The sequence below is a fragment of the Lissotriton vulgaris genome, unplaced genomic scaffold (assembly GCF_964263255.1).
Source record: "Lissotriton vulgaris unplaced genomic scaffold, aLisVul1.2 SCAFFOLD_2239, whole genome shotgun sequence".
NCBI classification, from domain to species: domain Eukaryota; kingdom Metazoa; phylum Chordata; class Amphibia; order Caudata; family Salamandridae; genus Lissotriton; species Lissotriton vulgaris.
In genome coordinates, this window is record NW_028241998.1 from 1 (window position 1) to 414,702 (window position 414,702).

The 414,702-nt window shown below is 45.7% G+C and overlaps 2 protein-coding genes and 1 long non-coding RNA gene across 3 annotated transcripts; 1 reads left to right on the forward strand and 2 right to left on the reverse strand.

Annotated features, from left to right (window-relative positions):
- The first annotated feature begins 16,840 nt into the window (after positions 1 to 16,840).
- Positions 16,841 to 256,530, forward strand: LOC147669102 (uncharacterized). Its single transcript, XR_015303742.1, has 3 exons — positions 16,841 to 17,222; positions 228,552 to 228,618; positions 256,382 to 256,530. It is a non-coding gene; the product is annotated as an uncharacterized LOC147669102 (long non-coding RNA).
- LOC147669103 (small EDRK-rich factor 1-like) lies at positions 214,121 to 214,309 on the reverse strand. Its single transcript, XM_086948226.1, has one exon. The coding sequence runs from the start codon at positions 214,307 to 214,309 to the stop codon at positions 214,121 to 214,123; it is 189 nt and encodes a 62-aa protein (XP_086804352.1).
- Positions 216,286 to 217,242, reverse strand: LOC147669104 (beta-1,3-galactosyltransferase 5-like). The gene has a single exon (XM_086948227.1). The coding sequence runs from the start codon at positions 217,240 to 217,242 to the stop codon at positions 216,286 to 216,288; it is 957 nt and encodes a 318-aa protein (XP_086804353.1).
- Positions 256,531 to 414,702: the final 158,172 nt, after the last annotated feature.

Here is a 414,702-nt window from a genome sequence, read left to right on the forward strand (position 1 = left end):
CCTTCAGGTGTGGGCGTTGCTCCTGCTGCATGCAGATGCTGCACTGAGCACAGCATTCACATGCTGAGGGCGTGTCATCTTCCAATCTCAACAGTGGGGTGGTAACTGGTTGCAGCACTGAGCAGTGAGGGCAACTGTAATATGTGCTTATAAATAAAGCTTTACTATTGTTCACGGTGAGTGTGCTAAGACACAACTTGCTGAGCTCGGAAATCTGGAAAGTTGCCTCCACTTTACCGAAGGAAAGCTCAAGACCTGCAGATCACATTAAATGAAAGCGGTGAGCGTTGAATCATAGAATCATAGGGCCGGTTCTTTCACCAATAAGGTTAATGGCCAATTGGAACTCTCCTCTCTCTATGTGCACTGCACTGTCTCCATATCGGGTTATGAATGGCTCTTGAACTTGCATGAAGGGGAGAGACACAGACGAGTTTTTACACCACTAGGTGGCGTGCTGTTGACCTAGCCCTCGGGGAACACCACGGGGAGATTACGTACCGCTGCAGGCATACAGGGGAGGAGGGCGCAGTAAACACACCAGCACTAACCGAAGAATCAAAAATTAGCTAGCATTCGCGCCAAGAATTTTCAATTCTATTAAGGACACGGAGGCGAGGATTATGCTTCTCTTTCTTATATTTGCCACTCACAGCAGCCAATGAAAAACGTTTTGTATGCAAATAAAAACTACATTTCCCATGATGCTTGTACATACATCACATCCTGTATAGCCCCATAAGAGCTGCTGCATCCTGTGTCTCCTCCTCTTTCTTTGCTCGAACATATACAGTCCACACATAAATAAATCCAGTCCATTGTACGGCATATGAGTCTCAATAAACCTCCTTCAACATGGAGAACAAACATTACTAAATCCAGTCCTTTCCACGGGATATGAGTCTCAATTAACATCTTTCACATGGCGAACCATCGTCAACTGGAAGGATCACGTCTTTAAGCCAGAAGAACACCTGCTCCTTCTTCTTTACTGGAAGCTGAAAGGAATGAGACAGGAAAAACCCGTAACTTCTGCTGATACAGAATATCAAGTACATGCGGGTGGGTAATTATTACCACTGTAATAAACCGGGTGGGATAATCCTCGCCTCCGTGTCCTTAATAGAATTGAAAATTCTTGGCGCGAATGCTAGCTAATTTTTGATTCTATTACAGGACCGGAGGCTTCGGATTATGCTAGTTCAACGCTTAGCAACACAACTACAGTCTTAAATTTCCCACCGGTACATAATATACTTTTTAAATAGAGTCTGAGAAACTTCATCAGAAAAGGTAAAACTTGCACAACAATGGGAATTATCCAAACAAGAATGATAAATATTGTACTTGAGCAAACTACGTATCACCATTGGTTCAAACACCCATTCCGGCCAAAGGCCCTCAACCATCGGCTGTAATAGCCTCGTACTCACATAGAAAATGATAATAATCATCAACAATCATATGAACATATAGTCGAAAAAATCAGATGATAATTCCGAGAATCATCGTTGTAAGCCATGAGGCATGTGAAGAAACACCCATAAAGTGCAAAGTCGTGTGACAAGGCCCTGACCCCATGCAGTCCAGACCTTGCTGACAGGGCAATTTCTTATAGTACATACTATACCTGTAAAACGCGGGCTTGCCTCGCCATATGAACCCCCGAAGGTGGGATGCTTTGTAACACAGCCTGACAATATTTAATGTCCCGTTTGGAAACTTATGCCACCAAAAGAAATCGAAAGAAAAACCCGACGCAAGTTCAGCAACCTGCCCTGAACCGAGAAGAGCCGCAGGAAAACGGCCAAATGGACGTTATAAGGACTAAAGTCCCCGTACATTATTTGTTAACTAATTCACCAGAAGAAATCAGTCCTCGCGAAGCCGCCAAATGGCGTACATATCCACAAGCGACCCTCTATCGCCGAAACCTCTGTAGGGAATGAAAGGTCCCAGAAATACGAAAAGAACGCGTTCGAGAACCAAGAAAGTATTGTAGATACCAGAAACTTGGTCGCAATAAAGCAAAGTCGGCATACATACACCCAGGAAAAAAGTTCCTACCACATTGCCATGTGTCAACCCGGACCCGCGCCTAATAAACGGCAACGATGAATCTGCGGGCCGTAGCTCTCTGGTGAACCATAAGGCATCTGCCTAGATTTACCTGAGTGTCACTACATTAGACAATGTAAAAATTGCAAGAAAAAGCAGGAGAACGAGCCGTCCTCCGCCGACCCAGGGGGCATTGGGAATCCAAAATGGAGTCCGCCCTGCACGAAAGATGTGACCAGTCGTCCGAAATACCAGGAAACCAGATGGAACAAACCTTTACCGCCATGTAGGCTAAGGAGGTATACCACAACAATCTAAATGTGAAATCGTCGGCAGAATGCCTGAGTTCTGGAATTATTCCACTATGAAGATGACCTATATGCCCATATCCGCTGATCGTACTCGCAGTCGAGATATTGTGCATGCTGAACAGTAAGCCTCCAGAGGCGTGCACGACAAAGAGCCCGAATAACTGGAGGGGTCGGAAAAACTGTTTGAATGACGGTGCCCAACACACCACCACCGAGGCATCCACCCAAGGGAAACTCTCGTACTAATACCATCGGAAAGTCATCCTCGCATCGTAAAGTGGGGATAAAACCACTGAGTCGCATAGGATTGAGATAAAACAACCATGCCTCTATGTATCCAATTAACCTGAGAGATAAAACAACACGGTACTCGGACGTTAATGGGGAACTGAGGAGGGAAGCCTATCCCTCACATCAACCATTGGTACTACCATCGGAACAACTGCCCTTGTAGGGAAGGAGAGAACCAGACCCTCTCCTGAACGCTACCCTTTATACACTCAACGATAATAAATCTGTCCCATAGGGGGCTCTGGTGTCCTGGTGTCCAACCTTACGAAGGCTTTGCGCCTCTCGGGCGATCCGGCGCAAAGGCGTCATACCGACGCCTATCACCGAGCGTGGCTGGCTACGACATTGATTTGCAGCCTGTGAAATTTGGGAATCCCTTTCTGAGACGACTAGGAAAAAGGAGGAAACGAAATAAAGAGAATAACTAACAACGTAAAAAATAATAAGTAAATAGACAAAAACGAACGCATGCTGAAGGATTTGTGGTAGCAGAACAAAATGGGCGTCAATCAAGCCCTGTCACCCCGAGTTGGGTAACGTCATACATGAGGCCCTGTTGACCACACAAGAACGGGAAGAACCTGGGTGTCAACATAATCAGTTCAGGAGGCTCTTGCGCTCCTATCAGTAGTTGTCATCCTCCAATATAGCAATATAGATATATACATACATATTTTCCAACCTCATCCTCAAGGGACATCTGTATTCTATACATATGAAAGTGCAAGGCACAGTGCAATGGAGGAGTCGAGGGGGAGCCAACCCTGTGCACACTAAAACAGAGAAATGAATAATGCATCGGCTCCTCAGCAAAGCTGTAGTCATATACCAGCCCAGAGGGCGTCGGGAGTCTTTGTAAAATACCAGGAGCGTGTGCGCACTCCGAGGGCCAGCCTATTGTTAAAGCCTGGCGGCTACCAGGAATCTGCCCAGGTAAGCAGGAGGCACTGAGACCTCAAACAAAACAAACAAGGGACGCCTGCGACGTGCGTAGGCCAATGTGCCCAAAGTAAGCCCAAATTGTGCCCAAATGGGTTACGCACACCGGAGCGTTATGACTCCATAACCGCACTCGGCTACTAGGGAAGCCTTTGGCGGAGAAAGCGCGTGACCGCGCAATAATTCAAACAACCCTATGGAAGTGACCGGAAACTTACGCAAAACAGCATCGTTGGAATGTAATCAAGGAGCAACAAATCAAGACACAAACACATACACCCAATTCATCATGGCGCACTCTGTAAAACAGCATTGTTGGAATGTAATCAAGGAGCAACAAATCAAGACACAAACACATTCACCCAATTCATCATGGCGCACTCTGTAAAACAGCATTGTTGGAATGTAATCAAGGAGCAACAAATCAAGACACAAACACATTCACCCAATTCATCATGGCGCACTCTAGCGCCGAATTCCAGCTCCAGAAGGAGCGTCTGATTCAGTTTGTGGCTGTCTAGGCCTCTCATGAGGATTAATCTCGCCGGCATAAGCAGAGCGACCTCACCACTCCCGCAGGAGCCATCTGAAAGTTGCATCAGCGCTACCAAAAAGCTGCCAAGCGCATACTGCCATCCAGTATAAACAGTAAAACATATCCCAGGAGAATAGTAAACTTAAATCGTGAGAAAACACAAATTACAACATTAATGGTAAATGGACATGACTCGGGGCACCTGGGATCGAACCCTGCACCATGGAGATCAAAGGCGGCAGCCTTGCCCCGAGGCCACGTGTAGACCGATCCACACGAAGCTGATGAAATCTGAAGACCCCGGCCGGGAAGGAGCGGCATGTGCTCATCAGCGGGAGTACAGAGCGCCTGAAAAAGGGGCCACCCGCGTAGAGGATATATCACCGTACCCACAGTCCCAGGACGTGGCAAGGAGGCGACGCGCGCCTGCTTTATCGAAGCGAGCCATGAAGCTCTGCGGAGATTGAGCGGTAAGGTGGACCGACAGATAAGGCGACAGACTCCGCTGCAGGGGGAGGCGCCACACCCGGGCGCCGCACACAGCCCCCGCAAGAACGCAGCAATGCCCGCAGGCCATTGGGGAACAAACGCCTGGCCAGGGAGACCGAACCGGTCACAAACAAAAGCGTCCACGGAGTACGCTGCTCCCAGCGGGAGCCGCTCCGCCCCCCTAGGCGGTAAAAAACAACCCATGGCGCCCGCGAGCGCTAACACAAGAAAGCATGGAAATGCAGCGTAAATCACCAACACATACTCCTAGGACCCTTTGTAAATTGAGGACAACCTAGATACTGTGTTATATCCAGCGCGCTGCAAACAGTCTTGAACTTAGGGAGCGCCGTTCGTTAAGATACACGGCTGCACGTAACACGTGCGCTACCAGCTCCCATAAAACACAATCACGCCACAAGCATGAAACATAGCGCGATATAAGCGCAAAGCATTTCAACATCAAGCGATCTAAACGCAAGGCATTTAATCTAGCATGCAATGAGCGCAAAACTACTGGCAGTAACCTCAAAGAAAATCCGTCAGTCAACCAAGACATTAATCATATCATAATGCTGTGAGCACTTAACTGTCTGCGTGAGCAGCAAAGAAAGAGGAGGAGACACAGGATGCAGCAGCTCTTATGGGGCTATACAGGATGTGATGTATGTACAAGCATCATGGGAAATGTAGTTTTTATTTGCATACAAAACGTTTTTCATTGGCTGCTGTGAGTGGCAAATATAAGAAAGAGAAGCATAATCCGAAGCCTCCGGTCCTGTAATAGAATCATCCCAGATCACCACAGCCCTGATTTAAAGGTGCAGGCAAAGACAAGTGCTTTTTAAGAACATGGGAATAACAGGGTCAGGAAGAGGAAGAGATCGACATTGAGGGAAGAAGGGGATACTAAGAAAGAGGGTGCGTTCGAACACATGTGGTGCATAACCCGCAGCAGCATGTGTGCTGAGAATTCAAGGACTCTGGAGGCTGCAGCCAGGGAAAGGCTATGGTGCCCATAAACTTAACAAGCATTTACAATGCAATGGTCTCGGCATTATTAAAGGTAGAGCTATTGGCATTGCTCATTATTATTATTTTTTTATTATAAATAAATGGCATTGTCATTTACATTGCCAATAGCACAATCAGGGGGGCAGAGGCAAGAAAAATGGCACAATTAGGGGAGCAGAGGCAAGAAAAATGGCACAATCAGGGGAGCAGAGGCAAGAAAAACTAGTGCAATCAGGGGAGCAGAGGCAAGAAAAACGAGTGCAATCAGGGGGCAGAAGGCAAGAAAAACGTCACAATGCGCATTCATACTTTTACCACGAATTTACATGGTTAAGGCATGCTTGGTTAAGACGCATTTGTTGTTTAGATTGCGTGGTAGAGGCACGAGTGGTTTAGTCACTCGTGGTTCCATCATACAACTGAGGACAACATAATGTAACTATAAGTCCCAAAATCCTTTATATCTAACATGAGTATTTTATTTGTGTGCTCAATAAGAGAAACACAGTTGTGAATAATAAAGGCTCGCAACAATGGGTGCTTCCCTAAGGGTCCATTCCACCCGGTGTACTGAGGGAGAGCAAGCCGACAGCTGCTTAGAACTGCCTGGGCGCTATAAACCGAGGATTCAGCAAGATCTATCTTTAGGGCCCACATGCAAAGTTCTATCACTTTATTTCACATCTTACCCAGTAATTCTTAAAATTGCAAAGGACAATGACACTCTTATTCTAATCCACTTCAGGTTTTCTGAATGCAACAGCACGGAAGAAGAACCAGACAGTAACACTTTCCTGCGGCTTCTAATAGAAGCCCCCTTATAAAGAGAGCAAATGTGTTGACAGTGCACAGAATAGTAAGAATAGTAGAACAATATCAAGTACAGTAGGACACCTGTAGTAGGGTTAACCTACGGTAAAAATTACAACAGCCCTAGCAGGATGGGACTAAAAATACCCCAGAGCAACCGGAGATTACCATTGCTCTCCGAGTGCTAATGGGCCCAGAAAGTACCAGCTCTTTGGGGCCTATGGAGACCTGGAACACATTCAGTGCCATCATGAGCAGATTTTAGGACCCTCGGCCGGACCTCGGAGGGGACACTGCGGGCAGCTTACCTCTGAGTCGAACCCACCCTGCTAAGCTACGAAGGAACTGCTCACTCCAGGGGGCGGGAGAATGGCAGGGACAAAAAACAGCAGCGGCCGACCTAATCAATGGGAGGGGGGCGGGAACAAAGACACGGACAGCGGGAGGGGGGCGGGAAAAAGACACAGCGGGGAAAGAGATTACAGCAGTGGCCGACCTAATCAATGGGAGGGTGGCGGGAACAAAGACACAGACAGCGGGAGGGGGGTGGAAAGAAGACACGGCGGGGAAAGAGGACAGCAGCGGCCTACCTCATCTTAAGGAGCAGGAAAATGGCGGCCGCAAAGCTCCGAGCATTTTGGGATTTGAGGGCGTGTTTAGGCGTTCTGAGTGACGGATGACGTCACAGGTGGAAAGAACGCCAAAAACATGCCCCCGAATCCGAAAGAGACGGGGCTTGATTGTAGTGATGCCCCTCTCCTCCAATGGCTGGCCTCCGTTTAGGAAGCCAGCCAATGGAGGAGAGGTTGAGGAGAGAGGCGGGTTCAAGCCCCGTCTCAAAAACATTAAATCTCCGACCAAAGACTGAGCAAGCGCAGCCTTTAGGTCCTCGACCTAAAAAAGGGAGCTCGAGGGGGTGATGTTTCAATTACTTAGTGGTAATTGCATTACTCCACAGACTTCCTTTCCTTTCATTAATTAGATGTTTTGCCTCCGACCCTAATCATAGGAGGCAGGAATAGAGCTCGAGTCAACAAAAATAGGTTGATGGGAGGGAGGGATTTACATACACGGTTTTGATTGGAGGACGAGTCAGTGACGCTTAACCCCTCTCCTGAAAGTAATAGATCTGGACAAAGAGAATCACTTGGACTAATGCAATCACCAAGGAACTGCGGCATTTCTGAGAGCGGGTCAGAGCTCCATCAGCAGTTCCAGCTGCTGCCTGAAGGTGGCAGTGTTACACTTCTTTTTCAGACCAACAGATGTGCCAAACACCCATGGAGCCCAGTACAGATGTGTTCCTACACAACTCCCTGTGGTTGTAGAACAAGTGAGAGAAAAGACACTGCAAACCCCCCTTCCGGTGCCAGGAGGGGGCTCTTGTTTCACCGAGAGGTGTGTGCAGGGCCTTCCCGGGCTTCTCATCTCCGGAGCCTGTGGGAACGCCCCTGTCACTGCGGGTTGTTTGTTTTCCAGGCTCAGCCTGTGAAGTCCATAGCCCAATACACCTGCCGTGACTACGGCGAGACAGATGCATTAATATCTCCCATTCGTTTGATTTATTTGTGTGGTTTTATGTAGCGCCGTCATGGCCCATAGGCCTCACAGCGCTTTACAATAAAGCGGAACGTAACAATAACAAATAGAAAATATACCTGTAACCTCAAAGATGGAGAGAACCCCTGGTCAGCCACATTCGCTGTAAGAAACAGCAGTGACCGGCAGGTGGGACATGAAACCACTGATCACTAGCTCTGGTGCAAGGAGCAGGCTGGACCAGTGCAACCGCACCTCGTGGGCCTCAGGAAACTCCTTTTCTCCCTTGACAGAATGATCAAATGTGAGACAGCTTGGTCTGTAACCACACTGGTGAGCTCTGAAACCTTATAGGTGCGCTCTTGGACCTTACAGGTGCACTGTGTAAAAAAGATGCGATCTGGAACCTTATTCGAGAGCTCTGCAACATTACAGGTGGTGAACTTTACAGGGCCGCTTTGGGACCTTGCAAGTGTGCACTGGAACCTTACAAGTGCGCTCTGTAATCTTACAGGTGCGCTCTGTAATCTTACAGGCGGGGGGGCGTCGGGCCTGCTGTGTATTCGAGGCTGTGCCCTTGTCTCGGAGCCGGTAAATACAACAAAAGTTTCAAAAGGGTCCAAGGGATATGAAGTTTAAAGACCCACTCCTGGTTTTATCCCCAGCTCCAACTCAATGTACAACACAAGAAACACAGGGGGTCTACCAGCTAACTATTAAAGCTACACTGCCAAAACTGAGTCGACTAGATCTCAGGGTGTATACATCACAGAGGACAGTAACAAATATCTGCCTATAAGTGGGTCCACTTATAGGCAGATATTTGTTACTGTCCTCTTGCACTGTTCTGGTTTTTAATTAGGAGGCATGTCATGTCCATAGAATAAAGTTGTTAGAAGGAGGGCATTCCATCCTATTTTAAGTCACTATTAGTTTTGTTGCACCTGTCTATTCTACCATCAAAGATCAGTCATTATGGAGGTTTCATTTATGTTGGTGGACCAAATCCCAAAACATCAACAAGGTGCGGTTCGGTCCCTATGATCAGGGGACCAGCCCTCCACACACCAGGGTTTGGCCAGATGATATGACTGATCATTAAGTCTCTTTTGATGGAAACCCTATTCATTGGTTTTGGACTGGTTAGCCATTCATGAATACTCTGTGATGTATCGGTCTCTTCTATGCATGTTGAGTTTATTCCTCTTAATTTCTTTCTTCACAAATACACTGTCTTTGTGATGTATACACCCTGAGATCTAGTCGACTCAGTTTTGACAGTGTAGCTTTAATAGTTAGCTGGTAGACCCCCTGTGTTTCTTGTCTCGGAGCCAGCATAGCCCGAGGCCGGTGTTGCACCCCCCCCTCCTGCCGGTGGAGGTACGGAGGTGAGGTGAGCGCTCTCCCCAGTGCTGCGGACTTCAGCACGTGGTCTAGTGAGGACAACGAGAGTTAGTTGTCGAGATTGTATGCATCTGATTCTGATGTGGTCTTGTTGGGGGTGCTCCTGTCCTGCCGAGTGATGCGGTCTAGTGCTTAACTTCCTGGATTTATTCGAGGCTGTGCCCTTGTCTCGGAGCCGGTAAATACAACAAAAGTTTCAAAAGGGTCCAAGGGATATGAAGTTTAAAGACCCACACCTGGTTTTATCCCCAGCTCCAACTCAATGTACAACACAAGAAACACAGGGGGTCTACCAGCTAACTATTAAAGCTACACTGCCAAAACTGAGTCGACTAGATCTCAGGGTGTATACATCACAGAGGACAGTAACAAATATCTGCCTATAAGTGGGTCCACTTATAGGCAGATATTTGTTACTGTCCTCTTGCACTGTTCTGGTTTTTAATTAGGAGGCATGTCATGTCCATAGAATAAAGTTGTTAGAAGGAGGGCATTCCATCCTATTTTAAGTCACTATTAGTTTTGTTGCACCTGTCTATTCTACCATCAAAGATCAGTCATTATGGAGGTTTCATTTATGTTGGTGGACCAAATACCAAAACATCAACAAGGTGCGGTTCGGTCCCTATGATCAGGGGACCAGCCCTCCACACACCAGGGTTTGGCCAGATGATATGACTGATCATTAAGTCTCTTTTGATGGAAACCCTATTCATTGGTTTTGGACTGGTTAGCCATTCATGAATACTCTGTGATGTATCGGTCTCTTCTATGCATGTTGAGTTTATTCCTCTTAATTTCTTTCTTCAAAAATACACTGTCTTTGTGATGTATACACCCTGAGATCTAGTCGACTCAGTTTTGACAGTGTAGCTTTAATAGTTAGCTGGTAGACCCCCTGTGTTTCTTGTCTCGGAGCCAGCATAGCCCGAGGCCGGTGTTGCACCCCCCCCTCCTGCCGGTGGAGGTACGGAGGTGAGGTGAGCGCTCTCCCCAGTGCTGCGGACTTCAGCACGTGGTCTAGTGAGGACAACGAGAGTTAGTTGTCGAGATTGTATGCATCTGATTCTGATGTGGTCTTGTTGGGGGTGCTCCTGTCCTGCCGAGTGATGCGGTCTAGTGCTTAACTTCCTGGATTTAGAATCACATGTCCAGGCTTTTCCGTGTGATCACATTATACCACTGTAGCGCTTTGATGAATGGCCCTGTTGCTCTGCTCCATCCTCCACGAAGGCTGTGAGTGCTTAGAAACAGAGTGAAAGCCAAGTATAGCGCCTTATACATATCTGGATAAGAGGGAGTGCTTGAGAACACTCAGGCGGAAGAGCAGGGGGCCCCTAATTGACTGGAAAAGTGACAGTTTTTTATGTGTTTGGTATAGTGCCTGGAGGCTTCAAGGTGCTGTGAAGGATGGGTTTCAACGTTCCCAAAAGACGTGGTGCAGTTTACACGGACTCTGGAAGGAGGAAACGCAGAGACAGTCCCGCCACCAGCCTTCCCTTCATTCATTCATCGTGATTCGAACCTCTTCTGTTTGCAAACATTTTGAAGCAGATTAATTAACCAATGGAGCCATCCTTATATTTCCGGGGTCTATCATGACAACCTATTGACTCTGATATACCAGCAGAGCTTGGTGAAGGAGGGGGTGTGACTGACCCCGCCCCAGCTACATATGCCATATGAGACTTCTTCCCCACCCGGCCTTTAACGAGCAAACGCGCTATGCTTTCTGGGATTTGTAGTTTCTCTTTTGCTCCTAACCCATGGCTCTACAAGTCCCAGAATGCACAGGTAACAGCGGGAGGGGGCGGGAAAAAGACACGGCGGGGAAAGAGATTACAGCAGCGGCTGACCTAATCAACGGGAGGGGGGCGGGAACAAAGACACGGACAGCGGGAGGGGGGCGGGAAAAAGACACAGCGGGGAAAGAGAACAGCAGCGGCCGACCTAATCAACGGAAGGGGGGTGGGAACGAAGACACGGACAGCTGGAGGGGGGCAGGAAAAAGACACAGCGGGGAAAGAGAACAGCAGCGGCCGACCTAATCAGCAAGAGGAGGGCGGAAACAAACACACGGACAGCGGGAGGAGGGCGGAAAAAGGACACAGCAGGGAACGAGGACAGCAGCGGCCTACCTCATCTTAAGGAGCAGGAAAATGTCGACCACAAAGCTCTGAGCATTTTCGGATTCGGGGGGCGTGTTTTGGCGTTCTGAGGGACGGATGAAGTCACAGGTGGAAAGAACGCCAAAAACACGCCCCCGAATGGCTGGCCTCTGTTTAGGAAGCCAGCCAATGGAGGAGAGGTGGAGGAGAGAGGCGGGTTCAAGCCCCGTCTCAAAAACATTAAACATTAAACATAACATTAAATCTCCGACCAAAGACTGCGCAAACGCAGCCTTTAGGTCCTCAACCTAAAAACGGGTGCTGTGGTGAAAAAAAGCAAAGCGCCCGCTTACATAAAATGTGTGCATGTGGCACCTCATGAGGCAAGCTTCATGGTAATAAAAAAAAACATAAAAGCGGGCACCGTGCTAAATATAAAACGCATCGCCCAAATGCATATCAGTTATGTGTGCGGCGGCCCGTAAAGCGGGCACCATGTTGAAAAAATAAACTGGGAAACGTAGTAGGAACAGGCACACAGTAATACTACCAGTCAATAAAGTAAACAAGTAGTCCCCAAAGAACACCTAGAAGTGTAAGGAAACTGTAGTTGAACAGTGCTACTCACCTAAAACCTGAAGTGATGTACTGGAGCACCAACCAATAAAGAGCCAGGAAATATAATCGACGGAGGAGTGAACCAATTGCAAGCAGGTGGAGGGATTACACTCCATATATCGATTACAGCAGGTCGTGCAGACAGAGCATGCATGCTGCCGCTCAACCTAAAAAGGATTTCCTGGCAGATGTGATCATTGTTTCTGCTTAGATAAATAGAATGTACTGCAGGATGGGGGTGGGGGGGTATCTTGTACCTTTCCTCAAGTGGAGGTGCTGGAATATATGTGTATTTAATCAGGGTCTGAGGTGGGTCACTATTCTTCTTGAGTTTTGGGCAAATCAACAGTAACACTAATAAAGACAATAATGAAGATTACTGGAATTTAATCGTAGCAATATGTCACATTGTGTTCAATATGGTTTTAGGCCTTTGAAAATTCTGAGTCAGTCTGTATTTACCTTTAATGATAGGGTCAAGCTATCTTGCAGCACATACTACACCAATAGCACTTAAGGAGACCTTTGAGATTGGCTAACCCCCAGCCTCTTAGTGATTTCAAAGTTGAAAAGGTATGTGTCTCAAAATGTCAGCAGAAGCAAAAGAGACTGCTTTTACTCTTTGACCAGCTAGCTCAAACCACAGGATTGAACCCTTGTCCCACACTTCACTGCTTAATAGCTCCCCTAATTGTTGTTGGACCGGGCAACGGTAAAGGCAAGGTATGCAAACTAGGGGGCACATTATGATGGCGGACGGACCTGAGTTCGTCCGCCACCATAGAGTAAGAGGGAACCTCCGCATGGGCCGCGGAGTTCCCTCCTGTGCAATTAGGATGTGACCGCCACCCTGGCGGTCACATCCTCTATTTTTAACATTGCGGCGGGTGCGGCTTCAAGCTGCACCCGCAGCAATGTTAAAAATGCACGCATTGCATTTGTATGTAGAAAGTGGCAGGCACCGCGCGGTGCCTGCCGCTTTCTGCATACAAATGCAGGAGGGTACCATAGGTACCCCCATGTGCACCCCCCACCCCCCCTTTCACCTAGGGGGCCCGCAACGGGCCCCCGCAGTGAAGTTACACATGCTTTTCCACGGCGGAAAAGCCGCCGTGGAAAAGCATGTTTCAGAGCCCATCCTAATCTGGCTGACGGTGTCTGAGAGACACCGTCACCATATTAGTGCTTTTCCGCCGCGGTTGTAAGCCAACCGCGGTGGAAAGGCTGCGGATGGAAACCAGGACCCACCAGCCATCCTAATGTGGCGGTGGGTCTTTGGTGGGTCCGCAGAGGATTTTCCGCATCCTCAGGGCCGGCGGTGGCTTCCGCCGGCCCGGAGGATGCGGAAAATCCTCCATCCTAATGAGGCCCTATATAAGGTAAACGTGGCTTCTTCAACCATACTTATTTCCTGTAGCATGGTCAGTTTGTGGGGTTCCAGAGGGAAATCCTGGGGTACCAGTCACTAACGATAGAAACGTCCATGATTCTTTTCAAGTTCCTAGCGCCAGTGGCGTAACGCAAAATGATGCCCCCACCACGCCGCAGAATGCATGAGGGACACCTGAGTCTATCAGGGGAGCTCCCTGAAGGGTTGAGGATCACTGCGGCACTGCAGGGCACCTGCTCTACACCACTGTTCAATGCACAAGCACAGACCATTCTCTTAATGGACTTACAGCAAACTTCAGACCACCTTGTCCTCAGAATACCTCGATAACCTGCTCCTTTTTAGGTCTCGCCTAGCAGCGCGCATGCGCTACGTAGGAGGACCTTAAGCCGTCTCTCTGCTCATTTTCAAGCACACACTCGTGCTTGTGGCGCATCCACCTTGCAGGGGCGAGCCACAAGCACGAGTGCAGTGCTTGAAAATGAGCAGACTGCGCACGCACGCACCACTCCAGGCTCACTTGCCTCTCCCCCTCTCTCTCACACGCATTCCTTGTTCTAGTTTTAGCAGCAGTCCGTGACGCTCCGAGGGACCTGCCTTGTTCTGGATGTGTTGAGAAGGAATGAATAATCTGTGATGCTGGTTGGTTGTGAAACACACTTTACAAACTCTCCAAAATCTGAAGCTGCATTACATTGCATTCCAGCAGAATCAGGATAACCTCGGTAGCGGAGGCACAGACAGATGGGGAACCTCGAGGGATAGAAAACCAACCTTGGTGCTACATTCTAGCTATTTCAACAGCTGCCGCTGGTGTCACCACCAGAGGGGTCCAGAGTAAAACATACTGCCGCATTTTTTTAAAGAATAGCAGCAAAAGTGAATTCCGCAGGTGCTGGGGGGCCTGTACTGGGCAGGGTGCTGGCAGTTTCATCTTGGGGTCGCTGCGTCTCCTGGGTTCAGTCTCTGATTGCAGATACCGGGTGCTGTGCGCCTCCTTGCTCTCGGCTTTTCTAAACACCTTATAGAGCAAAGATGGGGTGCGTCTGGGGTGCTGACGAGTAGGGGCCTCTCCCAAGCCAATGTCCATCTCTTCTGGCAACAGTCTGCACAGATCAGCCCTTTGTACCTCACCCTTCAAACTCCTTCTACTAACTGGGGCAGAAATATCCGTAGCGCAAAGAAGCCTTACTGAGAGCGCAGTTCAGTGCAAAGGTCTCTTTGGGGAATGGGGTCTAGTGCGACAGCCCTGTGAAGGGAGGCGAGGACAGCCGAATAATTTAACTAATGGACTGTTCCAATATGCCCCTGGCTGACAGTTTGTCATAAAAGTGATGTCACACAGGACAGCGGTGCCTCTTGGTACACACCTGAGGTAGATTCTTGTTCAGGCGTACTCCGTGGCTTCTGTCATGCATGCCTTTAACGTTTCGCAAGAGGCAGTAGAGCACCCCCACCCTTGGTAAGCCGCTTTGATTCAGCCGAGGCCTGTCTCGTGTTTAGCCCCTTAAAGCGCCTCGAACTCGTTCATCACAATCTCTGGTGACACACGACAGCAGCCCATTATCTACCGGTCTGGGAAGCCTGGCTCTGTCATATTGTAAACAGACCTGTATTGTTTAACTGTTGTGTGCGTGCCAGCCATTCTTTAACTACACGTCTCTAGTGACAAATAGGACAGCGGCACCCTCGTTGTTGGGTTAGGGAAGCATAATAACTCCTTCATGCTGTCCTGAGTGATGCTCTTAAAGTGGATGTGGGTGTGCAGGAGCAGCAGTGCCCTACCTTATGGCTCCATAGAGTATAACCTTATGATGCTATACTGAGAGATGCTCATGAGGTGTAGGAGCAGCGGCGCCCTAGCTTATGGCTCTATAAAGTATACCCTTATGATGCTCAGACATGCTGCAATGCTGACCTCATTATTTTCCCCACCCCGTCCTTGCATAAATGTGGTAGCTGTCTGCTTCTGTTTAGTTCGGCATACCAGCGCCGCCCCCCTCCCCCCACTGGGTAACCAGGTTACTTGTTGCTCAGTTATTACTGTGCTGGTTAGTGCCGGGTGCCTCTTAAAAGCACCTCTTTGCGCTATTAAGTGCAAGCGCTTTATCTCGCAGCAGTCCGCGCCGCTCCGAGGGCTCAGACATGCTGCAATGCAGTGGCAATGCAATGCACTCATTCACTTAATCTGACCCGCTCCCCCTACCCGCTTGAGGGCGTCCCTCACGCTTCTCCTATAATCTGTTCCTGCTCTTTCTGTGACTGTGTGGCCTACCTCTGTCTGTCCTTCCCTCCCCTGCCTGCCAGGCTTTCTCTCATTCGCTGTATGCATGACTACCTCCCTGCCTGCCTATCTGCCTGTGCATCTTCCTTCATGTCACCCCTTTCTGTATATTTAATTAGTGACTCCCTCCACGTGCACCTTCCACCTTTGCTGCCTGTTTTACTTTTCTAAATAACTTAATGTCATCTGTCTCTCTTCTTATTTGCTTTGGTCTTGCGTGAAACTGCCAATCTCTGTCCCCACTATCTCTCCCTCACTGTGCCGGTCTTCTATATCATACCTTCCTATAACAAGCATTAGAGTAGGAAGGAAAGGGTTGCCAGCATTACAAAGTCAAAAATATTAGAAGACATGTTTTTGTTAATTGTTTTTTAATAGGGTTGTTCAGTGGTACATAATGTCTTCTTGGGTATACATAAAGTAACAAAAATGCTAATTATACTTTTTTATTATAGCTTTTCAACATGCTGCACAGCAGCCACAATTCTCTACAACATAGCTTACAAACATCGGCAAAGCCGCTCTAGCTAAACACTTATAAAGTCCCAAAGGTGAGACCTATTGGCTATGCCAATGCTTGTTTTAGTTTCTCAGTTGTGTGTTCTGGCTCTCTGCTGTTTTGCCCTGCTTGCCATAGCACCAACGCAGCACACACTTTTCAAAACTCATATTTTTATAATAACATGAATAAAATGATATCTATATACTAACCTCCATGTGTTTTGCACATGTAGGCTCGGGCTGCCCTTATGACGCAGGAATAAAAACATCACCTGGGTGATGGATTAGGCAGGCATGCACCTATGCGCCCCGCCCCTCGCTGCTGCTGCACTTCCTGGTTTTGAATCACATCTTCAGTGATCTCACGCCGGGGCGGGGCCTGGAGTTCGTAACCACATCTGGTGAAAAGGGCCAGAGGTGTCTGTTCATCACAGCAGCCTTCTCCGTTATACGGGATTAACGAGAAACATGGCGCCTTCTGTACAAAGGAGTTTGAGGGGATTAGGAACAAGCGGCTGAATAAAAACCCTTCAACACTCACCAGCTTCAGGTGGTGTTTGTTTTCATACCTGCGGCTTCAATAGTTTTGTTGGCAGTTTCTTTCTTACTCGGTAGTTAATGATTTGTGTGGTGCTGTAGCAGGTTATCCAGTGCAGTAGGCGTGCCCACCAGGCTAATCTTATCGAAAGCGCCAGAGTTGGCAGAGACTGGAGTTTCGATACGTTATTTCACTTCCTGTGGTTACGGAACTGAAGTACATTTAGGTTTTACCGAGGGATCGCGTCCTAATGGGTTTTGTGAAGTTTGACCGGTCACGCTACAGCTCTTTGGGAAACTGAGCCCCACCTGTTTAAGGCAAAGCCCGGACCTAAGCAACCCCTGTGCAGCAGCTCACGGCCCTCGACCCCCGGGATGGTGCTGAGGTAACAAGGTAAGCGGTGAGCAGCAGGTCATGAGGGGATGCCGTCGGGGTATACAGACTAACAGACACTTGTTTACCTTGTACGTAATAATAGCGCCAGGCCTTGGAGGGAAGTGACAGGCTGCTTGCACACGACAGAAAGGGGAGAAACATTAAATTAGAGTGTGTGGAGAGAGGGATACTATATATTGTGCATTATAAAAGGTAGAGGGGGTGGCCCTTCTGTGAGAGAATAGAGAGCGCGAGAGGGAGGTCAGAGAGGGAGCGTGACCCAAGGAGAAAGACAGGCATGGACGTCGATGCACGAATATGCCAGGTGTACCTGAAGTGACAACACATGCCCTTTGACCTCTGTGATATCACAGGATGTGACATCTTATGGCCTTTCATGTCTTCTTGGCATTGATGCCATGTGACCTTTGACTCTGGTGATGTCACATGAAGTATATCACTACAGGTATGCATTCTACAATTAGAACTACATTAATAAAAAGCATGTAACATTCATAACTTTATCAACTAGATCATCCCATGCCTCTTACATTACCCATTTCTAATTCTCACAGCACTGCCTCAGGATCCTTCACCTCCATAACTGCTATCTTAGTTGTCGCTAACGGGTCATAAGTAAGGCATTGAATGTCACACATATACACAATCAAGCCAACAGATCACTTGGCATGCTGTAGGAAGAACATAATCACACATCGGTTTACAAATATTAAACAAATTAAACAGAAAGTAAAATTAAACTACTTACTCGGACTGTAATACTGTGATTCCTTGCAGGTTGCAAAAATGCTTCGTTCTGCAAAAGTGCAGGCACATAAGCTGGGGTCCAGCAACTCTGTGAAGCAGGACATGTCAGTCCAGAAGCACACCAAGTTTCACTGCCTGCAGGCCAAGCAGACTCGTGCTTGGTGGCTGATGGAAGCCAGGGCCATAGCCAAGAGTATTTGTTTTTGCGGGGCATGGCCCCCGTGATGATAATATAAAGGAAAGATTCTACAGCAAAGGTTTCTCTGCCATATATATGTTAAAAAGTGTGCAATATCAGTGGGATTTATCCATTTGATTTTGACATTGTTATTTTAATTGTACTCTTCTCTGAAGATTATAGGGAGATTGTGTGACAAACTATGTATTATAACTATAAAGTATGCAGAGCCAAAACTGGATATTATTTAAAGACAAAATTACAGAGGGCAGAAATAAAACAAGATTGCTGTAACCTCCAGTGATTGCAAGGAAAATGCCTTCCACCACTGACTGATTGATCAGTAAAAGGCAGCAATAATTTTGGCTGCAAAAGACTTCTTGACGCCTGTGCCAATGCATTTGTTACACCAATGGTAGTTCTGAGCCTGGTGGGGAGATAAAGGTCAATTCATGTGACCCTCTAGGCTAAAATACTTCTCTGGGATGATATAGATGTGATTGACAATATGCCTAGCCAGTGGCTGAACGAAGCCGACCCAAGCAACATAGTAGTAGTTGCCTGTTGATGTGAATAATCAGTTTGCATTATTATTGGGCTATGAAAATGCCAAACAGTATGAGTGTAACCACCACAGAAAATACACACTATTACCCAGTCGCGACTCGCAAAACTCGCAGATGGGGGGACGGGGTTGGGTAGCTTGGGGGTTCACACGCGCGGGGGGTGGGGGGGGGGGGGGTTGTAATATTAAAAAAAATCTTACCTGACTGGGTCCTGCACGACTTCTGCTCCTGGGCCAGGTCCTGCGTTTGTTGTTTTCCTGCTCCTGCACAGGAACAGGCATGCCCCCTCCCCTCCCATAAGCCAATCACAAAGCTGCAATGGCAGCGTTTTGATTGGTGTCGACAGCGCCCAGCCGGGCGCCTGCAGGGATACCGTTTTCTCTATGTAGGCTGCATGTAGCCTACATAGACAAAATGTAAAGTGCGTATGACTGGTTTGGTCAGCCCCATTCCTCCCCGATCAGCTTGACCCCAGCAGGGCATACCCTCCTGCCGCCCCCAACCAGGCATACCCTGCCTTCTGCTTTCTTGCAAGGCGAAATGCAGAAACATAAAATGATATTTAAAATACCATTTTATGTTTTTGGTTCTTGCACTGCGAGAAAGCAGTGGGGCGATTCTCCTCCGCCAGAGTTGAGGAGCAGCCCCTGCTATTACCTATTTAATTACAGAAAATTATGAAGGTCCAAGTGAGGTTTATGGGCTTTATTAGGCCACATAGTGAAGCAACATAGCACAAAGCTATACGTAAACACAGGTGTGCAGTTATATAATTTAAACATAACCTCATTCTTTAATGACCACAGACAACTTCGTTCACAGACCAGGATCATGAACTCATTCTTCCTCCATTATTCTAGCATGAATAATCTGATAGGACTTACCTTATGGGTTGAGTTCTGTTGGCATGTACTAGTTAGGTTTGCTCATCAACCACAGCCAGTCACTGTATGCATAGCTAACTGGCTCTGGTATCCACTCTTTAACAAATTGTGTGATCCTTAATAAATGACTTGCTCTCCCTTTGTATTAGCTCCTTTGGCTACCAAAATTGTTGATATACCATTCTCAGGCTCACTGATTTACCCCACTAGGATGTTAGTCTAGGTCATACATACAGAATACCCGCTATCACTTCTCAGAATAGCAGTGAGTACACTGTTAGTGTTACAGCCTCCTCCCACTGCCTCCTGTTATTATAGCAAACCTTAACGATGAGTGTCTGATAAGTTTCCTGAAAAATATTTTCAGAGATTTTAAGATCTACCCTGAACACAACCTGGACAGCATGAAAGAGTGAGCAAATGGCCTGATCAACCCTGATGACCTCGTTGTACTGTGCCTGTAAACGTAAACAGCAGTCATTCTACTGCCCTCCGTCCTCCCTTGGTGCTGTGGCTGCGTCCCCCCCCACCCTGACCCTACTTAATGGAACTCTGCTCTCCAGGTTTTTTGGGGCATGACTTGGTGCATCTTGCCTTTTTGTGATAATTTCCTTTGATGCCCAGTACCTGGATCCGCCATTTTGTTGATTCTTTCCTGTCCTTCAGTCCATTGGACTCCATCCTGCTGAACTTCAGACATTTCTCTTTTGCTGGACTGCCTTATCTCTTACTCCCCCTCAGGCCCCCCCTCTCCTCTTGCCAATCTCAGCCTCCGACTCTTCTCCCACCCACCTCTCTCTACCCCTTTTAATGTTTTATTACTCCATTCACTCTGTAAATATGTAATATTTAATTGTCCAAGCCTAATCGCTGGTAAAATGTAATCATGAGTAAATTTACTATTTGTATGTATATATATATATATATGTAGTAGACCTTTGTACTTACTACCATTCCTATGAGTTTCGAGGTTATCCGTTTGTATCTCTTGCTTGAGTGACTTTACAACTTGTACATTCGCAATTTTTTTCTGTGTGTATCTCTTAGTTGTGTGACTTTACAACTTGTACATTTGCAATTTTTCCTGTTTGTATCTCTTATGTAACTCATGTAATCCAAAGTCCTTATGTAACGCAACTGGTTCTTTTGTAAAGCGCTCTGACACCTTCGGGTAGTGTTCACACTATATAAAATCCATGAAATAAATAAATAAATAAATAAATGTCTTTAGCAACGTAGTGCTCCAGTCTGATGTGAACTACCTCTAGGTGCTAGATGACTTCTCAGTACTGCTAAAACGTGATTCAAATGTTATGCATGGACTATCGAAGTAAGTGCATTGGCATTCTTCTCCCTACTCGTTAACGAAGATTAGAGTTTATTATCTTCAAGTTTCAAACAGATTTCTATGGAAGGGGCATTGTCTCCAGCCCTAAAAGCCTTTTACAAGCACCTACATGTCACAGTTAGGTCAGTTGTCTCCTTGAACAGAAATATGATTGCAGTCGCAGGACCCATGCAAAAACATTGAAATTTCAACAGAGTGGTGCTTTATCATTAGTAGGAGAAAGTAAATAAAAATGTGTATTTTAAGAAAAAGACTAGACAGAAGAAAGTAGCTTAGTTCATCACATATTCTTAAACTGCCAAGGGAGGGCATCTTTTGGAGATAAAGCAGCTGTTTCCACCGTTGTCTCCCTCGTTTTTGCAGCATACTCTCTCTAGTGCATTTGCAACAGTGGAGTGACATTCAATATTGGGCTTTTCTTAGTGATATGTTGAGGGATTTTGGTTAAAGCTCTCAATTAGCATGTATCACCCACCTCTTAACATTAGAAAACCCCCTAAAAACCATCAGATATTATTCAGGGGAGATAGGGAGAGATGATTTTAGAACGCAGTTTTAAGCATTTTAAGATACACTAGGGTCCAGATGTAGGTAAATCTCATTTACCGATACATAAATACCGAATTTTACCGATTCGGTATTTATCAATCTGTAAATGAGATGTAGGTAAAAATTCTGTATTTTTTACCGAATCGGTAAGATTCGGTATTTACCGATTCGGTAAATACCGAATCGGTATTTGCGATTGAATCCTATGGGCCTTGAAGCCCATAGGATTCAATAGCAAATATCGATTCGGTATTTACCGAATCGGTAAAAATACCGATTTGCTAAGGGGGACAGTGTGTCACTTTGACACCCTGTTGCACCCCTGTAACTGGCTTTTGCGCCATGTGGCACACAGACATGCCCTTAGGGCATGTCTGTGTGCCACATGGCACAGGCGTACATGCACAGATGTGCATGTACACAAGAATTCGTAATTTACCCTGCAATTGTATTGCATGGTAAATACCGAATTCTTAAGTCCCTGTAGCACTGTTACAAGTGCTACCTACATTTTGAAGTACATATTCGGTAATTTTACCGAATGGTAATTTTAATGAATCGGTAAACTTTACAGAATCGGTAAATTTACCGATTCTGTAATTTTAACGATTCAGTAAAATTACCGATTCGGTAAAATGACCAAATATGTCCGTTTTTTGTGCCCCTACATCTCCATAGCCCATTACCGGTCGGAAACGGCCGAAAATCAGTATTTTCGGCCGATTCCGACCGGTAAAGGGCTACCTACATCTGGCCCCAGGTCACTGCACTATAATATTATAAAACAACTTTCTAATGATGAGAAGTAGGTTACCACATTGCTTTGTAAATCTTTCCACTAACTGCATGCCATGTAAACAGCATTGCCAGTTCCCATATGATCTCTTATACTCTCACAAGCTGTACCGCCAGTGGCGGCTCAATCAATCAATCAATCAATCCCGAAATTTATATAGCGCGCTACTCACCCGGAGAGTCTCAAAGTGCTTGGGGGAGGGGGGGGGGGTCTGCTACCGCTCGAACAGTCAGGTCTTGAGTTGCTTCCTGAAGGAGAGGTGGTCCTGGGTCTGACGGAGGTGGATGGGGAGCTTGGTAGCAAGCAGGACTGCTACAAGTGTTTTCTTCTTGTATTCCTGCTAGCCATTATTTTAGCCTGATTAGGAAAGCGTTTTTTAGAGTGTACTGCTTTTAAAACTGTACTAGTGTAATTTACTTACTTGCCTGCTTGTATTCCTGCTAGCCATTATTTTAGCCTGATTAGGAAAGCGTTTTTAGAGTGTACTGCTTTTAAAACTGTACTAGTGTAATTTACTTACTTGCTGTGCTCGCTCACTCCCCGGTCCACCGCAGCTACCTGTGCTGTTTGTTTGTGGAGGGAGGCAAGCGGCACAACTTCCTGGTTGCTCCATCGGAGGCGGCCATATTTGGTGGGTTGACGCGCTAGTCTCCCACTCCGCCCTGATCACAAAAGGGCCGGTTACAAGCGCGCTCGAGTATTGACTGTGATTCTAGTAGCGCTGGCGCTTGGTAGCAAGCAGGACTGCTACAAGTGTTTTCTTCTTGTATTCCTGCTAGCCATTATTTTAGCCTGATTAGGAAAGCGTTTTTTAGAGTGTACTGCTTTTAAAACTGTACTAGTGTAATTTACTTACTTGCCTGCTTGTATTCCTGCTAGCCATTATTTTAGCCTGATTAGGAAAGCGTTTTTAGAGTGTACTGCTTTTAAAACTGTACTAGTGTAATTTACTTACTTACTGTGCTCGCTCACTCCCCGGTCCACCGCAGCTACCTGTGCTGTTTGTTTGTGGAGGGAGGCAAGCGGCACAACTTCCTGGTTGCTCCATCGGAGGCGGCCATATTTGGTGGGTTGACGCGCTAGTCTCCCACTCCGCCCTGATCACAAAAGGGCCGGTTACAAGCGCGCTCGAGTATTGACTGTGATTCTAGTAGCGCTGGCGCTTGGTAGCAAGCAGGACTGCTACAAGTGTTTTCTTCTTGTATTCCTGCTAGCCATTATTTTAGCCTGATTAGGAAAGCGTTTTTTAGAGTGTACTGCTTTTAAAACTGTACTAGTGTAATTTACTTACTTGCCTGCTTGTATTCCTGCTAGCCATTATTTTAGCCTGATTAGGAAAGCGTTTTTAGAGTGTACTGCTTTTAAAACTGTACTAGTGTAATTTACTTACTTGCTGTGCTCGCTCACTCCCCGGTCCACCGCAGCTACCTGTGCTGTTTGTTTGTGGAGGGAGGCAAGCGGCACAACTTCCTGGTTGCTCCATCGGAGGCGGCCATATTTGGTGGGTTGATGCGCTAGTCTCCCACTCCGCCTAACCTACTTAGCTCTCAATTACTCGCGCAGCGGTGACGCGCAGCGGTAGCGCCGTAGACGCGCCGGAGAGGCGCCAGAGAGAAGCCAGTCTGCGCCAGTCCGCGTCCTGCCGCTCCGGCGGTCCGGCAGGTAGACTGGTTTGCCATGACTCTCCCCTCCTACACTTATGATGTCCCCTCATTGCTTGCCTTACGCCCTCCCTTACGCTCTCACTGTGCCCATTTGTTTCATCCGTCTGATATCAATTATCTCTGTAGGAACTGTAATTGGAATCCCTGTATCCTAAATATAGGTATCCCACACCCTTCTCCAGCTCTGGAATGGAGATTGTATCTCCTAAATTGCAGGTCCGTATGTAAACACCACACGGAATTACATACAATGATTGAAGAGCTCAACCCCCACGCACTTTTCCTAACGGAAACTTGGCTTCACTTAGACAACGATCCAGCGATTGGGTGGGCCATTCCCCAGGGCTTTACGCTCAAGAGGCTGGACCGTCAGACTGGGAGGGGCGGGGGACTGGCTATTGTCTATCGAGACAATTATAAATGCCGTATTACCCCTACCACCTCACCTACCTGCGAAAGTGTTCATTTTTCGTTAGAATTCTCCCCTACTACCACCTTTTCAGGAATATTAGCCTATCGCCCTCCAGGTGCTTTAAAAAACTCCATCGCTCAAATAACCGATCTTGCTGCTAGCATTGTGCTGTCTTCACCCAACTTCACTCTACTGGGGGACCTTAATCTGCATCTTGATGACCCTCACAATACAGCAGCCAATACGCTCCGCTCTAACCTTTCAGCACTGGATCTTCATCAAAAAGGATTTCATATAACCCACAATAGAGGCCATCTTCTGGATCACATTTATAGCAACAGCGACGATCTTACAGTGCTAACCCCGATTCCGTTACCATGGACCGACCACTTTTTGGTTCCTTTTATCTGGCATACATATTCTCCCATCCCCACTTGTCATCTTGCTAAACAGCGAGGTAGGAAGTGGTCTTCACTCCCCCTCTCTGAATGGGAAACTGCACTGGCCAGAGACCCCCCGAGAAAAGCCCCGAATGCCAATATCGCTGCCAATAATTTCGATAGCTGGATCTCTTCCTCTCTGGACATGGTCCTCCCTGTGCGAGTTACCAATGTCACTAAAAGACTGAGACCTGCTCCTTGGTTCACTCCTAACCTTAAATCGAGGAAACAACTCTATCGGAAATATGAAAGAGCCTGGAGACAAGATTACTCCCAAGACAAGAAAACTAGTTATAGAGCGGCCATCAGGCTCTATAAACGGGAGCAAAAAACAGCACAAGCCTCTTATTACGGCAGCAAAATCGAGGCTGCCGCTAATACCCCAAGGGAAATCTTCAAAATCGTTAAAACCCTTACCTCTCCCCCTACTGAATGTCCCTCCGTGGAGGGTGCCCAGGATCGCTGTATCAACCTGGCGAACTTTTTCTCCCAAAAGATTCAGACTATATACTGTTCTTTTGGAGAAGTCGATAGCACCCCGGACCCCTCTTCCCCTACTTTCCTGTCCACTGCTACTCCTTGCCAGCTAAATACCATTCCTCTTTTAGATATGCCTACTCTGGACAGACTTATTTCTCAAATTACCTCTGGTTCACCCAGTGACTCAGCATCCCCCCAGACCCTTCTGAAGGTAGTGGACATAATCCGCCCGGTCATACTGGACGTCCTCAACACCTCCATCACCACAAAATCCGTACCCCCGTCATGGAAGTGCGCAATGGTGAGGGCTCTGTTGAAGAAGCCCAACCTGGACCAGGACAACCTGGCGAACTATCGCCCTATCTCTTTGCTCCCTTGGCTGAGTAAACTATTGGAGAGGCACGTGAACAACATCTTGATGAGCCATTTGGAATCAAATGGGCTCCTGCGTGCCTCCCAAACAGGGTTCCGCCCTCGACATGGAACCGAAACCGCTCTCCTAGCGGTAACGGAGGAAGCTAGAACTGTGTTGGACCAGGGTGGAAAGGTCGCCATTATCTTATTAGATCTAAGTGCTGCGTTCGACACAGTCAACCATGTCACGCTTTTACAACGCCTGGCGGACATGGGTGTGTCGGGCGCAGCCTTAGAATGGCTGACATCCTTCCTGGCTGACCGCTTCTTTCAGGTCTTCGAGGGCGAGGTGACATCCCCTAAACACCCTCTCAGATGTGGGGTTCCTCAGGGCTCCTCCCTGAGCCCCACTCTGTTTAATGTCTACATGGAGCCCCTAGACAGGATAGTCCATCCCTTTGGTGTGCGTATTGTCACCTACGCAGACGATACCCAACTGGTGGTCTCCTTAGACCACCAGGAGGGATCGTCCAGCACCTTAGGCTCCTGTCTGGAGGCGGTCTCCAGATGGATGCAATCCTCATGTTTAAAACTCAACGGGGAGAAGACAGACGTCATCTTGCTGGGCAATTCCTCTCCCTCGGGTTTTGCATCCTCCTGGCCTCCATGTTTAGGCCCACCCCCCACGCCCAAACCTCAAATAAAAAGCCTAGGGATTTGGCTTGATACCGATCTGAACTTTTCGGTACAAGCTACGAAGACTGCGGCTACCTGTTTTGGGTTGATGAGGATGCTACGGAGGGTGCTCCCTCTGCTCCCATTTCAGGCAAGGAGGATCCTGATCCAGGCCCTTATACTATCTCGCCTGGATTACGGGAATGTCCTCTATATGGGAGCTCCTGCCTATACCATCCACAGGCTCCAAGTCGCCCAAAACAGTGCAGCCCGTCTACTCTACAACCTTCCCCGTTGGCAGTCAGCGAGGAATGCTTTGAGGGAACTTCACTGGCTTCCTATAGCTGGAAGAATACAATTTAAGGCCATGTGTATTTTACACAAGGCCTTCCATCGCACCGGCCCTGCAATTCTTCAGTCCCTGGTCACTCCCTATGCTCCATCTCGTTCTCTTCGGTCCAGCTCCTCTCAGTTGGCCACTCCCATCAGAGTCAAGAAGGCTCGATGGGGTGGCCGCTCCTTCTCACACACTGCGGCAAGGCTATGGAACACCCTCCCTCTGCCTCTGCGGGAAACTTTAAACCATCTCTCCTTTAGGAAAACTTTAAAAACACACTTGTATACTACATTCTGTTGACCTGCCCTGAGCCCTTGCTAACTGAATTTCTGTCACTAGCGCTACGAGGCCTCCGGGTAGATAGCGCTATACAAGTACTGCTTCATTCATTCATTCATTCAGTTCCATGTCTTGGCTGCCAGGTAGGAGAAGGATCTTCCTCCCATGGTGGCTCTTTGGATGCGTGGAACGGCGGCGAGGGCGTGGCTGGTCGAACGAAGCTGGCGGGTTGGGGTGTAGAAGGTCAGTCGGTTGTTGAGGTACCTGGGGCCCAGGTCGTGGAGGGCCTTGTGTGTGTGGGTGAGGAGACGGAACGTGATTCTCTTGTTGACGGGGAGCCAGTGCAGGTCTCTCAGGTGTCCGGAGATGTGGCTGAGACGGGGGATGTCCAGGATGAGTCGTGCGGAGGCGTTCTGGATGCGCTGGAGTCTCTTCTGAAGTTTGTCGGTGGTTCCGGCGTAAAGGGAGTTTCCGCAGTCCAGTCGGCAGGTGACGAGTGCCTGTGTGACCGTCTTCCTGGTTTCGGTGGGGATCCAACGGAAGATCTTTCGGAGCATGCGTAGGATGTTGAAACAAGATGATGAGACGGCGTTGACTTGTCTGGTCATCGAGAGGGAGGCATCCAGGTTGAAGCCCAGGTTGCGTGCGTGGTCCGTCAGTCTGGGTGCGATGCCCAAGGCAGGGGGCCACCAGGAGTCGTCCCAGGCGGAGGAAGATGGTCCCAGGATGAGAACTTCCGTCTTGTCTGAGTTGAGTTTCAAGCGGCTGTTCTCCATCCACTCAGCTACGTCCTTCATCCCTTCGTGTAGGTTGGTTCTGGCGGTGGCTGGGTCGTTGGTGAGGGAAAGGATCACCTGGGTGTCATCGGCGTAGGAGATGATATTGAGGCTGTGTTGGCGTGCGATGGCTGCGAGCGGGCTCATGTAGACGTTGAAGAGGGTGGGGCTGAGCGATGATCCTTGTGGTACGCCGCAGATGACTTCGGTGGCCTCGGATCTGAACGGGGGGAGGCGGACTCTCTGGGTTCTTCCGGCGAGGAACGAGATGATCCACTCTAGAGCCTTCTCTTGGATTCTGACGTTGCTGAGGCGTACTAGGGTGCTGTGGCAGACAGTGTCGAACGCTGCAGAGAGGTCCAGGAGGATGAGGGCAGCTGTTTCCCCGTTGTCGAGCAGGGCTCGGATGTCATCAGTGGCTGCGATGAGGGCGGTCTCGGTGCTGTGGTTGGCTCGGAATCCGGTCTGTGAGGGGTCGAGGGATCCGTTCGTCTCGAGGAAGACGGCAAGCTGTCTGTTGACGGTCTTCTCAATAACTTTAGCAGGAAACGGGAGGAGCGAGATGGGGCGGTAGTTCTTGAGGTCGGTGGGGTCTGCTGATGGCTTCTTCAGGAGGGCGCTGAGTTCGGCATGCTTCCAGCTCTCCGGGAAGGTGGCGGTGTTGAAGGAGCAGTTGATGATGTCTCGGAGTTGGGGTGCGATGACAGAGGCGGCCTTGTTGAAGACGTGGTGGGGGCATGGGTCGGTTGGTGATCCGGAGTGGATGGTGCTCATCGTGTGGATGATGTCTTCGGTGCTGACTGGGGTCCAGGTGCGGAGGGTGGTGGTGGTGGGCGTCGGTTCGGTGGTTGGGTGCGTGGGCTGTGTGCCGAAGCTGTTGTGTATGTTGGCGATATTGTTGTGGTAGAACGAGGCGAGCGAGTCGCAGAGTTCTTGCGAGGGGGTGATGTTGTTGGTTCCGGCGCTGGAGTTGGAGAGCTCTTTGACGATGCTGAAGAGTTCCTTGCTGTTGTGTGCGTTGTTGTCTAGCTAGCAACTTTGCTGATTGAAAGGGCGGGTAAATGGGTGGTGGGTGCTTTCACAAAATCAAAACAATTAAGTCAATAAAAGGAAAATTTACTTATCATGGTTCCTGCTGCGTCGTCCTCGCTCAAGTCTTCTTCCCTCACAATTCCAGGGCCCCAACTAACTCTTAACCAATCCTGACGCTGCTCTCACAGCATCAGAGCAGAACCAGGATTGGTGGGAGAAGCCTCTATCAGCGCTCACAAGAGCACTGGAGGCTTTTGCTTTCTCTAACCCAGCTGTTTTAAGAAAGTAGATTGATTCGCTTCTTTCATGCTGTTGAAACTACTTTTTCCCTTGCTCAATCAATCAATCAATCATTGCATTTATATATAGCGCGCTACTCACCCAGAGGGTCTCAAGGCGCTGGGGGAGGGGGGTCCGCTACTGCTCGAACAGCCAGGTCTTGAGTTGCTTCCTGAAGGTGAGGTGGTCCTGGGTCAGGCGGAGTTGGGTGGGGAGGGAGTTCCATGTCTTGGCGGCGAGGTAGGAGAAGGACCGTCCCCCTGTGGTGGCTCTTCGGATGCGGGGGACGGTGGCAAGGGCGTGGCTGGTCGATCGAAGCTGGCGTTTGGGAGCGTAGAAGTTGAGGCGGCTGTTGAGGTATCCTGGGCCTTGGTTGTGTAGGGCTTTGTGTGCGTGGGTGAGGAGACGGAAGGTGATTCTCTTGCTGACCGGGAGCCAGTGCAGGTCTCTCAGGTGTCCGGAGATGTGGCTGCGACGGGGGATGTCCAGGATGAGTCGCGCTGAGGCGTTCTGGATCCGCTGGAGTCTCTTTTGGAGTTTGGCGGTGGTTCCGGCGTAGTGGGAGTTGCCGTAGTCCAGACGGCTGGTGACGAGGGCCTGGGTGACCGTCTTCCTGGTCTCGGTGGGGATCCACCGGAAGATCTTACGTAGTATGCGCAGTATGTTGAAGCACGACGAGGAGACGGCGTTGACTTGTCTGGCCATGGAGAGGGAGGAGTCCAGGATGAAGCCCAGGTTGCGTGCGTGGTCTGTTGGTTTGGGTGCGCTGCCTAGGGCGGGGGGCCACCAGGAGTCGTCCCATGCGGCGGGTGAGGATCCCAGGATGAGGACTTCCGTCTTGTCCGAGTTCAGTTTCAGGCGGCTGTTCTTCATCCATTCGGCTACCTCTTTCATCCCTTCATGAAGGTTGGCTCTGGCGGTGGCGGGGTCGTTGGTGAGGGAGAGGATCAGCTGGGTGTCGTCGGGGTAGGAGATGATGTTGAGGTTGTGCTGGCGTGCGATGTCTGCGAGGGGGCTCATGTAGACGTTGAAGAGGGTTGGACTGAGCGAGGAGCCTTGAGGGACGCCGCAGATGACTTCGGTGGCTTCAGATCTAAACGGAGGGAGACGGACTCTCTGTGTCCTTCCGGCAAGGAAGGAGATGATCCACTCCAGTGCCTTCTCCTGGACTCCGACGTTGCTGAGGCGTTGTACTAGGGTACGGTGGCAGACAGTGTCGAAGGCCGCAGAGAGGTCGAGGAGGATGAGGGCCGTTGTTTCTCCGTTGTCGAGTAGCGCTCGGATGTCATCGGTGGCAGCGATCAGGGCGGTCTCGGTGCTGTGGTTGGCCCGGAAGCCAGACTGCGAGGGGTCGAGGGATCCGTTCGTTTCGAGGAAGGCGGCCAACTGCTTATTGACGGTCTTCTCGATGACTTTTGCAGGAAACGGGAGCAGCGAGATGGGGCGGTAGTTCTTGAGGTCGGTCGGGTCGGCCGTTGGCTTCTTGAGTAGGGCGCTGAGTTCGGCGTGCTTCCAGCTCTCCGGGAAGGTGGCGGTGTCGAAGGAGGTGTTGATGATGTCCCGCAGGTGGGGTGCGATGACAGCGTCGGCCTTGTTGAAGACGTGGTGAGGGCAGGGGTCGGTCGGAGATCCGGAGTGGATGGAGTTCATCGTGCGGACGGTGTCTTCGGTGCTGATCGGAGTCCAGGCGCGGAGGGTGGTGGTGGGGGGCGGTGGTTCGGTCGTGGCGTTCGTCGGTTGAGGGCTGAAGCTGTTGTGTATGTCCGCGATCTTGTTGTGGAAGTAGGAGGCGAGGGAGTTGCAGAGGTCTTGCGAAGGGGTGATGTCGTTGTTTCCGGCATTGGGGTTGGAGAGCTCTTTGACGATGTTGAAGAGTTCCTTGCTGTTGTGTGCGTTGTTGTCCAGTCGTTCCTTGAATGCAGTTTTCTTGGTGGCGTGGATGAGTTGGTGGTGTTTTCGGGTGGCGAGCTTGAGGGCAGTCATGTTGTCCGGTGTTGGGTCTCTGTGCCAGGTTCTCTCGAGGGCTCGGCAGTTCTTCTTGGAGCTCTTGAGTTCGTCGGTGAACCATGGGGCTTTCTTGCTACCGGGTCTGCTGGGCGGGGTCCTCAGGGGGGCGAGCTCGTCTGCGCAGTCGCTGATCCACTTCGTGAGGTTGGTGGCCGCCTGGCTAGGGTTGCTGCCTGTTTTGGCAGACAAACAGTTGCCCTGATCCTGGAAATCTATAAAAGGAAATACCTTCCAACTGTGACATATGGTATGGTAATTTGGTGCTGCAGAGATGTTAGGGCGATTCAAGTGGAGGAGAATAGATTTTGTGGACGCCTGATGGGGGTTCCCCCCTCAACCCCACATTTCTCTATTCACAAGGAATTAGGTTTGGAGTGTGTTCAAGATCACATTATTGTAGCTTCTCTGGCTCTTTGGTGCTCAAAATAGGCGAATAAGGAAGCTGAGCTCAATCATGCTGTTGTTAGAGACTGCCTCTCTTGCAACCATGGAATGAATATTCCATGGTTAAAGTATATTAGAGACACTACTTTGGTCTTCAATTGTATATCTCTGTTTGGGAAATGTTAGATCTGGGGGTCTCTAGTTGGCAGAGGTAAGTACCTTTGTCCAAATAGGGACCCTTGCTTCTAGTCAGGGTAAAGGGATACACACTGTAGATAACCCCTGCTCACCCACTAGGTAGCTTGGCACGAGCAGACAGGCTTATCCCCAACGCAATGCGTATAATATTTGCACTTAACACACACAGTAACTCTAAAACACACCACAAACTGAGACCACACAGGTAGGTGTATTAAAAATATAACTTTATCTAGTTTCAGCAAATTAGAACCTCTTGCAGGATAATTATATGATTTCTTCACTCTCTTGAATGTTTGCACGCTATTCTAGGAAGTCACAGCTCAATCTTAGTCCACAAATCTCACAGGAGTAAATGTGCAGGCTGTACGATTTCAGAAGCAGCCCTCTGTCGCCGTATCTATCGCTGTGTTCACGAAGCGCTCTCAGTGCGCTTGCCCCCGGAGCCTCTAAGCAAATAACCTCCCCTTCAGCTCCCCCGGCCGGTTCCTCCAGCTCTCCGCCCACTCTCGATCTCCTACGAGCGGCGGGGAGTGTAATACCTGACAGGCGTTGAGACGGTGGGCCGGGGATTGCTCACTCCGCTCTCTCTGGGTGAACCACAGGGCAGACGTGAAGAGGTAGGCTGGGGAAGGTTTGTGCGGCTCCCTCGGCGAGGACTGGTCTCTCTTTCTTTGCGGCTCCGGCGTCTTCCGGCGAGGCTTTCCCTGGTGTGGACCAATCAGGTCGCGGCTCCACAGACGAGCCCTCGCAGACACTCGGGAGTCAGCTAATGGCAGGGCGGCTCCCGGGACGAGCCCCTGGTGACACAGAGACCTCAGCCACTCACAGCGTGGCTCCGATGATGACGCGGCGGCGCTGGGCCAATCCCAGCACGGCGTTACTGAGGAGGCTCGTTTCTTCCTGCCAATGGGGACGCAGCGGCTTCGATCTCCGTCTCCGCGGCCCCAACAAGGGACAGCGAGGTCGTCGGGCGCTTTCAGGCCCCGGGCAAGAGCGATACTCGGCGGCACAGTGATTTCAGGGGCGCAGGTCGCAATAGACCGCTCTCACGACCACAAGATCTTCTTTGGGGCAAAACTCACGAGGGGGAGGCACCACGATCCTCTGGTCCTCGTAGAATGTGTGCCGATGAGCACACCGATCTCCGCCCCCAGCCAGCAGTTGAAAGCCAGCAGTTGAAAACTCACGCCCCAGCGAACTACAGCACGATCTTCACAGCGTCTCTTAGTTTCTATGGAACATTTTGACCCTGGGTTCCAGGACAGGAGGCCAGCTCTTCTCAGGCCCTTGGAGATTCTGTTAAAGACACAGCACACAGCAAAGTCTTGTAGGTCAGGCAGGCAGGGGTCACAGCACACAGCAAAGTCCCCTTCTTCTCTCCTTCAGATGAACAGCAAAACAGGTCAGCCCCAGAGCACACAGCAAGGGCAGTCTTACTCAGTTTCTTCAGCAGTCCTTCTTCTGGCAGAGGTTCCTCTTGATTGGCAGTCCTTCTTCTAGCAGAGGTTCCTTTTGATTGTAGAATCTGAAAATCTGTTGTCAGGGGTCCTTCTCTTATACCCCTAAAAGTCTTTGAAGTCTTTGTGCAAGTGGGCCCTGAGCCCGGTCTAAACCAGTTCTGGGTGTTGCTGGAGCACTTGGGCTTCCTGGCTTCTTCCTTCCTTTCAGTGTGAGGGGCAGAGGCGACAGCCGCCCAGCAGGAGGTGGAGCCAGCATTGTTCACTCCCAGGTGCTATCTCCTCCCACCACTCTAGTTGCAGATGCAGTCATTCAACCATGACCTCCTGGGGGCCCCCAAGCCCCTGTCACCCTCAAACCAGACAGTCAATCCACAAGCAGGCCCAGGCACACAGAAAGGTTAGACAAGAGAACAGCCACTTTCTAAAAGTACTGTTCTCAAACACAGCATTTAAAAACAACCTTTCCTAATAGATGTGTTATTACATTCTGAGTTCAGGGATATCAATCACTTATGTCCCATCTTGTTCCTGTGGGAAGATAGGTTGGTATCCATTGGGACCAGCCTCCCCCATGTTAGTCTATGGAGCAAGATTACCTTGCAGCAGTGAGCACACAAAATGGCTGCTGTTCACTACCAGAGCATGTTACCTGCACTAGTACATGCTTTACCTTTCCTAAACACTGCACCCTGCCCAGGGGGGTACCTTGAGCCTTCTATAGGAGTGACCAATGTGTACATAAAGGGAAGGGTAGGGCCAGCCAGTGGGGACACTGGCCAGGAGGACATGGCAGTTCACTGACTGCACACAGGCACTGCGGTGGCAGGACTGAGACACCATTTTAGGGCTACTCATGTGGGTGGCACAATCAGTGCTGCAGGCTGATGTAATCAGAAAGAATTAACATCTTAACTTAATAACGTAACTTGAATAATCTATCTTGAAGTATCCATCTTATTTCTGATTACATCACAGGCCCACTAGTAGCATCTGTCATCACCAGCCCTGGCACAACCAGTGCACTTTACTAGGGACTTTGTGGTGATACAAATATGCCAATCAGGTACATCCAATCAATATGATAATTTCCATAGGGAGCACTTACACTCTGGCACTGATCAGCAGTGGTAGAGTGTCCAAAGCATCTAAACCAGCAAAAACGAAATCCAGCACAGCATCAAAAATACAGGAGGCAAAAAGATAGGGGAAAACCAAGCCAAGGGTGTCAGGTCTAACAGGAATCCAGATACTATCACAAAAAAAGACAAAATCTGGCTCCAGGACTGCTTCACGAAACACAGGTAGGCCACTAGGGAGACTGTGGAAGTTGTGAAACTGGCAGTGAGAGACAATTGTGTAATCCAGATGGCAGCTGGGATTACACTCCATCTACTTTTTGTGCATTATGTGTATGAGTGAACAATATTGTCTTGATTTAGATCCGGTACGATCCGCTGTTTGCTATGTTTCCCACAAGGACAAACTATTCAGCAGATATATTTATTTGCCCATGGGATGAGCAATCAACTCTTTATTGCACGTAGTGTTTTTTCTGTAACTACTATCTACCCTATACTAGGAGCATTTTCCTGCCTTTGCTGTGTAGGTACAAGTTTACAAAATTGAAAGTTACTTTGCTCTGTCTCCAGCAACTCAATGACTATTATACTTGCCACCCAGTTGGTTGTTTTTTAAATGTATCCTAGCCAGAGGATGAGAATGTTATTTTAACTGATCGTATTCTGTTCATGACTACAATTTATCTCTTGGTTTTTATTGTACCTCACGTCGATTGATTTATATAATATTGCATTTTCTGTTGGTGAAGCAGTTTAAGAAAAACATCATATTGTGGTACGTTATTAACATGTTTTAATATGTTTTTAATTCTTTTGTATATTGTTTTTTCTTTTTAATACTGCATATTTTTAATGTGTTCATCTTTTATGATCTACTTGGTAAGATCGAATAAAGATTATTGAATTGAGTCAACATGTATGAGATGATGTATGTATGACAATGAAGGTGGTGTCCCCCACGTGACACTCTTTATTCTTGCACACCAAACACTCCTGTGTTTGTACCTTTACCACACAATTCCAAATAACTGAACCAATCTATATGCAATAATGTAACATTGTGTTTCTATAGTAGTATTACAAATATTAAAAACAAGTGTATTCTAAAATCCCAATCTGGCAAATTCTGGTACTTAATCACAAAGATGATTTCTTGATATATCCAGAAGCACAATTTCACATCAATGTACATATATTACATACAAGAGAAGAAGCAAGATGGCGTCCGCACGAATGGACGCTTAAGCTCACCGCTCCTGCCGGACCTCACAAGCAAGACGACGGAGTAAAGAGACGGAGACGGGGATATTTTCATTCACTGCGGTCGGAATATTTACCTGATAAAGATTCGGGAATCACCTCGCTCTCTTTGGGAAAAACCTTTTCTTGGGCGCATCGCGGAAGGCTGTTCTCTCCGCTTGTGCCTAAAGGGTACGGTTGCGAGGACGGCTGATGCTGGAGGCGTTGTCCGCGCTCATGGCAGGAATCTCCAGGTGCGGACGCACTTGGTGGACGGTCACTGCTGCTACCTGGCTGAGGGAGAAATCGATTGATTCCACCTGGGGCCATTCTACTTAACGGAATGCCAGAGCGGCTCGTCTAACAGGTATGTCGCCGAAGGGAACTCGCGGCAGACCTCGAGGTCAAGAGGGCGATATTCTCACTGGGGAGACAGTGAGCAAGAAAAATGATAAAAACTCCAATAGCGCGCTTAAAAACAACGATGCTGAACTAGATAAAGGTAAAGTGAGTATGGTGGATAATAGAACTATTCCGGCCATTTTCTCAGCCTCCAAAGAGAAACGGAGGAGGAAAAAAACACTTATTGCTCCTGAGGGGAAACAAGTATTATTGAGTGCCTGTTAAGCAGAGACTGTGGAGTTAACTGCAGAGGGAGGGGATAGCATTGAGAATGCCGGATTACTGGGAAGTAAGTGTCGCAGCCACTGACACAACCTCACTAATAACCTCTGCTGGTCTAGATGGTAGCGTTGTTATACATAACCAGGTTGACTCTCAGAGTATGTCTGGCACCGGTGGTGGAGATGCCACATCGGATGGCCTAAAACAAAATGCTAATCCCCAGACTAACATACATACTTCGCATGGGGAAGAGCAGATACAGGCACAGGACGGCAAATCTGGGGATTTTTATTCCCTTTCAGAACAACCAACTTCATCTTGTGAAGATTTGGCGCAACAGTATTCCAGACAGATGAATATGGCCGGTGGCAGCGCCCATAGTAGAATCTATTTGGATGATTCTGCTGACTTCATGGACGGCAGTCCCCATACAGTGCGGAAAAAAGCTGATAAGATTATAGATAAGGGGGATGAGGAAATAAACTCACTGCAATCTACCAATCCAGCGCAAAAAGAATATACAGATGATGACATCACTTTATCATTGATATACCAGTCAATTATGTCTCACCGAGACGAGACACGAGAGGAGAGCCAAAGGGTGCAAAACTCATGTCGTAAGCTGCAGAATTCGGTGTGATGGTTGGCTAAATCTCATGCAGATTTTGCTTCAAGGTTTAGTGAGGCAGAGACAAGAATTTCAAATTTGGAAGATGAACTGGCACAACAGAAGGCAATGACTGAATTGCTACGCAACATTAAGGAAGACGCCCAGTGGAAAATGGCTGATTTTGAAAATAGGGCTTGGCGAAATAACTTGAGAGTGATGCAGATTCCAGAAGGGAAAGAGGGGCAGGACCCTCGCAAGTTTATTGTTGAGCTTTTTAAAAATGCCTTTCCTGAACTCTCCAAACGGGACTGGGATAGGGAAATTGAAAGAGTGCACAGATTTCCTTTTAATATCAGTCTCCGTGCAGGACAGGTCGAGGCTAAGCCCAGATCTTTTTTGATCTCCTTTAACAGTTTTTTAGCCAGAGAGGAGGTCTTTCTGCTGGCACGACCTGACAAGAAAAGGGCCGGGTGAGGTTTGAATTTTTGTTATGCCTGATTTTTGTCGATACACAATGGAGAATCGTTGCCAGCTTCGCCAGCTTATTGCCCAGTTTCAGGCCAAAGGGGCTCCAGCTTATCTAATGAACCCCGCCAAGCTAAAAGGTATTTATCAGGAATTCACTCTTTTTTTTTTACAAATGACAGGCCTGCAACGAGTTCTTGAACTCCATTTAGGATTATCAGGTTATGGATGGTCAGCCAGATGTATTATGATACTTTTAATCTATTCTGCTTCTCCTAATAGTAAATTGTAATGTTGTGAATTTGCATGAATAGACTTGTGAGTTAAGGCAGGAGATGCACGGGAAGCTTTACATCTGCAGGACCAGAAGTCCTAAAGCCTCGGTAAAGGGAGGGGCGGGGGAAGGGTGGAGCAGGGGGAGGGGGGTTTGGGGGTGGGAGACACTGCGGTGGGGTAAAAAGGGGGAAAAATCCACAGTTGCAGCAAGGGAGTTGAGCAATAAAATAGATAAATTGCTTCCAAACAGTTACTTATTCTATGATAAAATGTTAATAGGATATCAGTTAAGGATGTTTTTTTGTATAATGGTGCTTAGAGGGATTAAAATATGTTCTTTAAATATTTCTGGTCTCAATAATGTCAATAAAAGGAAGAGGATAGCTGCTGAACTGTGAAATATACAGCCTGATCTGGTATGTTTTCAAGAAACGCGTTTACTCTGGAGTAACCGTCATCTAGTAGTTAATTTGTGGTATGCTTTAATTGCTGCCTCACAACAGTCATCAATGATTCGAGAAGTTGCGATATTAGCTAAACCTAATGTTTGCTTAGTAGGACGATGCCTGGCAGACAAGCTGGGCCGTTGGGTCATAGTAGAATTAGAGCTGCGGGTCGTCAATTTACACTATGCACCATTTATGGGTCCAATTTATATGAGGCATTCATTTTGGAGGATCTAAATCTAGAGCTGGCGTCATGGGTAACTCCCTTGATTGTGTGTGGAGATATAAATATCAACTTAACTGTTCAGGAACTTCTAAGAGGACCTCAAAATTATATAGAAACCACGTTTTTTTAAGGCCCTCTATAATTTGTTAAAAGATCACGGTCTGGTTGATGTATGGGGTAGTTTATCCCCAACAGATTTAGGCTAAATGTTTTATTCTTTTCCCCATAAAAATTGGTACGACTGGATTTTTTTTTGTCTTCAACTCTGCTCGCTAGGGCGATTATGCAAATATTTCCTAGGATCTCTTCTGATCATGCTCCTGTTTTAGAGATTCCAGCTTTAGGGATCGATCGTAAAATTAGAAATTTCACCTTTGATCGAAATTATGTGTAAATGATCAATTTAAGGCACACATGTTGAAATGGATAACGGAATTTTTTGATAATAATGAACAATCTGCCTGTATAGACATTATATGGGATTCGTTTAAGGCTTGTTTTAGGGGTGAAGTATTGAGCTAAGGTATTTTTCACCAAAAGAATCTTAAATTAGAAACGCAGGAACTTTATTCCGCTTTAAGAGCGGCAGAGGAGAAGTTGACTCAAGGGATAATACAGCAGGGGAATATCTCAGATTTGGAGGATGTAGTCGGTAGGTGTCAAGCTAAAATTATTGGGGTGTGGAATATTGAGACTGCGAGGAAATATCTGGCATATAAAAAGCAATGTCATGAGTACGGGGAAGCAACAGGGAGATGCCTTGCGTTAAGGCTGCATATGCAAGAAACCTCTTGACGTATTGCAGGTTTAGTGGATACATCAGGAGAATTATGTAGCGATCCACAGAGGATTTTAGCTACCCTTCATCAGTATTACACAGAGCTTTATACACAGCAGAGGCGGGAGGATGGAGCTGACCATGTAACACTTGGGGGAATCTTTAATCAACTAGACCCCAGTGAGACTGAGTTTTTGGATAGTCCATTCAGAATGGAGGAGCTAGAAATCGTGGTTAAAAGCTTAGCAACGGGGAAGGCGGCGGATCTTGAATATCTCCCAGGTGAGATTTATAAGCTTTTTTTTGATCAGTTGAAGGATATGATGCTTGCAACTTTTAAGGCAGCACAATCAGGGCAAGCACCTAAGTCATGGGATTAAGCCACTATAGTGGTTTTTAATAAGAAGGGTAAAGCTCCGGAGCTGCCCGGTTCATACCGCCCGATTTCTTTACCTAATTGTGATAGTAAAATTTATCCGAAAATCTTGGCTAATCGTATTTCAAAAGTTATAACCTCATTAGTTTCATTAACCCAACACTGATTTATTCCGGATAGGGGGACTGTCACACATGTTAATAAAGTGGTGACTCTTTTCGACATTGCTCAAGCTGAGAAACGGAAACTTGGGTTCATTTTATTGGATGCCGTGAAAGCGTTTGATCGTGTGGAATGGCATTATCTCTGGAAAGTGATGAACCGGGCGGGCTTTGGGAAAGGCTTCATGACTGTGATACCGGGGCTTTACGCTTCCCCAGTTGCTATAATTGCTGCTATGGGCATGACATCTGAGGTGGTTAAAATTACAAGTGGAACTAGGCAAGGATGTCCCTGTTCCCCTTTACTTTTTGCTTTATATATAAATCCTTTTGTTGAAATGTTATCTAAAAGTCAATTGATAAGACCCTTATTTGTACAGGATATTTCTCACTCAGTTTTCGCGTATGCAGATGATATAGCTGTGACGTCTGATGACCCGGTTACGGCCCTATCAGAGATTGAGCGGTTGGCATCTGAGTTTGGCCAGGTTTCTGGTTATAAACTCAATGTCTCTAAAACACACATTTTATGTACTGATAATATTGTAATACAACAAGATCCTAGATCAGTAACCGAAGTTACATTCTTGGGTATTAAAATCAGAACGTCAATGAAAGAATTAATAGATGTAAATTGGATGGCACTACTATGGAATATAAGAGATTCGTTTGACAGATGGGGACATCTTCATTTTACTATAATAGGCAGAGGCAATATCATAAAGATGAATATTTTATCAAAGGTATTATACTTATTTAGATCCATTCCTTTGGAAATATCCCCAATCCGATTGCAACAATTGCAGTCACTCTGCTCTAAATTTCTTTGGGCTCCCGGCGGGCTATGAGATTCATGACACTTCCAATTAAAAGAGGTGGTCGGGCCATACCAGATTTTACTCTTTATTATTGGGTTTTGTAAGCTGCATTTAAAGTCTGGAGGAAATTACGTAAATTACGTAAAATATTGGTTTTGGATGGATTAACTTATTATACACCAATGAATGCTTTAAAATTGCTCCATTCTGTATTTTGGGACAGGACGGCATTGGATTGGTGGAGTAAGGGCATTGCGCGAATTGGATATTTTTATAAGGCTGGGGGCTGATTCCGCTGTATGAAGATCTTGCTAGGAAATATGATTTACCTAACTCTCAATTTTTTAAATATCCCCAAATTCGTGATTTTCTCAGTCGGATGCATATGGCCTGATACCCAATTGTTTGGTAGAGGCTGTACGGCGGCAAGAGAAAGTTGGGGGGCTATATAAAATACTATTATCAATCAGACCGGATGATACAGAGAAACTAAATGTATATTGGCAGGCAGTCTTGGGGGAACAAGATTTATCAATAGAAAGTGCTATTATCATCTCTGGGGAAGTTCTCCTTTTAGCTAATTTGAAGGCACAATTTTTCAAAATAGCATTTAGTTTGTCCTGTACGCCGGATCTTAAATGGGGCAGTCGTCATGATGGTAAACGATTTCGATGTGGGAGTGATAAGGCAGATAGTCTTGACATATTTTATGGTTGTGTTAAGCTGTCTAATTATTTGCATGAAATTGAAAAATTATTGTCAGACATGCTTAGTACTACGCTTAAGATCTCGCCGGCTCTAATGTTATTAGGGATAGGCCAAGCTGTTAAAAAGGGGAATCCCTTGTATAAACATCAGTATTTTTTGTTTGTTACAATGACTGCTGCACGATTATGTATAGCATCAGATTGGCTTCAACCTGAGCCTCCAGCATTTGAGTTTTGGTGGGCCAAAATGTATAATTTATTTAACTTAGAATGGAGCCTGTATTCTATAAAGGGGGCAAGAAAGCGTAAAATTGGTATATATATATGGGGAGTCCTCTATGATCACATGAATACATGATGTATGATGTATTAATATTATTTCTGAAGGGTTCATGTTTACTGATTTTGTTTTTTCTCCTATATTGCAACTGTGGTATAAAAAAATCAATGTACATATTTTAAAACACATTATCTTGTCAATATCACAATTAAAATAATCACAGATATTTCAAAACATATGAAATGGCCATGTATACAAATAGAAATACTGTGACAAAAACCATAGGTTTGTCGATGAAGCGTTTTGGTGGATGAAATTCGATAAGGCCACCTTCTTCAGGACTTCATTTATATGACAACAGTGATCTATTAGTAAAGATATGAAAATATATAAAGAAAATTAGCACTATATTGAAAATTTCACAATCACATATATATCGCTCAATTATTATTTGTGCATCTGTTCATATTAAAAACTACCTGTTGATCAAGGGTGTGGAATTTAATAAAACATCTACTTGCCCATGGGGCAAGTTGCTTCATAAATCTGCCAATCAGGTGTTAACAAGTCAGGTATAAACCAATTTTAACATGATTAAGGCAGTGGACACAAACACTTTAGCGCTGGTTAGCAGTGGTAAAGAGTCCCAGGGCCAACAAAAACGAATTGAGATAGACACATGAGGGGAGAAAGCAAAATGTTTGGGGGAAGGCAACTGTGAGAAGTTGGCCTGGCATATGCTATCCACTAGTTATAGTGGGCACCTTGCACCAGTCCAAACAACCCTTATTGATGATAGGTTTAAAGACAACCTTTATTGAAAGCTCTCCTAGTGGTAGCTATGGAGAGTGTCCTTCAGGCTATGTCTTGAAGGAGTGTAAAGCAGCTTGGTTTACCAAATTATAACCTCTTGAATGTCTAAATGAAAGAAGAACCACACCAGGTATATATAAAATATATGTATTTATTACTAAACACTCTCATAATGCCTTGAATTCAATGCGCGGCTCGACCGGAAGCCAATCAAGCTCCCTGATGCTGCTAGAAATATGGTGGTATTTGCAGTAGTCAATTCGGGAGAGAATTAGGGGCACGTTATGATGGAGGATTTTCCGTATCCCCCGGGCCGGGGGAAGCCACCGCCGGCCACGCGGATGCGGAAAATCCTCTGCGGACCCACCAAAGACCCACCGCCACATTAGGATGGCCGGTGGGTCCTGGTTTAGGTCCGCTGCTTTTCCGCCGCGGTTGGCTTAAAACCGCGGCGGAAAAGGCCTAATATGATGGCGGTGTCTCTCAGACACCGCTAGCCATATTAGGATGTCTGAATTTCAATGCCTTTACACGGCGGCATGTCCGCCGTGCAAAGGCATACAGATTCTTGTTTGGGGGCCCGTTGCAGGCCCCCAGGGGTGCAAGGTGGGTGGGGGGTGCACATGGGGGTTACCTATGGAAACCCCCTGCATTTGCATGCATAGAGCGGCAGGCACCGCGCGGTGCCTGCCGCTTTGTGCATGCAAAAGCACAGCTTTTGTTTTTAACATTGCGGCGGGTGCTGCTTGAAGCAGCACCCGCCGCAATGTTAAAAATAGAGGATGTGACCGCCAGGGTGGCGGTCACATCCTAATTGCACAGGAGGGAACTCCGCAGGCCATGCGGAGGTTCCCTCCTCCTCTATGGTCGCGGACGGGCGGACGGACTCAAGTCCGTCCGAAATCATAATGACCCCCTTAGTGTGGTTACTACAGATTTTCTGAGATCCAGGGGAATAATAGTTAACATTTTGCACAAGGTCTTTATTAGAAAAAAAGCAAGATGTAAAAAGGTTGATCTGTCCTGCAAAGTTTAGTTGGTAATCAAACAAGGCTCCTAAGGTCCTAGCTTTTACCAGAGGGTTTGGACAGTGACCTGTTTCTGTCCGCCACCAAAATTGGTTCCAGAATGGTGACTCTTTCACAAACTCCATGACCTCCGTTTTGTCTGTATTTAATTTGAGGCAGTTCTGATGCATTCACCCCATTGTGTGCATCAGCCAGTTGTGAAATCTCCCAGTCACAGTTTCCTCACTCGAAGAAATAGAGATAACAATCTGAGTGTCGTCCACATGCGATACCAGCGAGAAAAAGTAAGACCTAGTCAGCTTGGCCAGAGGTGTGACATAGATGTTAAACAAGGTTGGCGACAATGCTGAACCTTGGGGAACTCCACAAGGGAGGGAGAACCTCTCTTATTTAAAATTGTCCCAGCACACAATCTGTTCTCTTGCAGTGAGGAACGAGATAAGTAGGGATAAGGCCACCTCTTTAATTCCAATTGCCTTTATCCACTGCATTAATACCTGATGATGGACAGTATCAAACGCTGCTGATAGGTCAAGTAGGATTGGGACGGGTCTTCCTCCCCCGTACAGCTGTCTGCATATTTCCTCAGTGTCCCTAATTAGAGCTGACTCTGTGGAGTGCCGTTGTCTGAAGCCATGTTGGGTGGGATCTAGAAGGTCATTGGTGTCGAGATATCCAGTAAGGTCTTGGTTGATTGACTTTTCTAAGATTTTGGCCGCAAGCGGTAAGCAGGATATGGGGCAGTAGTTTTTCACCTTGGAAGGGTCTAGAGAAGGTTTATTTAGAATCTATCTAATGCAGGCTTTCTTCCAGGAATCGGGGAAGGTCCCTGACCTGATGACATTAATCAGAAGTTGGGCTAGTTGAGTTCTAATCTTAACCTAGGCTAGATGTATTATAGCGGGGACAGGGGTGTGTCGAAGACCCTGATTTTGTGGATAATAGCAGATTGTTTTCTTTGTCCACTGTTAAGAGTGAAAAACTGGTCAATTGACAGGAAATGGAAACCGGGATAGAGTCCTCTGTAGATGGTATAAGGGCCATGATAGGGGCAGGGACCCTCCCTGAAATTTCGCCATAGTCCGCTTGAACATTAGTCTGAAAGAAGTTGACCACTCTATCAGAGAGAGCTTAATCCAGTGCAAATTGATTCTCCTGTTGAAATTTGGACAAAGGGGTGACTGCCTTAAAAAGCTCTCTCTAAGAGTTTTTAGCTGGCTTGATTTTACTTGTAAATCAATTATTTTAGAGCTTTTAATGGCTTCCTTGTATTCAGCTAGTGCTAGTTTGTAAGTGAGTTTACCCTGCTCACTATAGTCTGCCCTCCATACACGCTCTAAGCACCTACACTTACATTTTATATGTTTAAGATCTGAGTTATACCACAGAGCTGGAGCTTTATTTCTATGCTGTTTATTTTTTTTTCTTGGACCAACTGATCCATACCTATTCAAATGCAGCCATCAAAGTTGTTGGCTGCCTTGTTATTATTTGGCACTAGTGAGGGTGGACATTTATCAAATGTCTCTACTAAATCCTCTTTATTGATTTTATGCCATGGTCTAAATTTGGCAGGGGCAGCTTCTTTGACTGAGACATGTGACTCTCCAAGTAGCAAAGTTTGAAGAAAATGGCTTTATGCCATGCGAGGGCTCTAAGATTATCTTGGTCAGTCCACCAACATATCTACTAGAGTGGAGGCCTCTATATTATTATCACTTTCAAGGTGAAAAATGAAATCTCCCAGTATTGTAAAGGTAGGGAAGTCCAGATAGGATTCCATAAGTGTATGCAGACTTTGTATGAATTGGGTCCACACATATTCTCAACTTCTTCAATGCTCAGACCACAGCAAAAGCCTCTCTCTCAATAGAGAGGCCAACCCAACCTGGGGAAGCAGTACCCTACTGAGAAAGACTGCAGTTCAGTCTAGGGCCTCCTCATTTAACTGTCACAGTACAGCCCCGGTGTCTTGCTCTGACGCATCGGTCTGTACTATGAATTCTTTGGAGAAGTCAGGGGCCTTGAGTGCAGGTTATGTACACATGATCTCATTGAGGGTGTCAAAGGCTGTATGGTAGGCCTCTGTCCAAATCATCTTATTTGGCTGCTTCTTAGTAGTCAGCTCAATTAAGGGACCCACAAGGATTCCATAGCCTTAACAAACCTACTTGAGTATCCAGTGAGTCCCAGGAAGGCGCTCACTTCAGTATGGGTTTTAGGTGGTTCCCATGCTAGGATAGTTTCTATTTTGGCATGGAGGGGCTGCACCATGCCTATGCCCACGAGGTGTCTCAGGTAAAACACAGAACCTTGTCCTATCTAGCACTTGCTGGCCTTCGTAGTTAGGTCTTCCTGTTGCAGAATCCGAAATACCTCTTTGAGGTGAAACAGGTAGTCCTCGCAGCTGCAACTGTAGACAGCTACGTCATCCAAGTAAGCACCACTGGAGGCCTCCAGCCCAGCCAGGACTTTGTTCACCATTCTCTGGAAAGTGGCAGGGCCATTCTTTAAAGGACCTCACCTGGAACTGGGAGTGGCCCTCTGGGGTCGAGAATGCAGATCTCCCTTTGGTCCCTTCAGTGAGGGCAATCTACGAGTATTCTGAAGTAAGTTAATAGTGCTAAGGAATGTGGTAACCCCTAGACCAGAGGTTCCCAAGCTCTGCGCTGCAACACCCTGGTGCGCCGCCAAAATCAGCCAAGGGCGCCGCAGTCACAGATGCTGATCATAATAATCTATTCTGAATTACACCAACCTCTGTAATGCAGGCTGGGTGCTCAGTGCCTGTCGACCACTAGGTGGTGGAACATCATAGTGTAATAATATACAAGTGTAATAATGTATTAAGTAAAGAAACACAGGGTGGCAGACGTTGCCTTCATTGAAAGTATTTTCACTTTGTTTAAGCCTCTGCTGAACAATCCCCACGTGAGGACAGCAGGACAGCAAACAGTTCGGTATTTGGGTATTTTTATGAGCACAAGCCACTGGAATTGACATCTCGTCTCACAATTTATGTAAACTTTTATGTTTGTGCGAATGCATGAGTATGAATTTGTCTGAGAGTATGAGTGGGTTTGAGTATGAGTGTTGTGCCTGGGATTTTCTTCATTGTATTGCATATTATTAAATATTTATCATATATGTATGCATTATGTTTTTTGAAATCTTGAGAATTGCTACAATACATTTTATATAATTGTTTAAAAAAAATATGTCTTAAGTTTGTTAGTGCCCTGCAATATGCTTGGCCCCCTTGACCTTTAGCACACTGTATTGCCTATCCTGGGGGGATGTGACATTGCTGTTTTTGTATTGTACAGGCAGTGATTTCTTTTCTTGTTGATTACGTGTTTTTCTGATGCTGGAGCCACATTCAGGGCTTTGTCCACACTATCCGTCCTGACTTTTTGCTCTGCCTTTCAGTTGAGGCATTTTGAGTACTTTAATTGGCATTCGAATGCCTTCACTGCAGCCTACTTCCATTGCAAATGTGTTCGTTTTTAGTACATTATTTGATGTATGTGTCAGTACAGTGAAAGACTTGCAGAAGTGAAGCATACAAATGACAGACCTGCAGCAACGAAATCCTGTGGTTCAGAAGCATTGTGAAAGGTTTTTTCCATCTCCATACTGTGGCTATTGCTGTTGTTTTGTTGCTAATTACAGTGGCTTGTATATAGACAGACAGTATTTAACAGCACTAACTTTCTTAATTGGCGGGATAGCACCAGCTGTTCTCTGAATGCCTTGGTATTTTTTTATTAGTTTTATTACATGTATCCATGGCTACAAAAATAGGCTTTGTCCTTCTTCACATAAATAGCTTTACTGGAATTGAAGTGGACACATGGAAGCCATCTGAATGAAACTCAGTGGTAGGCTACTAACCTGTCATAATGTGAAAGGAAAATCACAATTTGAACAACCCATTGCCATTCCTCATTGTATTCTATGTGGATCACTAACATATGTAAGGAACTATTAGCCCAGTGGTTCCCAAACTGTGTGCCGCTGCACCCCAGCACCCCTGGATTTGGCTGGATGTGTCCAGCTTCAGTTTGGGCGCACATGAACAGCAAACAGATGGATTACCTGAACGGCCTGAGGGTGCACAAATATTGTCGCGAGAGAGAGAGCAGCCATATCTTTGCACTATTCTTCCTACCTTCATCCCAATTATTTGCAGGGATTACGATGGATGTGCTACCGAGGCCGGGATTTCTTATATTTACACACCCACACAAAAAAAAGTATTGTAATGGGGAGCCGTGGTCAATGGCCAATTGGTCAAGGGAGCCATAGGTCAAAAAAGTTTGGGAACCACTGCCCTAGACAATCAATGAGCTCATCAACTCAGGGATGGGATGTGCATCAGTCTTGGTGATTGAGTTGAGGCCCCTGTATTCCACACAGCACTGTGTTCTGGGGGCAGTGCTCGGTGGGGCGACTTTGTGTACTAGCATCACTGCACTGGACCGGGGACTACTGGATTGAATGCATCAGTCACTCCCAACTCAAGCATTTTGGAGACTTCCTCCTTTATGCTAGCCCTCACCTCATCTGACAAACTGTCAAATGTATTCTTTACAGGCATACTGGCTCCAATATCAATGTCATGGGTACACCAGTGTGTAAGCCCTAGGGTGAGGGAGAAAAGGGAGGCACACTGACCCAACAACTGACAACAGTCCCTTTGATTCTCTGGGGTTAGGGTAGGGGAGAGGTTTACACCTGCCAATAACACGCCTTGCTCTTTGGAAGTTCGGATGTCAGGGAGAGGTTCACACTTCTCTTCCACACCATCATGTGTCACCAGAAACATGGCGGCCTCTGACAGCTCATAGTGTGGTTTGATGGGATTTACATGGATACCCTTAAGGGGTTCTTTGGGGTCTTGAGGTCTATCAAGTAGATGACCTTCCACTTTTTTCTCCTTCACCACATAAGGTCTCTTGGAGGGCCCTTGGCATCACTGGCTCCATCACCCTTACTTATTGTCCAGGCTGAAAATCTACCATGGTGGCTTTCTGGTCGTACCAGAGTTTCATTACTACCTGGGAGACTTCTAAGTTCTCAGAAGCCTTCTTCCAGAACTTTTGCATCTGGTTTCTAAAGGCCAGCATGTAACTAACTAGATCCTGGGGGCCCTTCTGGGAGCTTGCTCCAAACCCAGCTCTCTTCTGTGGTACCTTCCTGTAGGCAAAAAGCAGGCATGGTAAGAGGAAGTCCCACTTCTTTCTCATGGTCTCAGTTGGATCCATAATCATGCCTTTCGGGGTCTTGTTGAATCTTTGAACATTCCCATTTGTCTGCAGGTGATAGCATGTACAGAACTCATCCTACTTGTACTTCATATATGCCAACATGAAGTTGGTGCCCCTATCAGACACTACTTTCCTGGAAACCCCACTCGGGTAAAAATCCCCATCAGGGCCCTAGTCACTACAGCTGTAGTTCCAGATCCCAGAGGTCCACTAAAACCTAGGATACATCGGATGCCAAAGGCAGTTTTGAGGTCCAACAATGTCGATGTCTACCGTTCCAAACCGGGTGCCAATGATGGCTAAGGGATCTAGGCGATCCTTGAGATTTTTCCATGTTTCCCCACTGGCCTGGCAGGTGGGACATGACCTGCAGATTGTATCAGAGGCTGTCTTCGTCCGGGGCCAATAGAAGTGGGTCACAAGCCTAGCAAAGGTCTAGTCTAGCCCCAGATGTCCTGCCAGGGGTATGTAATGAGCAAGTCCCAGGAGGAAGTCCCCATGCTCGCGAACCTTAGGTTCACTACATAGGAGGCCGTTCTCCAAACAGATCAGGTGATCTCCAGAGGTGTCTATAATACCCTACACAGGAAGGGAATGAATGTCTGCACCTGCCTACGATGCACAAAGAGCACGAAGCGTCTCTGAATGAAGGTAAAAAATACATTTCCAAAGGGGTGAAAATTTGCCACAAAAACAAAAGTAATGCAAAATTAACAAAATATCAAAAGTAGTTTATCGCTTATTTTTTTATTATAGGTTAAAAATATATATTTTCAATTGTTTTAAATATATCGCGGAACAAATCAATTTGAGATGACTTGCATAATATTTTTAGAATGAAAACAAATAGACAAATATAACAACAAAAAAACATCTATCACAAATACCCGCTATCGCAAGTAAATCAGAACAAGGACATTAAAAAACATCAAAAACATATAATCCACACTACAAGTCACACATTAGATCAGTCATGCTTCAGTCATACCCAAACATCTAACATACTGCCAGGAAAAACAATTAAAAATAGTGGTTCTAGATGGGAACCACTGAACAAGCTGCTAGTGGTGTAAAGCAGCAGAAAATATTATTTAGAGGTACAGTATTGAGCTGTTATACACTGACTGCTTTTAACACTAAATTCTAAAAGTGAAGGTCGTGGATAGATGAAGCTTGCCTGCCAGGCAGAGTCACCACTAAGCTCAACTCCAACTCTAGCCGTAGTTTTCTTGGACATTCCTCCTAAAGTCTCTGACAAAGGGTACAATGTGATTCAAGGTACAGTGTTTTTATATTATACTCCTTGGTCTGGTTGCAAGCTTCCACAAAATTAAAGTACGCAGCAGCGACTGGACATATCAACAAAACGTCAGCCTCTAGCAGAATTAAAGCAGCAACACTGATAGGCCTATTCTGGAAGCATCATTATCAGAAGGGTTCATAGAAGTCCAAGTCCAAGTCCAAGAGAGGTGTTCCATAAGCTGGAAGGAAACGGCATCTTATATGTCCAAAATCTTTCATTGTTCATCTGCACAGGAAGAGAAATCACTGGATTTCCCATCATCCATCTGCACATAAAGTGGCAACACTCCTCTCTCCTTCCAGGTTCTACTTAATAGTTGCCACAGCGCGGAGAAACAGCAGACACGGTTAGCGGAGCACAGCTGGCACTCTAAAGGCAAGCATCTCAGAGCCCGTTTATGACTGGAGCCGCCCAGCAATAGGAACCCTGTTCCTTCCGCTGCTACCATATTGAGATCCTCCATGCCCTTAACCCAGGCCGCAGCTCCACACACTGCTGCCTCAGTGCACCATACCACACTGAAGAAGCATTCTATTGTGCTTTCTGCAAGTTGTCGTGCACTTACCCACATCCAACACTCACACAGTCCTGCAACCACCAACACAACAATCCACACTTGCATGAATGCTCCTTAACACCCACCCCCTCACCAAACACACCACAGAGATATGGGACCTGCTGCATGACAAGGCCCTGACCTACTTTTTCTCATGAAAACCTAGCTTAATCCTGCATTGTCAAATGACATCGCCACAGCCATCCTTCGGCTACAAGATTGCCAGGCAAGACAAACTTCATAAGCACAGAAACAGAATTGCTATCATTCACAAGAACACCATCAGCTGCACCACCTTCATGGACACAAAATCCTCCAACATGGAGCACCTGTCATTCGAGCTCCAAATCACAACCAACTTCACCCTAAGCAGCACTCTAGTCTACAGACCAGTGGGACCACACACCGACTTCACTGAAACCATCACGGATTTTGTCACACCACTCTCCCTCAATACTAGCATTGCAGTCTACTCTGAGACCTTAACTTCCACCGGAAAACCATGCAAACCCCAACTCAAGAGCACTCATTGAAGACCTTGGAAGCCCGGGCCTTACCCAACAATTAGCAGCACCTACCAGGGTCACTAGAGACCTGTCTGATCCTATTTTCACCAACTTCTGTAACATCCGAGATGACAAATCCACACCAGTTCCCCGGACAGATTACACCCTGGTTAAGTTCAGCATACCCATCCCGGTCCAACGCACATGTATCATTGCGAGACCAGCCAGCTGAAAATAGAACAGCATCACTGACAAGGGGGACCCCACTGTCAACACCCACCAACCCAAACACAGAAATAGCTTCCCCAAAGCAATCAAGAATTTCAACGATAGGATCACCTCCTATGCCAATTCTCTGGCCACCTCAAACTCAACAATCCAACAAGGCACAGCCCACAAGCCAATTGGTACACTGTGGAACTCGGACTGCAAAAAATTGGAGAGCAAATGATGAGGCAGGACAATATATACAAGAGCATGTTCAAGTCTACCCTAAGGCGCTACCACCAAATGATCCGGACAGCCGGAAGTGCAGCACTGGTATACCCCACTGATTCCAGTTATAACAGATGCAAAGACATTTTCGCCATTGTGAAAGATTTTACTGCACCACCGGCCGACTCCTACTCGATCGTTCCCTCTCAGGACCTCTGTAATAATCTCTCTCAATTCTTCAGTAATAAAATCATCATCCTGTACAGCAGCTTCAGCTCCCAAACAGACCCAAAATACCTCACCAAGGGCCCGATGTTGGTTACCGACCGGTATTTGGTGATTGAGATGTAGGGGCCATTATTTTACAGAATCGGTAAATTTACCGAATCGGTAAATTTACCGATTCTGTAAAATACCGATTCGGTAATTTTACCGATTCGGTAAATCCCAGATGTAGGTAGCACTGTTTACAGTGCTACAGGCCTTCAGAATTCGGTATTTTATCACCCAATACAATTGGGTGATAAAATACCGAATTCAGGTGTACATGCACATCTGTGCATGTACACCTGTGCCATGTGACACACAGACATGCCCTTAGGGCATGTATGTGTACCACATGGCACACAAGCCTGGAATTGAGGTGCTACAGGATGTCAAAGTGACACCCCGTTCCCCCTTGCAGGATTCGGTATTTACCGATTCGGTACATACCGAATCGGTATTTCCCATTGATTCCTATGGGCTTCAAGGCCCATAGGAATCAATAGGAAATACCGATTTGGTATTTACCGAATCGGTAAATACCGAATCTTACAGATTCGGTAATTCTAAAATAAGAATTACCTACGTCTGCCCCCTTCCTATTTACCTACTCTTAAATACCGAATCAATATGATTCAGTATTTAAGAGTAGGTAAATAAGAATTACCTACATCGGGCCCCAAGGGCCTGGTGTAGGTCACCAAATGCCGGTCGGTAACAGCCGAATTCGGCCGTTACCGACCGGTATTTGGTGATTGAGATGTAGGGGCCATTATTTTACAGATTCTGTAAAATACTGATTCGGTAATTTTACCGATTCAGTAAATCTCAGATGTAGGTAGCACTGTTTACAGTGTTACAGGCCTTCAGAATTTGGTATTTTATCACCCAATACAATTGGGTGATAAAATACCGAATTCAGGTGTACATGCACATCTGTGCATGTACACCTGTGCCATGTGACACACAGAAATGCCCTTAGGGCATGTATGTGTGCCACATGGCACACAAGCCTGGAATTGGGGTGCTACAGGGTGTCAAAGTGACACCTCGTTCCCCCTTGCAGGATTCGGTATTTACCGATTCAGTAAATACTGAATCGGTATTTCCCATTGATTCCTATGGGCTTCAAGACCCATAGGAATCAATAGGAAATACAGATTCGGTAATTCTAAAATAAGAATTACCTACATCTGCCCCCTTCCTATTTACCTACTCTTAAATACCGAATCGGTATGATTCGGTATTTAAGAGTAGGTAAATAGGAATTACCTACATCGGGCCCTAAATGTCTGCTGATCTTATTCCAAGAATCAATGCTAACCACACAGCTCACCATCACCCCAGAAGAAACAGCCGCCACCTAGAAGTCAAACCACTCAGGGCCCCTCTCTGATACCTGCCCCCCATGCCTACACCAGAGGCCTGCAACCCATTAGCACCATGTTGTCACCCATTCTGAAAGCCTCAACCTCTTCCAAGACTTTCCCAAGTGCTTTGAAAAACGCATCTTTACTCCCATTGCTGTAGAAACCTTGTGTGGAGTCTTCAGCGCTCGCCAACTACAGACCATTCTCCCTGCTACCAATCCCTGCGAACGTCTTGAAGAAAATCATCAACCAACACCTCACTGAATACATCAACATCTACCATCTCCTTACACCACTCAGTCTGGTTCAGACCCAACAATAGCATAGAAACTGCCCTCATCACTGCCACGGATGACATCTGTATGACTCTAGACAGAGGAGAAGACAGGCCCTCATCCTCCTGGACTTCTCTGCAACATTTGACACAGTCCCCCACCCCATATTCATCCAACGCTTACATAACATCAGAATCCAATGACACGCACTCCAATGGATCTGCTCTTTCCTCACTGGAAAGACCCAGTCAGTCAGCAATGCACCATACACCTCGATGACCGTGATCTCATCTTCTGAGTTCTGCAAGGATCCTCTCTGAGCCTTATCCTCTTACTAGTATTCATAACCCCTTTAGCCAGCCTTATCCACTATCACAATATCAACACCCTCTCTTACTTCAACAACACAAAACTCATTCTCTCCCTCATAGACAAGAGAAGAAAACCAGTACCCGGATTAAGTTCAATGCCTGCATGACTGAAATCGCCTACTGGATGAAGACCAAGGGCCACTTGTACAAAGATTCCTGTTTGTGTTTTTGTGATTTGCTTTTAGGAAATCACGAGCACTTATGTACTAATGTGTCTTTGACATATTTAGCGATTCCTAATGGGGTCTCAATTGACCTACCTCATTAATATTGATGTAGTACGTCACAGTTTGCGACCAATTGGGGATCGCTAAAAACACAGGAATGGTGGCATGCTGGCATCAGCAGACCTTCATGCCTGTGTTTGCTTTTAAATAAAGCAGCGTGCCTTTTTAAAAATGTAGCCCGATTTCCTTGAAGAAAAACGGGATGTGTTATAAAAGAAAAATGAAACGTTTCAGTTTCACTATTTACAAGTAGGCAGTGGTCCGTGGTATTACTGCCTGCCCTTAAAAAAAGTTTTTGCATACATTCACAAAGGGGAAGGGATCTCCTAGGGACCCCTTTCTGTTTGCAAATGGGTTTCCACCAAATTGAATTTTGTGGTAAAAAGCAAATATTTTGCGAGCGCATTTCAGTCGCAAAAAAATCTTCCAGACAATAAGAGTCACTATTAGGAAGGGACGCCCTTAATACGCCCCTTCCTAATACCAAATTGCAACCCCATTTTGGGATTCGGTAAAAGGTTAGTACCTAGGAAAATGCATTTTTCCGGTTGCAAATGGCTTTAAACTGCCATTTTGACTTTGCAACATAAAACTTTTGGCAGGCCCAAAACCTCCTTTTTAATACATAGAAGTCACCACTAGGGTAGGCACTAAACAGCCCATAGGGAAGGGTGCAATGTAATTAAAAAGTTGGACTTTTAACTTTTACTTGCCCTGGTAGTGAAAAACTCTTACATTTGTTTTTTATCACTGCAAGACCTACCCCTCCTATAGGGACTACCTGTCCCATTGGGTTACCGTATCACATTTAATAAGTGATACATTTTAATTGGGAGCAGGCAGAAATGTTGAGCATGGTGGCTAAAGAATTGTAATGTAAAACCCTGTTTAGTTGTGAAGTTGGATTTTAAGTCACAATGCTGAAAATGCCACTTTTAGAAAGTTGCCATTTTACTTGTCCCAGCCATTTGGTGTCTGCAGCCTGTATCCTGGGTCACATGACCAGGTGTCGCTGGCAGTTTGTTTTTATGTTTTGCTACCAGATAGTGAGACAAAGGGAGAATAAGTGTTGGCAGGATGGGCCATCTCTGGAGGATGAGGGGGAGAAGCGATTACCTATTACACTTGAACATCACAAAGACTCTGCCTCAGCTAACTCACAACAGTTTTACAATAGTCTTTTTTTGCCCCCAGACAACCTAGGGACAGGATAGAGAGGAAGGAAATTCCAGACACCTCTGTAAGGGAAGGACCCCAGAAGTTTCTCCCTCTTCAAAGTGGGCATTCTCAGACCAAACTCTTCAGGTCACTTCTGGACCTCTGGGTTGCTAAGCTGTGAAGTCTGCCCTGTTGACCTGCTTGCAACCTAGGCCTGCTGTTGCTGTACTAGAACTCTTCTGTTGCTGTGAGCTGCCCTACTGATTCCAGTCTGCCTTCTGTGGGCACAGAACTTTAAGAAATCTCCGAGGGTCATATGTGTCTCCCCTCTTCAATTCTACAGGGGTAAAACAGGCTTCTTCGATGACGAACCAAGTCTTCGGATCTCAGCGCAGTGTGACACAGCCCACTATTGACTCAGGCCCAGTACAACGCAGCTCTTTCTTGATGCATCTCATCGCAAGTCCTCGCAAGCACTGACAGCTTCTTCAACGCAGCAAGATGCATATCACCCCCTGCACTGACACATCGCAGCACCAGTCTTTGCAAGCCTTGCCTCCCTCCTCAATGACTATGCAGGACCTCGTTTCGCAAGCCTCGTCGACAGTCATCGACTTTGCAGCTGTTCAATGCATCTTGATGCCGGACCTATCATCTCAGCTCCTCGTTGACAGTTCCTCTACACCTGCCTCCGAATCTCAATGCCTAGGCTACAAGGTACGATGAGCAGACTGAACTCAATCCTGTATTCAGCCTGTGCTCCATCGCTGTCGGCCTGAATTTGTGACTTGGTCCCGGACTGCTGCAATCAGATAACCATGTTTGACACTTTTTGCTTTTTAGCACTTGATTTCTACAAAACATTAAGAATTGCATATCTCCGGTTCTACTACCTGGATTTTTCTTATTTTGGTGTACACTAATTTATTTCATTTTACTCTGTATTTTGGTTTGGGATTTTCTTGTGTTGTCTTTTCACTTTATTACTTTTTGAAGTAGCACATAAAAACTTTACACGTTGCCTCTCAATTAAGTCTTACTGCTTTGTGCCAAACTGCCAGAGGGTTAAGCACAGGTAATTTTGGGGTTTGCTTTGTCTCACCCTGTCAAGAATTGTGGTTGCTGCTTGAGTAGGGTTTCACTCTCTCCGACCAGTAGCCCAATTTCTAGCAATATACATAATCAAAGAGAGAAAGGTTATGCCCATGAAGCAAATGTTCTGATGATTGATGCAATCTTTTGTTGATTTATTTTCATAAGGTCCACAAGAGCCCCCCATCTGCCCAGGCCTTTTGACTTATTTCACATAGAATGCATATTAGCACTGCCACTGGATTTAGATACTGCACAGCAAAAACTAGAATATGTTACTACCAGCCAGGGCATGTTACAGACAGGTGAAGGGGTCTACAGTTTAAAAAGTACATGATTGGGGTCTAACGGAGGGTACCCATCTTATGGCACATCAAATGTTTTTCTTTGAGCACAACAATTTGCTATCTGAGAGGCCCCTCAGCATCAGAGGCCCCACAAACTGGTGCCTGAAATTAAAACAAGCACCGGCAAAGCCAATCCGTCTTGCTTTTCACATTGCCACAGTACCTCAAGTAATTACTAGGGGGTGTTTTTACAAATTTTTCATGCAATGCAGGGCAGCAAACAAAGTTGCTGCAGTGTGTGAAATAGAGAAGGCAGAAATGTGACATATGCACTTCTGCTTCCTCCTTGCGCAGGTGCACTTGAGGCTGCCTAGTGCCCGCACAGGCACCCTTGCACCTTGCTACAAAGTGCCTGCTTTACAAGCAGGATTGTTTTTGTGCAGGAAGTGGTACCTTCCTAAACAAAATCAGTCCTCAAAGACATTTTCCTTTTTCTGACCTTAGTAAATCTGGGATTGTCAAAATCCATGGGTGGAAGCATGGTAACTCCCAGTCTCCACCCATGGAATGCCTCCCTGTTGTAAAGTAATGTTAGGCAGCCCTATACGCTACGTTGCATTACTTTGTTTTACTAAACCACGTAAAGTCACACAAAATGGCTTAGTAAATCCTAGATAAGGACCGGCATTGCCTTGCAATGACTTGCTTAATGCAAGGACAATGCATGCCCTTAGTAAATATGGGCGTAGATGTGCTTTACGAGTGAGAAGAAACAGCGTTAAGTGTTTAACAAGACTGAGGACCTTCAGAACTTTACTAGATGTCTCTCCCATGTCAGAAGCAACTATTTAACATGTATATCACAAATGCAACTGCATGAAATGTCCATCACAACGTTGAGGAGGTGTGGCTACAACATAAAAATATAATATCCACTTTTGCAACTCTATTAAATTGTGCTTGATTTCAATAGGATAAGCAAAGACGCCAGTGGTGGTATATGGTGTTAAATCAATTTAGCAACTTTCAATATATTTCTCGATTACTATGGAACACTTGTAAAGACAACCTAGTATAAATAGATATTAGCAATCACTGGTTAGCTGCAGAGCCTTTTACCAAATTGTTGTGAGATTTTTTTTTGGGGTGGCACTATATTTTTGTCCCCCTAAAAATATATAGGTACGTATAGTTAGGAACTAAAGTTTCTATAGAAAAAGTGTTTTTTTGTTTTGCAATAACTTTGCCGTCACTTGATGAATCTTTATGACATTTTAAAAAAGTCCCCTCTATGGTACCGCTGCTGTGTTAAAAGTTTCAGGGTGATCCGGGAAAAAGGGTGCCCCAAAATATATTTTTCCCATGGTATGTCCATGGGGATGTTTCATTTTTCGAACACGAGTACAGACAGAAGCTGAACAGGATTACACTAAATTTGGCAGAAAGCTAGATGTTGGTCAAGAAAGTGTGTTGTTTGTGATTTGGTGTAAATCCATTCAGTAGTTTCATAGATTTTTAAGTTTAAAAAATATTGATATCTGGGAGCCCAAAATCCTACCGAAACCCTACTGAAATTTGATTGACTTCCAACACTTCAATAAAGAAGTGTTGGCAGCCATCTTGGGACTCGGTTGAACCGAGTCCCACGAAAAATATTTTTTTAAATCTAAGAAAAGGGGTAGGGTAGAAATGCCCTGACCCCCTAGGCCTCTTGGGGGGATCCACCGCAGATCCGACGGAAAATGTAGAAATCAATCAAAGGGCCCCCTGCATTTTTCAATATTAAAGTCCCTAGGAGTTGGTGGCCCCCAGGGCTGCGGCAGGGGGTCAATGCGGCTCCCCTGGATCAATTTACAATAAGGCCCCATGGAGGTGGCGGTCCCTGGGGCATCAGAGAAGGCCATATGGGCCTCCCCCACATTATTATTTCAAGAAGCTCTAGAGAGGTGGTGGTCCCTGGGTCATAATAAGCCCCAGGAGGTGGGGCCTGTGTGCCCCCTTCCTTTTTTCCATAATGCCCCTTGGGGCCTGGCCCACCCAGGGGCCTATAATGAAGAAAGCGTAGTGTAGGGAACCCGCACTTTGATTGATTTCTACATTTTCCATCGGATCTGTCCCTATATCCATCCATACTTTTATACTTGAGTGAACATAGACATGACACATCTGTGTGATTTAGAATGTTTTATTCCCATTCTGTGGAGTGTCGGAGCTAACGCAGTACATAGCCATGCTATGCCCACATTATATATGGTATGCCAACCAAAGTCCTTGGGGGAATGAAAAGTTAATCTGAAGAGAAAGGGTTCAGTCTGCAGCCGGATTGTTGTGTAATTGGTAACCAGAGCAGGTATGGCAGTCCATGTCCGGGTCTTGGTGAATGTCGCAGAGTGTTTCGGGGTACAGTGGGAGGTGTTGGTCCAGGTCATGATGCATAGTGCTGAACCAGGCAGGGACAGGCCATATGGCGGGGATGGATGCTACTACCTCCTTCTTCACACAGTCATTACCCTCCACATCTTACTCCTCTGAGATGTCTTCTGTGTCCGGTGTGTCAGGTGCGTGTGGTGGTGTTATGGCTGCATCACTGAGTGCCACTGACACATCAGTGTGCGAAGGTGATAGGGCTGCATCACTGTGTGCCAATGACACATCATGGGGCGGAGATGTGTGTGTCGAAGTTCCTGCAGCAGGTATCTGGTACAGCCTCTGAGGCAGCAATGGCAAGAAGAGGGTCTGCAAGGCATGGAAGATCCCAGCTACATCTCGCTGGTATTCAGCCGTGGCAGCCATACTTCCAGCCAGCATTGGCTCCATGGTCTCCATTGTTCTATGCATCTGTGCCAACTCTGTGCTGTCATCGCTGGTGCCTGTCTGATGCGACAGTTCTTGTATCCGAGTAAAGGCCCCAGAGTTGTCAGCCAAGGATTGTTGGAGAGCATGGTGTGGGCAGTGGGTGTCCGTTAGGGACTGTAAGTGATCCCTGATGGGACTCAGACACCCACGTATGGCATTGAGTTTGGCTGCCACCCGCAGCTGATCAGTCATCTTCTCCTGGCACCCTAACACATGGCATTGGAATTCCATGTGTTGGTCGTGGGGGGTCCTGGGGGCCAGCTGTGGTGGTGGGTGCTTCCAGCTGTATGGTCTGTGCAGGGGGTGGGGTCACCTCGATGCAGCTGGGCTGCCCTGCTCCTGGGGGTGGGGTGCGGAGCTGTCCATTAGCCGTTGGAGGGTGTCTGAGCAAATGTGCAGGGTGTCCTCTTCATCATCACTGAAGAGATGTGTGTTCTGCTCTGCAGGAGGTGCTGATTGTCCCTATGTAATGTAAAGGGGAGATGCAGGTTAACAGTGTGTCCCATGTATGTTGACGTATTGTAGATGTTTACATACAGACTGCATGAAAATGTAAATTGTGACTGTTTTGGTGAAGCTGGCTATTTGATGGGAGACAGTGGACATTTTGACTACATGACGGATATGAGGTTGTACTGGTACATTATCATCTCACAGTGTCATGCAATGCCAGATGTGATTGGCCAGTTTCTCCGCACAAGTGACACCAGTTGTGTCCTTTGTCCTGTGGTGTAAGTGTTGCACTTTGTACCACATTGTCGTCAATGTTGATGTGCTGTGATTGCTATGTGTGTGTGCTGCATTGTTGGTGAGTTGCACCTGCAGCTTTGATTTAGCGGCCCCTTATCACTTTGAGGCAGTGTGCCTTTGACTTGTGTGCTTTTCGGGTGCTGGGATGTTTGTGACTTGGGTCATTTGTGCTCTTGGACAGATTTTGTACTCTTGTGCTTTGTTTGTCTGCAGATGTGTTGCTGACGTCATGGGTTTTAGAGTGTGACCTGCTCCTTTACAGATGTGGTCCACACTCAGCCACCTCAATGTCGTGTTGTGAACCATGTCATGTATTTTAGCTGCAACCATGCTATCAGTCATGCAGTGTCACTTGCATTGTCAGTGTGGCTCACGGAGCTGCTACTTTTCTGGATTCAGCACATGTGCGTGGTTAGGTTGTGGGATCAGTGATAGTAAGGGTGGGCTCTATGTGCACACTGTGGACAGGGGCCTACTTTGTGTTTCTATGTGTGCTGCAGTGTGCCAAGGGTATCAGGGACATGTTCCACAATCATTGTGCATGTGCAGTGTGCTACACATGATTGTGCATGTGTGCCATTGTGCCCATCTCCCTCCATCCCCCAGTCCCTGGTCGTTACTCACCCTGTTGCTGTTGGTTCAGGTCATGTCGAGTTGTGTCTGGGCTCCCAACTCCTTGCACCGCCTCAACACTGATGACTGTGGGAACCATTTCCTCCAGCTCATCCAGCTCCTCCTGTGGGCAGGACTCCCACCTCCAGTTGCCTTTGCTGCCTTCCTGTTGGCAGCGAGTTTCTGTTTGGTTTGGCTTTGCACATCATGCCAGCGCCTCTTGACCTCCTCCATTGACCTCCTCGACACTCCGACTGCCTTCATGTTGTTGACGATGGACTGCCATATTTCCGTTTGTGTTGCCAATGATGCAGTGGAGGTGATGAACAGTTGTTGGTAGTGTTCTATTACTGCCCAGTCACTAATCTTCCTTATCCACCTAATTTGGTGAAATGAACTGTAATGGTTCACGCACATCCTTCTGTGAAGAATAGCATTACCCCTTCATCCCTCCTCTTTGTCGCATCCTTACCAGTGAGGGCGACCCACTCCCTAGACAGGCATCACAAGTTCAAAAGAAACACACATTTCTTGCAGCACTTCCCCCTTTGGAGAGGAGATATCAAAGTCCTACCTCCTAACACATATCCTGTTTTTATTCCTGTCTCTATGAAGGCGACAGCCTGGTGCTGTGGTACATGCCTGCAGAGGTAAGTGATGCATTAATTCTGTCTCTCTTTCTGTCCATTTCTTTAAGGGGACCTACTATGTATGGTTGTTTTGCCATCCCTGGTGGGTTTGGTAACCCTGCAGCACAGTCCTCTCCCTTGGATTCTTGTGCTAAGTTAGCATGCAACCACTTGTCAGGCCTTACTTTCCCTTTTACATACACATTGGGCACCCCTGTGGTAGGTCCCTGGTAATCCCTGGGTAGGGTGCAGTGTAGGTAAAAGGCAGGACATATACTACGGTGTGTGTTATGTCCTGACAGTGAAAAACACTCAATTTTGTTTTTTACTGCTGAAAGTCCATCCTGCCCATAGGACAGAATAGGGGAGGCTGGGTGTTGTGTTTGTTAGCCTAGTTTCCTGTAAGTTTATAATGGAGAGATAAAGCTTTATAAATACGAATGGATTCATGAGATTGATAAACTTCACGATGTTAATTTCAACATTGGGAATTGATTAATTAAATCACATTAAAATTCGAAACTGATGAACTTTATTGTTTGAAGACTTCGACAATTGTTTTGTTTAATATGGTTTGCAACATTAGATAGATCGCAGTGTCGATCCAACACAGCAGCGCCCAGAGGGTCGCTCCCAAGATAAAGGGAACGCTTTTTTTCTTTACATTTGCTGTCACACCTAAAGTTCGACTAGATGATACCTCCGTGGCAGGCTACATTTTTTTTTTTTTTTTTTTTTTTAACATCATTTTTATTGCATCACCAATATAAATGTACAGACAAGATATTCAGCAAAAAATAGAATAGCATAACATGAACCGATTCAATGGAAGACATTCGATCTTCATCCGGAGGGATCACCCCGCTCTTGACGCGGGTGGCTTCATTTCCGTTCTGGTCCCGTACTTCTTACATTGTCTGACCGCTTTATTTTGCACATAACCCCGGAATGCTTTTGTGATTTACGCCCCTCCCCCTCCCCCAATTTCGGTACCCCAACATCCCTCCAAACCAGCTTCCCACCCGCCCTCCCCCGTGGTCGCGCTGCGCTTGAGTAACCATGTATTAGTGCCCGGTGTGTTGTAGGAGGAAGCAAACAATCGCTAAGGTGTGTTCTCCTGTGTAGTGTTGGGGCCTGCTCCAGCTAGTTCGCTCTCGCCTTCCTGCCCCTCATCGTCCACTTCCCTGAGCGCCTGCACCATCACCTCCCATGCAGTCGCCCTTTCCAGTGCTTTCTCGTCATTCGACCTCCAAGCCATCTGGTACCGCAGGGTACTATCACACGCTGCCCATCTCAGACACTCCCCATACCATCTTTTATACGTGGGCCCCACTCTGGACTTCCAATTTCGTGTGATCTCCCGCTTGGCCAAGATAAGCCCTAAATCTATAAATTTACTTGACATCGTATTTCTGGGTGTATGTGGGAACCAGTGAAGGATGCCAACTGCTTTAGTATACTGGATATCCCTGTCCGTCGCGCCGTTAAGGGCCCGCCCAACTTCCTGCCAATAGTCGCCTAAAGAGGGGCAATCCCACAGCATATGACATAGATCCGCCCCCGCTGTATTACATCTGGGACAAGCAGCTTCGGTCGCCCCAAAGTACTGTTGGATTTTCCCGGGCGTGAGGTATGCCCTGTGGATAACATAAAAGTGGATCAATTGGAACCTGGCATTCCTCGAGCTCTTCCGCGCCCTCCTCAGCAGTTGGCCCCAGGTCGTGTCTGGTATCTCCACCTGGAGGTCCAGCTCCCACTTGGCCTTCAGGGCTGCCAAAGGTTGCAAGGCCTCCCGCTGCATCCTCGAGTACAGGCACGTGACGGCCTTAAAGGTTCCCGCCGCCATCATGGCGTACTGACAAGCCATCGAGGTGCCTGGTTCCTGCAGCCCTTCCCCCCAGTGGGCTCGCATGGCGCCCGTGACTGCCGCGTGCAGCAGGTAGTCACCCCTCGGTAGGTCAAATCTCTCCTGCAGGTCCCGAAACGGCAGCAACACCCCATCTTCGTAGAGGTCACCCAGCACGTGCACTCCCGCCTCCTCCCACCCTAGCAAGCGTGACCAATCACCTCCATGTGGGAGGGCAGTGATCATTCCCAGCGGTATTTCGGGGGCATACATAAGGCGGACACCCGCCCGCTTACGGGCCCGGTCCCAACATAGCCGGAAAGTCTGTTCCTCGGCCGTCAGGTCTCCCACTCGGAGTTTCTGGTGCAGCGTAATATAAGCCAGAACGTGTCGCGGGGTGCCTTCGGCTCTCGCGTCCTCGGGACCTCTATAAACTCTCGCCACCTCCTGAGTAAAAGTCTGCAGCTGCGCGGCGAGGTAATATCCTTCGAAGTCCGGCACTGCCATACCTCCCTCATCTTTGGGGCGTAACAGCGTGTCGAGCGCTATACGTCTCCTACCCGTGCCCCACAGGAACGCTATAATCAGTGACCTCAGGCGTTTGAAAACCGAACTCGGGATCCATACCGGCAGTGTCCTAAAATAATACAAAAGCCTGGGCAGGGCTATCATTTTAAGCAGGGAAATTCTACCAGCCAGGGAGAGCGGTAGAGTCGCCCAGAAGTCCATAGATCCACGCAGGGCGTTAATACAGCGAATTATGTTGCCATCCAGCAGGTCGGACGGGGCGTGGTAAACATAAACCCCTAGATAATGTAGGCAGCGCGGCTCCCACCGGAGTTCCAGAGCAGTGAGTGGGCACGGCTCTCCCGGCCTCAGGGGAAACAGACAGGATTTAGGCCAGTTGACCCTCAGGCCCGATAACCTACCGAACTGCTCCAGTAGCCTCCGCGCCCCCTGAAGTTCGGCGCCGGCATCGGCCAAAAACATCAACAAGTCATCCGCATATAGGGAGATGAGGTGTGGCCTCCCCCTAAAAGGCAAACCTGCGTAGTGGCGGCCCAGTCTGGCTACCGCAGCGAAGGGTTCCATTGCCAACGCAAACAGTAGCGGAGATAGGGAACAACCCTGTCTAGTGCCACGCCTAATCGGGTATTGTCTTGAGATCAGTGCGCCCACCCGGACCCTTGCTACCGCCTCAGTATAGAGGACCTTGGTCCATTGTATATATCCGTCTCCCAACCCGAAGCGACGCATCACCTCATACAGGTATCCCCATTCGAGGCTGTCAAATGCCTTCTCAATGTCGATGGACAGGACAAATGGGGAGACGGTGTCTGGCCAGTCCGCACCCATCAGCCTCGTAAGTCTACGGATGTTATGAGTGGTATTGCGCGTCGGTATGAAACCGCACTGGTCACCATGAACCAGGCCCGTCATGTGCACTAGTAATCTGTTGGCCAGAATTTTACTGAGGATCTTGTAGTCCGTCGTCAACATAGACAACGGGCGATACGAGGACAGCGCCGCACCCTCCCTGCCCGGCTTCAAAAGTGGGATCATAAGGGCCTCGCACATAGAGCCCGGGAGTCGGCCCTTCTCCTGCGCCTCATTGTATACCTCGCGCAGCCGCGGAGCAAGATGGTCTAGGTATTTGCCATAAAATTCGATCGGTAGACCGTCAAGGCCCGGGGTCTTGTTTCTAGCCATCTGTTTTATAGCACAACCTATTTCTCCTAGGGAGATGGGCCGCCCTAACTCTTCTGCCTCCGAGTCCTCCACTCGCGGCAACTCTAGCCCGTCCAAGAACTCCTCAAGCTCCTCCGTCCCGCCCGTGTCACCACTCAGATAGAGCCCTTCATAATAAGCTCGGAACTTGTTCAGGATCCCGGGTTGGGAGTGGCATGGCTCCTCCCCTGGCTCCTGGATCCTCATGATCGGCCCACCCCCCCAGATAGGATTAGCAAGCCAAGCCAACATCGCCCCCGCCTTATCACCTTCCGCATGCGCCCTCGTCACGTACGCCTTGTGGTCGAAGCTACGCAGCCGCTCCAGCTCCACCGCCAGCCCCTCCCGCGCCCCGCTAAGCCCCTCCTGCAGTTCAGGGTGATTCGGGCGCCTCTTCTCAAGATCCCTCAGCCGTGTCTCAGCCTTGTCCAAGTCATCCAACAGTGTCTCCCGCGCCCCTGCCGTGTGCCCAATACAGTGTCCCCGCACCACCACCTTGAAAGCATCCCATTCAACCGCCCTCGTGGAAGCCGAGCCACTGTTTTCCTCAATACGTTCATTCAGGGCCTCCCTGAACAACAAGTCGTCCAGGGTGTCAGGTTGCAGGCGCCATGTTGGCACGCAATTAACAGTCACCATCCATTCCAGAGACATCAACAAGGGGTTGTGGTCCGATATCGTCCTGGCCAAGTACTCCGCCCCTCCCACCGCGGGGAGCACACATTCCGAACAAAGAAACGCATCCAGCCTCACATGTAAATCATGCAGGTGCGAGTGAAAGGAGTAGTCCCTAGTGGTGGGGTGCAATGCCCTCCATGCATCCGTGAGGGCCCAGCTCTCCTGCCATTCTGATCTACGCTTGGCGATCCTATGTGCTGGGGACGCGCGCAACGGGGGATGGGACCTATCTAGTAGCACATCCTCAACTGAGTTGAAGTCCCCTCCCAAGAGGACCGGCCCTGCCAAATAACCCGCCAATTTGCCCGAGATGTTAGACAAGAAAGCGGGCAGATCTACATTAGGAGCATACACATTACAGAGAGAAATCATCCTGCCTCTCAGCCTTCCTTCCACCGCCACATATCTGCCCTCTGGGTCTATCGACGACTTCGAGACCTGGAAGGGGACCCCCGCCCGTATCCAAATCAATGTCCCCCTCGCAAATGCTGAAAATGTCGTATAGAATAATTGCCCCCTCCAGCGCCTTTGTAGAGCCGCCCCTTCCTGCTTATTGAGGTGCGTCTCCTGCAAAAACGCTATGTGAACCCCCCTGCGCTTGAGGTACGCCTGAACCTTATGTCTGCGCGTCATGGATTGCATACCCCGCACGTTCCAGGTCACACATTTCAACGCTCCAGCACTAGCCATTCCCCCCTACACAACCGGACCCCACAGCAAAGAACAGTGTTCGTATAAGTCCCGCGACCACGGGCCCCCCCCCCACCCTCTCCAAACAGGAAGCCAAACCCCTCCAACAACTACAACCCCCTGAGCAACCCCAACTGCTCGCAACTCCCACCCCCCCAGGACAGGCCCCCCCGCAACTGGAAGTACCCCCATCCAAACCAACACTCCCGACCACCCCTCAAGGAAAGGTGGTAATATTCGCAGTCCCCACTGCGATGACCTTAGGGGCCAGTAAGGCGCGGCTCAATGCTATAAGACCTCCAACAAATCAGCCCCGCGCGCTCCACCCCACAATCCCCACATTACAGCTCCCCAAAACCTCAATCAATATCTGTCCACTGCTGCGGGTCCATCGCCCCGGTGTCCAACCAGCGAGTCCATTCCGCCATACCAGTTCATCACGCCTCCAGTATCTCTCCCGAGGTCTGCGGCGTCACAATAGGGCCCCGGGCTCCACCAAATTCCGATTGCCCTGTCTCTGAGCCCGTGCCCGGGGCCTCCGAATCCGTACCCTTCCCAGACTGAGTCCTGGCGGCTCTAGATAAGTCCACCACCGCCTGTAGGGCCGCCTGCCTCTCCGCCTCCGTCTGCGACATCGAAGGTTTCCCGGTCCTCTTGCGGTTCCTTCTGATCCGTTGGGACTGCCTGATCGGTTTTTCCACCTTAGCCTCTTCCTCCCTGGCCTTAGCACCGTCCGTTCCTGCCTTATAAGTGTCCCACCAGTCCCATGCGTCCGCGGAAGTCGTGAAGAATAAAGACTTCTCATCCACCACCACTCTTAGCTTGGCAGGAAACAACAGGGAGTACTTGATGCCTTCCTGGCGGAGCTCCCGTTTGAGGGACAGGAAGTTTGCCCGGAGTCGCTGAGTCTCAAACGTGTAGTCCGGGAACATGGTGACTCTGTTGTTTTCCACTTGAAAGGGCCCTGCCTCTCTCGCCCTCTGCAAAAGCCAGTCTCTGTCCCGGTAATGGAGCAACTTGAACACCACCGGGCGAGGAGGAAGGCCCAAGGCTGGCGGACGCGCCGGAACTCTATGTGCCCGCTCCAGAGAGAAGAAGGGGGACAGACCTTCTGGTGCTACCTCCGTCCGCAGCCAGTTATCCAAATAGCCCACCATGTCGTCGCCTTCAATTTTCTCCGGCAGGCCCACTAGGCGTACGTTGTTGCGCCTGTTCCTGTTTTCTGCATCCTCGGCCCTCCTTTCCAGCACCTTCAGACGGTCCATCACGTCGGCCATCTGGGCCTTCACCGTTGCCTGGGCCGGGACTAAGTCCTTAACCGTGGACTCCACGGATTTCACCCTGTCCTTGAGTTTGTCGTGGTCAGCCTTCAGGAGGCCCAAGCCCGTTGCCACCTGAGCTATGTCTTGCTGCAGGGCATCCTTTGTGGTGGCGATGGCTTCCAGGATACGATCCTGCATCCGCTGTAACGCCGCATGGTCTTTCTCCGCTCCTTCCGCCGCCTCAGTGTCGGTCGCGCCATCTCCCTTCCCCTTCGGCTTCCCCATCTGGGCCGGGGTGGGCAGTGGTCCTCAAGTGTGTACTTGGTCGCCCTCCGAGCGTCGCCGGGCACCGTCCTCCGGCCGGGTTCTCAGGCCCAGAAATGACACCAAGAAGCAGGAAGCACCGAGCGGTCGTGGCCCGGCCAGTGCCAGTTGCGCCAGAGGTCTGGGGTCCTCGTCTCCGGGTCACTGTCGCACCGTTGTTGCCCCAATCAGGAGACGGTCCTCAACCACCGCCCAAGGGCGCGCCAAAAGTCCATCCGGCACCTGGGGAGAGGCGCGACTCGGCCGCCAACACCTCTAGCGTGTCCGGGAGTGGTCTTCAGTGGGTCTCCGGGCAGATGTCTCCGTCACAAGCTATCCCATGCCCTCGCCGCCATTTTGGGGTCCGCGACTTCTCGGCCGAGTTCAGCTTTCAAAGTTGAGATACTGCTGTGGGAAGGCTCGGTGTCGACCTCCGTGGGTCCCGGACCCTCCGCAGTACCGTCCAGTACCGGATAGTGTCCTTTATCTCGGGGTTCAAATGAATTTTCAGGATATTTTCCGGGATCGGGCACGGAGCTCCGAGCTCACGCTGCCTACCTCCTCGGCATCCAAGCCACGCCCCCCTCCTCCGTGGCAGGCTACATCCTCAATAACCTTTTGACTCTCACACGAAGCTTGTGTCAGAGGAGACCAAGCATTCTTACCTGGGGTGAACACCAACCTTACCTGTAAGGTGCTTGATCGGTTTTGCAGAGACGCTATGGACCAATCTCCCAGAACCCTACCTTACAACCTGTGGTTCTTTTACATACACTAGGGTGACGGATAGCAGTCAGGGAGAGAGGCCGGATCTGACGCTACTTGTGTTCTTGTAGTCGACCTGCAAACAACAAGAAACTCCTTAAAACAGGTTTCCTACACCTTGTCTCTTGCTCTCTCCCTCTACTTCCTTTCACTATCTACTTATCTAGAAATAATCTCCTACCTGCGAACTACTAGTCAGGGCTTCGCGTCCAGGAAGTCATCGTCGTCTAGGCGTGGTCGAATTATTGCTGCTTTTAAGTGATGAAGGTGATTGGTTTGTTCGCCTCCAATGTTGGTCTTTGTTTTGCTCTAAAATAAACAACAATATTATTTGCACTTTCCTATAACTTGTTTTTTCCCTGTGAAATAAACTATCTATTATTTTACTCACTTATCATTAGGACTTGTATTGTTCGACGACTTCTCTTGTGGCAGTTTCTAAAAGTTAAATTCACTTCCAAAAGCTTTTTCTTTCAACATGAGACTTAGCATCTTTTTACATAAATAACACTCAAAAAGCTTTTTCTTTCAACATGAGACTTAGCATCTTTTTACATAAATAACACTTGTTACAATTCTTAAACATTAAAACAGATCCCTTAAATTATTTTGAAGTCCAAGTTCTCTTTCCAAAAATAGTCCAAAATTCGTTCTTTAAGCTAGCGTTGGGCGCCTTTATATTTAAAGGTACTTAGCTTCTCTTATCTCTGTCCAGCAGGAGATGTTTAGAAGATTCCTTGAACTCTGAACCTTCAGTGACGTCTTGAAAGAAGTCTTCCGATGCTTTCCACCAGGCGCGATGTCTTTAAATCTTGGGTCTGGAAGACTAAGCAATTTCCAGAAACCCAGGTGCGGCTTTTATAGAGCTGCCACACCCCGGGAAGTTTCTGGAGAACAACGTGCCCCAACGTGCCCCGCCCTGAGCCACTCCAAGCTTTGCCTGAGAAGTGCTTGCACCTTCACTGAATCAATCTTTCATCAGCGCGTGAGCAAATGCGTGTCAAATTTAAACATGCATCTTTTTTCCTTTTTGCACAACAGTTTCAAAATGCGCTTATAAAACCTTTTGCAGAGGATTAATTCTTCAAACAGTGTTCATGTTTCTTACAGAGTGATATTATAGTTAAGATTAGTGGAAATTCTTGTAATAACATGTACTTTTTAGTTTTAGGTCACAGGAGTGCTGGCTGCACGGGACAGGGGTGGGTTTCCTTAAAGGATAATAAACTCTGAACGAAAAAAGAGAAACCACACGATGAGTAGAGGGAACTAGATTTAGGTGGTTTCATGACAGTACCCTCCCCTTAGAATCCCCCCTAAAACTATCGGAACTGGTCTTGGTTTTCCTGGAAATTTATTGTGAAAGACTTTCAGGATTTTGGGAGAGTTACGTAAATTTTCAAGAGGTTCCCATGAACGGTCTTCTGGACCGTAACCCTTCCAATCTACTAAATAGAATAACTTGCCTTTCACTCTCTTAGAATCTAAAACTGCTTTTACCTCAAATTCTGGTTTACCATCAATTTCGATTTCTGGAGGATGGGTCAGTTTTCGGATTTCAGGATTACATGGCTTAAGCAGCGAAACATGAAACACTGGGTGGATTCAATATGAACTTGGTAATGTCAATTTCATACTGGCTGGGTTGATAATCTTTTCTATGGTAAAGGGTCTGATGAATCGAGGACGAAAAGCTTTGTGACTTTTCAATTTTAGATTTTTTGTGGATAACCAAACATCGTCACCTACTGAATAGATTGGTTGTTCAGAACGATGTTTGTCAGCAAATCTTTTTTGTGTTTCTTTTGCGAGAACCAAGTGTTGCTGAGCCTTTAATTGAATGGAAACCAAATGATTTACATACTCAGTTACTGCTGGCGTGTCTGAAACCTTCTTATCAATACCTATCATATCTTTTGGATGGAAACCATGAACACAGAAAAAAGGAGACATACCAATAGAGGAGTGATCTGAATTGTTGTAAGCAAATTCAGCTGCCCACAAGATGTCTGACCATTCCTGATCATGTGTGGTAACAAACATCGTAAAAATTGTTCAATAGTTTGATTCGTTCGTTCTGTTAACCCATCAGTTTGTGGATGATAGCTTGAAGACATGCGCACTTCCATATTTAAGGATTTACCTAGATTCTGCCAGAAATGTGACACAAATTGTGAACCCCTATCAGAGAGTACCACAGAAGGTATTCCATGCAGTTTGACTATTTGTGAAACAAAAATGTGTGCTAACTCAGAAGCTGAGGGGAGTTTCTTTAGGGGAACAAAATGAGCATATCTAGAAAAGTGATCCACAACCGTAAAAATGGTGGTAAATCCTGAAGTGGTACGAGGTAACTCCACTATAAAGTCTAGGGATACAGTATGCCAGGGCTGAGGTGGAACTGGTAGAGGCATAAGTAAACCATGTGGAGATCTATGAACAATCTTGTTTCGACTACAGACAGTGCATGTTTGTACATATTTCTGAATGTCATTTAACATATTAGGCCACCAAAACCTTCTTTTGATAAGTTGGTACATCTTTGTAACTCCAGGATGGATTGATAAAACTGAATCATGGTAAAGTTGTAAAACTCTTTTCTGTAAAGATTCATTAGGTACAAATATCTGATCATTCATAAGCAACATATTTTCTTTCCACTGCAATAAAGGGTAGAGCTTACTCCATTCTTCTCTAGTTTGATTCTCTAAAACTTTCTCAATGTCAGACAAAACATCAGAATCTATAAGTCCTATCTGAAAACATTCCTCAGAAATAATAGGATGTAGTGTTTCCTTTTTTACACTTAAATCATCACTCAAACCTATCCTAGACAATGCATCAGCTTTGTTATTTTCTTTTCCTGGTCGATAAGTAATAATGAAATCATAATCATTGAAAAACAGAGTCCAACGCAACTGGCGAGGAGTCAAAGCTTTAGCGGATCTGAGTGTCTGTAAATTCCTATGGTCTGTGTATATAGTTACAGGATGACGAGCCCCAAGCAAGTAATGTCGCCATTCTTTGAATACAGCTTTTATGGCCAATAATTCTCGGTCAGCTATAGCATAATTTTGTTCTGGAGGGGATAATTTTCTAGAATAGTACGCAATCGGATGCAATTGACCCGTGTTAGTACTTCTTTGAGATAAAATTCCCCCTATAGCAAATTGAGAGGCATCAGCTTCTACTATAAAAGGCTGAGAGGGGTCAGGATGTTTTAAAATAGGAGCTGTCACGAATTGGTTTTTTAGATCCTGAAAAGCTGATTCAGTTTCTGAGGTCCATTCAAATTTTGTATTTTTTCGCAATAATTTTGTGATGGGAGTTATCCATTGTGAAAAATCTTTAATGAATCGTCTATAGAAGTTCGCAAATCCCAAAAAACTCTGGATTTGTTTCACAGAGGAGGGACTGGGCCATTCGACGATTGCCTGCACCTTTTTTGGGTCCATTTCTATTCCAGCTGGACTGAGGATGTATCCCAAAAAATCTACTGTGGTTACATGGAATAAACTTTTTTCTAGTTTCACAAACAAGGAATTTTGTAAAAGCTGCTGAAGAATGGATCGCACTTGCTGTACATGCTCAGATTTGTTTTTTGAGTAAATAAGGATATCATCGATATAGACAATACAACAAATATCCGAAAAATCCCGTAGCACTTCATTTATAAAAAACTGGAATGCAGCTGGGGCATTGCAGAGTCCGAAAGGCATAACCTGATATTCATACAATCCGAATTTAGTCCTGAATGCAGTTTTCCATTCATCTCCCTCTCGGACTCGCACCAGATGATATGCCCCACGCAGATCCAATTTTGTATAAATGGTGGCATCTTTGATTTGATCAAGCAAGGTTGGAATTAGAGGTAAGGGATACCGATTCTTTACAGTCACATTGTTGATGGCACGATAGTCTATGCACGAGCGCAATTCTCCCCCTTTCTTCGGAATGAAGAAAAGAGGAGAAGAGACCGGAGACTTGGAGTGCCTAATAAACCCATTGGCTAAGTATTCGTCTAAGTAGTTGCGAAGATGTTCATTTTCTTTCTCAGTAAGAGCGTAGATTCGGCTACAAGGTAACGATGCCCCAGGAACTAAATCTATTTGACAATCAAAATTTCTGTGAGGAGGTAAGGTATTAGCCTTTTTCTTGTCAAACACATCAATCAAATCCTGATACTCTTCCGGTACTCCTGCAATAACCAACACACTCTTAGAATTTTTTGGGAAGTCATATCCTTGAATTAATAACTCAGAACCAGGGAATTGCTGAAAGCATTTTGCATGACAATAATCAGATTTAAATAGGATACTCCTATTAGTCCAATCGATATAAGGATTATGTTGCACTAACCAGGGGATTCCGAGGATTAAACCAAATTGAGGAGCATCAATTATGTCAAACGTTATGTCTTCTACATGTTTCTCAGCACAAGTCATTCTCAAGTTTTCTGTATGATGTTGTATTAAACCTGAGGTGAGTTCCTTTCCGTCCACTGCTCTGACTACTTCTGGTGAGTTTTTAACAATCCGTTGTAGACCCAATTTCTGGAATAACTGGGTATCGATGAAATTACCAGTAGCCCCAGAATCGATTAAAGCATCGACCAAGACCGATCCTTATTTGCTTGGGACTGAAGAAGAATGCGCATGCTAAGATGACAATGAGAGGCAGTTGGAGTCACGGAGGCCAAGGTAATATGAGAACTCGATAGATCGACCTCTTTTTCTACCGAGTTAACTAGTTTTCCGACTGCTGCATCATTGCTACCTCTGCGGTCTTAATTTTAGGTCTTACTGGTCGTGTGGGGCAGTCTTTTATAAAATGTCCAGTTTTACCACAATACATGCATTGATTCAATATCCTGCGTTTTTCTCTCTCATCTTTAGTGAGAGGACCTCTAACTGTGCCTATCTGCATAGGTTCTACTGGATACAATTTAGCAGGGGAAGTCTCTGTTCTTAAATTCCCTCTTTCTTTGAACACCATCATTTTAAAATCTGTCTTTCCTCTTTCGCCTTTTCTTTCTGAGATTCTATGATTAAGTTTAACGACTAGGTCTATAAACTCTTCACAATCTGTAGGTGGGTCTAAAATCTGGATCACCATGTCTTTTAATTCTTCGCGTAAACCGCGATAAAATAATGAAACACGTTTTTCCTCTGGCCACTCTGCTTCAATGACCAACCTATTGAAAGTAGAAATGTAATGCAAAAGATCGGAAGATCCTTATTTTAAATTTAATAGCTCATGGTCAGCTGATTGAACAAAAACATGTTTAGCAAACAATTTCTTCATAGCCCTTTTAAAACGTCTGAAATCGTTTAAAATTGGATCATTTCTCTCTACATATGGGACTGACCACAAAGCAGCGTCTCCTCCTAGGTAGGACAGGATAAAGGCGACCTTGGAAGGGTCATCAGGAAATACTGTAGGTTTTGCCACGAAATGTAACTGACATTGATTCAAAAATATTGTAAACTTATTACAATCCCCATAGAATCTCTCTGGGGGTGCTAGCCTTGTTTTAAATTTAATAGCTCATGGTCAGCTGATTGAACAAAAACATGTTTAGCAAAAAATTTCTTCATAGCCCTTTTAAAACGTCTGAAATCGTTTAAAATTGGATCATTTCTCTCTACATATGGGACTGACCACAAAGCAGCGTCTCCTCCTAGGTAGGACAGGATAAAGGCGACCTTGGAAGGGTCATCAGGAAATACTGTAGGTTTTGCCACGAAATGTAACTGACATTGATTCAAAAATATTGTAAACTTATTACAATCCCCATAGAATCTCTCTGGGGGTGCTAGAGGTACAACAACTGGAGTAACTACCTGAATTTGGGTGTTGGCCTTAGCGTTGGGGGCTGCATTCCCACTATACAAAGTTTGCATAGCAGGCTGAAAGATTGGCGGTTTTAAATAAGATTTTTTATCTGAATGAAAGGTCCAAGTTTGAGGACTAGGTGCTTGTAGTCTATTCTGAATTGCTGTTAAATCTCTTCTTAAATCTGCGTTTTCTGCCCTGATTTCTAATAACACTGTAGCTAAATCCTGTAAAGTGATCGGCTGAGATTCCTCCATAGCGTCTGGGCAAATCCTTTTACGTGGGCTTAGTCTTCTGTCAGAGGAGACCAAGCACTCTTACCTGGGGTGAACACCAACCTTACCTATAAGGTGCTTGATCGGTTTTGCAGAGACGCTGAGGACCAATCTCCCAGAACCCTACCTTACAACCTGTGGTTCTATTACATACACTAGGGTGACGGATAGCAGTCAGGGAGAGAGGCCGGATCTGACACTACTTGTGTTCTTGTAGTCGACCTGCAAACAACAAGAAACTCCTTAAAACAGGTTTCCTACACCTTGTCTCTTGCTCTCTCCCTCTACTTCCTTTCACTATCTACTTATCTAGAAATAATCTCCTACCTGCGAACTACTAGTCAGGGCTTCGCGTCCAGGAAGTCGTCGTCGTCTAGGCTTGGTCGAATTATTGCTGCTTTTAAGTGATGAAGGTGATTGGTTTGTTCGCCTCCAATGTTGGTCTTTGTTTTGCTCTAAAATAAACAACAATATTATTTGCACTTTCCTATAACTTGTTTTTTCCCTGTGAAATAAACTATCTATTATTTTACTCACTTCTCATTAGGACTTGTATTGTTCGACGACTTCTCTTGTGGCAGTTTCTAAAAGTTAAATTCACTTCCAAAAGCTTTTTCTTTCAACATGAGACTTAGCATCTTTTTACATAAATAACACTTGTTACAATTCTTAAACATTAAAACAGATCCCTTAAATTATTTTGAAGTCCAAGTTCTCTTTCCAAAAATAGTCCAAAATTCGTTCTTTAAGCTAGCGTTGGGCGCCTTTATATTTAAAGGTACTTAGCTTCTCTTATCTCTGTCCAGCAGGAGATGTTTAGAAGAAGATTCCTTGAACATTGAACCTTCAGTGACGTCTTGAAAGAAGTCTTCCGATGCTTTCCTCCAGGCGCGATGTCTTTAAATCTTGGGTCTGGAAGACTAAGCAATTTCCAGAAACCCAGGTGTGGCTTTTATAGAGCTGCCACACCCCGGGAAGTTTCTGGAGAACAACGTGCCCCAACGTGCCCCGCCCTGAGCCACTCCAAGCTTTGCCTGAGAAGTGCTTGCACCTTCACTGAATCAATCTTTCATCAGCGCGCGAGCAAATGCGTGTCAAATTTAAACATGCATCTTTTTTCCTTTTTGCACAACAGTTTCAAAATGCGCTTATAAAACCTTTTGCAGAGGATTAATTCTTCAAACAGTGTTCATGTTTCTTACAGAGTGATATTATAGTTAAGATTAGTGGAAATTCTTGTAATAACATGTACTTTTTAGTTTTAGGTCACAGGAGTGCTGGCTGCACGGGACAGGGGTGGGTTTCCTTAAAGGATAATAAACTCTGAACGAAAAAAGAGAAACCACACGATGAGTAGAGGGAACTAGATTTAGGTGGTTTCATGACAGTACCCTCCCCTTAGAATCCCCCCTAAAACTATCGGAACTGGTCTTGGTTTTCCTGGAAATTTATTGTGAAAGACTTTCAGGATTTTGGGAGAGTTACGTAAAGTTTCAAGAGGTTCCCATGAACGGTCTTCTGGACCGTAACCCTTCCAATCTACTAAATAGAATAACTTGCCTTTCACTCTCTTAGAATCTAAAACTGCTTTTACCTCAAATTCTGGTTTACCATCAATTTCGATTTCTGGAGGATGGGTCAGTTTTCGGGTTTCAGGATTACATGGCTTAAGCAGCAAAACATGAAACACTGGGTGGATTCGATATGAACTTGGTAATGTCAATTTCATACTGGCTGGGTTGATAATCTTTTCTATGGTAAAGGGTCTGATGAATCGAGGACGAAAAGCTTTGTGACTTTTCAATTTTAGATTTTTTGTGGATAACCAAACATCGTCACCTACTGAATAGATTGGTTGTTCAGAACGATGTTTGTCAGCAAATCTTTTTTGTGTTTCTTTTGCAAGAACCAAGTGTTGCTGAGCCTTTAATTGAATGGAAACCAAATGATTTACATACTCAGTTACTGCTGGTGTGTCTGAAACCTTCTTATCAATACCTATCATATCTTTTGGATGGAAACCATGAACACAGAAAAAAGGAGACATACCAATAGAGGAGTGATCTGAATTGTTGTAAGCAAATTCAGCTGCCCACAAGATGTCTGACCATTCCTGATCATGTGTGTTTAACAAACTTCGTAAAAATTGTTCAATAGTTTGATTCGTTCGTTCTGTTAACCCATCAGTTTGTGGATGATAGCTTGAAGACATGCGCACTTCCATATTTAAGGATTTACCTAGATTCTACCAGAAATGTGACACAAATTGTGAACCCCTATCAGAGAGTACCACAGAAGGTATTCCATGCAGTTTGACTATTTGTGAAACAAAAATGTGTGCTAACTCAGAAGCTGAGGGGAGTTTCTTTAGAGGAACAAAATGAGCATATCTAGAAAAGTGATCCACAACCGTAAGAATGGTGGTAAATCCTGAAGTGGTACGAGGTAACTCCACTATAAAGTCTAGGGATACAGTATGCCAGGGCTGAGGTGGAACTGGTAGAGGCATAAGTAAACCATGTGGAGATCTATGAACAATCTTGTTTCGACTACAGACAGTGTATGTTTGTACATATTTCTGAATGTCATTTAACATATTAGGCCACCAAAACCTTCTTTTGATAAGTTGGTACATCTTTGTAACTCCAGGATGGATTGATAAAACTGAATCATGGTAAAGTTGTAAAACTCTTTTCTGTAAAGATTCATTAGGTACAAATATCTGATCATTCATAAGCAACATATTTTCTTTCCACTGCAATAAAGGGTAGAGCTTACTCCATTCTTCTCTAGTTTGATTCTCTAAAACTTTCTTAATGTCAGACAAAACATCAGAATCTATAAGTCCTATCTGAAAACATTCCTCAGAAATAATAGGATGTAGTGTTTCCTTTTTTACACTTAAATCATCACTCAAACCTATCCTAGACAATGCATCAGCTTTGTTATTTTCTTTTCCTGGTCGATAAGTAATAATGAAATCATAATCATTGAAAAACAGAGTCCAACGCAACTGGCGAGGAGTCAAAGCTTTAGCGGATCTGAGTGTCTGTAAATTCCTATGGTCTGTGTATATAGTTACAGGATGACGAGCCCCAAGCAAGTAATGTCGCCATTCTTTGAATACAGCTTTTATGGCCAATAATTCTCGGTCAGCTATAGCATAATTTTGTTCTGGAGGGGATAATTTTCTAGAATAGTACGCAATCGGATGCAATTGACCCGTGTTAGTACTTCTTTGAGATAAAATTCCCCCTATAGCAAATTGAGAGGCATCAGCTTCTACTATAAAAGGCTGAGAGGGGTCAGGATGTTTTAAAATAGGAGCTGTCACGAATTGGTTTTTTAGATCCTGAAAAGCTGATTCAGTTTCTGAGGTCCATTCAAATTTTGTATTTTTTCGCAATAATTTTGTGATGGGAGTTATCCATTGCGAAAAATCTTTAATGAATCGTCTATAGAAGTTCGCAAATCCCAAAAAACTCTGGATTTGTTTCACAGAGGAGGGACTGGGCCATTCGACGATTGCCTGCACCTTTTTTGGGTCCATTTCTATTCCAGCTGGACTGAGGATGTATCCCAAAAAATCTACTGTGGTTACATGGAATAAACTTTTTTCTAGTTTCACAAACAAGGAATTTTGTAAAAGCTGCTGAAGAATGGATCGCACTTGCTGTACATGCTCAGATTTGTTTTTGAGTAAATAAGGATATCATCGATATAGACAATACAACAAATATCCGAAAAATCCCTTAGCACTTCATTTATAAAAAACTGGAATGCAGCTGGGGCATTGCAGAGTCCGAAAGGCATAACCTGATATTCATACAATCCGAATTTAGTCCTGAATGCAGTTTTCCATTCATCTCCCTCTCGGACTCGCACCAGATGATATGCCCCACGCAGATCCAATTTTGTATAAATGGTGGCATCTTTGATTTGATCAAGCAAGGTTGGAATTAGAGGTAAGGGATACCGATTCTTTACAGTCACATTGTTGATGGCACGATAGTCTATGCATGAGCGCAATTCTCCCCCTTTCTTCGGAATGAAGAAAAGAGGAGAAGAGACCGGAGACTTGGAGTGCCTAATAAACCCATTGGCTAAGTATTCGTCTAAGTAGTTGCGAAGATGTTCATTTTCTTTCTCAGTAAGAGCGTAGATTCGGCTACAAGGTAACGATGCCCCAGGAACTAAATCTATTTGACAATCAAAATTTCTGTGAGGAGGTAAGGTATTAGCCTTTTTCTTGTCAAACACATCAATCAAATCCTGATACTCTTCCGGTACTCCTGCAATAACCAACACACTCTTAGAATTTTTTGGGAAGTCATATCCTTGAATTAATAACTCAGAACCAGGGAATTGCTGAAAGCATTTTGCATGACAATAATCAGATTTAAATAGGATACTCCTATTAGTCCAATCGATATAAGGATTATGTTGCACTAACCAGGGGATTCCGAGGATTAAACCAAATTGAGGAGCATCAATTATGTCAAACGTTATGTCTTCTACATGTTTCTCAGCACAAGTCATTCTCAAGTTTTCTGTATGATGTTGTATTAAACCTGAGGTGAGTTCCTTTCCGTCCACTGCTCTGACTACTTCTGGTGAGTTTTTAACAATCCGTTGTAGACCCAATTTCTGGAATAACTGGGTATCGATGAAATTACCAGTAGCCCCAGAATCGATTAAAGCATCAATGGACCAAGACCGATCCTTATTTGCTTGGGACTGAAGAAGAATGCGCATGCTAAGATGACAATGAGAGGCAGTTGGAGTCACGGAGGCCAAGGTAATATGAGAACTCGATAGATCGACCTCTTTTTCTACCGAGTTAACTAGTTTTCCGACTGCTGCATCATTGCTACCTCTGCGGTCTTAATTTTAGGTCTTACTGGTCGTGTGGGGCAGTCTTTTATAAAATGTCCAGTTTTACCACAATACATGCATTGATTCAATTTCCTGCGTTTTTCTCTCTCATCTTTAGTGAGAGGACCTCTAACTGTGCCTATCTGCATAGGTTCTACTGGATCCAATTTAGCAGGGGAAGTCTCTGTTCTTAAATTCCCTCTTTCTTTGAACACCATCATTTTAAAATCTGTCTTTCCTCTTTCGCCTTTTCTTTCTGAGATTCTATGATTAAGTTTAACGACTAGGTCTATAAACTCTTCACAATCTGTAGGTGGGTCTAAAATCTGGGTCACCATGTCTTTTAATTCTTCGCGTAAACCGCGATAAAATAATGAAACACGTTTTTCCTCTGGCCACTCTGCTTCAATGACCAACCTATTGAAAGTAGAAATGTAATGCAAAAGATCGGAAGATCCTTGTTTTAAATTTAATAGCTCATGGTCAGCTGATTGAACAAAAACATGTTTAGCAAACAATTTCTTCATAGCCCTTTTAAAACGTCTGAAATCGTTTAAAATTGGATCATTTCTCTCTACATATGGGACTGACCACAAAGCAGCGTCTCCTCCTAGGTAGGACAGGATAAAGGCGACCTTGGAAGGGTCATCAGGAAATACTGTAGGTTTTGCCACGAAATGTAACTGACATTGATTCAAAAATATTGTAAACTTATTACAATCCCCATAGAATCTCTTTGGGGGTGCTAGAGGTACAGCAACTGGAGTAACTACCTGAATGTGGGTGTTGGCCTTAGCGTTGGGGGCTGCATTCCCACTATACAAAGTTTGCATTGCAGGCTGAAAGATTGGCGGTTTTAAATAAGATTTTTTATCTGAATGAAAGGTCCAAGTTTGAGGACTAGGTGCTTGTAGTCTATTCTGAATTGCAGTTAAATCTCTTCTTAAATCTGCGTTTTCTGCCCTGATTTCTAATAACACTGTAGCTAAATCCTGTAAAGTGATCGGCTGAGATTCCTCCATAGCGTCTGGGCAAATCCTTTTACGTGGGCTTAGTCTTCTGTCAGAGGAGACCAAGCACTCTTACCTGGGGTGAACACCAACCTTACCTGTAAGGTGCTTGATCGGTTTTGCAGAGACGCTATGGACCAATCTCCCAGAACCCTACCTTACAACCTGTGGTTCTTTTACATACACTAGGGTGACGGATAGCAGTCAGGGAGAGAGGCCGGATCTGACGCTACTTGTGTTCTTGTAGTCGACCTGCAAACAACAAGAAACTCCTTAAAACAGGTTTCCTACACCTTGTCTCTTGCTCTCTCCCTCTACTTCCTTTCACTATCTACTTATCTAGAAATAATCTCCTACCTGCGAACTACTAGTCAGGGCTTCGCGTCCAGGAAGTCGTCGTCGTCTAGGCGTGGTCGAATTATTGCTGCTTTTAAGTGATGAAGGTGATTGGTTTGTTCGCCTCCAATGTTGGTCTTTGTTTTGCTCTAAAATAAACAACAATATTATTTGCACTTTCCTATAACTTGTTTTTTCCCTGTGAAATAAACTATCTATTATTTTACTCACTTCTCATTAGGACTTGTATTGTTCGACGACTTCTCTTGTGGCAGTTTCTAAAAGTTAAATTCACTTCCAAAAGCTTTTTCTTTCAACATGAGACTTAGCATCTTTTTACATAAATAACACTCCAAAAGCTTTTTCTTTCAACATGAGACTTAGCATCTTTTTACATAAATAACACTTGTTACAATTCTTAAACATTAAAACAGATCCCTTAAATTATTTTGAAGTCCAAGTTCTCTTTCCAAAAATAGTCCAAAATTCGTTCTTTAAGCTAGCGTTGGGCGCCTTTATATTTAAAGGTACTTAGCTTCTCTTATCTCTGTCCAGCAGGAGATGTTTAGAAGATTCCTTGAACTCTGAACCTTCAGTGACGTCTTGAAAGAAGTCTTCCGATGCTTTCCTCCAGGCGCGATGTCTTTAAATCTTGGGTCTGGAAGACTAAGTAATTTCCAGAAACCCAGGTTTGGCTTTTATAGAGCTGCCACACCCCGGGAAGTTTCTGGAGAACAACGTGCCCCAACGTGCCCCGCCCTGAGCCACTCCAAGCTTTGCCTGAGAAGTGCTTGCACCTTCACTGAATCAATCTTTCATCAGCGCGCGAGCAAATGCGTGTCAAATTTAAACATGCATCTTTTTTCCTTTTTGCACAACAGTTTCAAAATGAGCTTATAAAACCTTTTGCAGAGGATTAATTCTTCAAACAGTGTTCATGTTTCTTACAGAGTGATATTATAGTTAAGATTAGTGGAAATTCTTGTAATAACATGTACTTTTTAGTTTTAGGTCACAGAAGTGCTGGCTGCACGGGACAGGGGTGGGTTTCCTTAAAGGATAATAAACTCTGAACGAAAAAAGAGAAACCACACGATGAGTAGAGGGAACTAGATTTAGGTGGTTTCATGACAGTACCCTCCCCTTAGAATCCCCCCTAAAACTATCGGAACTGGTCTTGGTTTTCCTGGAAATTTATTGTGAAAGACTTTCAGGATTTTGGGAGAGTTACGTAAATTTTCAAGAGGTTCCCATGAACGGTCTTCTGGACCGTAACCCTTCCAATCTACTAAATAGAATAACTTGCCTTTCACTCTCTTAGAATCTAAAACTGTTTTTACCTCAAATTCTGGTTTACCATCAATTTCGATTTCTGGAGGATGGGTCAGTTTTCGGGTTTCAGGATTACATGGCTTAAGCAGCGAAACATGAAACACTGGGTGGATTCGATATGAACTTGGTAATGTCAATTTCATACTGGCTGGGTTGAAAATCTTTTCTATGGTAAAGGGTCTGATGAATCGAGGACGAAAAGCTTTGTAACTTTTCAATTTTAGATTTTTTGTGGATAACCAAACATCGTCACCTACTGAATAGATTGGTTGTTCAGAACGATGTTTGTCAGCAAATCTTTTTTGTGTTTCTTTTGCGAGAACCAAGTGTTGCTGAGCCTTTAATTGAATGGAAACCAAATGATTTACATACTCAGTTACTGCTGGCGTGTCTGAAACCTTCTTATCAATACCTATCATATCTTTTGGATGGAAACCATGAACACAGAAAAAAGGAGACATACCAATAGAGGAGTGATCTGAATTGTTGTAAGCAAATTCAGCTGCCCACAAGATGTCTGACCATTCCTGATCATGTGTGGTTAACAAACATCGTAAAAATTGTTCAATAGTTTGATTCGTTCGTTCTGTTAACCCATCAGTTTGTGGATGATAGCTTGAAGATATGCGCACTTCCATATTTAAGGATTTACCTAGATTCTGCCAGAAATGTGACACAAATTGTGAACCCCTATCAGAGAGTACCACAGAAGGTATTCCATGCAGTTTGACTATTTGTGAAACAAAAATGTGTGCTAACTCAGAAGCTGAGGGGAGTTTCTTTAGGGGAACAAAATGAGCATATCTAGAAAAGTGATCCACAACCGTAAGAATGGTGGTAAATCCTGAAGTGGTACGAGGTAACTCCACTATAAAGTCTAGGGATACAGTATGCCAGGGCTGAGGTGGAACTGGTAGAGGCATAAGTAAACCATGTGGAGATCTATGAACAATCTTGTTTCGACTACAGACAGTGCATGTTTGTACATATTTCTGAATGTCATTTAACATATTAGGCCACCAAAACCTTCTTTTGATAAGTTGGTACATCTTTGTAACTCCAGGATGGATTGATAAAACTGAATCATGGTAAAGTTGTAAAACTCTTTTCTGTAAAGATTCATTAGGTACAAATATCTGATCATTCATAAGCAACATATTTTCTTTCCACTGCAATAAAGTGTAGAGCTTACTCCATTCTTCTCTAGTTTGATTCTCTAAAACTTTCTCAATGTCAGACAAAACATCAGAATCTATAAGTCCTATCTGAAAACATTCCTCAGAAATAATAGGATGTAGTGTTTCCTTTTTTACACTTAAATCATCACTCAAACCTATCCTAGACAATGCATCAGCTTTGTTATTTTCTTTTCCTGGTCGATAAGTAATAATGAAATCATAATCATTGAAAAACAGAGTCCAACGCAACTGGCGAGGAGTCAAAGCTTTAGCGGATCTGATGGTCTGTGTATATAGTTACAGGATGACGAGCCCCAAGCAAGTAATGTCGCCATTCTTTGAATACACCTTTTATGGCCAATAATTCTCGGTCAGCTATAGCATAATTTTGTTCTGGAGGGGATAATTTTCTAGAATAGTACGCAATCGGATGCAATTGACCCGTGTTAGTACTTCTTTGAGATAAAATTCCCCCTATAGCAAATTGAGAGGCATCAGCTTCTACTATAAAAGGCTGAGAGGGGTCAGGATGTTTTAAAATAGGAGCTGTCACGAATTGGTTTTTTAGATCCTGAAAAGCTGATTCAGTTTCTGAGGTCCATTCAAATTTTGTATTTTTTCGCAATAATTTTGTGATGGGAGTTATCCATTGCGAAAAATCTTTAATGAATCGTCTATAGAAGTTCGCAAATCCCAAAAAACTCTGGATTTGTTTCACAGAGGAGGGACTGGGCCATTCGACGATTGCCTGCACCTTTTTTGGGTCCATTTCTATTCCAGCTGGACTGAGGATGTATCCCAAAAAATCTACTGTGGTTACATGGAATAAACTTTTTTCTAGTTTCACAAACAAGGAATTTTGTAAAAGCTGCTGAAGAATGGATCGCACTTGCTGTACATGCTCAGATTTGTTTTTTGAGTAAATAAGGATATCATCGATATAGACAATACAACAAATATCCGAAAAATCCCTTAGCACTTCATTTATAAAAAACTGGAATGCAGCTGGGGCATTGCAGAGTCCGAAAGGCATAACCTGATATTCATACAATCCGAATTTAGTCCTGAATGCAGTTTTCCATTCATCTCCCTCTCGGACTCGCACCAGATGATATGCCCCACGCAGATCCAATTTTGTATAAATGGTGGCATCTTTGATTTGATCAAGCAAGGTTGGAATTAGAGGTAAGGGATACCGATTCTTTACAGTCACATTGTTGATGGCACGATAGTCTATGCACGTGCGCAATTCTCCCCCTTTCTTCGGAATGAAGAAAAGAGGAGAAGAGACCGGAGACTTGGAGTGCCTAATAAACCCATTGGCTAAGTATTCGTCTAAGTAGTTGCGAAGATGTTCATTTTCTTTCTCAGTAAGAGCGTAGATTCGGCTACAAGGTAACGATGCCCCAGGAACTAAATCTATTTGACAATCAAAATCTCTGTGAGGAGGTAAGGTATTAGCCTTTTTCTTGTCAAACACATCAATCAAATCCTGATACTCTTCCGGTACTCCTGCAATAACCAACACACTCTTAGAATTTTTTGGGAAGTCATATCCTTGAATTAATAACTCAGAACCAGGGAATTGCTGAAAGCATTTTGCATGACAATAATCAGATTTAAATAGGATACTCCTATTAGTCCAATCGATATAAGGATTATGTTGCACTAACCAGGGGATTCCGAGGATTAAACCAAATTGAGGAGCATCAATTATGTCAAACGTTATGTCTTCTACATGTTTCTCAGCACAAGTCATTCTCAAGTTTTCTGTATGATGTTGTATTAAACCTGAGGTGAGTTCCTTTCCGTCCACTGCTCTGACTACTTCTGGTGAGTTTTTAACAATCCGTTGTCGACCCAATTTCTGGAATAACTGGGTATCGATGAAATTACCAGTAGCCCCAGAATCGATTAAAGCATCAATGGACCAAGACCGATCCTTATTTGCTTGGGACTGAAGAAGAATGCGCATGCTAAGATGACAATGAGAGGCAGTTGGAGTCACGGAGGCCAAGGTAATATGAGAACTCGATAGATCGACCTCTTTTTCTACCGAGTTAACTAGGTTTCCGACTGCTGCATCATTGCTACCTCTGCGGTCTTAATTTAGGTCTTACTGGTCGTGTGGGGCAGTCTTTTATAAAATGTCCAGTTTTACCACAATACATGCATTGATTCAATTTCCTGCGTTTTTCTCTCTCATCTTTAGTGAGAGGACCTCTAACTGTGCCTATCTGCATAGGTTCTACTGGATCCAATTTAGCAGGGGAAGTCTCTGTTCTTAAATTCCCTCTTTCTTTGAACACCATCATTTTAAAATCTGTCTTTCCTCTTTCGCCTTTTCTTTCTGAGATTCTATGATTAAGTTTAATGACTAGGTCTATAAACTCTTCACAATCTGTAGGTGGGTCTAAAATCTGGGTCACCATGTCTTTTAATTCTTCGCGTAAACCGCGATAAAATAATGAAACACGTTTTTCCTCTGGCCACTCTGCTTCAATGACCAACCTATTGAAAGTAGAAATGTAATGCAAAAGATCGGAAGATCCTTGTTTTAAATGTAATAGCTCATGGTCAGCTGATTGAACAAAAACATGTTTAGCAAACAATTTCTTCATAGCCCTTTTAAAACGTCTGAAATCGTTTAAAATTGGATCATTTCTCTCTACATATGGGACTGACCACAAAGCAGCGTCTCCTCCTAGGTAGGACAGGATAAAGGCGACCTTGGAAGGGTCATCAGGAAATACTGTAGGTTTTGCCACGAAATGTAACTGACATTGATTCAAAAATATTGTAAACTTATTACAATCCCCATAGAATCTCTCTGGGGGTGCTAGCCTTGTTTTAAATTTAATAGCTCATGGTCAGCTGATTGAACAAAAACATGTTTAGCAAACAATTTCTTCATAGCCCTTTTAAAACGTCTGAAATCATTTAAAATTGGATCATTTTTTTCTACATATGGGACTGACCACAAAGCAGCGTCTCCTCCTAGGTAGGACAGGATAAAGGCGACCTTGGAAGGGTCATCAGGAAATACTGTAGGTTTTGCCACGAAATGTAACTGACATTGATTAAAAAATATTGTAAACTTATTACAATCCCCATAGAATCTCTCTGGGGGTGCTAGAGGTACAGCAACTGGAGTAACTACCTGAATTTGGGTGTTGGCCTTAGCGTTGGGGGCTGCATTCCCACTATACAAAGTTTGCATAGCAGGCTGAAAGATTGGCGGTTTTAAATAAGATTTTTTATCTGAATGAAAGGTCCAAGTTTGAGGACTAGGTGCTTGTAGTCTATTCTGAATTGCAGTTAAATCTCTTCTTAAATCTGCGTTTTCTGCCCTGATTTCTAATAACACTGTAGCTAAATCCTGTAAAGTGATCGGCTGAGATTCCTCCATAGCGTCTGGGCAAATCCTTTTACGTGGGCTTAGTCTTCTGTCAGAGGAGACCAAGCACTCTTACCTGGGGTGAACACCAACCTTACCTGTAAGGTGCTTGATCGGTTTTGCAGAGACGCTATGGACCAATCTCCCAGAACCCTACCTTACAACCTGTGGTTCTTTTACATACACTAGGGTGACGGATAGCAGTCAGGGAGAGAGGCCGAATCTGACACTACTTGTGTTCTTGTAGTCGACCTGCAAACAACAAGAAACTCCTTAAAACAGGTTTCCTACACCTTGTCTCTTGCTCTCTCCCTCTACTTCCTTTCACTATCTACTGATCTAGAAATAATCTCCTACCTGCGAACTACTAGTCAGGGCTTCGCGTCCAGGAAGTCGTCGTCGTCTAGGCGTGGTTGAATTATTGCTGCTTTTAAGTGATGAAGGTGATTGGTTTGTTCGCCTCCAATGTTGGTCTTTGTTTTGCTCTAAAATAAACAACAATATTATTTGCACTTTCCTATAACTTGCTTTTTCCCTGTGAAATAAACTATCTATTATTTTACTCACTTCTCATTAGGACTTGTATTGTTCGACGACTTCTCTTGTGGCAGTTTCTAAAAGTTAAATTCACTTCCAAAAGCTTTTTCTTTCAACATGAGACTTAGCATCTTTTTACATAAATAACACTCCAAAAGCTTTTTCTTTCAACATGAGACTTAGCATCTTTGTACATAAATAACACTTGTTACAATTCTTAAACATTAAAACAGATCCCTTAAATTATTTTGAAGTCCAAGTTCTCTTTCCAAAAATAGTCCAAAATTTGTTCTTTAAGCTAGCGTTGGGCGCCTTTATATTTAAAGGTACTTAGCTTCTCTTATCTCTGTCCAGCAGGAGATGTTTAGAAGATTCCTTGAACTCTGAACCTTCAGTGACGTCTTGAAAGAAGTCTTCCGATGCTTTCCTCCAGGCGCGATGTCTTTAAATCTTGGGTCTGGAAGACTAAGCAATTTCCAGAAACCCAGGTGTGGCTTTTATAGAGCTGCCACACCCCGGGAAGTTTCTGGAGAACAACGTGCCCCAACGTGCCCCGCCCTGAGCCACTCCAAGCTTTGCCTGAGAAGTGCTTGCACCTTCACTGAATCAATCTTTCATCAGCGCGCGAGCAAATGCGTGTCAAATTTAAACATGCATCTTTTTTCCTTTTTGCACAACAGTTTCAAAATGCGCTTATAAAACCTTTTGCAGAGGATTAATTCTTCAAACAGTGTTCATGTTTCTTACAGAGTGATATTACAGTTAAGATTAGTGGAAATTCTTGTAATAACATGTACTTTTTAGTTTTAGGTCACAGGAGTGCTGGCTGCACGGGACAGGGGTGGGTTTCCTTAAAGCATAATAAACTCTGAACGAAAAAAGAGAAACCACACGATGAGTAGAGGGAACTAGATTTAGGTGGTTTCATGACAGTACCCTCCCCTTAGAATCCCCCCTAAAACTATCGGAACTGGTCTTGGTTTTCCTGGAAATTTATTGTGAAAGACTTTCAGGATTTTGGGAGAGTTACGTAAATTTTCAAGAGGTTCCCATGAACGGTCTTCTGGACCGTAACCCTTCCAATCTACTAAATAGAATAACTTGCCTTTCACTCTCTTAGAATCTAAAACTGCTTTTACCTCAAATTCTGGTTTACCATCAATTTCGATTTCTGGAGGATGGGTCAGTTTTCGGGTTTCAGGATTACATGGCTTAAGCAGCGAAACATGAAACACTGGGTGGATTCGATATGAACTTGGTAATGTCAATTTCATACTGGCTGGGTTGATAATCTTTTCTATGGTAAAGGGTCTGATGAATCGAGGACGAAAAGCTTTGTGACTTTTCAATTTTAGATTTTTTGTGGATAACCAAGCATCGTCACCTACTGAATAGATTGGTTGTTCAGAACGATGTTTGTCAGCAAATCTTTTTTGTGTTTGTTTTGCGAGAACCAAGTGTTGCTGAGCCTTTAATTGAATGGAAACCAAATGATTTACATACTCAGTTACTGCTGGCGTGTCTGAAACCTTCTTATCAATACCTATCATATCTTTTGGATGGAAACCATGAACACAGAAAAAAGGAGACATACCAATAGAGGAGTGATCTGAATTTTTGTAAGCAAATTCAGCTGCCCACAAGATGTCTGACAATTCCTGATCATGTGTGGTTAACAAACATCGTAAAAATTGTTCAATAGTTTGATTCGTTCGTTCTGTTAACCCATCAGTTTGTGGATGATAGCTTGAAGACATGCGCACTTCCATATTTAAGGATTTACCTAGATTCTGCAAGAAATGTGACACAAATTGTGAACCCCTATCAGAGAGTACCACAGAAGGTATTCCATGCAGTTTGACTATTTGTGAAACAAAAATGTGTGCTAACTCAGAAGCTGAGGGGAGTTTCTTATGGGGAACAAAATGAGCATATCTAGAAAAGTGATCCACAACCGTAAGAATGGTGGTAAATCCTGAAGTGGTACGAGGTAACTCCACTATAAAGTCTAGGGATACAGTATGCCAGGGCTGAGGTGGAACTGGTAGAGGCATAAGTAAACCATGTGGAGATCTATGAACAATCTTGTTTCGACTACAGACAGTGCATGTTTGTACATATTTCTGAATGTCATTTAACATATTAGGCCACCAAAACCTTCTTTTGATAAGTTGGTACATCTTTGTAACTCCAGGATGGATTGATAAAACTGAATCATGGTAAAGTTGTAAAACTCTTTTCTGTAAAGATTCATTAGGTACAAATATCTGATCATTCATAAGCAACATATTTTCTTTCCACTGCAATAAAGGGTAGAGCTTACTCCATTCTTCTCTAGTTTGATTCTCTAAAACTTTCTCAATGTCAGACAAAACATCAGAATCTATAAGTCCTATCTGAAAACATTCCTCAGAAATAATAGGATGTAGTGTTTCCTTTTTTACACTTGAATCATCACTCAAACCTATCCTAGACAATGCATCAGCTTTGTTATTTTCTTTTCCTGGTCGATAAGTAATAATGAAATCATAATCATTGAAAAACAGAGTCCAACGCAACTGGCGAGGAGTCAAAGCTTTAGCGGATCTGAGTGTCTGTAAATTCCTATGGTCTGTGTATATAGTTACAGGATGACGAGCCCCAAGCAAGTAATGTCGCCATTCTTTGAATACAGCTTTTATGGCCAATAATTCTCGGTCAGCTATAGCATCATTTTGTTCTGGAGGGGATAATTTTCTAGAATAGTACGCAATCGGATGCAATTGACCCGTGTTAGTACTTCTTTGAGATAAAATTCCCCCTATAGCAAATTGAGAGGCATCAGCTTCTACTATAAAAGGCTGAGAGGGGTCAGGATGTTTTAAAATAGGAGCTGTCACGAATTGGTTTTTTAGATCCTGAAAAGCTGATTCAGTTTCTGAGGTCCATTCAAATTTTGTATTTTTTCGCAATAATTTTGTGATTGGAGTTATCCATTGCGAAAAATCTTTAATGAATCGTCTATAGAAGTTCGCAAATCCCAAAAAACTCTGGATTTGTTTCACAGAGGAGGGACTGGGCCATTCGACGATTGCCTGTACCTTTTTTGGGTCCATTTCTATTCCAGCTGGACTGAGGATGTATCCCAAAAAATCTACTGTGGTTACATGGAATAAACTTTTTTCTAGTTTCACAAACAAGGAATTTTGTAAAAGCTGCTGAAGAATGGATCGCACTTGCTGTACATGCTCAGATTTGTTTTTTGAGTGAATAAGGATATCATCGATATAGACAATACAACAAATATCCGAAAAATCCCTTAGCACTTCATTTATAAAAAACTGGAATGCAGCTGGGGCATTGCAGAGTCCGAAAGGCATAACCTGATATTCATACAATCCGAATTTAGTCCTGAATGCAGTTTTCCATTCATCTCCCTCTCGGACTCGCACCAGATGATATGCCCCACGCAGATCCAATTTTGTATAAATGGTGGCATCTTTGATTTGATCAAGCAAGGTTGGAATTAGAGGTAAGGGATACCGATTCTTTACAGTCACATTGTTGATGGCACGATAGTCTATGCACGAGCGCAATTCTCCCCCTTTCTTCGGAATGAAGAAAAGAGGAGAAGAGACCGGAGACTTGGAGTGCCTAATAAACCCATTGGCTAAGTATTCGTCTAAGTAGTTGCGAAGATGTTCATTTTCTTTCTCAGTAAGAGCGTAGATTCGGCTACAAGGTAACGATGCCCCAGGAACTAAATCTATTTGACAATCAAAATCTCTGTGAGGAGGTAAGGTATTAGCCTTTTTCTTGTCAAACACATCAATCAAATCCTGATACTCTTCCGGTACTCCTGCAATAACCAACACACTCTTAGAATTTTTTGGGAAGTCATATCCTTGAATTAATAACTCAGAACCAGGGAATTGCTGAAAACATTTTGCATGACAATAATCAGATTTAAATAGGATACTCCTATTAGTCCAATCGATATAAGGATTATGTTGCACTAACCAGGGGATTCCGAGGATTAAACCAAATTGTGGAGCATCAATTATGTCAAACGTTATGTCTTCTACATGTTTCTCAGCACAAGTCATTCTCAAGTTTTCTGTATGATGTTGTATTAAACCTGAGGTGAGTTCTTTTCCGTCCACTGCTCTGACTACTTCTGGTGAGTTTTTAACAATCCGTTGTAGACCCAATTTCTGGAATAACTGGGTATCGATGAAATTACCAGTAGCCCCAGAATCGATTAAAGCACCAATGGACCAAGACCGATCCTTATTTGCTTGGGACTGAAGAAGAATGCGCATGCTAAGATGACAATGAGAGGCAGTTGGAGTCACGGAGGCCAAGGTAATATGAGAACTCGATAGATCGACCTCTTTTTCTACCGAGTTAACTAGTTTTCCGACTGCTGCATCATTGCTACCTCTGCGGTCTTAATTTTAGGTCTTACTGGTCGTGTGGGGCAGTCTTTTATAAAATGTCCAGTTTTACCACAATACATGCATTGATTCAATTTCCTGCGTTTTTCTCTCTCATCTTTAGTGAGAGGACCTCTAACTGTGCCTATCTGCATAGGTTCTACTGGATCCAATTTAGCAGGGGAAGTCTCTGTTCTTAAATTCCCTCTTTAACACCATCATTTTAAAATCTGTCTTTCCTCTTTCGCCTTTTCTTTCTGAGATTCTATGATTAAGTTTAACGACTAGGTCTATAAACTCTTCACAATCTGTAGGTGGGTCTAAAATCTGGGTCACCATGTCTTTTAATTCTTCGCGTAAACCGCGATAAAATAATGAAACACGTTTTTCCTCTGGCCACTCTGCTTCAATGACCAACCTATTGAAAGTAGAAATGTAATGCAAAATATCGGAAGATCCTTGTTTTAAATTTAATAGCTCATGGTCAGCTGATTGAACAAAAACATGTTTAGCAAACAATTTCTTCATAGCCCTTTTAAAACGTCTGAAATCGTTTAAAATTGGATCATTTCTCTCTACATATGGGACTGACCACAAAGCAGCGTCTCCTCCTAGGTAGGACAGGATAAAGGCGACCTTGGAAGGGTCATCAGGAAATACTGTAGGTTTTGCCACGAAATGTAACTGACATTGATTCAAAAATATTGTAAACTTATTACAATCCCCCATAGAATCTCTCTGGGGGTGCTAGCCTTGTTTTAAATTTAATAGCTCATGGTCAGCTGATTGAACAAAAACATGTTTAGCAAACAATTTCTTCATAGCCCTTTTAAAACGTCTGAAATCGTTTAAAATTGGATAATTTCTCTCTACATATGGGACTGACCACAAAGCAGCGTCTCCTCCTAGGTAGGACAGGATAAAGGCGACCTTGGAAGGGTCATCAGGAAATACTGTAGGTTTTGCCACGAAATGTAACTGACATTGATTCAAAAATATTGTAAACTTATTACAATCCCCATAGAATCTCTCTGGGGGTGCTAGAGGTACAGCAACTGGAGTAACTACCTGAATTTGGGTGTTGGCCTTAGCGTTGGGGGCTGCATTCCCACTATACAAAGTTTGCATAGCAGGCTGAAAGATTGGTGGTTTAAATACGATTTTTTATCTGAATGAAAGGTCCAAGTTTGAGGACTAGGTGCTTGTAGTCTATTCTGAATTGCAGTTAAATTTCTTCTTAAATCTGCGTTTTCTGCCCTGATTTCTAATAACACTGTAGCTAAATCCTGTAAAGTGATCGGCTGAGATTCCTCCATAGCGTCTGGGCAAATCCTTTTACGTGGGCTTAGTCTTCTGTCAGAGGAGACCAAGCACTCTTACCTGGGGTGAACACCAACCTTACCTGTAAGGTGCTTGATCGGTTTTGCAGAGACGCTATGGACCAATCTCCCAGAACCCTACCTTACAACCTGTGGTTCTTTTACATACACTAGGGTGACGGATAGCAGTCAGGGAGAGAGGCCGGATCTGACACTACTTGTGTTCTTGTAGTCGACCTGCAAACAACAAGAAACTCCTTAAAACAGGTTTCCTACACCTTGTCTCTTGCTCTCTCCCTCTACTTCCTTTCACTATCTACTTATCTAGAAATAATCTCCTACCTGCGAACTACTAGTCAGGGCTTCGCGTCCAGGAAGTCGTCGTCGTCTAGGCGTGGTCTAATTATTGCTGCTTTTAAGTGATGAAGGTGATTGGTTTGTTCGCCTCCAATGTTGGTCTTTGTTTTGCTCTAAAATAAACAACAATATTATTTGCACTTTCCTATAACTTGTTTTTTCCCTGTGAAATAAACTATCTATTATTTTACTCACTTCTCATTAGGACTTGTATTGTTCGACGACTTCTCTTGTGGCAGTTTCTAAAAGTTAAATTCACTTCCAAAAGCTTTTTCTTTCAACATGAGACTTAGCATCTTTTTACATAAATAACACTTGTTACAATTCTTAAACATTAAAACAGATCCCTTAAATTATTTTGAAGTCCAAGTTCTCTTTCCAAAAATAGTCCAAAATTCGTTCTTTAAGCTAGCGTTGGGCGCCTTTATATTTAAAGGTACTTAGCTTCTCTTATCTCTGTCCAGCAGGAGATGTTTAGAAGATTCCTTGAACTCTGAACCTTCAGTGACGTCTTGAAAGAAGTCTTCCGATGCTTTCCTCCAGGCGCGATGTCTTTAAATCTTGGGTCTGGAAGACTAAGCAATTTCCAGAAACCCAGGTGTGGCTTTTATAGAGCTGCCACACCCCGGGAAGTTTCTGGAGAACAACGTGCCCCAACGTGCCCCGCCCTGAGCCACTCCAAGCTTTGCCTGAGAAGTGCTTGCACCTTCACTGAATCAATCTTTCATCAGCGCGCGAGCAAATGCGTGTCAAATTTAAACATGCATCTTTTTTCCTTTTTGCACAACAGTTTCAAAATGCGCTTATAAAACCTTTTGCAGAGGATTAATTCTTCAAACAGTGTTCATGTTTCTTACAGAGTGATATTATAGTTAAGATTAGTGGAAATTCTTGTAATAACATGTACTTTTTAGTTTTAGGTCACAGGAGTGCTGGCTGCACGGGACAGGGGTGGGTTTCCTTAAAGGATAATAAACTCTGAACGAAAAAAGAGAAACCACACGATGAGTAGAGGGAACTAGATTTAGGTGGTTTCATGACAGCTTGTGCCCAACCGCCCTCTTTCAAATAAAGTATTTGTGTAACACACACACAGTAACACAATTATTACATCACAAAAATACTCCACATACGTTTAGAAAAATAGATTATGACAGTTCTGCACAAAACAAGACCAAAATGACGAAAATCCAGTGTATAGGATTTGAGTTATTGAATTTTAAAAGAATAAATGCAGTAAAGCACTTAGACTCAAGTAGCACTAAAAAGGTTACTTTAGATCAAGCTGGAACTTGGCAAAGTCAAAGTTCGGGCCGATCTTGTGGAAGAGCGGACCTGCTACAGGACCTGGTTAACAAAGTACCTTTCCTAGTTGCAACAGCGAGATGAGTTGATGTCGAAGTCCGCAGGTGAAGGATGTGTCCATCTTCTCCACATGCTGAAGGCGATGCGTCCATTCCAAAGACGTGTGCCAGAGTTGAGAGGCATCGAGCGATTCACCGGATTCTGCCATGCAGTCAAGGGACTGCTTCAATTTCACCAAGCTGCTGCTGCGGCAATCTGCTATATGATGGGTTGATTTGGGGAGGCAAAGCATTGGTTCCGATGCGATGCGGGGATTCCTCTCCCGCAACCGGATCAATGCTCTAGTTCTGCTACAAATATACTGGAGATGCCTCGAAATCCGTGTTGCAGGTATCTGAGGGCAACTCTCCTTCAGCAAAGAGCAGCAGGCAACAGGGCAATGCAACAAAAACAGGCCTTGCAAGTCTACTGTCCAAAGATGAGCCCTTTAAGCAGCACAGCAGTTCTTCTGTCAGTGGCAGTTGTAGTTCCAGCAGTGTCTGTCTTTAGGTGGTCAGAGACCCAGTCCTCATATCCAAAGGTGCTTTTGAAGTGAGGGTGACTTCAAAGGAAAAGCTTTGAAGTGCACCAGTGTACTTTAATTCCAGCCTATCTGTGGGAGTAAATCAGTGCTTTGTGTGAGGACAGGACATTATCTATTGAAGTGTGTCAAACCCTCCCTTCCCTCCTGCCCTGGAAGATCCATCAGTATGCAGATGAATGCAGATACCTTTAAGTTTCCTGTGTTTGTCGCTGTCTGGAGGGAATGCACAAAGTGTACCTGCCACCCACACCAGATGTGTATTGGAGACAGGCTGCAAGGTACAAAAGAGCAAAGAGGAGAGAAATGTTCACTTTCTAAAAGTGGTATTTCTAATCTAGTAATGTTAAATCCAACTTTACCAGTAAAGAGGATTTGTCAGTAGCAATCCAAAGATATAAAACATAAATCAGCTACCCCTTTCTGTTAAAGTATTAAAGCTTCAAAGTATATTCAAGAATTCCCAATGTTAAGCTATGAGAGAAGTGGGCCTCACAGTAGTGAAAACGAATTTGGGAGTTTATCACTACCAGGACATGTAAAACATATAGGTACATCTCCTATATTTTTACTTACATAGCACCCTGTCCTTAGGGATACCTGGGACCTACATTAGTGGTGACGTATATGTAATAAAAGGGGAGTCTAAGGCTTGGCAAGTAGTTTTAAATGCCAAGTCGAAATGGCAGTAAACTGCACCCACGGGTCCTGCAATGGCAGGCCTGAGAAAGGTTTGAAAGGCTACTTAGGTGGATGGCACAATCAGTGCTGCAGGCCCACTAGTATCCGTTGACTTGCAGGCCCTGGGTATATGGTACACCACTTTACAAGGGACTTATTAGTAAATCAAATATGCCAATCAGGTATACATCAATGTTAACATGTTCATAGGAGAAGCAGATGAACGTTAGCACTTGTTAGCAGTGATAAAGTGATCAGAGTTCCAAGGCCAAGAAAACAAATCAGCAAAAACAGGTGGAAAATGCTAAAAGTCTGGGGAAAGACCACCCAAAGGATGCCTGGTTTAATATTGTGAATCGATGTGCAACAATTGTGCTCAGTCGTATAAGTTTGTAACTGGTTGACGGAAATTTCCATCTGTGTAACCAGGGACCTGATTTAGAGTTCAGAGTATGGGTTACTTGTCACAATCATTATATCCAACGGCAATCTTACAATTGCCGTTGGATATAATGCTCTTGTAATACAGTCGTCCGAATATCCGCCACGCTTGTGGTGGAGTAACATGTCCATCAAACTCTGAATCTGACCCCTAGTCTCTAAGAGCCTGATTTACGGTTTGTCAGATGGGTCACTTTGTCACAAATATCACGGATGTCTCATTCACCATATTACAAGTGCCATTGTATATAATACACTTGTAATGTGGCGGACGGGACAGCCGCCACGTTTGTGATGGAGTAACCCGTCTGCAGCTCTGTAAATCAGGCCCTAAGTGTGCAGAGATGTAGACTTTGTAAACTAGATTTATTTGGCATGGTTTATAGCAGTTCTGGGATTTAGTTTATTTTGTTCCTTGCCTGGTAGGTCGCTCCCCCCCCCGCTGCAGCGCCACCAGCACCTGTGCCCTGCACCCTTGGTTGGTTTTCCTGCCTATCCCTGGGCACTGTTTTCCTCGCCCCCCGTGCCCACTGCTCTCCTTTCCCGCAGCTGCTGCCCCTGCGGCCCTGCCCCGTGCCCATTCGCTAGCCCCTGCCTCCCGCCTCCCGCCTCCCGCCTCCCAGCTGCTCCTCCCTCCCAGCTCCCCTTAAGATGGCAGCAGCTGCGCCGCTGGCGCGCCGAAGGCAAGCCCTTCTGTGCCCGTTTGCACCTGGACAGCGTGCAGCGCCAGAACCCCTTGATCCCGCGAACGCCACAACACCAGACTCCACTACGATGCCAGCAGCCTCCACGCACTCAACGCTGGACGAAACCACACCTGCTTCCAGGCCACCCCGAAACAGACCCACGGACCCTTCTCCGGCCGCACCTGCATGTTCACCTGTGACAGAACCACCAAACCTCCAAGGGCCGGACCCAACCACCTCCGCTGCATACTCCTCAACACCCGCTCCGCACGCAAACACGCCATCGAGCTCTGGGATCTGCTCGACACTTCTGCCCCAGACGTGGCCTTCCTGACCGAGACCTGGTGGAATGACTCCTTGGCGCCCGACATCACCATAGCCATCCCGGACAGCTACAGGATCACCCGCAGGGATCGCGCCAACGGAACCGGAGGAGGAATAGCCATCGTCGACCAGTCCACCCTCAAGGTCACTACCCACGCAGATGACACCCTCAACACTGCCGAACACCTGCACTTCCGGATCCACACCGACCCCAACACCACCCTCAGAGGAACACTCATCTACAGACCCCCCAGACCACGGGCTCAGTTCAGCGACTCCATCGCCGACCTCGCCAGCACCCACGCACTCGCCTCCACGGACGACATCCTCCTCGGGGACCTCAAATTCCACCTCCAGAACAACAACGACGCCAACTCCGCCACCCTGATAGACAACCTCGCCAACCTCGGCCTCAAAAAACTCGTCACCGCACCCATCCATGCCGCCGGCCACACGCTGGACCCCGTCTTCTCCACAGGCACCCACGTCACCTTCAACCACACCACCGAACTCCACTGGACCGACCACCGCTGCATTCATTTCACCTTCGAGAAACCAACCACGCACCACCGCACCCAACAGCTGCCTCGCCGCTGCTGGAGCAGAATCACCAAAGACCGACTGATCACCACCCTCACCCAGAACCCACCCACCGACCCCACCAACCCAGACACCGCAGCCCGCAACTTCAGACAATCGATCGACGACTGCGCCAACACCCTCGCCTCACTCAAGAAATCCTCCAACAGCCACACAAGCAAGAGAGCCACCTGGTTCACCGACGAGCTCCAGACCTCCAAACGCGCATGCCGGAAACTGGAGAAATTATGGCTCCATGAACGCACACCGGACAACCACACAGCCCACAAGGACGCCACCTGCAGACATCACCACCTCATCAGATTAGCCAAGAGATCCCCCTTTATAGACCACTTGGACAAGAACGCACACAACAGCAGGGAGCTCTTCAGCATCGTAAAGGAACTCTCCAACCCCAGCCCCAACGACATCCCGCCCTCACAAGAACTGTGCGACTCACTAGCCAACTTCTTTCACCGCAAGATCGCTGACACCCACAACAGCTTCAACACCACAACCGCCCCGACTACACCAGACTCCACCTCCCCTGTGAACACCACCAGCGCCATCAGCCTGACCTCCTGGTCAAACGTCAACGACGATGAGGCACGCAAGGTCATGAACTCCATCCACTCAGGATCTCCGTCATACCCGTGCCCTCACCACGTATTCAACAAAGCAGACGCAGCCATCGCACCCCAACTACGGAAGATCATCAACATCTCCTTCGAAACAGCGACATTCCCGGAAAGCTGGAAACACGCCGTAATTAACGCCCTCCTCAAAAAGCCCAAGGCGGACCCCAAGGACCTCAAGAACTTCTGGCCCATCTCTCTGCTCCCGTTCCCGGCAAAGGTCATCAAGAAAATCGTCAACAGGCAATTGGCCCGCCACCTGGAAAACAACAACATCTTGGACCCGTCCCAGTCCGGATTCAGACAAACCCACAGCACCGAGACAGCCCTCATCGCCGCCACAGACGACATCAGGCGCCAACTAGACAACAGAAAAACATAGCCCTCATCCTCCTGGACCTGTCGGCCGCCTTCGACACGGTCTGCCATCGCACTCTAAAGACATGCCTCCTAGAAGCCGGAATCCAAGAGAAGGCCCTTGACTGGACCACGTCCTTCCTCTCCGGCAGAACCCAGAGCGTCCGCCTCCCACCCTTCCGATCCGAAGCCACCAACATCATCTGCAACGTCTTCCAGGGCTCATCCCTCAGCCCGGCACTGTTCAAAATCTACATGGCCCCCTCACACAAGTGGCTCGCCATCACGACCTCAACATCATCTCCTACATTGACGACACCCAACTCATCCTCTCCCTCACCAAGGACTCACACACCTCCAAAACCAACCTCCACGAGGGAATGAAGGCCGTCGCCGACTGGATGAGGAGCAACCGTCTGAAGCTGAACTCGGACAAGACGGAGGTACTCATCCTCGGACCCACCCCCTCAGCCTGGGACGACTCCTGGTGGCCGACCACACTGGGAACAGAACCAACACCCACCGACCATGCACGCAACCTAGGATTCATCTTCGACTCCTCCCTCTCCATGGCTAAGCAGGTCAATGCCGTCTCCTCCTACAACACCCTCCGCATGCTCCGCAGGATCTACAAGTGGATCCTGACCGAAACAAGAAGAACGATGACACAGGCCCTCGTCAGCAGCAGACTGGACTACAGCAACGCACTCTACACAGGAATCCCAGCCAAACAACAACGCATCCAAAAAGCCTCCGCCTGACTGATCGTCAACTTCCCCTGCCGCAGCCACATCATCCCCCACCTGAGAGACCTACACTGGCTCCCCGTCGACAAGAGGATCACCTTCAAGCTCCTAACCCACGCACACAAAGCACTCCACAACGCCGGACCAGCCTACCTTAACAGCAGACTCAGCTTCTACACACCCACCCGCCAGCTCCGCTCCGCCAGCCTCGCCCTCGCCGCTGTCCCCCGCATCCAACGAACGACCTCCGGCGGCAGATCCTTCTCCTACCTCGCCACCAAGACCTGGAACACCCTCCCTACCCACAAACGGCAGACCCAAGACCTACTCGCCTTCAAAAGACTCCTCAAGACCTGGCTCTTCGAGCAGGGGTAAGTAGCGTGCTCTACAAGTACTCTGATTGATTGATTGATTGATTGATTGATTGATTGATTGTAGAAGAATGTACATTTTTCATCAGGTTTAGAGTGGTAGATTATAAAGGAAAAAGGTAGCATATGCTTTATCAATATATATCACTGCTTCTATTGCAATCCTCTGAAAAGGAGCTTTGAAAATAAAGCAGGGGTCATTTCCATACATTGCTTCCGGCCCAGACAAGAGTCACACATCATGTGTGACACATACACTTTTTATTGTTCTTTGTTGTATACCAGCAAGCAGAGGCAAATGTTACGCAAATATATTAGAGTGAATATTGCTGAAGCCGCACACTTGCAGTTTTCATCCTTTGCATTTGTAACATTGTTTCCCACATTGTTCCTCCACAGCACTTGATCCTGTTCTCTAGTCTCCTGTTTACTGCATATTTCTCTCTTCTCTACCCATCAGGCTGGTTCTACCCATTTTCCTTCACTGGCATGACAACCTTCATCTGTTGAAAGCTGCTCCCAATCCAGCCTCCTTGGCCCCCACAGATACGCTCAGCACAAAAAGCGTGGAGAGAGATAGAGAGAGAGACCAGAAGGTAATGGAGAGTGATGCGACAAGCAGAGGCCAAAAACTGGGAAGAAAAGAGAAATAAGATAGAGACAATAGAATAAAGAGAAAGAGTGCCAGTGAACAGTGGTGATGATGGATAAAAGATATTTCAGAGGGTAGGGAAGGGAAAATATAGGTACTTAAAAATAAATAAGTGAAAATAGACATGTTGAAGAGATGGGAGAGGTAAGTGAAAGATACACATTTGAGAGGTGAGGTGAGGAGATGATGAAAGAGACAGGGTTAACAAGAAAAAAATAAAGAAATGTGTGTTTATGTAAGAATGTGAGAGAAAAGGATATGTTAAAACAGAGCAAGTGACAGTAGGGAGTGGGTGACAGAAAGTAAATGCAGGGAAATGGAGGCCTACTCACTCAATTGACGGAGTAGTTGTTCCTGTGGTCATTTGTGATGTAAAACATGTTGCTATCTAGCTTCTAGACTGGCAGAACACCAACTGGAGGCACTATGCTTCTAGTTGCACTAAGAAAAGGCCAGCATCACACTCATCCAAGCTGTGGTTGGGTAGACCCCCTCCTGCTATGCTAATCCCGGTTCTTTGAAGAAGGGGTGTTTCTGCTACTGATGCTCTGCTGTTTTATGGAGAAGGGGTATTTTCACAGTTTTTGGTCCACTTATAGCTGTTCTGTAAGGCAGAGAAGTTTGCTTGATGATATACAATTTATTTTATGATGAAGGGTAGCTTACACAGTTGATTCTTGTGTTGGACCAGTTCTACATGTGTGATAGAACCTTGCACTGCTCCTGCCATTTTGTCTGTACCCATTACTTAACCTGTGCTGGTGGTTTGCACCAACCTTACTTTTGGGTCTAAGCATCAAACTTTAACCTACAACATAAGAAGGAAAGGCAGAATAGGGAGAAAGGAAGAGGAAAAAAACATAGGTTAAAAGTGACAACGAAGAATGAAAAACAACCCTCATCAGTGATAATAAACAAATAGAAGTGCAAGGTGATTCAGGAAATAACTATGAGGTGGAATCAAGATTATAATGCCTCTGTATTTGGCAACCATGGTATTTAGCAATGTTCAGAGCAGACTCCACATAACACCTTTGCACCACTGCCCACTGCCCTTCTGCCCTTCTGCGAACTTGGCACAAAGGAGGCAATGTGTAAAGTCTTTGTGCAACACTTCAAACAGTAAAACGGAAAATTTCACACAAAAAGATTTCGCATCAGGTAAGAGAAGCTTAATTTAATAAATAAAACAAGACCAAAAGAACAAACATCCAATAAGTAGAACTGGAGTGATTCATTTTTAAAGATTTAACTGTGAAATAGTGCTTAGAAGCAATAAGTGCTTATTTGAGACATCTGATCACATCAGACTGGACAAAGTCACAATTTCAGGCTGACGCAAAGACGCACGGCCCGGAGACCCAGTGAAGCCCGCTGAATAAAAGTACCTTAATCCTGGTTGCGTCGACGTCGAAGATGCATGGTGCAGACGAAGTGATGCTTCAATGTCGATGCCCTCAACAGAGGTGATACATTTATTTTCTTCACGCAGTAGAGGTGATGTGTCAATGTTCTCCACATAGCAACGACAATACGTCAGTTCCTAGATGCTGTGGTTCTGAGGTTATACACCAGTTCCATTCCCGCATTCACGGCGGTGCGCTGATTCTGTTACCACAACCACATCGATGCACCAATTCTGTTCCTGCAACAGGATTGTTGCGTTGATTCTGCTCCCCAGCATAGGATAAATCGATTCCACTGGAGCAAACACCTTCGGCCCATTTCCAGATGGCCAGGACTGGGGTGGTACCACTTGGCAGGGCAGAGTCACAGATGAGAGACTCCAGGTGCAGGAGCAGGGTGGTTGGAAGTTGTTTATGTCCCTGAGAATTCAGATCAGGAGGTCAGCCAGCTAGCCCTTGAAGTCACTCTGGGTTCAAGTGTTACAGGTCCAGTCCATCTCACTCAGGCAAGAGAGATCATCATGCAGCAGAACAACACAGCAAGGCAGGAGTCCCACAAACAGCAGAGTAGCAGTCCTTCAGCAGCATAGAAGTTCTTCTTCCTGGTAGAGTAGTCACAAGTCCTGAAGTGTACTGAAGTGGTGGTGACAGAGGTCCAGTACTTATACCCAGTTGTGCCTTTGAAGTGGGGGAGACTTGAAAGGCATGCCACTGAAGTGCACAGAGTTCCTGCCCTTCATGCCCTGGCTCCAGACTCACTACTAAGGGATTATGCAGCCCTTTGTGTGTGGACCGGACACAGCCTAGTCATGTATAAGTTAGGCTGTGCGTAGCTGCTCCCTCTCATCCTGCCAGAGTGCCCATCAGGTCAAAAATAAGCTCCCATTTTGTGTGGCTGTCTTGTAGAAATACACAAAGCCTAAATGTCACCCACCCTAGGCAGGTGCCAAATAAGCATGGGCGGAAAATCCGTTACGCTCGCGGATTTTGCGGATTTTTGGGAAATTCGCAATCCGCGAGATATGCGAATTTCCCGCAAAATCCGCAAATTTGCACGCAGTGGATTTTTTTTGCGGCTCGCGTCGTTGGTGATACAATTTTTGCGGCGCGCGGCGTTTATCATCGTTTGCCGAGTTGTTTTTCTCGATATTTTGCGAGTGCTGCGCCATTTTGGATCTTGCTGTGTGATCCCGCGGGAATTTGGCGAGCGCGATTACGTCATCGCGGCTTGCCAACTTGCACAGCGAGAGTTTGTCAACGCGAGTACGGCGAGATCACGTCTCGCGGTACTTCGCAATTGCGAGATTTGAGATGCGGCGAGCAGCAACAATCTCGCACAAGCGAAAATATAAAATTTGCAATTCTGCACAAGAAATCCACCAGCAAGCAGCATAAACCTTCTTGAAATGATGATTTTTATCTGAATAACTCCTTAGGTTGACATTTGCCTGCACTTTTTTAGCGAGGAGTCCATTTTGGGGAGGGGGGGAGGGGGGTGGGAGGAAGGAAGTGCCCCACAGTCTTCAACTTCCTGTTCCTGTCCAGCAGGCTCCTCCCAGTGCTTTGTCCATCTCTTGGTCACTTTTCATTTGGATCTGGAGCTGGAAGGATTACTTTTTGTGGATGCTGCTGGATATTTGGATTTGAGGCCTTTTTGACTTTCTTTGGATCACTGTTGGATTAGAAATTTTACAAGTAAGTTTGTTTGGGGCATTACAGTTGCTGCAACTAAAATTTTGGAATTTTCGATTTTTGGGCTGTTTTGGGGCCTTTTGCCCAGGGGTACTCAGTGGTGGGTGGACTGAGTCTTTCTGTGGGTTGTCTTGAACTTAAACATCATGGAGGGCATGGATGGATTGGGATTGTGCTGATTTTTCAGTGATTTTCGTTTTTTGGGGCTGTACTTGTGGCCTTTTCACCAGGGGTATTTGAGTCTAGCATGGGCCTAGTCTTTCTGTGGGCTGTCTTGAACTTAAACATCATGGAGGGCATGGATGGATTGAGATTGTGCTGATTTTTCAGTGATTTTCGTTTCTTGGGGCTGTACTTGTGGCCTTTTCACCAGGGGTATTTGAGTCTAGCATGGGCCTAGTCTTTCTGTGGGCTGTCTTGAACTTAAACCTCATGGAGGGCATGGATGGAATGGGATTGTGCTGATTTTGCAGTGTTTTTCGATTTTTGGGGGTGTTCATGGGGAGGGACAGGCCATGTGGCTGGTGGCCATTTTTAGTGCTGCTACAGGCACTGGCCATGTGCTGGGAGGCAAGTGGCCATTTTGAATGCAGGCTTTGTTGTTAGGCCTGCAACCATTTTGCCTACTTTTCGACCTTTATGCCCAGGGGTAGTGAGTCTTGCATGGGCCTAGTCTTTCTGTGGGTTGTCTTGAATTTAAACATCATGGAGGGCATGGATGGATTGGGATTGTGCTGATTTTTCAGTGATTTTCGTTTTTTGGGGCTGTACTTGTGGCCTTTTCACCAGGGGTATTTGAGTCTAGCATGGGCCTATTCTTTCTGTGGGCTGTCTTGAACTTAATCATCATGGAGGGCATGGATGGAATGGGATTGTGCTGATTTTTCAGTGATTTTCTTTTTTTGGGGCTGTACTTGTGGCCTTTTCACCAGGGGTATTTGAGTCTAGCATGGGCCTAGTCTTTCTGTGGGCTGTCTTGAACTTAAACATCATGAAGGGCATGGGTGGAATGGGATTGTGCTGATTTTTCAGTGATTTTAGTTTTTTGGGGCTGTACTTGTGGCCTTTTCACCAGGGGTATTTGAGTCTAGCATGGGCCTAGTCTTTCTGTGGGCTGTCTTGAACTTAAACATCATGGAGGGCATGGATGGAATGGGATTGTGCTGATTTTGCAGTGTTTTTCGATTTTTTTGGGGTGTATAACTTTACTGAACTGATGTTCCTCTGTCTTCCATTGTTTTTAGGTGCACAAGACTCAAGAGAACCACCAGTGCCAGGAAGAAGTCCTGCAGCGGTGTGTGTGTGCAGCATAACGTCACGCGACGTCACGTCTGGCCTCAGACAACTCTACAATTCGTGCAACTGCGGCCTGCTGTCTGACCTGCTCTGAAGAAGATGGCCCCAAAAAAAGGTGTCCGTAGCTCCTCTAGCAAGAAAGTTGCTAGTAAGGAGCAGAAGAAGCAAGTTACCAAGGAGGCTGGTGTGCCAACCGCCACGTTTTTTGGGAGCAAAAAAAAAAGTACACCTGCAGCAGCAGGATCTGCTGGGGACCAAGCTGGGAGCAGCACCCCCGCTCCATTGGGTTCAGTGCCTCCACCACCACGCCAACTTAAGTCAAAGCCCTTGAGTGCTTCAGAGGCAGTCAGTGTACTTCTCCAATCACCATCGACCAGTGATGTTGGCTCATCGCAAGAAAGTAGCAGCAATGTCCCTGAATCAACAGAGGTTGTTGTAACTCATCTGACAAGTGTTGAACAACCACAGCCGCAACAACAACACCATGTGCAAGTACAAGCCCAAGTACATGTGGAAGGAGAGGCAGCGCAAGGAGATGCGCAAGCAGAGGTGCATGGAGGGTCACAAGTGCCCACAATAGTTGTTCCTCCCGAAGTAGGGGCACATCAGGAAATCGACAATCAAGCCGAGGTATCATTGGAAGCCACTCCTCCTGATGATCATTCATTGTCTTCCACATCCCTAGCAAGGAAAAGATCAAGGTTGGTGTCTACATCTTCTTCAAGCCCACCTCCTTCTGATGAAATGGATCCCAATTGGGAACCAGCACCACTGCCGTTTGAGAGTGAGGCACACCATGATCTGACAAAGGTACCTGAGCGTAAAAGGAAGGTCGTCGACAAACTCATACCTATGGAGTGTGATGAGGCTCAACAAGAAGTGACGCATACTGCGCTGATGAAGCCCTTCACGACGACGATCCAGTCATCATAAAGGTCACTGCAGGCCCAGCGGGCATGCAGCAAAGAGACATTTTGACCCTATCCCGAGAAGCTGCTGAGCGTGATGATGATGTCGACGAGGAGGCAATGGAAATGGAAACACAACAATCATTACATTTGGAGTTAACTAGTACACCAACACCTACCGCTTCCATATTTCTTCCTCGCAAGAAGGGACCCACCTCGACCTCAATTCGTGGTGGTGAAAGTGCAAAACGTACTGAAGTTCGGCAATCCACATCTTCCACTTCATCTGGCATTAGCAGCAGGACCACCACCACCAGTATCGCCGCCTCCTCCGGCCCCCAAAGACATTTCAAGTCTCCAGTTTGGGACTTCTTTAGTGTTTGCCCAAGAATGGAAAACGTAGCCATTTGTAGCATTTGTAAGCTTCGAGTTAGTCGTGGTAAGTTTGGTAGCAACTATGGTACCGGAGGCCAGAGAGGTCATCTTAAGAGAGCGCACCCTGTCCAATGGTTTCCGCACCTAGAGGCGTTCAAGCAAGCCGGAATTGCACGTAATCAAAACGTTGATTTTTCATCTGATGATGACGAGGAGGGAGAAGACGATTCAAACACTTCACTTACACCCAGTACCCCTGTCAGCAGCACACCCCATGTGAGGCACACTAAGAGTGTGGGAGAGAGTGAGACATCAATGCGGAAAAGTTCATCAGCGAGCGTAACTGGGTCGAAGATATCATCATCATCCCGTAAATCCTTGGTCCAGGGCAACATTAAAAAGATGTTGTTTACAGAAGCGCAATATGAACGCAACCGCCCACTGACGCGTCTGTATAACACTAAGCTGGCTAAAATGCTAGCTCTGGACCTTCTCCCTTTTTCTTTTGTAGAAGGGGTTGGTTTTCTAGAATTAGTGGCAGAGCTCTGCCCAAAATGGAAGGTTCCTAGCCGGTTCTATTTTGCCCGAGTTGCGGTTCCAGCACTACATGAAGATGTTCTGAAGGTGATTGGGGCAGCTTTGCAGAAGAGTGCTGTTCACACTATACATCTGACAACAGACATGTTGACCAGTGGCGCAGGCGCTGATTACATGTGCATCACTGCACACTGGGTCTCTTTTTCAGGGGCTAAAGCAAAGCTAAACGCAGGTGTTGACGCGAACATTGTTTTTAAAGCTGCTCGGAAACATGCAACACTAGCCATGTTTGGTTTGGAGAAACGTCACACAGCAGAAAACATTTTGGATGTCTTTAACACAAAGGTCCTTAACTGGCTGTCCCCACTAAAACGCCAGGTTGGTTATGTTTCCACGGACAATGGCGCCAATATAGTTAAGGCCATGAGGAAGGGTGACTTTTTCAGAGTGCTGTGTTTGGCGCACTGTATAAACCTGGTTGTCCAAAAATTCTTGGGTGACAAAGGCAGTGCAGCGTACAGAGTATTTGCAAACAAAACAGTTGATGGACAGAATGTGGATCAATGTCACACATTCACCCCAGTCCAAAGATCTGGGCCCATATCCATCGTTTTTTTGCACTCCACACCACCCTGGGTTAGACAATGGCGATATGCAAATCAGCTCTGACCCTGTGCCCCATGGGAACAGTCCAGTCCGAACTACAAAAGCCATGTCCTTCCCAGAACGGAATCAAGCATCCGAGGACCGGACCGGTTTCGAGGTAACACCTCTCATCAGCCCGGCTAGCTTGACTCCAGTGGTGTGGAGTGCCTGGGACCCACGTCTGGGCATCCCCAGCGCACTTAGGGCGGAATTTGCAAACAAAACAGTTGATGGACAGAATGTGGATCAATGTCACACATTCACCCCAGTCCAAAGATCTGGGCCCATATCCATCGTTTTTTTGCACTCCACACCACCCTGGGTTAGACAATGGCGATATGCAAATCAGCTCTGACCCTGTGCCCCATGGGAACAGTCCAGTCCGAACTACAAAAGCCATGTCCTTCCCAGAACGGAATCAAGCATCCGAGGACCGGACCGGTTTCGAGGTAACACCTCTCATCAGCCCGGCTAGCTTGACTCCAGTGGTGTGGAGTGCCTGGGACCCACGTCTGGGCATCCCCAGCGCACTTAGGGCGGAATTTGCAAACAAAACAGTTGATGGACAGAATGTGGATCAATGTCACACATTCACCCCAGTCCAAAGATCTGGGCCCATATCCATCGTTTTTTTGCACTCCACACCACCCTGGGTTAGACAATGGCGATATGCAAATCAGCTCTGACCCTGTGCCCCATGGGAACAGTCCAGTCCGAACTACAAAAGCCATGTCCTTCCCAGAACGGAATCAAGCATCCGAGGACCGGACCGGTTTCGAGGTAACACCTCTCATCAGCCCGGCTAGCTTGACTCCAGTGGTGTGGAGTGCCTGGGACCCACGTCTGGGCATCCCCAGCGCACTTAGGGCGGAATTTGCAAACAAAACAGTTGATGGACAGAATGTGGATCAATGTCACACATTCACCCCAGTCCAAAGATCTGGGCCCATATCCATCGTTTTTTTGCACTCCACACCACCCTGGGTTAGACAATGGCGATATGCAAATCAGCTCTGACCCTGTGCCCCATGGGAACAGTCCAGTCCGAACTACAAAAGCCATGTCCTTCCCAGAACGGAATCAAGCATCCGAGGACCGGACCGGTTTCGAGGTAACACCTCTCATCAGCCCGGCTAGCTTGACTCCAGTGGTGTGGAGTGCCTGGGACCCACGTCTGGGCATCCCCAGCGCACTTAGGGCGGAATTTGCAAACAAAACAGTTGATGGACAGAATGTGGATCAATGTCACACATTCACCCCAGTCCAAAGATCTGGGCCCATATCCATCGTTTTTTTGCACTCCACACCACCCTGGGTTAGACAATGGCGATATGCAAATCAGCTCTGACCCTGTGCCCCATGGGAACAGTCCAGTCCGAACTACAAAAGCCATGTCCTTCCCAGAACGGAATCAAGCATCCGAGGACCGGACCGGTTTCGAGGTAACACCTCTCATCAGCCCGGCTAGCTTGACTACAGAGTATTGGACACCTGCCGAAAAATGTGCAAGCATTTCAGCCATTCTTTTAAGGGCCGGAAGCAGCTGAGGAGCCTGCTATATCAACGTCAAATGCCAGTGAAAGCACTCATCCAGGAGGTGGTAACACGTTGGAACTCAACCTTCTACATGCTTGAGCGTCTGTATGAGCAGTATACGGTACTCGATCAATATTTCTTGACAGAGGGTACAGAGGACCTGAGGATGGGTGCGGCGCAATGGAACATAGTTCAAAGCCTGACACGCATGCTTCGTCCTTTTGAGTTCTTCACCCGTGCAGTCAGCAAGGAGGACTGTAATTTGTGAAAAGCTATCCCATTGTTGTACATGCTGGAGGACCAACTGAAGGAGTTGTGTTCTGTGTTTGAAAAAGATGTAAAAAACCAAGACTCTTTTCTTCTGGCTGAGAAATTATTAGAGCTCCTACAAGGTGATGAACGTCTTAAAACGATCCACTCAGAAGAGCATTACATTTGTGCTACTATTCTGGATCCACGCTACAAAAAGGCGCTGGCAGGCCAAGCATTCTTTCCTTTTGATGATGAACATGTTCCAAAGTACAAACATTGGCTAGCCTTGTCAGCCAAGAGGTTTGAAAGAGAACGGCTGAAAATTGAAGGAAATGGCAGTACATCAGCAGGCCATCCCCAGTCAAAACAATCCACTTCTGCACCTGTGGCTGTGGCACAAGTGACCTCTCAGCCGTTAAAGACACCGGCAACCGGATCATCTGCACCAGACACAACAGAAACATTGGAGGCTGAAGAGGATTGGCTAGCTCTGCGTGGGTTTGGTTCTCAAAAGGTCAGAGGCACAGCAAGAGCTAAGCAAAGTGGAGGAACCTTGGATGAGGACCTTGAGTCGATGGTGAAGGACTATCTGAATTACTCAACAGAGGTCTATGTTAATTCTGACCCATTGGCGTATTGGCATGGGAAAAAAGAATTGTGGCCACAGCTCACCAACCTGGCTTTAAACTACTTGTCTTGCCCACTCGCAAGCGTGTCTTCTGAACGTGTTTTCAGTGCTGCTGGTGGCATTGTAACTCCCAAACGGAGCCGCCTCTCGCCCAAAAATGTGGAGAGGTTAACAATGATCAAGATGAATCAGCACCTCATACCATCAGATTTCAGAGTACGAGAAATCGCGCCGGGTGAAGACGAGGTGGCCAGCAACATAGATGAGGGAATTTCTACTCTGTCAGGTGACACTGAGCTCACCCTGCCTGAATTCGCAGAGTATGATGACGAAGCCTTATTCTCATTCCTGGACCGTGATACTGAGCCCTGAAAATGAGACAACGAATCAATAACTTTCTTTTTCGTCCTTATTCACTTTAATTCCTGTGTGTCTGTCTTTCTTTGTTGTGCACAGTTAATATATTTCAAACTTTAATCAGATAATCACAAAAACAAGCTCATCAGCAGAACTGTCTTCACTGGTTTGCTAATTGATTTGAAGTTGCCGCAGTCTGCATTCCTCAGGTTCACAAGTTCAGAAGAACATGCTCCTCTATCCTCCTCCTTCAGACTCCTATTTCCATCAAACCAGAGGGCTGGTTTACGCCCAATGAAGAAAGACTCAGCACTTGTGGAGGTGTTGTTCTACCTCTTTGCAGGTGAGTTGACGGCTCTGGGACCATTGTTGGGAAGCTCTAATACCGGATAAAAGTGTTTTGGACCAAATCCGAGGCGCACATTTTTTAGTGTTTTTGCTGACTTGCTTGCCTTTGAGGTGCTCTTAGGGGGGCTTCCTGGTGTTTGTGGGTGAGTTTCGGGGTCTGGGAGCACTGCTGGGACACTCTAATCTTGATTGCATTTGCTTTTCAGGAAATCCGTGGTGGCAACCCCGACTTATGGCCTAGCTACGCAGCGCGTTTGGACCGAAGGCCGAGAAATATTGCAAGTATGAGATTTTGCTTTTGGCCTGTTTGGGGGTGTTATGCTTCTTGGCGGGTGGGTTGGCGGGTCTTGAGGCATTCCTGGGAAGGTCTAATACCGGCTAGAAGTGGTTGGGACAAAATCCAGGCCGAATTTTTTTTGGCTATTTCTGACATTTTGCTCAATGTAGCGTTTTCGTGGGCCTGTTTGGGGGGCTTCCTGGTGTTTGTGGGTGAGTTTCGTGGTCTGGGAGCACTGCTGGGACACTCTAATGTTGATTGCATTTGCTTTTCAGGAAATCCGTGGTGGCAACCCCGACTTATGGCCTAGCTACGCAGCGCGTTTGAACCGAAGGCCGAGAAATATTGCAAGTATGAGATTTTGCTTTTGGCCTGTTTGGGGGTGTTATGCTTCTTGGTGGGTGGGTTGGCGGGTCTTGGGGCATTCCTGGGAAGGTCTAATACCGGCTAGAAGTGGTTGGGACAAAATCCAGGCCGAATTTTTTTTGGCTATTTCTGACATTTTGCTCAATGTAGCATTTTCGGGGGCCTGTTTGGGGGGCTTCCTGGTGTTTGTGGGTGAGTTTCGTGGTCTGGGAGCACTGCTGGGACACTCTAATCTTGATTGCATTTGATTTTCAGGAAATCCGTGGTGGCAACCCCGACTTATGGCCTAGCTACGCAGCGCGTTTGGACCGAAGGCCGAGAAATATTGCAAGTATGAGATTTTGCTTTTGGCCTGTTTGGGGGTGTTATGCTTCTTGGCGGGTGGGTTGGCGGGTCTTGGGGCATTCCTGGGAAGGTCTAATACCGGCTAGAAGTGGTTGGGACAAAATCCAGGCCGATTTTGTTTTGGCTATTTCTGACATTTTGCTCAATGTAGCGTTTTCGGGGGCCTGTTTGGGGGGCTTCCTGGTGTTTGTGGGTGGGTTTCGGGGTCTGGGCGCACTGCTGGCTATATATACTTTACTTTGCAAGAGGTTTGAAGCAAATCCATGGTGGCAGAGGGGAGTTAGGGCCTAGCTTCAGAGCGCGCGCGGAGTGATTTGGGAAATTTGGGAAAAACTGACAAAGTCCCCATTTTTGTACTTTTGCTCTATGGCTGTTTGGGGGTCTTCTACTCGTTTTCTCCTGGGTTGACGGCTCTGGGGCCATTGCTGGGAAGCTCTAATACCGGATAAAAGTGGTTTGGACCAAATCCCAGGCGGATTTTTTTTGTGTTTTTGATGACTTGCTTGCCTTTGAGGTGCTTTTAGGGGGGTTCCGTCTGTTTGTGGGTGAGTTCCGTGGTCTGGGAGCACTGCTGGGACACTCTAATCTTGATTGCATTTGCTTTTCAGGAAATCCGTGGTGGCAACCCCGACTTATGGCCTAGCTACGCAGCGCGTTTGGACCGAAGGCCGAGAAATATTGCAAGTATGAGATTTTGCTTTTGGCCTGTTTGGGGGTGTTATGCTTCTTGGCGGGTGGGTTGGCGGGTCTTGGGGCATTCCTGGGAAGGTCTGATACCGGCTAGAAGTGGTTGGGACAAAATCCAGGCCGATTTTGTTTTGGCTATTTCTGACATTTTGCTCAATGTAGCGTTTTCGGGGGCCTGTTTGGGGGGCTTCCTGGTGTTTGTGGGTGGGTTTCGGGGTCTGGGCGCACTGCTGGCTATATATACTTTACTTTGCAAGAGGTTTGAAGCAAATCCATGGTGGCAGAGGGGAGTTAGGGCCTAGCTTCAGAGCGCGCGCGGAGTGATTTGGGAAATTTGGGAAAAACTGACAAAGTCCCCATTTTTGTACTTTTGCTCTATGGCTGTTTGGGGGTCTTCTACTCGTTTTCTCCTGGGTTGACGGCTCTGGGGCCATTGCTGGGAAGCTCTAATACCGGATAAAAGTGGTTTGGACCAAATCCCAGGCGGAATTTTTTTTGTGTTTTTGATGACTTGCTTGCCTTTGAGGTGCTTTTAGGGGGGGTTCTGTCTGTTTGTGGGTGAGTTCCGTGGTCTGGGAGCACTGCTGGGACACTCTAATCTTGATTGCATTTGCTTTTCAGAAAATCCGTGGTGGCAACCCCGACTTATGGCCTAGCTACGCAGCGTGTTTGGACCGAAGGCCGAGAAATATTGCAAGTATGAGATTTTGCTTTTGGCCTGTTTGGGGGTGTTATGCTTCTTGGCGGGTGGGTTGGCGGGTCTTGGGGCATTCCTGGGAAGGTCTGATACCGGCTAGAAGTGGTTGGGACAAAATCCAGGCCAATTTTTTTTGGGCTATTTCTGACATTTTGCTCAATGTAGCGTTTTCGGGGGCCTGTTTGGGGGGCTTCCTGGTGTTTGTGGGTGGGTTTCGGGGTCTGGGCGCACTGCTGGCTATATATACTTTACTTTGCAAGAGGTTTGAAGCAAATCCATGGTGGCAGAGGGGAGTTAGGGCCTAGCTGCAGAGCGCGCGCGGAGTGATTTGGGAAATTTGGGAAAAACTGACAAAGTCCCCATTTTTGTACTTTTGCTCTTTGGCTGTTTGGGGGTCTTCTACTCGTTTTCTCCTGGGTTGACAGCTCTGGGGCCATTGCTGGGAAGCTCTAATACCGGATAAAAGTGGTTTGGACCAAATCCCAGGCGGAAAATCTTTTGTGTTTTTGATGACTTGCTTGCCTTTGAGGTGCTTTTAGGGGGGGTTCCGTCTGTTTGTGGGTGAGTTTCGTGGTCTGGGAGCACTGCTGGGACACTCTAATCTTGATTGCATTTGCTTTTCAGGAAATCCGTGGTGGCAACCCCGACTTATGGCCTAGCTACGCAGCACGGTTTGACCGAAGGCCGAGAAATATTGCAAGTATAAGATTTAGCTTTTGGCCTGTTTGGGGGTGTTATGCTTCTTGGCGGGTGGGTTGGCGGGTCTTGGGGCATTCCTGGGAAGGTCTAATACCGGCTAGAAGTGGTTGGGACAAAATCCAGGCCGATTTTGTTTTGGCTATTTCTGACATTTTGCTCAATGTAGCGTTTTCGGGGGCCTGTTTGGGGGGCTTCCTGGTGTTTGTGGGTGGGTTTCGGGGTCTGGGCGCACTGCTGGCTATATATACTTTACTTTGCAAGAGGTTTGAAGCAAATCCATGGTGGCAGAGGGGAGTTAGGGCCTAGCTGCAGAGCGCGCGCGGAGTGATTTGGGAAATTTGGGAAAAACTGACAAAGTCCCCATTTTTGTACTTTTGCTCTTTGGCTGTTTGGGGGTCTTCTACTCGTTTTCTCCTGGGTTGACAGCTCTGGGGCCATTGCTGGGAAGCTCTAATACCGGATAAAAGTGGTTTGGACCAAATCCCAGGCGGAAAATCTTTTGTGTTTTTGATGACTTGCTTGCCTTTGAGGTGCTTTTAGGGGGGGTTCCGTCATTTTGTGGGTGAGTTTCGTGGTCTGGGAGCACTGCTGGGACACTCTAATCTTGATTGCATTTGCTTTTCAGGAAATCCGTGGTGGCAACCCCGACTTATGGCCTAGCTACGCAGCACGGTTTGACCGAAGGCCGAGAAATATTGCAAGTATAAGATTTAGCTTTTGGCCTGTTTGGGGGTGTTATGCTTCTTGGCGGGTGGGTTGGCGGGTCTTGGGGCATTCCTGGGAAGGTCTAATACCGGCTAGAAGTGGTTGGGACAAAATCCAGGCCGATTTTGTTTTGGCTATTTCTGACATTTTGCTCAATGTAGCGTTTTCGGGGGCCTGTTTGGGGGGCTTCCTGGTGTTTGTGGGTGGGTTTCGGGGTCTGGGCGCACTGCTGGCTATATATACTTTACTTTGCAAGAGGTTTGAAGCAAATCCATGGTGGCAGAGGGGAGTTAGGGCCTAGCTGCAGAGCGCGCGCGGAGTGATTTGGGAAATTTGGGAAAAACTGACAAAGTCCCCATTTTTGTACTTTTGCTCTTTGGCTGTTTGGGGGTCTTCTACTCGTTTTCTCCTGGGTTGACAGCTCTGGGGCCATTGCTGGGAAGCTCTAATACCGGATAAAAGTGGTTTGGACCAAATCCCAGGCGGAAAATCTTTTGTGTTTTTGATGACTTGCTTGCCTTTGAGGTGCTTTTAGGGGGGGTTCCGTCATTTTGTGGGTGAGTTTCGTGGTCTGGGAGCACTGCTGGGACACTCTAATCTTGATTGCATTTGCTTTTCAGGAAATCCGTGGTGGCAACCCCGACTTATGGCCTAGCTACGCAGCACGGTTTGACCGAAGGCCGAGAAATATTGCAAGTATAAGATTTAGCTTTTGGCCTGTTTGGGGGTGTTATGCTTCTTGGCGGGTGGGTTGGCGGGTCTTGGGGCATTCCTGGGAAGGTCTAATACCGGCTAGAAGTGGTTGGGACAAAATCCAGGCCGATTTTGTTTTGGCTATTTCTGACATTTTGCTCAATGTAGCGTTTTCGGGGGCCTGTTTGGGGGGCTTCCTGGTGTTTGTGGGTGGGTTTCGGGGTCTGGGCGCACTGCTGGCTATATATACTTTACTTTGCAAGAGGTTTGAAGCAAATCCATGGTGGCAGAGGGGAGTTAGGGCCTAGCTGCAGAGCGCGCGCGGAGTGATTTGGGAAATTTGGGAAAAACTGACAAAGTCCCCATTTTTGTACTTTTGCTCTTTGGCTGTTTGGGGGTCTTCTACTCGTTTTCTCCTGGGTAGACGGCTCTGGGGCCATTTCTGGGAAGCTCTAATACCGGATAAAAGTGGTTTGGACCAAATCCCAGGCGGAACATTTTTTGTGTTTTTGATGACTTGCTTGCCTTTGAGGTGCTTTTAGGGGGGGTTCCGTCTGTTTGTGGGTGAGTTTCGTGGTCTGGGAGCACTGCTGGGACACTCTAATCTTGATTGCATTTGCTTTTCAGGAAATCCGTGGTGGCAACCCCGACTTATGGCCTAGCTACGCAGCGCGTTTGGACCGAAGGCCGAGAAATATTGCAAGTATGAGATTTTGCTTTTGGCCTGTTTGGGGGTGTTATGCTTCTTGGCGTTTGGGTTGGCGGGTCTTGGGGCATTCCTGGGAAGGTCTAATACCGGCAAGAAGTGGTTGGGACAAAATCCAGGCCGATTTTGTTTTGGCTATTTCTGACATTTTGCTCAATGTAGCGTTTTCGGGGGCCTGTTTGGGGGGCTTCCTGGTGTTTGTGGGTGGGTTTCGGGGTCTGGGCGCACTGCTGGCTATATATACTTTACTTTGCAAGAGGTTTGAAGCAAATCCATGGTGGCAGAGGGGAGTTAGGGCCTAGCTGCAGAGCGCGCGCGGAGTGATTTGGGAAATTTGGGAAAAACTGACAAAGTCCCCATTTTTGTACTTTTGCTCTTTGGCTGTTTGGGGGACTTCTACTCGTTTTCTCCTGGGTTGACGGCTCTGGGGCCATTGCTGGGAAGCTCTAATACCGGATAAAAGTGGTTTGGACCAAATCCCAGGCGGAAATATTTTTGTGTTTTTGATGACTTGCTTGCCTTTGAGGTGCTTTTAGGGGGGGGTTCCGTCTGTTTGTGGGTGAGTTTCGTGGTCTGGGAGCACTGCTGAGCCTGGGACACTCTAATCTTGATTGCATTTGCTTTTCAGGGAATCCGTGGTGGCAACCCCGACTTATGGCCAAGCTGCGCAGCGTGTTTGGACCGAAGGCCGAGAAATATTGCAAGTATGAGATTTTGCTTTTGGCCTGTTTGGGGGTGTTATGCTTTTTGGCGGGTGGGTTGGCGGGTCTTGGGGCATTCCTGGGAAGGTCTAATACCGGGTAGAAGTGGTTGGGACAAAATCTTCGCGGAAAAGCCTTTTGGCACTTTTTGTCACTTAGGGTTCGTTAGGGTTAGCCCTAGCAGCAGGATTGCATGTGTTTCGGGGTGTTCTAGATTTTTGCAACTGAGTTCTGGGGTCTTAGAGCACTCGTGAGAATGTGTAATTTTGGTTGCAAGTCATTTGAAGAAAATCCATGGTGGGAAAGGGGGGATTTGGCATAGTTAAAGAAAGCCTTTGCCACTATTCTTAACTTAGGGTTCGTTAGGGTTAGCAGTATTTCTATTGCATGTGTTTGGGTGGGGGGGTTTTCGAGTCTTGGAGCGATGCTGGCTATGGATACTTTTGCTTGGTTGCTTGCAAGTGGTTTGAATGCAATCCACGGTGGGTAAGGGGTAATTAGTAAGGGGGTACTTCGGCCTACTTTTACTTTCAAAGTAAGTTTTGTCACCAGTTTTCTGCTAGGCCTCGTTTTTTGAGGTTTGATTGGGGGTCTTCTACATTTTTGCGACTGGCTTTAGTAAGGGTCTGGGTGGGAGCACTGCTGGGAAGATCTAATTTTGTTCTAAAACACAGTTTACAGTACACCTAGCTTGAGGGGAAAGATCCGCTACATTAATTTGCCCCTACTTATTTATCCTTCAAAAGGTGACTCAGACAGAGTACGCACTTTCAAAAATATTGTACTGTCTACTAGGAAAATCAAAGTGTGACTTTTTGCACTCCACAGCCTACATACCTTATATTTATTTATCAGTGGTGTTGTAATATTATATCACTTCCTGTTTTTCGTTGAATAATTACAGGCCGGGTTTCAGTCTCTGCAATGGGGAAAAAAGGATGGAGTCAGGCTTCACATTAGCGAGCCACAATTCAGCATCAGGCAGGCAGTGGACAGGGTGTCTTCTGGTGACCAACATCGATGGACGAAGCGTCGGCTGCAATGGAGGAGTGCCGCTAATAAGAGGATTTTTTTCTGCAGGCAACTTACTTACCACTTCCAACAGGACAACTACAACAACATAGATACAGTATCCCTTGCCTTTTTCTCTGACTGTGACTGCATTTCTTGGATCTCTCTCTGCTTCTAAATTGATTCCTTAACACATCACTTAGTCCACTCCACTATCACATCTGCACCACACATAGTCATTTGTAAGTGCTCCTACGTAATTCGCAAGTCGCAGCACGCCCCAGCCCGTAGAGGACTGGGATGGCCCCAATTATGAAGCATGTCACCAAGGGGCAACCCTGGTGAGTGAGGGGACACCTAGAAAAAAAGCATTTTCTCCTTTTCTATCTACTATACCTTCCAGACCAACCCCATTGAGTGTTGTTGTGAATGGATTTATAGTGACCAGCAAGGCTCTCAGGTATCTGGCTACAGAGACCTTATGTTGAATATAGTTATCAATAATTCCACACACGCCCTGTACTGTCGCATTCTTTCTTCCACAGTTGTCGAAAGTACTACTTACTTTTCACTGACATGCATGCAGTAGTGCATGCACTTTCAAAGATTGATGGATAGGTTTGTACCCAAAGAATTGTTTATGTTCAATTGTTTGTCTATGCTGTGCTTTTTTTACAGGGTGTCTTCTGGTGACCAACATCGATGGACGAAGCGTCGGCTGCAATGGAGGAGTGCCGCTAATAAGAGGATTTTTTTTCTGCAGGCAACTTACTTACCACTTCCAACAGGAAAACTACAACAACATAGATACAGTATCCCTTGCCTTTTTCTCTGACTGTGACTGCATTTCTTGGATCTCTCTCTGCTTCTAAATTGATCTCTTAACACATCACTTAGTCCACTCCACTATCACATCTGCACCACACATAGTCATTTGTAAGTGCTCCTACGCAATTCGCAAGTCGCAGCACGCCCCAGCCCGTAGAGGACTGGGATGGCCCCAATGATGAAGCATGTCACCAAGGGGCAACCCTGGTGAGTGAGGGGACACCTAGAAAAAAAGCAATTTCTCCTTTTCTATCTACTATACCTTCCAGACCAACCCCACTGAGTGTTGTTGTGAATGGATTTATAGTGACTAGCAAGGCTCTCAGGTATCTGGCTACAGAGACCTTATGTTGAATATAGTTATCAATAATTCCACACACGCCCTGTACTGTCGCATTCTTTCTTCCACAGTTGTCGAAAGTACTACTTACTTTTCACTGACATGCATGCAGTAGTGCATGCACTTTCAAAGATTGATGGATAGGTTTGTACCCAAAGAATTGTTTATGTTCAATTGTTTGTCTATGCTGTGCTTTTTTTACAGGGTGTCTTCTGGTGACCAACATCGATGGACGAAGCGTCGGCTGCAATGGAGGAGTGCCGCTAATAAGAGGATTTTTTTTCTACAGGCAGCTTACTTACCACTTTCAACAGGACAACTACAACAACATACAGATACAGTATCCCTTGCCTTTTTCTCTGACTGTGACTGCATTTCTTGGATCTCTCTCTGCTTCTAAATTGATCCCTTAACACATCACTTAGTCCACTCCACTATCACATCTGCACCACACATAGTCATTTGTAAGTGCTCCTACGTAATTCGCAAGTCGCAGCACGCCCCAGCCCGTAGAGGAATGGGATGGCCCCAATGATGAAGCATGTCACCAAGGGGCAACCCTGGTGAGTGAGGGGATACCTAGAAAAAAAGCAATTTCTCCTTTTCTATCTACTATACCTTCCAGACCAACCCCATTGAGTGTTGTTGTGAATGGATTTATAGTGACCAGCAAGGCTCTCAGGTATCTGGCTACAGAGACCTTATGTTGAATATAGTTATCAATATTTCCACCCACGCCCTGTACTGTCGCATTCTTTCTTCCACAGTTGTCGAAAGTACTACTTACTTTTCACTGACATGCATGCAGTAGTGCATGCACTTTCAAAGATTGATGGATAGGTTTGTACCCAAAGATTTGTTTATGTTCACATTTGTATGTCCATGCTGTGCTATTTTTTCTTGTCTCCCAAAACCTTTCCCAAAAACCCCCGTACCCATCCATTTTTCAAACCCTAACCCTCTTCCCCCGGGCTGTGTGGTTTTGATTGATGTGTGACTAAATTACAGCAATAAATCCACACACTTGCTGGGGAGGATAAGGTGATAGCAACAGGCTGGTGAAGAAATCCGAGGATATATTCTTACTCTGCTTGACAAAGACCCATGGCTAATGTCAAAGAACTTCAACCGAATTAGTAGTTATACTTTACCATTTGTTAGGCTACAATGTGGCACTGTTCTAGTGTACTTCTGTCACCTGCTATATTCTCTATTGTACCGTTGAATTGCTCAGGAGGACAAACCAGATTTAATTTTCTTTTTTTTCATAGGCATGCAACTGCCACTGTGTCACACCATTAGTACCACCGCTATGAGGAAATTTTATCCGACCAAGATTGCCAACCTTATTTGCTGTTTCCCGTGGAGCCGGCCCTGGCTCTAGCCCTACTTTCAAACACAAATTACAGGTAAGATAAGCGTTTGGTGGTTTGGGGGTATAATGGAGTATTAGTAGGAGAGACGAGAGACTGACGGTAGTACTACTAAAGTCCTAGGACTCTTGGATTCACTTCACTTACTCTGTGAGAGGCACTTAGTGTTGAAAACATTTGGGCATTTACACTTAAAGGAAGAAAATGGAACTAAACTTTCAGGAAAACAAAGTCACTGTTAAACCCCCACCCACCAGGCAAGCAGTAAGAAACGGGTATGCTCAGATAAAGTTTGAAAAAGTATATTTATATCCCTAACAAGATAATCTCCCGCAAGACCCTCCCTAACCCCAACGATTGTCCTTCAAAAGTCCCCAAAAACCCAACTCCCAATTCCCACCCCCCAAAAGTATCTAAAAAAGGGGCAAGGGACACTATGGGTGGATGCTGTCTACTTTTTGGGCCAGGGCATCATGCTCCTGGCGGAGCAAGGCGTGCTCTACGCGGAGCCCCTCCAACACGTTTGAAAAGTGGTGGAGCTCCTGCTGGAGGCGGGACACCATCAGGGTACTGCGGCCCAGGCGTGCCTTCACTGCCTTGCTGGTGCAACGGCAGTGAGAGGAAGCTGTTGTCCTTGCTACTCAGCGGTGGCGTTTGGCTTTGGCAGTCTGGGTGGACCACTGTGCTGGGTGGCAGCCCGTGGGGGCACGGAGGCCGATGCAGACGACGTTGTTGTTGTGGTCGACTGCACACTTTCTTCGTCCTCCAGGGCCACCAGCCGCCAATATTCGGCCACAGTGGCATCGATCCTCCGTTGCCGGGCCGCTCTAGCCAGCTCCTTCCTCCTTGTTCATTTGGAAGGAGAATCTATATGAAGAAAGAAAGACATAGTCTGTAACCAATGCTCTTTAAGATTAACTCAATCATTCAGCAGAAATTTGTGTTGCAGTACAACTAGCAACTTGCAAGCGCATTACATAACTATTGAGGACAGTATCTATCTAACCTCACACTTCTTCATCCTTGCTCTAACATTAGTGGGAGTTTAAGGAGCAAATTCTACGAGCACTATGGACTTCCATTGGAGTCGACTATGAAAGTACACCAGTCTTATTCTTCTTCTTGTCTCTTGTTTAGGAAAATTGGTACGTTATCTTCTGCAAGCCGGCATAATGCCAGCGCAGTAAACTTGCACCCGAGAAAAAGAGACGCACGCCATGATGAGTGACCTACACTTGCGTTGCGTTACTGTACCCGTCCAGTACATGCAGGTGGTAAAGCTCTTACTTTTCTATTAACCGGTGGCACTGAGAATACTCTGTTACAACTCAAGGGCTACTGCTTAATTAATTTAACTTTCACCCTACAGTGGAAATGAGTACTAGAAATGGAAAATTGAAGAAGATAAATAATCTGATTATCTATCACTTCACATGGGATGTTTTTGCTTATATATGGGATGACTTTAGGTGCTTTGCTTTTTATTGAGTGACCAGTGATACATCCACACATGAATGACTGAGTACTACTAAACTTATTAAGAGAGGTAGGGAGTGGCCACCGTAATAACCGGATTTATGCTGTGCTTGCAATACAAACTACTGCTACTATTGCTGGTAGTATTTGGACAAAATTAAAACTTCTTTTCCTTGCCTTTACTACACTGGAACGGACGTGCGGGTGCAGTGTTACATGCTCTTCAAAGTTACACTTAGTTCATCCACTGACCGTCTACTCTCTCTAGATCATGGGTACTCACAAACTTTCTCTCAGGGGCTAAATTTACAGTGTAGTTTGTGGCCGAGGGCTGCACTGGTGGGGGCGGAGTCAGAGGGGGCGGGGCTAAAGCAAAACAAAAACTTGTGACCATGAGGTTGCACACAGGTCCCTGCAGCAGATGCCTTCATCCACTGAGCCACCAGACCCAGCATTTACATACATCTCTCTCACTCATGCTCTCCCTCCTGCCCTCCCTCTCCATCTCTCTCTCCCTCCTGCCCTCCCTCTCCCTCCCCCTCTGTCATCTCACTGTGTGTGTGTCTGTCTGTGTCAGCCTTCAGCCCGGGCTGAGACAGCTTCCTCAACGCGCACACACAGACAGCCACACCAAAGTACTTAACAGGTCTTTAAAAGACCATTAACATATTATTGAGGCTTTGTTTGTTGTAGCGCCCCTGCATCTCCACCCTGACAATCACTGCTTGCCCGGTCCCACAGAGCAGAGGCTTTGTTCTATTTCACCTCTTTGTGGCCCTGCATCTCCACTCTGCTCTGTGGGGGCCGGGGGAGCAGTGATTGTCTGCAAGGTCTGCACACCACCAAGGAAGGCTTGCCGGGCCGCCACCGGCCCGCGGGCCGTACTATGAGTACCCCTGCTCTAGATACACATATGCTATCTAAGAGTCAGATAGTAGCATGATCCAGGTATATGGACACATACAGTTTCTGTGTCACCCACCCAGGCTGTTGTCCTTCCACCAATCATTGCTTCATCATTCACCCAGCCATGCATCTCATATTCTTTCCTTCCCAGCCACGTCTTCAATCTCAATAAGTAAGGAATATATAAGAGCTTACCTCTGCCCGCCACCACCACCGTCTGAACTCTCACAGCCGGCACTGGAACCGCCGCATCCTCCCCTGAGGAATTGCCCTCCGCCTCCGTGTCGAGCACCACCACCTCCGCGTTGGCCCCGCCACCAGATGTTCCACCTACAAAGTACATTTAAGAATGTTAGAATAAACCACTCACTAGTATTTGGTCTAGGAATGAAGACATGTGAAAACAATGTAATGCAGCACTTTTTGGCACAACTGATGAAGGCTGGCTTTTTAACACGCACCATTTTTTTCCACACAGACAGAAGATGGACTTCTAACAACAAGATCAAGTTGAAACAAGGTGAGAGCTCGGCTCGACCACAAGAAATGTCTTCAATTAATCGTTTCCCGTGGAGCCAGCCCTGGGTCTAGCCCTACTTTCAAACACTGGGGCCAGCAAAGGAGCCCTCGCCTGCCCGATCCTGGCCCTGTTCAACAGCATCCGCCGCCTGCTGCTCCTGTGTCCTCCCCTCGCCCCTGGGGGGAGCTGACGTACAACATGAAAGAAACCTTGGGGTAAATTCGTGTGTTGCGCTGCAAGCGGCTCGGGAATACTGCAAAAAAACTCGCGAAACAACAAGCCGCAAAAAAATATAAAGCTCATTCGCACGAATTGGCGGCTTCCGCGGTCGGTTTCGCAAGACGCCGCGCCCCGCGAATAGCGCGAAAAAACCAAAAATCGATTTTTGCAAAAGCAAAAGCAATGAGCAGGTGCAAAGGGTCAACCTCATGATTTGTAACGATTCCCTGTAGTGCTTCCTGAGGGGGCCCTCCAGAATTCGGTTGCCTGCTTGCAACTATTGTGTGACCCTGCTCTGACCTTAACTGTATGCCACAAAGGTCCTGATTTACAGCTAAGGGAGCAGACAAGCAGGTGCCAGGCTGGAACTTCAAATTCAGTGACACATTAATTAGCCCCTAATTCATTATTGTCAGTTGGGGCAGGGCAGGTGTTGTTAATAAACTAACCCCGAATTAATTCATGTCAGTTCAAGCAGGGCAGGTGGGCTTGCTTTCCCCCCCCCATCTTCTACAGTGATGATGAACCAGAGGGTGGCATTGATGTAACAGAGGGTGGCATGGGTCAAAGAGAGGGTGCCAGTGGTGAAACAGAGGGTGCTGGGAGGCTGTGATGATGAACCAGACGTAGAAACAACATAGTCGCGACCGTTGCGAGTCGACAAGTAAGTTCGCAATTGCGAACTAGTACCAAATCCTCGCGAACTGGCAGAAACACTTGCGAACACAAAAAAAATAAATCCGCAAATTCGCGAGAATTTGCGGATTTTGCGGATTGCGAGTTCGCAAATCCGCTAAATTCGCGAACGCGAGATTCGCAAAATTCGCCCATGCTTAGTGCCAAATAGCAAAAGTAAAGAAATGGCAACTTTCTAAAAGGGCCATATTTAGAATTGCAATTTACAATCCAACTTCACCCTAAGTTGTGAGTTTAAATTGTTATTGCAGAGACACCAGACTTGGGGGTTTCATTTCTTCCCAATTGGAAATTACACTTATAAAATGTAATAATGTAATCCCGATGTTATCCTATTGAAGAGATAGGCCTTGCAGTGGTGATACATGACTTTGAGAGTGTTTCACTACCAAGGCATGTAAAACCTAAAAGTACATGTCCTGCCTTTTAAATACATTGCACCCTGCATTCTGGGTTATCCAGGGCCTACCTTAGGGGTGACTTTCTGTATAACAAGGGAAGGTTTGGGCCTGGCACTGCACAAACAGGATCTGCAACGGCAGGACTAGAGGGCTACCTAAGTGGGTGACACTAGCAGTGCTGAAGACCCATTAATAGCATTTAATTTACAGACACTGGGCACATGCAGTGCCACTTTACTAGAGATGTTCAAGTAAATTAAATATGCCAGTTGGTTATGAGCCAATGTTACCATGTTTAGAGGAGAGAGCACTGGTTAGCAGTGGTAAAGTGCTCAGAGACTTGAAGTCAACAAAAACAAGGTCATTAAAAGTGGAGGAGGAAGGCACAAAGTTTGGGGGTGACCCTGCAGAAAGGACCATTTTCCAAAAAGCATCACATATCCTTTGACCCAGATGACGTCACAGGATGTTGCATCAGATGACTGTTGACTCTGGTGACATCACGGGAAGTATTGTCCGGAGACCCTGCGGCCCAATCACATCATAGGAAGTGCTCTCTCACCTAAACTGTAAGGTTTGTCAAAATAAATAGATATTATCAAAGCAAGTAAAAATAACCATTATTAACTTAAGGATGGCTATATAATGCCAATGGTGCATCCATGAAATGCTGTGGGCACATTTCTAAATAAAATGTAACATAAAAATACTCTATTGTGCACCTGTTTGGGAGATCTGTGCCTCTTTATACCAGCAGTTTCGCATACAGTTGCACTGAGCAAAAATTCATACAATTTTTGCAAGTCTGATATTTTTTATACATCATAAAACTTTATTTCGGTCGTAGACCATAAAAGTACAATACAAATTGTACACAACAATTTTAAAAGCAGTTTTAAAGAGAAATCATAATACAATTATTAACCCAATAGGCAGTGACTATTGATCAATAGGCTAAGATTCGTTACTTAAGTTGATAAAACAAGGGTAAACTTGAGGATCTGAATTAGCTAGAGCATCTGCCTATTCCAAAACAGACGACATGGCCCACTTTACAGCTAAATTCTAAAGTTTAGTAAACATTCTAGGCCAACTGATTATTGGCAAATAAGCATAAACCATAAGCAGCTGGAATAGTTAAGATGCTGTAAAAAACAGCGTGTGCTTTCAGCAGGGTTTTTATTGATCCACGTATGCCCCAGAAACTTTGCAACAGAACAGGCTATCGCCAAACTAGTATCTGATCTTAAAATACGGAGAGCCTCGTCGTGGCAGCGTGCGCCCAATTAATTGCAAATTGGCCTCAAACATGTTCCTCTCGGGCAGGAATATTTGGGACAGACAAAAAATACATGCGTGATAGACTCTATTGCAGTAGTACAACTGGGACAGGACTGGGAGTTAGCAGTTAGCTGCCTCCAGGAACTAGTAAACGAGTTCAAAGGAAGGGAACCAAACCTGAACTGCATATTGAGTTTCCTGTCCTGGGGTATAGTAATAATTTCTAGGTATGGATGAAATGAGCCAATCATTTTAAAATTCATAAGCTCAGTGGTTAGACGTCCCCACGAAGAGCTAGTGAGTGCTCCCTGCGTTACCCAGTCCCAATGGTGTTTTTAATTACATCTTTATCAGGAAGCAGTGATGGATCCTTGACATCCCAATAGCCCTCTAATCCTATTGTACTTAACAGAGATTTCACACTACGGATCCAGCCTATCTTCCTGAGGTGATTGAGTGTGCTAACTTCCTTAAGGCTATGGCATACTGGAATAACTCAGGAGTAGTCTTCATGCGCAGCCAAAACAGTTGGGGGGTTAGTTTAAAATTCTCAGAAATAGAAGCACTACCCAAATCCAACGCTAACGAGTGAGTGAAGAAGCGTGCTCTGTCGCAGCATAACCAGGGACCTGAGGAACTTGTTGTCAGAGTACCAGAAGGCATCCAACTTTTCGAAGCCCCACAATTCTGCTCCATATAGGGCAGAGCCTATAGCTTTAGCATCATAGATTAAGAGTAGGGCTACCAGCGGTTTGCTAAAGGAACAACTATGTTCTTTGATCAAGGCCCCCACTGTTTGCCTATGTCTAAGGGTCTGCTTGACTACATCTCAGATAGTGATGCCCAGGTAGTCGAAAGTGCTCACCCTCTCCAGGGAAAACCCTCCCAGTGTTAGTTTACCTCTATAAGACTTGTGGCCATAAAGGAATACAAGCTTCATCTTGGTAGTGTTGTCCTCTAAACCGCGAGAGTCCAAGAAAGTTTCAAAACGATTTAACAGCAATTGGAGCCCACCTGGGGCCTCATTTATGACTTTTTGCCGTAGGGAAGCGCAGCAGGCCTTCCTGCTGCGCTTCCCTACGGCAAAAGAAAAGGGCAGAAATGCGCCGTATTTATAAGATACGGCGCATTCCTGTCCTTTTCCCCTGCGCCGGCGCACAATGGGCTGCCTGCGCCAGCGCAGGCACCTTTGCACAATGGTGCAAGGGTGCCTGCGTTGCGGGGAAGATTATTTTTGTACAGGATGGGAAACCTTTCTGTACAAAAATAATCACAAGAGGCTTTTCCTCTTTCTATGTGTGCTGTAGAATACAGCACACATAGAAAAAGGAAATACGAGGAGAGATAAAGACATTTCTCCCTGTTGCGCCTCCCTTACGCCTCCCCTGGGGAGGCGTAAGCTTTTGGCACTGCTTCAGAGTTACGATTTCTCGTAAATCTGGAGCAGTGTCAAAAGGCCATGGATGTTGCTGGGAACGCCCCCAGCAACACCCATTGCACGCCCCGTTAACGCAGAACACTGCGTTAAAGGGACTGATATTTATCAGGCAGCAGTACACCACAAAAACTGGCGTACTGCTGCCTGATAAATACCACGCAGGCTTCTGCGCCACGGAACTTCATGAAAAGTGAAGTTCCGATGGCGCAAGGTGGTGTTTTTGATAATAACAAAGTGTCATCCGCAAACAATAAGGTGTCAATTTATCCCCCCCTTTATTGAGCACCTTTTTTGGGAGATCTGTGCCGGTTTATACCTGCAGTTTCGCATACAGATGCACTGAGCAAAAATTCATACAATGTTTGCTAGTCTGATATTCTTTATTCTTTAGGGGTGCATTCAGATTTAGTTATTTACTGTTAGAAATGGGGATTTTGTTTGGCTAGAGTATGCACCTAAGCCAGGCAGAACCCACCACTCTAGTCAGGGCAAGGGAATTACACACCCAAGATAACTCCTGCTCAACCCTTGGTAGCTTGGCAGAGCAGTCAGAGAGGCAATATGTAAAGAGTTTACAACACACACACACCAGTGACACAGTAAATACACCACAAAAGTGTCTCTACACAGGATTATATAAAATATCTCACATATTGTATATAACTCATAGACTACAATCACATAAACCATAAATCACTTTGCCACCTAGGCAATTGTCATAACATCACAGTTAGTGCATTAAAGTAAATACTTACATTTTGCACACGTCATAAACACACCATCCCTGAGCACACAAGACAAATCCTGAACTAATGCTTGTTATCCTGACCATGCAAGGCAAAAACGACATACATTAGAACACATCAGGGCCTGTAATACAGGTTTGGTCATACATAAATCATGGCTGCTGGTAATACAATGCCAGTCCTGGAAATGTGAGGAAAAGCAATATACATCACAACATCAGGCATAAATACGAAGTAGTTAGGTAAGGAAAACCATAAATCATCCCTTATCACCTGTAGTACTTACATCACCATACAATCATAGGCTTCAACCACTAACTAAGGACATCACCACCTAGGATGCAGCAGCCTGCGCCCGTATTACTGAACATGTGGTAATGGACACCCCAGAGTGGGCCCAGAAGCCCCTGAACCACTACTATGGGTTATATGATAATGTGAGTAGTTTCCACTATGTGGCAATACTCAAATCAGGGACCTTTGTTGAGGTCTCACATCGTCCTTTGGAGCTAAACACAGGGCCCCTAAGTAAATGCAGGCACAGGGGGAGCACATACACCTCCCACATTGGCGGGGAGATCTTGCTGGTTCCCCCATGGTCAAGATAAGTGGAGAACGGCCAATACTCTGTGACAACTGGGGGCATCTTCGATACTTATCCCGCAATGCAGAGAGAGACCAATGCCCAGAACAATGCCACCAACGTAAATGCAGCAATGTGGGGAGGCACAAAAACACACATTGTAAATGTTCAATATGGTCAAATGCAGTTGCCTGCGGGTATGCAGCGCTGCTCATGACTCCCAGAGTTGGTGAGCTGAATGCACGCGGAGGGGACTTCCTGTGGTTTCTCCTGACGGCCCGCACTCCAAATACCTAAAGTATTTAACACAGGTGACCTTTCCCAACGCAAAGCCGCCTGAGAGTGCAGCAAGTCTCGGGGCTTCTCAGACCCCTGTCAATCATGTACACACAAAGCTGGTCATCCGCGGGGGAAGCGTAGGACGAACATGAAGCTCCCCCCGAGCATGTTAGGATGCCGGCGACCTCAGAACAGGGGGAATTAAATGGCTGTCGTGTCTCGAATGACAATGGAGCGCTTTAACCCAGCAAGTGATCGGGCCAAGCAGACCTCCCAGCACTCATGGGCTTTGTTGGTCATGGCACATGACACGCTGGCTGACTTCCCACAGTGCCGCTGTGTTAGGCTCCCAGCCCCAGTCATCCTCAGAGAGCTGCAGCACCCCTCTCACTGGGGAAATCCACTAGGCACACTCCTACAACACGAAGTACTGGTATGGCTCGTAAAACAAAAGTGCCTGCACCTCGTGCTGGCTGTAAACCATGTGGCAGGCAGGGAACACTCCAACACAGCTCCTACTTTAGTCCACACTGCTGCCGGACTCACAGACAACCAAAGTCCCATGGCAGCGGTGTGCAGGTGCAATTTGTTTTGATGCCCCTGGAATTGCCAACAGTCAGGGGGCAAGCCAACATGTCCTTGGAGAGCACTGAGGGACACAGACAGGAGGCAGGCAGCAGGCCAGCACAATCAGGGCAAATGCAATGAAATTGCAGTACAATAAACAATTGGTCACAGTAGCAACAATTTAACAATACAAAATAAATTGCGGCTTTCACAACACCAATGTTGTTTAATCTGCACTGAATGAAAAAAATGAATCAATTTAGTTAGGCAACACAGTTGCTCTTTCATCTAGAATCTTAATTACTACTACTAATGAATGTGCTCAAGTGTTTGGGAGAGGAAGTATAAGGGTGTTCAAGATCAAAGTGAGTGAGTGAGGATGATTGACAGGGGAGAGGTAGTGTGACATATATACATCAAATTCACATAGGGGCATATGTAGGTAATTTCCATTTTGCGATTCCCAAATAGCGATTTTTAAGGAATCGCTATTTGAGAATAGAAAAATGGAATGTAGGTAATAATTCTCAATTTTTTTGCGAATCTCTAACATTCCTTATTTGTGATTAGCAAATTGCGAATCCCAATTAAGGAATGAGTGTCCCATTCATTCCTATGGGCCAAAAGGCCCGTAGAAATGAATGGGGATACATTCTCAGATTGCGATTTTCTGTGTGAAAATCGCAATTTGAGAATCGCAATTCCAAGGGTGCCAGGGTGTCCAAAGGACACCTGTTGCACCCATGGAATGTGCTTGTAAGTACATGTGGCGCACACACATGCCCTAAGGTTATGTCTGTGCGCCACATGGCACTTTGAATTTAAAAAAAAAATACATTTTTGAATGAAATCGCAAAATACCATCTACTTGAAGTAGGTGGTATTTTGTGATTCCTTATGCAAAAATCGCAATTTTTAAAGCACCCCTACATAGCATTTAAAGAATTGCAAAATTGCGATTCCTTAATTGCTATAAGCAAAATAAGAAATCGCAATTTTTGCGATTCCTAATTTTGCTAAGTGGCACCTACATATCAAAATGCCGTTTGCGAATTGCAAACGCTGAAATTCGCCGAATTTCGGCGTTTGCGAATCGCAAACGGCTACCTACATATGCCCTATAGTGAGATCTTTCCGGCTTATCACAGGTCGATTGTTTTAGTAAATACACATAGCATATGAAGACACTGATAGTAAATCTCAGTCATCAGGGTTTGTATAGTGGTGATAGTAGTTAACGTTTCGACCCCTAAGAAGTACAAGGCAATTTGATCCTTAGAGTGGAGTCTTCATCAGGACTGTGTGAAAGGAGCACCTGAAAATAAAGAGATACTCCATATTAGGGGGGTAGTTTTCAATGGGTTGTGAATGATCATACTCATCCACACCATGCAGCCCCCCTGGACGGACCACCACTGCGTACATTTCACCTTCAACACAACCACCACACCCAAGCCCTCCCCGCGCCCCCACGAAGGAACTGGAGCAAGATCACAGAAGATCACCTTAACACCACCCTCCTCCAAGACCCCACTGAGCCACGACCGTCGCCAACTCCACAGCAAAAGAACTTCACAGCTGGATCTCTAGCTGCACCGACAAGCTCGCACCCCTCCGCCACCCCGCCAAACAGCACCCCCCGAAGGCTGCCTGGTTCACCACCGAACTCCAAGAAGCCAGGCGCTCCTGCAGACGCCTCGAGTAAACCTGGCGAAACTGGAAAATCGCGTAAGACATGAACAACAACAGGAGCTCCCGGAAGAAATACCACCAGCGCCTAAGAGACACCAAGCGGACCTTCATCAAGAACAAAATCCACATCAAAGCAACCAATGCCAAAGAATTTTTCAACGTCATACAGCAATTCACCAAACCCCCCAGTAAAGCCATGGATGTCACACCATCCCAAGAACTCTGCAACAAGCTCAGCTCCTACTTCCATCTGTAAACCAAGGCCCTCTACAACAATTTCAGCAAGCAGATGCCGGACAACCCCCCCCCCCCGACAACGAGCCGACCGTTACTACCTGGAACCCCGCTACCGTTGAACGCATCACCATGACCATGAAGAACACCCACTCAGGGGCCCCCAAGGACCCCTGCTCACCACACATCTACCAAAGAGCCGCCGCCGCCATTGCACCCGAACTAGCACGGACCGCCAACGCATCCTTCAAATCCGGCATCTTCCCAGATGGCTGAAGTGGGCAGAGGTCAAACCCCTCCTCAAGAAACCCACGGCGACTTGACGGACCTGAAAAACTACTGGCCCATCTCTCTCCTCCCCTTTGCTGCCAAAGTCACAGAGACACTCATAAACGCCCAGCTGACCGCCTTCATCGAAGAGAACTCCATCCTAGACTCCTCCCAGTCTGAGTTCCCCAGCAACCACAGCACCGAGACCGCCCTCCTCGCCATCACTGATGACATCTGCATGCTACTCGATCAGGGACACACTGAGGCCCACATTCTACTAGACCTCTCTGTAGCTTTCAGCACTGTCTCACATTGCACTCTTGCAGCCAGACTTCACAACGCTGGGATACGAGGAATTGCCCTCAACTGGATCCAATCCTTTCTCTACGGCAGAGCCCAGAGGATCAGACTCCCTCCCTTCCTCTCCGAACCCACAGAGATCAACTGCGGAGTACCCCAAGGATCATTGTTCAGCCCCACGCTCTTCAACATCTACATGGCCCCCCTCGCCGCCATCATCAGACAGCATCTTACGCCGACGACACCCAGCTCATCCTCTTCCTCACGAAGAACCCTGATGACACCAGACTCTGTTTCCAGGAAGGAATGAAGGACATCGCAGCCTGGGTGGAAGAGAGCTGCCTGAAGCTCAACTCTGAGAAGACTGAGGTCCTCATCCTCGGACCCTCCGCCTCCACCTGGGACAACGCATGGTGGCTCTCTACCCTCGGCAGTCCACCCACCCCTACAGACCACGCACAGAACCTCGGCATAATATTTGACACCTCCCTCACCATGACCCACCAGATCAACTCCGTTGCCTCAACCAGTTTCAACTGCCTCTGGATCCTCCACAAGACCTTCAAATGGATACCCCCCGATTGCAGAAGGACTGTCACCCACGCACTCATAACCAGCAGACTGCACTATGGCAACGCCCTCTATGCTGGAATCAACAAAACTCTTCTACACAAGCTCCAAACCATCCCGAACACCGCAGCCAGACTCGTCCGCGGGACCCCACGGCACGGGCACATGACCCTACACCTACGAGACCTCCACTGGCTCCCCGTCGAGAAGAGAGTAACCTTCAAACTTCACACCCATGCCTACAAATCCCTCCACAACATCGTACCCAAATACCTCAACAAGAGAGACTCCTTCCACATACCCAAAAGTAACATCATATCCGCTGCCCTCGCCCTGGCTGAGACCCTCCCGCATCCGCAGAAACAGAACTGGTGGACGAGCCTTCTCCTACATTGTAGCCAAGACCTGGAACAAGCTCCCAGTTAACATCAGATGTTTTCCGTCCCTGTACACATCCAGGAAGAACCTCAAGACCTAGCTCTTTGACTGAACAGGAGAGGCACCCCCTCACCCCCCAGCGCCTTGAGACCCTCACGGGTGAGTAGTGTGCTTTATATACCCCAGATTGATTAATGGATTGATACTGAAAGATAATGGTTGCCTAATATGGCCAGCAGAACATGAAATCAGGCTGTGCAGTCAAGGAGAGTGGGCTCAACAGAGCTCCTAAGTTCAGAGAAGACACAAGATCAATTTACAAACTATTCATACTGAGACATCAAATGTCTGGACCGGCAACAACAGGTATTGGATCACACACTCCGTTATGCTCAAAGGTTAACGTGAATAGTCTATAATGTAAATCAAATGTGAGGGCGTGCACTAAGGGATCATCCCCTAGACCTGAGCGTATTGAAAATAACCACCGTTGCACCTCTCCAGCGGAAATTGTCCCTCAATATGCACTGCCTAAGACCAAAATGGCAAATTTAATCAAAATCCAAATGTTTCAAACAACGATATTTCAACACATCCTTTATTATGAGTTGTATTGATGTACTCTCATTGAATTCAAATTATTCAAATGATTCTTTTAAATCCATTATCCATGATCCATTAATCAAACGTGCGTTAGCCCCAATGCATTTCAGGCAGATAGACCGCCCTGCTTCAGGGTATAATTTCCTATAAGAACCAGAAACCAAGACGGAACGAATGAGACGACACACATTCCAAAAAAGGAAAAAATAAAAGTGGTAGTTTGCTCATGTGTTAAGCAAATCATGCAAGATAACTTTTAGTGTCTTGTGGCTGTCCACGAAATTAAGAAACAACATAGTGACCGAAGCGGTGATATTAGGTGAAGAACGAGTTTTTGTTAACAAATCCTAAAAGCCAAAATGTGCTATAACGAATTTGAAGAACCTCATTGTGACTGTGCAAACGGCGGTGATGTGGAGTACAAAGAAATTAAATACCGGGTTGCTGTGACAAGTGACACACGCTGTGGTGTATCAAAATGAGGTGATTGTACAGGTTGCAAGGCAATGACACATGAATGTATCAATCCCGACACGCTGTGTGAACGCATACTTGTGAGATATATACTATAGTTTACAAAATCATACAAATGTTCACCGTGCCTAAATTTGAGTTACCTTATTGCACTTGGATGTTTACCATGCAGACTCAGGAAGCCAGACTATGGTTCTCGCAACAATGGTAAGAAAAGATGCAACAAACACGCTGACTAATGGTTGCCATAGTTGGCCGAGATGTGAAAAGTGAAAAGGGTGCTTTCGTGTTCACCCGGGGAAAATGGTGGCCATCTTAAAGTGGTGTGAATGTGGATGAGTGGTCAAAGTATATACAGATTCACTCACCTTGAATAGATATACAGAGGACTGAAAAATAAGAAAGGATTAATTTGATGGAACATATACAGAAATGAGTAAATAAAATTACACAAAGAGATTGCGTGGTAATTCAGAATCTAAAGACGCTGGAACAGTAGTGCATATAAAATGTTGCAAGTGTCATAACGATGTTACAGACGCACAAGAAGTGCGTTATGTATATAGATAAGGCAGACCACACAGTTCACAGGTAACAGCTATACTCAATACTGTCATTGAGTACGTGTGGCATCAAAGTATTCATCTTCTTAATTCAGAATCTTTTACACTGTATTAAGAATTTGCGGTTGTCTCTGCCTTCTATGATGTCCACAACTTCACACACTAGAAACCGCAATTGACTGATGTGATTGTGAGTTGCAAAATGTGTAATCACCACTGATTTAGGGTTTATGTTTCTGATATTACTTTTGTGTTCATTCAGTCTTATCTTGATTTTCCTTTCAGTTTTGCCAATGTATGCCAACCCACATGGGCATTTCAATAAGTGCACCAGATTTCTGAGTCACATGTAGATGTAGTGACAAGTCTGATCTTGTAACCTGGATGATTGCCTGTGTTACCATTGATGATATTATTGCAGTTACCACAGTTGTGGCATGGTATTGTGCATTTGTATGTCGTGATAAGATTGTCTGCTTTTTTCGTTCTAAGTAACTCAGCCAAGTGTTTGCTTCTTTCATAAGCAAACAGAGATTGGCCAGAAATGCGTGTTTGAAATCAGGCTCCACCTGGAGCATTGGTCAGTATTTTAATATGATCTTTTTGAAACCACTGCTCACCATGGAGAATTTGGACGCAGCGGCTGCTCTATGTGGTTGTGCAGGTCTCTTTTGGGTAGTCAGGAGTTGAGTTCGAGAAATCTTAGCTGACCAGTTGGTAGCCATGGTCAGAATTTCTTTAGGATAACCTTGATTGTGAAAATGGTCCACCATGTTTAGGATATGTTCAGAAAGTTGTTCTTCATCTGAAACAATTCTTTTGATCCTTAGTAGTTGTGAATTAGGCAAGTGGGTTTTAAGGGCAGGCTGATGGAAGTTACGGAAGTACAAAGGTTATGGCGGTCTGTGTCTTTTCTGTATAAAGTAGTTTCCTGTTGTTGATCACTACCATGCCATCACTTACTAATTTACTCGGAACAGTACGGCCAATAGTGCACATATGAGAATCCGTAGTTGAACTGTGGGTCGCAAGGTCCCTCACAGTAATCTGACAAATCTATTAATCAACAAAAAGAACAAGTCTAACAATCTTGGTGATTTCAGAGCAGAGAAAGACATGGACTAGTCTGGTATATTGATAACCGAATCAATGGGCAGGTTCTAATGGCGTTACATTGGTTGAGAAAATGTAGTCTATATACTCAGGATAAAGCTCCATATCAAACATCAGCAGGGATGTGACATTCTAAAACTCTATGTATTTAAAATAGCCGTTGTGAGTCTCATTCGAATGGATCGCCCTTAATGTGTGCAATCGACCATCAAGTCATGTGACTCGAGGTTTCTGGTTCACAACATTGCCCCTAAAGGAGCTCATACGGTGTGAAAATACAATAAAAGACAATAAGAGAGAGCACTGCGCCGGGGCAACTGTGCTGTATTACTCATTCCAGCCCCACAGTGTGATTAATCGTCGAAACCTTGGGTGGGTAGGGAGTGTCCCAAATGTTATCGTAATATAGCAAAACTCAGTTATTAGAGATGCCCTCCATGAGGTATCAAACACTAGCCATAGCGGTGCCTGTTGGGTGGGGCAACCAGTGCGATTGTGCTGCAATACTAATTTCGGTCCCCCAGTGTGATTAACCATCCAGACCGTGGCATACACATTATTATAACTGTAATCAATAAAATAACACATACTGCTCATAGTGATGGTGGTCACAGTGAAATCCATAAATCGCGTTATTCAACATTTACTACCTCGAGGCAGACATTATCCCTAAATCGTGGTGCCCCGGCTTTAAGAATAAGAGTTAAGCAAGTGGGACAGCGTCCCCGTCCTTCAGCATAACCAAGATTACACATACTCAAGCTTTGACCTTCCGGCTCCATCCCTCCAGTAGAAATGGGACCGGGCTAACACGCATAAAAAGGCGCGAGCGGTTACCTGTCGTGCACGTACTGGGACGTGCTCCCTGTAGGCCTGTCACGGGTCTCCCAAAAGCAGCCGATGAAACGGAATGGGTCTCTATAAAGAGACAAACTTCGCCGCTAGAGTCTAATCTTAAAAACGATTGACATGAATTGTAGAAAAAAACCAAATGGTGAATGGGCTCATCTTGAAACAAGTAATATGGGTGGCATTTTCATGTTAGTTCACAAACAAGTAATATGGGTGGCATATTCATGTAAGTTCAGAAAAGTGTGGAGAACGAGCAGAAGGCAAACTTGTATAATCTCATGCCTATAACTGGTAATACTTTCTGGAACTGTTATAGTTAAAGGGTACAATCTAATAGTGCGACAAGTGCACCAATTGTATGATGTATTTTAGTATGGTCAACCAATACAGTAGTGCTGAATACCCAGAAGCCCTAACAGGAGTGGAATATCATTGGATCAGCCCCACATTTCAACTGAACTTTGTATACAGAATATAGTAATGCATTTGGAAACAATTGTACTGTTTACTGTGATACATAAACACCACAGTGTTAAGCAGACAAAAAGGCAGCTACATGATAGTTAGTGCATATTCCTTCAGTGTTTAGAATGGAGAGTTGTGCATTCGTGCCATCAGTTTCGTTAAGGCCATTATTCACTATATCCATAGTATACATCCATTTACATTCTCGAACATTCAGAATGGAATTATTGTCACCACACCTTACGCCCAGGGACACCTTTTCTAGAACCAACCATCTACTTGACTCTGGTGTATGCCCTTTGGCAACAAAGTGTTCAACCAGGGCTGCCCCTACTGTGCTACATCGTATCCTGCTACAGTGTTGTAAGATCCTGGTCTTCACTTTCTGCCTCGTCTGGCCTATGTACAACTCTTTGCGGGGACATAAAATGGCATAAATTACATATGTTGAGTTGCAGTTAGTGTGTACCTTGAGGTCTATGTTGTGTTGTTTGTAACAGAATTTCTTAGTTTCAATGGTCAGCTTACATGCTTTGCATTGAATTTGAATTTGAATTTGAATTTAAAATACTTGTAAAGCGCTACGTTCACCCTGCGGTTTCTTGGCGCTATGGAGACAAGGTTTAGCAGAAAGGGGCCGTGAATAGCTGGCACAGTGAGATAAATAGGACAGATTTACAAAGAAAAGGCCTGTTTAAACAAAAAAGCTTTGAGGTCTTTACGGAAGGAGGAGTAATGCGAGGCAAATCGTAAATGGTCGGGGAGGGAGTTCCAAAAAGTAGGAGCCAAAGTTGAAAAATTGGCTCCTCCACACTTTTTGCGTTTGTACCGCGGGATTTGCAGAAGAGATTTGGACGATGAGCGAAGCTCTCTGGCAGGGACGTATTTCCTAATCAAGGAAGAAATGAAAGCGGGGGCGGAACCCTGGCGGGCCTGAAAAACCATACAACCGGTTTTAAAAAGGGAACGTTCCCTGACAGGAAGCCAGTGGAGCGCCTTTAGAAGGGGTGTTGAATGGTGAGAACGCGGGAGATCATGCACCAATCGAGCCGCTTGGTTCTGAACCATCTGGAGCTTCCGCAGGCTGTACGCCGGGATGCCGTTGTACAGGGCATTGGCGTAATCCAGCCGGGAAATCACCAGAGCGGACATGATCAGTTTGAGTGCCAGGGGAGAAAAAAAACGAGAAACAGTGCGAATAGTACGAAGAGTGAGAAAACAGGAGGAAACAACAGAACTAATTTGTGAATGTAGGGTGAGGTGATTGTTCATTTTGATACCCAGGGTCTTAACTGTGGAGGAAGGAGAGGGGGGGAGACCAAGGGAAGAGGGCCAAAATAAAGAGTTCCAGGGACTGGAAGAACCACCTGTGAGAACCAACTCAGTTTTGTCCGGGTTCAACTTCAGATGGTTGTGGTTCATCCAGTCCCTGATGAAAATCATAATAGACTGAAAATTAGAAACAGAGTGAGAAGAGGGAGAGAGTTTGAAGATGAGCTGGAGGCCATCCGCATAGTTATATACGGTGACCTTCAGCTGCTGAAGTGCAAAAATTAAGGGAAAAATGTAAAGATTAAACAATAAAGGAGAGAGTGAGGAGCCCTGGGGAACACCACAGGTGACCTGAAGTGGAGTGGTCGTGAAATCCCCCAGCCGAACCGCCTGGGTGCGGTCCCTCAGGAAGGACGATAGCCAGACCAGGGCTGAGCCCTCGATTCCCGCCGCTCTGACACGTGAAAGCAAGATGGTATGGTCCACCGTGTCAAAAGCGGCGGAGAGATCGAGGAGCACCAGAGCCTGGTGTTTGTTTTGGTCCATGCCCTCCCTGAGGTTGTCCAGGACCGACACCACGACAGATTTGGTGGAGTGCCTGCGGCGGAAGCCGGCCTGACGGGACGCCAAGCCACCATTTGCTTCTACATGGGCGCTGAGAACCGATGTAACATGGCGCTCAAGCACCTTGCCCAAGTAGGGCAGTAGAGAAATGGGGCGGTAGTTGGCTAAGGCGGAAGGATCGGAGCCGGGCTTCTTCAAAATAGGCACTATTGTGGCTGATTTGAGTGCGGGGATCACAACTCCCTGGGCAAGGGAACTATTAAGAAAAGTAATCGGGGGCTGGGGGCAAGCAGAATAAATCTGTTGGAGAATTCGTGCCGGGCAAATGTCTGCCGTAGAGCCTGATTTAACCTTTGGGAGTATCTCTAAGAATACTTCTTCAGTAAGGGGAGGAATCAAGGTGAGACAACACTGGACAATAGGGGGAGAAGGATCAACAAAAGTAGAAGAAGGGGGAGGAATATTGGCCTTAATAATTGCAATTTTTTCCCAAAAATATGAATTTAGCGAATCACACAAGGGCTGGGTGGAAGGGGGTTGAGGTGAAGCCCTGTCAGAACAAGCTAGATCGTTGACTATTGTAAAAATCTCCCTAGATTTGTTCTCTGCTGCCAAAATTTTTGTTGAAAAGTAAGCAGTTTTGGCGACTAATATAGCCTTTTTGTAATCACTTAACAGTGAGGAATAGTGATTTTTAGATGAAGGACAATAATCCCTTCTCCACTGCCTCTCGGCCTGTCGCACGGCCAGCTTTTGTTCCTTCAGGTCTTCGCTGAACCACCTATTTGATTCCTTAGGTCGTCGAGTTGAAATACGACATAGAGGGGCTACCAAGTCGCAGCCTCCAGCGAGCCAGGCGTTGATAGCGGTGGCTTGTGAGGAAGAAGATAAGCCTGTCAGGTTAGGAGAGGAGTTCAGGAGCAGGGAAGTCAGTGAAGGGAGATCCACTCGATTCCAGTTCCGCGCCCAGGTGTTTTTGGCGCGCCGGACCTTAGTGACAGAGTTGAGAAGAAGGGAGAAGGAGATAAGGGCATGGTCTGACCAGGGACAAGGAGACACAGACATAGGGGAGACAGAAATGTTAAGAGACCAGACCTGGTCTAATATATGACCATGTGTGTGTGTAGGAACAAATATGTGAGGGACAAAATTCAAGGATTGGAGAGATTCAGTGAACTGTTTTGGGGGAAGTGCACTCAAAGGGGTCCAAAGGCCAGTAATTAAAGTCGCCTAGCACTAGAACAGAGGCGTAGTTAACCGCCAAAGTGGCCAGTAAGTCCTGAAATGCTGGCAGGAACAAAGGGAAGGGTTGGGGCGGACGATACATTAAAAGACAGGTAATCGGAGGAGAAAAGGTAGAAGAGCGAACTACAAGATGTTCAGTGGGAGTGATGAGGGGGGAAGGAAGGAGTTGGAAATTATATTCAGACCGGGCAATTAAAGCCACGCCACCTCCTGTCCTGCCCGCTGGACGATCAGCGTGTAGAGCCACATAGGGAGGGGGAAGAGCAGCCAGAAGTGAGGGTAGGGAGGAATCACAAAACCAGGTTTCGGTCAGGAACAGTATGTCGGGCTTGTAAGAATCAAGCAAGACAAACAGCTCGTGATAGTGTTTGACCGCTGACCTGGTATTGAGCAGAATAATGGATAAAGAAAGAGTGGGGGAAGAGGAGCCAGACAGAGAAGGGGACAGCGGCAATGGGGCCGACAGGGGAGCAGATAGCGACGGGGATAAGGGAGCAAGACCAAGCGAGGAAATGTGGCCAGTGACTGAATCGGATAACGGCCAGTGGCCCTGTATGGTAGTAAGCTCCTCAGCAGAGTATGACAAAAATTTGGCAGGGAGACGCGCCCCACGCCCGGCCGGCCGTGGACGGGCGCAGACGGGCTTGACTTAGGCTCGACTTCGGCGCGCCTTCGTCGCGCCCGCTGCGCTCGTCCGCTGCGCTTCCTCATTGGGGATCGTCTAAATAGGGGCGGAGCGCGGGGGTGTGGCGCCGAGCTAGGTCACCTACGCAGCCCGATCTGAAATGGCGCCCACACCGAGTCCTGGAAAGATAAAGTAGGTTAATAACCTATTGATTTTCAGGGTAGTTAAAAACAGAATAATACAGCTAAAAGTGCAGTTCCCCTGCTCTCAATCAGCAGGGCGCTGCTAACACGCTCAGGAATTCAATAAAGCTCCTGCCTGCAGACGCGAACCCTCTGCCACAGGGATCGCCTGCCTCCAACAGCGAGCGCTGCGCGAGCACACCTAAATAGGGGCGGAGCGCGGGGTGTGGCGCCGAGCTAGGTCGCCTACGCAGCCCGATCTGAAATGGCGCCCACACCGAGTCCTGGAAAGATAAAGTAGGTTAATAACCTGTTGATTTTCAGGGTAGTTAAAAACAGAATAATACAGCTAAAAGTGCAGTTCCCCTGCTCTCAATCAGCAGGGCGTTGCTAACACGCTCAGGAATTCAATAAAGCTCCTGCCTGCAGACGCGAACCCTCTGCCACAGGGATCGCCTGCCTCCAACAGCGAGCACTGCGCGAGCACACCTAAATAGGGGCGGAGCGCGTGGGTGTGGCGCCGAGCTAGGTCGCCTACGCAGCCTGATCTGAAATGGCGCCCACACCGAGTCCTGGAAAGATAAAGTAGGTTAATAACCTGTTGATTTTCAGGGTAGTTAAAAACAGAATAATACAGCTAAAAGTGCAGTTCCCCTGCTCTCAATCAGCAGGGCGCTGCTAACACGCTCCGGAATTCAATAAAGCTCCTGCCTGCAGACGCGAACCCTCTGCCACAGGGATCGCCTGCCTGCATTGTGCGCACTTGAAATTACTAACTATCTCTTGGGGTTTCCACAGTGTCTGAATCGTGGGCTGAGGAGGTGTGTCAAGTAGGGATTTAACTACTTGGTCTCTGATGTTTCTTGCATTTTTGAAAGAGTGCATGGGTGGATCTGGAATCTCAAGATCGTCTCAGATAAGTTGCCAGTGTCCATCGATAATCCTCTTGATCTCTTTACTGCGAGTGCAGTATGTGGTCACACATATCATCCTTTTAGTATCTATTGAGTGTTGTTTATGTGAGAGTAGAACCTCTCTGTCGTAGTACCAAGCCCTCTTTCTTGCTCACTTAACCATCATTTTTGGATAGCCGCTTTCCACTATTGCAGGGATTCTGCACATATACAGAACTATGCTCAGGAAACCAGGCCCACGGTGTATAGTGGTGTATATGTGCAGAATCCCTGCAACATGGCGCCCAATGTGGCTCTACTCCGCAGTTCCCCGCCTCTCCCCACCTAGTAGAGGGAGAGGAAAGGCCCTAGTGATCGCCGGATGCAGCGAGAAGGACCGAAGCCTCTGGAGCTCCCTACCAACGTCCGCCTATTTCCAAGCACCTCTGTTGCTTCTTTCTGCACTTCTCTTGCCTCTTACTGCAGCCACCCGTCTTCCCTGCTTCTGCACCTCTGTTGCTTCTTTCCGTACTTCTCTTACTTCTCTCTGCACCTTTCTTGCTTCTTTCTGCATCTCTCTTGCATATTTCTGCACCTCTTTTGCCTCTTGCTACACCTCTCTTACCTCTTTATGCACCTCTCTTGCCTCCTTCTGCACACATACTTTTAAACTGACCTCAGGCTCAGCAGTGCACACATGCAAGTGCAGAAAAGGGCTGCTGGCCTCCAAACTGCCATGCCCTATTATGGTACTTAGAGATAGTTTTAATTCCCATGCCCATTTATGTACTAGGGCCTTACAGGGGAGGTCATGCCAATAACAGGGGTACTCCAACCGATAGTGTACCCTAGTGTAGTAGATGTTGTCACTGTATTCTAAGTGTCCTTCAGCATAGCACTAGCTCCGGGCCTGGTTAGGCAGAGCCCAGGGTCAGTCAGAGTCAGTTACCACCAGTACCAGTCAGCAAAACGTTGGAGGGTGCCCAGGGCACAGACTAACTTTGCAACAAGGCCTCTTTCAGCACCTCTATTGGTTCTTTCTGCATATCTCTTGCTTCATTCCGCACCTTTCTTCCTCTTTCTGCACATGTTCTACCTCTGTAGGCATAGTTAGAAATTAATATTTAAAAAATATTAGAAATTCACTAAAAACAACACCATAGGTTTCAGGGATGTTATATTTAGAAATTATCATTTAAATTACCATAGAAATTCACTGAAAAAAACATAGGTTTCAGGGACATTATAGTTAGAAATTAGCATGTAAAAAAACCATAGAAATTAACTGTAAAAACACAGGTTTCAGGGACGTTATAGTTAGTTGGACATTTCACTCGTACAAAACCAGAGAAATTTGGCTGAGCTAAGTATAACTTGCACCCCGCAATAAACTGCTAATGACATCACTCATGACATGGTCAGTGGCATCACTGATGACATCACTCATGACAGCTCAAATGACATCACTGACGACTTCGCTGATGACATCATCCACATAATAATCTGATGCACCTCCTCACACCCTAATATAACCTTTGATACAGCCACTCTAAAATACAGACTACCATTCTCAAAACCATAGACACACTAATACCAATTACTACATACCCACTCACTGGTTCCTAGGTCTATACACAGGTCCACTCACTCACCCATACAGTCACTCATACATGCAGTCACTCATCAATACAGCCACTATCATATGCACTCATACACCTATACAGACAACCAAACACCGCCACTCACCCATAGAGTTACTTACACAGCTAGTCAGCCATGCAAAGAATCAGTCACACTCCCATTTACTCACCTATACAGTTATACACACACCACCTCACTTATTCATACAGATAGTAACACATACTTACTCTCTTATACAATCACTGACACAAGCACACACTTATCCACACAACCACTCTCACGATCACTCACTCTCACATATAGCAATTTACATACTCCAGCACTCATATACACTACCTTTCACATATGTAGCTACTCACATATGTACCACTGAGACATCCATTCACTCACCAACACAGCAATACACACACTTACCCACCCATAAAACCCCTCAAAGATGCACTCTTGAACCCATACACCCAGTGAATCACCCACTCACACATCGATGTAGGGAGTCACACACATACCCCACACAACCACACAGGTACTCAGGCACCCATACAGATACTCAGACAACCAATCAATAACCCATATAGACACTCATGTAGCTACTCACCAACCCATGCAGTCGCTTACACACCAACAGACAGACTGATACAGACATTCACACAGTTTAGTCACTAACCAATGCATTCAGTAAGACACATTTAATCACTCACTTATACAGTCAGTCACACACCTACTAAATCAGACAGTCAAACACCCACTCATTCTTCAATACACCTTGGCCTATATATATATATAGAGAAAGAGTTTTCCCCTTGTTCATTTCAGTAGGGAACTTTAGACAAAGTTACAGCCCGAACTGCTGATCGGAATTACAACAAATTTGGCAAAAAGGTAGCCCTTGGTTTAGAAAGAGTCCTTTTTGTTGTTAAATGGTGTAAATCGGTTCAGTAGTTCCTGAGAAATTAAAAAAAGAAAACTTTCGATATCAGGGCGTAGCCTAACCCCGTGCACAAGCTTGGCTCTAATTGGCTGCCAACACTTCAAACCAGGAAGTGTTGGCAGCCATCTTGTGCCTCGCATTGAGTGAAAATCAATGTAACTGCCACCAACAGCAGCAGTTCGGGTTAGTTTGCAAAGTAATGAAGATATAATTTATGGAGTGCTTCAACTTGAAGATGCTGAACTCCAACCATTCGGGTAGTCCGATGGCACCACAGGCCAGCCACGACCACCATGGCTCAGGGGAGGAGGACGACTGGCAGAACCTGGGGTAAAAACACACCCCCTGTCTAAAATGGCTGCCAGGTGAGGAGCTCTGGCTGGGAGCTCCCGGCTAGAGATAGCCATTTTGGCTGAAATCCATGGACCTCTTTGCTCACCGGGGCTTTCCTTGGACTGCGGTCCTCCCGATCCTTCAAGTTCCCACGATCGGGTCTCGTGACCTTGCCCCCTCAACCTTCCGAGGCAATGGCGAGTGTTCAGATGGCCGCACCTTGATTGGGCCCGCCCGCTCTTGCCTGAGCTGAGGCTGCTGCTGTGCCGCTGCCGCGGCGAAACCAGAGCAAGACACATCGGCCTATGCTCTTTGGAGTATGACTGTGGAAGTCGTGAGCCGGAGGCTGGGCCGGTCAAAAAGCATAATGAAACTGCCACTGCGGTGGCAGCCGGCATATGGCGCAGCTCCGAGAGAGGTGGACCTGCTGTGACGTGGGCATCCGAGACACCAGACAACTGCGATGAAGCCCCCAGGTAAGCGGGTCGGAGATGCCGCTGGGAGGAGGGGGCGGTGGCTATTGGGTACGTGTGGAGACTGGGCTTAAGACCACCGGCCCCTCTCCCCGTCTCGGACGGAGTGGCCTGGTGCCTCTAACCGAGTACTGAAAACATACTTAAGTAAATAGGTCAAAAAAGACTCACCAGCTTCAGTTTTTTAGATATAAGATGGCACTAGGCATGTTACTTATCTACTTATCAGATTCTCTACTTCTCGTCAACATCAGCCCTTCAAATCAAATATATAGTTTCGAGTAGATGATAGGGGCATGTGTTATAAAATAACTAAGATTGATAATCAAAAATAACTAATGGGGTCCATATGGGTATTAGTTTTCCAACATATCAAAACCGGTATTTTATCATACTTAATTAGAGGGATAAGTGTATTTCAACATTGATATGAAACAATCGTAAGCTGTGCATTTACCAGGTTTTTCTATACTTGAGCATTTTAAACACAGTTTTTGCACTGTGGCCCAGCCCCGTCTAGCTCCCGGACCGAGCAGCCACTCTCTTGACTCTGTGCTCACCCTCTCCCCCCTCAGCGGGCTGACCTGCGGTAGCTGGGTAGGGGCCCGGGGTTGCTCCACTGGCCTCAGACCAGGCACCAGCAACACCAGGGCGGTGATCCAGGCCGAAGGTAAGGCCTTCTCGGCGACGACCCGGCCTTTCCCTGTGGGGGTCAGGACGACCTCTCGACGGGCCCGCAGCGCTCGATACAACCTCATTGGAGCCTACCAAATGTCTAGAGGCTCAAGACCTTCTCTGCTTGAGCCCCCCTCCTTCAAAAGGGAAAGATCAATGGCTCAGTCATTCTCAGGTAATGCTGTGAGAATCTGGAACTCGCTTCCGCCATTGCTCCGTGGCACCACCTCTATCCGGATCTTCAAAGCTGACCGCAAATCTCTTCTCTTCCAAAGACACTTTCAGAGCTAATATCTTCATGATCAGACCCCTATAGGAAGTCCGTTCATCATTGTAAATTTGTAATATTTTCTTGTACATTCCTCACCCTTGCTTGCTGTGTTTGATATTGTTTTAATGCCTTATATGGTTTTACCCTACCTCTCCTGTTTCTTTTTGTAACCACTCTATTTTGTAACATAACTGGTTCTATTGTACAGCGCTCTGACACCTTCAGGTAAAGTCTGCGCTATATAAAAATGCATTAAATAAATAAATAATTAAATACCAGCCAGCTTGCGGTAAGAGAGCGGGGATACCCTCGTTCCCTCCCCCACCGCAAAGGCACGCAGTTTCTTACCCTCTAGCCCCCGTGGGGCCAGCGATAGTGTCCTCCCTCACTCGCATCAGAGAGAGCAACAGATGGCCCAGCAGTGATAGGACGGTGTGCTACCCCAGGGACGACTCTCCCCCCGGCAATTGCCTGTACGGATTACCAGCCCCCCAGAGGGCACTAGGCTGGCAGCAAGACAATGTCCCCAGTGTAGTACTTTAAGTGGACTTGATAAGTCTCTAAAAGGGGTGGTGCCTAAGAAGCATGGATTGCGTTGTCTTGTAAGCACGTGCAAATTATTTCAAGAAGGTTGGCATTGGTAATTGTGGACGTAGCCTATAATGTAAATTAAAAGCGACTGTTTGACACAGCGTGTCCCCTGATTCTGTGCCGTTTTTGTTTTCTGTTAGTTCAACCATATGCATCACAGCAATTTGTGTATGAACCTAAAACAAGAAAGACCCATTGGCTTTACCAATGCTTGTTAGTACTGATTTTTATCATGTATAAGATAAATGAGTAATGTAGCCCATTCTTCCCTTCACATCACTTTCCTCTCCGTTGCTGCCTTTTTTTAGTTTTATTTTTTTATATTTTTATTTATGGTTTTTATACATATACATACAGTGCACGGGGATATCGTCTTATGGGTAACCTTCCTGTGCGGTACAAGGTACATGATACATGGTAGATATTATTCAGATGGTGCCCCTTTGCTGGTTATACAGTAAAGGTAGGCTAGAAATAGTATGGGAAAAGAGGGGAGTGTGAATAAGTAAAGAGAGAGAGAGAGTATATCCTGTAATACCGGCAGATTCAGCGTGTGTAGTGGTTGAGGCAACTATTTCTCTTTTTGGTTGATAGTTCGTTCAATTGTTAGGGTGTTTAAGGTGGGTCGAAGGGGGTTAAGTTCTTGTCCAGTGACTCCCAAAGGCCCCTGGAGGAGGCTTTCCAGGGTGAGTATCATATCGCTAGGGAGTCGGCTTCTCTTAGGTAAGTGACACAGCTGAGCCAACCGCTGTATGATGTATTAGAGGTGTCCTTCCAGTTCGTGAGTACCACCTTGACTGCAGCGGTTCGGAGAAGGTCCAAAAGCTCTCTTTCTCCCTCTGTGGGGAGTTCCATTCGAATGAAAGCCGTTGTGATTGAAGCAAAGTCTCTTTTTATTTTACAGTGGAGCGCCTTGTCTATAAAGTCAAATATCCTCCCCCAAAACCCGTTGAGTGTAGGGCACAGAAAAATGAGATGTTCCAGGTCACCTTTGGCTACGTTGCAATTCCAGCATATGGGGCTGTCTCAGAGTCCTAGTTTATGTAGCCGGTCTGCATAAGTTGGCACTGAGCTCTGGGAAAGAGGTCCGTGCACTTGGGATCCCTTAATCGGAATATCCCCCGTAGTGCTAGCCACGAACGATATGGAACGGAACTACAACCAAGCGTAACAGGATGACTATCAAAGGAAGTGCAACAGGATCATTATGAAAGGAATATGAAGACTTGAAAGCAGAAAACGACACTCACCTTGATCTCCAGGAGAGTACAAATCCCCTCAGACAGAGCTGACCTCCACGTCCGGCAATCGAGGTGTGAAAGTGAAGGTAGGCGATGTTCTGAAGACATACGCACAGTCATCTGATTGTGGGAGTGCGACCCGCGATCCCAACTCGAGAGGGAGTGTGTATCGGTGAAGGCTGCAAGCTCGCCCCATCGGCTCACGGATGGTCCTTGGAGGGAGCGGGTGTTGCAGGTCCCGCGGACCCGTTTTTGCCTGGCAGCCGCACACGCCTAGCCACAGACGCACGCCGAAAATCACATGAAACCGGCAGCGGCTAAGACGCTGGAAGCTGCCTATGGTTTGAGGAGACCGCATTGCTCGCGTCTGCCCCCTCTCTCGCCAGTCCTCCTCGCAAGTGCCGACCACAACCATAGAGGCAGCAGGGAGCAAAATAGCAACTGGAAACAGGATCGGGCGAATTTTGGAGAAGGCGGCCGTCTAGCCTCGCCCCCCTCCTATCCCCTGGTCCGCTGGTGATCAGTGCTGAGAGTGCTAACATTAGATAATAGTGCAGCCTTTCATTCAGGTCCTGAAACTGCTTCATTATTTTTTTATACTTTCTTCCAATGGCTCATTGAAAGGGCTCAACAAAATGGCGGCAATTGTATGGGTGAAGCAAAAGAGCACAAAAACAACGAGGGTGAGAGGCGCATCCCCCCTCCTGGGATAAACACAGACCATATCTCTCCATGGCCAAACACCAACTGCTGAAATTAAAATAGGACTAGTACTAAGAGCTAAAAAGAAGACTACAACTTGCAGTCCTCGGTCAATGGAAATAGAAACAGGACCACACTGGTGAATAGGAGGCTTGGTACAAATAAGATGGCTATATTGGAGAAGCACCAACACAAGGATATTTTCCACTCCCTTCACCAGCCGATCAAAATATCCAGTGAAAACAGGTCAGAGTGTTCATGCTATGCCCCTAACTTCACACCAATAGCCCTTATCATCTATTATTGTATCTCAATAGTCATTGCAATAGATACATAATAGTCACATCACAATAGTTGTCGGTCCCCTATTTCTCTTTGCCCACACTATTCTTCGCCCTGCAGTTCTCCATCTCCCTAAGCCCCGCTCCACACAAGATAACACGGACTGCTTACAGAAACTCAGCCGCGCAACACCTCACTAAATCCCCCACACTTATGATGGAGCTCGCAGGCACACACACTTATACCATCACCTACCCTCCAAACTCTCTAAAAGCGCAGCCAAACGCTTCAAACACAATCTTATAAAAAAACATCCGGAAACACCCATAGCGGATCCCTATTTCTCAATACACAACGGACACACAACTAATGATATCCTCTTCCATACGAAGTGTAGGGCACAATGGAGAAATGCATTTCTTACTCTATTTACACTCTCCGCCACCAGGAACATACCACATGGTCTAGTTATCTATATCGCCCCCTCCCAACTTTTCCAAGCGACGGCAACCATTACTATTTATAATAATGGAACCATACTCATGCAATCCACAGATCGTAATCTAAGCCTACTAGACAACATCTTCCCAATCATCAAGGAGCAAGTGTCTAAACCCCATAAGGCCACTCAAGCCACCCCTTCCGTTAATACTCAACATACCACACGTCCTATCCGTACCGACAACAACGCCATTGCTTTCCGTCCTCTACCCGCCAACACATGTCAAGCCACATCATCGAACCCCCAATTCAACATAGCCGAAGCTACCTACGCACCCCCAGCAAACACCATTCACCCACCGTCACCCATAACTCTACCCATACCATCAGACCAGCCATCCTCCCCCACAGACCACCTAACAAACACACTCACTCCTACAACACCTCTATCTTACCCGCAAACACCCTTACCTTCCCCTCACAACTTAGCCCCACACCACACAGCAAGCCAGTACCCAGTGCCTACATCTATACCCTCAACACAGACGCACTCACCACTCATAGCCACCCCCACAGCCCACCCATCACACACACTCTTACCAGCAGCATCCCTCCCATCTACACTCACACGCACAACTATTCACACACCAGACCAGACCCCACTTGTAGCTACCCATACAGTCACCCTTACAACCCACCTAACACACACACTCCCACCCTCAGCACTCCTCTCACCCATACTCACACACTCAACAATCTCTACACCAGGCCAGACCCCAATGCAGGCATCCAAACTCGTAGCCAAACCCACACCCATAACACAACCGCATACCACATGCCCACCTCCACATAACCCCAGACTTTTCATTGAACCAAATCAAAGAAGAACTCCAAGCTCTTAATGATCGTTTGGCGAAACAACCATGGGGTGATAGAACATAGACATAATATCAAAACACCTCAACTCTATCTCTACTTCTTCCCTTGTCCTCCCGGAAGTAGATAACCTAATCTTCAGCCTAAAAACGGATGTAGGAGCCCTAACCCTCCTTCTCCTATATCGGCCCCCTCACTCTATGCCATCCTTCACTGTCACCTTGATCGAACAGCTGTCTGACCTACTTACATGAAAAGCAGGGAAGTCCCTCTGGTAACCCTTATAGGTTAGTGTTATATAGTAGGTGCCCAAAGTCTTGTTTTTTACTAATACCAATCACACAGTAATATTACCAAACCTTATCTGCAGCTTCATTAGGTTATATATTAGCCAACATTGTAATGAAAAAATATCAGATGTATTTAATAGCTTCCAGGCTCACACTCTACTTGTATTTTGTCAAAATTTAAAAAGGACAGGAAATTTAGTTTTAGAAAAATATAACATTTGTATGTTTGTTTCAGAGTCGCAAGTAAATCACAATGATCACAGTTGATAAAAACAATTTTTACAGTAACATATTAAAAACATTCAAAATCATTGGTATACACAATAAACAAACAATTTATACATTATCAAGTTAAAAATGAACATTTTCCTGTCCTTTCAAAGACCTTACTCCACTGCTTCTACCTCTCTGGTCTAAGATCATAAACAGTTCCCTTCAACAAGGATGCATCCCAGACACCCTCAAAGAAGGCCAGGTTTCACCCATTCTAAAGAAGCCCACAGCAGACCCCACAGACTTAAACAACTACAACCTACCATTGTGGATTCAGCGAAGTCACTTGGAATAACTTTAGACAGTAACCTCAACATGCAAAAACATATCAGCAATGCTACAAAGGGAGCCAACCTTCAGATAAACACATTGAGGAAACTAAAACCCTTCCTACCACACAATGACTTTAAGCAGGCAGTACAAGCTCTGGTTATACCCAGAGTGGAATACGGTTGCGTCACCCTTTGTGGCCTGCCCAAAGCATCAACTGCACCCCTTAGAGCTTCAATCAACGCTGCAGCAAGACTCATAACTGGATCTAAACGTAGCTCCCACATCTCTCCGGACCTTCAATCCCTGAATTGGCTACCCCTAGATGCGAGAATTCAGCTGAAAATTCCGTGCATGATGCACAGAGCCTTACATCAAAAGACCCCCAGTTACCTGGCACAGAAACTGACGATCTCTGGGACCAGATCCTCAAGAAATGCTGAAAAATTACTACTAAAAACCACAAAAATTCCATAAGAAAAAAACCTATAACAGATCCTTCTCTGGGGTGGCACCCAGAATTTGGAATGCCTTACCCCCAGAAATCAGACTTAACCCGTCCACTACTGCTTTTAAAAAGGAAGTTAAATCCATCCTCATGGCTAAATACACATGAGTATGGTCTGCTGAATCAATGTGGTGAAAGGCAGCTAAGCTCTCAACCACAAGACACTTATTGATGCCAAATACAACTATATTGTTTTTCTTTATTATATTCTTTGTACTTCTGTGTGGATCTACTCTTATTACTTGTATATGTAACATTTACTGTTTGAATAGTGCTCTGATATCCGCTAGGATCTTGTTCACGCTTTATAAAACTTTTCAAATAAATAAAGGTCATGCAGCCAGCAGTGAGTCCCCCAAGCCACCATCAAACAGCAACCGCAGCTTGCGCACGCCAACGTTTAATACCGGCTTAGGCGAAACGTGAACTTGAACGTGCGGCATCCCAACTCGGGCGCAGAATTGCCACACGGCGCATCAAGTTGTGTAGCCCGCCACAACACAAGCCACATTGCGGGCAGGACTGTGCTGAAATCGCCCAAGAGCAAAGCTGGAGTACACAAGTGTGGGAGTGAGAGTAACACCCCCCCCTTGAACACACCAACAAGCAAGCCATCCAAAAGAGTGGGTTGTAAACATCTGGGAATGCCTGCAGAGACAAAGTTGAGGTGAGCTGACCATCCGGGGAGGGGGCAGGCAAGAGACCGAAGTCTAGCCCCACAGCACCCCAAGAAGCTCCTGGGCACCCCGTGCCACCACCAAGCGTATCTTGAGCACAGCAACACTGGGTGCTAACAAGTCTAAACGAGAAGCAGATGCTTGCGGCAGACCAGCGGTGAACAAAACTCAGCACCCAAGCAACAACTTCTACGGAATATTCAGCTACTTCCGTCGCTGTCTTTTAAGCCTCTCATTTTCATCCACACTTCATCATCCTCTATAATGCAAACACCTCACTTTTTAGGTCACGCCTACGCATTGGAAAAAGACCTTTAGTATTCGCTACACTTTTGCAGGCAAAAACGTGCACGCGTTGCATTGCTTCCAATGGCAACGCATGCGCGTTTGGCAATTCCCTTGCGGGAGTGAGCAGCGGGGCCGTATGTTAGCAATTAGCGCGCCTTGCTGCTCGCTGCAGCAAGGGAAACCTGTGCGTTTGTTTAAGTCTTTGACGCCGCACACTGCTTCTAGTTGCAAAGGCTGGCTCTTTCTCCTCGTTAATTACCTTCTGTGGATGGGAAACCTGCCCTCCCCGTAGCCTGTGTGCACCTCGTCGAAAGGCACTGTTGTATCTGTAAACTGAAAAAATATCTAAACCTAGAGAAGACACCAGAGGTCGCCGCACAAGCCTGCTGTGCAGCTGGAAACGCACACGTAAGACAAATAGCCTTTACGTCGGGGAGGCTTTAAGGGAATCGTGGATATGTTCTGAATGCTAAATTTCAAGATACGCATCTTAAAGAAAGGTGGCCATAACAATGCCTATTTATTTGCGTGCGTGCGTGTGTGTATAAGCAGCACCATGTCTGTTTTTTAATGTTTCTCCCTGTTAATCATAACTCAGGCACTGCAGTGGGAAGCTGGAAGTGGAACCAAGAAGCACGTGCAAAGGACTGATGGGGAGGAAAAAAACTGATCACCTATTTGATACCACGCACTCTGAGGAACCCTGAGACGCCCCTCCCGGCAGGGCCAGTGGTGTGCTTGAAGACAAAAGCCTTAACGGGATCCTAGTGACTGATACCCGTTAATTGAACATTTTCACCTGCCTGCTGGCATATGCCGCCCTTGGGAACTCGCTCGGCCGCGGCTCCCGAGCTGTGTGGTCGTGTGCTCGGTTGAGGCCTGCGGTGCTGCCAAAGGCCGACACGCCAGGTTAACTGAACAGCAAGTCCCCTGTTGCCCGGGTGCATTATAGCCAGATAAATGCTCCCAGTGGCACATGCTGTACACTAACCTTCAATAGATCTGTCAGCGGCAGCATTTTCCTATTTCGCACCCCCTCAGGAGTCTTTCCTGCGCACAACCATGCGACCTTACTCGTCATTGGTTACTGTCAGATACATTACGGCTGATACAGGCAGAAGAAAGCAAGTCATGGTTCTCTGTTTTTCGTTGATTCCTTTGTTTTGGCGCTGCTGTGCTTTTTTTTTTTTAACTTTTTCTCAGCTAAAAGTTCTCCTCTCATTTACCTGCGCTGCATTCTGCATTTGAATTGTTGCGCCGTTGCAGGAGCATCCGAGCAAAATGGAAAACATAATGGAATTTTTGACATCCAAAAGCAGTTGCCTCATACCTGTTAAGGCAGGCGCCCGTGAAGGTATATGCTATTCATCAAAGTCGCTTATTAGCTATTTGTTATTGCATTTTGATTCAGTGTTTAATGATCTTGCTGTCCAGCTGTAGAGCAGCATGTTCACTGCAGGGACGTAGCTTCAATTGGTGCAGCAGTCCTGGCAGCAGATGTAGTGGCACCAGGGTCTAGATGTCTGATGTTAGTATGATAGTGCCAGAACCTTAGAAAGAACAACTCAGCAATTTTAGAATAGATTTAATAGGCTCAAGGAAGAGGCAGATAGTTTAAAAGATAACTCTACTTTTATCTAATAAATCATGTGAGGTACAGTTAAAAACTGAAGGAAATTTCTGAAGTTCAAGAGTTCTTTTTACTCACCTAATTTTACATGGATAGCTTGATAATTTGTCATGGATCTGGCGCTACTGGATCTAAATTGGACTCCCCAGCTTTAATGTTGTTTTTTCACTTAGTGGTATTATGTGGAGTGTATGTTGCATTTAGTAGTGTTTAATTATGTGGTGTGATGATTATGTGGTTTTGAGTGGTGTTATGTGGACAACATAGCCAAAACTTCAAAATAAACACATAAGGTCCCAAAAGCGAGACCTATTGGCTATGCCAATGCTTGTTTCCTTTGGCGCTGTCCATATTTCAGCAGCTTTGCATGTCGTGAACAAATGAATGATAATTACAATTGACACGTGATCTCTGCAGGGAGGCAAGGATTGGATGAGAATGTTGGTAAGAAACCTTTAAGACACACCCACGGAAACTGAAAAATGTGCGCTGCCTCAGACTCGTCCCAAGGTGACTGATCTGGCAGTCTGCTTGCTACACGAGGGTCATGAAGAACGAAACTACACTAAAAAAACACAAGTGACGACAATAGGGCCATATATACACTTCCATTGAACATGGAGTAATATGCAACGAACTGCAGGCCATATTATCGAGAAAGGGCGATACATTATCGCCGCTTTTATCGGCAGGAAACTGCCGCTAAAGCGGTGATAATGGGCTTGATAATATGCCCTTGTGAATTCCCATAGAAGCCCAGGTTAACACCAGAACCTGGGCTTCTATGGGAATTCACAAGGGCATATTATCAATCCCATTATCGCCGCTTTAGCGGCAGTTTCCTGCCGATAACAGCGGCGATAATGTATCGCCCTTTCTTGATAATATGGCCCTGCATTGCTAACTTGGATTAGCTCAAGGGCTTCTGCATACACTGCTGATAAAGAGAACTATAAAAGTCTTATAAGAACTCATTTCAATGTCTGTTTTTAGTTACTGCTGTCGCAGAACACTGGCAGAACATGCCCCACTTAAAGCCCAGTCTGAGGACTCTTTTTTTTTTGGTTTTCCTTAAGTATGGGCAAAATTGCGAATTCGCGATCCGCGAATTCGTGCGAAAGCGAAATCGCAATTCGCAAAATTTGCAAATTCGAGCGAATTTGCTGTTTTTGCCAGTTCGCAAGGGTTTTGTACAAGTTCGGGAACGCGAACTTACTTGTGTGGTCGCAACGGTCGCGACCAGGCCCGGACTGGTAAGTCCGGGCACCGGGCAATCCCCCGGTCGGCTGGATGGGGTGGGGGCCGGTTTTGTGCCAGGGGGCCGGTTGGGAATTGGACCCTGGCCCTGGTAACGGTCTGCGACCCGAGTCAGTCCAGTAGCAGCTAAATCTGCTGCATAATTAATGCTATGTACGAATGCTGGCAGTATTCCATGTTAAAATTATTAAATAAATGCACCTGCTGCTCCATTGCGCGCGCAGCGCGCAGATGTCTCCTTCGCCCGGCCCCCGCGTCTGCGTGCGGCCTGCAAGCCGAGGTGTGTTCACCCCTTAGGGTGGGGTCTGGATTGTGCGATCATGCGCCTTGGGGCCGGGCTCACACATAGTGCGTGCGAGGTCAAGGAGGCAGGCATCGATCTCGTGATCTCAGAGGCAGAGAGAGACGAGTGAGTCAACAACAGAGAAAAAGAGTAAGAGAATGTAATAATTTCTAGCCCCCCCCTCCGCCTCCTGTCTGCAGGTTAGTCTCTAGTCAGGACCTTCTGGTCCCAGTCGTTTAAGTTGCTGACTGCATTCTGTGTGTAATTGTAATCCGATCTCTGATTCATCATGGGGCAGCTAGTCTTGGGCGCGTGGGCCGGATTCGAAATAGGAATTAAAAGCAAAAAGCGTTGTGGTTAGGCCGTGATCGGGACGGGCAGGGGCAGGGCTGCTTATTATTTATTAACATTAACAACATGCGGCAGATACTGCTGGCCAGGCCGTAGCACCACAGGAGGGCGCCTGACGTCATGTCCTGCTTCCAGAGAGCGCAGGGAGTAATTAAATGTTGGTGCGAGCAGGACTTACTCTGGTACAGATTCGACTGGCATGGCTGCTCAGTGCTCACTGGTTTGCAGGCGGTTGGGAAATAATGGTGCTCGCCCCGCAGCACACTGCTATTCGCACCACACTAAGACCTGCCCAGCCCACTTGGGTACATCGGGATGTGGGCCAAGGCCAGGAGCTAAATGGTCACGCCGCCTGCCAGCGAATTATTTCCTGCAGCCCAGGAGGGCCGACGGTGAGAGGCTGAGGGCAGATTGTCACCGGTGCAGAGTTACAGAGTCACGCTTCCTCAGCTTGGGGGCAGAAGAAGGCCAGAACCAGGCCAGAGCTAACAGAAGTTAACCAGCCACTAGTCAAATTAACACAATTAATCACATAATGTAATGTTAGGAGAGCGCGTGATTTATTACTCTGATACAACTGCTGCAGCGAGCGCTGTACATTTAAAGTGTGCGTGTAAGATGAGATCTCATTCTAATTAATTGTCTCTGTCATTAATAGCAGACTGCCTCTCATGAACACTGGGGTGACATTGTATTGTATTGTTGTATTGTAGCAGTTTTTATTGAGCGCAATTGCTGCCCGCAGGCGTCCAAGCGCTGGGTAGAGGGAAAGTGACTGAAGGAGCTTAAGGTATATAGGATTGAGCAAACAACAGTGTTTTTAAGTTTTTCCGGAATGCAAGTAGGTCAGGGTTGGAGCGGAGTGTGATGGGAAGAGCATTCCATAGCCTAGCGGTGTTCAAGGAAAACATCCTGCCTGTGACCGGTGCATTTGAAGTGAGTGTGTGTAAGATTTCTCACTCTACGACGCAGTGAACATTGCCGAGGGTCTGGTCCTTTCGGAGAGATGGCAATTGGATGTCCAGAGTTACATTCACGCAGATGTTTATTGCTCGATCCACCTGTAAGAAACACTTCCCATGGTTCCATTTTTAGCCATTACGTTAGAAAAGCTGCATTAGCTTTGCAGTATATCGGCACCCGTCTGTGGTGTTTTTATTTTCGAAAAATACTCTACCGTTTAGGAAATAAAAAGCTTGCAATTTGCTACTTACAAAACGGATTTACAAATGAATGCATGTTAGCCAGAAGTGTACTTTGCACAATTGAAAGGCAATGTTTGACTCTGGGCTTTATTTAAAAACAATGGCATTTTAACTTATTCCAAGAATAATGCATTCTTAATTGTGTACCGTGATCTCATGTAGTAGCGCTGTATCATGGGCAACCTTATGTAGAGCCTCCCAAAATGTCACTGGCTGGCTCAGACTTGTAACTTTCACAATCACTGACTGGAGTGTAACGGACTTTTTAACACTCATCTTGTGTTTCACCAAAATAACAGACACGCTCTCGCTTCTGTGTAGCTCTCATGGTTTTCTTGAGGTGATATTGTTACTCCCCTGCATACCAGCCATTTAACAGTTCCTAGACTGAGTGAAAAAACCCATTCCATCTACCCTTTTTTGTACGAGCTGGCTGCTGCACTCTCGGTCCAAAGTTGGACAATTGTTTATTTAAATGACTCTTTTGAGTGCATACACTGAGACATAAACAACAATGTGTTGCTTTTCGACGCTTTACCCTGGATAGTGCTTCACGTTTTTTTAATTCCAACCAATGGTATCCGAATGTGCCCCAGGTGAGTCAAATGGTAGATAGGAGTGTCCTTAAAGCCCCAGTAAACTGGACATTTTCGTTCATTCTCTCATTTTGATAGGAAGAGTTTCAGGCCATAGTAGTTAAGGGGGAACCTTTTTACCACTGAAACTCTGCACGAATTTGTAAGCATTTCTTGAAGACGGGGCATTCTCTTGTGATTGCACCATGCACATTTCTGCCCCAGTTGTGGAGTGTGATATAAGCTGGCAATAAAATGGTTTTAGAAGTAATACTTCCTGCAAGTTGCTGCCACTGGAGAAATGTAGTTTGTGTGTAAGCCATACGGTTAATTACATTGCCCATGCATGCCCCTTTCATAAACTCACACTTTTTTCATCCCACTTAAAACCCTGTTGTCAAGCTCTTCCATTTCTGCTGCTTTGCAGAACTTTTAAGATGATCTTAGAGATTCTCATTGCTTTAATGGCTGTAATTTCTATGTTTCCCTCATCTTCATTGCTTGATTTTTGCTCACGAGAAAGTGTCACACATTGTCATTGAAATGTCACTCGTAATTGCACTGAAATTCAGAACATGTCACACATAAGCAATCCGAAACCGTGGCAGTTATGGCCGCATGTTGTTAATGGCTGTCTGGGGTCGGGATATCAAGGCAATGCAGGTACATACACACTGCCAGTGTCAGTAGACCAAGCAGCTCCACCTCCACAAGCACCCTCTCTGCTCACTGAGAAGTACGAGTGAAGCCTGTGGGCAAAGCTCGCCTCCGAAGCTATGGGTTTCCAGTCCTGGGTGTGGGGTTCGACAGCCAATAGGTCAGTGAAAGGGGAGAAAATTGAGACACGAGAGCCATTGAAACTGACTTGGAGTTAGCCACGCCTGCATGGGCGGACTCTTCCAAATGAACAGCACTGGCACCTGGATTTATCATTATCCTAGCCCGTCGTTAAGTGGCACAAAAGACAGCCTTGAGTTGACCAACGTCTGCGAGCAAAGCATTTTTTGCAACAAAAGAGGACACCAAGTACAGCACCAAATGCGTATTGCAAGCAGGGAACACCTTTAAATTGTGCAAAGTGGGCACATCTTGGTGGAAAAAGTGCCGGCACTCCTAGGATTTCATGCAAAGCTATAACAAGTAAAGTCAGATAAAGTGGTACCTGCTTACTTTCCATGCAATGATAGCGCCAAAGAAACCCAGACACAAGCCATGGCAAAAACACATCCTGTGATATACTATGTATTGAGTGTACATTTCACAAAAATTACTATGATGCGATCTACCCACGGGCGGTCATTTGCATGAAGAGAACTGTACTCCAGGGGCTGCCTCCAGTGCACAAGGCTCTGCTCGCTTTGCCTTTGAGGTATGGATCAATCCTAAATTGTGCTCAGCGTCACACATGTGCTGCAGTTATTGCACTGGTATGTCCAATAACACCAGAGCATGATGTTGTGGGTATAATGCAATGTAGATTTTGGTTGTTTACACACACAACAGATTTGTGTGCAGTGTTGTGTAGAGTGAATCTTGGTAAATCCAGCTCTAAGATTGTGCTTCGAGTCTACGATTGCATCCAAGCCAATGAGGCAAATAGTTTGCGGGCAGCAAGGTCTGGATGAGAACTGACTGCTTGGCATCCTACCCCCTGCAGTAGCTGTAGGGTAACCTGTTATGGTCTGGGCCCCAGGAGTGGCCCTGCGAGAACAAGTAGGCTTAGATGTGTGTGGGACGAGCTCTTGTTTAATTAATTTCTGAATGAGCATTAGCAATCAAGCCCATTCATCAAACCTGTGTTCGCTGCACTATAACTTAAAATTAACTATTCATATTATAGTTAAGCAATTAACTATATTGTGTATGTCTGTGTTATGAATGTATGAGGACAGGTTGGCTATACTAGCAGCACACATTGTTAAATTAGATTAATTAATCTCTGCTTATGAAGTATTTGGTATTTATGTCGTCTTTTTGGTCCAACGACTGTCATTCCTAGTGAGGTGCCTTTTTCCTTACTTTTAGGAGTTTTGCCTTTTTCTTTAAGAATTTTATTTTTAAGTGGATATTTAAAAACATGATTTAACTGCTTTTCCATGTTCATTTCTGCAATAAATGATAAGGTTCAACCTTAGGCTGAGGCCTGAGGGCCATCAATATGGGCAAGTGATATTTGTACTTCTGTTCTTTAAGCCTACTAGTATTATTACAATTTTGTCTGACCCAGTTTGCATCCTCAGTATTTCATGAATGTGAGGTGGAATGCCTCTATCTTGATTGGCAGCTAGGTCATATAATAGCTTCATGTTTACACGTTATCAGTAATAGGAATTTCACATCAGTTCTACGACAATGTTCTTCCAAATACAAGCCTCTTAATAACGGTTGTTACTAATTCACTTATTTACAAACACATGCAGTCTCTCTGAAATATTTCTGATATGCATTCCAAGGGTTTGAGTATAGAACACGTGAAGGGAAGCATGCCTTTCCTTAATAAACTCAAATTATATTAGTTCCCATGCGTTAAATTATCAAGCAAAAGTATTTCACTTTTTAAATAACTGTTCTTCCTCTGTTCTTTAAGATCAGCATGTCAGGGAAACATAGTTGGTGATAAGCTAACATCTCTCATTTTGTTTGCTAGGTGCCTGGGCACCATCTCTGTGAGGTTAAACATGTGTCTTGCTGCGCCTGTAGAATAAGATGTTGTTTAATGGAGTTAATGACTGTAAAAGAAGAATTTTGACCACTCTGGATGTTGTTGGGCAGGAAGTCAAATGGCTTTTGTAAGAGTTGGGTGATGATTTGTGAGAGTGGTGACGGTTTCTTTGGTGACTTGCAAGAGGTTTGCATTGTTTGAAGCAGTGTATTTTTTATGTCTGTTCTAATTGTCGTTTTGTGAAAAACATTAAGCTAGCCTACCTTGGAGTCAGATAAACCTTCTATGCACAAGGCAGTATTTAACGTGTGGGGTAGATTCACAAACAGAATATAAAAGATCTAGCCACAGATCACAAGAGTCTATGTATTAGGAACTGGCAAAAGCTCCCTTTTTCTCTACCTCTTCACCTGAGCAATACTCTAAAAGGAGAAATGTGTCACATTTTAAGCCTTTTTGTGTAATGTGAGCATTGGAACTCAATTGGTTGTATTTCTCCAAATTAAAAAAAAAAACAGAAGTGAAACTAACAGAGTGACAGCCAGGCATCTCATCTGGTGACCTCTCCCTCATTTTACTGGTGTGCACATTGCTGAATTAAAGCTTAGACCGGCTAACTGCCACTTGCAATCTTCAATATAAACATCTTGCTTATGAAAAGGGACACACCACTAAGATCTGTCACATTTCAGTGGTCTTCCCTCACTCCCACAAACTCCAAACTCTTTAGGACCTTTCTACATTTTACAGATTTTGGGCACCCGACCGAAAACCCTCTTTCCTTCAACAGTACCTCCATTAATGATGATTTTAGGCAGACTTGTTGGCCACTGAAAGGTGTTTCCTTATAGTTTTTCTTTTCATTTATTGTGAAGATGCTATTTATCAACAAAGTTCCAGAAAACGTCCATCGTTATTTATTAACAGCTCCTCAGAAAGGGTGCTTTAAGTTTTCTTGAAACTGGTTTCCATTACCAGCATATGCTGAAACGCATCTTACTGCGACCATGGCCAGTTACCTTGGCCGCAATATGCATGTGTGTGAAGGAGCCATTCTTTCCGGTCATCTCCTGGCTGGGGATCCTTTCCCCTCCTGAGATACCCTGTCCAATGCCCATTGCAACTGCTGTCAAGGGACTCTTGTTTCCCCCACCTACTGCCTCTTGTAAACTCTTGGGGACACGTCAGATTTCTTAGTTAAATGGTAGAAAATGATGTATATGCTGATAGCAGGTGACCATATAGACGTAGAGGAAGTGTCTACCCTTCTAAGGGCAAATGATCATTTCAAATACCATGGCAATGTGACAATCATCATCATAATTTTTTTTGATTTGGTGCACACAGGTTTTCTGTCCACCCTAACAAGAAGTGGAGATGGCTACTACGCTTTTATTTGGCTTTGTAGGGGTGGGAGATGGAACAGATCTGTCGGATACAATATGAATATGTAATGAAAATTGTGCAGTAAAATTCACCGTTTTGGTCTGTCGTTTTCTAAAAATTTCTTGGGGGGAGAACCCCCCCAAATCCTCCTAGTAGTGGTCGGGCTCGCTCGCTGCGCTCGCTCGCTACGTGCCGGACAGGGGCTGGTCTGTCTAAATTTGCCAGGGCTGCTTTCAGTTCCCAGTCCGGCCCTGGTCGCGACCATGTTGTTTCTACGTGTCCAGCCTGTTTGCGACCCTGTGGTTCATCGCGCCCACCCTGTGGTTCATCACTGCCACCCTCTGGTTCACCAATGCCACCCTCTGGTATGCCACTGCCACCCTCTGGATCATCACTGCCACCCTCTGGTTCACCACTGCCACCCTCTGGTTCTTCACTGCTATCCTCTGGTTCATCACCTTGTGGTTCACCACTGCCACCCTCTGGATCATCACTGCCACCCTCTGGTTCATTACTGCCACCCTCTGATTCGCCACTGCCACCCTCTGGATCATCACTGCCACCCTCTGGTTCATCACTGCCACCCTCTGGTTTGCCACTGCCATCCTCTGGATCATCACTGCCACCCTCTCGTTCACCAGTGCCACCCTCCGTTCATCACTGCCACCCTCTGGATCATCACTGCCACCCTCTGGTTCACCACTGCCACCCTCTGGTTCATCACTGCTATCCTCTGGTTCATCACCTTGTGGTTCACCACTGCCACCCTCTGGTTCATCACTGCCACCTTCTGGTTCATTACTGCCACCCTCTGGTTCACCACTGCCACCCTCTGGATCATCACTGCCACCCTCTGGTTCATCACTGCCACCCTCTGGTTTGCCACTGCCACCCTCTGGATCATCACTGCCACCCTCTGGATCATCACTGCCACCCTCTGGTTCATGCCTGCCACCCTCTGGTTCATCACTGCCACCCTCTGGTTCATCACAGCCACCCTCTGGTTCACCACTGCCACCCTCTGGTTCATCACTGCCATCCTCTGGTTCATCCCTGCCACTCTCTGGTTCATCACTGCCACCCTCTGGTTTGTCACTGCCACCCTCTGGATCATCACTGTCCCCCTATGGTTTATCACAGCACCCTCTGGTTGATCACTGCCACCCTCTGGTTGATCACTGCCATCCTCTGGTTCATCACTGCCACCCTCTGGTTTGCCACTGCCACCCTCTGGATCATCACTGTCCCCCTATGGTTTATCACAGCACCCTCTGGTTCATCACTGCCACCCTCTGGTTGATCACTGCCATCCTCTGGTTCATCCCTGCCACCCTCTGGTTCATCACTGCTACCCTCTGGTTTGCCACTGCCACCCTCTGGATCATCACTGTCCCCCTATGGTTTATCACAGCACCCTCTGGTTCATCCCTGCCACCCTCTGGTTGATCACTGCCATCCTCAGGTTCATCACAGCGTAGGAAGGTGGATACCTGACTATGGTTACCCCAGATTTTTTTGCCTAGTGTTTAGCTGGTTTTCGACTTAGTTGGCCTGGGATCCTGCTAATCAGGGCCCCAGGCCATCTGCTCTCTCTGTAAAATTCATATCCATGTACATTACCAATTGGGATTGGATCACCGTATCAGCCCCTGTACAGAGTACTATGGGTACCCAGGGCATAGGTGCATCCAAGGCCTACCAGGGGCTGCAGCATATCTTTTGCCAGCCCTGGCTGGCTATCCAAACTGACACAACTGGCTGATCACTCAGCTGGGGCAAGATGGTGTAATCACCCCTTGCTTAGATATAGTATACCTATATCTAAAGCTATATCTGGACACATATGCACCTATAAGTCACTCCTATGGCAGGCCTTAACAATCCTGGAGGCAGAGTGCTTAGTTTTATGTGAGATGGTGCTCTAGCATGAGCTGAGCCTGTCTGCAGCTTTCAGAACCATGTCCTTTAGCTGTTCTCGGATATTGCCATACCATATACTCTTAAGTGCATTACGATCCTCGCGGTTACTTGCTAACTTTGGTTTGGCTTTATCGAAACATGTTGTGTAAGGTGTCATATGCTTTGGAATACTACCCCCTCACCAGTTCTGGCGGCAGGGGTAGCATTCCACCCTTCTAGAGGGAGAAGACATGTTAGTTTGCTTAAACGCGGTTAAATCTAACCAGAGTCTCAGCATCACAAAATGGATGTTGTTGCCACAGACACATGTCTGGCCTCCTGCTGCTGACCGAAACTCCGGCAGGGGAGGCCTGGACAATAGGTTTCCTGTCGCAGGAAGGTGTTACACCTCCCCAGACATGAGATAGTGGATTGGGGCAGGGAGGGCTGAAGGAAACTAGGCACTGCCTGGGGCACACAAGGTGTCCCATGCAAAGTCCAGTTCAAACCGGTGCTGGGGCTCTCCAGCCCCAGCTCTGGTGCGAAACTGGACAAAGGGAAAGGGGTGTAACCACCCCCTTCCTGGGTCCCACCCATAGGAGGAACCTAGCAGGAGATCCAACCCCTAGATTTGGAATAAAGGTAGGAGCTGTGCCAATACAAACCAGATCATCCTGACTGAAACTTTGAAATGAAACTCTGGACCCTTCGACATCCCACTCGACGTGGAAGACTGAAGAATCTCCTTTGTGGTCAAGGTGTGGCCACCCTGTGCAAGCAGGCACCATCAGCGCATCGGGACTTTCTTTGCTGTTGCTCCCACCGGAGCTCGAACGACAGAGTTCGACAAGACCCAGACTCCCAGACATCCAACAGCCCGATCCACAGTCCTGGCAAAGCTGAGACCTGTGGAGGCGACGAGAGATGTGGGACCGGCCATCTTGAAAAGTCAACGAAGTGGTTCCTGTGCAGCCCCCGAGGCACCCACCCTCGATGCTGTGCTTTGGGGTTTGAGAAGCCCCAGCCCCGAGCAGCCTGTGCTCCAAAGATCACCCCTTCACACTCACGGAGTGCTGCGTGGGGCCCTTTTGCACCTTTCCTGCTTGACGCGTTGTCCGGTCGCTTGCCCGTTGGCTAGTGGCCTCTGTGACGACAATCCATCCAAACTACACTGCTGTTCTGGTTGCTCCAGACTGGCCCCAGCTCCCCTGAAAAGAAGCCATCGATCTGACCTTCCCGGTCCGATCCAGAAGACATCTTCGAGTCCTGCTTGGGTTGCATTTGCCAAGGTTTGGTGATCCTTCCTGGTCCACATGGCAACGGAGACAAACTACTCGACAGCACCTGATCGCAACCCGACACTGCCTGGTTCCGTCCTGGTTCCATCCTGGTCACTGGCTAGGGATCTAGACTCTGTCCCCTCTGCTTTCAGGTACTCTACATCTTCGATCCACCCTTGGATCCAACCGGACTCTTCTCTCCTGGCCGCCTTCAGCATCTTTACCTCCAGGCTCCATAGAACTTCACGAAGAAACCAGACTCACTTTGGCACCTATGCACCCGCTTCCTGTGGGTGAGGTAACGAGATTACACCGGTGCTCCTATAGTGGTTTACACCTCTAGTGTCCTAGTTTTTAGTTTCTAAGTTCTAGTCCAGTCGGAAGACTCCCAAACCTATAACTTTCTGATTTTTACGCACCATTGACTTGTATGGTAAACGTGGTTGCCTACAGTCACTGCACCCGCATCCTGCGGGCCTCCTTTGTCCTAACCTTCGTTAGTCCAGTGTAGGCCTAGCGATTCCCTAGGCCTGTTCATTGTGCTTGACATGGTACTTATACCACTTTCTTAATATATGGTTTGAGTGGCCACCCGGCCTATCCATAATTGTGCATCTTATTGTATGTTATACAGTGTTCTTTGTTTAACGCTTGTGCTCCTGTGCTCATAAAGAGTCAAGGGGATTATTTTAGAAATAAATACATATATTTTATAATATATAACTTGTGTGGTGTCCTTTCATTTGGTATTTAAAGGATTGCATATGGTAAAACAGCTGGCTTCACATGCCCTCTTGAGTTTAGCCTAAGACTGCTTTTGTCCATGCTACCACTAGGATAGCTGGTCTATAAGGTTGACTTACAACCAATCACCATAAGGGTCGTTTGGACTGGTGCAAGGTGTTCACTAGAATAGTGATCATCATATACCAGGCCAACTTCTCACACACAGCACCCTCTGGTTCACCACTGCCACCCTCTGGATCATCACTGCCACCTTCTGGATCATCACTGCCACCCTCTGGTTCATCACTGCCACCCTCTGGTTTGCCACTGCCACCCTCTGGATCATCACTGTCCCCCTCTGGTTTATCACAGCACCCTATGGTTCATCTTTGCCACCCTCTGGTTGATCACTGCCATCCTCTGGTTCATCCCTGCCACCCACTGGTTCATCACTGCCACCCTCTGGTTTGCCACTGCCACCCTCTGGATCATCACTGCCACCCTCTGCTTCACCAGTGCTACCCTCTGGTTCATAACTGCCACCCTCTGGTTGATCACTGCCACCCTCTGGTTCAAGGCTGCCACCCTCTGGTTGATCACTGCCATCCTCTGGTTCATCCCTGCCACCCTCTGGTTCATCACTGCCACCCTCTGGTTGATCACTGCCATCCTCTGGTTCATCCCTGCCACCCTCTGGTTCATCACTGCCACCCTCTGGTTTGCCACTGCCACCCTCTGGATCCTCACTGTCCCCCTCTGGTTTATCACAGCACCCTCTGGTTCACCACTACCACCCTCTTGTTCACCACTGTAGATTATGGGGGGAAAGCAAAGCACACCTTCCCAGCCTCAACTGAGATGAATTCATTTGGGGCTGGTTAATGTGTCACTGAATTTGAGCTTCAAGTCTGGCACCTGCTTCCTTAGCTGTAAGTGCTTCCTGTTGCAGTTTAATGTTTTTTTACAGGAGCATTGTGCCATACTTATAACTATTCTCTGACCCTGCTTTGAGGGTCAGAGAATAGTTGCAAGTAGGCAACTGAACTTTGGAGGGGCCCCTCAGGAAGCACTACAGGGAATAGTTACAAATTAGCTTGAACTTTTGCACCTGCTAAGTGCTTTCAGTTTTGCAAAATTCGTTTTTCTGCAATTTCGCAAGATTCGCGGGGCGCAAATTCGCGCTAAATCGAGCTCGCAATCCGCAAATTCGTGCAAAATAGCGGATTTTTTTTGCGTGTTCACTGGGTTTTTTGCGTCTTCGCAAGCCGCTTCCAGCGCACCGACCGCGAAGTTACCCATGCGGTCGTACATGGGCGTGGTCATCTTGTGTGCGTTGCGTATTTCCGGTTCCGGGCGCTATTGGCAATCTCGCGTTGTGTGCGGCGCGCTATTACGAGTTCGCCTGTGTTTTTGCGTGCTCGCAGGGAAAATATCGCACAAACTTACCCACGCCGTCATCTATGGGCGCGGCCATCTTGTTTTTCATTCATTGCTATGGTTTTTGGGCATGCTACCTTTCTATCCATCTTACATCTTTGTAATCCTCTGTTTTTCTGAACTTTTTTTATTTTTTTGCTTATTATCTATCTTTACAATTTCCTACATCTATATTTTGTGTTTTTTTAACTTTTTGTTACTTTATTACCTACTTTATTTCTTTCGCTCTCTCTCTTATTTTTTTTCACACCTATTCTTCTTTCCTTTTTCTTGTGCCCAGGACCATGGCAAAGGGAGCCGACAAGGGCAAGGGGAAGGGCCCAGCACCCCGTACCCGGCTCCCTTGCGGGCGTTTGAGGGGGGAACTAGTCCAGGCCAGGGAGATCTCTGCGGTGGAGTTGGCCGCCTTGCTGGTTTTTCTCCAAGCCCACCTCACTAAGACCGTGGCAGCAGGTGGGCGGATTGCTTCCGGTTACGGCCTCCGGGAGCGTCGCCAGCTGTGGGAGAAGGTGTGCCGGCGCATGCGGAAGGAGTCTGGGGTCCGGCGCACCTACCAGCAAGCGACGCACCGGTGGAGTGACATCCTGGACCGGGAGCATAACATGCTCGACCTGCTAGGATTGGAGATCCCTGGCCTTGGTAAGTAGCTATTTAATAACTTCTTTTTTTTCTTTTGCTCTGTTATATTGCTAATCTATTTCTTTCCTGAAGAGTATGAATGCTGCTGTTTCGATTACATTGCAGGTAAATTAATCTTTAAACAGTTTCTGTCATTGCAGGTGCTCGCCTGGTTATTGGCGTTGCTACTATGCTTACTTGTTTGCAACTTTTTACTCATTTGAGAGCATTACTGCGTAATGGTAGAGACAGTAGACTCAAGTCTAGTCCTTCTTTGTACTCCTGCTGCTGCCACTTTGAAGAGATTGTGGTGGATTGATACGTTGAGTATATTATTTATTACTTGTTATAGGACATTTGTTAGTGGTCTGCAATCATGATGACGGACTGTGTCTGTCACGCGAAGTCCCATGCTGCTGAGTGATGGCAGTCGTACTAGAACCTTTTTGTTGTTGGTGTAGTTAGTGAATTACATAACTTTCCTATTAGACGGTCTGCGAATCCTGCAATACTGTATTACTATCCTCCTAGTTGACCAGATCAGATGCAATTGTTGTTAATTTGTTTCCCCGACATAATTTTAGATTGTGTTCAAAGAAATAAAATATTTCCCAAAAACAATCATCCATGTTGTGTTTCTTTATTTCATGTTCACCAGAAGCTCCCAGGGCAAGGCAGCGACGGCGACTGAGACTCCGGTGGAAGAAGGTGGACAGGATCAGTCCCTTGCAGGCTCTTCTGCTGGCCCCAGTAAGTTGTTCTATTGTTATATTAATACTTATACTTCCCTAACTTTTACAGCTCCTATTCATTACAAACTGTTTCCTAATAATTCTATGTTTTAAAAAATAGTCTTTGATCTTCTTCTAATGTAGACTACTTTCTACATTCTTATCCTGCCTCTACCATCACTCTCTGTGCTACTACTATTTACGATTATGAGTCGGTCTGTGTAGGTAGCTAAGCTTGGCCAGTCGGAAAACGGTGTGAAACAAAACTCTGATCCAGCAATAGCTATAGGCACTGAGTGCAGTCCTCTGTGTTGCCCTTGCTGTCTATTCCAGTCTTCTTAATGTAAGTGCTTTGACATTTTCCAACAACAAAATGTCTTTGTTTACACCAAGTAAAAGGTAGCAGTTGCCTTTTTGATTTGAGAGGAGCACATCCCATACCGCTAGTGTTTCAATGACTATTCTGCACACAAAGAAGTATGGACAAGAGAAATAGGACATTGTTGATGATAGGTGCAGTTCGACTTTCAACATAGCTCAGTCTGAATAGAAGTTGAACCCCCAATCCCCTGACCGATTATCTAGTGTGTCTGACCAATGATTTTACGACCCAGAAGAACATAAGAAGACTACCGCCGAGTCCCGGCCTATCTGATTCACTGAAACATGACTGCCAAGTGCAGTAGTTCAAACCCTTCCGCTCATTCACTCGTGAACAAAAACCACACAGTGTTTGTTAGTTTTAAAGTTTTATTTTCAAATAAGAAATGAAAACATTATTTCTTTATATTTAATAGCGTAGTATTCGGAGCGAGCAATGGTGATGGATGAAGACAACGTTAAAGTTTAAACAACATTACCATGAATTAAATTACTATGACTCAAACTTAATAATAGTTAACAGACACATGAAATCATTAGAATAACTGTGCGGGAGCCCCCACCTTCTTTAAAATACTTAAAGTACTGCTGGTGATGACTTACTAGTAGTTGGTGAATCGTCTGGCAGAAGGGCAATGGAATCTTCTTTCTGTAATGAGAAAAATGGTGCACGTTAAGCAAGCATTCATCAGTTGTCATAAGACGAAGTGTAGCATTTAATGGAATAAGCATATAAAAGGTTAACACTTCCTCCCCAAAACTGTTACTTCATCCCAGTAATAAAAAATGTGTTATGTAACATTTTCTTCCATTACGAGATAAAATAGGGGTTGTGTATGGCATCTGAAAATATGACATGTTTTTCCTAGACGTCACAACATCTGATGCGGCACAGATGACCACGAGTGCCGGGGCCAGCAGTGTGGAGGGGTCTACTCTGGTTGCGGCGGCGCCAACAGGAGGAGCTTGGGGGGAAGACTCAGCGGCGGCGGACAGTGGTAAGTTATTATACTCCTTACTCATTGAAATGTTTTTGAGTAGGCTCGCAAAGGAGTGTATGATGTACTGTACAGTAGTACACAGTACACTAGTATAAGTAGACTGTACTGTTAAGAACAGTTACTAATTTAGAACTACTTTTTGGGCTACTATCACGAAGAAGACAGTCAACCTTGACTTGTAATAGCATTAGCTGCGGTACTTCTCGGGTAACCAATGGCCCCCTCTATTTCACGTCAACTCAGCTGGCAAATTTTTATTGTGAAGCCAAGTCATATCAGATGTAGTTTAGGGATGTGAAGAACGAAAAATTAAAGAAGGGTGAAACGGAGGACGAGCGAGTCTTAATATTTATGACTATAAAGAATGCTTTTGTTGAATGCAATTCAAGATAAGAAGACGGCGGTTTCCAAAAAATAATGAAACAGGTGTTAGTTGGTTGTTGACAAAAAGAAATTTTGGTACATTTAAGACCTTAAGAAGAATCATGGACGTACTTTGGAAGCCTCGATGTTTTCTTCTTTATCCTCATCGATAGCAGAGGTATATGATGTAGTAGAGCAGACGCTGAGTGGATGAAGTATGGCCAGTGGCAGTGCCACCCCTATAGAAAAGTAAGACATTCATATCCCCACCTGCATGTACTGCTTAAAGTACTGCGAGTCTGCATCATCATGGCCTGTGTCTGTATTTCTTGGGTGAAAGCTGAGTAAGCTGCCATTATGGCGGCTACCACAAGTTCATGTACCAGTAATTTATTTTGCAACACAAGAGAAAACAAGTAAAAAAGGCCTTTTTTTAGTACTCTCTGACTATGTATGTAGTAGTGAGTCCACCCATAGTGCTGCTAGTGGAATTTCTGAAACTCCCAGTAATGTCACAGGCTTACAAAGACGGCGGAAAGATACATGCCAAAATGTTATACTGTTACAACAGGTATCTGTGCACACGTCCCCTTTTACAGAGTAAATGCTGTAGGTAATCAAACAACACAACCAATAGACAAACAATGTGGAAGTAGTCTTGATAGAAATTTTTCTTCAATTCAGATTTTATTCACCACGCCCATCCAACACGTGTTTCGTCAGGGCTAGTAGCCCGCGACTTCATCAGGGCTCCCGCGGGCACTATTTTGAGGCACACTCAAAATAGTGGTTAGAAATTATAAATAATGTCACACACGGGAGGCGCCAGTTGTGGATCGACAATCAAAAAAAACCTGGTCCGTTCTCTTCAAAATGTTATACTGTGTTTGCTACTTGCTGGTGTTACTGATGCTGGTGTTACTGAGTGTCAACTTTCCGTTGAATTATTTTGACTTTATGTTAAAGACTATTGGCTACAGTATTTTTCTTTCTTTCTTCATAGATGCTACTCCAAAAAAGCTCAGCCGTAAGGAGATGGCTGTCCGGGCCAGGGCCTGTAAGCTGGAGGCTATTTGTGCCCAGTATCGCCGGTTGTGGGCTCGGGAGCATGAGGACACTACAACAACCAATACATCCTCCTCCAGTGCCCCCGGGTCCACCAGCCACAGCCTCCAGCAAACGGAGCCGTGGCCCGACAGCCTCCCGCCGCCGCCGCACAGCAGCAAAAACAACAGCTGCCCCCCCCAGAGCCTGGATGGTACATCAGCGCCGCCTCCGAAAGCGAGTGGACTACCTGGAGCGGTTGGGCGAAAAACATCAGCGCCAGCTCCGGGACCTCCGCAAAGAGTTGCGGGACGTGCAGCACCAGCTGTCCACACTACGCCACCGGAGGAAGTGACTGTCCCTTGCCCCTTTTTTAAAGACTGTTGGGGGGGGGGGTGGTAATTGGGTTTTTGGGAAAGGGGACTTTTTGATTTTTGGATATTGGTTTGGTTAGGGAGGGGGGGGGTGAGTTGGGGTAATTAATTTTATTTTTGTGACAACAACATCCATCATTTATATTTCTTAATAATTATATTTTTCATTCCAAAACACAGTATACGCGCTCATATTATTTTGTGTGGGGGTTGGCGGTGGTAACTGGGCGTTTGGTTTTTCAAACTTACCAGCATGAATGAAACATCTTGTCCTGAAATGTACCAAAATGCAAGTAACTGAGTTAGTCAATTCAGTAGCCCTACTACTGTACTTTACTAGTAGTACAGTCAGTCTCTGCTCTCCTCCCAACTTAGTCCTAGCCCATTATTCTACTACCTCTCCAATATGCTTATCTTACCTGTGATTTGTGAATCACGGTTGGTGAATAATGTTGGTTGTTGACTTGAATCCTCGACGGATGCAATATCATTGTTGTGCTGGTAGCAGTAGTGGTACACACTGGCCATATGAAAAAAAAGGAAATGAAACATTGAGTGGGCTGAGCGTAGCATTAGAAACAGTACATTAGATAGTACGGTAGAGAACAGTGCCCTAAATTGTAGCCTAAGCAGTGTTAAATTAATGTAAATATAAGAAGTAGTTGCGTGGAGTTGGACTGCTATAAGAAATTAAGGCAAAGGACACGTCATCAACGTAACGTAAGCATTAAGCATTTGATTGTTCACGTCGAGTAGGAGGAGGATGTTCTTATCAATCCATGATGGCGCACATGAACTTCTGATTGTAATGATTTTGGCTGCTTTGACCTTATCCTCCCCAGCAAGTGTGTGGAATTTATTGTTGTTGTCAGTCACATCACAATGAAATACCACACAGCCCGGGGGAAGAGGGTTAGGGTTTGAAAATTGGATGGGAATGGGGTTTTTTGAGAGAGTTTGGTAGAGAGGAAAAAAAACACAGCATGGACAGTCAAACAACAAATGAAGAGAAACACATTTTTGGATTTGAACTACGAAGAAACAAGTTGAGAGTACAGGGCTGCAGTCATTACACAATTTCACTTGCCTCTCTGCCCTCAGAGAGAATAAACACTTAGAACATTAAATTACTGCTAAACATAGCAAAAACATAGCAAATTTAGAAACAGAGAGAAAATAAATGCAGATTCACACTCATAGAAGTTCACAGCAATAACATTACTTAAAAGATAAGTAGAACTGAACGGATACTGTTACTGTATGTTGTTGTAATTGTCCTGTTGAATTTGGGAAGTTGCATGCATCAAGCTATTCCAAGTTATTTGCGGCACTCCTCCGTTCCATCTGACTCTCCGTCGATCAATGTTGGTGACCAGAAGACACCCTGTCCACTGCCTGCCTGGCGGATGCTGAATTGCGTGTCGCTAATGTGAAGCCTGACTTCATCCTTTTTTCCATTGCACAGGGTGAAAGCCACCCTGTAAATGTTGATGCAAAAACAGGAAGTGATATTAAAACACCACTGAGAAAAAAATATAAGGTACGTACGCTGTGTTGTGCAAAATGTCACACTTTCAGTTTCAGAATCGACAGTACAATAGTTTCGAAAGGGCGCACTCTGAGTCTCCTTTTGAAGGATAAATAAGTATGGGCGAATTTGCGGATCTTTCCTCTCAAGCTAGGTGTAGTGTAAACTACGATTTTAGAACAAAATTAGACCTTCCCAGCAGTGCTCCCAGACCCTTAAACACTGACGCTAAAATGTATATTACCCCCAATCATACCACAAAAAACGTGCAATACTGCTACCTGTCTGAGGCCTAGTGGAAAATGGTGACAAAACGTACTTTGAAAGTAAAGTAGGCCCAAATCCCCCCTTTCCCACCATGGATTTTCTTCAAACCACTTGCAACCAAGTGCTCAAAGAGTAGACCCCAGAACCCAGTTGCCGAAATCTCGAACTCCCCCAAACACAATGAATACTGCTAACCCTAACAAACCCTAAGTTAAAAATAGTGTCAAAGGCTTTCTTCTACTAGGCCCTAACTCCACTTTGCCGCCATGGATTTTCTTCAAACCTCTTGCAATCAAAAGTATCCATACCCAGCGTTGGTCCAAGACCCCAAAACCCACCCACAAACACCAGGAACCCCCCGAACAGCCCCCCGAAAACGCTAAAGTGAGCAAAATGCCTGAAAATGGAAACACTTTTTCACCTCCGATTTTCTCCAAACCAATTTTATCCGGTATTAGACCTTCACAGCAATGCCCCAGACCCGTCAACCCAGGCGAAAACAAGTTTAACCCCCCCAAACAGCCAAAAAGCAAAAATGGAAAAATGGGCACTTAGAAATATTTAGCCCTAGTTCCAAAATCACTCCGTGCGCGCTCTGCAGCCAGGCCCTAACTCCCCTTTGCCACCATGTATTTCCGTACACCTCTCTTGCCTTTTCCTGCAGGAAACATCCTTAACAACGATGATTTTATAACGACTTACCTGAACAACGAAGCCGGAACCCCGACTTTCAAAAACCACGACTTTCCTTAAGCACGACTTCCCTAAACCACGAGTCTCTCCACTACCCTCCACTACCCTCCGCTAAGGGAACATTAGGGGGGGTGTGGGGGTTTCCCCCCCAAAAAAAGGATAAATAAAAAAAAAGAGCTAATGGTATGCGTTGTCAAAGCATACTAACATAGTACATTTAGATCCTTTTTTTTACGAGTGGTTCCCGCAAGAAGTATTGTATATACAATAGTGCCATCTAATGGCCAAACACAAGATGTTTCATTTCGTGGTTTAGGAAGTCGTGCTAAAAAAGGTAGTGGTTAAGAATATCTCGTGGTTAGGCTTTCGTTGTTAAGGAAGTCGTGGTTTAGCCAGTAGTTGTTTAGACATACAACCTTTTCCTGCACCTCACTTGGCTCTTTATGCACTTCTCTTTCTTATTTCCACACCTCTGTTGCATCTTTTAGCAATTCACTTGCCTCTGTCTGCACTTCTCTTGCATGTTTCTGCAGTTCTCTTGCGTCTTTCTACACCTCTGTTGCCTCTTTCTGCACCTCACCTGCTTCATTCTGCACCCCTTTTTCTCTTTCTGCACCTCTCTTGCTTCTTTCTGCAACCCTGTTGGCTCTTTTTTCACCCCTGTTGTCTCTTTCTGCACTCATATTCCCTCTTTCTGCACCCCTCTTACTTCTTTCTACACTTCTCTTGCTTCTTTCTGCACCTCACCGGCTTCTTTCTGTTCCCCTCTTGCCTATTTTTGCTCCCCTGTTTTCTATTTCTGCACATCTCTTGCATCTTTCGGCAACCCTGTTGTCTCTTTCTTCACCCCTGTTGTCTCTTTCTGCACTTGTCTTCCCTGTTCCTGCACCTCTCTTACTTCTTTCTGCACTTCTCTACCTTCTTTCTGCACCTCTCTTGCTTCTTTGTGCAACCTTCGTCCCTTTTTTACATCCCTCTTGCCTCTTTCTGCTGTTTTCTTGCCACTTTATGTACCTCTCTTGCCTCTTTCTGCACATCACTTGCCTCTTTCTGCACTTCTCTTGCTTCTTTCCACACCTCTGTTGCTTTTTCAGCAATTCTCTTGCCTTTTTCTGCACTTGTTTCTGTACCTCTCTTGCGTCTTTCTGCACCCCTGTTGACTCTTTCTGCACTTACCTTGCTTCTTTCTACACCCCTCTTGCCTCTTTTTGAACCTCTTTTTTCTCTTTCTGCACCTCTATTGTTCTTTCTGTACCCCTGCTCCCTCTTTCTGCACCTTTCCTGCCTGTGTCTGTACCTTTATTAGCTCTTTCTGTACCTCTGATGCTTCTTTCTACACTTCTCTTGCTCTTTCTGCACCATTCGCGCCTCTTTCAGCACCTCTTTTACTTCTTTTTTCACTTTTCTTCCTTCTTGCTGCACACATCCTGCCTCTTTTGTACTTGTCTTGCCTCTTTGTGTACCTCTCATACTTTTTTTCTGCACCCTTCTTGCCTCTTTTTGCACCCCTGTTGGTTCTTCCCGCACTGCTCTTGCTTCTTTCTCCACCTCTTTTGTAAATTTCTGCATCCCTCTTGCCTCTTTCTGTACCCCTATTCTGTCTTTCTGTACCTCTCTTGCCTCTGTCTGCATACCTGTGCCCTCTTTCTGTACCCCTTTTGCATGTTTCTGTAATTCTGTTGCCTCTTTCTGCAGTTCTGTTGCCTCTTTCTGCAGTATTCTTGCCTCTTTCTGCCGCTCGCTTGCTTCTTTCTGTACCCCTTTTGCCTTTTTCTGCACCCCTCTTCCCTCTTTCTGTACCTCTCTTGCCTCTTTCTGTACCTCTGTTGGTTCTTTCTGCATATCTTTAGCTTCTTTCTGCACCTTTCTTCGTCTTTCTGGACTTCTGTTGCATCTTTCTGCATTTCTCTTGCTTCTTTCGCCTATTTTCTTCCTCTTTCTGCACATGTCCTACCTCTGCAGGAATAATTAGAAATTAGCATTTAAAAAACCTTTGCAAAATTCACTGAAAAGAATATACTTTTCAGGGGCGTTATAGTTAGGAATTAGCATTTAAAAAACCTTTGAAATTCACTGAACAATCATAGGTTTCAAGTGCAATATAGTTAGTTGGACATTTCACTCGTACAAAACCAGAAACATTCGGCTGTTATAGTTAGTTGAGCTAACTATAACTCGCGCCCCCGCAATGTACTGCTGACGTCACATATTACATCACTCATGACATGGTCAATGACATCACTGATGACATCTCAAATGACATCACTGATGACATCACTGATGACCTCATCCAGTGAGTGTTTCTAAAGAGTTTAAATATGTTTTTTCATATATATGCCAAGGTGTATTAAAGAATGAGTGGGTATATGAGTGTCTGAATGGATGATTTAATAGGTGCATATCTGACTGTATAAGAGAGTGATTAAATGTGTATTACTAATATATGGGTGACTGACTAATCTGTATGAATGTCTGTATCAGTCTGTCAGTTGGTGTGTACGTGGCTGCTTGGGTTGGTGAGTAGCTACATGAGTATCTATATATCGCTTTTTAATTGGTTGTCTGAGTACCTGAATGGATGTGTCAGAGTCTGTGTGGGTGGGCAGGTTGTGTGGGTGACTTCCTGCATGAATGTGTGAGTGCGTGATTCACTTGGTGTACGGGTTCAAGAGTGCATCTGTGAGGGGCTATATGGGTGGGTGAGTGTGTGTATAGCTGTGTTGGTGAGTGAATGGATATCTCAGTGGTACATGTGTGAGTAACTACATATGACAGCAACTCCTCCAACAAGCAAAGAAGCAGAGGCCACAGCGGGGAATCTGGTGGAAACTTTTAATTTGATGTAAGGGCATAATGCATTTCGGCCGCACTTCGGCCTTCCTTAGATGATATATATATATATATATATATATATATATATATATGTATATATATATATATATATATATATATATATATATATATATATATATATATATATATATATATATATATATATTCAGTCAGTTGCAGGCACTCAAAGTGAAGAAGACCAACACGGAGCTAATTGTTTCAGGATTTATTGACAGCCTGCCAGCACAGGCAAAACAGCAGAAACCCCTTCAATCTTCTTAAAAACGCCGGACGCGTTTCGGGAATGGCTTCCCTTCATCTGCGGCGAGTGTTCAATGGAAGCTGCTTGCACTGAATCGCGCACCGATGTTATAGAAGCCTGCCTCCCGGGCGTGGCTTCATGCAAGGTCTCCTGGCTCTTGTAGTGCGCGTGTAGTTTTACCCCAGTGGGCGTGCAAGAAGTCCAAGAGTAAAATGAGTTCTTTCCCCAGTGGGTAGAGGGGAAAACTTGCTGCCAACCCGTGCCCCGCTCTGTGGTCACCATCCTGGTCAACGGGCCTCATCCTGCATGAGCACCCGCTCACACTCCGTTCCTGTTCGTCCAAACACCGCCAGCGTAAGGACAGGACCTGCTCTGATGCGGTGGGTCTCCCTCGCGACCGAAGCTGGCCGCAAAAATTCAGTCAGTTGCAGGCACTTAAAGTGAAGAAGACCAACACGGAGCTAATTGTTTCAGGATTTATTGGCAGCCTGCCAGCACAGGCAAAACAGCAGAAACCCCTTCAATCTTCTTAAAAACGCCGGACGCGTTTCGGGAATGTTATGTTATGTTATGTTATGTTATGTTATTAAATTTTGTATAGCGCGCAGATGCCGCAGCCAAGAGGCGTCCCGGCGCTTTGGAGATAGAAGACACAACACAACAATGATGACCAAAACACATAGCTATACAGCGGAGAATAAATGGGTTTTTAATTGTTTCCTGAACTGAAACAAATCGTGGATGGAATGAAGTGAAGCAGGCAAAGAGTTCCATAGAGTAGCCGCCATCACCGAGAAAGAGCGTCCACCCATTCTGGACTTTTTAAAACGAGGAACAATGGCCAGATTAGACCCAGCAGACCGAAGAGCTCTTGCGGGGACATAGTGGAGGATGGTCTGGGTGAGAATGGGAGGGGAGGCCAAAGTAAGAATTTTAAAAGTAAGGCACAAAGCCTTGAACTTAATTCTTTGGCCTACTGGGAGCCAGTGAAGGTCACGAATAGTGCTGCGAGCTGAAACTAATTTGGGGAGGCCGACCAGCATCCTAGCCGCCGAATTTTGTACCCGCTGAAGACGGGCAAGCTCAGCTTGATTAACACCCAGAAACAGGGAACTGGCGTAGTCCAATCTGGTCAGCACCAGAGCTTGGACTATGGCTTCCCTTCATCTGCGGCGAGTGTTCAATGGAAGCTGCTTGCACTGAATCGCGCACCGATGTTATAGAAGCCTGCCTCCCGGGCGTGGCTTCATGCAAGGCCTCCTGGCTCTTGTAGTGCGCGTGTAGTTTTACCCCAGTGGGCGTGCAAGAAGTCCAAGAGTAAAATGAGTTCTTTCCCCAGTGGGTAGAGGGGAAAACTTGCTGCCAACTCGTGCCCCGCTCTGTGGTCACCATCCTGGTCAACGGGCCTCATCCTGCATGAGCACCCGCTCACACTCCGTTCCTGTTCGTCCAAACACCGCCAGCGTAAGGACAGGACCTGCTCTGATGCGGTGGGTCTCCCTCGCGACCGAAGCTGGCCGCAAAAATTCAGTCAGTTGCAGGCACTCAAAGTGAAGAAGACCAACACGGAGCTAATTGTTTCAGGATTTATTGGCAGCCTGCCAGCACAGGCAATACAGCAGAAACCCCTTCAATCTTCTTAAAAACGCCGGACGCGTTTCGGGAATGGCTTCCCTTCATCTGCGGCGAGTGTTCAATGGAAGCTGCTTGCACTGAATCGCGCACCGATGTTATAGAAGCCTGCCTCCCGGGCGTGGCTTCATGCAAGGCCTCCTGGCTCTTGTAGTGCGCGTGTGGTTTTACCCCAGTGGGCGTGCAAGAAGTCCAAGAGTAAAATGAGTTCTTTCCCCAGTGGGTAGAGGGGAAAACTTGCTGCCAACCCGTGCCCCGCTCTGTGGTCACCATCCTGGTCAACGGGCCTCATCCTGCATGAGCACCCGCTCACACTCCGTTCCTGTTCGTCCAAACACCGCCAGCGTAAGGACAGGACCTGCTCTGATGCGGTGGGTCTCCCTCGCGACCGAAGCTGGCCGCAAAAATTCAGTCAGTTGCAGGCACTCAAAGTGAAGAAGACCAACACGGAGCTAATTGTTTCAGGATTTATTGGCAGCCTGCCAGCACAGGCAAAACAGCATAAACCCCTTCAATCTTCTTAAAAACGCCGGACGCGTTTCGGGAATGGCTTCCCTTCATCTGCGGCGAGTGTTCAATGGAAGCTGCTTGCACTGAATCGCGCACCGATGTTATAGAAGCCTGCCTCCCGGGCGTGGCTTCATGCAAGGCCTCCTGGCTCTTGTAGTGCACGTGTAGTTTTACCCCAGTGGGCGTGCAAGAAGTCCAAGAGTAAAATGAGTTCTTTCCCCAGTGGGTAGAGGGGAAAACTTGCTGCCAACCCGTGCCCCGCTCTGTGGTCACCATCCTGGTCAACGGGCCTCATCCTGCATGAGCACCCGCTCACACTCCGTTCCTGTTCGTCCAAACACCGCCAGCGTAAGGACAGGACCTGCTCTGATGCGGTGGGTCTCCCTCGCGACCGAAGCTGGCCGCAAAAATTCAGTCAGTTGCAGGCACTCAAAGTGAAGAAGACCAACACGGAGCTAATTGTTTCAGGATTTATTGGCAGCCTGCCAGCACAGGCAAAACAGCAGAAACCCCTTCAATCTTCTTAAAAACGCCGGACGCGTTTCGGGAATGGCTTCCCTTCATCTGCGGCGAGTGTTCAATGGAAGCTGCTTGCACTGAATCGCGCACCGATGTTATAGAAGCCTGCCTCCCGGGCGTGGCTTCATGCAAGGCCTCCTGGCTCTTGTAGTGCGCGTGTAGTTTTACCCCAGTGGGCGTGCAAGAAGTCCAAGAGTAAAATGAGTTCTTTCCCCAGTGGGTAGAGGGGAAAACTTGCTGCCAACTCGTGCCCCGCTCTGTGGTCACCATCCTGGTCAACGGGCCTCATCCTGCATGAGCACCCGCTCACACTCCGTTCCTGTTCGTCCAAACACCGCCAGCGTAAGGACAGGACCTGCTCTGATGCGGTGGGTCTCCCTCGCGACCGAAGCTGGCCGCAAAAATTCAGTCAGTTGCAGGCACTCAAAGTGAAGAAGACCAACACGGAGCTAATTGTTTCAGGATTTATTGGCAGCCTGCCAGCACAGGCAAAACAGCAGAAACCCCTTCAATCTTCTTAAAAACGCCGGACGCGTTTCGGGAATGGCTTCCCTTCATCTGCGGCGAGTGTTCAATGGAAGCTGCTTGCACTGAATCGCGCACCGATGTTATAGAAGCCTGCCTCCCGGGCGTGGCTTCATGCAAGGCCTCCTGGCTCTTGTAGTGCGCGTGTGGTTTTACCCCAGTGGGCGTGCAAGAAGTCCAAGAGTAAAATGAGTTCTTTCCCCAGTGGGTAGAGGGGAAAACTTGCTGCCAACCCGTGCCCCGCTCTGTGGTCACCATCCTGGTCAACGGGCCTCATCCTGCATGAGCACCCGCTCACACTCCGTTCCTGTTCGTCCAAACACCGCCAGCGTAAGGACAGGACCTGCTCTGATGCGGTGGGTCTCCCTCGCGACCGAAGCTGGCCGCAAAAATTCAGTCAGTTGCAGGCACTCAAAGTGAAGAAGACCAACACGGAGCTAATTGTTTCAGGATTTATTGGCAGCCTGCCAGCACAGGCAAAACAGCATAAACCCCTTCAATCTTCTTAAAAACGCCGGACGCGTTTCGGGAATGGCTTCCCTTCATCTGCGGCGAGTGTTCAATGGAAGCTGCTTGCACTGAATCGCGCACCGATGTTATAGAAGCCTGCCTCCCGGGCGTGGCTTCATGCAAGGCCTCCTGGCTCTTGTAGTGCACGTGTAGTTTTACCCCAGTGGGCGTGCAAGAAGTCCAAGAGTAAAATGAGTTCTTTCCCCAGTGGGTAGAGGGGAAAACTTGCTGCCAACCCGTGCCCCGCTCTGTGGTCACCATCCTGGTCAACGGGCCTCATCCTGCATGAGCACCCGCTCACACTCCGTTCCTGTTCGTCCAAACACCGCCAGCGTAAGGACAGGACCTGCTCTGATGCGGTGGGTCTCCCTCGCGACCGAAGCTGGCCGCAAAAATTCAGTCAGTTGCAGGCACTCAAAGTGAAGAAGACCAACACGGAGCTAATTGTTTCAGGATTTATTGGCAGCCTGCCAGCACAGGCAAAACAGCAGAAACCCCTTCAATCTTCTTAAAAACGCCGGACGCGTTTCGGGAATGGCTTCCCTTCATCTGCGGCGAGTGTTCAATGGAAGCTGCTTGCACTGAATCGCGCACCGATGTTATAGAAGCCTGCCTCCCGGGCGTGGCTTCATGCAAGGCCTCCTGGCTCTTGTAGTGCGCGTGTAGTTTTACCCCAGTGGGCGTGCAAGAAGTCCAAGAGTAAAATGAGTTCTTTCCCCAGTGGGTAGAGGGGAAAACTTGCTGCCAACTCGTGCCCCACTCTGTGGTCACCATCCTGGTCAACGGGCCTCATCCTGCATGAGCACCCGCTCACACTCCGTTCCTGTTCGTCCAAACACCGCCAGCGTAAGGACAGGACCTGCTCTGATGCGGTGGGTCTCCCTCGCGACCGAAGCTGGCCGCAAAAATTCAGTCAGTTGCAGGCACTCAAAGTGAAGAAGACCAACACGGAGCTAATTGTTTCAGGATTTATTGGCAGCCTGCCAGCACAGGCAAAACAGCAGAAACCCCTTCAATCTTCTTAAAAACGCCGGACGCGTTTCGGGAATGGCTTCCCTTCATCTGCGGCGAGTGTTCAATGGAAGCTGCTTGCACTGAATCGCGCACCGATGTAGAGTGGGAAGAGGGGAAAACTTGCTGCCAACCCGTGCCCCGCTCTGTGGTCATATATATATATATTCGGAAGCAAGAAACCATGCGGCACACTTCTTGGCAGTCACATCAGAATGTGTTTGTACAACAATGTATTTCTTTTTAACCAAAAGATGTACCAGCAAAAGTGTGGAACCGCCATGGGAGTTTTCTTCTCTCCAAGCTATGCCAATCTCATGATGGGGTGGTGGGAGAGGAGTATAGCTTGGAGAGAAGAAAACGACCAATATATGGCTAAAGTAGCGCTATAGGTGCGCTTCATAGATGATTTATTTCTTCTGTGGAAAGGAACATCAACAGAATTTGAAACCTTTTTCAACATCCTGAACAACAATGAAGAAGGATTAAAATTCACATACAAGATCAGTCCTAAAGAAATTGAGTTCTTGGACATTAAGGTCTTTGTACAAAACAACATAATAGAAACAACCACACATAGAAAACAAACTGCAACAAACAGCATCCTCCATGGATCAAGTTTTCACCCCCAGAAACTGAAAAAGAGCATACGGTATGGAGAATTTCTCCGTATGAGAAGGAACTGCTCGACAAATCAAGAAATGGAAAAGAAATTCAAGGACACGAAAGATCGCTTCCTAGAGCGTGGATATAAACACGTTGACATCATTCAAGGAGAACAAAAAGCAAGATTGAAATCAAGAATAGAAACATTGAACAAGGAAATTAAAGATGACGGAACACCTGAATCACAAAGTAAAGAATTGCACATGAAGACTGAACATGGAAAAGAAGAACAACCACGAATGATTGCAACCTATACAAAAGAAAGTTATAAAGTTCAGAAAATATTGTCAAAATATTGGCATGTGCTAATGAAAGACCCGGACATAGGTACTAAAATTGGAACAGGTCCGCTAATTTCATATCGAAGAGCGCCAAATCTATCGGACCATTTGGTGCGAAGTCATTTCTCATCAAAAAAATCTGCAGATTGGCTTCAAAAAAGAAGCAATGGGTTCACAAAATGCATGACAGGCAAAGCATGTAAAATTGGACAGAACACCACATCTCTAAAAGATCCTTCAGGTAAAGACTTTGTTATCAAGACCAAAATAACTTGTGAAACAGCATTCGTAGTTGAAATGTTACTGTGGAAAAGAGTACATAGGAAGTACAAAGTGTCCACTAAAAAAGAGGATATTAGAACATATCCGTGCAATCCAAAACACTGACAATGCATATGCCATGGCAAAGCACATTAAGACTCATGCTGGAAAAACGTGGCAAGATATAAGGTATCTAGGCCTGGCAACGATCCCGAAACAAGAACGAGGGGGAGACAGACTACTCAAATTGAGAAGACTGGAGTCTAAATTGATAATCAAGTTTAAAACAAAGCATCCTTTGGGACTGAATGCAGATGAACAGATGCATGTCCATCTGTAGAAATGGCAAAATGAAATTTTGAGAACAATTTAATATGTACTGTTTGGGCTGGGCAGAAACTCTTGCATAGATTGCGGCAAAATGTATAAAAAATAAAACACAATGGCCAAGAACATTTGACAGCAGAAGGGTAACAAGTGGGGTAAAGGGCACTCAGCCCGAGGAATGAATGCGGTATCATTCAGTGAAAAGCACTTGAACGTAACAGTATTACTCACGGAAATTCTTTGTGTCTTTCCGTGAAACACGTAATATATCTTACTAAAGGACAAAATGTGAAAAAGTGCATCACTTCATGATAAGCTACCCCACTGCAACCCTTAGAAAATCAAACAAAATGACAATGTAATGTAAATATAAAGTTTATATAACTACATGGCCCAAAATGCACCGCTCTATAAACGGAAAGATTAAGAGTATACATTGTGGAAATTGAAAAGGGACTAATGTAGAACACTGCCGTGATCAAGAACTTTTGTTCGAAACGCATAGGAGTTTTGCGCTAGACCTGAAATAAACGAAAATATCTACTGCCAAAAAGTGTGCGCATGGTTTCTTGCTTCTGAATTCACAGGAGACACGCTCCCGGTCTCGAACACGGGCACCAACAGGAAGTGTTCCCTCTGCGATGGGAACAGTTGTGAGGAATATATATATATATATATATATATCTATATATATATATATATATTCCCGCTCCAATTACACCTGCCTGCCGCACTCAGAGGCTGGTGCCTGCTTGTCGGGGGTGCACCCGACATCAATATCTGCTCCAAAGGTCCCTCTCCGCAATCCTGCAGAAATAAGGTAGCAGCACTCGCAGGGTTGTATTCACAATATTTATTTTTCAAGAACGCGCTTTCGGCACTCGGCCTTCTTCAGTAATAGAACGAAAGTCGCGGCAATCAACCGCCATTTAAAACCATCACATGTCCTATCAACATGGAGGTAGGACTCATTGACGAGAGTATGGTCGCCATCTTGGAGTGGGTCATACATACATTACAATATTGTAAGCTCAGAAGAACACAGCGTAATGCAAATCGCCTAAGACAAATAGTATATATCAAAGGGCATAATAATTCACATTATCACTCGGTAGTGCAAACAACAGGAATATCGCCCTGAATGGGCACGCCCGTATCTTGATGAAATAATGTCCGTTATATGCATATCTGTCTGCACCCAGACCCGCACCTTCGGTGCTGTTATACTGCCCTGAATGGGCAATTGTCCCCTCCATACGGATATACGTGAACAGTACATTACATCAACCAATAAAAATCACGTCACAAATCATATGCATCATAAAAAAGAGGCAAAGTTCATAATTATCAGTAGAAATCATCCATCATATTCACTATTACAATCATATTACCTTATTTCTGCAGGATTGCGGAGAGGGACCTTTGGAGCAGATACTGCTATCTTATTTCCGCAGGATTGCGGAGAGGGACCTTTGGAGCAGATACTTCTACCTTATTTCCGCAGGATTGCGGAGAGGGACCTTTGGAGCAGATATTGATGTCGGGTGCACCCCCGACAAGCAGGCACCAGCCTCTGAGTGCGGCAGGCAGGTGTAATTGGAGCGGGAATACAAATTCCAGCCGCACCGCAACTTTGGCAACTTTGAATTTAACAGCAGAGCCCCACACGGTGCCTATCGCCCTCCGGATGGACTGAAATAGACTGGCGATTGAAGGCAACACGGGTAAGGGATCCTCCGACTGTCACCATTTGCAAACAAACTGTCATATTGTTGTTGGCGTCAGGGTTCACAACATCGATACCGTGGTTGCGGCGGTAACTACGAGCAGTAGTCATGTTCTGCAAAACCGAGCGGCGCAAAGCAGAGCAGGGCATGTTAAAAAATAAAAGTAAAACTGCTGATACACAGGGAGGAGCGCCGGGAGCTACGAGTAATAACACAATGGATTTGAATGCCAAATTAATGACTTTGGAACGTCTGTATGAGAGAGAGATTAGAAAATGGTGGGAGGCCACCTCTCTCCAGAATTATATTGACGTCGATCGTGTACCCAGAGGACTCAGGATCTATACGATACCGGCATACGAAAACCCAGACCCTCTGTTACTTGATGCATGGGCTGAACACACTGCCCAATCCTGCAAGGGGAGTCTGATGATTTTGGTGTGTTTTGCCTGGAGCGACCGGGAGAAGGCTCTTGCACTAATTAAGGACATTGAACATGACCTATCTAAAGAAGAAGATCAACCAAAACTAGAGGAAAAACGGGAGGCAATGAAGAAGCGCCTAAAGAAATATGAGGACAAGATTAAACACAGAAAAGAAGAAAAATTTGAAAGAGACGAGAGGGATTATAGCATGGGAAGGGTGCTTACCTTCTCCAAAAAATATGACAATCCCAGGAAGGAATTGAGAAAGAAGAAACCTGAAGTAACTGTCACAGTTCCAGAAACCTCAGAATCTTCCGTTACGGGAGATGAAGTGTCTAGCGAAGACGGCCAAGATGGTCCACCTGAGTCGTCGGCTTTTCACGAGGAGTTTCATGTTATGCGGAAACAACAACTCCAGGGGGGGAGGGGCAAACCCCCAGAAAAAAGAGGAGCAAGAGGAAGACGAGGAGGGGGGGCTGGAGCCGGCAACATCGTAGGCTCGCCGCCCTTAACCAGGAGCAGGAAGAACTTCTACAAGAAGAAGGTGTAGAAGCAACGGAAAATTTAACCATAGTCAATCTGACATCTAAAATTCTGACTGATGAAGAGAAAAGCATCCTCAAGCTTGGACTCACGTTTTGCCCACAAAAAACTTAGAGTTCACTCAGACACGGATAGACCTCTTTAAATTTACCCGCAAACTGAAACTATATAAATACTTCAAATTGAAACCACCACCGGGGAAACCAACGGCTGTTGGTAGTACAGGGGATGGTATATTGACTTGTAGAGATCTGGCAGGCATTAGATCTTTGGAAGAACTGAGGATTGAGGTCAATGAGGACGAAGAATCCAATTTGAGGAACACACAATTAGTGACAGAAATGGAAGTGCATCAAAAATGTGGTGCTACATCTTTTAAACCGACTTCAATTTTCATGCCTGTTATGGGAACAGTTGCTATAGATACTTTCTCGGAGGCTGTGATCCAAGACTTGCGTAATTTAAGGATTACTATGAAATTTAAACATGAGAATCAAAATTTCACTAATAAACAGCATTTGGCACTTAAAAAGCTATGTGAGGACTATTCTTTGGTGTGCAAACCCTCGGACAAGGGAGGGAACATTGTTTTGCTCACTAAAGCACAATATGAAAAAGAAGCGTTACGACAACTTAACGACTCTACTGAATCTACTTACAACACCAGTATTAAGGAATACCGTGATATGATCTTTAAATGGTACAATAGAGACATGTTGAACTGTGATGAACATCTATTTTTAAGATGCCTTAACCCAGCAACTCCGACATTTTATTACCTACCTAAGGTGCATAAGGACCTGGTGAACCCCCCGGGTAGACCTATTGTAGCCTCGCAAGGCAGCCTCACTGAACACCTGTCTACATATATAGATTCTTTTCTTTCTCCACATGTGGTAAATCTGAAATCATATTTGAAAGACACGAAACATTTTTTGAACTGTATTGAAAATATTGAATGGCGAGAAGGGTACATTATGTTGGTCATTGATATTACCAGCCTGTACACGCTTATAGCGCACGACGATGGGCTGCTAGCCATTTCATGGTTCCTAGAGAGTAGACCAGTAAAATATTTCGAGCACAACAAGATGCTGCTTGAATTTTTGCAATTCTGTCTGAACAACAACATTTATCTCTTTGGCAAGGAATTATTTAAACAGCTGACGGGAGTGGCGATGGGTACCTGCTCCGCCCCCAGCTTCGCAAATCTTTTCGTGGGGTGGTGGGAGGAGCAGGTGGCATGGTCACCCGCTAACAAGAAATGGAACGACCTCGTGAGGGGTTGGTACCGTTATATCGACGACCTTTTTATAATCATGGAGGGGTCAGTCGAATTGGCCAGAGAATACATTGAAGTACTAAACACTAATTATAACAACCTTAAGTTCTCAGGTTAAGTGAGTCAAACAGAAGTTAATTACTTAGACTTAACAGTGTTCATTGAGAATGACATTTTGCAAACTAGACTCTTCCGCAAGGCGACTGCTGGGAATTCCACTCTATATGCGACCAGCAGTCACCCGAGAAGTCTAGTTAACAGTATACCTTACGGGGAACTGCTCCGAATTAAGAGGAACAACACTAACGAACAGGAATTCCGCAAAGCTGCGGGCAGCAGCATACAAAGGTTCAAAGCAAGAGGGTACAAAGATGGGGTACTCAGACAGGCTTGGAGCAAGGTGAGCAATCTAGAGAGAAAAACGCTGCTAAAAACCAAAAAAGTAAAAACAGGTGGTGGGGCGTTTAGACTCATAACGACCTACTCTAGCAATGCTTCAGATCACAAACGCATTATGCGTAAGCATTGGAATATCCTTATGACAGACAGTGTTATAAAGAAAGACTTACCCTCTTACCCGTTGGTGACTTTCAGGAAAGCTAGGGCCCTGAAAGATTACCTAGTTCAAACCTAAACCTAAGTCTGAACCCATGAAAGGCTTCTTTCCTTGCGGTCGCTGTAAGGCGTGTAAAATGAGCAAGTGCAGTGTATATTACAATGTGCCAGGGGTTAAGAAACCCAGAAGAATACAAAAATTTCTCACTTGTACCACGCCGTATGTTGTGTATTGCCTGACATGTCCTTGTGGCAGAAGGTATGTCGGCAGCACAACAAATCCATTGAAATTAAGAATTCTAGAGCATCAGAGAGCGATCCAGAATGCAGATGTAAGTTACCCTGTGGCTAGACATTTTGACAAGGAACATGCACGTAACGGGGATCTGTTATCATATTTCTGTCTAGATTCTGTCCCCTTAAGTGTGAGAGGGGGAGACAGGTTACAAAAACTTAGGCGACTTGAGTCGCGATACATAATTGATCTGCAAAGCAAAATGCCTATGGGTCTTAATATGCATGAGGACTTGGGAGTTCATTTAATATGATTGTAATAGTGAATATGATGGATGATTTCTACTGATAATTATGAACTTTGCCTCTTTTTATGATGCATATGATTTGTGACATGATTTTTATTGGTTGATGTAATGTACTGTTCACGTATATCCGTATGGAGGGGACAATTGCCCATTCAGGGCAGTATAACAGCACCGAAGGTGCGGGTCTGGGTGCAGACAGATATGCATATAACGGACATTATTTCATCAAGATACGGGCGTGCCCATTCAGGGCGATATTCCTGTTGTTTGCACTACCGAGTGATAATGTGAAGTATTATGCCCTTTGATATATACTATTTGTCTTAGGCGATTTGCATTACGCTGTGTTCTACTGAGCTTACAATATTGTAATGTATGTATGACCCACTCCAAGATGGCGACCATACTCTCGTCAATGAGTCCTACCTCCATGTTGATAGGACACGTGATGGTTTTAAATGGCGGTTGTTTGCCGCGACTTTGTTCTATTACTGAAGAAGGCCGAGTGCCGAAAGCGCGTTCTTGAAAAATAAATATTGTGAATACAACCCTGCGAGTGCTGCTACCTTATTTCCGCAGGATTGCGGAGAGGGACCTTTGGAGCAGATATATATATATATATATATATATATATATATATATATATATATATATATATATATATATATATATATACAGCAACAGCAGTATTTCAGGGCTCCGCATTCCATCGACCCAGAAAGACCACACGAATCCAAAACGTAAATGAAGGCGCAGGGTTTATTAAAGTCTAGTCCAACAAAATCTGACGCGTTTCGGGCATCCGCCCTTGCTCACAGACAGTCAGTTAGTGCGGCATTCACATTTAAGTACCCAGAGCTTCACAGTTTTTTTCAGTGTGTCAATTAACATTTTTTTCATTAGCATTTTTTTCTTTTTTTCAAACACTACACCATGTGATCATGGAAAGGAAGGACATACTCCATTGTGAGCACTACAAAGTCTGTTTTCCAAACATAAATGTTAACAGTTGATCTCTACTACACATTAGATGGTTAAAATCCATATAAAAATGAGTTTGTTAAAATCCATTATTTATAACAATATATTCAATGGCCAATAAATGCGACAAAGTAAATATAATTAGACGCAAATAAAATGATTGCTTATAATGCAAGCAGACTCAAGCGAAGAAAGCCTTGTTGACATACATTCAAAGAGAAACTGAATAATTCATTTAAATAAAACCCATACATTGTGCAAACTACGCAATCATGTGCAAATTTGCAAGTAAACATCCTGATAAAGTGCAAGTGCAATGTGCAATTTATATTATCAGCATTATAAAGTGTCAAAGTGCCATTCTGTGCAAAAATTGCATAAATGTAAACAATTGGATAAAATCCAATATGAATGTATATTTTTCGGCTCGTTTCCTCTCAGCTTACGCCCACCATCCGGAACCACAGCAAGGGAAGAAACAGAAGACCTCGAGTACAGGTGAGTTTTTTAATTTTCAGGCACACCTCGTCAGCATAACGTTTCGGCCTACACAGAGGCCTTGGTCACATGTATATATATATATATATATATTACCTACTGGCGGTCGCCAGTAGGTAGTTATAGTTAAGACCAAGTTTCCATAGGAAATCCACAACAATCTACTTGGAATAACTTTGGCGTCGGTGGACGAATCTTCGCGAATTTCTCCAAGACAATGACCTGCTCAGTTCCGCTCCTTCCCTGAAAGTTTGGGGGTGATTCGTCAAGCGGGGGACGAGAAAAAAGGGGGGTCCCAAAACGTGGTTTCCCCATGCAATTTTCCATAGGGACCTTTAGCCAGGGCTACAGCCCGAACGGCTGAACGGAAGTACACGAAGTTTGGCAGAGAGGTAGAGTTCTGTTCGCAGATAGTGCTTTATGTTAAATGGTGTAAATCCGTTCAGTAGTTTCTGAGAAAATTGCAAATAAAATCATAGGGATATCTAGAGTCGATGTTCAGTACGCGTACTGAAATCTGTTCAATTACGAGCGCGAGCTGCATGCTAATTGGCTGTGAACTGTCTGTCAACACTCAAAACCAGGAAGTGTTGGCGGCCATCTTGTGCCTCGCTAGAACCGAGTCAGAAGAAACCAGTAAAACAAAGTTGTGAAATAAGGGAAGGGGGTAGGGTAGAGATATTCTGACCCTCTAGGCTTGGTTAGGGGGTCGTATATGGATGTTTAGGCTCTATTGTTTATTTTATTTTTTTTAAAGAAAAATCGCGGCGTACGCGTATGTAAATACCTACAATTACGAGCAGGAGCTGCATGCTGATTGGCTGTCAATACTCCAAACCAGGAAGTATTGGCAGCCATGTTGTTTGTCGGAAGAGCACAAGAAAACAGTAAAACAAAGTTGAGAAAAGGAAAGGGGGCAGGGTAGAAACATTCTGAGCCTATAGTCTTGGTCAGGGGGTGGTACATGGATCTTTAGGGTCAATTTTTATTTAAAAAAAAATAAAAAATGGCGGGGTACTCGTGCAGTACTTGTACGCAGTGGAAAAGGGGAAAAAAAGTAGAAGTCCATTTTATTCATTAGGTCCCGGGTGGGTAAATTACGGGGGCAATTTTTCTGCATAATGGGTGCTTGTAAGGTGCCCCGAGCACTGGGGAACGGCACTCCTCTGGTTTCATTTTGAAGTATGCTGGGGGGGGGTTTACGGTCCTACTCCCCGCAGTCTCGGGGAGCTGCACCCCTCGGGTCTTTTAAAAAAATATATGTTTTGAGCTCTCTCTCTCTGTCCCCGTACACGTTGCGGGGAACGCCAAATTTCTGGGGCACTGATATGTAAAATGACCTTCCAGCTCCGGGTATCTGCATTGTCTGGAGTTTTTTATTAATGTTGGGAGGGTGGGCTTGATAATACGTCCTTGTTAAGTCCCATAGAAGCCTATGTTCTGGTGCTATCATGGGGTTCTATGGGAAATAACAAGGCCGTATTGTGAACCTCATTATCGCCGTTTTATCAGCAGTTTCTCGCCAATAAAACAGAGGTAATTTTACCACTGGTCCTTGATAATATGCACCAAAGTTTACTGGTAAGAAAAAAAGCAATGGTCCATATTATCAACAAAAGGCGATACATTATCGTCCCATTTATTGGCATGAAACTGCAGATAAAGCGGAGATAATGGGCTTGATAATATGTACTTGTGAATAACCATAGCAGCCTAGGTTAGGATCAGAAACTGGGCTGCTATGGGAAGTTACAAGGGCCTATTATCAAGCACATTATCGCTGCTTTATCTGCAGTTTCCCGTTGATAAAAGCTGTGATAATGTATCACTTTTTGTATGTAAAGCGTTCCTTTTTTTTGGTGTAGCAGTTGTACTCTCTTCGCATGATCAGCGTCGTTACGAAGTTTACGTTTTTTTCTAAAAGTTCAACGAGCAAACCTTTCTTTATATCAGTTAGTAAATCTGTCACTTTCTTTTTCCGGTTCGTGTGATTCATCCGGTGCTGTACTTTTGTACAGTATTAATAGTCATATTTTTTATATATTTATTTGAAAGGTAGTGCCAAGGCGCCAAACGTTGATTACGTACTCCATCCACCGCCATTTTAGTAGTTTCTCACCGTTGTATTTATTATATCAGTTAGTTGGAACTCAGTAGTAGTTTTCAATCCTAGTCTTGAATATCTTACTATAGTATTTCAACATTATTTTTTTTGTGGACCGTCATACCCCTCCCCCACAAAATAAAAGAAGTATGTAGGTTTTTTTTATTAACTTTTATTAAACAATAAATATAAACAAAACTCAATTATAACTATATTAGAACTGGCAAAATAAGTTAAACAATGCTATAAAGAAATTGTTAAATGGATTCCAAAAGGTGTCCGATTGGGAATCTGCAAAAGAAAAAAGAAAATTAGAGTTTAGAACCATGTAGATGTGAGTAAATGAGCTGAAGCATTACAAGTTGTAGTAACTCTACAGTTTTACGTGTGCAGTGTGGCTCGTATATTCCTGTTCTGTTATAGTGCCGCGTTCAAGTGGTGTCTATATGGAGGTGCCTACTGCGTTACTGATGCCCGTTATGGCGACTTATTTCTAATGCATTCCTATGAGGGATTTGTAGATCTAGGCCTGTGTGCTTACCGTTGTATAAAGCTTGCGGCAAAACACTGCAGGCACCGGGATGGGCAACTTCAGGTGGGCTGATCTTCTAGACTTCAAAGCAGACAGCAGTGTCTAAGTTTAAGAGAGATAGAGAAATGATGTCACAGAGAGTGAGAGTGAGAGAAAACAACATTAAAACTGTGTCGCAGAGTCTGGAGTTGAGATTTTTTGTTGAACCAGATGTAGATTTATTAGCTCTTTGCATCACTTTACCCATGTTAAAAGTGACTCAAAAGTGGCGTAATAAGGTTGATGATCTGTTTGTCAGACTGTTGTAAGCTATCTGTTGTCACTGCTCGGAGGTAATTATAGATTTTAGAGAGAAGCTGCTGTACACTACGCACTCTGGGCCATAATATCAAGCCTGGGCGACAAAATTATTGCCACTTTATCGGCAGGAAAGTGTCGCTAAAGTGGCTATAATGGGTATTATAATATGCTCTATGGAATTCCAATCGAAGCTCATGTCAGATGTCCTTCATATCTAACATGAGCTTCTACTGGAATTCCATAGAGCATATTATCAAACCTATTATGGCCACTTTAGCGGCAGTTTGCTGCCGATAAAGTGGCGATAATTTTGTCGCCAAGGGTTGATAATATGGCCCTCTCTCGTTTCAGAAATAGAGCTAACACTACAGTTTTACGAGTGCAGTGTACCTGGTACATTTTACTTGTTATAGTGCCGCGTTCAAGTGGTGTCTATATGGAAGTGGCTACTGCGTTACTGACGCCTGTTATGCCGAATTATTTTAATGCATTCCTATGAAGGATTTGTAGATCTAGGCCTCTGTGCTTACCGTTGTGTAAACTTTGCGCCAAACACATTAGGAAGTGGAGTTGACAACTTAAGTTGAGCAGATCTTCTAGACGTCCAAGCAGACAGCAGTGTCTAAGTTTAAGAGAGAAAGAGAAATGTTGTCACAGAGAGTGAGAGAGAGAGAAAACAACATTAAAACTGTGTCGCAGAGTCTGGAGTTGATATTTTTTGTTGAACCAGACGTAGATTTACTAGCTCTTTGAATCACTTTACCCATGTTAAAAGTGACTCAAAAGTGGCGTAATAAGGTTGATGATCTGTTTGTCAGACTGTTGTAACCTATCTGTTGTCACTGCTGAGAGGTAAATATACATTTTACAGAGAAGCTGCTGTACACTACGCACTCTGGGAAATAATATCAAGCCTGGGCGACAAAAATTATTGCCACTTTATGGGCAGGAAAGTGTTGCTAAAGTGGCGATAATGGGTTTGATAATATGCTCTATGGAATTCCAATCGAAGCTCATGTCAGATGTTCTTTATATCTAACATGAGCTTCGATTGGAATTCCATAGAGCATATTATCAAACCTATTATGGCCACTTTAGTGGCAGTTTGCTGTCGATAAAGTGGCGATAATTTTGTCGCCAAGAGTTGATAATATGGCCCTCTCTTGTTTCAGAAATAAAGCTAACACTACAGTTTTACGAGTGCATTGTACCTGGTACATTTTACTTGTTATAGTGCTGCGTTCAAGTGGTGTCTATATGGAAGTGCCTACTGCGCTACTGACTGAGAAAACAACATTAAAACTGTGTCGCAGAGTCTGGAGTTGAGATTTTTTGTTGAACCTGACGTAGATTTACTAGCTCTTTGCATCACTTTACCTATGTTAAAAGTGACTCAAAAGTGGCGTAATAAGGTTGATGATATGTTTGTCAGACTGTTGTAACCTATCTGTTGTCACTGCTCGGAGGTAAATATACATTTTACAGAGAAGCTGCTGTACACTACGCACTCTGGGCCATAATATCAAGCTAGGACGACAAAAATTATTGCCACTTTATCGGCAGGAAAGTGTAGCTAAAGTGGCGATAATGGGTTTGATAATATGCTCTATGGAATTCCAATTGAAGCTCATGTCAGATGTCCTTCACATCTAACATGAGCTTCGATTGGAATTCCATAGAGTATATTACCAAGCCCATTATCGCCACTTTCTTGACGATAAAGTGGCGATAATTCTGTTGCCAAGGTTTGATAATATGGCCCTCTCTCCTTTCATAAATAAAAGTTACCCTTCAGTTTTACGAGTGCTGTGTACCTGGTACATTTTACTTGTTATAGTGCTGTGTTCAAGTGGTGTCTATATGGAAGTGCCTACTGCGTTACTGACGTCCGTTATGGCGACTTATTTCTAATGCATTGCTATGCAGGCTTTGTAGATCTAGGCTGCTGTGCTTACCTTGTATAAAGAGTGCGGCCACCGGAGTTCACCACTCCACTTGAACTCTGCTTCTATACGTCAAAGTATATTCAATAAGTTGCAGAGAATTTCATTGCTGTTGCTCGATAGGCCGTAGTTGCTTCTGAACGATGTTTGGTGAAGGAAACAAAAGGAGATTTTGATTAGTCATTGAAACTGAGTTGCGTAACTACTACCAAAAGTGAATTTTAATGTGGGTTCTTAATATTCCGTTGTTAAGACTGTTGCAGCTCCAGCAAACAAAGGAAGATCAATACGTTAATAAAGGCCTGGGACAGCGTCGTGATGCAGAAAAAAAAATACTATCATTAATAATAATAGAGGCCTAAGCACGTGGCGCAGCACAGAAATACGACACAGAAATTTATGCACGCACAATTTTTAAGATTAGAGGTGTATATGACCTCGTGACTTATAAAGAAATATTTCAATTATGTAAGTACAATTTAAAACCATTGAGGGGTAGGAAAGCCATATGAAGGATAAAAAAATAGTATTATGCATTTACAATTTACAGTGTATTCTGATGTTGTGACGTCTTCTCTTACCTTTGTTTCTGTCGTCTTTTGTCGTGTCTTGAAAGGCTGTGGTTTCGCTGAGTCTGGGGTGTTTTCGACAGTCTGTGTCTCATCACAGCAGAGGCAAGCAAAAGAGAGCGTGCTCACGTCAGTGCCCGCATTATATGGGAACCACGGGGCTGACCAAACAAAGCCCAGGGACGTCATTGGTAGCGTTTTCGCGGTCTATACGAATGATGGCCCTGGGGGAGATCACATTGGCTAATATATTGGTTTCTAGGCTAAATGATAGCAAGCATGCTTGGTGGTGGCATGTGGGTAGTGCGGGCGGGCATGCACCGCACATGTGCAAGGATGCGTGTGTGCACCAACAATTAACAACAAAGAGAGATGGGGGCGGTGTTATAATGTACACAGAGGCAGGCCCAGAATCGGATCTGCAATGAGAATCATTCTCCTTAGCGTGCCCTGAGCTCTGATTTGTCACTGAGAGGGTGATCGCACCATAGTTTGTAATGCTTATCATACTCAGCGTGTACCCGAGCATACAGTACGGATATGCTTTGACGTTACGTGTTGCATTAAAGCTTCGGTGTGACGTCATGTACGGCGTTCTGTACGCGAAAGGGGGCAATGTTTCTACTTGGTTTAAAACATTTATTTATGTATTTAATGTAGATACTAAGGGCAGTCATTTGGGATAACTATGATTTTTTTTAAATACTTTTAATAATCCTATATTACTTTTAAAAAGAATTACACAAATCGCGGTAGAAGATCATGCATACTCGTATTGAAAGAGCTGCGCATGCGCATCATAAGCGTACGCAAAGCCATGTGACTTTAAAAGTAGAGATTTGATTGGTTCGTAACTTTTCCTATTGCTAGTGTTGAAAGTTCTGTCTCATTATAATTATTCGACTTTGAAGCATTTGTTGTGAGAATCTTCTCAAATAGAAGGAAAATCACCATAATAAAAGCAATGGAGTCATCTTCCAGAAGTTCTTCAGAGGGAGATTTCATTCATGAAGATCCTCCAAAGAAGAGGAAAGAAGCTCTAATTTGGGAGTTTTTCACTTTTCCAGAAGGTCAAAAAAAGGTTAATCCTGCAAAAGTAACCTGTAAAATTTGCCAAACAACTCTTTCAAGGGGTGATCCACGTAAAAAATACAGCAAATATGGTGCGACACGTGAAGAACTTGCCCCCCAAGAACTTTGCTCGAGCTGAAAGACGGAGGTTGCACGAGACCCCACCTGCTGCTACACCAAGCACATCAACTGCGGCAGCATTTTCAGCAAGCAGTCCACACCCACATATTGATTCTGACTTTGCTAAAGTTACATTTCTTTGCACTTATTGCGATAAACTTTTGTGTTATGGGGAACAGTCTATCGACCTGATAAAACGCAGGATACAGGATCATTGCTGTCCTCGACATTAGTTGTTCTTTTTTTCATTCTTTTGTTCCGCTTGGAATTTGTTGAGAAAACACAAAAAAGATACAAAACAAAAAAAACAGTTCTTTTTAGAACTACCTTCACTGGTCAAAGAAAGAACTATATTTCTATGTTAGTGTGTAAAGGTTTGTCTGAATGAATGTGTAGTTCATAAATGAATGAATAAATATATTACTAGTGTATGGAGAATGTGAAAGTGCAGAACTATAAGAAAGTGCTACAGCATAAATCTATAAGGTGTTTACCTATAGTATACTGTAGTATGTGCGAAGCACTTGAATGTAACATATGTACATAAATATATTAGAAGTATATGCTTCAATTTGCGCTGCTGGTGAAACTGCCTGGGTGAATTTGTATGTGTTAAGGGCGGATTTACAATCCCCTTGTACCTCTTTTACACAGCCGTTGCGTCACTTTTGTGACACAGTGGTGGTGCAAAAGATGTGCCATGGTGTGTGCTATTAACAATGTAACGCATCTGGAGGGTGCATTACATTGTAAAGCCGTGCGCCAGAAGAGGCTTTCCTGTGCAGAAGGGGGTGCAGCAACGCCTCCTAAAAGTGACTGAGTGAAATGTATAACATTTCATTCAGTCACTTTTGAACTTATGCTGTGTCAAAACCTTGCAAAAGCTTGAAGCAGGTGTAAGGATTGATACAGCTTTGTGAGCATAGGGACGCAGAGCATTGCTGGAGTTGTGTTATACTTGCAACCGAAGTCAAGCAATAATTAATCCAAAAATTACTTTGCAATTTAGTTTTGTTATTCTTTTATAATAAGAATATGAAATATAATCTAAAAAATTAAATACATATAAATATTTATATTAAAAATATAAGAAATTAGTGTAAAAAGAAAGGCATAATAATTTATACATTTATAACTTATTATTTACAAAACCTTTGAAATTCACTGAAAAAACCATAGGTTTCACAAACGTTATAGTTAGGAATTAGCATTTACAAAACCTTGAAAATTCATTGAAAAAACCATAGGTTTCATAAACGTTATAGTTAGGAATTAGCATTTTAAAAACCATGCAAATTAATTGAAAAAAACCCTAGTTTTCACACGTTATAGTTAGCTGAACATTTCTCTCATACAAAACCTTTGAAATTCCTCTGTTATAGTTAGCTCAGCTAACTATAACTTGCGCGCCCACAATGCACTGCTGATGACGTCACATAAAACATCACTCATGACATGGTCAGTGACATCACTCATGACATCACTGATGACATCTCAAATGACATCACTGATCAATCACTATCTTGTTTTAGGGATCTTTGCTAAAATGTACTGCCCAGCCCATACATAGTCCATACACAGGCTACAGATTCCATCAAACCCAATTGGGTGCTCCTTATAGAATGATTTTCCTTTTGTCTGATGTGTTGACATCTCATTATCTGATCTCCCCAGATTTTTCCACATACTGATTGTTCTTCAGCACCCTTCCTCTTTACCAAAAAGTGCTCAAAGTGTAAAATAACGTAACATTAATATACTCCTTATTCAACCCAAGGCATTCGACTTGTGGCTGTTTAGAGTAACATGGTGGTCAGCCTCTAATGGTTTTACAGGTTTACAGGTAAGGATGCCCATCAGTCACCACACGAAACCGCCCTTCATCATTTGGGTTTCCTTAAAGACCACCATTGAAGGTGCCACTTGTCTTTCACGGGGAGTGTCCAGATCAAGAGTGGCTCTCACACGATCAGACAGAACTACTGTGGTCTTACTTCTCACTTAAGAGGATGTTACAGTATTCAAGGGGGGGACTGATGTTGCAGTGCAAAAAGATAAAGTGTAAAAAAATAAGAAAAAGTGTGTATTAAAATTGGATGAGGGGGTACTGGAAATGAATTCTATTCTGGTGCTACTCACTCTACCAATATTAAAAAGTAGTCAGTGACAACCACAACATTTTTGGATTGTCTAGATGTACTGCGAGGTCAACATGTTTCAGCAATTAGCGACACATTATGTCATTGCTTTCATCAGGACCATTTATACTGATAGCTACTGCAAACCAAGTGATAAAGTAACAAAAACTGTGCTCAAAACCATATCTAGTAAAACTGATACAGAAATCACCTGAATCCACTAGGTGTCCGCATCATTTTCTTCACCTTTCCAAGTCAAGAGAAGTTTCTAGGAATAGTGAAAACATGGGAATTAGAATAGATATTCTGTCAGTGAATAAAGCGTTCACACACTAATGATGGTATGCTAGGTCCAAACTCGATAATCCTAGTAGTGATTGTTATATGCATGCTGGTATCTCATCAAAGGATGAGACATATTGGAGCTTAGTCTTTAAAATCCCTCTTGACCCTAATAAAGTTATTGTTGTAGTTTTTACAGGTTTACATACATCTCCTCATCTGAATTTAGGCTATTCATCATCTTATTGTTCAACATAATTATATAGCGAGACTCCAGTCTTCTCAATCTTTGTTCCCTTTTTCCGCCTCTTATATTCTTAGGGACAGAGTCTATTACATAATAGATCAAGTCTGCTTACCCCCCCCTGCTTCTCATAAATATGGAGGGCAACAGGGTAGCTTTAATCTTCCTTAGCTGTAGCCCTTAAGTGTTGTAAAATTCTGATATGTACTATATGAATAGTACTACCAACATACATCTTGGGCATGAGCTTCGCATGCTATATACAACAAAACCACTTCTACAATTGTATGTATTATGTATTTGTAGTGGGGTATTGAATAAAGGTGATGTGAACTCCCTTATATTCAAACCAAATTTACAGGCCTTGCACATATGACATTTTTGAAAACCCAGGTTAGGTGTCAACCCTACCTCTGATTTTGCCATCTGAGGGCTGCTGACAAATAGTTTACTCCTCATTGATTTAGCTCGTCTGAAAGTGAGAAGTGGATTTTCTGTTGCTGTGTTCCCAATAATTGGGTAACTTTTAATGAGATTTCAATGTGTGGTAAGGATTCTCCTCACTCTCTGATGATATGCATTGTACCCTGAGATCATCCTTACCTGCCCTGGGCCCTTTGGCTTGCCCCTGTCTTTATTGAAAAGCAGTGTTTCCGTTGATTTAGCTTTTGTTTTTTCTCTTGCTGTGTTAAGTATTTTTTGTTCAAAGCCTCTGGCGAGGAATCATTCCTCTAAGTCTACCTGAACTTCTTTTAATGATTTTTCTTCACTGCAATTTCGTTTCATGCGAAGATTCTCCACATAAGGGATGCTGTTTTTAAGTTTTGGGGGATGAACGCTGCTCACACGGAGGATAGAATTCCCCGCTGTTTGTTTCCTAAATGTTTTTGTGTGTATTTTCTTGTCAACCTGACTGACATTGCTGGTAAAAGAGAGGTTAAAGTCATTATAGTTTAGTTTGTCACCAAAATCTTTAGCGGAGTCTGGTCTACCTCTCCTTATTATAAACAGGTCATTAATAAAACGGGCCCACAGGACCACGGCTTCTGACCATTGTGTGGCATGTTCTACCTCCAGCACCTGCTCCTCCCACCAGCCCATATGAAGATTTGCATAACTAGGGGCGAAGCAGGTGCCCATAGTAGGCCCTCTCACTTGTTTATATAATTGCATCTCAAAAAATAAGAAATTGTTCTCCAGACACCATCTCATCATTTTAAGAATCATTTTGCATGTTGATTGAGAGGCCTCGGTCTCTTGCCTAGAAAATGTTTGACTGCCTTCAAGCCATCTTGATGTCTGATAATCATGTTTAGTGCTGTGACATCCAGAGTCATAAATACATATGACTCGTCCCATGTTATATCGTATATTCTTCATAGGAACTCACAGGTATCGAGCAAGAATGAGGGCAGATTTCAAGCATGCTCTTGCAAAAAGTGGTCAATGTACTTTGATGTAGTTTCAAATAATCCCCCTATTGGCTGATATTATTTTCCTACTCAGTAGAATTTGGGCATTTGTATGTATCTTGGGAACAAAATACATGATTGGAACAATGGGATGATCTATTTTTAGAAATGTATATTTGTCTTCTGTTAAAAGTCCCAGTCCTCTCCATTTTGAATGCAATTCCTCCTTAATATTATTGATGTTACTCTGCACAATTTTATTATAGCATGCTTCATCATTCAATTGCTGATAAGCCTCTTTCTTATACATTTCAAGGGGCCACAAAACAATGTCCCCCCCTTATCAGACTGTCATATCACCATATCTTTTCTAGATTTGATCTTATTCATTACATTTTGATACCCTTGTAAATGAACAGTTTTTTCCACTATGTATCCTTTCTTTGATTCAACTGACAATCTCTTTAAATCTGTAATGAACAAACTAGAAAAAATATCCAATGCGTCCATAGGCATGACTGGTAAAAATACAGATTTCAGCTTGTAAGATGTTGCTATGCCACCATAAATGTCCACCCCAATTGAGCTACTATTTGGGTGGTAGAGTCAATGTTTGTTTAATCTTCTGCTACTCTACTTTGGGATGTATTTTGCACTTTCTCAGAGAGCTGTTTCCTTCTTAGGTTGTCAAATCTGCGCGAGAACATATATATTTAGCCTGTTGGTAGTCAATTTTATCTCTTATAAATGTTGTAGCTTTTGTTCTTTTACAGCCTGCCCATGCTTCTTTAGCCTAGTTACAATCTATTTTTCATATTTGGATATTTCCTATTTATCAGAATGCTGGCACAGCTCTTGCTGTAATGCCACTATTCTTGCCAGAATTTTTTCACGTTCACTTTTCGCATATTTAATCAAAATTGCCAGCATTCTTTTTTATGATTCTGAACTATGTTCTGCTCATTCTTTTAGCACATTCCTTGTCTGGTTCCTCGGACCTGTGAGCTATTAATATATGCAGTCCTCTTGGAATGCATCCAACTTCTATATATTTCTCCAGTGATTTATACTCCCACCATTTTGAAATTTCTTGCTTCCTTAACTTCTCCAATTCTCGCATTTTAGAATGGAAGTTATGTTTCAGTGATGACGTTAAAACAAGGACTCCAGGCGGAACAACATACAAATAATTTTTTCAAGCAATTCCAACTGCTAAATCAGGGCATCACAGGGCAAGTTCAGGAGCGAAAAGCTGAAAGTGGCAGAGGGTGAGGAAACAGAGAAAGAATGCAAGGAACAAGCAGGCCAAAACAAGATGCAAGAAAAGAAGAGAAAGAGTCAGTGGGGATAATAACAAAGGGCAAACAAGCCAAATCATGAATGTGGTAAATTTGTCATTTCGCATATTGACGGAGAATGAGATTAAGCTTTTGTCTTCAGGGCTCTCTTTTTGTCCATCTGATAATTTGGTTTATCATCAAAGGAGAATTGACCTGTTTTGTTTCTTGCTAAAATTTGAACTTAAAAATGATTTTATACCCAACATGCTAAATCCTGAACATCCAATGATCTACCAGTATTGAGTACTTTGAGAATTGAAGATATAACCACTCTACATGTACTATCTGTATTAGATGCGACTTCTAACAATCATGAGGATCCTATTTTAATTTTACTCAATTTTGATTTTGAGTATGGGCTAAATCAACTGAGTGCCTTTAAGCCTAAATCTGTTTTTGTACCTAATATCCAATATAATGCTATTGATGTTTTTGAAAAAGGTGTGGTTAAAAAGCTTACAAATAGAGGTATAAACCACTGTACTTCAAGAGAAGGAATGTGACTCATGATCAAATTACAAAAATGGCTATTTTGAGGTTGAATTATTCTATTGTTATACAACAATCCAACAAAGGAGGCAATGTAGTTGTGTTATCTATGGTTGATTATTTGGTAGAAGGCATGAGGCAGTTGACTGATGCAACATGCTACATGTATTTTAAACTAAAATGAGGTACTCAGGTCGAACACACTTTATTAGGGTTAAGTTGCTTGAGAGGAGGGAAAAGAGATTATTGGAGTGGGAGGAGTACAATTTTTTGAAATTCCCCCATCCAAAACCCAGATGCTTTATGTGCTACCTACATTGCATAAGGATCCATGCAAATCAACTGGTAGACCCACTGTATCTTCTATAAGATCACTATTAGAAAATACCTCTAGGTATAGAGATCATAATTAGAGGACTTTTTGTGATCACTTTACCAGCTTATATTAGAGACACAACTCACTTTCTCACCATGATTGATGGCATTCATTGGGAGGCTGATTATACACTTGTAACATGATCTGGGTTTGAAAGCGGTCAGACATTTTCTTAAGGCCCGATCTATTTCTCTCATTTCATTCAGAGATGATTTTGGACATGATCTATATTTACTTGATGAACAACTTTTTCCTCTTTGACAACTGTAATTACAGGCAGAATCAAGGGACAGCGATGCTTCACCCCAAGTTATGCGATTTTGTTCATGGGCTGGTGGAAGGAGCAGGTGTCCACTGATTTGTAGGACACAACAGACCATACAGAAAACAGACCGTACATTAAATACCTCCTCTGATAGCGTTGAGGTTTGGGGTCTGCCGAACACCCCCAAGACAGCAGGTGGAGTGCCTCGGCTCCTGTGGTGACTGAGGAAGGGCTGCAGAGCTATGCCTGTGGTGTGGCAGTGTTGAGGGCAGGACCCTGTCAGGAGCATAGATACAAGACCCACAGTTCCGCAACGGACCTGGGAGATAGATATGGATTGCTGACCAGAGAGTGGCTATTCTGGTCAGGAGATGTGAAGCATGGCTGGCTGCCCCACCAGGTAGATGCCCTGATCCTTTCTGCACCCAGGGCGGATCTCGGCGGCACCGGACTAGACACCTGTGGCTTGCCCCGGATGTCTCTGCAGCCCTGTGGTTGAAGCTTGGGGCACGTTCCATCGCTCTCCACCGACAGTGGCCCCGAAAACAGGAACCAGTGGATCACAATTGCTGAGCCTGACACTGCAGTGGACAGGTAGCGCACGCAACGAAGCCAGGCACTCTGTCCACCTGGAGGCAAACTCGTTGGGCCTCCCATCTAAAATAGAACGGGCCCAGCTGCCCAGCTCCGGCTCCTTGGACTTTCAGTTTCAGGCTCTCACGGAGCCCCTAAAGTGAGTGCTTCAGTGGTGGTGTGGCGGGACTGCCCATATTCAGTGCCTGGTCTTGAAATGAGGGGTGAGGCCCTGTGAGACCTTCGGGCCTTTTGTCGGGGGAGTTGGAGGGCAGCCCACCTGGTTCTTAGACTACTTTTTGCAATATTTTAGCCCAGGTCTGAGGATGACGGAGACGCCCCGGGCCCAAGGAACCTTGGACTTCTCACGGGTCCCAGGTGGTGAAACTTGCTGCTTATACTCTTGGGTGTGTTGTTGGTGGTATTTGTGCCCCCTGATGCACTTGATCACAGGGCTCGTACGTGAGATGGCACTTGTCCCCGTGGTATTTCTGCTCAGCACCTGATCCCTTGTGTTAAGTAGAGGAGGCCTGTGCCTGGAGTGAGGCTCTCTACATTCCTACCTGTCTGGGCGGCCCCATGGTGTCATCTCTCTGTCCTGGTTCAGACTTGGAACCTGTGTAACAAATAAGCGTGCTCTGTTTTAGAGTGTTGGGATTGCCGCCCCCCCTTTGACTAGGTGAGGTGCACTATGCCTGTTGCTTGGCTGGGTAACTTCGGAGCACCACTTTCAATCATAACACCCCCACAACACTGGCTTCTGCCTCCAGCCAGACCCCTGTACAGAGAGAGTACTCTTGAGTGGTCGATGACCTCAGCCGATTCTCTATCTTACCATAGCAGCACACTCCTGGAAATGCCATGACCACTGACAGAGGGAAAAAAGACCGCACATTAAAAGACATGCTTGTCAAACCCGGAGGCCATCTAACTCTGAAAATCTTCCACCAAAAACATGGATTCTGCAAAGGAGGGTGGGGAGTTGGATGCCCCGGTCACTCGACTCCCAGTTGCTTCGAAAATACCTCTCGGTGAGTTGAAGGAAATGAGCCAGCCAGCTGATAACCTGGGAGACAGGGTGTCTTCCCAGGAGGCTCATGAGACCAGTCGAGAAGAGGAGCTTGACCAATTGCAACAGGAATGTCTTCGCCTCTGGGACAAGAATCTACATCTACAGGCTCAAACTGAAGGCCTTGAAAATAAATCCAGGTGCAAAGATATATGTATTAAAGGCATCTCGTCTTACTCAGAGGGATCTGATATCAAGCAGTTTGTTGTAGAACTCTTTTGCTCAATCATGCAGGTCTCCCTAGAGACAGATATCAAACTGGACTGTGTTCATAGAGTAGGTCATAAGAGATAGGGCTCAGACCCACCAGTTGATATCCTTGCATGCGTCCACGACTACACCTTAAAAGAGCGCATTTTCCGGGCAGCAAGAGACCAGCATTGCATACAATTCAGAGGTCTTTTTGCCTAATCACGACTCACCTCTGCAATTAGGGCATCTCTTACAACTGTGGCCATCGCTTCCACTGGTTTTTCGTCTGCAGGGAAGTCTTCAACAGCTCCGCTCCCTGGAGGAAACCTATGGTCTACTTAGCATAGAGAAGTTCTCGAATGATAACTCTTTCACAGCGCAGGCCCAGTGGAGCCAGACAACAACAACAGCTATGAGATGCTGGAGCCTTGGTCAAGGTGCTCCACCCGGACTCGGAAACAATGACAAAGGAGCACCAGGCAGTCCTGGAGTCCCTGTCCGGAGACTCTGCAGCTCCGAAGCAGTCCTGATCTGAGCTGAACTGTGGCACTTCAACTGTTGGGTTGGGGGCAGGAGGATTGTCCTCTTGAGCCAATATAAACCCCCTTTTTGGTTCATATACCATATGCGACCATACCTTATATTTCCATGCTGATGGACAATCTCTTGTTAACTGGTATGTTTTGTTATGTTGTTTTTGTATTCCATTGGATCTGGGGGAAGCTATAGATTAGGATTCTATACTTTTGGCACATTTCAGGGTTTTCATAATGAGGAGGCATCACTGATTCCATCTCCATATTGAGACATAACCCAGACCGTGCGAATTCTCACACTTAATATAAAGGGGATGAATAATCCAGCTAAACCTAGGGCTGTATTGTCTTACCTGGAAAATTAGGGTGCTCATTTATGCTTACTCCAGGAGACACATTTAGTGATGGGAGATTGCTCCCATTTACGATCTCGAGCCTTTCCACTTAAACTTTTCTCTGCCCGTCCTTCAAAAACAGAGGGGTTGCAACTTTGGTTTCTAATTTTTTCCAAGGTACAATAGGACCTAGGCAAGTAAAAATAAGGGGCAGATTACTTGCCCATTTCATCACTTTGGGGTATGACACATTTACATTGGGATCTATCTACGCCCCTAATGATGGTCAGGAACAGTTTATACACCATACAATCGCAGAGTTTCTGGCTTCCCAAGAACATAGGATTCTTATAGGGGGGACCTTAACTTGGATTTTAATAACAACATAGACAGATCTGATCATCGTTATGGCCAAACTGGGGCACTTTCAGAAGCTGGGGCTCTTTGGCTGTGAGAGATGGGATTGGCAGACATTTGGCATCATCAACATCCCAATACACGGTATTACACTTTATTCTCATACCCACAAAACCTTTGCCCCCTAAACTTCATTTTAGGGACCTCTGACATACAAACTAAAGTCCTCCCTGCTGAGATAGAGCCTTGCTCGTGGTCTGATCACGCAGCCATCTCTCTCATGTTAGCTCTCCCTCAGACCCCTCCACTATCTTGACTTTGGAGGCTCTGGGACACACTTTTACACGCACTGAGACCATCAAACAGATTGAGAGGGCAATAACCAACTTTCTTGTGCTGAATGACACCGCTGACGTCTCTATTGTAATATCATGGGAAACTCTGAAAGCCGTCATTAGAGGTGAATTCATTGCTATCTCTGCCGCTGATATGGTGAGAAAATGGGAGCTTCTGACATGCCAGATCCAGGAACTTGAATGCATTTATAAACGTACCGGTGTCCCTAGAGTTTGGAATCAACTGGAAGCTACACGGACACAGTTGGCTGGCATTGGACTAGATAGAGCAGAATATGCTGCTACTCTCCTCCGACATTCGTACTATGTAGGAGGAGATATATGTGGTTGCTTGCCAGCCAGTAGATTGCGGACACAAAGACAATCCACCGCGGTACAAGCTATCTTAAGCCCAGACGGTACTGAACATACCACTTATGCACAGATGGCATCCACATTCAGAGACTTCTACAGCGACCTCTATAGCTCTCAAGACTTGCCTCCTGAAAACGCAGGTCTCTTCCTAGATGAGTCTCAATCCTCAAAGATAACCTCAGCCCAGGTCGAGCTAAATAGCCCCATTCTTATTGAGGAGGTCATATTGGTCATTGTTAGGCAGAAATGACAAAAATCACCAGGTCCAGGCGGCTTATCAAGGGACTTTTACAAAGCTTTTTTTTCCTCTCTCTCCCCTATTCTAACTAGACCGTTTAACTCTATTCAAGGTCCTGATTCAATCCCACCTTCTATGCTTTTAACATCCATAGTGGTAATTTCTAAACCAGAGACCTGGGCCCACTTCTCGCTTCCGTCTTTGCTCGTGACCAGGCTGGTCTTGTTCCGCATTGCCAATGTAGTGACAAAACTCAAAGAAATTCTCCACGTTATTGGCAAAGGTCAGTGCTCCACTCGAGAAAGAATGCTCTTGACTATTGACACTAAGGGCCTGATTCACAGAACTAACTTAAGACAAAATCCTAAACTTACTACTTTTGGTATTCACAGAAGTTAGGATTTTGTCTTATGTTTGTCATAAGACAAACTTAAGACAGACTTAAGACAGACTTAAGTTTGGATTTTGTCTTAAGTCTGTCTTAAGTCTGTCTTAAGTTTGTATTAAGACAAACTTAAGACAAAATCCTAACTTCTGTGAATACCAAAAGTAGTAAGTTTAGGATTTTGTCTTAAGTTAGTTCTGAGAATCGGCCCCTAAGAAAGCATTTGATCGGGCCCATATGCCCTATCTTCAGGTGACTCGTCATCATTTTGGGATTGAAGCCCGGTTTAAGCGCTTGAATTCTTAGTAACTATGGCTCCCCAACTTCCACAGTTAGAGTTAATGGCCAGACCTCTGATCCATTTCCTATTTCTAGAGACACCCCACAGGGATGTCCAATATCTCCCTCATTATTCACACTCTATAGGGAGCCAAAAGCACAGCGAATTTGGGACAATCCTGACATTAAGGGCATAAATTTGTGTGGGGGGGAGGGAAAAACATCTTATTAGCCTGCACGCTTACAATGTTCTTGTGGCCTTGGACCAACCAACCTGTTCCCTCCCTGCGTTTCTAGAAGACTTAGAGAGATCTGGGCGGGCGCTGGGATTTCAGGTCAACATGCATAAATCTCAAGCCCTGGATATCTCCATTGTGACCGCTACACAAGCAGCCCTCTCCTGCAACTATCAATTACAATGGGCAAACCTCTCTATCCCTTATCTGGGTATACAGATGGCATCCTCAGTACCAACAACTGTGTCCCTATACTATAAATGATTATCTAATCAGATCGCCATGGATCTTGCTAGATGGGGCTCCTATTGCTTCACTTGGTTGGGACAGGTAGCGACATTAAAGATGACGGTCTTTCATAAAATTATTTTCTTATTCCAGGCCATTCCACATGAACCACCTGCTGGGATGTTTCAGCTCGTGCAGCGAGGGTGCCTGATAAAGATGTTCAATACTTCAGATGTCTCAAGAGCAAGTTTATTAGATGCAACCATCAACAGTAACAGTTCTGCAACTGACTTTCTTACATTGGAATGCTGCAGCACATACTATGATGTAATGTACTCAATATTCTATGAAGGAGAAAGTAAATCACAACACATCCCCCTTACATAGTAAATAAAATAAAACAAACTTAATAACTAAGAAAAGTAAAAACTATAACGATACAAAATATCAATACATAACATAATTCCTGAACTTTCCAGGCAGATGTTTACGTCTTCCAAGATTATTACTCAAGTTCAATCCTGAAGAAGTAATCGTGGAATCACTTTTAGGTTCAGTGTACTTCGTGGAATCACTCTTCAGCTCAGTACACTTTGCCAACTTAGACATGTTCCAAGTACAACCATTGTCTAATGTTACAACATTTTTCCTTATTGCAACATTGATGAAAGGACCACTGAAATTGGAAGTACACTTGTGACCATGCTTAGGTTTTTTACCAGCACGCAATCACCCACATTCCACTTCCTCATTTTAACAGCCATCCTGTCATCGTACCGTTGTTTACACTTTTACTGATACCTGGTTAAAACCTCCCTCCTCCTCAAATCACTTTCTACACTACCCTCACAGTTCTTCTCCAGAAGCCAAGCTGGGTTGAGTTTGAAGCAAGCCACTCTTCCCCTTAAAGACTCAAAAGGAGATTTCTGCATGATAGCATTAGGAACCGTGCGACGTGCCCACCTCGTTTCTCTCAGCACACTGCTAAATGAAACTCTAGACTCCAAAGCCCGTTGTGTACAACTCTTCACAACCCTATTCATCCTCTCAGTAAGACCATTAGCTTGGGGAGAATAAAGAGTTGTCTTCTGATGAAGAATTCCAAGACTTTTGAGAAAAACATCCATCTCATTGGAGGTAAATTGTACCCCGTTATTTGTAACTAAGTACTTAGGAACTCCTTCTGAAACAAACACATCCTTAAGAAACTCAATCACAGCCTTGGAGTTGACTACCCCCACGCACTTTGAGACAACCCACTTTGAAGTATAATCCTCCAACAATATCACAAATCTTTCATATGAAGGCATCAACTCAAAAGGACCAGCAATATCAAGTCCCACTTTAGTCCAAACTGCAGTAGGAACTTCCACAGGGGAAAGAGGAGATTAACAAGTGGTGCGTGTTTTGTCGTTAACAGCACATAAATGACAATCTTTCACAACTGACTCAACCATTCGGTCCATCCCAGGGAACCAATATCTTTCTGCAACACGCGCTTTGGTGACACTTCCCAAATGACCCTCATGCGCCAAATTAACAATCTTTTCCCTCAAATCACCAGGGAGAACTATCCTGTCACCTCTCATTAGGTTATCTTGCCAAAAAGTCAGATCATCTCTTACTGTCCAGTACAACTTCAAATTGCCATCAAGTTCTTCATAGGTGAGCCAGCCTGTTGTTATAACACTTTTCAGAGATTGAAAACCTTGTCATTCTCAACACACCTCAACCATTCATCTCTAGATATTGACGTTTCAATTACCCAATTCACACTCTCAACAACTTCCAAAGCATGTTCTCTTTCAATGGGTAAGCGCGACAAGCAATCAGCAGGCTTATTGTTCTTTCCAGGAATATATTGCACAACGAAATTAAATTCTTGTAACCCCTCACTCCATCTTTTCAACCTGGGAGTCATATGATCATTTTGGTGACATGAAAATATCTGTACAAGAGGACGATGATCAGACTTCACAACAAATGGAATACCCCACAAATAAAATTTAAAATGATGAATTGCCCAAAATACTCCCAAGGCTTCCCTCTCAATGCAAGAGTAATTCATTTCCGCTTCCCTAAGAGCCCTTGAAGCAAAAGCCACAACCACTTCCTCCCCGTTCTCTATTTGAGAGAGTACCGCCCCAAGTCCCTTGAGACTGGCATCAGTTGTCAAAATAGAATCAAAGTGGCCCAAAGTTGGCATTTTTCCAATCTCCGACTTTATTGTCTCAAAAGCCTTCTCACATTCATTAGACCATGCGAAACGTAAACCTTTTTTTAAAAGAGCTCTTATAGGTTCAACAATACTTGCAAAACCTCTGACAAACTTGGAGTAAAACTCCGCCATCCCTAAAAATGACTTAACCTGTTCCTTATCCTCTGGGGCAGGAGCCCTCACAATACTCTCAGCAAGTTCCAACTTCGGTTGTATGCCACTCCCAGATATTACATGTCCAAGATAAGTAACCGATTCTAACCCAATACTAAATTTTTTCCTTTTTACTGTGAGTCCCTTTTCTCCCAACTTGTCCAACGCAGACCTCAACACTCCTTCATGTTCACACACATCCTTCCCGTGAATCAAGTTATCATCCTGGAAAAACATCACGTTGCGTAAACTCCCAAGAACCATTTTCATCACCCTTTGAAAACAAGCCGCAGCCGAGGCTAAACCGAAAGGCTTCCTCAAGAACTGGTAAGCTCCCAGGGGGGTAACAAAGGATGTTAGATGTCTTGAGTCTTTGTGGAGCACAATTTGGTGATACGCCGACGAAAGGTCAAGTACACTAAAGATTTTTGCTCCCTTCAAAACACTGATGGATTCGGAAATGTTCGGAAGCGGCTGGCGATCAACCCAGATCCATTCATTCAATCTGCGTAAGTCCACACACATTCTCACTGACTTACCACCATCCTTGGGTGCCAAAACCACCCGAGCCAACCATTCTGAAGATTCAATCTCCTCAATCACTCCTAACTTCAACAACCTTTCAATCTCCAACTTCAAAGGTTTAACCATCATATTAGGTACCTTCCTGACTTTATGAACACATGGTTTGGCAGATTTTTTAACAATTATTTTGTGCTCAAATCCTTTTAAACATCCAAGTGTATCTGAAAACACATTGGAATATTTATTAAAATATTTATTAGAATCGCACACTGTATCAACCGCTACAGAGTGAACACTACCAAGCAGCTCTTCCATTACCATCACTTGGTTCTGGGGATTCTTAGCACCTGGGTTGAGGATTATGCCTAAGTCATGTTGGTGTCTCCATCCAAGGAGATTGTCCCCCCTCACAGCCACATATACTTTCCCAGTTGTCAGCTTGCTTTTGAATGTGATCTTAGCCACTATATATCCCAGGATGTCAATTTTTGACCCACTGTAACTCAAAAATTACAGCGGTAAGAGTGGCACATTCTCCAATCCCACAACTTCATCCCAAATTTTGTTTCCTATTAAGGTGAATGGAGACCCCGAATCTGCCATGAGTTTAAACACATAGGGCCCGATTCACAGAATGAACTTAAGACTCAATCCTAAATTTACTACCATTTTGGTATTCACAGAATGCACTTACTACTTTTGGCATTCACAGAATGAACTTACTACTTTTGGTATTCACAGAAGTTAGGATTTTGTCTTAAGTTTGTCTTAAGACAAACTTAAGACAGACTTAAGACAGACTTAAGACAAAATCCTAACTTCTGTGAATACCAAAAGTAGTAAGTTCATTCTGTGAATACCAAAAGTAGTAAGTTCATTCTGTGAATACCAAAAGTAGTAAGTGCATTCTGTGAATACCAAAATAGTAGTAAGTTTAGGATTGAGTCTTAAGTTCATTCTGTGAATCGGGCCCATAGTTATCAACTCCAACATCACAGAATGGCATACTGATCTGTTCCGAATCAATGTCATCCCCATTTACTTTCACATTTGATACCACTACTGTACGAACAACATCTGTAACATCATCACATACTTCTCTTTTCCTATTTGACTTACAAACACGAGCATAGTGCCCTTTAACACCACAATTATTACATATGCTGTCTTTTGCATACCAATTAGGAAAATTTGACTTGTGAGAAAAACTTCCACATCTAAAACATCATATTCTTTGATGTAAAGATGAACGTTGTTGGCGAACATCACATTCCTTGGCCAAAGGAAACTCTTTACTGGAAGAAGGACGAGATTGACTGTCCAGGACATTCTTCTGAGAATGAGAGTTCTTTTGTACACGTTTATTTTTAGTACTAATAGACACCTTGGCAACTCCTTCAGGAAACTCATCAATAATATCACTGTCTTCCAGCATATGCACATTATCATGACTTTTCTTTTTGTTGTCATTACTAATTTTATTCCCTTCTTCTCTGTTTTTCCTTATTTCTTTAACCCAAGTGGAAGTATTTTCCATGCCCTTTACAATGGCAAATGCTTCCGTCAATGTGAACGACCTGAAGCAGCTGCTGGGTGTTTCAGCTCGTGCAGCGAGGGTCCCCTTCGCATGAGAGAATCGTTGATTTATAAACCTCTTAGAGAAGGAGGCCTTGGGGTGCCACACCTCCTGCAATACTCCAAAGCTGCTGGAGATATTTGCGCTAACCCCAAATATCTCCAAAAGCTAACACCTGCCCTGAGCAGTTCTTAGACATGTTATCCAATGGAAGGTGGATAACATGGCTAAGAGCATTAGCTCGGTAATGCATGAATATCGCTGACTTTTCAGCGATATTCAGGCATTGCGGCGTTTTTTATCGCATTTGCGATAAACCTTGGTAATACCAAGGTTTATTTGCTGTAAAAATCGCCGCAGCTCTGTGGTAAATTTCTGTCTCTAACCAAGCAATAGCGATAATTATCGCTATTGCTTGGTAATATGCCTATGCCTATGCTGTTTATCACCACTGGAGTGGGAGGATATATATTATCAAGCACGTCACACAGCTGCCAAAGTGGCTAGCATTGAAATATCTACCAAGATAGTCACTTTCTCACCTCAGTGCACTTACACAAAGGTAACCCCACATAAAACCCAGATTGTTGGTGTGGTTGTGGTTCCCTTGGAACTTTGTTGCACTTGCTTTGGGGCTGTCCAAAATTGACCCCCTACTGGTCCCAGATTCTAGATGACGTAGATTCCCATTTTCATACCCAACTACCTAGATTCCCAACCTATGTACTGTTGGGACTTCAAAATCCCACTCATGTTCTACTTAAAATCTCTTAGGGGTAGGCAGATAGGCCTGGCTCTTTGGGCTACATTACAGAATATTTGAACACACTAGGGCCGCAACCGGATTTCCACTTATCAAGGCTAGTTGCACCGCCTCTGGAATATATTAGGTATGGAAAGAATGACCTTTACACTCACTGCACAGAACAGAACGTCATATGCTGAGCTTTGGCACCCTTTAATGAATTTACTCTCCATCAAATATTTCGAGATTTTACTTGCCCCAAATATCTTCGTCTTCTCCGTTTGACAGATACCCTGCCTACCTCATCCCACAAGAGTAAAAATATGAGATGCAATGGACTTATTTGACGATTACACTTCCCACAACTTTAGACATCATCCGGTTCCGGGGGAAGGGGGGTTTGGGGATTTGTTCTTATTTTTCTTTTGCATCATATAACAAAATGGAGCTGTTTGCTCATGATCAACGTATGTAATATTGATGATTATAGAAAATAACTTCAGTAAAAACATTTACAACATATATATTATTTACATTTATTTTACTTTACATTATAATATTATTATTATTATTTTATTTTATTCCCAAGTAAACTTTTATTTTAAAATAAATTCACGACATTTATAATGAATAGTTGTTACAGTGGAATGAGTTTTAAAAACAAAGAAATACCTTGGTAAGATGTACAAATATTGAAAGATGCAAAAATCAATTCACTACATTTCTTCAAGCAGTCATTAACAATCAACTGTAAGGCTTTCTTAGAGCAATTCTGCTTTCTTATTGCATGTTAGATGTGCATTCTTAAAAAAGATCTAGAAAAATGTACAACCAAAAAGGTTATTCCAGGAATAATTAGCAACAGGGGGATGAAAACCAATACAGATACTTATGCTAACTTGTGCCTTTATTAGACTCCACCACATGTAGCTCCTGGAGTCTTTTTAACCTGTCTACACACAAATAGGCATTATTTTGCAGTGGCCTGCATAGATTTCTTTTCGTTGGCAGCCTTGTTCTTTTGTTGCATTATTTCCGAATCCCTCTGCTTTTGTTGAACCGCAGACAAACAATCTTCTTTCCTTTTTCCTTTGTTGGTCTCCTGGGTTTTCTTCAAGTTTCTTTGTCTGGCCAGTTCACGCTGGTTTCCACGGGCCATGGTTGTTCTCGGTCGGACGCCCTGTAGCAGAAGCAACCCCGCACGTCCACTGCAGCAGCAACGAAAACAACGTCTGAAGCAGGACGCGCTAAATAGAAAGTTCTAGAGCCTGATGTACGTAATAGGGAAATACAGATTCCTAAATACTGAATTTTACCGATTCGGTATTTAGAAATCAGTATTTCAGATGTAGATAAGAATTCGGTAAAAAATACTGAATTCTTAATATTCGTTATTACTGAATCGGTAATTGAGATTCGGTAATAACGAATACCTACCCATTCATTCCTATGGGCTTGGAGGCCCATAGGAATGAATGTGAAGACATTCAGTATTTGAATCGGTAATACCGGGAGGTATTTCAAGGGTGCCAGGGTGTCCCTGTTGCACCCCTGAAATGTGCATTTGTGCATTTGTGGCACACATGCATGCCCTAAGGGCATGGATGTGTGCCACATGGCACATTTCAAAAAGCAAAAAAGTGCTTTTTGAAAGGAAATCGCTACTTACCACCAACTTGAAGTTGGTGGTAAATAGCGATTCCTTAAGTCTGAGGTGCACTGTTTTAAGTGCTACCTACATTGCATTTAAGGAATCGGTATTACCGATTCCTTAAATGCAAGGCCAACAATGAATTGGTATTAAGGAATCAGTATTTATGGATTCCTTATTACCGATTCCTTCCCTACATCCCACATGGCTAAATACCGGTCTGTAACAGTGAAATTTAATGAATTTCACAGTTACCGACCAGTATTTGCCCACCTACATCTGGCCCCTAGAGACTAATCTGTGAAGGCTCCGCCCACGGCGCCCAGTCTCAGTGAGGTCACATTTGCGAAACATCTGGAGAAGCTGAACCGGTCCCCGACAATAGCAGTTTCTTTGTAAACATGGTCCGCATCGAGACATATTTAGTGTAGTGGCTTAGATTTTATATTTTAAACTGTTCAACTCCCAGCACCATCAATTATTCAGAATTGCTATAATCTCGTGAATGACATGCAACGTTTCTCAAGTTTATGTCTACCTTGACCTTTTTGTTTACTCTTAAAATGCACATTTGCTAATTAATATCATATGAATAATTCTAACCTGAATTAGAACATTGGAATGTTGAGCGCCCCATTGAAGACAATGGAGTGCTCCATGCTTCTAATGGCTGGTAGAAGCCCATAGCATTAGCATTCCAATGTTTTCTTCACATATGTTGCTGTGAACAAATGTTTTACGGTGCCCGAGGGGATTCAACCTGCTCAGGCTCCGTGAGGCCTTTGTTTTGACTAATTAGAACATTCTACCATCTAGGGGCGGAGTGTTCTAATAGCCTTATAGCCCTCCATAGTGGGCTATGCTGGCCATTAAAGGCCCTCTACCTTGTTAAAGGCCCTAACCTTTGGTTCAAGCCTTTAACGCTGGAGCTGGCCTTTAGGGCCTGGTTTCGCCCCCTATGGCGGGCTATAAGGCTATATTAGAACATTAGACTGTTAGAAGCTCCATTGAACTAATTGAAGTAGCTCTGGACTTAAATATTAGCTGATGTAAGCCTTCTGCTCCAACATTCCAACATTTCTCTGTTTCTCCCGTTTTCATTTTGAACATTCCACCCTCTGTGAATGAAATCTTCTAATAACCTATAGGCCTTTTGCCTCAAGCTATATTTATTGTTAAAGGCCCTCTCCCTTCTTATAGGCCCTTGCCTGCTGCTTGGCCCTATAATTCGAGTTCAGTGCCACTAACAAAAGTTCTAGCCTTCAACATCAGGCACTAAGGCTAAAATAAGGTATGACAACTTTACCAATGACTCAACATTTGTCTTAAACAAAAGAGTAACTTGATGGATTATTTAATGCGCTGTAACAGGATTTAAACATAAGGATTAGACATACAGCACTGCAAAGAAACTTGATCGGCCACATGTTTGACATTAATAATATGATCTTATTTTTTCGGCTAACGATGGTCGAACTTGAATTTCAGCACTTTTCATCCGCAGTCCTTTCCAAAGCATTCCAGTATAACAGCAGCTCAATAGGTCGGATGTAGTGGCAAGTTACAATTTTTCTAAATTTGCAAATCGAGAATTCAGTCTTAAAAGGGAAAAACGTCTCTTCACTGTGAAGAAGCTCAGGCTTTATGTTGAGCTGTTGAAGGCACATCCCTACAAAGACATCTTCCAGTTTTAAAAAAGGAACGCTGTCCGAAATAGTAAAAACATTGTGGGCAACATCAGAGGAAAGAATGTACCCTGAGCCAGAGCAAAATGGTGGATATAGTTTGCCTGGATATTCCTCCTCGCTGATATACCACTTGCTAAGCCTATTGCGTATTGGAACATCATGAAGTCTCTGGTTACCAGTGAAAAATTTTGTAGTTCTATTCTTTTTCACTAGCAATTCAGTTAGGTAAAAGACATTGACAAACATGTCTGTATCAGTCTTCATCACATACTTGGTTTGAGGGCAAAAGTGGTGGACCCACTCAAGGCCCATCAAAGTCTTTAGTGTAAGATTGAAGTAGGTGTCAGTAAAATTCTTTTGGATGATATCTCTGTAGACCAGGCTTTCAGTAGCAATATTGGCCTTTGCTTCTTTTTCCTGTTCTGCCATTGTCCCAACAAGGAAAAATACTGCAATCCTTTTGTTTCCAATAGTTTGGTCTTTTCCCCAAGTGCGACGGATTGCTGTTCGAGCTTTTACATCTTTGGGTCCTGCTGCCACAAGGATCACCAAGAATGGAGGCTTCTGTTGACACCTTGCATCTGGTAACAGCAGAAAAGTTCCATTATCAGCTCCAGAACTAGAATTGAGCATTGCTCTCCTACTGAAACAGGGGCTGCAACCTTTTTTGAAGTTCAATTGAAGTGCAAAAATTAGGATACCCAAACAGGAAAACAGCAATATCATGGTGAAGACCACCGGCCTTTTAGCCATCTGGAAAACGACAAAAGAATATAGATAATGGAGAACACATTGTTTGCAATAACATTTTAGTGTACATCTTTGAGCAAACAGTGATATCAACATTAGCGTATACTCAATGTATGCAATGTAGCAAAATAAGGCAAAAAGCACTAGCAATGCCAAATAGTCTGGTTTAATAATGTATGTGCCCTTGTGTCATTGATGGATGTAGACACTCAATAAATCATCTTGCATGCACTCTATCACGCATCTTAGAACTCCTATATCCATTCATCCATCCATCCGCTGACTCATTCTTGACTTCACACTCTAACAGCGAGTGTCCACCTTGCAGAGGAATTGTAACTAATCTATTGTTGTTTTCAAGTTGCAGCTTGCCCACCACATTTAGAACTAACATGGTGGGCATCTTTGAATGGTGAAACAATGATACACTCTGGACAACAGCATTCCAATGCTTTCATGGAGGTATGCAGCGCACTGCGGTTGAAATTAGAGTCAAGCAAATGACCCGTTAGCATTGCCTGGAGAGCTGTAATATACTCTTAAAAAATATTAAATAAAAGGTGGAGAGGCAAATAATTGAGGGGCAATTATAAAAGAAGAAACGTGATATTTAAAGGACTGGCTAACCAGCCCTGACAACGAGTCACACTTATTTTCAGATGGAAGTACATGTGGTCAGAAAAGTCCTTCATTCACAGGGCAAGACAGGCAATAACTAATGTGTAAATGACACTCTGACAGACTAATGGTACAAAAGACATGACTCAAAGACCCTACATGTATCCATGTGAATATATAGTTATATATGTGGGTGTTATTCAATGATTTTGTAACAACAAGATCTTATCAAACAGCTAAGAAGAGATACAAACAAACACCAAAATAATTTCATATAAAGGTTATCTCTGACTTTTCATGCAACAAAATATCTACATGTAGAGTTTAAGTACCGTAAAGATATACACAGCAAAGGGTAGTGTAGGTGGCCCCCATAAACAGAACGGGCACAGCATGGGCTGCATCATGGAAAGCTAAACTCTACATCAGAACCAGTGGATTATCTTTTGGTTCGGTCAGTATCATGGCAGCTGTTTGCTGCTTTCGTGCCCTTTCCCATTGAATGAAATTTTCAATTGCCATATATGTGACTATAGCTCATTGTGCTCTCCAGAGAGACCAAGGATTGGCTGAGCATGTAATCTGAACAATTTGGTGACCGAGTAACAGGCCCGGTGACAATCAAGCACTTCCTTTGGTGTTTCCTTCACCGTAGGCAGAGGAAGCAGCCCAAACAACAGTTTGTGACCTGGAAGCGACTAGAGAAAAGGCTGAAGGAGCAGAGCTGGAGACACCTGGCAAAGTGTGCCTCTGACAGGGTGCCCAAACTAACTTTACAGATAGATTGGAACATATCTATCAAGACATGTTGTGTGTTTTAAATATTTTTGGGTTACAATGGTGAAAAAGAAATAAATTTAAATGTCATTTTAACACTGGATGTTTGGAATGTCTGACAATGAATTTCACTATAAGGTTGTGACAAAAAATAGATAGTTCAATTATATTTGATCAAGAGCACGAGTCAAACTGCATGGACTTGAAGCAGTCTCTGACATTGGCATACACCCCTCATAGCCACAGGCAGGTTGTGCATAAGGTGTTGTAGAAAAGGAGACCATTGTTAGACGTCCACCAGCAAGACATGTAGTAGGCATGGTAAAGGATAGGTGATTGTATGGGTCCATTAAGGCATGTGGCCTGGCTGAGTACACTAGTCCCATCTCCAGTGAGGGGAGCTGTAGATTATCAGGCAGCAGCACTGCCCCTAAAGTTTTGAGTGATGTTTTCATGGTTTGCATCTATGACCCCGCTCTACAATAACATATGTTTGATGCTCCTTGCATGGTGACTCCCAACTGGTTGCTACAGAGTTGTCCACTTACATAATTAGGAGCATTCTCTACTCTTTCACTTGCAGTAGACATCTTGTGTAGAATATGAGGCTAGCATTTCTTGGACGACCATGCACTTGTTTGAGTGATGAGTGTAGAAAGCATGGAAGCCTGCCATTTCCACTAGAAATGGAAAATAATTCCTTGAAAAAGTTTTGTTCAGCATTATTACAGGGGCAGATATAAGCCAAGTTATGAACCAGTGAAACTGCTATATTAAAATGTACACTAGAAAGCCAAATCACCTCCTGAAGAGAACCTGGACTCAGCAAGTGGGTTGTCCTTCCCAGCATCTATAGCAACAAATGTAGACATAGCTGATATGCATTAAAACAGAAAGTCTCAGCACTTCTCATGAAGAGCATATAGTAACAAATAACAAAGGGGTGCATATGTTAATTCGCAAAAAGAATTGTGGGCCAAGTAACAAGGGTTAGACTTTATTAAGATGTTAAAGACCAAAAGATAAGGAGATTTTTTTTATCTTACACTGCAATCCTTTCTGGAAAATAAAATGCAGAATTGTGCTTGAAAATCACATTTGGCCATGTGAATTGGCCAACACATGATAAGGTATTAATATTTATTTATTTATCCATTTGTAGAGCGCTTGATTACACCGCCGGTGTGTCCCCGTGCTAAGACAACTGAACAGTGTTCTTAGGAGAGAAAGAAGTCACTCTACTACATTTGTCAGCCGATCTATGATGACCTTTCATACTAGTCCTTTTTGGCAAACAACCACGTCTTTGATTGTTTGCGGAATCTACTCTCACATGTCTCTGTTCTCAGTGTCACTGATAAGGTGTTCCAAGCCTTGGCTGCTAGGTATCTAAAAGAGCGAGCCCCCATTCTGGCTCTGTGAATTCTTGGTACCATGACCAGAGCTTTACCCCTGGATCTTAGATTCCGTCCTGGGGTATTGTGGGTTAGTAGCGGTTGCAGGTATCTTGGGCAGTGTAGTGTTAAGATGCGGTGGCAATAGCACATTACCTTAAATAGCACTCTCTTTTCTCTTGGCAACCAGTGCAGTCCTACCAGTGCTTTCTTCATGTTGGCTCTTTTCGGTAGGCTGAGTACCAACCGTGCTGCCGAGTTTTGATCCTTCTGTAGTTTCGACAGTCCATTCTTTGTGGCCCCATGGTATAGAACATTCCCATAATCAAGCTAGGAGGTTATTATGGCATGTACTATTGTTTTCCTTGCTATGGGCGGGAGAAGATCAATGATCTTTCTCAGGATTCCCGTGGTTCCATAGCATTTGCCGGTTACTTTCCTGATCTGATTGTCAAATGGCATCTTGTCATCGAACCAGATTCCGAGGTTTTAACTTCTGCTTTAGGGGTTGGAACTTGGCCTAGAGATTCCGGCCACCATGAGGATGACCAGATGGTGGGTGCCTTACCCACAATCATTACTTCCGTTTTTACTCCCGTTTAGTCTAAGGCAGTGGTTGGACATCCACTCTGCCACTTCAACTGGACATTCGGAGAAATGGATTGCAGCTTGGTCATCATCTTGAGACAACAATACAATCAGCTGCGTGTCGTCTGCATAGGATATGATCGACACATTATATTGCTCCACTTGTTCTGCTAGTGGTCTCACATAAAGATTAAATAAGGTAGGGCTCAAGATTGACCCTTGTGGTACTCCCTGTGCTAGTGGAAAGCTCTTTGATAGGTGTGTTTGTTGTGACACTTGAAAACTCCTTCCAGATAGGAATGATGTCAGCCATTTCAGTGCACTACGTCTGATGCCACAGGCTTCAAGTCTATGTAGGAGTAGTTTATGTGATACAGAATCGAACGCCGCACTGAGATCCAGCAGGATCAGTGCGGTCGTTTGTCCCTTATCTGTCTGCTTTCCTAGTTCTTCCGTAGCTAAAAATAGTGCTGATTCTGTTGAGTGGGCCCTTCTGAAGCCTGACTGAGAGGGGTGTAGCATGTTGTTAGTATTAATATGCTATGTCAGTTGTTTATTCGCGATTTTCTCAGCGACTTTGGCTACAAAAGGAAGTAGTGAGATTGGACGCAGGTTCTCTAACACGGTACTATCAATTGATGGTTTCTTTATCAGTGGCCTAACAATGGCCTGTTTCCATTTGGCGGGGACCACACCTTGTTGGAAGGAGCTGGAGATGATCTTTGAGATATGTGGCATAATCACGGTGGCTACCTCCATTATTATTCCTGGTTGGGCTGGATCTCGGGGTGAGCCTGATTTTATGTCCTTGGCTGTGACTGTCAATTCTGTTAATTCCTGGATACAGAATTCATCTAGAGTGGCCCCTGAGGCATTGATTTACCTGATATATGTTTGACTAGTCCCTTGTCTAGCGTCTGCCGGGAAGGTATCATATATTTTTTTCACCTTCTCTGAGAAGAAAGCTGCTATCTTATTAGAGCTCTCTACAGAGGCTTTTGTATCATTATTATCTCTAGGTGTTTTTAGAGATTTTAGGATAGTAAACATTTCTCTAGGGTCATTTTTGACTGTATTTATCATTTCCGTGTAAAAAAGTGCATCCGGATTGCTTAATTAGTGAATGATGAGCTTTTAGTTTGTTCTTGTACGTCTGTTTGGCCTGACTGCAATATTCCTTCATTTTGACGTTCAAGCTTCTTACAATTTGATTTAGCTTTTTTCGTGTCATCACTAAACAAAGGTGCAGTTGCTCGTTGTCTCCTAGGAATCCTCGTGCTCCAAGGGGCTATCTCAACTAGTGCCTCTGTAATCCATGAATCCCACTCATTGTTTGCTCTATTAACTTCTAACATGTTTTTTTTTCATTAGAGCCTGCTGGAAGGAGGTGGAATTGAAATTATTCCATTTCCTGGTGGTAATCGCCTTTGTTTGTTGATGTGACTTTTTTCTGGAAAAAGGTATTTTAAAGGGAACTAGGTGGTGGTCTGACCATGGGATGGGCTATGGTGTTTCCATATCTACTTCTGTAATATTTGAAAAAATAGGGTCCAGGTTATGGCCCTTTTGATGTGTTGGGGTTTCTACTTTTTGTACCAGATTTAGTGTTAGAGGGTCTATACATAGTGCATCAATATCTTTATTCTGTTATTGTCGAAATGTATATTCAAATCTCCTAGTACTAAGAGATTTTTATGTATAAGAGCGGGGGTACTATCTTCTCTTCCAGACTTGCTATGAATTGTGTTGCTGGGCCTGGTGGTCTATATATATAAAAAAAAAGCTATTGAGGTGTCTTCTGTAGCCCTTATCGTGAAGAAGGCAGCCTCCCAATGTTCTATGTCTGCTTGTTTTATCTCACATTATATTGTGGGTACATGTATTATGGCTATACCGTCCCCCCAGTTGGACTACCCAATCCTGCCTTACTAACCTGTACTCCCTTGGAATAGCATCCAAAATATCCGGGCTGGAGCTTTCCTTGAGCCAGGTTTCGGTCAGGAGCAAAACATCCAACGACCTTTCTATTAGTAGATCGTGGATCTCATGTTTGTATTTGGCCATTGATCTGCAGTTTAGAAGCGCCATTAGTAGACTGATTTTATTTGTCTTATGAGTTGCTCCTGTTAATGACACATTGCAGTTCTCACATGTGAGCCTTTTACTCACGGCATACAGTTTATGCTTGCATGCTTCCTCTGTAGCTCTAGATAATATCCTCAACTCTTCTCCTGAGTGATGAACCCTGCCTTGTAACCCGAAATGGTCAGGGGTCCTGGCCTCTGGGCTCGGTCAGGCCCGGATGAGCGCAGACGGACTTGCCTTTAGTGCGCCTTCGGCGCGCCAGCAGCGCGCCCGCTGTGCGGTCGCCTGCACATTGGTGTTTTGTAGGGAGCGAGCGGTAGGCTCCTCCTCTGCCACCCACACCGGAAATGAGGTGTTTGAAGCCTTACCCTGTGTTTGCTCGGCCATGCCCTTCACACAAACGGCACACAGCCGGGGTGGACCGGGGCGGGAGTCAGCCAGAAAGTTCAGGTGAATAACTTAAATTGCCTACTTGTGCGTCTTCAGTACTTGCGCAGTGTAACACAGTAATTCTTACACAATTTTAAAAATACGGCGAGTTAAAAAAGTATCAGCGAGTGCCTTTCACTACCTTGTTCAGAGGTCTCTGTGCGGTTGCCTGCACATTGGTGTTTTGTAGGGAGCGAGCGGTAGGCTCCTCCTCTGCCACCCACACCAGAAATTAGGTGTTTGAAGCCCTGCCCTGTGTTTGCTCGGCCACGCCATCCACACAAATGGCACATAGCCGGGGTAGACAGGGGCGGGAGTCAGCCAGAAAGTTCAAGTGAATAACTTCAAATTGCCTATATGTGCGTCTTCAGTCCTTGCGCAGTGTAACATAGTAATTCTTACACAATTTTTGAAATACGGCGATTTAAAAAAGTATCAGTGCGTGCCTCCCACTACCTTGTTCAGAGGTATCTGTGCGGTTGCCTGCACATTGGTGTTTTGTAGGGAGCGAGCGGTAGGCTCCTCCTCTGCCACCCACACCGGAAATGAGGTGTTTGGTGTTTGCTCGGCCATGCCCTCCATACAAACGGCACACAGCCGGTGGACTGGGGCGGGAGTCAGTCAGAAAGTTCAGGTGAATAACTTCAAATTGCCTATATGTGCGTCTTCAGTCCTTGCGCAGTGTAACACAGTAATTCTTACACAATTTTTAAAATATGGCGAGTTAAAAAAGTATCAGCGCACGCCTCTCACTACCTTGATCTGAGGTCTCTGCGTGGTCGCCTGCACATTGGTGTTTTGTAGGGAGCGAGTGGTAGGCTCCTCCTCTGCCACCCACAATGGAAATGAGGTGTTTTAAGCCCTGCCCTGTGTTTGCTCGGCCATACCCTCCACTCAAACGGCACACAGCCATTTACAATCGCCAATTACCATTTTTCTATATGTACCTAGATCTCATTTTGCTCATTTAGGCTCTGTCTTACTTTCTCTGTTCCATCCCAATCTCTGTCCCAACTGCCTCTCTCAACTTTTTCCCCATTGTCCTGTCCTGTTTGCTACTGCATCTATCTCCTCATCCCCGTCTTTCATTCGCCCTCTTGCTTTTCTATTTACTCTCCTTTCTTTCTCTCAGTCTTCTCTCTTTTTCTATAACCGCTTCTTCATTCATATTTGCACTTCTCAATATTTGTTATTTTCTCTCTAACCCACTTCTCCCTGGATCATGTATGGCAACTGTAACTTTCTCTTGGCTGTGCATGGCCTTTAGCAGCACCTGCCACCTTTCTTTGACCACTGTGCTTTTCGCTGTTCCCCAGTCTTAGAAGCCTACCATGATGGGGGCATCCTGGAACTAGAGAAGTCCCCTGCAATCATGGATCGAAGAAAAGAGTTTAATGTGGCTATCGTGTCCCTGCATCTCGTCAATTCTTGTTGGACGGGACACCAGGCTGCATGGGTTTCGTGCGTTTTAACTGGTTTAGGGCAGATGACGACCAGTTGACACCCACCAAACTACCTTCACAGTGCGGTGGACTTCAATGGGTCATCCACAGTACTGGAAAAGAAAATGTTTCTGGTAAAAACACCAGAAACATGGGAGGGAAATGCTTCCCATAAGTGCAGAGTTTGATTTGTTGTTGTTATGTATTGCGCAGCATACTGTGTGCATTGACGTTACACAGCAAAACAAAACTGAAAGCAGACCGCACTAATCTGAGGGGATCCACAAATGTCCTACCACACAGCATTCCTACACTTCTCCCAATAACAATAGTATCCCACCTTTTTGACTGAGCTATCACCCATGAAAGGAGAGGCTTTCAAAGGCTTCTAAGACACAGATAAACATGAAGATTTTGGCTTGCATACTTTGGTATTGTGGGCAGCTGTGGTATTTAGGCCAGGGCTCATTCGGCACCCAGGAAAACCTGCCCAGGCCAAAGATTTCTGAAAACAAGGTACTAAGGGTAGTCTGGAGAGGTTTAGCTTGTGTAGAGCCCAATATATTTCCTTAGACCTAATGCCTTGCAAATACCAAGCATTGGCTAAATCACAGATTTTCCTTTTATGCTTGTGCAGGAAAATCCGAAGACTGTCAGGATCCACAAAATTCTTATCACCCAGCATTCCCACACTTCTCCCAAATAAAATGGTACCCCAAATGTTAATCCAATCTGTTAATCACAGTACAGCTAGTTAGGGTATTTGCCGCCCTTTGCTGCAGGTACATTAACCTAAAAAACAACTTGGCTCCTGCAAACAAAAGAATTATCTCTAGAGCAGATACAATATCTTGGCAGGCTATATTTCACAACAGTCCAGTGTAGGCTAAAGCAATGCCAGTCAAATGTAAGTTGTGCCTGACTTGTAGCTCTGCCCCAGCACAATAGGCTAATCAAAGCACCATGCCAAATCAAAATCTGGAGCTTCCTTATTGGACATTGCTTCCGAATGGTTGGAAGGTTTAGGTAGTAAAACCATGTATGTATCAGGAATAGGACATTATCTGAAAGTTATTGGCTTAAGAACATAATGGCTCAATGTCCTGTACAGCTGTGCAATCTCTTCAAGCAGCGAATTCTTGTTTGACATACCATATATGAAAGGTGAGAAGGGAGTTCAGCTAATGCCCATTGAATTTTTGGGCTCTCAGCTGTGACTGTGAACTAGTGTTGGTACTACCTTTAATATCAGCTCCTCACACACATCACTGTGGCATCCCAAAGGGGTCCATCATAGCCCCTCTATTATTCAACATCTATCTAACCCATTACCAAACATGATTAAATCATTCTGACCCCTGCTGTTACAACCATGAATATGGCACTCAAGTAATTTGAAAAAATGGATGGTCTGGCAGATGTCTACAACTTAATGACTGTCATTGGGCCATCAACACATTGATGATGAAGAACCATCTAAAGCGAAATACCACATTGATAGAGCTTATGACCTGTGGACAAAAATACCAGCCTACCGTTGTATGGCCTAAGGAACATAAAGCTCTCCAACAATATCAAGAGAAGTAAGAAACCTTGTGTTAACCATGGATTCAGACCTATATTTGATACCACATGTTACATCATGAATGAAATGAATTAAATTCTATTTATATAGCGCATGGCTACCTTGAGGTCTCCCAGTGCCATGAAACCGAGTGCCTCCTACACAAGGAAAACACTATGTTGCATCCCCCCATACCTTGGATGCCACCAAAAAATGCAAGCCATTCTCAAACGCATAGGGCCCGATTCACAGAATGAACTTAAGACTCAATCCTAAACTTACTACTATTTTGGTATTCACAGAATGCACTTACTACTTTTGGCATTCACAGAAGTTAGGATTTTGTCTTAAGTTTGTCTTAAGACAAACTTAAGACAGACATAAGACAGACTTAAGGTAGGAATTTGTCTTAAGTCAGTCTTAAGTTTGTCTTAAGACAAACTTAAGACAAAATCCTAACTTCTGTGAATACCAAAAGTAGTAAGTTCATTCTGTGAATGCCAAAAGTAGTAAGTGTGTTCTGTGAATACCAAAATAGTAGTAAGTTTAGGATTGAGTCTTAAATTCATTCTGTGAATCGGGCCCATAGTCTCCAAGTTTGAAAATTTCGACAGCCTAGGCACACCTGCATTCATAATAAGCAAAACACAACTCATTCAAAATGCTGCTGCAAGACTTCTTTTCTGCCTTAACCCAAGAGAACACATGACTTTAGTCTTGCAATCACACCACTGGGTATCTATAGCAAGAACAATGTTCAAGACACGTTAGTTTGCTCACAGAGCCTCCAATGAAAAGGACAGCTAAGACTAGAAGCTAAATGAAAGCAATTAAAGCAAATCAGGATATTGCGCTTCAAGCTTGCACCACTTATCATCATACCACCTTACCACAAAAAATCTGTAGGAGCCACTGCTTTCTCAGTACAAGCTGCCAAGCTCTAGAGATCACCACCAGTCAGCATTTGAAGCATCCAGGTGCCTATACACTTCAGACAACAGTTGAAAACATGGATATTTCCAAGACAAGTACACCACCCACCTCTCAGCCATAGAATCTGGAAAGACAGCTACACTCTCAAGCTCAGTCTTTAGCTTAGAATACACATGCTGGAAAACAGAAAAACACTTTCAATAAGCAGATAAGTTAAGAAGGACTGACCTATGCTTTGCCGGGGTTTTACATTCATACAGAACATTTCTGTCCCACACTAATACTACTGCCCTAAGATCCAATGGTCAAGCCAACTGTAACTTACACCTCTTACATACAGTTAAGGTATATATGCTATGAGGTTTGTCCATCACCTGTACTGTGCAGCCAACTACCCATCACTAAATGAATAGACATGGAAAAACGGAAGAGATCCCTCACATACTGCAGGCCAATTAGAGGACTTTAATTAAGTCCATGACTGCAGGTCCAAAAATATATATAAACTATGGCCCCTTCTTTCATCTCACAATGACTTTCAAATATGAGATGATAGTAATAATGCACATCCCAGCAGATCTCTCCACTTCTCTCTCCCTCCAACAAAGCCAGATCTGGCCCAAAAGAGAATGGGGCAGATTTACTAAGATTTAGCATCTGGGTTGCGTTCGTTTTGTGTTGCAGCCCTGACACAACATCATTTTTGGTATTTATTACGTTATACAAAGCCGATTTGCGGGGTTGGGTATATAAAAAGTAACGCAAGGCAGTATATAGTGCTGCCTTCAGTTACTTTGTGTGGAGCCTGGGCGTTCCCATGCATCTACCTATACATTTTGGTGCATTCCCAGATTTACTGAAGGTAATAAACCTGCCAGAGAGTCGTAAAGAGGAGAAATATTTGTAATTCTCCTTGTTACTTCCAATTTCTATGTGTGCTGCATTCGGCAGTACACATAGACAGTAGGATATGCCTCCAGGATTGTTTTTGTGCAGGAAGGTATTCCTGCAAAAAATAATGATACCCTCAATGCAAACATCCTTGCACCATGGCCCAAGCATTCCTACATTGGTGCAAGGCAGCACACAGTCTGTGTCAGATTCAATCAAGTATTTAGAAAGAAGTTCCAGGCACCTGAAAACTTGTACTTCTACAGAAACAGTTGACTTCTCAAGGGCCTAACTCTCTTTTGCAGATATCTTCCCAACTCCCCTGTCTCACTACAGCAAATGTCTTCACTTCCAGCAAGATGGGGGAAAGGGGAAATGGGATAAGTAAGAGAGACTCCACTATGCCTGTTCTTCTTAAGTTCTTAAGGTTCAATCTTGCATCTGTAAATACAAAATTAGTACATTACTTACTGTTTTCCTTCTCACTTTCTCTACAATCTTTCTCTCATTCTCTCCTTCTATAATTCTTCCTTGCTTGCCTCACTTTACCTGAATAATTAGTGGATTTGCCTCTCTCTTTTATTTCTGCAGGATTCGTTGGATATTTATTGGAAAGAAGATACTGATGCTGTTGCTCAAGTTACTGTAGAAATTGACGGTAAGTAAAATATATATATACTAGCAGCCCGTCCCGACGTTGTCCGGGTATGAATTGCTGCCGGTCAGTAGTATATTGTTTTGTAGGATTTCGTTTTGATAGCATTTCTTATCTGTGACAGGCCTGTGAAATGCGCCGATTCACAGTGCACTGCTGATGCACTTAAGAGTGCGCGTTCAGTATTGTGTGGACTCGAGATTCCGTACTTTATTTTTCCTTGCAATATTATATAGCGCAAACTCGACAACTGGAAAGGGGCGACCACTCGGTCCCCCCGAACGTATGGTGGAGTACCCCGATCCCCCCGGGAGGCCATCTTGGGCGGGGGGCGAGTCCCGGCTGGTATGCCCGAAGCGGCGTAGCCGGGGCGCGCCTTTTCCCGCCCCAGAGTGGGTTGTCCTAGACGCTGACGCCGCCGGCCACGCCCCCGGGGGGCAGGCGGAGGCGGGTTTACGCCCGCCCGAAGACGGATAAAAGGAGCAACAAGCCAAGAAAGCATCCTCTTGTTCCTGTGCTCTGAAGCTGCACCTCCCCGCTGCACGTGAGCTCGAGACGGAATGAAGAGCCAATTTTGAGCGTTGTAATCTTTCTCTTTGTTTTACAGATATTTCCGTTTGAGAATGCCAGGCAAGAAGGTCGGAAAGCGGGTCGGTACCGATCAGATGCTCCGCATGCTCATAAAGGAGGTAGCCGATTTGAAGAAGCAGATGGCGGCTAAGAACGGGGAGGGAGGACCGAAGCGAGTCATCGGACCAGCTTTGCCAGGAGTAGTCCCTGGTGGGAGAGGCAAGAGGTCCAAAAGGGGGGCACTTGGGGGGGAAACCCCGGTTCCCGATACCCCACTTGAGGAGCCAACTCCGGTTCCGAAGGAGGGGCATCCGATCCCCGTGGTGGTCACCCCCGTGAACGGGGAAGATATGCCTCCCGAGTTAGCGGCGCAATTAGCAGCGTGGTTGGGAAAAGATAGTGAGGGCACCACAGCTGACGACGCCCGGGCAGTAATGAGACAACTGCGGGAATCTAGAGAGGCTGCGAAGGCACCATCTTCTGTTACCCCGCCAGTTCCGGCGGCGGAAAATGCAGCAGGCCCAAGTTCGGCAGCAAATGCAGCATCTGGTTCAGGTAAGCGGCCATTGCCGATCGCGGGGGAGGGGTCTGTACCTTCACGAAGGGAGAGGGTGGCTCAGCATGTTCCACTGGAAATTAAGGAAAAGATTTGGGCGAATAAGTATGTGAACATTTTTTCTTTGCTTACCGACCATTACGAGATGGAGCATGTTAAGAGCCAAAAGGAGCTCATGCATCCGAGTGTTTGGCGCGCAAAAATGGCCGCCTTTAAGGTTGACGAAAACATAGGTACTTGGGGCAGAGCGTGGGGCATTTTTACCTCCATCGTGGGCGAGCGCAGGCCCGAGTTGCTGACCGAGTTGCCTATTTATCAGTCACGTATCATGGAGTATTCCCTGTCGTACGGGGGCAATCAGTGGTTCTGTTATGACAATATTTTTAGAAAAGCTAAGGAGCACGACCCAGACCTAACATGGGATTGTTTCGACTCCGTTTCATGGCAGAAAATGGAGAGTTCAGGAATGTTAAAAGTGCCATTGTCAGGGAGTAACGGGGGTGAATCTTCCCGCCAATCCGCTGGGACACCCTTTCGGACGGGTGCAGGTAACGAGCACCACTCGAAGTCGAGTGGCAACGCAGGTAAAAGGGGGATTTGTTGGAATTTTAACAGGGGAAAATGTACGAGGCCCCAGGGGTCATGCAAGTTCAGACATGAATGTGGAGGGTGTGGGCAGCCATCCCATCCTGAGTCCATGTGCAGAGCCAAAACGGGTGATAACGGTGGTAGGGGAAGCGCCAAACAGGTCTGAAATAGTCCGAGGGGCGCCTTTACCTACTCCGATTGATACCATGGCAATGATTCCTTGGCTCAACGAATACTCGGATCATGCTTCCGCTGGGGTGTTGCGTGACGGGTTTTCATATGGTTTCCGCATCCCAGTGGGGGATTTTCAGGGTGTAGCAAACTGTAAGAATCAACTGTCGGTCTTGCAGCATATGGCGGTGGTACAGGTAAAGATTGGGAAGGAGGTGACTCGAGGTCGTGTCGCCGGTCCATTTGATTTGCCACCGGTTGCTAATTTTGTTTGTTCCCCTCTAGGGGTGGTCCCCAAGAAGGACCCGGGTGAGTTTCGGCTGATACATAACTTGTCAGCCCCACGTGGTCTTTCCGTGAATGAAGCGATAGACCCGGAAGTGTGTTCGGTGCGGTACGCATCTTTCGATGAGGCCGTTGCCTTCTTGAATCGCCTGGGGCCCGGGGCGCTGATGGCAAAATCAGACATCGAGTCAGCGTTCCGGTTGCTCCCGGTGCACCCAGACGATCAGCGTCTCCTTGGTTTTATGTTTCAGGGTCGCTATTACATGGATAGATGTATGCCAATGGGGTGCTCTATATCCTGTGCCTATTTTGAAAAGTTCAGTTGTTTTCTGCAATGGGTATTCACAAGGAAGACGGGTTTTCAGCATGTTATGCATTATCTCGATGACTTTCTGTTTTTGGGGGCAGCCGGGGATCCTGAATGTGGACAGGCCTTACATGAATTTTGTGTCTTAATGAATCATTTTGGTGTGCCATTGGCGCCAGGTAAGACTGTGGGTCCCTCAACTTTGCTCGAGTTTCTGGGGATCGAGCTCGACTCGGAAGAAGGTTGTTTTAGATTACCCAGGGAAAAAGTGTTAAAATTCAGGACATCCCTTGAAACATGTATTCGTGCGACGAAAGTAAACCTGCATCAATTGCAACAGGTGGTGGGTCAGTTGAATTTTGCCCTAAGAGTAATGCCAATGGCCCGCCCCTTTTCCCGCTCGATTGCACAAGCCATGGTCGGCCTGAAGGAAGGGCATCACCGCACGAGGCTCTCGGCAGAGGTTCGCCAGGACATGCGCATTTGGTTGGCATTTCTGGCGGATTTCAATGGTCGAATTGTCTGGAACAAACCGGCGGTGTCCTCCGAGGAGCTGGGGCTTTGGACAGATTCGGCGGGGAGTGTAGGTTTTGGTGCCATATTTGGTACACAATGGTCGGCTCAAAAATGGCCGTCATGGTGGCACGAGTGCGGGCTGACGAGTAACATTGCTTTTCTTGAACTCTTCCCTATTTTGGTGGCCTTGAAAACATGGCCGGAGGGGTTTCGGGATCACTCTGTGGTGTTCTGGTCTGATAACATGACTGTGGTTGAGTGTATCAATAGTCAGGCAGCACGTTGCAAATGGATTCTGAGACTGCTCAAAGAAATTGTGTCATTGTGTATGCAGTTGAATGTGCTCTTTAGGGCAAGACATGTCCCAGGGGTACTGAACCAAGCGGCTGATGCGCTTTCTCGTTTCCGTATGCAGGCCTTCTGGGGTTTTCTGCCCACAGCGGACCCGGTGGCAGCACCCTTTCCCGAAGCTCTCTGGTCTCTCGGTGCCCCGAACTACAAAACCTCGTGGGAGAGAGTTTAGCACCCAGGACAAGGAAGGCATATGAAGGGGCGTTCCGTTCCTATTTGTCCTTTTTGGGTTCTGCTGGGGGGGAGCTTTGGGGGCAGGAAGAGCTTGTCGTAAAATTTTTGCTGTCTTTACATCAGGCAGGCAAATCAGTAGCTACGGCCCAGAGGCATCGGGCCGCCATTTCCTTTATGGCAAGGGCTCATGGGATCCAGGACCCGACAGCGTCTTTTGTGGTACAGAAAGCGCTACGTGGGTGGCAACGCCTTGAGGGTCGTAGAGTAGATGAGAGGCACCCGATAGGTCTGGATAGGTTGACCCTGTTATTGTCCGTACTCCCTGCAACGTGTTCATCCCAGTATGAAACAGTGTTATTCCGAGCCGCATTTGCGCTAGCATTCCATGGGGCTATGCGGGTAAGCGAACTAGTGGCGAAGAACAAGCAGGATACGATGGGGGGACTGTGCCGGGAGCACATTCAGGTCAAGGTGGAGACGATGACGGTCTCGTTTGTTAGGTCCAAAACCGATCAGGGCGCAATTGGGGACTGCATAATCATTCAGAGGATTCCCGGGTCTTCCATGTGCCCTGTTGTTTGCGTAGAGGAATATTTAGCGCAGAGGGCGGCATCATGGGGGGGGACCTTGTTTGAGACACGCTGACGCCACCCCACTGACGAGGTTTCAGTTCCAGCGGGTGCTTGCGATGTCGATTTCGGCCGCTGGCTTGAACCCCGGCGAGTTCGGGACCCATTCCTTTCGGATAGGGGCTGCTACTGAGGCTACAGCCAGGGGTCTGAGTGTTGAAGAAATAAAACGTTTGGGGCGTTGGTCCTCGAACTGTTATAAAAGGTATGTGCGGTTGCACATGTTGTGAAGCTGTAATGATGTACTCACGCTTCTTGTTTTTTGTTTGGTTTTCAGTTGCGCAAGCTTACGAGGCGGGGCGGACTGTGCAGTCGACCCGACACCTGGGGACCAGCGGTCAGACATCACCGGCTGCGAAAAAGGAGGTGTGGGTCGTGGGCCACTCATACGTGAGGCGTGCCGCGGACGTATTCAAAGCAGGTGACATGATTCACATGGCTGGGGAATACGGGTACAGGGTGACCTTCTACGGAAAGGGGCGGGCTCTGTATTGACCAGTTTCAATCCTTTTTCGAGGGTTTGTTAGGGCGGACAAGGTCACCGCCGTCTATAATCATAGTCCATCTTGGGGGCAACGATTTGGTGGCCACTGGTAGACGACTTCTTCTTGAGGCAATGCTCTCCACAGTAAGTTGGTTGGCAAGAAGAGTTCCAGGGTGCACAATTGCATGGTCCCATATGATTCCACGGAAAGTGTGGCGGGGGGCTATTTCGGTTTCTGCTCTGAATCACTCAGTAAAGTAGGTAAATAACAAATTGGGTAGATTGTTTCGTTCGAGTACACTGCATTCTGTTCCGCATGGTTGTATTAAGGGGGACAGTATGTATTTGGGGGATGGGGTCCATTTGTCCCGGGTGGGCAATGAGTTACTCATAGGTGACCTCATAGCTTGGCTAAGGAGTTTAAACCATGACCTTTAGGCAGGAGTTGTTGTGGGGGGTCCGGATAGCCGGTCAACTATCCGGCCTGTGGCGGTAAGGTCATGATCGGTGAGCAGTAATTGGAAGATCCCTATGGGGGGGCGTCACCCATTACGGATGGGAGCGCTCGGGGGAGGTGGCCATTGGCCCCTCAACGGGGAGGCGGTCCCTTCTAAGGATGGGCCGCCGGAAGGAAAGGAAAGGCGGTCAAGGCCCCTTCCTGGATAGGAGGGGCTACGGGCCCTCCTGGGGAATTTCCCGGGGCCAGGACATCTGCGACGGCAGATGGAGTAAGTTGTGTGGGGTGTGGGAGGGGGTGTACGCTACCTTTTAGACACCTCACACGAGTCCTCGGACGACCGTTAAATGGCATCGAGTTCATTGGGGCCCCCGTCAAGTCAAAGGGAAATTGGTAGATGCACTTGAGGTACGCCTCTGTGCGGTCGCCCCCTCACAAGTGAGGGAGGTATTTCTGGTTTAGGGATCTGACACCGGTTACGACCTTGCCGTTGGCCCTTTAACGTTAGGATGTACAATTTCAAGTCAAATGTTTTGTAGGATGTTAGTTCGGCTAGGAGAACCTTTGTATTAGAGATCTGTTAAGGTTAGCCAAACATCGTAATGTGGAAATGAAATTGTACATAATATGAAACTGTTATTTTAACGTTTTAATTTTGTTTCATATTTTAATAAATACGGCCGGGAGGGTCACTCCCTCCCGCCTTCCAAAAGTTCATAACTGTTTCCAGTTTCCCATCCTTGGGGATTGCGTCGAGAGGGGGTGGCGGGTATCTCAGCCATATGGAAAGGGGCGACCACTCGGTCCCCCCGAACGTATGGTGGAGTACCCCGATCCCCCCGGGAGGCCATCTTGGGCGGGGGGCGAGTCCCGGCTGGTATGCCCGAAGCGGCGTAGCCGGGGCGCGCCTTTTCCCGCCCCGGAGTGGGTTGTCCTAGACGCTGACGCCGCCGGCCACGCCCCCGGGGGGCAGGCGGAGGCGGGTTTACGCCCGCCCGAAGACGGATAAAAGGAGCAACAAGCCAAGAAAGCATCCTCTTGTTCCTGTGCTCTGAAGCTGCACCTCCCTGCTGCACGTGAGCTCGAGACGGAACGAAGAGCCAATTTTGACCCACCCACCAGCCCCTGAGGACAGCAAGTGGTTTTTTAAATAAAGTTTTGATGTGGTAACTCTATTTCTTACAGGTTGTGATGATGGACGTGTTTTTTCTGGATGCAATAAAGAGAATGATCATATAGAGTATGTTTTTTGAATAAAGTTTTTCACTAGTGTTGATCGGTAATCATACGTGAAGTAGTTATGGTTGTCTTTGTAGTAATTTAGTTAATTGTCGTATTTATTTTGGTCGGGCGGTAAGGTCATGATCGGTGAGCAGTAATTGGAAGATCCCTATGGGGGGGCGTCACCCATTACGGATGGGAGCGCTCGGGGGAGGTGGCCATTGGCCCCTCAACGGGGAGGCGGTCCCTTCTAAGGATGGGCCGCCGGAAGGAAAGGAAAGGCGGTCAAGGCCCCTTCCTGGATAGGAGGGGCTACGGGCCCTCCTGGGGAATTACCCGGGACCAGGACATCTGCGACGGCAGATGGAGTAAGTTGTGTGGGGTGTGGGAGGGGGTTTACGCTACCTTTTAGACACCTCACACGAGTCCTCGGACGACCGTTAAATGGCGTTGAGTTCATTGGGGCCCCCGTCAAGTCAAAGGGAAATTGGTAGATGCACTTGAGGTACGCCTCTGTGCGGTCGCCCCCTCACAAGTGAGGGAGGTATTTCTGGTTTAGGGATCTGACACCGGTTACGACCTTGCCGTTGGCCCTTTAACGTTAGGATGTACAATTTCAAGTCAAATGTTTTGTAGGATGTTAGTTCGGCTAGGAGAACCTTTGTATTAGAGATCTGTTAAGGTTAGCCAAACATCGTAATGTGGAAATGAAATTGTACATAATATGAAACTGTTATTTTAACATTTTAATTTTGTTTCATATTTTAATAAATACGGCCGGGAGGGTCACTCCCTCCCGCCTTCCAAAAGTTCATAACTGTTTCCAGTTTCCCATCCTTGGGGATTGCGTCGAGAGGGGGTGGCGGGTATCTCAGCCATAATGGCACGAGCACAATTTACATTACAGAAGAACACATTCATTTGTAGTAGGCATGGGGAGACAAAGCGATTTGCCTGGAATCACAGGATGTTGAGCTGATGCCGAGATTCGAACGTAGCTCCCCAGCTCTAAAGTTCGCAATTCTAGAACTTGTGGCGGGAGGTGTGTCTAAAAGTGTATGTCGGTGCTGGCCATCAATGAGAGAGACCTGTGCATTTTTCAAATGGGTGGTGAAAAAATATGGGTATGTTGCTGGAGATGTGGGCCGCCGTGCCACCAATGCACTTACCGGGGTTTGGGGTAAACACCCATTATTCCGCAACTTTCTTTCCGCATACCATCACTCCGCATACTTTCAATACGAAAGTACCATGAATCCGCAATGCCATTATAACGCATGGCATTACATTTTATATGCTTTTACCACGCATACATTTACAACGAAATTCGTTGTAAATGCATGAATGGTAAAAGCATGTTTTTTTTAAATGTTTGGATAAGGTAAGTATGGGTATAGGGGTATATATTTTGGGGTACTGAGGTATATGTTTTGGGGTGCTTGGGTATTTTAAGGGTTCAGATATAGTTTTGGGTTATGGGGTACAGGGGTACTTTTAGGGTTAAGGGATAGGTATGGGTTTTGGGGTACAGGGGTACTTTTAGGGTTCAGGGCTAGGTTTGGGTTTTGGGGTATAGGGGTATTTTTAGGGTTCAGGGGTAGGTTTGGGTTTTGGGGTACAGGGGTATTTTAAGGGTTCAGGGCTAGGTTTGGGTTTTGGGGTACAGGGGTATTTTTAGGGTTCAGGGCTAGGTTTGGGTTTGGGGTACAGGGGTATTTTAGGGTTCAGGGGTGGGTTTGGGTTTTGGGGTACACGTAGGGGTAGTAAGCACTATACAAATGCAATGCAATATTTATCATTTGTGCACCAACATTTATTTTGAGCACATTAAAATCTTTGTTTCCATCACACTTCAGAATTATAAAATGAAATGTGCTTCATTTGTGCTTTCATAACTACTGGTATATGCTGAAATCTGTGTACAGTTGAATTACAGGTATTTACATTTTTTGTGACTTAGAAACAAAACAGACATCCTAAACTTTTTTTCCAACTCTGTGTTCATAAATCCACTGGGATTATGTGATTCTGTGCTGTTTTCCGTATAATCATGAGTTTGCTGCATTTGCCACATAATACATCATCTGCTCTACAATCTGCAGATTTTAACAAATGTTAATTTTGTTTCTAACTCAAACAGATTAAAAATGACAAAAAATGCTGCACCATGGACGGTCTTTTGAAAAGGTTGACTGGTTACCTTTCAGTTACTTATATCTTGTATGTGGATGTGGAACTGGTACTAATGAAGTGAAGTCTTTTCCCAGATAGTGCTTGGATGGGTAAACAAGACAAAATATAGAAGTGAAACTGTCACAAAATCTGCCACAATGAGCCGCATAATTTGTGTGATTTTTCAGATGAAGTAGTCTGACATTTGACCGGCATTGGAGCACGCAGCAAATGTAACAAGTTAAATATAAAATACAAAGGTATTAATATTGCTTAATTACCTTCTGAACACCCGCACCTCTATACTGTTTCAGCTGCCTTGGTCATTTGGGGGGCTAAATGTTAATGTGGGCTGGTCCTGCCTTCAAATTACCCCACCCTCCATGGCTACGGCCCTGCAAAGAATTGAGATTTGAGTTGCGGGTCCCGAAGTGTCCTAAGATCCCGGGATATTGAAGATGTAGAAGACACCATGAACCGGAGAATTGAGGAGTTGTCGTGAGATGTCATTGGCAGTTCCACCTAAGACAGGGACCTTTGTGTGAATGGGACCTATGTGAATCCTCTAGTGGACCGCGTGATCCACCCTGGTCGAGCGTTATTGTGTGTGAATGATCTTGAGTGGTTGAATTCTATTGATATTTTAGAATGGAAGACAATTACAGACTTAAAAGTGAATGCGTATGGAGAAATTGTGAAGGAAGGTGAGTTGCTGCATGGAGCGACAGTGACGTTGTGTTGTGTTGCGCTGTATTAGGTCGGTCGGTGTAACGCAGCGCTGGGATTTGTTGGTAGTCATCGGTAATACTCTGTGACTGACAAGGATCATTTCGCTGTACTAATAGGACAACTGTTGCATTTTTGTTGAAGAAAGTGTCAGAAATCATGCAATGCTTTAGGGTGTTACAGGATCTGTTTAGAGTCTATGAAGGGGTTGTTACTCGAGTGGGCGAACAGGTGCCACCCGAGTATACTCCAGCTCACTATATGGCGGCAAAGGTTGGGCTCAATACTATAATTTGGCTCCAAAATTGACACAAAATTAATGAAAAGGAGGGTGAATTGTCATTTCCACGCTTTGGCACTTTGAGGCTAGATGTATTGAATCAACTTTGGCAATGTGACCTTTGCCCAAACCTACTCCGTTTGAAGCGCTTAATGTGAGGATGCATAAAGCTCATGTCCGGCAGAGAGAGAAATAGCAAGGGAGGATGAAATAAAACATGAAGGCGTATCAGGATTCACATGGGGACGCTAGGCTTAAGAGGTGGAGGGTGGATACTTTTGAGGGAGAGAGGTTATACCCAGTATTGGTTGGGGATGGAGAATCGAAGGACAAGCAAATAGAAGAAAGACAATTGGAAGTGACAGCAGTGATAATGAAGACAGCTTGTTGGAAAGGTTGTTAGCTGAGCATCCACCACCTTACAGTCTACAAACCAGGTAAAGGGGTACGAACCCCTGAGAGCACCGATAATGTGGCAGGTGTATCGCCCGAGTGGTTCCTGATCCAGGTGTCATGGGAATTATATCAGCAGAAACAAAGGGGACAGGAGTGTCTGCCTTGGGCGTAATAGAACAGGATGGTGCCAACGCCACATTGTAGTTGCCAGAAGCTCTTACAGTACCGGATACCATTGGTCCTGTTGCTCCTGTTTATGACCCATGCTCAACAGGGAGACTCGGCCCGAGACAACGGGTGCATGCAGGCGTTACTCTTCTAGGAGGAACAGGGAGTTCGAGTAGGGATTTCCGTCTTGTAGTGCCCATGGGATCCATTACCCCTCTAGCGGCTACTGTCGACCTTACCAGAGTATGGATTGATTCCAACACCAGTTCGGATCTGAGAATATGGGAAACTCCTGTGAGAGGACCGAGTGGTACATCTCAAGAAGCAAGTACAAGTCAAAGATCCTCTGAGAACCAGAACGTCTTAGAAATTGTGGACTCGGAGTCCAGGATGAGGGATCCTTATAGCAGCAGTGAGAGCTAGAATAGTAAGTGGAGTCAAGATACCATCAAATCTGCAATGAAGGTGAAGTAGTGGATGTGCCAAGAATTAAAGCAGAACTAGATAAGGTCATCTGTGGGAGCATAGCTCTTGAAAGACTAGAGGCCTATGAGCCAGATGAACTTTTGTTTATGGCTAAGGATATTTCCCGGAGAGAATGACAAGCACATGCAAAGTTGCCGGATCTGGCTCAAAGCTATAAGGTAGATTTATGCAGAATGAAGACATTGTAGGGAAACCACAGGCTTACTTACAATGACCAAGAGATAGAGGAAAAGAGAGTGCCTGGACTGAAGACATACATCCAGGAACCGGTGCTAGGTATAAATGCTTGGAGAATGCTGGATAAGTGGGAGGAGAGGTGGTCAAGGAAGAAAAGCGCAAGAAAGGTGACAGTAAAGATGCCTCCTCGAGGAGGGGGAATGTAGGGGATACTGGCATACCCATTGAGGGAAGTGCCTAGTGGAGGGTACGTGCACGTTCCATGGAGTCGGGTGATCTTGCTGCATTCACAAACAGTTTTCCAAGATTAAGAAAGAAACCTGATGAGTGGTATAAGCAAGTTGACCACTTTGTTAAGATCTCAAAAGTGTTGTGGAATGATTTAAACACCTTTTCAAAATTGTGATCCCAGGTGACCTATGGTCTGCTTTTAAGATAGCTGTTTTGTGGCCTCGTGCTGAGCCAGAGAGGGATTCAGTAACTCATGGCCCTTCGTCATTGGTCATGAAAAATAACGATCATGTGATCACATGGTTGACGTCCAAAATAGCCCCACAGGACTGGGTCAAGATAGATCGAATGATCCAGGAGCATAAAGAGTTGGTATATGCCTACTTTGAATGTCTGTTACAAGTGTTCAAGCAGTACAACCGGTTGGATACTCTAAACCACAAAGAGATAGGACAATTTATGTCCCAATTTGTGACTGGACTGAGGCCGTAGATCAGCCTCATTATCCAACTGCATCTGATCTGTTGGCAAAATAAATCAGTGGACGAAATCCTACGGTATGCCAGCTACTGCAGTGATAAAGTGGACTCCAAACATAGGAGGATAAAGGAGAAATCTACTGCATCCCAAAGGAAATTGAGTTGCAATGCACTGATGAGGACATTGCTTTCAGACTGGTGAACCTGAATTTTATACTTCCATGATTCCTTTACTGACAGTGAAAGTCTTGCTACTAGAGCTCAGGGACACTGTCTTGAGTCCATGATTGCAGAAGGGCATCCTAAAAGAGATCATGAGATGTCCGTGCAACTCTCATTGTCCAAGATCTCAGGAAGGTTATCAGCATAGTGATTCCCTGTTGTCCCATGGTCCCAAATCCATCAGTGATCCTATTCCAGATTCCTTGCGAAGCTGCATGGTTTATGGTGATTGTCCTCTGCCAAGCGTATTCTTTGCTCCATTGTAAGAGGAAAGCCAATTTCTATTTGCTTTTCGTCTGGAAAACTTTCTTAACATGGAGTCCTATCCCTCAAGGGTATACTGAAAGTCCATCCATCTTTTACCAGATCTTGATAAAGAATCTTGAGAGTCTGATCGTGCCCTGAAACCCATTAGTGGTCCAATACATCAATGACCTTCTAATTACGTCGGAGATGTGTGATGCTTGCAGGGATGATGCCATTGCTTTACTGAACCACCTGGCTGAGAATGAGCATAAGGTGTCTCAGAGTAAGCTTCAGTACTGTCTAACCGAAGTGCAGTACTTGGACTATTGGGTTGAACAGGGTAAGAGGAAGGTGTCACTAGAAAGAGTGGAAGCGATCATGAAAATGAATCTGCTACTACCCAAATAGAGGTCAGAATGTGCCTGGAAATGGTTGGCTACTGTTGACAGTGAATTCCCAACTTTTCCCTGATTTCAAAACCTTTGCAAATGTTGACTCACAAGGATGTGTGCGATCCAGTGCCTTGGGATAACGATTGTTTACTTGCCTTCCTGGAGTTGAGGGAGTGCCTGTGTCACGCTCTGGCTTTAGGAATACCTGATTACAACCAAGTATTTTCATTATTCTGACATGAAAGGGAAGGTTGTGCTCTATCTGTACTCACACAGACACATTGAGGTGCCCGTACATTAGTGGCTTATTTCTCAGCTACCTTAAATCCTGTAGCTTCAGCGTTGCCCGCAAGTCTCAAATTCAACAGGTATTAGTATTGAACAATGCGAGAGCATTGTGATGGGTCATTCTCTTACAGTGTATGTACCACACTTGGTTGAGCTTCTGATGACGAGAACCAAGACACAGCATTTGACAAATAACAGGTTGATGAGTTATGAGCAGGTGCTTCTTGCCATTGAGACTGTAACCCTGAAGCAGTGTTCTGTGCTGAATACTGCTAATTTTTTACCCATTCCAAGTGCTGATGGGGAAGAATGTGAAGACCATGACTGTCTGGATGTCACTGAACTATGTATGAAACCAAGACTTGACATTGTCGATGAGCCATTGCCTGATCCTAATCAAGTCCTTTTTGTTGATGACTCATGTTTAAGAGACGAGTGGAAGCTGCTTGTTTACGAGTTCCAAATCATAAATAAAAACTTGAACTTGGAAAAAAAACAACAACAAAAAAACTTGTTTACAGGAAGTCCATTCTGAATAAGTGGCAAAAATTGTTGCCTTAATACATGCATGCTACGTCTCTGAACAAATCTGAGTCATGTCTATACCAACAGCCAATATGGGTTCAGTGTGGTTCATGATTTCAGACAGCTATGGTCGCAAAGTGAGTTTTTAATGTCATCTGATTTTCCTATAAGAAATGGGGAGACACCCTTTGGAAGCGTTACAATTGCCAAAGGAAGTGGTTGTTGTTAAGTGCGCAGACCATGGACGGGGGAATGATTTTGTAGACACTGGAAATCAGTATGCTGATGAAGTCGCGCGCTATTGTGCCTTTAATGCATGTGTTTTTATTGAAGAATATACTGGCAAGAGTACAGAAAAGACCAAACTCAATATGATGCTAGCATCTGCTGACACATGGGATGAAGTGAGGTGTTTGCAAATGGAAGTTACAGAAGAAAAACAAGCGTGTTGGGTCAGACCAGGCTGTGAGAAGGGGACAGATGACATTCAGGTGTCAGCTGATGGAAGGGCAGTATTACCAGATTGATTGTTGCACCCAACGGTGAGGCAAATCTATGGAGAAGTTCATATAGGACGAGATGTGATGGTGAGATTGTTCAGGCAGACTTGGTTTAATCCAAGGTTTCGAGTGATTGCAGAAGCTGTATGTCATTGGAGTGTCATATGCCAACAAATGAATGCTGGGAAGAAGACTGTTGTTGCCTTGAGTTACATTGGTAGGTCAGAGGGTCCCTTTAATCAGATCCAGATGGACTTTTGTAGACATGCCTGTGAGTAATGGTTTGAGGTACATTCTAGTTGTTTTGTGCATTTTTTTCTCAATGGGCTGAAGTTTACCCAATAAGGAGATGTGATAGCCTCACAGTAGCTAAGTTATTGCTAACAGAGCTCATTTCTAGGTTCGGATTTCCAACTACATTGGAGTAAGATAGAGGCACGTTCCTGCACAAAAACAACCTTCCCCTGCAACTACGGTGCAAGGGTGACTGCGTTGGCACTAGGCAGCTATTATTAGCCCCAGCAAAGGGGAAAATGCAGGGCTGCACAGTATCCTTGTAAATATGGCGCAGCCCTGTGTTTTGGATGTGGTGGAGAGCGACGTTAAGCCAAAGTGGCTCACACCACGCTCCACCACTTCCTGTAAATATGCCCCTAAGTTTGTAACTGGTTGAGTGAAATTTCCATATTGGTAACCTAAGGCTAAATCTAAAGTTCTGTGGACAGGTTATGCGCCCAAACCCCATGGATATCTTACAAGTGCCATTACATATAATACACTTGTAATACAGCCAACATGATATCTGTGATGTTGGTAATGGAGTAACATGTCTGCCAAACTCTAAGTCAAACCCCTAGTCTCTAATAGCCTGATTTAGAGTTTATCAGATGGAATACATCATCTGAAATGTGAGAAGTATCTCTGCCTCATATTACAAGTGACATTGAATATATTGCACTTGTAATTCTGCGGACGGCTAACTTTACCATAATTCCGAATAAATCTTGACATAGCAGAATCAAGGTTTTTGATTATACCATTGTCGACCAAAAATGGGATTGCCTGAAATAAATATAATATTTTTGGAAACACACTCATTTTAAGGTAATTCCCCCTGCCAATTATAGATAGATGGAGGTTATTAACTCTGAGAAGGTCTTTTTTAACTTTCTTGATAAGCGGATCATAATTTAGTTGATTAATTTCATTTATTTTAGGCAAAATATTTGCACCCAAATATACCGCGTTGTTGACTCTATACCGGATTACAAAAGATGTATTCTCGGTGCAAATGACCATCGTCTTATCCCTATTCAGGGAGTACCCTGAATATAAACCAAAAGACTGTGTTATTACTTCGATCTCTTCAATTGCCTCTGTGGGGTTTGGTGTTAATACCGCCACGTCATCGGCATAGGCGAGTACTTTGGTATTATATGTGCCCACTTTAACTGGTTCGAATACTGGTGAGTTAAGAAGTTTAAGGATGAGTGGGTTAATATAGATAGTGAATAGAATCGGGGAGCACAGGCGCCCTTGCCGCGTGCCCCTCTGGATATTAATAGACTGATTCGCTACCCCCCACCATCATTTTTGCCTTAGGGTCGACATAGAGGGCTTTAATAGATTTTATAAGGACCGGACCAAGATTGTTGATCTCTAACACCTCCCATAGGAACTACCATGAGACCCGGTCAAAGGCCTTCTCTGCATCCAATAGGATCATCGACATCTGGCCTCCCTCTACTCCCATGATGTCAAATAGGGAGATGGCTCTGCGAGTGTGGTCTATCGTACTCTTACCGGGGATAAAGCCATGCTGCCAGGGGGAGACCAGATGTTCGACATTCCTACTGAGGCGGTTGGCAAAGACCTTGGCATAAATCTTTGAGTCTGAGTTAATAAGTGAAATTGGACGATATGAAGAGGTTTGTTCTGGTGGCTTACCTTTTTGGGGAAAGATGGCAATATTTGTGTGTTTCCACGACTCGGGTGGGTTCCCATGCCATTGCACACCAAGAAATAAATCATACAGGTATGGCACAATAAGGTTACCAAGCATATTATAAAGATCTAAAGGTATTCTGTCTGGTCCTGCTGCTTTTCCGGTAGCAAGTTCTAATAAAGCTAATTCTACCTCAGTGCTTGAGACCTCTTTTTCAAGGTCTTCCCTTGTTGTTTCATCGATAGTCTTCCCAAGATCTGTTTCAATGAGCCAGTTATTCATGAACTCTTTATTGTTAGGTGTTAACTGTTGATCTTCATTTTGGTATAGCTTCTGGTAATAGTCTTGAAATGCTGCTACAATGCCTACCGAGGAGGTATGTTTCTGTCCTCCATATTCAATGGATTGGATGGAATTATGCAATTGCTTCTGGCGAGTTTTAAGGGCCAGATGTTTCCCCACATTTTCTCCAGTTTCGTATATTTTATTCCGATTTACCTGGAGAATTTCTGCTGCTTTTTGAGATAAATCACTATTAATCTCAGCTTTTAAGACTAAAATCTTACAAAGAATATCTTCAGTTTGCTCGCCAAGATGGATCTGGGTAGCGTGTAGATGCTCTAAGTTTATTAATTCTGTGTTTAACTGTTCAATCAACCTATCAAGATCTTTTTTACGCTTAGCTACAAAAGACACAGTTTTTCCCCTTAGGGCTGCTTTGTAACAATCCAAGACAACCACCCTGGGTGCGCTGTATGGATTACATTCAAAGAACTCCTTAGTCCATAGCCTGTATGTTATATATTCTTGATTAATAAGAAGCTTATGATTGAATGACCATTGTGAGTGTGGTCTCTTGTAGCTGGCAACATCAAATACAACAGAGAGAGCGTTATGATCTGATATCGTCTTAGGGGCTTTAGTTATCACAGCATTTAAGGCAATGTCAGTAGTTAACATTATATAATCAATACGTACGTATTTGTTGTGAGGGTAGGAAAAGTACGCATATCCTGGGTCCCCTTTATTTTTCAAGCTCCAGATATCTCTTAAATTGTGGCTGGCCATCAATTGCTGCACTGCCCTAAATACTTTAGGCTTACGTCCTAAATATGTTTGCTATGCTTGTCTACTCTGTAAATGGGCCCATCGTTATATTAAAATCACCACATATTACAAGAGAACCGGTCCAGGATGCCAGCTCAAGTTCTAGATCAATAAATAGAGCCGGGTCGTCCAGATTTGACCCGTAAATCGAGCAGATGGTAATGCCTATATTAAGCTGCACTATAGCCCACCTACCGTGGGGATCCGCCTTTTTCTGCGTTGGTTTACCCAGAGAGGCCCTTGCTAATATGACTACACCCCGAGTCCTAGATGTCTGTGTAGTTGAATCGAGAATGTTGAATCCAGGAATTTTTAACAGATCTATTTCACCTATTGGAATGTGGGTCTCCTGTAGACATATAATATCCCATGAGCCTTGGTGTATTGCTTGACATAGCTGTGCCCTCTTCCCCCTGTCGTTAAGACCCGCTGCATTCCAGCAACCGAGTTTTAACTTCCCCATAGTTTTTTTCGGGTAATCAGACCATACCTAATGTTATACCAGATCGCTTGTTTTCTTGCTTGTATATAAATGCTAATTTTTTTAAGTAACGGCTTACCATACATTGAACCTTATTTACTGCCACAACTATTGTGTTCATTACTGAATTAATTGTACCCTTTGATTTGCTCATTTTATATACTTTTTTTTCCCCCCCGCCCACCCCCCGACAAAACCCTCCCCCCTTACACCCAAAAAAAAGGCAATTAGACTCTATAAGAGTCTGTGGCGATGGACTAGCGCTGCCTGACCAATACACAATGACCATGCAACCATGAAAAGAAATCAAGAAGAAAAAGAAAGGGTAGGAAAAAAAAGAGAAAAAAAAAAACAGAAAAAGAAAATAAATACAAGAAAATACAAAAAAAATACCATAATGCCGCAATAAGGAGTAAAGGAGAAATGTGCTCCATACATTATTTAAACATTGATATCATCCCCCTCAAATCCTTAGTGTTTACTTCAGTCTATACTACACTATCCAACCGTGTTATTATATGCAGTTACCCACATTCCAGATCTAGGTTCATAGAGGTGTAATTATAACTACTTTAAGCTCTCTAGGTACTCCTTCGCCTTAATCTCCGAAGTAAAATAATTTGTTTGCCCCCCCAAATATAACTTTCAGCTTGTCTGGATTGTTAAGATACACCATCGCTTTTTTGTCTAGAAAGGGCTTAATTAGCTGTCCAAGGCGCCATCTCCTTTCCACTGTAACGTGGCAGAAGTCTGGGCGCACGAAGTAAGAGGTCGATTCTCTACTGCGGCGTTTATCAGGTGTGACTTTGTCCGAGATGGCTTGCCGAAGTGAAAAGTTCCCGAAGTACACTAGGACTGCTCGTGGGTATCCCCCTGTTTTTGCTGAGGTTTTTAGTGTTAATAGAACTCTGTGGGCCCGTTGCACCTTGTAACTCCAATCCCAGCTGGAGAGTTCAGGGAGGGTGTCGCGAAAAAGCTGTATAATAAACAAGCGGCAATCCTCCCCTTCACTCTTTTCGGGGATACCAAGGACGCTTAAGTTGTTTCGGCGTAGCCGATTTTCGCAGTCCTCAAGTTTCCATCTCACGTCCTGAAGCTCAGCTTCGTGAGCATCCACTCGTTCATGAGTCGTAGCTGCCTCATTTTCATTTGAGACTATACGATCTTCCATCTCGTTCATACGGTCATTGAATGTACCTACAGTTTTAGTGAGCTTACGAACAACACCTTGGACTTTTTGCAATGCAGCCCGTGCCTTACGTCCATCTTTAGAAGTCTCTTCGCGGTGTGATGCGATGGCCTGAAGTACTGTATCCATGACTTGAGTCAGTGTGGCCCCAGGCTATTCTGGTTGATCCACTGGTACTGCTTGGAGAGAGGGAGATATTTGAGATGACTGGGGTGGGTGCAAATGACTTTGGTTCAGTCTATGTATCGTTGGTGTATAATCCCACGCCAAATCGTTTGCCCCAAGATGGCCTCTCTTTTTCTTCTTCAATACTGTCTTCCGCCTATCCTGTGGCTCCTTAGCACGTAGGTCTTGATCACTTTCCGTGCTAATGACTGACTCTGCATCGTCGTCATCCAGTTCTTCAAGCTCCCCCTCTGTATCCCCAGACCAACTAACATCCTCTGAGAATGAGTAAAAGTCCGTGGGGTCTGCGGGCTCCCTATCTGTCTCAGTCATTTCTGTTTCTATGGCTTCAATTGTATTACCCTGCAGTGTGCTCCTGAGAGTATCCTTTTTTTTGTGATTTATTTCTGTATCAATTGTACTCTCTTCTGTACACACCTGGCGCACTGTATCCCCAGAGTTCTTACAGCCGGTCTGTAAACTTGCAACGTGGATATAGGTGCATCCATGTCTAGCCCAGTGACCCTGATCCCAGTATCCCTGGTAAGGGGGGTATTCGAGCCCTGTATGTTATTTAAGGGAGATAAAATAAGTGTTGCCGGTGTCTCTGGTGCGTATGGGGCTAGGTTTAAAGTCACACTGAGCTCTGCACTGCCACTGGCCCAAGGGACATACCTTTTTCTGCCTGTACCACCAGGAAGTCACCTGCTACTGTAATAAGGTTCGAAGCCTCCAACCCCGTTGTTGCTGAAGCCTCTTGAATCCTCAACAACTCTGGGGAATTCGATTAGCCAGATGAGCCCGAACATTCCACTACAGGCCCGGGAGAAGTATCCGATGCAGCTCTCTCCAAATATTCCGATGCGGGTGCTCCGGTCTGAGGGTCCGAAATCAGTGACACCGGTGGTACTGGCAAAATATCCATTATGTCTTTCTGATGTGTTGTTGGAACTTTCACGCTTGGAACACGTCGTAACATTTCAATTACGGAGGGCGTAGGAGTAATGGGTTTCCCCGCTACCTTTGGGGTAGGAGTCAGCTCTTCCGACCCCCCGCCGTATTGCTTCCTGTGTTACCGGGACCAGCTGCTCCACGCTTATTCGTAACCTTCCGGTCACGAAGGGCCTGTTTTGCGGCTCTAGTTTTGGCCGCGGCTGCGATAACTGCTGCATTCTTCGGTGCCATTGCAATAGTCCTGAATGCTTCCCTCCTGCTGCCGATTGGACTGAGCACCTACAGGTGAGCGGATGCTGTTCAGGAGTCGTAGCACCGTGATACCGATCAGGGAAGTGAGGAGTGAGAGCTGCACTCTCAAAGCCATTTTTTTTTTCTGTGCTAGCCGCATCCTCTGCTCGTACCTCTGTCCACGCCGCCGCCAACATATTTTTTCCTTAGACTTTCCTCCAGCATTGACCAAGTGCCGTTTAGAAAGTCGTGGAGCGTAGAGAAGATATGTGAACTGCACCAATCATATTCGAACAGCTATAGTACAGTCATAGGGTTTCTCTTATTCTCCCGTCAGCATGGTCATCGGAGCTGGTCAGGAAGCTGCTAACAGCGACCTAGCAAGTCGCATCCATCTTGCCTCACGTCTGGGCATACCCTGCCAATTTAGGGTGAGCAAAGCAAATACAAGGACATGATGAACAGAGCACTAAAACTTTTCAGGCACTTACCCCCAGTAAGAGATCTGGATTTAATCCATATTCGTTCTTTAGCAACTTCGCCACCCCAGTTCAGTCTCAGCCATAGGCAAATCAGCCTTGACCCTGTACCTCATGGGAACAGTCCAGCCTGAACTGCCAGGCCAAGTGTTCCCTGGACTGAAAACAAGCAAACTGGGACCTGTTTCAGGGTTTCACCCATCAGGTGTGTTGCGTGAATCCAGTGGCAAAGTGAGCAAGGGACCTACGTCTGGGCATACCCTGCCAACTTAGGGTGAGCAAAGCTAACACAAGGAGATGATGAACGGAACACTAAAATGTTTCAGAAACTCATCCCATCTTAGATCTGTGTTTAACCCATCACTGTTTTTTAGCTCTTTTCATCACCCAAGTTCAGACCTAGCCATATGCAAACCAGTCTTGGCCCTGTACCTCATGGGAAAAGTCCAGCCCGGACTGCCAGGCCAAGTCTTCCATGGCCTGGAAACAAGCATCCTGGGACCGGTTTTGGGGATTCACCCATCAGCCAGGCTAGCTTGCATCCAGTGACAAAATGAGCAAGGGACCCACGTCTGGGAATACCCTGCCCACTTAGGGTGAGAAAAGCAAACACAAGGAGATGATGAACAGAGTGCTAAAAGATTTTAGACACTCACCCCCGTCTTAGATGTGGGTTTAATCCTTCATCGTTCTTGAGCTCACTTCGCCACTCCAGCTCAGATTCAGCAATATGCAAATCAGTCTTGACCCTGTACCTCATGGTAACAGTCCAGCCAGAACTGCTAGGCCAGGTCATCCCTGGACCGTAAACAAGCATACTGGTACCAGTTTCGGTGTTGCACCCCTCATCAGCCAGGCTACCTTTAATCCAGTGGCAAAGTGAGCTAGGGACCCACGTCTGGGCATACCCTACCAACTTTGAGGGAACAAAGCAAACACAAGGAGACGCTCACCCCAGTCACAGATCTGAGTTGTATCCACCATTGTTCTTAGGCTCACTTCGCCACCCCAGTTCAGACCCAGCCATATGCAAATCAGTCTTGATCCGCTTCCTCATGGGACCAGTCCAGCCTGAACTGCCAAATCAGGTCCTCCCTGGACCAGAAACAAGCCTCCTGTGACCGGTTTTGGGGTTTCACCCATCAGCTAGGCTAGCTTGAATCAAGTGACAAAGCAAGCAAGGGGCCCACTTATGGGCATACCATGCCAATTTAGGGTGACACTCACCCCCAGTCACAGATCTAGGTTTAATCCATCATTGTTCTTTCGCTCACCTTGCCACTCCAATCCAGACCCAGCCATATGCAAATAAGTCTTGACTCTGTTCTTCATGGAAGCAGTCCAACCTGAACTGCCAATCCAGGTCTTCCCTGAACCAGAAACAAGCAGCCTTGGACCGGTTTTGGGGTATCACCCCTCATCATCCAAGCTAGCTTGAATCAAATGGAAAAGTGAGCAAGGGATTCACGTCCAGGCATACCCCACCAACCTCAGGTGAACAAAGCAAATACAAGGGGCTCGATTCACAGAATGAACTTAAGACTCAATCCTAAACTTACTACTATTTTTGTATTCACAGAATGCACTTACTACTTTCGGCATTCACAGAATGAACTTACTACTTTTGGTATTCATAGAAGTTAGGATTTTGTCTTAGGTTTGTCTTAAGACAAACTTAAGACAGACTTAAGACAGACGTAAGTTAGAATTTTGTCTTAAGCCTGTCTTAAGTCTGTCTTAAGCTTGTTTTAAGGTTGTCTTTAGACAAAATTAAGACAAAATCCTAACTTCTGTGAATACCAAAAGTGGTAAATTCATTCTGTGAATGCCAAAAGTAGTAAGTGCATTCTGTGAATACCAAAATAGTAGTAGGTTTAGGATTGAGTCTTAAGTTCATTCTGTGAATCAGGCCCAAGGAGATCATGGACGGAGCACTGAAACTCTTCAGACACTCACCCCCAGACACAGATCTGGGTTTAATCCATCATCGCACACTTCGTCACCCCAGTTTAGACCCAGCTATATGCAAATCAGTTTTGACCCAGTACCTCATGGGAACAGTCCAGCCCGAACTGCCAGGCCAGGTCTTCCCTGGACCGGAAATAAGAATCCTGGGACCAGTTTCAGTGTTTCACCACTTATCACCCAGGCTAGCTTGAATCCTTTTTTTAAAAAAAAAATGCTTTTATTGATTTTATCCAAATTTTACCAAGGGTTTAAACTATACAGTAGGTCAAAGCATATACATCATACAAAAGAAAATACAGAATGCAAAAGACAAAGGATGGGGTTGGTTTACAAACATCATATTCGGCAATAATAGGCTGCATATTTCTCTGGGACAACAAAATCCGAAAAGAAGAAGAAAAAAAGATAAAAAGGGCATATTAAGAAATTAGAGAATAGGGAAACCTCCTACCCATCCTGTAGCCAATTTGTGACTGGAGCCCGAATTTGGCAGACCCAGGGCCTTTTCTTACGCCCTCTTACTTTACATATAATGGGGCAGATTTACAATAACTGGCGCATCCCCAGGGATGCGCCAGTTATTGTGCGCGGCAGCTCCGCCACCCATGGTGCGCCGCATTTACAATGCGGCGCACCATGGGGCAAAAACGGCACAGATGCGTGATGCATCTGTGCCGTAAAGGTGGCGCATTGCTGGAGTTGCGTCGCAAGCGCGACGCAGCTCCAGCCAGGCTCGGGGTGCCCTAGCTGTCCAATGCTGCATCAAGCCTTACGCCTGCTTCAAGCAGGCGCAGGGATTTGACGCAGCATTGGCCTAAAAGTGACTGAGTGAAATCTTGTAGATTTCATTCAGCCACTTTTGCGAGGCGCACCTGCCCCGGAACGCCCACCCTGCGGAAGAACGCCCACATGTGGCGCAGGGCTTTCCAACGTGACGCATCTGCCTGGATGCGTCACGTTGTAAATGGGTTGCAGGGATGCACCACGTTTACGCCGCCGTTGCATGACGCAAACGTGGCGCAAGTCCAACATAAATCTGCCCCTGAGTATTCTAATTTATGAATAGCTAAATGCCTTGAGCGCCAGTTAACAATTGTCGGAGGGTCCGGGCTTATCCATTCAGAAGTAACGCTTAAGCTGACCAAAGCCATTGCAATGAACAAAAATGCAGACATCGACTTTGGCCTTGTGGCTCTTTCTGGATCAAATCTAACCCCCAATATTACAAGATCAACAGTCATAGTTAGGGGGACCACTAGGATCATAGTCAAGAATGTTTCCACTTCTTGAAAAAAAAAGTCTCATTTAGGACAAGAAAAAAACATATGGACAGAATTTGTAGCTAGCAATCCATTCCTGTTACAATTCTAAGCATGGGCGGAAAATCCGTTTCGCTTGCGGATTTTGCGGATTTTCGGTAAATTCGCAATCCGCGAGATTTGCGAATCTCCCGCAAAATCCGCAAATCTGCGAGCAGCGGATTTTATGGCTTGCTCGCACTGTTCGCGTGAGTTCGCGGCCTCCCAGTACAACTTCGCGCCCCGCGAATAGGCGCTAAATTGCAGAAATACGATCTTAGCAAAACTGAAACTACTTACCAGGTTCAAAAGTTCAGGCTCATCATTAGTAGCCATTTCCTGTAGTGCTTCCTGAGGGGCCCCTCCAGAGTTCAGTTGCCAGTTGCAACTATTATGTGACCCTGCTCTGAACCTCAGAATAGTTACACATATGCCACAAAGGTCCTGAATTACAGCTAAGGGAGACAAGCAGGAGCCAGGCTGGAAGTTCAAATCCATTAATCAGCCCCTAATTCATTATTGTCAGTTGGGGCAGGGCAGGTGTTGTAACTAATTTTGCAACAATGAAAGCACTTAGCAAGTGCAAAAGATCACTAATCAGGAAGCACTAAGGAAGCAGGTGCCAGCTAAAAAAATATTCTGTGACACATTAATCAGCCCCAAATTAATTCAGGTCACTTGAGGCAGGAAAGGTGTGCTTTGCTTTGCCACAATAATGTACACTGACTGGACAACCAGAGGGTGCTGTGATGAAACAGAGGGTGGCATGGGTGGGCCAGAGGGTGGCATGAGTAGTCAGAGAGTGGCAGTGGTGACAGAGAGTGGCAGTGATGAAGAAGAGTGTCCCAAACAGGCTGGACACGTAGAAACAACAAGTTCGCAAAACTTGCGACCCGACAGGTAAGTTCGCGTTTGCGAAATTGTACAAAACCCTCGCGACCTGGCAGAAACCCGCGCGAACACACAAAAAAAAATCCGCAAATTCGCGAGAATTCGCGGATTTTGCGGATTGCGAGTTCGCAAATCCGCAAAATTCGCGAACGCGAGATTCGCAAAATTCGCCCATACTTATACAATTCCCGCCTCTCGAGCCACCCCATTTAGCAATTTTACCAGGTGTGTAATACAAGTCAAAAATAGACATGAAGTGCTGGCTCCTTAGTCTTCCAGTTATTAAAACTTGATCAGCCAAATCCAGGATCCTCTCTATATCTATTCCCGATTTCCCTACGTTATTTTCCCACTCTGTATTCCAAGTACAAGTATCATCAGGAAGAGCCGTCAGTAGCTGCTGATAAATCTGTCCTAACGAAGCCCTTTTGCCTATTTTTTCAAACATAGGGATCTTGTCAAACCTTGATTCTGAGCCACGTATACCTCTCTCTATAAAGCTACGAATCTGCAAAAAATTAAAAAAATCTTGTTTAGATAAACCATACTTCTTGTGAAGGTTCATAAATGGAGCGAGTTGAGCTTCCTCAAATAAATCACCCAAACATAAAACTCCCTTCGCCCCCCCATCTAAAAGTGATGTGATCCTGAAAAATTACAGGAAGAATACCGGAAGCGGATAATGGAGTATACATAGTTATATTTGGAATTTTCAACCTGCGCCAAATTTGTTTCCAGACGGAATAAGGGGCTTTAAGCACTTTGAATTTCGTTTATTTATAGTAGCTAGGCTCTATTATCCTAACCAAGCAGCTTTTTGCTTCATTCCCTAAACCAAACTCATAAATGTCCGTCAGTCAACAAGCTTTATTCGGTTGAAACAAAGCAACCATAAAAGCACAATACAAAAGTTAAAATACATTCATTACAATACATAATAAAAGAAAAATACTGTATCAAGGAACGATAAAGTTAAAAGAGAAGCAACCCTCAATGTCTCTTGGTGAGAATGATCTAATCATAAAGACTTTTCCACACTTAATACTGTCTCCTCCACAGTTCTCCTAGTGTAGACAATAAGTTCATCACAGTATTACAAATGGGCTTCAGAATATGCGGGATTCCAGATTTCATAAAAGCTTATTTAAGTGAAGGCTAACCCCAGGCTATGAGTCATTTTTAACGGGCCATTCTAAAAAAATGATTACAGGTGGGTATGTTAGAGTTGGTGGATATGTGGCCTCTATAGCCTCTACCATAGTTCTTTACAGGGGGCAAGTATGCGGTTCTAGGATAAAAATCTCTCAGTACTCTAACAATTATAGGGCCGTCTCCTACTTGTGGCTGCCAGCCTTGCAAATATTGGACAACGCAGGGGTCCCTGAAGTTTACGATAATCTGATCACCCACAATATCTTTAGATAAAGGTCCCAACCACTTCACCCTTCTAACGTTTACAATTTTCCCTTCAATGTTTGGTGGAAGGGGCCTGTTCTTGGTTAGCCAGAAGGATACCTTATTTGCCAGTTCCGCTTGACCTTCAATCTTTCCATTGGTTAATTTGGGTACGCCTGAGAGAATACACACAAAAGGGGCGGCCTCCGGCGGTAGGTCAATGTGGGTAAACTTTCTTTGCATATAGCCATGATTAGGAAAAGTTCCCTCTAAGGGCGTGGGAGTATTTGTCAGCCCTACTCTGCTAACTGTTCTCTGCGGTACTACTGAGTTTCGTATTGGGTACCGAGTATTTGTTATTATTGGTGTTTTTAGGGCAACTAACTTGGCTGAGGGAGTAACGCTTTGAACCAGAAGCTTGGGAACTTCAGTAGTGACTAGAGGTTCTACCTGTTTCGATTCCGCTAATCTTTTTAAGAGTTTCAGGTTCTCCTTCGTTGTCTCTTCTATACTGTTGACCTTATCCCCTAATACCATGATTCTTTTTACCAGTGGGGATAATAAGGAGTTGACAAGAAGTTCGATCTGGTCCATTAGGACAGGTGATAAGGTAGATAAGGGGGAATTTAGAATTGAGCAAGCCCTGGGTGATTTTGAGGTGTTGCTGTTAATTAGGGGGGGACTAGAATGCAATTTTTGTTTTTTTGATAGTCTACCCCTTAGTTTGACACCTCTACGCTTTCTTTTAATGGAAGGAATCTTAGGGTTTGTTATTGAATGAGTGCTGTCTTTTGCAGGAGAAAAAAGGGGGGTTCCCGGGAGACTTTCTTTAGGTATGAATGGGGCACCCGATTGTTTGTTTCCCTCGTCAACATCGACATATACAGTTTTGCAGAGCTGATTAAGTTCATCCAATAGGGTGAGATTTTGGCATCGGTCTGCTACCGCTAGAGGGGATTGGGAACTATCTATGGCTTCTATTAAAGGACTTAGTTCAACTCTCTCTAGTACGCATTGAATGTCCGATGTAACCCTAATTAGGAAGTTGTCCAGAGTCCCCGTCCGAGGCCCCCCCTGGGAGATAACATTTTGTATACCTTCTTTGCCAGTCATGATGCGGCTTGCTTATGTGGTATAAAAAGACTCTGGCACTAGACCAACGTGTTACATAGCAACCGTGATAATCCTTGAATGTCAACCAAAGTAATCGGGGCAAAATCTGTTAGGGATCTATGATAGCAGAAAAAGAGTACCTTCTTTATCCAGCAGTAAGCAGGCAATAGACAGGTGGGGTGGCCCTGCCCTGCCTCTTCCGGCCTCTGAGGGCCACAGAGGGCCCGCCCTTTGCCCAGGCTTAGCCCGGCGTCCCGCCCGCGTCCCGCGAGGCGGGGGTCACGCTGTTTTAATGCGCCTCCTGGCGCTGTTTCCGGGTGGGAGGGACGCGCCGCCGCTCAGCCCGCCGGGAAATGCAGTCCTGGGGCCGCGGTGCGCGCGTCACTGAAAATGGTGACTCTTGGGTGGGAGGGACGCGCCGCAGCTCAGCCCGCCAGGAAATGCAGTCCCGGGGCCGCGGTGCACGCGTCACTTGAAATGGTGACTCTTGGCGGTGTCGGCGTGTCTGCCCTCTCTCCCGGCTCCCCGGATTCCTGGTAAATGGTTAGTCTGCTAGCTGGGGGGGATTAAAGCCTCAGCGCCGACTAAAAGAATCCCCATATGCTGAGCATAGATGTCCAATAATATAACAAAAAACACGGTATCGCCCACCCTCCCCAAACTCTCGGAAGAATCATCCATTTAAGCGCCCGTCTCGGTTTTTGATAGCCCCAGAGAAATTTGGAACAAGTCCTCTCTAGTTTTATTAAACAAGAAACAGAAAATTCTAAAGGAATAGTCCTGAACAGATATAAGAATTTAGGAAGGATCAGCATTTTTAAAACATTGCATCTTCTGTGCAGAGAAAGAAGTAGGTGGTCTAATCTCTCCAATTTAAAATGTACACTATCTATCAATGGTTTAATATTTAGATCAGGAATTTGGTCTACTGATGGTGTTATTTTAATTCCCAGATACGTGGCTTCGGCGACAATTGGCAAATCTGCTGGATATTGGGTTTGTGAATGGAGAATCTGGGTTTTCCCCACATTTAATTTGTACCCTGAAAAAGTGCCAAACTGCTCCGCCAGAGATCTTACTACTGGAAGGGCCAAGGGAACATCACTAGTAAGGACCGCAATGTCATCAGCATATGTCAATGTACTATATTCCACATTGTGGACTTTTACTGGCTTGATATTAATGTCTATGTTCACTTTATTAAGAAATGAGTCAATATATAATGCAAACAATGAAGGGGAACATGGGCAACCCTGTCTGGTCCCTCTAGTGATACTAAACAACCTTGACTCCTGGCCAGATATGCGGATAACATCTTCTGGAGAAACATATAAGGCCTTGATTGCTTGAATAAATTCCGTACAGAATCCTTTCCACTGCAAAACACTCCATAAAAAACGCCAGGAGACCCTGTTGAATGTTTTTTCAGCATCAAGAAGTGCGATTACTCGTCTCACATGGTCCATCGTGACCCTACCTGGGACAAACCCATGTTGATGAATTGACACTAAAGGGGTGATAGCTTTTCCCAATTGAGAGGCTCAAATTTCGGAGAAGATTTTACTGTCGCAATTAAGAAGTGAGATAGGCCTAAATGATGAGGGGTTCAGTTCAGGTTTATCTTATTTTTTTTAAAACAACTATAGTAGTCTTACTATACTTTACTCATATGTAACCTCAGTTGTCTCCAAGTCTGAAAAGAATTCCTGCATTAGATCTTCTCCTCCTGCCATTCCCCCTCCGTATATAACTGTCTGTAGAACCTGTTAAAGAAATTTAAAATTTCAGTTGGGGAGTACTGTATCTGACGATGATGATCTCTGTACCTCTTTCTTTTCGAAAGAGACTAAAAAACTGGGCTCCCCATAGTCTAATCTGGCTGTCTGCCTTCGTGCGCACTTTTATACTGTACTCTGAGTATGCTAGCGCCAGGATGCCTGTTAGGTGATAGAGCTCTTTACAAATAAACTAAATAAATGATCTTTAATCCTGCAAATTCTATTTGCTACTTCCCTCTGTTGCAATCTCTTAGCGGAGACTCTCCCTGTGTTTTCCCCTACATAGTAGATTTCAGTCCTGTATTGCACGTATTTAGCAGCTATCTCAACCCCAAAATGCTGATGTATCTTCACCCTTAAGATAGCAATGTCCCTTTGAGATTCCTCAGTGTTACAGCAGCTTGCTATTTTTTGCATAAGATCAATTTCAGCCAATCTCAGTTCTTCGACCCATTCCCTAATCTCTTCCAGACTTCTTTTCTGATTAGATATAGAGAAACTTAATGTCTCACCGCATACCCCTGCCTTGAAGGCATCCCAGACCACGGTATCAGAAGCTGTACTTCTATTAATTTGGCTAGCTTGAATCCAGTAGCAAAGTGAGCAAGGTACCCACGTCTGGGCATACACAGTCAACTCAGAATGAACAAAGCAAACACAAGGAGATAATGGACAGAGTGCTGAAACTTTTCAAACACTCATTCCCAGTCACAGGTTAGGCTTTAATCCATCATCGTTCTTTAGCTCACATTGCCACCCCAGTTCAGACCCAGCCACATGCAAATCAGTCTTGACCCTGTTCCTCATGGTAACAGTCCAGCCCGAACTGCCAAACCAGGGCCTCCCAGGAATGGAAACAAACATCCTGGGACCGGTTTCAGTGTTTCACCCATCAGCCAGGCTAGCTTGAATCCAGTGATGAAGTGAGCAAAGGGCCCACGTCTGGGCATATCCTGCCAACTTAGAGCGAACAAAGCAAACACAAGGAGATGATGACTGGAGTGCTGAAATATTTCAGACGCTCACCACCAGTCAGAGATCCGGATTTATTCCATATTCGTTCTTAAGCAACTTCGCCACCCCAGTTCAGAACCATCCATACGCAAATCAGTTTTGACCCTGCACCTCATGGGAACAGTTCAGCTGGAACTGCTAGACCAGGTCTTCCCAGGACAGGAAACATGCATCCTGGGACAGTTTTCGGGGTTTCACCCATCACCAGGCTAGCTTGAATCCAGTGGAAAAGTGATCAAGGGACCAACGTCTGGGCATACCCTGACAATCTAGAGCGAGCACAGCAAAAAGAAGATGAGGCATGGACCGCTGAAACTTTTCAGACACTCAAACTCAGGCACAGATCTAGGTATAATCCATCCTCATTCTTTAGCTCACTTTGCCACCTCAGTTCAGACCTAGCCATATGCATATCATTTTTGACCCTGTTCCTTATGGGAACAGTCCAGCCGCAACTGCCAAGCCAGGTCTTCCCTGGACCAGAAAAAAAGCATCCTGGGACAGGTTTTAGGATTTCACCCATCAGCCAGGATAGCCAAACTAGGTCCTCCCTGGACCAGATTAAAACCTCCTGGGACCGGTTTGAGGGTTTCACCCATAAGCCAGGCTAGCTTGAATCCAGTGGGAAATTGAGCAAGGGACCCACGTCTGGGCATAGCCTGGCAAGTTAGCGCGAACAAAGCAAACACAAGGAGATGATGGACAGAGCACTGAAACTTTTCAGACACTCACGCCCAGTCACACATCTGGGTTAATCCATCATCGTTCTTTACCTCACTTTGCCACCCCAGTTCAGACCTTGTCATATGCAAATTAGTCTTGACCCTGTTCCTACTGGGAGAAGCCCAGCCTGGACTGCTAATCCAGGTTTTCCCTGGACCAGAAACAGGCAGCCTGGGACCCGTTTTGGGATTTCACCCCTCATCACCCAGGCTAGCTAGATTCCAGTGGCAAAGTGAGCAAGGAACTCACGTCTAGGTATAGCCTGCCAACCTCAGTCTAACAAAGCAAAGACAAGGAGATGATGGATGGAGCGCTGAAACTCTTCAGGCACTCACCCTCAGTCACAGATCTGGGTTTAATCCATCATTGTTCCTTAGCTCACTTCCCCACCCCAGTTCAGACCCAGCCATATACAAATAAGTCTTGACCCTGTTCCTCATGGGAGCAGTCCAGACCGAACTGCCAAGCCAGGTCTTCCCTGGCACAGAAACAAGCAGCCTAGGACTGGTTTTGGGGTTTCACCCCTCATCAGCCAAACAAGCTTGAAACAAATGGCAAACTGCCAATTTAGGGCAAACAAAGCAAACACAAGGAGGTGATGCATGGAGCGCTGAAACTTTTCTGACACTCACCCACAGTAAGAGATCGGGATTTAATCCATAATCTTTCTATAGCACACTTTGCCACCCCAGTTGAGACCCAGCCATATGCAAATCAATCTTGACCCTTTAACTCATAGGAACAGTACAGCCGGAACTGCCAGGCCAGGTCTTTCGTTTTCCAGAAACAAGCATCCATCAGCCAGGCTAGCTTGAATCCAGTGGCAAAGTGAGGAAGAGACCCACGTCTGGGCATACCCTGCCAACTTCGAGTGAACCAAATAAAGACAAGGAGATGATGGACGGACCGCTGAAACCTTTCAGACACTCACCCCCAGTCACAGATCTCTGTTTAATCCATCATCGCTCTTTAGCTCACTTCGCCACCCCAGTTCAGAACCTGTGAAATGCAAATCAGTCTTGACCCTGTTCCTCATGGGAACAATTCAGCCCAAACTCCCAAGCCATGTCTTCTCTAGACCATAAACAAGCTTCCAGGGATCGGTTTCAGAGTTTCACCCCTCATCAGCCAATCTAGCTTGAATCCATTGGCAAAGTGAGCAAGGGACCCACGTCTGGGCAAACCCTGCCAAATTAGGGTGAGCAAAGCTAACTAAAGGAGATGATGGACGGAGCGCTGACACTCACCTCCAGTCACAGAGCTGGATTTGATCCAGGTTTAATCCATCATTGTTCTTTAGCTCACTTCTCCACCCCAGTTCAGACCCAGCCATATGCAAATAAGTCTTGACCCTGTTCCTCATGGGAGCAGTCCAGACCGAAATGCCAAGCCAGGTCAGAGATCTGAATTTAATCCATATTCATTCTTTAGCAACTTTGCCACCCCAGTTCAGACAAAGCCATACGCAAATTAGTCTTGAACTGCCAGCCCAGGTCTTGCATCGTCGGACAGTTTTCGGGATTTCACCCATCAGCCAGGCAAGCTTAAAACCAGTGGCCAAGTGAGCAAAGGACCAGAATCTGGGCATACCCTGCCAATTAAGGGCGAACAAAGCAAACACAAGGATGTGATACATGGAGCGCTGAAACTTTCATGACACTCACCCCCAGTCACAGATCTAGGTTTAATCTATCATCATTCTTTAGCTCATTTCGCCACCCCAGTACAGTCCCAGCCATATGCAAATCAGTCATGACCCTGTTCCTCATTGGAGCACTCCAGACAGAACTGCCAATCCACATCTTCCCTGGAGTAGAAACAAGCAGCCTGGGACCGGTTTTTGGGTTTCACTCATCAGCCAGGCTAGGTTGAATCCAGTGGCAAAGTGAGCAAGAGACCCACGTCTGGCCATACCCTGCCAACTTAAGTGAACAAAACAAACACAAGGATATGATGGATAAAGCACTGACACTTTTCAGACACTCATCCACAGTCACAGACCTGGGTTTAATCCATCATCGTTCTTTACCTCACTTTGCCACCCCAGTTCAGAACCAGCCATATGCAAATAAGTCTTGACCCTGTTTCTCATGGGAGCAGTCCAGCCCAGACTGCTAATCCAGGTCTTTCCTGTACCAGAAACAAGCAGTCGGGACCGGTTTTGGTATTTCACCCCTCATCACCAGGCTAGCTTGAATCCAGTGACAAAGTGAGCAAGGGACTCACGTCTAGGCATACCATGCCAAACTCGGTCGACCAAAGCAAACACAAGGAGCTGATGGACGGGGCCCTGAAACTCTTCAGCCACTCACCTCCAGTCACAGATCTGGGTTTATTCTATCATTGTTCTTTAGCTCACTTCCCAACCCCATATCAGACCGAGTCATATGCAAATAAGTCTTGACCCTGTTCCTCATGGGAGCAGTCCAGACCATAATGCCAAGCCAGGTCTTCCCTGGACCAGAAACAAGCAGCCTAGGATCTGTTTTGTGGGCTCACCCCTCATCAGCCAGACAAGCTTGAAACCAGTGGCAAAGTGAGCAAGGGACCCTAATCTAGGCATACCCTTCCAATTTAGGGCGAACAAAGCAAACATAAGGATGTGATGCACGGAGCGCTGAAACTTTTCTGACACTCACCACCAGTCACAGATCTAGGTTTAATCCATCATCATTCTTTAGCTCATTTCGCCACCCCAGTTTAAACCCAGCCATATGCAAATCAGTCTTGACCCTGTTCCTCATTGGAGCACTCCAGACGGAACTGCCAAGTCACGTCTTCCCTGGAGTAGAAACAGGTAGCCTGGGACCGGTTTTTGGGGGGGTCACCCATCCGCCAGGCTAGGTTGAAGCCATTGGCAAAGTGAGCAAGAGACCCTCGTCTGGGCATAATCTGCCAACTCAAAACAAACACAAGGAGATGATGGACGGAGCGCTGAAACTATTCAGACACTCACCCACAGTCACAGATCTGGGTTAAATCCATCATTGTTCTTTAGCTAACATCCCCACCCTAGTTCAGACCCAGCCATATGCAAATAGGTCTTGGCCCTGTACCTCATGGGAGCAGTCCAGACCGAAATGCCAAACCAGGTCTTCCCTGGACCAGCAACAAGCAGCCTAAGACCGGTTTGGGGGTTTCACCCCACATCACACCAGATAAGCTTGAAACCAGCGTCAAAGTGAGCAAGGGACCCGAATTTGGACATACCCTGCCAACCTAGGGCGTGCAAAGCAAACACAAGGAGGTGATGCACGGAGCGCTGAAACTTTTCTGACACTCACCCTCAGTCACAGATCTAGGTTTAATCCATCATCATTCTTTAGCTAATTTTGCCGCCCCTATACAGACCCAGCCATATGCAAATCAGTCTTGACCCTGTTCCTTATTGGAGCACTCCAGAAGGAACTGCGAAGCCCTGTCTCCCCTGGACCAGATACAAGCAGCCTGGGACCGGTATAGCGGGTTCACCCCTCATCACCCAGGCTAGCTTGAATCCAGTGGCAAAGTGAGCTAGGGACCCACGTCTGGGCATAACCTGCCAATTTAGGGTGAGAAAAGCAAACACAAGGAGATGATGAACAGAGCGCTAAACGTTTTCAGACACTCACACCTGTCTTAGATGTGGGTTTAGTCCATCATCGTTCTTGAGCTCACTTCGCCACTCCAGTTCAGATTCAGCCATATGCAAATCAGTCGTGACCCTGTACCTCATGGTAACAGACAAGCCGGAACTGCTAGGCCAGGCCATCCCTGGACCGTAAACAAGCATAATGGGACCAGTTTCGGTGTAGCACCCCTCATCAGCCAGGCTAGCTTGAATTCAGTGGCCAAGTGAGCAAGGGACACACGTCTGGGCATACCCTGCCAACTTTGAGGGAGCAAACACAAGGAGATGATGTATGGAGCGCTGAAACTTGTCAGACACTCACCCCCAGTCACAGATCTGAGTTTATTCCATCATCGTTCTTTAGCTCACTTTGCCACCCCAGTTCAGACCCAGCAATATGCACATCAGTCTTGACCCGGTTCCTCACAGGAACAGTCCAGCCTGAACTGCTAAATCAGGTCCTCCTTGGACCAGAAACAAGCGTCCTGAGACCGTTTTTTGGGTTTCACCCACCAGCTAGGCTAGCTTGAATCCAGTGGCAAAGTGAGCCAGGAACCATGTCTGGGTATACCCTGCCAATCTAAGGCGAACAAAGCAAACAGAAGGAGATGATGGACGGAGCACTGAAACTTTTCAGACACTCGCGCCCAGTCACAGATCTGAGTTTGATCCATCATCGTTCTTTAGCTCACTTCGCCACCCCAGTTCAGACACAGCCATATGCAAATCAGTCTTGACCCTGTTCCTCATGGGAACAGTCCAGCCGCAACTGCCAAACCAGGTACTCCCTGGACCATAAGGAGGCATCCTGGGACCGGTTTCAAGGTTTCACCCATCAGCCAGGCTAGTTCTAATCCAGTGGCGAATTGAGCAAGAAACCCACGTCTGGGCATAACCTGGCAAGTTAGAGCGAACAAAGCAAACACAAGGAAATGATGGAGAGAGCACTAAAACATTTCAGACACTCACTCCCAGTCACAGATCTGGGTTTAATCCATCATCGTTCTTCAGCTCACATTGCCAGCCCAGTTCAAACCCTGTCATATGCAAATCAGTCTTGACCCTGTTCCTCCTGGGAGATGTTCAGCCCAGACTGCTAATCCAGGTCTTCCCTGGACCAGAAGCAAGCAGCCTGGGACCTGTTTTGGGAATCCAGTGGCAAAGTGAGCAAGGAACTCATGTCTAGGCATACCCTGCCAACATCGCTCGAACAAAGCAAACACAAGAGGGGCGTGGCTTCCCTGGCTGCAAGATGGCAGCACTGTAAGTGGGCTCTGCTGGCCAAGCACAAGATCCGCTATCATCCTGCAGACAACGGCTCCATCAACGACCACAACTAGTGTCCCCTGTCTTCCACTCACCTGTGGCATCGCGCAGAGTGGTTTTTGTCTTCAAACGCAGCTGGGGTGCTGCTTGTCGTTGGAGCCGGGCTTGCACCTTTCAGGCCTGCGGGGGCCCGGCCACACTGTTCTTGCTGCTGGTGGGGCTCCCTGGGACTGAGTGCTGCCGCGGGGACGCTGAAGGCGCTTGCTGTATACCGGTGAGTGCATCTTGCCGCCTGTGATGTGAGTGGCAGGGTTGGGGCGTTGGCGTTGGGCTGCCCGGCTCGGGCCTTGAGGCGTGGGCGCCATTTCCTACCCCAGCTCGCTACTGGTGCTGCTTCGGCCTGTGCCCGGCGCCCGGGCCCGGTGGCCCGAGCAGTATGCCCTGCGCTTCCTTGTCGCGGTTGACCGGGGCTGGTGTGCTCTCCCCGCTACCCAGCTGCTATGTGACGCGCTGATCCCTGGCCTGCTACAGCTGCCTGCGGTCTCTCCTGCCTGAGCGTGGCGCCGCGGCTCCCGGCGCACAGGACATCCGGGGCTTGGCTCAGCTGAGGCCTTTGACTTTTCTTCAAGTCCTGCCTGCGCCACACGTCAGTCCTGCTCCCCTGCTGGCTTGCTGTTTAAAGAAGGCTGTAGAGACCGCTAAGCCCTCAATAGTGCAGCACAGACTCCAAGCTAATTTCCTTCATTACTTTACACACGGGCTGCCCCTCCCCCCTCTGCCGTGTATGCTGCTGACACCCGAGGCAAGGAGCTCTCGCCCTCCTTTATCTTGACCCTGGGAGGTCCGGATCGCCACTGATATTAGCGGTACTGGGCCCTGCTTCTCCACCACTGTCGGATGGTCTGCCTCATCTCCACTTTTCGCCATGTATCAGTGAAATAGCTGAACCACCATAAATACATCTTTATATTCTGTACCACAATACACCGGCGGCAGAGCTGCATCTGGGCTAGCGGTCTGGTGATAGTGGCACTCCACCGTGGACTCCCCAGTGGGAGGGTTCTCATATTTAGCGTTGAATGGTGCATGCCTTGCTGAACGGGTCCCCCCTTGGGCTGAACTTCTGTGCCACCGCTTCAGTATCCCGGGGGGCCCTTTCAGTCTTTACTCCGCTTTCTGCCTATGCTTCAGCCACCTCCTCTAATCATTGTTCGCTCTGGGGCCTCCGGGCCGGTGTCTTCCCCGGCGCTCTCTTCCACCTGGGCGCCGTAGGATCTTACTGCTGGGCACAATTGCAGGTGTCTTTGTGCCTCTCCCTTTCTTGGAGGCACCTGCTTCGAGACTCCTTCGCAATGGGAAGGTCTGATCCAAAACAGCCCAAAGTTAAGTTCGTTCCATGCAGGTCGGCTCGCCTAGACGGCACCAGCTCGGACAGTGGTGTTCTTGATGCCACCATGGAATCGCCTCCAACTCGCGACGACGACCTAAAAGCAATTATGTTAGATGTTAAGTCAACGGTAACGGGAATAGCGATTCAATTGGATCAGCTCTCTGCCCGACTTGACTCAGTGAAGGCACGCGTCAACTCCCATGATAATCGCCTCCTCCACGTCGAGTCCAGGGTGTCGGACGCCGAGGATGCCGCCACTCAGGACCACCAAAAATTACTACAGATGGACAAAATCCTTGCTTTGATCTGGGAGAAAAACAAGGACTTGGAGGCACGCTCCAGTGGGAGTAACCTCCGCATAATTGGTGTCCCAGAATCCACCAACATAGCTCGCATGGAGGACTACGTGGAGCAACTGATCAGGGAACTCTTCAGCGATGCACTCTCCACAGTCTTCATTGTCGAACGAGCACACCGCTCCCTTGGTACATGCCCCGGTCCTGGACTACCTCCACGCCCTATAATTGCAAAAATTCTAAAACTTCTGAGATTGAGACGCCATTCTTCATGCGGCGGGGGACATGGGCAATATCAATCATCAAGAAAACTCACTCTTGGTTTTTCCGAACTATACTCTGACTGTACAGGCTGCTAGACGTGAATTCCTCCCCGCAAAGCGAATTCTGCAAAAACATGAGGTATCCTACTCTTTGGCATACCCAGCAAAACTGAGAGTTCGACAGGCCCCTAAAACACTGGTATTCCCTGATCCCAGGGATGCTCTCGCATTTGCAAAGAAACTCGACAAATCGTCATGCCCCTCACCATCCAGCTCTCAGCCAGCTGACGCTGATCGACTGAGTGACAATGATTGACTGGTTGTAATGCTTGGGGCCACGACTTCCTGAACGTTGTCTGAAGTTCCCGACGCTTGGCCTCCCTGCTTTATTGCAGGGTTGGTTGTCTGCCGAGCCCTGTCATGCCCTACTGGGATAATTCCCAAAATTCGAATGGTTTCCCCTCCTCCAAGTTGTGGGTTCCTGGGGTGGGACAGGGAGGTCTCTCAGCCTGATTGGAGGGTTGGAGTGGGTGTGGGGGTGGAGGGTTTTCTGGGGTCCGTTTTGGGGGTGGGGTTGGGTGTCAGGTATTGTGTCATCCTGTTGCTACTGTTTGTCTTGTTGGAGTGGATAGCTGGGTTGAGGACGCGACATTGACATGCTTCTGGGGTTGGTTTTTCTTCTGTGCTGAAAAGGGGGTATGTTGGGTGGGGAGTTATGGGTTGTTAAATTTTGATTGCTCCATGCTGGTTCTTTTAGGTCAGACTGCATTTTCGCACTGTGCTCCTTGTCCTCCTCTGCAGCTATGAAATGTGTGACATTGTTCCCTTTTCACACTGAACGACTTCTCCCCCCTCCCTCATGTACTGTCTGCACACCGGGCCTCTGCGAATGTGGAGCCTCCTCTGCTGCTCGATCTGCCCATGCGCTCGGCCCCCATCTGTAGCATGTCATCTGCTGGGGCGGTTTCCTGGCTTCTCTTCTTGTGGGGATACTGTACTGCTGCACGCCCTCAGTGGTCTTTCCAAGTCGCACTATGCCACATTCCACCTAGGTATAAAACAACATGACTGATACCGTATGTTGGACCTGGAATATACGTGGTTTTAAGTTCACTGCAAGGCCAGGCTCATTCATTCTCACTTGCAGCGCCACAGGGTGGACATATGTCTCTTGCAAGAGACGCACCTATTGCCAGGGTCTGCCTCCAGACTGCAGTCTTGTCACTGGAGGGAGGTGCACTACTCGTTCTATTCCTCTTATGCAGGGGGGGTCTCAATCCTGATACGTAGGGGTCTCCCCCGGCGTACTACTCAGGCACTCACAGACTCCGATGGTCGATATTTTATTTTGCATGGCTCCCTGCTGTCTCAGCCAGTGACAGTTGCTGCGGTCTACAGTCCTAATTCAGACGATCTTGACTTCTTCTATCACATATGGCATCTTATCTCATCCTTTGGCCCGGTGGTGATTCTTTGGGGGGGAGATTTTAATGATACACTTTCAGCGGCACTGGACGGCTCTGGTCCTCGCTCTTTACATCCACGTGCCACTGCATCTCTTCAGTCCATACTCACCGACAATTTGCTTTTCAATGCCTGGCGTCATTTGTGGCCTGCTGCCCGGGAGGGCACTTGCGTCACCGGGGCTCGGGGTTTCTGGTCACGTATTGATCTATGGCTTGCCTCCCCAGACGTCATAAGTTGGCACACTTCTGCTACACATGAAGGCGCACCTTTTCGGATCACCAACCGGTCCAAATTTGCCTTTGCCTCCCCACAGCGAGCATTCAAATGGCGGCTCCCTCCCAACGTGCTCCATGACACAGTATTCTGCAATGAAATTCAAACAGCGATCGTCAATTACTTTGATCTAAATGGGGCTCTGTAGAATCTCCTTCCATTCTTTGGGAAGGCTTTAAAACAGTAATAAGAAGTGAATTTATTACGAAACAGGCCTGTGTCCTCCGTTTCATTCGTACAACTCTGGCTAAGTTGGAAACTGAGATTAGAGCTTTGGATGCCTCACAGGCGGCACACCCCAGTCTTGAGAACCTGGCGCTCTTGAGACAAAAGCACACTGACTTTTCTGAGGAGGCTGAGAGAGAACTCCCCTTTTTGGGCAGAGAGGCCCGAGCTCTTTGTTACCGGGAGGGCGATCGGCCTGGAAGGACCTTGGCCAACCTTTTACGCCCTCCAAGTGCTACGTCGTATATTACAGCCCTCAGCGACGGGGGCCCCGCCATAATCACGTCTCCGGCAGACATCAAGAGCCGTTTCATTGATTTCTACTAGCAGCTGTATACCGCTGGCTTCCCTCCCTCTCGCGAGGACTTCGAACAATACTTAAAGACTATTTCACTGATATGGCTGGAAGATCACCACTGCAAATTTCTGGATGAACCCTTCACTAGGGAGGAAATACTCGCCGCCATCAGCAATTTGCCTGGGGACAAGGTTCCCGGACTGGATGGCTTTCCTGCCTCTTTTTATAAAACGTATGCATCGTTGTTAGAACCGCATCTGGCGGCTATGTACAATGATTCCTTTGATAACGGCCTATTCCCTCAGTCCCTTTGGGAGGCAATGATAATGTTGTTACTTAAGCCCGATAAGCCAGCCAACTGTCGCAATTTCTATTGCCCCCTTTCTCTTATAAACACCGACAACAAAATCTTTGCTAAATTAATCGCCTCTCACCTACTTCTTCTTATGCCCTGCATAGCCCTCCCCAACCAGTCCGGTTTTATTCCAGGACGGGCCACCTCGCATAATCTCTGGACCATATTCACAGTCCTTCACCAGATAAACCCCAGTCTCCCCGCAGTGGCTGCCCTTCTGGACGCCACTAAGGCGTTCGATACGCTCAAATGGCACTTTCTATTCTATCTCTTACCTCGCATTGGCTGCAGCACCAATGTTCATACGAAAGGTATCTCTTCTATACATCTGCCCTTCGGCCGGTCTCCGGATTAATGGGCAAATAACGGAGCCCATATGTGTTGGACGTAGCACTCGGCAGGGATGCCCTTTGTCACCTATGCTCTTTGACATTGCGATGGAGCCCCTCTCTGCCAGCCTCCGGCAACATCACACCCACAGAAGTATAGGGTTCTCAGCCCGCTCTCTCCTGGTTTCTACGTACGTGGACGATATTACTCTGTACGTTCGCCACCCCCAGGACAATCTTAGTCCTATTGTACGTAAGATAATTTGCTTTGGTGGATTGTCGGGCATTCAGGTAAACTGGAGTAAGTCTGTGTTATTCCCGCTTACGGATGCCACCAGACCATTCACGCCAGATTTCCTTTTTATATGGGCCACTGGCCCCACCCAGTACCTGGGTATCTGGTTGAGCAGGGACCTTGATGATTTCTGGAGGTCTAACTTCGGGCGTGCGGTGGATTGGCTGGAATCCAAAATCCCAAATTGGAGTCGGCTTCCATTGTCTCGGGTTGGCGGCATCGCCATTGCTAAGATGGTGGTGTTGCCGAAATTCCTCTACCTTTTTCTGAACATTCTGATCCTCCTTACTGCTCATTTCTTTTGTAAACTCAGTTCCTTGATCATTTACTTAGTCTGGGCGGGCAAACAACCCAGAGTAGCGTATGACATCCTCACTCTTCCTATGTCGGCAGGGGGCATGGGAGCTCCTGATTTCAAGCTTTACGCTCTATGTGCACAGGCCAGCTTTCTGCATTTTTGGATTCCCCCCCCCCCGCCTTATCAACCACATGTGGCTGTGGAGACTGATATTGCATCCTCCTGGCCCTGACCATTGCCCTTTTTGCCCCGGCTTGTCGTCCACGGGCGGAGGTGGACACGGTGGAGACTGCGGTGGGCCTGGTCCGGTCTGTGCCGTATCTCCAACCTTCCTGTGTTGTCGGCAAGTGCAATGCCGATCATGCGTCACCCTGCCTTTGCCCATCTCCAGCCTTCCGGCATGTCCAAACATGCATCACGTCTGGGCCTGTTGACATTGGCAGATTTATACCCCGGCAGCACATTCTACTCTCTCCCTGCCTCTTCTGGTCCGCTGGACACTCTCCTGTTTTATCAGTTACATGCTACATGCCGGGAGATTCATCCTACATTCCCCCAGCCTCCACCCACAATGCCAACCCTGGATTTCATATACCCATCCGCGGCACCACACAAAATAGTAACTAAACTATATGCCCTCACGTTGGCATCCACTTCCATCTCTACCGATCGGGCGAGCGTTGCTTGGGGCGTAGACCTGGGCATGGACATCACCCAGGCAGACTGGCTGTACTGCTGCAATCAGACGAAGAAACTGTCACCAAATTACCGGCTTCGTCTCATTCATTTTAAGTATCTACATAGGCTATACCGCACTCCTGCCCAGCTTCACAAACTTGGTCTCATATCTAGTGATTGTTGCTTGTGCTGCGCTTCCAGTGCTGCAGATTTTGCTCATTTAGCATGGATATGCCCCAGGTTGTCAGACTTTTGGCGGGAGGTGTAGGCTGCTATCTCCGAGATAACCTCCGCGATGGTACAGCCCGACCCTCCGCTCTGTCTGCTGGGCTATGTAAAGTTTTGCCTGGATGCTTCCCGCCGCTTGATCGCAATGCTTCTTCTGTTGGCTAGGCGTAGGGGGGCCAAGTGCTGGGGTGGTAGGACTGCGCCTAAATTTGCCCATTGGCTAGAAGACGCCTCTTGATGCCAGACCTCGCTTTCAGAATTCTGGGACTTGCTGCCTGCGAGGTCTCACCCAGTAGACATATGGGGTCCCTTGGTGACGTATCTCCATTCCCGAGATCCCTCGAGCCGTTCTGCCTCTCCCGCGATCCCTGCAGGCAACCTGCCCGCGGAGGCCACCGGTGCTGGTCAGTATTAGCCTCCTATATTCCGCCCCCTCCCCCCCCCCCCCCCCCTGTTTGATACACTCGCCATTCGTATAGCTGTGGTGCTCACACCTCCTCCAGGGTGACAATACTCATGTTTCCCCTGTGGTCATAACAATAGCACTTGGTCTGCGGTTATGGTATTTGCGAAATGTCTTTTGCTTGTTTGACAATGGACTCGGAATTTAAAGTGATTGCCGATCTGATCTGATATAAACTGTACTCTGACTGTTTTTGAACTTGTCAATAAAGGTTTTGAAAATCAAAAAAAAAAGCAAAAAAAAAGAGCAAACACAAGGAGATGATGGACAGAGCGCTGAAACTCTTCAGACACTCACCCGCAGTCACAGATCTGGGTTTAATCCATCATTGTTCTTTAGCTCAATTCCCCACCCCAGTTCAGACCCCGTTATATGCAAAAAAGTCTTGACCCTGTTCCTCATGGGAGCAGTCTAGACTGAAATGCCAAGCCAGGTGTTCCCTGGACCAGAAACAAGCAGCCTAGGACCGATTTTGGGGTTTCACCCCTCATCAGCAAGGCTAACTTGAATCCGATGGCAAAGTGAGCAATGGACTCACGTCTAGGCATACCCTGCCAACCTCGGGTTAACAAAACAAATACAATGAGATCATGGACAGAGCGCTGAAACTCTTCAGACACTAACCCTCAGACACAGATCTGGCTTTAATCCATCATCGTTCTTTAGAATACTTCACCACGCCAGTTCAGACCCAGCCATTTGCAAATCATTTGTGACCCTGTTCCTCATAGTAACCTGAACTGCCAAGTCAGGTGTTCCCTTGACCAGAAACAAGCATCCCGGGACTGTTTGTTAGGCTTTATTCCTCATCAGCCAGGCTAGCTTGAATCCAGTGTCAAAATGAGTAAGGGACTCACATCTGTGCATACCATGCCAAATTATAAACAAAGCAAACCCAAGGAAATGATGGACGAACCTCTGAAGCTTTTCAGACACTCACTCCAAGTCACAGCTCTGGGTTTAATTGTGAGAAGTTGGCCTGGCATATGCTGTCCACTAGTTATGGTGGTTACCGTGCACCGGTCCAAACAACCCCTTAGAGGTGATGAGTTAAAGATAACCTTATTGAAAGCTATCCTACTGGTAGCTATGGAGAGAAGCCTTCAGGCCAATTCTTGAAGGAATGTAAAGCAGCTTGTCTTACCAGACTATAATCTCGTGAATGACCAACGGAAAGGAGAACCCCACCAGGTATACATATAAAATATATGTATTTATTCTAAACACACCCTACTTGTCTCTTTATGAGGCTAGAGGTAAAAGCACACACATTACACTTAATATCACACAGTAAATTAGCACAATATACGTTGAGCCCTAGGAGCGTACCAAACCATATATTAAGAAAGTGGTATAAGAACTACAACTTGACTATACACCAGTCCTAGAGCTTGTAGAAGTGCTGGGGCCACAAGAAACCACCCAAGATAGTGACACAAGGGACCCACGGGGGACGCGTGCAGTGTAAGAACACAGCCGCGAATTGCTATTAACTGCAATGGGGAAAGTTGCGGTTGGAAATTTCAAGATTAAGGACACTTAGGAGAGGACTTTGAGCAAACCCCTTTAGACTTAAGGCGTTCTAGGGCCAACACCCACAGGAGCACTGGAGTACTCGAGTTACCTCACCCAGGGAAGCCGGGTGCAAAGGTGTCTTTTGGTGTCGGGAATCGTTGATTTCAATGGCGATCTGCTGCAAAGTGCTGCTGCCGTCGAAGAGGAAAGTGTCCGGTGTGATCCAAGCCTGGATCGAAGATGAGAAGAACCTGAAGCTGAGAGAACAAAGTCTGGGTCACTAGCCAGTGACCAGGGGCATGGTAGACGGATGCCCACCGATGTTGGGTGATTTGAGGTGAAAAAAGTGAAGCTTGACTCTTCAGCCACGAGGACCAGGAGGCATCGACGACAACCAGGAGCTGTCCCACAAAGGATGTCGAGTGCTGCGATGTCGGTGGCCAGATTATTGGACCCAATAAGCCTTGGCAACAGCAACTCACGCAGAAAGTGAAGAAACGCTTTGGTGTTGACCAGCAAGGTCCGAGGGACTCACCATGCAGTGGGGAGTCAAGGCATATCTGGAGCAACCAGGGACACCCAAGGAAAATCAGAGTTGCCTTCACAGGGAACCACCAGTCAACGGATCAGGGATGGCAAAGGTACCTCAAGTGGAAATGCAAGAAGCGGGCTCACGGAACACTGGTGGAGTGTAGGCCAACAATTTTTAGTGCAAAAGGTTCTTGGGGCTTGGGCTACAAGTATCCCAAAGCACAGCCTCAAAGAACGTTGAGAAGCTGATGCACTTGCAAATGTGCACGGTGTGCAGGAGTTCCATTTCCCTGTCACTCACGAAGGCTGCGGGTCTCAGCTTTACTGGGGACTTGGTTCGGCCTCTGAGAAGTCTGGAAATCCACCTTCTGGGCTGCAAATACTTCGGAGTCCAGTGGGAGCTTTGGAGATGCAGACCGGCAAATGCTTCGTTGATGCCTGCCAAGCAGGGGAGTAACTCCTTTACTCCAAGGGAGATTCTTCAGTCATCTAGTCATGTAGATCGTCGAAGTTCCAAGATATCTGTAGCAGAGTTTAGTCCAGGTGTAATCTAAAGTCCTGTAGTCAGGGGTTCCTTTCTTATACCCAAGGAAGGGGTTGGTTGGACATACTCTGGGGACCCACCTATGGGAGGGTTTGGAAAGAGGGGTGGCTACACCCCTTTCCTTTGTCCAGTTTCATGCCAGAGCAGGGGCTGGTAGCTCCTGCAACCTGTTTGAACTGGGCTATGCACAGCAACACCAAATGTGCCCCCAGTGCAGATTTCAAAGCACTCTAAGAGTGCACCCACCCAGCCCCAATACACTAAATCCTGTCTGGGAGGTGGTTACACCTCCCTGTGACAGAAAACCTATTGTCCAGGCCTCTCCAGCCGGAGTTTTGGTCAGCAGCAGGAGGCCAGACCCGTGTCTGTGGGTGCAGCATCCATTTTGTGAGGCCAGGGCTCTTTAAACTTGGTACCGGGTATACTGGTGTGGACATGTCTCTCCCTCTAGAAGGGTGGATTTCTAACCCTGCTGCCAGAACTGGCGGAGGGGTAGGATTCCAAAGTGTTTGACACCAAACACAACATGTTTACATGCAGCCATTCCAAAGTTAGCATTTAACGCGAGGTTATAATGCACTTATGAGTATGTAGTCTGGCTGCATCATAAAACAGCCCCAGGGAATAGGTTCCGAAGGTACAGAGGGGCCCTGCTTATGCATGAGCACCCTCTCTGAGAAAAGCAAGCACCCTGCCGTCAGGATTGATAAGGCCTGCCATAGGGGTGACTGATAGGTTTATATGTGCAGTGATTTAAGGTAGATATAGGTAACCTTTATCCTAGTAAGGGGTGCATGTACCACCTTACCCAGGCTGCAATAGCAGTCCTGTGGTATAATTTTGGAAGGCTTCCCAGGGGTAGCATAATACATGCTGCAGCCCCTGGTAGGGCTCTGGGGTACCTTTACCCTTGGTATCTAAGGTACCATATACTAGGGACTCTTAAGGGTACCCCAGTAACCAAACTGGAGTGTCCTATAGTACATGGAATCAATTTAGAGAGGACACAGGTAAGCTGGGGTCCTGGATAGCAGGGCCGCAGCCAGACTAAAGTCGAAAAACAGTGAAACATCAGCAAAAAGTGGGGGTAACCATAAGAGCAGATCCTACTCTCCTACACAACCACCCCCCCACCCCAAACGCAGGGACATTAAACTAACCTTGACCAGTTGAGTCTTCATGTTCTGAGTGGAAATATCTGGAGTGTCCATCTGCATTGGCATGGTTACTCCCAGGTCTATGTTACATTGTACAGTCCATCTCCTGTAGGGAAATGGACCACCTCAAAAGTTTGGGGTTTTCACCCTTCATCTGTTTTAGCCATAAGAGGGGCTTTTGGTCAGTCTGAACAGTGAAGTGAGTACCAAACAAGTATGGCCTCAGCTACTTCAGAGCCCAAACCACAGCAAAGGCCTCCTTCTCAATAGCTGAACAACGTTTCTTTCTAGGGGTCAGCCTTCTGCTAATAAATGCTACTGGCTGGTCCTGACCTTCATCATTCAATTGTGATAACACAGCCCCTACTCCCAACTCATGCATATGTTTGGACAATGAATTATTTAGAGTAGTTAGGACTTTGCAGAATGGGAGTAGTGCACATGGCCTGCTCAGGTCATCACATGCCTTTTGACAGCTAACTGTCCACTGAACTTTCGTGGGCATGCTCTTGGAAGTTAAGTCATTCAGGGGTGTCACAACGGAGCCATTCCCCTTAAGAAATCTTATGTAGTACCCAGTCAGGCCCAAGAAAGCTCTGACCTGAGTCTGGGTAGTTGGAGCAACCAAGTCCATGATGGGCTGGATTTTGCTCTGCAATGGTTGAACCTGGCCGCCACCTACAAGGTGGCCAAGGTACACAACCTGACTCTGCCCTATCTAGCACTTAGTAGCCTTGATAGTTAGGCCTGCTTCCTGCAGGGCCTCCAAAACATTTCTCAGGTGGACCAGGTGATCCTCCCAGGTGGAGACCTAAAGACAGCAATATCATCTAGATATGCTGCACTATAGTCTTCTAGGCCTGCTAGTACTTGAGTCACCAACCTTTGAAAAGTGGCAGGTGCATTCTTCAAACCAAAGGGCATCACCACAAATTGGTAGTGCCCATTAGGGGTAGAAAATGCTGTCTTAGGCTTTGCATCATCTGTTAGTCTGATCTGCCAGTAGCCAGCTGTCAGATCAAATGAGCTCAGAAACTTGGCTGAGGTCAAAGTATCTATAAGCTCATCTGCTCTGGGTGTTGGATGGGCATCAGTCCTCATGACTGCATTGAGACCCCTGTAGTCTACACATAACCTCATCTCTCTCTTACCACCCTGGGCGTGAGGTTTAGGTACCAAGACTACTGGACTAGCCCAAGGGATATATGAGGGTTCAATAACTCCCGAATCGCACATCTTCTGGACTTCAGCCCTGATACAGTCCTTGACATGGTCAGCTTGCCTGTAAATCTTATTTTTAACAGGCAGACTGTCCCCAGTGTCCACTTCATGAGTGCACCAGGTAGTCTGACTTGGAGTCAGAGAGAACATATGTCTGAACTGATTGAGCACATGTCTACAATCAGCTTGCTGCTTGGCAGTGAGACTGCCTGACAAAGGTACACCATCTACTGACCCATCATCAGGGTTCTGTGAGAGCATGTCAGGGAGTGCATCACTCTCTTCCTCCTGTCCCTCATCAGTAGCCAAAGCAAGCCCATGTCTGCCCTGTCAACATATGGTTTCAGTCTGTTGACATGAAGCACCATATGGGGGCTCTTGGGAGTTACAAGGTCTACCAAATAGGTAACCTCTCCCTTCTGTTCAACAATTGTATGGGGGCCACTCCACTTGGCCTGGAAGGCTGCTGGGGTCACAGGCTCCAGCACCCACACTTTCTGTCCTGGCTGGTAAACCGTGAGCACAACATTTTGGTCATGCCAGGCCTTTTGCAATTCCTGGCTAGCCTTAAGGTTTTTGGTTGCCTTTTTCATGTACTCTGCCATCCTGGAGCGGAGATCAAGTACATAGTCCACTATGTCCTGTTTAGGGGGTTTGAGAGTTAACTCCGATCCCTTCTTCACCAGACACAATGGGCCTCTTACAGGATGCCCAAACAGAAGTTCAAAAGGGCTGTAACCAACCCCCTTCTGAGGAACCTCCCTGTATGCAAACAAAAGGCAGGGCAAAAGGATGTCCCACCAACCCCTAAGCTTTTCTGGGAGACGCTTGATCATGCCCTTTAAGGTTGTTGAACCTTTCAACTAAACCATTGCATTGTGGGTGATAGGGTGTGGTGATTTTGTAATTAACTCCACACTCATTCCACATTGCAGTCAAGTAACTAGACATGAAGTCTGAAACTACCTCTCTATGAAACTACCTCCTTAGGGAAGCCCTCCCTTGAGAACACTCCCAAGAGGGCCCTAGCTTGTATTATATGTACCTCAGGTACCTTTAGTGGTTTTCAGTTAGTCAATCACTTGAGATTATCTGGTAAAAGAATGGCAAGCTTGAATCCTAACCGCTGCACACCAATGTGAGAAGTTGACCTGGCATATGCTGTCCACTAGTTATAGTGGGCACCTTGCACCAGTCCCTACAACCCATTAAAGGTGATGGGTTAAAGATAACCTTATTAAAAGCTATCTTAGTGGTAGCTATGGAGAGCAGCCTTCAGGCTAAATCTTAACGGAATGTAAAGCAGCTTGTTTTACCAGTCTATAATCTCATGAATGAACAAATTAAAGGAGAACCACACCAGGTATACATATAAAATATATGTATTTATTCTAAATACACCCTACTAGTCTCGTTATGAGGCTAGAGGTAAAAGCACATACGTTACACTTAATATCACACAGTAAATTAGCACAATATACGTTTAGCCCTAGGAGCGTACCAAACCATATATTAAGAAAGTGGTATAAGAACTACAACTTGACTATACACCAGTCCTAGAGCTTGTAGAAGTGCTGGGGCCACAAGAAACCACCCAAGATAGTGACACAAGGGACCCACGGGGGACGCGTGCAGTGTAAGAACACAGCCGCGAATTGCTATTAACTGCAATGGGGAAAGTTGCGGTTGGAAATTTCAAGATTAAGGACACTTAGGAGAGGACTTTGAGCAAACCCCTTTAGACTTAAGGCCTTCTAGGGCCAACACCCACAGGAGCACTGGAGTACTCGAGTTACCTCACCCAGGGAAGCCGGGTGCATAGGTGTCTTTTGGTGTCGGGAATCGTTGATTTCAATGGCGATCTGCTGCAAAGTGCTGCTGCCGTCGAAGAGGAAAGTGTCCGGTGTGATCCAAGCCTGGATCGAAGATGAGAAGAACCTGAAGCTGAGAGAACAAAGTCTGGGTCACTAGCCAGTGACCAGGGGCATGGTAGACGGATGCCCACCGATGTTGGGTGATTTGAGGTGAAAGAGGTGAAGCTTGACTCTTCATCCACGAGGATCAGGAGGCGTTGACGATGACCAGGAGCTGGATTTGAGTTGTCCCATGATGGATGTCTAGGGCTGCAGTATTGGTGCCCGGATTGAACCAAAACAAGCCTTGGCAACAGCAACCCATGAAAAAGTGAAGAAAAGGTTCGGTGTGGTCCAGCAAGGTCCGAGGGACTCACCACACGGTGGGGAGTCAGGGTACGTCTGGAGCAACTAGGGAAGCCCAAGGAAAATCAGAGTTGCCTTCACAGGGACCCACCAGTGTACGGACCAGGGATCGCAAAGGTACCTCAAACAGAAATGCAAGAAGCATGCTCACGGAACACTCATGGAGTGTAGTCCCACAATCTTCAGTGCAAAAAGTGCTCGGGCTTCGGCTACAATTAACCCAAAGCACAGCCTCAAAGAATGTTGAGAAGCCGATGCACTTGCAAATGTGCACGGTGTCCAGGAGTTCCGGTTCCACGTCACTCACGAGGGCTGCGGGTCTCAGCTTTGCGGGGGACTTGGGTCGGCCTCTGAGAAGTCAGGAAATCCACCTCCTGGGCTGCAAATACTTCGGAGTCCGGTGGGAGCTTCAGAGATGCAGACTGGCAAATACTTCACTGGTGCCTGCCAAGCAGGGGAGTAACTCCTTTACTCCAAAGGAGATTCTTCAGTCATCTAGTTGTGTAGATTGTAAAAGTTCCAGGATATCTGTAGCAGAGTTTTGTCCAGGTGTAATCTAAAGTCCTGCAGTCAGGGGTTCTTTTCTTATACCCAAGGAAGGGGTTGGACATAATCTGGGGACCCACCTATGGGAGGGTTTGGAAAGAGGGGTTGCTACACCCATTTCCTTTGTCCAATTTTGTGCCAGAGCAGGGGCTGGTAGCCCTTGCAACCGGTTTGAACTAGGCTATGCACAGGGACACCAAATGCGCCCCCAGTGCAGACTTCAAAGCACTCTTGGAGTGCACCCATCCAGCCCCAATACACTAAAGCCGGTCTGGGAGGTGCACCTCCCTGTGACAGGGAACCTATTGTCCAGGCCTCCCCTGCCGGAGTTTCGGTCAGCAGCAGGAGGCCAGACTCGTGTCTGTGGCTGCAGCATCCATTTTTTGATTAAAGGGATGATCCACCAGAACCAGGAAGAACCTGTTTCCTGATGCACTCTGGGGATCCATACACCCTACAATGTCAATGCCCGCTCTCTCAAAGGGTGTGTCATCGACAGGCAGTGCCCTGAACTTCCCGCTAGCCTGGCACTCTGGCAAGTCACACAAGGCCTACAGGATATATCTGAGGAAGTCTTGATCCTGGGCCAATAAAAGTGTGGGACAAGCCTGGAGAGGTCTTGTCTTAGCCCATGTGTCCTGCCAGGGAAATTTTGTGAGTCAGCCCCAGTAGGAAGGCCCTGTAGCATTGGGGACCACCAGAGCCCTTGTTGTCCTATGCACAGGAACCTTAGGCTCATTGTAAAGGAGGCTGCCTCCCAATAAATGTGGTGATCACCAGAGGCATCGCCTGCTGCTCGGGTTTCAGCCTGTTGCCTCATGCCCTCAAGGGTTGGACAGTTCTCTCTGTGTCCTACAGACCTCCTCCTTGGTAATCGTAATGCAGCGTGCGGACCACAGGAAGAGGTGTTGGCGGGTCCGACACCGACAGGTCGTCGGTGTCAGACCCACCTACATCATATTCAGCCCACAAGACTAGACCAATCTGTAACTAAAATAGGACCTAAACTAAGAAAACAAACCAAAACAATGCATGAGCTCCCACAATAGAACACTAGAGTACATCCAAACACCCAAGGACTAGAATACCAAGATACAATTGCAAAATCTATACTCTAAAAATAAAAACTATTTAAACACCACCTCTACTACAATAATCCAATGACACCAACCAAAAATGATAACTTTGTTTTAAAATTAATAAATATTTTTTTTAAATTTCAAAAAATAACATATGACAAAGTTATTAAAATAAAAAGCAAAACAGCAAAAGAAATCACAAAATTAAACAATTCCCACCCATATTAGAATAATCAATGATAATTTTGTTGCAGTAGATCATCCTCAAACAAGTTGATTTCCCAAATGAAGTACATCCAAATCCAATTCCATATAAACCGCCCCCCAAAAAATACAACTGTAAAAAAAGGACCCAACAACTCAATCCTCTCCATAATAAAACTCTCAAAAACCCCAAAAATAGTTACAAAATAAAGAAACGCTCCAGGAAAACGTAAAAATAAAAGGAAATGTATCTAAAATTAATATTTTCAATGAAACTATATAACATATCCTTTAAAAAAATGCATCTTCACCTCCAGTGAAAATTGGTACAGGAAACCTGAAAAAAACAACAACACCCTCCCACAAAAACACAAACAACCCCACATACATTAAATACACAGTCAATAAAGCATAACTTATAACCAAAAACATCTACCTAACAATCTAATACACTATCCTACACTTCCAAAGCACAACAACAACACTGTACTCTAGACTACCAAACTACAACATACTACAAAACAAAACTGTATTTCACACACTACTCACTCTACCTACACATCTAATAACTCTCCCTAACCTAAAATTAACATAAAAATTATTTAAAACAAACGTACCTTAACTGAAGAAACGCAGCTCACAACCATTAGCTTCCCTCTTCAAAATTAACCAAACAACAAAATAGATTGAATACAAAACAAAGAAAGTAAAAAAAGAATTTGGTTGCTTAATTCAAACTGGAAAAAAGACTATTTCCCTATAAAAAAAATAGGGAGGAATAGAATATAGTCAAAAATTATTTACAATTTGTTTTAGAAAAAATTGAATTTTTTTGTAAAAAACATAAAGGCCCTAATTCTGATGAGACTCGGAAAGCCTCCGGAGACCTGTGAAGGCATTCTGAATCTCATTGCAGATTTCACTTTCGACTGTCGCATTATGATGCCCGTCAGAGGCCTTCCCATAATCCCTATGGAACGCGTTTCCGCCGTAGGGATTACAATGTCGGTTTCTGACAGGTTTTCCATGTGTGGCTTACCGACATTGAATGCCTGTCAGAAAGCGAGAGTTGGGCCCCTAGCAGGGCCCACTTCACCCTGCGGCGTCCGGGTTTGGGGCTGCACTGAGTGGCAGGCAACCTAAGGTGTATGCCATGCGTTGCAGGGATGAACAGATTCTCCAATTTCTCTATGGGAGCTTGTGCTACTGCCGGTTTACACAACAAAAGAAAGTAGTCTTTGGTGTACAAGCAATATCTGGCCTATCCCTCACTTGTATATAAAAACCGCAACCACCTTGTATATATTGTACACTTGCAAAGCACTGAGAACTTATGTCACAAGATCCCCCTTATCCATATAGTCATCTTATGTTGACAGCTTCTGTTTACTGTGATTATCTATGAATGAAGTAATTCTGATAAAAAGAAACAGTACAAAGCAATTAGATTTCTGTTTTCATTTCTTCGAAGAGAATTGTTTTACCTTACAGGTGTATTACAAAGGTTGCTACCGTATTTTACATGTGCATTATGAGCACCATTAAGTAACGTACCTTCCACCCGACAGAACCATTTGTTGTTCAACCGATTTATGGCCACAGCACATGCTCCCATTGAGAATTGGAGTATGCGACAGCACCATGTGCGGTCGCTTTGTAATGCTGCATTTTGGACCACTGACCGGAGGTCTGTCGGTCCCGATTACCCAACGGTGTCGAGCGAACGTCAGTCCGCCCGACATCGATATTAGGCCCAAAATGTTTTATAATGCAAAAACTAATTTGAAAAATATATAATAAATATTATAATACGATTAAAAATATTATTTAATATATATTATATGTTCCTTTGTAAAATACAATTAATAAAATATTAAAAATGTAAAAATGTTGTTATAAAAATATACATGATGTAGACATGTATACCAATGAAAAATTGTACCAAAATGTTGATTGTTTAAAAAAGGTCCATTTTTCTTCATCCTTTAAAAATGTTAAATATAATTTAATAGACTAAAAAAATGAAAACTACGAGGGGGCATGGCTTATCAAGCCATCATGACGATGTGTGCTAAATGAGCTCCGCCCAGCCTCAATTAACATCTTGCACTATCCTGCTTCTCTGGTATATTTTTCTATCTAGACTGTGCCTTGGGAGTGGCGCGAGCCGGAGCTGCGCCTTCCTGCCGAGTCCCGACTCGAGACATGAACCTGAGTGGCGGAGCGGCATCGGTCTGAGGCTGGGCCTGTTGTCGTGAGGACTCGCAGCCTGGTGTGGAGGCCGGGACATAGATTTGGGTGGTGCCTGGGGTCCCCAGAGGGAGGCGGCCATATCCGGCTGCGGGGTGGGGGAGTCAGACGTTCGCATGGCCGGGCAGGCGGGCCGGTAGTCATTACTTGGGTTCCAGGCCGTGGCGGTGCAAGCAACCTCCATGGGCTCCAGCGTGTGCTTTCTCCCCACCCTCCCCCCCAGCTACAGCTGCTTATCGAGCTGCGTGAGCGGCTTCGGGGGTTCTTGGGGGTTGGGGCCTTCCAGCTGAAGATATCCCCTTGGTATACGGATGCCCCGTCCTTCCCCCCTAACCGAGGCATACATGGATGATCCGTGGCTATATCGGGCCGCAGGGGTGCCGCCTGAGAGAGCAGCCGGGCTGCAGGGCTGGCAAACGTGGTCCGGATTCAAAGCAGAATAGTGAGGTTTATCGCATCAGAGTCCTGGCGCCTGCTGAGAGACCCTCCTTGTGTCTCTTCCCTCCCGCTGCAAGGAGCGCCTGCAGCGGCGGCCTGTCGAGCCGCGCGAGCGTTTCCAGGGGCTGTTGGTGGCGGACCTGTGCCAGGATACAATCTCTGGCACATGTGGATCTTTGGCGTCCGGCGGGGGGCCCTTTGCTCCCCCTCTCACCAGTGGAGCAGCCTCCTTGCATCAGCGGCAAGTCGGGCCACATGAGCTTGCAGCGGAGCGACTGGTTGCTCTTTTGGGCCACTGCAGTGACATTGGTATGTTGTATGAGGGACCTTGAGGGGGTGGAGCAGGGCCGGTGGAGGTCCCACCCTGGTTTCCTGTTTGGCGGTGGCGGCAAGAGGGGTGCCCTGGGCTGAAGAGTGGTCCGGTAGTCTGGCACGGTCGGCGATTGTGGCCCCAGCTGACTTGGGTTCCCTGGCCCCCTCCTATCCACCTTGCTGATGCCCTTGTGATCGGCGGCCGGGCCGCTCGGGCCACGCCCTCTCATTCTTGCTGCCTCTGACCTGATCTGGCAATCCTTCGACGCCAGCGTTGGGGTGGGTCGCTGGCGCAGGGGAGCGCACATCTTTTGCCCCCTAGCCCGTGGTCCGGGGCCCACTATATCCTGACGGCGCTGCACGGACCACAGGTGTTACGTTGTCCAAGATGAGGGGAGGTTCCCAGTCCGTCATAACTAGAGCCAAGCCAGGTGGAGGCTTGGCCAAGCAGAGCACGATTGATAAATTCACAGGCCCTGGGGCCTCTGCGGCGGCGTCGGGTGGGAACGCATGGAGATATGCCTGACAGTGCTGTCCTCATGGCTGCAATAACCCAGTCAAGCGACGTACTAGATGCTAAAATTTGGGCAGTTGGTTCCAACGTTATGTTGTTGCGACATGATCTATGCAATGCATCACAGAGACTGAAATGAGAATCTCTGGGGTGGAGGACGTGGTCGCTACCCTGCAGAAGCGGTTGACCTCTCTAGAGACTTCCCAACGTGGACTGGCATCGCGAGTGGAGGACCCCGTCGGGAGGGCTCGGCGCAACAATTTTCACCTTGTTGGATTCCCGGAGATAGGGACATGGAGCAGTTCCTTACTCAGTGGCTGGAGAGTTGGCTCCCCTCGAAGTCACTGTCCAAATGTTTCATGGTGGAGTGCGCCCATAGAGCGTTAATGCAGAAGCCCCCACCTGGAGCCCGCCCGAGGCCTATCATTGCAAAACTACTCAATTATCATGACCGGTACGCTATCCTGGCTAGGGCCAAAGAAACTTTGTTATACAACAACACCCGCATCCTGATATTTCGTGCCTATACAAAATTGGTCCCGCAACGTAGGCAGTCCTTCATGGTGGCCAAAGCCTGCCTCCGAGAGCTCAAGCTTCCCTATGCTTTTGTTGTATCCCACCAGGCTGCGGGTGGTGTATCGGTCCCATACTCATTTCTTTGATTCGCAGGAGGAGGTCTTTCAGTGGATGGATGAGATGGTGCAGCTTCGTCCTCACACACCGTCTAGGAGGGAGTCGGACTCTTCCTCAAGCTCGGAAGCAGCCCAAATTGAAGGTGAAGGGAAGCAGACGCTCTAGGTCCAGACGACGATCCCAGTCATATGGTGCCTCCTCCCGGGCTGGGTCGGCCTTGCGACAGCACACATCGGCGGACTACCTGATGGGTGGGACTATAGTTTTAGGGGTCTTTGATATGTTCGCCTCGACCGGCGAAGCACAGAAGAGAGCCGGTATCTCTGTTGGACCTTAGCGGACAGGGAGAGTGACAGCAGAAAATGGGCTGTAAGTTGGAGATCCATTGGTGGGTGAGGGGTGGGACCTCCTGTTAGGGTCAGCCAGCCACGCCTACCGCGACAGGTACTTCACTGTTATTGAGGTATAGGGTGGGGGGAATTGTTGGGTTGTGTTGGGGGGTTTTTGTTCTTGGATCGCACTGTCCTACATTACTTCAGAGTCATCTTGCGCTTATTGTATGATATTGTTTGTGTCACTGGTTTATATTGAGCCCTCCAATGGTGGCTCTTTTAGGTAGCCAACAGTATCTCCCTGGGACCCTTCAGATAATCAGTTGGAACGTCAGGGGGGGCGCTAGACAAGATTAAACCCGGGGCTATACTCAAGCAGGCAAAACGGGCCCATGCAGACATTCTTATGCTGCAAGAAACGCATCTCATGGGGACCTACTGCATGGCACAGCACAGGGATACACATACCTCTCTGAGTTACATGACTCATACTCCCGCCTCGACTATTTATTTGTCCCCCGGGTGGGGGAAGGCAGGGTGGTGGCAGCTGATATCCTTCCACGGGGGCTCTTGGACCACTCGCTGGTGGGCCTCAACTTGCAGGTGGTTTTGGTGCGCCAGCCTTTTCTTTGGTGCCTCTCGGCCTGGAACCTCCAGAAGGAGGACTACAGAGAGCAAATGGAAGTTGCTATTGATCAATACTTGACACTTAACGTAGGCTCAGTGGATGGGGCTGAATCTATATTGGAGGCAATGAAGCCCACAATACGTGGTGTGGACATTTCATTCTGTGCGGTGGCCTGCAGAACACATAGGGAGTCCCTCGTATAAGCGGAGGCTGAAATTCTTGGACTGAAGGCGTGCAGTAGGCCCTCTCGAACAACGTGAGTGCAGAGCTGGATCTCCCACTCACAGAAGACGAATTGGGTGCTGCACTTGGAGACATGCACCCCGTAAAGGCCCCAAGACTGAACGGCTTTCCATGCGGATTCTTTCAACAATATTTCTTGCAGCCAGGACCCCACTATCTTAGGGTGGTGGTCGTCTGCCTGGAGATTGGAGACATGCGGAAGTGGTGGCCTTCCACAAGCCTGGTAGACCTCCCGATCAACACGCGTTGTACTGCGCTATCTCTCTCCTGAACGTAAAGGCCGAGATTCTGGCTAAGGCGTTGGCCAACCGCCTTCAGCCACATATTACTTCTTTAGTCCATCCCGATCAGTCTGGGTTTATGCCCCAACGGGCTACCCGTCATAATATTCGTCGGGCACATGTTGCTGTTGCGACCGTCCAGGGGTTGGGGGAATGAGCAGCAATTTTGCGGACAGATATGGGCAGGGCATTTGATTCTCTTAGCTGGGTGTACTTATTTGCGCTCCTCCGCAGGTTGAATATTGGGCCCGCTTCCTGTCCTACCTGACCTTGCTCAATACAGACCTCACCGCATCTGTACGCGTGGTGGGCTTTGACTCTTCCATGTTTTCTTTTGGATGAGGCACCAGACACGGTTGCCTACTGTCTTCTTAGCTCTGGAGCCCCTTGCTGCCTGGGTGCAGATTGACACTCAATTGACCGGTCTTGAATGGGCACACGGACTTCCGGATCGTATTGCTCTATATGCTGATGATTTGCTGTTTTTTCTCGCCGATTTAGATAGGACGGGACCGAGGCTGCTTTGCATCATGCAGATTTTTGTGGAGACCTCTGGCCTGTACATGAATCCTCAAAAGTCTACCTTCTGGGTTCGTGGAAATGTGGGGGGCCTCGGTTCTTGGGCATCTTCCGATCAGGTAGTATCTGGGGAATGAAATATTTGGGCGTGTTCTTATCGGACGGTATACAACTGTTACAACGAAGTTTTTACAACGCACTACCATTACAACGCAGGCATTACCACGCATACCATTACAACGCATTGCGCTGGGCGGCGCTCTAGGATAGGGAATAAGTATAATTTTATATCCAACACCTTCCCTAGTGTCCACGGGGACTGGAGTTGGAATATAAAATTATACTTACCACTATCCAGCACCTCTAAGCGATATGCGTTGTAACAGTATTCGTTGTAAATACCGCGTTGTAATGGTATGCGTGGTAAAAGTATGCGTTGTAACGTCATACATCCTTATCGGACTCACCTACCACATCTTGGGATAGAAATTTGGTACTTGTATGGGATTGCGTGTGGGAGGATACTAAAACTTGGTCCCATATGCCCCTGTCTATATATGGCAGGTCGGCCATCTTTAAGATGGTCTCACTCCCGTGCTTGCTTTATCAATTGCAAAATCATCCATATCCGATACCTCCCAGATGGTTCCACAGGTTAATGCGGCCCTGGGACAGTTTCTATGGGATGGTGGGGTGGGGTGGCGAGGGTGGCCCTACGGACCTGTTTTCAGGCCACATATTATGGGAGGCTGGCGACTTCTGATATTCTATCGTACTACATGGCCTCACATCTGCTAGTCGTCAACGAATGGTGATAATGGGATAGGGCCGACCCAGTGTACGCTGTAGAACAGAGGTGCATGGGGGATCATACCTTACACACAATTCTCTATTCTGCACAGTTGCGCAACTCTCTGCCGTCTGCCACAAGGATTATCTTTCAAATCTGACAGCAGGCGCTACGGAGGATGGGTTTGGGAAATAGGTTCTCCTGGGAGACCCCTCTTTGGCGCAAGAAGCGCCTGCCTCAGATGGCTGCTATGCCTGGATTTATTGATTGGGACAGTATTGGCATTTCTGCACTGGGTGATGTAATGCCTGTCCTGAAATCCTTTCAAGATCTACAAAAAGGCTTTCATACGCCAAAAACCCGATTTTTCAAATACCTGCAGTTCAGACAAGCCATTTCCCCTAACTTAGAGGGCTTTGAGATACTGGCTGAGTTCAGCCCAGTAGAGGCAAAGGTGTTCTTGGAAGATCTCCATGACCACAAGATTTCCAAAATCTACTAGTCCCTAGTTACCCATAGCTCCCCCATGTCGCAGCACCTTAGGGAGGTCTGGGAGGGTGATGTGGGTCCGCAGGAGGAGGAGGACTGGACAGAGGTTCTGGCGTTCACGCGGGGGCGGCCATTGCCATAAGCCTATGCCTTATCCAGTTCAAGTACCTTCATCGGGTATACTTTACCAGGGTTAGGCTGTGGAGGGCAGGTCTGGTGGCTTCTCCTGTGTGTCTCAGATGTGAACATGAGGAGGGTACTCTGCTACATACAGTTTGGCACTGCTCTGCTTTAGTGCAATTCTGGAGGGGGGGGTTATGGCCTGCCTCTGTGAAGTGTTGGGCTGGGACCTTCCCTGCTCGCCCAAGCTGGTACTCCTGCATTTTATGGACGGAATTGGGGACAATATATACAAACAACATCTTTTGCTACTGGGATTTACCCTAGCTAAAATAGATATTGCCAGGGCTTGGAAAGCATCAGTAGCGCCCTCAGTGTCTGCATGGAAGAACGGCCTGGTCTTCTGTATGGGTTTGGAGATTCCCATCTTTGTGGCCAGGGGGTGTCCACACATACACTTTAAAATTTGGAAGCTCTGGGTGGACTATTGTGGCTTGGAGTTGGAGCCCGTTCCGATGGCCAGACACCTTGACACGGCTTAACTTTTTACTTGGTTAAAGCAGAACATTGCTTCTTGGGTGATGACAGATCATGTCTGTATGGACAATGCTTTTGCTATGCTGCTCTGGAGTGGATGTTAGTGCAATGGGGGGGGGTGGCATTACAGTTATTTTGTTATTACTTCACTTGCATTGCTCTTCATTTTTCCTGTTTTGCTCATGAAAATAGTCAAAGTCAGAATGATGTATGTTTCTTCTGCGGAAGTATCTGGGGCACCGAGCCCTGCTTTATATAGCTGTTATTTGACAAATAAAAGGTGTTTAAAAATAAATGAAAACTACTTAGGGCTTAATGACGATGTCAGGCTGACTAACATCTGTCCGACACCTTTGCTGAATGGGGACAGACCCACCACCGGTGGGCAGACCCGGCCGCAGCATTACAATGCAACCGCACTCCCATTTCTCTATGTACAAAAGTAATATGATTGTGTATCTGTTGAAATATAAACAGTTTCCGGAAAATTTAAAACAACAAATACATTGGAAATATATTACTGTGACAAAAAATCAAAAGAAACATTGAACGTTTTACATAAAAGTAAACATATACAAATGCATAATATTTTTGTCACAACTATTTTTTGTAATAAAACTTGAAAACATACATTTTTCTATACAATAAAATGTCAATAAAACTATCTAAAATGTACCAAAAGTGCTTAATTCTTCAAAAAAGTGTTTATTTAATAAAAATATTAAAAAAATACAAAATGTATTTTTCTTTATTTTGTATTGCAAAGCAATTGTAATTACAGCTTTAACCCTTTCCGCGCTGAGCAAATTTTTGCGTTGTGCGGGGGTTTTATTGAGTGGGCAGGATTCGGACGTCCCCCGGCCATGGTCAGCACACGCCCACTGTCACATCGGACGGCCCCCGGCTTAAAAATAACTACAATATAACTAAAAAAAAGAAATGCACAAATAATTACACAATTAAAATTAACCATGCACTACCAAAAAATGTTTTAATAACTATTAAAACTTAAAAACAATACTATACACTTAAACCTATTAAACTATTAACCTAAGCAGAATAGTAAACCCTAAAAATCTTACTATTCCTACTCCAAACTAACTAAATTCAGGTAAAGTGGTGGACACTAAAACAAAAAAAAATACTATTCCAACTCTATTCCAAATAAATTCAGGGAAAATTCTGTACACTAATACAAAAAAAATACAATTCCAACTCGAAACTAACTAAATTCAGAGAAAGTGATGGACAATAAAACAAAAACAATTACTATTCCAACTCCAAACTAACAAAATTCAGTGAAAGTGCTGAACACTAAAACAAAACAATAAAATACTATTCCAGTTCCAAACTAACTAAATTCAGAGAAAGTGATCGATACTAAAACAAAACAAATTACTATTACAACTCCAAACTAACTAAATTCCTGGAAAATGCTGGACACTAAAACAAACAAATACTATTCCAACTCGAATCTAACTAAATTCAGATGCAAAACTGGACACTAAACTAAAAACAATTACTATTCCTACTCCAAACTAACTAAATTCATGGAAAGTGCTGGACATTAAAACAAAAAGAAATACTATTCCATCTCCAAGCTAACTAAATTCAGGGAAAGTGTTGGACACTGAATCAAACAAAATTACTATTCCAACTCCAAACTTTAACTAAATTCAGGGAAACTGCTGGAAACAAAACCAGAACTATAAACACATAAAAACCTAATAATTAATTGTCAAACATGTTAACTATTTCATAATATATTCAAAATCAAATTTCCAAAATACCTATAAAATATCATATTAAAAAAATATATGCCATTGTTCTAAAATATTATGAAAACATTTAAAAACATTTTTAAATATTATTTGCAAAATATAAATAAAATCACATTTTATAATCATGTAAAATATATTAAAAAATGTATATTTCAACTGAAAATAAAAAAATTTAACAAAATTAAATACCAAAATCAAAAAGAAATGATAAAAACCGCAAATACAACTACTAAACATGTATACACTTTACAAGTAATAATAAAATAAAAATGTAATAAATTAGTATAAATCATTTTTATTAAAATGTACACACATTTTTTTATCCCCAAAATTATTAGGATTATAAATATTACTCTAAGTCCATCAAAAAATAATAATCAAAAACTAAACATTTTGGGGCCTATTCCAATGTCGGACGGACCTGAGTCTGTCCAACATAAGGCAGGAGCTGTAACCAACCGACCTGGTGTCGTCAGTTACAGCCCTGCTAGTATGATGCGACCGAACAGGGGGGTCCATCCCGATGCAAAAAGGGACCGCCCGCCATAAGGGCGGGGGTCCCGTTTGGGCCATTAGGATACGCCCGCCACAGTGGCGGGCGCATCCCGGGCGCATCCCGTATTTTTAACATTGTGGCAGGTGGTGCTGAAATCACCGCCCGCCACAATGCTAAAAATGCACACCAAGCAGTTAAATGTACAATGTGACAGGCCCCGCGTGGAGCCTGCCACTTTGTATATTGAAATGCAGGGGGGGTACCCTTCCCATGTGCACCCCCCACCCCTCAGAATCCTTGGGGGCCCGCAAGTGAATCCCGCATGCCTTTCCGTGGCGTGTTGCCGCCACTGAAAGCCATGTGACTGCCCCCATCATAATATGGTTGGCGGTGTCTAACAGACACCGCCACCATATTAATCTCTTTTCCAACTTGTTGGCCGGGTCGAAAAGTGGTGCACAGTCTTTCCGTCCACCTTGGTCCACCCGCCTTAGTAATATGGCGAGGGGGGGAATGGGTGGCGGGTGGGGGCGGATGTCGGGCGGATCGCCACCATTATGTGGGCCGTGGCGATCCGCCCAACATCCTAATGGGGCCCTAAGTTCGGTCGCCTTCGTATACCTTACAATGCAAGAATGCTTTCCGACCCTGCTGGGGCCCCCAGAGACAGTTTCCGACTGCCTTTTCGTGCCGGACAGACCGGCACGAAAAGGCAGTAAAAAGCTGCCATCGTACTCCCTCGGTCGTACAAAGGCGACCAGGGGAGTACTGGAGGACTTCCGGACTACGGACAGGCTCTCCGAGCCTATCATCCGCAATCCAGAAATCCTTTGCGACCGAGTCCATCAGAATGGCTCAGTTGGAAAGGAATCCGGCCCACACATTCCAGTTTGGTCGGAAGGGCTCCGAACATTGTTCGGAGCCCTTCCGGACGAAATCAGAATTAGATATTATAAACAACTACATTTTAGACATTGATATTTAATACTAAAGGAATTTTCAATATTTTTGACATCGATATTACTTACCTTGATATAATGCTATCACAATATATTGACTCAAAATTCATGCCACTCGATATTTCCAACTCAATATTCTGTCTCTTCATGGGGTAGTTATGGTCTCTGTTGTCAGTCTCCACAAAGGGGTGGAATGCAATGGGAATTACCTGCTCCGGGGAAACCAAGTGACTCCTTTCCATAGCCTTAGTGGCTCATGTATCCGTCAGAGCCTCCACACCTTTCCCTTTGATGGTGACCCATTGCATACACTTTGTAATATTTGAGGGCACCTGGGTCTTAGGAACCATCTCACTGTCATCCTGGGACACCATGGTGAACCCACTGAACTCCCCTCCATTAACTGGGGCATACACCTCCCCAGCACTACACTAGCCACCCCTCAAATCTTTCCTCCATTGGGAGGTGGTGCTTTTTTTTGTATACTTGGAATCCCCCTTGTAGTGTCCATACTTGTTGCACTCATAACACTCGATGAGCTTGGACTGCTGACCTTTGTCAGGGCAGTTTTTCTTGTGGTGGTCAGATTGGGAATGGGAACAAGACCATTTCCCCTGTGAGTTGTTTTGGTGGCCTTTAGAGAACTAACAGCCTGATTCATCAAGCTGTTTTGCGCTCGCAAAGGGCCAGATTCTGAGAATCTGGCCCTTTGCGAGTGCGATTTTTGCATTTGGGATTCATCATCCCAAATGCAAAAATCGCTATTTCCCGAAATCGCATATTTGCGAGGAATTGGATTTAAGGAATCTCTAATAGAGATTCCTTAAATGCAATTCATCAACCAATTAGAAATTGCGAAATCGCAATATTTGGTCGCAATTTACCACCAAGTCTGACTTGGTGGTAAATTGCGAAAAAAGAGTTAAAAGCACATTAGTGCATTTTTTTCTTTTGCATGTTACACACACACATGTCCTTTGGACATGTGTGTGCGCAACACCTGTTCAAATGTGCATTTAAGGAGTGCTACAGGGTGTCCTTTGGACACCCCTGGCACCCTTCAAATCGCTATCTTATTTGCGATTAGCAAATTGCTAATCGCAAATAAGGAATGTGTAGGAATCGCATTTTATTTTGCGATTCCTACATGAATACCGTTTTGCGAGTCTCTAATAGCGATTCCTTATGAATCTCTATTAGAGACTCGCAAAACGGTTCCTTGATGAATCAGGCTGCTAGCCTTTTCACCTCCCCCTTCTCTTTCAGGTGGAAACCTTGGCCACCCGTTTGGGAGTCCCTCCCAGATGCTTTCTTGGACACTATGGTGCTGACCCATATGTCCACCTCCTCTGCAACTTGAGTGAGAAAGCTGACTATCAACCAGGTGTTTGTGCATCTCTGTAAAACAAAGATCAAGCATGTGCTCCTTCAAAATCAAGTTGTACAGCCATGAATGACCATCTCCTTTGCTGCCCCTCACCCAGCCCTTGAGTGCCTTGCTAGCATAATCTAAACAGTCCTCCCAGCTCTGTGATAAGATCTTGTGACTGACCCTGTACCTATATCGGCATTTCTCAGGTCTGAGCCCAAACTTGCAAATCAAGAATGCCTACATTGCAGTGTAGCATATATGGTTCTATGCCTCTAGTGTGAGAAGTATAACCCATCCCACTGTGGGCACGTACCTCCGAAGACTACCACCCCAAGACTCCTCCGGGATATTGTGCACTCTTAAAGCCACTTCATAGGCTGCAAACCACTTGTCTTTAGTATCCACCAAACCTAGCTGGGCACCAGATCCTTTAGGATTCTGACTCTTTTTCTATAGCAAATAGTGCAGGTATGCTGCCACCATTCCTGTTGCTGGACCAAACTTGCAGGGCTCTAATGCGTAGAGCTCTGAGAATGAGCCCATGGGACATCTGCCTCTCATCCATGGCTAGTCTCTTCTCCTCTAGAACCTGTTTGTTCTCAACTAGAGCAGGTTTCTGCCGCTGCTCCAACTTGGCGAGCTTTTGTCTCAGTTTTCTCTCCTCCCTCCTGTCCTCCAGCTCCTCTGGGGACAGTTTCCTTGAAGATACTCTGCTGCCTGCTGTAGGGGGGACTTCCAGTCCTAGGAGGATATTGTCGCCTCCCACACCAGGCTGCATGAAAAGACCTCCAGACAGGTCCTGCTCCAACTCCAACTCCTCCTCAGACTAATACCCCTTAAAGGAAAAGGGGATACATTTAAAAAATAAATATTTAATGTTTCTGTTTCATTTTTTAAGAGTAGGCAGTGGTCCGTGGGACCACTGCTTTGTCTTAAAACATATGTTTGCTGCCAGTCACAAAGGGGAAGGGGTCCCCTGGGGACCATTTCTGGTTTGCGAGTAGCTTACCACTTAGGGGCCGAAGTCTGTACCCGACTGGAATGCATGCCTGCATTGTGTAAAGCAGGGGTGCAGTTCATCTCTGCACTCTGTGGCCGGCACCCCAAGGTGCATGCCACCGGGTTCAGGGATCAACAGGCTGGCCATTTGGTGGCCTCTCACCCATGGGGGCCCTGCTGGGGCCCCAGAGACAGTTGCCGACTGCCTTTTCATGCCGGAAACACCGGCACGAAAAGGCAGTGAAAAACTGCCATTGTACTCCCTCGGTCGTAAAGAGGTGACCTGGGGAGTACTGAAGGATTTCCGGATGGCAGACGGGCTCTCTGAGCCCGTCGTAAGCCATCCGGAAATCCGAGTAGGATTTCATTCCTACCGAACCCATTGGAATGGCTGGGTCGGAAAGGAATCCGGCCGACACGTTCCAATTCGGTTGGAAGGACTTCCGACCGAAATCGGAATCGGACCCTAATTTAAAATAGGTGGTAAACAATTTTTTTTTTTGTGACTGCAATTTGCGGTTGCAAAACAATGGTTCATACCATTGTGGCCCACTATTAGGTATTAGGAAGGGACGACCTTGGCATGCCCCTTCCTAATAGCGAGTCACAAGTCCTCTTCTCCGAGTTGGTAGTAGGTTACCGACTCGCAAAATAGGGTTTGTACGTTTGCGAACTCAAAAAATGGTTGTATATCTGTCCCTAAATGGCCAAAGGAAGAAAATGACAACTTTCTAAAAGTTGCATTTTCAGAATTGAAACTTAAAATCTAACTTCACTATATGTGGTGATTTTACATTCCAGGGGGTCATGTCCAAGATGGTGTTTGGGTGAGAGCATTTCCTCAGCGATCCGCTGCATTAGTGCTGTGCCGAGGCAGAGGGTGTGCTCTCCCAGGCCTCTCCTGGCCAGTTATCGAGCCCAGAGCAGAATCCAAGTGAAAGGGGCAAAGACTGATTCTGCCTCATCTGGAGTGGCCCTTCTATAACCTGTAATCCAGAAACTGGTCGGGCAGCCGCGCGGCCTCGACGGCGACTGCCGTGGAGCCCCAGGACAGATGTCTCCAACCTGCTGCAGTCGACCGTCCGTGGCCTTCCTTTACCCTTGGCTGCTGTGGTGAGCTGCGCATCTTCTTGCAGGGAGAGCAATATCCTTGGGAACTTGCCAGAGCATCTACAAACCTACGCAGCTTGGCAGTCTGACACGGGTGCTGGCCAGGAGCGGTTTCCCCTAGCAATATGATGCCCGCTGATGGGGCAGCACTCTCTCCCTGTGCCTTGCGGGCTCTGCCACCTTTGCGCAGCCTGTTGCAGCTTGCTGGCATCTTTTTCCTGCTGTCTCCAGCTCCCTCACGCTGGGGGTTACCCGACCCCTAGACCTGGGGGTGACTGATGAGCCCTACAGATGGGGCAGATGTTGGCAGAGAGCCAGTAGGCTGAGAGGTACGTGGCGGGCCTGGTGGGGCCTAGTGAAATCTCTTAACAACTCGAGCCAGTTACAGCTTACTTTGATGACCACAGTGACTGCTTTACTCTAATGCATTTCCTCTAATGGTAAAACACTTACACAAACTCAGGCCTCATGAATCCTAGGAGCCTCCCTCGGTGCTGACCACTTCATGGACACTTTAGATGAGGCCCTTAGAAGAGTGCAGCTGTGATAAGCTGCCCAGGAGTATCATGCAGCTTGCGGGCCCCCTCTCATTCTGTTTAAATGCTGAAGATGTTGCATATGCTTAGACACTTGGGATCCCTTCCTGCTTAGTCTCATAAATTGTGCTCTACCTTTTCCTCTACTGTGGACGTGTAGACACCTTCTGCACCCTCACCCACAACCATAGCTGGATCCCCAGCAACTCTGTGCTGATGCTCCACACGCCTCGGAGCAGAAGATCTTGAATGGGCAACTTCCTCAGTAGTGGCCTCCCATGCTCCTGCAACGCTGCTTCTGGACCTCCATAGACTGCACCGACCCTGCTCCTAAAAACCCAAGTGGGGGACTTGGACCCCGGACTGACCTGATCACCTGCGAAGTATTGGCAGGAACCACGCTGTCTTGGATACGACTTTCCACTGCTGTAATTGTAACCTGCTTACAGCACTGCAATGACTTTGCATTGAACTACTAAAAATGATACCACTCTGCAAGACATTTTTTTCAAACAGCTAGGCAAGGAAATGAATCAGAACAGAAAGGCGCCATTGAGGGCGCCATCAAAAACAACAATCCAGATTATCCTTTTGCTGCTCATTACAATGGTGTGCATGGTCTGAATGAAAATATTTCAATTGCTTTCCATGACTTAAACATACTAGGTCCTATGTATAGTGGGGGCAATAAAGCCATGTTTCTTAGGCAGCTGGAAAGTCATTGGATCAAACAACTTAGAGCGGTGGACATGGGCCTTAATATGGATAGAGAACTCCAGACCTTTCTAATACAACTGTAATGAACAGCTATCACTTTCTTGATTGTTATGCGGTATTCTCTGGATAATGGCAAGGTGCGTGTTAATGAGCAATTGTCAACATTTTCATTGATATGTAATAAGTTTGTGCAATCGACAAGGTTCAAACACTGTTAACATATGTATATACTTAGGCTTTATTAGGTGTTATAAGAGATGTCTTGAATTACGTGTGAGTCCAAATTTTTCAAGAAGTTTTGTAAATTTCAAATTTTATTCTTTCTGAACTCTCCAAATTTGATACAGAATGCTAGTACTCCATCATGATATATGGCTTCGCATTGACTTGGTACATTGTTCATTCCTTTTTTGTCATTAGCAAGGAATTTTAATGTCCCTTTCAAGATGAATGTAATCTGTGTAACATATATTTCGTCGCTGATTTGGGGCTATAAAATAACCCCCTTTTGTCACAGCACCAACTTTATTTTTTTAATGTTATTTTCAGTTTTGTGAAATAACAAAACGGAATGAATCAGTATAGTGCATTACACAGCATCATCGACAGCAAAGCATATACAAAGAGGTTATCATGTGTCAGGGTTATGTACAATAACACCTAAGGGAAGAAAAATGTGTTAATGGTACAGCATCAAACATAAAAGTGCAAGAAAGGATCGGATTTTACCAATATATCAATCATCACAATAATCGAACAACAATGGTAGGAGCACATCCATCGCAGCAGGATATAAAAAAGCAGTGCTTACATACAGCCTTTTCCAAGCGCACAGGATTAACCAACACCCTCAGGAGTAATGCCACTAGCCGATGGATTTTCCTGCAGCACTTGTTTCCTGGCTATGTAAGATCTGTAAGGCCCCCAAATATCTGTAGGACGGGAGGCGCTGGAAACCAGGGTGGAATACTCTTCGCTATTTATGTTGCAAAAAGCCATGCTACGGAGCCACGCCTGCAAAGTAGGAGCCCTCTTACCTCCCCACATCAGTGCAATTTCCCGCTTGGCTAACAGGAAGCCTAGAGCCGCTAATCTCCTAATCTTTTTGGGAAAGTTTGCAACAGTGCTATTTCAGGAAGTGGTTGTTGCTGCATGGACAAAATATCCCCAGGTGTGGAGTGGACTAAGGACCAGTATTTGTGGATCTTAGGACAGGTCCAAGCAAGATCGGCGAAATCCGCAAAAGAGGCATAGCATTTTTAGTGGCGCTGCAACACCACTTCCACTGGTCGTCAGTGATGGGCCCGCCCAAGTCCGCCTCCCAGGCCTCACACACTTTGGTGTTGAACACAGGCCTGATCGCCCCGCATTGTCTGTACAGTTTAGAAACCAAGTATGCGCCAGTGGGGCTTTGTAATAGCAGTGTAAGTGGGGGGTGGGTTCGGGAGCAGCATGAAACGAAGGGAAAGTGGCACGAAGCATTGAGTGTATACACATTAGAACGAAGGTGTCCATAAAAGAACGGTCCACAAAACGAACCTCTTCAGACACAGAAAAAACATGACCCTCAGGAAACAAATCCCCTATCGTACTAATGCCAAATTTTCCCAATGTGCGCTGAACCGGAACTTCACCATAGATCGGTAGCCAGGAAGGGTTAGGTAGGGGTAACGCTGGAGAATAGAGTCCCTCTAGCCCAAGCAATCTGCGTAGTCTCTCCCATGCCCAGCAAGTGGTAGAAACAGTCTGGATGTCACGGGGGTCCAGGGGCGTAACACAGGGCCCCGCAACCCACGCAGTGCGGGGGGGCCCGTGCTCCAGGGGGCCCCACTGGGCCCCTCCACGGCTGCCCAGCCAGCAACTATTCGCAGCCATTTGGACACGGTGCAGGGCCTGCCCTCAGCAGTCTATGCATTACTGGCTGTGTTGGGGGATTAAACAAACTTCACTTCATTTCATCAGATTCCTCGCAGCAGCGCCAGAGCCTCTGATGATAGCCTGACATCATGACCCCATGATCCAAAGTAGTTCATGCCACAGCCAGTCAGGTGTCGAAGGGGGACATCACTCATGTCCTGCTGCCGGAAATCGGGAAGCTGTGAGGAAGGTTCGGCGCGGCTCTGCGACAGCTGGTTAGCGAGCTGCCTCTTAAAAGAGAAAAGAAAGATTAAACCCGTTTGAAATAGAGTTATGAGGTTTCCCTTCACGTGAGAGAAACTGACAGTATTGAACTGGAAAAGTTGAACCAGTTCAGAGATCACTTACGGAGGTGGAGTCCTGACAGCGTGGGCGGGAAGGCTCTGGAGCTCAAGGGTGAAATGGCAAAGGCAAAGCTGCATTTTACAGTAAGTATGTTTTTTTTAAATTACGTAAATGCTTTTTGTTTGCTACAGAATACTCGTTGTTCTTTAGTTTATTAACTGTTGCAAGTAAGTGTTAACTTAACTATCTGAACTCGCAGCAGTAGCAAGTGGCCCACCAGACATCCGGGCTGCTCACTTAATTATACCCCTGTCATATTTTTGAAATAATATTTGAAAAAATATTCAGCCTGCCTGACTGTGACCTCTATGTGTGCCTTACAGGCTCTCCTAAGGCTTCACCAACAATCTCATGGAATCACACACTTCTTGCCCATGGACAGAAAACGCATTTAAATCTTTGCTAGAAGTGACATCTGGTGTGTAACTTGTCACTTGGTAGATGTTTGTTACCAGCTTCATTGTTTTCGCCTTTGCTAAGCTCTATAACCCGCATAACGAGGAGAGCAAGAAGGCTGATGTGGTATTCTGCTCCCAAATAAAATTATTACTATGGCAAATAATTAGTTGTAAATTTGGGAACTACTGTTATTTTGACATTGACAGTGGTCTTTGAAAAATGGGGATTTACTTCAAGAATTGCTATTACCGCCGCACACACATTTGTGTGGCAATTCTCCATTTTTATCCGATCTGTCACCCAGAGATTAAACCACGTTTAGCGCGTAAAAATGCTGGGGGATGGGTAAACACAAACAGGAGATTATTCTGTGGAAGTTGCAATCCACATTCAGCCGGAAACTTGTGATGGCTGAATCCTGATTACCAGAGCAGAGAAAAACAGGAGCGTTCTTTACCCCTCCTTGCACTGACTCAGACATCAAGACAGGCACAGCGGTCCGAGCTCTGCAGCACTTCGAGCCCTCACCCACCCAGCACCTCTCTGGCGCCTCCCTGGCGCCTCTCTGGCGCTGCAGCACTCCGTGCTCTCACCCACCCAGCTTCTCTCTAGACCTCTGGTGCTGCAGCTCTCTGAACCCTCGAGACGAGGCAGCCATGGTCTGGCTGACGTTATGGCACCCCTAGCTCTCACCCGACTGTCATCTCTTCACCGCTGGAGCAACCTAGCAGGCCCAAAACCGGGCCCTCAACATCTCTAGTGCTGCAGCAGCCCTGATCAACACCCACCCAGGCCGGCACCTCTTGCACTGCCGAATCCTGACATCACAACTGGGCCAGCACTCCTAAAATTCATCTTGTGCCACACCTCCATGGCACTGCAACACTCTGAACTTTCACCCAAGCCAGCACCTCCCTAAATCACTATAGCAACCCTAATCATCACCTTATCCAGGCCCCCTCTAGCACGCAGTACCCCAAACCCTCAGCCAGGTCAGCACTTCTCAGGCACTGCAGCACCCAAACCCCTCACCTAAGCGTGCACAGCTCTACACAGCCTCAGCACTCTGAGGTCCCATCTAATCCAGCAAAGCAGAATCTCTCTACTATTGAAAAAGCGATGGTCACCTTCAATGGTGGCATCTCTCTGGCACTGCAGTATCCTGAGCTCTCTCCATCTAGCATCCCTCTAGTGCCCCAGCACCTCAGGCTACTGCCGCCCTCGGCTATTACCTGTCTGGTACTGCAGTATCCTGAGATCTCGCCCAGACCAGTACCTTCGCACACTGCTGCGCCCTCACACACCACCCAACACAGCCCCTTCTTCCAGCAGGGTACCCTGACATAACCCAGCCTCCCCAGAATGTAAATGTCTTAGGTGGCGTCAGAAATGTTTATTCATTATGGATAAATCGCATAATTTTTGCACACTTCGTGAGACAACACACCGCAACGAGGCTATTATGAGGTGAAGTTTTGGAAGCAATTGCTTTTGTGCATATTCTTGCGTCACAGTCAATTTGGAATTGCGGACAGAGCGGGTGCCCGCAACACCAGAGAGAATGAGGGCTACCGTTTGAAGCTATGTGATGACAGGATGCAAATATGTTAGAAACATGGAGGCCTTAATCGGGAGTGCTCTCCATAGAGCACATCGGTAATAGTGAATGGAAATATGCTTATTGTTTATGCTTATATGCTGTATTTATGTCAGGGGCATATAATTGGCAACATTTCACACAGTCTTCGGCGTGCCTAAAACAAAAAGGGTGCTTCCTCCGGTGCCTTAGGTGGCGCACCAGTGCCTCCGTGCTATGCAGGGATCGGGGAAGAGGAACGGATCACAGGGGCCCGCCAGACATGGCTGAGGTTGCTATGGATTGAGTTAGTTAGGCGTTTATACAGCGCGGGCTTTACCGGAAGGTGTCAGAGTGCCTCACAATAAGAACCATGATGATTTAGGAGAAATTAAAAATAAACCATTACAAACCAAACGTCAAACTACATGAGACAAAAGCGGCAATTGGGACCAAACGAAATAGAAGAAGTAGCAACCTACACATCGCAAGAAGGAGAAGGCCTTGTGGGTAGTGCATAACAGGCGCAGAGTCGATATATGAACCGAAAGCCGGATTACACGGTTGGCACAGACACGCAAAAGGTATTCGGTCCTTACACACGCATTACACCTCTTTTGAAATAAGCATCGGGCTCAGAGCTACAAAAATAGGCATGGTGCCCTTGGTCAAAAGTTATTATGTGAGGTCACACTTTTGAATTGGAAGTTAGTATATTGCCTCTCTTGGTTGAAGATCCACAGTACATTTGCCATCTTGTGGCATCGGGTGAGCTTTCTCATTAGGTATTTCTTCTCAATGTAGAATACTCCCCTTAGTGGAAAAGTCACCTGAATTCAGGGTGACAGTCACAACTTCTGCCTTGGAAAGTACTCGCTCTCCTACCCCTTTAAAATCTTGGTTGTATTTGGCCAGTCTTCCACATCACTAGCTAATGTTCCTTGGTTCACACCAGTGTGAATCACTCAACCTAAATTTAAATTGTAATATTCTATAGTCACCAATAACAAGGGCTTAATATTGCAGTAAGAAACAATCCAAACATAAAAGATACATATAGGTTGAAGTTTAGACAAAGGGAGCTTCTTCACGAAGCAAGGAAATGTCTCTCTTGATTGAGCGTTATAAATCTTTCAGACTAACTTTTTAATTGAGGTCTGGGATTCACAGATATCATTATAGACATTGCACTCCACCAACCATTGAGATATCAAATGGTGGGACACCACATCGACCGCCCCAAAAGCTCTAGTCTTTGAAACAAATATATGCATTTGTGTTGACACTCATTTCAGCAACAACGTATGTATTTCAGGTTGATTTACCTTTTTTCTCCCTATTCAAATTTCATATTTCAAATTTTTCATATTGCAGCTTCCTCAACAAATCAGATTATGTTTTAAATTGTGCCCTGATGCTTTTGCACGGGTAGCTCTTCCTGGGGGGACTTAAATCCAAAGTATTCCATTTACAAAAATATTCAGTGAAAAATTGCATTAGACCTTTTATCAATATTCCAAATAATGTTTATAACTGCCATTATTATATTGTTTTGTTAAAAGCTGACAATGTACCTATGCACATTAAGTACCCATAGGCCCATGACTATCCCATTCATTATAAATTGGTAAACAATCACTTAACAGGTGAAGGGAATCGATTGTTCCCCAGTTTCATGTTAGGTATTGCAATTCATTATATTGTTCTGTTAGATCGGACATCCTCAGCGAGGTATTCCTCTAGATCTTTTGACTTCACTTCCCTATTTTTGCTGAAATCATATTTGTTGGCATGAGGACAACTAATACGTGGTAAAGTGTTTGTGCACTCCCCCCTTAAACAGGTAAAATTGGCATACACGCAACTGTCTCATTTGTTATACTTATTAGTCCCTATTAGGTGGTTCAACATGAACCCCGGGCCTGTTTATTAAATGCTACAAGTGGGCTGCAGCACTCATTGTGCAACTCCCTGAAGTAGCATAGTAAAACATATCTTAAGCCTGCACTGCAACCTGTTGTGCAGTTTTAACCTGATATTTATCCCCAGCAAAATAAACCTTTTGCCTGGCATACATGTTCCTTTTTAACGCCTTTAAGTCACCCATAAGGCAGGCCTTAACCACTACTAGGGCAGGGGGCTTGGCATTTCAAACGTAGGACATATGTGATTATGTTTTATATGTCCTGACAGTGAAAAGCTTCAAAAGTCGCTTTTTATCACTGTTTCATGGCTCGTTTTCCAATAGACTAGCACCAGGTTACCTTAGTCTACTTAATAACCGATAACCTCATTTTGGGAAGAGATAAATAATTTGTTTCCCACTCTTTTGATTTGTATTGTAAACTGCCCTTTAATAGTAAAGTTGGAATTTAAGTTACAATTCTGAAAGCGTAACATTTAGAAAGTTGGCATTTTTCTGCCTAATCAAATGTGCCTTTCTGGAAGTGTCCATGTCACATGACTGCGAATGGTTTTCTTGTTGACTCCCTTTCACACTCACTTGCTCGCTCAATCGAAGAACGAAACAAGTGAAATTTGACAATCAATGAAGAACCAATTACATTTAATTAAACAGCAGATATATTTGGTATGTCAGGGCTGTCCCTTCTTTAATACAATCCCTACACTAGGAGGATCAACATTGCCAGACAATAGATGTTTGCTCCTAGTATATATTCTGGACGTGTAATGTTCATTCTAAATTTCTCTCATAACTGTGGAATTTGGCACAAAAAGCATAATATGTTGGAACCTTGCATAGCTATGCCATTATTATGAATATTTTGTGTTAATTTGCCATTTTATCAGAGCAGTCCGTGAATGTGTACAAATAGCCTGTAAATCAGTGTTCCAGTTTATTGGTTCATTTTTTAATGCGTTCACATTTCCCATTGTGAGGGTATGAAGTTTGAATTCATTTTATATATGAGGACGTCTTTAACGTGACCGCCTGCAGTTACTTTAAGGGTCATATTTTACATATTACTGCAATACTTCATTAGCTAAGATTAGGCTCCGTCAGCCGCAGTGAATACTTCGTATTAATTATTCTCTGCATAATCTTTCCTCGGGCTTCGCTTTGTCAGGCATCATATTTGACAATGGGTAAAGTAGCCTTCAAGAACATAGAATCTCCAGCTGCTTCACAGGCTGGCAATCGTCAATGTGTATTTTATTCAGAGTATCATTGATGCCAGGTAGCTTGACAAGGAATGCATGTCACTACAAGTATTGCAGTCAGTCTGGAAGTTAATTTATTAACTGTCTACCTTCTACTGTAGGATTGGCAGCCACAGGTCAGCTGGATAAAAAGGGTTGAAAAGCAGCAAGTGAGGAAAGCCACCCTGGAAATGAAGGGAGGATTCCAAGGTGCCAGAGGTGGGTTTCTTGGGTTAGTCCCATTCAGCTCACTATGGTGCAGTTGTCTTGATCAGGCCTCAACATAAGCATCATGATAGATGGTGGGTTACCGATGGGGGGCCCAGTGTGCCATCAGCTGTGAATTGACAGGCAGTGGTAAGAGCGGCGGCTGATCCGCAGGCACCAGAGTTCCCGGTCATACATGAACAGGGGAGTGGTGCTGAGGTGGCACCCAGCGGTGAAGTCTGTTAGGTCGGGGGAGGGCGAGCGCGCCAGTAAGCTACTCGCCCTGCGGCGGCATCCCAAGCAAGAAAAGGGTGTGGACTTCCTTTTTGGTATGGACTGTCTGCCCATGGAAAGGGCAAGCAGTCATTGTGGGGCTCTGGGCTGGCGGGAGAGGGGGGACTGACCTGCTGGTGGTCCTGACCACTCCTGCCCTACCCAAGATGCCGGCATGTAGGTTTATAAACATTGGAGAGGGTAAACCCCGGTATGGTTTTCACAAGTAGTGGCAGATTATTTACCCTCGGCTCTGTTGACCGGAGGGCGCTCAACTTAAGGAGAGCAGGCTATCTTGGTTGTGGCCTGCTGGCACAGCCCGAAGGACAAGCAAAAGGCCCCTTGGAGAGCGGGGCGTAAATATAATGGCAATGTATAACTTTGAGATTATTTTAATGCTGTGGTGTTGATAAGCAAGTATTTTAAAGATTTACCTTAATCAAGAGGAATAAAGAATTAATGACACAGCTTGAAGTTTTAATAAAAGACTACGCGGTGAACGACAAAAACCTGCTTCATGTCTTTTATGGGGGAGGGGCGACTCGCACCCGGTAGGCACACTATGGTGATTTTAGTAATTTCGTCCCTTCTGCACCATCCAACTCATAATCAGTCCCTTGATGACAGAGTGAGATGCACAACTAAAAGCCCCAGAAAGCAACGTGCTATTGGCTGTACTACCGTCACTAGCTCAAGTATCACATTTAACTGAGTCACTTTGCAGTAGTGTAAACAGCAAAACACCATTCAGTTCGTGATTTTTCACCTGGGAGGCAATCAAAAGTTAGTCTAACTGAGAGGGTTAGAGAGTGGAGGAGATAGCCTTGTAAGTGCAGAGGTGAGCACCCCAATATTAAAGACCTGACAGTAACACTCCCAAAATTCAAGGGCTGAAGAATGAGAGCCTTCTTGCATCCTGTGCGTGCCACTGAGCTTGTCTGAAGAGAAAAGGAAACCCAAGTGCTTCCTGGGTGCTGCTTGGAGGTTTCCATGCTCTGCGCGCCACTCTTGCAACACCTTTGTGACAGGCAGCCTGCTTTGAGCAGCTGTAACACACGCTACTGGCAAGGCTATAAGAGGGCAGGGTCCTGTTTATGCTCAGCACTGGCAGTGATAAAAAAAACTGACATTGAAACAGGTCATCCTCATTGGCTCCTATGATAAAATGAAATAAAATTAAAGGAATTTATAAAGTTCATTAAACTTCAAGCCTAACCTCCGTTTCGGGAATCCTAGATCCTCTAGGGTCCTGCGGGCAATCATTCCCACAATAAATAGATTGCGCATGGAGGTCTCACCATTTAGCTACTTATCGCCAAAACTGTGGAACTTCCTGCCCCACCAGATTTGGCATGTCCTCTTGGAATCCCTCTTCCAAAGCAAATAAAAAATCAATCAATTACTTTATTCGGCAATATGACATCAAAGTACTAACAATTAAAAGAACAATAAAATACATATTTACAATTTATTTATTTATATTCTTATATAGCGCCAGAATTCGACCCCCGAAGGGGTATCTCCGCGCTTTACGCTTTAACAAAGGGGCCCGGACCTAGTTCTAAGCTGTGAGAAAGATGGGGTGAGATTCTTAGCAGGCAACAAATAGAAAGGTTTTCAGGGTCTTCTTGAAGCATTGAAAGTTGGTGGTATTTTTAAGGGCAGGGGGCAGTGAGTTCCAAAGGATGGGGCCTTTGTAGGACAGGGCTCGCCCTCCCTGCCTAGCTTTTTTTATCCTTGGAACCTGGAGCTGGAGCTGTTGCTGACTGCTAGAGCGCAGGGTGCGGATGGGTTTGTAGGGCGTGAATTTTTCTTTTAGATATTTGGGTCCATTGCCAAACAGACACTTGTGAATAGTGCAGCAAATTTTAAATTTTACACGCTGCCTAATTGGCAGACAATGGAGTTTTACCAAGAGGGGAAGTGAAGCAGACCTTTGCTGGGCGTTGAGAACTAGTCTTGCAGCGGTGTTCTGGACCACCTGTAGTCTCTGTAGTTGTTCCTCATTGGCCAAGATCAACAGGCCTTTACAGTAGTCCAGTCTACTGATTACCAAGGCCTGGACGAGAGTTTTCCTGTAGGAGTCTGATAGGAATGGGAAGACGCGTCGTAGCAGTCCAATGACCCGGAAGCAAGATCCTGCTACTTGATTTGTGTGCTCTTTAAGCAGAAATGTTTTGTCTAGCTGCACACCGAAGTTTTTAACCGTCTGTTTGGGGCTTGGTGTTGGTCCCAAATCCGGGGGCCACCATTCCGGGGACCACAGAAGTGTGGCCTCCCCGAACAGCATGACCTCTGTCTTGCCTACGTTACACTGGAGGCCATTAATGGCCATCCAGTCAGATATTGCCCTCATTCCGTCCGCAAAAGATTTTTGTATTGCGGGCATTAGGGTTTTAAAGGGGAACAAAAGCTGAGTGTCGTCAGCGTACGACACAGAGGTGAACCCATAAGATCTTACATCGTCCGCCAAGGGGGCCACATACACGTTGAAAAGTGTGGGGCTTAGGCATGAGCCCTGTGGCACTCCCTTAGTGAGCTCCCTCGAGATGGAATGATGGGAGCCCAGTCTGACCCCTTGTTGTCGGTCCGAAAGAAAACTTTCCAACCAGGAGAGAGCCACGCCTTCTATGCCCATCTCCCTCAAACGACGAGAAGTATCTCATGAGACACTGTGTCGAAGGCAGCGGATAAGTCTAACCGCACTAGAATCATGGAGTCCCCTCCGTCCAGTGACATCTTGATGTTATCGGTCACTGAGAGGAGGGCGGATTCTGTGCTGTGATTGGGCCTAAATCCTGATTGAGAAAAATCAAGGCCCTCCGCTGCCTCGATGTATTTGGACAGGGGAGTGTTCACGTGTCTTTCGATCATTTTGCTGAGGTAAGGCAGGAGGGAGATGGGTCGGAGGTTGGAAAGGTCAGTCCATGGAAGTGCTGCGTTCTTTCGGATTGGGTTCACCACTGCTTTTTTCCATTCTGTGGGCACAGTTTCTTCCCTGAGAGAATGGTTGATTAGTGCTTGGATATGGGGCCCAAGCAGAGTTTGCAGGGAGGCAGTTGTTTTGGCTGATAGAAAGTCATCTGGAGACCCTGATTTTATGTGGCTCATGAGGGAGGTGAGATCAGAGTCATTGACTGCTGGAAATGCCGTAAGTGTGGTATTTCTCCGTGTGGGCAGAGTGGAGGGAGAGAAAGAGTTGTTATTTTTTTTATTGGAGGCCTGTAAGATTTTTTCGTAAATCAAGTTGATTTTATTTTCGAAGAACAGAGAGATTTCATCACATAGCTTTTGGGAAAAATCGTTAGGGCTTTCGCAATGCAGTAGGTTTTACAAACTCCTGAAGAATTTTAAATAATTCCTTAGATCGGTTACCCGCTTCTGCAAGTTGTTGAGAGAGGCTATTCCTCCGTTCAAGTTTGATATTTTTATAATATTTAGTCTGGGCCTCATGATGTACTTTCTTGTTTTCTTCAGTTCGTGTTTTCCTCCATTTCTTTTCTATCTTCCTACATTTTTGTTTCTCTGTTCTAAGTTCCTCAGTGTACCATATTTCCTGTTTGGTAGCAGGGTATTGTTTATGTAGCTTTAAAGGGGCTATTTTATCAATTGCTTCTGTAAGAGAGTTGTTAAATTTGGTCAGTGCGATCTCTACACTATCCGTCTCTGTGGAGATGGGCTGCTTCCATACCTTTTGCAATTCCTCTGCGGTGACTTTGTGCCACTGTCGACGCCAGACAGGTGGGAGGGTGTTTTTATGAGGGAGCTTATCTGCCTCGGATATAGAAAATTCCACGATAAAGTGGTCGGACCAGTTTATTGGAGCAGAGGGAAGACATCGTACTTTGGGGCAATTAGTAAATAGCAGATCTAGGAGGTGACCTCCTACATGGGTGGGTTCGTGGCTCTGCAGATCTAGACCAAGGGAAGATAGATCAGAGACCAAAGAGATAGTTTCTGGATGTGCAGAATTATCAGCGTGAATATTAAAATCACAGAGAAGGAGAAAGTCTTCCTTTGCTTTGAAGTGTGGGGCTAGGAGTTCCAGTAGTGCAAGGGAGAAGCCTGTACTGGGTCCCGGAGGGCGATAGACTAAGGCTCCTTTCCAGAATCTGTTTGTGGCATAGTGCATTTTAAAGATCATTACTTCAAAAAGCGGGCAGTACTTTTGTTCTAGTATTGTAATCTTCAGGTGTTCTTTATACATGATGGCTAGGCCACCACCTGTTTTCTCAGGGCGGTCAAAGTGGACAAACTTATAGCCCAGAGGAACCCCTACGGCAATAGCAGGGACCGTATAGGGTTTTAACCAAGTTTCCGTTAGGAAGCAGAGGTCAGGTTGCATTGTGTGTACTAGGTCCCATACTTCTAGTTGGTGTTTAGGTAGGGAGCGGACATTCAAGAGGAAGCACTTTGTCCCTTTTGGTGAAGTGTGTTTCCTTTTTTTGGACATCTTAGTGCAGGGTTTGGTGTGCGAGGCTTGGAACTGGCAGTAAATGCAAGAGAAAGGGCCCTTGGGGCAAGGCCAGGAGTTTCTGGAGCATCCTATGAGAGGGGTTGGTCTGAGGTGTAACAGAGTATGCGCCGTATACCTGATGTGAGGGGTCCCTGCAGAGGTGTTAGCCATAGATGTCTGGCTCATGGCCCCTGGTCCCGTTCTGTCGCGGACGGGCGCAGACGGGCAGCTCTTTGGCTGCTCTTCGGCGTGTCTTCGGCTGCGCGCGATCGCTGCACGCTCAGAGGAGGGCGAGGGCTAAATAGCCCCAGAAGTGCGAGCACTAGAGCGCTAACCGTTCCAATGCTACCGGAAGTGCCTTGCTCACACCTGACCGCCCTCCGCACAATGGTAATAGTTACCCTGTCGGACCGGGGCGGGCAGGAAGGAAGTAGAGCCTCGGCTTGTTGCTGACTCAGAGGAAATAGTGAGGGAGCTGCTACCCTCCTATTACATCAGGTAGGGAGAGCGAAAATCGTAGTGATTAAAAATGCCGATTCGGCGAGATTGTATTCATCAGGCACAAATGTTATTTTTAAAAACTAGGCATAGTATCAAAGTTACGATTTTCAATTAAAATTGAAACAAACACAGCATGGAGCACAGTTTTTAGGCAACCTTCGTCAAGCGAGCGGGTCGGGGACACTGCCACCATCACCTTACCGCAGCTTCTGTGAGGTAGATGATCTGCCTAAATAGCCCCAGAAGTGCGAGCTCTAGAGCGCCAACTGGTCCAATGCTACCGGAAGTGCCTTGCTCACACCTGACCGCCCTCCTCACAATGGTAATAGTTACCCTGTCGGACCGGGGCGGGCAGGAAGGAAGTAGAGCCTCGGCTCTAAATACATACATTGTAAAACATCCTTTAAAAAGTGATATAAAATAGTAGAGGTAGTCATGCAGCACTTACTTCCAAAGATCACATTTTTTACACCATGGATAGAACTAATCAATGTGATTAATGCTTTATGTTAGATTGCTTGATCCTTCACGTGGCCAACAAATACTGTGAGACTGTGAATACTACACAACGGGTAGTATCACATTTCCAAATTTTCAGCGCCACTCTGCACATCCTAAACTCTAGATTAGGACACAGTGGTCCTACCTACAAATTTATAGGGCCTCGATATGCCGGGCAAACGAACAAGCAATGCTCAAGTGTTTCACTCTCTAAAAGACATGAAGCACATTCCTGGAGAAAGGGCCTAGAATCACCCCATCTTGCTATAAAGGAAAGTAGAGGAAGGGTTCTGAACTGCATATAGAGTTACCAGTTTAATGTCATCCCAAAGTTCTCCAGATCATAGTTGTCTTTACATTGAAGAAAAAAACATAGTCAAGGTTCCAACTGGGGTAGCAAAGCGAGGTAAAGATCAACCCAGATCTGTGTCTGAAAGTTTCAGCGCTCCGTCCATCATCTCCTTGTGTTTGCTTTGTTCACCCTAAGTTGGCAGGGTATGACCAGACGTAGGTCCTTTGCTCACTTTGCCTCTGTTCTCCACCTAGCCTGGCTGCTGAGGGGTGTTACCATGAAACCGGTCCCAGTATGCTTGTTTCCAGTCCAGGGAAGACATGGTTTGGCAGTATGGGCTGGTCTGTTCCCATGAGGCACAGAGTCAAGACTGATTTGCATATAGATGTGTCTGTACTTGGGTGGCGAAGTGAGTTAAAGAATGATGATGGATTCAACCCAGCTCTGTGACTGGGGGTGAGTGTCTGAAATGTTTCAGTACTCCGTCCATCATCTCCTTGTGTTTGCAAGGTTCTAACGTGTGCCTGGGCAATCTTTATTTGGGCCTTAGATGTTTTGCTGCTCTCATAAGGGACATGTTACCGAATAAAGGTATTGATTGATTGAATATATTTTTAACCTGGCTAGGTAGGTTGAGCTGATTCTACAATACGTTAGAAGTGCTCTGGACTGTTGAAAGTTAGAGTTCAGCGCTGGGGACACTTCGTCCAAAGTAGCTATGCCCTTTATAAGTTGCAGATTTCATAAACCTAAAGGTGTCAAAGTGCTTGGTTAAGAAGAGCTCTATCCAACCAGAGGCAGAGCGGAAGATGATGAAAGAATCTATGAGTAGAAGAGCCAAGTTTTCAAATGTTTTTGGATTCCGTAAAGGAATCTGCTTCAGAGATGTGAGTTGGCAATGTGTTCCAAAGTTTGGCAGCGGCAACTGAAATGGACTGTCATCCCCACCTAACTTTCCGATATCTAGGAATTATCACCTTCTTACAAAGAGAAAATCCAAGAGGCCTGCAAGGAGTGTACCGGGGAAAGATTGAGTACAGTTGTCTAGGCATTTTTGATGCAGTGCTAAAAAGATCATGCAGAGATCCTTGAAAGTAATCCGCTTTCTAACTGTGAGCCAGGGATGGGAACGAATTCTGGGCCATATGCATCAAGCCTTTTTTGATTCGCAAAGGCCGGTATTCGATGAATTTCGGCCTTTGCGAATCGCAAAAGGCTGTTTTGCATTAATTGATATGTATCAAAAAATCGCATCTTAAGGAATCGCAAATATTTGCGATTCCTTATTTTGCTATAGCATTTAAGGAATCGCAATTTTGCGATTCCTTAAATGCTATGTATGAAGCATTTTACTGTAGCGAATTTAGCTTAAGAAATCGCAATTTACCACCAACTTTCAGTTGGTGGTAATATGCGATTTCTTTTCAAAATACACTAATTGGCATTTTTTAATGTGGCATGTGATGCACATACATGCCCATAAGGCATGTATGTGCGCCATATGCACACACATGCTGATTTCAGGGGTGCAGCAGGTTGTCCTTGAGACACCCCTGCACCCTTGAAATCAATCTCATTTTGCGATTAGCAAAATGCGAATCGCAAAATGAAATGCATTTCACAATCATTCCTATGGGCTTCCTGGCCCATAGGAATGAATGGGAAAATATTCATTATTTGCGAATTCGCAACTTGTGAATTCGCAAATAAGGAAGATTAAGGAATCGCAAAAAAAAAAATGCGATTTTTTTCATACATACCGTTTTGCGATTTCTAAATAGCGATTCCTTAGAAATCTCTATTTAGAAATCGCAAAACGGAACTATGATACATATGGCCCATCGTCTCTGAACGAAAGTCGTTTAGGGATGTTAAGAATAAGAACAAAAAAAATGATGGCTCCTAGTAGTGGCTCCTACCAGGCTGGTGTGGTGGGCACTAGGGGGTGATGAAAAGAAAACACTTACCTGGCTACAGCCGGCAGTCACCTCTCCTCCGTCCTCTTCTTATCTTCTTCCTGTCTGGACTCCGGCAGCAGGAAGTACCTCCCAGACTCTCCATAACCAATCACAACACTGCAATGCAATGCTGTGATTGGTTTGAGTGCCGTGGTTTGGTGCTCAGATGGGGAATAGGAGCCTAGGCATGTTCTCCACCCAGGCTGTAAGGCTGTAATGCAGCCTGGGTGGAGAGCATGCAAAGTGCGCTTGAAAGTTCGGCCGGACAGAGATGGCCAGCCGGGCAAATCACTCCTCCCCCTGGCCCCTGCTCTGTCAGCAGGGCAGACCCGCAACAGGAAATGGAAAACTAAAATCATAATAACGTTGGTTATTATAATTTTAGTTTTCCTTGAACTATAGCTCACAGAGCAGTGGGGCGACACTCCTCCGCCTTAGCAGAGGAGCCGTCTCTGATGGCTCCCTCGATGACGACTGTAAGAACCCTTAAAGTAACACAAGATAGCGCAAAGCATGCGCTGTTACATTTCATTTTCCTTCATGCTGCATGGTACATGCCCGTATTTCTAAGGGTATTTCCTTTGATCATGTGTTGCGTCTGTCGTTTTGTTTTCAATGCACATATTTTGGTGCTGAAACAAGTTTTAGAGTGGGGGTGTTGTTTAGTAACGTCACCTCATTGATGTCACAGGACACATTTGACAGTGTATTTAAAGACAAAACTGCTCTTAGAAGAAAAAAACCTCAAAAAGCTCCTTTATTGCTCATGCTCTATTTAAGGTATTTAAAGTTTTATGGGGCTGCTGGAACACCTCCCCCGCCACTAGTTCCAGCACCGCTGACTTGTATGTTGAGTCTGGTACTACGCATACTCAGGCGCGGTGGTCCATTGGGGCGTAGGGCCTAGCCCACCCGTGGACGCACCGCGCTTCAAGCAGTGTCAGTATATTAAGCACACAAACATTATTAAATAGTGATCCTCTCTTACGTGCGTGACATCCTCGCTGAGAACGCTGCGGCCACCGGGACACGCCCGACACAATCGGAGTGCGCTAGGGGTGGGGCTGGGCTGGGCTGCTGCAGCTTGAGTGACAGTCCACACTCAGCTGCAGCATGAGTGCGCATGTGCATTTTTGGGCTCTCACGAGCCCAAGCATGCGCATACTATACCTTCCTCAATAAGAGTGGGACAAGGGTGCTGTTTCATACAGTAGCCTGGGCCGCAGCCCCCGTGGTCAAAAAGGGTGGATGGTAACTGTGCCCCCCTAACCTGCAGCGCCAGGATTGGTTGGTCCACCGCACAGAAGGACAGGCAATCCTTTATTGGATGCTGCGCGTGGGTGGTGCAGCCGCACTTTTATAGCCAATAACTGTATGACTTCTTAAGAAGCCATGCAGTGATTGGACATATCGGGACGCACACTGTGTCTTGTCTGGCTGCGCTGCACTCCCTAGTCTGGAGACACACACTGGTGCCTGCTGCTCGTCGTAGACTGACTCGTAGTCGGACTCGTGGACTTCTTGGAGTTGTTGGACTAGTGTGTGTCTGTCGAGTCGACGTAGTCACTCACTACGACACTAGTCACTCACTAGACTAGGAGAATGGAGAGATCCACCGACCACATTCCTGCGAAAAAAAATTAAAGGAAGAGTCTCTGGGGCAGATTTACAAGCCCCTTGCGCCACTTTTGCGTCTCTTTTAACATGGGAAAAGTGACGCAAAAGTGGCGCAAGGGGCTTGTAAATCTGCCCCTCTCACTTCACTCACTTGCTCTTGTGACTCGTCGTTACAGTAAAGTGGCTGGCAGTGGCTCGCGGTAATAAGGGATTGGATTGTATAATGTCAAAAATCATGTGCAGATTCAGATAGATTGTTGCAGAACAGTGAGTAAACCACGTAACGACACGATTTTGCGCGGGCGGCGTGACACAACTATGCAGCAGGTCCGCACTGAGGGAAAGCGCAATTCGGCAATTGGGTGAAGGTCAAGGATTAGGAATTAGGAAACCTAACTGTCTTACTCTTTTGGGCGTTGTTGTGTACATTTCAGGCTTGAGGTACAGAACAGGAATATTCTGCAAAATATATCTGAAAGAATCCCCATAAATATTAGCGGTTGAGTGCATACGGTGTTCCAGTAAACTAGCTTGCACAAAACTCCTTTGGTCATTTAGAAATGTGGAACTAGGTACCCTCTTATACCTTCATTCTTTCAGTAAGTAGCTTATTACTATCTTATCGAGAAAGTACGCTTGCCAGGTTTATAAGTTATCCTTTTGAGGCACGTGGTGGTAACCTGTTATCTAAAAGGAAGGTCAACACACAGGCAGTGGCTCGCGGTAATAAGGGATTGGATTGTGTATAATAGCAAAAATCATGTGCAGATTCAGATTGCAGAACAGTGTGTAAAGTAAACCACGAAACGACAAGAGTAGACAGACACAGACATCGTCATCGACGATGTTTTTTATTCATTTTTGCACGTGCGACACAACTATGCAGCAGGTCCGAACTATTGCTTTCCCTTGAAAGTGAAAAATTCTTTAAATCTAGACCTCCCCTCTCTACTTGCGAAAGAATGAGGAGGTCATTTGCAAGGAGGAGGGGCCGCTTTCGTGGCGCACAATGTGTCTACATACAAGCTGTCTTTGCCACCAGGCGATGTGCAGAATGCGTATTGCTGCCTTGAATGTCCACATATCTACAAAGAATGTCCGCCATCTTGTTCGTGTAGAGACACACTGCTAAGAAAGTTAAATTTGGAGCACCTGAGTAGAGGGTATACAACGTTTACAACAAAGTTTTTACCACGCACTACCACTACAACGCAGGCATTACCACGCATACCATTACAACGCATTGCGCTGGGGGGCGCTCTAGGATAGGGAATAAGTATAATTTTATATCCAACACCTTCCCTAGTGTCCACGGGGACTGGAGTTGGAATATAAAATTATACTTACCACTATCCAGCACCTCTAAGCGCTATGCGTTGTAACGGTATGCGTTGTAAATACCGCGTTGTAATGGTATGCATGGTAAAAGTATGCGTTGTAACGTCATACATCCGAGTAGAGATATCATTGGCCACTCGACAAACTTTGGTTTATTATTAGTTTGAGGACACAGCACTCTGTTATATGAAAGATTCGAAAAGTATCAATAAATATCCAAATGTACTCATGCAGAGATTTTATTTGAAGCAAAACGTTGTATATCTGCCTCAGTGCTATTTATAGAGTGCAAACCTCTAGATATATACTTGCCATAAACGAATGTTGAACGAAATCTATCATCAACTAACTTTCTGTGTGATTATGTATTGGATAATGATTGCCATAATATTGTAATTACCATATAAGAGAGTGCTTCAAAATATATAGCTCCTAGGTAATGTGGCAGACCCTGAATTATTGCAATATTACATGATGTCCCCCATAGACCTACCAGACTGAATATTGTATGGCTTCAAGCCAATGTATTTGATTAATTGTGCTATCATTTTCACCAATTAGACCCATTTTTTCAACAAAAAGACAGGGTGAATTTGCTACTATGATCTGCACATCAGTGTTGTATTTATCCCATGGTATTGATTTGTCCAGTCATATACAAATACTCAATTTGGGAGTGCCCAACTGATAGGATGCTTATTCACCCTTAAGCAATTTCCGTCACGATACTCTACCCACACCAAGTGTAGTAGAATTTCATGAACCATAAATAGAGACAATTTAACCAGTGCACATCCCTACTAGTAACTTTTATCCAATTGTATTTCAATCCAATTAGTTCAGTACTTCAATTTTCTTCCAGTCCACACAAGTATTCAGATAGTACAGAGTCCATTGGTTCTTAAAGTTCTTATTTATTGATTATTTTCTTGCCACATCGTCATAGACCCATTTTTTATAAAACCAACTTTGTGGCAGTAGCTACATGATATATGATATCCCTTTATTAATGTAATAACTGCACTTTCACAATTGCTCTATTAACCTGCTTGCTTCTCACATTTGCTTGGAAATGCACCATTTACCCACTCTTTAAAAAAAAAAACCTTGTGGGAGAACCCCACCGAACCCTCTTTAGATGTTCGTGCTCACTCGCGACGGTGAACTCCAACAGAAAGTTTACGCCCCACCACTTTCAAATGTCACCAGCCACCAAGCGAGCTGAGCTGCCTCTCAGTTCCTATCTGATTTCGGGGCGTGGGCGGGTGTTCAGCACGGGTACGGTTGAGATCGATCTTGGGTGTTGAGTCTAAAGGGAGTGCTTAAATATTGCAGTGCCTGTTACTGTGTCACCAGGTTGTTCAAATTACATGCTCAGCCAATCATTGGCCTCTCTGCAGAGCACAAAGGGCTATAAGCTCACTACTGTTCGATGGGAAAGTGCATGAATGGGGCACACAGCTGCTGAAATGCAGATTGAACCCTGGACGTCATTTATTGGTTGCTAGTGGTCGCCGCTGCGATCCCTGGGTTGCCCCTTGTGACCCCTGGCACTGCCTTTGTGATCCCTAGCCTTCAGATGGCAGCATCTATTCCAGAAACAGAGTTGCAGCCTGTCCTTAGGGGCTTCCACTGGCTTTGCTTTCTCTCATTTTTGTAATGATCACAGTAAGTGAATAATTTTTCATTGTTCACTATTAGTGTAATAAAAAATGGAGTACCATTAGATGGAATATGACCTTCCCTGGCAGCTGAGGCAAGTACAAATAAAGGCTTTGAAATGTATGTTGTGTGCACGCTTGCGGTGAGTGTGTGTTTAAGTGAGTGCAGTGCTTAATTTGTGCCAGTGCTTTCCGGTGCTCAGCAGCAGCACTTATTTCACAGGATGGGCCTATAAAACATTTCTTCCAGCGGTGGCAGGCCCGATAATTAAAAAAAAATAACATACCTGTTCTTCAGGGTGGCTGCCTAGCATGTCTTCACAGGCTAACTCACCTAGGTCCAGGCATGATGGCACTGCATCACGTTAATGATGCCAGCACAGTTGCCTGCTTCGCACGCCCTCCAGTTTAGACAATTTTGCTATTGCAGATTAGTTAGTTAATTGTAATCCATAAAATAAAACAATTTATAAACATACTCACCAGCTGAAACAAGAAAGGAACAGGCGGCTGAATAAAACCCTTCAACCCTCGCCAGCGTCAGGTGGTGTTTGTCTTTGAACCTGTAGCCTCATTAGCTTTGTAGTCAGTTTCTTTCTTCCTCGGTAGTTATGATTTGTGAGGTACAGTAGGCGTGCCCATCAGGCTAATCTTATCGAACGCGCCAGAGTTGGCAGAGACTGGAGTTTCGATACTTGCAGTCTATTTCAGGTAAAGTTCGGACCTAAACAACCCCTGTGCAGCAGCTCTCGGCCCTCGACCCCCGGGATGGTGCTGAGGTAACAAGGTAAGCGGTGAGCAGGTAGGGTGAGCAACTGGCATGGGTGCAAATTCAGGACAGTGAGTCTTAAAATTCAGGACAAAGGGTCAGAATTCAGGACAAAAATTTGGGACAAAAGGTACATTTTACCGACACTTCAGAGGAGGTCGTGCAATATTACATAAGTAAACAGACAACACAAGTACAAATCAAAATACGTTTATATTAGATTGAAAGAACCTTGCACTGCATCTGTTGTGTGCCGGAGTGAAACTTAAATACCTGCGTTTGCATATTGGATGCACCTGTGCAACATTAGCCAAAATGAAACCATCACCCTCCAGAGCCTGGCCCCAGGTGAGGTGACAGGAGCCCATAAACAAAAACAGTTTTCCATGCCCTGGGCTAACGTCATTAGGAGCTGTGGTGGTGAGGAGGGGGGGGGGGGGGGATAGGTTGGGGCAGGGAGGTTCTTGCCTGAGAAAAGTTTGCAAAAAGAATGGGCAAATGGTGCCTTTCTAAGATTATTTGAGAAAGCAAGAAGGTTAATAAAGCAATTGTGAAAGTGTAGGTATTACATCAATAAGGAGATTGGACGTAGGGAACCGCTTATTTAGTATAACCACATAGCTGTTCACTTGTCTGACATGGCTGCCCATCTCTCTCTGCCCTGGCTCCTCTTGAGCCCCAGCCTCTATCTTCCCTCCTTCCAGGCCCTACTGTTTTTGTGGTCTCCCTTATCTCCACCTAGTTCCTAGACAGTCAACCCTTGTTCTGCCTGTGTTCCCTTGGTTCCAGCACATTGTTTGTTTGCTAGACGACTCCTGTGCTATCGTTTGACACCTTTACAATGCTCGTATGCTCCCTTTCCACCTGATGCTCTTTCTAGGCCATCAGTCTCCTGTGCCTACACATAGGCATGCATCCACCTATCCCGGCCATGGGCCCACCATTCACCGTCTCTCCAGGTCATATCCACCACCAACATCCATTCATTCACCTATCCGCCCACACTAAGTCTGCATGTATCAGTCCAACAATACACCTGCTTCAATCTCCCCACAACACTGTAGACACCCACAGCTTTGAACTGCCTACTCACCCTTCTTTACAGCCATCAATCCACACATTCATCCAGCTGTCATATAAATATGACTGTATGGGCACTTATATGTGTTGTTTGACTGAATGCATATCCAAATACATTTCTCTGTGCGTTTCTGAGTGTATATGTGCATCTTGGTATTGTCTAGTGCATATGGGGAGCTTAGATGTGTTTTTTCTGTTCATGCAGTATACAACCATGTTACTGAAGAACATTCAACACATAAACCTAAACAAGCCGTACCTATTGGCTTTGCCAGTGTTTATTGGTAGTATGGCATAAGCAGTAAAACACCCACCTCTTGTGATGTGTGGTGTTTGTAAGAAAGCAACCAAACAACAATGCTGTTAAACATAACAAGAATTAAAGGAATACATTAATTTTAATAAAATGGGGAAGGAATGGAAAGTGACAAAAAATCACAGGGATAATGCTAAAATATACCTACCTACACAAAAGGCAAACATGTTGCAGGTTACCAGTATGTTTTCCAGTAGATTCATGAGAAGAGTTGGATATTGCTCCCTGCTGTTGGTACGGGAATTATTCCAAGAAGCACACACACTGGTTTAAGATGTCTCCTGTTCTGGCAGAGTGCCAACCTTACATCTGAGGAAATCTCCCAGAAGTCTTTGTAAGCAAAATATAACGTGGCCCAAGACATCATTATCAAGTCAGAGCTCTTCACAAAGTTGCCCTCTCCCAAGTACAAAGGAATTCCAGTGCCTTCTATAACTGATCCAAACCGGACATACCACAGACAAAAAGCTTGGACAATGCAATAGATTTCGCATTTACGCCTATTTGAACTATTCACATTGTAAATAACAATGCCTTTTCTTTTTGTTTTCGTTTGAAAACATAAATATAAGGCATTGTCATTTACAATGCCAATAGCTTAAACTCGCGTAAATGCGAGACCTATTGCATTGCAAATGCTTGTTATTCATACCTCTGCTCTTCCAGTTGTCCACTAAGTAGTAGTTCCACTACACCCTAACAATGCTGAGCGACTAGGGGGCACATCATAAACAGGAGTATATAAAGCTTCACTGGCCCCTGATTAACTGAAGCCATTAATGGAACCCCTTAACCTTAAAGATGAAAGTGGCATTGCAGTGGCAGCTGGTAACACTCACTGAGCAATGCTGCTGCCCACACGATCGATCCATGAGAAGAGCAGTGAGTGAAAGAGGAGGCCCAGCAAATGCTGTCACTGGCCCATTATTACTCTGCATGTGATAATTAGGCCAACATACAGAATGATAATGGGCCTGATAGCAGCCAGCAGCAGGCCACTGATCACAGGAGGAGTGCGAGCTGGCCCCTGCTGTGACAAGCACAGGACTCTCAGACTGCTTGCAGGGGGCGGCTGAAATTACGGACAAAAGGCATCCGTGAAAGAATCCTTCACGGACAACCGACAAGAGGCCCAAATTACGGGCAGTCCGTGAAATTTACGGACGGTTGGTCACCCTACTTCTCATCAGTTTCTCCAGGTGTTGCATTTTTTCTCTGAGGCTGGTTACGCTATTCCCTGCCGGTGCATTCTGGGCAACTGAGTTTATCCTGGCCATGCATGCGTCGTCTAACCTTTGCACCCGCCCCCACCTCCCCTATTTGTACATTTCCCCATACTGCATTCCCATTCTGCAAAATAAACCAACATACACTTCCGTCTTGTTGTGGTCATTTGTGGGCTGCAGTTTATTTTTTGGAATACAGTGACAATATATATAACTTTTGCACGTTCGCTGTTTAGTCTCTTTTGGCCTTTGCAGGTCATTTTCCTTTGGTAGATTGGATTTGGGCTACCCTTGTGCGGAGCGAAGGAGTAGGTTCTGTTCCGAGAGTTGGGCCACGACTCGCTACCTTTTCCGGTTCTGCTCTGCCATCCGGCAGGGGCTGGGCTGCGAGCGCCGTCTCCGCTTTTGCTACCCCCCCTTTTTTGGTAAGCCGCCTCACCCAGCTGTGAGGCATTTGAAGGTGAGTGGTCTTACCCCCTGCCCTTTGGCCAGCTTTCCCAGCTGTGAGGCATCCCAAGGTTATTGGTCCCGTCCTGGCACACCGCCCTCCGGTGTGCCTCGTTACCAACCATTATCCGCGTAGTTCTATGCCCTGCCTGCCACTACACCTCAGCCTGCGACATTGCTGTTCCTTTGGTGTGGGTGGGTGGGAAAATTCCGCTCAAGGTGCTGCTCCCCCTGCTCTGGCTGTAGACATGGAGCTCACCTGGGGGAGCAGGCCTTATATCCCCCCCTTTCCTTTGTTTCTTGCCTACCTGTTGGCTAGGCCCTTATTGGGGGTTCGTAAATCGCCTCACCCCCAGTGGCCTTGACGGGCCGCGCCTGGCCGGCGGTCACTGCAGGGGGGGGGGGGAACACCGAGCCCGGGCTGTTTTCGCGCCCGGGTCGCCTGCTCGCCAAAATCCGGTGCAAGCTGACCTTTTTCGGGTGGGGGGGTGGGGGGGGGGGGCACGGCGACCGTTATGATGCCGGCTCTCGAGCCCCCTTAGTGTGCAGCCTCTGCGATAACCTTCGCACTCGCCTCCACCTCCCCTATTTGTACATTTCCCCATACTGCATACCCATTCGGCAAAATAAACTAACAAACACTTCTGTCTTGTTGTGGTCATTTGTTGGCCGCAGTTAATTTTTTGGAATACAGTGACAACATACATAACTTTTTCACTTTCGCTGTTTAGTCTTTTTTGGCGCTTGCAGGTCGTTTTCCTTTGGTAGACTGGATTTGGGTTCCCTTATGCGGAGGGAAGGAGTAGCTTCTGTCCCGGGAGTTAAGCCACGACTCGCTACCTTTTCCGGTTCTGGTTGTGCCCTGCCATCCGGCGGGGTCTGAGCTGCGAGCACCGTCTCCGTTTTTGCTACCCCCCCTTTTTCGGTAAGCCGCCTCACCCAGCCGTGAGGCATCTGAAGGTGAATGGTCTTACCCTCTGCCCTTTGGCCAGCTCTCCCAGCCGTGAGGCATCCCAAGGTTAGTTGTCCCTTACTGGCATACCGCCCTCCTGTGTGCCTCCTTACCAACCATTATCCGTGTAGTTCTCTGCCACGCCGTCTGGGAGGCTTCTGTCTCCCGTCGGCTCCCCCCTCCGAATACGCCCTGTGTCCCTCTACTTGCATCCTGCTAATGCAATGGCACCCCAGAGGTTGCTCCAGAACAAGCTCATGCCATCGCCTGTCAGGTGCACGCTGTCTTTGGCGTATAATTCCGGGCATCCAGTGTGAATGAGCCCGTGCCTCACCGACGCCAGGTCATTAGCCCTGCAGTATTTGCTCACTGCCAGGTTCAATTTCTTGCGGGAATTGTCGACTGACTTTTGTGATTCAGCCCGCGCCATTTGTGCCGGCTGATTATATCAGACCACACTACTGCTGAGCCCCTGAATGTCCTGGCTATTTCCGTGAGCTCCCACTGTATTTTGTGTAGCAGCGTTCTCCTCTCGAGCTGTGCAGGTCGTTGCCCCCCAGGTGTATGATCAGTACGTCTGGGTGCCATGCCGTGTCCGCCCTCAACTCCTCGAGGGTTGCCAGCAGCTGTTCCCATCTCATTCCCGGCCAACCAAACCACCGGACGCAAGTGTCCGCTGGTCCCCCTTTCGTCTTATTGCCCCCTTCACGCCACCAGGTCTGCATCCGGGATCTGAACGAGTGCCCCACCACCCATACCAGGCGTGGTCTCCTTCCTGTTAAAGTAAGGAAAATTAGTCACTCCTGGTTCAACCCATTACGGGTTAGCCTGTCCTGCGGGTCAGAGCAGCTGGGGTCTTACATACGTTCTGTAGGCCTGTGACCTCCATCTCCCTACTGCCTTAATCCCTGCCTCAGACAGTCATCCCGTGCAGTGCTGCCGTTGTGGCCGCCCCTATCCTGAAAGAGAGTGACCCGAAGGCTTAAGGGCGTAATCCCACTTTGCACAGTGCATTGTTCATGACTGTCGTGAATTGAAACCTGCTTAACTGTGTTCCGTCTCTGTGTTTGAAAGGGGGGCCCTCCCCCGCCGGCCGTACTGCCATGAAGGCGAGCAGGCAACATACCACGCAACACCCCTGTTCTTTTATGCAATGCAGTCTTATCCTGGTTCCTTTCCCCGCTTGATCGGTCTTTGACCATCTCAGTATGATCTCCACCCCTGTTGCTGTGGGTGTTACATCGCCTGCTTGTATGCATTTCCCTGCCGATCCCCGTTTCGTTGGTGCTACTAGCTCTCTGAGGCAGAATGCCCCAAAGAAGGCAGTGGAGAAAGCCGCCGAAAACAACACTAACTCGAACTTGTCTGTGATCACGCCCTCGAGTGTCCCGAGCAATACTCGCAGTCGTGTGAAATCTATGGGATGTCTGGTATCCTTTCTTGGGCCCTCTTTCCGTCTCCCCCCCTTCATCGCTGCCTTGATGTAGTGTGATGCCACCAGGTCATGCCCCGTCTCTATTCTTGCGAAATAGGCCACAGCGGCCAAATGTGCCTGTGCCCAAGACCTAGATTTCCCTGCCTCGAACACCCATTGTATCAACTGCTCAGCTGCCCTCAGTGTCGCGCCCATGTCGCCCAGGGAACCAATCCCGCCTACTCTCATCACTGTCTCTACGTACCATCCAGCTGCAATGCAACCAACCTACACATTAGTCGCAGCATGTCTGGACCTCTAGCTGAGCCCGTTAATGGCCTGCACCACCCCCTTGTTGTCTGACCAGAGTGTTAGTTTCATGTTCTGTATTTGTTCACCCCATATTGTCAGTGCCACTATGATGGGAAACAGTTCTCGGAAGGTGATATTCTTGGTGATGCCTTGTCTGTGCCATTTGGTGGCCACTGCCCTGCACACCATTTGCCTCCCAGGATAGCCCCAAAGCCTGTGCGTCCTGATGCGTCTGTGAATAGCTCGATTTGTTTATTAGTTATCCAACCTTCACGCCAAATTAACATGCTGTCAGGAAGGAATCCCACATCAACAAATCCTTTTTTACCTCAGCCCCCAACTTGACGTGGTGATGTTTCTCTGTGAGCAAGCGTGTTAACTGTGTTAATCTCCTGGCAAATACCCTGCCTGCTGGAATCACCCTGGTCGAGAAATTCTATTTGCCTATCAGCCTCTGGAGCTCCCGTAACATTGCCTTTTCCTTCCCACATAGGCCCCTGATCTCCTTCAGGAAATCTTCTACTTTTTCAGGTGGGGAGCCTGGACGTACTTGTTTCGGAATCCAGCTCTATCCCTAGGAAGGTGATCCTGGTGGCCGGCCCTTCTGTCTTATCTGGCAGGGGGATTCCAAGCTCTTTAGCCAGTATCTTGAATGCCGACAGAGTGCTCCCGCGCTCGGCAGATTCAGCTATTCAGCTGTACCCGTGAAGAGGAAGCCATCCAAGTAATGGAGCTTTCCCCCTGTTGGGTGTTTGTCATGCAATGCCCACTGTATGAAGGTGCTAAAAATCTCGAAGTATGCACATGACACCGAGCATCCCATTGGCATAGCCTTGTCTATGTAGAGGCTCCCTTCCCACTGAACATCTACCAAATGAAAGCTCTCTGGGTCCACCAGGAGTAGGCAGAAAGCGGACTCAATGTCCGCTTTCGCCATTAGGCTCCCCCGCCCCGTTGCCCTCACTAGGTCAATGGTATCATCAATCGTGGCGTAGCTTACTGAGCATATCTCTGAGCTAATACCACCATTTACTGATGTTCCCTCCAGGATTGATAAGTGGTGGATTAGGTTGGTTGGTTGATAGCTTTATTTCGATATGCATATATCATAAAAGCATTACACGACAAATTTAAAACGCACATCGATAAAGGAAAAGACTGAACATTAAAATCAACAAGTAAAAAAATGGCAATTGATCAGAATAAATTAGTTAAAAAGGGATTAAATTGAGATAGACAGTCTTTTTAAGCGGATCAACCAAGCCCATTTAAAAAAATTGGATACAGCACAAACAATAGGAGGGGCTGTGTCCGTTAGTAAGATCCGTAGAGCCACCAAACACTGTCGAGTGCCCAATTCTCTACAAAGTGGTTTGAGCCAGTGGGATCTAGGGCGCACGTAATCCGGGCATTCGAAGAGAAAGTGTGCCACTGTTTCGGGTCTATCGGTACATAAGGCACAGTGGCGTGATGCCTGCTTAGGCGTGTTCCATCTGGAGAGAAGATCGGCTAGGGGTAGGGTCCCTAGTCTAAATTTGATGTAGAGAGCCCGATCCATGGGGATGGTAATAATGTCTAAGTAGGGCTCAAAGGCAACAACGTCTTTAATTTTCAAATAGGCTGCGGTAGAGTTGCAGTGACGCTGGTTGCTGATGAGCTTGGCTGAAACCCATTCCCAATAAAGTTTTTTCAGGGTCTCCTTTGGGGGTGATGTGTGTGTAGACCAACAAGAGCCCAATCCCAGGTCCCCAAGCAGGTGTTTAATGTCCCTAAGCCATTTAATCTTTTGCCAGCCATCTGAGTGCATCACCTCTGCCAGCCCGTCTGCGTAAGATTCTAGTTCAGGGACCCTCCACAAGCGAGCCCAAAGCAGGAGTGGTCGAAGGCGGGCCTGGTCCTTGATTGACTTACAGCCTGCATCCAGGAGCACCTGAACTGTCGGGGTGCTTATCGGTATAGCCAAAAGGTCCTTGATGAATTTGTTTTCTGCTTTAGACAGAGACTCCATGTTGCCCAGGCCCCATAACTCAGCTCCGTAGAGTGATGCGGATACTGCACGAGCTTTGTAAATATCTATTATCGGAGCTACACAATGTTTTGATGAGTTGTTGTACTCCTTTAACAGGGCTCCCCCCACCCTTTTGTGGCCCACAGTCATTTTGTTAATGTGGGGGGGTCCAGCTCATCGCATCGCTCAAACGGATTCCCAGATAGTCAAATTCTGACACTCTTTCAAGGGGGATTGAGTTCAGAATGGGAGGGCGGCCAAGTTTGCGGGGGGGGGTGCATGATTAAATACTTCGTTTTGTCCACATTGATGACAATTCCTCTGTTTACGCAGAAATCCTGGAAGCGGTTTAGGAGCTTTTGTAGGCCTTGAGGGGTTTTCGAAATGAGGAGGGTGTCGTCGGCAAACAACAGAGTTGGGATCTTTACGCCACCCAGTGTGGGGGCGTCTGCTGGTTCTTCAAGCAGGTGCTCTACCACCCCATTCACATAGAGGGAGAATAGGGTGGGGGCTAGAACGCAGCCCTGCCGGACACCCCTCACAACCGAGATCTTATTGGTCTTTTCTCCGTTCAAACCCAATCTGACCTGAGCATAGTTGGAATTATGCAGTTTGATGAGGAGGTTTAGAATGTAAGGGGGCATTCCGAGACCATATAGCACCCTCCAGAGTTCCTCCCTAGGAACCAGGTCAAAGGCAGTCTTCAAGTCTATGAAGGCCAGGTAAAGACTGCCCTTGCCCAGTTAAACCACCTTCCAGTATAGTAACAAAAGTCTTAAGACTTGTTCGATGGTTCCTGTGCCTGAGCGGAACCCAGCTTGCATCTCAGACAGTATGTGGTTATCATCCACCCATTGGAGGATCCTCCCCAGAATAGCTTTCCCCGCCACCTTCTGAAGGACTGGGTTCTTTTGGACCCAGCGGTGCCAGGGCACAACACCTGAAACCTTCGTGGGTAACCTGCTCCGGCGTACAAGTCACAGAGACACGGGACACTTCCTTCGGCGTCAAAGAGTCAAGGTTTATTTACTGCAGGGAACACAGAAGTCACAGGAAGTACATCGAGTGTAGTTCGGGGAGACTGCTTCAAATTGTATTTGTGAATCGCTCCTTTTATACAGTTTTTACCCATAGGATAACATGATACACAATAGTTTACAACCTGGTTCCCACAAGTCGCTCTCAGAGGGGTCGTTTAGATCACTTTGAAACACACAAAGTCCGGAACATAAGTGCGGAAACATTTGGCGGTTCCCAACTGTAAAAACCCATCTTCCCACCATTAGCAAATTCCAATCAGCAGTAAAGTAGATCGAAATAGGAACAAGGACAGGTGCAAAGGAAGACGGAGACAGTGGGGAGATCGGAAAGGGTGTAAAAGGGGAGTGTCGAGAAACACGAGATACAGGCATCAAAGGGACGTGCCTAATGAGATGCACGGCTGAGACAATAAGCCCGTGCGGCAAGATGAGCCTCGAGCGGCGCCATCTGCCTTACAGTAGCAACCCCCTCGTCATAAAGACACTTACAAAGGACATGTGTCTTCCGCCATATCTTGGAAGTCCCAGGGTCGCGAAGCGGACAGCGTCCGTTCGCTGGCTACTTGAGGGCAAGAGACAAAATGGATGCCGTATCTAAGATGGAACCCGTGGGTACAGATGAGAAACCCACATAACAAACGAACGGTTTAAGTTAGCACAGCGAAACTGCGCACACTTACTAAACTCGTCATTTGCGGTTCATAGATACTAGACTCGACCATATTCGTGCGAGTCGAAAAACACCACTTACAATTGTCACGGAACCTCAGACGCTCCTTTTGCCCTCATGTAGGCAAGCACTAGTCGGAATCATACTCGATATTCATCAGACCATCAAGATGTCGTTGTAGCATAGCTCTGTCCGATCGAGTCCCCTTGGTAACAGATGGTTGTCTCATACACGTTGTAGCACAGAGGCCACATAAGGCAGGACCACACTGCACGCAAAGGCAACACGTGAACAGGAACACTACCACAACCCCGATGATCATCAGAATCTTCCAACCCCAAGTCGACACCAGGCCCCAAAACCAACCGAGTAGCGTCCAATCCCCTACATCCACGTGTATGGATTCGGAGATCTTATGCAACTTCGAGATGGCTTGATAGACAGTAGGAGCATTATCTGGAATGAAAATGCAACAGCTCGAATGGATCACTTTACATACCCCACCGCGATCTGCTAAGACAACATCTAAAACCATACGGTTTTGTAATGTCATAAGTCTCTCCGCCTGAAGTTCTGTGGTGATATTACCAAGGGCACTGGCAGTAATGTTAGCTGTCGATTCTACCACTCGAGTCAAATGTCTTAGGTTCCTACTATTAACCATAGGTCCCCAAAACGGGAGGAAACCCTTGAAAAAGTCTCCTGCCTCTTGACCGGCAGTATCCTCTTCGCTAATTACGCCTCGTACAACTCTAGTCTTATGATAATCGGCATCTACAGTAAACGTCGGAGGCAACAGATTTGCAACAAAACATGAGCCCATGAAGTCTGCGGGCAACCATGTATATGCACGATCATGACAGATAAAGTATGTACCCTTGGCAGCCAGAAACACAGGGGTCGGGGACATTGGCAGAACGTAACTTTCAGTGCAAGCACTTACTCCAAGTGAGGCTTGCGAGCCACGACCCACAAGACAAAGATTACCAGTGTGGGGTACGACCCATATTGGAGACGAGCTTTTAAGCTGCTTTTCATTAGTGAACATACTATATTCCCCTCTACTTAGGACCCTATAGGCTTGTACCTCTTCTTTAGGGATGAGAAAAGCATCATGGATCTCATCTTCCATGTCCGCTATTGCCATCGATAGCACCCACTGATACGAGGTAGGACCAGGGTTGGGGGAACGTTGTTCTGAAGTGGGGTGGAAACCCAGTGCGCTTCGAAGCATTGTTTGGAATGCTCGAGCTGACCCTTGGGAACTATACGGTAACACCAGATATGGAATTCCCTTACCCGTAGTATGTGGCATCAACCCACACACCCAACAATTAGTAGTGTTAACCACTAACTGATGCTGATGGAGGAGCTGGATAAAGGAATTATTGCGGAATTCTACACGTCTAGCCTGTTCGTGTTCCGGTAGCATATGAAAGGAATGGGGAGAAGCAGTAGAAGTAAGGTTAGGGTAAGGAGTAGGAGTAGGGGTAGGAAGTAAGAAGTAAGACATAGTGTAATACACCCCACCCGCCAAAAATGCAGAAGCAGTCAGAAACAAAACAAACAACTGGAATACAAAACATTTAGTACGACTAAGTTTCTGCAGCTGGACTCTATACGCCTGAGCTCCCTCCAAATCATTCAGCTTCGAAAATGCCATTTCCCTACGACCGTCCGCAACGTTTCTTGACGCACTTCGTTCTGTGCAGCAATAGTCAATCCCCAGGAGTTCCTAGGAACCGACGGCCTTTAACCTAGCGTCAAGACCTACCGTCCAGAAGGAAGTACGCGCGCGGCCCTACGGCCCTCAATACACAATATGTATTTATTAGCACAATATTTCTCAGCTGTGGAAGGAAAAGATACACAAAAAAACTCAATATATGTACAAAAACAATTTTCAATGATACGAATGTTCAAAATTGATCATGGGAAACGAAGATATTGCAGTTATCAATTTCAGCAATGCAAGAAAATTTTATTTGTCCTTAGTGTGAGATCTCAAAGAATATCGATGTTTCCCGGGACGTGTCTGCTCGTCGAACAAAGGATCTGTTGAAGAGACAGCGTCCTGCTGATCAGTTCGTTGGTCTGGTCTTGAGTCTTTTGCTGACAAATGTTCAACAGTGGCTTTCTGCTGCGCTGAGGGTTCTCCAACAAGTTGTGCGTCGCTAAAAGGTACAAACGCCGGCAATGTTTCTGTTTCTGTTGACGCAATGCCTTTCCTTATCCACGGGTCTGCCGGCAAAGGAATAGGGACTCGCTTACAATGGGTAGCATGTACCCAATTCTTCCGCCCCTCAAGACGAACGGCAGTCCTCGTGGCCAGGAGCACCTGGTAAGGTCCGGTGAAACGGGGGTCCAGATTGTTTTTGCGTAAAAAATTTCGGGTAACTACCCAATCTCCGGGCTGGAGCTGGTGGCCTGGACCCTCCGTCTGCGTCGGCAAGGCGTCGTAAACCTGTTGATGAATTAACCTCAGTTTAGCAGTCAAGTCATGTAAGTAGTCAATCAACATCGGAAACTCAAGATCAGAGAATGCACCTGGCCTAGGAACCCCCCACACATTCGCAGGACGGCCGAACACTATTTCATAGGGACTGAGCCCTATTCGGGAGTGTACAGTCGCCCTAGTTGACAGTAATGCTAGAGGCAAAGCATCAGGCCACGAAAGTCCAGTCGTAGCTTGAATCTTCGCTAGCTTCAGTTTAAGGGTGCCATTGTACCCTTCAACCAATCCAGCTGACTGGGGATGATTGGCGCTATGGAATTTCTGATTAATTCCAAGGCCCTTACACACACTCTTCATCACACTTCCAACAAACTCACTTCCGTTATCTGACCACACGACTCTAGGCATTCCATACCGAGGAAAGTATTCCTTCAGTAGGATTTTCGCAGTAGACAAAGCAGTATTGTCTTTGAGGGGATAGGCCTCAATCCATCGGGAGAATGCGCAAACCACAACCAAAACATATTTCAGGTTATTGCATCGCTCCATATGGATGAAGTCCAATTGGATCACCTCAAAGGGATACGAAGGAGGAGCAAAACTGCCAGGGGGAGTTGGGGTTCCTTTGCCAGGATTGTACATTATACACACCATACAATTCTTCACCAAACGTTCAGCACACTTAGTAATTCCATCATTCTTCCACACATCAGCCAGCAACTTGCAAATACCTTTCGCGCTAATATGTGCTAACCCATGTGCCATTTGCACAACGGCCAGTACATACGCATCAGGCAACATCCATCTTTTCTGATCTGACAAATCAATCCAGCAACCATTCACATCCAACCTTCCCGTACTTTCTTTCCACTTCATCTTTTCAGTGTCAGTGGCCTCATTCTGAATTGCTTTCACACTCTCTATAGTATTTTCACACATACTTGATTCTGAAGGCCACCTAACCGAACTCGTCACATACATTCGAGTGCTAAGGTTCCGGGCAGTCTCCTTAGCAATCTCGTCTGCAAACGCATTACCACGACCAACATCATCCGTCACTTTACGATGCGCACTACACTTAACAATTGCAACTTGAGCAGGCAAAGTCAATGCATCCAAAAGATCGTTCACAAGCTGGCCATGCTGTATTTTCGTGCCGTGCGACGTTAAGAAACCACGTTCTCGCCACAATCGTCCAAAACTATGCGCTACACCGAAAGCATACTGACTATCGGTGTACACATTCACACGTTTACCTTTTGCTAATACACATGCTCTAGTAAGAGCAATCAACTCTGCAGCTTGGGCAGAATTCTGATTCAATCTTGCAGTCTCAACAACAGTATTCAATGTCACCACAGCATAGGCAGTAGTCACATCACCATTCGGCAACTTAAAACATGACCCATCCACATACAGAATGCCATCCGGGTTTTCCAATGGGGTGTTTTTAAGGTCCACACGACCTTTTGTTTCCTCCTCTGTCCGCAAGTAACAGTCATGTTCTGTTACTGCATCTGACTCTGCACTAATTGGTAACAAAGTTGCCGGATTGAGGACATTACAACGTTTTATCTGAATGTGGCTTGCCAAGAGCGTCAATTCGTACCCAGACAACCTCGCACTCGTCAAGTGCTGAGTTTTCGTACGATTCAACAGAGTATCGACTGCATGCGGAACCATCACCGTAAGCATATTATCCATGACCAATCCTGCTGATTGTCGGATGGAGACCGCAGCTGCCGCAGTTGCTCTCAAACAACTCGGCAATGCTCTAGCTACTGGGTCTAAGGTCGAGGAAAAATATGCACATGGACGTTGCTTACCACCAAAAGGTTGCGTTAAGACACTCAACGCACAACCTTCCCTCTCGTGAACATATAACGTGAACGGCTTACTGTAATCAGGGGTACCTAACACAGGAGCTGAACACAATGAATCACGTAGTTCAGAAAAACTTTTCTGACATTCTTCCGTCCATGGTAAAGGAGTCGAAACATCCTTGCACGTAAGAGCCACCAATGGTTTCGCTAGCAATGAAAAATTAGGAATCCACTGCCTGCAGTACGACGTGATACCTAGAAAGGCACGCACATCTCTTTGGGTTTGTGGCACAGCCATTCGCGCAATCGCTGCAATTCTCTCTGGGGTCAATCTCCTTCCCTCCTTTGACAATAAGTGACCTAGGTAGGTTACTTCTTGACAACAATATTGGAGTTTAGAAGGTGACACCTTGTGATTTAACTCACAGAGATGTTGCAGCAGCGACACCGTAGCAATTTTGCAAATGTCCTGAGTATCAGCAGCCACCAATAGGTCATCGACGTATTGGATTAAAGCCGCACCAACCGGCAACCTAAACGCATCTAGTTGACCCTTCAAAGCTTGACTGTAAATCGATGGACTTTCACAGTAGCCCTGAGGAGCGCGTTTGAACCGGAAGCTACGTCCACCAAGAGAGAAACCGAAAAGGTCCCTGCTCTCTTCGGCAATCGGGATGCTGAAGAACGCATTTTTCAAATCAATCACCGAAAACCATGAAGCTGTAGCTGGAATCAGAGTCAGTAGCGCCGTGATGTCAGGCACAACAGGGAATTGAGGAACCACAATTTTATTTACCTCCCGTAAATCGATAACAAAACGATAAACAGGTGGTTTGGTAGGATCAGTACGTTTAAGAATGGGCAGTACAGGACTATTGCACACGTTTCCCCGAGTCTCTTCAATGACATCTTTCTCGATCAAATCATAGATGATCGCTAACAAAGCTCGTTCACCATCAAGGGAGATACGATATTGGGGAATACGTGGCAATCGCACATTCGATTTCAACTGAACAACATAAGGGGAGATATCAAGTAGGCCCACATCATTTGGACCCGTTGCCCACAAAGACGCAGGAAGAGAATCCAATTCCGGTGGAAGCTTATCGAGAGACAAATACATGGGAGAGACTACTCTCTCTCCTAACGTAAGCTTTACACCCGCAGGAGAACAATACAAAGTTGCATACAGACGTTTAAGCAAATCCAGACCCAAAAGATTTTCGCCACAACCAGTAGACAAAATCAATGGAGCTTCGAGCTCACGTGGCCCAATTTTAAGGGGCAAAGGGCGCGAAACTGGATTGCTAACGGGGGCGCCAGAGAATCCAACGGAAACATTTGTTAAGCCAGACAAAGGTGCGCCAGGGAGTTTCGAATACATGATAGAACTTTTCGCTGCACCAGTGTCCAACAGAAAAGGCTCAACGACGCCCGATGTAGCAACTGCGACGTAAGGCCCTCTCTGATCAACCGGAACTGATACCACTCCCTCTCCTTGTCTTCGGCTGTCCTAGTAATTACTATCGTCAGTTCCCTGATCGACGTAATAATCGTCTACATTGTACTGCGCAGATCGTCCTTGCGATGATCCACGTTGATCAAAACAGTTATCAGAATTTGATGAATGGTCAGAGCGATCATTCTGAGCACCACGACCTCTACCACGTGATGCGTGCTGCGAACCACCACGACCTCCTCTAGACGAAGTACCACTAGTACGGTCATTCAAAGCAGGACAATTGAATTTAATGTGTCCCTCCTGTCTACAATAAGCACATTGATTATACCCTAACGAAGATCTTTGGAAAGAGGAATCATTACGCGACTGCGATCGATTCGATTGCGACTGTGATCTATTCTGTTGAGGCGCATTCTGATTAGAACGCGGCGGATACGCTTGTTGCAACAACACTTTAGTTTTCAGCTCTTTCGTCTTTTTATCGGCACGGTCATTTTCCTCTTTTTCTCTATTCTCATAATATTGTGCCGTAGCCAATATTTGAGCTGAGGTAGAAACGGCCCACGCACTTTCTGAATTCTTTAATTTATTGCACAAGTCGGGCAATAAGTTCGATACGAATTTATCTACAAACAACCTTTGTCCACCCTCAGTACCCATATCCTGTCCACTATGATCAACGAATGTTTCCTCAAACCTCGTAAAGAAGTCTGATACACTCTCATCTTTCTTCTGCTTACAGGCTGACAACTTGTCCCAATTTACCCTCATAGCTGGCATAAGCGTTTTCATTAATGTAATGATTCGCTGGGGGAGAAGTTCAATCAACTGATCGGGTTTAGTAGCAGCCACTTGTCCAGCGTCTGCCGCTGTAATGGCAGCCCAATCACCACCTAATTCATTCGCGTGATCCTGGTGACGAATCTTGGCCCATACCGGTTGCAGTACGACATTGCCAAACAACATGTCGATATCGGCCAGATTCATTATCGTAGCGTCTACGAGCTGCGACAATTCTTTGTAATACCCCGCAGGATTTTTGCGAGGATCAGGCAAAGTTTGTTTCACCTGAAGCACTTCCGATCGTTTCCATGGGAGGTGTATCCACACTCTCTGGAAATGTGCCGCCACTGGAGCATTAACATTAGTATTATCAGCGGGTATCCAAACTGGCGGAACTTCACGCATAGGATATTGGCCAGACCCATCTCCTTTCTCAATGTCCTCAACGAACAATGCATGAGGAATAGGAGCGGGACGAAGAGATAGCAACCGCTCAATAGCACGTCGGACATTAGTGTCGACTATCAGTCCACTTGCGAACTGAAGCCGAAGTTCAGACAGGGCGGACAGCACCTCGTCAGGCGCAACGGCCACTATCTGATCATGTAAGAACTTGCACATTTCATCAAACACATATCTCTGAGTTGGTATGTTGAATTGATCAAACGTTTCGAGAACAACACGTGGTGGATTTCTAACAGGGTTTATCATCCAACCCATCGCCATATTGTATAGCGCAACACGTTCTCTATTACCAGGAAGCTGGCTACGTCTCTGAGGACCATCAGAACCAGCAGACCCAAAAACAGGTCCGAGCGACTGGAAGAAGTTTGTCGCAAGGGGAGAATCACGATTACGAGTAGAGGGAGAAGAGTAAGACACAGGACTAACAAGAGAAGGAGTAGAAACATTAGCAACAACAGGGGTTAACAACACAGGAGCAGTAGCGGGAACAGGAGTATGTGGAAGCGGAGGAGCAGTAGGAATAGAACCAGGCAAAGGAGCAGGAACAGGCGGAAGAGCGGGTGCAGGTTGAGGAACTGGTGGAGGAATAACAGGTGGAAGAACAGGTACGGCAGGGACCACAGGAGCTGCGATACCCTGTACGTACGGAGGTGGCGACTTCATAAGATAGGACATTAAAGAATCCTCAACTGCCTCTTCCTTCTTATCCGACTCCGTAGGCAAAGCAGGATAGCATTTGTCTATGGACATACGCTGTAATCTCTCAAACACTTCCTTATCCTTATCCTCCTTATCACGCTGAAACTGCTCAGCTTTCTTCACTATAGTAGCAACATTATCTCGCTCACTACGTTTATTTTGTCTGATTTCTTTCTGTCGGGCTTCTTTGCGCCACAACCGAAAGGCATCAAACATGGCCGGCCTTGATTTTCGTTCGAACAACTTTATTTCCAAATTATCTAAGATCGACGCTTCGAAGCTACCGTGAGGTGGCCAACGAAGATCGCCGTCTTTCTTTGTATATTTGATCCAATAATCATTAAAAGCAATCGGGCCTAGCCCATGTTTGCTATATAAATCATAAGTAGGAGTTCCAACCGGAGGTATCGGACACGAGTCCTCCAGCAGGGAATCCGCGCCACAAGGTCTAAAACAACTGAACAAAGTACTGCGACCAGGCATCTTGCACACTAGCCGAGTTTCACAAACTTCAAGGGTTACGGGATTTCGGGATTTACCAAGTCCCAGCAAAAAACTAAACCCTCGGTTTTTGGCGGCTGCAGTCGTCAAACAAATACAACAACAACAAAGTACGCTAGCAAAGTGTCACCGACAAAAACACTCACACAGCGTGTACAACAAAGACACCCGCTAAAGTGTCTACAACAAAAACACTCGCTAAAGTGTTCACAACAAAGACACTCGCTAAAGTGTCTACAACCAAGAACTCTGGGAGCGACCCACAAATACTTAACTCAAAGATCAATGGCGTCCTCAGGAAGGCCCGTCAATCGTCTCGCTATACCAAGGTCTACGCCAGGCGCCAAAACAGGTCTACAGTCAGGGCAGCAGTCCGTTGCAGCCGTTAGGAGGCGGGAATCTTCGCGGGAAAAGTCTTCGGGCCACTTATTTCGACAACAGGATCGATGAAGCGGGGTGCACCTTCCCTCGGAGATTTCACACGAAGTTCCTCACGATCGTCGGGCTTGGACCGGTACCACTGATGCAGCCCCACGTTGGGCGCCAACTGAAGGACTGGGTTCTTTTGGACCCAGCGGTGCCAGGGCACAACACCTGAAACCTTCGTGGGTAACCTGCTCCGGCGTACAAGTCACAGAGACACGGGACACTTCCTTCGGCGTCAAAGAGTCAAGGTTTATTTACTGCAGGGAACACAGAAGTCACAGGAAGTACATCGAGTGTAGTTCGGGGAGACTGCTTCAAATTGTATTTGTGAATCGCTCCTTTTATACAGTTTTTACCCATAGGATAACATGATACACAATAGTTTACAACCTGGTTCCCACAAGTCGCTCTCAGAGGGGTCGTTTAGATCACTTTGAAACACACAAAGTCCGGAACATAAGTGCGGAAACATTTGGCGGTTCCCAACTGTAAAAACCCATCTTCCCACCATTAGCAAATTCCAATCAGCAGTAAAGTAGATCGAAATAGGAACAAGGACAGGTGCAAAGGAAGACGGAGACAGTGGGGAGATCGGAAAGGGTGTAAAAGGGGAGTGTCGAGAAACACGAGATACAGGCATCAAAGGGACGTGCCTAATGAGATGCACGGCTGAGACAATAAGCCCGTGCGGCAAGATGAGCCTCGAGCGGCGCCATCTGCCTTACAGTAGCAACCCCCTCGTCATAAAGACACTTACAAAGGACATGTGTCTTCCGCCATATCTTGGAAGTCCCAGGGTCGCGAAGCGGACAGCGTCCGTTCGCTGGCTACTTGAGGGCAAGAGACAAAATGGATGCCGTATCTAAGATGGAACCCGTGGGTACAGATGAGAAACCCACATAACAAACGAACGGTTTAAGTTAGCACAGCGAAACTGCGCACACTTACTAAACTCGTCATTTGCGGTTCATAGATACTAGACTCGACCATATTCGTGCGAGTCGAAAAACACCACTTACAATTGTCACGGAACCTCACTTCTGGGTGGAGTCTATGAGGCTTATTGGCCTGTAGTTCCCGGGTAGGTCCCGACTACCCTTTTTAAAAATTGGGACTACCTCTGCCCCTTTCCAGGACTCTGGCACTGATCCTCCCTCGATAATAGCATTCAAGAGTGCAGAGATTAGCACCCCCCATTCACCTGGATAGGCTCGAAGAAGGTCCCCTGGTAACCAATCCGGGCCAGCTGCTTTTAATGGTGTGAGAGATTTTATCAAGTTCGTGACCTCCCGTGCGAAGAGGTCCATGTCTCTGTCCAAGGTGGATTAGGCAGTATTGCCCGTCTTCCTTTTTGGGAACCACTCCTAGCGGCGAGATCACCAAACCCTTGCTCATCCTAGCGGGAAGGGGACCCACGATTCTCCCCAACATCCTCTCCTTCTCAATCTTCTTGGTTACCACCCCCGGGTGTTGTATCGTGGATTATAGGTTTGTTTTGCTGCCAGAAGGGAGGGTGACCCTGAAAGGGATGGGAAAACCTTCTTTGAAACCTTGCGCTAGTATGACCGCGTCTTTCTTATTGTGGTACCTGTTGGCTAGTCTGTTCAATGCTTGTGTCTTGATGGGGGGCCATGCTAGCCTGAAGTTCTGATGCCTCGCTGTGTCCCCTGGTTCCCCCCTTGCCCACCTCTTCATTTCGTCTTTTCTTTCCTGTCTCCTTTGTGTTCCTTCCTGCGCTGGCATCCCGCCACCGGGTGTCCCCCCCGCATGCGGTGCATATGTGTTGGAACTTACATGCTGCCCCATATGTGCATTCATTGGTCTCAAACTTCAAGCATATTGCCGGTGGACCGGTGCTGTGTGTGGCTTTCCCTGCGCCATGTTGCCTGTGCCTCTGTAATGGTCTGCCCCTTCCCCTGTGGGTGTGCCCGCGAAAGGACTGCTCGTTCCTACCATACCATGTCTTAGCTTCCTTCGCTACCTTCATTTTATGGATGAAGCCGGACACATCTTCTTTATTCCACTCCATTTCTGGGTGGGTCTGCATCTTCAGCCTAAACCCTTTGTCATACTCGAGCCACGCCTCACCTGGAATTTGCCTTTGTGCATTATGGATGCTTGCTTCGTAAAGCCACAGATCCGCTGCACAGCGCGGGAATTTTTCTACGATTATGCATGCCATAATTCGAAATGCCATTACGAGAATGGGGTGGCCCATAAGGTATGGACCTGGGTGAATGTAATTATAAACAAACAATGGTCCTAAACCTATAAATTATAATATTTGATCAAATCAAAGATGAATCAATGTTCAAATCAAAAGCAACAATAATCAGTCTGCTATCTGTAACTCAAAGACTATATTATCTTTGAAAGGAACCTTACACCACGGTTAAAGAAAATATATTCCTGTTTAATTTTCTGTATTCATTTTTTACATTATTTTTTGTCGATAAAAACACATAGGTTGCCCCAAGACAGGAGCGTGCAAAAGAAAAGATGTGATCCCGAAAGTGAAAACAAGTGAAGAGGAGAAAGGGAATTACACAGTAGTGATTAAGAGACGGTTTGCATAATTTTACAATCAATACTGGACACAAAATTTGCCGTATTGAACACCTGGCCAACAACGTAGTTCATATGATTGTGATCAACAACATTGTAGTACATAAGCATAAATATCCTCAGTCTTGCACTGTCTACAATGTTGGCAAACAAATGGTCCTAGGTACATATATTGAAAGTGTCGACGTTTCGACTCGACTTATTCCCAACCGGTGATTTGGACATGGGGATTGCGAGTCTTCATCAGGACAAAGAGCAAACGAGGCAACCAGGGGATATTGAATAACCCCTTCGTAATAGAGAAAACGTGTAGGGTGATCCGAGTTTACCACATCTCAACAGGAGTCCTTGAATTCATATCTTGGTCCATGTCAGAGTGACGCTATTTCATATGTGACATGGTGGGCGGTACCTTATTGCTGGGAAAATCAATGCCCCCAAGTCGGTAATTTGCGAACTTCCACTCCGGAATTCAACGAACACTGAATTAAAATATACTGTTTTTCAGATAAGCAATGGCAATAGTACTCCGATTCAATTTGGAAGGAGCCGCTATATTGGTGATATCGGCGTATACATCCGAGCCTCACGGTGCTTACGGATGTCCAGGCATACTAATGTAGAGGGTGCTCCTACTCGATTTTGGAAAGCCGCTCTTCCGTACGAAAAAATCGTCTACATCCGAGCCTCACGGTGCTGCGGCAGATATGAATTCAAGGACTCCTGTTGAGATGTGGTAAACTCGGATCCCCCTACACGTTTTCTCTATTACGAAGGGGTTATTCAATATCCCCTGGTTGCCTCGTTTGCTCTTTGTCCTGATGAAGACTCGCAATCCCCATGTCCAAATCACCGGTTGGGAATAAGTCGAGTCGAAACATCGACACTTTCAATATATGTACCTAGGACCATTTGTTTGCCAACATTGTAGACAGTGCAAGACTGAGGATATTTATGCTTATGTACTACAATGTTGTTGATCACAATCATATGAACTACGTTGTTGGCCAGGTATTCAATACGGCGAATTTTGTGTCCAGTATTGATTGTAAAATTATGCAAACCGTCTCTTAATCACTACTGTGTAATTCCCTTTCTCCTCTTCACTTGTTTTCACTTTCTGGATCACATCTTTTCTTTTGCACGCTCCTGTCTTGGGGCAACCTATGTGTTTTATCGACAAAAAATAATGTAAAAAATGAATACAGAAAATTAAACAGGAATATATTTTCTTTAACCGTGGTGTAAGGTTCCTTTCAAAGATAATATAGTCTTTGAGTTACAGATAGCAGACTGATTATTGTTGCTTTTGATTTGAACATTGATTCATCTTTGATTTGATCAAATATTATAATTTATAGGTTTAGGACCATTGTTTGTTTATAATTATAATTCGAAATGCGTCTAGCCAGTTATCAAAGTTCCGTTCTTTGCGCTCTTTACGCCTTTCCCTTTTTTCCTCATCTTTCTTATCGCAAGTTGTTAGGTCCAGCCCTTCTAACTGTATCTCCAGTAGCGAGAAGATATCTATGAATTCCTTCCTCCAAATCCTTTCCTAACCACGAGCGGTATTAAGCTTGCGAGCCCTGTGGCCCTGGTGGGCAATGATGCCGGCCCCGGGGAAGGCCGTGCATAAGGTTCTAGCACCGGGGCAGCAGGAATAAGGTCAATACCTGTTCCCCATGCTACCACTGGTGACCTGTCCCCTGTCCTACTGTTCGTGCCCCGTGGCCTGTCAGTGCTGCCCGGCATGCAACCCCTGGATCAATTAGATGCCACGGCAACCCTGAAGATTCCTCTTCATCCTCTTGCGTGTGACTGCCATCCCCCTACTGGAATCCCTGCGCCCTGTAAGCCTACATTCAGTAACATTGGTGCCATTGTTCTAATACATTCCGCTACTATTGCGCTTATATGCTCACCCGCTGCCGGTGTGTCCAAGTCTCCCCTGCCTGGTTCAGCCGCCGCCGTGGAAGGTCCAGGTGGCCGGCCGTACTCGGGGTTGTTCTCTTGTGGGTCGCAGCCTCTGCAAACTTGGCTGGTACCCTCCTTTGCCTCTTGCCCGGTGGTGCGCTGGCCTCCTCTTGTCTTCGGTTGCTTGGCCCTTTGCCGCCATTCTGCCAAAGGTGGGGTTGCAGCCAGTCACTCCCATGCACTTCTGATGCTTCCTTAATCCTCCGAAGCAGGTCATTTAGATCCTCCTGCTGTTTCTTGCCTCTTCCCCTTTTTGCCATTTCAGCTCTCAGCTCCTCGTCGCTTGCCCCCTGGCAGTTGTTGCTCGCTCTTGCCCCGTCCACTCGTGGCGGGGGGTATGGCGCGCAAGGGAAGGACTCCTGGCGGGGTGCTGCCACCGGCGATGCACCAAATGGGCCTCACTGCCCCCCACACGTATTGCCTGCTTTTCTTTGTGCTGGTGGGGTGCTGCCGCCTTGTGTTTGCACCAAAGTATTGCTGCTGCCTTCCTGTGCCTTTCTTCTTGCTAGGTGGGGTGCTGCCGCCAAACGTTTGCACCAATTAACACTTGAAAACAAAAACAGGCTGTCCTGTCTGGCCGTTTTGCCCTTCCCTCGCTGCTTAGCGAGTTCTCATGCCCTGGGATACTGCTGTTCTTTCTCGGAGCCTGGCACTTTAAACGGTGTCCCCAGCGCGAGCAGGCGCTGTCTTGCGCATGTGCGGCCCGCTCCGCCTCCTTCTCTCCCGTTCCTTCGGCCCCGGCGGGTGCTGTCGCGGCTGCTGAAGGAAGAAAGGCTTTTGCCCGCTCTCCTGTGTTCCTGCTCCTGCCCAAGGGCGGGCTTAGCGGTAACCGACCGCCGGGCCGTGCAGATTGGCGGGCTTTCCTCACCTCTCCGCTTTCGGCTACGTTGCCGGGTGGGATCTGGTCTTAAGCGGTGCCGCAATCCTTTCTCTGCTCTCCGGCTCCTTCGTGGGACCTCTGTTGCCGGGTGGGCTCCGGTCCACGCTGCCGCTGTCGGGTGGGCTCCGTTCAGCGCGTTGGTTCACCGGGCCGCAAAAGGGCGGGCTTAGTGGTAACCGACCGCCGGGCCGTGTAGTGTGGCGGGATCTCGCTCGCCCCTCCGCTTTCCGCTACGTTGCCGGGTGGGCTCCGGTCTTAAGCGGCGCCGCAATCCTCTCTCTGCTCCCTGGCTCCTTCGGAGGACCTCTGTTGCCGGGTGGGCTCCTGTCCACGCTGCCACCATTCAGCGATTGCTCTGCTGGGGTACAGCGCCTGGAACTGCCTCGTGCTCCGACGACAATGCGATGGTTCACCCGTACAAAGGTAAGTACGCCTAAAAAAATATTCTGCTCAAGGTGCTGCTCCCCCTCCTCCGGCCGTGGGCATGGAGCTCACCTGGGGGAGCATGCCTTATATCCCCCACGTTCCTTTTGTTTCTTGCCTACGTGTCGGCTAGGCCCTCATTGGGGGGTTCGTAAATCGCCTCACCCCCATGGGCCGTGACGGGCGGCGCCTGGCCGTCGGTCACCGCCGGGGGGGGGGGGGCAAAATCCGTCGGGAGCTGCCCTGTTCCGGGGAGAGCAGGAGGGGTTAGGGCGACTGTTACGGCACCGGCTCTCTAGCCCCCTTCATGTGCAGCCTCTGCGAAAACATCTCTAGTGCTGCAGCCTCTCAATCTTTGAGTGCGTCGGCTGACATGATTGGGAGGGAGGGCGAGGGGGGGGGTTAAAGCAGACCAAAAAGGCTTGAATGTGGAAAAGGCCGCTTTATTAGGAACAGGTGCACATCACAAATAATAATCTTGGCAAAGCCTTCCAAAACTAATCCTCACTAAATAAATAATTGAACCTAAACCCCGCCCCCACCCCCTCTCCTAAAATTTTATGGCCCCTCCCCCACCCATACAATACAACAATTCAAACATTACAACAACATTATAAAACATTACATCATCATAAACATAACGTCATCATTATAAAACATGTCGTCATCATTACAAAAATACGTCATCATTATAAAACATTACGTCATCAACAACCCCAAATAACATTATAAATACCAGGCCCTCCATAAACCAATCACCTGCCTGACCCTTCACCCCTGTCAAACCCCCCCAAAACGTCTAAACGGTCAACCAATGACCAACTCATCGTTTCCTGACGAAAAACAAACCTGACCATTAATCACCAAAATCTGACACAAACAGCCCTGAAACAACTAGACCCCGCACCGCACCTGTTCCAAGCGACAATTACAAAAATTAAATCCCCTGCACACCTGCTCCAAAGAAAAAACCATCCAATTGAAGGGGAAAAAAGGGGGTAAAAATATATATAGAAAAAAGGAAGAGAGATGACAAAAATAGAAAGGGAACGGAAAAAAGAAAAATCTGCACTAAGGAAAAAAGATTGGGAGGGAGGGAGGGAAATTTTTTAACTAACTAACCTCCCAGCCACCAGGTCACCAAACCTAAAATGGTGGCTGGGAGGAGAAGTCAGGGACCTATATAGCCAGGGCTACTAAAACTACCAAAAATAGCCCAAAACATTCTGGAATGTTCTGCACTTCAAACCCTGCCCCCCCCCCCCCGCAGCCCTCCCAAATCGCCGGGGGGGGGGGAACACCCTGCGGTCGGCTGCCCCCCAAGTCCCCTTTGGGAGGGAGGGCGAGGGGGGGGTTAAAGCAGACCAAAAAGGCTTGAATGTGGAAAAGGCCGCTTTATTAGGAACAGGTGCACATCACAAATAATAACCTTGGCAAAGCCTTCCAAAACGAATCCTCACTAAATAAATAATTAAACCTAAACCCCGCCCCCACCTCCTCCCCTAAAATGTTATGGCCCCTCCCCCACCCATACAATACAACAATTCAAACATTACAACAACATTATAAAACATTACATCATCATAAACATAACGTCATCATTATAAAACATGTCGTCATCATTATAAAAATACGTCATCATTATAAAACATTACGTCATCAACAACCCCATATAACATTATGAATACCAGGCCCTCCATAAACCAATCACCTGCCTGACCCTTCACCCCTGTCAAACCCCCCCAAAACGTCTAAACGGTCAACCAATGACCAACTCATCGTTTCCTGACGATAAACAAACCTGACCATTAATCACCAAAATCTGACACAAACAGCCCTGAAACAACTAGACCCCCCACCCAGAAAGGTGGGGGGGGGAACTACACCCCCCTCTTTCTGCCCCCCCAGTAGGAAAAGAAAAAGAGAAAAACCTGCAAAAATCACTGCTGCATCGTCAAAGATCTTGCTAAAACTTCTCGTAACTCCAACAAATACAAATCCATACCTACTCTGGAAAGGTGGACCCCATCATCCCTGAAGAACTCTACCGACTCAAAGCGAATCTCTCTATGAGAAATTCTCCCAAAACCAAGCTGACGGCAAAATCTAGAAACCTCCGCATTCACCTTCTTCCTGGCTCGATCAACCGCTCTAGGATTCACAGCTCCTCTCCAATTCCTACGTGGAATCAATTCCGTCCAGAAAACATGGCAACCAGCCCAATGCTCCTTAACCTCATCGCTGCTAATGGAATTCCCCTCCTGTGCTGCCCTTCATTGAAATGGGTGTGGTTGTGACGGAACCATTCCGTCATCAGCACAGCCCAACCGTGACTGATGACGGAATGGTTCCGTCACAAGCATCGAAGGGGTTAATAAGCGCCAAATCCTTCTTGATGGCCCGCAACAAAACTACACCCTTAGTTGCGCAAAGGTCGTTTTCTCCCAAATGAATCACTAAAATGTCCGGGCAGCAACCCCCCACCATACCGTTATTAAGGCATGTAATCAGTTCCCTCCAGAGCATCCCAATTTTACCTTTCCAAACAATATCAAACATTCTGACATTAAAACCCAATGTTTCTCCAAAATAACTTTGGGCCGCTTGAACCCGGACCCATTTCACGAACGAGTGGCCCACAATCCAAACCGTCACCGCTTGAGATCGGGGCCCGGCAACTGAACATGAAAAAGAAAAAACAGTAAATACTCATGCAAAGGAAGATGACGCATGCGCCTCCTCCGCGTCACCTCTCACGTATCGCTGAAAGCACTTTGATGACCATCGCCCCAAGCTCATGATGTCCCCTTGTGACCAACCTCTATTAAATGCCTTAGTCGCAGCGCCAATCCTAAAAGAGTGCGTACCGTAATGTTCCCCATCCAGACCAATGCGCTGTAAAGCCTTACGCAAAACCATGCGAAATTGATAGGCTGTAACAGGAGATTTATTAATATGCTGAAACACAAGGTCATCATCACCACCCCCAGATAAAGAACGCCAACGGCGAGCCAACAGCAATGGACATGTAACTCTAGTGGAACTGTGGTAAATTTTAATTACCTATACAGAATTTATGCGGTAAAGTTCAATAAGAATAACTCAGTCAAAATGAAAAGGCAGAATCCGTGGTATCTGAGGTTTAAAAGGGGTTTTATTCCTTAAAAAGGAATTGGTTCGAACCAGGTAGCATGACTCATCGCCACAAGGGTTCAGAGTGGGAATTGCAATGGACATGTACAATGATTTATTAACAGGAAACCATATATATAGTCATTTCATACAGTAACATTGAATGCAGAAGGCGTAACAGCTGAGAGAAACGAGATAAGAACAGAAATACGTAACTGAAGGCGTGCACTAGGGCGTACACGGAGGTGTGTGCTAGAAACGTCACATAAAGGTGTCATAAGTGGGTGGATCCCTGGAAGGATCCTGCAGAGTCAGCAAGAACATGTGGCAGAGATGCGCACGCGCAGCAGCATGACGTGTGATTGACGTGGAACTGGAGGGTGAAGGGGACTTGACATTTAGCTCTACATGAGGAGACAAAAGTCTGGGGGGTCAGAACAACCTAATCCCAAATCATATCTAATATCTTGTGTTTGAGGAACTGTATTATCTAGAAGGAAAGGTCTCTCGGGCAGAGGCTATTCTATACTGACTGCTAATACGTGCATATGCGACTGCGTGTCTACGTGTAAAGCAAGAGGGCCATGGGCCTACCATGGTAACGGGGGCTATGAATTTCTTGCATGGAGACAGAAAGGCCGGGCCCTTTGCTCTGCAGCTGGGTAGGATGTTTACCTAAACTACTAGACAGGAATGTATTTTTCGAGGAGCGGAGCAGATAACTTGAAGGTTGAATTCGGTCTTGGCAGGAAAGGCAGGCCGAGCCAGGCACAGCTCGCCGCGCAGGGAGTAAGTCAAGGGTCAGGAAACAGCAGGCTGCAGCTTTCAGAGGCAGAGGGCTGGAGAAAGCTTGAATGGCAGAAAACAAGGCCCAACTCGCCAGGGCCAGAAAAACGTGAAAATGCACCATGTAAAGACGTTGGCAAGGCACACTTAGGAACTGAATATCGGACCCATTCATGGTGGATCTGAAAGAGGACATGTTAACGTTGGACGCAAATGTATTTGCGTCTTCATAGCTGGTTGTGGAGGGAACTTACATGTACTAGAAGCACGTACATGGAGCCGTTGGGGTCTACGATAGGGGACACAATTGACCATAAAAATTCATATTACCTCAGAACTCGCCTCCAACCACACTCCTTTACCCAACTTCTTCTGATCAGTTTTAGAGCTAGCCAGCCAGACATGCACACCCTCCTCAGAACAAAAAACATCTCGCCAACAAATCCCTCCCTTAGATTTAGAACCCAACAACTCAGACACCCGAAAAGCACCAAAGTACATAAAAGCCATTAACATGGCAAACAAACAAGCCTCAAAGTCATCTGTACAAACAGAGGGCAAAATTGCTAATAAACAAGCCAGAATCTGCCAAGGTAGAGGAGCCCTCAGCCTTCTATTGCTCCCCTGCTCTCTGGCCCAACCTTCAAGCATTCTCCTGCCAATCTCACCAGCAGAGGGGGAATAACCCCAAAGCAATTTACCCATAAAGGAAATGCCCGCCAATTTTCCTGAAATAGTCACTCTAGACAGACCCTTGTCCATGAGGTCCAAGATGAACTTTACTACATCCTCAGAACAACGCCAAATCTCTTCACGCCTAGAAGCTCCAGATTCCAAAATCTCCCTCCAAGCCAGAGAATAGGCAGAACGTGTAGACACAGATAGAGAACCTACCACCAGTTGTAAGACCCGACGTTGCCTACGCGCCACAGATGTATCGGCATCGGGGTCGGTGATGTGTCCGCCTCCCTGGCCAGTCAACGGAATCTCTCCCACTGCGAACGAGACAAAGCATCCGCTGTGTCATTGTCCACACCAGGGATGTGCAAAGCGCGAAAGTTAATGTCATGTTTCAAGCAGCCCAGCACAAAGACTCTCATGAGTTTCAATACCTGTTCATCTCTGGCAGATTGCCGATTCACAATGTCTACCACAGCCATGTTGTCAACGCGAAAAATAACTTTTTTGTGCGCCGAAACCTCCCCCCAAAGAGACAAGGCACTAGTAAAGGAAAAAGCTCCAAAAAAGTTATACTCCGACCACCATTCAACCAATCCTCAGGCCAGTGTTCCGCACACCATATACCATTCCAGTACAGTCCAAAACCCTCACTGCCTGCAGCATCCGAAAACATTTGCACATCCCATTGGAAATCAACATCTCTCACCAAAGGCACATCATTAAAGAACGTGAGAAATAATTCCCACATACACAAATCTTCCTTGACACACACTGACAGGCGTACACGGTGGTGAGGCAAATGCTGTCCTGCCAGAGCCCTGCCAAATCTGTGACAAAAAGTCCTCCCTGCTCTCACCACCCTGCACGCGAAATTGAGGTGTCCCAGTAGCACTTGAATTTCTTTCACAAACACCTTCCGTTTTGTCAACATAGCACCCAACAACTCCAACATCTTCACTTTTTTGTCATCTGGAAAGCGAGCCCGCATTGCCACTGAATCGATTTCAATCCCCAAAAATGACAAGACTGTGGCAGGGCCCATTAATTTCTCAGGAGCCAAGGGGACCCCCAAATCCTTCATGAGCCCTTGGAAAGTGTCCAGAGCTGTCTGGCACTCCGCGGAGCCCGGGGATCCAACAAAGAAGAAATCATCTAGATAATGCGTTACCAGTGAATGACCAGACTGGTGTGTAAAATGCCACTGTAAAAAGGTGCTTAAACATTCAAAAAGGATTTACAAAAAGGGGGTGGTGATGAACAGAGTGTCTGAGTTAAACAGACCACTCTTACCCAGTCCAAAGATCAGGGCTTGATCCATCACCGTTATTTATCTCACTGCCCCATCCCAGCTCAGAACCTGGCTATATGCAAATCAGTCTGTCCCTGGCCCAGTGCATCATGGGAACAGGGCAGACTAAACTACCAAGCCAATTCTTCACCAGAAAGGAGACAAGCTACCGGGGACCGGTTTCTGGCATTTCAGCCTTCTTCGGCCCGGCTTGCTTGAATCCTGATGGAGCAGTGAGAAAGGGACTCATGTCTGAGTATACCCTGCCACACCTATAGTGGCCAAAAACGATTTACAAAAAGGGGGTGGTGATGAACAGAGTGTCTGAGTTAAACAGACCACTCTTACCCAGTCCAAAGATCAGGGCTTGATCCATCACCGTTATTTATCTCACTGCCCCATCCCAGCTCAGAACCTGGCTATATGCAAATCAGTCTGTCCCTGGCCCAGTGCATCATGGGAACAGGGCAGACTAAACTACCAAGCCAATTCTTCACCAGAAAGGAGACAAGCTACCGGGGACCGGTTTCTGGCATTTCAGCCTTCTTCGGCCCGGCTTGCTTGAATCCTGATGGAGCAGTGAGAAAGGGACTCATGTCTGAGTATACCCTGCCACACCTATAGTGGCCAAAAACGATTTACAAAAAGGGGGTGGTGATGAACAGAGTGTCTGAGTTAAACAGACCACTCTTACCCAGTCCAAAGATCAGGGCTTGATCCATCACCGTTATTTATCTCACTGCCCCATCCCAGCTCAGAACCTGGCTATATGCAAATCAGTCTGTCCCTGGCCCAGTGCATCATGGGAACAGGGCAGACTAAACTACCAAGCCAATTCTTCACCAGAAAGGAGACAAGCTACCGGGGACCGGTTTCTGGCATTTCAGCCTTCTTCGGCCCGGCTTGCTTGAATCCTGATGGAGCAGTGAGAAAGGGACTCATGTCTGAGTATACCCTGCCACACCTATAGTGGCCAAAAACGATTTACAAAAAGGGGGTGGTGATGAACAGAGTGTCTGAGTTAAACAGACCACTCTTACCCAGTCCAAAGATCAGGGCTTGATCCATCACCGTTATTTATCTCACTGCCCCATCCCAGCTCAGAACCTGGCTATATGCAAATCAGTCTGTCCCTGGCCCAGTGCATCATGGGAACAGGGCAGACTAAACTACCAAGCCAATTCTTCACCAGAAAGGAGACAAGCTACCGGGGACCGGTTTCTGGCATTTCAGCCTTCTTCGGCCCGGCTTGCTTGAATCCTGATGGAGCAGTGAGAAAGGGACTCATGTCTGAGTATACCCTGCCACACCTATAGTGGCCAAAAACGATTTACAAAAAGGGGGTGGTGATGAACAGAGTGTACCCTGCCACACCTATAGTGGCCAAAAACGATTTACAAAAAGGGGGTGGTGATGAACAGAGTGTCTGAGTTAAACAGACCACTCTTACCCAGTCCAAAGATCAGGGCTTGATCCATCACCGTTATTTATCTCACTGCCCCATCCCAGCTCAGAACCTGGCTATATGCAAATCAGTCTTGCCCTGGCCCAGTGCATCATGGGAACAGGGCAGACTAAACTACCAAGCCAATTCTTCACCAGAAAGGAGACAAGCTACCGGGGACCGGTTTCTGGCATTTCAGCCTTCTTCGGCCCGGCTTGCTTGAATCCTGATGGAGCAGTGAGAAAGGGACTCATGTCTGAGTATACCCTGCCACACCTATAGTGGCCAAAAACGATTTACAAAAAGGGGGTGGTGATGAACAGAGTGTCTGAGTTAAACAGACCACTCTTACCCAGTCCAAAGATCAGGGCTTGATCCATCACCGTTATTTATCTCACTGCCCCATCCCAGCTCAGAACCTGGCTATATGCAAATCAGTCTGTCCCTGGCCCAGTGCATCATGGGAACAGGGCAGACTAAACTACCAAGCCAATTCTTCACCAGAAAGGAGACAAGCTACCGGGGACCGGTTTCTGGCATTTCAGCCTTCTTCGGCCCGGCTTGCTTGAATCCTGATGGAGCAGTCATCTGGAAAGCGAGCCCGCATTGCCACTGAATCGATTTCAATCCCCAAAAATGACAAGACTGTGGCAGGGCCCATTAATTTCTCAGGAGCCAAGGGGACCCCCAAATCCTTCATGAGCCCTTGGAAAGTGTCCAGAGCTGTCTGGCACTCCGCGGAGCCCGGGGATCCAACAAAGAAGAAATCATCTAGATAATGCGTTACCAGTTACCAGTGAATGACCAGACTGGTGTGTAAAATGCCACTGTAAAAAGGTGCTTAAACATTCAAAAAGAGCACAAGATATGGAGCAACCCATCGGCAATGCTTTCTCCACGTACCATTTCCCTTCAAAATGGATACCCAGAAGACACCAATCATCCGGATGGACTGGAAGCAGCCGGAAAGCAGACTTGATGTCACAGTTAGCCATCTCAGCAGCTGCGCCCGCGGTCACAACAAGTGACATGGCCACGTCAACTGAGGAATATGAAACTGAAGCAGCATCCGTATCAATAAAATCATTTACAGATGACCCCTCCGGCCATGATAAATGTTGAATAAGTCTGAATTGCCCCACCTCTTTTTTCGGGACCACTCCAATAGGTGAAATTATCAAGTCACGGATCAGCCAGTCATGAAAAGGGCCTGCCATCCTTCCTTCATGTACCTCTTTATTCAATTTTTCTTGCACCACTGCACTATGTTCAGATGCTGACTTCAAGTTGTCAGCCCAACGTCTCTGCCTTGGTCCCAAATAGCCCAAATGAAAACCAAATTGAAAACCCTCCAGCAGTCTCTGTTTAATACCTACCTCCTCCTACTCCTGAAGGGCAAGCTATAGCTGCGCCAGCTTAACTGGCGTATGAGCCCTTGGGCCCAGTACCCTGTGCACCTCTACCTCCCCGATCCCCTTGAAACTGCTGGGAAGTCCCAGAACCTCCTGCACCTGACTGATTCCCTTGTTCCCCACCCGCTGGTTTGTAACCCCAACATCTAACCAAGGGGTGTCGTCTACCACAGTCGGAGCATTCATGCCTGTACCTGCAAAATTCTCTACTACACGACCCCTTGTTAAATTCCCAGCAAGTGCCATTTCCTGACTGTGTATTGTACGCACTCCCCACCCCACCACGGGTGGGCTTGCCTTGAAAGGGCCGGTAAATTAAGGGTAGACCACTAGCTGTAAAAATTGTCTTACCCCCTGAGGCAGCCCCCATCGTATGCTGCCATAAATCTGTATCCAACTCTCCCCACTTTGCCTCTGGATCCCATGCCATCCTAGCCCTAAATTCATTTTATTGGGCCCAAGCAAATCTCCCTCCAGTCAATTGCGCCTTCCGAATGACATCCATGTATTTAAAAATAGATACGCTGCGCTCTGGAAACTTTTCACAATAGACACTTGCATATATAAGAAATGCCGCTGTCCAATTCTCAATGGTTAACGGAACTCTTGAACGCTTTGCAAGCTCATACTCTTCCTCCTTAGAACCCTCCTTAGATCGTACTTCACGATGGAGGAGTTTTAGTATTTCCACATACTCACCCTTCCAAATGTGCTCCTTTGTAGACAACATTAAATGAGCGCCCAAAGGTTTAGTAACACCCATGTAAGGCAATTTTTTAATCTTCAATTCCTTGCTGTCAAGGGGCTCCTTAACGCCTCCAGTAGCCTCAGTATTTGTACTACTTTCAACATTGCCCCAGCAGACCCAAAAACTTCATCTGTGCCCACAGCAGTGTCTTTCACATACTTCCCTTTCAACAACCTCCCTTCACCAACCCTAGCAGACCCAACAACCGCCGTCCCCACTGACACCATTGTAGGTTTGGCCTGTGTAACTGGCTTCTCACCTGGCAACAGAGAAACAGCTCTCACAGATTCCGGCCGTGTTGCTGAAACATCAAACGTAGGCCGCCTTCGAGGAGCCCTGACTGACGGGCCGCGCTCTCGTCTCTCCTGAACTGGCCTTGATACTTTTGGGTCCTGAAAAACACTACGAGACACATTAGAGGGCTCCCCCCATCCACCTCATGCAGTTCACCTTCCTCAGGAGTATCTTCGTCATAATCCAACACCACCGCCTCCATATCAGGAGGGAAAGCAACACTTCACACGGATATGTGTGAAGCTATTGCCGATTTTTTTGTGCAAAAAGTGGACAACATATACAAAACTTTTCCAGAGGTACTGGTAGAACCCCCTAGGGATACCTTCACTAGTAGTGAGAGGATGAACAGTGGGTGCCTCAATCAGTTTGTGGTGCCCAACACCATGGAGTTGCTGAATTTTATACGCAGCATTAAATCTGGCTCCCCGAAGGACGTGGCTTGTCCTAACGTCCTCAGGAATCAATTCGAGCTTCTGGCAACTCATATAGGCCACATGGCGAAACAGTCTTTTCTAACCAGTCATATACCTCAAGACTGGAAAATAGCGCAGGTCATTCCCTTAAAAAAAAAAAAACATTTGAGTGCTATGCAGTTGGATAACTATCGACCTATATCGCTGCTGCCTTTCTGTGCTAAGGTGGTGGAAAAGATGGTGAACAAGCAGCTCTCTGAATATTATGAGAATGGACTGCATTTGCATCCTTCGCAGTCAGGATTTAGAGCGCACCACTCGACTGAATCGGCACTCCTCTTCTCCACTGAGCTTTTAAGGAGTAGAGTTGATGAGGGGAACACAGCCGCGCTCCTTTTATTAGATCTGAGCGCGGCATTTGACACCGTCTCCCACCCCCTACTGCTCTCTCATCTCAGTGAGGCTGGTATCGAGGGTCTGGCTCTCAAGTGGATGTGTTAGTTCTTGGCGAACAGGCAATTCCAAGTATACTGTCCTCCTTTTAAGTCTGAGGTGCGCTCGCTCAGACACGGGGTGCCGCAGGGCTCAATTTATGAGCCCGACTTTGTTTAATCTTTATATGGCACCCCTGGCCAAGCTGGTTGCAGCATACGGGGTTGAGATAGTGTCATATGCTGATGACACCCAGCTGGTGGTGACACTGTCTCAGCACTCGGAAGAGGCCTCAGCCAATTTCACATCATGTCTGAGCGGGTTAGCAGGATGGATGAATGCTAATTGCCTACGCCTCAACGCTAATAAAACTGAGCTTTTGGTGTTGGGGAAATCTCCATCTATTTGGTCATCGGCATGGTGGCCTAATGAACTTGGCATTGTCCCTAAACCATTAGAACAGGTTAAAAATGTAGGGGTCAAACTGGACGAGACTCTATCCTTCGATCACCACACTAGAGGGATAGCAGGGAAATGCTATGGGATTCTGAAGACCTTATGCAAGACCCTGGACTCGCTCCCTGCGAACAGCAGGAAAATTTTAATCCATACTCTGGTGATGCCCCATCTCGATTATAGCAACGCCCTGTTCTTAGGCCTGAGTAGGAAAGGATTGCATAGGCTCCAATGTGTCCAAAATGCGGCAGCAAGACTTGCGCTCAACCTTTCTAGAAGATCTTCAGGGAAACAAGCCTTAGCACCTGTACGGGAGCGTATTATCTTTAAGAGCATGTGTATGACCCACCGCATTGCTTATGAGAGAGGTCCTGTTTATCTTCAAAAGTTACTTACTAAGTACCACCCCAATCGTCTCCTACGATCTCAGGGCCGTATGCTCTTCCAGGTGCCCAGAATTCAGCGGGCACGGATGGGTGGACGGTCATTCAGATATTTAGCCAGCAAACAGTGGAATGACCTCCCCATTGAGCTTCGGATGGAGCCATCTGAGGAAAGCTTTAGGCGTAAACTGAAAACTTACCTCTTTCCCACATCTTGAGATCCTCCTGTCCTTTTCCCTCTGCGGCCTTCCTTTTTTTCTGGGGTTTTGTGCTAGTAAGTAGTTTTAAAGCGTGGGGACACACTGTTCCTAGTGTAACCAGGCGCTATATAAAAGGTGTTATTATTATTATTATTATTACTTCGGGTCTTACCCAACCCCTCATCAACAACATTACTCTTAAACTGGTTAGAAGATCCTCCTGGTGGGGGAGCAGACTGTACCCGTCTGTACCTCCCCGTGCGTTGACTCTGTAGCCGACGGTAAGGTAGACCACCTAGACCTGCTATTCGGCGGGGCCAGTGAGATCGCGCCAGACCTACGTGTGCTGACCGCGACGGGCTCCCTCGGTGGAACAGAAAGGGCCGCGCTAGGCGCTCTCCTCACTTCACCTCGGCGAAGCTGGGCTGGGCCACGCCCTACCAAGTCTGGATGGCCGCAGCGATCCACGTCCTGAAAAGAAAAAGTTTGGACTGGTGTGCTGGGAGCTCTACTAAAAACACCTGCCCCTGACCGCTGCAAAACCATCGTTCCAACTGACCTACCTCGCAACCTATCTAACGACGAAACCCTACCTGAACCCCTTAGATGTGCATCCCTCACAGGTGAATCACCCACCACATCCTCATCATCACTCCAATCCAATCTGGCCGCTGGCACGTCAGAAGAAATCCCCCTGCCCAGAAACCCTTGTGCAAAACCCCGGTCATCCCCCTCCCTCTGCACCTCACTTTCATCCCTACAAACGCTCCCAAAACGCTCCCAACCAGACGGACTGGCCCCACACACTGTGCCACGCACACCTCCTGAAACAAAGGGAACAAAATCTGAAACCCCCCCCACTGAAACACCACCTACATGTGCCAAATCCCTATCTAAACGTGGAAACACACCCGGAACAGCATCTTGTAAAACACTCACAGGTGCCTTAGACCAGGTCCCAGCTGAAAACCCTGGCACTAACTCCTCAGCCCTAGCTCTCTACTGCATGTTTACATCAAAGCGCCGGGACACTCCTAGGAGTAGCCGCGCGCTATACAAGACCTTTGTAACATTAACATTAACATTGACCTCGCCCCACCCTCCTCAGAAAAAACAGCTTTGCATGTACCACCTTCCCCCATCTGAGCCCATTCCCCCTCACCCCGAGAACTACCCAAGACAGACAACACCTCGTCAGGCTCTGAAGGCTCCCTAGAAAACAATAAAGGACTAGCCACAAAACTTGCACCCTCCTGAGCACCCCCAACTATCACAAGCTCATGATCTACTTGTGAATATTGGCCAACAACCGTTTCTGGCACACTAAGCTCAACTGTAGCTGAAAAACCCCAACAGATACACCTCCTGATTTACGCTGAGCAATTGCGTGGTCCGACGCTGCAGGACCAAAGGAAAAAACTTCCCCGCCCGTCACCCAGTCGCCGCTCCTCTCACCCAAAGCAAAGGCACCCCTGCGCGGCGCACTCTGAGACGCGCTGGCTCCTGGCCCCACTTGCTGCTCCAGCTCCGAAAGGGAAACAGAGCGCCTCTTGCCTGATCGCTTAGTTCCGCGACCTATAGCGACCGCAGGGGCACCTTCAAAAGTGCCCCGGGGGTTCAACCACGCGAGCGCCTGTAGACGCGCGCCCGGCCTGAAACAACACCACTGATGCCCCTCCCACAGCAGACGGCGGAACGCGCAGAATATCCGAAGCGCCACCACCTTCAACACGCGCTTTAGCAGATGGGGCTGACTTTCTCGTACGGGAGCGGCCCCGTTCACTTACCCCCTGTGCTCGCCGTTTCTTAGGGGAGGAGCACGCAGCTATAGCTGCATAAACGCCAGCAGAGGCCTGGCGCGAAGGCCGCGCCGGCCCTCCCCCAACGACCAAATCCATCCCGCCAGCTTCCGATAACAGGCGCAGCGCTTCCAACACACGGTGATATTCCATAGCCGCAGTAAGTACAATAAACTACAGTAGCTATAAAATATTAAAGCTAAACGTGTCACAATAATTCACAAAATGTTTTAACTAACTAACCTCCCAGCCACCAGGTCCCCAAACCTAAAATGGTGGCTGGGAGGAGAAGTCAGGGACCTATATAGCCAGGGCTACTAAAACTACCAAAAATAGCCCAAAACATTCTGGAATGTTCTGCACTTCAAACCCTGAAACCCATCCCCCCCCCCCCCCCCCCCCCCCCCAGCCCTCCCAAATCGCCCGAGGGGGGGGGGCACCTCCCTGCGGTCGGCTGCCGCCCCCCTTGTGGAATTTAATACAAATTGTTGTGGACTCTTGTGAGGGGTTAAGCCAACTTTGCACCCAGTTCCCTCTAGCCCTTGCACGACTCCTCACCCAGGCCTGCGTGCAACGTTCTACCTTCCCTCCAATGTCGACTTGCCTCTCGTCCTCCGCCCCGATCCTGCCACACTCTGAGGTAGATAGAGATCGTCGGAATCGCTGCTGGGGAGCAAGCACGCCGTAAATCCTCCCGGATTCAGTTCAATGTGTCTGCTTCCAGATTGTGCCTCCTTTGTAAGCCAACTTGCCCGTTGTGAGGAGGGGTCAGTGTACAACCGGAGAAGACAAAAACGGCTTGTAATATCCATACCTACTGCTGTGTGTGTGTGTTTGTGTTTTCCAAAACAATGGCAGCACTCCAGTTAGTTGCCGAATTTTAGAACGTCTTAATAATTAGTTGCTTTGCTTGTCCAGGATGCCAGTTTTTGTGCAATTCTGTGAAAAGAAAAAACAACGTTAAAAAGGAAAGGGTAAAAACACTTTTTTCCCATTTTAGCTCGTATGGTAAGTTTTACTCACTTCTCTGGAAGAAAACGCTGTTTTGATCCAAGTTTAGAGTGAAAGTAGAACATTTACTCTGAAAAGGGGCTTTTTTTGATTTGGGGCAAATCCATTCAGTAGTATTTGGGAAACTGACATTTTAAATAGGCGCACAGTGGGCTTGGAAAGGTTAACAGTTTTATATATTTTTGCTGTTGAGTCCTCAAACTGACTTGGAATATGGGTTTAGGGGAACTTCGAGGACCCAAATTAAAAAATGAACATACATGATAAGAGATTGAACTCTTTTTCAATGTTTCCAGTTCAGGTCTGCTGCACACCCATACCTTAGTCTGGGAGCACGGAGGCTCTGATTTTCTTGTCACAAGTGAAACGCTTCTCATGTGGAAGCCATTACACAAAGCAGGGTTCTGTTAGAAACAATATTAGAAAAGGTAATTGAAGGGTCAGCTCCTCAATTTAAGGAGGTTTGGAGACGGCAATAACCCTTGCTGTGCATGGCCAAAGGCAATGTGCAGGTACTGTTGGCCACATATCTATCTATCTATCTATCTATCTATCTATCTATCTATCTATCTATCTATCTATCTATCTATCTATCTATCTATCTATCTATCTATCTATCTATCTATCTATCTATCTATCTATCTATCTATCTATCTATCTATCTATCTATCTATCTATCTATCTATCTATCTGCCTGCCTGCCTGCCTGCCTGCCTGCCTGCCTGCCTGCCTGCCTGCCTGCCTGCCCGCCCGCCCGCCCGCCCGCCCGCCCGTCCGTCCGTCCGTCCGTCCGTCAAAGAAAATGTGAAGGGTTGCTTATAATCCTGTGACTGTGTTTGATTGCCAAGTACCAACTGTGCATAGGCTTAATTCTCCCCCATTCCTCTTTCAGCCACCACCCGACCTTCCCTGCTCAATTTCTTATCACTCTGGAAGGTTGTTTTTCATCCCTGCTTTCTCCCTTTGTTGCTGTTTTTCATCCTTCTCTTCCTCCTTCTTTAACTTTTGGTGTTTTTTTTTTCTTGCTATGGGTCAAAGTGGGAGCGGAAGAATCAGTGCCTGTGAACCCCACCTGCACACAGGCTCAATTTAAGCACTTTATCTTGATGTATGTGAATTAATGGAAAAACGAAAACCGAGAACCCACATTGAAGGAACCCAAATCATGGAAAACCAATTCTAAGGAAAGATAATTTTAAGGAAATACAAATAAATTGACATTGTAAAGGAAAGATACTTTCAGGGAAAGATCCAAAATCACACACTGGGGTAAAGATTAGAGGTAGTGAGGGTTTTTTGGATTGAGGAACGGGTGTTGTTTAGGAGTGATGAGGGTTTTTTATGATTCCGGGATGGGTGGAGTTCAGGGATGGTGGGGGTTTATTAGGGATTAGGCATGGGTGGAGTTTAGGATGGTGAGGGTTAAAGGGGATCGTAGATGAGGGAATTTAGGAGTGGTGAGGGTTTTTTAGGGTTTCAGGGATAAGGTGGCGTATAGGGGTGTTGATGTTTTTTAGGTTATACGTATGGGTGAAGTTTAGGGCTGTGATTGTTTTTAAGGTTCAGTGATGGTTTGAGTTTTGGGGTGGTGAAGGGTGAAAGGATAAAAGCACTTCACCACCCCAAACTCATCCCAGTAATGTTTGCCAAAGGGTGGAGTTTAGGGTGGTGTGGGGTTTTAGCGGGTATGGGTTAGGTGGAGTAACATGTAAGAAGGGCTTTTATTGTTCAGGGATGGGGAGTTTAGGAGAGGTGAGGGCTTTTAGGTATGAATGGGTGATTTTCAAGGATGGTGAGGGTTTTTAGGGTCTAGAGATGAGTGGAGATTAGGGGTGACGCGTGATTTTAAAGGGATCAGGGATGGGTGGGGTTTAGGGGTAGTGAGGGGGTTTTAGGTTAAGGGATAGGTAGGGTTTAAGACTAGAAGGGGCTTTAGAAGTTCAGGGATGGGTGAAGTTAGGGGCCAGAGAAAGACGCAGTTTAGATGTGGTGAGGGGTGTTTTGGGTTCAAGGGGGAAGGAGTTTAGGGTTAGAAAGATCTTTTAGGGTGCAAGGATTGGTGGTATTTAGGGGTGAGGGATGGGTGTAGTTTGTGGGGAGGCATTTTTATGGGGCGGTGATGGATGTTGTTTTGAAGTGAGGAGGGTTCAGCAAATTAAAAGCATCTAATGTATTTTTTTGACAATGTAAAAGATATAAACCCGAAATGATTTCCCCTGATGTAAAGGACTGAAATACATACCTTGCACAAAAATGTTTCTGAAAGTAAGACCTCCAACAATTTCATTTTTACCTAAAAAAAGTATGCAGAAGCCAATTAATATTATCATTATTATTATTATTTTTTTTAAAAAGGCATTATATGAGGTGGTTGCTATAAAATGGTCAATGCCATTCATCCTTAAAATATCCATTAAAACGTTTAGATAAAATGGTTAATCAGTAATGGTATTCCATTGTCTGTCTGTCTAGGTATCTTTCTGTCCGTCTGTCTCTTTTACTCTTAGCATGTTACCATATTTTATGGTTAATGAATGAAAACCTAAAAACCCTACGGGCCCGATTCACAGAACTAACTTTAGACAAAATCCTAAACTTACTACTTTTGGTATTCACAGAAGTTAGGATTTTGTCTTAAATTAATCTTAAAACAGACTTAAGACAGACTTAAGTTAGGATTTTGTCTTAAGTTTGTCTTAAGTCTGTCTTAAGTTTGTCTTAAGACAAAGTTAAGACAAAATCCTAACTTCTGTGAATACCAAAAGTAGTAAGTTTAGGATTTTGTCTTAAGTTAGTTCTGTGAATCAGCCCCTAAAAGTCCATATTTACTGTTAACTGTGCAGTCTGTAACTCCTAGTAACTCCTACCTCATCATACAAACAATCACTCACACACCAAAATCAATGCTGAAGACCTTACAACATTTACTCTAATAAGTGAGAACACCCAATAGCAGACCACCATTACATTAAAACATATGCCTAAACAAAGAATTCATACTCTAGCCATAGTCATTTTGTGTGTGAGTTATTCTACAATATGACCTTTCACATTGTGGATGGGGCCCTGAGCATTGCATTTGGTGTGGGAGTTATTATTTTCATGGATGAAATTTGAGATATGGATTTTGGAACTAGCCATCAATGGGTAAGTTTAGAGTTTTTTGTAACCATAATTGTACTTTAACTGAGATATTTACATCATTCTAAATACATTTACAGAGACATTGATAACAAGTTGGGTTACATGTACTGAAAACAACTCACAAACTTGGTGAGGTGAGTTGGCCAAATCCAATCGAAGATCTTTTTCTGGTTTCTTATAAATTTGTGCAGGCAGTTTTGAAAAATAAGCCAAAAACACCAGTGGCTAGTGAGGTCAGAATTTTCATGTTTTCTCTGTTGTTTAGAATCGTGATTTTGAAAACTGGACCACCAAATATGAATTTTCATGAGAAAAAGGAAAAAGCTTCAGTTGGTGAAAGGTTTCAATACATTTTGGCCATGTTGAAGCTGCAATCACTAATGTTTTGTGCTGGAAAAAAACCCTACTCTAGCCAAGGGGTGGCATGGAGTAGATTACTTGAGTGTGCAGGGAGTAACATCAGGCCCAGAGGGGTAGGAAAACGCCTTTTTTTAGAAGAAAAACATCGAGTTCTGACTTTGGAACCTGAGCAGATGTAAATAACATTGGGAGATCATGAAAAGTTTTGTACTTCCAGAGATACTGAGGCACACATTTATCACGGTTTTGCATTACCCTTGTGCCACGCAAGGGTGACACAAAACTTTAATGAGATTTATGAGCCATGCAAGGCCACCTTTAAGGGCCCTGAGTGGCTTGAAAAAATCTAGAGAAGTGCAAGGCAGTACAAATCGCTGCCTTGCGTTACTCTGCAGCAGGGAGGTGTGCCACGGGTGAAGCGTGGATGTTCCCATTCATCCACCCATGCTTTCTGACACATTCCCAGATTTACTATTACTAACACTGGTAGACCTGGTAATGTGTCAGAATTGTATGTCTCCCCACCAGAGTGGCAACAATGAGAAATATCTTTATTTCTCCTCATTGTTTCCTCGTAGCATTGTGTTAAATATTGATAAATATGGACCCAAGTGTGTGCAGTAGGAGAGAGAAAAACTATTTAGGTGCAGAAATAATTGAAGTTGTTTCCAATAGAAGATAAAGTTTCAGATAGGTTTGTATTCCACAAGACATAGACAGTTGTGCAACAATTTTCACCTCACAAATCTCCTGTGCATGGTGTTGTGTAGCTCCTACAAAATGTACACAGGATCTGCACGTTCAGACAACATACACTGTAGGATTGGTGTCAGACTGATTCCGAACACCTCCACCGGGTATGTTGGCCTTTTGTACCAACTAGCTCACAGTGCCACTAGAATCTCCTCTTACCAAGGAGAGAATATTTCCTGGCAACCATCGAACATGACAACCTTGATCCCTCAGGACTGTGGAAACAATATACTACCTTTCGCTCAGTCACTCGTGCTTGCTTAGTCTGTCTCAGGGAGATACACCAAATAAACAGGCTGGGCACCCTTGTCCACCCTAAGCGTGGAAGGGTATACTCAGACATGAGTCCCTTGCTCATTGCACCATCAGGATTCAAGCAAGCCGGGCCGACGACGGCTGAAATGCCAGAAACCGGTCCCCGGAAGCTTGTTTCCTTCCCAGTGTAAGAATTGGCTTGGTAGTTTGGTTTGCCCTGTTCCCATCATGCACTGGGACAGGAACAGACTAATTTGCATATAGCCAGGTTTTGAGCTGGGATGGTGCAGTGAGCTAAAAAACGGTGGTGGATCTAGCCCTGATCTCTTGACTGGTTGAGAGTATTCTGCGTAATTCAGAGACTCTGTCCATCACCACCCCTTGTTGTTAAATATGGGCATTTTCAATAAGCATTTATTGAACAGTTGTTATTCTGGTGTTAGAATAGATGAGCTGCAACAACCATTAGACAGTATAAGATATAAATGATTAGCAGTACTATGAAAGTAAATGGATGGTATAGCTCTACCATCTTACAATAATCATGAATACATACGAGTATATAAATCACATGATAAAATGATGCGTACTCCTATGATGTTCCCTTAAGTAGATGTACCTAAGTGTACCTAGCATGTGGGTAGGTGTTAAGCCACGGCGTGTCCATGGGGATAACAGCACAAATAGTGGATTGTACCTTGTGAGTACAGTTTTCGCTGCCATATATACTAGAACTCATGGTATCCTGTCATTAACTGTAAAACCAGATGTATTGAGTACAGAGCAGAGCCTGCTCTGAACCTAGGAATGAAGTTACTGGGTAACTATGCCCAGGTATCAGCAATAATATTAGCAAATATTAAAGGGGAGGCAGCATCAATGGCTATCTGCCAATGCCTAAGGGAGTTCAGTCCTTTACAACAGGAACATGAATTACCCAAAATAATTGAAACTGCGTATGCAGAATTAGGCAATGACAGCTTGGGTGGAAAAACAATAAAACCACAACTGATTGGTAGTCCCGAGAAGGAGACATTCCAAGCAGACACCTACTTCTTCTAAAAAGAAGTGGGACAATAACAAAAAACAACAAGTTAAAGAAAACAGATCTCAATCCAGATCTCCTCCACAGGAGCCCTCCAATAGGAGGTGCCGAGGAATAGGGATAATATTAGGAAACCTGACTGGTATCAGGATACTGATACCCATTCCTCTTGTTCCTGTCAGTGTTCATCGAAAAACTCTGAGAGGGAAGGACGGTCAGACAGACAAGAAGAGTGTACAAAGTCCAGAGAAAAACAGAACGCTCAAGACTATAGTTCCAAAAAAGAAGATAAAGCCAAACCAAAACCACAGTTCAAAAAGAAGAAGGTTGCAGTTCTAAAGATCAGACATGCCCAGAAATTTGAGGAATCGACTACTGAATGGGGAATGGGCTCTGACAATGCTAGACAGTGCGGCAGAAGTAACAATAACTCGCCAGAACCTGATGGAATTTCTGGTGACAGGGGACTTGAATGATTATATCACAGTGAAAATACTTTATACTAGGGTAAGTGTCCCACATAAATTGTATGAAATAACACTCCAAATGGAGGGGTGAATATGCAGGACAGTTAGAGGTCTCTTTTGGGAGAACCTGACGTTTGGCTATGACATTTTGTTAGCTGAACAAGATTGGCCGCCAGCATTCATCATGGATTGCCCTCGGGGAGAAACAGTAATTCTGCCAGCATTTTCGGACTATGTTCCCAAATATCTCAGATATACATATGCGCGGGAGTGGGCGGTAGCCCAAGCCCCGGCATTATACAAAAACCATGTTGGATGGGATGAGGTTTCAACCCACCACCTAATTTAATTAAAAAATACTCCAATTGCACAATGACCGAATGCGATAAAGCAAGAAGCTAAAAAACAAGTCAGGGAGATCTTAGATCAACTTGAATATCAAGGGGTGATTGAAGCTTGCACCTCTCAAATGAATAACCCTTTGTTTCCAGTATCAAAACAAGACAAATTCATATATTTTAGTTTTAGATTACAGACATTTAAACACTTGCACTAAGACATTTGCAGTTCAACATTTTGAGATTTGCCTCTGAGGGTTACAAATTCACCTTTAAAAAATCAAAAATAGCCCACCTTAATGTCCTTTTTCTATGATATGAACTTTCAAGTGAAGGGAAAAGCCTAGCTGCTAACTACTTTAGAAAAGTGTGCACTGCTTCAACCTCCAAAATCATTAATAAATTTACAATCAATCCTGGGATTCCAGAATTTTGGCAGACCTACATTTTGGATTACGCAGAAAGAGTAAAACCTTTCTACGATTTAATAATACCTGACTTTCAATTAGACAGTGGACACAGGAACACACAGATACTCTTCGTTCCTTACAAGCTGACATGAACGCTTCACAACACTTACAGACACACGTGAACGTACACAACCTGGTGATCCGAATAATTGCGGGTCAATCAGGGTACATCTAGCTAACATATAATGAAGGTGAAACAGTACCAATAGTATATAAATTGCATTGGTACACAAATACTGAGATGCGTTTTGCATCAACTGAAAAAATTCTATCAACAGTATAGACTGCTCTAGTTAGAGAAAAAGCCCTGGCTCAAGGGAAATGTATAATAGTCAATACCCTGGTTCCAACCTTAGAGGTTGCGACAAAGGCAAGTGTTCCCAATGCTAAAGCCTTACATCCAGGATGGATACAATGGGCTAATTCTCTCGCTGCAACATATCTTGAATAGAGGTACAACCCAAATCTAAAAACCCCAGCATTTGTGCATACGAACAAGAATATTCTCTACCAAATGAAATAATGCCTCTAGATCAGTATGAATATGTGTGCTATCATTAAAAGACATATGCAGGATGGAAAGTTTAATCCAAATTGCACAAAAAACACAGTCTCTAGAGAGTGCACGGAACTAAAAGCACTAATACTTGCACCTGTAAATACGGATTGAGAATTCCCCACACTAATCGTCTATGATTCCTTTTACGGTGTATAGTAATACAATGAATATCTATAACACTGGGGACGGAATGGGTTTAAAGATGCAAAAGTTGGCACAATTAAGCATAAAACGCTGTGGGAACAGGTAGTGGAGTTGAAAAACGAACTACCAAGGGCTCATGTGATACACACACTGAGTCATCAACGTGATGGCGTTCACGTTTAAGGGATTTTATTGGCTGACGAAGCCGCAAAGGGGACTGCACACACGGCTTCCATAGCTGTGATCACTCATTCAAAAACGAGAATAGACTGTGAGATTATGGTTGCAATTATTGCCATAAGCAATAACCCAGCAGTACCAAAACGATTTCCACTCAAGTACTCCTAATAATAATAATAATAATAGGGAGATTTGTAGAGCGCATGGTGACGCCGACGGCGTGTCCCCGCGCTGAGATCCTAGTGAGGGCTGGAGGGGAGGGAGGAGGAACACTATTGAGAGTAGAGAAGTGTTTTCAGTTTAGCTCTAAAGGTGGGCTCTGAGGGTTCCAGGCGGAGCGCCACAGGGAGTTCATTCCAACTGGACGCTGCTAGGTACCTAAAGGACCTGCCACCCATCCTGACTTTGGACACCTTAGGAATGGCCAGGCGACGCGTGCCAGATGATCTGAGGGAACGCACGGGCTCATATTGCGTCAGAAGATCGTGCAAGGGGAGGGGTGCCCTACCGTTGATGATCCGGTGGCACGTGCAGAGTGCTTTAAATTTCACCCTGTTTCTCACCGGGAGCCAGTGGAGTGCTAGAAGCGCGGATTTTGAGGCTGATCTTCTAGGCCGTCTGAGGACCAGCCGGGCTGCGGCATTTTGTAAAACCTGCAGACGGTTTAAGTTCTTCTCGAGGGTCCCCAAGTAGAGCAGGTTGCCATAGTCCATTTTGGAGGTGACTAAGGCGTGCACAAGTGTTTGGCGGGCTTTGATGGGAAGGAACTCCAAGACCTTCCTCAGGGTCTTGAGGGTCCCAAAGCATGAGCCAATCACACGGTTGACCTGAGGTCCGAAAGTGAGTTTAGAGTCGAACCAAACACCGAGATTCCTCGCCTCCTGGCATGGGACTGGTGTGGGTCCTAGGCAGGGTGGCCACCACTCTGATGTCCAGGCTGCTTGGTCTACAAGCTAGATGCAAATAATGTTCCATTTGCTCAAATTCCTGGAGTCAGGAGATAGAGTAATACCAAAATATGGATCGTAGGTTAGGATTAATCCTAGCAGCACACAAGGGTATAGGTTCTGCACACACAGGGTTTTCTGTAACTGTTTCTCTATTGAAACAACGTTACTTGTGGCCAGGACTAAGAAAGCAGACTAAGGACTATGTCTTGAAATACGACATCTGTCAGCAGATGAAAGGGTCCACAGTAATACGTCCAGTGCAGACACCATTACTAATATCAGACAAACCACTGGTGTGTGTTTATTTGGGCCACTGCGGCCCCTTACAATCTGATGGGGCTTACAAGTAAATCATGGTTGCAGTGGATTCCTGCTCTAGGTTCATATGGCTATGGCCCCAGCGCTCAGTTGATGCTCAAACTGTTATAAAGGTTTTGCAAGTCTTTATCGGGGCATACGCAATCGGCACACTACATTCTGACCGTGGCCCTGCGTTTAACTCTACAGCTTACAAAGAAGCCATGGGAAGTCTGGGTGTAGCATTGCTGTACTCCTCTCTGTACCATCCTGTACCATCCTGAGGGAAATTTGGTCGTGGAGAGAAAAAATTCAGGACTTAAAGCAATCTTTAACAGCTTGAGTATTAGGCTTGGTTGGAAATTAGGTAAAACATCTGTATGGAGTTCAAAGGGCATTAAACAGTCAGCCAAGAAGCACTCTAGGGGGTGTCACTCTTTATGAGGTCCTAATTGGAACAAGAATGTGGGAACCTGATCTTGATTGTGAAGGCACAGTGGGGGATGAAAAACCTTTTGACATCCATAAACGTTTGGCTGTTTTACAGGACCTGAATGGATCCAGTGCACTAAAGAGTAATGTCCAAGTGCAAAGGACCGCCACTGGGGAAGTAAAAAGTGTCATGGCAAGACCTGTCTGGATCCCTAAAGTTGGGGATCTGGTCAGACAGAAATAACAGGCAAAAAAGAATTTGTGCCATCATACAGAAAGCTGGTACCTGTCCTGGCAGTTGAAGGAACAAGAACAGTACTTCTGACACCTCTTGCCGGTAAAAAGGAGAAAAGATTCATCTCAGTTGATCTAAAAAAAAAACACATTATGTGGCCGATACTGAGTAGTAGGATGCGTGGACTCCACAGTAACAGACACCCTCCTCTCACAACTATACAAGAAGTTCAAACAGAAAGACTCATCACGTTTGAAGGGTCACCTGAACAGAATGAAGGACTAAGCAACAATGCAATGGAACTCGTTCCTCTTGACACTCAAGTTCAAAATGAGAACTCCACTGAACGATAAATTTCAATTCGACCAAACATGGATATCTATGTCAACATGCCCCAACAAGAGCAAGCTACAGTTTCCACAAAACCTGCAGAACTACCGAAAATTTATCGAGCAGCATCTGGGTATTTGATTGACTTTGACACTTTTTCATTAGATCCAAGTGAACTTGAAATTATGCCAGCCCCAAAAACTTGTCTACAGCGATTTAAAGATTTTCTGAACTTTATTAAAAAGACTTACCTGGTATCACCTTGGGTGGAACTCTGGGTATCTACCGGAATACTTTTCTTCCTTTTCTGGATAGGCCTAGTAACTGTTTTTAGTATGCTTATTAATTGAACTTATCTTCGAGAAAGCTCTGCGGCACAAAAAGTGAATGTGATTCTGAAACTGCATCTGTCATCACATCGTGAAAGAAGAGACCTATCATCAGTGAACATTACAGCAGTTCCTATACCTGACGGTATAGTATGGGACAAAGTTGATTACGATATATAGTAGGCCCGACCGAACTTTTAAAAATACCACATTTATTTAAAATACCAATAGGTCTCGTCTTTGGGACCTTATAAGTGTTTAGTTATCCAGCACAATATCCTTGGTGCAACAACATCAAGTGTTGCATGGCTAAACACTTAAAAGGTCCCTCGGTGAGACCTATTGGCTATGCCAATGCTTGTTGGTTCTTGTGGCAGAATGTCGTGAACAAACACTGGCGGTCCTGTGCTATGGAGCTGATTTCATTCCTTACATCCTGATTTGTTCTGGCTTTTCTACCTTCGTGCATCCCCTGGTTTCATTTGGTGTCGGCTATTGGCTCCTTCAACCCTTGGGCCACTGGTTTCAAGGTTAATGTTTCTTGAATCTTTCCAGGATTTATTGAGGTTGGGCCCGATTCACAGAATTAACCTAAGACTCTATCCTAAACTTACTACTATTTTGGTATTCACAGAATGCACTTACTACTTTTGGCATTCACAGAATGACCTTACTACTTTTGGTATTCACAGAAGTTAGGATTTTATCTTAAGTTTGTCTTAAGACAAACTTAAGACAGACTTAAGTTAGGATTTTGTCTTATGTCTGTCTTAAGTCTGTCTTAAGTTTGTCTTAAGTTTGTCTTAAGACAAACTTAAGGCAAAATCCTAACTTCTGTGAATACCAAAAGTAGTAAGTTCATTCTGTGAATGCCAAAAGTAGTAAGTGCATTCTGTGAATACCAAAATAGTAGTAAGTTTAGGATTGAGTCTTAAATTCATTCTGTGAATTGGGCCCTATGATTGTTTTGCTTACTTAGAACCTCATATTCTCCCTTGTGTGCTGTGGTTCCAAGAGGAAGATGCCGAAAGAAGTAGTGGGCAATGTCCTATGGGGTTGTCTGTAAGGTTTTGCTTGGGCGCTGGTGTGGCTCAAAGTGACATTAGGCATTGCATTGATCTACCAACCATTATAAAACCATGTGGGCACAGCACAAAATTCAGCAGTGGCACGCAAGCACCCTTTCAGCCCATAGTAAATAACCCCTCTTGAGTTTTGCAGGCATTCTATATTAGGTCTGAACTTGAACTCTTTTGTTTCAAACCACTGTACAATTGTCTAGACTGTTTGACCCTGTTTATTGGTTGCTCCCGAGTCTGAGAAAAGGAGTAGATTGCTTATCTCTCTATGAGGTGGAGACTGAGGTGTTAACGTTTGTTTTAGATCAGCAGCTTCCTGAGATATGATACCAGCCTCGTTCTGCCAATATTTGAGTTTTTGTGCTTTAGAAAATGAAGGTGTGCTAACTCCACTGGAGAAAGTGATGCCCTGATTGCCTTGTGGCCTGTTTTACCCTGTAGACACCAGACTGCAGCTCAACTTGCAGCTTAGCGTAGGAGAAAGGACATGGTTTTCAGAAGTTTTGCGGGGGTCAGTTGTCCACTAACTTTTTTTTATAGAAATTTCATCGCTTTCCCGTATACATTCTAGACAACTGGAAGCAATAAGAATATATCCAGTTGAAATGAGACCCACAGCATTACGGTACAATTGCTATTCATACAGGCACCACCAGTCTGATTGACACAATAGCGGGTGTAACAGTTCCGGTGTGGTCTTATGTAGTCTGTGAGTCTGCTAAGGGGAGTCTGAGATAGTTAACAACTAAACAGTAAGGATACGATGGACTATGTGGGCTGAGATATTGTCAACATGCGGCACTGTATGTAAGCACGGTACATATGTCCTGCGCTAATGTCTTTAGCTCACTCCGCCACCCCAGTTCAGACATGGCCACATGCAAATCAGTCTGATCCTGTGCCTCATGGGAACAGTCCAGTCCAAACTGCCAAGCCATGTCTTCTCTGAACCGGAGACAAGCATCCTGGGACCGGCTTCTGGCATTCCAGCCGTCTTCAGCCCGGCTTGCTTGAATCCAGTGGCAAAGTGAGCAAGGGACTCACGTCTGAGCATACCCTGCCAACTTAGGGCGAACAAAGCAAAACCAAAGGGGATGATGGACGGAGTGTTGAACAATGCAAGCACTCACCCCCAGTCAACTGATCTGTATTAAGCCATGATAAGTGGCTTAACTCTGCCTTGTAAATCAGGCGAAGCCCCTATCGCCACCACAACGTCACTAAAAGTGTCGTTGTTGTGGTTATAGGGGTTTGCAAATATGCCAGAAAACAGACATATATGTGGTCGCATTTCTATATGCTCCAGTATCATGTCGGAAAGGGCGTTCGTTATCTGTGTTCAGTACTAACTCGAGGACAGTCCTAGTTTAATTGTTTGAAGTCTACTTCTAGTGCCTACATCTCTCACATCATGCATCCTCTCTCTGCCCAAACTTGAGGGGGCATAGTACCTTTGATGCAGGTGTTTAATATGTATTAAATTCAAGTTGCTGTTCGAGGTTGGCATACATGTTTGGGTGCAACAAAATGCCCAGTGAGCGGCTGGTCCAATATTATATTCCATATGGTCTTCTCATTCTGCTTTGAGATGTATCATTTGGTGATGAGACATTTTTGTGTGGTAGTGGACAGCAGTGTATGTAGTGTCTTTAAAGTTTGGGGGTACATTCGGGAAATGGGGACATTTTGCCTTCACAGCAGCACAGCGGATAATAAATGAAAGTCAGCAAAGGGACCTGGCATTGGGTTCTGCAAATGTCGTCCCTCCCGGATCATGTATTTTATACTCTTAAGATTTGACTTTCTGAGAATCTCAAGCGCCTTTGCTTCATGTGTCACCAATATCGTTGGATAGTGAGTTAATGGGATGTGTCCAAAGAACAGTACTTTCCTAACACGTGTACACAGTCGGCACCCAGCTGCCATAGTGCAATGGACTGTGTTGAAATCTGTCCTCTTATTGTTATCTGCTTTGTGTGTTAACCTCATGCGCGCGGGCCGTTTTCCCGCTGTGCGCTGAGTTTTTAAAAAACCTGCGTTACATGACGACCTCAGCTCGTCATGAGCATACGACAGGCGTAACTCATGACGAGCTGAGCTCGTCATGAGCGTCGAAGGGGTTAGGATAGCGTTTACTGGGGTGAGGCTGGTGATGGTAATTTCTACTGCTATATTTAGTTCACAGGCATGTGGGATATACCAATATTGTACAAAGTGTGCCTGCGTGCACGGATAGTATAGTTCCAGGCCTGGAGCACCAAAACCGCTCTGAGCGTACGGAAGGGTGAGCATCTCCCATTTTAACCTGGTTGTTTCCCTGCCATGCTAACTTTATTAGCTGTGTGTTGAGTGGTTTGAAAAAGTAGTGTGGCAGGGCAATGGGGATACTGACAGAGAGGTAACGGAACTTGAGCAATATCACCATTTTCATTATGGCTATTCTATTGGCCATAGACAATGGCAGCCAGATCCATCTTAATACCTGGTCTTTTATATGCTAGACAGCGTGCCATCGTTATTTTTTAGTAGCAAGACAGCGTGCCATAGTTATTTTTTAGTATTAGGTTAGGGTCCCCATGTATCGAGACACCCAGATATTTGACAGGTTCTTTGCTCCATTGTACTATGAACTCTACCTCACATGGCTTGGTGGTCGGGTATTGGAGTGGAGATGTGTCCATTAACCCATACTCAAGTGGTGGGGTTGGCGTAGAGCAGTTCAATCGAATTTGTAAAACTGGTAGGCAATTCCATTCTATGCAGGATTGTGAATATATATGTCCATTGTAGGGAGTCAAATGCTTTTGCAGCTTCGAGCAGTAGCGCTGTTACAGCTAAGTTGGGGTTTTGCTGATGTAGAAGTGCCAAGACTGTGTTCACATTATGTGCCTTAATTCACGCTGGCAGAAATCCCAATTGATCTGGTAGTCCCAGGTGAGGGAATAGAGGTTGCAGCCTATTGGTGATTATTTTTGCTAGGATCTATACCACATCTGTATTTATAAGAGATAGTGGCCTGTATGACTCACAGCATTTTGAAACTTTGCTGGGCTTCAAGAGGGCAATAATGAGTGCTTCTCTGAGTGTTGTGGGTAATGTGTGTGTATTATATTCTTCTTCGTACATAGTGTGCAGATGTGGTGCAAGTATGGCAGCGAATTCTTTGTAAAATTCACCAGTCTTTCTTTTCCCAGCTAGACTGAGCACAGTATCTCGGTCACTATAATTCATGAGCTGTGCTAAACTGGCGTGAGCCATCAGAGATCAATGAGCTTGCTCCACCACTAGCAGGTTGTCAGCACCAAATAGGAATGTCAGCATTGTCTTTGCATACTGCTCAATCCTGCCAATGTTTGAGGATTCCCGAATCCCTGTGATGCGCTGCTTTTTGTGGTGCCAGTGAGCTTCCAGGTCTTTGTTTTTGGCGATTACTGCTAGTACTTTTTCCATGATTAAGTATTTGGTGGAGACTAGCTTCAAGTTGTCTTCAACTTAGGCGATACGCTGTAGTATTGAGGGCAGTTGGTTTATCAAGCTTTGCTGAGATCTTATCGCCACGTACGTATAGCTTGTCTATTTTACCATCTATTGAAGTCACGCTTTGCTTCATGGCTTGGAGCATTGTCACTAAGTCTATTTCATTTGTAGCCTGGGCCGCAAGCTGTGGGTTCACATTGTCCCTCATTGTGCTGTCTATCCTCTGAGGATCTGTTGGTGCGCCTTGCCTTAAACGTGAGGCAGGACTGGTTACTGTCAGTCTTCCCCATACATCTCTCCGCTCTAGGGGAGATGTAGGCAGGAAGTTGGTAAATGAATAATTGTTCACCAGGTGCAGTGACCAGTGGCTTCCCTTGCTTCATCGATAGCTGGAATGGTGCTTTCCTGCCCAGGAGCTCTAGTGTGCGTATGCTGTAAGTTTAATAGGATTGTTGGACCTGGCCCTTTTTGCAGAATTATCCCATAACCCCTTCTTCCTCCTTTTTTCTGACCTGTTTTTGTTGCTTTTAGGACTCTGGGAACGTTTCCATTGCTAACCAGTGCTAATGTTCATATGCTCTCTGTGTAAATTGTAATGGTGATTGGATTATCCATGATTGGCATATTTGATGTACTGGTAAGTCCCAAGGAAAGTGCACTGTGTGTGCCCAGGGCATGTAATTCACATGGTACTAGTGGGCCTGCAGCATTGATTGTGCCACTCTCATGAGTAGCCCTGTAAACAACTGTGGTTTTTGCATCTGTAAACATTTCTGAGGCCTGACTCTGCAGTGTCTCTGTGGTCAGTTTTGAACTGCCATGTCGACCTGGCAAGTGCAACCACTGGCTCAAACCTTCCATTTTACTACATGTAAGTCACTCCTATTTTGAGCCAAGGTTGCCCCATGGGCAGGGTGCAGTGTATATTAAAGGTAGAACATGTAATGGTGTGTTTTACATGTCCTGATAGTAAAATACTGCTAATTTCTTTTTTCACTATTGCACTATTGCAAGGACTAGCACTCCCATCGGTTATCATTGGAACTGCCTTATAACCTCTTAGAAGTGTAACTTCCAATAGGGAAGAGATAGAGATTTACAGTTCGTGAACTCACAATTTAAAAATACATCTTTTAGTGCAGTTCGTTTTAAAATTGCATGTTTTAAAATGCCACTTTTAGAGTTCTTATGCTGTTGATCCCATTTTCTTGCCTTGCCATTCCATGCCTTAGCCTGCCTTAGGAATTCACGTCTGAAGGAGGGTGACAGTTGGGCTGTTAGTGCATTCTCTCTAGACAGTCACACAAAGGAAGCTGAGATGTGCCCTGCATATCTTGAAGGCCCATCACCCGGCTGATGGGTCTTCCTGAAGTAGAGTAGTGGGAGGAGGTACTGGGTGTGTATGTACAAATGCTTCACTTAATGCCTCTGAGATTAGCCTGACTGTTCATGCTAAGCTACTAAGGGGTGAGCAGGGGTTATGTTAGCTGTGTGACCTTACCTGACTAGAATAAGGGTCCCCACTTGGACAGGGTGCAAGCTACTGCCAACTAGAGACCTCCATTTCTAACAAGGATGTACAAAGCTAATGTATTATTTGGGTTGCACCCCGCAGCCCGACCCAGCCTGGGGAGCAAGGCAGTGTACCTTGCAACCTATTAGCTGTCTATGCCTTTGGAAGGTGGATAGCTCACTTTTGCTCAGTTGACTTCGTGGACAAAGTTTGATCCTGCAGCGCCGGAGTAGGGTCAGCCCCCACCGTCCGCTCGAGTGAACGGGCTGCAGCAGCACACACCATTTGCAGGGTCCAGTCTTATGGACCGCCCAGGTGGTGTAACCACCAATGTTTCCCCCCCCTAGGGCTGTGTCCTGTGTCTACCCGGTCCAGGTTACCTCTTTAGTCTGTTCTTGTCACTGTTGGGGTCATGTGGTCCATCTGTCGTGAGGGCCTAGCTGTGGACCAGGCATGTCTATGCAGAGGACCCAGCACTCACCAAGAGCGCCACACTCGCAGATCTCGATCACAGGCCTCTACATCGCAACACCAGGGACACTCCCTCGAAGTCTGCTTTCACTTCTTCAGCTCTCACACCATTTTTTGATTCCTGTTAGTGTCTGCACATTATATTCCCCTTCTGTTTGGCAGAAAAATCTGCTGCCTTTACTAATAATGAAACGTTAGAAGACACATCAGACTTTGAAACAATGTTTTGCTATCAGCATTATGGTCATCACTTTCTGCATAAATTAGCTAATCCTACAAATGTTTTCACATACCACCAATGGGAACATTGCCAGACACCACCGAAAAGCAGTTCAAAGACATTTGTACAAACATTTCAATATTTTCCAGGGTTTAACACGTCAGACCCAGCCTCATATTATTATAAGGATGCACCAACACAAGCCCAGAAAAATATGTTGACAAACACCAAACAGATTTATTCTGCTTCCTTTATAGCCCAGTTGTCTGAACAAGGTTTTGACTTATGGAAAGACACAGTAGATGTAAACTCTGTCTGGGGTACTAGAGACTGCAGGTCCAGGGAACAGAGGCACTATTTCGAGCATGCCTTATTCCTCAACAAATATTGTTTTTGAATGAAGCAGTGCAACAAATGACCTGTCTTAGATTAGCCAGGAATAAAGATTAGAATACACCTCGGATGCCCACACCGTCAAACATTGAGGATAACATAACATCACATGAAGAGATTACACTAGATGATATCATTCAATACAATAGATCAGACCCCGATTGGAAGGGATGGGTGATTTGGCCCATAGACATCAATAACTGTCACAAAAGATTATTGGGTAAAATGAAAGGATTTAGTATCAATAGGCCAGATTCACGCTATGTACAGAGACAACACCCAGGGGTAGTGACATCATACAGTGTTGGGAAGTTATGCCTTGATTGTCTAAAGACCTCAACACTCACACAGGTGAAACACTACTTATTCTTACTTACAGAGGATGTGCACCTAGGGCATTTTTTGGTAGTTCCTACGAAACCACGTCACAAACGTTTCTATTATGCTGTCTATAATGAGATTGGGAAAATATCTCAACAGGTGGCCGCGGAAAGATAACGAGAAATAGATCATAGTAATCTAGAGAAAGCTCTAGTAGTGGTCGATAATGGATAAATAACACTAACTCCCAGGATATATAAACTACGCAACATTGTATCATCTGCTGTCGATGTACTAGAACAGGATTTGTCCATATTACAACACTGGCAATCGCAACTGCGTTCTATTATCTGATTAAGCTGGTCGCTCTAATCTTTGCAAGCAGGCTATGTGACATGGCGTGTGACGTCTATGTTTTCCTCGTACAATCTGACAGATAAACAGATAGAAATGGCACAGAGGGGAGCAAAGTATACAATGCTGCACATTGAAAAACTGGACAGATTAGCCTTCACAGTGGCAGAATCACTGTCTACAGAATGGTTAATCCATGGCCACATAACTCTTCCGTCACAACCTTTCAATTCCAATATTGCTTAGAACAAATGCAGGCAGGGAGATATGAAGAAATGGCTAGGGTTTTCATCAAGGAATCTTGAGAATGACCTTACAGATTTTGATGCCGGAGTGGGGAAAAAGAAGTGTTTCTAAGCCGTACTAACTGCGAGAATACTTTAAGTGGATCACTTATATGCCAAGATATAATGCTTCATGGGGCCTATATCGGTTCAGTAGCAAACCTGTCCTGTCACTTAAAGGATGCCTCGGCTGCCGTGATCACTCCAGTATTCAGACTACTGTCAAATGGGAGTTACTGGATGCTGAACTCTTAAGGTTGCTGTGGGATGCTTCCGGGCAACGCATATCTGGTAACCATGAGTTAAAGGGTTACTTGCACTGTGCTAGTATTGTTTCCCCCAACACATACAGTCAGGGAGGCACTGCTATGGCCTTCGCTAAATATTTCATTAATATGGTTTGATGCATTGAGCAGAATGAAAGCCATGCTTATACAGAACCCCGTGCCCTTAACCTCTGCTCGAGAGACCTTTGATCTTCAAGTATCAAGGTCTTCGGCAGAGATACAGGCACTTATACGTACAAATTGCCCTTTCCATTTCGCAGAAATGGTAAATCGTATCTTTAACATGTCTGTTATGAAAGGCATTGTCTACCTATTTAAGACAATAGGTTCTCGACTGTTAAACACGCTTCAGACGGTCCTGAGTTATACCAAACTTTATACAGTCCGTATTTGGAGGGCTGCCGTGATCCTGTTTCTAATACCAGGTATCCTACGCAATGGACGTCCCAGTCACCAAGGAGATGGTGCTCCTGGAGCGAAAAAAAGGCATTCGCTTGGCACAACTTCTGGGCACACCTCCCCTAAGGGAACTAAGGGGCTTATTACGATGGTGTAAAGATTGCCACCGCCGAGCCGGCGGTGGCGACTGTTCGTCATTGTAACGTGTAATACCCCCGCCATATTATGATGGCGGTGGGTATGCCGGCGGACGGAAAGCCCGTCTGCCGCTTTTTCGCCGGCAGGCAATCGTCACGATTGCCTGCCAGGCGGAGCAGGGGCTTCAATATGGTGGCAGTGCCCAGCAGTCACCGCCAGCCGTATTAGGATGTAGATTGTCAAGGCCTTTCCATGGCGGCGATGCCACCATGGAAAGGATGGCGGGGATTAGCTTTAGGGGCCCTTTGTGTGCCTCCAGGGAGGCTGGGGGGGGTGGCGGGGTGCACTTACATGTTGCTGCACCAAGTGGCAGGCACCGTGTGGTGCCTGACATGTGGTGCAGTGACATGCCACTCATGCGATTTTAACATCGCGGTAAGCAGCACCCGCCGCAATGTTCAAATGTGGGATGCGACCGCCAGGGTGGCGGTCACATCCTAATTCGCAGTTCGGGACCGCTGCATGTCTTGCGGCTGGTCCCAACCCCGCCGGGATGATGGGCAGACTCAGTTACTCCCGCCATCCTAATAAGCCCCCAAGTGCTTCTTGTGGTGCAGAGACTAAATATCGATGTATAAATATCGACTTGCACCAATATCGATGTAAAAATATCGTGGGTGAGAAATATTACCAGAAAAAATATCGTGGTTAAGAATATCGGTTGTTAGGTAAGTAATATCGATGTTTAAATTGTCGAAGTGCCCGATTCACAGAACTAACTTAAGACAAAATCCTAAGCTTACTACCATATGTATCAAGCAAATTTGCATTGGCAAAGGCCGAAATTCGCAGAATTTTGGCCTTTGCGAATGCAAATTTGCTAAATGGTATGTATGAAGAAAAATCTTGTGCAAAACAAGGAATCTCAAAATTTGCGATTCCTTATTTTGCAATTGCATTTAAGGAATGGCAAATTTTGCGATTACTTAAATGCAATGTATGAAGCAACAAAAAAAAAGCAAATTGTCCTTAAGGAATCACAAGCTTCCACCAACTTCAAGTTGGTGGTAAGTTGCGAATTCCTTGAAAAATGCAAATTTTTACATTTTTCAAAGTGCCATGTGACGCACATACATGCCCTTAGGGCATGTATATGCGCCACATGTGCATCCATGCTTATTTCAGGGGTGCAACAGGGTGTCCTTTGGACACCCCTGCACCCTTGAAATTATTCTCAATTTGCGATTCTCAAATTCTCAAATTGCGAATCGCAAATTGAGAATAACTTCCCATTCATTCCTATGGGCTTCCTGCCCTATAGCAATGAATAGGAAAGTATTCCTTAATTGCGATTCGCAATTTGCTAATCGCAATTAAGGAATACTAAGAATTCGCAAAAAAAATGCGAATTTGTACATACATACCAATTTTCGATTCTGAAATAGCTATTTCTAAAAAATCGCTATTTCAGAATCGCAAATCAGCTTGATGATACATATGGCCCTTACTCATTTCGGTATTCACAGAAGTTATTGCCTTCTGTGAATACCGAACGTCTTAAAATTAGGATTTTTCTCAGTTTAGTTGTAGTAAAGTTAGGACTCCTAACTTTAGGACTTCTAAATGACTTCTCTGAATACCGAAAGTCTTAAAATTAGTATTTTTCTCAGTTATTTAGGACTCCTAAACTGAAGAAAACCCTAAATTTAAGACTTTCGGTATTCACAGAAGGCATTTAGGAGTCCTAAAGTTAAGAGTCCTAACTTTACTACTCCTAAAATGAGAAAAATCCTAATTTTAAGACTTTCGGTATTCACAGAAGGTATTTAGGAGTACTAAAGTTAGGACTCCTAACTTCTGTGAATACCGAAATGAGTAAGTGCCTTCTGTGAATACCAAAATGAGTAAGTGCCTTCTGTGAATACCAAAATGGTATTAAGTTTAGGATTTTGTCTTAAGTTAGTTCTGTGAATCGGGCCCGAAGTGTTTATTATCGTTTGCTAAAATATCATTGTTTAGAATATTGAAGTGTTTAATATCGTTTGTAAAAATATAGTTGTCAAAATTATCAATTTGTATTAATGTTATGTATTTTAGTATATATTTTAAATGTAAGTGATGTGTTTTTTGTATAAGAATTGTTTGTATTTTTATTATATGTATAACATTTTAGTAGTTCTGAATTTCTTTTGTATTTGAATTTTGCAAATTTTAGTACCATAGCAGGTTGTGGGTTTATAGAGGAAAAGGATGGGAAGTAATTTAATTATATCGCATTTTATTTATTATTTTTAGTAGTTATTAATATTTTTTTATTTGAATTTTGCGTTTTTAGTCCTGTAGTGGGTTGTGGGTTTATAGTGGAATAGGGTGGAAAGGAATTTAATTATAGTAAATGTATTGAAATTTTTTTTATTTAATAATATTAGCTTAATTGAGATTTTATAGTATCAAAAGTGGAAGTAATTTCTTATGAATTCATTAATAATTTGTTGCTAATAGTTTTTAATTAATTAATTGGCAATTCATTATGGTAATTGTGTAATTAATTTTAGGTGTGTGTTGTGGTATGTTTAGGTGTAAATAGTGGGAAAGGTGGGAAGTCATTTATTTTTAATTGATGATTTAATATTTAGTTGTTGATTGATTTAAAATAATTAATTTGTAATTAAGGGGTCCATTAGGATGACGGACGGATCGCCACCGCCATGTAGGCGGTGGTGATACGTCCGCCATCCTTGCCCGTCCGCGGACAGGATTCCCCTCTGCCACGGTCCCCCCGCCATTGTAATATGGCGGGGGGACCGTGGCAGAGGGGAATCCTGTCCGCCGCTTTTCTGCCGCGGTCGCCTTGCGACTGCGGCGGAAAAGGCCTGATATGGTGGCGGTGTCTATCAGACACCGCCAGCCATATTAGGATGGCCTTGGAGGAATGCCTTTCCATGGCGGCAATGCCGCCACGAAAAGGCATACGGTTCCTGCTTTGGGAGCCCGTTGCAGGCCCCCATGGTGAAGGGGGGATGAGGGGTGCACATGGGGACCACCTATGGTACCCTCCTGCATTTGCATGCACAATGCGGCAGGCACCGCGCGGTGCCTGCTGCTTTGTGCATGCAAATGCACAGCATGCATTTTTAACTTTGCGGCAAGTGCTGCTTAAAGCAGCACCCGCCTCAATGTTAAATATACGGGATGTGACCGCCAGGGTGGCGGTCACATCCTAATTTAAACGGAGGGAATGCCGCTGCCCCTGCGGACGGTCCCTCCACCTCGCTGGTGGCGGTCCGCCATCATTATCTACCCCTAAGTATGGTAATTGTGTAATTTGTTTTAGGTCTGTGTTGTGGTATGTATAGGTGTAAATGGTGGGAAGTAATCTATTTTTAATTGAGGATTTAATAATCAGTTGTTAATTAATTTAAAATAATTAATTAGTAATTAATTATGGTAATTGTGTAAACTGTTTTAGGTGTTAGTTGTGGTATGTATAGTTATAAATGGTGGGAAGGGTGGGAAGTAATTTATTTGTAATTGATGATTTAATAATTAGTTGTTAATTAATTTAAAATAATTAATTACTCATTAATTATGTTCATTTTGAAAATAGGTTTACATATGTGTTGTGGTGTTTATATGTGTAAATGGTGGAAAGAGTGGAAAGAGTAGGCAGTAATTTATTTTTAAATCATACATTAATTAGTTAATTAATTTAAATTAATTAATTAGAAATTAAATATGATAATTGGGTAATTAGTTTTAGGTGTGTGTTGTGGATATTATATTGTTAAATCATGTGTATTCAATGACTGTTTATTATCTTTTTTATTAAGCATATGTTTTTATTGATTAATAATTATGTTAATTGCGGAAATAAATTTATATAACACGTTTGAAGTGTTTTTCTAATGGTGTGGTGGTCTAGGGTAGGGAACAAAATACATATGAATGAATGAATGAATGAATGAGCAATTTGTATAACGCAAACTAAGCCCAAGGGCGTCAAGGCGCTGTATACGGAGGGCCCACAAGCAACATCGGAAATCATTCTTAGACCTGCCTCTTAGGAAACAACCATGTCTTAAGGAACTTGCGAAAAACAAAATGTACTTGTTGCCCCGAGAGGGAAATAGGGAGAGAGTTCCACGCCTTGGCAGCTGTCAGCGAGAAAGCTCTCCCCCCCCCATCTCAATCTTTTAAACCTCGGATCCACGAGGAGATTATGGTTTGTTAGGGGCGTAGCTAGGGGGGTGCGGTGGGGGCGGTCCGCCACGCTCGGCACTATTTTTGGGGCGGCCGGCGGCTGTCAGTAGCACCACGCCACACGTGCACGTAAGGGCAAGCGCACCTGCTTAAATGCATGCTGCATCACCTACCATAGTGGTGGTGCGGCGCGCAGCACGGGGCATCGTGCCTCCCTGCAAAGTGGGTGGCCTGTGTCACATAACCTGTCCAATGACCACTTACCTCTGGGTTCCGCGCACAGGAAGACCCGGATGCATTTCTTGAACTCCTTCGACAGCATTTGTGAAATGTCTCTGGCGAGGAGGACTCTTCGCTGGCATCTCCGGCCTCCATGGAGAGTTTGTCCTTTATTCGGTTCAATATTTTAAGTAAATGGACTCAGAAGTCTATACATGATCTGGGACTGCCGGCCACCCCCGCCATATCATGCCAAAAATAGTAAACAAATCTTATTAATGAAAAAACTAAATTCTTTGGAAGGCAGGGGGTCTCGCGACCCCCGGCCGTATTTATTAAAATATAAAACAAATCAAAAATTAAATAAAATCACATTATTTACATAATTATTAAATGCAAAATTCAGACATTAGATTTACAGCGAGTTAGACAGGTATGATGGGCTAACCTTAACACATGACTAATACAGCGTGTTTCCTAACCGAATCTAACATCCTACATATCAATTTTGCATTTTAATAATTTTGGTCCTACGGCAAGGTCGTTAACCGGTGTCAGATCCTTTTACCCAGCTACGCCCTCAAGTCTGAGTGCCAATGTGCGACAAGGGCCCGGTTACCGGGAGAGTACGTACCTCTCCTGGTTACCCTCGTACGCACCGTGAACTCCATTTAACCATAACAGGAGGGCCCTTACACTTGCGCCCTTTGATGACATCATAGTGCATGTGCGGGTGGCTACCAGCCTGAGGAAAGCGTGACTCCCTCCCCCGCACCCTTCCAAGCAAGCGGATATCCTGCCCCTGAAGTTCTGGGAGAGACCAATGGCCCCTCCCCCTGGGCGACCCCATTCGATGAATGGTGCCGCCCCCTAAGGACCTTTAATTGCTGCTCACCGATTATGACCTTAACGCCACAGGCCAGCATAGTTGACCGACTATCTGGCCACGGTGGGGGCAAGGAGCGAGCCTGGGAAGCGCGGGACACAAAGAGGACGCCTCCCGCGCTCCCAAGGCTCTTAAACCCCCCTTTGCTACGGGTCCCGCCCCCTTGACCCGGAAGCGTAAAAACGCCTCCGGGTCTATGGCGGGACCCACGGACCAATCAGGGCGGGCGAAGGGGGCCGGGCCCAGCCATGTGTGCGTGGGGGCCGAGCGGCTCCCCCCTTCCTTTCTACACGGTCTCCGGACCCATCTCAGCTCTCGAAGGGAAGCGTTCCCTGGGCCTCAGGAAATCCTCGTCTGTCAGGCCTCATTCACTTTGACTCTGTTTACAAATGTTAAGAGCTGGGAGCACGGGGGCGCTCGGACGTCTAGAGAAAATGGCCTTTTAAAAATGCATGTAGTTCAGTTGCTTAGCTGTGATTTAAAGTCGATGCTGTACACACATTAGCAACATCGCCTGCAAGATGACAAGTCTGCAAAGCATGCGTCTTCTTAAATCGTGACACAAAAAGACAAAGTGCTGACAATGCCAATAGGTGTGATTTTTGTATAGTGCATGTGTGTAGATACCCTGCATCCACACACAGACTGGCACACTGCTTTATTCATAAAATTAAAAGTATTAGCTTTTGTTACGCTCCGCCGCAGGGTCTGCCTTAAACCACAACTGCCTAGAGTGGATTCCACTTCATGCCTCTTTCTTCTACCACCTTACACGGGTTTTTTAAACTCATCCCTGCAGTTTTTTATCCATTCTGTCACTCTTTTTACATCTTTCCCTTCATTCCGTATCTCCCTCCCACCCCCATCCGTCTTTATCTCCTCTCTTGCTATAAAAATAAAAAATCTATTCTAGTCCACAACAATGAGTCCAGAGTTCCACCCGCCACAACTGAAGCATGGGGTACAGAGCACAGACTCATGCACTTATTCAGAGGAATATGAAATAGAGAAAGAAATGATGGTGAGAAAGGAAGAGAGACGATTAAATAAAAAGAGTGAGAGACTGAAGGTTTAAATAATGCAAGTGAATAGTTAGAGAAGAGGAAAGCTAGTAAGGATCTGCCAGCTGATGGAGAAAGTGGGACCACAGAAGAAAATGGGGGCAGAGAAAGGAATACAAAGCAGATACAGAAAGATGCTAAGGGTGACAGACAACAAGGTTGAAAAAAGAAAAAAAGGGAGAAGGGGGCATATAAAAGGTGGGCTAATGAAAACCACAAGAAAGCATGTGGGGGAGGGAGAGAAGCAGAGGCGCTTAGCAAGGTAGGAGAGAGGAGGGAACTGATAAAGAATGTGGGTCCCAGGGCCGTCAATCTTGTAGCGCGCTTAAGCGCTCCCAATGATGGCCCTGGGAATCATTTTTAGCAAGCCCCCGCGCTCCAGCAGTGACGCGCACGCTGCACACTTTCAGACAAGTGACGTCACCACCACGCGCGTGAGTGGAGGACTCTCGCGCTAACCTTAACATTTCAAATTTGCTGCAGACAGTCTCCTGCTCCTCTGTGGCTACCTGGCGTTATCCATTTTCACTGTTCCTTGGGCTGCCCTGCGTCTCTCTTCACCCCCCTCCTGAGCATCTCCACTGTCATTTGGAGCTACCAACATAGGACTTCCAACCAGTGATCTTGCTGCAGTGCTAGATGACTCCTGCTTCCTTGGCCAGAGGGTTTACTCTACATTCAGAGGTGCTCTTTGTAGCAATGATGGATGCCAGCTCCCTGGGGAGGAGGATGCGAACTTGGGATTCCTTTTGCATAAGGGAGGGTTAACTCTATTGGAAATTAACATTCCTTAATTTGTTTAGAAATATCAGCTGTTCTTCATACTCTTCGCCATTATTAGTTTCAGTCAATGGACATTGTTTCAGGGAGACTGTGGTTTATGTCAGCCAGAAAAGGGGACTTGTTCCCGGTCTCCACCTCATCCACTGAGTTAAAAGCACGCCCCCTCCCCGTCTAATCAAGGTAATTGAAAATTAATTACATTTGTATTTTTTTATGCTACTTAGGAATGTTTTAGAAAAGGAATGGAGAAATATATTAAATGATAGCATAGAAAGCTTGTCTAGTCTAGATTTATTGCGTTAAGTGTTGTGGCTCGCAATTTTTAAACCTGCGTCAGGAAGAGTTTATGTGAAAGACTCTGTACACATTTCATATCGCTGTGACTAGAACTTCTATAGTTCTTGAACCTACTGATTGGTAAACTCCGATTCCGCTCTAGAATCAAAAGTAAGCTGGCAACTTTCCCAAAAGCACCTGTGCTGTACAGCCAAACAGGCCTTGTACAACGAAAATGTCTCTTTACCATTGATGATGACGGTGGTTGTGAATACTGACGCTTAGAAGTCATAAAAGTAACTCTCAGACATGCGCTAAATAAAAAGAAAACACCCAGACACAGAATTGTCATAGTTTCTCTTTTTCTTCCTCCCCATTTCAAAGCAGAGAGAAACATCATTATTTTAAAAGGCCATTCAAACATCCCCACCATTACAGCTGCCCTTAGACTTTTTCACTCCTGTAGTTCAGAGATATGATTGTCCTGTGCAGTAGATTTGTGCATGGGAACATGTAGGTATAATGACATTACCAAGGAATGTCAATTTACCATAACACAGGCACAGAACTAAATGTTCAGGATGTGAAATTCGTTTGCAGGCTGCAGATTTTAATAAAGTGAACACACCTCAAATAAACTTCCAGTTGCATTTCTCTTTGAAGTTTGTCTTAATTCTTGCAGCTCCAGCACGTGGGGTGGGCAGGGGACTAACCTAGGTGCTCATTAAGATAGCGGACGGACCTGCGTCCGTCCGCCACCCCAGAGTAGGAGGGACCGTCCGCAGGGGCAGCGGCGGTCCCTCCGTGCAGATTAGGATGTGACCGCCACCCTGGCGGTCACATCCTCAATATTTAACATTGCGGCGGGTGCTGCTTGAAGCGGTAGACGGTCTTCCTGACCCCCCAGCCATCCTAATCTGGCGGGGGGTCTTTGAAGTGTCCGCAGCGTTTTTTCCGCATCCTCTGGGCCGGCGGACACTTCCGCCGGCCCGGAGGATGCGGAAAAACCACAATCCTAATGAGGGCCTAGTTAGTCAGTATGCAAGTGACATCATGGTGTGTGCCATCACAACCTGTGATGTCACAATGTATGACACCACACGTGGCATCACAGTAAGTGACATCACATATCATGAGTGCATTTAGGCGCATTATGAGATTTAACAAATTAGATTTTACTTTGGGGTTGTGCTAAAAAAGTGGCGCAATCCTGATGTACATTTTTTTAAACCCTGCCACAAAAAAATTGGCAACATGGAGGAGCATTTTGGTAGATCTGTTATGCTTAATTGGTTACAAACTCTCTGTTTTCTAATATTATTATGGGGTTAAGACGTCTGCTGCAGAGGTGCCCAGTAAATATCAGGGAATAATAATCTGTGAGATAGCCCAGGAGGTTAAAGTATTTCTTGTAGAGATTTCTGTTTGGTGTAGTCCCAAATTTGACTCAAAGTAGTATAGAAGGTTAATGTGCCTGCAAAGCATGTAATATGCAGGTGACTGAATAAATATATCTTTTTTTACGTAGCTAGGGTAAGTGGGTTACTGCTTTGAACACAGATCCTTTAGTTACTTGCAGTTCATAAATAGTAAGCCTTTTAATAAAGAACAGTGAGCTATGTAGGATATGTGACTGCTACACCTTTTAACCTTCACTGACTCATGCAACATATCTTGTACACTGATTTACACACTTGCATGATTTATTGTCAATCTGTATGTTACATAAATCGGTCTGACACCCTGCATTGGGATGGGTAGTGCTATAAAAGAAATAAAATAGTGCTATTTAAATTGTGTTTGAAAACTGGGACAGACCGACACATCTGACATTCTTACAGTTCATGCACTTACATAAAGGGACCTAACAACGTCAAAAGCATGCCTCTCTTAAGTACCTGAGAAGAGATAACAAGCTGTATGATTTGTCTACCTCCATTGCATTTACATTAAAGTGTGAGGTTCCAGGCCACTCCATTAAAAGGGTTGTTACTCAGTTGAGTATGTGCTCCTTCGCAGCGCATGTTTGGTGGGAGAGGTTAGTGTTGGGCACGCAGCACCGCTGCTCTGACCTTTGCTTTCTCCTGCATTGGAATTGAGAGTGGCTTCGTAACTTAAACCCTGTCAATCCACCCACGCTGCTTGCCGTCCTTTTCCCCCAGAAACCCCCTCCCCGCTAATGGCCATGGGCGGCAATCTGAGGGATAACCCCGGTCGCCAGAAGCTCTAGCTACGCCACTGCGGTTTGCTGACCATATATTATGTTTTAAATAGTTCTGTTAATATTTGCTCCTTTTAATTCATTATTGCTTTTAAATGTATTTATTATTATTTTTGTATACTTTTGCAGATTTTTGTTATGTGTAATTTATATCATAATGTGTTTATTATATATGTTTAACCGCATCGCTGCGGCGCGAATTCCCCGCTCATGCTGACTCCGCCTTGCGCGGGCGGAGTCATGACGGAACGGTTCCGTCATCCGCACAGCTCACCCGACGTGCATGACGGAACCGTTCCGTCAACAGCATCGAAGGAGTTAATATATTTAAATGTATATTTTTTAAATATTGTTTATTTGTTTTAATGATTGTAATTTTTTTTCTATTGTTTAAATGTTATTAGTAATTTTTGTTTCCCTGCAATTCAGCACTTTCCCTACTGTTGCACTCTTTGGAGTGGGAATAGTAAGTTTTACCCCTCTTCTATCCAGCACTTTCCCTACGGTTGTACTCACTGGAGTGGGAATACTAATTTTTACCCCTCCACTATCCAGCACTTTCTCTACTGTTGCAGTAACTGGAGTGGGAATAGTAATTTTTACCCCTCTGCTATCCAGCACTTTCCCGACTGTTGCACTAATTGGAGTGGGAATAGTAATTTTTTCCTCTCTGCTATCCAACACTTTCACTAATGTTTCTCTTACTGAAGTGGGAATAGTAATTTTTCCCTCTCCGCTTTGCAGCACTTTCCCTACTGTTGCACTCACTAGAGTGGGAATAGTAATTTGTACCTCTCTGCTATCCACCACTTTCCCTACTGTTGCACTCACTGGAGTGGGAATAGTAATTGTTAGCCCTCCACTATCAAGCACTTTCCCTACTATTGCACTCATTGGAGTGGGAATAGTAATTTTTTTCTCTTTGCTATGGAACACTTTTCCTACTGTTAAACTCATTGGTATGGGAATAGGAATTTTTACCCCTCCATTAACCATCACTTACCCTACTGTTATACTCACTGGAGTGTGAATAGTAATTTTTACCCCTTCGCTATCCAACATTTTCCCTACTGTTGCATTTATTGTATGTTTAAATTCTTTAAAATAATGTAATGTTTCTAATTATTATAATTTCTATTTTTTATTTTAAAATATTGAAATATATTTTTTTATATAATTTGTAAGTTTACAAATTAAATAAAGATAATATTTAAATATATATGTTTGTATAAAATAATATATCTGTAGTTATATTTTTTAAATGTACGTTTATTTGTAATATTTAGTTAAAATGTTTATTAATTTAAATGTAGTTTGTTAAAAAGAATAATATTATTTAATACATTTAAAATATTTTATTTTATTTATATTTTAAATTCAATATTTTTACATCTATATTTTTTACTTCTATATTTTTTAATTGATATCTTTGTACTTACCTGTTTATGTATGGGGAGTCGATATTTTTGCATTCTATATTTTCTCTTTGATATTTAGAATATCAATGTTTGTTACATCAATATTCTATCAGTGGACCGCTTCTTGGTTCCTGTCATTTAGACCAGTCTGGATGGACTGCATCTTACCTGTCCTCAGATGCCTGTTTTGCGATGAAGAATGCGTGTTGGATCTCTGTCTGACACTCCCATCATGTGCGCAACCGGAAGTTGATGCTTTATTGGACCCGATAACAGCCCATGTTCTGCAGCGTCCTCAGCGTATTCCCATGTTAATGGCGGCATTCTTAGAGCCACCACAGATAGAGCATCAGCTCCTGTTTGTATAGACACCGGCTCCGCCTCCTGGCACTTGGAAGGCCTACAGGCTTCCCCAGCACCGGCTGTGAACAGTACGGAAGATCATCTGTGCTCAATTGACATCCGCAAGGTGTTACAGGGACTGTTGACTGCGGAATCAAGCAACGAGAATGTTGCATCTACCAGCTAGGACACATAAACATTTGACTATTTGGCCCGTCATGTGCTGGGAAAAAAATTGACTTTTTGATAAAGCATACAGAAAAATTAGAACTCCTTTTTCAAATTTGACATTTCTTTGGATCATGTATGGCTTTCAAAATGCCTGTAGTAGCTCAGACTATTCTTACGAACATGTTAGAGCTGTAGCTTATATGTCAATCTTTAATATGTTCTCTCTTTTTAACATTTTTTTATTTTAAACTCTTTTAAATGTTTTAAAACAATGTTTTTAGCACAATAAGCATATTTATTTGCGTACAAGTATCTAGTCCACCTAGTAGTACGTTTAGAATTTAACTATGTCGTCCATTCAGAAGAGAAGTGGGTGTCATATTCCATATAGGTACCTTAATATAGGCCTTGGTAAACTTGTTACCATTCACCTATATTCTCTCCCTACATTACACTTGTCATGGTTTACAGGGACTGAACTTTTACGTAGATATTAAACGGCATTCAGAATGCAGGTATTCCCTAGTTCGAAATCTCATATATTATGCATGAGGATTCTTGGAAGCACAGCAGGACGGCCATCTCCTGTATGAAATCTATGTATAAAGTTCATGCCCAACGTCATCCTTAGGCCGACACAGTAATACAGCATGGTAGGACCCCTGGGGAGACCTGTGGGTACATATATATCACATCTTGCTAAGATAGACAGAGGAGACCGAGACTTCCCGGTCGACACACTGACCAGAGACGCCAAGGTTCCTGGATGCAAACACTCCAGCTCGCAGTGCTCTAACAGGATGGGGTCCCACAGTCTCTCACTTGCTAGGTACACTTAGGTACATCTAGTCAGGGAGCCAACGTAGAAGTACAGTTTGTCTGACACCAGTCAAACAGTGTATTTTGTCTAAGCACGCAGATCCTGTATACTTTTCTATAGGAACTACACAACAGCAAAGGGTGGCCAAAGGTCACACCCTGCCACCCACACATACTGCGCATAGCTGAAATTCAAGGTGTTTCCACTTTTTTATAAAATCGCAACCAAGTCCTAAAAATACAGGAAATTCATCATTTATGGTGCTAACATAATCTTGACACCCAAATCCTGCCTCCACTGTATTTAGGTTCCTCATTTGTCGCGTGTAGAACAGGATATACTTCCTCTTCATGACCACTTTTGAGTCAGGCAGGATTCTGAAGATACACAATAGAACCAATTTTCGTTTTTTTAGATAGATTTTTAGTCCCCCCCCCCATCTCCTCCCTTATTTTGGAGCATGTGGGTATCATGAAGCCGTCAGAGGCAACTGGTTTGTTTGGCAGCATCAGAAACCTGATCACTTCATTTGCCAGGAAATTCAACAAGTATTCTATACCATCTGTGTGATCACGAGAGACCAACATGTTATGCTTGCTTGTACTTCTCCTGCTCTTAAATTTTTTGAGTTGCAGATTAGAGCCCAGTTGGGCATTTAGAAATGCATTGGAGTGGGCATATTTTGTAGGTGCCACTTTTGCTTCCATTTTAATCACCCACAGAAAAATACTGCCCTTTGGTGAGGTTATCCAGCTAATCAGGCCTCTTGACTCCATCAAAATTGTGCTGAGCTGATTTTTTCCCAAGTTGTATGTATTCCTGACATTCTGTGTGATATCTCTGAGATCCATGAACATCTATGCCATTTTGGGTTCTTGGCAGACTGTCATGAACAAACACTGGCGGTCCTGTGCTCTGGAACTGATTTCATGCCTTACATCCTGATTTGTTCTGGCTTTTCTACCTTCGTGCATCCCTCAGTTTAATTTGGTGTCACCTGTTGGCACATTCAACCCTTGGGCCACTGGTTTCAAGGTTGATGTTTCTTGAATCTTTCCAGGATTGATTGAGTCTGATTGTTTTGCTTACTTAGAACCTCATATTCTCCCTTGTGTGCTGTGGTTCCAGGAGGAAGATGCCGAAAGAAGTAATGGGCAACGTCCTATGGGGTTGTCTGTAAGGTTTTGCTTGGGCGCTGGTGTGGCGCAAAGTGACATTAAGCATTGCATTGATCTACTAACCCTTATAAAACCATGTGGGCGCAGCACAAAATTCAGCAGTGGCACGCAAGCACCCTTTCAGCCCTTAGTAAATAACCCCTCTTGAGTTTTGCAGGCATTTTATATTAGGTCTGAACTTGAACTCTTTTGTTTCAAAGCACTGTACAATTGTCTAGACTGTTTGACCCTGTTTATTGGTTGCTCCCGAGTCTGAGAAAAAGAGTAGATTGCTTATCTCCCTATGAGGTGGAGACTGAGGTGTTAACGTTTGTTTTAGATCAGCAGCTTCCTGAGATGTGATACCAGCTTTATTCTGCCAATATTTGAGTATTTGTGCTTTAGAAAATGAAGGTGTGCCAACTCCACTGGAGAAAGTGATGCCCTGATTGCCTTGTGGCCTGCTTTACCCTGTAGACAACAGACTGCAGCTCAACTTGCAGCTTAGCGTAGGAGAAAGGACATGGTTTTCAGAAGTTTTGCGGGGGTCAGTTGTCCACTAACCTTTTTTTTATAGAAATTTCATCGCTTTCCCGTATACATTCTAGACAACTGGAAGCAATAAGAATATATCCAGTTGAAATGAGACCCACAGCATTACGGTACAATTGCTATTCATACAGGCACCACCAGTCTGATTGACACAATAGCCGGTGTAACAGTTCCGGTGTGGTCTTATGTAGTCTGTGAGTCTGCTAAGGGGAGTCTGAGATAGTTAACAACTAAACAGTAAGGATACGATGGACTATGTGGGCTGAGATATTGTCAACATGTGGCACTGTATGTAAGCACGGTACATATGTCCTGCGCTAATGTTTTTATACCTCAAATGCTAATAAAGACATTTTAAAAAAAGGGGGGTCCCACATGGCCGTGATGGTGTAGGATGAGGCCTAATGGCCAAAGCGGCCGACTTTGAAGCTGGAGAGCGAGGCTATAGTCTAGCGGGACTTAAACCATATTTAAATAACGTTTTGTAACTTTTATATTTGCTGCTCAATGCAGCACACATAGAAGCAGCAATTTTTTTTTGTTTATGTGCAGAGATGTTCACCTTCATGCACATAGACAATCTTCCCCTGAACGCAGGCACCCTTGCACTATAGTGCAAGGGTGCCCGCATTGACACTAGGCTGCTAAGTTTAGTGCCAGCGCAGGTCTAAACATAAGGCTGCATCATATTGTTGTAAATATGGTGCAGTTCTGCGTTTCTGAAGTGGCGGAGTGCAGCTTTGAACCAGAAGGCCTCCTAATTATGCCACCCTTGTAAATAGGGAGCAGCGTGAAAATCAATGGGTGTTGCAGTGAAAGGACCACCACAACACCCATTCCCCCCCCCCCTTTTCACGCTAAGTACAGTGTGAAAGGGTGCCTTATTTACAGGGCAGCGTTAAACCAAAGGGGATGATGGACGGAATGTTGAACAATGCAAGCACTCACCCCCAGGCAACTGATCTGGGTTTAATCCATCATCATTCTTTAGCTCACTCCGCCACCCCAGTTCAGACATGGCCACATGCAAATCAGTCTGATCCTGTGCCTCATGGGAACAGTACAGCCCGAACTGCCAAGCCATGTCTTCCCTGGACCGGAAACAAGCTTCCGAGGACCGGCTTCTGGCATTCCAGCCGTCTTCAGCCCTGCTTGCTTGAATCCAGTGGCAAAGTGAGCAAGGGACTCACGTCTGAGCATACCCTGCCACACTTATAGCGGCCAAAAGCGGTACAACAGGGGGTGGTAATGGGCGGAGCATCTGAACCAATCAAACACTCACAGCCAGATTAAAGATCTGGGTTTAATCCATCACCGTTCTTTAGCCCACTCTGCCACCCCAGTTCAGACATGGCTATATGCAAATCAGTCTGACCCTGTGCCTCATGGGAACAGTCCAGCCCGAACTGCCAAGCCATGTCTACTCTGAACCGGAGACAAGCATCCTGGGACCGACTTCTGGTATTCCAGCCGTCTTCAGCCCGGCTTGCTTGAATCCAGTGGCAAAGTGAGCTAGGGACTCACGTCTGAGCATACCCTGCCAACTTAGGGCGAACAAAGAAAAACCAAAGGGGATGATGGACGGAGTGTTGAACAATGCAAGCACTCACCCCCAGTCAACTGATCTGTATTAAGCCATGATAAGTGGCTTAACTCTGCCTTGTAAATCAGGCGAAGCCCCTATCGCCACCACAACGTCACTAAAAGTGTTGTTGTTGTGGTTATAGGGGTTTGTAAATATGCCAGAAAACAGACATATATGTGGTCACATTTCTATATGCTCCAGTATCATGTCGGAAAGGACGTTCGTTATCTGTGTTCAGTACTAACTCGAGGACAATCCTAGTTTAATTGTTTGAAGTCTACTTCTAGTGCCTATATCTCTCACAGCATGCATCCTCTCTCTGCCCAAACCTGGGGCGGCATAGTACCTTTGACGCAGGTGTTTAATATGTATTAAATTCAAGTTGCTGTTCGAGGTTGGCATACATGTTTGGGTGCAACAAAATGCCCAGTGAGCGGCTGGTCCAATATTATGTTCCATATGGTCTTCTCATTCTGCTTTGAGATGTATCATTTGGTGATGAGACATTTTTGTGTGGTAGTGGACGGCAGTGTATGTAGTGTCTTTAAAGATTGGGGGTGCATTCGGGAAATGGGGACATTTTGCCTTCACAGCAGCACAGTGGATAATAAATGAAAGTCAGCAGAGGGACCTGGCATTGGGTTCTGCACATGTCACCCCTCCCGGATCATGTATTTCAAACTCTTAAGATTTGACTTTCTGAGAATCTCAAGCGCCTTTGGTTCATGTGTCACCAATATCGCTGGATAGTGAGTTAATGGGAGTTGTCCAAAGAACAGAACTTTCCTAACACGTGTACACAGTCGGCACAAAGCTGCCATAGTGCAATGTACTGTGTTGAAATCTATCCTCCTATTGTTATCTGCTTTATGTGTTAAGATAGCGTTTACTGGGGTGAGGCTGGTGATGGTAATTTCTACTGCTATATTTACTTCACAGGCATGTGGGATATACCAATATTGTACAAAGTGTGCCTGCGTGCACGGATAGTATAGTTCCAGGCCTGTAGCGCCAAAACCGCCCAGAGCGTACGGAAGGGTGAGCATCTCCCATTTTAACCTGGTTGTTTCCCTGCCCATGCTAAATGTATTAGCTGTGTGTTGAGTGGCTTGAAAAAGTAGTGTGGCAGGGCAATGGGGATACTCACAGAGAGTTAACTGAACTTGAGCAATATCACCATTTTCTTTATGGCTATTCTATTGGCCATAGACAAAGGCAGCCAGATCCATCTTAATACCTGGTCTTTTATATGCAAGACAGCGTGCCATAGTTATTTTTTGTTACCAGGTTAGGGTCCCCATGTATCGAGACACCCAGATATTTGACAGGTTCTTCGCTCCATTGTACTATGAACTCTACCTCACATGGCTTGGTGGTCGGGTATTGGAGTGGAGATGTGTCCAATAACCCATACTCAAGTGGTGGGGTTGGCGTAGAGCAGTTCGATCGAATTTGTAAAACTGGTAGGCAATTCCATTCTATGCAGGATTGTGAATATATATGTCCGCTGTAGGGAGTCAAATGCTTTTGCAGCTTCGAGCAGTAGCGCTGTCACAGCTAAGTTGGGGTTTAGCTGATGTAGAAGTGCCAAGACTGTGTCCACATTATGTGCCTTAATTCACGCTGGCAGAAATCCCAACTGATCTGGTAGTACCAGGTGAGGGAATAGAGGTTGCAGCCTATTGGGGATTATTTTTGATAGGATCCATACCACATCTGTATTTATAAGAGATAGTGGCCTGTATGACTCACAGCATTTTGAAACTTTTCTTGGCTTCAAGAAGGCAATAATGAGCGCTTCTCTGAGTGTTGTGGGTAATGTGTGTGTATTATATTCTTCTTCGTACACAGTGTGCAGATGTGGTGCAAGTGTGGCAGCAAATTCTTTGTAAAATTCACCAGTCTTTCTTTTCCCAGCTAGACTGAGCACAGTATCTCGATCACTATAATTCATGAGCTGCGCTAAATGGGGGTGAGTCATCAGAGATCAATGAGCTTGCTCCACCACTAGCAGGTTAGAAAGGTTGTCAGCACCAAATAGGAATGTCAGCATTGTCTCTGCATACTGCTCAATCCTGCCAATGTTTGAGGATTCCCGAATCCCTGTGATGCGCTGCTTTTTGTGGTGCAAGCGACCTTCCAGGTCTTTGTTTTTGGCGATTACTGCTAGTACTTTTTCCATGATTAAGTATTTGGTGGAGACTAGCTTCAAGTTGTCTTCAGCTTAGGCAATATGCTGTAGTATTGAGGGCGGTTGGTTTATTAAGCTTTGCTGAGATCATATCGCCACATAGGTACAGCTTGTCTATTTTATCATCTATTGAAGTCACACTTTGCTTCATGGCTTGGAGCATTGTCACTAAGTCTATTTCATTTGTAGCCTGGGCCGCAAGCTGTGGGTTCACATTGTCCCTCATTGAGCTGTCTATCCTCTGGGGATCTGTTGGTGTGCCTTACCTTAAACGTGAGGCAGGACTGGTTACTGTCAGTCTTCCCCATACATCTCTCCGCTCTGGGGGAGATGTAGGCAAGAAGTTGGTAATTGAATCAGTGTTCAGCAGGTGCAGTGACCAGTGGCTTCCCTTGCTTGATCGATAGCTGGAATGGTGCTTTCCTGCCTATGAGCTCTAGTGTGCGTATGCTGTAAGTTTAATAGGATTGTTGGACCTGGCCCTTTTTGCAGAATTATCCCATAACCCCTTCTTCCTCCTTTTTTTTCTGACCTGTTTTTGTTGGTTTTAGGACTCTGGGAACTTTACCATTGCTAACCAGTGGTAATGTTCATATGCTCTCTGTGTAAATTGTAATGGTGATTGGTTTATCAATGATTGGCATATTTGATGTACTGGTAAGTCCCAAATGAAAGTGCACTGTGTGTGCCCAGGACATGTAATTCACATGGTACTAGTGGGCCTGCAGCACTGATTGTGCCACTCCTATGAGTAGCCCTGTAAACATTTCTGAGGCCTGATACAATACACACCGAGCACAGGGGTTTGAGGCTATACGATATTGCACCTATCCACTAGTGTCACATTAATATCTGCAATTTTTAGGTGCTAAGGACAGGAGATCCAGACCCCTAGGTCTCCCTGAGACTAAAAAATCTCAAACAAACACAATTTACCACAATGTCCAGCACTCTACAAAAGTATAGAAATGATCTATTTCTGTATGGTGTAATAGCCAAGGAAACAACAATATTCTTTACGGATAAACACCATATAATTGCAACATTTCATTCATTCAATCCAAGTAAGTTAAGAATCTTCAATGGTTGAGTAGTCAGGTCTTTATTCTGTTCGAAAAAGGCTATCTTCATAAAAGCAATGTTGTAGCCAGTGCCTACGCGTTTCGTCCAAAAGGACTTCTTCAGGGCAGGTAAGTCACTGTTTTGGTATCTTGTAATCTGTAACGAAAAGACTATATTTACCGATTACAAGATACTTATCATAATGCTTGTGTAACCGTGCTGAGAAAGGAACTCGCAGACAACTCCTTAGATGAAGCAACAGATTAGACCAAAACAGTGACTTACCTGCCCTGAAGAAGTCCTTTTGGACGAAACGCGTAGGCACTGGCTACAACATTGCTTTTATGAAGATAGCCTTTTTTGAACAGAATAAAGACCTGACTACTCAACCATTGAAGATTCTTAACTTACTTGGATTGAATGAATGAAATGTTGCAATTATATGGTGTTTATCCGTAAAGAATATTGTTGTTTCCTTGGCTATTACACCATACAGAAATAGATAATTTCTATACTTTTGTAGAGTGCTGGACATTGTGTTAAATTATTTCTGAGGCCTGACTCTGCAGTGTCTCTGTGGTCAGTTTTGAACTGCCATGTCGACCTGGCAAGTGCAACTACAGGCTCAAACCTTCCATTTGACTACATGTAAGTCACTTCTATTTTGGGCCAAGGTTGCCCCATGGGCTGGGTGCAGTGTATTTAAAAGGTAGAACATGTACTGGTGTGTTTTACATGTCCAGATAGTAAAATACTGCTAATTTCTTTTTTCACTATTGCAAGGACTAGCACTCCCATCGGTTATCATTGGAACTGCCTTATAACCTCTTAGAAGTGTAACTTCCAATAGGGAAGAGATAGAGATTTGAAGTTCGTGAACTCACAATTTAAAAGTACATCTTTTAGTGCAGTACGTTTTTAAATTGCATGTTTTAAAATGCCACTTTTAGAATTCTTATGCTGTTGATCCCATTTTCTTGCATTGCCATTCCATGCCTTTGCCTGCCTTAGGAATTCACGTCTGAAGGAGGGTGACAGTCGGGCTGTTAGTGCATTCTCTCTAGACAGTCACACAAAGGAAGCTGAGATGTGCCCTGCCTATCCTGAAGGGCCATCACCCGGCTGATGGGTCTTCCTGAGGTAGAGTAGTGGGAGGAGGTACTGGGTGTGTATGTGCAAATGCTTTACTTAATGCCTCTGAGATTCGCCTGAGTGTTCATGCCAAGCTACTAAGGGGTGAGCAGGGCTTATGTTAGCTGTGTGACCTTACCTGACTAGAATAAGGGTCCCTACTTGAACAGGGTGCAAGCTACTGCTAACTAGAGACCTCCATTTCTAACAAGGATGTACAAAGCTAATGTATTATTTGGGTGGCACCCCGCAGCCCGACCCAGCCTGGGGAGCAAGGCAGTGTACCTTGCAACCTATTAGCTGTCCATGCCTGGGGAATGAATTAAGTAATTGTGGGTTTGTAATGCGCTAGAATCGACTCCTGAAGGAGTATCTCTGCGCAGTAGACCGCTGGGGAACCCGTCCTGGCTTTCCCTGTGAGATGGTCCCTACTCGGTATCTCCAAGGTGAAACCAAGCATCCCCGGCGTATGTGGGGGGCCGTTGTGGAGATGAGGTAAGCTAATGCCCAGAGTTGCCGAGTGTGATCCCTGGTTAGAGTAGGCACCGAGGTGAGAATTATCGAGACCGCTGACCCTGGTCCACGACCCTGGTCCCGGGCCGGTAATTGAACCCTGGTCCCGGGCCGTCCTCTGCTCCTGGGTCTGCCGCCTCTAACCAGTGCTCACTTTTGCTCAGTTGACTTTGTGGACAAAGTTTGATCCTGCAGCGCCGTAGCAGGGTCAGCCCCCACGGTCCGCTCGAGTGAACGGGCTGAAGCAGCACACACCATCTGCAGGGTCCAGTCTTATGGACCGCCCAGGTGGTGCAACCACCAATGTTTTCCCCCCTGGGGCTGTGTCCTGTATCCACCCGGTCCAGGTTACCTCTTTAGTCTGTTCTTGTCACTGTTGGGGTCATGTGATCCATCTGTCGTGAGGGCCTAGCTGTGGACCAGGCATGTCTATGCAGAGGACCCAGCACTCACCAGGAGCGCCACATTCGCAGATCTCGATCACAGGCCTCTACATCACAACACCAGGGACACTCCCTCGAAGTCTGCTTTCACTCCTTCAGCTCTCGCACCATTTTTTGATTCCTGTTAGTGTCTGCAAATTATATTTCCCTTCTATTTGGCAGAAAAATCTGCTGCCTTTACTAATAGTGAAATGTTAGAAGACACATCAGACTTTGAAACAATGTTTTGCTATCAGCATTATGGTCAGCACTTTCTGCATAAATCTGCTAATCCTACAAATGTTTTCACATACCACCAATGGGAACATTGCCAGACACCACCGAAAAGCAGTTCAAAGACATTTGTACAAACATTTCAATATTTTCCAGGGTTTAACACGTCAGACCCAGCCTCATATTATTATAAGGATGCACCAACACGAGCCCAGAAAAATATGTTGACAAAACCAAACAGATTTATTCTGCTTCCTTTATAGCCCAGTTGTCTGAAGAAGGTTTTGACTTATGGAAAGACACAGTAGATCTAAACTCTGTCTGGGGTACTAGAGACTGCAGGTCCAGGGAACAGAGGCACTATTTCGAGCATGCCTTATTCCTCAACAAATATTGTTTTTGAATGAAACAGTGCAACAAATGACCTGTCTTAGATTAGCCAGGAATAAAGATTAGAGTACACCTCGGATGCCCACACCGTCAAACATTGAGGATAACATAACATCACATGAAGAGATTACACTAGATGATATCATGCAATACAATAGATCAGACCCTGATTGGAAGGGATGGGTGATTTGGCCCGTAGACATCAATAACTGTCACAAAAGATTATTGGGTACAATGAAAGGATTTAGTATCAATAGGCCAGATTCACGCTATGTACAGAGACAACACCCAGGGGTAGTGACATCATACAGTGTTGGGAAGTTATGCCTTGATTGTCTAAAGACCTCAACACTCACACAGGTGAAACACTACTTATTCTTACTTACAGAGGATGTGGACCTAGGGCATTTTTTGGTAGGTCCTACGAAGCTACGTCACAAACGTTTCTATTATGCTGTCTATAATGAGATTAGGAAAATATCTCAACAGGTGGCCGCGGAAAGATTACGAGAAATAGATCATAGTAATCTAGAGAAAGCTCTAGTAGTGGTCGATAATGGATAAATAACACCAACTCCCAGGATATATAAACTAGGCAACATTGTATCATCTGCTGTCGATGTACTAGAACAGGATTTGTCCATATTACAACACTGGCAATCGCAACTGCGTTCTATTATCTGATTAAGCTGGTCGCTCTAATCTTTGCAAGCAGGCTATGTGCCATGGCGTGTGACGTCTCTGTTTTCCTCGTACAATCTGACAGATAAACAGATAGAAATGGCACAGAGGGGAGCAAAGTATACAATGCTGCACATTGAAAAAGTGGACAGATTAGCCTTCACAGTGGCAGAATCACTGTCTACAGAATGGTTAATCCATGGCCACATAACTCTTCCGTCACAACCTTTCAATTCCAATATTGCTTAGAACAAATGCAGGCAGGGAGATATGAAGAAATGGGTAGGGTTTTCATCGAGGAATCTTGAGAATGACCTTACAGATTTTGGTGCCGGAGTGGGGGAAAAGAAGTGTTTCTAAGCGGTACTAACTGCGAGAATACTTTAAGTGGATCACTTATATGCCAAGATATAATGCTTCATGGGGCCTGTATCGGTTCAGTAGCAAACCTGTCCTGTCACTTAAAGGATGCCCCGGCTGCCGTGATCACTCCAGTATTCAGACTACTGACAAATGGGAGTTACTGGATGCTGAACTCTTAAGGTTGCTGTGGGATGCTTCCGGGCAACGCATATCTGGTAACCATGAGTTAAAGGGTTACTTGTACTATGCTAGTATTGTTTCCCCCAACAACTACAGTCAGGGAGGCACTGCTATGGCCTTCGCTAAATATTTCATTAATATGGTTTGATGCATTGAGCAGAATGAAAGCCATGCTTATACAGAACCCCGTGCCCTTAACCTCTGCTCGAGAGACCTTTGATCTTCAAGTATCAAGGTCTTCGGCAGAGATACAGGCACTTATACGTACAAATTGCCCTTTCCATTTCGCAGAAATGGTAAATCGTATCTTTAACATGTCTGTTATGAAAGGCATTGTCTACCTATTTAAGACGATAGGTTCTGGACTGTTAAACACGCTTCAGACGGTCCTGAGTTATACCAAACTTTATACAGTCCGTATTTGGAGGGCTGCCGTGATCCTGTTTCTAATAGCAGGTATCCTACGCAATGGACGTCCCAGTCACCAAGTAGATGGTGCTCCTGGAGCTAAAAAAAGGCATTCGCTTGGTACAACTTCTGGGCACACCTCCCCTAAGGGAACTAAGGGGCTTATTACGATGGTGTAAAGATTGCCACCGCCGAGCCGGCGGTGGCGACTGTTCGTCATTGTAACGTGTAATACCCCCGCCATATTATGATGGCGGTGGGTATGCCGGCGGACGGAAAGCCCGTCTGCCGCTTTTCCGCCGGCAGGCAATCTTCACGATTGCCTGCCAGGCAGAGCAGGGGCTCCAATATGGTGGCAGTGCCCAGCAGTCACCGCCAGCCATATTAGGATGTAGATTGTCAAGGCCTTTCCATGGCGGCGATGCCCCCATGGAAAGGATGGCGGGGATTAGCTTTAGGGGCCCGTTGTGTGCCTCCAGGGAGGCTGGGGGGGGGTGGCGGGGTGCACTTACATGTTGCTGCACCAAGTGGCAGGCACCGTGTGGTGCCTGACATGTGGTGCAGTGACATGCCACTCATGAGATTTTAACATCGCGGTAAGCAGCACCCGCCACAATGTTCAAATGTGGGATGCGACCGCCAGGGTGGCGGTCACATCCTAATTGGCAGTTCGGGACCGCTGCATGTCTTGCAGCTGGTCCCAACCCTGCGGCGATGATGGGCAGACTCAGTTACTCCCGCCATCCTAATAAGCCCCCAAGTGCTTCTTGTGGTGCAGAGACTAAATATCGATGTATAAATATCAACTTGCACCAATATCGATGTAAAAATATCGTGGGTGAGAAATATTACCAGAAAAAATATCGTGGTTAAGAATATCGGTTGTTAGGTAAGTAATATCGATGTTTAAATTGTCGAAGGGCCCGATTCACAGAACTAACTTAAGACAAAATCCTAAACTTACTACCATATGTATCAAGCAAATTCGCATTGGCAAAGGCCGAAATTCGCAGAATTTTGGCCTTTGCGAATGCGAATTTGCTAAATGGTATGTATGAAGAAAAATCTGGTGCAAAACAAGGAATCGCAAAATTTGCAATTCCTTATTTTGCAATTGCATTTAAGGAATGGCAAATTTTGCGATTACTTAAATGCAATGTATGAAGCAAAAAAAAAGCAAATTGTCCTTAAGGAATCACAAGCTTCCACCAACTTCAAGTTGGTGGTAAGTTGCGAATTCCTTGAAAAATGCACATTTTTGCATTTTTCAAAGTGCCATGTGACGCACATACATGACCTTAGGGCATGTATGTGCGCCACATGTGCACCCATGCTTATTTCAGGGGTGCAACAGGGTGTCCTTTGGACACCCCTGCACCCTTGAAATTATTCTCAATTTGCGATTCTCAAATTATCAAATTGCAAATCGCAAATTGAGAATAACTTCCCATTCATTCCTATGGGCTTCCTGCCCTATAGCAATGAATAGGAAAGTATTCCTTAATTGCGATTCGCAATTTGCTAATCGCAATTAAGGAATACTAAGAATTCGCAAAAAAAAATGCAAATTTGTACATACATACCAATTTTCGATTCTGAAATAGCTATTTCTAAAAAATCGCTATTTCAGAATCGCAAATCAGCTTGATGATACATATGGCCCTTACTCATTTCGGTATTCACAGAAGTTATTGCCTTCTGTGAATACCGAATGTCTTAAAATTAGGATTTTTCTCAGTTTAGTTGTAGTAAAGTTAGGACTCCTAACTTTAGGACTCCTAAATGACTTCTCTGAATACCGAAAGTCTTAAAATTAGTATTTTTCTCAGTTATTTAGGACTCCTAAACTGAAAAAAAAAACTAAATTTAAGACTTTCGGTATTCACAGAAGGCATTTAGGAGTCCTAAAGTTAGGAGTCCTAACTTTACTACTCCTAAAATGAGAAAAATCCTAATTTTAAGACTTTCGGTATTCACAGAAGGTATTTAGGAGTACTAAAGTTAGGACTCCTAACTTCTGTGAATACCGAAATGAGTAATTGCCTTCTGTGAGTACCAAAATGAGTAAGTGCCTTCTGTGAATACCAAAATGGTAGTAAGTTTAGGATTTTGTCTTAAGTTAGGCCTGTGAATCGGGCCCGAAGTGCTTATTATCGTTTGCTAAAATATCATTCTTTAGAATATTGAAGTGTTTAATATCGTTTGTAAAAATATAGTTGTCAAAATTATCAATTTGTATTAATGTTATGTATTTTAGTATATATTTTAAATGTAAGTGATGTGTTTTTTGTATAAGAATTGTTTGTATTTTTATTATATGTATAAAATTTTAGTAGTTCTGAATTTCTTTTGTATTTGAATTTTACAAATTTTAGTACCGTAGCAGGTTGTGGGTTTATAGAGGAAAAGGATGGGAAGTAATTTAATTATATCGCATTTTATTTATTATTTTTAGTAGTTATTAATATTTTTTTATTTGAATTTTGCGTTTTTAGTCCTGTAGTGGGTTGTGGGTTTATAGTGGAATAGGGTGGAAAGGAATTTAATTATAGTAAATGTATTGACATTTTTTTTATTTGATATTTGATATTTGATATTTGAGGGTGTATTTCTAAAGCGCGGCGTTCGCTCCGGAGGGAGCATCATGGCGCTGAAAGTCCTGAATGCCCGGTCGAATAGTGGCGTGAGGGAGGCTAGATGGCGGCTTTGGTCCAGTCGTCGGGAAGGTTAAAAATCCACGTTTTGAGAAGTTTTCTGAAAGGCTTCTCTAGGGTCTGTTGTCTCAGGTGTTTGGGCATGCTGTTCCAGGCTTTGATGGCCAGAGAGCTTAAAGTTTTCCCACCTCTTGACTTCAAGTTGTACCTGGCGGAGGACATGAGATTGTCTTGGGAGGAGCGAAGGGAACGACTCGGGTTGTAGTGTGGGAAGCGTTTGGTTAAATATTTTGGGCCCGCTTTGTTAAAAGCCCGAAAGGCAACGGTGAGTATCTTGAAAAGTATCCTCTTGTGCAGGGGTAGCCAGTGTAGGGTATTCAGGGCTGCAGAGATTGAGGATTTGCTGGGTAATTTTCGGACCAGGCGGGCAGCCGTGTGAAGGACGCTTTGGAGTTTGGAGAGAGTGGACTTCTTGGTCCCAGCAAGGAGGCCGTTACAGTAGTCCACGCGCGAGATTACGAGGGCTACTGTTACAGTTTTTCTGGCCTCAAGGGGGAGAAAGTCGAAGAACTTTAATTTAATTATGCCGAAGCATCTGCCGGCCACGGTCATGGCATATTGATCGAATGATAGATCAGAGTCAAAAAGTACACCGAGGTTTCTAGCAGTAGTGACGGTCTGGGGAGGGGCAACAGAGTTATCCGGCCACCAGAGGGCTGGACAGAAGGAGGTGTTCTTTCCGATGGGGAGGATCTCTGTTTTACTAGAGTTACATCGGAGGTGGTTAGTGTCCATCCATTGGAAGACTGCAGTTAAGCAGTTTTTGAGATTGAGCTCAGCTATGTTTGAGTTGTCATCTAGGGGTACGATCAACTGAGTATCATTGGCATACGAGGTGACAGGTATGCCGAATGATTCAATCAGGGCAAGGAGTGGGATGAGGTAAATATTAAAAAGGAGGGGACTCAGGATGGACCCTTGGGGTACTCCGGAGGAGACCTTTTTCTCCTTAGATTGAAAAGGGCCAAGGGCGACAGTTTGGAACCTGTCGCTGAGAAATGATCTAATCCATGATAGGGCTGTGTCTGAGATCCCAATGTCCATTAATCTGTTGATCAGGATAGAGTGGGATATGGTGTCGAACGCTGCCGTGAGGTCGAGAAGTATCAGAATGGCTTTCTTCCTCTGATCTTGCAGCGTTTTGATTGTGTCAGTCAGTTCGATCAGAGCAGTTTCAGTTGAATGTTTAGGCCGGAAACCGGATTGCTGAGGATGAAGTATGTTGTGTGTTTCCAGGTAGGTTTTGAGTTCTTTATAAACTAGCTGTTCGGTTATTTTTCCCAAAGCAGGGAGAAGGGTGATTGGGCGGAGATTGGTCAAGTCCACTGGGGATTTGTTAGCTTTCTTCATGAGTGGTTTGACAACACCCTTTTTCCATAAGCGAGGGACAGATCCGGAACTGAGTGACAAGTTGACTATGTCATTGATGGTAGGGTTTACCACATCAATGATTAGATGGAGAATCTTGGGGGGACAGGGGTCGGAGGGGGAACCGGATTTGCAGGATAGAATAGCATCTCTGGTTTGGGCCAGAGTGACCGGGGTGAAATTTTTAAGACTGCCAACTGGCGAGCAAAGTTGGTCGGGATAGGGAGGTCCAAGGGGGGTTTGGGGAGGGGGGAAATTCCTTTGGATGGAGGCAATTTTTTCGTCGAAGTAGTCTGAGATCTTGTCGCATAGATCTTGGGATGGGGGGATTTCGGGTTGGAGAGCTTTGGGCTGAGTGAAAGTTTTTACTATAGAGAATAAGGTTTTTTGTTTTTGGCTGGCTTCTTTGATGGCTTTTACGTAAAAAATTCTCTTGGCCAATTTAATGTTAGAGAGGTAGTTTTTCCTCTGATGGATACAGGCGAGATGGTCGTCATTGTCGTAGGTTCGACGCCATTTACGCTCAGCTTTCTTGCAAAGTAGGTGAGCGGTAGCTAAGTCAGGGGTAAACCAGGGAGCGTTGTTTTTAGTTTTCTTCTGAATTCTGTCGGGGTGATTGGTGGGGCTCCGTTTTGTGATTTCTTGTGTAATCCAGTTATGGAAAAGGTCGGCATCCCTTTCAATGTTACCGGATAGAGTGGGGAAGTGGGATTGGAGAATGGGATTAAGAATAAGGTTTTCCTGGACGGTTTTCCAGTTGACAGAGTAGTCACGATGAAGATTGGTTTTATTGATAGTTTGAGGGTGGCTACTAGTGATGTGGAATGGGATCAGGCTATGATCTGTCCATATCTGGGGGAGTGGGGGCTGGGAGGTGAGAGAAGGGAGATTAGAGCAGACACCATCAAGGGTGTGTCCTAGTAAATGGGTGGGCAAAGTGACACTTTGTTGAAGATGAAAGATTTCAAGTGTCTGTAGGAAGTTACTGGTTTGTGAGTCAGATGAAGACTCAAGGTGCAAATTAAAGTCTCCTAGAAGAGTAAAGTGTGGATAACGGAGTAGGAAGTGTCCCAGAGCGTCGTTAAGGGAGTCAAGAAATTTGGAAGCATTACCGGGTGGGCGGTAGATCAGACCACCTGAGAAGGAGAGGGATTGGCTAAGTTTGATGGAGAAGCCCATACCTTCTGTGTCAGTGAGGGGGTCTAGGCTGAATGTATGACAGTTAAAGGTGTTTTTCAGGATAATTGCAACGCCTCCGCCTCTTCCTTTCAATCTATCCTGTCTATGAAAGGAATAACCTTGGGGGAGGGCAATAGCTATATCTGGGTTGCTGTCTTCTGTGAGCCAGGTTTCTGTAATCATGAGACAGTCCAGATCGGAGTCTATGATGAGGTCGTGAATATCTTGGCTATGTTTACACATAGACCGAGCGTTTATCAGACCACCTTTGAAGGGTGGTAGAGGGTTCTTGGGGAGGGGGGGGGGTTGAAAGGGCTGGGACGATGGTGAGTGACCAGCGGCATTGAGTGCTGCAAGCCGAGCCGACTACCTTTGACAGGTCAAGTTTGCAAGAGCAGTAGAGGTTACCTCGAAGTCGGTGGAGGTCACTAGAAAGGTACCTGATATGTGAAGAGATTAGGGCAGAGTTTCCTGCGCCTGTCGCGGTCTTGGCGCAGACGGGCTTGCCTTAGGCGCGCCTTCGGCGCGCAAACGGCACTCCCGCTGCGCTCGTCCGCTGCGCGTCCTATGCATGCACATATCAAGCGATGGAAGGGGGCGTGGCCTAAAAGGGGGCAGAGTCAGCGCGCACGCCTGGACTGATGGCGGCCGCTGAGAATGAGCGAGGAAAGGCGCGGCAGCTATTAGGATCAGCTGTGCGCTGTAAGTAGTTAAGGCTCAAAGGTGTTCGAGGTTAGCATGCATGTTTCGGTGAAATGCCCAGTTAGCCTCTGGTCCAATATTATGTTCCATATAGTCTTGTCATTCTGCATTGAGAAGTATAATTTGGTGATGAGACCTTTTCGTGTGGTAGTGGACCACAGTGTATTTAGTGCCTTGACGTTTGGGGGTACATTCGGGAACTGGGGAAATATTGCCTTCACAGCAGCACAGCGTGGATAATATATGAAATTTAGAATGAAGGACCTGACATTGAGTTCTGCATAAGTCGTCCCTCCCGGATCATGTCTTTCATACTCTTAAGATTTGACTTTCTGAGAATCTCAAGCGCCTTTGGTTCATGTGTCACCAATATCGCTGGATAGTGCGTTAATGGGAGTTGTCCAAAGAACAGTACTTTCCTAACACGTGTACACAGTCGGCACAAAGCTGCCATAGTGCAATGGACTGTGTTGAAATCTGTCTTCTTATTGTTATCTGCTTTGTGTGTTAAGATAGCGTTTACTGGGATCAGGCTGGTGATGTAAATTTCTACTGCTATATTTGGTACATAGTCATGTGGGATATACCAATAGTGTACAAAGTGTGCCTGGGTTCACAGATAGTATAGTTCCAGGCCTGGAGCGCTAAAACAGCACGGAACGGTGAGCACCTCCGATTTTAGCCTGGTTGTTTCCCTGCCCATACCAACTTTATTAGCTGTGTGTTGTGTGTTTTGAAAAAGTAGTGTGGCAAGTCTATGGGGATACTGACAAAGAGGTAACGGAACTTGAGCAATATCATAATTTTCATTATGGCTATTCTATTGGCCATAGACAATGGCAGCCAGATCCATCTTAGTACCTTGTCTTTCGATATACGAGACGGCGTGCCATAGTTATTTTTAATTACCAGGTTAGGGTCCCTATGTGTCCAGACACCCAGATATTTGACAGGTTCTTCGCTCCATTGTACTATGAACTCCCTCCCATGGCTTGGTGGCCGGGTATAGTGAGAAAATGATAGATTTGGCCCAGTTAATACTCAATCCAGAGTAGTGCCCATATTTTATGTACTCTCGTATTATCAGCGCCAAATGGATAGCTGAGTCTTTCCCATAGAGGACCATGTTATTTGCAAACATTCAGATAGCCAACAGCCTCAATGTGACTTTCAGGGCAGGGGTGGATTGTTGGTGAATTACACATTTCAATGGCTCCAACGCAAGCGCAAAAAGAAATGCTGAGAGGGACAGCTCTGTCGGGTTCCTCAAAGTATTTTTATTGGAGTGGAGATATGTCCATTAACCCATACTCAAGAGGTGGGGTTGGCGTAGAGCAGTTCAATCGAATTTGTAAAATTGGTAGGCATTTCATACTATGCAGGATTGTGAATATATATGTCCATTGTAGGGAGTCAAATGCTTTTGCAGCTTCGAAAAGTAGCCCTGTCACAGCTAAGTTGGGGTTTAGCTGATGTAGAAGTGCAAAGACTGTGCCCACATTATGTGCCTTACTTCACGCTGGCAGAAATCCCAACTGATCTGGTAGTCCCAGGTGAGGGAATAGAGGTTGCAGCCTATTGGTGATTTTTTTTCCAAGGATCCATACTACATCAATATTTATAAGAGATAGTGGCCTTTATGACTCACAGCATTTCGAAACTTTGTTGGGCTTCAAGAGGGCAATAATGAGTGCTTCTCTGTGGGTAATGTTTGTGTATTTTATTCTTCTTCGTACACAGTGTGCAGATGTGGTGCAAGTATGGCATTGAATTCTTTGCAAAATTCACCAGTCTTTCTTTTCCCTAGCTAGGCTGAGCACAGTTTCTTGGTCTCTATAAATCAGGAGCTACCATAAATGTGCATGGAGGAGCCCCAGGTGGGGTGTGCGCTATCAGAGATCAATGAGCTTGCTCCACCACTAGCAGGTTGGAAAGGTTGTCAGCACCAAATAGGAATGTCAGCATTGCCTCTGCATACTGCTCAATCCTGTCAATGTTTGAGGATTCCCAAATCGCTGTGATGCACATCTGTTTGTGGTGCAAGCGACCTTCCAGGTCTTTGTTTTCGGCTTGGATTACTACTAGTACTTTTTCCATGGTTAAGAATTTGGTGGAGACTAGCTTAAGGTCGTCTTCAGCTTAGGCGTTACGCTGTAGTAAGGAGGGCGGCTGGCTTATCAAGCTTTGCTGAGAACATATTGTTACATAGGTTCAGCTTGTCAATTTTTCCATCTATTGAAGTTCGAGCATTGTTACTAAGTCTATTTCAGTTGTAGCCTGGGCTGCAAGCTGTGGGTTTACATTGCCCCCCATTACGCTATCTATCCTCTGGGGATCTGTTGGGTTGCCTTGCCTCAAACCTGAGCCAGGACTGGTTGCTGTCAGTCTTCCCCTTACATGACAAGAATTTGGCGATTGAGTCAGTGTTCAGCAGGTGCAGTGTTCAGTGGCTTCCCTTCTTCGTCGATAGCTAGAATGGTGCTTTCCTGCCCATCAGCTCTTGTGAGTGTATGCTGTAAGTTTAATAGGATTGTTGGACTTGCCCTTTTTTGCAGGGTTAGCCCCAAACCCCTTCTTCCTCCTATTTTTTCTGATCTGTTTTTGTTGGTTTTAGGACTCTGAGCACTTCACCGTTGCTAATCAGTGCTAATGTTCATATGCTCTCTGTGTAAATTGTAGTGGGGATTGGTTTATCCATGATTGGCATATTTGAGTTAATGGTAAGTCCCTAGTAAAGTGCACTGTGTGTGGCCAGGGCCTGTGAATCACATTCTACTAGTGGGCCTGCAGCACTGACCTTGCCACTCCCATTAGTAGCCCTGTAAACATGTCTCAGGCCTGCCTCTGCAGTGTCTCTGTGGTAAGTTTTAAACTGCCCAAACCTTCCATTTTACTATATGAAAGCCAGCCCTAATTTGGGACAAAGTTGCCCATGGACAGGGTGCAGTGTATTTAAAAGGTAGAACATGTACTGGTGTGTTTTACATGTCCTGATAGTGAATGTTGGACTTGGCCCTTTTTGCAGAATCATCCCTGAACTTTTTGCCTCCCTCCTAGCCTTTTTTCTGACATGGTGTTGGCGGTTCTAGGACTCTGGGCACTTTAGCACTGCTGGCCAGTTTAAAGTGTGTGTCCTCCATGTGGTAAACATGGTAAGATTGGTTTACACCTGTTTGACATATTTAATTTACCTGTCAGTCCCTTGTAAAGTGGTATCTCAGATTCCCAGAAGCTGGTATATTAAATGCTACTGGTGGGCTTGCAGTGCTGATTGTGCCACCCACCAAAGTAGACTTTCAAATCTGTCTCAGGCCTCTGCCATTGCAGGAGCCTGTGCGCGCAGTGTTACTCCCACGATGACGTGGCACCTAAAGTGTGTGCCATGTCTGTGACCCCCTTTTACTGCATGTCAGTCACCCCTAAGATAGGCCCTAGCTAGTCCTAGGGGAAGGGTGCTTTGTAGGTAAAAGGTAAGACATTTACCTTAAGTGTGTGACATGTCCTGGTAGTGACAAACAGCCATTTTGGTTTCTCACTGCTGTGAGGCTGCCCTCCCATAGGAATGCATTGGGGGTTCCCTGATAAGTGTTTCAGTGGTAATTAGTGACATGAGAGGAGCAGCGTGGTCAAATTTGGTATATTTGGAATAGTGATAATAAATGCAATGCAATGGTGTGTGCAGATTTATTATACCTTTTTTAGAAGTGCCACTTCTAGAAGTTGGCATTTCTGTGTGCTATGTGTCTGCCTGCCTGATGTGTATTGCATGTCTGGCTTTGGAGTGACAGGGGCTGGTGAGGTGTGTGTGGCTCCAGGGAGGGCAGGGTGAGTCAGTGCTAGGCTGAATAGGGCATCTGCATTTGGAGTAGTGGGAGGAGTAGTCCCCTGACCCTGAATAGGTCTGTGCCTACCTGAGTGAATGCTGGCTCCGCCCCCCTGTGGTGATCTGAGGTCCAAGCCCCCATCTGCCAAAAGAGGGTGTGAGCGATGTACACAAAGTGCTTCAACACATTGGGGATTCCCACGCAGTGCTGGAAGAGAAGCGGGAGCCCACCCTGCATGCTGGTACCTTTGTTGGTCTAGCAGGAGCCCACCCCGCCTGACGGTCTTGTTATTTATAGAGTGGGAGCCCACCCAGCACTAGTAATATTTTATTGAGCGGGTGCCCACCCTGCATGTGCGCTCATCACCCCGCATTGGTATTATTTTATGGAGCAGGTGCCCAACCTGTATGTTTGCTCGTAACGCGGGAGCCCACACCGCATTGGCCAGGAATCACCGCTGGGGCCTGAAATGAAGAGGAGAGAGCTGCTGCAACGCGACCTGGAAGTCAGGCAGGGCCCCGCCTGACTATGGGCGGGGTTACCGGGAGGAAAAGGAAGACCCGCAGGTTGCCTGGAGACCGGCAGGAGGACGAGGGCTCCCGGCTGAAGTCCCGTGCTGTGCCCAGCTACCGGCAGAAATCCATTAGAGAGCCCAGGTGAGAGGGGCTCCCTGAGGAACATTTTTGGTGCCTGCCCTGCCGGAAAGAAGACCGGAGGAATCAGCACGAAGCCCCAGTGAGTAGGGGTGAATTCTTTTGAGCACCGTTGGTGCGATTGAGTGCACCAGGAGGAGTCCCAGAGGGGAGCTCCCAAGCAACACGGTGGTGCCCAAGACATTTTTCCTTTGGGGGTAAGTTTATATTTGACACCTGGAGTGGGGCTCAAAAGGCACATTGGTGCCTGGGCTAATTTTGCAACAGCTGCACCGCGAGAGAGTGCGGGCAGCTGCAACACAGGGCATTTTCTTTTTGTGATGAGAAGGGAGTGAGATACACTCACCTTCCCCCAGCGCATTGAACGCCTTGGCTCTGCTGCTTTTGCAGCCCTAGGGCTTTTTGAGAAGCCCTATCTTCACGCCCTGACATTCTGGACAGAGGGCATTTTGAGCCCAGTGAAAGACCAGTTGGCCTGGGGGTAATTTTGGATGGTGATATCTAATATGATTGTGGCATACTGTGTTTTAGGCTAATGTTATGCTCAGAATGTTATGCATAATGTGTTTATGCCTACCGGGATTGCGTAATGTGACAATGCCTGATGGTGCCTAAGGTAATGCTAAGTACAGTATTTCGCCAGTAGTCACTAGTTGTGTTTCATTTGTGTTACTAGTGCTTCCTAAAGGTTCTGACAGCAGCCCGATTGGCCCTGTCCTGTGTATATAGTCCCCTGTAAATATTGCCTAGTGCCAGTTGTCACAGTGTTTACGCATGATAAGGATTCTAATGTGTTTTGGATAATACAAAGGCTATTTGTTATATAACCTTGTGTGGAGTCTCTTTTGTAGTGTGCCTTGTGTGTTGCTGCTGTATGTGTGTGTTGTGCAAACGCTCCACACATTGCCTCTGGGATAAGCCTGACTGCTCGTGCCAAGCTACCAAGGGGGTGAGCAGGGGTTTTCTTCAGTGTGTAACTCCCATGCCCTGACTAGAGTAGTGGTTTCTGCCTGGCTTAGGCGCATGCCCTAGCCAACCAGAAATCCCATTTCTAACAGTGAAATACTGCTAATTTCTTTTTTCACTATTGCAAGGACTATCTCTCCCATAGGTTATCATTGGAGCTGCCTTATAACCTCTTAGAAGTGTAGGGAAGAGATGGAGATTTGGAGTTTGTGAACACACAATTAAAAGATACAGCTTTTAGTAAAGTTCGTTTTTAAATTGCATATTTGAAAATGCCACTTTTAGAATTCTTTTGCTGTTGATTCCATTTTCTTGCATTGGCATTCCGTGTCTCTGCCTGCCTTAGGAATCCACGTCTGAGGGAGGGTGACAGTTGGACTGTTTGTGCATTCACTCTAGACAGTCACACAAAGGGAGCTGAGATGTGCCCTGCATATCCTGATGGCCCATCACCCGGCTGATGCGTCTTCCTGAGTTAGAGTGGTGGGAGGAGTTACTGGGTGTGTATGTACAGATGCTTTACACATTGCCTCTGCGATAAGCCTGACTGTTCATGCCAAGCTACTAAGGGGTGCACAGGGGTTATCTTAGCTGTGTGACTATCCTACCCTGACTAGAATAAGGGTCCCTATTTGCCAGGGTGCCAACTACGCCAACTAGAGACCTCCATTTCTAACAAGGATGTACACAGCTAATGTATTTTTTGGTTGGCACCCCGCAGTCCGACACAGCCTGGGGAGCAAGTCAGTGTACCTTGCAACGTATTAGCTGTCTGTGCCTGGGGCGGTGGATAACTCTCGTTGCTCAGTTGACTTCGTGGGTGAAGTTTGGTCCTGCAGCGCGGTTGCAGGGTCAGCCCTGCTGCCTGCTTGAGTGCACGGGCCGCAGCAGCAGACACCAGTGGCAGGGTCCGATCTTACAGACAGCGCAGGTGGTGCAACCACGAAGGCTTTTCCCCCCGGATCTGTGGCCTGCGATCCACCCTGTCCAGGTTACCTCTTTAGTCTGTTCTTGTTACTGTTGGGGTCATGTGGTCCATCTGTCGCGAGGGCCTAGCTTTGGATCAGGTACACAAAAGTGAGTAACCCAATATACCCTTGAGGGTTTGGGCAATAGATATGTTATGGTAATTGAACCTTCAAGGGTTTTAATTGTCTTAATGTTTCGAATATTATTTTAAATATCTACAATTGTACGACCTGATATATTTGATGCCGTTAATGCACAACAACTGTGACAGATGTCTTTTTAAGTTAATTTCTGTTTGTCACTGAACAGTGATCTTTTTGAGACAAAAGAGAGCAAGAGAAAGGGTGTATATGAAAGAGTATTCGGATTTAATATTTGTTACAAGGGTACATGATAGATAAACAACGTTGTAAGAGAACATACAAATAAATTGATCTATAAAAATTCTCTATACAACAATTGCAAAAGCTTTTCTACCTATTTACAATCTAATTTATTATCCGGTAGAAAAAGCAATCGTCGACGTTTCGGTCTCTATTCTTGCGTTTCCGAGACCATCCTCAGGACATAAAAAATCATATCTTGGGAGACCCTCAAGCACGAAAATTCTGAATATGGTGGTAATGTGCGACACAGCATAAATCAAAATGATTGTATCTCTCTTAGTAGAATAAAGGTCTTAGGTCGAACAAACTTTGATCATGCCACTAGATTAGTCAGGAGGAGTTATCCTGGCAAACTTGGGCCCAGCCCTATTTGCCAGATGGGTTATTTTTCGGGTTAACTATCTGGATTCATGGCAAGCACAGGCAGCTCGGGCTGGAAATGAAAGACAGGTCAGTGGCGATTTATGAGAATGGGAACCCTAGACCGCTGACTGTAGGAATCCCATCCAGGTAAAAAGTGGCCGATCCCTAGATAAGAAAATTAAGGGTTCCGAGACTTCATCTAGCAATGTGTCTCTAGTTGCATTGGCTTTCTCTGTTTACATACAAGTTTGCACTTCTATCCACTCCTCATGTTTGTGCCTTGCTAACTTTTGTTGGTGTGTTTGCCTCTTGTAGTGCTATACTCATTTTGGGCTCAGAGTCTGTGTTTCTAATTGCACTGTCTGTCTCTGTCTATGCACCAGCTCCCATTCGTATCTGTCTCACTTTTTCTTGTCTTTGTTTTTCTTTTTCAATTACCTCTTTCCTTCCCCTTCTTGATTCCCTAGTTCCTTTTGCATTGTTACGTTTAGTTGGTGTGTTAGGTTTACCTCCTTTTCTTTATGTTTGTCTCTTGTAGTTCTATACTAACAGGCGTGTTAGCAGCTTCATTCTTGGGCATACGGCTTGGTTACTGGTCAGCCTGATGCTCAACCTAGCAACATTAAGCGTGTACCTATACAAATTTTCACATCTTCTCTCCAGCTGGTTCAATATATTCAACTGTCCTCCGTTCTTTTCTAGCCAGTGCAGAATAAACTATTGCCGTAACGTAGCGATTGCACAGTGCTGTCTCTTGATTGAGATATTTCCAACTGGGAGCAAGCTCTAGTCCTTTTCTTTTCTCTCTCCTTTCCCTGACTTTCCCCAGATTCTAAATAATAGCAGTGCATATATCCCTGCTTGCTGGTTTAGGCATTCAGGGAAGGCAGATGTTGTCTGTGGGTCTACACTCTTAAAATCTGAGAAGCACTTTGTTTGAACTAATTGTATATAAATATTCACAGAATTTTCCCATTTTAGATGTTTTGGTCCACATACCCAATGATATTTGGGAGTACACGAAGGGTACTACTTTGCATACTCATACATGCCTTTGTGAATCAGACCCCTCTGTCTTGATTGCTAAATAATCCTAACTCAAACCTGCATAACTTACTTGACCCGCAGAGAAATTAAAATGTTTCCATTCCACATTTAGGGCCGATTACGATCTTGGTCGGAAGTGCTCCGAATTGGATTTAGTTTTACCTACACCCATCCGGAGCCCTTGTTCCCAATTCCGAACGACCAAGTACGATGCCTGGAAACCCTTAGCGCTGACCAAATCAGTTCCGGAAGGCATACGGAGAGATAGAGCCCTCCGGAGCCGAATCGTACAGTTCTATGGAGTAGGTTTTCCAAGCAAGCAAGTACGTTGAACGATTCAAACAGCCTTTACGATTCATTTTGCCTGGATCGAAAAGGCGGCCGGAATCGGTCTTTGGGGGCTCGTAGCAGGTCCCCTTCACCCAGGGCCCACCGAATCGTGCTTGTGGGGGTACCCATGGGTCCCCCCTTTCAGACCATGCACGGTGTGGCAGGCACCAATGGGTGCCCGCCACTGGGTGCACAATGATCCCCAACTACCCCTTTTGTCAATGGGAGCCTGTGTACGCGTGCGTTACACAGGCTCCCATTGAAATCAATGGGAGTCTGACCGAATCGTATCCGGAAGCATTCAAATGCATCTTACCTGTTCGGTCGGACTCCCATGACACGAGTCATTCAGAATGCATTCCGGACACGAGTCGATCAGTATGCTTTCCGCACTAGATCGGAATCGGTTCCTTAGTGTTCACATGTAGTGTTGTTGATGCTTTGGAACTGGCTTTGAGCCAAGGTGAAATGAGACTGAGAAAAGGAGATAGGCATTAAGCTCATGGCAATAGGGCATAAAAATAAGGGGGGCTAATTTTAGTCTCAGCAGAAGATTAAAATGAAAATGTATTGGCCTCTTAATTGACAATGCTGAATCCAAAAGCAGACAGAAAATAGTTGCCAACGTTTCAAGGAAATGGAAGGTCGTTTATAAATTATTCAATAAGGGATCTGACTTTAAATCCATTTGGAGCAGGGTCTTGGAGCTGCATGCACAGGGTTTCTTCACAATAGGGACATCTATCGGCTTTACTTTATTTATTTATTTATTTATTGACATTTGTAGAGCGCGGCGAATACCCTTGGGCGTCTCGGCGCTAGTTAAGGGATGGATCAGCAACTGGGGTAAAGAAGATATACAAGGCTATTGGTCAAATAACCATGTCTTTAGCTGTTTGCGGAATGTGAACAGGGAGGGACTTGCTCGGATATGTGCAGGAAGGGTGTTCCAGAGTCTAGGGGCGGCAACCAGGAAACGCCTGTCGCCCCAGGTGACTGTTCTAGTGCGAGGCACAGCCAAGAAGTTCTGAATAGAGGAACGAAGAGATCGGGTTGGGACATGATGGAGAAGATTCTGTTTGAGAAAGTGGGGACCTTGATTATTGAGTGACTTGTAAACAATACACAGCGATTTGAATTTGATACGGCTGCGTATCGGGAGCCAATGGAGATCCCTAATGATGTTTGTAACTGGTGCGAACTTGGGGATCCCAGCCAGCATTCGTGCGGCTGCATTTTGGATTGACTGCATCTTATTTGTCACTCGGACTTGGGCATTTAAGAATAGAGCGTTACAATAGCCTAAGGAGGACAGGACTAGTGAGCTGACCAGTGTTTTCCCGGCCATGTTCGGTAGGAAAGGTAGTATTTTCCTAATCATTCTCAATTTCATATGAGCTGAAGCCGCAGTTTTATTCGCATGTGCCATAAAATTGAGGCCAGCATCGAAGATGACGCCTAGATTTCTCACTTTGCTAGCTGGACTCGGCGGGGGACCGAAAGATGGTGGCCACCAGACAGGTGACCAGCCCGGGGAGAGGTGACCGAAGATGACCACTTCAGTTTTTTCTGAATTGAGTTTCAGACAATTCGTGGCCATCCAGTCACCTATTGCCATCATTCCTCTCGTGAATCGATTGGCCACTTCCTCCCCATCCCCTTTGATAGCCAGTATGAATTGGGTGTCATCGGCGTAGGAGGTCAGGCTCATCCCAAATGCTTTGATGACATTTGCAAGGTCCGACACGTAGATATTAAATAGTGTCGGACTCAGGGATGAGCCTTGAGGGACCCCACACGGCAGAGACACCTTCGATGATTGGTAGGGTCCTAGAGATACTGCTTGTGATCTATTGGCCAGAAACGATACAAGCAGGTCCGGAGCAGTTTTCTGGACCCCCAGTTGTTCGACACGGTCGACTAAGATCTTGTGGTCGACCGTGTCGAAGGCCGCCGAAAGATCCAGCAGTACCAGGAGTGCTGTCCCCCCCTGGTCTCGTATGGCTCTGATGTCATCCGCAGCCTTTAGAAGGGCAGTTTCCGTGCCCTGACATTTGCGGAATCTGAACTGGGTGTTGTCGAGCAACTGGTGCTGCTCCACAAATTCCAACAGTTGCTGATTCATGGCTTTTTCTATTACCTTAGCCAGGAAAGGAAGACTTGCTATCGGACGATAGTTTTTCAGGTCATCTTTATTCAAATTAGCTTTCTTTAAGAGGGGTTTGACCAACGTATGTTTCAGAGAAGCCGGGAAAATTCCGGAGCTAAACATAGTGTTGCAAACATGAGTTATAGCCGGTATCAACGTGTCCATAACTGGCATAAGTACTTTGAGCGGACACGGGTCTAATGCAGAACCTGATTTGATTCTTGAAATAATACTCCTTGTCTGTGACCCATACTCCGCCTACTCCGCATAGCATGAAAGTGTAGTAAAGTGATTGATAAGGAAGTTTAATTGAGACTCTTGAAAAGGCATATAATGTTCCCATTAGTGCCTTTGAATTATCCACCCGCAGGTTTTTGTACAGTAATATCAGGTCTACTAGAAATATGCATCAATCAAGGATCAAACCATGAGGCAAAG

Coding starts and splice junctions, on each gene's coding strand:
- LOC147669103 (XM_086948226.1), bottom strand. CDS start 214,309: ATGGCCCGTGGAAACCAGCGTGAACTGGCCAGACAAAGAAACTTGAAG.
- LOC147669104 (XM_086948227.1), bottom strand. CDS start 217,242: ATGGCTAAAAGGCCGGTGGTCTTCACCATGATATTGCTGTTTTCCTGT.